The 522,257-nt window shown below is 45.4% G+C and overlaps 46 protein-coding genes and 2 long non-coding RNA genes across 69 annotated transcripts; 22 read left to right on the top strand and 26 right to left on the bottom strand.

Moving 5' to 3' along the window:
• Positions 1–53,538: 53,538 nt before the first annotated feature.
• LOC120903767 (17-beta-hydroxysteroid dehydrogenase 14-like) lies at positions 53,539–54,633 on the top strand. Its single transcript, XM_040313373.1, has 2 exons — positions 53,539–54,141; positions 54,228–54,633. The coding sequence occupies exons 1-2, from the start codon at positions 53,589–53,591 to the stop codon at positions 54,446–54,448; spliced, it is 774 nt and encodes a 257-aa protein (XP_040169307.1). The 5' UTR covers positions 53,539–53,588; the 3' UTR covers positions 54,449–54,633.
• Positions 54,634–84,918: 30,285 nt separating this feature from the next.
• Positions 84,919–86,180, bottom strand: LOC120903877. Its single transcript, XM_040313539.1, has 3 exons — positions 85,851–86,180; positions 85,274–85,594; positions 84,919–85,182 (listed from the first exon to the last, which is right to left on the bottom strand). Exons 1-2 carry the CDS (start codon positions 85,980–85,982, stop codon positions 85,472–85,474), a joined length of 255 nt encoding a protein of 84 aa, XP_040169473.1. The 5' UTR covers positions 85,983–86,180; the 3' UTR covers positions 84,919–85,182; positions 85,274–85,471.
• A 183-nt stretch (positions 86,181–86,363) lies between these two features.
• LOC120903682 (ubiquitin carboxyl-terminal hydrolase calypso) lies at positions 86,364–88,137 on the bottom strand. The gene has a single exon (XM_040313247.1). It carries the CDS (start codon positions 87,978–87,980, stop codon positions 86,481–86,483), a length of 1,500 nt encoding a protein of 499 aa, XP_040169181.1. The 5' UTR covers positions 87,981–88,137; the 3' UTR covers positions 86,364–86,480.
• Positions 88,138–88,590: 453 nt separating this feature from the next.
• LOC120900093 (clustered mitochondria protein homolog) lies at positions 88,591–102,767 on the bottom strand. Its single transcript, XM_040306680.1, has 6 exons — positions 102,274–102,767; positions 93,322–96,890; positions 93,120–93,245; positions 91,793–92,008; positions 91,498–91,706; positions 88,591–91,407 (listed from the first exon to the last, which is right to left on the bottom strand). Exons 1-6 carry the CDS (start codon positions 102,365–102,367, stop codon positions 91,173–91,175), a joined length of 4,449 nt encoding a protein of 1,482 aa, XP_040162614.1. The 5' UTR covers positions 102,368–102,767; the 3' UTR covers positions 88,591–91,172.
• Positions 102,768–103,062: 295 nt separating this feature from the next.
• On the top strand, positions 103,063–104,101 carry LOC120904631 (PRKR-interacting protein 1 homolog). The gene is made up of 2 exons (XM_040314797.1): positions 103,063–103,298; positions 103,371–104,101. The coding sequence occupies exons 1-2, from the start codon at positions 103,182–103,184 to the stop codon at positions 104,046–104,048; spliced, it is 795 nt and encodes a 264-aa protein (XP_040170731.1). The 5' UTR covers positions 103,063–103,181; the 3' UTR covers positions 104,049–104,101.
• On the bottom strand, positions 104,087–157,948 carry LOC120904627 (lissencephaly-1 homolog). Of its 8 annotated transcripts, none has more exons than XM_040314788.1 (8): positions 157,837–157,948; positions 155,915–156,032; positions 126,401–127,381; positions 109,255–109,712; positions 108,858–109,171; positions 108,619–108,774; positions 108,339–108,534; positions 104,087–108,257 (listed from the first exon to the last, which is right to left on the bottom strand). In XM_040314788.1, the coding sequence occupies exons 3-8, from the start codon at positions 126,436–126,438 to the stop codon at positions 108,184–108,186; spliced, it is 1,236 nt and encodes a 411-aa protein (XP_040170722.1). In that variant the 5' UTR covers positions 126,439–127,381; positions 155,915–156,032; positions 157,837–157,948; the 3' UTR covers positions 104,087–108,183. The 8 variants fall into 8 exon arrangements, with proteins under 8 accessions (XP_040170722.1, XP_040170720.1, XP_040170721.1 ...); XM_040314786.1 differs by lacking the exon at positions 157,837–157,948 and adding an exon at positions 156,921–157,178; XM_040314787.1 differs by lacking the exon at positions 157,837–157,948 and adding an exon at positions 156,823–156,924.
• Positions 117,302–122,171, top strand: LOC120904630 (elongation of very long chain fatty acids protein AAEL008004). Its single transcript, XM_040314796.1, has 6 exons — positions 117,302–117,948; positions 120,530–120,720; positions 120,792–120,872; positions 121,012–121,174; positions 121,306–121,442; positions 121,529–122,171. Exons 1-6 carry the CDS (start codon positions 117,807–117,809, stop codon positions 121,811–121,813), a joined length of 999 nt encoding a protein of 332 aa, XP_040170730.1. The 5' UTR covers positions 117,302–117,806; the 3' UTR covers positions 121,814–122,171.
• LOC120904633 lies at positions 157,519–160,318 on the top strand. Its single transcript, XM_040314798.1, has 3 exons — positions 157,519–157,840; positions 159,897–160,055; positions 160,129–160,318. Exons 1-3 carry the CDS (start codon positions 157,721–157,723, stop codon positions 160,297–160,299), a joined length of 450 nt encoding a protein of 149 aa, XP_040170732.1. The 5' UTR covers positions 157,519–157,720; the 3' UTR covers positions 160,300–160,318.
• On the top strand, positions 158,051–159,836 carry LOC120904629 (arginine-glutamic acid dipeptide repeats protein-like). Its single transcript, XM_040314795.1, has 2 exons — positions 158,051–159,323; positions 159,397–159,836. The coding sequence occupies exons 1-2, from the start codon at positions 158,260–158,262 to the stop codon at positions 159,398–159,400; spliced, it is 1,068 nt and encodes a 355-aa protein (XP_040170729.1). The 5' UTR covers positions 158,051–158,259; the 3' UTR covers positions 159,401–159,836.
• On the bottom strand, positions 160,297–161,831 carry LOC120904628. The gene is made up of 3 exons (XM_040314794.1): positions 161,671–161,831; positions 161,021–161,502; positions 160,297–160,931 (listed from the first exon to the last, which is right to left on the bottom strand). The coding sequence occupies exons 1-3, from the start codon at positions 161,744–161,746 to the stop codon at positions 160,413–160,415; spliced, it is 1,077 nt and encodes a 358-aa protein (XP_040170728.1). The 5' UTR covers positions 161,747–161,831; the 3' UTR covers positions 160,297–160,412.
• Positions 161,832–163,774: 1,943 nt separating this feature from the next.
• Positions 163,775–164,830, top strand: LOC120902331 (histone H2A, sperm-like). The gene is made up of 2 exons (XM_040311008.1): positions 163,775–163,909; positions 164,027–164,830. The coding sequence occupies exons 1-2, from the start codon at positions 163,900–163,902 to the stop codon at positions 164,398–164,400; spliced, it is 384 nt and encodes a 127-aa protein (XP_040166942.1). The 5' UTR covers positions 163,775–163,899; the 3' UTR covers positions 164,401–164,830.
• LOC120902329 lies at positions 164,794–166,182 on the bottom strand. The gene is made up of 2 exons (XM_040311006.1): positions 165,740–166,182; positions 164,794–165,668 (listed from the first exon to the last, which is right to left on the bottom strand). Exons 1-2 carry the CDS (start codon positions 166,133–166,135, stop codon positions 165,156–165,158), a joined length of 909 nt encoding a protein of 302 aa, XP_040166940.1. The 5' UTR covers positions 166,136–166,182; the 3' UTR covers positions 164,794–165,155.
• A 34-nt stretch (positions 166,183–166,216) lies between these two features.
• On the top strand, positions 166,217–167,930 carry LOC120902328. Its single transcript, XM_040311005.1, has 2 exons — positions 166,217–167,613; positions 167,676–167,930. The coding sequence occupies exons 1-2, from the start codon at positions 166,280–166,282 to the stop codon at positions 167,701–167,703; spliced, it is 1,362 nt and encodes a 453-aa protein (XP_040166939.1). The 5' UTR covers positions 166,217–166,279; the 3' UTR covers positions 167,704–167,930.
• LOC120902330 (signal peptidase complex subunit 2) lies at positions 167,915–168,894 on the bottom strand. The gene is made up of 2 exons (XM_040311007.1): positions 168,690–168,894; positions 167,915–168,557 (listed from the first exon to the last, which is right to left on the bottom strand). Exons 1-2 carry the CDS (start codon positions 168,741–168,743, stop codon positions 168,021–168,023), a joined length of 591 nt encoding a protein of 196 aa, XP_040166941.1. The 5' UTR covers positions 168,744–168,894; the 3' UTR covers positions 167,915–168,020.
• A 792-nt stretch (positions 168,895–169,686) lies between these two features.
• On the top strand, positions 169,687–218,131 carry LOC120902222 (cAMP-dependent protein kinase catalytic subunit PRKX). Its single transcript, XM_040310788.1, has 8 exons — positions 169,687–170,879; positions 172,060–172,649; positions 172,777–173,207; positions 215,471–215,639; positions 215,721–216,076; positions 216,420–216,601; positions 216,686–216,763; positions 216,836–218,131. Exons 2-8 carry the CDS (start codon positions 172,291–172,293, stop codon positions 216,968–216,970), a joined length of 1,710 nt encoding a protein of 569 aa, XP_040166722.1. The 5' UTR covers positions 169,687–170,879; positions 172,060–172,290; the 3' UTR covers positions 216,971–218,131.
• A 1,129-nt stretch (positions 218,132–219,260) lies between these two features.
• Positions 219,261–222,719, top strand: LOC120900757 (mitochondrial uncoupling protein Bmcp). The gene is made up of 5 exons (XM_040308196.1): positions 219,261–219,860; positions 220,167–220,314; positions 221,109–221,525; positions 221,607–221,667; positions 221,724–222,719. Exons 1-5 carry the CDS (start codon positions 219,794–219,796, stop codon positions 221,964–221,966), a joined length of 936 nt encoding a protein of 311 aa, XP_040164130.1. The 5' UTR covers positions 219,261–219,793; the 3' UTR covers positions 221,967–222,719.
• A 498-nt stretch (positions 222,720–223,217) lies between these two features.
• Positions 223,218–227,878, bottom strand: LOC120900756 (myeloid leukemia factor). Its single transcript, XM_040308195.1, has 4 exons — positions 227,622–227,878; positions 226,869–227,441; positions 225,418–225,765; positions 223,218–224,881 (listed from the first exon to the last, which is right to left on the bottom strand). Exons 1-4 carry the CDS (start codon positions 227,669–227,671, stop codon positions 224,779–224,781), a joined length of 1,074 nt encoding a protein of 357 aa, XP_040164129.1. The 5' UTR covers positions 227,672–227,878; the 3' UTR covers positions 223,218–224,778.
• Positions 225,765–227,442, top strand: LOC120900758. Its single transcript, XR_005739234.1, has 2 exons — positions 225,765–225,935; positions 226,835–227,442. It is a non-coding gene; the product is annotated as an uncharacterized LOC120900758 (long non-coding RNA).
• Positions 227,879–228,103: 225 nt separating the features above from the next.
• On the bottom strand, positions 228,104–230,959 carry LOC120903097. The gene is made up of 2 exons (XM_040312317.1): positions 230,414–230,959; positions 228,104–229,276 (listed from the first exon to the last, which is right to left on the bottom strand). Exons 1-2 carry the CDS (start codon positions 230,520–230,522, stop codon positions 228,273–228,275), a joined length of 1,113 nt encoding a protein of 370 aa, XP_040168251.1. The 5' UTR covers positions 230,523–230,959; the 3' UTR covers positions 228,104–228,272.
• Positions 229,497–230,276, top strand: LOC120903098 (U6 snRNA-associated Sm-like protein LSm8). Its single transcript, XM_040312318.1, has 2 exons — positions 229,497–229,610; positions 229,681–230,276. Exon 2 carries the CDS (start codon positions 229,691–229,693, stop codon positions 229,976–229,978), a length of 288 nt encoding a protein of 95 aa, XP_040168252.1. The 5' UTR covers positions 229,497–229,610; positions 229,681–229,690; the 3' UTR covers positions 229,979–230,276.
• Positions 230,960–231,147: 188 nt separating the features above from the next.
• On the top strand, positions 231,148–233,651 carry LOC120903096 (SET and MYND domain-containing protein 4). The gene is made up of 4 exons (XM_040312316.1): positions 231,148–231,199; positions 231,271–231,323; positions 231,397–232,831; positions 232,920–233,651. The coding sequence occupies exons 3-4, from the start codon at positions 231,426–231,428 to the stop codon at positions 233,278–233,280; spliced, it is 1,767 nt and encodes a 588-aa protein (XP_040168250.1). The 5' UTR covers positions 231,148–231,199; positions 231,271–231,323; positions 231,397–231,425; the 3' UTR covers positions 233,281–233,651.
• A 15,191-nt stretch (positions 233,652–248,842) lies between these two features.
• LOC120902700 (enoyl-[acyl-carrier-protein] reductase, mitochondrial) lies at positions 248,843–250,504 on the bottom strand. The gene is made up of 2 exons (XM_040311674.1): positions 250,140–250,504; positions 248,843–250,075 (listed from the first exon to the last, which is right to left on the bottom strand). The coding sequence occupies exons 1-2, from the start codon at positions 250,372–250,374 to the stop codon at positions 249,216–249,218; spliced, it is 1,095 nt and encodes a 364-aa protein (XP_040167608.1). The 5' UTR covers positions 250,375–250,504; the 3' UTR covers positions 248,843–249,215.
• Positions 250,505–250,777: 273 nt separating this feature from the next.
• Positions 250,778–252,209, bottom strand: LOC120902701 (probable enoyl-CoA hydratase, mitochondrial). The gene is made up of 2 exons (XM_040311675.1): positions 251,959–252,209; positions 250,778–251,797 (listed from the first exon to the last, which is right to left on the bottom strand). The coding sequence occupies exons 1-2, from the start codon at positions 252,068–252,070 to the stop codon at positions 251,010–251,012; spliced, it is 900 nt and encodes a 299-aa protein (XP_040167609.1). The 5' UTR covers positions 252,071–252,209; the 3' UTR covers positions 250,778–251,009.
• Positions 252,210–253,418: 1,209 nt separating this feature from the next.
• On the bottom strand, positions 253,419–255,201 carry LOC120903156 (death-associated protein 1). Its single transcript, XM_040312405.1, has 3 exons — positions 254,663–255,201; positions 254,502–254,590; positions 253,419–254,392 (listed from the first exon to the last, which is right to left on the bottom strand). The coding sequence occupies exons 1-3, from the start codon at positions 254,706–254,708 to the stop codon at positions 254,231–254,233; spliced, it is 297 nt and encodes a 98-aa protein (XP_040168339.1). The 5' UTR covers positions 254,709–255,201; the 3' UTR covers positions 253,419–254,230.
• A 427-nt stretch (positions 255,202–255,628) lies between these two features.
• Positions 255,629–258,101, top strand: LOC120904198 (H/ACA ribonucleoprotein complex non-core subunit NAF1). The gene is made up of 2 exons (XM_040314019.1): positions 255,629–256,611; positions 256,685–258,101. The coding sequence occupies exons 1-2, from the start codon at positions 255,752–255,754 to the stop codon at positions 257,658–257,660; spliced, it is 1,836 nt and encodes a 611-aa protein (XP_040169953.1). The 5' UTR covers positions 255,629–255,751; the 3' UTR covers positions 257,661–258,101.
• LOC120904205 lies at positions 258,089–260,565 on the bottom strand. Of its 2 annotated transcripts, none has more exons than XR_005739715.1 (3): positions 260,193–260,565; positions 259,584–259,731; positions 258,089–258,913 (listed from the first exon to the last, which is right to left on the bottom strand). It is a non-coding gene; the product is annotated as an uncharacterized LOC120904205 (long non-coding RNA). The 2 variants fall into 2 exon arrangements; XR_005739716.1 differs by lacking the exon at positions 260,193–260,565 and adding an exon at positions 259,813–259,884.
• Positions 260,566–260,570: 5 nt separating this feature from the next.
• Positions 260,571–266,168, top strand: LOC120904199 (inositol-3-phosphate synthase). Its single transcript, XM_040314020.1, has 3 exons — positions 260,571–260,714; positions 263,974–264,672; positions 264,753–266,168. The coding sequence occupies exons 1-3, from the start codon at positions 260,598–260,600 to the stop codon at positions 265,608–265,610; spliced, it is 1,674 nt and encodes a 557-aa protein (XP_040169954.1). The 5' UTR covers positions 260,571–260,597; the 3' UTR covers positions 265,611–266,168.
• Positions 266,169–267,421: 1,253 nt separating this feature from the next.
• LOC120904202 (NADH dehydrogenase [ubiquinone] 1 beta subcomplex subunit 4) lies at positions 267,422–268,110 on the top strand. Its single transcript, XM_040314024.1, has 2 exons — positions 267,422–267,628; positions 267,789–268,110. The coding sequence occupies exons 1-2, from the start codon at positions 267,524–267,526 to the stop codon at positions 267,999–268,001; spliced, it is 318 nt and encodes a 105-aa protein (XP_040169958.1). The 5' UTR covers positions 267,422–267,523; the 3' UTR covers positions 268,002–268,110.
• Positions 268,111–270,541: 2,431 nt separating this feature from the next.
• On the bottom strand, positions 270,542–276,047 carry LOC120904201 (procathepsin L-like). The gene is made up of 5 exons (XM_040314023.1): positions 275,746–276,047; positions 275,461–275,560; positions 271,853–272,064; positions 271,618–271,745; positions 270,542–271,542 (listed from the first exon to the last, which is right to left on the bottom strand). The coding sequence occupies exons 2-5, from the start codon at positions 275,551–275,553 to the stop codon at positions 270,944–270,946; spliced, it is 1,032 nt and encodes a 343-aa protein (XP_040169957.1). The 5' UTR covers positions 275,554–275,560; positions 275,746–276,047; the 3' UTR covers positions 270,542–270,943.
• A 2,973-nt stretch (positions 276,048–279,020) lies between these two features.
• Positions 279,021–282,258, bottom strand: LOC120904200 (trifunctional enzyme subunit beta, mitochondrial). Its single transcript, XM_040314022.1, has 5 exons — positions 282,031–282,258; positions 281,103–281,268; positions 280,125–281,022; positions 279,868–280,041; positions 279,021–279,787 (listed from the first exon to the last, which is right to left on the bottom strand). The coding sequence occupies exons 1-5, from the start codon at positions 282,095–282,097 to the stop codon at positions 279,674–279,676; spliced, it is 1,419 nt and encodes a 472-aa protein (XP_040169956.1). The 5' UTR covers positions 282,098–282,258; the 3' UTR covers positions 279,021–279,673.
• Positions 282,259–283,376: 1,118 nt separating this feature from the next.
• On the top strand, positions 283,377–284,094 carry LOC120904204 (cytochrome c oxidase copper chaperone). 2 transcript variants are annotated; one of them, XM_040314026.1, is made up of 2 exons: positions 283,377–283,525; positions 283,604–284,094. In XM_040314026.1, exon 2 carries the CDS (start codon positions 283,651–283,653, stop codon positions 283,873–283,875), a length of 225 nt encoding a protein of 74 aa, XP_040169960.1. In that variant the 5' UTR covers positions 283,377–283,525; positions 283,604–283,650; the 3' UTR covers positions 283,876–284,094. The 2 variants fall into 2 exon arrangements, with proteins under 2 accessions (XP_040169960.1, XP_040169961.1); XM_040314027.1 differs by having other exon boundaries at positions 283,380–283,508.
• A 174-nt stretch (positions 284,095–284,268) lies between these two features.
• On the bottom strand, positions 284,269–284,945 carry LOC120904203 (small integral membrane protein 20-like). The gene is made up of 3 exons (XM_040314025.1): positions 284,694–284,945; positions 284,569–284,625; positions 284,269–284,485 (listed from the first exon to the last, which is right to left on the bottom strand). Exons 1-3 carry the CDS (start codon positions 284,812–284,814, stop codon positions 284,433–284,435), a joined length of 231 nt encoding a protein of 76 aa, XP_040169959.1. The 5' UTR covers positions 284,815–284,945; the 3' UTR covers positions 284,269–284,432.
• A 494-nt stretch (positions 284,946–285,439) lies between these two features.
• Positions 285,440–290,712, bottom strand: LOC120904480 (ADP-ribosylation factor-like protein 6). Of its 2 annotated transcripts, none has more exons than XM_040314487.1 (3): positions 289,603–290,712; positions 285,924–286,070; positions 285,440–285,842 (listed from the first exon to the last, which is right to left on the bottom strand). In XM_040314487.1, exons 1-3 carry the CDS (start codon positions 289,778–289,780, stop codon positions 285,571–285,573), a joined length of 597 nt encoding a protein of 198 aa, XP_040170421.1. In that variant the 5' UTR covers positions 289,781–290,712; the 3' UTR covers positions 285,440–285,570. The 2 variants fall into 2 exon arrangements, with proteins under 2 accessions (XP_040170421.1, XP_040170422.1); XM_040314488.1 differs by having other exon boundaries at positions 285,924–286,052; positions 289,603–290,689.
• On the top strand, positions 286,385–287,608 carry LOC120904479 (peroxiredoxin-6-like). Its single transcript, XM_040314485.1, has 5 exons — positions 286,385–286,555; positions 286,631–286,787; positions 286,863–287,080; positions 287,160–287,235; positions 287,342–287,608. The coding sequence occupies exons 1-5, from the start codon at positions 286,473–286,475 to the stop codon at positions 287,471–287,473; spliced, it is 666 nt and encodes a 221-aa protein (XP_040170419.1). The 5' UTR covers positions 286,385–286,472; the 3' UTR covers positions 287,474–287,608.
• A 536-nt stretch (positions 290,713–291,248) lies between the features above and the next one.
• On the bottom strand, positions 291,249–312,281 carry LOC120904478 (probable E3 ubiquitin-protein ligase HERC2). Of its 2 annotated transcripts, XR_005739769.1 has the most exons (12): positions 310,976–312,281; positions 310,626–310,852; positions 305,068–310,551; positions 304,842–304,993; positions 299,109–303,888; positions 298,848–299,039; positions 298,469–298,781; positions 294,944–297,911; positions 294,670–294,864; positions 294,133–294,601; positions 293,733–294,066; positions 291,249–293,498 (listed from the first exon to the last, which is right to left on the bottom strand). XR_005739769.1 is itself a non-coding variant. In XM_040314484.1 (11 exons), exons 1-11 carry the CDS (start codon positions 311,649–311,651, stop codon positions 293,923–293,925), a joined length of 15,600 nt encoding a protein of 5,199 aa, XP_040170418.1. In that variant the 5' UTR covers positions 311,652–312,281; the 3' UTR covers positions 291,249–293,922. The 2 variants fall into 2 exon arrangements, 1 of the variants encoding a protein (XP_040170418.1); XM_040314484.1 differs by having other exon boundaries at positions 291,249–294,066.
• A 1,931-nt stretch (positions 312,282–314,212) lies between these two features.
• LOC120900888 (proteasome-associated protein ECM29 homolog) lies at positions 314,213–321,557 on the top strand. Its single transcript, XM_040308480.1, has 9 exons — positions 314,213–314,381; positions 314,537–314,667; positions 314,745–314,858; positions 314,926–315,044; positions 315,128–315,775; positions 315,850–317,819; positions 318,556–318,739; positions 318,815–321,144; positions 321,215–321,557. The coding sequence occupies exons 1-9, from the start codon at positions 314,354–314,356 to the stop codon at positions 321,418–321,420; spliced, it is 5,730 nt and encodes a 1,909-aa protein (XP_040164414.1). The 5' UTR covers positions 314,213–314,353; the 3' UTR covers positions 321,421–321,557.
• Positions 321,558–321,574: 17 nt separating this feature from the next.
• On the bottom strand, positions 321,575–323,249 carry LOC120900890 (probable cysteine--tRNA ligase, mitochondrial). The gene has a single exon (XM_040308482.1). The coding sequence runs from the start codon at positions 323,167–323,169 to the stop codon at positions 321,598–321,600; it is 1,572 nt and encodes a 523-aa protein (XP_040164416.1). The 5' UTR covers positions 323,170–323,249; the 3' UTR covers positions 321,575–321,597.
• A 220-nt stretch (positions 323,250–323,469) lies between these two features.
• LOC120900891 (cytochrome c oxidase assembly factor 5) lies at positions 323,470–324,105 on the top strand. Its single transcript, XM_040308483.1, has 3 exons — positions 323,470–323,685; positions 323,761–323,862; positions 323,938–324,105. Exons 1-3 carry the CDS (start codon positions 323,581–323,583, stop codon positions 323,977–323,979), a joined length of 249 nt encoding a protein of 82 aa, XP_040164417.1. The 5' UTR covers positions 323,470–323,580; the 3' UTR covers positions 323,980–324,105.
• Positions 324,008–326,880, bottom strand: LOC120900889 (myosin-11). Its single transcript, XM_040308481.1, has 2 exons — positions 326,703–326,880; positions 324,008–326,421 (listed from the first exon to the last, which is right to left on the bottom strand). Exons 1-2 carry the CDS (start codon positions 326,860–326,862, stop codon positions 324,119–324,121), a joined length of 2,463 nt encoding a protein of 820 aa, XP_040164415.1. The 5' UTR covers positions 326,863–326,880; the 3' UTR covers positions 324,008–324,118.
• Positions 326,881–327,089: 209 nt separating this feature from the next.
• LOC120901826 (ankyrin repeat and ELMO domain-containing protein D) lies at positions 327,090–395,086 on the bottom strand. Of its 8 annotated transcripts, none has more exons than XM_040310122.1 (8): positions 394,947–395,086; positions 392,639–393,412; positions 363,278–363,316; positions 337,358–337,494; positions 335,424–335,676; positions 335,073–335,329; positions 331,926–331,999; positions 327,090–331,129 (listed from the first exon to the last, which is right to left on the bottom strand). In XM_040310122.1, exons 2-8 carry the CDS (start codon positions 393,057–393,059, stop codon positions 330,931–330,933), a joined length of 1,380 nt encoding a protein of 459 aa, XP_040166056.1. In that variant the 5' UTR covers positions 393,060–393,412; positions 394,947–395,086; the 3' UTR covers positions 327,090–330,930. The 8 variants fall into 8 exon arrangements, with proteins under 8 accessions (XP_040166056.1, XP_040166055.1, XP_040166057.1 ...); XM_040310121.1 differs by having other exon boundaries at positions 394,962–395,086; XM_040310123.1 differs by having other exon boundaries at positions 394,968–395,086.
• Positions 395,087–395,803: 717 nt separating this feature from the next.
• Positions 395,804–397,990, bottom strand: LOC120903737 (membrane-bound transcription factor site-2 protease). Its single transcript, XM_040313335.1, has 2 exons — positions 397,729–397,990; positions 395,804–397,661 (listed from the first exon to the last, which is right to left on the bottom strand). The coding sequence occupies exons 1-2, from the start codon at positions 397,801–397,803 to the stop codon at positions 396,198–396,200; spliced, it is 1,539 nt and encodes a 512-aa protein (XP_040169269.1). The 5' UTR covers positions 397,804–397,990; the 3' UTR covers positions 395,804–396,197.
• Positions 397,991–399,200: 1,210 nt separating this feature from the next.
• Positions 399,201–402,108, top strand: LOC120900939 (sentrin-specific protease 1-like). 2 transcript variants are annotated; one of them, XM_040308574.1, is made up of 2 exons: positions 399,201–399,943; positions 400,019–402,108. In XM_040308574.1, the coding sequence occupies exons 1-2, from the start codon at positions 399,853–399,855 to the stop codon at positions 401,977–401,979; spliced, it is 2,052 nt and encodes a 683-aa protein (XP_040164508.1). In that variant the 5' UTR covers positions 399,201–399,852; the 3' UTR covers positions 401,980–402,108. The 2 variants fall into 2 exon arrangements, with proteins under 2 accessions (XP_040164508.1, XP_040164507.1); XM_040308573.1 differs by having other exon boundaries at positions 399,202–399,538; positions 399,663–402,108.
• LOC120900940 (E3 ubiquitin-protein ligase TM129) lies at positions 402,063–403,963 on the bottom strand. Of its 2 annotated transcripts, XM_040308576.1 has the most exons (3): positions 403,461–403,963; positions 402,912–403,041; positions 402,220–402,832 (listed from the first exon to the last, which is right to left on the bottom strand). In XM_040308576.1, the coding sequence occupies exons 1-3, from the start codon at positions 403,928–403,930 to the stop codon at positions 402,236–402,238; spliced, it is 1,197 nt and encodes a 398-aa protein (XP_040164510.1). In that variant the 5' UTR covers positions 403,931–403,963; the 3' UTR covers positions 402,220–402,235. The 2 variants fall into 2 exon arrangements, with proteins under 2 accessions (XP_040164509.1, XP_040164510.1); XM_040308575.1 differs by having other exon boundaries at positions 402,063–403,041.
• A 139-nt stretch (positions 403,964–404,102) lies between these two features.
• On the top strand, positions 404,103–406,015 carry LOC120900941 (transmembrane protein 39A-A). The gene is made up of 3 exons (XM_040308577.1): positions 404,103–404,723; positions 404,787–405,572; positions 405,653–406,015. The coding sequence occupies exons 1-3, from the start codon at positions 404,400–404,402 to the stop codon at positions 405,884–405,886; spliced, it is 1,344 nt and encodes a 447-aa protein (XP_040164511.1). The 5' UTR covers positions 404,103–404,399; the 3' UTR covers positions 405,887–406,015.
• Positions 405,915–406,599, bottom strand: LOC120900942 (LYR motif-containing protein 2). The gene is made up of 2 exons (XM_040308578.1): positions 406,382–406,599; positions 405,915–406,313 (listed from the first exon to the last, which is right to left on the bottom strand). Exons 1-2 carry the CDS (start codon positions 406,418–406,420, stop codon positions 406,047–406,049), a joined length of 306 nt encoding a protein of 101 aa, XP_040164512.1. The 5' UTR covers positions 406,421–406,599; the 3' UTR covers positions 405,915–406,046.
• Positions 406,600–408,154: 1,555 nt separating this feature from the next.
• Positions 408,155–441,892, top strand: LOC120902658 (formin-2). 2 transcript variants are annotated; one of them, XM_040311609.1, is made up of 5 exons: positions 408,155–408,253; positions 409,683–410,267; positions 434,903–435,506; positions 439,478–439,795; positions 439,877–441,892. In XM_040311609.1, exons 2-5 carry the CDS (start codon positions 410,181–410,183, stop codon positions 441,544–441,546), a joined length of 2,679 nt encoding a protein of 892 aa, XP_040167543.1. In that variant the 5' UTR covers positions 408,155–408,253; positions 409,683–410,180; the 3' UTR covers positions 441,547–441,892. The 2 variants fall into 2 exon arrangements, with proteins under 2 accessions (XP_040167543.1, XP_040167542.1); XM_040311608.1 differs by having other exon boundaries at positions 439,478–441,892.
• Positions 441,799–443,313, bottom strand: LOC120902659 (guanine nucleotide-binding protein subunit beta-like protein 1). The gene is made up of 2 exons (XM_040311610.1): positions 442,986–443,313; positions 441,799–442,869 (listed from the first exon to the last, which is right to left on the bottom strand). Exons 1-2 carry the CDS (start codon positions 443,121–443,123, stop codon positions 442,036–442,038), a joined length of 972 nt encoding a protein of 323 aa, XP_040167544.1. The 5' UTR covers positions 443,124–443,313; the 3' UTR covers positions 441,799–442,035.
• Positions 443,314–444,741: 1,428 nt separating this feature from the next.
• On the bottom strand, positions 444,742–446,248 carry LOC120901226 (odorant receptor 43a-like). Its single transcript, XM_040308930.1, has 5 exons — positions 445,440–446,248; positions 445,254–445,353; positions 445,089–445,181; positions 444,865–445,017; positions 444,742–444,801 (listed from the first exon to the last, which is right to left on the bottom strand). The coding sequence occupies exons 1-5, from the start codon at positions 446,246–446,248 to the stop codon at positions 444,742–444,744; spliced, it is 1,215 nt and encodes a 404-aa protein (XP_040164864.1).
• Positions 446,249–522,257: the final 76,009 nt, after the last annotated feature.

The following is a 522,257-nucleotide window of genomic DNA, read 5'->3' as shown; positions in this document are numbered from 1 at the left end:
ACATCCCTAGACACACCCAAACGGGCCTGGGAAGCGGTTGGCGCAAAAACAAAACGCTTCCTGAACTGCATAGAAATTACATCCTTTCGCTGCCTGTCGCCGGCCCTAACCTCCGGGACTGCGGGATAGGGATAATACCAGTCAGCCCAGCATGACGCTCGTTGATTTTTAATCTGTTTGAACAATGTTGTTGTTTTTTCTTGTACTTTCGATGTGCACCACTGAACGGCTGGGTGGTGTTCTGCTGGAGAAAGATGGATGCCCTCCGATGCCCGCATTGTTTTTCAGCAAAGTTGGCCAGTTGTTGTCAGCCGGTTTTTTTTTGTGTTTTTGTTGGCAGCGAAGATTGTTTCCTCTTCCGCTCTTCTACACCTTTACATACAAACACACACACACAGAGCTAAAAAAAGCCAAAGAATGACAGATGTTTTCCCGTTTGGCGCGAAGGTTTAATTAAAATGAAAACGATCGTTTAAACGTGAAAGAGACAAAAGGGGAAAAACCCAGTGAGCGCATCTGAACCGTTCCCAACAAGGACCGGTGGGTTTTTTGGGACGTTGATCTCGTTTTGGTGTTTGTTTTTTGGAGTGACCTTTCACTGTGAAAGATAGCTTTGCTAATTTGCACTTCCCGTGTTTTGGTGTTCTGGGATGCGCGGCGGAGAGTTTTGTTTACATTAAATTCATTATAAAAGCATAGGTTTTTTGCTTTTTTGGGAGACTGAAAGGATCAAACAAGTGTGCCAAAAAGCCTCCCGAAACTGTCAAACAACATTGACAAAGGGAGACGAAAAAATGGACAAAAGATACGCAAGATGCGATAAAGATAAACAATCTAATTGTTGGAACGGGGTTTGTTGTTTGATGTAATTAAGCACGCGCAGAGAAATTAAATCATTTTGTGAAGATTTTTGAAAGATTGCTTCATTGTTTAAATGATGTTATTTTGAGTTGATCTAACTCAATGATCGTATTGTCGTCACAATGAAACACTCTTGTGAATGTGTCAATATATTTTCTCATATTTTTCCACGAAAATACCATTTTTCTTTTCTTTGCTGCTGATTTCTTCGGCTTTGGCAGAATTCAACAAACACTTGCTTGCGACAAATCACCGCGTTCCACCCAGCGCCCGCGGCACGTGACAGTTCTGCTCTGATTATCCATTGAAAATAATTAGCTGCAAACGTCGAATGATGCTTCCGTCGGAGCAATCAACCATCCACCAGCAGCTCACGTAACCGCCGTCCACAGCAAAACATCCGACCACCGGCACCGGCTGCGCGTGCTAAATGCGGTAACGATGGGTTTTCACGGTGTGTTGCAAACGCTTCGATGTCGATGAAGCCTAATTTGCGAGGTTGTCGGTGTCGAGATTGGAGGAGCAACTGTGCTATGACAAACAACACAAACAACAACAACAGCAATCCGTTGCAAGGATATGCAAAACGCGGTGAAAGGTAGCGGAGAGTCATGATTTTCTGCCATTTGACAATTGCAATCAGTTTGCAAGAGAGGCGAGAGTGGCCCAAAACGACTACGGAAAGCTTAAATCATACACATAAACGCACAAACACACACACACACGCAAGTCGTGTCCGCAGTGCGTCGTCATCGTCGCCATCGTGACGCGAAAATACGTGTCGCGCAAGGCGCGGCATGTCGAAGTTCGTCAGACCTTCTGTGCTGTTTTCCGTGCACCGTCGGCCGCGTGAGAGCGTGAAGGAAGGAGAAATGGAGAAGAAACGGGAACCACCACACCCGGGGTAGCGCCGGGAATGTACTGATGAATGACTTTCCGCAGTGGAAAGTCGGTGTGGGGTAAATGTTCGAGGGCCAGCGCCAACAATCACCGTTTAATGATGATGAAGGGCTCACCTATAGACACTCCGCCTGCCTGCTTGGGGTTTTAGCAAATCTGTCGCCAAGTGGGGTGCTGCGAGACGGCTAGGCAGAACCGTCCGTGGACCGAGTTCAAAGGAAACAGGCGGTGGTGGTCGGTTTGGCATTCATTATCACAACAAATCACGGAATTAGATTTTATTTATTAGTCTACGGTACGCGCGCACGCGTTACAGTACAGGCATGAGATACGGGTACGGTTGTCGGCAGGGACATTATATCCTTGGCCAGGCTTCTTTGGTGCGCTATGAAGGTGCCGGCTTTTTCTTTCATTTTCATCCTCATCATGCGTACGCGTTGGCAATCGCACACGAGATGCTGCTGTCTGAAGGCGACCAGGCGATCGTTGGCGTTGGCCGTGAGTAGGTGACAGCTAATGAATGTTGAGTTTATTTCAAGCATCGGTTTAGCTATGCACTCGGCCATGCTCGCCCGGAAGTAGAAGCAAACGCTGTGCTGTGCCAGCGATCGATAAGCGGATGCTGTAAGACGAAGAAGACAAGTTGAAAGAAGGAAAAGCAACGAACGAAGGTACAACGCAAAGCAATCTCTAAAGAACAGCACAGCGAAGCCCACAGTACGGAGCGTTTAGAGCACATTGAGTGTACTCGGTTCGATGCGCTGAAGCGCCCCGGCCACCATGGCAACAGTGACAGTTTGTGTGCCCAAGTGTAGCGCCGCTCTGTTGGTTGTTGCTTTACACGATGGCAGGTCCTTCCAGAAGGCAGTGATTTTACGATAAGACTAGTAGAAAGTACGGCACTCTGGCGGGGCATGTCCGTACTGGAGCACTCACCCAACGGGGGACCTTTGTGTTGTGAAAGGAGAGAGAGAGGGAGAGGGAAGGATGAATAACATCGGCTTGAATATATTTATGTATGCTTTTTTCGGGAGACCCGGTCCCAATGTTCACGATGTTCGGTGTTACCGAAAGGACATTTCGGGTTCAGTGGGTTGGAAGTCAGCAACGAACAACGAACCAAACTAACTCCGGGGAGATATTATGATATGCTTCCTATGGCAGTGGGAGCTGATACCACAGTCGATGGTGCCTTGGGTCAGTGAAATCTCCTCCCGAATTGTCGAGTGTGTCTTAGCAAGGCTGATTAATATTCAATTTCATTTGTTTTGTGCCTTTCTTCCTGCCTCTTTAGGTGCTACAAACTGAATGTCGGAAGCGTCGGATTCTTTAGGCAGAGACCGAGGCTCAAGGGATAAACCGAAACGCCGATTATTTCACCACGGTAAGTACATGCCAAAGTTGCCTTCAATTGCTTTTCCTTCACCTCTGTACCTGTCCTAGTTTGTAGCTTGTAAAACGTAACAAACATTGGTAAAATATAAATATACGTCCCACGAGGGGTTTTTGGTCCTTCGAACCGGATTTCTTGAAAGTCGGCAAAATGTCGTCCTAAAGACAGCAGACGCGTACCACGCGTTACCAATCCAATCAAAAGTCGGTTGCTCGGCTGCAGCGCCGACCCACAAATTTGTTCTACAACTGTAGCCAATGGAAGCGAACGCTAAACTTTATCCATTTGTTAGCGTACCTACCACCGGAGCCTTACAATAACAATCGCACACAAAAAACTTTGAAGTGATGGTCGCCGCATTCTTTTCTTTTTTTCCTGTACTGGTGGCACTTTACCAAACCGTTTATGGATTCTCTCGTTTAGCTAACAAGTTGGGGCTGCGTTTTCTTTTCATTCTGATTCCGAGCGCCTTGCTGAACGCTTGTTTACATACCTTGACGCGTCGGTGGCTGGCGTGGTCTTTTTTTTCGGCTGGCAGATTTATCGCCTCTCTCCCGCTTGCGTACGAAACGAAAACGAACAAGAATACGCTTTCCTCCTCCACAGCTACACAGTGTAAACAGTGGGGGCGAAAAGTTGCTGTGTAGGCACCGAACCATCACCAAAACCCAGCAGCAGCAGCAGCCCGTGCCAATGTCGTGGGGCTTTCTTCGTCGGGCCCCGTTTCCCGTGGCAACGCGTCACTCAAACTTGTCGTGGCTGAAGCAAGCAAGGACGCTTTTCAACATCATTATTTATATTACCGCCCCATGACAGTTGCATCATTTTTCACGTTTCCATTGCTTTGCTACCGAACCGGGCGCCGAACCGTTGTTGACTTGATTTGCTTTTGTGTTTCCGTCACAAGCTCGAGAAGCTGAGCCGCTGCCGGTGTAGGTTTGTTTCTTTACTGCTTCGCTCCTTCATGTCTGACCGCAGCATAGCAAATTACCTCTTGAAAACCCGCCTTGCTTGGAGCTGCTGTGTCGGCGTGCTAAGCGGCGTGAGTGTCTCTTTCTCGCACTCCTCCTCACTCCAAGTGCTCCTGTGTCCATCCGTGCTTCGTTTCAATATTCCACCCGCGTACGAGTGCCGACACCCGGGTGCCTTCACCTGTACAAGCTGCGTTCACCTTTCAACTCACCTTGAAGGAAGATATTCTTCCTCCCGTTTCCTCCCGGGTGCTCCGTTTCGTTAGCGGCTTTGCGGCGGAAGGTGACGTACGCGAATCAGTCATTGTATGCTCCAACAGCCCCCCCAAACTAAATTCCTTTCCATCCTCCCTCCTAGTGGCGCATTAGAGCTAACGATGGCTGGTTTCGGTGCACTATGCTGTGAATTCTGCTGACTCGTGCGTCACATCTCGTGCAAGTGTCAGCAATCAAGCGGGCGATGAAAAGCGGCTTAGACAAACTGTGATTTATTTCTGTCGCCGTCATATTGATCCCTCCTTTTTTTGCTTATGCTCCAGTTCTGTGTGAATTTCTTAAAAAATATTTAACCTTCAGCAAAGGATAGCGGAACAAATGGCCCAGTGGTACCGGGTACGCTGGAAGGATGGATATGGTTGATTTGATTAATTTATCATCAGAATCAATTTCCATCCGGGTAGCGTCCGGGTTGGTGACGGCTAACGATCCGTTGACGCCTCCTTTTTTTCTTGAGTTGGGGTTGGAAGGCGCAAATTCATCCCTCGCCCTGGATGGATGACTAATACCCTTTTTGTCGGCGACGCGGAACAGCCGGCTGATGTGTGAGGTAGTCCTTACCGTTTACCCTAAACGTACGTAACACAAGCATGTGTGTGTGTGTGTGTGTATGTTTGATGCCTCATCTGCCTCCAACGGTAGCTTTTTGTGAAATAGCGAACACAGTTTGAAGGGTGGAAAAACGGCGTTGAAGTTGCTTCTGACGAAGGTCGTCATCGTGCACCGTTTTTCGTCCTTTATTGTGACGTGCCTCCCTCCCTCACACACACACACTCCTGGATCAACAGATTTTCCTGATTTACATCACGTTTTGAGGAACGAGTGTGTCTGCTGAATCCTGGAACACGTGTGTGCCACAGCATGTGTGCATGTGTTTGTGTGTTAAAAGATCCATCTCCAGCGCATTCGTATCGGGTTTAAGGGCTAAAGTTTATCTCACACACACGCGGCATTGTGTGCCTGCTTTATGCTTGTTCGAACCTTCCCCCTTCCCCCCCCACACACACTTCCTGCTGCTGTCCTCTATGCTGTCCACACATGCCGGTTGGGTTTTATTTCCGTTTGTTTAGGGCAGGCTTTAAATTTATTGCCAACCAAAAGTTGAAATTTAATGTGTTTAATGAAGCGCAAACAGCAAAGCCGGTACCGGAACCATGCACCGAGTGCTGTCAGTATGGGGAGCGGAAGGATTGATGTAGTCGTAGTGGTAGTGGTAGTCAGTGGCGAGTTTGATATGATAAAATAGGGATCATAGGCATTAAGGTGTCTGTGGCGTGTGGAGTTGTTCAGTTTAAACCGAGCGGCTGCTGAAAACTTTGCCTCGAATATTATCAGCTTTAAGCACGCGTGCGAATGTGATTTATGATTCATGATGGTGGCGGTGGTGGTTGTGTTTAAGGGACCCCGTTTGGGACTCGAGCCAAAGGACAGGGGTTTCGGGGGGTTTTGTTTAGGTAGGCTGTGTACTTTTGACAAATGGAAAGGAGCAAATCATCTCATTCAAACCATTCCATTACGAAGGTTGATTGGTGTGCACTCCTTCAGCACACTTCAGGACGGGGTTTGTAAAATGATTTGCGCTTTTCTGAAGTGTGCAAATGTGTAAGTCGAAGAAATAAAATGAAATTTCGGCAGTGCATGAATCATATGCTTTGTTAAGTGAATATTGTGAACGATCAATTTGCGTAAAATACTACAAATAAGCTCCTTTATGAAACATTATTAGAATCTTTCTAAGAAGATTCTGATAAAAATATTCTGAAATTAGATTGTTTTATTAATTTTACTAAATGCTGTATAATGTTGTTAACAAATGCAGTTTTAGTTTACCATACGACGCTTGATGTGTTGATGGAGAATTTGAAGATCTTAATATTATGTGGAATAATGCACAAAGTCACACAAAATGTTTAAACAGCGGTTGTCTGCTGCAAAATCTTCTAGGAACTCAATGCTTCACTTTTTGTTAAACCGTATCCCAATGGAATGTAGCTTTAAGACACCTGTCTATAAATTGTGAAAGATCCCCTGTAATTTAAAAGGGCATGTTTATATGCCCTTTCAAGGGATGCTCTCCATCAACATGCTCCTCCATATCCTAGGGTGTGGGCACACGGCATTCGATAAAGGATTCAAATGAATATTTCATCACAATTGATAGCAGACTAACATTTGCGTTTGCTGTTGAGAAAATCCATCCATCGGACCGCTGTACGCTTACACTGAAAATAGCTTACACACTATTCACCAGCCAGTGTTGCACTGTAGTAAAATGAGGAAAATGAAAACAAATCGAACAACACTGATGCTGAAACTTTTCACATCAGACACGTTTATTAGCTCTCTCCGACGAAAGAAAAAAAGGGTTTAAGTAGAGTATAGGTTAATAAATTAGATTTCATTGTAAGCTGACGTGTTCCCGGTACATCACCTCCCTCACCCCATCTGGGTGAGATGGTCAAACGAGATTGGTTTTCGCTGCCCTGTGATGAAAAATCAATTTTCGTTTAGCTTATTTAGCGAGATGGGGGAAAAGAACAATCGAAAGTTAATCATCTAGCTAGTTTTCTTCTGTTTGTTTTTTTTTCAAACTCTCGCTGGGTTGTTTTTCTACGTCAGTTAGCGACGCTTACTCACACCATCGCTAGTGAAGAGTGGAGAGCAACCGATTGGATGGAATGGAACCAGTACATATTGATGCTGCATTTTCTTCACTTTCCAATCATCGCTTTGGTTCGGCGGATAGTGCTAGATCGATGGATTGCAGCGACGTAATTAAGTTGCCTTGCTGCTGCGCCAAGCTGTCGGAAGCAAATGGTTTTTCAATCTGACGTTTCATTTACGCTCAATGAAGAGAAGACATCAGTTTTCAGCAGGCTTCTGTCTTTCTTTGTTGGACCGATGGAATCAAAATGTAATGCAACTGCTCACCAACATCAACATATTAAACCGTCAACAGGCGGTCGTTCAACCACCCTTTGCGCACAGATTGTGTGTGTGTGTGTTGTAGCAAAATAAATATTTGAAAAGTTCATCAGCTTTGCATCAACGCACACCCGCTGCCAGCTGCTGCTGCTGCTGCTACTACAACCGTGCATCAGTAATAACCCTGGCCTGAGTGATAAATGTATCCTCCATATGCCAACCATAAACAGTGTGTATAGGTATAGGTGGTTGAATCGAAAATCCACTTTTATTGGTGTTTAATAATTGATTACCACAGCGATGGCGTCGGTTTCGCAATGGATGGATGTTTGTTCTTTAGTAAAGAATTTTTATTTCAAAATTATATGCCACTAAAACAAGGCAATGTGATGTGTTGAGTGTGTGTGTGTGTGTGTGTATGTGTTTGGTAAGGGGTTCGTCGCCAGCAGAGCACGAAATAGCTTCTGCAAAAGCGCAACCTCCATATCGTCCTTTTTCTCGAGAATCGAACTTGTCGTAAATAATCTTTCAAGATAGACAAAACCGCAAAAACACACACGCTGATCATGCACATGTGCTTGGTGGTAGGTATGTGTGTGTGTGGTGAGCTTTCAAAGTTTACAACATCCCTAATGAAAACATGCTTTTTACACTGTCATAAAGGAAGGAGGTGTAACAACACGGAACGTGTGTTGTGTGCTTTTTCGCTACATTTCTGAAATGGAATATCCCATTATGAGGAACACATATATAGGAACACACACACACAGTGACAGGTCGCAAGATGCTCAAAACTTTACGACAGCGATATGGGTCAGCGAACGTATAAAAATTGCTACACTGTTGCACCTGATACTGTTGGGGAGCGTGTTCAGAAGCATGGCAAAGAAAATAGAAAAAAACAGGTTCAGAAGAAACCTTTCCAAGTCGTTCTCTCTAGTGCTGCCTAAAAGATGCCTCCGCTCTTCGCTTACCTCGTTCGCTTTCAAACACATCTTCCACCATCAATCGATCGAGCGGTTGAGTAGTGCATGTGTTGTGTTGTGTTTGCTTTGCTGCTCCGCAGCCGTTTGAGCCAAATTGACCATCCCGAAAGGTCGTAATATTTCGACATGTGAAGCACATTTTTCCTTCGCCTTCCTCTACAAGGAAAAAAGGCACGGCGCTGATGGATTGGTTTGTTTTTTTTGCAAAATAAAAAGCAAAAAAGAAACAACAACATGCACTATCAAAAACCTTTTTTTCCGTTCTGGGCGACGCTACCACGGAATAGACTTTCTCCTCGTCGAACGGTTGTATCGGCCTATTTTCGGATCAAGAAAATGGCTTTCAAAATCGGATTTGTGTGTGGAGATAGCGTGAAACAAGCTTTCTTCATTTGAAGCGAAAACCCAGAAGAAAAGAAAGTGGTTCCTGGAAGGACCAGCGAATGGGAAGATCAAGCCCAAAAGCGGGAAATGAAGTGCATCATAAATAAATGCTCAAATAAAACATTTGACCTTTGTAAAAACATTGAAAGGAGAACCGTAACCGAACAGAGAGAGCGACCTGTTTCCTTCACCGTCGTGACAATAAATGAGGATGGCGCTTCGAAGGCAAATCGAAACAGCCACCCCGCCCCCTGACCTGCGATTCAGCTAAGCTCTTGTCGATTTTTTTTATGAAAATCGAAAAGAAAACATCAAAAAAGAGATTTGTCAAACGACCGTATGTCCTATTTTTGCCGGCGGCTTTGCTTTTGTTGTTGGGTGTATCAAATCAAAGCCAGTGAAATGTGAGATTCTATTTTGTGGTCCATTCTTGTTTCCCCTTCCCTTTCCATGTCATCCACAATGTTGATGGTGAATATTTGCAATGAAACATTATATTGTCCTCCTCGGTACCAACGGCGGCTGCGGACTAGCCAACGGTCGAAACGTTCCATCGCTTGCTGGCATCCAGGAGATTCCTTTCCTGCACTGCACACACCATCCTCTCCCAAGCAGCGATATTTATGTTTTTTGATGACATTTCAATAACATTCCAAATGAAAATTTATTAACGAGCAAACCGGAAGGCGATTGCGGTCTCCATCTCCTCGTAGCTCGTTTCGATTGCTGCAGCACTGGCGTACATTCGATCTCCCCGAATGTCCAAGAAAAAGGGCTACCATCAAACGCTTTTCTCCAACCCCAACGCGTTTTTTGTCATTTCCATAGCCCTTTCTGTCACTCTACCGTAGCAGCACAACCAAAGGCTGACCCCAAAAGGCGTTGTACTGTCGTTCTTTTCTGTCCATTGTGTCCCTAATGGCATGGAGCGAGAGAGAAGAGGTCACAGGTTTGCAATTCAATATCGATAAATTATGTATATTTTATTATCATTATCATTATTGTGATTATTGTAATGATGGTGATCGAATCTCTCGCTCTGGTCGGAGGTTTTGAGGGTACGAGCACGCACACACACACCCTCGCAGCAGAGCTAGCGAAAAATAGGGAAAGAGAGAGAGAGGGAATGTGAAAGGAAACCATCATCATTCCGTCCATTCCAATTTCGGTGAACATCAACATCCCAGCTCGGCGAGTCCTCATCTTCACAGATAGAGCAACCATTAATGTGCCACACCACTTGCGTCTCCTGTCCTGTCCTGTCCTTCCGGGCCCTATTGCACTCGCCTCGACAAACCGGCACCATTGCCATCGTCATAATCATCAACATAAGCACGCAGAACATCATTCCAATCTGCAATCGTCGTCGTCGTCGTCGTCGTCGTCGGGGTTCGCCCTATGTCCATGTGCGTTGGCTTCCCGCTGCGAGAGTTCTCCGAGAGTGCAAAAGCTAATGTTTGTTTACAAGCGAAAAACTCGTGTTTATGTTGTTACCATCGTGCGTATTAGCATACAGTATCTGGTGAGTGCCATCAACGTAAGTGTGTGTGTGTGTGTGTGTGTGTGTGTGGGATAGAGCAGGCGAGAGCGATCTGTTTTGTGCTGAGACGACAGTTCCGCCTTGCAGTACATTCCCGGGGATAATTCCATTCCGGCATGCCGAGCGGTGTGCAGCTCATTTTCCTGCTGCACTTTTGCGCCACCGGAAAGCGGTGAAACGAAAGCGGTAACACATTCCCTCACACACATTCGCACACACACAAATAGCTTTGCTACATTGCCTTGGGCCACATTTCTGCATTTTGCGATCCATTCTCAAGCGCTTTCTCGCTTCAGACTCAACCTCATCGGGTTGAGGGAGGGATGATTGCATTGCGAGGTGCATCCAGCGAGGCAGTGAGGCGGATTTTATAGAGCTCACAGTGTGTGTGTGTGTGTAGAGCAAGTTCAGGCCGTGCTACGGATGCACGACACTGGCAGGGAGAGGGGTTGCGAGAGTACGGCATTAGGTGTTAAATTTTACACTCCACTTGCTGCAGTGCGGAAATAATTAGTGAAAGATGAATGATAGCGTAAACCCGGAACGACGCTGCAGGCCATAGGAAACACACACATACACACAGACACATCCACACACGCATATATGGGCTGGGAAATGTAGCTAGGTTATTGCCGGATCAGTACTGCCATCTACATAGCACTGGAAACGAATCCCGTTGCATTCGGAATGGTAATGAATCATGCCTGCTGCTTACAGCTGGGTGAGCGATTTTATTATAACCATCGCTTCGGTATTGAAAGGCTAGCGGGGCTGGCTAGTCCATTGAATCGAGGAGGGGTGGGGGGCTTTTTCCAGCACCACAAAGAAACGGGCGATAGGTTTTTCGGACGGCAGGAGGCAATTTGTTTGAGAAATGTCGCTTTATGAAGCTATAAATCGTTGAGCAGATTATTAAATTATCAAGTTTCAGCTGCACGCCTTATAATTGATATTCCTTTGTGGAGGAATGTATTTGTATATTTCTTTCTGGGTCTGCATGGATCACGTGCTCAATGCTAATTCTTACTAGTTTTTATTATTTTAAAGAAATGTCGAACTCTACGATTTTCTACAATTGTTGTTATACAATTGTCTTTATTTTTTAATCTTCGTAAAATAATGTTGCATGTTTTGGAATTGAGTATTACTTTTGTTCTATATTGGTGTAGCATTACTTCGATTAGTATCCATGTATTTTGCCATCTATTACAGTCGTTGCCACCAAATTTTGGCTCTAAGGCATCAATTTTTGACAGTGCGCATGAATGTTTGTCTCTAAGGCATCAATTTTTGACTCTAACGCACCTATTTTTGTCTGTAAGTCATCAATTTTTGACTCTTGTAGGAATAATGACAATTTTACAAGGTATTTCAGCAGATTTTTAACAAATGTTATTCCACAACACATAAAAAATACAAAAACTGTGTAAATTGATTGTGTTTTGAGAAAAAATGATAAAATTTTACAATTTCTAAAGCTTTTGTTTACAGCTGAAAATACGTGCCAATTTTTTTCACTCCATTAAAACTGCCAAAATTGGCAAAACAATTGTTTAATTTTAAATTCTATCAATAAAATTAATCACTATTTAACTAAATTTCAATCATTTCAGAACACACAGTTTCAGAAATTACATAAAATTTTGTAAATAAATCGATTAACTCACAGTCAAAAATTGATGCCTTCGAGGCAAAAATTGATGCGCACTGTCAAAAATTGATGCCTTCGAGACAAAAATCGTGAAACGCTGTCAAAAATTGGTGCCTTCGAGACAAAAATAAGTGAGTTAGAGTCAAAATTTAGCAGCAACGACTGTAAGATGCTAAATGCATTGAAACATGACACAAATGAAATAAATAAATTAACGAATTATTGAGGGGCTTCAAGTTGTTCATATTTATTTTTTTGCACTCGAACGAACTCTCCAACGTACCATCGTACGGATAGTAAACTTGATTTTGTGTGCAACTATTAACCATTAAAAGAAATCCATTTTCAATAAATTGTAGCTGTTCTAGTTATATTATCATCCCCTTAAAATGTTGATTTGTTTTATAACGTAATGCAGTTATCAGAAAACCTGTGACCTTATCACCATAGGTACAACCCTCGCAAAAAAATCTGATGCTTATCTCAACGTTTTGATCGCACAAAAAGTGAACGACCGGGCGCCTCCATCACAACCGGATGAAAAACCAGGCGTCTCCATGCAACGTCCAGCTGTCTGGTGAAAGACCGTGCGTCTCCATTGCGCGTCTGCTTTTTATAAGATGTGTTTAAAAATATCACACCACATTTAAATAACTGCTTTGCACTCGCCTCACCCGTGACTGTTGCAAAAAGCTACTCTTGCAAACGTAGCAGCCATCGCACCCGGCCAAAAGCGGCTACATAATGCATCAATTAAATGCTCGATTTATCTTCCCACCTTTCGGTGTGCTTTTCCTATTGGAATGTTCGCTGCACAGGGGAAAACAGAAAAAAAACGAAAAGTACGACACATAAGTGGCAGTTTTCTACCAGTTCAATAAGAAAACTTGTGCGCCCCGCTTCCCAGAAACATCCTGCATATTGTGCTGGTGAAAAGACACATTGCCATGTGGAAGGAAATGCTGCGTGTTCTTGCTTCTTCCTTTTATATCGGCCTCGCCGTCGGCGCCACTCGTTTCATACCGAAAGGAAGCACTTTATTTCCACGGTAGCATGTGTGGTTTGTGTGTTTCACCAGTGTGTCTCTAACGAGGTAGTTGCAAAAATGTCATTTCTCTCTCAATTTGTCCGTGCCACGGAAGTATCGTTTCCGCGTGTGTGGAAATGTTTTTTCCCCCTTTTCATTGCTTCTTTTGCTTCTTTCCACTTGTTATACTTTCTACTGGCCTCCGCCGAGTACACACCGTGTCGTGATGGAACGATATTGAATGGAACCGCACCGCACACGTACGTTATGTTTTTTTCGTTTCAATAATCTTTTTCCCACCCTTGCTACGTCTGTCCCTCCCCCAACGCGTCTGCCGCATCCTGTCTTTCCTGAGCACCTCGTTATCATGTGCCACATTTACATCCTTTCACGTTTGGCCCGCTGCTGAGCTGGCGAGCGTTCACATTTCCGGTGCTTTTTCCGCTCTCTTTAGATTGGTTGTGCTTACGCCAAAAAAAAAAGCCTGAACCAGCGGCACGTGGGCTTCCCGGCTCGTTCAGCAGACCGGCCCCAGCAAAGTCTTAAGAGTGTGCGGCAACGGACAATAAAATAACATGAAAAAGCGGAACGGTGCAACAACAACAACACCACACAAACAAACAAAAAACAAATGTGAAATCTACATACACGGTACCATTTTCCCAGCGGTTTCATGCTGGCTTGCGGCGCCCAAACGTTGCTTTGACCCACAAACAGAGTCTTCGAAATTGTCTAAAAGCATCGGAAACTCTTCGCACCACCAACTAACCCACTTCTTTCCAATCGTTCGCTCATTTCTCGTGAATGTTAGAGCAGAACGCGTACAAAAAAAAACTCCCATTTTGTTGGAAAATTTAAAGAGCTGCTCCATCGCGGTGGGTTTTGAAAATGTATAAGAAATGGATAGGACAGCCACACCGACCTTCCCTGGCGCTTGCTGAAACGGGGTAGAACCCTATACCAGAGTGCTTCCTTCCAACAACAAACGACCGGAAACCGACCAGGGAAATACCTGCCAAACTGGATATGTGTCGACTGGTGTGCGCTTATGTGTGTGTGTGTGTGTGTGTGTGTGTGTGTGTGTGTGTGTGTGTGTGTGTGTGTGTGTGTGTGTGTGTGTTCAATCCCAACCGGAACATGAAAAATGGGAGAAGCTGCTCGGTTTTTCCCTGCTCGGTCCCGTGGGAGAGCGCGTCGTTGAAAAGCGAAACGGACCCCAAAATGGCGATTCCCGACAAAAAAAAAGTGTGGGGAAAAAAGCAAATTGAAATGTAAATACTTAAATAGTTTACTCTTTTTCTACCGATGGCACTCGTTTCTTCGTTTGTTTTCCTTTATTTCTTTTTTTTCTTCTTTCCGTTCCTCTTCATTGTGCGATAACTTTGAACGTATCCGGCGATGTGTCTATTTGGCACCGGCATTGGACCCGATTGGAAGTTAGCTGCATTGTTTGCACGTGTGTGTGTGCGTGTATGTGTGTGTGTGTGTGTTTTTTATGACATTGTTCAGATTCCACAGCGTTCGTTTCGGTATGTTGCATTCCTCGTATGGCATTCCTTCGCCCGGGATGACGTAACTTGAGTTCTTGGAGGAATAAATCTGTTCTTGGAATGTTTTAAAACTTCCCTGAACCATCTTTGGACAATTTGCTTGCTTTTGAAGCAGTTTACAACTACCTTTGTTTTCCTTAAGCAAGAGTGCTATGGTATAATTTGATCAGCATAAGACTTTAGCGCTCATTGTACTAAGACAGGGTACAAGATTAAAGCACCTTTTTGAAATGCATGACACTTATCACATAAAATTCAACGGTTTTAGACAGCTTAGATTATTCAAATGCTTGTAGCCAATATCATAATTTTGTAACTAAAATAAGAATTTATTGAAAAATATGTAAACACACGCCGATTCGTCGCGGGCGTGATGAAGGATGCTCATGAAGGATTACACTTTTGAACTGAAGGTTAAATATTATTCCAATAAAGCATAAACATTTTTTGGATCGACTTATTTAAGTTTAATAAGAGCACTATTACTCATTTCAAACAGAAAAAGGAGGAAATAAACACTTTTTACAGGGTTTTCCAGAAGTTCTCATAATTGTGGGACACTTCCTTGACTCTTTCTTATTGGAAATGAACTTCATATGATGAAAATTGGATTCTATGGCACCGTTTTTGGACAGGCTCTTTGGATATTCCTACTGGATTTGTTCAACAGTGGTGCTTTAGAGTCCAATTCCCATTACATTAAGTTCATTGCAGCTCGTAGGTTGGAAAACGAAAAGGACTGACTAATAGTTTTGCTGATCTCTCAAATAATGCATCAGTTGCAAAATAGATTCTTTTTTTAAACCCAATAGTTTCCAAAGGGCATTAACCGCGCTAGAAATGAAGCTGTCATCAAACTTCACTTGGCTATTGTTGTGCTTAAAACTATGTGTGTAGTGAATGAAATTTCATGATCATTAACATCAAATGATTGTGATTGTTTAATGGGAGGGAAATGCATATTACGCTATGCACACACACACACCCACCCACATACCCACGCACTCTCATTCCTTCCAGCAATGCATGTAATTATTGTCGGATTATAATTGATACCCAGGTGTAGGTGTTTATGGGAGTAGTACCAAAACAACAACAGCAACAAAAAATGGACAGTAAACGATATCCACCTCTATGAATAATTATTACTCCAATCTATTATTCTAAATGCACTTGAACAAATCGACCAGAGCACGCTTATGAATTACCTTCCCCTGCCCTGCTTCCGGCGGCAGTGTAATTGGAATGCAAAAGCGCGTTTAAACGAAGCGCGAGGAAGCTCGAAAGCAAACGGGTTCCTCCCACCCACCTCCCTTTTCGCAACACACTGATAATACCATAATTTTAGTGATATTGTCTGCTTTTGAATCACATTACTCACGACTCATTATCTTCCATTTGTGTGCATCCCATCGGAAAGGGTGCTTGTCTGAATGTGTGCGTGTGCGTGTGTTTGTGGCTGAAAGGTGTCATTTAAAGCGGTCCGGTGTATGTGTGAATATGTGGTCGTATGTATAAACCCAGCCCAGCTCTCGTGGTGGCTCTAGACGGCGATTAGAGGCCGATAATTTTGCCACCGGTAGTTTGAAGCCGGGGTTTTCAGGTCGTGTTTTAAGTGTCACTATCGAGCGTTTAAGCATATACATACATAACTCACACACACACACGAGCACGTAAAGCTTCTTGAATAAAGCGCAGCCCGACCTACAAAGGCGGACCCATTTGCGAACGTTCTGTGTGCTGATTCTTTCATGTAGTACAGCAAGAGCAAGCATGTCTGGGCCCGAGTGCTTGCTTTTACACCCAAGGAAAGGGTGGAGCAGGTCCGTCCGCTCGAAGAAACTGTCGAAGATATTTGTTGAGATAACTAAACCTAAGCTTAAGCTTGAGCGAGCTGAGCTTGTGAGGTGGATATTGTCTTAGCTGCACCGGATGGGTTGCTTGAAGATGAAGATTGCTTTATCTAGCCGGTGGTGGTGTTCGCATTCCCAACACACAGGTGTATCGCACATCACACAAACTCTAACGCCCCTTCCCACCCCGGTGCATGTTCTTCATGTCGAGGAACTTCCTCTCGTCTGCACTTCTCAAACTGCGGAACTTTGTTGCAATGGGGCAATGTTTCGCAATGGGGCCTGTTCGGAAAACTTCGATAAGCACAAAAGGAGGTTAACCGTTTGGGGCAGAGAGAGAGAGAGAAAGAGAAGGGAAAGGGCGGCTCATGTCTTTCACTGGCCCGATGGTCAAGCCTTCCGTACGATCCAGACCGGCTCACGTGGCAACATATCGTGTGTGCATGGCCAACCGGCTAGCAGCATAGTTTGAATAAATTACGAGTGGAGTGGCTTCTTGTTTAAACCACTCTTTTCGTTCGGCTTGTGTGTGTGTGTGTGCCTGCCATAAACTATGCTAATCGGAAGCAGTTTGAAGCTCCGTCTCAGTTCGCACCAAGGGCTCGTCGCATCCAGGGCTAAAGCCTACGAAGTGGCAGCTCCGTTCGCTCCGTTGCTGCTGCTCGCCGTCGGTACGATTATCAAGCCAGTCACATTCATCTGCAATGCTATCTTGTGATTATCAATTCGTAGCAAGCAAGCGTGTTTCGTTCTTCGCTTTAAATGAGCTGGAAAAGGGAAAAATTAGCTGCTCCCGAGCTTGCCGATACATGTGCGGAGCGCGAGCGTACGAGCGACAGTAGGGAGAGTGGATAAACGGTTCACTTAAAGACTGCTGCGCTTGGAGGATAAGAGTGTGCTAGGGGAGGAGTGGTATGAGGTAGTAGTATCTTAGCCTGTGCCGGGGCTCGTTATCCTACCACACACACTCGAGTGGTGTAGCTGCTGTAGTTAAAGTACGCCTCGAACACACTCCATCGTTGCTAGTGGTCATTCTGAGCCGTTCGCCGAGTTGAAGTTGAAGACAAAACCGGAAGGAATGAACGCACACACACACACACAGGCGCATTGTGTGTTGCGGTTGTATAAACGGTAAAATCGTGGCAAAAGTTTGGAGATGAAATTTGAAAATTTAATTTGAATTCAACGGTGCTCCGCTGTCTCTCTCTCTTGCTCGTTCGCCCACCCTAATCTGTTGGAGAGCACTCTTGCTGTTGTAGTTAATTTTATTCCTTAACATATTCCTGCCACATAAAATAGTGAACGTACAGCCGTGTGTGTATATGTGTCTTTGCTCTTTGCTTATCTCAGCATTTCCGTTTTTGTTTCAGGAAGAGCCCGCCGTCCCGGAACGATAAGTGACCCGCCATATCCTTCGCCAAACTACTGTTCACGGGCTCCGATGGAGCACACACGCGCGGCCCACTCGTAGTTTGGTGTAGATAATCTTGGCGAAGACGTTTTGAAGCAAGAGCAAGCGCAGAAGGTAAGCAAGATTTTCCAAGAACAGTCTATGTGTGTGTGTGTCCTTGGGTGAAAAAGGTGGAAAATCCTTCCATTCTCTTCTTTTCCAGCATGAAAGGTAAAAGTTGCGCACGGGTGCATTATTATCGTTTCGTTCGCTTATTTAAACTTTCATCGATAGCACGGGGAAGGGTAGGGGTGGGAAGAATGGGATGGTTTGAAAGTACTCCTATTTCATGCCCCGCACACACACACACACACACACACACACATACACTATTTGGCCACTTGTGGGTGTGATGTGTACGCGAGCAGCGATGCGCAACAACGAGAAACGCGCTGTCATGTGGGATGTGTTTTGTGAAGAAGCACACGCGCGACATCGTTCCCGGGTTTAGCTCCGAGCATGATAAAATATCAACCTCGTAGGTGTGTGTGTGTGTGTGTGTGTGTCTCTGTGTGTTGATAAGAAAAGGTTCACCGGTGCAGGATAACATTAGAAGACAGTCTAAAAGATACAGCCAGCGCAGCGTTAGAGCAATCACAAAACGGCACACGGTGTCGCCTACGATTCCTAGCATTCCAAGAAGCAGAATAACGTTTCATTCTGTGATCAGATCACATCCGCTGCTATTATCCCCTCCCTAGCACCGAATCTTACCGAGAGAGATGAATTTTATCCGAGAGAGAAAAAAAAAGCCTCCCGGACAATTGGGCACACAACAGTACGACGATGAGGACGATAAATTCACTTCGGCCGGGGGGCCCAACTTTTAAACACTTTTTGAGTTTAAATTAAGTTAAAAGAGCACAACTCGTTTTCGTTTTCCAAGCGAATGAAGGCAAGAAGGGAGGGTTGAATCTTCCCCCTCTCCCTTCCCCCCCACCCCTTTCTAAATGGCGGTTTCTTTCAAATCTTTTCCCGTTTTGCGGTGAAACACGAAACTCAAATGCTGGTTTTGTAGTTTGGTGGTTCTGATTGGGGGATAGGAGGGTAGGAGCAAGTTGAAATTAAAGCAACGCATAACGCAGGACAATGTTGAATGGGGTCTGATAATAGGGAAAGATGTGGCGCGGAAGGAAAGACTTTTAAAACACACACACACACACACACACAGGCACAGTCACATATACACTGCAAATCGAAAACTTCTCCCGGACAGTTGAGTATCGTTTTGGTCGTGTTACGGTCGCTTTTCCCGAGGTCTGTTTCTTTTTCTTTTTTTTTTTGCTTCATGGGAAAGGGAAGTGCTTCCCGTTGGCGATGGGATGAGGTGAGGGTGATGGCATGCAGGCGACCTCCCATATACCGCATAATTGAAGGTTTCGTTCGCTTCTGTCTAGGTTCGTTTGAGTGCTAATTAGTTTTAGTTTGCTCGTTTCCGTGTGTGTATGTGTCGGAAGGGTGGAATTGCTGCTTTTGCTGCTGCTGCTGGCACTGCCGTGGTTGTATGGGTACGGAAATTGTATATATCATACGGTTGTAGTGATATATTTCTGATTCGCTCTTCGGTACGGACTGGTTGAAGCCAGCGGGAAAGAGTGCAGCTGTGCCACTGAAGGAGATATTAAAGGTAGATATCATGAAGAAATATGAATATTTGTTTTTTTTTTTTTGGTGAAGCTTGTCGGTGCAAATCTTTTCATGCATCTAACTTCAAGCATTAAAGTGATTTTTATCTTCTGTAATTTTATTACTTGAACTGTACTGTGCACAAGTTTCGTTGTGTGTATGAAATAAATTATGAGTTTTATAATCAAGCTATAACCATTCTGAGTTAAGTTGAAACAAACGATCTTTATGTGAGCCTGGACTGCATTTCAAAAAGTAAAGCTAAAGGGTCAAAGGTCATAAGAAAAAATAAATAAATTAAACTACATAGGTTCATTAATTTGTTCGAGTGCAAGTGAACGTGAAGTATTATTTTTTAATTCGATATAGAAGAAAATAACAAGCCCAACGAAATGATATTCCAGCCTTTAAGTATTTAATGACATTCAACAATATTTATATCGAAAAATTCAGGAAAGCATTTAAAATAATTTACATAAATTTGAAGTTTAAACAATAGTGTATAATTCCTGCGAGTACAGCACCAACAACAGCATGAATTTATCCAATTATAGGGTTTTCCAGGAGTTCTCATAGCTGTGGAACACTTTATTGACTCTTACTTACGTGTAATGAAGTTAATGGGAATTGGGAATTTGACTCTATAGCACCATTGTTGGATAAATCTAATAGGAATTTGTTAGGAGCCTGTCCAAAAAGAGTGCCATAGAGTCCAATTTCCATCATTTGAATTTCACGTCCCATCAGAAAAAGTCAAGGAAGTGTCCCACAACTATGAGAACCCCTGGAAAACCCTGGAAGGGGCCCTTCACGATTCTGGTCAGCTTTTTCATATGGAGTTTGACAGTTGGAGGCTGAAATCATGTAAACACTCCATACAAATCCACACACAAAACTAGCCTGCGATTTTCAACCTAGATTATTTCCGCCTCAAAGCTAGAATTGGATTCGAGTACCTGCTCGAAACAATTGCAAAACAAGGTCGTATTTTCATTTATCCCAAGGTGCATTAAAGAGATCAGGTGGTGGAATCTGTAATCAAAGTGTATGTAGACCAGGAGGTCTTACATCATGTTTCTATAACCAAATTTAAACATCACTTTTTGACAAAACGGGTGAATATTTTTGCTCGACCAAGCTTTCTGGAGGCTTGACGAATACACAAAACACTCTTAAAATCTTCATTCAGAAACAGAAGCGATAAAAATCAACCTTCTAAATACATACACCTTGGGATAAGCCCACCTGTATATTATACCCACTTTGATAGCTGCTCGAAAACTGCTATACAATGCAGTACAAGCTGACAGGCTGCAATTTCAGCCTTCGAACTTAAAACGGAAAGGCAGTTTTGTGTGTTTAAATACAAATATCGCATTAACTAAATGATAGTTCGATTGACTGTTAGTTGATTTACGGAACTGAACTGTTCAAAAAATGATAGGACACAAATTAAAGTCCCTAAAACACTACCTTAAAGCTTTCGCTCCAGTGTTTACCATCGCACTCCGGTGGAGCAAGCGAAGCGCGAATACCATTTGACTAATGTCATTTTAAGCTCCCGTTTTCCTACAAAACCGGTCCAAGACACACTTCGCCATGGTAGGCATGGGGTAAAAAATGTTCCACCAAATAGGGCCCGTTCCGCTTAACTAGGCCCCCTGCAAGGCCTACAATTTTCAACCCACCGCCGCCATCATCCGGCACTGGGAAAATATTCCAACCCAACTCGGCCCCAACTCGCTAAAGCAAATATTTGTGTGCAATCGCACGATAAAACTAACCACCGCCACGTTGCGCTCTTGACCCTTTTTAACCCCACGGCACCCTACGAGCATGCGAGATTGGTCGCATCAAAATGCAGGTGCTGGGCGCGATGAAACATTATTCAGTGCCCATCCTAGTTTCAAGGGAGGCAGTAGGGGCGGGAGAGATTATTCAAACAACAACACGCGCACAAATGCTGCCGGCGAATGGTGGCCGCATTGATATGTGGGTATAATTATACACTCTTCCCCTGATGAGGCAGAGAGCACAGCTTAAGGAATGGAAGCAACCGAAAGAAACGCGGCCATCCATGCAGCAAAGTGTTACTTTGTGCGCGAAACAGGGAAAGTGCGTGTGCTGGTTATGGTATGATGGCGGAACATAAATAATCCTTTCGCTCCACTCATCAAAACTATACACACACGGCTATAAAAGCAAGTGTTGTTGGGTTGGGTGAACGCAACTCGTACCTCGTACCATTTGCGAGGAGGGATATGGAGGCGTGACAGGATGGCATTTGTTTACGTCTCGGGGGCAAAAGGGGAGGTCTCTACAAATGCAGGTTGATCTATTATAGACTAATTGAGAGCACAACAGGCATTTTTCATCATATATTACAATGTCTAAAAAGTCCTCAATCATCATCATCATCATCGCCATCATCGTGATCGTGACGGTTGTACGTGAGCCGCTGCGTTTGCTTTCCGAGGAGGAACAAAAAAACCCCCAGCGAGGATAAAACGAACGACAAGGTGGAAAATGTGTGCGTATGTGTGTATGTGTGTGTCTTCCTACACAAGTCCTTACGGCAGTGGCGCAAAACCCAATTTGCCTTGCCAATCTTTCACCAACAATCAAAATTAATGAGGCAATTTACATCGGCTGACCTCGGGCACGAGCCGTGTGCTGCCAGGAGGCGGCAAGAACGTCGACGGCGAACGGGATAAAGGATAAGTGGTAGTCGAAATGTTTCTTCTTGATTCTTTTGCCACTGGCCTCTTAAGCCGCAATGAGCCGAAGGACCGTGTACATTGCACGTTAAAGGCGCGCGCGTACGAAAAATGGAATGGAAAGCTTCTGCCGCACGATCTTCTCCATTCTCCCTTTTTGCCTAGCACAAACGCAAGGTAAATTATGTACCGGAAAATGCGGATACCGGCGACGAATGAGAGAGAGCGAAAAAAAGGAAGCAAAACGAACCGTCACACACTTAGACAAATTTTGATAAATCTAATCGAGAAATGAATTTTTCATAAACCCCAACCCGTCGTGACAAGAGACCGGTTGACGAGCTAAATTTCGACATGCGGCTGGCTTGCAGGATCACCCCGCGAACCGCGTGTTTCTATGTCTGTGTGACTGTTTCGAACGCAGAAAAACACCATCCATCCGTTTGATTAGACGTGACACCGTGTAAAAGGGGGCGAAAGAGAAATGGTTCGAAGAATTCGATAAGCAAATCCGACGCTGATGTAAAACGAAGCTTTCACAGTCGGGAACACGGGGGGAGGAGATGGGAGGTGATATTATAAGCACTCGATCTTTAAAAGGCACAATCAATCATCTCATCGAAACGGCTGTTTTTTTTTTCATTTGCTCGCTTCACGCTGGGCGAGAAACTCCCAAAACAGCCCATCCGTTATGCTTTAACCTTTCCGTCGGTTGGTCTTTTCTAAAATGCTTTTTGCTGGGGCGAGCCTTCGCACAAGTCATCGGTCATCGAACGGAGCGCTCTGTGTTGACCTCGACGCTGCGCTGCCCCGGTGTGTGACGAACGACGACTGACGACAGCCTGATCCATCCGGCATCCAGCATAATCGATTGGTTTGCTTTCTGGGCTGCCCTCCTCGGTGTCCCGGCCGGAAATGAGAAACGAGAAAGCACCGTAGCCGCCCCCGTTCCGTTGCATTTATTATGTTTGATGTCACCGGGCCTGCCCTTGTTGGGTTGTGCTGCCCTGGCCGGTCCAATCTCTGATAGTGTGTGTGTGTGTGGTGTTCGTTATGATAAATCTCCCAGCACTGTCCACCGAAAGCACCGAAACGTCGTGCCTCTTTTACAACGCGTTGCTTCCGGGACATTCGGCAGAAAGATAAGCGCACTGAGTTGGTGCTGTGCTGCTGAGTCGACTGAGCACTCCAACCATGGTAGATCCGCGCTCGGCAATACGGGATGTGTCGCCATTCTGTGGCCCAGCCTCGAAAAACAATTCCAATTCGACAAGATCTCAAATCGAATTTTTCCGCCGCCTTTTGCCCGGTTTGAGCCTCTCGCCGTTGTACTTTCCAACTGGGATGGATTTTGTCTTTCTGTCAACCACAAAATAGCCCAGTAGCAGGTCTTGCCAGAACACTAACCCTTACAACATTCTCTCTCTTTCGTTCGTTCGACAGTGTACACTGTTGGATAGCTCTGACTGATTGTCCTTTCAGCGGAGAAAGACTTATTGGAATTTCGTGTCGCTCTCGTCGTCGCTCTGCATCGGTGCGATTGGTGGAGTTTGTCGGTTGGTGCTCGAGTTTGAATAACATTTACCCATTTATTGATGCTTGTGGTGCTTGAGATCGAGCGTGATTCTAGCACACAGACGGCAAACGGGGTTTAGGGCTGGGAATGGATCTCTGGTACGTTTGTTTAAACAATTGGAAACGATATCAGATTTTATTTCCTTTCACCCTTTGCCGTGCCTGGCAGCTTGGCACGAAATTTTGGTGGACCGAACACTGGGCAAACGAAGGCCCCCGTTGAACGATTGAAAACTTTGTCAGTGCCGGCTTCGGCTGCCGTGACATGTGAGGCATTTTCAGAAAAGCTGTGCCGCTTGTAGCTGGCAGTAAGTGGAAGTGAAATTGTTTAGAAAGAGTTTTACGACCCTGCAGCGTGTCGTTTGTGGTCGCACAAACGTACAGCAGTACGTACACACTGAGCTGCCTTAAAAATTTGATCCATTTTTCGGGGTTGCCACCCGGATTGAACCTCTTGCACCTTACGCGGACCCGTCCCACAAACCATTCCACGTGTGTCCATGGTGTTTGTGGTTCAAATAAAGAAGAGAAAATTACTTTCCATCCGTCCATAGCCCAGAAGTTCGTCGTCCTTCACGTTTGCTGACGCTGTGTGCAAAATGAAGCCCCCCCCGTTTTGGGGGTACGTTCGAGGAGGCCACCTCCTCCCGGCTGTCTCGGGTGGCGGTTTGGGTGACGATTCAATTTTGCTTTGACAAATTGAGTTTTTGTTCGCCGTGTATGTGTTTTTTGTACTCCATCTGAATCTGTGTTTGCACTTTTCCGACTCCTCAAAGGGGCTCTTGTTTTTGGCTCATTCAGTTCAGCGTTCTACTTCTACTGCTTCTGCTCCCACAAACACACACACACACCCATATACACATACGTAAAAAAACATGCAAAACAAGTGAGCAGATCGGATTTGAAAATCAAAATGAACGACCCGCTTCCCGGCTCGTACGGAGCTCGTACACGATTGTGAAGCTCCAGGTTTCCACTCCATATCTATTTCCACTCCTAAGCTCAACCAGTCATCGTTTCCCCTGCTGTTTGCTTTGTTTCGCACTGCCATAGCAACTTGAGCTTTTGTATTTATTTTTTTTTTTTTGTTGTTTTTTGGTTCATTTCAACATCAAGTTGGCAACGCTCAAGCACCGTCACTTGACTTTACTGTACATTTTTACCGCCATTTTGGGGGAAAGGTGCACCAAGTGTGTCTCAATCGTACGTGTCTGTGTGTGTGTGTGTGTGTGTGTGTGTGTGTGTGTGTGTGTGTGTTTGTACTTTCTTTGCGCGATGGAAAACATCATCACAACCGCCGACGATGACAGAATAATTTGAATTAAGAAAAACGATTCGCAAACATACATTGCCTACACACAAACAAGGACCACACAGACACCGACACACAAATGAGATAAGAGATGGAGGAAACAGGAGCGAGTGAGGTGAGGTGTGCGGGGCTTACGATTGTTGAAAGTTGATTAAACAATTCGGCAAACCGGTTGGAGAGGAGGCAAAAACGCTGGAACACTCCGCTGTGGGGAGCAGCACGGTAGTACATATGGTTCTGGTGGAGTTAAATTGGTTATTCTATTGTCGTGTCACGTCGGGGAGTGGGAATTGGCTCCCAGGTACCCCGTGCCGCACCACGGAACCGAAAAGCGAGCGAAAATATTAATTTTCCTCCGTCGTTTCTAACCACTGTTTTCTCTGCGTTGTTGCATTCAGTCCTTTTGTGTCGTGAAAGTTGGTTAGTTTTTATTACCCCGTACCAATGGGGAGGAAGGGACAGGTCTTTAAAAGGGTAGTGGTAGGGGAAAAAACATGGCCAAAAGGTTTTCCATTTTAAGTGGAAACTATAATGAACGAATTGAATCTGATTGTACGACATGGATAGGTTAGGACAGGTTGTGATAGGACAGGCTTTGGAATTAATCTGATTTGAAATTATTCTTTTGTCGTTATGGATTGAGTTTGTCTCTTTCGTTTTCCAAATTCTCATTTATTGAATACAATAATATTAAATAAAATACATTCATATTTTAAAGATTTTAAAAGGGGACATGCTCCCTCTTTTGTGAACGATAATTTCCAGTGTTTATTGTCACTGTCAAAAATGCCTCTCTAGCACCGTACCAAACAAAAAGGGAAAAGGGACGGATTGTAATTCCCTCCATTAAACAATTACCTTCCCCTGCCAACTTAAGTTTTCCAGCAGCGCGCGCGTGAGGTTTAAGAGCAAGGCTAATGAAAAGCTTCACCCAAAGAAGCAACAGACGCGCGCGGCACGAGATGACACGGAACCAAAGTTGCTCAAAGTTTTTCGAATGCTTGCAAAAAAAACACCAGCGAGACAACGTTTGACGTTTTGCCCTTTGCCCTGTGGGACGCCCTTCTGGGAAGCTGGAAGGGTGGTAGCCAGGATAAAAAAAGAAGACAAATAGCCCTCCACACAGGAAAAATACAACAGCCAAATGATCCCATAAAAAAATCCTCTCTCCGAGCCTTTAATCCAGCCCGGCATAAAACTTTAATTCACGCGCCGCAAGAGAAGCTTTAGCCACTACGGAAACAAAGTTATTCATCCTGGCGGGGACGGGACCGTGGGGCTGTTAATGACAAGCTTGCTGGAAAAGGGGGACCAAGCTTTGTTTTTTATCCTTCATCAAAAAAAGGCACTGCTGCCGCCGCCTGTCCCTATTTTGTTGCTTTTTAATGCTTTATCCCTTTCACTTTTTCCACGAAAAGAAATCACTTTATTTTGAAAGTCAATGTAGCGGATTGATGAGTCAACAGTGTCGGCCGCGTGCAAGCGGATGAGCTACATTGGACTTTTTAAGTGCAATTTTAGGGCACCGTTTTTTTACGACGATGGGGTTTGCACTTAAAAATATGGGTTGTCTTTTTCTCGTTTTTTTATGAGATTAAAGCGTTTTTGGAGGCAGAGAGCACAATCCTCGCGAGAGAGAGAGACAGAGGACACATTCTGGGAAGGATACGCAATCTAATTGGAATTGACCGGGGACCGGTGGAATGCATAACCCCGGGGAGGCCTAAAAACAGTCTACGGTTATGCAAGCGACTGAGCCTTAGATACAGAGGCCAACCATACCCGTACGTATATGACCCCTTGTATAGACCATTGGCCTGCCAGCAGCCTATTAAACCTGAAGATCCGAGTAGGCGCTTTGCTTTCCATTCATTTTCCCAAGCGGATTAGCTAATCGCTTTGCAGCGTAACAGGCGGTTGACTTCTTGATCCGTAAGATATATCGGGCTGTCGTGGCAAGAAAGGTGCCTGTATACGTGAGCCTTCTTTAGCTAATTTTGTATCTAGAATGGTAATGTGCGTGCGGGAAGGTGTTTTTTGCTTGTTTTTGCCATCGACCGACGAAGTGAATATAAGCGGTAAGACAGAAAAAGCAGCAGAAGGCTCATTTTGATTAATTTCCTTATGTTGTGTCGCGGTTTTCTTGCCTCATCCCATCCCACGACTAGCAAATTCCATGTTCGCGAATATGGTTTTTGCATCTTTTTTATTTGTAGAACGGAGGTCTTTGTTAGCTGCAGACGAGCACAGGTCCAAGGATAATCACCCCCGTGGGGTCATTAGCTGGTCGTGGCGAAATTACCACGCGAGCGCTCGTGTGTGCGTGTATATTCACCTCAAAACAGGTGCGGTGGCGTAGCGTTCTCTGTGGGTTTTTTTTTTGTTGCGTGCCCTCCCAACAAGGGAATAGTTTCCGCTGGGGACACGTAAACCCGTGAGCAAATACCGGTCGCTTTTCCGATGAAATGGACACCGCCGGGTGTTGTGTTGTGTTGTGATACCATCTGGGTCACCTACGGACAGCGAAGAAAAGCTTTTATGTAACGCCTTGTTTGACCCAGACTTCGCCAAAAACCTAATCGGTCTAAGCCAGCTGGACAGGTGGAGAAACACAAAACAAAACCATCCGGCAAATTGTTGTTGCCTCACTGGGAGGCATTGTTTAGTTGTTACTTTTCCGCAACCATTAATTTGAGCGCGAAAATTGAAGCCGCGCAACAAAACAATGCCGGCCGGGGAGAGAAAGTATGTTGATGGATGTGTGTGTGTGTATTTTTGTTATTTATTTTTCGCCCTGCCTTGAGCCGTGTTTTGCATGTATCGGGCGGTGGTCAGGGTGGTTGATTTCGCAATCGGTGGTAATACCTGCCTGCCCGTGGCACCCTGTGGTGATTAGAGAACATTCTAATTATTGCTTTTTTTGCACTAAGCAAGTAGAAATGTTATCATCAGAAAAGCAATGACTGTATCGATAAGGAGGAAAAACAGAATTTTCATCACGGTTACAGTATAACCCCAGGTAATTCGTTTAATCAGAACATCACAACGCTTATCGATAAATTAAAAATATATATATAGGCCATGCCTCTAGGAGCTACTTTTATGCTGAATCCAATGGTAAAACAGTAAAATATTCGATAATAAAATTAATGGCTTAAATCAAATTACTCGTTTAAAATAATGATGATAACCAATCTATGAGCACTTTACGAATTCATTTTCATTAAATGATGAATTATGTGATTTAAATGAACAATTGCCATAAAGCAAACAATGTATTTCCTGCTAAAAGACTGCATTTTACATAAAAATTCTGATTTTAGAGACGCAAAATTAAATACAGAATAGTTCAAATTGATGCCATGGAGAGGGAAAAAATGTGATTCCTTTTAAGTAAAATGAAAAAAAAAACCCCCGAGAGTGAAGTAGGTTACATTTTATTGAATTATGTATTGATTTATTCATTTTACTTCTTTACTGTTTTACTTCTTTTTTTTATTATCCAATATAATCCTTGGCTTAACCCGTTTCAATCAAGCTTTAATTTAATTTGCTTACAGCGACACATGACAATATAACAAGGACGGGAATAAACGCATTGCTTTACTTTATCATTTTATTCTACAATTTCAGACATGGTTTATGAAGATGTATGTATAAGATACATTCAACGTTTGGTTCTAGGTCTTAGCGTGGTCAGTTGTGTTGTGTTTCTAATTTTGCCACAATGCTAATGAATTTGTTATTAGCGAGCTTTGAATTGAAACTTTTCATGAAACTGAATTGAAACTTTTCTGTTGCTGTGTCGTAAAATTACCAGTTCTACTTTATTCAATGTTGAACATGTTTTTAGACACATTGAGCCTCTCCGGCTCTCTTATTGCAATGATTTACAGATAGTGTCTTAATGATTGTGAATGTTAAGCAACACTAAAATCCCACCTTACAGCAAGAAAGTAAACTTGAATAAGCAAATACTGCACAATGATGTTAAGAATCTCTGCCTTGCATGACTAGCATTATGCAATAAGACTCTAGATAGCATCTCTTGAGTAAGAAAACGTCTCAAACGAAAGACACAAAACAGACTTCAATCCAATGGACAGATAAAGTACCAAGAGAAAGACACAAACACACACACACACGCACTATTCGATTGGTTTTGCCTATCTACTTCGACCATTAAGTGTGTAGAAGACACTCTGGGAACACAACGATACTCGTTTGGCAGAAGGCACGTTTTACTGCATTCCTTTCTACTTTATTTTGTCGTACGTTTTTCATCCTCCACCTCGTTCTACATTAGCGCTCCTCCCGAAGGATAGGCCCGAAGACTCGCGATGATCGATAGTGTAAATGATGAAAGTGTACCAGTCCCGGGGAGAAAATGAGGATGTGTCCCCTGCTTTCTTTTCTCTTTCCTCCTCATCTTTACAAAACTGCGTGAGATGAGGAAAGTGACGTGGACCTAGGCGAGATGGTCGTAAAATTTAAGTGCTCGTTTGGCATGGGCAGGCGAGCGACAGTGTGAAAATCCTGGAAAGTCTAACACAACACATAAACCCCGATACACACAAACACATACCCACACACACGCGGTAGCATAAGTAGCTTCACTTGGAGTCATTCGGCTTAGTGAAGCACGTAGCTGGTTTAAAATTTCCACCGATAGCGGCGGCCGTGTTTGAGTGTTCTCCTGTATCTGTTTTGTTTTTACTGCCCGCCTTCTTGCCTTCTCAAGCATTATATTGAGCCAGGGAGAAGACAGGAAGACCTCATTCCAGTCCGACGGCTGTGGCTGGTGCTTTCGTGTGCTCTAAACTCTTCATAGTCCTGGACACTCACACACACGGGAAACACAAGAGAAATAGTGCCCGGTAGCTTCTTCATACTGTTCCTACTCGTCAGAATGAAATAATTTCTCCCAAGAGAACAGAGGGAAATTTCTTCCCTCTATCGGACTCCGGACTCCACGCCACAGCCCACTCCTAGGTCCAAACCGGATGGAGTTTGTGTTTTTTACTGTTGTTTCTATTTTTATTAGCTCTAAAGAAAAAGCCTACGAGAATTGCTGTCCGCCCTGGACACGTTTCTTTAAAAAAGAAAACAAACTTAGCTAAATAGCAACACAACCTCGCTCGGCTCCGGCAGTGCACGGCTTATCCTCTCCACGGGGAGCCATTCCATGATTATTGCTCTATTAAAGGTCGTAAATTTACCTTTTAAAAATATTACACTCTACAACGCACACACTGTGGCGTTTTTGTGTGTCTGTTTGGATGAGCGCCGTGCCTCACTTTGATTTATTAGCGAAAAATGAGCCAGTGAAAGCAACAGCAGCGCGCAGCACGCAGCAGCCTCCCGTGGGAACAGCACGAATGATGCATCATCATTATCATCATCATTCATTGCGTATCTTTGCTGCTGCTGCTGCTTTCTCGGGGGTGTTTGCCACGGTCACACAACAATGATGAGGCGCCTCCCCCGAACAAGGAATTAATTTTTAATGACCGTCCGAATGTGTCCGTGCTTGCGCCGATAAAGAAATTATCCTAATGCTCTGCCTAATACACGTAGCAAGTGGAGAAGGAGGAGCACCGTTTATGCTGCATTCCACTCTCAAGGGGAGGCCACAAACATTGCCACATCCAGTAGGAATAAAGAAAAACTTTAATTGAATCGGTGGGCACGCATAGCGCACACGGTACCAAAGCGCTTAAAGCTCTCAAGCGTTTAGTTCACGTGCAGATAGCAACGTTCCGGAGCTTTTCCTTTAAAGAAGCATCAGCTCCTTGCCAAGGAGAGTTCCTGTGCTGACCAAACGGTCTTTTGTGCTGACTCGTTTCAATTTCCTATCTTTTGAGCATGATTTCACTTATTTATCGGCGGTGCTCTACCCGTAAGGCAAAAACGAAGAAATTCCTTTCAAAAACATCCTCTTTTTTCCCTTTTTTACAGAAGCAATTCAACGGTTTGGTGTGGGACCCGTTAGTGTGAAGGCTCCACAAAAAAAAAATGGCTTCATTCAGCAAACGAAATGATCCTTTTTTCATCTTTTTTCCTTTCACCTCAATATGCTTCGGTGTGAAAATGAACGATCTGTGCTCTTGCCCAAGTTTGGGCAGGTGGACAATCTGTTCCATTATTTTTTTCATTTTTCCCTCCCTTTCACGGTATTTAATAAAGCATGCTGTAGCTGACCGTGGTTGCAGCAAACGGTCAAGGTGTGTGATGGTGTGATGCTGCCCGAATGGATGCAATGGAGCCAAACCTGTAACCCGGTTCCGCTCGCGTACCAAAACGAACTCCAGAAAGCACACCTTTCACACGGACATTGTGTTGCAGCTCTGCCCCTACCCAACGCGACTGGCTTGCAACGCAATGGTGAAAGATTATTTATGCTTCTATGTGCGTTTTGCTTCGCTTTTCTTATTCGCTTTCCACACACACAAACTTTTACCCCGATGGTGCACTGTGCTGTGGAAAATTACTTTCAGTCTTGCACACAGCCGTCGTGCTGCAATTCTTTGGCAAGTTTTGGCACACAACACTAAAAATGGACGGGGAAAACAAACAAGAAACCTACCAGGACCAGTTCGCCTGCTGTCGCCCCATCGCACTCCAAATCCCGTCCGCGCGACACGAGCAGGACGCGATAGTTAGATTGCCGTGGAATGTGAATTATGCTACAATTTTTAAGCTAACTTCACTTAACTTTCTGCCAGCTGGTGGTGGCTGGTGACTGGAGAGAGTAAAGATAAAGGGGGATGAATATACACACATTTGAACGAAACTGTGGCTGCAATTGGGGAAACACTTGGGAGGAGGTGCTGGACTTTTTTGGTGAAGGTTTTGGCCATCCCCTGGAGGATGTTAAGTTTAAATATGGTTCATTTTCGCTATGGTTTTTCCCTCCTACCCCCTTTCGGCAAGCTCTGTGTAAGCGTCGTGGTCGTGGCATGGCAACAAACGCTTGGTGTAGCGGCTTGCGCTGTGTGTGGATGCATTGTAATTTTCTTCTCCCATTCCCTCTTTCTTCGAGCCCCAAAAAAAGGACAGCGAGAAAGACCCAAAGAGAAACGAACGAGTCAGCGATACCATTCGGTAAAGTTAATCGCTTTTCTAGCGGTGGTGGGCTGGGGCTGGGACAGGTTTTATTGTGTGCCTGTGTGTGTGTTTGTGTGCCTTACCCTGCGTGTACGTATGCAACACTTCTGCCCTGGTCTGCTGGTGGGTTTTGCAACACGTTTCTTTGCGGAATTTAGGCAAATTTTGTGCCTGCCTTTCAGTGTGCTGTTTTATTTTCCGCCACCGTTACGTTACACACGATTCGCTGTAGCTCGTGGAGCTACATGGAGCGGAGCGAGTGAGTTTTATAATATCCTTTTTTTGCAGTCGTGTCTGTGTTTTTTGCTCTCCCCCCGGAACGCGATATTTTTCCACAAAACCGTAGACGAAGTTGCGTGTCAAAAGTTTTTGCATTTCATTTGAAAAATTTAACCGCCGTACAAAAGGGCTGTGTGCAAGGGTTGGTGTGTGTGTGTGTGTGAAGCCACAGATGGATGCATTCCATTGCTCCTAGAAGGAGAAAAGTGTGTTTAAGTTTTGCTTTATTTGCAACTACAAGTACCGGTTTCGACTTTCTTTCATTTCTTTTCTTTTTTCTTGTTGCTTTGTTTCATACTCAAAAATGAATGTTAATGACAGAAGCTTGTGGAACAGTGGAAAATACAGTACTCACCCCCGGGAGTTGCAGTGAAGGGGTGCAGCTTTGTAATAAATTCACTCAACTTTTTTTTCTCTTGTTTCTTGTATTATATCGCCACAAGGGGGTAGCAATGTAAGCTGCAGTTTAAGTTGGTTGTGGTGGGATTTTGTTTTTTTTTTTTTAATTAATTTAACGGCACATGAAATGTTCTGTGAGCAAAAACACCGTTTACGGCTGCACATGATTGACGTGCGATTAAGAGTGTTCTTAAGTAATGATTGATATGTGCAGGATTAACATTCATGGCACGGTGCAGCTCGGGAGGAGGTTATTCTTTCACATTATCGATTTTTGGCTGTTAATTCTTTTACATTTAAGGGAGGTTCATGTATGTTTAGTATTAAATTTAATGAATTCACACTAAAACAAAATAATTTAAAATGACAAAGAATTATAAATGCCTATTTTAAGGAATTTTTACGTTATTGTTTTAAATTGCATACATTCAGGCGCTTTTTTTTACAGCAATGTTGCTTGAAATGACTGTGCGTCTCCATTCCAATAAGAAAAGTAATGGACTTTAATGTGCTACAATGTGACAATGTGAAGGTGTGAATGAACCTAAGAAAACATGATTTCTTTTGTTGCTTTTTTTCAAACTTGAGATATTTGTTAGCAAATAATTAAAATAAATAAAAATTCCAACTGCTCAAAAAGTGTATAATGACACAGTAGTAAAAAAAATGATACGATTTTAAATATGTACACCGGAAAGTTCACTTATTCAAATAGTGAAAAAAATGGCAACAAAAATTGCTACCTATTTTTAATCACGCAACAAGCACTTTTTTTGCTCGCTTTGACATTTTTCATAGTTTTATGCTCGCGTGATGAAAAATTAAAAAGCTTTGATCCAATAAAAAAAATGTGCCTAACTCATACCTAAACCTCAATGATAAGACGAACAAAGAAAACTGTCTCACAAACCCCTTTTTAAGGAACAGCACCACCGATTATCAAAAAGGGTTTCAACGACCACCGGAACACAAAATAAAACAAAAAGAAAAGAAAAGAAAAAAACATCATCTACACCTTCGTGTCACCGTACCGTTCGTGCACGGTTCGTGTGTATGATCATTAAAGTTAAATTAATGTGAACGCGTCCTATTGTGCACGTTCTGCAACGACTTCTTCTGGAAACTAAAACAGGTGATTTTTACACGCACACGATACGCCAAAACGGTTGGCGGCAACTCCTCCAGCCCTCCCGCGACTGTCGTTGCATAATGTGCCTTCGGAATCTTGATTTACCGAACAGGAAAGGGGAAAGAAAACGAGCGAAAAACCTAATCAAAGTTAGTGCAAAATATGTCGAAAGGGACTTTCTGCCTTGTTTCGGAGGGACTTTTTTACTTTTATTGCGCTTAGCAGGTCGATGGTCGCTTCCTTCATTGCTTAGAAAGCGCGTGACATCGTCCGGTAATTAGGGACAGCATAATTTATGGTTCCCCCCAAAATGGCCCCATCCTTGTGAAGAAAACACGTGGAAAGAGTAGCAACACGAACGAAGAAAATCCTCTAATCGTTTTTCGAACCCCGTTGCCCTCGCTTCCTTCACCCCAAAAACGCGAAGCAAGGAGTGCCAATGAAGGGAAGGCCGCAAATTATTGGACGCTTTAAATATAGTAGCTTTGCTAGCAAATGGCCGTGACGAAAAAATAAAAGGGAAGGGATTTTGTGTCCTCCACCTTCAAGAGACACGTAAAGTTGTGCAGCATTAACGCTGGAATAAATCGGAAAACGAAAGGAAAACCCAAGCGCCCAAACAAGCGGCCATTCGGTGCTTTGCTCATTTACCACCACAACAAGAGCCTGGCCTGGTCTCCACCAATAGCCCTGAAATGGGTATGCAAATTTTTCACATTATCCCCCCTTTTTTGTTGATCCCCAACCACCTCCCCAGGGTTCCAACATTTTGCGCCCGCACTGTGGAGGCACCGGGAACAAAGTTACAAAGTTTATGGGGTTTCTGGTGTGGGCTAGGAAAAAAAGCAACAAATCTGCTCATAGGTCGGGGTTTTGTACTGACGCAGGTCAGTACTGGTCGTTTTGCGGGACGTTGGTGTAGTGGAAAACGGGCAAACACTTGAGCGAGAGGAACAAATTCATCAAACTGTCACGTGAAGAAGTTAGTATTTTTGTTTTATTTTCTTTTGTTTGGAACAGTGTGTGTGTGTACGTACTGGAAGGACATTTTTGGGCTTTTTTGTGTGGTTTTCCAACACACATTTATTTAATGGGCATGTTTTTAGAGCTCCGTAACCATTTCTGTTAAGCTTTCTTATTAGAATATTTAAGAAATAAGTTCTTATCGTTTGTAAGTGTCCCCCTGAGTCACATTTAGTAAGTGGAAGAAAGTTTATATCGAGCCTAGTTTAAAACGGTGAAAAGTGGAATAGTTACAACAGTGATTTAGTAGTCAGGATGAATGGTGGTACTTCTCAGGGTTTTCTTATTGAGTTCTGTGATGTTACATAAATTTTATCATTTTTTACTGTTAATATGAATTTCATTTTACCTTTTACTTTATCATTTAAAACATTTCTTTAAACATTTAACTTTACTCTTTGGCTCTTATTATTTTGCTTGCATTAGAAAATGCATAACATTAGAAAATGGAGCCCAAATGGAAAATCGAACAAGGGGTATGAATAAAGGTATAATTGTTTTTAAATAATGATGAATGAACAAAACTTAAGATTAAAAGGAAAGATATCTCAGGAACAAAACTCCCTCCTTACAACCAACTGTCCAAACTCTTTCATGTTCAAACCCAAAACTTCTCGCTCAAGCGAAAACGGCACCATACACATACACACGCGCGAGGAGTAAACCACTGTGTTAAACGTGGTGCAAAACTTTCACCACCAGCACTACCACCCCCCACGGAACAGTGTTTAAAGTGCACAGCAGAAAAGAAAATAAATTGTCGAGAAAAAGATTCCACACGCCCTCCAGCGCAGGCCCCTTCTTCTTCTGCCCTTTGTTTTAACACGAAAACAACAACAACAAACAGTACAAAAAATACTAAAAATGCGTCCCCTTTTCTTTCCTTCCTTTTCATCATTTTCCACAGGGAGAAACGATCACTCAACGGAGCCGGAAACGTTCAACCGCGCCCGTACCAGTTTTTTTGGCCTGTCTACCGGAAGTGCGGCTCGGAAACGCACGTAAATAAGGATGGGTAAGAGATATTTCCGTTTTTTCCCTTTGAAGAGCAGCGTTCCGAGAGACCAACCGTGGGTAAGAGAGAGAGATAGAGAGAGTGAGAGAGAGAACGGGTTAGACTGGCAACTGATTTTCGGGGAGTTTATTTCATTTGTGAATCGCTTCTTTTTTTTTGCTATACCCGCGCGCACGCCGCGATTTTCCCACCACCTCCAATGGGACGTGAGTTTTTCGCTTGCGATTTACGTTTTCCAGTGAAAAATATCTTCCCCAAATGTGTTTTTGTTCGCTTTCTTCTTTTTGTTTAGCTACTACGCCGAGTTGCTTCCGGCGTGGAAGGAGAAACGGAAAGCGACGGAGGAAGAAAATCAACTCGTTGCTGAATGTTGTTCCTTCACTTGCTTTACGTTTCCGCATCTTTCGCGCGTGTCTGCGCGTGTGTTTGTGAAGCATCCCAGTTGAACTGAAGTAGGCCATGGAGCGCCTTTATGTGCCATGCCGTAGGCGTTGCTATGCGGTTTATTCCCTGCCTCCCCCACCGCCCTTCCCTGGTTTTCCCCTGTTTTCTCACTTTGAAAACCACTTGTGTATTTAAAATGTGCCCCACAGCCTACTTTATGAGTCCATTGGAAAAATGATGATATGGTAGTGATGCCGCGCGGCCAAAGGTGTGCTAGTGTCTCGCCCCTCCGCATCCATTGTTTTTAGTATTATTTTGCCGTTTTTCCCCGGTCCAAAACAGATCTGTTATAGTTATTTGGAACGGGATTTTATCCCCGCCCCCCCCCCCCTCCTCATTCCCCCGTGGAGGAATAAAAACGGAAAATTCGGTACCACAGCTCGACGCCACAAAGCGAGCGGCGGTACACTTTTTCCTCTTTTCAGGATTTCAGCCTTTTCTTGCGTTTTGTGTTTGCCGCCATCTTTCCCACAACTCTCGACTGATTCTCCGGTCCAGCTGATTTGATTTAGAACGAGCACAGCGCATCGCCCATTCCGGTTTGAAACCCATTCCGTCCCCATTCCGAACGATGCTCCGAAATGTGCTGGATTTTATCTCCCTTTTCCCTTTCTTTTCTTCTTTGCCACTGCCCGCGAACATTGTTTTCGTTGCGATGCGAACGAAAAGACGAACGCCCCGCCAGCTGGGATCTGGGTGTGGATGGTTGTTTGCGTTTAAATTTATCGCTCACTATGCTGGGAAAGCAGATAGCAAAAGCAGCCTTCCTTCAGTGCTTTCGGTGCTTTTTGGTGTGTGTGCTTTTTTCCTTCTTTTTTGCAGGAGAATCTTTCAAGCAGGGCACGTTTCAAGTGGATTTAGCGGTGTGTGTGGGGAGGTGTTTCGGCTGAAGCCTTTTGGCGAATGTAGGGGGGGGGGGGATGCGCCACCAAATGCAGCACCACCTACGAAACTGCTGCTCTCTCTCTGGGGCGATAATAAGCAAAGGATGATGGTGAAAAATATTACCCTCCGTTTGTTTCATTTAATGGTGAGTAATTGATATTAAGATTAAACGGGAGCTATACATTTGGAGTGGTTATACATTTTGTAACACATTTGAAGCTGTTAGAATTAGAGTTTAGAGTTTTAACAACCTAAAATTTATAAAATCACATTAGAAAAAGGGCTCTGAAAAGGACTCCTCGCTAGAATCAGGTGAGATTCTAGATTCATATTTGAAAATCCTCTTATCCAACCATGCAAACAGTTTATAACTTTTCCAATTTGTTTATCGTTATTTTATCTCATTTAGTCTTTCACGCGAAAATAATCTATTTTAGCAAAACACATCCCACGTTGCCCTTTTCTAACGCCTAACGTCTAATCCTACATTTTTTTCCTCCCACATAGCTATTTAATTATCTTTTTTTCCTACTTTTCTATTTCCGACCTGGCACACCCAAACAAACAGTTGAACGGGAAAAAGAGAGTAAAAAACAGCAAACATCTCTCACTGCCAGTGCCAGTACGCTTTTCTCCCGGGCGGGAACATAATTAATCCACTCGCCACAGCAACTGTCAACACCCAACCACATACTTCACTCGGTTAGTATTTCGCTTCCACCCGTACCCCCCCCCCCCCCCAAAACAAAACGAAAAAAAACACAGTTGAAAAATAACACAACGAATAACGCAAACAGGCGCTTTTTATAATCCGTCCGGTAGATAAAAAATTAAACAGTGAAACATTGCCGCCACCGTTTGCTGCAACTGCTCGGCTGCTACCGTGGCGTTGCGCTTTCCATATTTCGCCCCATTATTGCCTCCTTATAAGGATTGAATACAATGCCTTCTTGCGTGCGTGGCACGTACTCTGTTTCTGTTTCCCCCCTTTTTTTGTGTACGTTCCCCCAAACAAGGTTGTTCTTTAATTTTTCCCGCTGTCCCGAACTACCGAAAAGAAGGCATAATGATAATAATAAATAATATAATAGAGGCAAGAAAAGAGCCTGTTCTGCTGCAGCGCCCCGTGGAGGGGTGTGTGTGTGTGTGTGTGTGTGTGGAGCAAATTTAGTGTACTGCAGCAAACAGCACCGCCGCGACTGTGTGCGCAAAATAGTAAAGAAATAAAGACTGGCATTCGCGTTCGCTAAAAAAAGGGAATAAAACAGCACACGCAAGAAGTATTCTCTGTGGAAAGCTAACCTTTGTGAAGGAATACTATGTGGTAGAGAGAAAAAACGCCTTCATTACGGCTCCCCAGTCCCATTCCCGTTTCGCTAGCGTCTACGAACGATCGTCAAAAATGCAGATCCTTTGAGCGGGTGCTGGTGGCGCGACCGAAAAGCTTTTAATGAGATTATGAGCAAGGATATTGGATTACTGTTTACGCGAGCGCGCAACCGGTTTTATCACGCAAGTGACGTTGAAAGTGCCGTCAAAAGCTTCAAAGTGTGTTAGTGTTTGTGTGTATGTGTGAGTTAGTAGATAATAAAGGATCAGTGAAGTACAGCAATAAATATGAGGTAAACCGGAGGACAATACCGCAAAACCAGCGAAAGAAGCGGTTACCAAAATATGCGCAAAAGGTAACTGTGGGCGGAAGTTTTTGGGTAATTAATTCCCCGACAGCATGCAAACCCATTCCAAACCGAGGTATATGGTTCACCCATCACCCCGTTCCCCCCTGGGGAACGTCTTGGTTAGATAAAACTGTTACAAAATGTGTCTAATGCGACTTTTCCAATACATTCCCCCCGCTGTGTGTGGTGCGCACGCACGTCAATAGAAAAATCATTGCGCAGCAAATTTAGTGCGTAAACACTGTAACATAGTATGCGGTGAAGCTAGTCATATTTCTTTGCAGGACCCGCCAGCACACGCCACCCTGCTGCGCCTGCTGCGATGTGGAGCAGAAGAAGTAACTTCGACAGAACAAAAAGAAGCACGAGAGAGAGAGAGAGCAAGCGAGGGGAGCAAAGTTGTGTAATTAGTTTTCCACGGTGGTTTTGGTTTAGTTTTTCTCTTTCCCCCTCCTCCCTACCTTCTCCTGTCCACCAATCAAGTCTGTTAATGGCCTGTGTGATGGTGGTGGTGGAAATTGTCGCTAACGATCGTTTTCCTTTCCTCCCCTCTATTCCCTATCAGCAGCGGAATCATTTCCCTCTGAAAAACGCGTGCGTTCCGGAAGTAGCTGCACCGACCATGGAAGGAGTCGGGGAGCATTTCTTTCTGCTTCCATCGGGTAAGAAGATTGAGTGCAGAGAAGTGTCCTGTTATCTCCTCCGCTACACACTACGCTTATACGGTACGGTACGGACGGACGATAGTCTTCAACGACCGTTCCGTTTGACACGAGGTCGGTGGGACTTTCGTCCGTTTGTAAGGCCAGCTGCATCGAGAGTACTTCCAGCGTGTGTGTGTGTTTGTGTGTTTGGAATTAGTTTGTTTGTGTTTTTTCTTCTGCCTTTTTTTCCGTTCCGTGCGTGAAGTGCGCCAGTGAAGTGAATATGTGAGCCGCTCCCCCGTGCATTAGCAACTTTCGCGTACAGCAAATATCATTAATTGTTTTGTTCGAGTTCGAAGCTGCGGCATGCAAGGGGAATGGTAACAGAAATAAGAACAATAATAGCATCAATAAATATGGTGAGGTTACATTCACAACAAATTCGGGTCATTTATTACTGGAAGACGTAGGGAAATGAAATGAAATACAAGCACCACCAAATCTCGATCGTAATGACACAAACAAAATGGTTAATGAGAATACAACACCTAAATGTGAATGAGACTGTATGTCTGTGACCTTGGGGTAATATTTGATAGTCGTTTAAACTTTAAACTGCAGCTTAATAACGTTTTACTTAAATCTAATCGGAACCTTGGTTTACGTTTTACCTCATTTTTTTTTTTGTGCTGCCTCATTACCTCCTAATGAAACGGGATTTGCAGTTATTTGGTGTTCATTCTTTAAGCAACCGTCACCAAACGTCTCAAGTATGTTTTATTTTAATTAGTTTTCAATATTCACTACTTAGCCTTGATGACAGATGTTTAATTAAAATAAAATTAAATGAAATGTACCATGGACTGTTGGCTAGTTAAATTACAGGGTCTCCCACGATTTATTGGTTGATTCTCATCAATTTTTGGTGGGTTCCCATATTTTTTTGATGCGTTCCCACGATTTTTTTACCGTTTCCCAGAATTTTGTGGTCCAATTGTATTGATATCCAATCGGAAAATACCAATAAATTATGGGAACGAACTAAAAATCTATGGGATACGATCAAAAAATCGTGGGAACACACAAAAAAATCGTAGGAGCTGACCAATAAATCGTGGAAACTGACCAATAAATCGTGGAAAACCCTGTATGATTTCGGCAAAGGAATGATAGATGATAGACTCCTTTAAGATTGTTGCTTATTCTTTTATACTTCTAGCATCTATGTCAGTCGTGCTGCTGATACTAACGACCTTTACTCATATTAATCGTTATTACATCCATCTAGTAGCCGGTATAGTGGTACAGTCGTCACCTCGCACGACTTAATAACAACATGCTCATCAAGGGTTCAAGTCCCGAATGGCCCGTGCACCCATACGTAGGAGCCATACATATTCTGCTATGGTAATCATTAGGGCACAGAAAGCCGAGCCCACTAGGGTACAGGTACAGGGTACAGGCAGGCCTTTGACCTTTTCTAGGCCTTTGACCCCTTCCATATAGCTTTTATTATCATCATCATCATGAGAATAATCGATGACTAGTGGATCATAGTATGCATTTTATAATTATAATTTTAATTTTTTTTTATGGCACTGAAATATTCCGTGTTTTAATATTATCAAATAACAGTCGTATAGCAATTTAATTGTTCTTATATACATATTATTGATATTATTGTAATTAAAAATAAAAATAGCTTGTTTTATTTTAATAAAATTTGTAAAAATATATAATCACTGAATCCATTGAAAAGGAATTACTACTTCATATGTTAAGAAAGAAAAAACAAACTTTATACAACTTTTTCCTACCTCAACAACGCCGTGTTCCCTACACTTCCGCCAAATTCACACGTATATAGTACAATATTATCTCTCGGCACACAAAAATCAACACACACTCACACACACCAGCCCTCCCCGGTAGTCCTCCGGCACGGGTAAAACGGGTTCTGCAACGCACGTTTCACTCGTCTGTTGATTTTCCGACCGGTGAAAATTAAGTCCAGTCTTCCGTCCGTACCCATAAGATCACCGGACAGAGCCGTCCAAACATTTGCACAGCAGACAGCCGGAGCTATGTGCATGTGTGTCTGTCCACGTATTATAATATCTTCTTATTCTCTCCCTCATTGCTTTCACAGAGGATTCAGAGGATTGTTTCCTTTCCAGCAAGTGGACGGAGTTGCAACGGAAACATTTAGTTTTGTTTAAATTATCACATTTTACCCGAGCACCCTCTGTATCAACAATCTCGACGCACACACACACATACAGACAATCTGAAAGGTATGCAAATAGGATGTCCACCACGGGATTGGAATGCCGCATTTAAATGTAACACACTTTCCCAATGCAGCTGACCTCACTTTACTCGATACCTCGGATTGAAATTAAATCATACCCGGGTTGTTGTGGTAGTGGTAGGATGAGAGAAGCCCTGGCTCAGGCCAGCCGTACGCTCAAGCCAAAATAAATCCCTGCAAAGCTCGTGGCCCGCACCTCTGCGTTCCCGTTAAAATGGTGAGCAGGATGTTAAACTCGATTTTCTTTCATCCTCTCTATTATTGTACGGGCGTTTAGGACGAAAAGAGATGAGTAGGCTGCGCTGCGCAGTGACTGTGTTAGTGTAACGACGAACCCCCTTTCCTTGCTGCTCGAGAGAGAGTGAGAGAGAGCACGCGTGTGCTGTGCTGTGGGTAGTAGGCAGGCTTCTACGTGAATGCACTTTGTACATTCAACCCGTGCTTCTCCTTATCTCTTCATCACTTTCCTTCCCCTTCCACCACCACAATCCGAACCGAAACGATATAAATTTTCCATCGTCTTGTGAATTGTTGATTTATAGCAGTTCATATAAAACAATATATATTTTCCCTCCCCCTCTTGCAACGTTGCCACCGGGTGTGCTCCGCCGCTATTTATGAGCGCTGAAAATGCAACCCCGATTTGGAAACCACCACCACCACCATCGTGTGTTGTACCATTTTTCACGTGTGTGTGTCTGTGTATGTGTGTGTACAGTGTGCAAGGTATGCTACAAAATCCACGACCGTACAAACGCAGTAGGCAGTACGGGCACGTGCCCCAACAGCTTTTGTCCAAAATGGTACTCTCTCTCTCTCTGTCTCTTTCTCTCTCTCTCTCTCTCTGCCTCTCTCTCTCTTTAACTTCTTTCCCTTCTGCTCCATTTTACTATCCCTGTGGCTGTACCACGAGCGCGGGGTATTTTCCACGATCAGCAAAAACGTATCCGAACACGCTGCATGATGCAGAAGTTGAAGAGTGAACAATAATAATAATAATAATAAAAATAATAATAATAATAATATCCCTCTATGCACCCGAACATCCACTACATAACAGCATTATGGTCCATGGCAGCTTAAATCGTCACCGTTTTTCCCACTCCAACGATTGCAGCAGCGGCAGCAGCAGCAGGCCAGTTTTTCGTTGTTGTTGGCGCTATTTTGGGCTACCGCCTACCTTGACGGTAGATGCACTTTTGGAAATTGTTCTACGTGCCAACCGTGCCTAGACGTGGCTATGGAGAGCAGGGGCATCATGGTGACTTCAAGAGTGAGATAAAAGTCCAATTTTTCCAACACACATTTTAAAACATCGAATAGCTTTATGAATTTCGTGTTTTTCAGGATGGGCATAAAAAAATGTTAAATACCGTATTTTAGCGTGTATAAAGACTCCCTTATAGGTAAAAATTTACCAAAATCAGATTGATGAGGTCGTTATGTATGGGCAGCAAATTTTCTATTATTGGATCAATTCTAAAAATCGTACTGTAAATCATTAATTACAATCAAATTTTGTAAAATTAAAAACAACAACACTTTTGTTTCAATTATTTTAAAATCATTCTTCAGAGGAGTCGTCCAAGAAGGTCTTTATACGGGGTAAAATGCATAGTATTCACTTTTAAACAATGATATTTTGCAAAGTGGGTGTATATATCAGGTGGGCTTATGGTGTTCTTCCTCATTAATACATCGAGACACAATTCGACAGTTTGTTCCACAACAAAATCTAGTATACCTTGAAGTTTAAACGGTATCTCGCAGTAATGGTATGTGGTTTCACTCAGGCGTAGCACGAAAAAAGAAGCCAAAAAACTTACGTGACGGCCAGTTCTTGGATTAAAACGATGATCTGAACATTACTGGATTCCAACAAAACATTTCCTTCACCAAATCTTATATATAGGCTATTATACTACTCTTCGCAACCTGAAAAAGGATAGAATGAAATATCTTAGGAGGTATCGTCTGAACCGATCTGCTTTCAACTTTCGTTTATTTAAGTACGCTGCCTCTGCGCATCGACTATACAACAGGGCTCGTTTTGAGGCCTATTCGAGCAGACTGCAATCGCGTTTCCGTTCTGATCCAGCATCCTTCTGGCAATTTGTTAGGATTCGAAGAGGGTGCAATACGTTACCTAATGAAATGGTACTTGATTCTCGAACTGCCTCTACGCCTGTTGAGATCTGTGAGCTATTCTCTGCACATTTTTCCCAAATGTTTGAGCCACCGGTTAGTGACCCTAACCTTATTGAGGGTGGGCTACTCTACACGCCAGAGAACTTAATTAATCTCTCCGATATTTCGGTTAGCTCTGAAACAGTTGTACAGGTGTTATTTGGGTTGAAACGTTCTTTTACTCCTGGTCCAGATGGCATTCCTGCCTCTGTTTTAATAAACTGTAAGGACGTGCTTGCTCCACATCTTGCTAAAATTTTCAACCTTTCACTTTCTCTTGGGGTTTTTCCTGCTCTTTGGAAATCCTGTTGGCTTTTTCCGGTACACAAAAAGGGATGCCGTAGCATTGTTTCTAATTATCGTGGGATAACCCAAACTTGCGCCACAGCCAAAACTTTTGAGCTATGTATCCTTCCAACCATACTTCATAGTTGTAGTTCAGCTATTAGCCATAAACAGCATGGGTTTATGCCTGGTAGGTCTACTTCAACTAATCTCATGTCTTTTATTTCCAATATTTTTAGATCTTTTGAGGCCGGTACCCAACTTGATGCAATATACACCGACTTTCATGCTGCTTTTGATAGTTTACCTCACTCTTTATTATTAGCTAAATTGTCTAAACTTGGTTTTGGTGATGGCATTATTAGCTGGCTGTCCTCATATTTAAGTAATCGATCATGCAGGGTTAAAACCGGGTCGTACTTATCTGAGGAGTTTTTTTGTACGTCAGGTGTCCCTCAGGGTTGTGTGCTAAGTCCACTTCTGTTTTCTTTGTTCATCAATGATGTTTGTAATGTTTTACCTCCTGATGGTCATCTCCTTTATGCGGATGATATCAAAATCTTTTTACCTGTGTCTTCTTCTTCTGATTGTCTGAGACTTAAGCATTACCTCAATGCATTTGCTCATTGGTGTTCATCCAATTTACTTCGCCTGTGTCCCGAAAAATGTTCTGTTATTTCTTTCTCTCACTCTCTTTCTCCTATTTTATTTAACTATACTCTCTCTAGCGCTTCCCTCTCTCGTGTTATGTCCATCCGTGACCTTGGTATTATACTTGACTGTCGTCTTAACTTTCAACTGCAGCTTGATGAGGTGCTACTAAAAGCAAATCGAACCCTTGGGTTTATCTTACGTTTTACCTCTATTTTTAGAGATCAAAGCATCCTAAGAATCCTTTATTGTGCTTTGGTAAGGCCTATTCTTGAATATGCTAGTATCATCTGGAATCCTCCCACTATTGATGGCTGTTCGAGAATTGAAAGCATTCAGCGCCTCTTTACCAGGATTGCCTTTCGTCGTTTGTTCGGTGCTGCCTCACTACCTCCCTATGAAACGCGATTGCAGTTATTCAATCTTCACTCCTTAAGCTTCCGCCGCCAAGTGTTTCAGGCTTGTCTTATTGGTGGCTTATTACTTTCTGCTACTGATGCTCCTGATTTACTCTCGTCCATCTCGCTGTATGTTCCCTCTCGTTCTCTTCGTCCACGTGATCCTCTGTCAATTGAAACACGTCATACTCTTTATACTTTCAATGACCCTCTTCTGTCCTGTTTCAGGTTGTTTAACCACTTTTACTATCTCTTTGATTTCGACTCCTCTCTTAACTCTTTCCGTAACCGTATTTTTTCTTCTAATTCCCTTTAATTATTCTCCTTAGTTTTCTATTACTCTCTTTCTTTTTTTTTTTTTGTTAAGTTTATGATAGTCTCTACGCTCTACTCTTGTTTTTTTTCTTTTCTTTATTGCTAGGTCAAGACTAGGTTAGTTAGGCTTAGTTTTTCATGAATTATTTTGTTTATTTGTTAGTATTAAATTAGTTTTAAGTCTATTATATTTAGCCTTGATGGCGGATATTGTATTAAATGAAATGAAATGAAATTAAATGAAATTATTGAATCATTGAACCCGTTCAGCCAGCAAGCAAATAGCAGTGTACCTACCGAACCAAATACACTATCATATTTAAAGTGAGGAACTTATAAGAGTGCCTGTGCATTTCCATTTGATTCATTCAACAGACCTCCGATTGTTCTCAAATATCGTGTAAAATTGTGAAAATTTAGGATAGATTTAGAAAAAAGCATATAGAACAATCATCAAAACATTCACTTTGTTATGGATCTAACTGTCAAACCAGGTTTTCTTCCTATTTTCGTTTTTAGACGTCAAATTGCACTGGATAAGCCCACCTGATGTATCAACTCTCTAAGGTGAATCTGCAAATAACTTAGAGAAGCAATCATGTTGGAGAAACCCCAAGGTGCCTAAATGGACGATAGGTGGGTCCTTAATTTGTCAGCCTTCTCTGACTAAACTGAAGGTCCGTTGAGAATTCACCTTCGAGAGATTTAACTGTATATAATAGGCCTACAAAAATATCGCAGGAAAACAAATCAACCAAGAAGAGAAAAATAAGCAGAGGAAATGACCAACAGGGTATGATCCAATTTGTCACAGCTAAACTCTTATTTTGAAGAAAATTTGTTGTTATATCACATTTAGAAATCATCAAAATAGTTTCGGTAATTTCATTATTTTACAACATTTTATAAAATCCCATTGAACCCGGACAACATGACACTACTGCCCCATACTGCCTTACACAGGTTGACCATCGTACCTGGCTTGTGGACCGACCAACAAACACACACACATTAGCTATGCCCTTTTATTTTGAAAGCTTTTAGAGGATAAAATTTATATCCCCATTTTCGGCCAGTTCTTTGTAGCGGCGGGTTTTCCCCCCCCCTGCTTCCCTTCTTTGTTTGCCGTTGTGTATTGTTCGATTGTTCTCTTTTTGTGCCCACTACATCACTACATGGCCTGCCGCTAAAGCTTTCCCGGCATTAGAAAGATGACCACAAAAGGCGGGGGTAGCCTCACTTAAATTGTTCTAAATCAAACAACAAAAAAGCGCGCGCTGCTGCGTTGTAGTTGCCTCGTTTGTATGGCCCACCAGCCCGACAACGATCGCGTCTAACGCTTTCCCGGGCTGGCAGCATCCTATCAGCATCGGTGGACACCAAACGGTTTTGCATACGCCCTTGCCCTTTTGCGTGTCTCTGTGTGGATGGATTGGTTGGGATTTATAAATAAATCTAAGCGCTCTTCATTCCGCTTTGACCTAAAACAACGCATTGTGCGCCCTCCCAATACCACCGTCTCTGAGCCAGAGTGTGAGACGGAGGGAGAGAGAGAGAGAGAGAGAGATAAGGGGAGGAAGAAAAGCTTTTCGCCCGTACGAAGCACACGCTGGCCGGAAATCGTTGCACGACAATTCTTGAAAACATTTCTCACCCAAAAACCGAAAATCGGATTTGTCTTGAAAGGGAAGGGTGACGACAAGGAGACAGCAGAAGGGGCAGAAAGGTGACGCGAGGGAAAAGCAAATACAGCGTGTCGGTTTCAGTGCATGTGTATGTGTGTGTATGTGTGTGTAAGAGAGAGAGAGAGAGAGAGATTCTTTGTGTGTGAATGTGTCTTTCCCGATAAAAGCAAGCACGGGGGGAAATTCTCTCTCTCTCTCTCCCCCTCTCTCTCCCTCGTCGAGTTGAAGCCCGAGGTGCCAAAACACCGGGACAGTTGGAGGGAGGCACCTTGCAGTAGACGCAGCTGTCAAAATTTTCAACACAACCGTTTGGAGTGGGAAGCGAACGAACGGTGAAGCGGGTATGCGAAAGAGATGCTGGCGAGGTGCGGAACGTCGCTGTACAAATATTATGTATGTTTCTGCATTCGAAAGCAGATCATTTTCCTCCGGTTCTATTTTACGGCAGTCGAGCATTCCAGAGAGGGGGGTAAATTTGTGAAACGAGTCAGGATGATTTCCCACTCCATGGACTGGAAAGCAAGCACGAGATGATGGTGTATGTGAGTGTCTGTGTGTTTGTGTGTGTCGTTGTATTATTTTTTAAGGAAAACAACCTACTTTGATGATTGTGGTCGTGCTGATGATGGAATGAACTTTAACCTTTTCCGATGCACATTAGCTGTCATTGCTTTTGCGCCCTTTGGGATGGATATGGGTATGGCTTGTAGGTTTCAAGCGGAAAACTACAAGATTTTACCCGAAAGTTAACTCGACACGTGATGTGTGCTTCAGTTTGCGCAAAGTGAATGCGCTCTGGGAGTAACGGTAGCGTTGAGGAGAAAATTAGAAACCCACAGCAGTTGGTTTGATGTAAGCAATCAAACACTGGATTACCTTAGCATGGAAAAACAGGTTTATTGACTTAATGTATTTACTTCGTCGATTTTAATTCATCAGCGTGCAGGTGATATCGTTTATGCAATTCATCAAAACATTATCGTCAGGCCAAAAAATGGGTGAAGAGAAACAGGATCTTATGAACATTTAGAAACTTTATCAACATTGTGCATTTTTAAGCCATTAATTACCCTTCTTTTGGATTGTCTGCGTTTGTATTTGTGCTTTTTAACCGGCACTGTGCAGAAGAACAGTTTAAATAAATAAGACTTATGCAAAAAATTATCTTGAAGAGCTGAAAAATGTATTGAAATACGTGTAAAAAAGACATCTGAAGGCAATTTCAAAATTTATAGTAAGGCAAATTGTATTTTATTCAACTTATAGTAAGGAAAAACGGATTCTTATGTTCATAAATGTAAGAAAGGAAAAGCGCTAGTGGTAGTGAGAGAGAGAAATAACGGTAGCGAGATCAGGAGAACGAGAGAGAACTAGGAACGAGTAGCGAGAGAGAGAACGCGCAGGTTTAAAATCGGGAGCGCGGGTTAAGCGCGAGGAGTTGAATTCGGACCGCGAAGCGAATAACATGTTGTGAACTGAAATCTAAATAAAGCGTTATTTGCCTAAACCGAATAAAAAACTCCACATAAACATAAACAATACTATTCGCCCTATAGTTTTGCTGAAAAACTAAACTTCTAATGAGTCTAATGGTCTAATGAGAAAATATGAAACGTCTTTCATTTAGGAAGTATTGTTCTAACGAAATGTGAGCTTTTCGTTTTCTTCATTTCAACGTAATAAAAGCTCTCAGAATAACAAGTAAGTCTATGTATTATTATGTATTATTGCACGTTGATTTTACAGTTTATGCAATTAATGATGTTGTTAGATGAAGGAATCAGCCTTTGACGCACATTAAGCGATTATTCTCGCTTCTCTTCTTATGTACTATCTTTTTTTTTTCTTTTGGCTCAACAACCGTCTCGGCTACGAATCTACCAGCTACACGTTAATTAATCGTAAAGCAGAACTACGCCAGTCTCGGCATCTCAAAAAAATATATATATGCGTAATAATTATACGAAAACGTCACTGTATTTCTTCCCAACCGGAGGCTAACAACAGGAATGCAGAATTTCGATCTGATCAACCAATACCACGAGGAAATTGGGTAAGGATAGGGCTTTGAGGGCTCTTCGAGTGTTCTTAGTGCCCTGTTCAATTTTGCTTAGAATTGATAAAAATGTATTATTTTTTTCAGAAAAATAAATCAAATTGTGGTTTTTGTATTGTTTTTGTGCGGTAAAATTAGAATTGATCAAAAATTTATGACTTATAGACAAAAATAGGTGCGTTAGAGTCAAAAATCGGATGCCTTAGAGCCAAAACTAGGTGGCTGCGACTGCATACTGCAGAGAAATTAAAAAAGAAATTATCAGAAGTTGTTCCACTACACAGCTAAACGCATACAAAGCGCTTCACAACATCTTCACTACCATAAGCATCCCGTTAGCTTCTATATTGAACCGTTGGCCCAGAAATTCTCGACCTCGAGCTACTCCATCTCAGCAAGCTGCCACATAACTGATCCGTCACGATAGAACCCGAACGCAAATATGCTTCCCCCAAGCTGGCAGCATGGAACCGCTTTGCCAACTTACACATAATGCAGTATAAATTTGATAATTGCGTTATCTCGCACCAATTATGGATGCATGCGCATCCATCCAAACCAAAAGGAGGGGGGATGTTTTGTTTGTAGAAGGGTTTGCCTATTTTGGTCGAATTATCCGCCCACAGCGCGCTACCGTGCGAAACCCACCGAGCCAACCAGCCAGCCAGCCAGCCAGCACAGGGGCTTGTCATACCAGCTTGTACCGGGCACGCTGGTGCAACTCGTTCCCACACACCAACCGGGTGCATCGCTGGATAGTTGAAATTTAGAACCGTTTTAGATACGAGGTAAAACGTTCCCTTATGGCTGGCTGCAGCCACCCCAAAAGAGAGGACGCGTTCTAGGAAAAGCGGGTCTCCGTACTACGCAGATTGAGCCGGACCGCTTCACGACAACAATAATATCGCGTTTCAATCCCCTTCGGTGCGATGCTTTTAACGTACCCACGTGGAAAAGCTTCCCTCGGCGGAGCACGGGCACGTTGAAACTCGTTCGCGTTCATGTATGCAAATTACACTTAACCATATTATCATCAATCCCAACCCCACCATCAGCCGCGCTCAAAGCCAGCGCCCTACCGTGCGCTGCTGCACCACCGGAACGTCATCATTATTTCGCCATTTTTCGGGTATGCAAATATGGTAGTTTAATTCGTTGTCAGCAACAGATAAAATTTTAAATTCCATTTCAAACCCCGCCCGGAAGTGGGCCGAGAGTTGGGTGGGTAGTAGCCGGTGAAAACGGAGAACGGTTCGCGCGCACGCTTTGCAGACGATTCATTTGATATTTTATCAATATTAAAAAGATATTAACACTACGGGCCCATTCGGTGGCTGATTCGAAAAATCAACGATGACGGTGGTGGTGGTGGTGGTAGTGCTGCTGCTGCTGTCCGATGTTGGGTGGGATATTCCTTCCAGTTCTCGGGTTTTGGCATCGAAATGACGCGAGTTGACCACAGCTAGAGAAGGGAGCGCGATGTGCGTTTGAATAAACCTCATGGAAGCCCCCCCCCCCCCCCTCTGTAACATATGCATTTGCAGACCCAAAAGTTGTATCTTGATAAGGGGTAGGGGGTGATGGACCAGGCAAGGGAGAAAGTATTAAATAAATATCAACAGCGATTGTTTTTAAAAGTGAATCCATTATAACACATTTTCAATGGGCAATGTATGAGGCAGAATGATGGGAGGAAAATTGGAATGAAGGTAATTTAAAATTAAAACATTGCCAATTGGTTGGCGATTTCATCTTGGTTTTGCAATATTTTTTTTATAGAAAAGTACATTTTAGCATCTACTTAGCTTGATTGCTTTTTTGAGTTATATTCCATGTATTCCAAATACAGCTCATTAATATAGAATAATAACTCATTTTACTCAGCAGATACTCTGCAGATACTGCTCGGCTGAAGATCAAAGCGAAGGAGTTGATGCTGTTAAAAGACCTGACACAGCTTCCATTCCCACTAGTCCACTACAAAGACGAAACCAAGGAAGACAATTGTAGGTTTAAAGAATCACGATTCCGGTGTTAGATAGTAATCTTACTATCATATTTGATTCTTGGACTTAATAGGCACTTACATACGAACTTAAATAATGGTAATGTTACGAAAAAAAGTAACGAACTTTCAAAAATAGGGTAGAACTATAATTGTCTACTAACTTATTCCCTTTGTCGGTTACGTTTCGATTGATGCACGACTCCCAAACATGTTTGTAGAAGCGCTACATGACGGTTCGTTCATGATGTCCCGTTTACAGAACCAGACACGTACTTTGCCCGCTATACCTTTCGTACGATCTGTAACTGCCATTTGCCTGACTGCAGGACTTGTCTTATCTTTGCTTGTAACAATTAATTAATTTAAAATCTATTTAGAAATATCCTCATTTAGTAAAGTTGTATAACACTCTACCAAACTCTTGGAAATACCTGTATATCGGATCATCATAGACTCCTGTAAAACTAAGTACAGGTATTCCCCGATATACGCCATACTCGATATACGTGATATTCTAACCATGACAGTTATTTGAGCAAAGTGTACTGAGCTGACACATCAATTGTCAAATGCAAAATAAATTCCCTTTTGGTCGAATTTAAAATACCATTTACAAAGGTACTAAATGGTACTTTTCAGTTGAAATCACCTCAAATAACTAATGTGGAGGATAAAACCTACGATTTCAAGCAAAAATTACACAAAAATTCGCTATAATTGCACCGAAAACTTCGAAATTCGATATACGTGAATATTCGAGATACGCAATTTCCTCATGTCCGCATTGATAGCGTATATCGGGGAATACCTGTTTACCTGTACTTGTAAAGCTCTAAAAAAATCAAAGCCTGTAAATAATTAAATGCATGCATTTTGTTCTTAATGCAGAGTCTAAAGGCCGGGCTACATTGATCGTACTCGCACGCGTAATTTTGATTTTCACTAGCGCATCTGGCGGCGGCTGACCGAAGCATTTTGCCAAACAATTTGGAGCCGCTCCAGAAAATAAGTTAATTTTCCATGTTTTTTACTTAAATCGGAGGAGAAAAGTTTTGTAAAACGTAGATACACATGTTTTGCACGCATTGCATCCATTTTTGCAATGGAAAACGATGGAAAAACTACTTAATTTTGAGATCCGGCAGGTCCATTCCCTCGATGACCAAAAAAAGCTTCCACCAGCCGCCGCCAGATGCGCTAGTGAAAATCAAAATTACGCTTGCGAGTACGATCAATGTAGCCCGGCCTTAACATAACCACAACTATTAATACAGTGAAATCGCTTTGAGCAGCAGTTTCTCCAAGATGAATTATTTCTTTAATATGAACAATTCGACTGTCGTCGTCATGGATACTCCATAATATCATGTACATTTTGTTAGCCTTCTTTGATTTAACTGTAGGTTCCTTGAGCATCCACCTTAGAGAGACTTCACTGTATTTCTATTCCTCATTCGAAAGTTAATTTCAAAAAACCGTAGATAAGATAACGGGTACTAATTTAGTTTTCAAACAGTAGCAATTGCCCATACAGTTTGATCTTCAAAAAGAACACGATTTAGATGAATTATTATCATCAGTAACAAGTTTTACTCCAGGAATAACACCTATATTGACATTAATATTTATTGTACCGATTGTTTTGATTGAGTTGTCCAATGTTTTCCCAGCAGCAGGCCACTGCACTACTACTCATAGGCTTATCATCTTAACGGCAAACCCCATTGTCTTGTAGATACTATTGCGAAGATCTCACCTCACCTCATCAGTTCCACCAACTGAATCAGGCAACGGTGTGCGTGCATTGCAGGTCGTTTTCGAACACGCCAAACGGGACCTACCCTATGTGCCGATTGCAAACAAACCGGTGAGCCGAATGTTCAACATACCCATTCAATATCACCTGCTATTTTTGTTTCGTTTATCTCACACACTTACAAACACACCTGTACACCTCATCATACAAGAAACAGTGCTATCATCTGTGCAAACCTGATAAGATAGCGACAGTATCACGGCCATTTAAAAAGAAACAGTACAGCGCTCGTTTCACGTACCATCAGTTATCGTACCATCGTCGTCGGGCTAGGAATGGATTTCACCGGCAAGGTTGTGCTCATCACCGGAGCTAGCTCGGGCATTGGAGCTTCCACGGCCAAATATCTCACAAATCTCGGCGCATCCTGTGTGCTTGCTGCCCGGAACGAAGCGAAGCTGGCCGAAGTGTGTAAGGAGTGTGCTGCCCTGGGCAAGGCGACTCCGCTGACCGTCGTGACGGACGTGACGAAGCGGGCGGATCTCGAGCGGCTCCTCAAGCTGACCATCGCCAAGTACGGCCGGCTGGATGTGTTGGTAAACAATGCGGGGAAGGGGGCGGGCGGCAGCATCGAGGAAGCCGACCTGGACCAGTTCGATGACATACTCGACACGAACCTGCGGTCGGTGTTTGCGCTGACCAAGCTGGCCCTGCCCCATCTGCTCGCGGCCAAGGGGAACATCGTGAACGTGTCGAGTGTGGCCGGCACGAACTCGTTCCACAATGCGCTGTCGTACTGCGTTTCCAAGGCGGCACTCGATCAGTTCACGCGCTGCACCGCGCTGGATCTGGCCGCGAAGGGTGTGCGCGTCAACTCCGTCAATCCGGGTGAGTGTGTGGAGGGCAAGAGCATTTCCCCAAAGGGGCAGTGCGTTACGTTATCATCCTGCTTTTTCGCATTTCCACATTTGCAGCGGTCATTGTGACCAACTTCCACAAAGCGATCGGTATGGAGGACGAAGCGTACGCCGCCTATCTGAAGCACTGCGAAACGACGCACCCGTTGGGGCGCGTCGGAACTGGGGAGGAGGTGGCGGCCTCGATCGCATTCCTGGCCTGTGATGCGACGGCCAGCTTCACCACCGGCACCTGTCTGCGGGTGGACGGTGGAAAGCACATCCTGACGCCACGGTGAAATGTCTATCAATCACGCATCACGGATGAGAATGGAACGAGCGGGATTGGTTGAATCACATTCCAGAAACATTCTTCGAATGCTTCGCATTAGATAAGCTTTGTAGCGATGTGACGATGTACCAAACAGGAGGAAAATTATAAATACACGATGTTGCATAATTAACCTACATTGCAGGAATATAATTGTTTTTCATTTATAGTAATGGAAGCTGTTCACAATTCGTTCTGTACTAATTCCACAGGACGATTTTTAACAGTTTTTCTCCAATTAACAACATTTTTGCCTTAAAGTTCTTGTAACTCCAGTGTTTCATATTTCTAACAAACAATATTTGGACAATTTAGAAGAAGGCTTTTCCAAACATCAACACCGTTTTTAGTTACTACTTTTCTTAGCATTCTCCTCTAGAAGCCTTCGTCGTTGTGCTAAAGCTTTAGGCAGCAGCGCCATCTAGCGGATATCTTCATACTTTCTACATTCTAGGTGACAGCTCTAGCACGCTGTTGATAAAACTGTCTCTTTAGTGAATCTTTTGTGATCGTAACTGGATTCCATAATACTCATTTTCGACAGGCAGGTTGGAAATTCCAATTGTATTCAAAACAAATGGTACAACTGATGGAAGATAATTAACAAACGATAACATTTTCCAGCCAGTGAAAAATGTATGTTTTATTATAAACTATAAAGTGACAATAGGGCCAATAATATGAAGTGCTAGAGAAAATGTGTCAAAAATGCTGATTTTCTATTATGATCCGTGTTAGACGATTCGCTTTGTCTCTGATTTGAATATCTAACTGAACGAATGACATTTGCATTACCTGACTCAGTTTTTTGTCTATCAGTTTTCCTGTTAGACGATTCGCTTTGTCTCTGATTTGACATATCTAACTGAACGAAGGACGTTTGCATTACGTTTGCCGTCAGGTTAAAACTACGAAACGATTTTGTATTACCACTTTAAAAACATTGCATTACCTTACTCAACCGGACAACGGGTTTCGTCAAACAGCTTTCCATTAGATTAGATGTATAGAAAGTGTTCTATTTTACGGTGTAACTATTAATATGCAGTACAATTAATTACATTTAGAATGGAATGATTATCATTTATGACAGTTGATAAAATGTGTGGAATTAGTCACAAAATGCACAACAAGTATGGAGAACATATAGAACCATTTCACTTCAGTAAAGATTTGGAAAAACTGGTGTTATGATAGAAAAGGTTCCCTAAATAAAGCAATAAAAGAACAAAAATAGAACACCAAATGACAACATGGTTTAACAGTTTCGTAATGCTTCTTGAGCTTCAAGTTAGCGTTTGTTCAGAAAAACAATAGCATTGACACAGTAATTTGACAATAATTTCTTGGGTAAAAGAAAGAAACAATAAACGAAACGTGAGACGTCTCTAACAACGTTCTATCATAAGTGTAAGGTTCATGGCCTACTCCGTCTGGTGGACTGTGGGAGAGGTGCTTCTTAAGCTAACGTCTTCAAAGAGGCTGACACCTTAAATGGATGTTCAGCTTTTTCTAACCGCGCATTTCCTTTAAACGTCTTGCCACTCGTAAGACAAATCAAATTCCGTCTTTAATGCAATGCTTTCGTAAAAGTTTGAACAAAAAATTACATACTGTGTTGGAAATCATTTGGTGGATGGATTTGTTTGACATTTTTCCGTCTAACACCGAATAATTGTACGGAATATCGGTTAAATACATTAGAAAAAGAAAACTCCCATAAAAGTTGTAAAATGATAGCTTAATTTTATATTCAAATCAGATTCACTTTTGTGTTCAAATTGCAGCTTTAAATATTTAGTTGACTTGATTCATTTAGTAAATTATTGCATACTTTCAGGCGAACCTACGCACTTTTAACCTCGAAAGGTAACGCAACTAAATTAATAACCGTATCCTTCACCAATAATTGCCTGTCAAAAGAAGGACACGCTGCTTCAAGTAGCAAACTCAACTAGAAGGCCAGATCATTGCTAGCAAATATACACCACCCCCCTCCCCCGCGCCCTTCCGACAAACCGATAACGAGTTGATGATGGCGATGTTTGTCGATCACAGACACACACACACACACACACCTACTATGGACAGACACACCTGGTGTCGATGCAAACCAGCAAAGCGAGATTATTGCCGCTCGCAAGATTAAACATGTCGGTGTTCAACGCAGAGAAACGACGCAAGGACGATGACGACGATGACGGTGACGACGACGACGACGACGACGACATCATCCAGCGGAAACACGCCACCGGGAACACTTCATTAATCGCACTTTCGCAGCGAAGCGATTCGCAAAGCGGCAGACCGTTACGGTACACAGCCAAAGATCACTCAGCAAATTGGCACGAATATATTATGCGCTCGTCTGCACTTCTGTGCGCCGTCAGGTTTAAGGCTTCCGACCGTGCAGACACACACACACACACACACACACACACAGACCCAGAGGCCAGCGGAACTTCATTTGTCTTGGAAGAGCAAATTCTTGGACAGCGCCGGTTTATGCATCCTCTCAAGGGTTGCGCGAGCAGAGTGTGTTTGTCTTTGCCGGTGGAGATTTCAATCTCGCCCCGTGTACGGGACGGGCTGGACATTGCAAAACTCCATGGCCATGGCCCGGCCTGCCAGCGTAGAATGTAGAGTGAGATCTTACCACCACCACCACCACCACGGTGGTTGGACGCTAGCCATCGAAAGGTTTATGTCTTGTTCGTCTCATTTATTCCCAAGCAGCAACGGCCGGGCCAGGATTCCACACACTCCGCAACACGGATCGGATCCTTTTTGGTGGGACGCGCCCACCGTGAGCGGGGACATTAATTTTCCGGCACAACGATGCACCGGGTCCGGCGCGTTCTCGGAAAAGGGGACCCCGGAACCGTCATTTCAGTACGGCAGGCTCACCCCGGGGGTTCGCTCACTTTATGGTGAACCCCAAAAACCCAGCCTCCCAGGCCACGGCATGCGAGATGCATCTTAAGCAAACATAAACAGAAGGCACCGAATAAATAACACTTTATCCTTTTAACCGTGTCGTTTCCGGACCGTGTGTGTGTGTATGTGCAAGGCTGCCCGTTTGCTGGACGCAGGTCGCTGGTGCGATGTTTATCTCCGGGGCGTTTTCTGAGGAAAGCAAAACTGCAAACCTGCCGGCCTGGCGCTTGGCGCTTGCTGCTGCAACTACTCGGTTACGCTCGGTCTGCCTCGACTTGCTCGCACAAGCTTTTCGCGATTCATTGCGGCGATAGAAAGACAAACGGTGAAACATGGGCAGCCGGCACCTCGCCGTAGTGCTGTTTCCACTCGATATGCACTCAATTTGATGCCCGTTTTTCGGCAGGTTCTGAGCGAAGGGACCGTAATGGACCGGCGAACCGGCTGTTCTACCGTACGCAGCCGTTCTCGTATCGATGTGTGGAAAACCCCCGGTAACGTGGAACTCGTTTCGGGTACAATCGCGGTGGAATTTATCGTCGCTCATCAATAATCCGCTAGCATTTGCGGGAAGACTTGTGCCTTTTGGTCTCTCGCTCTCTCTATGTGCCTTTATCTCTCTCTCAGTCAGTTTCTATCGTTTCAGCCACCACCACACTATTTTGCTACTATCATAGCGATCCTATCGCGGCTGAGCCGGGCACAAAACGCACCCATGGATTCGAGGTTCGAGCCATTCTCAGCCGCTCCCGGCGATGGCGACGAACCCGGTCACAAACGGGATCCCATTTGTCAGGGACACAACACTGCCGCGGAACAAGCCAGCCAAAATAAAAAAAAACGTGTAGAAAGAATTAGAAAAAGAACGGTAGCATTTGTTGTACCGGAAACATGTCGAATTTGGGGCGAAACACTTGCTCAAGCTGCTGCTGCTGCTGCTGCTGCTGCAGCGAATGTTTGAACATTGCACGAACGATTTGTGAACGAGCTCGCGTGAACGATCGACGGGCAGCTTTGCGATGGGAATATTTAGTGCCCGCTAAACGCTAAAGCTTTGCCCGCCACTTAACAAACCGCGATAAGACTAACACAGCACGGCATTTTCTATGTGAGTGTTCTTTTTTGCGTTTAAAGGAAAGCAACACAAAAAAGATCCTTCAAATGTAGGACAATTTAGTGCAGTTACGCTGCAAGCTGTCATTGCTATTGCTCAGAACTGGCTTTGCTTTACTAACCCCCGCACCACCCCATATCTCACTCCGAGTAATGTCCGGAAGTGCACGTTGCATTATGCACCTCCTGGTACAGCCCATCTCAGCCCATCTCTCTAAATCATGCATTTGTTTTATCAACTGAGCAGTGTGGTCGTTTGGGAAAGAGGAAAGGGAGAAAAAAAGAAACAACACTCCCAAAGGGTTTCTGCCAGCCAGTAAACTGTGCTAAGCGGCTGTTAGCGGGGGGTTAGGAGCGGATGGTACAAATTGATTTACAACCGACATCACGCAAGATTGGCTTCGAAAGGCAACGAAGGGGCGCTGCACGCAGGCAGGAATGCGAGGAGCGGGCATGTTAATTAGCTTGCAAAACCGTATGGAGGATGCAAATGTTGGAAACTCTTCCACTTTCCGGTTGTGTTTCAAATTAGCGATTCAAATGCTTTCGCTATCAATAATTCATACCTAGATGGCGGAAGGAGGGGGCACATAAATCGTACAGCCGGTCGTATTATTATCATGCCCCATCCACCTCCTCCTTCTTCTTCTCTCGGGTTGATTGTAGATTGTTTCGCGATTTCATTTGTTTGTAATTGAGCAGGGGTTGGAGCTGACGGGGAGGAAGGTGGGAGGTGGAATTTTTCCCCTTTCTACACAGAAACGCTCTCTACTGAATTGAACCGTGAAGCATACGCTGTGAGGATAAGCGGGACAAACACAAAAAAAAACCTGACCTACGACTTAATAGGCTTCTATCCGAGTACTATCATATAATAAATTAATTCAATTCCTGTTCAAACAGTAAATTGTGACCCTATAACATATAATCGGTGCGGGTAAGGTATAACGAATTATCCTGTTAACGGGTCAAATGAGGCTTTAGCTGAATAGGTTTGTGAAAACAAAGTATGGAAAAGAGAGCTTAAGAATAGTATTCTACTCATGTTAATTGTTAGTAATGCCATTGAATTTTATAACTATTATTTGAATTTAACATTTCTTGGACCATTATCCATGGAAATCGATTAACCGGCAGCCGTGCGGACCCGAGTTGCCCGAGTAATCAACGTTCTACTGTAGTTAAATTGGCCTAGTTCAAGGACTATGCAACAGATCTTCGGGACTAATACAATGTCAGAAATGTACCTACACAACTATAACAGATTGTCCTAGGTTTTAGGGACAGTGAGCATCGTTTTAATACTTAAGACGAGAATATAAAAATTCTTTTAGAAAGATTGATTTGTTTGAGAAGATCCCATTTACATGGAGGCAGTCCCGCAAACCCGTACAATTTTCAAACATTCCCGTCTTGGATTCAAGCCTCATATGAAAAGTTACCCACATAACAAGGACTGAGTCGTAGGCTTAATGGTACTTATTAAGTCTCGAAAGCCAGTAGTGTATAGGCTGCGATAACTACGTAAATCGTTACGCCAAACAGAAGAAGAATATCCCATGTCGACTTGCTTTCGTTCGAATTTTTCCACTGTATCAAGATTCAAATTAGGTTTCCATTTTTTTCTATTTTCAAAATCTCAGACTCAGGTTTAGCCTGTGTTTTTATTTTAACACGTTAGATATCTTGTTTTGCCTCATTTTAAACCTCAAAGCAATAGTTGGTTTGATTTTGTATAATTTTTTTTAATAGCTTTTAGTATAATTTTTGGGTTAGCGAGTATCGAGTATCAAAGAACTAGATAGTCAGTCTTTACTGCATGGTATCATCCCGGATGGGAACCATCTGATTTTAAAAGAGCCCGCTGGCTGCATATCTGAATTTTAGCCATAGGATCCTTCTTCCTAATACCTATAACTTTAAAGAGACCCGTTCCATGATCCTGACAGTTGATCAAATCAAGATTCTTGCAGCAATAATTAGTTATTTATCCAAGCTTTGCTCTAGTAATGTCAAATTATGTTTTATGATTCTAGCTTAATAGATATCCCCCGGCTATCCAGCCTTAATAAAACTTTACTTGTCAACTATTTTGTATCAGAAAATAAATTACTTTTGGCACCAATCAAACGTAAAACATAACATAATAATAAATGCTGTTCTTCAACTCGTCATTCTTGCACACATTACTTCCACTTTCACAGCCTTTAAAGCTGCAACAAGATGGGTTAATTTCAACAAAAGTGGTATGGTTCTTAAATGCATCATGCACGGCCAACACCCCACCGGAGACAGGTGAAAGGTAATAGCTTTATTTATAACAACGACATTTCACAAAACTGACCATTAAGCGGAACGTGCCCCATTGCCCGGAACAACGCTGACAACGCGGTGAAGGATGTGTCCATGTGACATAAAAAATGGATAAAAATACAAAACAGACTCAGTGTCAGTGGGTGCGCGAGTAAAACGATCCAAACCTCTCCCGCACAATTTCCACCCCATGAAGGGACCTCCGATGATATGTCCTCTGTCAACACCTCACGGGGAGTCAATCACCCTTCGGTCCATGCCCATGCAAAACGCAAAAAAAACTGTTGAGTGCTTTCCAAAACCAACCCAACCTTACAACCAACCAAAAAACAACAACAGCAAGCATCCATGCTACCTTCCATCGAGTTCGGTTCCGTTGCTTCTTGCACGTGCATCATCAGAAACTAGGAGACGACGAACCCGAACTGCCTACATGCACACACGCACACCGGGAGGAAGGTTGGGTTGATTCCTTTCACGAATATCCTTTCTTGTTATACGGTTTCCCACTTATCGGTGGAGCCGATCTGCAGCAAGCGTGCCCCGAAAAATGGGTGCGTGTAGTTATTGCAGCGACCCTCGCGATCCTTTCCGCAACCCCACGAAGATCTCCGGGCACTAGGAGGGGAGGGGAAAGGCCTTTTAATTTTCGGCCCTTGCGTGTGAGTGTGCTACCTTTTTTCGCCGCAGCTTACGTGCTACGGTGCTGCATGATGACGTGCCGTTTTTTCGCTTTAATCGACCCCAAAACCCTTCCCAGACGCAAAACACGCGCCCGTCTACGTTCTCCCAACCCAACCTAACCCAGCCAGCCAGCAAATAGTGTGGCGTGTGATGTGTGTAAGGGGTTTCCATGCTTCTTCTTCTACTTTTTTTGCACACTAACACGTATGTGCGTTTGTCAGGATACAAAACTCGAGAGAACACGATCACGGAACACAAATCCCTCACACAACGAGCACGGTTTCTTGCTTCGTACTTTGTCATTTGCCACGACGCTGCAAGGTGGCAATCCTTTTTCGCGTGCTGCTTTACTGCCCTTACTACTTTTGTCCCTTTTTTCCATTTTCCCCTTTACTTGCTTCCAAGTGCTGGCGAAACCAAGTGGAGTTGTCCCAGTTTTTTGGGGCGTGTTTCGCCAGCGTTTGAGTGTGATTAGTGAGGTTGCGTTTGGAAGAAGCGTCCTCCCGGGTGGTGGAGTGGTAGCAGGATCACGTTAAATTAATTGCATTACCACGCGTGTAAGTGGCTACACGTTCGTGTGTGGATATGTGTGTGTGTGTGTGGCTCGCAGTGTTGGAAGTGGTCTTTTAGTTCCACCGGCTCAGGAATCACGCAGGTCGTGGTCAGTTGCAGTCCGTAACGTGTGGGTTACGGTTGCGTGCACACACAAGGATATAACGAGGACAGGACAGGGCTTAGCTTTGTAGAAGTGTTGAACATTATGTGAGGGACTGTATATTCGTAGATATATTATGGGCAGTGGATTAGAATGCTTGTAAAACTGTCATTTTCATCAAATCAATTTAATTAATTTTGCTGATATCAAATGCCTATACTCAAAACATAGTCCCTAAATCTAAAATGTTCAAAATTAGGTGTGTTAACAATTGGGTATAAATTAAGAAAAATGATGCACTAAAATTTTGTGTATTACCGAGTTTCATAACTTATAGTTACATAAAAATAGTTTACAATATAAAGTATAGTTATCATAAAATAGCAAAATTTAAGCGGAAATAAAACATAACATAACATAATTCAGTAATATAGGGCCCCTTTCTCTTTTAAGTTCGTAGGCTTAAATTTCAGCCAGTTAGTGGTTTGCATTTTATAGCAGTTTTCGAGCAGCTATCAAAGTGTATATAATATACAGGTGGGCTCATTCCAAGGTGTATGTCTTTAGAAGGTTGATTTTTTTAATATCTTCATTCTATTCACTAAAAGCTCTACAAACACGTGAATACTGCTAATTGTAAGCGAAATCAAATCCAATTTGAACGACTTTTAACATCCATTTTTGTTTCGATACAACAGGACGACCTGATCTCTTTCATGCACCTTGGCAAGAATGAAAAACACGAATTTTTTTCGAGCAGGTACTCGAATCTAATTCCAGATTTGAGGCTGGAATAATCTAGGCGTTACGGACTGCAATTGACCACGACCTGTTGTGTGGCTAGTTTTGTGGATGGTTGTGTATAGAGCATTGCCATGTTTTCAGCCTTCAACTGTCAAACTCCATACAAAAAAGCTGACTAGAACCGTGAAGGGCCCCATAATGGTTCACAAAGAAGTCGTGGCTCAAATTATATAATTCAGCTGAATGATTTGTTAACATAGAATACAGTTGCTCAATACATTGATGGTATAGTGATTTTTTTTCCAATCGTTTGCCAACATCTTGTCCAATTTTCAAACTAGACGTAAAATTTTGTTACCATTCGATTGATAATCTACCTGAGGATCGATTAGGGTTTGTTTAGCTGGAAAATTACAATATTCACACCACAATACAATGTTCACCAGAACTACATGTTGGTATACCTATTATAGCTGAAATTAACAAAACTAACACATTTAAAGTCATAATTTATGTTTATTAAGCAGCGAATGCCATTGGCTTACTCTGACTACATGTCGATAAGTATAACAATCTGCTTTGAATAATTACAGTTCTGTAATAGCCATAGGAATAATAGCCAAAAGGAACTAATGGTAAATTTCCTAAGTCGTCGACACGGGCCATAGTAGGATGTACGGAAAAACACATAGATAAAACACATAAAAGATAAAGGTTCATAAATATCCATGATCGACGTTCAGGTAAATAACTAGACGATTAAAAAATCAATATTTCATTCATAGTGACACATTTTCCCGAAATTTTACATTGAATGTCTCTAAAATTGACTTCCAGTTAATAATTTCATTAATTACTTCTTAACTTAAAAAATCATTTTTGAGTAAAGTCATAACAAATTGTTATCATGTCATCCCCTGTACTTGTTTATTTAAACATAAATTCTTATACCGTTCATTTGCTAAAACATTCTTTCAACCCTTTAAGCATATAAAAATACCTAAACCCCGACCGCTCCTGTAATCTTTGAAAGCTTATCACAACATTATGTTTACTTCCTCTGAGGCATATTACTGCATGGTATGGGAGCCTTAACTATTATTTTATCATTCTGACCTGCTGCCTGCTGACTTTTGGCTGTTTATTTTAGTGCACTTGCCCGATTGAATAGGCCGGCGAGTGGTAAAACCACGAGCTTGTCTTTCTCCATTAGTGAATTTTCACCAACATATATACACAAATATAGAAATAAACACAATGCTTCGAAGTTGAAGAAACCCTCCACAGTGAAATACCCAGAATGTACTAAACAAAAAAAGGTAACATGATTTCATTCACGGCATCGCATGGCGCCGTCGGGCTTTCCGCTTCGGCGAAGTTGCGTGACGTCCCATGCTAAGTAGCGTCGGTACGGTTGAAGGGCAGGACGTAGAAGGCGTAGAACGGGGGGACTTTTCGGTGAAAAATCGCTGTGGTGCTGAAAAGTACCGTCCATCGAGTGTTAGCTCCATTTTTCATCTAAAAACCTTTCGCGCACCCCTTTTCCGCCGAAACGCAGTATGCTAATACTTTCGGGACAGTGTGCAGACTGCTTTGCAGGTAGTCCTCCAACCACCCCCCAGGAGCGAAAGTAACCACACTGGCCATGATACTCAACGCCCCGGCTGGTGCTACCTACGTGAGCCAGCAATGGGAGGGCACAAGGAACGGAAGGAACAGGAAGCGTTCAGTACACTGGCTGAAGTTATTTAATTATGATTTAACTTTAAACTGCTCGGGCAGCGCGGCAGCCCTTTGCTGGTCCCGTTTTTCGATCCACTAATTGCAAACCACCACTACCACCGTGGGGTAAAGCACGCACACACACACACACAAAAGCATGGCATGCTGCGGCACACGGTTGGTAAAGTTTGGGCTGTGAATAAAACACCGCCTAAATGTAGGCAACGCGTTTGGCTGCAGCCCGTGCGAGGGCAAATTTGCGTGAAAATAGGCTCCACCGGAGGGAAAGATTCATTGTGTGACCCTTTGAACATTGACCTGGGTAGAAATCGAGAGAGAGAGAGAGAGAGAGAGAGAGAGAAAGAGAGAGAGAGAGAGAGAGAAGAGAAAAGGGCAGTCGAAAAGAAAGCGACAGATTATGCTAGCAACCGTTGGCGATGAGATTACACTCATTTAAAGTTGCACTTTAAATCACATCTTGTGCGCTTGCAAAGGTAGAAGCTAAAGACAACGGATTAGCACAGTGGAGAAAGATATTTCACATTTAATTAGTAATTATATGGATGGGCACCATCTTTAACCGGCAGAGAGTGCTTACTCTCGGTATGAGTCGCGAGTACTTAAAAGGCCACAAAACTTTCTAACCGGGCCATGGAAAGGAGACAACAGAGAACCCCCCTCGCTTTGGGTGCATACCGAAAGCATTAAATTAAATGGCGTTAAAACATCCCGAGGCCCCCGCTATTAAAACACTTTGGTGAAATTAATAAAAACCGATGGCTATCCTATTCTGCTACGAACGACACGAACTTGCTTGCTGTATGAAGTGTGAAGTTCGGGCACACGTCCCTAGAAACACACACACACACGTATCGTTTGGCATGCGTCTGGGACGATAAAGAGGTTGTTTAAAAGCGGTTCAGTTCAGCACCCAACAAAGGGTAAGGAAGGGTGGTCTAAAATATTCGAAAATAATCCTTAATCGATTAAGCATTCGACGCCATCGTAACGCCGGCCAGATATGCGACGCCAACTCCCACAACCCAGACCCCCTTTTTCCCCTTTTTTTCTCGCTAGCTATTGTTCTATTTTTCCAGTCCCTCAGCAGCCCAGCAGCCCAGCTAGAAAGGAGTGTAGTGCAGTGGGAAAATGTTGATTTTAAGTAGGGAAAACAGATCGAACGATAAGCATGGCCAGAGCGACGCATACGGCCGACTTCTACGGGCTGCCCGCCGCACACCCTGTCCCACCGATCGAACCAATAGAAAAGAAGGTGATTGTGTCCAGATGCCTTTGGTTTTTATTAAATGAGCAACCGGAAAGAGCAACCGACCGGGCTTCGACCGGGCCCGCATTTGCCCGCAGACTTCATTCTCATTGTGTGGACCAAACAATGGTCGGCAGTGGAAACCCGAAGGGGAAGCAAGAATGAGGTTTATAAACTCATTTCCATTCTCCCGGAACGTCAGGCGAATCCTTTCCATCGCTGGGAAAGGTTTGCTGTATGGAAGGTGGTTAGGAAGTGCAAAGCGACCGAATATCGGCTGGCCGGCTTCACGGATCGTGTGCACACGGCTTATCTCGAGAGCGAAAGAGAAGCCAGTACACGGCCCGGACGGGTCTTCAATTCCAATTCCGGCGCATCCTTCGGCTGATGCCGAGACATTCGAGCGTCATATTGGAAACAACACCGGTGCCGCTCCAAACCGAACCAAACCTTCCTTTCCCTTCCAGAGCAGCGCCGGAGAGTGCCGTCCGGTCGATTGCGGCATAATTGGATCCATACATTATGGATAATTATTAAAATCAATAAAAGCGATGGTAATTGAAAGCGAAAAACCCCCGGCCGGTTCGAGAGAGAGAGGGCGCCCAGTTCGGTCCTGCTTTTTCGGTACCATGTTTTTCTGTTTTTTGTTGGGTCCCAACTGTGAAGCTGTCCGAGGGGATTGGTGAAGCTGCAATCATTTCCCAGTGAGTGTGTTGAAGAAATGTGTCCACTTGCTTTCGGGACAGGGCAATCGACTGAAGTTTTTCGTTTTTTAATGATCTGTTAAACATACGTTTAATCTATTAAATAATCTGCGCCGGTGCTTTTGTTTTCCAATTGGAACAATTCGTGTACTGATACAACACAGTGCCGAGCCAGTTTAATGTACAATTGGGTAATGTACACATCGTACATCGAACGGGGTGACCAATCGAACAGATGGGCAATTGAATTGATTATCGATTGGAACGGATTGTGGAGGTAGCAAATAAGAAATGCGCGTCGCTTGTACGATACATCTCCATCATTTCAGTCAAGATGCTGCTCACAAAAATATGCTATTTTTGCTCCGTCAATCGTGGACTGAAACCGACAACAGTCAACGAATGTGTAGGATGTAAGGAGGCACAAAAAAGGCTAAAGATCTATAACCGACAGCGCACGTTTCCTCGGTTTTAATGCGTGTAGTCCGATCCGTTTCTTTAAATTATACAACGGACGTATCATGCTTCATGCGGGCTAGCTAACGAGATGATGGCAATTACTGGGCTGGGTAATAATTTTGCGAAAATAAAAGTGTACTGTTACTGTTAATACACCCTAGCCAATCAACAAAAGGTTCCATTTTTGTCTAAATATATCATTACGGCAGGCTACTGATGGAGAATTGTTGTGTAGCGATTATTTTGCGGGAGTTTTAGCTTGTTAAGTTTGCTGTTTTGGTATTTTGTGCTCCGTATTTCGGTCCTAATTTTAGTCAAACAAGTTGAGTCACTTAATATCTCAGCTATTGGGCCATAACAGAGTTCTGTTTGTATGTATTTTGTGTTTCAATTTTCCTTCATCATTCTCTTTTGCTTACTAACTCTTTTTCTTACAATTATTTGGCACCACAATTGAAGTTGGGCAAAGCCTACAACTTTAGTTCAACGTGGCATCGCTGATTGGGGTTTATTCGCTGAAGAGCTACTGAGCTTAAAGCCAAAAGAGCCAAAATGAGCTAGTGAACGAAGGAGAAACTGAGCTAAAGGCGCTAGTGAGCTAAAGAGTTAGAGAATTAGCGAGCTAAAGCATTAGCGAACAAGTAAAGCAAAACGGTTAGGAAGCTGATTAACTAAAAAATCAGTCTTCTTAGCACCCTTAACGTGCTAAGTTCTTAAAGTCTGAGTGAATGAGCTAGTGCACTAATGGATTATAAGAGCTAGTGAGCTACAGAACTAATGGAACTAATGGTGTTAGTGAGTAAATGAGCTAAAGCGCTAGAGAGCTCACGATCTGGAACATTAAAACATTAGATAACCAAAAGACCTAACAGCTTAATAGCTAAAAAGCCCGTAAGCTAAGGCAAAAAGAGAAAAAAAGCTAGTAAACTAATGAAACAAAAGAGCCATATAGCTAGTGAGTTAAAGAGTTCAAGAGCTAACAGGCTAAAGCGCTAGTGTACTGTAAAAGCTAAGAAGATGAATAGCTAAAGAGCAAACCACAAATAGCTAAAGAATCAATGAACTAGTGAGGTAATTAATGAAAGGACAAGTGAGCTAGAGCAAAATCCTAATTAAACTAGAGATTGTGTTTCCTATACCCTCTGCTTTTATATGCTAGTTTATCTTCAGGAACCAGGAAAGAAATGTCCCAGCTCTTTCTCATCCAATCAGCAACGACCGGTGCTCTAGATAGTTCCGAAGATGAGTCCTATTCAACCGGTATTTTTGCACCGGCTTACACAAATGTTTAAATAGCACTCAACTGAACCTTGCTGAGCTTTCGCAAATCTTCCACCATTTTACCGTTCATTACCGTTCACCGCTCCAACGATCTTCGTTGATTACTGTTATCACGCTTGCCACGCTTGAAATACGATACGCAGGAGCAGCACAGATCGCTTTCAACTGTCACAAGCACACGCACCGCATACCGCGCGGCACAGTTCAGTTATTGTTCCATCATCAATGCTGGACAACTTCCCCCGGGGGTACCCGGGGCACATCGGGTGCTCCATTACAGAGCTAAAGTTTGATCGAAATCACCCGCAACATTGTTTGTGAATGTACAAGAAATATCAATATGTCTTTGAACTAACGCGCAGCGCTAACGCCAATCAAGTGCAGGTCGAAACTTTCTCCCCCCGAATGCGTTGCTCTGACAGTTTGGTAAAGTTGGGGCGGGCTATCACCTAACAAAAGATTCAATCTACCACCGACAACGAAACATCCTTAAGCCCTACTTCAAGCGTGACTAAGAAATCCAGAAGCCGCCAGAACAGAAGACACATGAAACAACAAGGAGGCAAGCATTATAAATGTTCCACCATTTAATTTGAAACATTAAACACATCCTTCACATCCTCCTCCGAGAACCGGTTACGTTAACCGGTGGGTTGGAAAAATATGTGCAATAATTAGGGGAGCGAAAGAGAGCGAGGAAAAAAGGGGAAAGCAACAAACTGTACAAACAAACGCTTCATCATAACGGCTACCTGCAACGCAACCGTCGTGTAAGTGCTTTGTGCATACAAATCAATCTAAAAGCTCACACGGCACACGGCGTTGTAAACTTTGCACAGCAACCATGTAGCGCTGCAACCTCAACCACCAGACCCGTACCGCATCACGAGCGCGTCAGCCACCAAAGGTTGGTCCCACAAACCGGCCAACAGTTCTTCTAAAGTGGCCCCCGTTCCCCGTTGCGTTTGTATCACAGTTTGATGCATAATGAATTTCTGCTTCCGGGTCCCGGGCACAACACCACGTGCGTTGTGGTGTCCGACCGACCGACCGACACGCAGACCAACGGCGAGATGTATGCTCTAGAGGGGAGGAAGGCTCCTCGTGTAACCGCCACCGTCGGGTGACAAATGTCTGAAGCGGTTGTGCGACTGCAGTGAAGACAATTTAAGTCTTACTTGCCTCTGGAGCTGGCTGTGTGTGTATATCGTGCGGGTTAGCGTGCCAGCGAACTGGAACGCATCCCACAGGCACAAGGAAGACCTCAAACTGCGGCACTCGTCACACATGGAGTGGCGTCTTCGGTGTACAAACTCCGTCACTTTGCTTCGGTGGCACGGTTCGCTTCGTTTGTAGATGACACGGCCATGTAAGGCCGTGATTTCTAGCCCCTCTAACCGGACTCGGGGCTCGCCAGTAAGAACGTTGTGCAGAGCGCGTGTAAAGCGTGTTGCTAAGCACCACGGGTTTGCAGTGCCCGATACACCTTTGCAAGCGATATCCATCTTTGAGGCACTGCCAAAGGGAGACGGAGAGCGACCCAAAACCCGTGTCCATGTCGCCGGTTTTTGCCATCTAATGAATATTGAACGAAAAGCCCAACGGGCGCCGCTGCAGCACCGTTTGGCGATCCGACACGGGTCGGATGCTCCGGGCCGCGAAATGAGCGATGGTGGCCACGTCAACCCAGCATAGTGCCACGGGTGATACTTCATTACAAGACACCTCGTCAGAGACCCTTTTTTGGGAATATACGCCCACGTGCATTGTGTTCTGGCCCGATTGTGTGTGACTGTCTGTGCTTTTAGCTTCTGCCTATATATGCAACCGGCAGAAATGACGTTGGCACCCGTAGAGCGAGAGAGATACCAGTGCAAACCCATTCTTTATGCACCATTACACCAACTTTACCGCCGTAATGAAAAGGGGGCGTTGGTTTGGCTCAAAAGTGTGTTTCAGTGTGTGTGTGTGTGATCATGTGTGAGTGTACGAACCGCCACCATACGCTGGAGACTTCACGCGTTGGAATTTCAACCTCGAGATCGCTCCCCTTTGGGTTGCGCACCCAGACATCCTCCACTTTTTTCCATCATCATAAAACAGTCAACAATCGGGTGTGCTTCTTCCTTCCTTCCTTCTTTTTTTTTTTTGGTTTGTTTGGCCTGTCTCACTGCTCTTTACACCGGATCCGACAATCTTTTCCACTGATTGCTAGCGGGTTTATTTGGCTTCTCTTCTTCCCTTTTTTTTGCACTGCAACCAACATACCTACAGACACACATCCATGTGTACAAACACGGGTAGCATATGTGCTTCCGGCATGTTAACAGGTCCACCTGCCGTAATTGTGCGCTTTTATCACCCTCAACAGCGCACCAGTAACCGGATCGGGCTTTCCACCAGGGCTTGGGGAGGGAGGGCAGCATACCAGCGCCATGTGCCGGACTGACGGAGATATAATGCAGCAGATTAAATTTCTACCCGCCCCTCCCCGACAGTAGTGTCATGGAAACGATGAGGGCAAACATTCCACAGCACAGTCTTGTCGTTTCGGACGTTGGAAAAAGTGCAACGTCTTCTTTTATTGCTTGCCCACTCTCTCGTGCAACGCCCACCTGCTACTGGTACTGTTTGGAGTTTTATTAAAATGTGCATCAACCCTTTGGTTGACATGTTTTCCATCCGTCTGTCCATCTGTAAAAACGGGGGTTGCCATCTATGTGATGTGAAAGCCATATCCCTACAGCTTCAGTTATCATGTAATTCGGTCACATGGATGATCTAACGAATACCGGGAACAAATTGCTACCGTCCAGTGGGATGTTTCCCCGGCATCGTTTCATTTTATGGTTTTGACGTTATAATTTGCCATATCTTTAACGAGGGCAGATTGGTACGTTCTCGGCACGGGTTCAGGGGAACAATATAAATTATTGCCTTACTTTGAAGTGAACACTCACAACGCAAGATACGGTTGCCGTGTTCTATTCAATTCAATCCAATAGAACTATGTAACACATATTTAAATTTAATATGGATTTTTTCGTACAAAGGCATGTTTAAGATAGTTCTGAAGATAAAAATAGGAGATCTTTGCCTATAGGGTTTTCATCAAACATAATATTTTTACTTTTCTAAGACAAAACTCAAGCAACAACAATAGCAAGCTACAGAACTTCCATAGATTGACTAAGAGTTTTGAAGATTGAAGAAGCTTGCTCTAGTCCTAATTCTGCACTTTGTTTGCTATCACCTTTTTCCTACTACATCAATACAATTCATCGATATCAATCGATCCAGCGCCTAATATATGTTCGATTGCACAACTATAAACTGTCCAAAGGATTGACTTTCTAGCTTATAAAAGAATAAATATAGAAAAGCTACAGACGCGAATGAACTTCAACGTAAATCATGAAACATCTGTTCCATATTCGATTTACGTAGTATCTATTTATGCTCTGTGAGCTACCATGCGCCTCCATTGCGATACCAAGAAACTCGAGTACCCCTTATGATGAGTTTTTCGCACAACGAGCCTATCTAAATGCTCACCATATACCTCTTTTAACGAGTAAAAGCTCGCATAACGTGCAATATCATCTGTGTTTCTGGTGCGTATTTCGATGCCGATGTGAAATCAAGATGGCGATCGGTAAACTTTGATCATTTCTTTCATTGTTAATCCACTCAGACAAATACAAGCTTTGGTACGTTCAATCGTTTAATATAACACTATTCCTACAAGGAAACAGCCACAAGAAAGAGTTCTACATTTGATGCCAATGAATTAATCAATATGTTTCAAACCTTATTCGTGCTGAAAAATATTATCAACAAAAATTTTACATTTATGATCAAACTGGCTTAAAAAAAGTTTTAGCCGAAATGCGGATCTTCTTAGATAAAAATCTGCGGATCTTCTTAAACATAAACCAAAATACATCGTCTCAAAAACGGTGTTTTAAGAAAATATTAAAGATATATGATATTATGATATTGAGAATCATACAATCTGAACGTAATGCTATTGCAAAATGTTAAACGGTACACCCACTGTTACTAAACATCGCTCAGTGAAATAAGCTGCCACTCAACATAAAATCGTTTTCATGTGGGTTGAGTATCTGATCTGCACCTAAAGCAAGCGTGGTCTGAAAGGGAAAACCTACACTCAAACACACCGTGCAAACTGTGCGCACAGGTGCAGTGTTAATAGCACTCAACGACATGGAAACGACAATAGCTTTGTAATATTTTAACAAAGAGATTATTTTTAGTCCTGGATAAAAATAGACACCACAAGGTACCATTATAATCCTTTGTTATATTACGATGATGTTTCTGTATCTACGTGATTGAAAGCTAATATCAGTAGGACATTGCTACAAAGCAGTAGGAGCAGTAGGAAGATTTATATTTAGTTTGATAACTGCACTAATGTTTTGTCCTCCAAAAGAGCACACAAAATATGCGTTTAGTCATCAATGTGGAACATTTTCTCGAAGGATCAACATTAATTGAATAAATGCTGCGAACAATGTATACCCTCCCGTCCGACAATGTCTTATCCCAAATGTCTAACACTTCAATTATTGGTAGCAAAAAGTAAAACTCACAATCGAAAGCAGTACGGAAAAACACACACAAAAGCACACCAAACTGGGGGTAATAAGGGTGCAGAATTAAATTAAAAATTCAAAACACCTCTTTCGCACGATGCTGCTACAGCTACAACAGAGGAATTGAAAAGAACAACATTTCGCAGCAGGCCGTGGCCGTACCATGGCGTAGCGCAATCACTAAAGACGCAAAGGTGTGCTACGCTGACGCTTTGTGGTGTCAATAAATTTAATGAACCGCCGCTCCCTGTGTCCCTGTCACAGAGAAAAGAAAAGGCTATTCCATTTCCGGGTGTTTTCTCCTCCTCGCCTTTATCCCAATGGAAAAAAGTGTCATAAATGTCCACGGAAATGTTCATTCATTCGTGGACGAACGATGATGAAACAAAACAAAACGGACACACACAAACACACACACACAAAGAATCATCAAAAACTTCCGTTCCGATCGTGGTCTGCTCCTCGACGGAGATTCACGTCTTTGCGAGAAAAACTGTGGAGAAAATAAAACACCGCCGCAGCAGCAGCATCAGCAGCAGTATTGGCGGAAAACAAATAAAACGCACCGCACCCACACGCTGTTGGCTGTTGCCGTTTGCGCAGCAAAAAATAAAACGCGAATGCAGTGACCCGCAGCCGAACGGAATGAATCAATTTTTATGACAAACTTTAAAAATGTGCTCGAGAGCAGCATAAAAAAGCAGATAAAATGCGATGGGACGGGAGCAGGGTGAAAGGACCAAAACGCTTCCAAGTTCCAAGAAATAGGTGGAAATGCTGTGTGTCTTCCCCCCTTTCTTTGCCAACCGATCTCGAGTTCCGCACGGTGGGTTGAGCTTTCACGCCCATTTTAATGCGACACAATTCACTGTTGGTCGCTGGCTGGCTGGGACCATCCCTTCTCATCGCCATTCGACTATCCCACGCCGCGCATCGCCAACTCGTGACCGGCGGTGGGGCGAGAAGCAGCATCGTCTTCCGAAAGGTGTGTCCGGAAGCTGGGAAATTCAATGACTTCGGGTCTGGGGTGTCTTTTTTCCGGCGGCGGTTGGACCCTCCAAAAGAAAAGCGCACCCCGCACACCCAATAACAACTTCCTTCGCAATAAATCTCAATAAAAATCCACTAACTTATTCATGTTGCGGTCATGCTGTACTGTTGTGGAGCGTTGTTTCCACCCCCCCCCCCCTTTTTTCCTTTTTGGGGGAACGTTTTATGTTTGGTACTTCGGGCAGAGCTTACCCGCTGTCATGTTGTCGAATTTGCTCAACTGGCTGGTGCGTCCGTTCGGGAGCGATTAAACGTGTGCCGTGTGTTAAGTTGCGACCCATTTGGCGAACGCTACAATCTGACCAATGCTCGATGGGGATTTTTGGATTGGAGCTACTTCTTGGAGTTGATAAGCACTCCTGCGTGACGGTATGTTCCATGTTAAGATGCGATTGATATCGAAACGGGGACAGAATTTTGCATGTTTTGTTCAGAAAATTAATATAATTTCCTAATTGTTTGAGTGTACAACACAATTTACTTCAAATCTAGTATTGTGGGTAGCATGACCAGCAGTGCTTTTGATGTTATGATAGAAAATATTAGGGTAATGTGGGGCAAAATGGCACTATTCATGATTTTGCTCTGTTTCTCATTGAGTAGACCTTTTTACACTGATTTTTTTACGGCAATCGATACTTCTTATCCATGAAAAACAATGAAAAGTAGATGCATTAATAACGAATATAAATGAACAAATTAAAATGTCAAAATTAACACCAAAGGCTGTGAAAATGTATTCCGCAGGGTAGAAAATGGTCTCGCTATGGGGCAAAATGGTCATACATCAAACATTGAAGCCCATCAAAACAAAGGGACAAAATGGACCACAAAAAAGTAGCCATTTGAAGCTTTTACACATTCTTGTTTTTTTCTCTAATTATGGGGCCCTTTCCGTTTGACGCTCGTAGGCTGAAATTTTAGCCTGTCAGCTGTTTTCATTGTATAACAATTTTCGAGCAGCTATCTAAGTGAGTATAATATACAGGTGGGCTTATCCCAAGGTGTATGAATTTAAAAGACTGATTTTTATCGCTTCTGCTTCTTAATGAAGATTTTAAGAGTGTTTTGAGTATTCGTCTAGCCTCCAGAAAGCTCGTTGGAGCAAAAGTTTTCACTCGTTCTGTCAAAAAGTGATATTCAAATTTGTTTATAAAAAGCATGCTATGAGACCACCTGGACTACATACACTTTGATTCCAGATTCCACCACGTGATCTCTTTAATGCACCTTGGGATACATGTAAACATCATCGTGTTTTCGAGCAGGTACTCGAATCTAATTCTAGCTTTGTGGCTAGAATAATCTAGACTGAAAATTGCAGGCTAGTTTTGTGTGTGATTTTGTATGGAGTGTTTACATGATTTCAGCCTCCAACTGACAAACTCTATATAAAAAAGCTGACTAGAATCGTGAAGGCCCCCTGTGTGTTAAATTCTTACGAAAGCTTATTTTCGAGGAGATGAAAATTATATCGTTTTGAGCAACCATTTGATTTGCTAATTTATTCAATTATTTTGAAATCACAGGTTATGAAAAGTTCCTGGTGGGCGTTAAACACTGTATTTGATGTTTTTCAATCATTAGAAGTCATTATAAACGTGTTAATTTGCCTATAATGCAGGTGACCATTTCGCCTCACCTAACCATTTTGCCCCACGCTCCCCTACAACAGTAACGATGAATTTGAAATTGGAGATTGTAATTTGTAAAAAAATGGGTATATTACACCAACTTCAATGTTTTGTTTTGTTCAAATGATTTAACATTAACAGCTGAAATCTTCCACTCGACAGACATTTGACATTATTGAAATGGGACAGGTTAGAAATGGTACCTACCATGATGAGCTGACTGGGCATCGAATAGGTCTACCACTTGTCTGCATTCTAAAAATATAAGAAATAAACAGCAAAAAGCAGCAACATAATTTGCTGGTTCTGTTCATCAAATGCAGGAGCGAAAATACCCTTAAACTTCATTATTTAAGCAACACTCAAACAAGGGTTGTGTTTCGTAATGTTACAAAAATAATTCATCGTTTGTTTTCCTCGCGTTTACTATGACCAGTGTCAGGGTCAGTCTAGGCCTTCTGTGTTTAGCTTATCTGTGTACCCATTGGGGCTCGGTTCGTACAACATTCAGACCTATGACGCATAAGATTTACACACCAGGCGATTCTTTGATTTAGGAGGAGATTTTTTTGATTGCGAAAACTTGAACCCACAATACGAATTTATTTTCGAACCAAAAGTACCTCATAAGTTGGCATTAAAGCAAGGCAGAGGCCAACAATCATACAACCGTAAACCTTCTTCGCTAAGGCGATTGGATGACGGAACGGAACGGAACGATTGCGACAAGGTCAATGTCAATTACTATTTCACAAATTAGCCAGTAAGTATAGCACACTGCGCAGAATGTATGTACGCCACAAAAGTAAAAGCAAAACTAAGACCCTTCGTGTAACAAATAAGCAATAATACCTCACCGAGTAGTTTGTTTCTTCCCAAAAACCACCATCTTGCAGAACCGCAAGCTACAAACAATAACACACCCATCACTCAACTGTCAACCCACCACCAACTGCCAATGCCTACTGTGTCTAATACACCGGGCTACATTTCACTTCCAAATATTATCCCTCCCCATCCCTTCTACCTACCTTTTGCAGTTGATGTTGTTTCCCCCTCCGGGGGGTGCGGTATAATTTATGCGCTTGTTTTGCGCCCATAACCGCGCGCACACATCGTATTGTGCACCATAAACCCCTTTCTCGGTGCTGCTGGCTGGTGGGATAAATAAGTTTTTCCAATGCACATTATACCCCTTACCCCGCGTTGTCGTTATGCAGTCTTGCTTCCTAATAAATTCCCCCTTCGAAAACACCAAAAAAACAAAGAATATGTGTGGACAAAAATACCAATAAAGTGCAGCGACGAAAACGGGCTTGCCCCGTGGAAAACGAGAGGAAACGATTCCGTGTCATCTTTAAATCTTCACCATCGAAAGTGGGGCGCATGGGGAAGGGCTTGGGCACTGCAGCAAAAAGCATTAGCAAACCAGCTGCAACCGACACACCGACCGGCTTACGAACACGAACGCCGCTCTCTAAACAGTGGCGAGCTTCAACCGGAAAACGTTGATTATTGTTAGAAGCAAATTTGGGAAACGAATTTTTGCCCGATTTCCTTCCCGTTTTGCTTCCGGCGGTAGCAACGCCGACCGATAGGCGATAGGCCGAAAATCTCAGCAACCCACGGCAACCTGCTTGGGCAGAGCTTTGCTTGATGTGTGTGTGTGTGTGTGTGTGTGTGTGTGTGTGTGTGTGTGTGTGTGTGTGTATGTTTTTCCATCCCTTTGCAGCTGCTATACGCTTTCTTTTCCGTTTGTCCAAAATAAACCCCATAAAAAAGGGACTAAACGAGAACGAGCGAGGAGTCATTTGGACGGAAAGTGCATCTCAGTTGCCACGGCTAAGACACACACACACTCGGCAGCCAGTGTGTGGCAGAAAGCCGACACTGCTTTCCACTGGCACAAAAGCGACCTACTACTGGCTGCACAGCACAGAACAACTGTAGCAAGAAATCACCATCGGAAAAGCAATAAGGGGGAGCAATGGAGAGAAGAAAAAAACACGCCAGTGCAGAGATTTTGGTTTTGTGTGCAGCAGGGCGGCATTGGACGGGAGAGGAGGCGCAATCAAATGAGCGACAACGGCTATAATGTTTTTCTTTCGAACTTGCCTGCGCCAAAAGCTTAGACGGGGCGCCGGACGGCTAATGTTAAGGAAAGCATCTGCAGCAATAGAAAAAAAGAAGGATGGGGGGAAGAGGCTGGAGACATGATACAAACAGCAGCACGGCCTGCTGCTTACAAAGCTGCTTTAAAGCTGAAAGTGAGACGTGAAGCTGGTCAGCTTCTAATGCGATAGTGATGTGATGCGGATTGCATACATAAATGGGTTTAGGTGCACGCACCCTCCTAAAGGTATGCAATGCAGTTAGCCGGTTTTAGTTAAGCGGTTTTAAGACACTTTTTAAGGTACTTTTTGTGAAACAGGTAAATTATTTTTTAATTATCATAATTATTTCAAATAAAAATAGTGATTTTTTTAAATCAAAACTGAATTGTACATTTTTGAAATTTCAAACCATGAATCAATTTTGAGTTCTCACATAGCATGATTATTGACATTCTTTTTAGAAATACTTATGAATGCAAACTTTATATTTTCGTCTTTCATTCATATTATTTATAATAACACAAATAATCCATTTGTGTAGGATTGCGTGATATGAAGATATGAAATTATAGTAACTCAGCTCCAACATCTGCTCTTTCCGTTTACATACAAATGATTCCTAATTATTAGATAATACATCACTCTTTGACCGCATGATTCGCGTGTCTAACCACGTAGATGGCGCTACTGTTAAGTGTGGAGTTATTATTTCATCGCCTCAAGATGGCGCTACTTTGTTGCTTAACTCAGGTGTAAACCAAATTGCCTTTATTTTGGGCGCATTTCAATCCTAAACACCGCTTTTAATAATTATTAGTCCGCCTATATATTTATTTAACTTCTCCTGGTGTTTATTTTGTAGTCGCACCGCGAAGAAACCATTCACTTCAGAGCCAAACTGCACGTGGAAACGAAAGAGCCTTCATAGCCATAGCCACCATCATCCATAGAGAAGAATATGACAATTCGCTTTGTAGGAATGGTAAATCCCACAACCTGCTGCCTCCATGTTCACGCACAAGCCACGCGTTTTACAAACAGTAAACAGTCGAAGGGCCTACATTCCATCCCATCCCAAACCAAAAATTCCACCTACAAAAGCTGCAAAATAAAAATCAATCGATTTTCGACGCTGCAAGAAATGCACTCGTAACATAAAGGATTGTGCTCATGCACACACACACACGCACACCAGAGGCCAGTGCGGCATGAAAGGTGGCCGCATTATGCCTGGTTTAGATTCCGATTTGCGCCATATTGGTGTGACGTTGTGGGTGTATTTTTTCTCTCTCTCTCTCACTATTTATGCGCTCTGCTGTGGGTAGTTATTCATTAAATGAAATATTGCATTTCAGGTAGCGCAGCATCGCAACGTACAGTGGTGGCAGTGAGTTTGAGACCATTATGCCTACTAAGATCATCCAAGCTAAAAGATTTTGTGTAACGTGTTGCGTGAATTTAGGCGTTTTTTCGTAAGAAGCTCTTTTAGCTGCACAGGTTGCATAATTTTAGGAGTTTTTTAGTTTTTCTTAGCAGAGGAGGTCAATCGTACAATAATAACATTATATTAACACAGAAAATAGCTCACGGGATGTCACGGTTTCAATCTTCAAAGTCTTCACATACGTTCACAAACAAAATACCAAAATCACAAACTTTGTGCTGTTGATCGCATTCACTCCGCCTTAAATTGAACCCTACGCAAAGCACTGTAATATTTTTGTAGTGCCGTGCCTCACTATTTATGATTTATACATATCCATCATCCCGCCTCCCGGCCACACTTCCCCTCTCTTCCTTCCGAGCACGCCCAGACGGCACTACGGCAAAAAACACGTGTGTCACGTGTGATTATCGCTTCATTAAGAATGCTACTTAATTATCAACATTTATCCGAATATCATTAATTAATTAACTATTTATAAACATGACGGGGCGGCCCTTTCGCGCGAGCGTTCCCCGTACCGTATACCGCGGGCAACATTATGCTTCCCTCCTGCCAATTCTGTCCACCGGCAGCCCACATATGGCTGTTGGGGATACAAGCACATATACACACCCCAGCCAAAACGGTCGGAAATAAAGCGTAAAATTCGACACATTCATGTCGCTTTCCCCTGTATTGGGGGGTGCGTTTTGGGCATAATATTCGAAATTAAACAGCCCAAAAAACAACCCTTTCGCTCACTTTAGCGTGTAGTTGGTTGAGGGTTACGATTCTTTCTTTTTTTTGCTAGTTTTTAACCACTTTTTTCCCTACTTGAACGGAACCATGGCGCACGCCATGAATGATGGATATGTTGGGTCGGGGCCGCTCGTGTACCAATTTATCGATGGGGAAAGGGAACACACTTTTCGCCGTCGGAAGCAGTCCAAAAAATCAAGGGGACTGCTGCTACTGCCGCTACGTTGTCAAAATTATCATTATTGGCATTATTATTATTAATAACGTTAACGTCATCCTCTTGCCCTTTACCGACGATGCAACTTGAATGCTTGAAATGAATCATGAATCATGCAAAAAAAGGATGCATTTTTGTGGGGTTTTTTGTTTTCTTCTTGTTTCCTTTTCACTCTTCACTACCGGCAGCAACCCACAACCGGGTGACAATGGAGGGAAATCGGTTTTAACGATACAAAAGCACAGATAAGGTGTATTATAATTATGGCCCAGCCAACGAACGAAGAACCAGGCGCGTGGGGGAAGGGTTCCTCCCCAAAGTCGCGTTTCGGTTTGCCGCTGCACCTCGCACCTCGCAGGACTCGCCCTCCTGCGCAAAGAGGGAAACTGAGGGAAAACGCGAACGTTCAACACGACACACGGCGACAGCACAATTGCAAATAATAACGATTAATAATTTGCACCCGCGCGAGTCGTTCGTGAGCATGTGTATGGGCCGAACCAGTTGTTGCTATAGTTGAAGTGCACACCACGGTGCATTAATGCATTTACGTGCATGAAAGGGGGACAGGACAGGGCGGGGGATCAATACGGCGACAAACGAATGTTAAAACGTGGCTAGGTCACACACACACAGAGACACTTTGCACGAGAGTTTTGGTGTTTTTGAGGTTGTGGGCCACTGTTCTGCACTGTTCTCGGTTGATCGAATTTTATGCACTCTTTGTGCATTTGTATGCATTTGTAACGAGGGGTTAAAAACCGATGGTTAAAAGTCGCTTAAAGTTAAATGTAATTTCACTTTGCCTTTCAATTACAATTGCTAATCGTTTAAATAGTGTTTTAGCTGACAACCGTTTTATCTAATTTATCTTTTATTCCTTTTATTATTTATGGAAAGAAGTGGACACCATATGGTTGATAAATTAAATATAATTTAAAAACTTGCGCATTTTTTCTGTTGATATGTGAAGAAATATTTTCTCTTCCTTCTATAAAACTTTAGATGGAGTAGCTAGTACATCAAAACGATTTATCTTATTTAAATTATCACAAAAACATAGTTCATTAATTATTACATGAAACATTGCCATCCTTTTGCATTATTTTATATTTAATTTGAATATCTAAAGTCATGTCTAACATAATGTTATAAGTATGAAAAAACAATGCAATAGCCCAACAACAATAAATTTTTTGTATTATTCATTTAGTTAATTTTGTAGAGTCAACAGGAAAATCAAGCCAGAATAACATAGCATAGATATTAACGTTGTAACACACTAACAAACGCATTTCAACAATTATACTAATCAGAAACTGTAATTGTACTGACCAAATAAAAAAACAAATAGAATAAAGAAAATTTATAGGAACTGATTTATTACACGAGCTAATAAATAAATAAGGAATATATAGATAAAAAGTCGAAACGATAACTAGAAAAATATCGCAAGTAATTTCTAAGGTGGTCCAGAGTCAAAGACTCTATTGTTTAAAGCGCGTTTTATAAAGAGAGGTCATTTGTGCAATATGATAATTTGCACAAAATGCTTTACTTCTGAAATCTCTTCTTTAAAAAACGTTCCCGTTGGTGTGAATATCCTAGCAGGTGCGTTTAAGTTAATTTTTACTACTTACTTCTTCTTCTTCTTCTTCTTCTTGGCCTGCTCATATACGAGCACGTCTCGTAGACATGGCCAGGTCGCCAATCCGTTTCCAGGAAACTCGGTCCTGGGCTGCTCGGTCCTCCAACCACGGCTGCATTCGATCTCCGACAGGTTCGACTCCACCTGATCCGGGCAACGAGCTCGCTGTGCTCCTCTACGCCTCGTGCCGAACGGGTCGCTGACGAGCACCTTCCTGGTGGGGCATGAGTCCGGCATCCTCATCACGTGCCATCTAGCCATCGTATCCTTCCGAGTTCGAAAATGGCGAGTGCATTGGCGTCCTCCGTTAGCATATTCCAAAACTCGTATCCGTAGAGAACTACCGGACGAATCAGTGTGCGATATGTGGCGCATTTCGTGTGTTGCTGGAGTCTTCTGAATCGCAGGAGTTTGTGGAGCCCGTTGTAGGCACGACTTCCCTGAACAATGCGCCTGCGGATTTCGCTGCTTACGTTGTTGTCCAAAGTAACGATCGTACCAAGATAGCAGAACTCCTCTACAACCTCGAGATCGTCGCCGTCAACTGATACTCTGTTTCCGAGTCGGGTTCTATCTCGGTGATCAATACTATTATATTATATTATTAGAGAATTATAAATATATTATAATATATTATTAGAGAATTATCGACTAAAAATTATATGAGTTCGACTAATAGTTCCTTTTACTAAACAAAATAAACCCATAGCTAGCTAATACAGGTCGATGTAGTGCTGTAAATCATGAGTTAGTAATTGGCATCGATGTAGGGGTGGTCCCCGTGGTACACTCGTCAACTCGTACGACTCAATAACATGCCCGTCTTGGGTTCAAACCTAGAATGGATCGTTTCCGCGAAGCGCAAGGATTGACTATCCGGCTGCGTGGTACTGAATTAAGTCTCGAAAGCCTGTATGTATAGGCCGGCATATCCGCGTAGGACGCTACGCCAAATAGAAGAAGAAGAATCAAATTCAAGATGATTTTTCTCTACTAAAGGTTACAATGCAACATGTGTATTAACACTCGTGTAATTGATGTTGCACCATTTACTGAAATTATTCCCGTTACTCTGTATTGCAAGGCACATTGGTCATGTGGATGTGCACAGTTCAATACATTTTCATTTTAATTTTGTACAGATACACAGGAATGATATATCAAATTGCGTAGAGCAGGGCATCGAGTATATATTATAAAAGCGGTAAATTCGGTTCAATTAATATTCATTATTTATTTATCCCCATGTTTATTACGGCAAGGATTTAAGCTTACGTTCCAAGTACTGTTTAGAAGATGAACAACTCAATATAGATTAAATATGTGTGATTTCAACTCATCGTTTTAGGCCATTACTGGGCTGCTAAGTCTCTGTTTCTGCGCACTTTAATCACTATCGAAATTAAATGTAGTTTTAAAGATAGGTTAGAATAAGTGTATTAGTGGAATTTCGGCCACAAATAATGTGACTACAATTTGAAATTTTGCCGCCCCATAAATTGTAATCTCGTGCAGCAAAAGTGTCCCCGGCGCAAGCTCATCTGGTGACACACTAAATTACTCCATTACGCTTCCAGTAAACGATGCTTCATTCACGTAATTTCAGCTAAACCATCAATTTTCCCAATCTTAGATGCATTACAACACGGCCACCAGCCACCCAAAATGAAAATGACCACAATTTTCCATCCAGCTCCACGCGTTGGCCTGCGGTGTGCCAAATGGCGCTTTGCCCGCGGGATTATTTCTAGCAAATAATTGCGTTTGTGATCAAACAATTACTTACTCCAAAGCACCACCATCATCAGGGGGGCTGCTGTGGGTAAGGCTTTATGCTATATAGTATGGAAAGCCTTTTAAATAAATAAGATCAATCCTATTACTCTCTATCTCGCGCTCACTTTAAACCAGCTGCACCGTTCATTATTATGCTACAAAAACACGTTTTTCCCCACCAACCACCAATGTTGTCCAAGGGTGCTATTGGCTAAACCCGGTGAGCCTTCGCGGAGCGATAAATAACGATAAAAATTAAACGAATGTGGCAAAACTATCTGGCCCGTGCATATTTGCCCCTTGTACGTGAAACGCGCACACGGCTTCAGCAAAAGGCCGGTTCACCGAAAGGGCCAGGTGGCAGGCCGCAGCAGGAACAGGACGAAATTTGAAAGCCAAAAAGTCATTATCGGAAACATCGGGTTCACACGCACACGCCCCTACCCCTTTCCCAAAGTGGCTGTGTCGCGCACGGAACGGGCCTGGCGGGGGTTGGCTTGCGCGTTTCCCTCGAAAAAGGGAAAATTTTAATAAAATGCCTTTATCACACGCATTTTCGTTGCTCGTGCAGGCAGCAAGCAAGAAGTGCATGCCGTGCACTGGGCATGACCTCCCCCTCACCCCCGCGACCGAAACGAGAATGGAATGTTTTTGGGGTGAAACATTTTCATAACGGTCGGATGGATTGAATGCGGCGTGTTTTGACCAGTGGCGGCCTCTGTAGTGATTCCCCTTTAAGGGTGGCGTGGGAGGAGAAAAAAATGGTTCCAGTTTCATGGCATCCTGCTGTTCGCGATTCACACTCGTGTGGCTTTATATACATACCGACGCGTTTGCTTTGTTGATGCACTTCTAACGAGACGGTGACGACAGCAAGCTTATCCCTTCAGGCGGAATCAACACCCCGTTCTGGTTGAAAAGCGGTGTTACGCTTTCATCAAACGGAGCCGCCGGTGTCCTGCTTTTTTGGCAGCTGCTTAAATCTTATTAAAGCTCGTTAGCTTTAACATATAATTGATTATTCCCGCTTCTCGCTATAGCTCCGGACAGCCACGCTCCGGACAAGCCACATGATGAAGGGCTGCCATAATGGTGCCCGTTAAATGAATAGTTAATTTAATTGAATACGATCGTTAATTAACCGCATCGAGTACCGAGCCGTCGGTTTAATAATCACAGCGAAAGCACGCTTCTGACAAGACCGCTTTAACGTCTCTCCTCCTCGACGAAGTTTAAAGGGCGCTATGAGGACTATCTTTAAAGAAAGCATAAAATATCGGATGTCGACACGGACGACACGGACTCTTGCTGTATTACTGTTAGCACCATTCTTGATATAGATAGAATTATTTATTGTAGCACGAAAGTAGCCTGCATGCACGTCGTGTGTTGTGCCGATTGAAGAGCTGCACATCCTGTAGATCAAACGGAAGAACCTTCCCTCATCGCCTCCGCTGCTGATTAATTGCGGTTGTTTAATTTTGTTACTCACTGTTTTCAATTTCGAGTGCCGCTCCAATTCAGAATAGGGTTTTGTTTTGTAACGTACATTGCTTTTTAGAAACTACACCAGAGCCCTGCAAAAGCGTGGAAAAAGAGAAAAGAAGGGTTTTTTTTAAATTAAACTGCCAATTTACATTTTACATTTACTTTTCGAATTGTACTAACGCATAAGTGCTGCTTCCGCTTGCCGTCCGGCTATCGCCTTGTGTTTTTTACTCTCTCTTTTCTCTTTACTGACTAGGGAACGCACGTGCCCCAACACCGCCAAGCCATCGGGACCATCCGGCGAGTGGTGGGTGGGGGAGATTACGCACGACGGAACCACCTACGCTCTGGCCTGGTGCCCTCCCCACCAGCAGCGGTTTAGGCTGGTGCTCCGCCCCGGTTAATGCAATCCATCTCGACGTCATCGATCGGTTTCCTGCGGTAGCGTGCCGGCAGCTGCCATTCCTCAATCGCCTCGCCCGACGACACGGACCGTGCGTGCTAAAAATAAACAAAAGGCGTGTGCGAATCAGTCACGGTTTTTGGCCAAACACGGGCAGTGGCAGCAGCAGCAGCAGCAGCATGATTACACACTGCACAATGGAACACTGTAAACAATTATGTAACCCGAACAAAATGTGCGGAACGCTCGCCCGGACGAAAAGCAACCATTGGTGCTGCAGCATCCGCGGGAACACCATTGGCGATGTTTTGCCATCCGCACAGGGTTAGATGAGCTCTTTCGGCGTGGACTTACCGCTGGAGCGGCTGTGTTGGCGGCTGCACCGCCCGCCGTATGGCTGGCCGCCTCCTGGAACGGGCCACCCTTGCGGAACTTGATCAGCGGCACGCGCTTGGCGGAGGACAGCACCGAGCGCAACATTACCATGGCGCGTTAAAACCGGAACTTCAGCTGAACTGGCAACGGGATGGTGTATGTGTGTGCAACTATCTGCTTCCGACGTTCCGAGGAGCCTTTTTTGTGCCCCGTGTTCCGCAAAGACTTCGCACGATATCAAAACAAATCACCGAGAAAAGAACGATTTCGTGTGTTATTGCTGGCCGAGGTGTATAGAGAGAGAGAGCGAATGGTAAGCTTGACAGCTACTTTGATTGAAGGAAGAGCTGTCAAGTCGCTTCCCGGTGAAAAAGATCCACGGAAGCCTTGCTCTTTTTCAAAATTTCATTTTCGGCGGTTGCGCCAGACGAATTATTCTGTAAATTCATCATCGAAACTTATGTAAAGAAATGATACTAATTCCATTTCGAATTCCATTTCTTTTTCCTATGGGTAACATTGTGGAATTTATTGGATGAAGAGTATCAAAAGTGAATGATGAGTAAAATAAAATCGCCCAAAACGCCCCCCGCGGCAAACGCTTTCCCACTACTTCCGCTTGCGACACTTGGCCCTGCCCCGGCGCCGCTTCGACCCGGGCGCCTTCGGGGACGTGCCGTTCGTGGCCGCCTTCTTGTAGCTGCGCGAGATCGCCCGGCTGGCGCTGTTCTGGATGCCGCCCATGCTCGGTTTCCGCGTCGCGATCAGATCCTGCGAGACCAGCTCGGCCAGCACGCCCTGGTGCGCCAGCATCGACAGGAACGTGCAGATAAACTCGTCGTAGTTGTGCGTGCGCCGGCAGTCGTCCAGCTTGAACCGGTCGCGCTTCTCGTTCTCGTCGCACAGGTGCTGCTCGGTGATGGCGATTTCCGATTCGAGGTTCTTCAGCAGCGACAGCAAATCTTTCGGCGAAAACGTGCCCGCCCCGATGAACGACGAGGGCGGCGAGGGCGGTGAGGAGTGGTCCGGCTCCGGTTTGATGTCCGGCTCGCCGATGATTTCCACCGAATCGGACGAACTGTTCATCGAGACGAACGATTCGAGCTCCTTCGAGACGGCCACCGACGACGACGAGGACGACGGTTGATCCGGTTGCTTTTCCTCCTTAATCGCTAGCAGCTCTGAGTATTCGTCGGACAGCTTTACCGGGGTCGTTTCGTCCGCTTCCTTCTTGACCGTTGCGCTCAGTGTTCGCGAACCGCCTGCCGTTGCGGCGCTCGTTGCTTCCTTCTTTTCCGACTTCAGCAGCTTCTCCAGCGCGGCCGACACGATCGTTTGGTTCGTGCGCAGCATTTTCAGCTTGTGCGTAATGGCAATGCGCCGATCCGGCACGACCGCCATCAGGTTGAAGCGAATGTCCTGCTCGCCCGTCGTTATGCCGAGCCGGTCCGACATGACCCGCCGGAACTTGTCCGTCCACGCTTCCTTCTCCGCCCACGGCCCGTGGTCCATCGGGAACGGTTTCAGCCCGTCCAGCTCGAACAGCCGGCCCTCGATCGGGACGAACGAGACGAAGTGGAACGCCTCCCCGGTGAACCGTCCCGTACTGACGCCCGAATTGCGATCCATCCGGCGGCGGGCCTGCGGCATCGCGTGCGAATTGTGCGCACAGGCCAGCTCGGGCGTGTTCCCGATCGCCCAGCCCTTGTTCTCCGGGCTCATGCCCTTCGTGTGCATCTTTAGCCGGCTGAGCGTCTGGCCGAGATCGATGTCGGAGCAGTTCAGCAGCACCGACAGCAGCGCATGGGTGGCACAGCTGTTCGGAACCACCTGCTGGGCGAAGAAGATGTTGTTCACCGCATCCTCGTCCTTCACGTAGATGTCGGTCGTTTCCACGATCTTCCGGCGGGCCCGCCGCTCCTCGATCCAGCGAAACAGAAAGATAAACCCGTACACCTGGCCCTCGAGGTTCTTTTGCAGGTCGTAGATTTCCTCCACCTGCACGCCCTTCACGCCGAAGTCCTCCAGCAGCAGCGTGAACAGACCGGGATCGCTTTCCAGCTCCAGCCAGCCGTCGTTCAGGCGGTTGATATCGACGGGCATCGCCATCGCGTAACTTTTCCGAGCGCTTTTCACATGAAAACTAATAAAGCCATCGGCGGTTGCGAGTATTTGTTGGTAAAAGGGAGGAAAACACGGAAATAATTTTCACGAACTGGTTGTGTTTTTGTTTATAGTTTTTTTACGAGCGGCGACGCTTTCAACGCAGCTGTCAAAGAGGCGACCAAGGTGTATATAGACAGTTGCGATGCGATAAACAGTGACCAGCACAATTATAGCAACACCGGTAAATAGAATTATTTTCTATAGAAAATACTTATTTTTAATCGTTATCTCAATGAATTTCTCGATATTTAAAAAATAGTAAATGAAACTTGAATATTCCCATTTTTTCAACAAACTAAATAAGACTAATTGCCTTTATGGTTTAACCAAATTTGAAATATTGATATTCATTATATCAAAAGTGATTAAAGTTTTAAAATTAAAAGCTATAACTTCCCACACAAAGTGTATGGGATACATGCCGGTCGTAGAGATAAGGGATAGCAAAAGAAAATATTTTAATTTTTTTTTTTAATGTTCATCATGTGCCATTTATAAAAAAGTAAAATGTAGATAAAGCATTAAAAAAAGATAACAAATAAACACTCATTTCTGGAACTCTACTTTGATAAGTTTATTTCTGTTTCTGTTTGTTCGATCTTCCCTTTCGCCGTTCAATATGCGTTAAACCCTCCTGCGGCTTCCGGTTTAGTAAAAGTAAAAGGAGCACCACTGTCTCGCGCCCGTTTGATATTCTCTAACCGTTCCTGTTTTTTTTGTTCTCCCCTAAACCGTGACTCCTCTTTTGCCGGTAAGTGTGTCCGTATGTGTCCGTTTGTATGGTACGCGCATCGATTCGAGGCATTTTATTCCGGATCTGTGAAACGAAGCAATTGTTCATCAATCCGACTATTACCTAAGCTACACACGAACAGTATTTGTAATGGTCTTTCCTACTTTACTTCGCTTCGTTTGGCAGCGTACGCCGTTCGCAGTGTTAGCCATACACTACGCAACGGTATGTTGTGAGGAGAGATTGTTCCACGACGTAGTTAAGCTTGCTTCACGGGTTGGCGCGTCTATTGTCTTTTTGTCCAATCTTTCTTTTAGTAGGAGACTTGCTTCTTCTTCTTCTTCTTCTTCTTCTTCTTCTTCTTCTTCTTCTTCTTCTTCTTCTTCTTCTTCTTCTTCTTCTTCTTCTTCTTCTTCTTCTTTTTGGCGTAACGACCTACGCGATCATGCAAGCTTACACAGGCTTTCGGGACTTATTGAGTACCACGCAGCCGGCTAAGTCCGTCCTTGTTACGGGGAAACGGTCCTATATGACGGATTGGGCCCTGGACACGGACCTGTTGTTAAGCCGTGCGAGTTGAGGAGTGTACCCTGCTACTGAGCAAGGAGACATGTTCTTCAATTCCAATAGTGAATTCCTTCCCCTTTCGATTCTCGACACACTAAACTCCCGGGCAGCACAACGAAAGCCTAGCTAAAGAGGATAGTGCGTGCTGGGGTACAAGTGCTGCTTAATGCTAGAGTATCCTTCTAATTCCGCCGAAGCATCGTCACAGATCAAGATTATCTTCTACACTCTGCGGTCTCGATGCTTTCTTACAGAGTCGTGAGGTGGTTAAGGGTAAGTGCGCGCCCCCGTTTGATTGATGCATTTATTTCAATGTGATTCGCGTTCAAACTCCTACTGTTAAGGTGATGTGTGTTTTGAGGTGTTTTTTCGTCATCTGCCACTCTTCTACGCTCTAACCGTAACGTAATCCAAAAGCATCAAATAGTGAATAGAATAGTAGTAGTTGTGGTTGTATGGGTTTGTTTGCGCAAAGAAAATCGCTTTCCTTGCCTAGCTTGTGCGTACTACAACGAAGAGAGGGCACCATCATTTTACCCCGAATATTAGGCTAAAAAGCTTTAAAAAAAACGGCACCAAAAAGAATGTAGATATGCACAGGTGTGCCGCGTGCCTTTGTATTAGAAGGCTCAAAATTAATTTTGAACTGACTTTTTGTTTGATTCTTTTGGTCGTATAGTGGACGCTGACTAGAGCGGAACACATCGTTTTACGCTTGCGTGTGCTGTCGCAAGCGACCACGTGGTGCTAGGCTTGCTGCACTCGCTTATTGACTATTTATTTTTCTGATGGCGGGGTTGCGTGCACTCTGTACAATTTTCCCAATTGTTTTTTTTTTTTTCATATTGCACTTACTTTGCTTTAATGCATCTCTCTTCTCACTCTCTCGCGAAAGCGTTAAAAGGAACTCACGGGGTGTTTGGTAGTGTAGTATGTTTGGCTTTGCGCAAAGATTGAACTAATGCATGGATTTTTTTTCCTTGGCAAGTTTAACGCCTTACCCACCCTGTTTCTTCACTATTGAGGGTTCTTCCTTCTCCTGCTCGATGATTTCGGGTAAGGTATACCCTACGATTTGTTTTTTCTTTGTGACGATAATAAGCGTCAATTGCCTCGCTCTCGCGGGCTTGAACATGCTCGCTCTCTCGCTCTCTCTCTCTGACACCACACAAAAGGCATGATTACATAGATATTTAAGCGTAAGGGAAAGAAGAAAAAACAAACTTAAACAAAGACACGGCTGTTGAAACTCAACGCTTTAAACCTACGATCGACCGCAACAGAGCAGAACACATGCCCCCACCTTTCAAGAATAACCACCTTGTGGAAGTGATTTAGTACTCGGGCAACGGTCAAAACTCTCGACGCAACTACTAATATGCTGAGCAAAAAAAAAAACAACTACACTAAATTGATCTACAAACTACAACAGACGAGAGAATGGAGAAATGGATTTGAAGGAGGAGGGCGGGATGGATGGTATGGTTTGCCTAGTGCGGTGCTTTCCCTATTCGAAGGTAGAAGTAGTATTATTACTATTGAAGAAGAAAAAGAAAAGGTACAGCGTACACGCTGTTTAGCACTAAACACCGCGCGGGGCGTATTGTTACCGCGCGGCGCCAAAACAAAGACAGTAAAACGTATCCAAATCGAAAACTATTCTACCACAAATTCTTCTCCATTAGTGAACTGGCTTTCCACTGTGTATGTGTGTGTGTGTGTGTTCTGCACGGCAGCGGGCGTCCTCCACAGCTGTCGAATCATTTTTGGCGACCCAAGGCAAACCGCAGCTGCAGCAGCGGCGACCGTTACCGCATCATCGTGGTGCATCGGCTTCAACTCGACGTCACCTCGGCGGGCTTCTTCTCTACCGCCGCACCGTCCTTCTTCTCGCCATCCTGCTCCTCGAACGGAATGCCGGCGGCCGTCTTTTGCATCGTTTCCATCAGCATCTGATCGACTTCCTCCTGGTTGGCTTGCACCGGACCACCGCCGGGCTGTTGCGACTGGGCGCCCGCCTCCTTCTGGCGCTTTTCGATTTCGTTCTTGAAGTTGGCAATCTCTTTGGAACTGTGGTTGGCAACGAGCGAGCGAGAGAGAGAAAGAGAGTGTGCGTGTTAATTTTGAAGTGCAAATGGAAAAAACGGCCACTGCGCTTACCTAATTTGTACAAAAATGATGCCATTGATTGCATTCAGCATGTCCAGCACCGAGCCCATCGAGGGTGGCTGAATGTGAATCGGGGGCAACCCGGTGCTCAGCAGCTTGCCGTTGGCGTAGTTCATCTTCTTCTGCAGCACGACCGCCTGCTGCGTCAGGTGGCGAAGGCATTCGGAGGATTCCTGCGTCTTTTCATGGTTTTCACCGAGCTGTGGTAGAGGTAAAGGAGCGTACAGTTGGCGTAAATGAGTATCCAACAGTTGTTCGTTTTAGTAGCACAACCACACAAACTTACCTGCTGTTTGTAGATAGCGTACGTTTCCTTTTCGTTGACCAACGCGGATCGGAAGTCGCCCATGCAGCTTTGCGTTCGCGCCACTAGATGGTAGCTAACTGCCACCTTGAGCGACTTTTCGCCGTAGTACCGAATGTTGAGGGCGAGCGCGTGCTCCAGGAAGCGCAGCGACAGTTCGTACTCACCGACTGCGTGCAGGATCAAGCTGATGTTGCTCTGCAAGGGCCAAAAGCGAATCAGTTTTAGTCATTTATTCATTGGTACAGGGTGTTTCACACTTTATCTCAAGATCGCGGGACCGCGGTTGCAAGACTGCGGTATGATCAGTGCTGCAAAATGTCATGAGCATCACGTGATGTTCCCCAACGAAAACAATGAACATAATAAAGGTAGCGCTTAATGCTCATTGCTGATACTCAATGAAAGTGCGTCATGACATGTCGAACGCGACATGCGAATGCTTGAGTGCAACGCGATACTCCGACTGACAAGCTGAACTTAATGCTGTCGCAAGCATATTCATGACTTTTTTTGGCTGTTAACAGTGCTGCCAAATGTCACTGTTTCAGTCATCAACACTCATGACTGAACGAAACGAAGCTCAAATCAGCTTACGTACACAACGGAGATGATCTGAGGTAAGCCTCAAACAGTTGGTGGACCAATCTCATGCTTAATGACATTTTGTTTACCACCCAACTCTTGATCTCTCTCTAGATCACGACATTTTCTGATCATGATGATGATCACCGACAGAAAATGTCGCGACCAAGTGACTGACCAAGAGTTGGTTGCACAAAATGTCACCAAGAAAGTGATGGTCGCAACATATATTTGAATCTGATCTCTGATCATCACAGTAGAGCTCGTAACGCTGACATGATTTTGTTTCAGCCGGAATTTGTCATGATTATGTCATGAAATTTGCAAAACTGATCACAGTAAAAAAAAGTCATGACTAGTGACTAACCAAAGCAATGGCTGCAAAAAGTCACAAAATAAAAACACCAAATGAATAACTAGGCGTTTCCAGAACAGTGATGTACACAAGGGTTATACGTGTAATTAAAAAGTTCAACCGCATGTCCTAAGCGTGGAACAGTGTGTTCGAGAAATGTGCCGCAAATTCATCTTTGCATCCCACGGTCTTGAGATCAAGTACAAACACTGTAATTCAACTGTTCGTTTGTTCGGAACAGTAGACGCACTTTTCCGACCCTACGTCTTGGCTTACACCATAGCGTACCACACAGAGTCGAGAATGTGTGTCGAATAGTGATAGAAAGATAAAAGAGAAATAAATAATGCATCATTTGTGTTTACTTACATCCATCAGCGCAATGTCGGGATGGTTCTCGCCGCACACGATGGTCGCCAGATACCGGGCACGGTACAGCAGCTTAAGTGCGGTGGTGATTTGACTGTTGGCAAAACAGTACAATGCAAGGTGGCCCTTAAAGCGGAGCAGATCCAACAATTAGCACAAATAAGCTCCAAATGACCGCAACCGGTGTCGCTTTTTGACTTACATATTCCGAAATCGTGTACGGATGGTCGACCCCGTTCACGCGCTCGCTCATCAGCACGGCACGCTGCTGGATCGCGAGCGCTTCCTGCGGATCGCCCATAATGTAGCTGAGCCGGGCCAGCATGCGCAGGCACTGGGCATTCTCCGGATGCATCGCGCCGTACACGTTGTTCAGCAGGTTGAGCGCTTCGCTGATCAGCCCGTACCCGTCCTGCAGGTAGCCCTGCTGGATCTTCGTCTGGCCGGTCGTGTAGAAGTTGTACGCGTCGGAGGCGCGCGGATTGATGTGCTTCACCACCGGGAACACGTTCACGATGTCCGCATCGGTGAACGCGGGCCGGTTGCGCTGCTCGAACGCGTACTCCTGCAGCAGAATCTGCACGCCCGTCTTCAGGCAGAACGAACGCAGCAGCGAGATTTTCTGCAGCTTGAACGCACCGATCAGCGGCTCGATCGAGTCGATCACCGCTGCCTTGCTTTCCTTGCCCTCCTTTGCCGGCTGCTCTACCGTCAGCTCAAAGTCCCAGTACGCCTTCAGCTCCTGGCGGATCTGTGCCCACAGCGTCTTGGACGTCAGCGCCGTCCATTCGCAGTTGTCGGACGAGGGCACGGAAAAGGTGGCCTTACGTCCACCACCCGCGGCACCCTTTCCACCTCCTCCTCCTCCTCCCCGCTTGCTCTGTTTGTTTTGCTTTTTGCCCCCGGCCTTCGGTCCAAACTCGTCCGCCAGCTGGCCGTCCCCGTCGGCGCCGGTACCGTTCGCCACCGGCTGGTAGCCACCGGTCGACACCGTCAGGAAGCAGTTCAAAAAGTGGCTGATGGCGGCCGCCATGCTCATCACGTCCGTCTGCTGCAGGTACGCGGTGAACAGATGCTTCGCCGCCCGCACGATCAGCTCGGACACGGCGATCGTGTGCAGGTACTCGAGCTGCTTGATCTTGGCCAGCTGGTCCACCACCTTGCCGAGGTAGCGCACGTTAATGCCGCGGTTGTGCAGCAGCTCGGTCAGCGTGACGCCGTCCATCGGGGCGGACGTGTGGTCGAGACACTCGTGTACGAAGCTCGGTATCTGGTGCTTCACCAGAAACTCGGCCGCATCCTTTACCAGCTGCTTCTGGCGGCGCAGCGAGCCGGCCGCGTTCGGCTCCTCGTCCACGTGCCGTATGCCCGGCGAGTACACGTCCGGATTGAAGCGGATGTTGAACTCGTACTCCTTGAGCGAGCCGACCGCTTCGCACGCTCGCTTCACCACCTCCATGCTTTCGTTCTTCTGGTCGCTTGAGATCAGCGACTCGACCAGCTTCTTCGCGTCCTCGCTGTCTGGCTTCGGTACGGAGCGTGCGGCAGCCGCCGCGGCCGCCGCTTCCTTGGTCGTCGATCCCTCCTCCTTGCCATCATTCGCATCCTTGCCTGCCTCCTTGCCGTCCTTTGCATCCTTTGCTGGCGTCTTATCGCCCTCCGCCGGGGCGGCTGCTTCGATGGCGGCCTGTTTGCCACCCTCCTCCGTTTTCTGGGCGGCAGCCGCCTTTTGCTCCTGCTTCATTTTAACGCACTGCTGCAGCTGCACGGCGGCATGCTTCATGAACATCAGATACCGATTCTCCACGAACGCTTCCAACAGCTCCTGCCGCAGACAGCACAGCTTGTGGCGGTGCTCGATCGGGAAACCCATCGCCCGGCTCTCCTTGCCGACCGCTTCCTCCTCCGCCGGCAGCGCCAGGAAGTTCACATCCGGCGGGAACGTGCGCAGCAGATCGAGAATGTAGTGCCGCCCGTCGTTGCCGATGATGCCCTTGCACTCCACCGACGAGCACAGCTCGATCGCCTCCTCCTTGTCGTTGTACACGCTGTGCGGCAGTATCTTCAGGTGCTTGCCGGCCGCATTCAGCAGCTCCAGGTACTTCGGGTGGGACAGCACGGTTTTGCCGAAATCGATCGACCCGTACACGACCGACTGGTCCTGCTCGCGCTCCAAAATGCCCGGTATGATCGACTGGGCCGTCACGCGATACCCGCGGTAATCGATCACAACCGTGCCGAGCGTGTACAGGCCCTCCACGTCCACCGCGCTGTACACGCGCACGCCGTGCAGATCGTTGCGCGGCGCCACAAACGCGGCCGCATCGCCGCCCAGCTCCTTGTAGTGGTCCCGCACGTCGAACCCGAGCGAGAAGAAGATGTTGTTCCAGATGAACATCTGCGTCTTGGCGTCCTCGCCCGGATTGATCGGCATCACGTTCCCGTCGATGACGGCCATCGCGCCCCGCGTGGCCGCCGTCACGAAATCGCTGTGCACCTTGAAGATGGCCCGCTCGCGCAGCAACCGCTCGGGCAGCGTCGCCCGCGGCAGCTCGCGCGTCGTCTGCAGCTCCTCGTTCCAGTCGCGCGTCTGCCCGGGGATGTGCTCCTCGTAGCCGAGCTTGGACGAGAACGTGTCCTCCGCCCGGATCGCGTCGATCGTGTGCTCGAGCGCGGGCGCCGTCCACGTGTACACCTGGTACGGCGTGGCGACGCGCTCGAACGGATGCCGCTGGGTGCGCTTCTTCTGCATCTGCGCGAAGCAGCGCCGGAAGGTGGCGGAAATCTGCGACAGCAGATCGATCAGCGAGTGCGAGAGGTAGCTCGGGTTGGCCGGCTGCGGGTTGAACGCGTCGTCCGTCGACTGGTTGACGTAGAAGCCGCGCGAGCAGGCGCTAATGTGCAGCCGCTTGTCCTCCATCGTCACCACGTACAGGTACATCAGGTCGCCGTGCAGCTTGCGCGGCCCGGGCGGCGGATTCCACGCCGAGGTCGTCAGCACCTTCAGCGGTTGCGGGGTGCCCTTCTTGCCCGTGCCCGGCTGCAGCGGTAGCAGCGGGCGCTCCCGAGCCCCCGGCATGATAAAGTCGGGCGGCGTACAGTCGACCGATTCCTGGCGCGTCTTTTTCTTCTCCATAATGTCGCCCATCGTGATGGTGTGCAGGAAGGTGAGCGAGCTGCAGTCGACGCCGTTGTACGCGTCGGCCGGATCGAGCGATTTCAGCAGATCGCGCACGTGGCGCACGTGAATGCGCGCCTCGCGCATTGTGTACGGCTCCTCGACCACCCGGATCACGGAACCCTCCTGCAGCCCGTCGATGTTCTTCAGCTCGGCAAAGTTGTCCAGCGTGCGGCCGTCGAGCTGCAGCGAGAAGCACGTCCGGTGGCACGTGTCCTCCCGGTCCATCAGCAGCTGGTGGATCTCCTGCACCAGCTCCATGCTCGACACCTGTATCGAGAGCGGCTCCACGCCCGGCGACAGCACCTGCACCGTAAAGCCGGTCTCCTGCATCAGCCTCATCACGTCGTCCTCCTGCTGCTGCTGCTGCTGCTGCTCGGTCTCTCCGCCACCGGCAACGCCAGCGCTTTTATCGTCCGCGGACTCGTTCGGGCCAGCAGCGGCCGGGTCCGACTCTTCCGAGCTCGCGTGTCCGTTCAGCCCGTTCTGTTCCGCGTGTCCGTTGCCGATCGTTTCCTTTTGCTCACCGGCCGCCGCTGCCACCACCGGGGGAGTTTTTGCTTTTCCATTCTGTTTTTTGTTCTTCGCCATACCTTAAAGAAACGAAAGAAAACAAAATTAACGCCGAGTTTGGATTGGTTAAATGTAATTTTAAATAAATATTATTAAAGTTACAAAAATGACTAGTTTAGAACAGCATCAACATTCTCTCCCAAACTCTCGAATCAAAATTGAAAAACACTCACACGGAGACGGTCAGGATAGAGAAGCAAACATTACGTAAAACCATTGCCCCAACAACTCCCGCGTGTGATGATCGTGTTTCACGCTCTCCGCCGCCCGGCCAGAGCATAAGCCAACCACAGCACCATTCCTGCTGCAGTCGTGAAAATAGCGTACGAACAGAAAATAGATACACTTTCTTCACTGTGTAAATGTGAACATGTAAAAATAGGACCCGGTACGGTACGGTGGCGTTCAAACAACGGACAAACAGCGAACAGCGAAGCATCTGCACCGCAACCGTGTTTTTCTACAACCGCCGTCGACCTTTAATTCATTTGCCCTTCCAAACTTCTTCTCCCACCCCCGGGCTTCCTTTCTCTCTTGAGAACATTTTAATCGTCCAATCGTCGTGTGCGGACCATCAAAACCGTGTACCGCTTCTATGTATACGTGTGAGGCGTTTTTGTTTTTTTCTTGTAGCGCGTTTATCACATCAGTCCGTCCCGCGTGCGTGCGGTGCAGCGGCAGCCATGCTTTACGCCTCGCGAGCATATAGAAGACCTTGAACTTTGGGGGGATCCTTGTTTTGTTTATTTTTTATGGGTTTCGGTTGTCTTCTTACTCGTTAATTGTGCTGGACGTTAAATTAACGCTAGGATGGACGGAAAGAATGATTAATGACATGTTTTAGTTTCGTTTCTTTTATCGATAATATGAAACGAATTTGAGATCATTCTTCTGTCGGCCACAATTCCAATCGAATCTTCAGAGAGATGCGATTCGATACGAACTCAATATTAGTGGTGTGCTCTTTGGAGCGATTTCCGGCTATTACTAGTCCGATTCCGACTGCGGCAAAATCCGACTGCAGCAAAATCCGACTGCGGATCTGAGCAGAGTCGGAGTCGTCTGAAGTCATCCAGAGTTATCCAAAGTCGTCCAGAGTCGTCCAGAGTCGTCCGAAGTCGTCCAGAGCAGTCCAGAGTCGTCCGAAGTCGTCCAGAGTCGTCCAGAGTCGTCCAGAGTCGTGCAGAGTTGTCCGGAGTCGTACGGAGTCGTCCGAAGTCGTTCGGAGTCGTCCGAAGTCGTTCGGAGTCGTCCAGAGTCGTCCAGAGTCGTTCAGAGTCGTCCAGAGTCGTCCAGAATCGTCCAAAGTCGCCTAGAGTCGTCTAGAGTCGTCCAGAGTCGCCCGGAGTCGTCCAGAGTCGTCCAGGGTCATTCAGAGTTGCCCAGAGTCGTCCAGAGTCGTCCAGAGTCGTCCAGAGTCGTCCGGAGTCGTACGGAGTCGTCCGAAGTCGTCCAGATTCGTCAAGAGTCGTTCGGAGTCGTCCAGAGTCGTCCAGAGTCGTCCAGAGTCGTCTAGAGTCGTCCTGAGTCGCCCGGAGTCGTACGGAGTCGTCCGAAGTCGTTCGGAGTCGTCCAGAGTCGTCAAGAGTCGTTCGGAGTCGCCCAGAGTCGTCCAGAGTCGTCCAGAGTTGTCCAGAGTCGTCCATAGTCGTCTAGAGTCGTCCAGCGTCAACCGGAATCGTTCGGAGTTGTTCCGATGGACTCTAGACAACTCTGGACGACTCTAGACGACTCTGGACGACTCTGGACGACTCTGAACGACTCCGGACGATTCCGGGAGATTCCCGACGAACTACTCCGGAAAATGGGTCCACCCAGCATAACTTCAGGAGTCGGTTACGAAATTACCGGTGTGGGCTCGGAGTCCGAATGTTTGCCAACTTTACCCATCGCTACTCTATATTTCAATTTTAAAATGGCGCTTTTTTGAACGACTGTTCCTAATCGCTGCAACATGCATCCGTGGAAGGGAAACTATTTGCTTAAAAATTTAGCTCAAACCCACAGCAACAAGCGCAATAAACCCCTTGAAGCATACAAATGTCGAGATGGTTGAAGTAGAAAAGTATGATAATATTAGGTCGGCAGAAGAGAAACTCGACCAACACAATATGCATCGCACCGTGATACATGCATAAACACAAACACGCGCACACAACGGACGGAGGAGGTGCTAACTGAAGACCGGAACTCGTCAGACAAACAGCGAAGGTATGACGAACAGAAGCTAGGCCATTCCTTTTCTTTTTTTTGTTTGGCTGACCAGCACAGACCAAATTGTGTCTGGCTGCCTCTCTTCTCTCCGGCTCTGCGGGGAATACCTCTGCCACGTGACGACGATGGCGGAATATGTATATGGGATGGGATCGGGGTGTTCGAATTTCAAATCAATCCCATCGGCGGCAGTAGCAATCAGCGCACAGCACACCCAAACCCAACAACGACAGTGTGAGTGAACTGTTTATTTTTGAACATATTCATCCGCCGGGCATGGCGGGCTATTCCTAGTGGAGCGGTGATTGGTTTCTCCTGTCGTGTCGTGTTCCTTTTTTCCCTTCCCATTTCCCGTTCGTTTGCAGACGTTGCAGTGACAAAACGGCGACTCTTTTACCGGCGACGTCGCACAAATGGGCACAAAACGCGCCAGCACAACCGCATGGCGGTGGCGCACCGTCGTTATACCCTAAAATAGACAACAAGAGAGATGGGGAGATGGAGCTTCTCACCGTCAAAGTAGATTTAGAATCTATGCACAGGAGAACGGACGACAGCTTGTCAATGGTTTTGAGTTACAGTTTGAGCTTTGAATGAGAACTTTGTGATAATAACCTGCAATTGCAGCTTATTTTACGTCCACCATTCAAAAGCGCACTTGAAGATTATTAGGAATAAAAGATTTCCATACCATTAACCACCGAATGCAACGATTTTCTAGCATTTATTGAGACTGACTGATGAAAATATCCCATCTTGCCATCATCATCTTCTTCGCTACTTTGCAAACCACACACACACACATGTGGGGAGTGCTTCCGGACGTTTGCTTGACAAACGGAGTGACGAAACAAACAAAAAAGGCAGACTCCTCGGGACGTTTCCCGCGCGTTCAAGAGACGAACGCGTCCAATATCGGTGGGCAGAAGCGGTCCACCAAATGTGCAAATGTGCAACTGAAACACAATCCCCCCGGGTAGTCAAAGTGCATTCGCCCGGCACTGATCTATGCGCATCCGCGGCTTCGCTCTCTCTCTCTCTCTCTCTCCTTCTCTCTCGTCTGGTTCGTCAGCAGCGCGCGCGCGCAATCGAGTGACGACGGACGAGCGAGCGCCTGCTGCGTTTTGTGTGCACTTTTACGCGGATGTCGTGTTGCCAAGTTCAAATAAAGCCGCTCTTCTCGCCACCGCCGCCGCCGCCGTCTTAAGATGCATATTTGTGCTTGCTTGCTTTTGTGTCGGGCGGTTGTTTTACTTTTCTTCTTTCCCATTCCGAGGTTTAGCCCACAGGGAGAGACCCGTGCCTTCCGTGGTTGCTAAATGGGAAACGTCGATTCGCAATCAATCAGACAAAGAGTAAACTATCATCAACGGGGAGCGCTGATAGGGGGCGCCGACCAGTTCATCATGCGCGGTGGGAAGGGGGGAAGGGCCACTTCAAAACTCTTTTCCTGGACGGAGCCTTGTACACACAATCCGGTAGCTGAAACGATAGTGAGCAAGCGTGCCCTGGGTGTGCGGTTGTGTGAAGCTGTCCTAGTTAAGTCTGTTGCCACACACGCAGCCCTCCTGTGCGCCTTGCCGCGCTTCCCTCTTTGCCACCGCGTACAGATTGTTGTCCAATTTCGTTCCTGCACGGAAAGCATCTCTCGACTAGCCCGCGCACTTCACTTACGCACACGCACGTACCCTTCTTCTTCGCTCTTCCATGGGATCATCACCGGGCAAAAGATAAGAAAAGGAGTGCTCGGCGCACACCAGTCAGTGTGTGCCCCGTTGCTGTCCCGAGGTACGCATCGCATCTTCTTTAGGGGGTCTGTCCGTTCGTTCGTCGTGTGGTCTCTCTACTCCGGGAATGACTGGCGCGATCTATTAAGCAAAGCCAGAGCGAAAAAGAGACTAAACAGATAAACCCGGTGACCGTATCTATTCGGTACGGTGCAGCGACGGGAGAGACGCACACACACACACATGAACCATGTCAATCTGGAAGACGGGGGCCGCTTCTGGGCCGCTTCTCTCTCGCGCACACGTGCTTATCGGGCCAAAGAGACCAAAGCGATGCTCATCTGCATGCCTTTCGAAAATAGGTTGGGCGCTTCTTGGCAGGGTCCAACAACCAGCCAGACAAACAGATACGGCAACTAAAGAAAACACTTTATCATTCTTCACTGGAAATACACAACCAAAGGTGGATCTTTCTTATCGGCTGCTACACGAAACGTGCGTTTAACGCTTTGCAAGAGTTGGAATTTTGTTAAAATTTACTTTAAAATGTTTTCACAATAAAAGTTTGCTTGATTGGTCCCAAGCGTTTAAATACATTGAATTTAAATTAATAAATTACCCAACTATAATAAATAAAAAAATATATTTAAAATTGGCTGAATTTAAATAAAATATTTATTAAATAAGTAGGCCGTGCCGTTTCCTAGGTCTGCGTTAAGGCTAATGAAAAGACCCCAAACATAGGCGTTGGAATGGAACTATGTTTTGTAACTTATTTTACCACGGTTCTATTACATCTTAAATTAATTAAAATTTCACGCTTACAAAACAAAAAACTCTTGAATTATGAAAAATACAAACAATCGCTTTTTACACTAAGTTTGATTCTCAGGTGCCCCAAAAAATGCAGTCGACAAATAAACCACAGTATGTGTCCAGCTCGAAGTAATGCACCCATATCATCATGTAATAAAATGTAATAACAAAAAAGCAATTTTTACATGTGTTTTTCGAACAAATTATTCCCGTTCAATCTGGCAGAAACTTTCGAACCAATCGAACGCAACGTTCTAACGACAAACAAAGCAACCGATCTTACGGCCAACCCATCCATGCACGGCGAACCCATCGGCAAGCATCCGTCAAATGGTCGTAATTACGTAACTGATTATATGACTACGGGCGGTGCGAGCGCAGAAGGTTTTTTCGTCGTGCCACCACGCGGTCCGATCGGGGTTTTACCGTCGCCGATACCGGCACATCGATAAGAATCCGCTCCCGCTGCAGGATATGTATATCGACTATCACACAGCGTGCTGTGTCTCCTGCCGGAGGATTACACGCTCGACCGTCAATTGCATCATCTTTGCACAATGTGTGCCCCGAGACGGCGCAGGGAGGGTTAGAAGATTGCAAAACTCGCATGCTCTCCCACGGTTGGCTGAAAAAAATAAAATCTAACCTTTCTTTTTGCCGCCCGCCTCCCCGGAACCAGCGGTGGACAGCGCCTCCGTTGCGGCTCCGGCCGATTGAACACTTTCCGTTTCCAGTGCCATATTTCACAACCCGCTCCTTTAGGCAGACAACACTGGCGGTTTCCTGGTTCTACACACGCACGTTTCGGTCGAAAGTCACACGCTGCTTCCACACGGTGCGACGGCACGATTGGACGAAACTTCTTCCTTCTTCACGGTCTCTGTAATTTCCATGCACTGTACACACACACACACACGCACACACGAACACGAGAGCGCGCGCGGCAAGGCAAGGACACTGCTTCCTGTGCGAGGGAAGGGAGGTAAGTGTGAAAAGCACCCGGAAGTCCTGTCGCCCTATTTGCACCAACCAAGCACCAGTCCGGCTGTTTTCTTCGGCCTGAATTTTCCGTCCGCTCTCCGAAATCGCCAAGGCACACTCACACACCACCAGAATGCACGCGCACACGGCTCGCGACAGCTGTCAGGCGAACTGTCACAACAAACTGCATAGGGGCGGGTGAGGGCCGAAAGAGGCCGTTTGAAAACCGTTTGCACGGTGGGTTTTGACATTTGTGGGTAATGAACTTTTTCTTTTTATTATTACAATTTAATTAAAATAAGGCATGATAAATGTGTGTTGTAACCGAATGTTTTCAAATTGTTTTTATCAAAAAAATATTTGAGGAAATATCTCTCCAAAGGAAAATTCTAAAATATTTATAAAAATTCTTTTTCCTAATTCTGTCCTCTGGAGCGACCACTGTGTCAGCCCAGCTAATGGATAGAAACAACAACAGAAGACAAATATGTAAACATTCCTGCTCGATTGCATTTCGTTTGTCGAATTTGTGAGCATACAGTCGAATTACAGGCTAAAAAACGACACAACACCATGGAAATACGAAACGAAGTGAAGCAGAAGGATAAGGAGGTGGAAAAGAAAAAGTTTGTCGTGCGCAATGCGGCCGACATACAGCGGGCTAAGCTGGAGAAGCTGATGAAGAACCCGGTAAGCAAACTCCAAACACCCCCTGGCGGAGGGCCAACATTTACCGTTTCCCCTTTGATTCGTATCGCACAGGACAAACCCGTCATCATACCGGCGCCGAGCAAAAACCGGGACCATTCCACCGCCATACCGTCGTTCGTGCGCAATGTGATGGGCTCGAGTGCGGGGGCCGGTTCGGGCGAGTTCCACGTGTATCGCCATCTGCGGCGGAAGGAGTACGCCCGCCAGAAGCAAATACAGGAGAAAAGCCACGCCGAACAGCTGGACGATGCGTTTCAGCAGAAGCTGGAGGACAACAGAAAGGCGGCCGAGGAGCGGACGGCGAAGAAGCGGGCCAAGCGGTTGAAGAAAAAGGCGAAGCAAAAGACGCACCACCGGGGCAAGAAGCCGAAGCTCAGCGAAAGCGGAAACGAGGTGGAAGGATCGTCTGACGAGAGTGAGGGGGAAGACGACGGTGACGATGGGCCGGCTCAGAGCGAAGATTCGAAGGACGCGATGGAGACGGACCCTTGTCCTGAGGGGCAAAATGACGCAACCAGCGATGATGCTGCCCGAAAGGAGAGTGTTACAAGTGGGAAGGACGAAACAGCACAACACACAGACGAAACGGCAGAAGAATCAACCGAAAACTCAACACCTCAATCCAAAAACGACGCCGAAGGTGATGAACCAAACGCTGCAGAGAAGGAGCAGCCTCACAGAAAGGAGGACGAAAATACCGAAAAAACGGAAAACTCAGGCAAACAGTAGAAACTGTGTGTGTGCGGTACAAATTAATAAACAATTCATAAGTTAAATAGCAATTGGAATTTTTACTGAGCATTTTCCTTATAAGCATTGAGAACTAATCAAGGGATGAATTCCATTCCGTTGTTCCGAAACTTTCTTAACTAGAAAATAACGTTCCAAGGTAGAAATCAACCGAACGGAATGAACAAAAGGAGGAGGAGGGGGAAAATAATAAAACTTTAAATATATTTGCACTCTCTCGCTTTCTCTCTTCCTCTCTGTCTCTCTTTCTCGCTTTCTCGCTGTCGCTATCTCACTTCTCGCTTTCACTGTCAATGTTTTCCATAATATATATTTTTGTTTCTTCAAAATTATAATCCCGTTTCGTTTGCTTTTTAATAACGCGTAGGTTCTTTTTTTGTTTTGTTTTGTTTTGTTTGTTTAGCCGTTTCTGCTTGCTGTTTTATATCTTTCTTTAAGAATATTATTACAGAACTCTCTATGCGGTCCTTGACATGCACTCCCGGAACGATGCGTGTGTTTGTGTGTGTAACGTTCGCTTTTGCGTGTGTGTGTCTGTTATTACTGATTCCCTTTTCCGCTCTCCTTTATTTTCAAATCACACCTTTCCGTTGAGGTCGTCGTTTAAGATTTAAATTTTATTTACCATGAAGGAAATAAAACCAAATCACGCTCCGGGTTCCACCAGCCAGATGGAACAACGCAGGGAGGCGGGGGCGGCGGTGGGGTGACCTGAAGCCATTCGACGCGTGCCATTCTCACTTGATCTGATGCTTCCGTTTGTTTTATTTTTTTACTCGATGGAACACATTTCATTTCGCTCGTTTCACCTTTTTTCGCGGCTTTGCTGTTCTTTTCGGGGACATTTAGCATTTCGGCACATTTCGAGCATTTGCTGACATTGAGCGCGGCTTAAGAAGAGCCGGGCCATTTCCCCACCCAACGCTTTTCAAGTGACACACTAACGCATCACAAACACATACACACACATACAAATCGCCCCATGTTCGCGTGTCAAGGCGCGCATTCGCTTGCGTATTAGATCGCGTTTAACACTATTCCGCGTATTATTACCGTTGCCTTCTCTCTCGCGCTTAAATCTTTCCCTCACAGCAACGGGTAGAAAAACACCATTATTCGTAGCAATTATAATAGGTAATCATAATAATAGTAGTATTAGCAGTTGTGTGTGTGTAATTATTATGTTTTCGTTTGCAGCTCCTAGCTTGCACTCTCCCTCTCTCTCTCTCTCTTTCTAATCGCTTGCCGCCGGGGGTTCGCGCACCAAGTTTGCGCGGTTCTTTCCTACACACCTCTTGATGTTCTATGTTTTTTCTTCCTTTTTTCTGTGTTTGTTTTCTTCTTCTTCCGCTTGCCATAGCAATTATATAAGAGGGCATTTTAGAAATAGGTTTTAATAATTTAAATAGTATGAAACAAGTCGCACACACTCACACACATTTCCGCAGTTTACACCTTGCTTCCAGCGAGCGGCACCGATGACGCCGTAAAACCGTTGCCGTTTCTCGACGGCGTGAGGGTAGTAGGATGTGATGTCCTATGACCATCTCATCATCACCACCACTCACGCCACTGACACACTCACACACACATCCACATACGATGCCTTCCGTCTTTTCTTGCTCCGGTTTTTGCTGCCAACCAAGTCGACCGATCGATCATCAATTGTCGCACTAGACAGGCACACAACATCTGCAACAGGGTCTGCGTATATAACGTGTTCGTGTTTGTTTACGTGCAGTAACAATATTTACATTATATGAACTGTGAGGGGGGGGGGGGGTTTGTGTGCCGGTTGTAAAGAATAGCAATCGTGAAAGATTGCACCCCCCGCGGCAACCCTTCGAAAGCTCGAAAAGGGTCGCCACCACCACACACGGAGGTTGGTTTATGCAACTCTCGCACACACACACACACACATAAAAACTAACCCGCGACGCGACTGGGAGAGCGTTGATTTGTTCAGCTCATTCTAAAACAAAATTCTTATTAAACTTTACTATTCGCACTATGTACAAACAGCCTTCGACAAAACAAAGCCAATTTTACAAGGATGAAGCAATTAGACGAGTGTACGCGGAGAGGGCGGACGATCGATGCCAAATCCGTCCCTTCCCGGGGATGGGCCCACAAATCTTCTCCGTAAGAGATGACAGAGATATGCAGTTTATTTAGTTTGTTGTTTTGTTCTATTCAATAGTGTCAAGCAAGTTGGTGGAAAACCGCCTCCCAACAAGTAGGGGAATGCAAAAAACTATCAAAATGTGTTCCTTTCAGCAATTTTAAGGTGCAAGTTCCTTTGGACCGTGATAATCATAGATGATGCAACCAATAAGGCAGGCATGGCCAGCAAGTAATCATACAACTCCAAAACTCAAGAGCCAAAGCTCACAAAAGGTGTTAAATGAACACCTTTCTCCCATGCACAACTACATCGTAGCATCGGCAATGCCAAAGCGCTATCATACATGCCAAAGAGTCAGAGATCCACATTGTAACGGCCCGGGGAGCAGTCGGAGAAGAATCGACAGGGAAGAGCACACACGGATGGGGTGGCGCGCGCGCGCGTTGTCGGCGGCTGTTTCGGTTTTGCTGGTGTTTCGTGCGGCTCTCTCGCGCGCACTGGCGGACCATTCGGTTGTTCGGTGAGGTTGTAGACCTGCTTCCGTCTTGACTTAGCGTGCCGGTTTGCTTCTGCTTCTGCCCGAAATCCTACACCATTCTCCCACCCTGCTGCTCCTATAGGCTCCACGCTCTTGCTAATGTTTCAATTTGACGTTCAATATTGTTCCTCCCACCGTGCCCCATTTTTCTTTTTGATAACCGTAAGTATATTGTGTTATTAATAATGCTTGCCTCCCTCCTTCCACATAGATAGTTGCATTGCACTGTGCTGCGCTGTTCAGGCCACCAATTGCCATTATTCCGCTACTGCCTCTCCTCTTTCTGGATTCGCTTTCGCCTCCACTCCGGGTGGTTCGAAACATGTTTTATCCTTTCGCTCTTCAAAGGGGTTTCCCTACCTTCCGCTAGCTAGCAAATTGAGGAGTGAAAATGAGCTCGTGTCTGCCTGCGCTGTACTGCCCTTGCCATCGATTCTGGTTTTTAACGGGCACAAGCGTGTACCACCTACTTCAAGTTTCCTCCTCATTTGATCAGCGCATCGACAAATTGTAAAATGTGTATGTTTCTTTTTGTTGTTGTTGTGTGTATGCTTTGCTCTCTAATAATTATTATATCGTAATGAGTTGCGTTTTCTGTTTCCAATTTGATGTGGCAAAGGGAGTGGTGGTGTAATTGTTGTGTGTATCCACTCTATTAGTGTAGCATTTTGATTTAGCAATAATTGCAAACATGATCTCGTTTTCACAATTCTAACCAGTTTGTCTAAACCCAGAGAAAAAGCTAACGGTTTGCTGGAGAGTTTAACAGCCAGCGGCTCTAAGAAGGAGGAGCACGAAGGAACACGCATGAACCAGCGCTAAAGGTTGGGCTAACGACAGTTTGTGTGTGTATGTTACTAAACATCCGTACCGCCACTGACAATATTCATTGGATCAATATGAGTAAAATAGAACAAAACGTAAACTAATATTGAACTAAAACATCCCTTTCTCCTCTTTCCCTCTCGCTTGTTATCATGTATCATCTATCTTTCACAGTTTTGCTTGCATTGCCTCCGCTCATTGTAAACCCACCTTCTACACCACCCTAAACAGAGGACGGCAACACAAACTGAACACAAACCATGCGCACAGGTGCACACATCGCAATGAAAACGTATCCACGATAAGGATGATGCTGATGATGATGGTGGTGATGACGGTGCCTGCTTGCCGATGCTGGATAACTGTGGTCCGTGGGTCCTCCTGCTTTGCCAATCCACGGATCCTTCCAGGCCCACAATACGGTGTGTGGCTGTGGTTGTTTAATTTGCTTTGCTTTGTCGAAGAGCGAACATAAAACAGAAAGCGCCAATGAGTCTCCCGTTGGACCCACACACACATACACACACACACAAAGTAACAAGCTGCCAGCCAACCTGGGGTAGAGTTGGGGTTAGTTGGTCAGGTGGCGTCGTGTACGGGAGAGGGGGCGGATCGGGGGATTTGACTTAGCGGCACTCCCAAACTTTAACCGTCGTGTCCACGCTGCCGGATATGACGTAAGGATGGGACTTATGCATATCTGCGAAGGAAAAGAGAGGAGGTAGCAATTTAAGTAGAGAAACAACAAAACAACATCCCGAATGGAATCCTCAACACCTACCCAAAGATGTACAGAAATGTGAGTGCGCGTAGAGCGTTTTCATGCAACGCTTGTTGCGTAGATCCCAAATGCGTAGCGTTTTGTCGTCGCTAGCGGAAATCATGTACTTGCCGCCGGGGTGAAACACGATACCACGCACCCAATTGTCGTGGCCGGCCAGCGTAAACAGGCACAAGCCGGAGCTGACGTCCCAAATCTAGAAAAAATAAATAAACACAATCTCATGAGCGAACGTCGGAACAGATGCAACTGAACTGCTATTTGCGAAAGCTACACATACCCTGATCGTTTTGTCTCTCGATCCCGATGCCAGGAATGGGCCTTGGTGTGCACCCTTCTTGTTGTCTGCTCCGGCTGCCTCGTTTATAGCCGCTGCTGCCGATTCCGGGGCCCAGGCAATGCACTCTACCGTATTCTCGTGCTCGCGCAGCTCAGCCTAGAGAGGAAATAGGAAAGGGACCAAAAGGTACAAAAAACTGACTAATTTCATCCCTTGGGCAGGGATTCGTTCCGACATACCTTGCACTCCTTGGAGTTCGTCTGCCATACCCGTACCGAGTGGTCGTTCGAGCAGGAGGCCATCAGCGAGCCGTCCACGTTTACCCGCACCATACGCACCCACTCCCGATGGCCGGTGAACGTCTTGACGCAGTAGCCGCTGGCCACCTCCCACATCTTGATCGTTTTGTCACGGGACGCGGAGAGCAGGAAGTCGCCGGCCGGCACGAACGAAACCGACGACACGTTGTGATCGTGCCCGTGCATTGTCTTGACGCACTCGTACGTCTGCTGGAAATCCCACAGCTTGATCGATAGATCCGAGCTGCAGGAGGCTGTAAGGCAGGGAAGGGAAATTAATCACCACACTCTGCTGTGCGACGACAACGACGACGACGACTTCAGCCGGGACACTTACCGAGCAGCTTGCCTTGCGAATCGAATGCCAAATCCTGTACCGAGTCCGTATGGCCCTTGAGCGTGCGCTCGTATTCGCCCGTCTCAAAGTCCCACACCTTGATCGTGGCGTCCTCCGACGCGGACACCATCATGCTGAAGACGGGATGAAAGACAACGCGCGTGACCGTCGCCCGGTGGCCGGCGAGCGCAAACTTCTCCGGCGGGCGCGGTATCCAGTCGCTCGGCGTGCGCTTCGCTTTGGTCGGGGCGCCCTCGATCACCTCCTTCTCCGCCTCGGACAGCTTCGCCTCCAGCTCCATCACCTTCTTCTGCAGCCGGATGACGGAGGTCCACTTCTTCTCGAGCAGCCCGCCGTACTTGCGCTCGATCTCGTTCGGCATGTCCGCCTCCTTCCGGAACGCTTCCAGCGCGTCTGTGTATCCGTTGCTTCCCAGGTAATCGGCAATCGCTTGGTTACTGTGGGGAAGAAAACAAAGGGGGGAAAAAGGAAGCTGTAGTGTCATCCAACAAAAGGTCTGTCAATGTCATAAAACAATCTAACTGAAACAAAATCCATGTCAGCGTTACGTACTCAATTGTGATAATCAGAGGTGATACTAAAAACGATTGATGTGACATATACATGCTTCGTGACATTTTTTGCGACTATCACATTATCAGCCACTATGTCATGACTTTTTTTACTGTGATCAGTTCTGCAAAATGACACTGACATAGTCATGACAAATTCCGGCTGAAACAAAATCATGTCAGCGTCACGAGCTATACTGTGATGATCAGAGCTGAGACTCAAACAGTTGGTCTGACCATCACATTCTTGGTGACATTTTGTGCAATCAACACTTGGTCGCGACATTTTCTTTTGGTGATCATCGCGATAGTCATGACGCATTTTCATTGAGTATCAGCAATGAGCATCAAGCGCTACCTTTATGTTCATTGTTTTCGTTGGTGAACATTACGTGATGCTCATGACATTTTGCAGCACTGGTGTCCAACGAATACCACCAACGTCCTTCGATTGCGAGCCATTTATGCATCTAACGTTCGTCCTATTTGATTATCTTTCGATTAACATTTGCATAGATCAAATGCACCCGTCTATAGCCTTCAAGAGTAACCTTTACCTCTATGATACTTCTATTAAATGAAGATTCAAACTGGAATCTCTTCCCAGACTACGCCCAACACCACACGAGCCTTAAGCGGAAGAGCTAAATAGCAGCATTGCTCGCCTTGTCTCACCCGTTCTCCTTCACACTAACTGTATATTAAACGATAGATCTGTAGACACGATGTTACCAAAAATATGCCTTTATCTCTAACCACAATTCATCATTTTCTCATTCGTAACAGCCCCAAAATAATAAATGGTGACGCATGTTTTGCCATGATCGCATCATCTTCCATCCAACCGGACTCGCTAGCTCTAACCTGTCTGAACTTCTCCATCAATCCACCCAGCCGGCCCTCTATTCATCGGTGTTCGTATTCATATTCACCCGCCCCGCTCACCATTCATCGTTTCAGCCCGACACGAGCATTTAATCATAGTACAAACATGATACAAGTCATGCTTCGTTACCTTTTGGCAACGATGGTTTTCGATCAACCATATCCCTGGCGGCACCGTCTGACACAAACCAAATTTTAATCACAAACCTCAAACGAGAGGCCGCTTTCGACACCGATCAAGGAAAGGTCGATCACTTCCGCGCGCGCTAGGGGCTCTTCCCAATTTAAGACACTATTCAACGCAGGTCGGACGAGTCTGGGCCATCGCAATAAACAAAAACCCTTGGATCGGTAGCTTAAAACATGAGCTATAAGACAACGCTCGCGCCAGAGGATTTAGTAGTATGCAGCTGATGGATCGATCTCCGTCCCAATATATTTAAAAACAAATTCTCATTTCAAAATTAACACACTCCAAGGACGCATAAGCGCCTCTAGAAAAAAAACCTTAAAGCGTGTCCCTCCCCAGTCTAATTCTGAATAGAAACAAAACATTTTGAGGGCACACTTCTTGTGGTGTCTCTCTGCTCTCTCTGTGACCTTAGTTTTTCTTCGTGCGAACTCACGCGGTGTGCCAGGCAAGCGGTCCCCACACACAAAGACAATGAACTGGTCCAAACAGAAGTCAATCTCCGTGACACTAAAGCGATCCTATTTTAGCAATGTTTACATTACAACAAACCGAAGGTTCTCCTCCGATAGCGAAAAAGTGAACGGAAAATTGAAAATCCAATCTCGAGCAACGGAGTTTTCACGAACCCACCCGAAACGACGGCCACTATTGTGTGTTCCTTTTTGGAAGTTAATTTTGATGATTAACGAGGGCGGAAGGTGTTGTTGTGCTAGAGAAACCACGTTCTACCTGCTACTTAACGACCCTACTATTCACTTATCTTTGCTTCCATCACACGTTTTGATTGATTGTTGGAGGTTTGCAACAGCATGATGGCTCTGGTGTTTTGATCGATACGCTGGATTGCATCAAATTGGGCAGAATTGATCGTCGATCGCAACCACCAAGAACGTGCCGAGAGGAAATCGTGCTGAGGGCGAGACGTAGACTAATCTACCCAGAATCGATTGACCAATCGATATTGCACACACACACACACACCCGGGGAGCTGTGCACATCAATTTCCGCAAACCATAAATCATCGATCGTGTGATTTTTCATCAACTTTTGAAAGAGTTATTTCCGACCGAAAAAGGCGGCGGCGGAGCGATAGAGAAGAGCTGAAGCTCATCGAGGGATACGAGCGCAGCGGAACATAATGGCACATTAGTCACTCACCGAACCGCGCGCTCCGAAGTCCACCCTGAGGCCGGATTGTCTAACGGTGCACCCGCGCGCGCGCTTGAGCGCGATCGCTTTACGGATCAATTCCGACCTCAGGACACATGGCAGGCGGCAGAGCAGTGCCGGCAGTAACACCCTCTGCACTCGGAAGACAGGCACGGTGTGTTATAACGCCTCATTGCACCCGGCGGCAAATTATAAACACCCCGCCTCCGTCCTTCGATCCGGTGAGTTTCCGATCTTCTCCCTCCGGTGCGCAGGGTGTCGGTAGAGCCTGTAGTCTGTAACCTCCGCAGCGCTACGGTCGAGAGGTAGAGCAGTGAGACTCAATAGCAAATGACCGTAGAAAACGGTTTCCAGTATCGTCGCCCTTCGATTGGGGCTCGAAAATCACAAACGAATGCAAAATCGATCATCACCCTCCTCTCTCCCTCCTTACTGGGTAAGAAACCCCTCTAACCTTCCGTTGCCCATTGCACTGTCCTCTGCTGTGGCGGCGAGATCTGTATCTTAACAGAACGGAACGGATTTCAATCTTGTTCGCGATGCACAATTCGGCACGGTGATCCATCCGCTACGTTGCTAGCTAATAGACTGGTCTTGCCCGGCGGTGTACTAGGACAGGTACAGACACCTGCAAACCCCTCTGCTAAGAGCGCTAAGTCGTCATTACAAGCAGCAGTTTTTACTTAAATTGGTAAATCACGCTTCGATTCGTAAAAAAAATCAATCTCCCGCGCCCCGTGCGATGATTGAGGGTAAAATTATGAATTGCACTCACTCACTGTGAGCGAACTCCACACAGCGCCGCAACAACAAACGACCGATTGAGTGCGATACGCCCTTACAACAGCCAACAAGTGCCAGCCCGACCCCGATACAGATTATTTAAAACAGCATCATAATCGGCGCAGGGCGGAGGGCGGGATCCGCCCCGATCATCGTTCCGATGCTGGCGATCGTTAACGCGCAGGTCTTTCGAAAGTCGGATCGCACACGAAAACGCCCACCATTTCACGTGGCGCGGTGGGCGGTGGCGGTGATCGCGCAGTCGCGCGTCCTTTAAGTCATCAAAGAAGGCTGGGCAGAGCATATTGGCAAGGTGGCGGTGGAGTAAGGGCGTGCACCCGTATATATGCAGCACTGCTACGTGTACGGGCGCGAATGGGGGACGGTTTTGCACCGATTGCCTTACATCTCGTGCATGATCGCGACATAATCACACACCGATACCGGTTAAATTTGCCAGAACTATCACAGATCATTGAACCGCCACTGGGCTGGTGCTGCTGCTGCTGCTGGCATCAGGGCGACCTTGGCGGGGTAAGATTCCTCGCGATGTGGTTTTCTCCCTTCCAACGGAGTGGTGTTGGTTGGTGCCCGGCGATTAGTTGACGTAGGGAAAGAGTCAGAGAAAATTCCACCATTCGCTGCGCACTCCTAAGCCACGATGATGGCAGTGACGGCGCACTCGGGCAGGGGTGTCAAACCGAGCAGAGTACGTTTGGGGGCAAATCAAAGAACTAACCAACTGCTTAGTAAGAGCGTTATATGTAAAGATCAAATGCCTATTTAAAACATAAAAATAATTAACACATACATGTTTATCTCAAACAGTATTTTAACAAAAATACATTGATCAAATAAATTAATCAAAAATAAGTAAACCGTTGGATTTAAATTATAAAAATAAAGGAAACAGAATATAAATTTTCTTGTTGTTCAATTTATGTTGTGTTACTGATTTAATTTTTAGGACTTTTTTACATCATTGAAATAGTTTTGCAATATTATTCTTATTAGACTTTTTTTTTTCATATTATCACCTCGTTAAATAAAAAAAAATCAAATAATCATCAAAAATATATTATTTCTAAACCTTTGACATTCCGACAAACTCTACCGTGAGGTGAATGTTTCGCCGCAAAAGTTAACATACCCATCCGAGGCCTACCAGTTGCCGTTTCCACCATATAAAGTGCATGCAGATTGCAACACTTTTTCCGCGGTTGTACCGTACTTGTCTCTGCGCTCGCGCCAAGAGATTAGGGAGCACCACAAAGAACACATAGGCTCCTCTCTCTCTCACGAACCCCCGGTTTGGGCCCGGGAATGCGAAACTAGCCATATACTAAGAACCGGTCACGAAAACTGCGCGCTAGAATTGAGCTACCTAGCACGGCGCATGGAATAGGTTGAAATTCGCACATAGACACACACCAAAAAAAAAACCCCCCAAAGCGGGGTGACAGACAGAGAACTTGAGAGTCCGCGAAAAACAAACAAGTTTTCCGCCGTTGACCGACAAAAGTGCAGCGGCAAACGGTGGGGAGTGTCGTCGGCCAGTTTTACGCCATCTCGATCAGCGAGTAGCGAGTGAATGCACACAAGCACGCAACGACCACCACGGGCACGGCGGCGGCGTAATTGAGAATCGCTCTTGTTCCGATGCAGACCTTCGCCGCACCAATAAGGGCTTCTAACGTTTGTCTCTAGTGGCTCAATTTACGTCCAGAAAGGAGACTAAAACTCGCCCACCAGACTAAGGTGTAGAAGTGTGTAGTAAGGGGGCCCACCACTATACACAGAGGCAAATGATTGGCTCATTAATCATCCTAAATGGTCGTTTCCTTCCTATGTGCGCAAGTGGCAGAAGCGTTTGCGAAATTAAACGATCTCACAAGATAAGGGAAACCACCACAGCCCGCACGATAGTGGATAATTTGCAACAACAACACACATGTCGTTGAACTTTTGCGTTGAAGTTGGTAAAGCAAACGGCACCAAACACAGAGCTTGCCGTGTTGCCAAATAAACAAACTAAATGGTGGAAAAAAGGGCTTAGAGTATTTACTACATCGGCACTCCATTCGGCCGAAGGAAGACTGGGTGAAGCATTTAACAGATGGCCTTTGTGCAAGCATACCCGAAAGCGGCCGGTGAGGAAGTGAAGCAGTACCCACATAGAACTAGAATATCCATTAGAGTGGCAATTCTTCGGCGGCTTCCCTCGCAGGTTGGTTGCTGCAGTCGAGCCCAACGTGTTGCAATCGATCGAAACTGGTCAACTGGTCATGCAACGGGCACGAAGAGGCAGTGCAGGGGTACAAATTCTTCGATGTCATTCGGTGAGGCAATCGTTCTTGAGCAGTCGTTCCCCCACTCCGTCGTTTGGCTTTGCTAGTAGCAAGGGAGAGCGATGGCGCACAACAACAACAATTGCCCAGCTTCATTAGCGCAAAAAAACGTTATCTTAATATTGAGGTTTTGGGGGTTGTTCAAATTAAATTTAAATCGACAGAACAACTAATTAGCGAATATTATATGATGGGAATGAATAAATACTTTAGATACCAGCCAAATCTTTTAATTCCCACGAACATTAAATGAAACATTAAGGTGGAAGCTTTGACGCCATTAGTGAAGGCGGAAAAGTACAGGATGTTTAAATCAATTTCGTAGAATCATTCATCTAATTCGTCTAAAATCTGTAGTTAATTTAAATTAAGAAAATAAATAATGTCATTTAATTTATACGAATAAAAAGCGAATAAGCAGAGAAGCCCAACTTGGGGAATTGATTTGACATGTGTTTAGCACTACTAATCTTCAAAGAGAGTCTTATAAACGCAAATAATAAAAGAAATACACGAAAGACTTAAAGTGACGAACCGACGCATGGGCATCTGACATTTATTTCTACAGTTCCCATCCTACTTTAACTAAACAGAAACACATACAAAGCTTTTCCGTCTCTTCTGTACTCTAATCGCCGTAGCGACATCTTGCATCCTCGCTTTATGTACGGTTGCAAAACAGCAAGAAATCGATCCCATACGCGCCCTGCCTAATGCCTAAAACACATGAGGAAAAACCGCTCGCAATTTCAAGCGTACGATCTTGAAAACCCACAAAGGCAGCAACCACTAACACGGGGCTACTACTAACAGCAACCGCGAAAAGGAACAGGTTAAACCACCGTCCAAAACAAGAACCAACCACACATAGCGGAGGGTCGTCTTCTCTGCTGTGAGCAGCCAACCTCTTCCTCCAAAGTTGCTAGTTCCACATGGTATACATACAGCAGCAGATCGAGATCGTTCTATACGGCTGCACTCTTTCGGTGCAAGTGCAACTGCACTCAGGCCAGCATCCAACCACCAAATCCAGACATCTACTATACCCTCTGGCTTGGCAAAGAAGGCAGCTTCTAATGGGTTTTCACGAGCGTGCGCGCGCGAGCGCTCGGGTTGGCTACCGTTTGCCGTTCGCATGCCGCGCCGCGTGTTCAAGGACACTCATCTAAGCGGGGACAGCGTACGCCCGTGTGGCTCGATCTGCGATACGCGATCGTGCGCAGATATACCGTCGTCGTGGTGTGTCACCGTTACGCCGCGCCCGCTACACCAAACACCCGGTAAGGCGCACGCTGCGCTCACTAGTTCTACCACCATATCCCTTCCCTTTTCGTACCAGTCGGCTTGCATACGTCACACATCAAAGGAAGGAGCTTTTCTTGCGCGGAGCAGAGCGTATGGCAGTGGGGAGACATTTATAACGCTCTACTGTGCCAGTGTGTGGAGAGGGAGGATATGCTTCCTTTTGCTTTATATAAAAAAAAAACATATATTTCTACTTATGCGCTCATGCCATAGGTCGACGGTTGGGGTGAATTGGTCTATTGCACTCTCTCGCTGTCTCTCCCTCTCGTTCTTGCAGTTTCGCTTGGGAGGATAACAACGCTACCACCGCTGCTGCCCGCCACCGATCGACCGTTCATCAGATCAAACGCACCCCACACACCACCCCCAGCGGTCGGCGGCGGAGGAAACTCGGCTGCGTTCGAGGAGAGTGGGAAAACCAACCTACGAACCAAACCAAAAGCTATCGTCCTTGGAAGGTTTTAGAAGGAAAAAAGACGACCGCGACACACCGACACCTTACTCGGCAAGGGAGAGGGAATGTCTTTCTTTCGCTCGTTCGTTCGCGCGCTCGCTCGCTCGCTTGCCGAAATATTTCTGCAGTGATTTTTGCAAAACAGCTCTTAGAACGTACACCAGAGACCTAATCGTTTTAAAAGGCCCAAGGGGTGGGAAACGAATCCGTCATATGCGTCGTGGCTGCCTTTTTTTTTTTTTTTTTGCTCACTGGGGGGAGGGAGTTGTTAATTTTCCAATTCCGATACACCAGCGGAGTGTAACTCCGGGTGGAAAAATGACTTGCCAGCAGTAGTCCTGCAGCAGCATCTCGACAAGCCACGCGGGCAGTTTAGTTCAGTTCGCAGCTCAGCTCTGTTTGAGTTGGATTGGATGATCGTATCGAATTTCTGAGCAGCTTAAGCACGTGTGTGAATGTTGTGCTAAGTTTCTAAACTCCAAAGTTCTCAAGTGTGCATGTATGCGTGTGCCGATAAGTGTGCGAATGAGTGTGAAAACCAATTGAAGAAGGTGCCGCGATTGCATTCGGAAAACTGTGTCAACGTAGAACTGGCTGACGATGATAGCACACCACTGACCCAGATGTGACGCTGTAGTCGACACAGTGAGACGCACCGGAAAGTACACCATTAAGCGGGTTTTCGTGGACTATAACGAGCGCGGTTTGAGGTCACTGTGCTGACATTCTAGGCAAAGAGTTCTACCGAGTGCGCGTGTGAAGAACAAGTGCAGTAGAAGGCACTGTTAAGCTATTTTAATTAGCAGCACAGCGAAGCAGCAGTATTATTATCGCTCACAACATGGACGTAAGGGACAACTTTACCGATTTTACGCTGGCGTCCAACTACATCATGCAGTTGGCGATCGACGAATATCAGGCAGATCGCAATTGGACGCGATTAATCGACCGATACTGGAATCTGGTGGAGGATCTCATTGGAGGTAATTACTGAGAGCACATAAAACTCACACTCAGCTCCCAAATACCATGACACATGTAGATCGATACTCAATTACATTGTAGCAATAAGTATTCAGTATTCAGCATGACATGGCGGGCGGTTCCGTAGCACACTCGTCAACTCGAACAACTCAATAACATGCCCGTCATGGGTTCCAGCCTAGAAAGGACCGTAGCAAGGATTGACTATCCCGGATGTGCGTGGTAATGAATTAAGTCTCGAAAGTCTTTATATGTTGTCCGCGTAGGATGTTACGCCAAATAGAAGAAGAAGAAGAAGACATGAGATGGCATATCCAAAGCCCCAGACGACGTTCTAAGAAATTTAATATACATGGATGGATATCATCACAACTGCAACAAATTATATCACTAGCTTAATTTACATTTATTCAAGTGCACTCTCTTGAATTTGCTATATTGTTTTGTGTTATCAAGGGAGAGACTTGTGAGTTTATCTGAAGCTACAATTTCTGCGACATGAATAATCAATATTCCTGTAATGTTTCAAAAGTATCTTCAAGATATATCTAAACCTTTTTGGCTTAATAATGCTAAATCCAGTATATGTCTAGGTAAAATGTTAGATATAGAACGCCAAGGAAAAGGGGGGTTTCCAAAGATCTAGCATCTATACGGCTGATTTTGGGTCTGTTTTAGCAGATTATGTGATAAACAGAAACATCATTTAACATTCGCAAGCCATAATATATCTTTAATTGATTCAGTACACTAAGATATGGTCATAAAGATTTGAAGCGTTCCACTTTTCTTAACCACCCCCGGATGTGGACTAAAGGCCTCTGCACTGCCAAACCTTCAATCAAACGCCGAAAAGCTAACCTTAACCGCTGAACTCAATCAATGCCACGACGAGGAACACACATTGCGCTTAGGCACTGCTCTGCTTTGTAAGCAATCATGTTACCTCTTTTCCCAGTGCAACGTCCGTAGTTGAACGCGTCGGTGGCAGTTAATGTCTTATATGTTCATTCACTTTTAATGATCGCCTCGGGCAAAAGAGTTTGCGTACGATGTTAGTTCATAGTTTATGCTCATATTGTCCTCCGGCGGTGACGCTCAAAACGATTACAACTATCGCTTGCGAGAGGGTTGCGCTTCATGGTAAAGGCCGCTCCGAGCGACAGCAGCACTTTCTCAAGTTCAAGTGTGCGCGATGATGATGGAGCCATTTAACCAGCTACAGCCTCCAAAATGTGATCCTCTGTCACCGTGAGCTTGACCTAATTAAACAACACAACTTAAGATCACAACCAACCAAGTGAGAGAGGTATGGATCTTTGCGCGGATCATAATACCTAATTACCCTTCTTTGTCAAGCGACAACAACGACATCCGCACTGCTCTGCATGGACCAGTTATGCAATGTACAAGCAGCGACACAGAAGAAGGGCAGCCCGTATTTGTCATCTGTCAGCGAGATTGCAAAAGATGTACATGATCTCCACGCTCTCGCTGATACCATTTGTCTTCAGGTCGATAAACTTGACCATGTGCTCTGGCGCGCTTTGCGAGTTGTTTGGGAGAGAGATCGATGGCCATGGGCCATGAAAGTCATGTGTTTGCTAACTGCTGACGCCAGTCAACAACGAGCGTATCCCGCTGGACCTACATCGTTCAGCATACGATGATGGCCTTGTGTTCCGCTACAATTCTGTCACCAAAATTGTTTATTTGGCGGTTTACACATTTATCGTTGTAGTGAAACTTTCGCAACAGTGCTTTTGTTTGCCGGAGCTGCTTCCAGTGCCAGTGCCTCTCACAGAGTCATGTAAATGAACTCTGCCTAGGAAGGTCACATTTTTTGCCGACATTTGTTGGGCCTTCAAGAACATTTAAGATTAATCGATTGAGCAGGCGCGTTGCGCGTTTACTATCTTTAGCATCGCTTCTAAACCAAAATTGCTGAGTAATTGTTTAGATCGGAAGGGAGCTAATCAATTAATTCATGCCTAATCAAAAGATTTACTATTAATGGGATTATTTTTTGTAGGAAATTATTTCATCCTCATCCTCTAGCTAACAGTGATTTGAATGGATATCCTCTGCGCCTTGTTGAAAGATGATTGAATGAATCAAAAGTCTCGACTGGATAGCGATTCCATTTCGAACCTACCTCTAAACAATTGTTGTTGTCGTCAGCTTTGCTCGCAGTTATAGATTTTATGATTATTGATGAGCTTGGTCAACTGAACCTAGTCTGGACCAGCCTATGACCTTCATTTTTTCATGTTTCGAAGGTATTGGATGGCGACAAACAACACAACACCCCATACTACCTTTGCCAGATTGTTATTGGCGATCGAAAACGCATTCTGCGTCAACCGTTCGTTGAATCATTTGCATTCGCGGTGCAACTATTAAGAGGTTTATAAGGCACATGGAGGACGTCCCTGCGTTCACGGTTCTAATTTTATCGCTTTCAAAAACGCTAAAAAAAGGAGAGCTAGCGGTAGTTTGATTTGCTGATTTTTTTAACAAATGTATATATTAACCGATTATTCAAAACACTCATTTAACGACCCGCCTCTCTCGCGCCAGATCCACGCGCCAAGCAGCTTCCCTTCATGGACAATCCGCTGCCGACGGTCGGGATGGTGCTGACCTACCTCGCCTGGGTGCTGATCATCGGACCGACGTACATGCGCGACCGGAAACCGATGCAGCTTACCAACACCCTCTTCTATTACAACCTCGGCCAGGTCCTGCTGAGCGCTTACATGTTCTACGAGGTAAGTGCCCTTGTCCCTATCCCAATGTAATGGAAATTCAAAGCCATTTTCAACATCTGCTTTCGCCGCAGCACTTGATGGCGGGTTGGGCACGCGGGTACAGCTTAACATGCCAACCGGTCGACTACAGTGACGATCAACTATCGCGACGGGTAAGTTGCTGAATAGAAGAGGGAGAAAAAAACATTTCCACTCAAAAAAAAGGAATACCTAATCAAATCTGCATATTTTACTCTTCTTTTTCACACACACACAAACACCTCACACATCATCATCTCGTCTCACAAACAGATGTTCAACCTCTGCTACATCTACTACCTCTCGAAGCTGTCCGAGTTTGCGGACACGGTATTCTTTGTGCTGCGCAAGAAAAAGTCACAAATTTCCTATCTCCATCTGTACCACCACTCGCTCACCCCGATCGAGGCTTGGATACTGACCAAGTTCCTCGCAGGTATGATAATGTCGCCTCCAATCTGTATCGGGGTCCGTCGGTGCCCGAGCGAAAGATCTGCATCTTTGAATGCATAATGTTTTTGATGTTTTCTCTCTGTTTTTATTTATTTTTTACAACTTATTTAACAGGTGGCAATGCAACACTGCCCAACATTATCAACAACTTTGTCCACACGCTGATGTACCTCTACTACATGCTGTCCGCGATGGGACCGCGCTATCAGAAGTATCTTTTCTGGAAGCAGTTTTTAACCGAATTACAGATTGTAAGTCTCAGCATAGAGCACAACGCCTGTGTTTGAATTGTTCCACTGTTTTGTTTCATTTTCCCATTGCTTTCCATTTGTTTTAGGCCCAGTTTGTTATCTGCATCGGACACGCGATCAACGCGCTGCTTACGGACTGTGCCTTCCCGAAGTTTATCACCTTCCTGCTGCTGTGCAACGCCAGCATATTCTTCGTGCTGTTTATGAATTTCTATCTGGAAAATTACCGCAAACAGGCCACTGCGAAGGCGGCGCAGCAGGAAGCAACAGCTCTGGCAGCCTCCTGCCAGCAAGAACACCAGCAGCAGCAGCAGCAGCAGCAGCAGCAAGTGGTATCAGTGGAGTCGCTGCCGCTCAAGAAGCAACAATGACTTTCCCTATTCTGAAAGACTGAATATGGATATCATGTGATTTTTTGGTTGGTTTGTTTTGTAAATACCATTTTTTGTGATAAGAACTTCCTAGGGATGGCTGAAAGAAAATGTAATATCTATTTTACTTTGTTTTTGCGTACTACTTGTAACACCCACGGCATAACACTACAATTTACGCTGTAGATTAGTTGTAGCGTTTCCTTTACTACTAACATTGAATGATTCGACCAAAAATATATCATGAACACATTTCACATTGCTTAAAGGCAAAAAGAAAGGTTCCAATCGCTCAGTTGTAAATAGATTACAAAAGGAAATAGACTAGAAGCCTCCACAGTGTTGACGCTGTAATTCATATTAGAAGCATCCATTACGCTCAAATCGACATAGAATTAGAAAGTAAATTGGTTAATAAATAAAAGCACAAAAAAAAACCTAAAAATAATCATTTTCAGGGACCACATACCAACACAGAAGGCATCTAAATTCGTAATGCCGTCAAATTTGACAATAAAACATTTCGTTCGTTTTCGCTGCTCGCTCGGATTCAATGGACACATTTATAGCGTGTGAAATAAGCTTAAGATTGATTCAAATGATATACTCTTATACAGTCGAGCGGCTTAAATCGTTTAATTGCCTTTTCCTTATTTGATATGACGCACCACAGTCTTCAACTTCTTGCCACGATCCGTTTCTCACCATCGTTTCTTCCCATGGTGATCACGGCTGAACCCTCTGACGGCGTGGCCACAGTGACGTCATCGCGTCATCATCATACTATTGATGAGAGTTTGCAAAAAGCGAGTGAAAGTGTAGTATATCTCAATCGAAAAGATGAAATGGGAGAAAACTATTAACGAAAGTCACCCTTTTAGGTGAGGATCGTACGCATTGCATAAGAGGATAACAAATCGGGATAAAAAGCCGTATGCCCTTCTGACAAAATTACCTTTTAAATGGTCAAATAAAAAAACATATAAGCAGTACATTGTCGCATCACATACTATTTCAAAAATGTAAGAAGAATACATTACCATGTAAATTATACAGTGAAATTCAAATCCTATAAGGTCACAAAATAGCATTGAATTTCTGAAAGATACGGACCTATACAACCAAATATAATCCTGACAACCCAAATTTACCTGCAAGAGATGAATGTACAGGTATTTCTGGATCTACGCCATACTCTATATACGTGATTTTTGTAATTTTTCAGTTCTTTGCGTTTTGATAGATCAAATGTCAAATGTAAAATAAATTCCCTGTTGGTCGGAATTAAAACCCATTTTAAAAAGTATATAACCGTAATCCTCGGTTGAAATAAGATTAAGTAGTTAATTTAGTGGCTAACACCTACCACTTCAAACAAAATTATACCAAATTAGCTGTAAGCAAAACTTACTACTACTGTCTGGTCACAAGCACCACGTTTTCACAATGAAGCGTTACACGCAGAAGGTTCGTAACGCTTCGTAACGCTCCCATAGTCGCGCTAGCTCACAACTAGATGGCGCTGGCTGCGTTTCATCGATTTTCGTGCGCGAAGGCTCACACTTGTACCAAATCCATCGAGAGGAAGAGACCGAGGCACACGAACAATTAGTGCCATCCGTGTCCAACGCGAGCCAGAGTGGGTCAAAAACGTTTTGAAATCTCATTTTCCTCTGCGTAGTGTATTCATTATTTATTTACACTATATCAGGAATGTCAAAACAATGGACACATTTAATCAAAATTATCACTGTTTCGTCTGTTCAACGCGACACCATGATTAAATCCATTATCTCGCAAAGCACAGCGTGTAAGAGCCTTTTGGCATTGGGCAAACATTTGTCAAGCCAATTATTACTATCACATAACAACTTAAGCAACTTGAAATAAGATATTTCTTTAGCTATCGATGTTTTTTGTACTATTAGCTTACAGTTCCTTATTTGTATCGTACTCGTGTGCTGAACCGACAGCTGGCATTTCAAAATATGCACAAAAAGCGAGATTAGTCACGCTAAAGGAAGTAACCGATACTGGTAGTGGGCTCTCGGTCGTCATCGGCGTAGCGAATAGTAAAACTCCTATCGGTTGACTGCACACACACACACGGACACTCAATTTATAAGCGCACTGCGTCGCAGGAAGGAAACGCGTCGCTGTTGAGGTAAAGATAGTGTAGAAGCCTTGCCCGCAATGACATTTGTGCGACTAATGCTAGAGGCTACATTGTACATTGTACTGATTTTATTGGATAGGTTTAAAGACTAATGAAAAACAAACCAGTTATGGCAAAATATTCATAACAGTTGAATTAAGCCCAAAGAGGGCATAAACAAAGCAGAACATATGCTTGGCAGACCAAATGTGTAAACATTTACCAAAAAAGAGGCTTTCCATATCTCCAATCACATAATCCAAAAACGTTTCTGTATAGAAAATCTTTAAAGTGTATTAGATATTAATTTACACTATCCAAAAGATCTCACATTGTTAAACGAAAGAGTAACACTTTCGACAAGCAATTATCACCACCAGCAGCATCCCGCCATAACTCAAGATCAATCCACCAACTAGCGCAGCGATCAAACACTCTTCCCTCTAAGGTACGATCGGCCGGATGACACTTTTCTCCCGCTGAATGATGCGACGACAACGACGGTGCCAGACAGACACTTCTCACATCGAGCTCGTGTTTTTTGTCCCTCTACACCCAATAGATTTTATTCGCTGGCCAGGAAAATATCCCCATACTACCCCCTCCTCTCACGCCTTTCTCCACACTCCACAGAATTGGATGTTTTATATGGGTTTAATACAGACGGCAACAGCAGCAAAAAAACGCGCGCACCCTCCCAAACTCCCATCACATGCACACGTGGCGCATATATAGACACACCGAAAAATTCCAACATTTCGTAACACGCAATAAGCGCGGAGCCCCTGCCTGTAGAGTAGGAGCTGCCAGCCAGCAGCAGCGCAGCCGTAAAAAAAGACACTGCCATTTGGGCGGGAAGAAGGAAGTGGACGGCGCATTTCTCGTCCATTTCTATTCGGCTCTAACCGAGGGGAGGATTTATAGAAATACCCAACGACAACCACGACAACGACGATGGGTTGCCGCTTCCAAACAAAACCTTCACATCTTCCATAGCGACACAAACGCACGCGCTTCGGATGATCGGAAGAAGAGCGCTCTTCCCATCATCGCCAGTCGATTTCGAACGGTTGCGCATCTCTCTCCAAAGGTGAGATGTGAATGGTTTTAGGAAGACGCACCCCGCACACCGTGCGGCATTAAAATGTTGTCCCGCTGAAGCGCTGCCTGCTTCCGCTGGTGTTGCATCTTTGCCTTCCCAATGCAAATGTGTATTTTTACACCCACGCGTGTAAACATAAATAAATTTCAAAGCGACCGCACACCCCAAATGGAGGAAACAAGAGATTGACAATGCCGCATTGGTGTGAAAAGGCAAACAAAAGCTCGATCGATTGGGCGAGCAACGTGTTCGCACGTGTGTAATAGATTTCAACGAATGCATTCCTGTGTGCTACCAAAAAGCAAAGGCACGTTGTTTCCCCACTTTCAATCGGCTTTGTCGATGCGCATTTTAATCGATATCGGTGCAATAACAATAAAAAACGATCGAGTAATCTTTTTACAGAAATTAAATGTCTCAAGAACAACTGTAGCGAGCTGTTTATGCTGTAGCGTATTGTACAACACCTGAAAAGGATTCACTTAGTTGAAATATTAATCATAAAACATAATCTAAAAGAAACCAATTCCACCTACGAAGCAAATAAATCACGTGAGCGTCTTTAATAATATTAATGCTCCTAACGAAATTGCTCACACTCAAACGGTCAAGCGCGCACCAGCGAAGGCACGACCGGCGCAGCAGTAAAAAGAGCAATTTAATGCCTAAAAGAAGTCTATTAAGTCCATCAGAAAATTAATACTTCCTTCCTGGCGCCTAGACTCGCCCGTCCCTACGTCCACGACGAGCCAATCTTTCACACTTCCCTTCACCGGGTTTGCTTAAAGGTGGCGGGGGCCACACCGCTCCCCTATGATGGGCTGTGCTCCAAAATATAGGTGAAAGTGAAGTATATATACACACACACATACACACCAAAACATATAAATAACTCCCCCATCAATCGGCCACCGTTGTGTGTGAGGGCCATTATTTTCATGACACACTTCCCGATCCGACCAGACCATTAGGACTGCGCGCGCGGCACAGGATGGAGTGTGTGTGTGTGTGTAGAAAAGCAGTTCGATTTCAAGCACGGTTAGCTTAGTGGAGTTAACCAGCCGAACTTCTCTCGTCCATCGCGCGCCCCTGTTGAGCAAGAAAGGCGGGGGAGTTGCATTTTGAGGACAGTGGAGCTATTTTAAGAACGCCGCCTATGTCCAGGCGGAAGGAAAATCACAGCCAACCACTTCATCGAGGTAAGTTAACAGTGTGGGTCGGGGACGTCGGAAGTTCGTTCTTTTCCTACTCAGACAATCAGCCGACTTCTTCCCGTTGGCACTAAAAATAAAGAAAATTAATAAATAAAATAAATGCCAGTAAAACTTACAGCTCCTCGCGCTGCCGTTGTGACAACACCATTTTCATGTTTTGATCTGCTGATAATTGTAGATAAAAAATGTCCTCCTCCGGCTGGTCCGTGGTGCTGCCGCTGCTGCTAGCCGTCGAGTCTTCCCGCTGTCGGCAGTGGCACTCCCTTTGCAATTACTCCTTCCCGCCACCGATCGATCCGGCTGATGGAAACACGACCCGAAGGACACGATCCACACACACACACACACACACTAGGCCACTTTCACAGACCAACTAGCCGATTACGACACACTTGCCAAAGGCGTACACTACCGCCCGGCAGACACACCACACACCGCACTACCCAAAAACCGATACACCGAGGGGGAGAGAGAGAAAAAGACACAGAGAAGCCGCTTTTATTCGTTAAATTCAATTAACTTTTCGCTTTCGATCACTGTTGTTGTGTGGGGGGGGCTGTGTTGCACTTTCACTAGTGGCTTTAACTCGATCAATTTCGCTACGAAATTTCGCTTCCCTCGCGGAGCACACTCCTTCGTTCGTTTTGCACGGTTAGTTTACACCTTATTACCGCTACGGGCGGCTGTTTAATTGAGCCGCCTTCGTAAAATTGCACAAGGGTCGTAAATATTGTAATACTCTTTTTCGTTTTTTTGCCTATTTTCTTCTTCTTTTGCTGTTTTTTTTTTGTTTGTCGTCGATTTGTCGCTTTTTATCGATTTGTCGCAGGAGGTTTGACACGAGATGTGGAGCCGTTCCCGCGTTCCTGGCAACCGATTTGCCTAACGGAAACACACCAGAAAACACACTTTCAAACCCTTTCGGAGTACACCACAGCAAAGACGTTTCGATTGTGACACGTCTCGCCCCTTAAGCAGTCGGCTTAACAGCGCCCGCAAAGAAATGCTACCGGCAAGCTGGCAATAGCTTGATTGTGCTATGGCCGCTACTGTATCGTCGTCGTTTCACTTGCTATGTTGTTCTGCAGTTGAGTCATCTAGAATGGAGAAAAGAGGAATGGAAAACACAGCAACGATTAGTATTATTTTAACTGCATTGATTTACAGCATTCAATCGCTCTTAAATTGTAATTAATTTAATCGGGAAAGGGAAGGAGAAGCCATATCAAACCCGACAAATCGTCTGGACGGGACCGATCACGACGTCGACATCGGATATTCGGGCGTTCGCCCTTGGAACGGCAGTACGAATTGATCGCTTCAAAGCTCAGCAAAAAACATACAAAAAGGACACACACACGCACAGTACAGTAGCTTCTATCAGTAGCGCAGAGAGCAGGGCAAAAAATACATTTAAAAATACGATTGACACACTTCACTCACTTCACAAAAAAAGAATGTTTATCAAAATGACACCCGTACCGAACGGCACAGCGCACATGCAATGGTTGCCAGTGAACTTGCTCGTCCCAATAAATCATCTGATCCATTCAACACCTGCTGCATTTTGTTTTATTTTACACGTGTACACGTGAGGAACGGTTTTACGACGGCGAGGGAGAGCTGGGTATCTCGTGGTCGATGCCAAGCCACACCAGCACCAGAGGCTTATAGGTATTACATTTCAAACCACCGCCAGTCACGTTCCTTTTCTTATGCTATTATCACAGCAGCAAACACACTTTTTTATTTGTCATACGAAACAAAAGCGAACGTCATCTTACCGGAGCGTATCAACCCACCCACCAGCGCATCACCTCCTCACCACGGGCACGCGGTTTTATTTACAACTCTAGATACACATCATCTCCAACTTTGGTAAGCTGTTGGAGAATTTGTTAGCAATTTTAAAACAGCCCCATAAATTTGGATGACCAGCCAAATATTAAACCAATTTATTAAACAAAAATGTAATAAAATAAAATCAACATAAAACCACCGCAAATCAAACACGGGAAACGATTGAGTGAGTTTGATTTTGAGTCACCTCCGCCGTTTCTAATAAGACTTCCTCATTCTTCCTCGTGGACGTTGCAAACAAAGCGAAGCTGGCGGGCCCGCCGCCATCAATGCCGTGAATGGTTAATTTATTCAAACACCTTTTATCGTGCACCACTGCGCCATGACGCGCTCGATGATGTGTGCTGTGTCGTGATTGCGGGGCCGAATTAAACGCACACACCACATGAAGATTCGTGCCGTGTATGAGAGGTTGGTTTTTGGTTCACAGCTCGTTCTTTGTGCGCTGTACAACAGCAGTGCTTTATGCTGGGTGCAAACAATTAAACGGCGTCATGAAACGGAACTTCCTTCCGGAAGCAACCTTCACATTGGCTTCACCACCACGGGTAGAGTTTTAGTTTGCTAAATGCTACACCAATCTTTGCGACGTCTTTTTGCCCGTAGCCCTTGGCCAAGGTACCGTCAAAGTGCCCGGATCCGGTGCATAAATTACCAAATTCGAGAACAAAAGAAAATGTCCCTTTGCTGCCACCCGCAGTAAGGTGCTATCGAATGTCTGGAGATTACACATTACTGGTCTAGACGGTACTCGGATCGATAGCTGGCCCCTGTCGGTGGTCGCGAGCAGAAGAAGCTGATATCCTTTAGATTGATGGTGGCAAACAAAACGACAAAGAAATGGAAGCAAACTTTAATTTTCAATTGTTCGTTTATAGGGTTTTCCGATTAAGTGTCCAATGTCTAAAACATTTCGCACTGCCTGCGAGGCTGTTTTCAACAGCTGTCAAATGTTGTATTTGCATCACAATACAGGGGTTTCCAAGTCACTTTCGAATGTAAACATTGTTATTCACCGCATGCAAAATGTTGTTCCACATCGATCTGACATTTCATTTCCATCATACTAATTTTTAATTTCTACAGCATGATTTTCAACACGTCTCGAGCTGGATTAAGTTGGACAGTTCTTTGTGATGTGTTGAAAATCATGTGTTGAAGCTGAAATTTCATTTTGAATCCAATACATCATTTGACAGCTGTTGAAAAACATCTTGGATGCGGTGAATAATTATGTGCACATTCAAAAGTGACTTGGAAAACCCTGTAATACACTAAAATAAAGCTCTTAAATGAAGGTTTCTCGCAGTCATTTCTTTTCAACAATTTAATTTCTATTTATCGTCATCAGCATCAAATTAGAATTGATGATATTGCGCCATGGTTTGCATAAGGATATTGCGCCATCGACTGCACCTTCTATAGCTGCTGGCTGCTGCGCCAAAACACGTTGTTAACGATGTGCTTCAAACTTCATCCGCATCATCCGCAAGCGGGGAAGAACTGATGACGGGTGAAATGTGGCATCCACCTACACACACACACAAGAACATTCGCACAACAACACATGGAAAACTCATTTCCATCCTCCTCACAACACTCAACATTTGTTCTTTTTTTTCTCGTTCTTTATTTTCGATATATTTTCTGCTTATTTTTTTCTACTTCATGCAACCACGTCAGCGTGTGCCTGATTTTAGACCTGCAGAGGTGTTTGGGAGGCACAGGAACGGGCATCCAGTGTGTGTGTGCGCATGCCCTGTACGGGGACGTTACACACACCTTCCGGCCCGGTCTACAAAAAGGCGGATCAGACTGCAACGCGCCGCCGAGAGAATGCACTGAAAACGCATTAGAACGAGCGGCGACAAAATGTCGATAAAACGACCGTTTTCTACGGCCAGTAGAAACACACACACACACATAGAGCGAGTGTCTCGCTGTTGCCCGTTGGAGGACAAACAGCTTGCTCCATTTTCGTTGCGTCCTCCGCACCGGCACGCTGGTGGCGGCTGGCTCTTGCTGCGCCAGCACTGTCACGTCTATTTTGCGTTCGCTCAGGCAGAATGGCAGCAGCCCCCGCCCCGCTCGATAAAAACTAGCCGCGCTGTGCGGCAATTTTCGACCAACCGCTTCTCAAAATCGAGTCCTCTCCCTCCTTACGTCATCAACATCATCCTCCATACTAGTGAACGGTTTTTTTAAACACATTTCTTTTGGATTTGGTTCACTAGCTTCCAATGATGGTCGTCACACACTCTCTCTTTCTCTCCGATCGCTCTTATAGATGGCTCTGCCTAACAGAGATCTCCTCCATCTCGGTTGGAGTCCTCTTCAAACAAAAATACTGCACCACTACTACTTTCGGTGACTGTGGGTACTCTTAGCTCCCCCTTTGAGTCATCCACCCCACAGCACAGCACCAAACCTCTTCTTTCTATTGGGGGGAAGCAGCAGCACTGAATTGATCGAAGATGGCACAACGCTTTTCGCTTCATTCGCCACGAGCTATGATTTTCTCCCTACAGCGGCATTTTCCGCGGCACGATTTTGGCTGCCCCGAGGGGCGCACACAGCGAGGAGGAAACTTGGCACAATTGGCGCTTGGGCAACACCGGCCGATCCGTCCGATGGTATGGAGGACACGCTGAAAGCGATAGACGTAGCAGCACGTTTGGTTTTAATTGCGATTAATTTCATCACAGCGGAGAAGAATTTTTTGTGATGAAAACATCATTTTTAGGATTTATGATCAAAAAATGCATCTTTTCATAAATGCTGGTGTAATTCGCAAGGAAAAAGGCATGTAGTAATAAATTCTGAAGCTCAATTTCACGTAGCTATTAATAGCAGCTCACATGAAGAGTTAAAATTAACACAAAATATTCAAAATTGGAAAAAATGCAACAGCGTGTTGAAACAACAATGCCTTTTAAATATAGTGACAACTTCCCAAGCCAGCTCCATTCAATAAAGATAACGATGTCTGATTCACTGCCACAACACGACGAAGCAATCACTTAAAAATAAGTTTCTAGCATCATAACAAAGACAATCCGGCACGATATTTCACTTTCACTTCCACCTTCTAGCCTTGCCTTAAAAACGAGAGTAAAACACGAAAAAGCCTTACACAAAAAACTGGAGCTTGCAGCCCACACCTCAACAACTGCTCATAATTCAGCCACAAGTTCGCATGTCTGTGGCACTCCACCACCGCGAGTGGAGAAGGAGCAGCAGGTAAGTAGAGTTCGTGAGTTGGCGCAGTTCTTCCAAAATAAAATTCCGTGAGTTCCTGTGCCGTCTGCGAGACACGGTGAGGGGAGGTTTAATAAACCCACAAGAACCAAAGTAAATATGGATCCGGTGGTCGTGCACCCACACACACACACACACACGTGCACCACTCCCATGTGGTGGCGTTTCCGGTGGTGGCAGACACCGGGACCGCCACAGAATGATCCACGCCGTTCATAATAATGGACCGCACACCACACCGGAATGCGCGCGCGGCAGTTTAATGAAAAGGAACGCTTCTAACCGGGAAAGCAACACACACACACATCACGAAATGGGAATCGGAACAGGAAGCAGCGAGGGTGGCATCGTTTGCTGCACTGTGCACCAAAGGGCCATCGATAATAGTCGGTAGTACCGGTCTTGTTTGGGTATACGTACACTCCTCCCCACTTTGATTCATTCATCTTTTACCCGGCGCAAGCGGCAAGCCGGCCCCAGCCACACAACGCTTTCTTTCTCACGACGCTAAAGCATGGGAAATTAATATTAATTGAGTCACGATTTTGTCTGGCTTGGGTAGTCTCGCGTGATTATTGCCGTTTTGAACCATCGAGAAGCTATGGAACACGTGAAGGGATGCGCTAGAGAAGCCGCCGGCGGCGCAATCTGTCAGATCATTTGTCATTGTAGTTTGGGAGCGTGTGACACCTTTCCGGAGGTACGAGGTATATTTTGATTGAAAAAATAAATATTATATTATCCACTAGAACTTCTACTGGTGTTTGAATAATTTTCAATAAAATTTGAACACATATAATACTCCAATTCTTGTATAAATGTCTTTCCCAAACCGACAGCGTTAACAATGTCTCAGGAGCGGTCAAGCTTTCACCTGAAACCAGCACACATTATACACCGAAAGGTCCCAACAGTTGGCTACTCCTAGCAAATCGGATCCCAAAACAAAGAGTTAATCGTACTCCATTTCTAATCGACAACGGGCAATGGAAAACAACATCCATTTGCCGCGTGAAAATGCTCTCAAATGTGCCGTACAATTCCCCGTACAGTGATTATTGCGCCTTTAAAACAAAACAAAAAAGGGCCGTGCGCTCTCTGGGCATGATCGATGACACGTGAAAATTGCCAATTGTGTGGACAAATGGGCAGCGCGGAATGAAGCGAAAACACCTCACCACAATTCAACAAATAGTAGGACCCAGGGCGTGACGAAAACTTCGATCAAGAATAGTGCAACACACTTACCCCCGTTGCCTCAACACACGTTCATTTATGAGTATTTTCTGTTGCGGCTTTACACACTTCATGTCATTGAGAAACTCCAGCGAAAAGTGCCCTTTATCTGAGGGAGCGCTCCGAGAAAAAGCCCCCGGAGGCCCCGAATCACTGGAGTGAAATTTCCGCTTCCGACAACTATCATGTCGTTTCATTTGCAGACTTCTTTTCTTTAGTAAATGTGTATAACTGCATCCTTTCGTCCGCTGATCGAAAGTCTTGTTAAGCAAGAGAGCAAAACAAAAACTTCGCATCAAGATCGACAGACAAGATATATGCGAACTATTATTAACTTTATTGGAGAATTGCTTGGTCCTTGGCTTTCCCTTCATGTCGTTTTTTTATCTAACCGCGCATTCTTCAACGACATTATCATTTCCCATTCATCTGCCCGCTTCGGTGTTTGTGTTTAACAGAGGGGGGAAAAATAGACATCAACGCAGAGAAGAAGCTGGCGACTAAATCCGAACTAATTTGAGCAAACAAGCGAAGTCCAAGAAATCCTGAATCTCCAGCGACACAGCGAACCATTAATTACGACGGCATGCGGAATTAGCTGCACTGCGGATATCACACGCACCGAAGAGCTATTCGCTCGATAAAAGCATTAATATTGAATGCGCGGTGCGGTGTGCTTGTGTTTGTATCTGTGCGGGACAGACCACCACAAAAACAACCGGCTGTCACCAGGAATGTAAGTCTCCGCGAGATGAAGATGCCGACCAAACCATCAAGCACAACACAACCGACACATCCAAATGGGAGGAAATCGTAACAACAACACCATTACACGATACCAATCCGAAATGCTCTCACAATTCAGACCGGCGCGGCAGATGTCCACACCACAGCGAACGGAACAAGATTTATCGATTTAATCGGCGGGACGACGACACACCGTGCACCGGGAAACCTGTGCCGGTTGGTGTCGGTTGGTTCAAAGTCTAAGTGGGTATCTATTTCTAGGGCGGCGACAACCAACGGCGGCTTTTGCCCCCCTCAGCCTAGAAGCCCTACTAACTTGTCCTCCTTCTCCTCATACTTTGCTCCCACTCTTTCTTTCGTGGTGCATACCGCGAAGACAAGATGTTCTGGGGGTTCAGGACTGCGGCTTCTTGAGTTACTTGGGCTACTGGTTCCGTTTGCGGTTATCCACCGCAATCCGTTGACGGGAACGAGTTTCCTCCACGTCGATGACAGCACGAACAAAGTGGTTCGAACTTTAATTGCACAGTTTGTGGGTTCATAACGACATGTTTCCTGCAAATACATTGCCAAACAAATTAGCAAGAGAGTGGGACATAAATAGCTTGAAGACGGAATTGTAGGTTGTAACAAGGTAATATCAATAAATTGAAATGCCTAAATCCGCGCAGAAGCTACTTGAAAGTAATATCACATCAGACCTAATACTACATATAGGACACTGTTTATAGAATTAATGTACAGTAGTTCCCACAGAAAAATATTCAGGCGATCGATCAATCGATAACTGGAGTCATGATGTTTCAGGATATCCACCCATCGGTCAACAGCATCGTAAAGTTTCTCCCAAGCCATTAAAATGCTTCTTCATTCCCTGATCGATGGCACAACTGCATTCCCAACTTCCCAAACCGTTACCCCCGCAGCCACATTGTAAAGCAAAGGTGTTGAATATTGCAAAGAAACTTTAATTCGGCGACGACGAAGAAGTCGCTTACATAATTTCTCCACCGTAATAGACTCACCAACGAACTATTCCCCCCAATGTTCCCAACAGCATGGAAGCCAAACGTCCCGCTCTCCAGCATAGCCAGCTTGCCAAACGAACTTGACAGACGAGGTTATGACCTTTACCTATCGGATCGAAGAGATGGGCATTGGTGTGAATCGACTTTCATCGCATGTTCATCGCACAAAAACACGATTTCTGGCACGTTAGCGATAGCAGAAAAAAGAAGAAATTATCCAACAATGACCTCATCAATCAACGGGAGTTATTCGCTACCAAGCTCGGTGGGTACTACTTAAGGCACACATCGGGTTTCACAGGCCGGGGTGTTGCTGAGTCTATTTACATGGCTAGCTTCAGCGGGGGGGTTCCATTGGAGCTGCACGAAGACCAACATTTAGCCAACTGGTGTGAGTAAGCCTTCGCAGACGGTCTATGTAGGTACACAGCTCACGATGGGTGGTGACGCCAGCTTTGCTAACAATTTCGTAGGCTGGTGTGTTCTACGACAGGTCGATCATGTTACCGCTCCGCCTGTATACACGCTAACCTACGAGTGTGTGTACTTTTTGCCTATACCGAAAGCAAATCAATATTTGTACCCACTCCTGTCCAGTTATCGGTCCGCATGTCTCGCGAGTATAAGGACGCCTTTGCCGCAGGGTGACTTCAGGCTGACCTAAAACCCGGACCAGCTAGGTGTCAGAGCACAGAGAGAAGGGCGAAGAAGGAGCGAAGTTAGGTTGCCTTATGGACACGCAATTCTGTACATACAACGCTCTTCCAGAAAGTTTTGCAGGGCATAAAGTACATACCGGATCGTTAAATAATCCAATGACTCTTTAAAACTGGAAACAACTCGTATGAAGGGAGCAAAAGTAGTTCCTATATAAAACTGGTTCTATGCTCAAGCTGAATTGTCTCGAACACAACAGAGACAACGAGCCAATATCCTGATCAGGTCTTCAAGCTATTTCTATTCATGGTGGCAAAACTTTGAACCATTTAACAAACAGATCGAAGCTGATCCTCACGGGGTTGCTTACGTCAAGCAGATGTCTCCCTCTGGCAAGCTGATCGTTAGCATAACTGGATTAGGGATAGAGCCGATAGCAGATGCCCTAAACAATGTGACAACAAACCTGCTTTCGGACACACGGGGGGGGTTAATCCGAAAGCTGACTCGAAACAACTTTTTCGATGTCGCTAAATGGCGAATGATTGAAAAATATGCGTCCGCCTATCTATCTATCGACCCTGTCTATTTGTTATGCCGTAGTTAACGAAACCCATTCCCTTCCTGCAATAGTTAGTTTGATTCATCGCCAGATTGCACCTCTTCTGACGGGCCACATGTTTCCGGCCACGTTTGACGCTGGTGAAAGCTGCATATGCATAACACGACAGTCAGTCAAAGAGTGCTTGAACGGTACTACTATCCTTTATTTCTTCCGCAGGACGGTATCCCTTCTGCTAACTCTTCCACCTTCGAAACAGAAAGGGAAAAGGTATCATATTTCTGCACAATTCGCACAATTCTCCCAACGAAGTAGTAACAACGTGGAGCTCCGAAAGGGTTCCTTTCGCCAAAAAGACACCATTGTGATAGTGTGTTTCATCATTCATTTGTCTCCCCATTATGAAAGGACAACTTTATGCTACACAGTGCGTGGCTCATTCAACCTTTCCCCTAAAAAAGCCATAACACATTGCTCACGATTGCCACATTATTATTTGACAGTGATTTTTTTTATATTTGCAAATATCTACCTTTATCTTTGCCCCTTTTCACTCTCGTCTATTGAAGACTGTACACATTTTTCAAGAAAAAAAAAACCTTTCCACACGGTCAACTTTAGAAGATATGAGCCGCAGACGAGGGAGCGACACGATCGTCGTCGTGAGTGATTTTCCCCCGTCTCGCGTGTTTTCGCAAACAATAAGATGTAATCTTTCTCCGCAAAACCCCGGTCCCACCAGATGGCACCCGGCGGGCTCGAGATGCTGCTAAACCGAGCCGTTCCGTGGCGCGCGTATCAACCACCCGGGCAAGGCGAAATGTCATGTTGCGCTGTCTTCATAATGCGTCTCTCATTGTGCACCCTATCGCCTGACCCTCCCCGCCTGATGTGTCTTGACGATCACGAACGATCGTAGATCGAACTGTGCCGCGCGCGTAGAGTGGATTTCAAAAAGGCAGGAAAACTCTTAAGCACCCTCGTTGCTGTGTGTGCAGGCTGTCGGTGAAATTTGTGATAAATTTTCACGATTAGCCGAAGACAAATGATGTCGCTGAATGGGCGCTGAATGGGCACCGGCTGCTCAAGAGTTGTCGTAAGTACCCACGGGTACCCGAACGAATGGGGTCCCCTCTATCCACCTTTCACGCTCAAACGTCCACTCGTCAGATGGAGAGCCGCTGCACCGACTGGAAAGCCTGTTGGGACCTGCTACGAGTCGCGGAAAAATGGCCCGCCGTTTTTCTCCTCGTGTTGTTGTTATCCGTGAAAGTGTCAAACACGAAAGACGTGATGCGCGAGGAGGAAGCGCAGTCGCGAGCTTGGCGTGTGTGTGGGATTACTGTGAGGAGATTGCTGCAGGGCCCGGGACAGATGGTACACCTTAGTTGCAGCAGCAGCAGCAGCAGCAGGTAGGAATTTCATTTCCTCTCCCGCGTAATGCTTACCGATAATGATGTAAATTTATCATAAGAGTATGTTTCCACTGCTGTCGACCCGGCCGGGATGGAGAGAAGGCGGGACGATAATTTCACTTCATGCGTTCACACACTCGAATGAAGTCGTTGATTTGACTCTAACTGGACACTAAATGAACGCCTTTACCACTGGATGAGGGGGTTTTATCTCGACGAGATTTGAAACATCGTTACTCAATAGGGGGTCGTGTTGAGTGTACATAATGTTATAGGACGTATGTGCTGCTGAGATTGCTCTGGAGATAGTTATCGTGTCCAACTGCAAAGTTTTTGTTTAATGCACAGAATTTCTCTTCAACAGCATACATAAAAATTCCAAAATTAACCTCAAAATTCACAAAAAAGCTCTATCGCCTACCCAATCCATGTAATTATTTGCAGTAAATGTTCCATCCCGAAGTACAATTTATCGTAAATACCAGCTTCAAACGACTTTAAAATTCCACAACTCCAAGCAAGACCAAAAGCGGCTCAGAGCAATGTCTCTCTACTCTTCCCAACTACCGACCGATGCCACTCGCAAATGCTTCCATTTCATGGAGCGTAAAATTATCTCACGGGGCAACACACACATACGCAGACACTGCTGCCAAATTTGATTCCATCATTTGGTGAATGGGAAAGGAAATTGGTGCCCGCCAGTACCGCTACGAAAGTGAATGAAGATCAAACCCCACGGGGCATGGCACCGTCGGCAGCAGCAGCAACCGTTTCTAAGTCCGGCATATGGAAACGGGAAGAAGGGAATGGGTGGATGGCGTCGGTAACAAAGTACGAATTTGCCACAATCCACAGCAACCCTCGATCCCGACGACTTGAACCCTTCCAATTAGGCATCATTAATCAAAACTCGGCGATCAGCCGGAGAGCTGGGGCAGGAGCATGATGCTGCGCTGCAGTAGACACATTGCAATTTGGCCATTTGCAAGCGCTTTCAACCATTTCCTGCTCAAAACAATCACCGCTAGACACAGCAGCAATGCAATACGCGCATCATCGTTGCAATGCGCAAAACTACCATTCACGAACTCAAGCGCTTTGCGTACTGTTTCTTCTTGCGCGAAATAAGAAGCGCACCCAGTGGAAACGGGGGAAGAAGTGCGGCCCCCATCATCATGCCTAATGAACTACCGATCCGAGCAGCTCTACCACTGTTTGTTGATCATTTGCATGGAGGAACAAAATAGCAACAAACCCAACCATTCCGTCGGCCCACAAACATACACACAACGGCGGCCTCCGGGGTCCACACGATGGGTGGCAATGATACGTTCATGCTACTAAAAATGATGCGAATGAATCTTGGTGCTGCGGCGTTGGCGACACGCAACAAACCCATTCTCCGGGAGGCTGTAATGCCGCCGCCGGCTGAATAGCTAAAGCAGAGCAATCGGATAACATAATTAATTCATTTCTTGTAAATTGCTCTTTCTGCCCGGGGTTTTGGGGTCTATCCCATCGCCCCTGTCATAGACCCTTCCCTCCTGGAGGGCGCGCTGGTGTGTCTCCATTTTATTGCCGGGTTGAGTGCAGTCGACTTGAGACCAAGTTGATGCTGTTTTGCTTTCTCACACACACACGCGGCAACGTGTGCACCGACGGATGGAGAGATGGGAGAGCTGGTGCGCCATATGCTTACACCGTAGTCGGTCGCTCGGGTTGCCCCTAGTGTGTGAAAGTTAATCATGATTACGCGAACTCTGTGGGAGCAACACACCATTATGGCTACTGCAATATACTCCCATTTCCAATTGCGAATGCATGCGCAATGCAATTAACACGGTTAGAGGATGAATGATGCAGAGAGCGAAGGGGAGCTTGTGCAGGTGAGATGTGGATTGGAAATGGGACTCTGATCATACAGATGAAATGATTCAGATTAATTTCTACCGCTACTTTGTCGGGAAATAGGTAAAACATTCATTCGATTAGCTGCAGCATTCGCTCAGCAGAGCCAATCGATAGCACAGGGCTGTCAAAGCATCAGTATGGGGAGTTATATATAAAAAGACAATCGGAATTTTGAACTCGATAAAACAAAAAAACGAAAGTAACAAAATCCAATAAGAGGCCGAAGCAATGAGTCTATTGCACCGAATAAACATACTAAATAATCATACTAGAACAACTAGATATACTAGAATTCTAGAGCCTTGTCATGGCACAAAAGCACTTACAGGATTTCTCTAGCAAGCTCAACACCATAAGCAAACAATTAAATCTCTTAAAATACATTTCAACAATAACACTAGAAACTCAAACGATCTCTCGTTGATTGCTTTGTGTACGTCTGACAAACATTTGACAATGTTGAATTGGGATTTTATGGATTGGAAATTAAGCTTAGAGTGTTGAGCTGGCTAGAGAAACCCTGTAAGAAGTGAGTAGCTCGAGCAGCTGCCAAACAGCAAACATATCTTCACCAACGTTGAAACAGTTTGAAAATTACAATGTTTTCCAAGTCGGTTAACAGCATTATTCAACGCTCATCTGATGTTTTTCAACAGCACATCCGTCACAAATATATGACAGCTGTTGAAAAACATTTTGCAAGCGTTGAACAATGCATTTAACATTCAAAACGGATTCGAAATACAGTGTACAGAGAACTAACAAAAACAGAAACAAATATAAAAATATTGTGCTACAGCAAATTGCAGTTGTATCTGCCCAGAAAACCTAAACCCGGATAAAGCAGCCACAAACAGTAGATGAAACATGTAGCGATCACATTTCACATGCACTTGATGCATCATTAAAATTGCATTTTAAATATGCATCGCCGCATCGGCACGCATTTGACATGCCTGCCGCCGGGAAGGAATTTCAACAATTCTGAAAACACGCGCGTGCCACCGCCGTTGCTGGTGATTGTTGGGCAGGTTGGTTGGGCGAAAGATGACCTTTCGGGCGTACCCACACACGAGGCGTGCAGGCGCCGCCACAAGCACAATTAAAGCGATTAATATGCACAGCACCTCTGGGTGGCCCCTGCCCGACGTTGATAGCAGCTAAATTGCATAGCAACTCGCACTACATTTCCAATGATAATGACACGGTGAGGGGGGGGGGGGGGGCACACGAATACAGGAACTCCACAAAATTGGAACAACGTGTCATTTATTCTTGCTATTCCGACGGCCCAAAACGCATCAGAAATGCGCGTTTTCTAAACGTCCACATTATTGTAAGCTCCGTTGACGTTCGAGATTGCATCATCGCCAAACCAGGAAAGGTGCGGTGTGGTTTTGCTCATAACACAAGGAAATGGGATGACGTCTGTGTAATGCTCCACGTGCAACAAACCAGCCCGGAGAGCAAGATTAAGTTAACCGATGCCAATAATGATGATGTTAATGAAGATGAAGTCGTTAATTTTGTGCCCTGATTAACGAGCCCGTGGCGGCCAACAGGTTATTTAAAAATAATATCAGCCCTCTATCCAACTCCTGTTGCTGCTGCGCCAACACCATTTTGCACTGGCTGCATTTGCCGAGGAAATTCCAATTTCGATTTTAGCAAACGCGATTAACGCATCGCGGTAAAAGGAAAGCAAACGGCAGAAATGGCGGGATGCTGAACATCGCAAATTACAGCGCTTTTCTCAAGCCATTTGAAACCATTCCTCACTCTCTCCCTCTTTCTGGAGGGTGGTATGAGATGTGGCTTAATCAATCTCCCTCTTTAAGAGGAAATTAGGACCTTCCACAAGGAAAAACGTTTGAGGTGAAAGTGACGCAGCGCTTGAAACATATTTGCACAATTATTAGTGAAGGAAAAGCCCATTCCACTGAATCGTTATTTATTATTTATTTGCGTTGATTGAACAGACCAGATGTTCGCAGAGCTGTCCAACTATTTTGCATAAACATAGCTGCCCGCCCAAACAAGCCACCTTTCGCCTATCGCCTTACTTGAGGAGTAGCTGCGCGACCGTGGGAAAATGCAGTGAACTAATTGCTTCAGAAAATGTCACCACAAACTGCACCCCCAAGGGGTGTACCGCATTCCCAGCATTTTCCTGCCTGAAAAAAGCCGGTCCACGACAGACCCTCTCTCTGGACCCTGGGGAGGTTGGTTGCTTCACATACATTTTCCCACCCCAAAAAAAGCATCGTCAGGGCAAAAAAACAAACGAACCTATTTTGAATGGAACATATAAGGTTCATTTTTTCTCCCCTCTTACCGAGGTGTTCCTTCCTAGAAGAGCATAGTAAAAACAAAAGCACGAGAAATAGTGTCACGACATCGATGGTTCCCCCTCGCGCTGTAAAACCACAACAAAAGCACGATCATGACGCATACCACACACATCATTCAATTGCCCGCTCCTCCGGAGCGATTAACACGCAAATTCCCCTCAACACCTCATTAAGGGGTTACAGGCCCCCAACTCCACCACTACCTAAAACAAATGTCATAAATTAAAAGCTCCAGCATGCATTTATTTGCATTACTCACGCACAAGCTTAAGTTGGGTCTCTGGGGAAGAGTGGGGAGAGTGGGGGAATATAAAGAACGACGCGCCAGTTGCGTAAACATGCAACCGGAATGTGCGTTGTTTGCGCTGCTTAAAACACCGAAACATTGTTGTCATGTACGCTACAACGGGGCACGCAGCACACGTGAGCATTAATCCGGTGGTTCCTAAATCCCTGAAGAGTTGCACCGTTTGGATCCAGTTGGCGGAGTGTGTATAGTGTCCCCTTTTTCATGCTCCATCGATCAACAGCCCTGGTTTGAGAACGTTTCAACCAGTGTTCATGCCATACAAGGTATACGAGCACCTCCTGAGGGCAACTCCGTACATACTACAGGAGGCGAGGTACGAAAACAGGCATCTTTCTCTAATAGAATTATGAATCGAGGCATTCAGGAGACGATGGAACAACTTTGAATTCCCTGCAACGTTGTATTGTTATACCCTCCCTCTGCTGGTGGGCTCTGAGCCGGTTAGAAAAATCCAGTAACCGATCCAGTAACCAACGTCACGCCGGCGGCCCCACCGTTCGGCTTAGTCAGTCAGGCAAGAACTCCACACTTCATGCTCCAGCAATTCCAGCGTGCGGAGAGAGCACACAATTTCATAACCATGCAGCCCAGCCAGTCAGCACTACCAGTTTGTTCCCAGGTACTGCGTATTCGGGGACATGACCGGGCGGGACATAAATACCGAGCAGTTTCATGCGCAATCGTTATAACGCGTACTTGCCAATCAACACACACACATACGTACGCACACATGAGGTGGAAATTTCACCATGCAAAGGGGAGCCCGTGGACGACGACCGAGCACACAACCGGTCTCCACATCATGGCCATCATGTGTATTTTGCATAAATCAGGGAAGCCTTGGAGGCCCTACAGCACACACCAGAAGGTTCAAGTTTGATATAATAACGCTACCACCGTACATGCTACTACTACCTTCTCTATTTTTGCTCTCTCTCTTTCTGTCGCTCTGTTCCGTCGCAAAGGTTACGTCGGGGGAAATCGATTACAAAATACACACACACACGTATGGGGCTTTTATGGAACAGAATGGAGAAAAAAAAGGTGGAAACGCTCGGAGACATTACCACCCGATGGAAGATATTAAAATCTATGCCTAACTGGGGTATAGAAAGAGCACACTACACCGAGCCACTGCGAGAAGCCATACAATAGCTTTATGTATGGACCATCTAGGGCAGGTGTGGAAAGCGTTCTTGGTGCGTGTGCAAACTTCCTCCTCCCATAGAGAGCGACCTGCAATTGAAAACTGAGGAATGTAAATTTCTGACCCGGCATAGACAAATGTATCTCTCAGAAGCCTTAAAATATGTGCTCCAAAACCATGTAACTGGAGGCCAATTGGAGAGACATTACATAAAACAATGGAGTTGAGTGTTTCAGAAACAAATCTATCGTTGGACAGGAATTGGAACAGGCGATAGAAATCAGAACGATTCGTTCTGGCAATATTGGGGATATTAAAATCTTGGGATATTGAATGCCTTTTGAATCAACAAATAATTCTTCAAAACATCAAAATCTATTGAGCTCAAAATACGACACTAATGCATGAAAATAGCTCCATTCTTTCTTTCTCAATCCAAAAGCCTGCAACATAGTATGTTGGAGAGAAAGTATCCACATCCAACTTGTATCCAAAGTCGATATAATCTATGGAGGTTCTCCTTCCCAAACCACCACACGACCGACCGGCGACGAAAGATCATCACGAGCTCACACCGCGTATGAAATCAACTGAATTGAGCTTCCTCTAATTCACAAACCACTTTTCTCGCGGCATGTAAATTGGCGCATAAGGTTCTCCTCTCCACTTCCCAGCTTGCTCGTTAGAAATACGACCCCCTTCTCTTCTGCTGCTTCGTTAACCGGCCACCTTTGCACGACACACAGCCACTTTGGTAATGATCACCTATCAGCAGGGCGACTTGCCGCTTGATCGCGGAAAGGTGATAATTTCTACTATACGACTCACGACTTCGTACCGCGATAGACACCCTCTGGGTCGCAATCGTCGCCGATCGAATGCCGTTTTGTAAGCTTCTGCTACTTTACCAACGCTGTAATAGCGTGCCCATGATCGAGGAGTCACATTTTTACCCCATTTCCTTGCTGTTCAACTCCGAGCAAAATCACAACATTCCTTTCCAGAAAAGCTCCCCCATAAGTGCAGCCTGCAGGCCTTAATCCTAGAGGTAATCTTACAACGATGGCACGGCACACCCAAAAACGGCAAAGAAAAGAAACGCGCACCTAGATCAGACATTCCACGTTCTTGTTACACCTTTCCAACGATTAATATCTCACCGCGACGTTGACGACAACACAATTGGCCGGGGACGGGCTGCTGTTGGTGCATTGCGTGCCCGAACCAACATACCATCCCCATCGAGCGTATCTTGTTGGGTTTGCACGCACAAGACTCAGCGACGTTTTGTTCGTTGAATTCCTTCTAGAAAAAAAGGAGGAGGAATTTGAATCTTCCGAGAGGAAAACCCGCCAGCGATCGCGACGTTCCGAGGGTTGGTTCCGTTCTCGGATTAGCGTACACACACACAGGCATTCTCCTCCCTGGTTGTGTGTTATTTCCTTTTTTTTCTTATCAAGCACAGGGCAGCCGTACCACCAGACAGAATTGGAACGTCGTAACGGGGCACGACCACACCAGGGCGACGTGGCACGGGCATGTTTCTCGCGCTTGCGATTTAATCCCCATCGCCCGTGGCAAACATTGTGCGCGATACGGCTTATCAGGCCTTTGCTACGCTCTGCTTTGCTGCTCTTGGTGTGTGTGTGTGTATGTATGTTACGAGCCAGAGCAAGATCGGAGCAAGATCGGAATGCGTGCCTACAATCGGAGCAATTCTTAGTTCAAGTTCAAACCCAGGGTGTGCGCACGATCAAAGTGCAATCATCTCGACAAAGGCATGAGCCAACCATTAGGGACTGTTCGTTGGAGTGCTGGCATAGCGTACACGAGCATCCCTTCCCGCTTTTGTGTGCTTGAGGTGTGCGGTAATCAGAAGGAACACGTTTACAACTTCATCGAACGCAATGAGGCACTGATCGGGAGGGAAACGTAAACGAATTGGAATGTTTCGTTGGCATGGTATCACGTATGGGAGGAGTGTTTTTTTCCATGAAGGTTGGAAGGGAAACGTTTCAAGCGCTCATCTCAGGCGTCATAGTAAGTTGAATCACCAGGAAAAAAAACATGACTCTGGTGTGCTTTAATAGTTCTCATTCCAGATGTAGATCCGTTCTGATTCTGGAATGAATCATACAATTGTTTTGAAATTGACTCTAAATCCAACAGCATTAAATGAAGCGATAGTGATCGCAGATGTTACACAATGAGATTGAGAATAAGTTACATTATAATGGATTGAAGAGACTAGTGTTCAGACTTGTGTACATAGTGTTAAATCATGTAGCAAACAAGGCATAAATGAGCCATACTCCATAGAAAATATGCCAATAATACGAGTTAGGGTGGTGAATACTCTTATTATTACTGAGCTATTTACCGAATTTCACAATACGCGACCTGGGAAACTCAAACAAAAATACTCGAGAAAGTGTGCCATTTATTTCAGATACAGTGGTGAATCTTCCAATTTGCTTTTTCTTTAGCAAATTATGTGGTTAGTGTCAACTAGACATTCCTGATAGCTTTAAGAAATTATAAGTAATGCTTTTGACGTGACATTAAATCACAACATTTCGAGAAAGTATGCAAACTGTATGACTTTAAATGATTAATCACAACTATTAATGACAACTCTGTTTACTTTAATAAATTTGATATAAGGCTGCGCAAAACATTACAGTGTTGTAATTACATTAACAGCAAAATCGCTCGACAAAGTGTGCCAACTGTGTAAGATAAAGTGAACAATCTTGAAAATCTCTGATTCTTTAAAAGATCCCATTAATTAGATTAAAACTTCAAATCTTAACGCAAAACATTAGCAAGCACTATCTTTGCTATTTCAATTATGATTTGGATGAAAAATTACTAATTGTGTGGTCCAATACATTCAATACTCAAATCTACTAAATCGAGATTATTTTGCAAAGATCGTAAACATCATCATCAAGAACACTAATCCATTAGGGGAAGAGTAAAACGTTCGAGTAAATGTACACTACTGAGAATCGTCATCTTCATCTTCTTTCATTATTCTTTCTACTTTCTCACGCAAAACGATTTTCACCCTATTTAAAACCACACAAACACCACCGCACGACCTATTTTTTCCGGCTATTTCCGACCGAACCTTGATTTCAATTTTTTGGCAAAGTGCATCTGGCTTTTCCACCGCAGAGTCTCAAATTCCCAAAGCTTTCAAACAACCGCACACTCCCTCTCTCCTGCTGCACCACCGCACGTTCACCGTTGATGATCATGATCATGCCTGACCTCAACGGAGCGTCGGACTGACAGACAAACGTGAACGTGAAAACTAAAAATACAACTCAATTTTTTGTTGCTACTGCTGCTCTCTCATCAACCAGCAGGACGACCACCCGACGGACTGCTGTTTAATTTTGTGTTTGCCACCCGCCAACCCCACCCGAAAGGTGCTCAATGGGAAGCGAAGTAATTACACGACGTGACGGTGGTTTGTCGTCTCGCAAATGTTGCCCTACTGAGTGCGCTCCGGGGTTGGCAAAGAAGGTGTTTGCTCCCAGCGGTACATGAGCACGCACAAAGTCTCTCCCGGCTCGTCGTTTTGTATCTGTCTCGCCGTCGACGACGACACCACCACCTCCATCTGGGCAAAGCTTCTTCTTCGCGTGGGTACAATTATTAGTTAGTAAACAACACAAAAGGGCCCACACCAGAGTTTGTGCGTTTTTATTCCACCCAGCCGCTCGGTTGCGAACCTGCCAACCGTCCGTCACACGTCCGACCAGGGGGGGTTGGCGCGCGCGAATGATAAAATAATGACAGTCATCGAGGGTGTGCGGCGTTCCGGACGGCGCAGGAATGCTGGCGGACTAAAACAAACTTACCCCGCGTGCGCGCCCTTACCACGCACACACACACAAACAAAAGCCTTATTATCCCCCCCCCCTCGAACCTCTGCACCAGCAAAAGGGTGAAGGAACTGACGCCTTCTCTGTTGGCGCGTGTTGGAAAGCGTGGTGATGTTTCGCGCGATGTTGTGATGATTGTGATCTTGATTCGCTGTGCCTACCCATATCTACCTGTGCCCAAACCTAACCCAAACCTTTGGCTGTGGGACAAGCGAAATAAATAATACAAAAATGTGCGACTCATTCATCTCGGTCCCTTTCCCGTCTCGCGAGAAGTTTATGTGGCTCATGACCTAAATTGGAGGTCAACAACAGTGCCCCGCCAAGCTCCACAAAGCAGCTTTTGCAGCACAGACGACCACAGGGGGAAAAACAACCGCGCCGCACCAAAAATCGGTCACGATTCCGATTATTATTCTGACGTCTTCCAGAGTATGTCTTCGCCGCCACCCGCCTCATAAGATAAACAGCTACGGAGCGCTGTGCAAGATGCTGCTCCAGGCGATGCTAAAAATGGGACAGAGCGATGGAGAATGCGAGTCCACAGGAACCACAGACTTCATCTTTGACCACATTATCATAGGGTCACCACCACCGATGGGGTGGCAGTACAATTTTCGAGGCCAGAGAAGGCGTTAGTGTATGTGTGCGGGAGGATGCCAAAGAAAAAGGTGCGACCCCTTCCTGCTTGATGATTGCCAGCGTTTTAGGTGAGCAGCGATTGGCGCAAAAGTCCGAAACTGGTGCAAGTAATTAGGTTGACATAAATTTGTTTGAGGCTTTGTGTTACAGTTTCTGGGACGTTTGATGGATTATTCAGGTGGTTATCTTGGTAATTTAAAAGAGATATCATCATGATTTAGGGTGAGAGGGAGAAGTATTCCCGTGCGCCTATTGCTTAGATTTGTGCAACAGGCAAATCCAAACAAATAATTACAAATAAAAATATATATGTATCTTTAATAACATTTCAAAGAGACTAAAATTTTTGGAGTTCAAACCAATTCTTACGAATTAAGACAAAACTTTACGTAATTTGGTACCTTGTTTACATGAAGAAGACCTAAAAAATACTTAATTCAAACTTGTAACAACACCTTTTTATAACAAAACTATCTGCCATTGCCTCTGGTGCTTTCTTGTAGTGATGCCACAGTCCATTCAAGTCTGTTTTCTAATGCAACAAGCATAGCCCAGGAGCTATACCCAAATTGAAATTAGTTTTGTTAAATTCAAACTTTACAATTGGCGTATGTGGTATTCTACAGGGGTTTTCATGAGTTCTCGTAGTTGTGGAACACTTCCTGGACTCTTTCTTATGGGAAGTGAACTTCAAATGCTGGATATAGGACTACATGGCACTCATTTTGAACAGGCTCCTTGAACATTTCTACTGGATTTGTCCTACAAGGGGGCTATAGAGTCCAATTCCCATTACATTAAGTTTATTTCAAGTAAGAAGAAGGCAACAAAGTGTCCCACAGCTATGAAAACTCCTGGATAACCCTGTAATGTAATGTAATTTTCTAAACAAACATGACGAAAAGTAATTTAAAGACGACAACGATGCTAACGACATTAATTTCCCAGAAAACTGAAGAACTAACTAATGACATCCTCTAACCAAACACGACTTTCTGCACAAAAATGGCAACATGTGTACCACAGATCAACACAGGAAAATAAACCATTCCCTGTTGACAGAGCGCTCCAGGAACCTCTGGGAACTACTTCAAAAAGCCTACCCTACCACCAACAATTTTTTGTGGTTTGAGGAGGTAGGTTGTTCGAGCCCGAACACCATTACGCAAGACCATTAAACGGTGGTGGGGTCGGTGGTGGTGTACCAGCCACAATAGGAAGACCTCCGGACCTCCAAAGCGCCAACATTAATGCCTCTTCACTCCCATATGCTTCCATCCTCTTGCTTGTTTTGCTTGTTCTTCGTCTTCTCTCCCTCCTCTCCTATGCATGCTCAACCTAGCCGGTCATTAACCTACGCAAAACGGGCCTCCCCCACCCCAACGGCTCCGTTGTTTTCCACCTGGCTTAATGTTTTGGATTCAAATGAAACAACACCCGCGTACGCCGCTTTTTTCTTGCTTCATCCACTTCTCCACCGGCAAGAACACGAACCCGCCGCGGTACAAATAGAAAACCTCCGTACGGAATCGCTCCACACTACTGTCTGCCGACAAAGTTCTCGGTGTGAGCTAGAGCAAAATCCGAAAAAAGCTTTTAAAATGCCTGAGAAGAAGCACACACTGCCGGCACCACAACGGAACCTGTTTGTGGTGTGCAACGGGGGACGACCGTGATCTTGGAAGGTGGATTTGTTCCGTTTTGCTTGGTGACTTGTTTTCCACTGGCTTCTTTTCAATTCAATTTTCTATTTGACAAGAGCTACTAACTCCGCTTTTGTGACTATTCTCCCGTTACCAAACCAGCAACAGATCCCGAGTTAGAACTGTTAGTAGATTTTCCATTGCAAAAGCCGCAATGTAGTAGCTCGGGAAACGGGAGGGATGAATAGCAAGCAGGCAAGAGCGTCTTTTGTACGGGGTTCGTTAATCGGCCAACCGGAGCAACATAAAAGAGCATAACAGGACCGGCCGAGGCAAGCGAATTTGCAGCACAAGCGTTTAGCGAAACAAATGCCGGCCGGTTCCGGAATATAACGTTGCCAATTATTTGATGCTGGTTGGCTCAGAATTTAGTCCACTTTCAGACATTTTCCATATTTTCAAGTAAACTGTTTTTTGCTTTTTTTACAGAATTTTCAAACATTTTTGTTAAAATATTATCTTTTCTCACAAAATTACGTAAGAGGTTCCCCGGCAAAACATGGAGCATATTGCAGCTCTTTCGCACCGTATTTTCTCACTCGAATGAGCAATTTCTGCTCACCACTCAAAGCTCAAAGCACACACCACTCTCGACTCTATTATTCTGCTCAATTGTGTTGTGGCGGGGGGTGGGCGGGCATCAAAATGAGCAGCCTTTTCGAGCTTCCAATCAACCAAATCGTCCACTTATTGGAAATTAGTAATGCTGGTCGAAGTGAGAGAGATTTCAAGACGCCCTCGCACAGCCCCTCATAATCGTCAGCCACCTTCAACTCCTTCTCCTGACGCTAGGCTCACGGTCCAAAAGTGCACTTCAGAATTCACCATGAGTCATAGGCACGACCTGAGAGCGCAATCGACGCAACCACGCACCAACACAGCCACACACAACACCGTACACCACACCACGTTGCTTCACAGCCACACATGCGCACACCAGCATAGCTGCGGGAGTTGCATGTATGGAGCGCAACCGAACGGGAGCCACCGGCGGCCGCCAAACCCGAGCAGCTGGAATAAAATCAATGATTTGCGTCTTTGCGGCGGACACACACAGCACAAGCTCAAGGCAACAATAAGGGGGAGATGATGATGTGGCAGAAATCACTAGCTACACCGTATGGGAAAAGAGACCACTTTGAGCAGCAACCAACACACGCTTTGAGATACACAAGTTAGCCACAGCAAAAGGGCAGAGATGGGTGCAAATAATCACACGGTAAAGGGGCAGCAGCCGCCTTTTCCGAGGGTTTTTGCTCTTTTTGCTTTTTGAACACAAACACACATTTCATATTTCTTTAAAACACTTCACTGTGGAGCTTTTGTGTTGCAAAAACCCCGTCTCAAAATAACTCTTTCTCATGGACACTTTTACCGCTGTTGAGCGCCTTCTGCTTCTCCTTTGCGATAGCAATCATCAAACACACTGTCACATGTCAAGCTGGGGTGGATTTTCCACACAGCAACAAGAGCGGCGGCGAATCGATTTTTCCTTCCGAATCGCCACCTAGCGCGGCCTTATTGCACTGGAAACGCTGGAAACAATACAGAATCACCACCATGGGGGTGTTGTGTTTCAGTGACACAATCCGCGGGGGGGGCTGCCACACCACGCCGGGTTACGAATTACACAGCACGCGGGAGGGGGTGAAGAAAACGCAAAAACGACCAAAAATTAGCCACCCCCCCCCAACCCTGGAAAAACGGAAAGAAAAACGCAACGTGCCGGAAAACTTTCAACTGTATTGGAACTCCGTCCGTCGGACGTACACTCCAAAACACGGGCACCAGCCAGTGGGGAGGTGAAGGGTGAAACACTACCCAGACACCACAGCGAGGGGGAACACTGCTGGTTGTGCTTTTTGGTTACGCGAGAAGGTCGACCGATTTGGCAAAAAAAAACGGCGAAAACGATCCACACACACGCGCCCGCTCACACAACCGCGTGTAACAGCGTACGCGTAACACAACTAGACTAGACTTTAACGATTGTATTTTGTTTTTAACTTTGTCTTTACTTTGCTTGCTGAAGAAGGTTTTCTCAATGGTTGTCGTCTTCGTGGTCGTTTGTCCAAACTCGAATTTTGAAGCGGCCCGAAATGCTGCTTTCCTCTCTCTCTCGTATCGTCGTTGTCGTTGTTGTACCGCACTCGGCAACGCGTGAAAACGCAATGAAGAGGAATGCAGAGCCTGCAAAGGAAAGCTCGCTTTCTCAAAAAACGGCCCACCTCGACTACGAGGGGAGTACTACACTACGACGCACATGCTCACACGGCGCGCTCTCAGTGTATACCGCTCTCCTCCCCCGGGTTTGGAGGGTTTTTCTCACCTGCCCCAACAAACACCCAGCGTCGGTGTGCAACACAAAACCCCACCGGGAATATGCAGAGCTATGTGGCGGATAAACCTCTCTTTTGCTTCTCTCTCTCTCTCCCTCGCTCTCTGTTGTTTCTCCACGGAGAGAAAGGGAAACCATACAAACGTCAAACTGCTTACTCCCCCCCCTTACTGTATTGCACTTTTAGCTTGCTCCATCCATGTGTGCATATTCTAAATTTTTAATACACACCGAGGAGACAAACATAGAAACACAATCAACTCCTACGCATCGGGGGTGGTGGGATTGCTGCTTAACAATAATCGAATTGTGTGTTTAACTCTTCTTCTTTTTACCTTCACTTGCCATCTTTTCGCACTAAAACACATACGTACAAAGCCGTTTGTACCGCGTGGAAAATGCGAGAAAAGTGCCACGAAAAAGTGAGAATCGGCAAAAGGTCATCTGTGTGTGGGTGTGTGTGTGCTTGCTAGTCGCAAAACAATAATACTCAGTACCGTAGTGCCGGTGTTATTTTATAATGGCTGGGAAAAATGCCTATACACACAAACGCACACACCTGCAGCGCATGAAATCATCAAACATTGATGGCAATCTTCTAACAATGTCGTACTGTTGTAACACACACACACACAAGGTGAAGGGGAGGTTTTTTTGACGTACTTGGCCTTACTCTTTACAAAACATATGCTGCTTTGTTTGGTTTACAATGTTTGATCAAGATATCGTCATGTCATCCGGGTCAGAAATGGCCATGTTCCTGTATTGGACGACCAATAAGTCGTTATTTCTGATGATATAGACGACTACTACACATACACCCAAACATGATGTATACAAACAGACCACTCTAATTATTGTCTATTTCATCTCTAGACAATCTTGTGAACGATCAAAACAATCCAAAAACATTGAGTTGATCATACATTGATCAATTTTTGATTGATTTATCCTAAAAACACGAGTAAAATATAGATATTTCAGGCGATTTTATCGACAGCACCATAGAATGTTAATATTACGAATAAAACTAAGGAAAAGCTAAATGGTTAATGGGCAGTTCTATAGAGAGATTGGTTACACACTATACAACATGCCAGTTCTATATTCAACCTCTAACATTTACAATCAATCGTCCTTCGTCCATAAATACAAAGTCCTTTTAAGATACATGCCAATGCATGCCTAAGGTATTGACAATTTAAAATAAGAATAAAAAGGCTCGTGGAAAACCATGTAATTCCAGTAGTTCGCATAGCTATGTGATACTTCATTAACTCCTAAACTAAATGTAATGGGAATTGGACTCTGTAGCACCCTTGTTGGACAAATCCAATAGGAATTTCCAAGGAGCCTGTCCAAAAAGAGCCATAGAGTTCAAATTCCATCGTATGAAGTTCACTTCCCATCAAAAAGAGTCAAGGAAGTGTCCCACAACCATGAATTCCGATGGAAAATCCTGTAACAATTGCCTCGCTCAGTTTTTTTGTTTAAATTTTGTATCGGATGCTGCTTATCATTCTTAAATTTTAAATGTTTATTCCTATTATCATCTTTAAAATGATACTGCACATTTCCTTTAAAATGTTACAGCACATTTCCTTTAAAAAAAAGTATTATCAACTGTTTACATTCCTCCAGAAACTATTCAACTACTATTCTATTCATTTTGAGTTTGCGCTTTTGTGCACCAAAAACAAATCATCTCGAAGTGGACAGTTTCAATTTTGAATTTAAGTCCAACCGAAATTTATGAACGAATGCTTTGTTTGTTTAACTTCCTCAAATACATATCGTTGCTGATAACGAAGTTTGGGGATTTTTTAAGCTTATTTCATATACGACGATTTTAAAAGGTTAAAATTATAATGACAATAAATAACACCACAAAAGGTAATCCCCACAAAAGTACACCTAATCCATGTACCCAGTCCATGCTACCCGCTAAAAAAATTCATTACTTTTGCCCATCACCATAAACAAAAACCCGCTACTGCTTACTTTGCTAATGAGCAAAACACCTGCTCCATTTAGGACGGGGAGCGCGTACAGTACGCCCCAAAAGGCACCCACCAGCACAGACCGCCGCCACCACAAAATGACTTCATTTAAAGCCCTCCCCGGTCGTCCATTAGCGTCACCGCCCCATAAGCGCCATCGCAGCGCCGCACAGCCAGCTAGCCAGCCAGCCGCGTTTGATGCGCAGTTGATGCGCGTGGGACGAACGCGTCGAAGAACTCGATCAAAGGCGTGCTGCGCGCTGGTGGCGCGTTCCCCACCCCCCCAAACCGCCCGAAAGTGTCCGCGTATGATGTCAGAGCCGCCAGCAGCTTTATCTGTCAGACCCCGCGGGCACACTTCACACAATCCGCCTACAAGGCAAGGTCAACCGCCGTTGGTAGGCTTTGTTTTTGGGGAACAGAAATTTGAGCTTTCAAGGGTGCGGGTGGATTTTTGCACTATCAGCAAACAAGGTCACCCCCCCCGAAAACCGGTCTGTCTCTTCAACGCACACACACACACGCACGAAACACAACCAATTTTGGTTGGAATTTTGATGTCTTTTCCGGTTTGTGTCCGGAACAGTGTTTGTCTGTTGTCCGTCGCGTTATTTTTTGCCTTTTTGCCGTCCTGCATAATTGCGTCATTGCAAAAGAAAACAAAGCGAAAGTGGGGGAGGAGAGGGGATGGATGATGGCTCGAGACTTTTGGAGGGATACGCATGCTCCTTTTCCGCCGGGAATGATTACTCACACAATACGAAACGGGGGGAGCAAACAGTTCAAGAGCGAAACTCAACAAACTCTCTCACCTGTTCAAGAAAAAGATGCTCGAGTTTGTTAACAACTCGGTTGCGTTTTTTTTGTGTGTGTATAAAGTGAATATTTTGTATAAACATCCAAAAATCGCGCGTCATTGTGTCTGCCCCAAGCTCGCAACACACACACCACGAGAGTCCCAAACGAAAGGCAAGAGCAAACGCATGTGTGTACACGTCAAAGTCATATGACAGTCGCCGAGAGTGCATTCTATCCACCCACCCGGGGCAGCAGTTCCTATACGGCCGTATCGATGTGTCATCATCAAACCATCACCCCCCACCCACGAGTACCCTTTACCTTGTACGATATTTTTAAACCACAAGAGAAACTACCGCTCACTGCAGCAAAAGATGCACTTGACGCGTTACACCCTCACCCACCGTCACACACACACACACATTAGCAAAGTATTTGTTTCACTCGGACAAAAACGTGACGACAGCAGGCAACACAACACAGCTGTTAATTGGTTCTGCACACAAGCACACACACACACACACACACACACACTGTCCATTCATGCGTCTCTGGAGTATTCCAGATGATGGAGATAGTCGCACGTTATGGGCACCGGAGCAAGCACACGACAAATGAATCGATTGTAAGTGATTTAAATTATGCAACAAGATGTTCGATAGTTGCGCACACACTCACACACCACGCCAAGCAAAGAGTTGTGATGCGTATGCAAAAAAAAACCCCGATTTGTGACGACATTCGTCCTTCCAAGGACACCTCCTCCTGATGCACGGACACCATGCGAAAACCCCTTTTTTTGTCAATTCCAATCGAGAAAAATCGATTCCTTTTTCCCTGAGGGAGGGTGGATTGGGAGGTGGTGACTCCCTGTCACGGTAGTAGTTTGAGCGGGGGTTAAATTTTGACAGCCAAACTACCCCTTGGCGTTTAGTATTATTGCGTGTTTTGTCAGTATGTTTGCGTGCGAATGTGTGGATGTGTGTGTGCGCAGCAAGTGTAGGCGTAACAATGAGCTGAAGCACAAAAGGAAGGGATACCCCGTCATTGGTTTACTGTGCGTAAAACAGGCAAAAACACACACACACACCTGTTCAACACACACCATTGCACAAGAGCAGCCATATAAACACGGTGCGCTACGGTTTGGGTTCATATCCGTCACCTTTTTTGTGTGCTGTGTGCTGCCCCTAATCAGTTTCGCTTTGAAAAAACAGTAACAGCGAAAATATTTGCACACACACACACACTACCGTAGGAAATTGACGGGTGTAAATTGGATCTTGAAGCCACCGCGTCGGCACCGTTTTGTCGCGTTTTGTCTCTGGTTAGAATATGGTGATAGAAACTTTCCCATATACTCGTTCCATTGATAACGGGCGATGACTGATGCTTTTGCACCATACACACACACACGACTTGTCCGCGATGGCCATTTTTGTCTGTTTTGTCGCTTTTCTCGCATCGAAGTAGCCATTCATTGTGCGTTTTGCCTCGCACAGAGCCACCAGTCCCTTCCCACCGCAAATGCTGCTGCTGCTCTCTGCCATCTTTGTTCGTCTCGATGGCGGGATCCCCTTCAGCCCCTTCAGAGGCTTCATGCTCGCGTTTCGTTCAAATTCCCTCTGTAAAGGTTCACTGTTTTCGATCGATAGATCGATAATAGTTTGTCTCGTCGGGGGCTAGTTTTCGGGTGGAGCGATTTGGTTTCGGACCGAAAAGAGTGAAAAAGGAGTGATTTAAACGGACATTTAAAGAAGCTACTTACACACTGAGTTCATCGAAGGAAGGTTATTGTTTTCCCTTTTTTTTTGAGAAGAACTGTTGGATGGCTACACTGCTGCCTCTGTATGGACTTTTGGCGTTTTTTCCCACGGTGCGATGACCTACAGCAAATAATGAAATTGGGGAAAGGGAGGGAGCGGGTTTAATTGTGATTGTTTCACCTCACAGGACAATGCGGGGTACGATGACTCCTGGCACGGGGAGGAGAGTGATCTTGTGTCCGGTGTCCTTTTTCAACGCAAGTTCCGTTTCGGCAGTGTTGCGTACGTAAAGTGTGTGTGTTTGTGTGTATGTATGTGTGTCTGTATAGTTGACTATGTGTGTGAATGTGTGTGCAGACACGCGCACACACAGTCGCAAGGTTGCTTTCGCACAATTTTCGTCGCACACTGCACACACAAAGAGGAGGATAACGCACACTTTACACACATGCCACACACACACACACTCACTCAAACGCACACGCACACAAAAATGACCCACAACTTGCCGTGACGCTGTAGAGTTTCTTGGGGAGGCAGGAGGATGGTGTGGAAGGAAGGTGGCGCTGGGTTAGGGATATTCTTTTTTTTCTACTTTTCTCGCACACAAATTTCACCTTGACTCACAATTTGTCGCGCACACACACACACGGACACACGGGGGTGGTCTCACACTAATAAGGGAGCAGCGAACGCTCGCCACTAGCAAAAAGAAGACGAACACAGCCCCACACACAAAGCAATTCAGCGAAGAACGATCGATCGATGCTGGGCGTAATAATTATGGTTGCAGAGGGACTCCCTGCGAAACCCGGAGGGATGATTTAGGCAATGCTCTGGCGATGTGTTGCACATAACAACGCCACACACGTACGCACGCACACACACACGCACACGTCTCGTTGTTCACCTGCGAAACTTTTCTGCAAAAAAAGCGAGCAGCAGCTTCTACTGCCTCCACCTTCGCTCTATTGCTGGTACTTGGGTTGAATTTTAAGGGATGATCACCTTTCTTCTGCTAAATACTATTGCAGCTCACAACGCAACAAACACAACACGTACACGTTCGCGCACCGCGATGTGCTCCGTACGGGGGAGTAGGGGGGTGAATGGTTAAACGGGGTGGAAAATTTTTAAGCGAAATCGACGACGACGACGACGACGTCTTTTCGCGACACTTCTTTGCTGTAGCTCGCTCTCTGCGGAAAAACGCCTGCTGGCTGCTGATGATGGCGCTGCTGACGAATACGGGCCATCGATTGCGTGCGCGTGCGTGCGTGTGTGTGTATTTTCTCTAGTTGCCACACACACACACATCGCTTGCAAACGCTTCTCTTTCTGGCGCACGGGTCAGTTCGCCCTGCCAACGTACCGTATTGCGAACGGGTGATTAAAATCGACACGCACACAGCCAAACGGCGATTCGAAAAATTCAACGGAATTATTGCAACTGTCAAAACTGCTTGCTTGAAAACATTTTGTATCGAAACAATTTTCTTTCCCATAAAAGTCGTCAATCGCGGTGGGCAAATTATGTTTTTGTTGAGAAAATTAACAGAAAAAGTAATTTTAGTTATGTTTTTGCTTTTTACAAACACTCTACAAAGTAATTAGATTTATGTAGATTAATGAGATGCTTTAGTCGGTGCAATAATTACAGTAAACATGCAAAGAAAAAAATCCAATAAATGGCATCGCCCACTTTGGAAGTCGGCAAACAATTCATTGCACTTGTACTTCCAGTGTAGTTTTGCGTGTGTTGCTTAGAAGATTTCCCATTTTCTTTTGCTGTGCCAAACGTGACCAAAATGGAGCAGGAAAGGCCGTACTACGCTGTATTCGCTGGACTGTGTGCCTCATTTGCAAGTCTGTTTGGCAAGTTGACCGCCAACAGTGGCCGCCTGCTGGAACATGCTGGACTCACCGCGGTAAGCACTCGGAAGGAACCTTTGCTCGTACTGGCACTATTCTCTCACTGGTTTAAAACACACAAAGACACCCTTTCGCGTGAAAACCACCCCTAAACATAAATCCCTAATTTCCGAGAAAGAGATTTGCAGCTGTCAAATGGCTCTGTTTACGTCGCACCTACTTTGACAGCTATGCTGGCGCCATAGGGAAAAGAAAACACACAATGGCTGGTACGGCGTAGGGGTAGTGGGAAGGGTGCGTGCGGTCAAAAGAACGCTTGTGTTGTGTGTTGCATCCCCCGAAGAAAAATACGCTCTTTCAGGCAGGTTGTTTTTGGAGTGGCCGTTTTTTGTTCGGTTCCAATCACCCGATTGACGGAGCAGCAAGGCGCGCGGGGGACACTGGGCGAGCTGGCAGGGAACACTAGCACAGCAACATGGGACCGACCAAAATCAGCCCGGAGGACCAGTCCTTCAACATCACGTTCGTATGGGAGGTGAAAAAGCATCCCTGCCTGTTCGACTCGAGCAATCCCGACTACAAACAGCAGACGCTGCAGGAGCGGGCCTGGCAGGCGGTCTCGGACGCGGTCGGCGAAGGGGTGGACACATGCAAGAAGCGGTGGCGCAATCTGCGCTGCTGCATGACCCGCTACCAGAAGTCGGTGCGCGACAACCCCGACCAGGCGCGCCGGAAGCCCTACTACCTGTACAGCCACATGCAGTTCGTGCTGCCGTACCTGAAGGCGCGGGAGGAAACGAGCACCTACGAGCAGGACGAGCCGACCTGGACGAAGGGCGAAAGCGAATCGATGAGCAAAAACGAGGAGGAGGACGAGGACGAGGACGAGGAGGAGCCGCATGAGATTGAAACGATCACGGTGCCGGAGGAGGATCACAGCGAGCAGATCAAGGACAGCATACTGCAGTCGATCAAGATAATGCCGATCGGGCAGGAAGCGTCAACCATCACCGACCAGCAGCAGCAGCAGCACCACCAAGAAGTGCTACACACGGACAGCACCAGTGCGGCCAACACGACGACGACGTACGAAATCATTACCGCGCCACCGGTTAAGCAGCCGCGCCTTTCCCAGACCAGCGTCGGGGCGGTAAGCCCGATCGAAACCGCCAGCACACTCCAGTCGGTGGCAAACGATTCGAAGCGAGACCTTGTGGCGCAGCGCCAGTTCTTCACCATCACCAACACCCCGATGCAACCGGCCAGCATCCCGATGCCCTGCTACACCTCCAACCCGATCACGTCCCAAACGCTGCACCATCAGCAGCCGCCGGCGCACCAGACGCTTGCGGCCCAGCCGCAGCTGCAAACGCAGGTCCCGCCCCACTTTACCTTCATTCCGAGCACGTCGACGCTGGCGACCGATGCGGATCACAACTTCTTCCAGAGCCTGGTGCCCGACATACAGACGATGACGATGGAGCAGAAGCGCAAGCTGAAAATTGGCATCCTGCAGCTGATCGACGGCATTCTCAATACGTAAATATCTCACATCGGTTCCACCGCCGCGGGGATTTGTACGTTTTTTATTGTATATTGTGTCTGTTTGCAGTTGATGCAGTTGAAACAGGAATGTGTAGGGAATAGGAAGTTCAAACACAACTCTCGATTAGTTCGAAGACGCAAAGTGCAGGGAGCTGCTAGAAGGCATGAATTGGAGAGGTCAGCTCTAGGCGCAATAGTAGCTGTTAGGGCAATAGTAAATAATGTGAATGAAATAGTATCTACACCTAGGTACAAGCTAATTGAAGATAGATCGAGAAAAAGAATTGTAAAAAAATATTTTAACGTAATAGATAGTAAGATCTACTGTGTGCGCTACTAACCCAATCTCCCGAATCCGCATCCTCCTATCCCATTTCTCGAACCTGTAGCACCCTTTACCGTCGACAAGCGCTGCGACGATATCATAACTTAATCATACTCATAATTTCTGCAAACCATTTCATAGAATAAACTTTCCGAACGATGATGTACACCTTTACAACTGAATCAAACGCTCTGGTCGTCTTGCTAACTTTCACCCGATCCATCTCTTTCCCGCTCTCTTAGCTGCCAGCAGGAGAAACCCTCGTTCAGGCTGTATGCCTCCTGACCATGGTCCTGCTTAACGGTTGCGTGTGGCGATTCTTCGTCAAAGCACTGCACGCTGGATCCGGGTCGACGCTGCGGGCATCGCTGGCCAGTGCCGCCACAAATTATGTCGCTTCGGTGAGAACTTGGCCGCCCAAAAAGAAGGGGGAAAAGAAGGCCACTCGGATTTAATTGCTCCTTCTTTTTGCAGGCCCTCCTCGGTACGGTGCTATTCAACGAGCAGAGCAGCCTGCTCTGGTGGCTTGGCACGGCACTGGTGCTGGCCGGTTTGCTGCTGATCATAGGCGGCTCAGAGGAGAAGGTACACGAGGACCATCCCGGTGGACAATCGAAACAAACGCCGAAAGCAAAGGACGAATAAAGTTGTATGTAACATTTTATTATTGCTTTCGTCACGGTGTCTTTCAAATGGATGAGAAAGGAAATTTTTAATTTCCCAGGTCTTATAACTTAAACTATGCTGTGTGTGTGCGCTTAAAGCGTGGTCCGCACGGCCGTGCGGATTCGCTGCACCGTGTTGGCAATCGGGGTAACGATCACATACAGCGCGACCGTACCGATCGCTATCACCAGCGTTAGCCGCACGTTGGCATCGTTGTCCTCCTGGAACCAGCGCGAATAAACGCCAAGCGAGATCGTGACAGTGGCGAGCAGGTAGGACACCGTGCCCACGATACCGTGCCCGAGCTTGCTGTAGATCGGGCGCATATAGTGGCGCAGCTGAAACGCATACTTCGTTGTAACGCCACCGGCGATCGATACGAGCGTGAGGCACACCGTCACCAGCCCGAAGATTCCGTGCAGCGTCTGGAAGTGGGGCTTACCGAGCCGTACCTTGTTGAGGAAGATGCACACGGACGCGATCGAGATGAGTACGCCGGCCACGGCCTGCAGCAGCCAGTGCAGGAACACCTTCGTGCGATGCTGGCAGCGGTGGGTGAAGTAGTTCGCTCCGGACATTGTCAGCACGGCCTGGGACATGAGGATCAGGTACTGGAAGAGGTTGAAGATCGTTTGTAAAACATGCAAAGATCATGAAACACACATCAACAAACACACGCGCACAGTCACGATCGGCTTACCCCAATGGACATGAACGTTGGGTGCCAGGAGAACAGCACCATCGCATGGTTGAAGCAATGATAGGTGATGAACCCGGCCACACCAAACATAAGCACATTGATCAACACATTGGCAAGCACTAGCTTTCTGCTGAAGGTGGCATTTCGCTCCACTGCCCGGTTGTTCGCGTTCCGATTGCTGGCGTTCCGTTTTGCACGATCCATCATCCCCTCGCCGGTGACGGTCGTTTCGTCGATCGAATCCTTGCGCTCGTCGTTCTCGTCGTCGTCCCGGTAGTCGGCAAACAGTTGCTCGTGTTCTGCGCTGGTTCCTTCCGGCTCTTCCCCGCCCATACTGGTGGCGTGCCGTGCGCCGTTCTGATACGTACCGTAGACTGGATGACGCGTTTGTCTTATCTCACGGGGGCTTGCGACAACTCCTGCCGTCGCCGCTGCTGCTGTTGCTGCGTCGTGGTTGTTTTGTTGCGCACCCAGTAAATCAGCTGTCGTGTTGAAAGGGGTTCGGTAGGGATGGTAAGAATGTATCAGTGGTAAAACAAAATAACGCTCTGTTTACAGTAATTTCTCCACTTCTTACGGGTAGAGCATGGAGTGAAACGAAGATCGCGGAAAGGGAAAAACTCAAGCATGGGTGATGCGGTTTACTCTACCTGTTGATCTGGCATCGGGAAGCAGTCGATCGTACGGCACCGCCGATGGTTGAAATTCTCGGTCATCTTTCCCCATACCGGTGTAGCAGTGTAGCTGGGTATCACACGCAAGCGCCACAACCGTACCCGCGTCTCAGAACAGCGCAAACGAAGGAATGATCGTGCGGCCGTCGCTGCGTGCAATTGGCGCGCCACCTTCATTATCACTCAAGTGGTGTCCAGAGGGGGGGGGGGAGAGAAAGAGCACTAGCAAATAATTTGTTTGCACAATGATTCGGTGCTTATCTTTGTGCGAAGCATTCGGGAGACTGTGCGGTTCAATACGATTCGGAGTCTCGGAAGCAATGGATAGATAATTCCTTTTAATCGGTCAACTTGAATGGACCGAAACTTGTCTGGAGAGCATGATCAAATGATTGTGTTGGATCCTTTCTTGTTACATGAAGTGGCAAGAGATTAATTCGACTAGCTCATAAAAATACCTCAAAATCGTATAATTTAACTTTTCCTTTTTGAATTCAGCCTGTTAAATATGAACTCAGAAACAGAAGAAAGAGAAACGAAACATTTCTTTATTTTTCATCTTATCAGTATGGTGTGAATGTGGCAACCGTTTTTGTAGTCTCTATTTAAACCTTTCACATTTTTTATACAAATTGATTGTACGGACGAGGTCGAATTTGTTTAATTGTTCGGAATGGAGTTCTAATGGGGAGTAGATAAGATTAGCTAAAAAAAAGTACGGAATGCGTACGTAGAGCGTACCGAATCTAAAGCAGCTTCAGATCGCCAATTTTAGTATATTTTTTTGTTCTCTGACACGTGCTTCAATGCCGGAGGTCCTTAGGGTCCCCGTGATGATATTGTTTTAGCATGAATTAGAAATTTAAAAAAAATCAACGAAAAAATATGTCTTCAGTTTTATGTTTAAGTTGACGACAAGCTGGGCCAAAACTAAAAGAAGAAAAAAAAGAATCAGCACAATTTTTAAAGTAGTAAAAAATAGTTTATTTCCATAAGTTCATAAAAATACGATCACGCGTATCAACTAGAGGTGTGAGCTCGAAATCGGACCTACATACGATTCCGGAGCCAATTTCGAAGTCGATTCCAGAGCCAATTCCGGAGCCGATTCTGTGGTTGGCTCCAGAGTCGATTCCGGAGTCGGTTCCGGAATCAATTCCGGGATCGGAATCAGCTCCGGAATGAGAATCGGCCCCAGAATCGGAATCGACCTTGGAATCGCTACTTGCTCCGGTCACGGAATCAGGATTGACTCCAGAAATGAAATTTGCTCCGCAATGAAAATCAGCTCTTGAATTGAAATACGAAGTTTCAGAAGTGAAATCAGTCCGGGAATCTCCATCTAGTCCTCTCCATCTAGTGATGGGCGGGTCGATCCGAACCTACAAAGCCATCCGTAAGCGAGCCGGAGTCGTTCGAGTTGACCCAAAAGATACAAATAGGTTCGGTAGGTGCAAGAAAGCTTAAGCGACTTCGACCCGTTGGTGCAGCGAGTTCGAGTATGGTCGGATCAATATAGGTTCAATACTCCACCAGAACTCACTGCACGAAATGGGTCGATGTCGCTTATGCTTTCTCGCACCTACTCATCATTCGGGTCGACTCGAACTCGTTGCACCTACAGGTCGGAATCGATTCCGACTGACTCGCACCCGACTCCGGGTCGGGTCTTGAAATGAATCGTATGACTCACCATTAGTAGCATCGATGGACTAAAACGCCTATTTTTATAGATATGTCGATACCGACTCCGATTCGAAGCCGATTCTGATTCTGGATTCGATTTAGATTCTAGAACTGATTCTGCAGCCAATTCTTAGCCATTTCCGATTCCGGACATACTATCCGGAATCGATTCCAGAAAAATGCGGAGTCAGATTCGATTTCGACGAAAACCTCATTTTCCCCATCACTAGCCCCAACCCCCACGTGTTCCACGTATTGCAAACGCTCTTGATTCCCTTTTTCCGAGGAACTGTTTTTTACCCGAAAATTGAACACAACTCTGCCCACTGTGCCCATCTCGCTCTGGTGTGGTTGTGTGTGCGTGAAGGAAGCAACCGGTAAAATTGCGCGCATTTTTCCCCCCGTATCAAAGGAGACGCTACATTTCTCCATCGCAATTCATACGTTGCTGCCCGTGAGTGAGGAAGTGTTCAAGTTTGAGAAGGCTTTAGCGCAACAAAAAAAGCAATTTAATCCAATATGAAGAAAAGTGAGTACAGCTGGGACAAGGGATAAATGTGGTGGATATGGAAATTGGAGTTGTTATTCCATTATTGCGTGCTCTCTCTCTCTCTCTCTCTCTCGTTCTTTGTGTTCCGTTCGCCAGTATCGAAATCGTCCCGTGCTGGGCTTACGTTCAGCGTTAGCCGCGTCTCTTCCACGCTGAAGAGGGGCAAGTATGCGAACCGGATCGGCGTCGGTTCGTCCGTGTACATGACGGCCGTGCTCGAGTATCTGGCGGCGGAGGTGCTGGAGCTGGCGGGTAATGCCGCGCGGGACAATCACAAATCTCGCCTGACGCCGCGCCACATCCAGCTGGCGGTGCGGAACGACGAGGAGCTGAGCAAGCTGCTGCAGGGGACGACCATCTCGCAGGGCGGCGTCATGCCGAACATTCATTCGGTGCTGCTGCCCCGCAAAACGGGTGCTAAAGCTGCCGGCAACAGCTCATCGCAGGAGAAGCAAAGCCAGGAGTATTGAGGAGGAGGAGGAAGAACATTTTGTCGAGACGAAGCCAGATGCCGGATCTCGGAGTGTTATTTTATTGATAAGGTTCTCTTTTAAAATGTATGTTACTCAGGAATAAGCATTGTAGTATGGTCAGTGATCAGTGAATTGCGCGCCATTTTGTATGCCATCTTCTCTATCGCTCCACGCATTCCTTAAACTCCAATCGCTATTAAGAATTTACGAATGTACAAACAGTCTCAATTCGATCGATATGAATAAGTGCAACAAATGCCCTCGAATTATTTACAATGCTGCAGGGCGGTTTATGTGTGCCAGCGAAAGCGTTTGAGCTTCATCGATCCGTGCTACGGCATAAATACACATTGATTCGGCATTATGAAGAGTGCAAAGTAAGGAGTCGAGTCAGTTTCTTAATAAATTTTATATACAAAAAAGCTCACGCATTTCTGTGTTCGTTTGCTTCGCGTGATTTTTTCATGATAATTTAATCTATTTTTGATCTCCGCGACCTGAGAACACTAATTTCTTTAACTAGCGAGCCGTTTTATATGGTTAAAAGATAAGATAAAAGATACATCACTCACAGATACAGAAAGTAATAAAAGGGCGCAGGTAACTAATAATAATTTAAAAATACGCCACAAAGACATATTTTGTGTTCGATTAACTCCTCAAGTTCCCTCGACTCGCACTGTGCTTAATATTCTATCTAACGATGCAGTACTCCACATTCTTCTGCTCTCTCTCTCTCTCTCCCTCCAGACTCACGGACTGCCCATATCGACAATTTTACAATTCCTATTCAAATATCCCATCTCGCCCTCGAACAGCACCTCGTTGATGAGCCGCTGGGAAAAGGTGGCCTGCAGCCGGTTGAACGAGCGCAGCTTGTGCGCGATCAGCTTCCCGTACACATCGAACTGATCCTCTGGGTGGTCGGACGGTGGTTGTAGCGTCGCGTCGGCATGATCGATTGGTTCGATCCGCTCCAAATACTCGATCCGTTCGGCAGGGGGGGTTGTGGGTAGTTTACGCTTTTTCGACGGGGACCGATTTACCCTTTTGGAGGACGATGATGCACCCGGTACGGAGGGTTCGGGTCGATCCGGTGCGGGTGATGTGTAGCGGGCAGGCGTATCGGAGCTAAAGGGATCATCGCCTTCCGCGATAATATCATCCTCCCCAGGCTCAATCTCGTCAAGATCGTTCCCAGCATCGTCGTGATAGTGCGGCGTCTCTTCGCCTTGCTCCAGAGCTTCCTCACTGTCGTCGTATTCCTACAAAGGAAAGGGAGAGTTTTTAGCGTGTTTTTCCTTCTCCGCAATTGCAACCGAAATCCCGCTTGTACCTGTTCCTCATCCTTCAACATATCCTGATCGTCGTCGGTAGTGCTGGTCGGTTCCTTCAGCGTCTCGTGCTCGGACAGAAAGTCAAACAGATAGAAGTACCATAGCGTCGGCTTGTACACATCGTCCAGAGTGGTACCGGTGCGGATCGAGTTTTTCAGCTTGGCCATCTCGCGCCGATAGCTCGACCGAAGACCGTACAGCTTCTTCTTCACCTCGTCCCGCGTTGCCATCCGGTCCACCTCCCGGTACTTGGCGACCAGTGCATCGTACGCCTGCTCTCTTTTCGCTCGATCCGAGTACTCCCGTGAGCCTACCTTCCACAGGCAGGGAAAGCTTTTGTACAGTCTTATAAATTCGGTAATAAAGCTACGCGAAAACAGACGCAAATCGGCCATGATCGCGTATGCGAGCACTCCCAAAGGGCTTGGACTTTGTTTACCAACAAAACAGAACAGATTAGCTGTCAAGCGGTCCCGCTCGGGCAGCTGTCAAACTGGGCGATGTAAATTCCGAAACCAGCGCCGGAAAGTGGTAAAAAAATGCTACGACCCGAGGTGGTGGAAAAGCTGGAGTGTCCCTCCGTCGGGCTGGCCACCTCGTGGGCGATTGGACGGCGTAGTGTTCCATGCGAAAGTCTGGCCGAGTGTCAAATCCTGTTCAAGCGGCAGTATTGGCCATTCCCGAAGGCAAAGATCGGCAAGAGCAGCACCAAGGCAGCGAAGCTCCGCGAGCAGGGCAATGCGGCGTACAAGCAGTCACCGGACGATCCGGCCAAAGCGCTGGAGTTGTACAACCAGAGCATCGCCATGGCCGAGGAAGGTTCGGCCGATTTGGGCCTTGGCTATGCGAACCGATCGGCCGTGTACTTCAACCGCAAGCTGTACCGCGAATGTTTGCAGAACATTGAGCTGGCCCGGCGTCATAATTATCCCACAGAAATGAGGTCGAAGCTGGCGGATCGTGAGCAGCGCGTTAGGGAGCAGCTGAAGGAATCGGGCGGTAGCTGCGCGGCGGCGAAACCGAATGCCCCAACGCGCCACTGTTCGATAAAGGCCTGTCTGGAGGTGGGCGAAGACGGAGAAGGCATTCGAACGAACCGTAGCCTGGAGGATGGCGCGAAGGTACTGGTGGAAAAACCGTTCGTACTGGTGCTGGAAGCGGAACTGGCCTACCAGCGGTGCGACTTTTGCGGCGCAACCAACGAACACAACCTGCGACCATGCACGGGCTGCACCGGCGTGATGTACTGTAGCGAGGAATGCCAGGAGCAGTCGTACCAGCGCTACCATCAGTTCGAGTGTGAAATCGTTGACGATCTGCAGCTACTCTTTCGCGGCCCTAAACCGACCCGAATGTTTCACGTAGTGTTGCGTCTGTTCTGGCACGCGGTGCTACTGTTTCTCGAGGATCCGGAAGCTTTTCTGCGGCGCGTGGAGACGCCGGCCGAGCTGGAGCAGTATCGCGATCCGTTTGCGCTGGAACCGACCGACTATGTGCTGCATCTGCTTGCCATCTACAAGGATCGGGAACCAAACCCGGAAGACAGCAAAGATATGACGGGTAGATGCGTAACACAGTTCATGGCGATTCTCATGTACGCCATCGCGGTGAAGGAAAATGTCTCCCTGTGGTCCCGGCTGCAAGCAGTGGAGGGTAGCGAGAAGCTGCCCCATCTGTTGTTCCGATTGGTGCAGAGGGTTGCTGCGATGGATCACAAGATGGAGGGTGTTACCTGCTTCTATCCCTTCACCCGTCGGCTGCGGCGTTCGAGCACATCGAACGCGAAACAGTCGGTGGACGAGCAGCTGCAATCCGTGGTCGTTCTGACGGGGCCAGTTGCCGAGGGACAGGAGCTAACAATCCCTGATGAAGAGTAAGCAATGTTGTACCATTTCAGAAAAAATAAAAAAATATGACAAACTTTTTTATCCACAGAAAATCGGGGCAAAGGCGCAACGAGTAACGCAGCAGGCGTTTTCACTACGCTAAGGATGTTTCGTGGACGGTTCCTTTGAATTGGGTGTGTACGTCGTATAGCAAAAAGAAGAAAAAGAGCATTGAATTGTGTATGCCATATGATTCACTGTGGCCGTCCTTTGAAAAGGTATTAATAGTTAAAGCGAATTGCTTGGAATAACTTCAACGAACAAATGCTACGGAACTGAAATAAACCGTCAGTTTGAACTCGCACCCGTTCCGGAGCTAGTAGTTTATTTTACTTTTTACGCTTTATCGCTTTTTAGCAATATCTGATTATTCTTACTGCATCTCTATCCCTCTCTACTTATCCTTGCGGTCTGCGTTCAGAGAGTTCACAATACGGTTCACCTCGCTGGCGACCAGATCATCCAGCACGAGCCCATTCACGTCGATAAAGTTGGCGACCGACTTAGTGACCGTTGCTTCCCGAATGCCGCGCGAATCCTTCAGCTGCACCGTCAGCTCGTACTTGTCGTCGTACTTCTTCATGTCGGAACTTGCCTGCCATCGTTTCACGGCACCGCTGGCATCCTTCTGGTTGCCCACGACAAAGATGCCCTTCTCCACGTACGTGGTGTAGACGGTCAGCACGCCCATCAGGAAGAAGTAGCACAGCACGCACACGATCAGCACGGGCTTCGAGGCGGGAAACGAATACTGATAGTCGTAACCGAGCGCAACCAGCGCAATTGCAACGGCCATCGCACAGATGAACAGCCGCCCGTCGATGATGGCGAAATGCTCCTTCATGTTGCTGTGCTCCATCAGCGCATTCTTCACCGAATCATCCAGCGCGTGCTTCACCGCTGTTCCGTCCCATTTGTTTATCTGGACCACCTGGTGAATGTTTGGTTTGCGGAAAATAGAAGCATACAGAAGCAGATAAGTTTTCCATTCGTTTCACAAAATCTGTGACGTGTCCCTGTGTTTGGTGCGGGGGACAGCACAGCTGTAATACTCGTGCCTCACCTCTTCCTCCTTAGCAGGGACCGTTTCCGATTGCTTTTTGTTCTTGTTGGACATACTGGAGCCGGGGTGCAAGGATCGGCAGCCTGGGTAGTTGTATTTATCAAAAGTTTACAGGAGATTCGGTCAATCCAGCCGGCAGGGAATATTTCTGTTTTCGATTTTACTGCCAGCAGTGCTGCCAAGAAGTTGATGACGCTTCCGCGTTTGACAGGTACGGAAGCCAATTACCCAAGGAGCAAAATGAATACAGATGCTTTCATGGGGAAATTTACACATGGGGATATTTATTTTTAGCAATGTTGTTATGGGTTATATTATAACAAAATTCTATTTTTTTTAAATAATTAAGTGATTCAATAAAATTGAGTTGGTCTTATGTCCTTTATACATATGTAGTTTAATGATTAGGTGTTGTGGGAAATGAACTAAAGGTAGAAAAAGATAAAAGATAAAGATAGAAATAGAATAAAGGAATAGATAAATGAAAGATAGAAAGTTATGGCGATAAATTTATAAGAATACAGAGCAGAGAAAAAAGAGAAAGGGAAAGATAGGAAAAGAGGAAGTTACAGAGGCGATTCAGAAGAAAGAGATTGGAAAATTTCAATTTAACGAAGGAGAAGTGAGAAAGAGAGAGAGAGAGAGAGAGAGAGAGAGAGAGAGAAAGAGAGGGGGGTAGAAGATAGAGAGATACACAGAGTGTAAGAAAGAGATAGAAAAAAAAGAGAATGCGAAAGTGTTACAAAAAGTAGATAGAAACGGAAAAAGACAGAGATAAAAAGGATGATTCAAATCATTTTTTATTTTTATTGACTAAAAGTTAATAAACAAGAGATTTAATTTTCGCTGGAGTTAAAAATCTGATGCCTGTTTTTTTTAAGTTTCGCATTCCCTCGCACCACTAACCCTGCAAAAGTCTCAGCAGCAAAAGTAGCAGCAGGCGCAGCAAGTGTTTTCCGAATCGGGTTCTCCGCGCGCGCCAAAACAAGCGCGAGCGCTCCGTGCACTTCAGTCGTAGAAGAGAGCTTACTGCGAACGGTCGTAGTGTCTGCGCGCCGCACGAAGTTTCAGTCAACGTCTGTGCAACAACACGCCGGTCGGTGTTTCTGTAACGGCAATCGAGTGTAGTGTGGAAATCAAACGCCATCAAAATTGAATCTTTTTGTAATCGTTTATCGTGTGTGTGGAAGCAATTGTGACGAAAAAACTAACAAGCAGTAGTGTTTAAAACTAATGAAAAGAAGATTGTAGAAAAATCTTTGCCAATTCACGTGTGTTATACAATTACCGAAAAGGCTCGATTGAAAGATTCCATTGATTTTGATCTTAAAAGGCAACAGAGAAAGTAAACAGTGCGTGTGTACGTGTGTGAGTGTGAACAAGTGAGGGAAAAGAAATTGAAAAAAAAACCGTATCGCGAAAATCTCCCACTTTCGGAGAATTATTTGTTAACGGTGTGTTTTGGGGGAAAATCGAACGTGCGGAAGTGCAGTGGTGTTTCCCCGCTCAATCGAAAGCGAGTGTGTCTCCGTGCGTGTGCCTTTCAGTACGCATCTGGCCGGCATTAAAAGGTGTTTGTTTTGCTCGTCTTTCGATTTGCTTTGGCTTACTTTCTACCGGTGGGCCTTCTTGGGGCGCGCGCAAGAGTAATTGCGTTGCTAACGAAAAAGCAAAGAAAAGGCCCACAACCCATCGAGTGCCGCTCGAACCACAATCACATTAGATCGGGCCTTTTTTCCGGCAACTGAGGTTAGCATCAAGGGCGCTCAAAACGCAAAAAATAATAAAATAAAGCACAGCGAAGGCAAGATTTTGGCAAATGACATGTGGAAAGCGAAAAGATAAAGAGAAAATGTGAATATCATTTTGCAGCTTCTCGCTATTAACGAAAATAAAACAAAAAGTATGCCACCGATGTGTACGGTACAATAGGTGTGTAAAGTGTGTGCGTGTATGTGCATGCGTGTGCTCATTGCTTAGTGACGGAAAACGACGGAATTTTTGGTGTGGTTTTTCGGTTATCAAGTGAAATCATCATAGCCATCCACCTGAACTAGGTTGGAAAAGTGACAACAGGACCGCGAACAACGGAAGAAAATTCCCCCAACTTGGTCTGGGACGGTGGGGAATTCCCATTCGTGGTGTTAGGTTTTTTTAATTGTTTTTGTTGCATCGTTCCTTCAAGTACAGGTAAGATAAAGAACGGTGTAAAGGATTTAAAATGTCATGTTATCAGCGCGCCCAGAGTGGAACAGCAAGGGCTATTGCCAAGCAGAGGAAGAATATTTCAAGCATTTCACCGCCTACTCTACCGTTTGATGGTTGCTAACGCCAACCAGTGAAGAAGACGCTATTATTTAATTGACACGTTCATGAGTACTTATCATTTGAAGATCTTCTTGTGACGCGGTATCTCCGTGGCTCTGTAGCGACAATTGTTTTATGTGATTCATAGCCCAATTAAATCACACATTATTGAGAAGATAAAACCAAGCAATAAAAGTGATCACTTTTCCTCTTTTTTAATTGGCGCAAATGTTCGTCGAAAAAAAAAAGAACAGAATTGCATCAGCAAAAGCAAAAAGTCGGCTCTCCCGCGGATTTTGTCCGCGACCGAGAGTCAAGTGGTAATTCAAATTCCTGTTGATGTACTTTGCACTACATAAAGGCAGAGTTTCAAAAAGAAGAAAGAAACAATTCCCCCGCTAATTTATGACCCGACAGCGGTCAATATAAAACGAGAATGTGTTAGTATTATGTGCAAAAGTGGCCCGCTTAATCGATCCCCCGGTAAAAACGCGATCGTCGCTCCAACAATACCGTTGTGAAACCGAAAAAAAAACAGTAAACTAGAGACAGCATGAAACAGGCGCGTTTGTTTTTGCATGAACCATTTCGACCTACACAATGTCGTGGTACTGTTTTTTTTTATCTGAATATTTTAACTGACAGCTATAAATCTGTGCAGCAGCAGACGATCGTGAATTTGTCGGGTCGAGAGTCATCTTTCACCGGTGCATGTTCAATTCAACGCCACAGTCGCAAGATAAGACAAGATAAGACAACACAAAAGTGATTGCCAGGCGCATCCAGAATGCTGGAACAGTCTGTGATGTGGTTTTAAATGACAATGCACTCATTTGGGGTCCAAAAATCATTATTACACAATTTGCATCTCAAACTTATTCGCAAAAAAATACGCAAAACAATGTTCGCAACCGCTACCACGTGCTTTTTATAGAAAGAGCACGACCGACAATTACCGTCTACATTTCGGTGATTTATCGAACCGATTGTTCGTAGGGGTTGATGCGGTTGATGTTGTGTTGACGAGTTTTTTTAATGTACATTTTCTCGCATCTTTTTTCAGCCTTTCATCAACGCCGTGACGCAAGCACGTAGTTACGAAGCGTCCTGCCCTAGCTTAATTTAGCCGTGGTTTTATTGAATTTGTGGAAGAGTTTTCCGCATTTGACGGCAGGGACAATTCCTGGAACTATTCCGGCACCAGCAACTAGCCCAGGTCCAGGAGACACTCCCGAGATTATCGACTCACTCCACTTTACGCCAGCCAGCCCGAGTTTGCTGGGAGCAGACAAAAATGTCCTCCTCGCCCCGACTAACCGGTTACACGCTGCGCCCCTCGGAGACGTCGACCACGGTGTCGGTAACGCTCAACAGCTGCGGGACGGGCATTAAAAAGCTTAGCATTAACGACAGCGTCAAGTCGGCGGGAAGTGCCAATTCCGGCGGCGAATCGACCGATCCGCTAGAGTCAGATTTTAGTGGCGAGGAGGAGGAGGAGGAAGAAGAAGAGGAGGAGGAGGAGCGTGATCTAGAAGAGGACGAGGAGGATAAGGAAGAGGAGGAAGAGGACGAGGAGGAGGACGGCGACGAAGAAGAGGAGGAAGAGGACAGCGTTCGGCAGGACCGTCGGCAAGGCGAAAGTGTACGATTGAGGTAGGTTGGGTGTATTTACTTAAATTTCCGCCCCGAAAAAATGGCGAAACTCTATTATCTGTAAGCGCAGTGAAGAAGTATTGGATTAAGAACGGGTTTGCTTTTCTTTTGCAATCCTTCACGACAGGTTAGCGGCTGGTGGGAAAGGTAAACACGGAACCACCAACCGGCAGCAACAGCAAGCCGACGACGAGGACGACGACGAAGACGACGAGGACGAAGACGACGAGGAGGAGAAAGCCGCCCTCCGTCGCAGTCCACCGAAAGGTACCCGCAAGCAAGTGTCCACCTCGTCCGCGGACGGAGACGAGGACGAACAGCAGGACGCAGGGCTGAGAGTGCAGCCGAAGGCTGCCAATGGTGCCGGAGGGAATGGGCGACAGCAACCCCGAGGTCCTGCTGTTGACGCTGACGATGGTGATGCTGATCGGCGCGGCGGCGATAGCGATGATGATGGTGGCGATCTATCTGATAAGAATAATAATATCGGCGCAGCTGTTCGGCGCAAACAACCGGAGGACTATGCTTTGGATGATTTTCAAATACTGAAAACGATAGGTGAGTGTCTTTTTTTCATAGTTTTCTATACTTCTTCTTATTTGATGTAACCTACGACCTACGAAGGTTATACATACCATAACACTGCTGACAAATATTTAAAAGGCTCTTAAAAACTTAATAACCTAGTAACCATTCACCCGATGGGATTGGGAATTGAACTCGTCCGAGCGACCACGTCGTAGCCAGTGTGTTTACCCAAGAGACCACCGAGCCGCTCGGTTTAATATCCAGCTATTAGGCTACATCAATGTTCAACATTGCATTTTTCTCAAATCGTTTTGCTGTGGTATGTGCCGGTGCAGATGAGTGAATGTCATAGTGAATCATAGTGAACCGATCGCTTTAAAATGCGTTCGATAAATTCATCACTAATCATCGCTTCCTGGAACGTTCGGAGATGGCCTCTTCATACAACAAATGCTGACCTCTTTCCAGCCAGCACCAGGAACAAAAGGGGCACGGTCGTAAAAATAAGACGTGATTTTTCACTTTCCTTTCTACATTCCCCCCTACCTTCTCCACAGAAGCAACCCCCTCACCAAGCACGTAGAGAAACATCATCAATTCCTAAACCATAACTCAGCGCTTATGGACTGCGCGGCACATGTGTGGCCGCTGCCGCATTTTCTCTTAAAAATTCTCCGAAGAACACCGAAGAAGCTGTTATTGTATCAGCTCTCGTGCGAGATGGAAGGAGGAGGTGGTTTCTCTCAGGCATAGCAAAACTAAGGAAAAAAGAGTTTTCATTTCCGTGCGAGCGAGATGGGAGAATCGCTGTCATAATAACAAAATATCGAACCTTGGTGCGTGCGGGAACGGTTGCGGTTGCCAGGTCGGTCAGCTGAGGGACGAAGACAAACACGTCCGTTGATCGAACATGGGATGGTGGCGTTGGAAAGCATTTTTTCGTGCCCCTTCTTCCGGTCGCTGCCGATGGCCTCCCTTTTGCGAATAAAAGTATATATATTTGCAGTATCACCATGCAGTGGGGACACTGTACTTCACGTGGTCCGCTGTAAAGTGGTGGCGGTATGATCGTAAAACATTTTTATTTATTATGACGCTGATCAGTCTGCGGGATTTTCCGAACACCGTGTCTCGGTCGTACAGCTTCAACTCTGCCTTTGCATTCGTGCATTTTGGGAGGACGGTGCCGATGCCAACACTTGGCGGTCACTTGTTACTCTGTTAGCGAGAAAGATCGCTATTCCGCTTCTGTACGAACGGATCCACCATGGTACCAAGGTCTACGATTCCAACGAGGCAAGGACAGGTTGTGTCTGTGGAAAGCTAGGTCAGTGAAACAGTTTACTAAAACAGACGGCCAAAATTAACCTAGCCCAAGGGAATGTACCAGATAGTTACTCATAAACTCGTTCTATATCGATCCGATAGCGGTGTTTCTAAAGAAAAGGTAGCTGGTATCAGGGTAAATGTGTACTCCTAACATAAACATACGACGGTCGTTTGGAGAACTATGGCTTCTGTTTTTCTTAGCAGCGGGAACTAAAACTAGGCACCAAGCCAACGGAAACTCTCTCTCTCCAGAAAGACGTCTTTGTAGAAGGGAAAGAATCTGTGTTTTTGTGCAGGATTGTATCTCTTCCTCTCTCTATTTTTGTTGTGTAGATAATGCAAGACAACCACCCAAAGCAAAGTGCAGAACTACAAAGTAGTTCTTCCGGTAAGCCGCATCAAGAATCGATGCCAAGTTTACTGATGATGGTGCCGCCGCTGCCGCTTGTACCCAGCGGTACCTTTCGTAGTGAGTTTGTGGAGCTGACTTTGAAATGCTTTTAACCGAACTGATGATTCGACCGCACGCGTTGCTTACGTCCATCACCCATCCATCACAGTGGCAAGTGTCATCCGTCGCCGTACGTTTGTTATGAATGAAAAAAGCAATCTGACAAGCGGTTCAGCTACTACAGCACCAGAGTAGTGGCGTATCTCTCATATGTGTGTGTGTGTGAGTGGTTGTCACACATCGTTCAACTTCAACCGGGCAGAGGGCAGTAATTTAAAGTGTGGTAATTTTTAAGCATGATACATACACACTGTACACATCAGTAGGAGTCTTCACTTTCACATGCTCCACTGGTGTTTTGGGACGGCCACCAAAGTGGTGAAGTAGTTCATCACCCCAAGACGCCATGCTTACCTGTCAGAGGAACAGACTGTAAGATAAGGAGACACCTACGAGGTGCAGATTGTACGCGCGTGACTTGTCATGTAATGTGTCGTACTCTGTTTCACTTTCTGCCTACGGTCTTACTCTATCGTGATTCTTTTTTGTTCCTCGTTGACACCACTGATAGCGTCCATCCGACGCGTTGGTCCTTCGAACCGGAACAGATAGTTAGCATCCCCGGCCGTGTATCGGTAGCGCCGTTGACAATGATATCCAATTAATTTGAACGCAAAAGAAAAGCTTTTTCCTGCTTCCCCCACGCACAAAACCTGGACGGTTTGTTTGTAGTCGTTTTCTTAGAAATCAAATCAATGAGCGCAATCTTTTCGCTCGCAGGCCTTTTCCTGGTACCGCGCATTAGAACAAGAAACAGCGCATAGACTGTGTTCACCTGCTGCGTAACACAGTTGCGTGGCGAATGCTTGGGGGATGGAAATTACCGAGAAGTTAGATAATGTGATCGATTACATCAGGTACCGTTAGGGAGACTCGTTTGCCGATTAATTGTTATTGGTTACTACTTTCTGGTTACTGATTGCCATGTGACAATGTTGAACGAAGAAACTCCAAATTAAGAACAACAAAGGGGACACAATTTTGCGTTACTTTATTCACGGCGGTTGCTGAAACCGTTTCCCCATGGCTTGTTGGATCTTTGTTTATGAATGCCTTTTGCTATGATCAAAAATAAAAACCAACGAGTGAGTGTAAAAATAACAACCAACGCTGCTACAATCAAACACACACACACAAATTCATTTTTTTCCCGACCCGAGAGGCGTCGTTCCGCTTTATCTCGAGGACAAACCTATGGAGTATCACAAATCAGATGTCCTTGCCTGCGTGGACTTTGGCCGTGCGCTTGCTGGTGGACCAAATAAACATTCCGAGACAAATCTTCAGACCTTTTCCCCGTTCGGACAGGTCTCTTCTTCCATGTTTTGCACGGTTTGCATTCGGAAAGAAATATGGATTATATGATTCTTATGTTGTTGACAAAGTAGCAGTGTGTGATATTCAGTTTGAAGTATGTGGGTTGGAAATCTCCCCCTTTTTCTGGAGCTGAGAGTGAGCGTGTTTGTGTCTCTGTTGTCATCTGTTACTGCGAGCTTCTTCCTCTCCGTATCGGTCCCCCACCAATCCCGCTCGAGGCAGATTGAAAATAAACTTACCCTGCCATCCATCCTTCCCTGTCCACCTCTGCTTCCCTGGCTCTGAATGCACGTTGTTTTATTGCGCGACATATGGCACGATGGCTGTGTCCCCCCAGCCAAACTGAAAAACACCTGTTGGCTTTTCGTTTGGATTGGATTCTGTTTTGGTTGTCCTCCGGGCCGGCCCATAACCGATGATGAACGGTGAACGGTCGTGCGGCAAAACTTGTGTCCACCGATCATAATCTGCAGGACGAGAGTCCGCCACTTTGGCCATGCTCGTATGGGGAGAGGAACAACGACAGCGGAAGGCAGCAGCATCGGTGGCAACTTTCACTCATCGAACGCAGCTGGAACGCATTAGATGTGTGGTTTTATGTGTTTTAATTCAGCCACAACCATCAAAGTGCACCAAAAATATACTATCTGACAGGGCTTAACGAACTTGCTGAGGGAGGGGGGAGTTGGTTGGGTAGAGATTTTCCACTCCTACGTACATGTCGTGGAGGATGTTGGCTGTGTATGTGCTTCCTTCCTGTCCTCAAGCAACACACGCTACCGAAAGAGGTGAAAGATTGACGATGTCAGCAGAATGATTGACTGACTGTTAGATCATGTCTTCGGTGCTTGCCCGGCTGACGTCGATCGCTGACGCTCGCTGTTAATCAGAATCGATCGATCGTTCATGATCAATCATCATCGACTGAATGCGGGAAGAGTGCACAAGGCTTAACCAAAAAAGGATGGCTTGAACCTGACTTTAGATGAATTTTATTTTGATTGAACATAAATTTGCTCCAATAAATTCTTTAACGTCTTTAAAATATGGTAAAATAATCTAAATGGGTAAACAAAGATTCCAATTTGACGGTAAATCTTTAACAGAAGGATTCCCTTTACTCTGAGATGTCCGTCAAAATTATTTGTTTCGAAACTCAATTAAAATAAGGAACTGATGACGACCCATTGGGAGACATCAAACAAGAACCAATCATACTGGTACAGGAACTGATTATAAAGTCATGCCGATTCAGGAAACGATACTAAACTTGTACTAGTTTAGGAAGTGATCCTGAACCCATATCGGTCCTGGAATCGATCATGAGCTCATACCGATGCTGGGATCGAGCATGAACCCATACCAATCCTGGAATAACTCTCGATTTTATTCCGTTACTACAACTGTACTGTGTGATCCGGGTCTGGAACCGATACAGTTCCAGTTTCGATCTAGTAACTGATTCTGCTGATCGACAAAACATATCGTAGGAATAGCGTAGGAATTAGCGTAGGATATAGCGTAGGAGTTTTAGCTCAATTTTTATAGTGATTTACTTGTTTACTAACATTTTTAATGATACTTTTTGCAACAAAATTCGTCCCACCGTAACTGGCAATCAACAATATTTGTCCTGCTTTAGTCTATGCCCGCTTGTTAGCAAGTGGCGGTGCCAAAGAAGTGTGTGTACAGTCAAACCAATCTCCCGCCCCATTTCCAAACACGGTTTGCTAATCGTCTTCCGATACGATAGTATAAATAAACAATATATGCTCTGACCTCCCCTCCTGGCAAGTTAGCACCGTCTCCTCCAAAGCAATTCCTCCGTGCGTTCATTGCATGGGGAGTGGTGGATGCCACTCATGAAATTCAAGAGCGCGTCCACTCCAGCGGCAAAAATCGCTGAAGCGAATCGTAATCGCAACAACGACCGGTAAACCGTGGAAGCGCGATTATATAACGGGGCGAGAAAATCGTTCGATCGCCGGGATCTGACTGCCGAGGCGAAGTACCCGGCCGGTCGCGTCTGCTACTCGTCTGTGCCATCAACGGTTAGTCATCGATCAGCCGATTCGGTGTTCCTGGAAGTGATGCTCTCTTCCTCTCGATGGTGGAAAGTTTGGAAAATGGATGAGCATCGCACTGCTGACGTAAAGGACGGGACCCAGGTCAGGGAATTCGCGGCATCAGAAAGCCTTGAACCTTGGCAGAGACGCTTCCGATTGAGATTTTCGAAATAGGGAATAACTTCTGAAGAGGTTAAGGACGTTCGTTTTAAAACAAATTGTTGTCCACAACCGCTCACGGCTAATAGATGAAGTTGAATATGACCGGAACAGCGATATCGTTCCCCACGCCCCACCAGTGCCCCACTACTCTATTTTGGAGCAGGGCACTTATGGGAAGGTTTCGAAATTAGCTCGCATCTAAAAGTGGCATCAATATCTAATGGGGAATTCTACTTCGCTGACGGCATTATGTGGCTTTCCATTCGTTTCACGCGGCGCTATTTCTTCACTCCCTGTCTCCGGATTGGTTCGTCCGATGCACTTGGCAAATGTCGTCACCGGAGGATTGTCCTTCCACGCACACTTCTCCTTTGGTCGCTCGTCTGGCGCTCGCACTGGTGCAAATGGAAGAACCCAACGCTCCATCTATTTACGTCCACTTCCGCGACGGATACTGGCCTAGCCTCAACAGAACGTCGGAGAAGAACGTCCTCACCCTGACGACTACCTTCTCCGCTCGCGCCGTTATGCTAATTCAAGCTGTCATTTATTTGCGGTTATTGTTTTTAAGTTGCTTCGTTGCGTTCTTTTTTGTGTGTATTTTGTCGTTCTGGCGGCAAACCGGCACAAGTCCTTCCTGGCACATGACATTGTCGTTTGGCGTTTTGGTTGCCTTTTTTTATTAGATTTAGACGCTGCCGGCGACCAGCTGTTTGATTTATTTCTAATTTCACCCCACCGTTTCACCACTTCACTGTCCATTCCGACGTCACTGCGTCGGGACAGTAGAAGGAACACAACCTGGGTGCACTAGTCGACTTGGGAACCCGTAGGTACGTGGTTTAACGGTTAAAAACGGACACATAGGAAAAAGGGGTCCGGTGTCGGGAAAACCAGACTAGACACCCCTGCGTCGTCCACCGGTCATTGACGTAGCCAAAGCGGAAAGTTGTTCGTGTTTCGATTTTTTTTCGTTCTATGATGTGTAAAAAGGTCTTGTTTAAAATTATTCTAGTATTCCTCAGTTCCTTTTCCCACCACCATCACGGACAGCATTCTCAGTCGGTCGGGAAAATACGGTACGGTTGTGCCCTTTGCCTTGCTCAATTGCACCAGATCGTGCACGACGATGACGTGCGGCACAAATGACGTTTGTGGCACAAGTGCACTTTGGAACTGTTCCCCTTCATTGGGCGGGTCACAAGGGGGTTCCTGTTCGAGTTTCAACCCCAACACTGGACCCGTTTGCTCACACAAATGAAGCTTTATTGCGTCCATTGCAGGTTGAGCGCTATTAGAGTGCATTTAAATTGATGACAGTTGGTGGCAGGCAATATGACCGCGGCACGCAAAACAACAGTTTATTTCCAGTTTTTTTTTCTTAATTATTTTTGTACGTTTGCTCCGGGGTTCGCTTAATGAGCGCAGCTGCAGTGCTGCACATTAGTTGTGTGTGAGTGTCCAATTATTTGGATGGAAATGTTCGGTATTTTAAGCATGGCGGAATCAGCAGGAAAATAAATGGCAATTTTCATTGAGCCACAAGCCACATTCAACAGCTGTTCGGTAGAAATTGGGAAAATAATTCGCCATATTGGATTGGATTGCTGCAAAAGAAACCTGGCTTCAATTCCACTTGTACAGGACACATTTCCAAGAACGAGGAACAAAATTGGTGGGTGTCCTTTCCATTCCCTCTAAGGCTAGTCGCAGTTCGTTAAGGGAGTAAACAGAAATATCTAATTGGAAATGTTGTGTAAACACTGTCGTTGTTCGTTGCAATCAATTTCGAGAGGCAATTTTTGCCAAAATTACAAAACGGGTCCGTTTTTTTCTTCTTCAAATGGCTCAGATTTTGATTGATTCCCTCACTCGCCTCGTAGGAGAGTGAACAGAAGGTGATGGAAAGTCTCTACAGTTGAACTCACGCCTTCGTTAACTTCTAATTGTGTCGAGCAATGACTGTACCTTACCTTTGGGCGCCTCCATGGCTGCTGCTGCATGAATTGGCACAAAAAAAAACACCATAAAGAACTTCCTTTGAGTTGGGTGGTCGAAATTTCGGACACCAAGATGACAGGTAGATTATTGCCTAGGTAAAAGTAACGGGAAGTGCCCACCCTTAATTTCCCTGTCACGAAATGGCTGTGCAAAGGGAAGGACTTAGGTCCGGGTGATCATTAGGTTTGCTGCTGATTATCATGAAATCGCAAGCACTGTTGTTGTAGGGAATGGTTCTAGTAGCGCTGGAGAAAGCCAGTGCAATTAATGAGGGGTAAAGTGGTATTTTTGACGTTCGTCGCTTGCAACCATCATTCATCATTATCTGTGTGGCACCGTCATGTAGATTAATTGTGCGATAAAAATGTTGCTAGAACATTAGATTACATGCTGGCGCTTGACAGCGAACAGTATAATAGTTTTGTCCGGTAGTAGCCGTGCTATTTTCGATTATTTGTTTCTAGTACTCCATTTATGTACTATTTGAATAAAATATCCATGTAGTAACATGCGTGAACCGACATTTTTAACTTCGCTGCAATTTTGCAACTGCACTTAAGCGATTAATATTGCACCGAACACGCCCACAGCTCTTCCAGCCCCCAGTTAGATCAATCAAGCACATGATCGATTTCTGACACTGACCCGCATATTCCCACCGGACACAATGCAAATCGTAGTAAATTTATTTGATTGCTTCCGCGAAACATTCACGCGTTAGCGGCGGCAGTTGATAGTTTTGTCTATACCGCTTTCTGTACCGTATTATACTAGGCAACGCTTTCAATTGATGGTTTTGCGTTTCCCGTTTTGATTTAGGTTTGATTGAAGGTAAACAAATCAATCAACCATTTGCGAAAGGTACGGTAGCGGTACATCGATCTGACAAAGTGTGTCGGATTGGAAATTGATCGTAAACGGCAATCAGTTTCGGCGGTGGCCTAATGATGCAATATGAACTATTTCCTTGCAGTGTGTCATGGTGATGGATTGGAGTTGGAGCGTGTATCACTTAATTTTTGAAGAATTTTTTTCATTGCAATATTGCTGCAAGAAATTCAGACGTTTTGGGTTGATTTTTCAAGAGAAAATACATTTTACACAAACGGTGCATATGATCGGCATTAGTTTTTTAGAGAGCCATCATATTTGAGCGAAAGTTTAGATTACACAAAATACACAAACTTTCTGCTAGCGCAGTGTTCAAATTAGTATCGCTCGTAGTGAACAGTCTGCAAATTTACGGTGTTTTGCCTCAAAATTGAAAACATATACGTTTCGATATTTTTTGGTATTTTTTTAGCGTTCCCCGTGGTACAGTCGTCAACTCGTAAGACTCAATAACATACCTGTCTTCGGTTCAAGCCTTGAATGGACCGTCCCCCCGTAGCAAGGATTGATTATCCGGCTGCGATGTTACGCCAAATAGAAGACAAAGACGTTTTGGTATTGCTGTAACTATCGCTTTTACATAATCTAACGTTTTTTGAGTTGGCTGCACTACGTTGTACTACACTAGTGGCAACTGATGGTGCAATTGTTTTGACAGCAAGCGAAATCTTTGATGCCTAAGCAGACAACGCCGGGATTATCATTGAGCAGTGTGTAAATAATTCCGAGACAGTGTTGAAATTGAATGTTTCAACCCTGAGAGCAGGGACATACTCTATGAAATTGAACTAAAACGAAAAACATGCTTGCATTCTTGCCTTATTTATGATATCCTCACAACGTCTCTATAAAAACAAACCCCCTTGCCTGTAATAGGCTGAAATATCCTGTTGAAATTTCATCGCATAAATCTTAACGAACTAACTTCATGCAAGTGTGCTAACAAACACATAGATCATCCGCCTAATTTGAGACCGTAGCTGGGGTAGCTGGGATGGGCGAGCCGGTACGGAACAAGTTTTTGGACCACGTCCAACATCCGTCCGGCGGTTTGTCCGGCGCGGCTCGACGTGCTTGCGATCCGTGTGCATTCATGCGTATGCAGTTGGAGCATATTCATCATTCTCTCGCCCCGGCAAAACACACGTACACACGTAGTGTTGTCCATCGCGAGGGGTTTCTCCATGGTAGGGGCTCGAGCACAGCGGGTGAAGGCGGTTACTTTTTGCGGACTTCACCAATATTAATAGACATTTTGTCACCGCACGCTAAGGTGAGAACATCAAACTTTTTCGATGGAAAGCGAGTGAGAGAAGCGAGGCCGGTGGGTGATCACGAAATGATCGAGGAGACGGGACGGGATGATCGTACAACGCCACCGTGATGCGTAGTAAATGTCACTGTGCGGAGATAGAGAGAGAGAGAGACTCCCTGTCCACCAACCAGAGATGTATGTCACAAGGATTGGGCAGATGTCACAAGGATGGACTCTAATCCCACGTTTCGCGTTAACCTATTTCCCGAGATTAACTTTATTCGCATGAAATGTTGCACTGATTATTTCACCGGATGTCAGACAGCGACATAAAGATATCAGGGCGAGAATAGGGAGCTCAAAAACAACCACGTACGAACGTTTTATTTGCCACACACACGCACACACACTCCTTTTGGACGGCTGGTTGGGACGGCTGCACGATGGCTCACGTTTGTGGTGGGAATGAATTTTATTTTGTCATCCTCGTGGTGAGTCGGTTAGGAGGTTTTTTCTTCTTGCTATTTTATTTTACTGAGCAGTATTGTTATTCTTTATGGTGCTGCGGCCTTAACATAAAGGTTAACAGCTGTTTTTCTTGAGGTAAACATTTTATCGACAAGCGTTTGGTCGTTAAAATAATCTTTCCTTTTGCTCAACCCATTCGACAGTCGGCGGACATCGTGAGGTTTAAATATACCACGCGTGTCTACAACAACGTTGATTTTGTACACTTTTTTTAAAGATTTTTTGTGAAATCTTGCAACCAAAAATAAGTTTTATTCTATTAAATTAACTACACCCCGTAATTGTTGTCATCAAGTCAGCACTGCAGTGGGGGAGTTGGCAAGTAGTAGAACGATGGTGCATATGGGGTACGTGTTTGTTATTCCAACCGATGAGCAAGGGTGCAAGGTTTTATTTACTTTCACTGACCACCCCGAACCGGTTCTCGGTCCCCCGAAAGGCGCAACAGACCGCAGCCCGCCATGCGGTAAACATTTGCGTCCGTATTCATGACCACCCCCACACCCGGTGCGGTCTAAAACAATAACAGTACCGCGTCTGCACATGCAGTGGCTATCATAATAATAGTAAGAATAATAATAATAATTATCCTACCACCGATCAGTAAACATAAGGTGAGGCTGGCGGGTGGCGGCTCTAGCTTCTGCGTAAGTGATGATACATTTACACCGACTCACTGTAATCGTTACGGTTGACACATACAGCGGAATGATTTTTGTGCACGCGCACACATTCCGCTTTTGGTTAAGCGCCACCAGGCGTCTCCATCAGGATTTTACTTCCTTACTTTTCACGGCCACGCTACACAAGACCAGCCCAGTGGGTGCAAAATTCTTAACATCGTGCAAATATTTTCCCGCGCGAGAAGTGTATTTCGGTTGGGGTTTGATGTGAAAAAATTTAATTCATTTTAATACACCCCCAGACCAAACCAAAACAAATGTTTAAAAAAATAACGGATGAACAATCCCGCACACGGACCTAGGAAACCCGCTGATTGCTGATTGAATTATATGTATGTGTACGGAAGTCGTCTGGTTGTCGGTGGGTTAGCCTGCCAGCTGGCCAGCTGACGGATTTAGAGCCGGACGACATTGTTTTATGGTTTGCGCTGGGTGTTGTGGATGTGTTTTGATTTAAATCGCTTCAAGCACTGATTGCGCGCTGTCGTGTTTGGTCGTTTGGTGGGTGACGGTGTATTATTTACGAATTGCAATGTTAGGCCGAACGACTTAGGCCTGTCGCTTGCTGTCGCAGAGCTCGGATGCCAGTAAAGAATATTTTAATCGGTTTGCAGTTATTGCTAATTTGATGTTTGACGATTGTTTTAGCACGAGCATTTTATGTGTGTCGTACGGGCCGTAAACATTGCGCAAGAAGCGCAACGCCACAATACACTGTTTTAGTGTCCATTTTTTATGGCTTTTCGTTCGTTACAAGAATTGTGCAAATACTTTAAGATAGAGACATTTATTTTATCTATGTTTGACATTACCAAAGCGTAATAAAAAACGAAGTTGAGTGTGCAATAAATCTACCAATTTTTTTTGACACACTCAAAGAGAGTAAATCAAACGAAAACGCGAGAGCTTCTTTAAAAGGCTTAGCTCGATCAGGTTTAGAAAATTGAGTTTCACTTCCAAGAAGTGCACACCTTTTCTACATCAAAGCGTCTCCGAATTCGCGGAAAATGTGCTATTCGCAAGCAAGGAAGTATATTGTTACTTGGCTTTGCTCTTTCTGGCCTTCTTCTCCAAGGTGTACGGAAGGATGGTTGTAATTAAAAGCGGTACGGGACAGGGGCTCGGCAACAGATCAGCTAACCCATTTGCATACCTGCTATCTTCTAATTTATAAACCTCTCATCCTCATCCGTGCTGAGGACCAGCGACGAAACCGTTGCGAGTTTGCGTTCCACCTTGACACGCGCAGCTTGAGGGGTGGTAGTTCAGTTTCGGAGTGTCGTGTTGGCCACAAAGGCCATGATATATTGGAGTCGATAAAGAACAATCCACCCCAGCTAGCGAGAGGGCAGCGTGAGTTCATCTTTTTGCCGTTTGGCGTAGTTTCTTCCTTTTTTTTGGTGCATGGTGCTTTGTTTTGCTGCAAGATGTCTGCGTAGGGTCGTGTCCACGAGCGTACACGCAACCAACCGACCAACCAACCAACCTTCCCTTGAACCGGCAAACACCCGGCTTCCGACCTCATAAACCAACCACCAACACATACCGCGACAATAAACGATTTAACAGCTGAATGTATCCCGGAGGCGGAAAAACTGTTGTTTCCACTTGCAGGAGGGGGCCGTTTTTGTGTGTGCTTCTTTTTCCTTTTCCACCAGAAACCTTAACCAAACAACATTTCTTACACTTTTTTTTGACTGGCAGAGTGTGTGATGCCTTTTGTTCTTATGGCCGTTTGGTCTGCACACGAATGTTTTGATCACGCAAAAAGCTTTACAAATCTAGCCGTTTATTTGTTGATTGTGCGTAGTGCTCGCGTGTGTGTGTGTGTGGTTGTGCGTTTGCAAGTGCTTTGAAGTGATCAAAAATCCATTGGAAGAAGTAGCACGCTCGGTACGGGTCTGGTTTGCCTTTCCTTACCTTGCCATAAGGTCTCTTCTGCTCTGCAATGGTCGGCATGATGGTGGCGGGGTTTGTTATGATTTGCCACGATTGGCAAGCCGCGATACCGACATACTGCAAAGTGAGAATACGTTGAACGAACATTTCGGGTTTTCCGACCTTTTTTTTGTGGTTGTTCTTCCGCTTCTGACATTCAACCGACCGAGAGCTGGGCGAGCATGATCGTTGCCAGGAACGCAGGGCAGGTGGATGTTTTGTTGTGTGTGCAAAAAAAAAAAAGAACAAGGGGGCAACGAACGTTAGGCCAGCGATTTAAGTAGGATTAATAGCTGTCTTCGGAATTGTTCACATTTCAACATGGTCTTGGTGCGCCTGAGACAGCGCTCGCTGTCTCTGTACAGGCTTTGCCACCGGGGCGCAACTGGGGGAGGAGAATTTGTTCATTGTTTTGGTCGAAAGTGACGGAAAGGATGGGAAGGAGTCTAGCGACGGTTGCCGATTGGGCATCGGATGGTTTGGCAAGTGATATCATGGTGCCAAGACGGGCCAAGTTGCTACAAATAGCACGCCCAAAAAGGTGAGAAGTTTATTTAGTGTAAAATTGAAACGTTGCATGGCGGATGCAGCCGTGTTGTTCTTAATTTGTAAAATGATTTCCTTTTTTTTCTTTGCTGAGAATGTAGCATGCTAATCTTGTTACATTACCATATTAGCTCACGGGTACAAATTTGAAACGAATGTCTTTTTTAGTATTTTTTTTTGTAAGAATTGTGTTTGTAGATCAAATGAACAGTGCCAACAACATGTTGAACTGTCTTCAATTCAGCGAAAATGTTAAAAACTGTCGACTGTACACAGATCCAAACCATAACATCGAACACGATTACGCAGAAAAAGCTAATAATTCGCCTGTAAGGATCAACTTTGAATCTTGCTAAGCAAGAGGTTGGTCGTCTTACAGCTCAGCGAAACAAACACCTCAATGTCATTTATGGAATAGAAAACTTTCGCATACAAATTAACATCAGAAACGGTCTGTCCTCAAACAAAACACTCAACGCTCAACCAAAAGCCGATTTGTAAAGTATTTTGCCAACAGCTTGCAACCGATGCGGAAAAGAGAGCCTGGTGGTATTGCTATTGAATGTAATTAACCTTCAAAAGTTTTCTGTTCGAACAAATAATACTCCATCCCTCACTGGTGCAAAAAGCGCTAGATCCGATTTCTCAACTGGACCAAGTTTTCGTGGCATCATCAATCGTTCGCCAAAGTCCCCAACAAAAAAAATCCGATTGGAAAGTTGTTTATTCTGTAGCAGAGCATGATAAAGGTTGCAAAATTAACAGAAACAAACGAGAGAGTGTGTGTGTGAGAGAGAGAGAGACGACTACCATCATTCATCTCCAGAAAGGGGTGCCGCACACAATCATGAGGGAAAATGAGCAGGACGACTTGTTGCGACAGCGGTACACGGTATTGCGACTTGCAAAGCTCACCGTACAGCATCCTCGTCGTCATTATCATCATCAGTATCATTTGGATGTATTGAACGTCCAAGTCCTTTATGAAACAGGACGAACCGGAGCACCGGAGCCACCACACCGGAGGGAGCACAAATGCAAAACTAATTAAAAGTGGGCTCTGTTGGGCGAAATATAACAGCGAAATTTGATTTCAGATTTTCAATATTCGAGCGAACATCGCGGGGTTGTTGTCCTTTGGACGCCAACAATGTCATTGCGAAACGGCGGCGATAGCAGCGATGGGCAAAGTTTTCCCGGGAAGTGGTGAACCACAAATAAAAAAAAGTAGACATTCTTGCAATCGAACCATAGAGAACTACCCAAAAAAATAAATCACTGTCAAGCACGAACAGGACACAGACAAACTCTCGCTCTGTATGGTTGTAATTAGGTATCCTATTGATATAAATAATCGCTTTGCTTTTTGTTTCGGTAGAGATTATGTTTCTCACACACAAAGAACCCACAATGATTCAAAGGCGAGCAGTTCAAATGAGTGACTTTTTTTTCTCTTTGGCCGTTGCTGTTTCCATTTCCTCAATCAAGTCACACCGCCAAGATAATCTGTCCGGCTTTGATGAAGCACGCCGGCATTTGTTGTCATTTTAATCTGTAAAGGTAAAGGTGGAAGTAATCCACAACACACACACCGTACAAGAGGAAGCAAGGCCCAAATCCCGCAAAAGATTAAATGCGATTCCCGTGGGCGTGGGGGACCCGCAGCCGCGAAGATTTATTTTGTTTTCGAAACTTACCATTCCGTCAGCTGCTCGTGTAGCGACCGTGGTTTGGTCTTATCTTTTCGCTTGTGGTACAGATAACATGCTGAATGCAAACGACCGCGTTTCTGAGGTTTTGGGTATTTGCCAACTTTACGGTTGAGGTTTGAGCTAAAGCACCGCGAAGCATTATTATGCGCGCGGAGAGTAATTTAGTTTGCCGAGGTTATAACTTTTCCCTTCCCGGGGTTTACCTTTGACCTTTCGCCGTGATTGAATTCATAATTTGGTCAATTTTGTTGCCCAACATAACTTTGTTGTAACTGGAAGTGGGAAATTGAAGTTAAAAAATCGCTCGTTTGAACAGAGATCTATGGAAAACGATCTCGCCGTACCACAGCTTCGCTCCACGATCGATTGGATGCTTTCATGCGGTCTCATGGTCAACAACTGATTGAAGGTCAGGTCTTTTGAAGATATGTTTATCAAAAAAAAGGGAAACATATTGCACAACACGCACACACACACTAAGTATCCCCCGCTACAAACAAAGTGTTTACACGTTTGATTACCGCACAATAACGTTTTTCAAACGGCAAACTCGTTATTGCTCGTGCGTTATTCATTACCGGGCAAAGGAACCAAGAGCATCGTTCCAATGGCCGAGTGCCGACGGGTTGATACAATTCCACCCCGAGACCGAGATGCAGAATATCTTTGCGCGCGCGTGTGTGTGTGTGTGTATGTTTCTGTGTTTTAATTCCGACCCGATTCATTTCACTCTCGCGGGCAACAGAATCGCTTGGGGTTGGGGAAATTGATAGTGTTTAATATGCGCTCGTTCTCACCCCGTCCGTCCGTATAAACACATCAGGGGGGGGGGGGGGGGGGGTGTACGCACAGGCATACAGAGAAATGTTCTGTGCAGTTCTAATTTTAGCACGTAATCGAACAGAAGTGACCGATTGAAGAGCGGCGAAGGGACAGAAAAGAGTTTGTGGAGTGCTCTCCGACCTCCAATCGGAAATCACATGTCGCAAATGGTGTGCGCACTTTGACGCTGACGCCCAAGCATACGACCCGGGTGTGTTGGGTCGGGACGGGCGACGGGAAGAGATGAAAGAACCACAAAGGAAAATAGAAGCAGCAAACGCAAAAAAAAAGAAACTACTGCTGTTGAAGCAATTTTCGATCGCGGCAAAATATTGATTCCGATTGTTGTTACCTCCGCGGCTCCGGGTTCGGGGCGTTGAGGTTGGCACTTTAGGCACGTAGCGCAATAGGAACCCCTCCCGCTCTCCACGGTGGCATACGAGATCTCAACATCAACTGCTCATCACGGGGGAGGGTTGGAGTGGTCGGTACCGTGCGGTGGAGCAGGCGTGCGAAAATAGCGCAAAACTGACGCACGACGCGATCTGCGCGCAAAACCGGCGTACCGGGTAAACACATGTCATGTGGAAACGCTAACGAGTAGTGCGAACGAACGAGGCCGGTGAGGCTGGAGCGCTGGAGCAGTCGTTTGCCTCCTGTTCCCTTCGGCCTCGGAGAAGCAAGAAATAAGAACGCCTTTGACACATCAACAAAACGGCCAATGTCAAATCGATCGCTCGCTTGCGCGAGTGTCATCGGCCGCCTCCGGAGAGGGTGTGTCCTGCGGGTGTGTGACTCCAGCTGCTGCTCCAAAACTGAGCGTCAAAATTCGCAATCAACCGCTAACCCGAACGTTCGGCTGTGTGGTTGCGTGTGAAGGGAAGTGTGTCCACCTCCTGTGACGCAGCAGTTACAGCTCTGTACCGCGTAATGCGTAATGTCGCAGTTTGTTTTCCTGCTGGTGTGTGTTTAGCTTCGGAAGGATCCGATTTGTACGCTCAATTAGAGCTCATTGTTGGCGCACCGATCCGAACTCATCGATCACTTCATCAACTTGTTTTCGATCGTGCTTCTTGCTCACGTTTGCTCCAGCGATTGACGTCAGTGCTTCCGGTGGGCATTTGGGAATGTGTTTTGATGCGACAGAGTTGCTCTAGGACGCAAAGGGGAAGTAGCTGGTAAGTGTACATTCTCAATTGACGGGTTTGATGGAAGAGAGGGACAAAAAAGAAAGCTGTCGCCGGACAGGGACTCGATAAGATATTGGTTTGCATACAGGTTATCTTATCTAAAGTAACCAACGGATGTAAGATAGCATGCATTTAAAATATTTCATATCCATCATTTACCGGTTCCACTTCCGAATGAGTAATTAAATTTCTATAATTGTGCCGTGTTTGTCCGTGACCTATTTATCGGGCGGAAAAGATAAACGACAAAAAAAGAGCGCGTGGGTGTAACCTTTTAAAACGATAATTTAATCATTTCATGTCCCTTGATAGTGATGGCCATTTCGTTCTGAACCTAGTTATTTCGAACCTAGGAGCAAGTAAAACCATTAAATTTTTTGTACCTACAAATGATCTAAATAAAGATGTTTATCGAAACAGAATATTATACATCTTTGCTTAAAAAGTAATTTTGTAGAATGCACTAGTAAAATCATATGTAAGATAGAAAGAGAAACGATTGCATTCGTAAAGCATGTTCGTGAATATAAAGTATGTTTAATTTGCGAAACTGAGTACAATATTTGTTTAAAAAAACATTCAAAACACAGAATATTGCCTAAATTTTGATCTAGGTTTTGAACGTACCGTCATGATTCAAATTACGGACAGCTTCAAACTCCGGACATTCATCATGTTTTTAATGAATTTCTTCATATCCAGTTCCTAACCATTCTCCATTTTAATTTTGCATGATTGCCATGATGTACTACAATCAATTAAAAAGGTGTCTGATACCTAATTGTACTAGGCATTTTTAGAAGTTTTGCTTCAAACCAACTACAGCGTAATTTAAGTGTAGTGTGCAGATTAAAAACTAAATTCTGAGGCTGTCGGGAAAACAACTCCGTTCCCTAAAAAATAACAAATTTTTCCCATCACTATCCCCAATTCATACAAATTCAATTCCCAATAAAAGGCAAATTTGCTTTATTTGAGCACCTGCCAAAACAACGCCACGATATTTAACGAGTTGTGCACCGAATAAGGGTGTACAAGGGACAGGACATTATTTTCATTTGATATTCGTTTTTATTTATGTACGATGTGGCGCTCGTTAATATTTAAATTAGCTTCGAATCATATTATTGGATCCGGAACGAGGTTTTGGTCCCTACACCAGCTTGAGGACACACCGCGCTCATCAACGATATGGTTGGAAAAATCAGTAAATTAGGTTGGAAATTAGACCACTTGTGTTGTTCGGAACCATTTCGTCTCAGCAGTAAGACGTCACCGAACGACGTAAGATGGAACTAATTAATGGGTAAATATAAATCTAATAGTTATAATGATTTTTCCCACGACGCCAAACTTTCCACCAGCGCCGAGAACTTTCTGTGCCTTATCCCGTCTGTTTTTTCTTTTTCGTCTTTGCAATCGCTGGCGCAACAACGGGTGACGACCCCCCTCCTTCGGCGCTCTACAAGCGGTACAGTGTTAATTGGTTTGGCTCGAGTGGCGGAACGGTTCCGCACTGTCCGGATGAATGCAGGCGCACGGAAAACGCCACTCCACCTCTCCGAGCGGTCGCTCGTGCCGCACACGCCGGAACGGCCACACACCTTGACCATCTAGCAAAGAACGGCAGCGCGCACGAGGTATTATCATGGTTCTAGGGTGAAAATGGGAAGAAAAAACCTCACCTACCCTCTGGGTAAGGCTTTAAATGCAATGGTGCATAAAGTGCAACCCCGTCCGCCGCCGCCGTCCATGTTCATTTCTATTGCACACTTGCTTCTGATTACAAAGTGTCGCTCTTGGCTGGTATCGGCTGGCTTACGGATGATGCGGCGTGATGCGCTTGCAACAGCTGCAACGATGACGACGGCGATGGTGGTGGCGGCACTTAGTCAGTCGGTGGCAGTGACTGACGGCTGGTGTGTGTGTATATGCGTCTGTCCGCTTGTGATGTATGCACCTGTGCCGCTCTGCAAGTGTGCCTGTCTGACGGTGAAAATGACCGAGCGCGCGCGCGTGCTTGTGTGTTTGTAAGTGCGTGGGAGTTTATTTCGGCCAATTTTATTGGGAGGGACGACACCCACGCCCGCACACACAAACACATGGGGTTCGGCGATGACGATGGGGCTAAGTGAAAGATCTAAAATTAGAGCACACACTCTTTCACGGACAGTCGGACGACATCCCCGCTTCCCTCATGTACCTGGCTTTGTACGTGGCATCCCCCTGAGAGGGATAAGATAACAACACGACCAATGAGCAATGTGGCAATGAGCGATGAAAGTTAATGTCATGTTTCGCACTTGGCGCGCCGATGCACTCTTTCTCACTGGCCTGCATGGTCTGCATTTAGCATTTCCTTCATGGCACAGTGCACCCTCCCGCGGTGCCCTTTCCGTTTCGATCGTGCGGTAGAATATTTTGGCGGGCAGCTGACATGTAAGGAGCATACGGCTCACATGTTTCTATGATGCTGATTTATAAACTGATGTACTAGCGAACGTGACATAATTTGCCGCAAAGGTACAGTGCTCTAGAAACAACTGCATTCAGCTGCATTTTCATAAAGTAGATTCTATGTTTTTTATGAATCATCATTTAATCATCAGAATCTTTTAAGAACTCTTGTCATCTTACAGGTTGAAATATTTTAGAATAATTATTTACAAATTGTTGGTATGTATATCCTAAAAGCTGCTTTATAAATCTTTTAAATAGTTCGGAAAATTTACGAATTACTCGTTTCACTGAACTTTGAGGATCGATATAGTTGCAGCACATCCTTGCTGTATTGGCAATTGGGTAGATGTGATCAAAAGCATTACTGAGCACTCAAGGAACGTGACAAAGGGTTTCATAGATGTATCATTCTCCAATTCTACGAACTGCAGTTCCGGAATGTTGTAATCGAAGACATGCAGCTTCAATTACACTTCACCTTAAGATGTGGTGTAGTGCTACAACATCATCGTCTTTCGTTTAAATCAATACGAAGATCAGTTGAATTCAGTGATCTGGAGTTGCTTTTACTTTTCAAACAATTGCGATATTACTTCTATTAAGGGCTATTAGTGAAACAATTGTTCAGTAGGACTGTTGTGTATGTATTATTCGCATGTGTTGTTGTCTGACAGTGGATTGGCCGTTGGATTACTTCTTCCAAATCATGCTTGCAACATGAACACATATCCCTCTTCCCTGTGCCGAGCTCTTCAAGCTCAGCAGGGCAGTGCTTGACGTCTTGGTGCGAAATTACAATCTGCCCACGGCAGGCAGAGGTGAAACTAATTAAATGGATCTGAGTGATGGAACTAATCGAGTCCGGTGAACTTTGCCTGCGTGTTTGTTTACGAGAGCTTCGGAAGCCGGGCGGTTTCGAGTTACCGTTCGGGCGTTGCCATCTCTAAACTCATTACTATAGCTGTCGTCCGAAAAACTATCCCGAGTCTGTACCTTCATCACCTCCGGAACGGCACACGCACACACACACACACACACACACATAACCGCAACATCCGAGTTTTGCAATGTATGACGCAATGATGCCTTCCTGGTGACGCAAACCCACAATCTTTATGCTGATATGCAGGGCAAAAGTTGTTCCTTTGCTCAATTTTCGACTGTGGTAGGGTTGTTTTGCAAGTTCTGTGCTTTCTGGCTGCAATGTTCGCTACCAGAAGTTCTGCAAAGTCACTCTATTAGCATATGCATTTCCGACAACATGGCAGCGTGATGTGTTGATTTAGGAGTGATATGAAAATGTAAATTTAATGTAGAAATAATTACTGCATGATGTTTTTTTTTCTTCTTAAATTAAAATGCACATACGTTTTGCTGTCTGGGAGGAAACAACGGTTTTCCAAAAACTATACCCACTTACCTATGCTGCTTTTCGTTTGCCCTGATCCAAATGTAGCCGGCTGGAAGATCAAAATCAGGCCAATTTTTGTGTGCAAAAGTTCAGGACAAAAAAACGACTTGAAGCTAGATATAATTATCAAGTTATGTAGGCTAATCTGCGAGCGAGGACCCAGCTACATTTACGTCCTGTTATTTGTCTATGGTTGTCTGTTCAAAAATCTGACTTCAACTTTTACAATACTGTTCAAACAAACCAAAACGAAAAGCTCACACTCAGTGCTTCCATTTCACACCAAAATGAAAACAAACATTTTCCACACACCTTCGTTTTCAACGCAACACCACCATGTTGTATGTGCGAAAAAAAACAACGACGCAAAAACAAAATTGCACTAGGCTCGCTTAGTACAGCGCGTTACCGTTTTTGTTTACTTGCAATTTTGACAGCCACGCGAGGCCTAATCTTCGACAGTTGCGTTTCGGGCACACACGCGTGTGCCCTTGTGATCTAGCGAAGCGTACAAAGTGTAAAATCATTTCCCAGTTGGCTGAGCACCTGCAGTGGGAGAGCTTTTACGTTGTAGCTTGCTAGCTTTAACGCTAGCAGAACATTTCCAAGAAATTCTTCCAATTTGTCACATCTTATACACATCTAGTGGTGTTGTGGCATTTTATTTCCATCGTATATTGAACGAACACAGGTGCTGCTTGCTTGGAGTATGAAAACTGACATGGAAAGATATGAAGACATCTTTCTATGGCGCACAATTAACAGCGCCGGATAAACGTGTACGGGGAGATTGGAAGTGCGATAAGAGTCCAACAGCACCACGGTGCAGCATCGTCTATCAAACAACTTTCCAATGCCGCGCAGACCTCGCGCTGTTCCAATTCTCACGTTTCACCAGCGCGCGCGCCACTGTTCTGCCCGTTCTTCGCTGTCGAAAGCTCACAGTTCGGCTCCGGCGTTTGATCACGCCAGCCAGACATTGCAGCATTAGACAGAGGCAGCGCACGTGTGTGCATAGTGTAGTGGCTAAGCAAGGGAAGTATGAACAGAAACCACGGCAAGCTAAACCACCGTCCACGCCCGGCATCTATTGAGAGAAGTTACTAATGAGGGCGATTCTCAGTCACAGGGGTATTATTAATGGGGCTAAATTATGACACATCCCCATAAAGATGGAAAACTGATAAACGAAGGTTTTGTTTTTCGGCCCAAGAGCGGCTTAACGTTGACTTGCAGTAGCTAAGAGTACTTGGTTTTTAAAATATGGTAATTATTTAAACCGATCTAAACCGAGCGAAAGCAAGATTATTTTCCCATTTCCTCTTAGCTGCTGCTAGTCACTAATTGTGCTTTCCAATTAGTAGTACACAAATGCAGCCCGCAGCGGCATCAATGCTGTGCAAACCACTGGGTGCAAATTCTACAGCCAAGATACTAATTAATCGACTGCTGGAAATCATAGCGTATTTGTGCTTTCCGCAGTACTTCAACAAATAGTTCACGCTAGAAACGGAATGCTTAAGCGCATGGAACACAAGCATCGTTTATCGCACAAAACGACAAACTATCCTCCAGCTCTGCCAGCTGGATGGAATGAAATGAGCAAACCAAAGGCAGCAAGAAATAACACTTCGGAATGTTATTGCGACTGCACTAAAACAGAGAGAGAGAGTGCGAGTAGGAAAGCTGAGAGTTTTCGAGGAAAATAGATTTATTCGATACGCGCAGTTTCGTTCGCCGCGAAAAAGCATCATCGCCCCCGGGGGGGATCTAAAGCTAAGGTGAGCGGAATCTGCGCATCTTTGTCGGGGGCGAAGTAACGCGATACTTTCTGCCAGTGACTACAGGTGCTAAAGAAGCCCCCTCCTGCCTCTATGTTCTCTATGTTCATCGGTGAAGCAGTAGGAAAGCGGCAGGGACCGATCTCCCTCACAATACTTTACGTAAAAAGGCACGCTTAACCGGGCTCGTGGCGGATGGACGGATGGGAGTCTAACGAAAGTGGGGAGGGAAATGTAATTTTACTCCGATATCGATTCAATTTGCGCATTCCCTCTATACCTCCGTTTGAATATGGATATTAATGAGGTTCGGTAGGGAAAAAGTTCTCGACTGCAGGACTATAAACGTATGTTCACTCTTTTATCGAAAGCTGTTGAAATGGAAAAGCACACATACACCATACCGTTTTTTGTAACATCAACCACTTACAGGACACGGTTCGATTGGTGTTATCGATTGCAATCAATGAGCCTTTCTGCTAAATGAATTCGTTCTCGTGACGTGAAGCTCCATCCCGAGTACATTCGCCAATATGCTGTGGTGTGCCTTTTTTATTCTTTCTCTTTCCATTCTCTAACATGACGATGAACATGACAATATCTTGCCTTCTCAACACGCTTAATATTCCGTGGATACAGCGCGGTAATGGGCGTTAGGTTAATGCCACTTCCGCCCGGCCAACATCGAACGGTCACCGCTGACAGGTGAACGAATGGGCACCGTTGTCAAATTAAGATTGATTGCCGATGGTTTCGTGATGTTCTGCCGGTCGTTGTTGCGGTTAGCAGATGTGCCTGCGTACAGTCTCTGCATTCTATGCTTTGTGAACCAACAAACTGTACAACGTATTACTACAGAATATTACAAAAGGGGTGTGTCTGGCCAGCATAAACGCTAACTATCGATCAATTTCCTTCCGGTTCGACAGTTGTGGTATGATCGACAAGTCAACAGCACTAGTGAAAATGTTACTAAAAAAGAAGGTGTCTTACCAGCGCAATGGAACTCAATTCATTGTTTAGCAACCTCATCGTTGACTTCAAGATTGGAATCAATAAATGTATCAATTTGTCAATGAAATCATTTCACGAATCTTGAAGTAGTGGAGTACGACAGAGGCGTCTAAACACTTAAACAGATAAACGTAGGCAACCACTTACATATTTCATAAGAACGAGGCAAAATAGCAAGATTAGTCATCATATATGATTGTGATCTACCTGCAATGAACATATGCATTAACTTATTGTAGCGACTTCATCTATTATTAAAAACTTTCAGTTGTTCAAAAATAAAAAATAAAGCATTTTTCCAATAAACCTCCTTCTATAGAAGTGGTAGGATGCTAAAGATGTTGGATTTACTATATCTAATCGGCATTATGCCCTTTAAACTGATCATTCTGGGATAGAGCTATCTGTAGATTAGTAATTGCTAAAATCGATAATTTTTTGAGAAATTCTTACTTTATACTTACTTAGATACTTTAGATCTACTCCAATCTCCAGGCAATGTTCATTGGATCTATAGTTATTTGCTATAAGCATCTTATAAACATAAAATTACAGTTACATCCCCTACCTCATCTGAAAGACAATTTTACGAAAGCTGGAAATTGATTCTTCAATGATTCTTCAAGCCGCTGGTGATTTTTTTGTAGATATCCTAAGTTTTGGCAACTGTGTGTTTTAGTTAGTATGTTTTATTTCATATAGTCCGTAGTCGTTGAATCTGAACATTTTGAAATATATCTATCTTCAGCATGTATTTTAATAAATGCTCAGTTTTAAAAGATCACATGAAGGATCAGCTTCAATAAAACATAAGCAAAGGATGAATAAACAAAAAAAAACATATTTGCGTTTCATAAACTCTGTCGTAAAGCAATTAAGACGTGATGTCCCAGCTCATCAGAACGATAGGCCCTTCTGGGAAAGGACCCGGCAGTCTGTGCTGTTAATTAGTATGCAATCGAAATTAATTTCTCATAAAGCAGTAGTGCGTCATTACATACTGTATTGCTGCACCTGTTGATAGAACGTGTATAGGTTTCCTTCTGAATGCTTCCATAAATCGTGTGCTCTCTTTAAACACATTTCGAACACGCAAACATTCCTGCCCATGGTCCGGCGCTTGTAGATACATAGCTAAACGGTTCGGTTTCCAAAATTCTGCTCCGATTAAAATAGTTCGAACTCGAAACAGTGGCAATCAAAGCAATTTTAGTGTGCGATATCAGGTCAAGGCCCTCGCACTGTCCCACCCGGCCTCGAAGTCTAGGAGGAAGAAAGAGTCCAAGGGCCCTAGGGTCGTGCATTGGGGGCCGTGGACCGAATGGAGTGGAAAAAAGGGCGGTATATTATTTTTAGACAAATTCGTACGCATTCACAAATGCATACAAACGAAACCCACGCGCGGTCGTGCTATGTTGTGGCCACATCATTCCGGCCGCTTGTGTGAACGCAGCATCACCGGACCGGGGTATAGGGTTTCCAATATCACGCCCTGTTTGCCTTGTTTGCTTGCACAACAATCAACAGGAGAAATGTATGCCGTTTTTTTGTTGCTGTTGCTTCTCCTCTGTGAAAAGAATATTTGAATGTGCGTAGGTTCTGCGGTGTTTATCCTTTTCACATTTCATTTTTTCGAAGAAATCCTTGTAGCGGTAAGCGTTTCTTCCCAATTTCAAACACACGCATTGAAGCGGAGGCTCGCTGTGAAGCGAATTTTGTTTGCCTAACCTGTGTTACACCGCTTGGGAACGGAAAATTAGAATGTACAGTGAGTGTACAATGGGAAAAGACCAACTACGAGGAACGAATACATGCACTCCAATGAAAAATATCGTAGAAATTCTTAGCCCAATTTGAAGAACAGTGCGCGGGCTTATTCAATAGGTTTCCCCGAAATTAATTGCTCTACGAACGTTCGCGCATGAACGCGCTTAAGAAAAACAGCAGCAGCAGCAGCAGCGAGCAAAGAATTTACACCAGAGACATTTGCAACCCATACGCATACATCATACAGCATAGCAGCGCTCGCCTAGAGTTCCCAGAATTTCCTGGCGCAAACCTTTGCACAGGCAAGGTCAACCCGAAGAATGGCACCATTTCCTGCGTATATCCTTCCAAGAAAGTTGCTTTTACCAAGCATATCTACTGCTTCGGGCTTTCACCTTCGCCATGGTCACCATGGCGTTAATCTTCTCGTTTGCCCCCCGCCCAAATCACAGCAGTGATGGGTTCGCGGTCGTTATGCTTCGTACGCTTCGTTGGCGCATCGGCTATGCTCCAATTACAGATGTTACCTTAACCGACGCAAAAGGACGATATGCGTTCATCGATCCGCGGCGTTCCGTTCACTGCTCAGTTTCCGCTAAACTTTGCTTTGTGTCCGGTGGGCGTCATTGTATTGAAGGCCACAGTTTGGCCATAAAGATTGATGGCGATGACCGAACGCCGCCTCATTTTGATATGATATCTTATTTGAATTTGGGTGATGGGGAGAAAATGATGGATGAATCCAGTTTTTTTTGCTGTTAGTGCTTTTTTGCTTGGTTTTTTGGGCTATTTCTGCAACACAACGGAGCACCTTCATTCCATTCAGCACTCATAATCACAAAAATCATCGCAAATTGGTTGAGCTTCTGCTTTCGTGCAGAATGTTTGCTAACGGCAGCTCCGTTGACTGTACGTGCCTGGCTGGGAGTTTGGAACGATTTAATTAAATTAAAATTTTAACGAACCATTAACATTAATCTCTGTTCTTTCTTGCGTCTTCTCTCTTTTTGCAGGTAAGTCACGGCAGTACGGGTACGGGTAAGATATGTTTGTGCGCGCTATCTCTGTTGGGATGCTGGGAATTCCTTCTTTTCACACAAGCTGTATGTACCCAACCGTTCGTGCATTTTGTGCGTTAGACGCGTGCAAATCGTTGATTGTATGCAAAAGGAATTAGTTAATATGAGATCATCACGCATTTCAAACTAAGACACGCTCTCCCGCATCAAATGTACGATCTCTAGCTACTGTCGGGATGTTGGAAAGGTTGAACCGATTTCCCGGAATGACCTCACAACGTGACCTACACGCGTGTACAAAAATGTTTGGAAAACGGGAGAGAAAAAAACCTATACAAACACATACACTCACATACTTACATACATGCCCTCAGGTTTTTGGATCGCTTCCCATCTTCCGGTAAAGGTAAATCCGGCAAATCGAAAAAGATCGGATGCGATCGATCAAGCCGCACCGATGAAAACGATAACCTGTGAGCGAAAGGTTCCCATGCCCTGAGCTTGCTGACGCCTACTGACCGCCTGGTAAATGAGAGCAGAAGAAGAGGAGGAAGAAGAAAATACAACAACAAACACAGAGCTTCATTTCATCCGTTTGCTCGGTTGATGCGCTTCCGATGGGGTTAATTAGATATGGAAGATTTTTTTAAGCCTCCCCATTTTCGGTACGAGATGGGAAAACGATCCTACTGAATTCGAGCATTTCTTGCTGTTTTGTATGTTTTCTTTGTGAAGTGTGTTTTTAAAAGAGGGAGGGAATTTAACGGGAGGAGATTTGTGAGATGGATCCGATGATAGAATTGTTCAATGACATGGACATGTTATTGAATTGTAAAGTGGTCGAGATTTTCTACTTAAACCCGACTATGTTGGGAGAAAAAGTAGAAAAAGACACTTTTATGAACAATAATGACGGAGTAAAACCTTTTCTTATACTATAAATGTTAACAAAAATCTCCCCCAACACACGTGGTACCGTGCATTACCGCTGACAGTAACAAGCAGCACACTGCGGCCATTAAATCAGGTGATGAACATTGTTTTCATACCGACACCATCGGCGGTCCAGCCGGGCACACTTTACGCACCTTGTTGTGCCGTATCCGTGCGGCACCAGAATTCGTCACTCGTTTGGAAAGTGTTGACGGGGACGCCCGCTTTTGGTCCGCTTGCGGTTAGTATGGCTATGCGAGACACGCGGTATGCCCAACCAGCCCATCACCCAACCCAACTCACGATACGTCTCTGCGCCAAGCTAGACACATCATTTACGGATAATTATTGATAATTGATAAAAGCTATGTTTGCACCACATGTGAAAGATCGACTGCACGGGAGATGCTAGAGCGTGTTAAAGATTCGCATGACGCTGCAAGAGCGCGTACAGTGTTGAGCCTATTGTGGATCGCCGGGTTTGTGGAGCAGGCTCGTGGCTGAATGCTGCTACCAACTGCAACTGTATACCATAAAAAGTAAGTCACCGCGGAGCATCGGGCCAAATCGGGCTCCCAGGGGAAGCGTCAATGACCGTCACTGCGCAAACAGTTGTGTCGTTTGCTCAAAGTGTACAATATTTAATTTCAGTCACACTTGAAAGCACGATGGTCTTATCTATAAGATCTTATAAATATTGCTATGTTTTGGTGATCTAGTCAAATAGATGCTTAATGACTGGACGGTTATCAAATGTTCGAACTGATATTGGGTTACATTCTTACAAGTAGTAGCAGTGGCTATTTTGACGACATTTTCTGCATATCATAGTTTAAGAAACGCTTTACCGATTAACATAACAGATTGAATCATAATCAAAGTTTTTAAAAATGGAAAAATAGATTGCCAAATGTCTCAGATAAAGTTAAACTTTTCGTTAGTAAGCCATCGTGTAAAAATGATACACCATAGCATTATAGAATTGCAACACATTTGTTAAAATATATCTTAAAATTACGATTATGATTAAAGTTAGCTGAAGATTTCTCCAAGTTGGTATTGAAACTTAAAGTTCCGTTCTAAGCAAAACCAAAATATCAATTCAAGTCTACCACAAATACTTACTTGAATCAACCAAAATCAAGAATCCATTATATGCAAAGTTGATACTTTCATCTAAAGATTTCTACTTTGATGAGGGGTTCTATCTAATCTATTTAAGACTCCCTATCCAGTAGCTCAAAAGGGATATAGAGCATATAGATAAAGGTTGTTTAATGCAATGTTGTTTTTTTTTTAAGTTCCCGAAGTTCCTGGGAGTCATCCCAGAGTGTCTGGATTTCTTGGTTTTTCTGAATTTTCTGGTTAGAGTTGATGAACTCATTCATTTTAAATAATAGATATCTCCAAAAAATGCAAACAAACACTATGGCATTACAAACATTATGGTCTCTGACTCACGAACTAACTATTTGTGATAACTTCATATTTAAATGGGAAACCGATTCGAAAGTCTTTAATCTAACATCTTTATACCTGCATTTAGGGAAATCCAGTTGCTAAACTTTGCATACAGCACACCCTCAGCTTTGTTTGGAAAAGCTTAACACTCAATTGTAGCCCTCTGAATAGTATCAATCTGCGAAAACTTCGATTGTGGCCCAACAATAGCCCACTGCCGAACCGCTTTTACGATAGAAATCGCGAAAGCATAAAGGTAAACAAAAGGAACACACACACACCCTGCTCAAAAAACCGTACCACGCCGAGGCTAAGCAGCTTCCTCTCCGGGCGATTTGACCACATTTCTTCTGTTGGTGCACACGCATTCTCTCTCTCTCTCTCTGTCCGACGCTCAAAAAACTGCTCAACAAAGTCGCTATCGTAATGAGATATGAGCATGCCGAGCACAACCCCTTGCATGTGTCGAGATACTTTCACATCCCGCTCGTGTGTTGGAGTTCACCGACGAAACAGAGAAGGGTCGATGAAGTGATCGGTACAGACACAGTACCGCCTGGTTCACCGGTTTAAGCGACTTACCTCACGCATGTGCCGGTATCTAGATAAGAGTAAGCAAGGGGTAAAGCAGCCAGTTGACGGTGAGTACACAACCGTTTGGACAGTACGCGTACGCCGGCAACTGCAAAACTGCGCGCAAAACCAACCGGCGGGATCTGAACCCGGCGCATAAATCGTGACCGGTGCGTGTATATTTCGTCACTCACCGGTCACTGTGGGGGGGGTTCAGCATACGTAGGGTACAGTTCACACGCACTCTCTTCTCGCTGCCGAACCGGCTTTTCGCTCTCCCGCCAACGTTGAGCCATGTGCCAGGAATGGACGAGCCTCCTCCATTCGTACCGGTTTTCCGATTCCGTTTAACTGCATGATCCGACGTTTTGATGGGCAATGACGACTCTGCCAGAAAAAGAGAATGCGTGAGAGAGGGAAGCAAAAAGGGTGTGGAGAGGTAATCAAAGAAACCGAAAGTGATTGCCTTCCTTCCTTCCTTCCTTCCTTCCTGCCTGTCTGCCCGGTCCCGGTTCGCGAGATCGTTTCACGGTTTATCCGGCACGGTTTGCCTGCGGGCAAGTGAAATTCAATCGACCGTAGGCGATTATGTCGTCAACGGAGGGTGCTTTTTATGTTATTTTTGGTAGGACCCTTTACTGCCCCCTCCCGGGAGGGTGGTTGAATACGTCGTTACTGCCGCTCGTCATCATCACCTTGTGCGGCGAATTTGTGGATCAACCGTTGCGTTTTGGTTTTTTTGTTCTGCATGTACCGGAAAGAGTTTATTAAGTTTGAGAAGTTTCGTTGTAATGTTTATATTGTATTTACTTACAGTTTTCTGCAAAAGTTTCTTGATGTGGGACATCGGCATCGAAAATGATGGATAGGTGCTTTGGTACACTGTCAAGTAGATGCTACTGAATAGATGCTTTGGTACACTATAAAACAACTAAATCACTTAAAAATGCCAAATTTTGTAATAAAGATTTGCAACCAGCGCTGCTAAATGTCACTGTCAATGTAAAAAAATCTGACTGACACAAAATTCACGTCAGCGTCACTTACTCAATTGTGATAATCAGAGGTGATAATCAAAACAATTGGTGTGATCAATGCATGCTTCGTGACATTTTTGCGACCATCGCTTAGACACTCACTATGTCATGACTTTTTTACTGTGCAAAATGTCTGATTGAAAATGAACTGACAAAATGAACGGATTCTGCAAAATGTCACTGACATAGTCAAGATAAATTCTGGCTGAAACAAAATAATGTCAGCCTCACGAGCTCTTCTGTGATAATCAGATGTGACACTCAAAAAGTTGTTGCAACCATCACATGCTTGGTGACATTGTGTGCAACCAACTTTTGGTCAGTTGCTTGGTCGAGACATGTCATGAGCAATATTTTGCAGCATTGTTTACAACCTGTATCAAAGAAAAAAATTACTAAGAAGCGAATAATTAGACAGCAAAACAAATCATCAGAAGCAACTGTTTGAAACGAAAAACATGTTTGTATTGCTAGCTTTTGCTATCAATATGCTGTAAAATGTAAAAAAGTAAGTTAATGTATATCTTTCTGCCTGAACTTCAATGTATAATAAATGATGTTTTTTGTCTATAAATGAGGTTTTTAATGCCAAATTTGAAGAGTAAATCAAAGAAAAGAACCATTTGCTGTTGAATGTAGTAAATATTCAACCCTCTATTATAACTTTAAAATAGGAAATGTGTACATTGCATTTTAAACATAATCTCAATATTTTGTGAACAACCTTGTGGTGCTTCTAAAGTTGCATAGAACATGGGATCTTAGGCACACTTCCTGGACGGCTATTTTGACTGTTCTATCGAAATGCGTTCAAAAACAACTGCGACACAACCTGTGAACCGGTGAGCCAGGGGACGATCACAGACGCACTCGGCGAGGTAAAAAGCATGATGACCCTTTTTAATGGCTAAGTAAACACACCGCACTGCATAGGAAAAGAAGGGAAATCTTCTCTGCCTCCCTGCGAATGGCTCTCGAATAAATCAACCGATGGGTTGGGTTCGGTTCGGTGCTGTGGCTTCCTTTTGCGATCTACCGCCGGCTACGGAAGCAACAGCAGCAGTAGAAACAGCAGCCGCATCAAGCTTTCGTCTGATGAAGCGCTCACCGTGGCTAATTACGATGGCCCCTTGGGCAAACATCATCAAAACAAACTAAAACACACGAGAAAGGTAGAGCTAAAGGCCCCACCTTCCTGTCGGTCACCCGACAGGCTGTCCCATCTGCTGCTGCTGGTCGTATGGGTCGTGTGTGCTTTTTTAAAATAGCAGCCAGCGAGATACAGTGATAGAGGGAAGGAATTTGGAAATGAAGTTCACGTGAGGCTTCAGTGCGTGATGGAATCATTATCAGGTTGCTTTTTTTAAAAACGTGTTTTGATGTTTAAAAAAATGTCATGTTGCTAATTAGCTAGGCTTGGGCTCGTTTTGTTTTCGAATGTTTTTAATTTGTTTTAAAATTAATTTCTATTAAACATACTGGTATGCTTGTTGGTATTTATCAATTTCCCAATACACGCAACCGTTCAGCCCAATTCGCATTGCACCATCGTTTCGCGACAGTGGGAAGCTGAGTTTGGTTCCAAAAATAATTTTCCCACTTTTCCAAATCTCCCCCACACCGTTCCGCAATGTTCCGTTCACCGGTCGAGTGCTTGCCAGCTTATTCCTCTACTGTTCTGCTGTATATTCTCTATCTGAAATTTGTCTTTTTTTTCGGAATATGTCCTCTCTCACTAAGAACACCTTTCCCGTTTATGCCACCCCAGCGCTCTTTCCTGCAACACTGCACCAGGAGTATTCCATTCAATCCGCGTGTCCAAATGAATTCTGCTCCACCGTTTACGTTGTTTTAGTGGGACGGTTGTCTCGTCTGTCTTGGCCTGGCGTTTTTGTGTGGGATTCGGTACAGCTCGATTGCGATGCGGCACTAATCTTCATCACGTCCGCCCAGCCCGAAGTATGAAACGATGTCGTTTGCTGTATTATTTTTAGCGTCTTATTGTGTGTTTGCACAGCGGCGACATGGTCGATTCGGTTGGCTTTGTTAAAATCAATAAATGAAATGATTTTGTCAGAGGATTAGCTCAGCTGAGCTGGTTGAGCGTAAGCATACAGAAGATTTAATAAAATACGTTTAAACTTGAGGTGAGAAGTAGAGCAGAAAGATGATACGAAGCCAAATGGTTGTCTGTAAATGGATTTAAAGTTGAGTTGAGCTGTTATTCTATTTTCACCATAGCATCATCATAATTTTAAAACTGTTCTGATAATTTTTGGATAGTATTTAACAATCATTTGAACATAATCCAGATTTTTGCATTATTTACTTGCCAATATTTGTCAGTATAGGATAAAACGGCGTTTTAAGGTGTTGCTTTGCATTATAAAAAGCATTAAAATGTCACGTTGTTAGTTTATTTGTTGAAATTTTGGTTTAACCAGCCAATAATTAATCAATAAAAATCAAATCCCAAATCTCGTTAAAAAAAACCTTCGATTAATGCTACATTTCATTCCCATTACTTCCGTTGCCACGAACATATTTCCCCATGTTCCCGTCATACCCGTTTTTGCAAAGATTAAAAAGACTAAAATGAGTAAAAAATCTGTCAGCTTTTCACAGCTTATCCTATTTTCGTCCTTTCTACCGGCTCACCATTTTCATCAGTTCACTAAACCTTTCATGAATAATCACAATATCATTCATCTCCTTCTCACCTGAAGCAGACCGCACACCCCGCCTACCGTATCCGATACTGACGATGAGAAGACATTTTCGCGTTGACATGCGGGTAGATACCCATCCATCCCCCATTCGCTTCCTATTAATTTCATACGCTTCAACGTGAAAATGAAAGAACATACAGCGCACGTTGTTCGCTTTTCCTCAACGTACGGAAATGCCACCCCATTCGTTCCCCCAGTCCCTTTCTAGCTCATTATGCTGGTTCGCAGCAGAAATGCATGTCAATCAACCAGCCAGGCCGCAATGGACAGGTCCTTCATGTCCCTGTCGGCACCAAAGCAGCACGCTTCTTCAATCGACGATTGTCGTCGTACGCTGTCGGAGCAGAGACCCTACCAAATCGGTCAAGGGGTTGGGTTCGTATTTACTACGATGATTGTCCCCATCCTTGCTTCCTTCCTGTGCTGTCCGCCTTCCGGTTTCCGGGGGTGGTTTTAGTGGTCGCCAATGTGCTGAATCCTTTTTATTTCTTCAACCACCTTCCTGTGGTTAAGCGGTCGTACCCAAAATGCTAGCACAATGGTATCTTTTCATTCTCAGCTGTTGCCAACTTTCACAGACAGGTGAAGGGACGCCTCTTCTCTCATAAGGACATTGGTTTCAGTTTGACTCGTGCACTGATGTATTTAACTTTTTATTGTGTATCTTCTCACAACTTGCTTGCTTAATGTATAAAACTTGCTTAACAAAAAAAAAGACGGTCATGAAGCATCGCTTTTGTGTGTGTTTGATTGACGGAAAAATGGATCGAAAGTAGGGCATCCCATGTTAGTTGGATGTGAGTGTTGAAATGAAACTCTTTTTATGAGACGCGTGGCGTCCGAAAGGACTGTAAAGAGTTTATTGGCCACAGTTCGAAGCCAGCGAACAAATGGGGGTTCCTTCCTGATGCAAGACGCTGTAGGGCAACAAGTTTAAACGATCTGTGTCTCAAAGCTATTTTAGCATGTTAAATCAATTAAAATGGATTTATTCAAATAGGATGGCAACAAGCAAAGCCTTGAAGGATTTATTAAAATTATAATAAGATTCCAATTAAGACACATATTGATAGTTACGGGTGCTTTTAATTATTTCTGGTGATTTGTTAAATATCTTATAAATTTTAAATAATTTAAATACAATCCTACAAAACAAATGTGAAAGATATACTTTATTTTGCTTATTTCTTTCCAACTTGTTACACTATGCGCAATCTTTCGATATTTTTTACGGATTTAAAGTTTGAGCTCTACAAAAAAATTCTTCAAAAACTGTTCCATAATCGTATTATGCTTCCCCCCAACAGTTCCGTGTTTATTGCTCAGATCGGTCGGACAGGGCTATCGGTTTATGGGATCGCATTGCTTTGACCATTTTCTGTACAATCTACTGCCAAAGTACGTGACTTACTTCACCCGGCAGAGACTTAAGCGAAACGAAAAAAACCCAAAAAAAAAGGTTTGCGCACTTCGCAACCATATTATGCCACTGCAGTTTGTGCGCGCGTGCTTAAAGCCCATCAACCGTATCGCACAATTATTGCCGCCCTGTGCGGGTACTGTGCTTTGGCAAAAATAACCCAAATTAACTGAACGGCTTAATCTGCTCGACGAGACAAAACAGATACTAAAATCGCGCGATATAAATCCGTTTGCTGCTGCATCACCTTCCAAATGCAGCTGGTAAATCGCTCCACCTTGGATTAATTTTTGTTACTTTTTCCCCTTTTTTCTCTCCCTCTTTTGCTACATTATTGCTAGTTTTGTTTCGTGTTTTGTAATCACACCAGTGCCAATAATTGCACTATAGATGGACAGTTTGATTGCAGCCGCTGGTCCGTGCCTTAAAAAGCGGCCGATGGTAGCGCCGATAGCGGCAAATTGCTTATCGATCATATATCCGTTATTCGTTTTTTTTTTGCTGGAGGAACTCCAACAATAAGGCCATTATTTTGGGACGGCTTCTTTGCCTTAAAACCTTACCACACTCTCTACAAAACCGATAAAAAGCATGGTGGCTTTTATCTGCTGCTTTTTCCTATCGAAAACCACTGCAAATGGCAAACCATTGGCAAAACAAAGCAAGTCAAAAAAACTGAGAGGGAAAAACACCATCAACTACCAACGGTTTAATCGCCGACACGTCTCGCCGTCCGAAGTCAAATGCCGTTTCTTAGGGTCTTCTTTCCCTGTTTGGCCATCGGAACGAAAGTCAGCCGAAGAAAGCGAATCGCGCAAAACGGAAGAAGCGTACGCGGGCGCGCGCGCACACCGTCGTCGCTGCGGACGCCAGATGCATCGGCAACAATTGTGCATCCGTTGAAAAATGAGCTTTTACTTTTGCTCTTCCCCCGCTCTTGCCTTTGCAACGCAGCATTGCAAGTCACTGAGAAGCGCATAAAGCTTCCCCCAACACTCCGCTCCATCCAGCTCGGTCCGGTCAAAATCGTGGTCATCGATTGCCTCACGGTCAAGCACGGCGGCGCAGCAAAGCATGGGGCGATCTTCCGGGGCCCACACGCGGTATGCGTCCCTCGGCATGCATGATTCATGAGCCATCTTTGAACTTCACTTTTCGCAAGTTTTGGTCCGTGTGTCAGCCGCCGGCGGGCAGAAGATGCAGCAACGTGTCCCGACCCCGTTGGTTGGTGCTGCTGCATGTCCAAATCGTTAAAGCTTCCAGTACCGGTTTTGCGCTCCAGCAGAAGCGCTGTACTCGCACAGACCGAGGGGTAAGATTATGTTTTCTCTTCGCTAGCTTATCGCCACTAATTGATGGTAAATGGTTTGTAAAGGTACACTAAGCGGGAAGATCTGTTATCGTATAATCGGTGATCGGTTGTTGTTTCGTCCGTCGTACGTACACGTAAACATCCAAACAGCCGATCGGTAATCAAATAATCGTGATCGTTTTGAAGCGTCATAAACTGATCACCGCACGTCGGTGTTGTCGGCTTTGCGTGTTCGGTGGTACGATTACATTAACATCTTATTATGCGGCCGAAACTGTTTACTGTGCCACATGTGGGTTTGATGTGTGGGAAAAAAGTGTCCGAAAACGTTTGACTTTCTGTCTCGTGAGTTACCTGTTAATTAGTGTACGAGTAAGTGACCGTTTTTGTTGTGTGTCTTGCCTCACACACCTGTTTGGTTCCAGAGAGCGGCAATCGAAAGCAATGCTATTTGGGCCCAATTTTGTTGTGCAGATGTTCTGATTAATACATTTTATAAATTCCATTTTTTCTATCAGATATATGAAATATCTCCAAACTTTTCAGTGCGCAGACCGTTAAAATTCATGTGTGATACTAATTTGATTAAATCTTAGTATGAAAGGTGTGGAAAAAAAGGAAAGTATGTCAAGTCAGTCCAATTTACTCAAAGAACTATAAAATTTGGTAAACCGCGTATCAATGAATCTGCGTATAAGAGGGCACCTCATGTCTCAGGGACTAGCTGTGTATATACAAGCTTTGAATAGTTTTTCTTCTTTCTCGCAACGACCTATGCGTTCAGTTATTAATACCACACTACAGGATATTCAATTCTTGTCACGAAAGAACAATGTAAAGTAAAATCCCATCTGCCCGTGTAGAAGCCAGGACATCTTTCCAATAGACGTCACAGTCTCCTTGCAGAAAGCTATAGAATGCTTTAAATGTTTTTTCATGGAACAATTAAGTTTCAAATGTCTAACAGTTTTTGAATACAGAAGTATCTAATTGGTCTGTACATAATTTTTTTATAAAATTTTGTAATAATAATAGCCATACATTTCGTTTGAATTTCGTATTATACAGTCTATAGAATGTTTATGTGACTTATACAAAGCATAATTATGGTACATTGAAGTTACAACTTGAGTACACGAAGCTCGGGTAAACCGTGTGTTAAAGCGTCAAATAATCAGTTTTAAATATGCTAAAAATAACACCATAAATACGTTAAAGTACACCAATCCACCTCAGGGGTTGCTCCTCCCTGTGAACGGCGAATGCAACAGGTGTGTCTTTGCTAACGTCTCGCTCACCCAAAGCGCTAACGTAACATTACGTTTTAATGCGCGTAACTTCACCAAAGCGTCCGTCCCGCTGGGTGCCGTGCCGCTGCCTGACACCTTCCTCCTCACCCCGGTGTTTTAATATTATCATGCTTCTAATTAGATCGCTCTCGTAGCATATTATTATTATTATGTTGATGCGATACGGGCCCGCACGCCACGTGAAGCACGCTCGATAACAGCCATATTATGATTATGCTGAGGGGAAGTCCGACACGAGAGGGCGAAAAAAACCTACCCCCATCCGGTCGGCAAGGCACGAGGCACGAGAAAAGTAAGAGGTTCTTCCGTTCCATCAATCCCTGTGCCCCTGGTGGCGACATCGTTTGGTTGGACGATAGTGCCGAGAGTGCGACAAACGCACCACCAACCCACACAAAACCAGTAGGAGAAAACATGAAAAACCCCTTTCGACGGTTTGTTTTGCTGCCGTCTGATGATCATGGCCCTGGCGGTGGTCACAGGCTCCTCTTCTCGGCACTTCCACTACCACGACACAAACGCCGGGCCCGGCCGTCTTAACGCCGTGTTAGGGGAAATGGAAAACGTTTGTCGAAGTCGAAAAACAGCGCACCAAGAAGCACTTCACAACTATTTATCGACGGTTCCGTTCAATCGTTCGCTGGTCAGCGGTGTTATGTTTTTTTTCTTCTCTGCTGCTCTTCCCGTTTTCTCGCGTGCAAACAACTCTTTCTTTCTATCTACTTTTCTTCTTTGTTATGCCTATTCCGACCCTCTCACTGGCTTGCATTGGCCGGGTGGCCGTTTGTTTGGGGGGAACGAGGTTCATTACTAACGTGATAGCAGCACATTAACCGTCATTTATTTGCACCTTCCCGCCCTTGCGATCAGGCAGGCACCGGGGTGGAACGATCCCGCTGTGATAGATGAGCAATAGATGTCACCAATCTTGTGATCGTGGTGTGGAGATCACGAATTACTTGCAATTCTTGTACCGCAGCCCTTCTTAACGTGATTACCTACGCCGGATCTTTTCCCTGGAATGTACTGCAGAGTGTAATTTTAATCCGGTTGGATACGAGTCTTTCCAGTCGATCAGCAGTGAATCAAATGGTCCATCAGAAGGAAAGTAACCCTTTGCTACAGTGTACTGTGAATGAGAGGTAAACCCATCCCCGACCAGATCACATTTCGCAATACTACACGCGCAGCGTGATCGATTGAAGCCTTCGCTGTAATGGTTTTGCTCGCCCAACGGCTGTCTCTCGGACAATCAAACCAAACCGTGTCCAAAACTCACTCGCAATCGTTCGTTTATGATGATTATGATGATGATGATGATGGGTGATGGAAGCGCTGGCGTTGATTGTACGCCGAAATGGAAGCCATTATCGTGTGGCAACAGTGTTCGTTTTTGGGAAGGTTTGCAAAACGCGACCGAGTTTGTGTGTAAACTGACGATGCCGCAGAGTAGATTTGTGCGTTTTCAAGGGGAAAGGAGAAAGGCGTCCTGATGAGCACGCTGCTGATGACCTTCGCTTTGAAAGAGAAGTTAAATATTCATATTTGCAATCTATGCAGTTTCGTCAAATGACCTAGCACTTAGTGACCTATTTTTTATTGCGCCTATTATAAAACGGTTGGAGTGGTAATTGATGATTATCGTAATGCATAAAGCAGGTAGACCTGAGTTGGTAGAAGAGCTTAGCTTTGCTACAGCCTATTAAAAACGTGTTAAGGAGGGAAAACAGAAGTATTGTGCAGTACACGTTTGGAGAACAAACTAGATTGATTATCATCATCATCAGCTCATCTGATGATCATTAAAGCTTCTATAATGTTGGGTGATTCGAGTGTCAGTTCTGGTCTTTTTCGGGTTTGCCAGTCCATTAATAGATTAATATTCGAGAAGAGCTATTGAACATGAATAACCCATCTTATGCTCTCAATCGTTTACTGTTTGTACTATCGATATCACATAAAATGTTTCAATGTATCTTTTGAAGTTAACATTCACTTAATGCTCGCTAGTTCTGGATTTATCCGGTTCAACTCCCTGTAATGACAACTACAAATGGTCTGAGGTCTGAAGTCCAGATTTGAGATGCAAATTCACCAGAATTATCATTTACAACTCTAGAGCAAGAACTAAAGTCACACTAGGTCGTAGCTCTCTCCAGAACCAGCAGTTCTTTGTAGTGAAACAAGCTTTTAAAGAGACGACGTTTTAGGTCGGCTTTGCGCTGGATGGTGCAATATATTTGACCCTAACCCCAGTTTAGTCTTTTTTAGTGAAAGCAAATAAATCATAAGATCAATTGGAGGATGTGTTGGTTTGAATTTAAAACATTTTAAATTGCTTGGAGTTCATAGCTATAATCACTTCCACAGTCCATCATTGTGTTGAAGCATCCCTTAATGTAGCTCCATTGAGAAATGATGAAGTTGTTTCCATCATTTCCTTCACCGACGTCAAACGGAAGCGATCAGATTAGCGTCAGTTCAGCAGAAATGGTTAGACTCCAAACAGCTGTTAACAGCAAAGGGCACTTACCGAAAATGGTCAACAGCGTGCCTAGCTCGCTGCGAACTATCTCTGATAACCAAAGCATCAAAAGACCAACAGAAAACCAACGGAAGTGAGATGTCTTCCCTTGGAGTCATTAATCATTCGACGGAGACCTGAAAGAAAACAAGATCCTTCAAACAAAGCCAAAATAACGGACCAACAACACCCAAAAGTACAAACAAAAACGCAATGCGACCGCTTCCCATTCTGCCGTGAAAGCGAAAGTTGCCCCCCGGGCGGGTAAGTAAATGGGAAACGGATTAACGTTCTCTCGACGAAGACGGTTTCGGTTCGCCCCGAAGCCATTACGAAAACACCTGTCAGGGCCGAATGTCCACAGCGCAGCGTTTGTAAGCGACGCAATGGGAAGGATCCGCAAAACACATTCCCTTCCCAAATTGTGTAAACTGGTTAAATCTTAAACTGGTTTGAACTTCTCCCGTGTGTCCTCTTCTTTGCGCTTGGTTCGCGTGGTAACGGGTTGTCTGGCTGGCTGCGTGCAGTAAACATCCTCCAATTAACCGTCGCACTGTCTCGTGGTGAAGTTGGCGATGTTGCTGCCGGGAAATCGGGAGTTTGCATCATCATGCTGCGAAATTACTGCGCGAAATTACACTGTCCCGAAACACCTTCGCTGAGGGTGTGTCCATATTGCGTGCAGAGAGAGAAAAAGGGTAAAAATGTCGAACAGAAATAGCCCGCCTGCACGCTGCTTCACTTATCGACGGAATCGGCCCCAAGGCACAACAAAATGGGGTGCTTGGGTGCAATTAACGGGCACGTACGCGAACTTGTGGTGTTAGTGGTGTTTTTCCTCCGACCTTCTAACGCCCATATAGAGCCCCAAACGCGCTATGGTGTAATGTACAGCGCAGTTCCCTTGCTCAAATGACAAACAAGAATTTTCCCGATTTGCTTTGGGAAATTCGGATCAATCTCACATACCCGTTTGCAGAGTCAGCTGACGAGAATGCATTGCGAAGGTCATGTTTACAACCGTCATCATGATCTTTGCCATTCTGCCCTCCTCTCCCCGGTGGGGGGGAATGGCACTGGCAGCTGTGGTAATAAAATCAACATCGGTTCCGTATGCCATCCCACAACAGCAAACGGCGAACCAGACGCTCTGACTATGCTCTGACCGTGCGAGATGAGATTTTGTCGTGGCGTGGGCAGCATGGTGTTTTAATTAGTGGCTAATTAGAAATTTCATACCCCCCCCCCCCTTCCCTCCACCAGCCGCCACTTTCACTGTCGGGCAAATCAGATTTCGTGCCTTTGGCACGGGGGACACCTTTTCAAGGTTCCGGAGCAGATCGAAGATCACCGACCGGCCTAACTGGTCGCTTCAAACATACAAACCATTTGCCTCGATGGTGGTATACATTCATCATCGCAGCTAGTGGTAACGGTAGAAAGCACCTCCGGTGGCGGGCGGTAGTAGCAGCAACACCAATAACCCATTAATCCATCAATCCATCTGTCAATCAGTCGGCCCGGGCTTGGGGTTCGCGTTGGGGTGATTAAGCGGGAAACGCCATGGGGTATGGTGGATGGTGGAGAAGAGGGAAGATTTCGTCTGGCCGTACGTCTGATCGGCAAATGAACTGAGCGAAGGTGTTACCGATCTTTGAACTGTTTTGCATTGATGCGTTTCTGTGATTCGTTCCTATAGAATGGAGAATCCAGAGCAGAGTGTACAATGACCGTTAAATCCTTGGGTAGACGTAAGGAGGATGTAAGGATTGTGTCAACATTGGTGCAGAACAATGAGCAGCCCGGTTGTAGTTAGAATGGCACGTACACCTGATGCGAGGGTCTAAAGATTCCTTCCGATCAGTCTAAAGATTCCAAACATTGGAGTTTTGAATTATTCTAGCAGCTTAAAAACTTAACAACATATGATGTGATATGAGTATAAAACTAAATTCAAGTAAATGTGCTATTTATTTCTTTTTCTATGAGAGCAATGGTTGTCTGAATATTAGCATTTAGTATTGAAATGAATATTTTTGCAAAAGGTTTGAACATTTGAGGGTTTTCAGTAAGACTTGAATATTTTAGTGCTTGTTTTTACATCTTTAGGTATTTGGAGTGCAGGAGGAGACTCTTAGGACTTTTTAGGAGGAGACTTTTAGGAGACTCATTTTAAAAAATCATTTGCAATAGGCATTGCTAGTCATCTTGGAATTTATGCACTATCCATATATTACTAAGAACTATACGCTGTGTGGACAATGCTTTAGCTTGCTACACGCCACACATCGAAACGCTTGTCTTGAAAAGTTTGCCAAACCCTGCCTTTTGAACGGATGTGTTGCCATGGTTACGCCAACTTTGCCTCGAAACTTCGAAACAATGCAGAAAAAGCTCTCTTGAAAGCTCCCGAATAATCGGAACAATAATTTCCTATTTGCATACCTTACTTTCCGTTAATTTAAATCTTATCTCATAACAATTGTCGGGAAGGAAATGAGAAAAGTTCTGCCGGCTTAACCATTAAAAACTCAAAATGGCTCTAACGTGTGGTTTTTGTTTTCGCTTTTTGTTTCTCCCACCAACAATAGGAACGGGCACATTCGGGCGTGTGTGCCTGTGCCGGGATAAAATCACCAACAAGTACTGGGCGATGAAGATACTGGCCATGGCGGACGTGATACGGTTGAAGCAGATCGAGCACGTGAAGAACGAGAAGAACATCCTGCAAGAAATCGATCATCCTTTTATCGTGAATATGTAAGTACTGTTTGGAAGAAGCGCTCCCTTGTGAACCGCCGTTTGCAATAACCTTTCCATTTTTCTACTGTCCCTCTCCAGGCGATGGAACTCCAAAGACGACTGCTGCCTGTACATGCTGTTCGAGTTCGTTAGTGGCGGTGAACTGTTTTCCTATCTCCGAAATGCCGGCCGCTTCGACAGTGCCACCGCCAACTTTTACGCCTGCGAGATTGTGCTGGCCCTCGAGTATCTTCACTCGCTGTCGATCGTGTACCGGGATCTGAAGCCGGAAAATCTGCTCCTCGACCGGGAAGGCCATATGAAGATCACCGACTTTGGGTTTGCGAAGAAGCTGAAGGATCGCACCTGGACACTGTGCGGTACGCCCGAGTACCTTGCGCCGGAAATCATTCAATCCAAGGGCCACAACAAAGCCGTCGACTGGTGGGCATTGGGTAAGTTTCAGGCCTTTCCGGTTTTTCCGTTACACGCTGCTAGACCGTGACCCACGTGATCGTAAAAGAGCGCGAATGCCAAGCGCGAACATAACAATAAACAACTTCCGTTGGGCGGGTTCGGTTCGATGGCGAGTGATGGGGAGGTCAATAAGAAATGGTTTACGTCAAAGGAACTTTTTCTTACTGGTTTGAGGGAGCCGGGCTTGGGCGACTATTAAACGTTTAGCACTGGAGAATTTTTATCGGTCTATCGTTTTATCGCTCTCTCAGGGTCCTTGATCATGTACTGCTCGCTGTGTTGGTTGTATCTAATACCTCTTTATCCTTTCATTGGCCACAGGTGTACTCATATATGAGATGATTGTAGGCTATCCTCCATTCTACGATGACAATCCGTTCGGGATTTATGAAAAAATTCTCAGTGGCAAGATTGAATGGTCGCGGCACGTGGACCCCATCGCGAAGGATCTCGTCAAGAAGCTGCTGGTGCTGGACCGAACCAAGCGTTTGGGCAATATGAAGGTAAGATTGAAGTCGGCAGTTTAACTTAGAATACATTGAAATAGGATGTGTTTAATATCTCATTTTTTATTATTTTTAATTCAGAACGGAGCAGAGGACGTCAAAAGACACCGATGGTTTAAGCATCTGGACTGGAATGTCGTGATACGAAAGCAGCTCAAGGTGAGCTGTTGTTTGGGTAATGTTTTTCTTACAAATCTTCAATAATTACACCTGCCTAATTGAATTCCACAGCCTCCGATCGTTCCGACGTATGTGTTTAGTTCGAAGGAGGACGACACTAGCAACTTCGACGACTATCCCGAGACGGACTGGAAGTCGGTGAGATCGCTGGACAAGATCGAGATGCAGCTGTTTGAAGATTTCTAAACTAGCCAGTGCCGTTCTGCGTGCCAGTGTCGGATCACGACCACCTCTCAGGAAAGGAATTGGGAAGGGGGCTCGCGGCAGGATGTTTTTCTACAATATAGTGAACGATCCTTAACAATGCTCATTTATACTTTGCAAGCCAGGGCAATTTAGGCCCATGCACACCCATGCGGGCACGTTGATAGTCATTGTAAATAGATATTTTTTTATAGTATGGTTAGAATCTTTTGTAATTGATTAGTTCCTTCCCCCCAACCCGCAAACCTGCTACTGTATTACGTAAAATTTAAACGACAAACCCCTATTTTGTATCGTCCCACTGTGCGTTTGTCTGCGAGTGTGTGCGTGTGTTTGAGCAAGTTGTTGTTATAAAGGAAACGAAAGGGGTTTAAACACACTCAGCAACAATTATGCTTTTAGGTCGGATCATAACAGACCGATTAGAGTTGTGCGTGCCGCTCCCTCCCTAATAGTCTGAATGTGTGAAAAATGTACTACGGAAAAGGGAGGAATAGCACATACATTGCGTTTGCCCTGTTTCGTGACGATTCGTGGTGTAATGCCATGTTTGTAAATGCTAAGTTTTAATCCAACATATTGTACTGTGATAGGAACCACACTGTTGTAGTGAAATGAGGAGGGAGTGTAGCGAAAGCGCTATAAAAAAAGTTTAAGGAAAAACCCGGCCCCAAAATTGACCGGTTTGGGTAAATTTAATAAAATTGTTGTTGGAATGTTATGTTACGGGAGTTGCGCAGGAGACCGACCTACAATACAATACTCGGTTGCGATAGGCTGCTAGACATATGGTAATGAGCGTGGGTTTGTGTGTGTGTGCGTGTGTGAGTGTCTATTGCCCCCGAAATAGCCAAATATAGTAAAATCCCCATGAAGTGTTTGTGCTCTGGTGTATAGTGAAGGCAACGGATGCATCCTGCTATTCCCAGTTTTCAACTTCGCTGTATTTTATCGTGCTTTCACTCTCTCTCTCTCTCTCTATTTCTGTATGTCTGTAATTTCAAACTACATTGATAGCTTATAACCATTTTGAAAAACAAAAAAGTTCACATACACTGTACTACACATCTGTAACACGATCGTACGACCTACCAAAACTGATGAAGCGTTGGCTTTCTGGAATAAAGTTATTTAATATGTTAAGTGTCTGTTTTCTTTTGGCCGAAATGCTCGTTTTATTTGTCTGTAGTTTTTATTTATGATTCTTCATCATCTAATCTAGCTCTCATCTGTGTATGAGGTAAGCTTTACAGACCATTGAAAGATTTTTATGAATCACGTTTAGTTTCTTTATTTCTGTTTCTTCGTTTTTTTGATTCAGAAAAATAGGAAAGCTTACCACAAGACCCATTCGTATTAGTAGTGGGAGCTCGGAATCCATTCCGATTCCAGAGCCGATTCCTTTGATGGAATCGATTTTGATTCTAGAGCCTATTCTGGAGCTGATTCGGATGTCGACTTCGAATCCGGAATCAATTCCGGAATCGGTCTCGGAATCAGAATCGGCTTTGGAATCGGAATTGTACTGACGATCGCAAATTGTTAGCGGAATTAGCTCCTGAATGAGAATCAGTTCTTGAATTGAGATAAGAATTAGCAGAAGCGAAATTAATCAGGGAATCTACCGGATCCTTTACAAGTAAATATGGATTCTTTGCGGCTATCAATACGTAGCATTATTACACTCAAACGTCTATTCAATTGGAGATGCCGCAACTGACTCCGATTCCAAAACTGATTCCGATTCCGGAGCAGATTCTGGAACCAATTCCCATTCCGGAAACTGATTCCGAACCTACTATCCGGAATCGATCCCAGAAAACTTCGGATTCTGCCGGATTCTGACGTAAACTTCATTTTTCTAATCACAAATTCCTACGTTTCCCAAAACAAAACTTATGGCCATAAAATTGCTATTTGCGTCCACTATTTTAACGGCTGCTTAGCATTGGATTTAAAGGTTGACAGTTCATGGCACATCAAACCCGTCAAATGACAGGTGTGCATGTGACATTACTCTGGCGTCCATTTTGATTGTACGCTGCTGAAATAAAAAGTTTATTTTTGTACATTTTTTTCAATTTTGAGTTAGTTTTTTTATGTTTAATGTATTCGAAAAAAAATGATTCTACACAGTACCACAACAAAACTCTCAACATAAAATGTAATTCAGTTGCTAAACATAATTTTATGATTTTTCATCTCCACAAACCGCACTTGACAACATGTGCGCCCCTGATCACACCTGGACCTTCGTCACAATTGAGTATCTGTCAAACCGGTTGCGACATCCACCGCCGCTGTTTCTGTGCATAAAATGTCCTTCCACCCGCGAGGATAGTTCGGCCCGCGCGTTTCCACCCCCGGACACGAGAACGACGAAAACATCCCCATTTGTCAGAATGTTCCGTGCACAGTACGTTCGCAAAATTCGTCGGAAAGTTCATCCGCAGCGCCAGAACTAAACGGGGGGGGGGAAAGTGGGTGGTAAACCGCGCCAACTTGCAGCTGTTCCCGAGCCGTCTGGTTCATCACGCGATCCTCTTTCCTCGCTCACACACACACACGCCGGTGTCGGTCACCGGGCACACCGATCTGTTTTTCCACCGTGACGTGCGAACGCCTCTGGTGTGTGTGTGTGCCCTTCAGGAGGCTGTGTTTACCAAAGGTTCTCGCGGGTGCTGATAGTGTGCGGTGCACCGGGAAGGGTTACACAAGTTCAAGGCTGTGCGTAGGCTCCCAGGGAGCGAAGGGAGCGGACGACCCCGACACGATCCGGTACGGCCCGAGGGCAAGGATACGAAGATGAGCGATATACGCGACTGGCGGCCGTTCGTATACGGCGGGATGGCATCGATAATGGCTGAATTCGGTAAGTAGCGTATGGGACAAAGGGGCCAATGGCAGTGGCCAGCGATCGGCGCTGTTTGGTCGATCTTGATAAAAACGGAAAGGGTTGAGAGAGAGAGAGGAAAAAAACAGAAAAAGTAACATGTTTGCATTATATAATCAACCCGTGCGGAGTGTCCGTGCGTCACTGGAATGAATGGTAAACATTCCCGCCCTTCGTCACCCTTAGTAACCTCGCGTTTTACTAGACCACCCCCTTTCCCAGGTGCTGATAGTGTTTTTTCATACATTTTAATTTTCTTCTATTCGGGTTTCTTGTTTTTTGCAGGAACGTTTCCCATCGACACCACCAAAACTCGTTTGCAAATTCAAGGCCAAAAGACTGATCGATCACACAGCGAGCTGCGGTACCGTGGTATGACCGATGCGTTCGTGAAAATTTCCCGCCAAGAAGGTGTGAAGGCCCTTTACTCTGGGTAAGGAGCGGATCTGGGGGGTTTATGTTACATACAGTCTTTTATTCCCGTTCTAGCTGGAGGTTTCAAAATGAGCGTAATAGAACTTGTTGTGTACGTAGACACTGAAATGTTCCTAAAACAAAGTAGCACTAGCACGTGCATGGTGCTACCATAGCAACCCAATGACGTAGTTGTGAAAATGGAAGGGTCAATACTGGGTCCTGCTTGAGACAAATAAATAACTCAATCAACTCACCAACCTGGAGAACGACTCGAGCATCGAATGCCATTCGTTGTTGGCCATTCTGAGATGTTGGCCCTTAGACCACGGATAGTATGAACCGGAAGATCAAAGCAACTGACCAAGCGGTGAAAAAGTACTAGGATGGACATTGCAGTCCCACTGCAGTGTTAGTTGAAGTGTATCAGTTCCGAGCAGTAGACTATCGTACAGGTCGTAACTCAGCAGGTGAACGCTTTCTATACCAATCCGTTGGTGCAACGAGTTCGAGTTCATCCTGAGATATCAGAAGGTACCATGAAAAAGTGGCGGGATCAGAAGGTATCATTAAAAAAGTGGACCGAAGTAGGCTTTGTCCGACTCGTGGGTGCAACAAGTACGAGTCCCGAACGGGTCTCATTTAACCTACTCTAGCCCGACATGATCCGATTTCTCACGCTTTCTATCCGGGACGCTCCGGGTGGATGCGTCTAATTGGCAGACAAACGAAGTTCAATTTAAAAGCTTCTAGTGCGTTGATAAAACAAAAATATCTTAACGACCATTTCCTTTTCCTCGCCCTCTCCACTAGCATATGGCCGGCAGTGCTGCGGCAGGCCACGTACGGTACGATCAAGTTCGGCACGTACTACACGCTCAAGAAGGTGGCCACCGATCGCGGGCTGCTCCACGACAAGGCCGGCAACGAGAGCCTTTGGTGTAATGCGGCCTGCGCCACGTTGGCCGGCGCAATTTCGAGCGCCATCGCCAACCCGACCGACGTGCTGAAGGTGCGCATGCAGGTGCACGGCCGGGGCACTAGCGATGTGGGGCTGGTACAATGCTTCCGCGAAATCTACGTCCACGAGGGCATCCGGGGGCTGTGGCGGGGCGTTGGCCCGACCGCCCAACGGGCAGCAGTCATAGCGGCCGTCGAGCTGCCGGTGTACGATTTCTGCAAGCTGCACCTGATGGAAACGTTCGGCGATCAGGTGGCGAATCATTTCATGTGAGTTGTTTGTTCTGGCGATTCAATGGTTGTGAAATGAATGCATTTTAATGCGCGCTTTCTTCTGCTTCCTCATTGCAGCTCTAGTTTTATCGCGAGCTTAGGAAGTGCGATTGCTTCAACACCAATCGATGTGATACGGGTAAGTTTGTGTTCACGGCTTGAATCATCTCAATTCTAATGACTTTTTTGTTGCAGACTCGTCTCATGAACCAACGGCGTGTGCACCAGCTACAGCCTAGCATTACACCGGCGGCAACCACCACGACGACCACCACCCCCCGTCTGTATTACACCGGCAGCGTCGACTGTGCCGTGCAAACGGTGCGCAACGAAGGCTTCCGAGCGCTGTACAAAGGTTTCATCCCGACCTGGGTGCGGATGGGCCCGTGGAACATCATTTTCTTCATCACGTACGAGCAGCTGAAGCAGTTCTACTGAGCACACGTACAGCAGGGAAAAGCAAACGATTCCCCCAAATGAAGTGTGAAGGCTCGCTAAGAAGAAATGTTGCTTTCGTTTTTCTCTTCTTTTTGCTTTTCACCCCCGCCGGAACCAAAGTATATATAGAAAACTACAATACTGCGTTAAACGATCTTAAAGCTCTTTGTACATTTGCTTCAGCACTCAAAGGACAATGGATCAAGCACGATGCATTTAGGGTAGGGATATGTTTCTGTGTAATGTTATTGTTGGAAGAAAACGAGAAGATGGATTGGACTGTTTTCTTTCCCTTCTCCAGGCGTCTCTCGCGTTGCTTTCATTACCCCGAATGAAACAACACCTGAAACGAATTGAAATTTTAGAGTAAAAAGAACGTGTCAAACACAATAGGGACGTCAGGTGGCACCCAGATTGGAATATCACTACTCTAACCTAGCACATTGTTTGCGCAATCGAATACAAAAGAATCTTCCCAAGAAGAAGGAAACGGAATACAACAGCCGTATGTAAAGAGAGAGAGAGAGAGAGTGAGAGAGGCAGAGAGATATGAGCATTTATCCTAACCGAGATAAAAACAATACGTTGTTATCACTGTGTTGACGCGTAACAGTTCGTTTGCATTTGTTGTAGCAAGATAGGGAAAGAGAGGAAGAGTGACAGTTTTGACCTTTCGGTTTGTGGTGCGAGCCACGGCGTTATGATGGATGATTGTTCTTGAAATAAAAAAAAGAAAGGATTTAACCCATTAAATGGTTGAAATTAGTGGTGGGCAGAAAATGAGTCTGCAGCCAGATTTGGATTGATCCGAATCCGGCAACTCCGCTGAGTTAGTGGGGAATAATGCTCAGCCTTACAGGGTTTTCAGGAATAGCTGTTGGACACTTTTGACTCTTTCTTACGTGAAATGAACTTAATGCAATGGGAATTTGACTCTATAGCATCGTTGCTGGGTAAATCCAATAGGAATTTCCAAGGAGCTTGTGCAAAAACGGGTGAATGGAGTCCAATTTCCATCATATTAGGTTCATTTCCTATAAGAATGAGTCAGTGGAAGTGTCCCACAACGGATTCAATATGAGCCATTTGGATTCGCTCGGTAATCCGGATTCAATCGGTGCCAATTGAATCTGTATTCGTTCGGAGCAGCCAGATTCGAAGCGAATGTTTATTTCGGAGTCGAATACGGATTAAGAATTCAAATTTCAAATTTCCCCAACATGAATAAGCAAACAAACACACACACACATGTTACACATAAGATAATTACATTGTTGGCAAATATTTATTTTCAATTTAATGTTTTCGGTTTGTTTGTTGTTTGTTCAGTATAGGTATTATTTTCTTAAATTATTAAACATCTTTTCTCAAACCGCGTCCGTCCGTCTACCGGGTGGGCAGTACGCGAAGGAAAGGTAAAACCGGCTGGGCTCGTGAAAATAGTATGGTATGGTGTCACAAGTGGTACAAGTGTATGGTGTTGTGGTAATGTATTTTGGGAGGGAAAGTAGTTTCCTCCGAAATTTAAGAACCGACCACCAAAGACCAATTTTCCTTCCTTTCCTACACGCACGCACACACCCAAAACACATTCATTTCCCTTTTTCTTCTACACATTTAAGCACAGTTATATCTTACTCGCTAAATATCTGGCAGGGGGTGGGGTGGGAAAGCGAGACAGCCAAAGCGCCACTGCTGCACATCGGCTTTCCTCCCACCCCTCAAACCCCGTTTCACCCCTGCCCAAGCTGTTCGCTTCTACACTCACATTCGTTGAGCCTCGCAAGAATGAATAAGAGTAGGTAGGTAAATCTTTGATTGACTTAAACGAGATTGAAATTTGGTTTTATTATATATTAGGCAGCCGAACCCGGCCGGGTAGGGGCTAACGAAACACAAAGTAGATAAACTATTCTTCTAGCAGAGCGTAAAAAACGGCAAAGACAAATGTCAACAAAAAAAACAAAAACGCGCGCACGTGTTGAGAGGCCAGAGCCGTTCCGTTGGGCGGCGGCTGCTTTTAACTAAACCTAGTGCTGATAGCTATTCAATTGTTTCGCTACAATTCCCCTTTTCGTACCCGTGTGTGCAGTTATCGTGCTGTTGGCTTGTGTTTGGGTTGCCCTTTGTTTTTTTTTCACTGCTCAGTTGTTGTTTTCTGCAGCGTTCCAATACATTCTCCTCCTGCCATCAGAGCTTCTGTGCGCACAACTTTCGAAACCACCTTCGATTTCGAGCAAATTATTTAAATTCATCCGGAATAAATAAAGCAATTTCAAACAAATCCACCCCCAACACATAAAACGGGCCGTAACTTAAACGCTATTGTAAAGAGAGAGGGGGGGGGGGCTTTTCCTTTGATGTTCAATAATGCCTTTGTGTATATGTTTGTCGTGTACGTGTTTCATCCGCATCGAGTCTCCTCTCTCTAATCGTACAGATGGGGGTAATGTTCAAACTATCTAATAAATATCCGCGGGAAGGATTGTTGTGTTTGTATGCCGTTTGTTGACACTGCTCTCACGCGCCCAACACACGTTTTGATAGTCGCTCCTTCACATACTGTTGCGTTTTCTCTCGAAACAAAAACTAAACAAACAAACACGTCACACGCGGCAGCACTAGGACCGGGCGCAACAATTTGTCAGCCCAAACTATCAATGATGATTATACGCACCGTCGCCGAAAGTTAAACTGTGCTTACTGAAACTGTGTGTGTGTGTGTGTGTGTGCTGCCATTTCAGCCCACACACTACTCCTTCAATCCGCCCCCCATACGAAACCATCCGCTGAATAGTGCACGAGCTCCAGATTACTGATAGTGTGTGTGGGACGAAGAGGGCGCTGATGATGATGACGGGCCCTTCAGTGGTCGAGATTTCCGGCCGGACGCGTTGTACGGATGGGGATGCACGCTGCAAGAGAGAAAAAGCACGGTGAAGGAGGTTAGAAGCGATAGAGAAAACAAATAAAGGATGTTGCAAAATATTAAATTAAATTAATTTTAATGTGATACGAGATAAGCAGCATTTCCCCCCACTACGGTGTTGTTTGGTGGGGCTCCGGGGGCTGCTGCTCTACCGCGAGCTGTTTAGCTGTTTCTATGCAGGTTAGCAGGATACACAGCAGCATATTAGTAGGCGCCACTACACACACACACACACACACAACTAATACTGTCATAGCATTTACACATACAAATACACAACAAATACACTACAATAAGGGAAGTGCATTGATCAGCGCATTATGAGAGAGATGTGTAGGATAAGATGTTAGAGTAAGGGCCAAACCAGAATGATTTACATACAGAAGCGTTGTGTTTTGAATTTTAAAATACCCGATGATAGGGAACGGTCAATTAGAAAGCTAGTTGGTGGTGGTGGTGAGATTTTGCGAGAAAAGGGTGGGTTTAATTGGGTTGGGAGCCCCTGCCTGCTGTGCCCAGTACCTTGTAGTAATGTGATGGTGGTGGTGTTGGTTCGTGCCACTGACTGGCGAACTGGCCATGCTCAGTGGGGACGAGGCCGGCGATCGGATCGCTCGCCGGGCTGTGATTTGGCCACCGTTGTTCACGGCAGCGGACTGTTGTCGATGATGGTTGCGTCCTCCGGCTGCTTTTGTCGGTGCTTGCTGCGATCGGGACGATTGTTGCTGCTGCTGCTGCTGTTGATCGTGGCTGCCGCTGTGCTGGTTGTTGCTGCTGCATGCGCTGCAGATCGCCGTATCGCTCGGGTTGCCGCACGATTCGCACCCATTGTCCGGCACCTCGGTAATCGACAGAATGCGCTGCGACGGACTGCGGAATTGGAGGTGAAGAAATCATCGCGTGGGCACACACATTATAGCGGGCATGGGTTGTTTGTTTTTTCCCCTCTTAAAGTTTAAACTGCATAAACTACCGAAACTACACTACAGAAACGGGGCAGTGGTTTTCACGGCGATAAACAGTCCGTATGTATAAGAAAGGTAAGTTTTAGAGGGCATATCCAATCTCACGAAAATCTTTTTTTGTTGTAAATTTTACAAAAAAAAAATCCATAAATGTTTAAAATCTTCAAGAAATAATTGCTTTACAATCTGCGGGAAATTACGTAGACAGGTGTCATAATACGTCTAACTACCCCTCCCCTACGGTACACGGATCAACACACGTCAGAAAATTCTCGAACGTGATGGCATATCGAGAAGTTTCGAGAAATAATCGATTTTCAAATGTGGCCCGATTTTTTTTATTGTTTACACGTCTCTATTTTCACTTCAACTGCGCTTTCGAGATGATAAGCTTCAAGGTCAGATGCAATACTGTTTCTTTAACAAATCACGCGCAATAATTAATGTCTTTGTAAAATGATGCAATAAAACAAAGAGAACCAAGTGTCCCATTTGCATTCCAAATCGTGTAAATGTCATTGGGGAACATGAGAGTTGAGTTTGAAATTATCTAGCTCTAAAAATCTAATAAACGCAATAGCAGTAAAAAAACTATTCATTCTCTAAACACTTCATACGTCAAACAACAATGATCTACGATAGAGAGGCGTATGAGAGAGCATTATTCGTTATTTTCTGCACTGCAATCAAATGATGAGCTGATAATGAAGGTATTAAATTTTGTACACCGCGCTTCAAACTTGCCAAATGGGCAAATGTATGTGGGGTGAGAGGTTTCGTGGAAAGCAGATATAATACAAGCGTGCACAGATTGATTGCAACGCATTAGAGACAGAGAGAGAGAGAGAGAGAGAGAGAGAGGGCATGCTTTCCTCATACGGATTATTTGGTATGCACTGTACACATTTTTTCATAGCGAGCATATTCTGGGGCGATCTTCTGTAATGCATGTAAATTCGCCCCCCCCCAAACAGGTGCTTCCCGCATTCTCCCACGCCCCATACTTACGCCGGTTGGGTCGATGGTAGTGCCAGCTGCTCCGAACGACGTCCGCCCCCGTGACCGCCCAGCACGGTGCGCGCCTTGGCCTGGAACTCGCGATCGAAGTCTTCCGCCTCCTCGTCGTCCAGGTTGATAAAGTCCTGCCGTTCCTCCTGCACCCCGGTGGAGATGTTCTGCTCCCGCTCGATGATGTGGGCCCGCTCGCCGATGTGATGCCCGATGGCCATTTTTTTCGTGCCGGTGCGGCTATCCTGTACGGTTTTGCGCGTCTCCTTGATGCCGCCCGGGCCGGTGCGCGTGCTCGACGTGGCCTGGTACACCTGCGGACCGTTCGGGCCGGACGTCATCGAGATGACGCTGCTGCTGCAGTACGACGGACCGTCGGCCGGGCCGCCCACACTCAGCAGTCGGTTCATGGTCGGCGGCATGAACGGCATCATCGCGTTGTGGCGCATCCCGAACGCAGGCCCGGCGGCGATGCTTTCCAACCCGCCGCCAACCCCACCCATCATACCGAACGGGTCGGAAAACAGCGAATTCAGCATGTTGCTCATGTGGCGCATCGAACGCATATGATGGCTGTTGTGTGCGCCCAAAGGAAGGGGGAGAAAAGAAAGCTTGTTAATGTTTTGTCGCAAACGCAAACGGCAGCACGAGATTGCATCGGGAGAAAAATGCTGCGAGCCTAAGCTCTCTTTTGCCATTTCATGGCCGAATCGGGGACAGCCAACAAAGGGTTTGTGGGACACGGATGCTTACCCAAAAATAGGATCTTCCTCTATATCGTTCATCATCCCGAAAAGCGACATTTTGTTCCGTTCGGTTGTTTAACACGCGACACTGGTATTGGGCTAGCAAGCTGTTCAATATATTTTCTCAGCAAACGAAGGAATACACGCGCTTTTTCACTTGCTTTTTCGTCGACGTCTCACGAGATGTATTTACTTCAGTGTTTTCAGGGAAGCCATATTGAATTTCGCTACACTAACACAGATGCACGGCTGTTCGCGAAGATTCGTCCAAACATTCACCAACACCACTACGGATAACGGTAGTTGTCAAACTTCGGCTGCTTGAGATCGGTTCCCAAGTAGCAAAAAGCGATGTAACGCTTCAATTGTTTTTCGACTTGATGAAATAAAAAGGAGTTGTAAAAACATGCATTTGTGGAAAATTTACTGTGTGCTGTGAGCATCATTATTTACAACTTTTCAAACAAATTACAGCAGTTTTTGTTCCGTACACTACAACACGTTTTATTTTATTTGCGGATTAAATGTTTTGGTTTAGAATTACGATACGCTACCGCTACGAAAATACATCACATGCAAAGACTAGATTATTCAGCCACAAACAAACCACTAAGATATTGCTAAGATCATCTTAATTGCCTCAAATTTTCAAACAACTTCAAAGATCTAACTTTTGATCAAACATCTTTAGCAGCTCCGCATTTGCGTCAATTGCTCCACTATCGGCCACTATAAAGTCTTCCTTTTCGAGCTTTATTTTCTTCATCAGCTTATCCAGATTGCTTTCCTTCGAGTGGTTGGAAGAGTGGTTGACATCATCCGGCGATGTTTCCTGTCCGGAATTGGGTTCTTTTCCATTAAGCTGGGCCGTCGATGGGCTCCTGTCATGCTCTTTATTGGTACCTTCTGCAATGACTATCTCATTCAGCCCACCGTGTACGGATGTCGTCTGAGGCATTGTTTGTGCGGTAGCAGTCGCATTGTTCGCAGCATCATCCGTTGGGTCGTGCTGTATGTTCAATTGCTGTACGAGCGTATCGATCTCGTGCCCGGCCGTTATCATATCAGAGCTGGAGCTGCTTGCAGTACCCATGGAATCGCTTTGCGCTTTCAGTGCCGCTAGGTTCGCCGTTTTGGAGTAAATGTTCTCGCCGATGTTGTTGATGTAGTAGTTGTAGAAAATGTTGTTCTTCGGTTCGGGCTCAAAATCGCCGGTGGATTTTTGCAATCCCATGCGTATGAGAATGGATATTTTTGTGTTGTAAGGCTTGAGCCATTTGTACACCTTTCGATGGACGATGGTTTGCTCGTCCTCGCACAGCGGTTCCCACAGTTCGAGCAGCGATTTCTTCACATTGTCGATAAGTATCTGCTTGCGCATCTCCGGTATCAAGCGCCCTATTCCGTCGAGATGGCGGAACGTAAGATCGAGCAACATTTGGGCGTTTTTGTTGGTAATAAACATTTGCCATTTGAATATCATGACCATCAGATCCCACAGCTTGTCCATCGAGCTGATGTCGAGCCGCATCAGCGAACAGCATGCAATGTCGGTAAGCAGTACTCGACACTGCTGCACGGTCAGCATGCTTTGTTGGTAGGCCGTGGCGATGTAGTGCAGAAACTTGGGATCGAGTAGCACTTCGGTGATCTCACGTAGTACTGAAAAAAAAGACACATTTCATTTTATTTTAAGAGTCCCAAAAAAATCCTTTTGTCTTTGTAGACAAAACAAAGTTTCTAAACAAAAAACTAAAATTAGTGTTACATGCGTTACATTTCAATTTTTGCTGCACTGTTGCTTGGGAAAGCAAAAAGGTCGCATGGAAAAGTTTCACGCGTGAAATATTTCATCCTGGCTAAATTTCACACTGTTGACAACTGTGCCCTGACAGCTAACCTCTTTTCATTGTCCCGCAAAATCAAACACAAACAGCATTCTTGTTTACAGCAATAACAAATCCAGAATATCCAAGACTTTTGCGGTGCGGTACTGGTAAGTAATTCGCCCCCTGCTCGCTGAAATTGTTGCCCACAAACGGTGTTTCACTGTGTTTCCTTCCCAGATCCTTCACGATGTCCGGTCTGGAGTCGTATGTCAACAATACGGTATCGATAATTACTGCCGATGGACGCAACTTTGTCGGCACGCTCAAGGGATTCGACCAGACCGTCAACGTAATACTGGACGAATCGCACGAGCGCGTCTACTCGATGACGGCCGGCATCGAGCAGGTGGTGCTCGGGTTGCACATTATCCGCGGGGATAACATTGCCATCATCGGGCAGCTGGACGAGAGCGTCGACAGTAAGCTAGACTTTAGCACCATCCGCGGCATGCCGCTGGAACCGGTGGTGCACTAAGGCCGGATCGGGGCAGTGGGTGCGGATCGCTGCTGCTGCGCTCAGTCACTCGCAGCGAATGTGTGTACTCGAACCAAAACCAAACGCTCTTGGATTTGTTAAATTGTGTATAATGGAAAATGTGTAATGGAAGCACATGAATTTAAGACGATAAGGATTGTATGGGGTGAACTCTGGAAAAACTAGTTTTGCAGGAATACAAAACTAGGCAAACAAAATGTGCCCAAGCGGTGGTGACATTTTGTTTCGCTTGATGGTGTGAAATAAAATAAAACAAACAGTTTTAAAACAAATCAAACCAGCTTGTGCCGATGGCGCTTGGAATGATGCAGTAGGTTGCCAACCAAAGCACAGGACAAGCCTTCTCACACCTGCCAATCAAAATGGCAAAGGGTAAATGGGCCCCTCTTTGAGCAATACTGTCCCCATTCTTACCTTGTGCCGATTTGTCTAGCGGTATAGATTGGGCCTTCAGTCGCTGATCGATCACGTACAGCATTTCACATCCGAGATTGAGTATGATCAAAATGTTTGTCACGGTCATTCTGTACGGCTGGAGCAATGTGCGTTGGCAAACAAGAAAAGCGGCGCGGGCTCCTTGCGTCCGGGGGGAAACGACTTTACGACTTCAACTCTGCTCCGCTAACACTCAGAATGTTCGCCAGGTCAGTAAGGCACTGACACGAAAACTTTTTAGCAATACGCATCCATCGACCCGACGGGATTCCTGTTTTGGCAACACTCACAGAGGCGTTCAGCGAGACGGTTGCGGGTGCCGCAACGGTTGTTTGTTGACAACAAGGTGCAACCATGGCAACGGGTGTATATTTGAACACTCGTGTACACTCTGTGGAACCAGATACCGGATGTGACACAGTTCAACAAGCGCCCAAATAATGTGTATCCCTTCTGTTGCTTGTGATAAATGTTTGCATTCGATAACATTCCCTACTGGTGAGGTGCATACACGGGGAGAGCCTTTGCTTATCAATTTGTTTCATATCACAGTTCATTAATTCATTATATTTAATTTATATCTTACTATACTTAATGAAACATTTCAATTTTGGTAAGCTAATTGTAGTTTTTATATGATTTTAAATTAAATTTCCTTGTTATGATCATCGCAACCGGCATTTTGAATTCTGACAGCACCGGATGACGTTTTGCTTTGCTCCTACCCAAAACAACAACACACAGTTCCACGAACGATACGGCACGGTTCGTTCCACTTCTATAAATGGTAAAAACTCATTTCTTGTTTCGCATTGATTGTGCTCATTACATTACAGCTCTCCAAACTTTTCCCACTCACGCACGCGTGTTTCGACACTATTCTGTTCAGGTAAATAAGAAACATCCGCTACATCACCCCGGACTGTTGTGTCACAAAATCGATCTTCCCCGTCTGTTCCCAGACAATCGTTCCCGGTTTCCGGCATCCGGCATGAGTGATTCGCTCGAGGAAAAGTTCGGCGCCTGGGAGCTGTTCGAGCAGCTGTGGGAGAAAGAGGCAGAGCTTGATTATGAATCCATACTCAGGGACGCTCCCTACCACGATCGGCTCAAGCTTTCGCGCGACACTAAAAACAGTGCGAAGGCGCAAAGTTTGCGCACCAAGGGCAATCAACTGCTGAAAGTGAAACGATACGTAGCAGCACTTAAATGCTACAACGAAAGTATCGCCTTCTCCGAGAAAGGTTCGGAGGAAAGGGCCATAGCGTACGCGAACCGGTCGTTCATTTGCTACGAGCTGCATCGGTACGAAGAATGCTTGCGGAACGTACGGCTGGCGCGGGAATCCAACTATCCGGAGCACCTGGCGTCAAAGTTGGCCAAACGGGAGGAGGACGCGAAGAAAGCTTTACAGGATGCGGCCAACAAGGGTAGCGAAAAGTCAACTAATGGAGCAAGCAGCGACACCAGTGATGATAGCAAACTATGTGATAGCGAGCTTAAGCTAAGTTACGACGCGTACGAAACAGTGCCGCAAGTGGCGCAATGTTTGGAGCTGAGCGAAAGCGAACAGTTTGGCCGGTATGTAGCCACCAACCGAAACTTGGAGGCCGGCGATGTCGTAATAATAGAGCAGCCGTTTAGCCGTCTGCTGCGGGACATTTATCGGCACGTGCGGTGTGATTTTTGTCACCGGGAGAGCATTTTTACGCTGCTTCCGTGCGAGAACTGTACCGTGGCCATGTACTGCTCTGGCAGCTGCGCGAGCCAAGCCGCCCGACAGTACCACCGGTACGAGTGCCCAATAATACGCGATATGTGGCGCATTTTCACCAAGCTGCCCGTAATGTCCCTACGCACCGTCACCACCGCGATCAGTGCGTTCGAGTACGATCTGCAGGCGATGTGGGAGCATCTGCAGGTGTTAGAGAAGGCGAAGGTAAACGCGTTCACCATGGACTGGACGAGCGCAAGCGCGAAAGACATTTACGACACGGTGCACGTGCTGGAAACGAACGAACGTACCCGCGATCGCAAGGATCGTATGGTGCGGGTGTTTTACACTACCATCATTTACCGACTGCTAGAGGAACGCTGCCCCGAGCTAGGCGAGCTGTGCGCGATGAACGATAACGTACGGGAGCTGCTGAATGAGCTGATACTGCGCCATCTACAGACGGGGCCGGTTAATATGCATTCGCTGCACTACATGGAGTATCAGCCGGAACAGCGGGTGTACGAGATGGAGAACCACGTTTCCGCTTGCTTTCCGATACTGAGCATGCTGAACCATTCTTGCGCTCCCAACGTGACACGCATCACGCTGCGCGACGGCCGGTGCGCAGTGTTAGTTACGCGTCCCATTGCCAAAGGTGGACAGCTTTACGACAACTATGGGTAAGCCTGGATGGATGAGAAGGTAGCCATCGCCTCGAGGTAGAGATATTTTAATTTGATTCCCTCTTCTGCACTTTTTTTTTTGCAGTATGCATCACTGCCTGATGTCTCGCAAGGAACGAAAGACGGAACTGTTGAAGCAGTACCGGTTCATTTGTGAATGTGAGGCGTGCGTGAACAATTATCCGCTGTATTTCGAGCTTCCTGCTATCGATTCGTCCCGGTACGGTATGATAGATACACAGTCGCTCCACGCCGAGCTGGTACTGCATCAGAATCATAAGGCGGCCGAATTGTTGCCGAAGCTGCGGCGCTACCTGAACGATATAGGAGATCAGTATCCGCGGAGCGAAACCTGCTCGTGTCAGGAACTGTTTTTGCGCGCATTTCAAATCCTTTACATGCCGACGTCGGAAAGTGCTGAGTACTATAAATACTGCAACCCCTAGAGGGGGGAAAATTGAACAAGTGATTCTCATGTACTGCCCGTTTAGGGGAATTTAAGAAAATTTCGCAATCATTTAATGATAGTTTTACGACGGATCTCCAATGAAACGAGAGAATCAAAATTGTTGAACTATATTTCAATTCTAAAATTGTTACACTCATATAGCTAGATTCTTATAGTATTTGAAGAATATTGCGATAGAATAAGCGATAGTATGCCTTATATTAGAACACTAAACGAACCTTTTTTTGTGATGAACTGAACTCTAAAAGAAATTAAATTAAATCTTTAAATAGTTTATAATTTTGTTTACTTGTTAGTCGAAAAGCATTTGTTTAATTTGAAAATAAATGAAACAATCAGAGAAAAGCACCCCGGTTTTTCAAATTGTCAAAAATAAAGAAATCTAAAAAAAAATAGAAAATGTCGATAACGTGAATCTGCTAAAATTAATTTATAGGTAATGACATTTATTTTCATAATTGCCAAACAGTTTCAATCAACAGTTGGAACGGAAAGTTGAAATCACTTTTTTTCTGCAGAGTCTAAAGTGATATGAGATCGATGAGACGGCTATGTTGACTTACGATCGTGCACTCTCCCCTGATCGTCTGAGCCTTTGCGATGAGAGTTGCTGAGACAAAGTACGGAGAAGAAGCTAAACACAAAATGGATCGAATTTTGGCAGCACTAATGCTGTAGCCAAGACCTATTTCATTTATTTCCGAGATTATTATTATATAAAACCTCAATTTCAATAGCTTGCATACATTCATCCCTGGTATCGCTCTCTACTTCCGTCAGAAGATGATTTATAAGTTCCATGAGTGCTTGTCGCAGAAGAGCGGTGAGTCACACTGTGTGGTTCTCGTTTATTGCCCTTTACTTTTGTTATATTCTTTGCGCGTTTCGCTCAACGTTCATTCCCTTTTTCGTTGGCAGCAGTGCAAGAGAATGATCATGCCGACTCTCTCAGGTTGCTGTGCAGGTCGGTTGATTCTCTCTCGCAGCGACAACTGGAATCATAAAAAAAAACATGCGTACTCTTTCTAATGAACACGCATACCTGACTGGTAGGGGCAATAAAAGACTTGATGGAACAAAAGATTTCTATGAAGAGAATGTACTGGGCGTCTCCATCGCAGTGTTGTTTCGTTGGACGCAACTGCACAAAATAGATGGCGGACACTCAATGTACATCTCACGTAACAACTGCCTTTTCGATAGATCCTCATTCAACAACCACTGACTGGACATTGCTTGTACCACTACTGGAGTTGATTTACAGTCCCCCTTAGGCCACGATAGACCAGATCGATGACTGGATCAGGGGAAGCGAGACCTGTCAGAGATCGGGCGTCTACATAGATGAGAGGCTTCAGCCAGGGACCGAGCTTCCTGTCATATTTTTGTTCGTTACTTTTACTAATTACCAATCATAATAAATATTTCACCCATTTGAAATCCAATTAAATTGGACAATGCGTGTCCATTATGCACAAAATGCGAAACGTAAAGTAAAGGTTAAAGCGAAATAAATGGAAACGAACGGGAGCAAAGGAAAATTAAAAGGCAGAGTGACGGAAGTGTAATTAAATCGCACAAAACGATGACTCCATACTTATTCCCTGCTGTTGCATTTGTGCTCTTCCTTACCGTGTGCATTTCTTATCGGTGTAACTACCTACGTGGTCATGGTAGCTTATTCATGTTTTCGAGAATGATTTAGTACCACACAACTCGATAGCTAGTCTATACGAGGTTTGAGGCTCGTGCGCACCAGGTATGGGATTAATAGATGAGAAATCTAGCGCACAATCAACTTACTACAGTCTCAGTCATTCAGTCTCATTCCCTTCGTGTGGCTGTTCCGCTCTTAGAATCATTTCGCGTTGAAGAAAAAGACGCGTTCAATACCTTTTTGATCTGAATGAGGCTTCATAGCTATCTGTCGAATGGTAAAACTAATTTGTTATACATAGAGATATAACATAGATATATGTTATACATAGAGAATGATGCAAGAATACATCGTTTAGCTTGTTTTCTGCATCTTCAAAGAGAGTCATGATATATGGTTAGATTATCTATATAGTTATAATTATGTACAATCAGATAATGAGTACGCTATAACAACTCCACGGAAAGCTGGAAACATCTCACGCCCAACAGTCTGTGGCAGCAGAACATGACCTTGAACGTTGGTCTTCGGGAGCTTGTGTTCGGAGTCTTCGGCATGTTTCAGTCGTTGTCATAAATCATATCACCAGACCGCACAGAGACAAACTGACGCACCGACAGTGAACTTAGCACGGGATGAATCTGTGCATTGCACTTATGACGAGCAAAAGCGAACCATGTCACTCATGGAAATAATTGAAAATCGTATCGGCTATTCGTTTGATGTACCTTCATATCAGTTGATTTACCTTCACGTGAGCCTCGGAATGATTTGGAGTTGGAGAGAGCATTTTTTTGCTTTGAATTGTTATTACCTTTTCTGCGATCGTGTACTGCGTTCACCGAACTTTAAGAGCGCTTGAATACCTTTAATCTCCGCAATGCTTTTCTATTGATCTCTGTACTTCCAGCCACACATACAGTGGTAGGTATTCACTGAAACGGAAGAGAGAAAGGCAAAAGCGAAGCAGTGACGGAGGAGTCATAAAAGTGTCCAGAGCGTCGGGTTCACGCTTATTCCCTGATGCTTCTTTATACCTCTCCCTGGTCATGCGCATAACTTTTTCGCGCTGTGGTGGGTTTCCTTTAGTTCTTTAGCATATCTATGATCTTGTTCGTGTTGTAGGCTCTACATGCATAGCCTATACTCCCAAATCCCAGTTGCAAATTCCGCAATCGTTTAGTCATTCCATTACATTCTAGTCTGATTGTATCTGCAATACAAAATTGAAAGCAATGAGCTTAGCAATATGAGGAACGATAAAAAATGTGATTATGATTTAAAACAAAAAAATATAATAGGACTCATTATCCGTGTTATTGTACCATTCGAGCAAAACCGAGTCCCGATGAGTCTGGATAAACGGCATCCCAATGTATTAGCGTTTTTTGTTCCTTCCCCTCCTTGTTTCATGGGGCACCCGAGCAGTCCTCGTCGAACGATGTGACGATTGCGTCAGAATAGATATACCCATGGGGTATATTGCCAGCGTCGGTGTAGTAGACGAAAATCGTCGCTAATCGGCACCATCAATGAATTTCTCTGGAAGATCTGGTTGGCCCAAACAATAAGAGACATTATCATGGGGCGAGAAAAGAGCAAAAAAGCAGAGCCAAATGTCCAACGGCCCACAAATAATAAAGTCCAACGTTGCATACATTCAAGAGCCACCTGGGAGGTGTCTGATACTTTTATTGTTCTTGCGCCCTTCCTTTTCGCCGTCTCTTCCGAAGCCAAATGGAGCTCGCTGTGTTGAGGACGGTAGCTCAAAGCGCAACGAAACACATCTTTCACACATGATCACTCTGGCCATTTGCTCCATTGCGCTAGCCTGGTCTTTGTCATATCGCGGTGAAGAACGAGTCGTGTTCAATAGCTTTTTAATCTGGATGAGGCTTCACTGCTGAATATCGGAATGCTAATTTAATGTAGAGCATGTTGCATGTTTTATCTGGACTGTTACAATTACCAATGATTGTGTTATCTGCACTCTTACCCATCGTTAAGCCCACTTCCTGGTGATCGTAACTCATTTATCGCAAGATCGTCCTCTTGGTTCAGTGATATTTTGATACTTCTATTCTTTAAATAAATTTCTTTCTTTGCTGAATTGCCGATAAGCTTTCAGTTACTCATTACAGCTTCCAGATATTCCAAGGTAAAGAAAAGATTGGCATACTGGGTACGCTTTAACTACTCGATGGAAAGCTGGAAACCTCTTCCGTCCAACAGCCTGAGGCCATTGCCTTGACCGTTGCTCGTCTGAAGCTTGCGTTTGACGCGTTGTCATAAATCATATCACCAGACCGCACAGAGACACGACAATGCGCCGCCCGTGAACCCACCGCGGGAACGAATCTGCGCAATGCACTTATGACGAACAAAACGAACCGATTGACTCATATTGGACTCATAAAATCCGTTTGTCCGTTTGATTTGCTCCCTTCTGCATGGAGGCGAGTTCACGCGCCCGGTTGCAGATTTTATGGCCTTTTCGTCTTCCTTCGCATCCATTCTCCGCTGTTTTGCTAGTCGGTCCGTTTGTCGGGAGAAGAAAAATTAATAAGAAATTCAGTTTAATTTAATGCCAAACAGTGAGAAACGGTATCCTTACTTTTACAAAGCAAAAGCTGAGCATGTATGTGATGATCTTCATAATTTGATCTAGAATTTCTGCATGTGTGATACCATAGATCTGTGTTCTCCTCGTTCACCATTCAAAGCTTTTGTGTTTTGTTTCTATTTTCTCTTTCTTTTGTTTTCTGCCAATTTTTGAATGAAGCTGCAAAGCAATAAACAGAGACGTAAACATAATTATGACGAAGTCGCTTCAGTTTCCTCGAGCGCTTCACCGTAATCTCTGAAGGTCCGTTGCATGATCACTTGTTTGTCCGACACCTAGACATGATGGAGCCATCGGAAACCGGTTTGGATACGAAGCAGATGAAGTGATCAGCTCTAATCGCTATGTTTAGTCGTATGGTTTAGGGGAATTTATTACACCCACGGGTCAGCTTCAGTTCCAATAGAGCCGAGATCCTACCTTGGCGCTATTAGTGAATGGAGCCGCGGCAGTCATCACTACAGTTATCATATGCGCGGAAAGCAAAACCGGTTACGATGACATTGGCAAAGAATAAGAATAACGAACGGGAAGAGAAACACACGGGAAGAGAAGCAAGAAAGTCGGGAAATAGTGAAGCATCCGTAGAATACCCGTGTTTGGGGTGTATTTCTGCAAGTGAGACCTTTCTTCTTATTTTTCTTATCGATTTGATGTGCTTGTGCATTCGTCGTGAATGTCTCAATGCCGATGTATGGTCGCGAATGACACATGCTCACCCCATAAATAGTGATCTTAGGGATCGTGAAAATTTGCTATGCTACCAGGCTACCAACTTTAGTTTTTTTTATCTTCTATTGCACATTTAATGAATTCAATGTATTTTAAAGAACGTCAAAACGGTGGAAGAATTTGCATTTACTGAGAGTGTATGGACTGCAACCCGAACACGATATAGAAATGCTAAAGTTTTGAAAGAGACCCACCACGGGTCTCTAATCGTCGTGCGCACGGCAAGGGGCAGCACACATGCAGTAGCAGGGTGATCCGTGGTGCCGTCGTTATGTGCAGTTTTATGACCCTTTCGTCACTGACTATCTTTTTCTTTGGTTCGCTTCAATATCGATTACCAACGTAAGTGTGGATGAAATGTGCTGAGATGAGTGTTTGTAGCCCGCGATATATTGGAACACCTTTACCCTCAATGTTCGAATTAGATATTGCGGTCCCCGAAAGGCTGTTCATGTTAATAAGTGGCTCGCCTAACAAATAAGTTTGATCTGATCTGCTAAAATTTATTTGGATTAATCTTTTTATTTTGTTATTCAGTACAGCAGAATGATCCAGCACAATGAGAAGAACAAACATCTTTGTACATATGGGAATAAAGCATATCTGCATTATAACAGTGATAGTGAGCGATAGTCCCACGGAAATGTTACATCAATAATTGCAATAAACTTGAACTAGGCTCTCTGCATACCCCTAATCTGCAGCATCAGTATCACGCACTCGATTGGCCAGTACACACGATCGCCAGTACATCGGCGCCATACACGATCGCAAAAAAGGTGATCTAAAAATCAAGGAAAAATTGCATTGCTCACTTCAACTGCAAATGACTCATCGCGAGACTCTCACCAAAATCAAAGTTCATCGAAAGAGCGAGAGCTGTGAAGACGGCACTTCGAGCTTGCGAGTGGAGTGGCAATGGATTTTTCGCAAGTGCACGACGGGAACAGTGTCTTCCATCCTTTACAAGGAGTCATCCGGCTGCCAAAGGAGTTCATTGTGAGAGGCTGTAACGAGTATCTAAATGAGAGATGCAAAACCCTCTCTCTCTCTCTCTCGCTCTATCTTTTTCTCTGGGTTTACTGGCAACAATTAGTGTTGGGAAACTGAGCGCAGCACCGCTACTCAACCCTGTCGCCACGTGACAAGGGCTTGACGTACGCGTTCGGCTAAGCTCGGCGCTGCTCGGCTAAGTTCGGGAATAAAGGGCCCGGGATCGACCTCTTCATCTTTTATGCGTGTCTCGTGAACGCGTCTATTTTATTAATATTTAATTTGTTAAAATAAATAAGTACTAAGTATTAACATTGCAAACCATAAGAATTAGCTTCAGAGGTCGTTACGCTTTCCAGAGACAGAAATATCTTTTGAGACAGTTTTGAGACAGAGACAGTTTTTTTTGCATTTAAGAAACAGTTGCTTATAAAGATAAACTACTCTCAAACTACGTCGTTGTGTACTTTAATTTCAACAAAAATCCGAATCCAAAAGTCGAAATATGAAAATCCCAATGGATGGTGTATTCCAGACTCCAGACTCGATCGGTACTGGTGGGCCGTCAAACGTTACTTCCGATTGCTAACAGAGAAAAAAAGCGAGAAAGCATAACCGACTCCGACCCGTTGGTGCAGCGAGTTCGGGTCGAGTCGAGTCAAGGTAGGTTCAATACCCGACCCGAACTCGCTGCACCAACGGGTCGGAGTCGCTTATGCTTTCTTGCACCTACTCATCAGTCGGGTCGACCCGAACTCGCTGCACCCTCGGGTCGGAGTTGCTTATGATTTCTCGCACCCACTGATCTTTCGGGTCGACCCGAACTCGTTGCACCCTTGAACGGTGCCTGAACATATTTCTACATCCACGGCATTTCCACCTTCAATTCCACAAAACTCCGTTTACTCTCGTTCGTGACAAAGTCTGCGTCTAAAAGTGAGAGAGAACATCAATGTTTAATGCGAGAGATTTAAGCGGCCGGCACACATCAACGTACCAGGAACTCGCTGAACCCCGCTTTGCATATGAGTTTTTTGCAAGGGAGGCTAAGTGGAATGCGCGAGATCCTCTCTTGGCGAATTGCATCGCTCTCGTGCGGTTGCGGATCCCAACACAAGTACACTGGCCAAGGGCTGCGAAAAGGATTTGTACAAAGGAGGAACGTACAAACTTCATTCATTGTCGAGCCGCGCTGTGGTACGCACGTGTGTCTACCAATTTCCTTCAAATTGAAGTTCCACCGCGCTTTTAGACTCCAAGATAGCCAAACCGTGCTTTCACTTGTTTGTTTGTGGCTGTTTGTGACTGTTATAGCTTATATTATGGAAACCGAAGCTGAAGCAGTGCCTGTGCTAGTCGCATCACGAAGCTGCCGCAACGATCGAAAGCTAGTTGAGTTCATAATTCAACAGCGCATGGTGTTGCTGGACACTCAGTGGCTACTTAGCACTGGCTGGTTCAAGAAGGACAACGACCTTGCGCTGCGGATGTACGAACGAATTCCGACCACTTTCAACAGTCACTCTTTGCTCAAACTAAACCAGGTTATAGCCTACAGTGAGCCTCGCTCAGAACGGCTCAAACATGCGTACCTTCAGCGAGCTGTGCACGCATACGCCAACCGTGAAGACTTCTACTGCATGTACAACTTGTGGCATTTGGAGGAAGTGGACGAGGTCGGTGGCCTGTTGAACCCTCTGTACCAAGAGTTGTACCAGGAATTGAGCCGTGCCGCGCGTGATCGACGGTCAGGAATCATCAATCCTTCGCCGCAACATGACGTTCATTACCAGCACTGCTTCGCGAATGTATTGTGCAAAGAACTACCCGAGTGTGGCCGTTTTCTAACGCCACAGAGAAGATGCAATCGGGGCAGCACCGTTATGTGTGAGCGGCCTTACGTTAGGCTGCTGGTGGCCGACCGGTACTTCCGATGTCACTACTGCCTAGCACACGTGCCACTAGTGCTCATTCCCTGTCCCACCTGCTCGTCCACCCTGTACTGCTCTAACACGTGCCGGAACCGCGCCTATGACGAATACCACGCGTTGGAGTGTGCCATACTAGCTTGTCTTCGTATTCAGTTTACCACTTTGGAGCATCTCGCCGTACGGCTGACGTGTCGTGTCATCAACATGTTTGCCGGCCAACTTGATCAACTCGAACCGTACGTACGCTCGTTGCTAGCGAGTTTCACACCAAGCTCGCACAGCACACTGTACGGAAGAGATGCACCAGAAAGTCCCTGTAAGCAGTACGCTAGGATATATCATCTAGCCACGAATCGTCGACAAATCACCAGAGCGGCGCTTACGGAAAATGGACTCCGCGCGGTCTCGTTGGCGAAGCTGCTTGTTGAACAGAACAAGCTGCCGGCCGGACTGCTGCCCATCATTGCTGAGCTCACTGTGCGACACATGCACATTGCCGCTGCCAATGTGCTGCCGTTGCACCGTTCCAATGCAAATCCGGCAGTTGAATCACAGAACAAAACGTCGACTCGGTACGCGCTGGTGCTGCTGACCACGGGAAGCAGGCTAAACCATGCGTGTAGTTCTAATTTAGCGTACCAGTTGACGCAGAATGGAACGGTAAGCTTCTTAGCGAAGCACCACCTCTGCCCTGGGATGCAGCTTACGATTGATTACAGGTAAGTTGAGGGAAGCGGTGCTCGAATTGGCTCGACTAGTATACCTCGAATAGTTTACCTCATACTGTTTTTTTTTTCTACAGATCGATCGAAGGTGACAACAGGTCCCAATTTAAATGCCAATGTGCGAAATGCGTATGATCAAAGACTGGATTGCGGCTTGTTTCTTTCCTATGTTCCTTATCCTATGTTCCTTTTTATTTTTTATCATCATAATTGCCCGCGGGGCTAGATAGTATCCTGTGCCAAATCGCCAGCAAATCACCAGACGGCGTCGGCGTTCAATTGTATATTTGAGCATGCCTTGGGTCTCATAAAGCGCGTTTGTCATGAACAGATTCTACATGTTTTAACTAAAATAAATAAATCACAAAGATCAAAAACAAAGATGTAATTTATTATTCATATCAATAAAGTTTTCCATCTCTTGTACCATAATTATGCCGTTTTAGAGTATCACAATTTCATTATATCACACGTACTACATAAACTATGGCTGATCTTTGTTTGGTGAAATATTCATTGGTTTCCAGTTAAAATGAATCAATAAGACAAATAAATAGATGAAAAAGGGAGACCTGCTGCACCACTGGATGCTCCATGAACCAATAGTCGATTAGATGACACCAAACGTGATAAAGCGACGAACCTCCGATAAAGTCTAAACCAGTAGAGATACGAGTTTTTTTTTAATTTTTCAAAGCTATTAGTGTGCTATGTTAGTGTTTATTAATTGCTGAGTAAAACATATCACTAAACATAGCGATTTGAGCTGACCACTTCATCTGCTTCGCATCCAAACCGGTTTCCGATGGCTCCAGCATGTCTAGATGTCGGACAAACAAGCGATCATGCAACGAACCGTCAGAGATATCGGTGATGCGCTCGAGGAGGTTTCTCTCGTCGCCACTCGCTTTGTCATAATTATGTTTACGTCTCAGTTTATTGCTTTGCAGCTTCATTCAAAAATTGGCAGAAAACAAAAGAAAGAGAAAATAGAAACAAAACACAAAAGCTTTGAATGGTGAACGAGGAGAACACAGATCAATGGTATCACACATGCAGAAGTTCTAGATCAAATTATGAAGATCATCACATACATGCTCAGCTTTTGCTTTGTAAAAGTAAGGATACCGTTTCTCACTGTTTGGAATTAAATTAAACTGAAGTTCTTATTAATTTTTCTTCTCCCGACAAACGGACCGACAAGCAAAACAGCGGAGAATGGAAAGGAAGATGAAAAGGCGATAAAATCTCCACACGGTCGCCCATGCAGAAGGGAGCAAATCGAACGGACAAACGGATTTTATGAGTCCAATATGAGTCAATCGGTTCGTTTTGTTCGTCATAAGTGCATTGCGCAGATTCGTTCCCGCGGTGGGTTCACGGGCGGCGCATTGTCGTGTCTCTGTGCGGTCTGGTGATATGATTTATGACAACGCGTCAAACGCAAGCTTCAGACGAGCAACGGTCAAGGCAATGGCCTCAGGCTGTTGGACGGAAGAGGTTTCCAGCTTTCCATCGAGTAGTTAAAGCGTACCCAGTATGCCAATCTTTTCTTTACCTTGGAATATCTGGAAGCTGTAATGAGTAACTGAAAGCTTATCGGCAATTCAGCAAAGAAAGCAATTTATTCAAAGAATAGAAGCATCAAATATCACTGCACCAAAAGGACAATCTTGCGATAAATGAGTTACGATCACCAGGAAGTGGGCTTAACGATGGGTAAGAGTGCAGATAACACAACCATTGGTAATTGTAACAGTCCAGATAAAACATGCAGCATGATCTACATCAAATTAGTTCTACCATTGCATTCCGATATTCAGCAGTGAAGCCTCATCCAGATTAAAAAGCTATTGAACACGACTCGTTCTTCACCGCGATATGACAAAGACCAGGCTAGCGCAATGGAGCAAATGGCCAGAGTGATGTGCGAAAGATGTGTTTCGTTTCGCTTTGAGCTACCGTCCTCAACACAGCGAGTTCCATTTGGCTTCGGAACAGACGGCGAAAAGGAAGGGCGCAAGAACAATAAAAGTATCCGGCACCTCCCAGGTGGCTCTTGAATGTATGCAACGTTGGACTTTATTATTTGTGGCACGTTGGACATTTGGCTCTGCTTTTTTGCTCTTTTCTCGCCCCATGATAATGTCTCTTATTGTTTGGGTCAACCAGATCTTCAAGAGAAATTCATTGATGGTGCCGATTAGCGACGATTTTCGTCTACTACACCGACGCTGGCTATCTATTCACATCACATCGTTCGACGAGGACTGCTCGGGTGCCCCATGAAACACGGTAGAGAAAGGAACAAAATCACTTATACAGAACGCCGTTAATCCAGGCTCATCGGGACTCGACATTGGAATAACAGGGATAACGTGTCCTAGTATATATTTTTTTATCATAATCACAATTTTTATCGTTCCTCATATTGCTTAGCAAATCTCTATGCGCATTGCTACTTTAGTAATTTTCTTTTCAATTTTCTATTGCAGATACAATCAGACTAGAATTTAATGGAATGTCCAAACGATTGCGGAATTTGCAACTGGGATTTGGGAGTATAGGCTATGCATGTAGAGCCTGCAACACGAACAAGATCATAGATATGCTAAAGATTTGAAGGAAACCCACCACAGCGCGAAAAAGTTATGCGCATGACCAGGGAGAGGTATAAAGAAGCATCAGGGAATAAGCGTGAACCCGACGCTCTGGACACTTTTATGACTCCTCCGTCACTGCTTCGCTTTTGCCTTTCTCTCTTCCGTTTCAGTGAATACCTACCACTGTATGTGTGGCTGGAAGTACAGAGATCAATAGAAAAGCATTGCGGAGATTAAAGGTATTCAAGCGCTCTTAAAGTTCGGTGAACGCAGTACACGATCGCAGAAAAGGTAATAACAATTCAAAGCAAAAAAATGCTCTCTCCAACTCCAAATCATTCCGAGGCTCACGTGAAGGTAAATCAACTGATATGAAGGTACATCAAACGAATAGCCGATACGATTTTCAATTATTTCCATGAGTGACATGGTTCGCTTTTGCTCGTCATAAGTGCAATGCACAGATTCATCCCGTGCTAAGTTCACTGTCGGTGCGTCAGTTTGTCTCTGTGCGGTCTGGTGATATGATTTATGACAACGACTGAAACATGCCGAAGACTCCGAACACAAGCTCCCGAAGACCAACGTTCAAGGTCATGTTCTGCTGCCACAGACTGTTGGGCGTGAGATGTTTCCAGCTTTCCGTGGAGTTGTTATAGCGTACTCATTATCTGATTGTACATAATTATAACTATATAGATAATCTAACCATATATCATGACTCTCTTTGAAGATGCAGAAAACAAGCTAAACGATGTATTCTTGCATCATTCTCTATGTATAACATATATCTATGTTATATCTCTATGTATAACAAATTAGTTTTACCATTCGACAGATAGCTATGAAGCCTCATTCAGATCAAAAAGGTATTGAACGCGTCTTTTTCTTCAACGCGAAATGATTCTAAGAGCGGAACAGCCACACGAAGGGAATGAGACTGAATGACTGAGACTGTAGTAAGTTGATTGTGCGCTAGATTTCTCATCTATTAATCCCATACCTGGTGCGCACGAGCCTCAAACCTCGTATAGACTAGCTATCGAGTTGTGTGGTACTAAATCATTCTCGAAAACATGAATAAGCTACTGTAGCATATCTGCTATACAGAACATATTGTAATACACACTATCAGCTATAGACACATTGTAACACACTTTGGAAAGCCAAACCACACCATTGTAACACATTCATTATAACACATTCAGTAAATCAGATCATACCATACACACCCGGAAGAGCTCAGGCCACACCGTTCATATAAAAACAATTGTGACACACTTAACAGAACCAACCGAAACGTACAACATAAACAATTGTGACACACTTAACAGAACCAACCGAAACGTACAACATAAGCAGGAACAGTTTATGCATTATAACCCAAAACAGGAACTTAGTGACAAGAACCATCGTTCTTGTCAACAAAAGACAAACGTAACTAGCTGAGTGAAAACAATAACTTTTCAACATACAACCCGGAACCAAATGTGAGAAACCCTTAACTTCTTTTGAGTATAAATAAAACCAACTCCGATCATGGCAGGTCAGATTCGTTCGGACTGTCAGGATAGGACTTTGCCCATCCTACATCTATCGAGTTCTCATTTAAAGAGTTTAGATATGTCCCCCTGCCCAAGGTAAGGCCTCTAAACTCCAACGTTTCCAGTAAGGGAAACCTCCTAAAGGTTTCTATGATCGCCTGGACGATCAAGTGTCGAAAAGTCCGCTCGAACGAAGTTTTAATCTACCTCGGCTCATGTCAGTAAAAACTGACATAACGCGACGGTACTCGAAGTACAGTTGTACGATCATCGCATTACATGGCGACCGTAACATTATCCAAACCCATTACACTACCATGACCACGTAGGTAGTTACACCGATAAGAAATGCACACGGTAAGGAAGAGCACAAATGCAACAGCAGGGAATAAGTATGGAGTCATCGTTTTGTGCGATTTAATTACACTTCCGTCACTCTGCCTTTTAATTTTCCTTTGCTCCCGTTCGTTTCCATTTATTTCGCTTTAACCTTTACTTTACGTTTCGCATTTTGTGCATAATGGACACGCATTGTCCAATTTAATTGGATTTCAAATGGGTGAAATATTTATTATGATTGGTAATTAGTAAAAGTAACGAACAAAAATATGACAGGAAGCTCGGTCCCTGGCTGAAGCCTCTCATCTATGTAGACGCCCGATCTCTGACAGGTCTCGCTTCCCCTGATCCAGTCGTCGATCTGGTCTAACGTGGCCTAAGGGGGACTGTAAATCAACTCCAGTAGTGGTACAAGCAATGTCCAGTAGTGGCCGTTGAATATGGATCTATCGAAAAGGAAGTTATTGTGGCAGTGGGATGTAGATTGAGTGTCCGCCATCTATTTTCTGTAGTTGTTACCAACGAAACAACACTGCGATGGAGACGCCCAGTACATTCTCTTCATTGAAATCTTTTGTTCCATCAAGTTTTTTATTGCCCCTACCAATCAGGTCGCTCATTAGAAAGGGTAAGCATGTTTTTCATGATTCCAGTTGTCGCTGCGAGAGAGAATCAACCGACCTGCACAGCAACCTGAGAGAGTCGGCATGTTCATGCTCTTGCACTGCTGCCAACGAAAAAGGGAATGAACGTTGAGCGAAACGCGCAAAGAATATAACAAAAGTAAAGGGCAATAAACGAGAACCACACAGGGTGACTCACCACTCTTCTGCGACAAGCACTCATGAAACTCATAAACGTTCTTGTGAGGGAGGTAGCGAGCGATATCAAATGTCATTTTGCTCTGAACAACTTCACCTTGTCATTTATAACACCTTGGTTTTTATATAATAATAATCTCGGAAATAAATTAAATAGGTCTTGGCTACAGCATTACTGCTTACAAAATTCAATCCATTTTGTGTTTAGCTTCTTCTCCGTACTTTGTCTCAGCAACTCTCATCGCAGACCCAAGTGCCACAAATCCACTAAACGACCACTAAACGGCTTCTAAACGACTCAAGTTCTCTACCTAAACGGAATATAGAAAGTCTTCGTTTAGCAGACGGCAAACGACTCATGCATTCTAAAAATAGCAAAAAAGCTGGTGGCGCTCTCTCTCTGTTAGTGGGATACCCCAACCAGTGGAGCTTCATCGCTTGGAGGAGAGCCTTCTCATTTCCTCTGTACTGTTGTATGGTTTCGCATTGAAGTTATGCATCGCTAGAACCAGAACGGCGATACGATTGTTTAAATACTAAACTCCAACGGAAACCACCAACACTGAGGCAAGTGAGATTTGAGTAATGGTCGTTGGTGTTGATACCCACGTATCTGACCATACGACCATTCATATAGATTTTTGCTCGGAAAGTTAGAAGGCTATATAGGTCATGATAAGATGAAACTTGTCGAAACACATTGCAAGAAAAGGATAGCAATATAATGATTAGTTTTAATACGCCATCTATTGATCAAACCAATGAAGCTGTGGAGCTTTCATTTTTTTTCTATGGATATTCAATTTTCCAGTCGTTTAAGCTTAATCTGTGGCGCTTGGGGAGGCTCAGACGATCAGGGGAGAGTACACGATCGTAAGTCAACAGAGCCGTCTCATCGCTCTCATATCACTTTAGACTCTGCAGAAAAAAAGTGATTTCAACTTTCCGTTCCAACTGCTGATTGAAACTGTTTGGCCAACTATCGATCATTCATCTAAACAGTATACCAACCATAAAGTATTTATCTTGTAAATTACGTTTGTACTATGATGAAAGCTATGTTATGATGCTTGGATGACATTCAATACAATATTACAAAATTAAAACGGAATTTTGTTGAATGGAGATCGTGCTTGCGAATTGGAGCTAGCGAGAGAAATGCTGTGAAACATGGTGGAGGAGCCTGGTCAAAGCTACAAACCAAGAACCACCGAAAAATGGTACAGTTTTTCGGCAAGAAGTCGTTGACTGCATTACACATCATTGTAAGAAAATAAATTGTGTTAAAATAACTTTTTTATCTTGAGTAACAGTCGCGTCTCAGCTGACGTGATTAATGCAAATTCAAATAAAAAAAGAGTAATCAAATTGCAGTAAAACTTGAGTAAAATGGATCAAGATACAGAGTTTAAAAAAATAGATTGTAATTATTTAATAGAATTTGTAGAAAACATTACTTTTTAAAGGTGTCATTTCTGTGAAAAAGCAACTTCTCTCCAGCTGCATTTTTTATCGCGTTTGTGCCCAATTTCTCATGTCACTTTTAAGAAAAAGCTCGTTTAACATATTTCTATGTATTTTATGGCATTTTATATTTAAATGCTTACTATCTACTATCGTAATCTTTCACATGCACTAAAAATATAAAAACAAGAATATAGACTACAACAGAACGAATGGCATTGCGATTTTAACTACATTTTTTCGAGATATTAAAAAAGTCCTTCTTCACTAACATAACACTGAAAAATAAAATCATTTTACTTTTTAATTTCTACGATTATGTTTTAATCACATGCCAATCACTGATCGAAGCGATCGCAATTCTTGTATCATTATCAACTCTCTCCTGAACTCGCAGTAAAACAATCCACCTAAACCGGATCAGCTACTTGTGCAGTATCGCTTCAACCTTCTTCTCACAAACACACACCCACGCATCCCTTAAAACCGAAAGATATACTTTTTCCCAACGAAACCCTGAATATTGAGCGCATTCGTTACCGCCGCGCTGTACTCCTCGAACGGGATCATCTCGTGTGCCGGCGCTTTCAGCGCGCCCCGATCGATCAGCCCGAACAGCTCGTTGAACATTTCACTCCGCAGCGGGCTGGCGGCGTGCTCCTTCGTCCAGCGCGTCATCCAGAAGCCGACGAAGCGCAGATCCTTAAAAATCAGTGACGCCGTCGGCACGGTCACCGGCTCGCGGGACATGCCGCCGTACGTCACCATCACGCCGGCCTGGTCGAGCTGGCGCGCCAGCTCCAGCGCGCTCTTGCCGCCGACACAGTTCAGCGCTAGCCGGGGCCGGCGAAAGATGCCGTCCTTGAACAGCTTCGTCGTGCGCAGTTCCTCCTCGGTCAGTATTTCGGCCGCTCCGAGCCCCTTCAGGTGGTCTTTTAGTTGCGCAAACTCGGGCCGATCGCGCACTACCCCGACACACTCCACGTTCCAGGCCCGGCACAGCTGAATGATGGCCTGGCCGCAGGCCGAGTTCGCCCCATTCTGTATGACCGTGTCGCCCGGTTTTAGCGCAACAAAGTCCTTCAACATCCGGTAGCCGGTGCACGGATTGACGGTGATGGTGGCCGCCTCCGGCACACCGACGCTTGCCGGCACCTTCATCAGCTGGTTCGCGGCGTAGATGGCATGCGAACGCCAGGTGCCCAGCCCGGTAGCGAACGGTACAACGCGATCGCCCACCTTCAGACTGTTGCCGCTACCATCGCCACCGATAGCGACCACCTCACCGACGCACTCGTTGCCCCCGACGGCAGGAAAGGTCGGCTTTACTGGATACTTTCCTACGGATCCAAAGCAGAACGATTAGTAAGCAACCTAGACGCTACCATCACTACCCAGGCTTACCTTGAATGGTGTTAATGTCGGCCGGATTGATTGGCGCTCCGAGTGTTTTTATCAGCACCTCGCCCTGCTTCGGGTCCGGGACGGATTCCTCCTGCAGCTGCAGCACCTTTGCCGGCTCACCAAACTCACCGTACCGCAGCACCTTCGCCATCACACTCATGTGCCGTACGGACAGTTGGAATAGATGTGCTGACCCGGCCGCGGCCTTCCCTAGCTGTCTCACAAGTTGGGCCATTTTGTCTGTTGATTATTTGCTGCTGCAATTAAACGCAATTGCACAAAGGAGGAACGATTCCGTTGTTGGACGGTGTTGATGTTTTGCTCTCCGCTTGCGAGTGTGTGGTTTGCTGTCAGCTGTCAACTGACAGCCTGCCTGTGACATAACGGCCGCGCATCACAACACGCATTCGGCATGTACGCAACAGCTGTTTGGTGCGTATTGGAAGTGGGACGGAAATGCGTTCAAAGGGTAAATTAGAACCTTTTACATTTTTTTGAGTCTTTGTTATGATACATACAGCTCCGAGGTCTGTTTCGTCAATCATCTCTTTTGCATATATTGCCATTGGATTACATTGTACCTACCAAGGAAACTAAAGGGCACCTTCGGGTAGAAGAGATAAGCAATGGAAACACCGTGTTGTTACTAGGCGAATTTTATTCGGTTCATTGTTATCTCGTAATGTTACACCTTACGAAAACCTGTGTATAAAAATAAGCTATGCCTGCATGAGCGATGAACAGCTTCCTCGCCTCAGGCACAGTAAATGCAACTGGTGTGTTTGTAAATGGCCGAAAATGGAAAAACTGCACAACTCGTCCGGCACTGGGAGAAAGGAATGTATGCATCGACTTCCTCTTCCTCGGTCTCTATTCGTTCGAGAACTTTGGCGCACGCTTCTCCACGAACGCCGTCATACCCTCCAGCCGATCCTTGGTCGAGAAGGTCGCGTGGAAGTGGCGCCGCTCGAACCGCAGCCCCTCGTTGAGCGACATCTCGTACGACGCATTGACCGCCTCCTTGCACAGCCGCACGATCAGCGGCGAGAAGGTGGAAATCTTCTCGCCCAGCTTGACCGCCTCCTCGACCAACTTGTCGGCCGGGAACACCTTGCTCACCAGCCCCGATCGTTCCGCTTCCTCGGCCGTGATCATGTTCCCGGTCAGGCACATCTCCATCGCCTTCGATTTGCCCATCGCGCGGGTCGTACGCTGCGAACCGCCCGCCCCGGGGATCGTTCCGAGCGCAATTTCCGGCTGTCCGAAACGTGCCTTATCGCCCGCGTAGATGATATCGCACATCATAGCCAGCTCGCAGCCACCGCCCAGTGCGTACCCGTTCACCGCCGCAATGACGGGCTTCTGTGCCTTGGCCACCCGCGTCCAGTTGGCCAGAAAGTCGGTGTTGATGCACTTGGCGTACGTGTTCGGCTGCATCTCCTTGATGTCGGCGCCGGCCGCGAACGCCTTCTCGCTGCCCGTGATCACGATCGCACCGATCGAATCGTCCGCCTCGTACCGGTCCAGCGCGTCGCTAATCTCCGCCACCAGCCCATTGCACAGTGCGTTCAGCGCTTTCGGGCGGTTCAGCGTGATCACGGCGACATTCTTCTTCTCGCCCGCCAGCTCCGCCTTGATGAACTCGTACGCTTTCGGGGCTGCCCGCGGGAAGTAGAAGAAAAAAAAACACACACACATAAGATTTGGTTTTAACTGATTTGCCCTTGCATTACATAACTGCGTCACTGCGGTGCCGTTTTGTTGCTGGGACAACTTCCACACCTACATTGGCGGGGGAAGGGAGGGAAGCAGTACTTACCGCTGCTATAGAAACGGAGCAGGTTGGCCTGCTGCTGCTGCTGGTTGGTGGCGACATTGCGCACCAGCTGACCCGCCACACGGGAAGCAAGCAGACGTCCAATGTTTGCCATTTTTGCACCGAAAATGTTGAAAAACTCGACCGGAGAGGAAACGGAGTGAGACGGCAGACGCGACAGCAGTTAGCGACACACGGCACCACCGGCAGCTTACAAATACAGGATGATAATGGCCGGGTCGGTACACGCATGCTAAGCGATGCGAGGGTAGCTAGCTGGCACCAACACAACCGTACGGCCCGTGTGGGATGCCGTTTGGGGCACAATGGTTCAAGGTTGGGTGCGAAAGTGGCAAACACTCGTTGGTTTGCATATTTAATTAAAAAATCGAATCAATTTAAAATAATTTTTATTTCACTTTTATAACAACGATTTAACGTTGAAATATTATTTTAAAAATATTGCAATAATGATTCTGATATTATTGTTTAGAAGATAATTGCGTACGAACCAGGAGGAACCAATAAAAAACCAATTCAAAATTAATAATAATCTTACATAAAATGCATCGCCTACTGCAGATGTAGATCGTTCTCCAAACAGATCGTCTCTCCGTCTGGACTGATCGGCTCTGGGAAGGGATGTATTGAAATATTATTACAAATATAAATGAATTAAAAAAATTTAAATTTCCAGAATAATATCCCATGTACTTTAAAACCGCATAGCACAAAACGAATTTGCGGATGAAGTGCCATTGAGGTGATATTTAATACAGCTGAACCTACCAAACAACAAGAAAACTCCATATTTACAAACTGCAACAATAAATAAATCATCACTATACAAATTCTACTAAATTTTCTGCGCTATTTCCTACGCTAATTCCTACTTCTTGTGACTGGAGCTAGAATTGCATCGATTCCAGATTCGGACCGGTTTCGAATCCGAATCTGGTACAGTTACAGGTACTTTCGTAGAAAAATAATTAAAGTCAGGAGCTATTTCTGGATCATAGGTTTCAGGACCGGTATGGGTTCAGTATCAGTGCCAGGACCTTCATAGGTTTACTTTCAGTTCCACGACTGATATGGATTCATGATCGGCTCCAAGACCAGTATGGGTTCAGTATCGTTTCCTGGACCGGTGTAGGTTCAGTATCAGGTTCAGGACCTACATTCGGTCATGTGCAATTTTTGAACCAGAAAAGGTTGTGTATTAATGATAGGAACAGTATGGGTTTGGTTTTGGTTAGAGGTGGCTTAAAGGGTCGTCATAAATACTTTATTTTAATTGGGCTTAGAGACCAAAAATTTTGGCCATTTCTTTTGAGTAAAGGGATTTTTTTTAATTTAGTTGCGCAGCCCTGTAACCTGGCCAAATTAACTAGTGTTTCTCAAAAAGTGCTAAAATTATCTCTTGGTAGAATTATTATCTCTAAAAGAAATCGAAATAACGTCAATAATTATACACATTTCATAGCTTTATTCATTATAAGCTGGAACTTCGGTGCAGCACCTTAACGCCCGCGCGCCGCGGCGTTTGCCAGTATGAAGACTAAAACCTTCCACGTGTATGCGCAACAACAAGTAAGCGAGAATTAGTACAAGGACAACAAAATTGCTCTAAAATTATGCGCCCTTCAATATATTTTGTTTCCACCTTTTTTAAACATGCTTCACTTATTTGTATCATTTATTTTCTTCCAATCTACCAACTAGCCCGCTAACTGAAAGCACAGCTTTTTTACTTCCCTTTCTTGCTCTCTGATAGTACACAAACAGTATTACAAAATATTAGTAGGATTATTAATTTGAAAAGGAAAACAAACCCAAGACCACTAGAAATGTTACAACGCCTCCAATTCGATGAGGCACACCACCGCGCTCCCGTGTAAGTTCCGTGTAAATTGAAGGTAAGAAAAACAACGTGTGCGCGCTAAGCAACGCTCTAAATTCAGACAATTATCAATCTACCGATGATGGTGAGAAGAAAAAAGGAAGAAGAAACTTGAAAAAACACTCTGCCCTGATACTGATTATCGATAAGGCCATCATCACTCGCCGAACAGGGACTCCGAAAACGTTCCAGCAGGGCAAATCAACCGGCGGAGGCGAGGAGAATTGGACCTGCCAATGTGCATGTGCATCCGGCGGACACCCTTGTCCCCTTGACCACCCCCAACTCTTCGTCGTTTGCTGCTGATGGTTCATTTCCGTCCGTCTTCCACTCCGCACCCCCGCCACTGGTTCAATAGCATGCACCGCGAGTAATTCACTTCCGAGGCTGCTGGATGTGATTGACGGGCTTGCTGTGGACCGGTGCCGGCGGCTTCTGGGCATGGGCCACCTGCGACGCCTCCACGGAATGGTCGGTATGCTTGGTGCTCGTCCCGGACTGGGCGACCTCACCCGTGTTCACGTTGGGCGCTGGGTTCTGCGGAAGGGAGTGAGGGTGAGTTAGAATTAATTGTTTGCACAAAACCAGTTTCCCAACCTACTGACACGGTCCCCTCCCCCCACACGGATGATGCTGCACCACTTACCGAGAGCCCAATGACCTCGACCGGATCCTTGGCAGGCCGCTCGCTGTTCGGAGTCTTATGCTGCACAATGCGCATTCCACCCGCTTTCACTGTAGAAAAAAAAGATGCAACGTGTGCATTAGTTTTACCACCCAGCGAAGGTAGCAAATGTAGCGCCTTACCTGCCGGGGGGTGTCCAGCGACCAGTCCTTTGTCTTCATCGGCCATCGTTTCTGTGCTGCGCGTCTTTTGCGTCAACTACTACTACGCGTTTACCTTGCGGCGAATGCTGCTGCGCTTCTCAAATGCACCCCACAAAACTGAATTCGAATTGCCAACGCACGATCACGGTCGCTTATCTCTTATCTATCGTCGTGGTTCCGAAAATATATGAGCGATCACACAAACACAGAGCCTACAATTTTGCTGCGTATAGATTAGAAGCGAGCGCTAATGGCGTTGATACGATGTGAGAGGGGTGGGGGGTCTTTTTGACAACTAGCACCGTTCCACGAAGGCAAGAAACGGTGCGAAGCGCGGAATAGAAATCAAAATAAATACAGCGCACTGTATGTGTGTGTATACGTGTGTGCGTGTGTGTTTGTGGGAGGGGGAAGAAAAACAGAACCCGAGAACAGAAAATGGAGGCGTAGATGTTTTTTTTTTTTTGCTTTCGATTGGAGTAAATTACAGTATCGTGTTATTAGAAAGGATTAGCACAGAATTCAAGGCGTGTTGTTGCCTTACTCCGACGATACTGTTTTGTTTTGGATTAGCAACAGGCATTTGTTGAGGCAAAAAAAACATATTTCGTTGGAATCCATGTTTTCCAATCAGAATAATTTCAATCCGATTTCAAACGATTCGCATTGGATTGAACAAATCTGTCATTCCCAAATAACAAAGTGGTATCGTTGCTCAGGGAGAATAAACGTACAAATTTTTTTAAGTTCTTTTCAGAGTTATGAACATTAACATGTCTAAAAAATGTTCTAAAATTCATATTAATAAATACAGTTTAACAATTTCTTAAATTTTTGCATTTTATCTTTACTGTAATCGAAATTAAACTTAACGAAAGTATTTGACAGCTTGGTTCAGAATCAACATATTTGTATTTGCTACTTGGGTCTGATGTACTGTCAACGAAGGCAAAAAACTGTAAACAAACGCGTGATCGGCCTGCACGTGTTTTCTGCTTGCCACAAACGGTTAGCGTTGTATCGAATATCGCACCTCGAGAGTTGCACGGCTATTGTTGGGAAAGCAAAATGGAGGAAACAAAACGGACGGACGAGTCTACAAATGGCGAACCAGTGGGGGCAAGCATAGATACGCCACAAGAAGCGAGTAACTCCTGCAGCGACAGCACCACCATTGTTGCACCAGCGGCAGAACACGATGGCGGGAAAACTGAACCGAACGAGGGCACACTGATGGAGGAGAAACCTGTTGAACCAGCGATTGAATCAAATCGAGGAGTGAACGATCCGGCACGGGACAGTGCTGATGAACCAAAAGCAGGTGAACCGAAAGAAGCCACAAGCGAAGGAGTGGTTGCCGTCGAATTGCATTTGGATGAGCCTGTAGAAACGCCTGTCGGAAGTGCGGCAGCAGGCGCAGAACTCCCAGCAGAACCTAAAACGGTTGAAATAAGCGTTGAAAAGGAAGTTAAGGAAACTGTGGATGAGACCAAATCCACCGAAGAGCCTGAGAAAGATTCAGCACCCAGTAAAGAGCCACCTTCCACAATGGAATTTGTCGCTCCGGCACCCGTTGGTCAGGCGATGGATGTAGAGGACCATACGGCAGCACCCGTGCCGGTCGCAGTTGTCTCCATTCAGGAACAGATCGCAGAAGAGCAAAAGCTCGAGACGGAAGCGGTGGAAAAGATCGCCAACAGCTCACTCTCAATGCTGTGCCAGTACTCGGGCAGTTCCGATTCGGAGGCGGAAGATACGGACGCATCCAACGTGGTTGTCGTTGGTTCGAAAGCCAGCTCCTCGTCGTCATCCTCGTCGGACGATAGCGATGTGGAAATAACGAAGGAAACTCCCGCAATGTCTGCCGGGGGCTATCGCATGCAGGATGATCCAATATTGGTCAGTGATGCGGAAACGATGGATACCAAGTAAGTCCACCGAAAGCATGGAAACGATGTAGATGCAATTGAATTAATAAAAACCTTTTCCCCTTTTCCACAGCGCTGCCTCATCGGAGGACGAAGAGGACGAACCGATCAAGGGTCCGATACGTACTGCGGGTGAGATACTGCCACACGAGTTGCCCCCGATCGAGGAGCTGACCATCACCGTCCCGGAGACGGAGTGTAAACCGATCGGGCACATCGAATCGATCGTGGCACAGATCGTGCTGGTACAGTCGGTGCCCGGGGCCGAGCTGCTCAACCTTGACACCGTCCTGTTTCTCGACCGGGGTCAGCGAGCGCTCGGCAAAATATTCGACGTCATTGGCCAGGTAAATCAGCCCATCTATTGCGTACTGTTTAACTCGAACCAGGAAATATTGAGCAAAAACATAACGACCGGCATGGAGGTGTTTTGCGCACCGCGAACGGAGTACACGTCGTTTATCATACTGTCCGAGCTGATGCGCACCAAGGGGTCCGATGCGAGCTGGATGAACGATAACGAAATCCCATCGTACATGGCGGAACATTCGGACGATGAGGCGGAACGGGCGGCGAAACGGAATCGCAAAAAGAATGCAGCCAATCGGCAGCAGGCTGCAGGTGGGGCACAAAATGATGACGATGCCGGTAGCGAGATGGGCGATGAGCAGCAGCAGCAGCAGCAACACTATCGAAATCCTAGACAGCCGCCTCCGTCCACCTCGAGACCACAGTACCAGCGGGGTAACGGGGGAAGACAGTTTAATCCGCGCTACCCGTCCGGTCCGTCCAGCTGGCACCACAATTACAATCCACGGTACGGTCAACCGCAACAGTATCGGCCACGGTTTCCACCGCGTAACCAACAATTCCAGCAGCAGCAGCACTACCAGCACCATCAGCACCATCAGCATCAGCAGTATCAGCAACAGTATCAGCAGCAGCATCAGCAGATACCGCACATGCAACCACCACCCCAAGGCATGGTACTGCCGAATCCGTTTGCTAACCAGGGCCCACCAAGGCAACCGCCACCGGGACCGTACTAATGCACGGCAGGATGTAAGTTACATTTGTTTTAAAATTAGGATTAGAATTTGAATTATTCGCAGAATTTAAGGTTGAAGAATTACTGATGCATTATTTCATGTACAGAAATATTGGTTGAACTTTAGGGGAGAAAAATCGTTTTCAAATTTTACCACATTTTATGTTGTGAGCGGCCAGACCGCCACCTACTATTGGAATTTAATTCATTTTAACTAGCATTAGGTTACATATGAAAACCTTTTTGTATATTAAGTGCAATTAGTTACTATAGCAGCAAAATTTTGGTCAACAAAATCAGGAGACAGTCAGAACAACGGTTCATCAAACAGAACAAATCAGTAGCTCTTAGTCAGAAACCCAGAATGGGCATCATCATCATTAACATGTTTTTTTTTTTCTAGCTAAAATAGTAAATTAAATATCTTAGAAATAGATTGCAATCTCCTAATGTCTCAAGTGCAAAAATGGCTAAGAATAATATTCGAAAATGTAAATCCATCGACCATTTACTGACAATCATAAATTTGAATCCCTTCCGTTATTTGTGTCGAATCTATCGCAAAATGTGCGCCCAAATTTTCTCCCAAAGTTTTTGTTCTCCCCAACCTGAGCCCGGTGTGGGCTCTCAATAATAATAATACCTTAACACGAAACACGGCGGTAGAATTATGACTAATAATTAAGCCTTTCATTCAACGGATCTTCGCCCGGTCGAATGGACCCGGGGTTTGGTCAAGCGAGGAATATACATATATCTGTATCGCAATACCAGTTCTGTGGGAGAAAAAACCTGTTCCGTCAAATTTATTCATATCACCATTATCGGGAATCAGTGCCACTGCCGCCCGTCGCCACACAACCGTACCCCGCGCGGGCACACGTGTTTTGTGTACCACCAGGAACAGGATGGATGGACACCGATGATGATGCGTCGTCGGTTGGGTAAATAAATTGTCATTTAATTTATTCATGAGCCACGGGGGATGTCGGCGACATCAAGCGATGCACCATTTCGGCACGGCAAGGGGTGGGCAGCGCTGGAAATGGGTTGTTGGTGGTCAAGGATCAAGGCCATCTGCATCTGGTACGCGCGGGAAGTTTTAAAACTTAAAACTAACTCGCACGGATGGAACAGGTACATCGAACCGGGCTGCTGTCTAAGCGCTTGGTACCGTTTGGTACAGATATGGCGTAGCTCGAGGCTCTTCCTGGCTGATAATTTCTCACATGACTGTGCCGCTGTAATGGATTGCTATTGTAACGCATATGACGGATTAGTTGGAATCTGCGTGCGTAGTTACCATGTGGAAGTGGGCAGGTCGACCGATGGGAATGGGTTTCTTTTAATTGAAATTGTTAAATCTGGTTCTTTTCAATTTAATTTACCATCTAACAGAGTATCCGAGCTACAAAGAAATAGATAACTATTTCACAACGTTGTAAATTTAACTTTAATCTCACTCTTGATAAGAATGCAGCCTTTTTTTCTTAGATTTTTCTTTGATTCATAAAATAATTATGTATATTGAAATTAATTAACATATTTTATCAGTGATCAATAGATAATATCACATTCAGAATTGCATTTTTTGTGAACTGTTTAAATAGGATGGACTTATTTAAAAAGACAGGACCTAACAATACATACACTAATGTGGAAACATTTCAAAAATAGCGGTTTAGAAGAGTGCTTGAAAGGAGAAAAATAATGATTTGATGATATCACATCTTCTCTTTTTATGTTTATCCGTGTTACAGCAAAATAGCCTTAATTCCATCAGTACAATTAAAATAGATTAAAAAAAATAAGAAAACTCGCCTGATCGTTGGTACAGATTTAAAAAATAACGAATTGTCTATATCAATGATAGTTCCATTTCATACCTTCATTAAATTACTTCACAGAAACGTAAAATTCTTACCAGAACATGATGAGTTTACCATTCTATGGTTCTATGGCCAATTTGATACATTCAATGATAGGGTTGTTCTACCCTGTACTCAAAAGCTTCGTTCGTTTGGGCCGGCTCCTGCGCTGATAAGCGTGTCGCATAGTGTGGCTCACACCAACTGAAAGAAAAAGAAAATTTAAATTATTTATATATTGCAGATAGACACAGTTATCTAATGAAATGTGTGCTGTAAATATACCAAAAGGAATTAATTTCCAATTATCTAATGTTTGCCCGAAAAACAAGTGCAATTATCATATCAGTTTAAAATTTTAAAAATATTCACGTGTAATCTAAAATTCAATTGATTTTGATCGCAAATTGTATGCATGATTGTAATTTAATCTAAATTTATTTCATATTTATTCATTTTTTCTCGCCTTCTACGATTGGTTTGTGACACCGTGCGGCAACGGCTGTATATAATACGAACCGTACCCGAAGCGGCGGAACCACTTGCGTTCGGTTTTCGACACCGGTAGGATCTGAAATCACCGTCGACGCCGCTCTACCTGGGCTCACACACAGACACCAACCTCTAAAAGGCAGGCATTAACAAATCATTACATTTACACCTACCCGCGTTGGAGTGTGTGTTTCGCTGCATGTGCCAAACAAAAAGGACACGGTTTTACGGCCTCCTTGTGTGTTTTTGCTGGTGACGACGATTTTCTTCCTTTTTGCAACGTGATTTTGGGCTGGCAGAAGTAGCAGTAGTGCGAGACTCTCAGGGCAGGTAGCGCGTGCGATAGCTCCTGCATTGCACGGTCGGGTGCCGTTTGCCGATATTTACCACCGTCGCTCCAGCAGTGTTGTTGTCCTGAACATTCCTTGTGTGGCGCACATACGCAGTGAAACATTACTCTCCACCCCCGGCACCGTCCAATAGACAGTGGGATTCTGATACACCGTGTGTTGTTTGTGTGTACTACGTGTGCATATTATTTGCAGGCCGTGCAGAACCGTGACTAGCGTGCATCAAACATGTCCTCAGAGCTGAAGGTACTTTCGCCGAACGTCCACTACACGGACGAACACATCGAGGTGGACTACCAGTACCAAACGACCACCGTGGTGAGCAGCGGCCCAAGCGGATACACGGTAAGCAAACTGTCCTCTTGGTGTACTGTTTCATCCCCTTTTCCCACTAAGTGCTACCGCGTTTCCATGGTAACATCACGCGACGGCTGACTGAGAAGAAATGAAAATTTCAAGTGAAAAGTGCGAAATATTGCATCGGAGAAGCGCCACCGGAGAGGTCACGGTCATCGGATATCGATCCGTTCCGTACCGGCCGCTGTATTACAGTTGTTGTAAACTTTGGCCGACGAATGACAGCGCGGCATGGTGCGAGAAGGAACTAGATTCTTCCGTGATGCTAAAAATAGCACCACGCCACCACACTGGAGTGAAAATCGATTTTCCCGCCCGGTTACTAGCTTTGCCGAATTTGCCGCCCATTTCTTGCGGAAATTGTGATAAAAAGTTCTTAGAGCTTTGGGGTGCATGATTTTTTTTTAAATATTACACGTGCATTCTTCAGATCATGGTATTAATCTTCCATTCCATCGCACAGGTTTCTGGAAGGTTTGAAAATATAACGCGCCTGAAGCTAAATCCACAAAACGGAAAGCATTTTCCTTCCTTCTTCCTCCGCTGTCAAATGGTATTGGTGCTCTAGTGCTAGTAGGCAGGGAAAAAAAGCAACACGGCTTCTGATATGAACCTGCTAAACACCTAAACAAACCTGTGCCTTGAACGTCGCCTGTTAAAGAACCACATTTTGGATCGCAATTCGTGGGGATACACGCGGATTGGATGACGTTTGTAAGCGGTTCAATATTTACTTCCCCCACACTCCCCTTTCCACCACTGAAGGAGAGAGCTCCCTAGAAGCCAAAAAGACGTGCTGGCTGGAATATTGACAAACAGTGGCGTATGGCAAACATCCACCGTCCGAAAAAAGATGTGCCACGAGCGTCCTCTAAAATGCATACAATTGCAACGTGTCATGTATGTAGAACAAGAACTGATCTTTTCTCTAGAGAGGCTTCTACCCTACATACAGCAAGCGATTGCTGCAATCGCGGCTTATCAATCGTGGAATCACACATTTCGGGGATTTTATTATCGCGTGTTTTAATTTAATTTTACACCTGTCGACTGCCCGCGTTTCGGCGACATGCCCGCGAAAGCTTCAATGATCGATTATTGGTCAAGGCATGACATAAGGTTCGGTAAGCTCGCTGTAAAGCCCTCTCGCCATTCCCTCCCTTATTCTGTTAAGCCCTTGTGCTTCAACAAAAAAAGTTACTCCCGAACACGGGGTAGCAGAGATATCGTAAATTGATGACTAAATTCGGTGAGACACTCCGTGCATCATATCACGCCACAGGCGGCGGGGTCGTACGATCTAAAGCCGCCGACCAGGGACGGTCGGTGATAAGGTTGGACGGAATCCCGGCCCGATTCGGTGGTAGCCCCCGGGGTCGGGTTTGATTTAATTGTCTGTTATCTAGCTTGTTTCGTAGTAAAAATCATGCTGAGGTTGCATGTTTCCTATTAGAAATGGGAAAATGGTGAGGCTGTGCTCTATCTATGATAACGTCTTGGTCGTGACGTAGGAAGCGTATCATATGTTTGTTTTGTATGTGGCGTGGGATTTATAATTAGGATTTTTGAAAAGAGAGGTTTCTTCCTATTTCGGCTGTACAGCCGTTGTTTGCCTGTAGAATAGAGCCAAATATTTAAAAAAAAACGCAGCAAATTCTACTAACACGGGTGGAACACGGGAGCATTACTTTTTATCTTGATATTCTTCCTGGTTGAGAATCCCGCAATCCGCTTGGACACTTCAGCAGGACCTACAATAGTGGGGCACTTAGGGCCTCGTGTTGATCTACCTTATACTTTTACAGACAATATAACCAGTTTTATTAAAAAAATTTCAATAGAGACTGCAGTTGAATTAATTTTTGTGAAAAACGATGTTTGCTACGATGATTGATACAGGAAAATAGACCGATCAAAAACTTTACATTTGGCGGCAATGATATTATTTTTGCCGAAATAAATGTTCATGCCATTAATACCCTGTGTTCCAAATTGTATAGAACGCCGCCTAAGCACACGTTGCATCACAGCGAAAAGCACCCGTTCTGATTTTGATAGTGATCCAACGTACCAAATGTTTGTTCATCGAGGCTTAGATCAACAGAAACATTGAACTTTAGTGCATTTGCTTCATCTATCCCCAGCCCCCGAGTCCCCCCCCCTATCAAAGCTTGGAGCGGAAATAAATATTTGGATACAGATAACGCAAGCTCAGCCTTAAATGATGATTCCTCTCAATCAGTCGCGATGGGTTTAAGTCGCCCCCAAATGCTTTTCCGAAGCGATACGTCCGTTTTCCAATGTCCGTCTTTGGAGTGGGCCTGCCTGATAAGGCGATGGCGATGTAAAACACGAATTCAAATGTATCTTCCAGGCAGCGGTCGGGCAATGGCGTCACCGCGCTCCCGCCATCTAATCGGTCGGCAAGCGTTGGAACACGTGTTTGTCCCTGTTGTCAGTTTGAACAATTAACATTCACTTGTTTGCCTGTCACCTGATTGATGGGGCGAACGTACGTTTGATACGCGCGTCCGGCCGCCAATCGCTCCCCTTCTGCTCCCGTTTCAGCTCTAATGAGCAACGCCTTTTACGATGCTGGTGTATAAACAGCACACTACTAGACATCCCCGGAATGGATCGTTGCCGTTGACGACCGATTATGGGGGGAGCGCGAAGAACGCCCGAACCCGGGAGATGCTGATGGAAATGTTAGCAACAGTTACGAAATATGCACCGGGCGCGGAGCACAAATACGTGAGAAATGAGGAAGAGACACAGTGCCGCGTATCTTGACAACCGTGCCTCCCTTTGTTCTCCGGGGTTCGCTTTTTTTTTGGGAGGGAAGATCAATTCAGCGATGCGCGATAAATGCCAATTTTATTTATACGACGGCGTATTGCACAACATATAGCAAAAATTTCTGCCAGTCATTCGGGACACAAGCCGCCGTTCTAAACCCGTTTATCGCTGCAGGAGGGCGAAGAAGTCATCGCATTATGCAAAGCCTACTTCGCCGGCCCAAAACGATTTCCTGAAGATGTGAACGATTTTGGGGATGGGAAGCGCAACGTCGTGGGGCGCGTGATTAGAATATATTATCCGTCCTTTCATTTTTCTTTTGTTTTGCCCAGACGGGAAGCCCTCGCCCACCCAATGGTGGGTACAAGTCCAAGGTCGGTTCGTTAGTAAAATTTCGTCATCTTCGTGTCTGCGCGCTTGCGGGGCGCCATTTCTTGTTCCTTTGCAGGTGAAACCTGAAACTACCGAGTTGAACATCCGCACCGGACGAAATGTCCCGCGCATGGGGCTGATGCTGGTCGGCTGGGGCGGCAACAACGGCTCGACGCTGACGGCTGCGCTCGAGGCGAACAAGCACAGCCTGGAATGGCGCACGCGCCAGGGCGTCCAGCAGGCGAACTGGTACGGCTCGATCACGCAGTCGTCGACGGTGCTGCTCGGATCGGACGCCACCGGCCAGGATGTGTACATCCCGATGAACCAGCTGGTGCCGATGGTCAACCCGAACGATATCGTCGTCGATGGGTGGGACATTAGCTCGCTCAACATCGGGGAGGCGATGAAGCGGGCGCAGGTGCTGGAGGTCGGGCTGCAGGATCAGGTGTACAAGCGGTTGGCGCAGCTGCGCCCAAGGGCCTCGATCTACGATCCCGACTTCATTGCGGCCAACCAGGCGGACCGGGCGGACAACACGATCAAGGGCACGCGGTACGAGCAGTACCAGCAGATCGTGCGGGACATTCGCGAGTTCAAGCAGCAGTCGGGCGTGGACAAGGTGGTCATCCTGTGGACGGCAAATACGGAGCGGTTCGCCGAGGTGAAGGAAGGCGTCAACACGACGATGGCGGATCTGGAGCGCTCGCTCAAGCAGAACCATTCGGAGATTTCGCCCTCGACGATCTTCGCCATGGCTGCTATTGCTGAGAATGTAAGTCGCGGTGTGGGGTTTTCTGCATTCTTGAGCATCAATTCCATGTTGGTTTCTGTTCTGTCTTCACCTCCCTTTAGTGCATCTACATCAACGGATCGCCCCAGAACACGTTCGTGCCCGGTGTGATCGAGATGGCGGAGCACTACGGTGCGTTCATTGCCGGCGATGACTTCAAGTCGGGCCAGACCAAGCTGAAGTCGGTGCTGGTGGACTTCCTGGTGTCGGCCGGCATCAAGCCCGTCTCGATCGTGAGCTACAACCATCTCGGCAACAACGACGGCAAGAATCTCTCGGCCCCGCAGCAGTTCCGCTCGAAGGAGATCTCCAAGAGCAACGTGGTGGACGATATGGTCGCATCCAACCACATCCTGTACGGTGCGGACGAACATCCGGACCACTGCGTGGTGATCAAGTACGTGCCGTACGTTGGCGACAGCAAGCGCGCGATGGACGAGTACACGAGCCAGATCATGCTCGGTGGTCACAACACGCTGGTCATCCACAATACCTGCGAGGACTCGCTGCTCGCCACCCCGCTCATCCTCGATCTGGCCATACTGGGTGAGCTGTGCTCGCGCATTCAGGTTCGCCGCAAGGACGCCGCGGCCAGCGGTGAGTACCTACCCTTCCGGTCGGTACTGTCGCTGCTGAGCTACCTGTGCAAGGCACCGCTAGTGCCGCAGGGTACGCCCGTGGTCAATTCGCTCTTCCGCCAGCGAACGGCAATCGAGAACATTCTGCGTGCGTGCGTCGGTCTGCCGCCGCTCAGCCACATGACGCTGGAGCACCGTTTCGATCTGCCGGTCGGGGAGAGCCAACCGGACGTGCAGCAGCATGTTGCGAAGAAGGCACGCGTCGCCAACGGCACCGCGGAGAAGTGCAATGGCGTGCACAATGGGGACGCTCATCCTTCGGAGGAAGTTGCCAGCCGCTAAGCGGAGTAGAGCGTGCTTAGTGCAACACTTTTTTTTGTCGAGACGCATTACGTATGATGCGTAACTATTAACCCCACCCACCCCCTTTTATCCCCGATCCCGCCAATCGCATGAATGGTTTCATTTTGCATAAAGAGATCCCCATTATTGATAGCTATACCAAGGGTTGTATAGAGTGTTTAATGATTGGTGGCAGCGTATTCTACGAACTCTGTTTTTTTTTCATCCCCAAGAAATATATGCCTCATTGCTTTCTTTGCAGTGTGAGCCAATCCTTTCCTTCTCCACTCCACCCCAAAGTTTCTGATTCAGGAAATGTATTAAAAGTGCAAAACCGCAAAAGAACTGAGCTGAACGTGTGCCACAAGGCAGCCAAATTGTGACAAAACAGACAGGCCGATACCGATACCCATTTGCGCGGGGTATCCAGTGGTACCAACCTATTTCCTTTCCCATTTGGAAGTTTATTCAACCGCTTAGTGGTAAGAATTCGTAAACATATACTATGTAAGCGTTTATGAAGAAAAAGAAAATAAAGCTATATGTTAATAATGTGAACTTCGGTGTCGTTTCTTGCGCGTAAAGTGATTCATTTTGTTTGATTAATCTAACATTTAGTTAACATTTTAGACCAATAGCTGCTGGTGGAAGTTGTTGGGCCTCTAAGATCAAGGGTCAAGATCTAAGATCCTGACAGGTTCTGGATAATTTCGTGGAACGGTAAACTTTGTATATCGATTCCTGGGCCTTTAGAGCTTCTGGATCGGTTCAAGTATCCAGAAACTGCAAGGATATATGTTAAAATTCCAATATCCGTATAGGTTCGATATCAATTCTTGGTTCGATATGGGTTCAGAATTAAACGCAGGAGCGATATAGGTTTGGGATCATTTCAAAGATCCGAAGATGTTTGGGAAAAATAGTGATCCAGGATCTTTATGGGTTTGGATCTGCATGACATATTCGCGATTAGTTAAAACATCGGGATAGGTTCGAGATCGATTCTTGGATTGAACTTGGATCAGATCCTTGAACTATAGGATAAGGATCATTACAAAAATTCGACAATGGTTGGGATCAATTAAGAGCTCCTTGGTAATTCGTTACAGAATAGGGATCGATTTCAATAGGTTCTATATCAAATCTTAAATTAATATGGGCTCAGAATTAGTTTGAGGAGCAGTTTTGGAATCAGTTCCAACATCTACAAGGATTCTGGAACATATTCACCATTGCGATGCTTTTTGGAATAGATTCGCGAACAATTCCAACGAAGTCGAGGGATTCGAGATCAATTCTTGAATCGATATAGGTTCAAAATTAGTTCCAGAGTAGACGAGATCAGTAAACAACGGAGTCTCGGATCAGTTAAGAATTACGTTGTCCGGTCAAAGTAACAAATATGAACAATATGATGATTTAACGAATTTCTAATGCGTTTTATCCATACTAAGTAATTTTCGTGGAAATTAACAATGCATCCCCCTCAAACCCGGGGTTTTTCCACGAATTTCCACCGTGTTGGGGTTATGTCGACTTGTTTCAATAGCAAAGACACGATCCCTAAAATTGTTTCGTTCAGTTATCTGGAGCACAGTTTGCTATGGGTTTATTATTTTTAATGATTTCAAATAGCTTTAATATTTTCAAAATAATATTAAATGAATTCAAGTTTTTGTGAAAATAAAAATGCATTTAAAATAAATGAATTTCGTTTGGCAACTTCCCATTCCTCGTTATATTTAACGAAGAAACCCAGACATGAGCCAACCCGTTATTCTGCGCCCACTTTGACCGCTCGCGTTGACAGTTCTGCATTCGCAAGAAAAACAACAAACCCTCGCAGAGCAGCAAGTTTCGCCCGACGGTGTGGATTGTGGTGCGCGAAATTCGACCGCTCCTGAGAAAACAAGATGAGCCAGCAGGAAAAGGCGGCCCGGCGTGCGGCCCTACGCAACGAGTACTGGCGCACGATGACCAACCCGCACAACCATCTGCGCGGCGAGAGCGGTGGTGTGGTAAGTGAACCTTTCCCCGTTCGCGATGGCGGAGAGTGGCTGATTGTTATGTCATCGACACTGACCACTCCGCGGATGTAGACATTCCACGGGGCAATAACAAACGGTGTCCCGGAAGCAGTTACTAACGTGTGGTTGTACGGTTTTGTCCCATTTCCAGTTCGACACTGGCCTAGCCCGGTTCCAGGCGATGCGCGTTAACCATTACGAGCACTTCAAGCCGACCGGCCGCTCGTTCAAGATTGGACTGTTTACCGTCGTCATCCCGATCATTGTGTACGCGAAAATGATGAAGAACGAGCGCGACCAGCGGGAACAGCAGTACCGCACCGGTCAGGTGGCGTACGCCGACCGTCGCTTCAAGTTCATCTAAGTGAATGCGCTGCTTGTTGTTGGCTTTGTTCTGGCGGGCCGAGACCGTCTATGGTCGTTGTGCGTAGAAGCTGTGAAATAAACGGTGTATAAAGGGAGCTACGAACGAATCCGGATTTGGAGTATGGAAGATTTGTGTTCGCAACCGAAAGTCAAACTGAATTGTTGTTGAACAGGTAATTATCGTTGGTGCCTACAGGTAAGGGTTTATAGTCTCCATCGATTACTGATTTTTTCACAGGAACTTTTGGAAGAGTTTCAGTCGGAAAAGCCTACTATTCGTGTTAGGCAATTGGTCCTACTTAATTTCTCTACCATTTATATATGCAATTATTTCTTCTCTTTGGCGTCCTGTAGAGCTGCAAGAATATTCAGAACCATTCCGGATATCATGCCATCGTTTGTCAACCCGTTATCCCTGTCTTTATACCGAGAAGTGTCCATCTTCACCTTAACATCACCTTAACATGGGCCAATCAATCCTCCTCTGGAAGGACTAATAAGACTTTATCGGTTGAGAGCTTTCATTGCTTTTCAGTACTAATCATGATCTTTTTTTATCTTTGATGTAAACTAAAGGTGAGGTGTCGGGCACCTCATATTTTCACCATCTGATTTTGAGGCTCCCTAGACAGTTCCTTAGACCAGTTATTGGAAAACTTTCGTCACTCGTCGTTGAGGAGCTGTTTAAAATGTTTTACAAAAGTCAGAAATCCATACATAAATGTAAAAAATGGCGCGAAATCTCTACACTGAGTGTCTGAATATTGACCAATATGATGTTAAAATTGAATAATTCTAATCATTATCAGTTTTAGACACATGTTAAGTTACACCACTTCTGAATGGTTTTAGATACCGGCCTGAGCATTGCAATCATAGCATAGGAAAAGGGGCTAGATGTTTGCCATCAAAAGGTTTAAAAATTCGCCCAAGCTGTTCGTTGAGCCTCTTTTTCCGGGCTTCTAATTTTTGCACGATTCTTGTACCGCTGCATCAGGTTGAAGTGCTGCAAGAGCGAATATCCTTGCTTCGACTCGTTACTCGATTCAGAAAAGTACCCGTATGGCTTGAATTGAATCGAAAACCCCTGCAACATTAGATTGCATACACACAGGCGTTTAGTAAAACCGTACAAGGTGTAATGTTGATGTATGCCAATGTCTAACAACTGCATCTTCCTCAATAATTAGATTTTTTATGGGTAAGGAGATTACATTCTTGTAACACTTACAGTGCGTTAGTGTAATATTACTGTGGGAAGATCATATATATAACGCACTAGAGCCGTCGGTCGACTCCCAACAGAATGTTGCGCCATAACGCCCGGTCCTGTGCTGCAGATCTCCAACTCGAGACACCGATCCGCCGCAAGTTTGCCTCGACCTGGTCAAGCCACGGTACTCGCTGCACTCCTCTCGTCCGCGTGCTTGTTAGGTCCCTTTCGATGACCTCCCAGGCTGGATAGCTAACAGGCCTCCTCGCTATACGCCCCAGCCATCTCAGTCTCCCGATTTTCATCATAATTCCAATCGGGAGATCACTTAACAGCTCGTACAGCTCATCATTCCACCGTCTTCTCCAAGTGCCGTCCGCGTCCCGTACTTCGCCGAAGATCGAACGCAGCACCTTGCGTTCAAAAAAACACAAGTGCGCGTAGATCGCCTTCTAGTAAGGTCCATGTCTCATGTCCGTAGAGCACAACGAGCCTTATAAGAGTCCGGTAGAGCGTCAGTTTTGCTCGCCTGGAGACTCGACCAGATCGCAACCACTAACGTAGCCTACAGAAGGTGCGATATCCAGCGAGGATGCGCCTCCGAATTTCCAAGGAAGTATCAGAGTCACATGTGACTATACGAAGCAACCCACCTCCTCCAGTGTCTCATCAGCCATGGTGATACAGGGAAAGGTATCTGGGGTGTTATCCCTAGACCCCTATTCCCTGCATGTACTTTGTCTTCAACCCTGCATCTGGAGTTCAACCCGCTGAGCTGCTGACTTAAGTACAGCTAACGTTCCCGCAGCCGTCCTCATGTTGTTGATCGCAACAATGTCAATGTCGTCCGCGTAGCCCAGGCGTTATCATACCACGATCATATTGGCCACAAGCAACGGCTCTTCCATACCTTTCCATACAAACGGCAAACATCTAGCCCACCAATGTACCAGTTTCTGTGGTGTAGACATCCCTGTCCGCCACATTTCAAACCAAATGCCATCGATACATACAACGCGGAAAGTATCAGAGGAAAAAATCCCCCATATCACAAACCTTTTCAAAGAATATTACTTAACTTCAAGATAACCCTACCACATAAGAAACAAAGCTATTTTTGATTTAAAGAGTCGTCAGACAACCCTATTTGATCATGGATGGTTTCCGGACAATGATGTCGTTCTAGACCCTAGCCGGCCCTAGACGTACGTATATCAGTCGTTTTTTTTTCAAATTCAAGCAAGAGCTGCATCTTTCATGTTTGGCTAAACTAATTCGTATCGTTTCTTTCTTCTATAGCTTACTAAAATAGTTGATTTTTACCGTATTGTCTACGCTTTTCGTTTATTCTTTTCTTTGTAAACTTAAAGCTAAATACTACTTAAAACGACGAACTTCGCCTTTTTTAACCTGACACACACACACCGACACGACACGATCCGTTAATCGTTTTTTAATGATGTTTTAGATGATACTCTTTCACAAGTTTTTACTCAAAAAGAGGTGTTTGTTCTTGTATGGCGCAAGTAATATGGGCAACATTCGCGGAATGCTCCCTTCTCCTGCTCAATGCGTGTGGTATTGGTGTGTGTTACCTTTTTTGTCGGCAAAACCGCATTTTCCTTTCTCTCTCTTCTGTCTCCTCGTAATTAAATTTGTATATATCACACAACATAAAAAATGCCGTATCCTCTCTCTTCCTAATATCCCCCCACTATCGCCGGTTTTTAGACCAACGGATAGCTGGCAGTGGTGGCAATACCGCAGTGATTGTCACGGTTACGCGCCATCTTCACGTAGCCCTGGTCGCCCCAGGTGGTGCCCCACGAGTTCTTCACCAGCCAGTAGTCCTCGCCGTCCTCGGTCGTACCGTACCCGACCGCCAGCACGCCGTGATCGAGCTGCTCCGAGTCGCACTGCGGCTCGTAGTACACGCCCTCCGAGTAGAACTGGAACGATTCGTGCGACGCATCGATCGCGACCGACACCGGGCCGACGGTGGCGAGCGCCTTCATCAGCGCCTTCTCGTTGCCCTGCGGAATGTCGACGAAGCCCTTGTCGGTGGCACCGACCGCCTTGGGGTTGTAGTGGCACTCGTCATCTATCGCCTCGTACGGGTACGACTTCTCCGTATCGATGCCCTTGTTGTCCTTGATGTACTGGAAGGCAAAGTCCATCATGCCACCGTTGCATCCGTTGTTGCCGTACTTTTGCGAACAGTCGACCAGATTCTGCTCGGACAGCGACACCAGCTTGCCCGTCTTGCGGAAGTGCTGTCCCTCGAGCGCACCGGTAGCCGAGAACGACCAGCACGAGCCGCAGTGTCCTGGAGAACAAGAAACGAAAAGAAGAAAGGATAAGAAAATATCTTTTCAGCAGCAAAATCATTAAATGATCGTACCCTGATCCTTGACTGGGGTGACGGCACCCTTCGTACGCCAATCCATCGCCGTCGGCACATCCACGTTGGCCGGTTCAATCCAGGTAACGGCCTCTTCGATCGGCTTCAGCTCACCGCGCAGCAATTGTCTGTAAAAAGAAAACAGGTGTAACAAGGAAGTGTCACGATCAGTTAGCATAAAAGCGGAAGTAATTGAATCATCCCCCCCCACCCCGCCCCGTCCAATGACACTTACCCCTTGCCGCTGACCGAACGGTTGAACCCGTTCAGCGTGTGGACAAACTCCTCGTGCAGCAGATCGGCGTACTTGTTCACGCGCAGGCGGAACTTCTCCTGGCCAAGATCGTAGCGCTGGTTGTGCTTGGCAATTTTGTGCTTGTTCTGCACATAGATCTTCATGCGGATGCGCTCCTCCGTCTCGCTGTCGTACTTCTTGCGGTGTTGCAGCTAGTAAAGGAAAGTGGAAGAGAGAGAGAGAGAGAGAGAGAAATTGTCGCCGATTAAACAAGTGCCAATCAAAAACAAATCCACTTATGCTTTTTGTTTGGAACAATTGCAAAGTGGGGTTAGGTAATGGGAAAGGGAGGCCCGCTGACTCAGCAGCAGCAGCAGCAGCAGCAGCAAAACGAAAGTGTGTGGGGACACTTGAGCGCAATGTTTATATATTTTACTTCTTTGTGTCCAACCTTTCGAAGAACACAGCGACAGGAAAAGAATTAGCGTATGATTCAGCATACTTCACGAGGACGAGGAAGCCTTGCAAAGGGGAATGGGCTGTTTATTTATGCTTCACAGAAAGTATTTTCGAAATTGATGACTGTTTAAGAGTAAACATTGAGAGAATTTTAAATATCCCATTTAATGTTGTATAACAAAGTCAACAATTTATGTCTAAAATGTCGTCTAACCAACTAGACTTTGAAATAAGACACGGCTCTACATGTAACAAGACGCTTTTTTAACCTCCGACACTGAATTTCGCATTCTCGCGTAACATTTAAATGATTGTGGCACGTGTTTTGATAAGAACCTTCTGCTTTCGGTCCATAATCGTTCCGAGCGAAGGTGCAGCACATAGTGGCCGGTGCCCGCCAGGCTAAAGACATGAGTACACGTGCGTTGCCGCGTAAAATGATTGGACGCTAATCTAGTTCAATGGCAATGTTTTACCCCTTTTCCGTCCAGAAGTCCACTTGTTCGTTTGTTCTGCTTTTTGTTGAACCCCATTTCGTCCATTACTCATGTCTTGTGACGGAACAGGCAAGCAAACATAAATTACCGTTCTAGCAAAAGGGGGGAAAAAGGCAACCTCTTGCCACTCTTGCGTTTTTAACCGGCAAATGTGACTCATTTGTACCCGAAAGAGAAGAAAGGTAACAAAGCTAAAACCCACCAGCCAGCCACTGTACTGGTTTTGGTAGCGCTGATCGACAGACAACAGATACGTTTTTTTCTATTTACATTTGCAAAACCGGTGTCAAAACAACCTCCTGAGCGTGTGGTGTTTGTACGTTAAGAATGAGGAGTTTGAATTTGATTCGCAATTTGTACTAATCTCGCGCCATGATCTCTCCGCGGTGCTGCCTCGCGCAATAACATAATCATCATTGGTGCGAACTTCACACAAAGGACACGCAAAGTGAGACAAGTTTAAGTGCGTCATATGAAAATCCGTGGCGTAGAAAACAGCTGCTGCTTCATCGCCTGAGGTTATCGCAACAACACACACACTTTGCGTGCAATCCAAAACGGCGAATATAGGATCCACCACACCCATATGCGAGCGCTTGATAAGCCGAACGAAACGATCGGGTATCAAGCGATTTGTGTGCTTCAACGCCCCATAATGTTGCATCATCATACGCGGAGTGGGTTTGCTGTGTTCGGAAAGGGTGTACAGTACACAGAAAGGCGGCAACTATGTGTGCCATTATGAGCCCCGATAGTTCGCCGCCTCTCCCTTATCTGTATCTGGGGGGAGCCGAGTAGTAGTTTTGTGCTGGACGGACAACAAAGAGAAAACGGTCGCTCAATGGTGGACGCTTCTGAACGAACCGATGACAAAACTGGTTGCTGGAGAATCGAGCCTAAATAGCAAGTCGACAGCACGCATAAATCGTTAATGAAGAGTCATGTCCAGTTTCAGGGTCGCAGGATTGGCCCGTGTTCAATGCCGGCAGCATCGCATGATTATGCTGAAGCGAAGGGTCAATCACATCCGGCGTGTTCCAGCGTGGCAAAGCTTGCCAAAGCCGAGCAGCCCGCATACATCTTCTTGTGTCTGTCTGCAAATTAAGTTTCGTTCATAATGCTCATTTTATAGCCCAGTTTTGTGACGGAGAATGATTTCTATACGGGTATTGTACATGTCACACACAAAGTAGTTTAATCACTTTAGGGGAAAAACTCTCCAAATCTAAGATAGGGCGATTGTTACACAACCTAATGCAACAAGTTGGCAATTACCGCCATGAACTGATCATATCTAGTCGTACATGGAATGATCATGGACTGATCAGATGGGGCGAATGAAAGGCCCTTCTTGCCCTTCGCTGATGTGAAAATCTTCCAACTTGAAGTGAAGCATCCAATGCTCGCACAAGTTCATGTAGCAGGTTTCAGTTGAATAGCTGAGCAAAATAATTCCATGAATGGCAAAGGTCTTGTTCTTTGCATCTACGATTTCTCGCTTCTATTGCACGAAAGTGCAACGGGTTTTCCCCTTTTTCTCTTCTTCTGCGCTTAAAACGTACGTAAAAAAAAGAAAAAAACAACAGAAAGTAAGTTGGGTTGACGAGCAACACAACAAAGCAGCAAAAGGGAACGAAATCTTATCCGCCACCTTTTTAGCAAGCGGACGAAAAACAACATTAAGAGGGTAATGCTAGCGTCTGTGTTGGTGTAGCCTACAGGTGTGTTAGGGAAGGGACCAAAACGAGGGTGAGTCGAGGTTCGCATAACCAAAAAACTGTAAATAACACCAGCTGAGCGATGGTAACATAATAGCAGAAACACGCACACACCGACGGTTGCTATGGCATTGAAAAAGAGCGTATTCCACACACGCACGTCCCCCAGCACAGCCAAACCGATGAACCAAGGGGATGATGTTGGGCGGAACAACCAATACAACATCAAAAAACACCCCTCCTCTCTGTTTCAGCATCCGTCACCTGCTACCCTTTTGTCGTTCTTCTTTGTGTGCTGGGCGATAAGAAAGAAAGGCCAAAACTGTGGCTGCGAGAAGCGACGCAAACTTTTTGGCAATCAGCAGCCGTGACCGTCCGGCGAACGAGTTCATGGGCCATTTTGTGTAAACACACACACACACAGTGAGGGCTTTGTTATGGGGGAAGGGAGATGATGGGAACTCTCTTTCTAATGACCCAGAAAAACATTTCCGCCCCAGCAGCTGGCCGCTGGCTGACTACTGATTGTTGGTTCGAAGCGGGTGATAATGACGAAATTGTGCGGCGCACATATTTCACGGATGCAAAATTATGGATCGCGTAATACACATCGCTTGCTGGTGCCCGACGGACTGTTTGTTGTCGCTGTGGTGTTCACCCTATACTAAATGACCCTTCCCTCTTCTGGTCGGTCGGTGTTGTTTCCCTAACGAAGTACGCCGCGTTCGATGGCGTCATTACGCTTCAGCTATCGATAATTTCCGGATCACGCCATGACGCCCCCACCACTAGACGGTCCGCACACAGTTCCAGCCAAGCGTATCTTGGAAATTAGTTTTCGCTTTTTGAGGGGTGTTTGCATTTTCGCATCCCAAAAACATCGTACGAATTTTGTGAACAAAATTAAATCATTTCTCTCGTGCTGCTCTCTTACCTTGAATGCTGTCCATTCTTCCTTCACGAGCTCAAAGATGGAGATCGCATTGGCGGCCGCGACAAAGCCGAGGATGAGTATTAGAAACTTCATGGCTGATCTGTGGTGAAGGAGAGAAAAAAAAGGTGATGCGCAACAACGCGGGCACACCACACAGTAGGCGAGTTTGATTAGAGAAAGATTCACAGTTTTGTCACAACGCGCACACACACACGGGCCTTATTTTTCGTTGTCGAATTGAAAGATAAAGCGTAGAAAAGAATTGTGTCCGCTGTTGCTACTCACCGATTGCAAATGGCAGAAAGCACAAAATGACGTCGCACAAACCAGACGCTAATATCAAAAAAATTGGTTCCTTTTTCTCTTCTACAATGAATCACTGGCTCTGGGGTGGTTTTCCACTGCAGGAAAAAGCTAATTAACTTTTCTCGATGGTCGTTTTAGTTAAAAACACAACTTGTACACGGCTGTAACAATTAAAAAGACAGCAAACAGGAAACAAACAATTAAAACACACACGCACTGTACACTGCAAACCCTCTGCGACGAGAATTGGCTGCAGATTGAACTTTTTTCTCCCCCGGATGGTCGTATTTAAGCGTCAGCCGTTTCTTTTGTTTACGATTTGTGCTGGACCGGTGTGCTAGTGTGCGTGGTGCGATGATGGCGATGCAGGGCTCGGTGACTAACCGTACGCTTGATTACGTTCTTTTGAAGCTACGATGTGACCATTCGATCGAGTGAAATCCCCTGCATCAAGCGTCGTGTTTACATTATGCTGTCCATTTCTTCTAATTTTGATTTTGTGCCGCGCGGTACGGTGGTAACGGAAAATGACCTTTTTTGTAAACAAAACCGGACTGTTTGTAATTTATTTATTTTGAGAACGCTCTTCAAGTAAATAAAAAAGTGTTGATCTGATAAATTGTGTACAAAAAGTCCGCTTCCCTCGTCACTCGTTTTTGTGGGATGGAAGTTCTGGTGAAGTTATGAGCCATAAAATTCCAATAAAACTAGCAGAGAAAAAACGAACACGTGAATCATACAGCCTCATTTCGCGCGCGGGTGATTATTAAAGGAAATATTTTGCTTCGCTTGTTTAAACAGCTGATTCGGGATGAATGAACCAATAAACAAAGGCCAATCACTGGCAATGATAAGCGGTTTCCGAAAACTGCTCCTTTTCTTTTGCCTGCGTAGAATCGCGATCGGTTGTTTCCTTGTTTCCGTCTTGTTAAAATCCACTGACCGCAACGATCCACCCCAACGATCGCGCACCGTGTTGGGCATTTCAAAATATTATCGAAATAGTATGCTCTGTGGTGCGAATACATTGTAAACACATGTGCGCTGCGCAAACACACTATTACGAAGCGCGCAAAAAAGCGGATCTTTGCCCTTCCGATCGATCGATCGATCGGGGGTGAACCGGTGGAAACTGCTCCAGTTTCTGGGCCAACCGCCAACGCTGCTGTTTACTACGCTGTCACTCAAGGGCCACTTGCGCGCGCGCGCGAGAGTATCCAGGTCCTGAGATCGGGGCTACCGCTGGGAGGTAAAAGTTCACGCCACGGGATTCACGCCATTCGAAGCAGCGGGGTGCAGAAGAACCGCACCGTTTCACAAGAGTGGCATCATTCAGCGAAAGGACAGTCTTATCAGGGCCTGGGGCGGGTCGTTTATTGATGCTGATGAACTCTGGCCGGTGGCTGCCGGCGTCATTTGCGGTGTTGCGCTTTCGTCATCCTCCAGCCAGACTGTTCCACTTTTCTTTGAACGGTAGACAATACGCCATCGGTGTTGGAACCAGCGAACAGTCCTGTTCTGATGATATCCTTGTGTGAAGAAATGATTGCCCTTTTCGGTGCATTTGTTATGCCCTTATCATTATTTTATGTGCATGACGACGAATTCATCAAACTTAATGTATCGCTTAGGTCTCAGTTAGGCAACTTTATGGATAAATAACGGCTGAATTGGTGTACACAGGTTAAAGAATAATTTGAAACAAATTGGAAGTTTTTTTCAGCAAATGATCTTAATTAACCAATGAGCGCAAATTAGGAAAAATGATCGAAGAAGCTTGGAGAACATGGGATTGCAGTTTATTTATAAATATTAATTTTAAAAATGGTTCCAATAACAAACCAATTCAAATGTGCTTATTTTGTTATCAATTTTACATGGATTCGAGATAATTAAGCTGGAAATCCCCAATGTAATGCTTCTTATCTGGAGAATACAAGCGATAGTGTGTTAAAAGTCCAATCACACTGTCATAATTCGTGAAGCTGTAGAAGTGTTTTTTCTACTTCCTTTTGAAAAAGTTTGGATAGTGCTATTGGTCTTTTCTGAAGCTTGTGTGCATATAACATTTTGAAACCTAACGGTTGGTTCGTGTTTGAAGTTGGGAAAATATTTCTGCAACAATTCTTCGACCGATCGTACCCAAGCATAGTCCCTACTGGTGACTGTAACGGTCTTTGTAACCCATCCTTTGAATTCCACATGACTACAAACGAATGAATTGTGTGCGATAAGCAAGTGTCAGTTGGCGGCTGGGCTGCAGCGTCCGTAAGAGGTGGCAAGAAATTATCATCAAACGCCTTGCGACGACTCATCCCAGAGTGATGAATTGGAACGAGCTGCAACAGCAATTTCCGCACTTCCATCGAATAGAGAGGCAGATAGTGAGCAGAATCACTTCCGCAGTCGGTACGCGGTACGGTAGAGGTTGAAAAAGCGCCAATCAATGCGCAACACACACCATTTACGCATACGCAGGCTCCGTACCGCTGTACAAAAACTGGTCGGACTTGAATATTTGCTCATATGAGAGCATTATTAGAGCCGAGTCGCAAAGAAAAGGGTATCTTTTCTCAAACCATTCGTCATTTAAATCCTGCAACTAAACCTGAATCGTTAAATTATAGATCGAAGCTAGGGTTTATCGCATCATTCTTCCCTAAATTAGAGTTTTTATTCAAATTACATGTGCCATAAGTCACTTCAAGGGTAAATGTTTAAACAAGTTAAGAAAAATTAAAGCCCCAACCTCTTACAGGCTTTCCCAAGAGTTCTCATAGCTTTGGGACACTTTATTGACTCTTTCAAACGTGAAATGAACTTAATGTAATGGGAATTGGGCTCTATGGCACCCTTGCTGGACACATCTAATAGGAATTTCCAAGGAGCCTGCCCATAAAGGTTGCCATAGAGTGCAATTTCCAACCAATGAAGTTCACTTCCCATCAGAAAGAGTCAAGGAAGAGTCCCACAACTATGAGAACCCTAGGAAAACCCTGTAAAATTGCCAAGTTTAGTAAGATTATTTAGCAAGAAGTTCATAAAACCTGTGCCTGTTGAAAATAACACAAATTTGGTAGCAGGTGAAGCAAACAAGAGAAGGAAATAATTCGTGATGGTCTGAATGTTACACTTCACTTCAGACTTTGCAATTTGGCTCTGGGATTCTTTCATATTCACTGCAGTTATGTTTTCTCTCTCTGTCATCTCTCATCACACATTGCAACAAAAAAGTGCTTAACCGAGCTGCATAATTATCGTGTATCAAAAATTCGTGTATTTGGACCTTCGCTATACATAGTAAATGATGATTGTTCTATATATTAAAGCTTACAAGAAACACCACTTGCACAATTCAAACATGGAAGAGAAATTAGGCGAATATGATCGTTTACCCCCTAACCATGGTGCAACCGCTTGAACCGGTTTGCACCAGAACTAAATCGTACACTAAACGAAAAGGAAAGCTTTGATGAATTGGTACAATCCTCTTTCTCCAGTCGGGCCAACTGGGGTCGCCCGAGAAGGAGAAAAAGGATTGCGGCACCATCGCGATTCACGTTGTTAACTCATTTTCGAGCATTTCAAGGGAAACATAACTTCTATATCTCTTAGTGCGTAACGAAAGAAAGCATTATGTTCTCCTTCCCTAGCGTTTAATTTCTTAAGATCTAGGATCGTCTTAATGTAGAGAAATAATAAAAAAAGCAGGATACAAAACAAACAAAACAAATAATAATAATATAACGGGGATCAGTGTTATCGCTCCATGGTATGAGCGTCGAAGTAGAATATCTCTCCTGTGTTAACTAATCCACTTTGGGGGGAGTAGGGGGACACTTTGTTGGTGGGAGGGTGGGATCGTGTGTTCGGGGATAAATGTTCTCTGTCGCTATCTACCCTCGGTTTACTCCGCGTTGGCATCGGGGTGTCGTTCGAGCAGCATAGCTACACCCTGTCCACCGGCGGCACAGGCAGCAATCATACCGAGCTGTCCGTTTTCGCGCACCAGACGGTTTGCCTACAAAACATGTAAATATTTAATAAAAAATAAATTTCTTAAAAAATTAATTTTCAACCATTACGCCTAAGCAAACTCACCGTATGCATGCACAAACGAACGCCGGTGGCGGCGAACGGATGTCCGATGGAGAGCGATCCGCCCCAGTTGTTCCACTTGGACATATCAGGCGCACCGAACTTTTCGTTCAGTCCCAGATAGTTCTTGCAGAAGTAGTCGGAATCGAGCGCTTTCAGGTTGGCAATGATTTGTCCCTGTAGTTGAACGAAGAAAACAGAAAATAAGTAAATACAATTGCGCTTCGATTTGTGCGCATTAAACAAAACTCCACACGTACAGCAAATGCTTCATGAATTTCCCACGTATCGATGTCCTTCAGTGTGAGACCCGCTTTCTTCAGCAGCTTCGGGATGCCGTACGCCGGTCCGAGCAGCAGCTGATCGATCGGGTCCTGCGACACGTACAGGAAGTCGCGCAGGTACGCCTTCGGGCGCAAACCGAGCGCCTTGGCCTTCTCCTCCGTCATCACCAGACAGGCGGACGCACCGTCGGTCAGGAAGGACGCATTGGCAGCGGTCACCGTGCCGTACGGTTTCACGAACGCCGGCTTCAGCTTCGCGAGCGACTCCTTCGTCGACACGCGGATCCCGTTGTCCTTCTCGATCGTTTTGTCCACCCCGGACACCTTGAACGGGACCAGATCGGTGAAGTAGCCCTTGTCCTGCGCTTCCTTCGCGAGCGTGTGCGACCGGAGCGCGTAATCGTCCTGCTCCTGGCGCGACGCATTGAAGGCCGCCGCGAGCCGATCCGCCGAGTGGCCCATCGTTTCGCCGGACGAGAATTCGGCCACCGCCGGCAGCTCGGGGGCGAAAAAGTCCGGCCGAATCGTGGACAGCAGCTGGAGCCGCTGGCCCAACGTTTTCGCCTTGTTGGCGCGCAGCATCAGCGACCGCATTTTGCGGCTGTGGCGGATCGGGACGTCCGACATGAACTCGACACCGCCGGCTACGATCGCGTCGTACGTGCCGGTCGCGATCAGCCCCATACCGGTCGTGATGGCCTGGTTCGAGCTGATGCAGGCCATCGTGACGGTGTGGGCCGGCGTTTTGTTGCTAAACCCGGCGCTGAGGGCCGCTTCGCGGGCAATGTTGGACGTTTTCACCTCCTGAATGACCGTGCCGTACACGATGTAGTCGATCACCTCCTTGTCTACCTTCGTTTTGCGCAGCAGGCTCCTGTGGAAGATGGGGAAAAGCAGCAATCGTTTATAATTACAACGTTCTTTTACAATCGAGGGGGAAAGCGATTTTCTTACAGCAGCGAATGACGGGCTAGCTCGTGCGGCATCAGCTTCGAGTAGTCCGAGCCGGACGTCAGGAAGGGCGTACGGACCCCATCGACCAGCACTACATTCTTGCCCGTCTTGTCCGGCAAACGGCGCGGCTCGTACACAGTGTTGCTGGTGCTGATGCTACGAAGGGCTGCAAAAAAAAGAGTCAGAAAACAAACATGTTTAGAGCTGGTGGGACGTGCACGTTTCCCAAGTCAGCACAAAAAGCGCCGGCGGTGTTGCACATTTCTCCCTCCCCTTAGTGGGTGGGTATTGATAAGGTCAGGGGTATAATTTCTAGGTAAACTAAATCTCTGATCACGTTGGTGTGTCTAAGTACAGACACAAAAAAAAGAAGAAGAAAAAAACCGTGATGGACTCGTGCGATTAAGAAAGGAGATAAACATGCCCAAAGGGAAGCAAAATATCGCCGACAGGATTGACCGATGTCCGGGTTGCTGATAAAGAGGAGCGCGCTCGGTCATGTAACAGCCAGCACCAGCCGTTTTTGGGTAGAGCACGGGGTAGGTAGGCGGCGATGATTTCAAAACAAAACCCCCCCGTTGTCTCTCGCTCCGTGTGTGCTCCATCCGATGACGTGCCCGGTGTGTGTGGTGGTGTTGGTTGCTCAACGCCGTGTTGATGCGTTGGACTTTGAACTTTCTACTTTGTGCGAGAGATCAAAAGTACGGGGTGGACTAGCATACATTCCCGTTGAGACAGTCCTGTTATCCAAGCAGGCGGGCGACATCGATCTTTAAACGATGGCTTGTGAAATATGTTAAAACCCCTCTTCTCTGGAGCTATTCGCTCGGTAACATTCCGTTCCAATGGCCGAAAGTCAAAGTCCATTGTTGCGCGATGATGCGGTCAGATTTTGATCATCCGTCCGCGGTCGATGGCTACCACTTACCGGTTTTGGCGAGCGTTCCCGTCAGGGAGGAGGTAGATTTGGCGACGTTCACTAGATTGTAAGCCATGGTAACAGCGGGGAACGGAAAATACAACTTGGTTTCACCTAATTACTGTACACGCAAAAGGAAAGAAAAAAAACCGTAGCGAACGTAGGCACACTCGCACGCAACACACACGCACACACTTTGTTCCTGTTGGAGCGACACCCGAATAATGAAGTCGGTGGGCTAGTGGTAGTTGATGGCTTGTCCGTGCGGGTCAAGGTGGATTAAAAAGATCAGGTGGTGGAATCTAGAGCATTTTGACACTTTGTCACTTGACGTAAGGTCCCCAAGATTCAAACTTTGTCTATATTTTTTAAATTTGTTCATATAATTTATCTAACGCTTTTCTTCGATTAAATATACTTTTAAAATATATTGTGGGCTTTGCGAGTTCTTATTTAATATTTAAACATACATTGAAGAATGGATTTCGTGAATTTATTGTATAATTCCTTATGTTTTCAACCTGTCTGAGGATAAAAATTAAGAAATCCTTTGTTTTTCCTATTTTCACATTCATTCCTCATTATCTACAAAACATATGGACAATTTAAGTGAGATTAGAACATTTACTCACATGTTTTTAACTTCGTGACTAAAATAATCATCAAATCTTTTGATAATATATCTCATATTTTCGATAAAATCGAAAGACATAGAAAAATGCACGCAGAGACAAAGAAATCTGTTCTATTTGCTATTTGCGTGTGACCAACGGTTAACGGTTTTAAAATGACGTAAAGACCCTCAACTATGGCGACCACCCAGTGATCCTTTTCTACCATCTGATATGTTTAACCACCTTGCAACGAACCATCGAGAGAGTGCGCCTGACGTAAGTGATGAGAGCCCTGTTGACAAAATCACGTGTAGACAAATTGGTAACTCACTTGCAGTTATTCTTTTTTTGTTAAAATACAATTGACAGTAATAATAGATAATCAGCCGTACCGTCGAACTCGTTCGTTTCTGGGAACGTTCGCCGAGACGCTCATTTTCACTCATTTCATAGCCCTCTAGATAAAAAAATATGATAATCAAATAGATTTTGTACTGTCCAACCTAGTGGTACAACCCTGTCCACCCATGAGCGACGAATGTTTCTCGTCGAACGAGTTCGCCGGTACGGCTGAATGAAATTTCTTAAGTTTTTCTTGTAGTCTGTGGAACTCATATACGTCCCGGGAGTAACTCATTCATGTTCGTTCAGTGTGGCTCAAATTGCCAATTGGGAAATCTACCAATGAACCAACCTTTCGTTCATTCGCCTTTCGCTACAGCTCTTTTGAATGTCAATTGTGTCAACACACACCGAATACCGATCGGCGCACACAAAGATTACCTTGAAATTTATCAAAAAAAGATCCCCACATTACGTGCATTGTGAAATTGTTGTTGTAATTTATCCATAAATTATCTTCCCTTTAAGGAGGTAAATATATTTGCTATGTAAGTCTAGATTTCAGTGCATTCATTCCCGAAGCATTCTGAACCCGCTCGCTTATGTCACATGCTTTTGTGTTTCAGATCTGCCGTAGCCAAAGCGCCGAGTCGTACGATACCGCCAAATTACAATGGGTCAGTCGGTCAGTTTGATGCCGCACGTAGCCGCCTCGACGGTAGACACAGCCAGCACACCAGCGACCACCAAAGAAAAGCCCAAGTGCAAAGCGTGCTGTGCCTGTCCCGAGACGAAAAGGGCCCGCGATGCGTGCATAATGGAGAACGGGGAGGAAAAGTGCTCCGAGCTGATAGAGAAACATAAACAGTGCATGCGGGACATGGGCTTCAATATTTAATCTTAACGCGTAGCGGTTAAACACTAACATCATACAGCGTTGTTTGATGAGTTTTTCGGGTCTTAATTCTAGTACTTCATATGTATTGTAGCGCGTAATTGCAGTAGACTGCAATGCCGGCAGTAATAAGGCAACCACCGTAGGGTCAGACGAGCAGAGCTAAATAGTCAGACAAGGAATGGCGTGAATTAATAAATGTGAATGTTTAAAAATAAACTACGACCGCTGTTGCCAAATTTTGTTTCCCGTGATGATGTCAAAGGTTCTGGGCCGGTTCAACTGCCTTGATTCTTGAGCTGCTTGATACATAAAGCAAATAAAGAAACCTTTGATTTCTTTCTACCGTACATCACACTTCAAACCCAAAGTGGGCTAATACTCAAAAAGCCAAAATTTACATCTAAAACTTATTATTCTCCTCACAAAAACACAAACTCAAACATTCACCGTGCCTCGTATTAAGCTACTACTTGAAGAGAATCAACGTACCGTTTACGTTATTGGGAGGTGTAGTACGTAAACGAAACGGCAAATCTCCTCTACTGGATGAGCTTTGTTTATCGCTTAATGTCTTCCCGCGGTTTGAAGGGATCACTCCAGACTCGCATGTCTGCGAAAGAGAAAAGGGAAGCAGACGTATTCGAGTTAGAATTTTAACTCCACTCAAAGACAATGTGCCGGTTGAGGTCATACTTCCTGGCTGGATTTCTTCCTGCTTGATACCCGCTCGGTTGACCTGTTGCGCTTTTTCTACGGATAAACAAATCAAACAATTAGTAATTGATATTTCAACCCAATCCCGCTGGGTGTGTGTTTACTGTATTCCTCCGGATGCAGCATCGGATGCACGATGATTGGATAGCAGGCCAGTGCGATGAAGCCCACGATGCCGCCGACGAGCAGGGCATAGTTTCTTCCCTTCAGAACGATCGGTGCCATTGCCGGAATGGTGGATTGTTTTATTGTTTTGTCGGTGGTCAATAAAGGTTCGGATTAGATTTGGGAAAATCACTGAAATACTGCACAAGCCAGCCGGTGTGTCTGTGTGTGTTGTGAGATGTTATGCAAAACCAAAACATTCACCAATCATCTGGCGTTGACAGTTTGCCCACACGACAAAATTGCAGGGCTCGTTGGCAACGTTTTGACATTTGGAAAAATATTCAAATATACGAAAGAAAGTCTACACAAAGCCGTTACTGTAGCGCAATGTAGCACGTGGTTGGATTTTAATCGTATAAAACGATAATTAGCTCGCAAATGATCAACTTATCGCCAGTAGGCGAATTGTGACTAATATGAATTATCCTTAATACCAATATAATAAAATAATGAAATTATTTGAGTCCTGTACTGTCAAGACTACGAAAGGCTACACAAGTTGTAACCGATTTTATAATTTAAATCCTCTATTTGATTTTGATTGATTGCAAACCCGTGATTTGTTATAATTTTCTTTCAAATCTATTTCTTATTTTGAAAGCTTACTGTACATCATTATTCGTCCATCGTTGCACGCCCCACCAAAAGCCACATCCTTTCTAAAACTCCATTATTTCTCCCACACTTTTCAAAACATAGCTAAGCTTAAACTTTATTCAGGATAAAAGAGATCACATAACTCAATCATGATGATGGCGCTGAGTGAGTAATTGCGCCGAAAATGTCATCACCACACGCTACACCCAAATTACTCTACCGATGCTCCTTGCTGTTCGCTACACACTCTCTGATCTGATGCACCATCCACTGGACGCCATCCTGCAGCCCCTCCCCGGTGAGCGCATTGCTCGAGCTAATGTGCCACGGTTTGTCTTTGATCTTTTCCAGCCCCAGCCCGGCCGCAATCTTCACGCTCGACAGCGCATCGGTGCAGTCCATCTTGTTGGCAAAGAAAAGGATGGGCACGCGCCGGTTGGCAATGTCTGGGTGCTGTAGTAGTATTTCCAGTTCGTCCTTCACAACCACTGTTTCGGGGGAAAAAAGGGAATAGATAAGAAAGGAAATTTAAAATGTGTTACCAGAATGTAGTGCTCTTTGCTACTTACCCAACCGCATCCGATCGCTGGAATCGATCACAAACACTATTCCCTGGCAGGATTTGAAGTGATGCTCCCACAGGCTGCGGTACCGCGTGGCGCCGGACATATCGAACGCGGTAAAGAACACTCCCTGATCTGGAATTAAAAGGCAAACTAGTTTTTTTACAATGACCGGCAAAAGAAACGGGAAGAATAGTTTAGTTTGAAATTATGGTTAAACTAGAAGGGGTGGATAAATCAAATAAAATGGACACAATGGGCCCCTTAAGCTCATCTACCAGGTGGTTCAAGTACCGGAAGGTTGAGTGCATCCCACATTAGAACGGTAGCTCAGGAAGTATGCCCTTGACAGTGAGCTGAGCCGTGTGATTCCTGGTCCTAGCGCAACTTGATTACGCGCGTCACAATCAAACAGCTGCGGTACGCAACGTCAACGCAAAGACAATACATAAGTAGCCGCCAGATCAGTCGATACGGAGCGCAAGAGCAATCAGTACAGTGTGGTGTTTCAAGCCGAGAGCACACGAAAGCAGACAACCAAGGCCTTTTACCATCATGCGTATCGGAGCGACCATTCCCAACTTTCAGGCGGATTCCACCAAGGGACCGATCGATTTCTACGAATGGATCGGTGATTCGTGAGTGTTCATCTTCAAGTGTTGTCCTTCAAAAACTCACAAAGTGATACAATTGTTGTTTATTTCTTTGGCTAGTTGGTGCGTTTTATTCTCGCATCCGGCCGATTTCACGCCAGTCTGTACGACGGAGCTCGGACGCATTGCGGTACATCAGGAGCATTTCGAAAAGCGCAATGTGAAGGTCCTGGCGCATTCGGTGGATGATCTCAAGTGTCACGTGGACTGGGTTAATGTGAGTGTTTTTTTTTTTGTCAATTTCAAATGTGATCAAGAATGATCTTTTTAATGCTCCTCGATCAATGCACAGGACATCAAGTCATACTGTCCGGATATTATCGGCAACTTCCCGTACCCGATCATAGCCGACCCGAGCCGCGATTTGGCGGTCCGGTTCGGCATGCTGGACGAGAAGGACAAGGACAACGTGGAGCTGGCGCAAACGGTGCGCGCCCTGTTCATCATCAGCCCCGACAAGCGGGTGCGCCTGACGATGCATTATCCAACGTCTACGGGGCGTAATGTCGAGTAAGTGTAGCTAAGTGCGGTACATGTTGCTTAGCAAAATAATCAACCACGTGTGCTCGGCGTATATCTCTCACTTTAGCGAAATTCTGCGCGTCATCGATTCGCTACAGCTGACAGACCGATTGAAGGTGATTGCAACGCCTGCTAACTGGACGGTAAGTTGAGTGAAGTCCGCCAGCCTACTGCGATAATGAGTTGTGTATTGTTGTCTTTGTTGTTGTTGTTAATCGCATTGTTCTGGTTTCGGTGGTTTCGATTCAGCCCGGCACGAAGGTCATGATACTGCCCAGCGTAAGCGAGGAGGACGCGGACAAACTGTTCCCGAACGGAATCGAACGCGTCTCGATGCCCTCCGGTAATGTGTACGTGCGCACGACGACCGATTACGAGTAATTTTCTAGAACGCCCTGTGCCAACGTCTCATATCTCTCGTGCAATGTGTGTTTTAATGTTTTATGCATTCGAGCGTAACAAAATGAACATTTGTTTTTCTTGTTGCCAAATAAATATCAGCTTCCATTATCAAAACGTTGCCTTTCTTTTGTTTGTTCCAAAATTTTGAGGTGCAGTAAATGCACAACATTTCTTATCGGTAGAGCATGAGACTGACTCATTGCTTGAGCATAACTTTCAACGACCTCCCCCCCAGGGGGCGTCCTATATAGCTGATAAGGTGAGTGAGTGCACTCGAAACATTCGATTGTGTCTCGCAGAGATTTCACAACATTAGTCTAGCTGCTACCACAACACCATATGTGTTGCATATTTCATTCACACTTCGAACAACAAACTTCCGCACGTGAGCCGCGGCGGCCCAGCAGCAGCAACAACACCACCCCACCGCCAAGGTAAGCCGGTATTATTTCAAGAGCTTCTGTGGTTCCGTTTTAATTTCTCAAGTATCAAGCCACACGGAAAACAAAACAAGCAAGATTGATTGAGCCTTCAACGTACGCTTCTCCGTACGCGAGGTGCGATGGGTGAGCTTGTCCCCGTGCCGTTGCTCGCCGTAAAAGTGCAGTGATAAATATTCATGGGCAATGTTTGCCGACCAAGCCTCCTTCCTTGCTGTGGAGGTTTGCTTAACGTTCTAGATAAGGTAATGGTGGATTTAAATTGATAATTTCGAATAGGGGACAGACATGCCAGTAGTTCCGCGTCACGTGCGAAGTTTTGTTTATGCAATCTTTGCTTTATGGCGCATTCCATTCTGATCGTTGTTGAAATATTGATCAGCTTCATGTGTGTTCTTAGCTTGATTTGTATTTCTTGGAGTGTTTTGAGAGATTTGTGCAATAGTATGACGAAATAAATTTTAAATATTTTAGCAAAAAATAAACAAAGAAATAGGACACTTCAAGATCAGTCATAGCTTCAAGATTATACAGTTATCAATGATGTTTCATATTCGAGATTATGATCTCTTACTCTTTTTAGATAATTGAATCAGAGTAGAAGAGTGGCAATAGAGATATGAATCTCTCTATGCCGACTAAAAATTCCCACCTACAGGAATATACCAATTCATTCTCTGAACTACCCAGTGACTCACTGTTTACGAATTTAACTCACTCACTTTCTGGGCCAATTGAAGACTTCATTTTGGGATTCAACTTACTCCTTGGCTGCGTCGAATAATAACTTATGTTTTTGGCATTTTACTCTCCTGTAGCTGGTTAATAAAATCCGATAATAGCGAAGAGATTCCTACAAAATCTACGAACTGACATAAACATCCATGCACATTCACTTGCAGCCTTCAAATCGTTCACTCTTGCTCAGTCTGCACATCCCTAATTGAAAGGGTCATTCTTTTATTGGATTCCTATCAGATTTCACATTCATGTTGGAATTGTGTTGTATTCTGAACTGCGGACAACTTAGTGTGCATGCGATCGTGATGGCTCCCTTATTTACTAGATAATAGATAATAGAATAGATAGAGAATATTTTTTAAAACTGCAGAAGGGCTTTCAAAATAATAAATTCAATTTTTATTTATTTTTTGTCAGTGCTCCAAATGATCGTTGTCCTCGTCTTAGATAGCTCTTGATTCATAGATTTGGATTCACAGATAATCTAGTTGATTAAGAAAATCAATATGATTAGTAAACATTATCGCCTTAAAGGTAAATTTAAAAGGTGTTGCTTGCTTGTATGCTGTCTGAAAACAGAGTTCCGTGTACATTAATTTGTCGACGAATAAGAAACTTGCACAATTCGCTTCATCATCTTCCACTCGGTCCATCATTTAATTGGACGCCATAGTTCAGCAATTTTCCACTTTAACCAAGCCTAATAGTAGGCGAGGTACGGTCACACTTGCGCTTGCTTTGATTACGCTCCGGTGTCATGCTTAAATTAGTCGGGTAAAATCGATACGTCCTTGGTGACTTGGAACTTTCTTTTAGTGCTCATCTTATCGTGCTCCCGCTTAACAGGGGCGCAATTGTTTCGAACATGAATGGCAGGACTGATGATAAGAAATGAACTACAGTTTAGTGTAAGCAATTGGTACTCACTTTCAAAACGCTCCACACTGAATCCCACCGTCGGTACCACGATCGACGTTCGTTCGTTCGGATTTTTGAAATGGTTCACTATCGTCGACTTGCCGCTGTTGTTCAATCCCACCACCAGTATGTTGATCTGCTCCTTTTTCATCTTCAGCATGTTGGCCAGCTTATCGAACAGCCCCATGGTGGCGACGGCACCGATTTGCCACCCAACCACAACGGTAGTGTTCAAGCAACAGCACACACACTTCTGGTCCGCGTTTTAGGATTTCACCAGTATCACATCCAAACTCTTTTGTCCGTGAGAGCAAGAGGACTAAGGACGAGGTACAGGAGATATTGATCACACATAAACTCTCCGCCTCTGCTGCTCCTGCTTCTTGGGGCGGTTGGGAGGTACCGTGGAGTATCCAGACCGCCAAGGATATACCAAGTTACTGGTTGCGGTTTTACGTCAAGCGTGCTCGTGTTCGCCCGTCACGCTCGTCGTCGTGCGCTTTGGTGAAAGGTCAACATTGTGTTTTATGCTGGCTGTGTGCGGCCACTTCTACCGTTTGGTGGGAATTAGGGGTTTGAGGGACTGCGCGGTGGTGGACACACCCTGTTTTATGGCCACTTTCTAGTACTTCAGTGGCACGGTGTTGAAGTTGCCATGAAAATTTCACCACACTTCAGCTTCGCCACCGCTGTCCATGTTGGACGGGCTGTACTTCCGGTGAAGGCACTACTGGGCGAGCACGTTGCATAACACGCTGCACTGATTTGGAGGCTACATTACTCGCACAGAGCACCTTTTTGTTAGTTTCATTACAAATAAAAATCGGTCAAATATAAATCAACACATTCACTATTTGCTAAAAACTTAACCGTCCGGTGTAAACTAAGGTCTTTGTGTGCCAAGGAAAACAAGGAAAAACGCGCTCCTCTCACGTGCGAAGCAACACCGAACTGGCTCGATGTCAGGTGCTTGTGAGGGAAAATGGGGAAAATGCATACGTTCCATCGCAGTAGAATTGTTTTGGCAACCGTTGCTAGGGGGCCGTCTGGAGTCACGCTTTGTAGAGAGAGAGAGAGGGGTGCCCAAAATCAACGCCCGTGTGCACTATGTTGCGCGCGTGTACATCGCAATGACATTGATTTTTGGGGTGGCTGACACTGCATTACAATGCATAAGGGGGTTGAACACGCGGTTGTTTTGTTTTGTGTTTTGTAAGTTTAGGTCAATTTTGGTATTAAAACAAAATAAAGATAAAGTGTTAAACAAACTAATTTAATTTTGAATTTAATTTTTACGTTTTTGAAATTAAACAAAAACATTGAAATTTAAATAATAATGTAGAAAATAATAATCCCAAAAGTATCATTTTATCGATGATCACAAAACTGCATTATGGGGTTAACGTTACACTGTTTTCCGGGTTCAGTTTCCAATGTTAATATCATAATTCAACAGCACAGCTATTACGACATAGCTGTTGAAACACATCTTGCAAACGTTGAACAATGCTGCTAATACTTTGAAACTAGTGTTGTTAACATTAATATAATTATCAAACTTTTTCAGAAATAAAATTATTTTACATGAATTTTAAGATTTGTATTAAAAAACCTACATTCTTTCATTACACACATAGAATTCCAATACTTTGATATTGAATGTTATTCTTACGCGTACGCAAATGGTACAACTATGCTCTAGAAGTGATTGTTTATTTTGAGATTTCATTTCTTAGTTTTCCACAATATGGTATAATCGGGTAGTACACATTACCTCCATCTCTCCAATTACTACCCTTTACTTTTCTTTATATCGGCAGGATAGGATCGGAAGTAAAAACACATAGAGAGAAAGAGTTAGAGGGATAGAGTTTGAGTGTTGTTAAAACACAGACAAACAACACACACACAACACATTAAGCAAATGAAACGTAAAGTAAAACATCAATCACAGTAGTGCTGCTGTGCCCCGGGAAATGGTTGGATTAGTGAGACCTGGGAGAACAGGGGTACCTCCCTGGGGGCTGTGGGAACGGCGCGGGTAGTTTTGCACTAGCATTACATATTATTATATGTCTCTGGTAGAAATAACGTACAAATACAAGGCGTGTGTAAAGCGAGTGCAGTCAATAATAACATCCTCTTGGATCCGTTCGTCTAACACTAATCCGTCCTTTCTTTTGTTTGTTTTTTTTTGGATGGAATTTCACACGTGTGTTGTGCTACAACAACCCCTCCGCTATAGCTAGATCCCCCGAAAAGTGAAACCAGTGCCCATCGAACGCAGTAATGCACCGGCGAAGCAATGCAGTGTAATGGGCCTAACGAATGAAAATAAATAAATAAAAATAAATTACTCTTAGCAGTTAGAGTGGCCTAACTTATACTGATGCAAATTGCACGATAGTGCCGTTTTTAGGTCGCCTTTCTGTTTATAACAGCTAATACACACATGCCCGCTAACTAGTTTTCCACCAGTGGCCCGTTCCTAATGTCCTAAGCGCAGCTAGGGTGTCTAGCGAACTACACTTGGCGGGTGATGTTTAATCCTTTCCCCCCGCATTTATTTAGCCCAACCGCAGAATGGCTACTAATATATGCTACTGCTAACACACTACCTTTTTTGTGAACGCTAATGAATAATTGCCATCGTCTGTAATGTTGTTTAGCTTGTATGCTTTTATAATTCTTCGGGATTTAGTTCCTCCGTTTTTTTTTTTGGTTACATATCGGTCTATCGGCTATCTTTACTTGCAAAGTGCAAAACCTACAATTACCATGGAGCTTGGGGCGTGTACGCGCTAAACGTTTGATAGCAGTTGAGTACTTCTGATGAGCCTTAATCGCAAGTAAAGCTAGCTCTTTGCAATCTGTGTATGCTAATTTCAGTGCAAAAGAAAGCGTTTTCTTTTTCTTTACAGGGTTATCCTGGAGTTCTCATAGCTTTGGGACACTTTTTTGACTCCTGCTTACGTGAAATGAACCTAATGTAATGGTAATTGAACTCGTAGCACTCTTGTTGGACAAATCCAATAGGAATTTCAAATGAGAGGTGCTGTAGAGCCAAATTTCCATCATATGAAGATCATTTCCAATAAGAAAGAGTCAAGGAAGTGTCCCACAACTATGAGAGCTCCTGGAAAACCCTGTATCTTCTTTTGTACGATCTAATTTTCATTATCGAATCATTGAATTCAAAAATGTTGACGCGTGATAAGCACACAAAGCAACTGTTCAATTGCGATTACGGTATCTGTGCTATATTCAAACCCAGGCTTCGCTACCAAAACTGCTGTGAAATCATACCGGAACCATTAACAGTGCCTCACCAAACGTTTGCTCTCTTTGCTTGTCAGTAGTTCGGCACACTGGGCACTAAATTGCGTTGGAAATAATCTTCCACAGTTAGTAATAGTTGCAGTTATTTTTGATTATCTTAGTAGGCGTGACAGACGCACCAACACATACGAAAAGAGAGTCTACAGGCTGCTGCTGCTGCTGCTAAACAATGCGCATGCACCGTGTGTTTTACCTCCTTTCCGACTATTAAATTCTCTATTGCTTCAACAAATCTTAACCATTCCTTCTCGGCCACCAACTTGCACATGGACTAGGGGTGTGGTGGGGGGAGTCTTCCCGCTCACATCGTTTACAAACATAGCCGTGACTTGATAGAGCATCCTTTCGATAACAAACATATAATCTCTATTCGCACCTTCGCTACAAAGTGTGCTACCGTTGTTGTATATCTGTATGGGTGTGTGTGTGTGTGACTACTATTTAAGTGCTAGTTTAATCGGTCTACACCAATGAAATGTTACTCTTTTTTGCTCTGATTGCCCAACACACTGTGGATAGCAGCTACTGGAATGTTAGCGGGAATAAAGGGATTGCGGTTGCTCTGGCTAGTATAAGAGAGAGAGATAGAGAAGAGGGAATCGAAATCAATTTTCCACAAAAGCTAGAACCGCATGTTCAAACGAGAGCACTCTTATTTTGTAGCAGGGGCGCGAACATACGTACGTACTCGTTTACATTCTCTTTGTCTTGTTCTCCCTCCTATGTGAAGAGGGGAGAGGATGCAACGAGAAGCTGATGAAGTAACAGCCAGTTTGCTAATGGAGATCATCATGATTTACCTCCTGCTGCTTCGGGTTTTTGTGTTTGTTTCCTGAATGAACACACGCGTGTGATGCACGGATTGCGTCTCAGTCCAATTTAATCAGTCGAGTAAGCTCCTAGGAGAATGTGTGAGGCACGGTTGTGTCGGCCGACACGTGTTCAGCACGCACTTGGGGGGGGGCTCCTTCTTCTCGCCAGAAGCGGAAGTTAAAACAGTACCGACTCGATGTCGCTGTTGTCCTCGCTGCCGGTCGCTTCGGTCGGATCGCCCATCGCGACCCGCGCGTACTCGTCCGTATCGATGCTTTTGCAGAAGTAAATCGCGTACTTGAGCTTCTCCTGCAAAACAGCCTAAAAAGAGAAAATAAAGCGTTTATTATCCGCTCTAACGCACATTATTTCCCACCGGTGTCGTACCTTGCAGGAGTAACGGGGCATTTTTAGCAGGAAAAAGCAGGTATAGCTTTCGGGCAGGAAGTGGTCCGGCGGGTTGTACTTGTCCAGCACCTGCAGCACAAAGTCGCGGCCACGAAAATCGGCAATGGTGCGGGGCAGGCGCGTCCGGCCCCAGACGAAGCGCAGAAACAGCGACCGCTCCTGGTTGGTGAACTCTTCCATCACCTCCCAGAACCACTGCACGAGCGGGGAGGTCGACTCGACGCCCTTGTACGTGGCGACCGTTTTCAGCAGGCAGAGTGGAATGTCGGGCGAACCGCAGACCATCGCCTGCAGCTCGGCGGCGGAAAAGAGCGACAGTAGCGGCACTGGGATTACCTTGGACATGCCGTCCCGGACGGCTTTGACCTGCTCGTCGAACTCGTGGATGCGATAGTTGAGGGCAAGCTTCACGTACTCGTTGCGATTTTCGGGCGTTATTTTTGTGTATCTAGCGATTGTAAGGAGAGATTAGCTTATTAGAAGCTATATAGACCATGATGACAGCTCTAAACTTACTTAGTAGACAGCGGCACTTCGTGTCCTTTGGCAGACGGCGTTGAGAAGGGCAGCTCGATCGAGGCAAACACTTTCGGGTCGCTTTCCACGTCGCGAATGTACAGCAGTCCGGTAATGTAGTCCCGATCTACCTCGGTTAGATCGGCTGGACGTAACGTTTCTCCGCACAGTTGACGCCACACGGGTTCCGCAAGACTGCAAAACGGTTGAGTAAGCGGCAAAAGTGACGTCATTATTGAGGGTTAAAAAAATAAAAAAATGCTTCTTTACTTACTTCAAACTCAACGGCGATCCCGTACGCACGGCTATCCCCATCAGCACACCCAAAAACCGGAACATGTTCATGTGCAGCACGGAGGTGAGCGTTGGATCTAGCAAAAAGCAGTCCCTGTTGGCGCCTGCCTCACCCCGCCCGTTCGGCGTTTGTATGAGCAACGGCACGCTACCGTTCTGCAGCTCGTCGCACATCTCCGCAATCGATTCGCTGAAACCGCCACCACAATCGTCCACACTTTCGCCCACAAACTTCACCTTCCAAACGCGATGCGGCATGGACAGGGCTTCTTGCGTCAGCAGCGGCAGCTTCTGCACCATCTGGCCGAAAACGCTCTTCATGCCGTCAACGCCGGCCAGCCCGTTGCCGGAGCGCATGCGCGAACGCTTCACCTGGATGCGGTTCAGCTCGATGACGGGCCCGTGCGGTTTGTCGCGCACCATCGTCGTCTGGATCACCTTCCGGAAGCCGGTCTCCTTGATCGAGTACACCAGCACGTCCTTCAGCGAGGCGAGCGAGAGTGGGCCCGCAATCGGCAGCATCGCCAGACACGGGCACAGCAGCTCGGAGAAGTGGTGCAGCAGCACCAGCCGAGCGTGCAGCACTTCCGGCGCAATGTCGCGCACGAGATCGTACTCCAGCGGGGGTGATGGCGGCGGTCGAACTGCTTCACTCAGCTGGTACGTCGACAGGGCCAGCGTGTGTGCGGAACCGCAAATCACCTTCACGATGTGCTTGCCCTGCAGCGACTGCACCAGTCGGGGCCGTTGTATGGCCGAGACCGTCCCATCGCCCAGCTGGCCCTCGTCGTTGTCGCCCCAGGTGAACACTTCGCCCGCGTCGCTGCAGGCGACGCAGTGCAGCGACCCGGTAGCGATCGAGATGATCTTCTTGCCCTGCAACGCGGCCACCTTCTTCGGCCGCCGCACGTGGTCCGTGTTGCCGTGGCCCAGCCGATGGTAGTCGCCCTTGCCCCAGGTGTACACGCTGCCCGAGCGGGTCAGCGCGACCGAAAACTGCGAGCCGCACTCCACCTTGGTCACGCCCAGCCCGGCCAGGCTTTCGATCTTCATCGGCACCTTGCAGCCGTCGGATCCGCCCCGTCCCAGCTTGCCGTAGTCTCCGTCACCCCAGCTCCACACGTTATCGTCGTCCGTGATGCAGAGCGTTTGGGCGTCACCCGACCCGCAAGCGATGTCGATCGCCCGGTACCCGAGCAGCGCTTCTACCAGCTTCGGCTGCAGCTGGTCCTCCGAATCACCGTGCCCCAGCCGTCCGTACCGGCCCTTGCCCCACGTCAGCACGTGGCCCTGTATGGTGATGCACGCGGAGTGCGCACTGCCGCACGCAATGTCCACCACGCCGATCCCGGACAGCGATTCGATCAGCTTCGGCCGATCGTAGCTGTCCCGATTGCCGTGCCCCAGCTTGCCATCTTCACCTTCGCCCCACGAGAACACCTCGCCGTCGGAGGACAGCGCCAGGCAGTGCTTGCCGCCCGAATTGACCGCCACCTTCTTGATCATCACATGCTGGAGCGATTCGACGAGCGTGGGCGTTGTGACGGAATCCGTTCCGCCGACACCCAACCGACCGCCCGCACCGTACCCGGTTGCGTACAGCTTCCCGTCCGGCGTGACGGCGTACAGTGTCTGTTCGCCACCGGCAATCTGTATCGGGCGCAGCAAGCTCAACGCTTCGCATGGGGTTGGATTTTTAATGCGACTTCCGTCCAGCCCACCGAGCTGGCCGCGATGGTTGTGACCCCAGCCGAAGATTGTGCTGGCGCCGCCCCACGAGAAGGCCCAATCCTCTGGCCGCCGGTTGAACCACTGCAGCAGCTGCGAGTCGTACTGCGGTGTGAAGTAGGCGTGATCTTCGTGCAGATACTTCGTCACCTCGCTGCCGGTCGCGTTCACGGGCAACGATTCGCTGCTTCCCGCTGTGATGGTGGTTGTGCCGGTGCTGCTGCTACTGGTGGTGGTGCTGCTACTGCTGATCGTGCTGGTCAGCTCGAACGCTAGCGGGTGGCTCTGGCTAAGCAAGCTCGAATGGCTCGAGGTGTGCTGGATCAGCGAAGAATAACCATCCCCGGCACCGCTTCCTTGGCTGATAGCACCCGCGCTGACCGACGTGTGGGCGGGCGTAGCTGGAGACGCTATTTCCGCAAGCTTCTTGCGTACCTCCAGACAGAACGTGGATGGCAGATGCGTGCGACGGGTGAGTGCCTGGGCGACGCGGACCGCCGCACAGTAGCGCCGGAACCAGGCCCAACGGTGCGGATCTGCCGCGGGCAGTAGCAGCGTGTCCATGTGCATATCGCACGCCAGCGCCACAAGCGTTTTGAAGTACTCCGAGTGCATCAGATGGATGCCACTGCGCACCTGCGGCTCTTCGTACTCGTACTGGCGCAGTATGATAGGAACGAGCGGTGTCAGTATCTCCGTCACGGCAGCATCCATTGGCCGGGAGCCGTCCTTCGCCAGGGCGGCACTGTTGCTGCACAGCAGCTGGTGCATCTTCTTCAACGACCAGATACGCTGCGCCACCGTCAGCGAGCTGAGCTGGGCGCACTGCGACAGGGCCGACGTGAGCCGTACGAGAATGCTCGCGTTCGAGGTGGGCACGGGAAGCGAGTCTAGCAGCGCCATGACGAGCGCAATCGAGGGTTGCGACAGTACGGTGCGATCTGAGCCAAGCTCTTGCAGGTAAGACTCCGGCATGATGCCGTGCACGTAGAACCGCCAGCCCCAACCATTGACGGAGTTGTCGCTGGTAAACTTCCAGCGCATTTGATCGCCCGGGATGCGAATTTCCTGTGCCCACTGTGCGTACTCGCGGCCGGACCGTGTCGCTATCACGTTACCCGATCCATCGATAATTATTAGCGGATCGTTACGGCGCTCCGTCGAGCACTGGCTGTCAAACTCGATGCGCAGCGATTCGGCACCGGGAATTTTCACGTGTCCTGTTGTGTGGATTAGAAGGGCAGTTTAGTATTATGGAGTATGGAGTATTTAGTATTATGGAGGAAGGATCTTTTGAAGATCAGGATGTAGGATCTTCAAGATCCCGATGGATTAATCAATAAACATACTAAATGAGGTATAAATAAAGCTGAAAAATAATTCTTCCAATAAGAATACACATATTCACATTGAAAATTGACATATTCTTTAACTGTAATATGATGTAAAGGATTTACACAATTGCTACATTAGAGTAGTGCTGTGCTCTCACCACGACTCCGAACGACCCCGGACGACTCCGGATAATGCAGAGTGGACCTACCTTCCGGAGTCGATTCCGAATTTATCTGAATCGGATCGGAGTCTAATCCGGATTTTTGCCACCTTTACCCATCACTACATTCGAGTTTGATGAATTTTCAAGGATTATTGGAGATTCGTTAATCTTTGTTAATATGAGATTAAATTATAATGGACTCCCTGCATCTATAAATTTCGAGTCCCGGCTTGGATCCCGTGAAATATTTTAGTTTCTAACGGTATCTCTCTAGCTTACCAACAAGTATGATATCGTCAATGTAGGGATGGCTCGTCTCCTGCACCACCGGCTTCGGCAGCTTGCCCAGCGAGTGGCGCGAGGTGCACAGATCCTCCAGCTCCGTGATGCACGTTTCGATCAGCATGTTCGCGATGGTTGTGTTCGACTTGGCCAGCGCAATTAGAGTGCTGGCGATCGTTTCCGACGTGCTGGCGGCACCGGTTCGCCCAAACACGCTCAACTTGAGCAGCTCGATCAAATGCTTTGCTTCCGGTTCGCCAAGCAACGCAGTGAAGTCGTCCAGATTGCTAGCGTTCGCTTCGTTCATTATCTGCAAAAGAGTTTAAATTTAAAATCATTCCATATCTTTCAAAGAAAAGCTTTCAAATTAACGTACCTCATCGTGATGCGTCATTGTGGCCGCCATAACGGACATAGCACTGGCCGACATCTTCGACTGGCGCTGCGTTGCATTGCAACTAGATATCGATGCGGACAGCGAGAGCGATCCGGTCAAGCTGCGGTACGCCCCGAGCGTGTTATTCATCCCGGAGATGATCGGTATATCGCCGTCAAGAAATTCGTTCGTCTATAAAGAATTAAAAAAAGTAAAATTAATCCATCAGAGCTCACCGACACTTCGTCCCTCCCTGCTTACCGTTACGGCATTCAGCCCCGCGATATCTGCAGGACCTTCCCCTCCACCGTGCGCGATCGTTTCGTTCTGCTGCGCCAGTGTACTCTCCGCGACCGTCGCCTTCGCGCCCGTTTCGTCCCCTTCCGATATGGGCGAAACGGCACGCACCATCGTATCGCCACCACCATGCCCGTACGTGGCCATCTTGTCCGTGGCGCTCACCTGCGAATGGCAGGTAAGGGCCGCTATAATGCACGACCGGGCATGCAGAATGCTCATCGCGTTGATAATGTGCGACAGGGCCGCCTGTCTTGCGCTGGCCGTCTCAAGCGAGAGCACAATCTCCGAAAGCGATGGTCGCTGCTGCTTGCTACCACTCGGTACGGGCAGCGGAGACGAGGTCGTTGCCTCCGTATCGGATGCGTAAATACCCAAGCTGTGGCTGCCGAGCGGATCCTTCGCCACGGCAAACGGAACCGGTTCCTTCTTGTCCTTTTCCGTCTGATTCTGGGGCAGGCTCCAGGCGACCGAGTGTGAGCTGCCGCACGCTACCCGATTCACGAAGATTCCATCCAGCCCGAGCACGAGGCTCGGCTTCTTGTTGACGATCGTGTTGCCTGATCCCTGCTGGCCGTGATCATTGTCGCCCCACGCGTACACCTGCCCGCTGTCCGTTACGGCGAGACAGTGCAGCGCACCGACGGCCACGTGGATGACTTTCTTGCCACGCAGCCCTTGAATTGGGGTCGGTTTGCGCACGTGCTGATCCGTTCCATGGCCCAGCCGATAGTAATCGCCTTTGCCCCACGTCCACACCTCGCCGGCTTTCGTAAGCGCCAGACTGAACTGTGCCCCGCACTCGATCTGCATCACGCCGACCCCGTTCAGCCGGTCGACCTGGTGCGGAATGGAGCAGCCCTCGGAGCCGCCCCTTCCCAGCTTGCCAAAGTCTCCATCGCCCCAGGAAAACACCAAACCATCCTCCGTCAGGCAGAGCGTCTGCGCGTCCCGGCTGCCGCACGCCACCTGCACCACGCGGTGGTCCTGCAGTGCAGTCACTAGCTTCGGCTTCAGCTGCGTACAGTTATCGCCGTGCCCGAGCCGTCCATACTCGCCCAGGCCCCACGTGTACAGCTCGCCCGAGCTGGTGATGGCGGCACTGTGACTCGATCCGCACGCAATATCCCGAATGCGCTTCGTGCGCAGCGTTTCAATCAGCTTCGGCTTTTCCAGCGTCAACCGATTGCCGTGCCCGAGCTTGCCGTCCTCGCCCTCGCCCCACGAAAACACCTTCCCGTCCAGCGTAAGTGCCATCGCGTGTTTGCCTCCCGAGTGGACGGCCACCTTCTTCACCACGTACTGGCTCAGTATCGGCACTTGCTTGGGCGTCGGAACATTGTTGTTGTGCCCCAAGCCCAGCCGCCCATTCGTGCCCTCGCCGCACGCGTACAGCTTCCCGTCCTGCGACACGATGAACAGCGACTTTGATCCGCCCGCAATGTGGATCGGCTTCAGCTGGCTCAGCACGGACGAGTACGTCGGTAGCTTCACCTTCGAGCCCTTCAGTCCACCGAGCTGCTCCTTATCGTTCAGCCCCCACACCAGCACCTTCGACGACACCTCGTCGTTCAGCGAGGCCGGCTCGTCCGCGTAGTTCGACGAGGTCGAGTAGCTCGGCTCGGCGATCGTTTCATTCTCCGACGCCAGGAAGCCCGCACTCTGCAGCATCATGTCGACGTCCGTCTGGCGCCGCTTGCCGACAATCGACAGCCCGTGCACCCGGCACTGGATGCCATTGTTGCGGCACTGCTTGATGCGTATCTCGATCCAGCGGTAGTACTGCTTGCAGTCGGTGAGCAGCGGCATCGTGACGGTGGTCGGATTGATCGACACCCAGCGCAGATCGGTCATGGAGAAGCTGTCGTCGCCGACGCGCATCACCACCAGCGACGGCATGTGCGAGAAATCGTCCGGATCGACGATGATCGACAGCGACTGTACCAGCACCTGGTCGTGCATCTCGAGCCGTATCCAGTGCTTGCCCTGCACCGCGGTGCTAGCGCTCTGCCAGTAGTTGTTGGTGCTGCGGTCCAGCAGATACTTGGCGGACGCCTCGTTGGATGAAACCGACAGCGAGCGGATGCAGCGCGACCAATCGTCGATGATGTCAAACACTCCGCCACCGGCGGCACCGTTGGCGGAGAGCGCACCGGCTCCCGCCGTCCCGTACGTCGTGGGGTTCGATATCAGCTCCAGCTCGCTGATGCTACCCTTCCACAGCGTTTGCTGGGGGAATTCCACTATCGCTTCGCTGCCGGTCAGCGAGCTTACCACGCCCGTGGTGCCGCGCGGTGCTGACAGCGACGGGAACCGGTGGCGCGAAACGTGCGCACGCAGTAGACGAACCTGCGACCCAACCATGATGCCACCACAGCCGGCCGGATCGGACGATATCGTCGGCGGTTCGAGCATCTCCAGATGCACGAAGCACATCCAGTACGGTCGATCGTGCATCTGCCAGTCGACGCGCACGTTCAGATCGTGCAGCCCTTCCGGCTCCACCTTCTCCACCGTGCCGATGTCGCCCTTGCGTATCTCCTCGAACTCCTGGCAGCAGCGCACCAGCATGCCCGGGCAGATGATGCCCCGCACGTACATCGCGTACTGGTCGGCCGATTTGAAGTCTTCGCGCGCTTTGTACAGCGTCCCCGGGCCACCGCCGTGATGCGGGTGCTGCTGCTGATAGTCGTGCTGCGACGAGGCACCGTCCATCGTGTCCGAGCTGACGCTTTCCGTGTCGCTGTGGCCGCGCAGATCGTGATCGTGCTGCTCACCGTCGCCCTGCTTGCCGCCGCTGCCGAGTCCCAGGCTGGCGGTCAGCTCCGGATGCTCCAGTATCCACTGTATGATCTGTTCCGCCGTCGGGTTAGCGTTTTCGTTCTGCTGCATCAAGCTCTTGTACGCCAGCTCAACCGATTTGCGGGTAAAGCCCATCTCCATGATTTGCGCCACCAGGGGCGTCGGCGCTATGAACGCGTTCGATGTGCGCGTCCGACCACTGCGTGTGCTTGTAGCATTGCTTTCGAGCGATCCCATCGCTTGCACCGCTTGACCATCGCCGCCAAGTGAGGCCGACTCGTTATTGTACACCGGCACGCCGTGTATCATGGTGGGCTGGCCGAGTGCCATCGGGCGTTTGTTACATCCACTGGACGCCATCTGGCCCCCGGCACCATCGCCCGACGAGTAGTGAATATGACTGGCCAGCATTTGCGAGATGTTTAGCGCCGCAAGCTCCATCTCCTGGTACGTGTAGCACGCTTTTAGTGGGCTTGGTTGCGTAGCGCGCAGCAGGATGGTTTGGATCAACAGCTCTGCCGTGTAGAACGCTTGCGACTCGTCGGATGTGTTCGATTCCGAGCGTGTTTTCCCCTCATCCGGCTCCGGACTGTCCCCGTCGCGATCGGACGAAACACTGTCCCGCGAGGCACTCTTCGTCAGTCCCGGCGATCGTTGGCGCAGAATGCGTCGCAGTAGGCTCTGGTTGCGGAACAGCACCTTCGTCGCTTTCAGCGTGGCAAAGTTGATCTGCTGACTTTGGAGCAGCGCTGCATTGGCACACCCATCACCACCACCACCGCCTCCGCCCAGCGGAACAAGCTGCCCAATGCCGTAAAACATCACCGACCACGAGTTGAGCAGCATCTCGCTGATGGTCACCTTGGACAGACTGAACGCTCCCACGTCCGCACACTCGGCCACCTTGAAGATGGGAATCTTTTTCGTCTCCGCCGCACCGTGCACGTTCATCACCACCTTGCCCTTCTTGGTCATGCGCGAGATCGTGCCCCGCACGCCGTCGAGCGTAATGTTCAGCCCGATGCGTGGCCGCGAGTCGCAGCCTCCGATCGTGCCGAGCGTACCCATGATCGCACGCTTCTCACCCTCCCCGATGCCGTCCAGATCGTTCTCGAGGAATATGTCCGCCGTCAGGCACAGTTTCTGCTGTATGAACGAGTTGATGCTTTCGTTCCACAGTGGGAGCGTGTGCAGCCGGCGGATCAAAACGACCAGCTCCTCCGCGACCGTGCCACTGTGCGAGGAGCTGTACAGGACGCGCGACTTCGCATCGACCGCACTGGCCAGCAGGGACGAATCGTTCGGACAGGTAAGCGAAATCCGTCCCAGCACATCGAACAGCTGGCTGATGATGCTGTCGACGCGATGCTTTTCCGCCTGCGTCCAGTTCACCAGCGTCGACTGCAGCAGCCGCAGACAGTGCAGCTTCTTGTACACGTCCTTCTTGCTCGCGATCGGCGCGTTCAGTATCTTAAACGCAAGCTCTATCCACAGCGGCGTGGTCAGCTGGCGCGACAGCGCCGGCGTAAACGAAATTGCACGCAAAAACCCAAGCACGGTCCACTGCTCGAGCCCGAAACTGTAACAGCTGGTGCCCGGTGCCGGCGGTCCGTTGGCAGTACCGGTGCGATTGAAATCGCTCGGCTGCAGCATCATGCGGAACAGCGAGGCGACCGTGCGGAGCGCGTTCTGCTCCATCCTTTCCGCGTGCAGCCCGACCGACGCGAACAGCATCTGGAGCGTTTTGATGCACACGTTGCGCAGCAGCTTGGTCGGGTGCGATTCGTGGCTCAGTGCGTGATCGATGAAGTCTTCCCGCTCGCTGTCCTTGTCGGGGGAGAGCGCCTTCAGCGCACTGTCCGCCAGCCGGAGATCGTACTTGCCCTCCTTGCCCATCCGGTACGAGTTGGTGGATCCATTGTCCCACTCTACGCGCACCCAGCTGGAAGAAATGGAGGTAAAGTTAGTTTGGTTTTACAATCGAAATTTATAGCAAAATGCTCGATAAAAAGAACTTACAACTCAGGTTGCACGCAAGTCTTAACATTGCATGCAAAAAGATTTCAATAATCGTCCGGATTGGAGCTAGTGATGGGTAAATACAATTTTTTTCCGGAGTCGGATTGATCCAACTCCGGCACCCCTCGGAGTCGGACTCGGAGTTGCTCCGGACAGTTTAGCGGGGGGGGGGGGTGCGTTCGCAAAAACCCTCGGACTCATCGACTCCGAGTCCGGATCAGTCCGGATCAGTCCGGATCAGTCCGGATTACTCCGGATCACTCCGGATCACTCCGGATCACTCCGGATCACTCCGGATTACTCCGGATCAGTTTTCGTATATTCGATGTACGACTTGCAAGTCAATGAACTCATCAAGAATTGTCTAAACGATAATTCCGGAGTGATCCGGAGTGATCCGGAGTAATCCGGACTGATCCGGACTGATCCGGACTGATCCGGACTGATCCGGACTGATCCGGAGTCGAATTCAGTTATGATCCGGAGCCGGAGTCATATTATGCGCACCGGAGTCGGAGTTGATCCATGACTCCGCTCCGGATTACCCATCACTAATTGGAGCACGGATTATTTAAAACGTGTTTAATAATGTTAAATCATTAAAATTGAAAACCATTTTAATTTTATCGCGCTCTATTTTCCAATCGGGGCAAGATTTTGAGTGATTTTGCATGCAATTTTAAGACCTGCGTGCAACGTGGGTTATACAGGGTTACCACAGTATGCTTGCAAAATTCCCCTAGTCGATTGCAAACTTCCACAGCATGCTTGCAATATTCCCCTACCGATTTGCAACATTTCCCTAAGTGATTGAACTATTCCTTTATGTGATTCGAAATCCTGTAAGTTCTTTTTGCCAAATTCTCATTCACTTACCCATCTTCTCCAATTTCACTGATAATGCGCCCCTCACCGCCGGGGCCGTCCTGCTCGCCCCACTTCCAGTCTGCGCCCCGTGCAATTCTTGTTCCTACCTTCATGAATTTGGAAAGTTCCGGCCCGGAAAGCCCTTCCTTTGAAGATTTCAACTATGAAACGAGAGAGAGTATAAATAAATGAAAATGCTTTTTCTTCTATTTGGTAGCTGTGCTATTGTACTTACATTTGTCACAACATCCTCGTAAATGACCGACGTGTCGGAGGTGTTTTTGCTGCTCGGCATATCAGCGCCCGTTTGTCGCAGCAGCCCCATAATGCTTCCCAGTATGCCCGCATTAATCAGCAGGCTCAGCTCGTTCGCTTCGTACGTGCGCGACAGGATGCCAAAAATGCTCAGCAAAAACCGAGCCCGGGGCAGCTTCTTCAGAAACACGTACGTGCCCAGGTTCGAATTATCCTTCTCACCGTGCGTCCGATGGCGGCCATTAATTTTATCCTGATTCACGTACTTCTGCAGCTCCAGCACCGCCCACTCGACGATCTTGGCGTGTGCGATCAGTATGTCCGCCTTCTGGTACGCCGTGATCATGTTCAAATTGTCCAGCACGTGCTCCGACTCGCGCTGTTGCTGCTGCACATGAGGCACACTTTCCCCATTGCTACCCACCGTCTGGTTTCGCACACAACCGTGCCCTAAATGCAAACCGAGAAATCCGTTAAACAGATTGTACTGCACCGCATCGAACAGCCCGGCGATGCGCAACAGCTCGTGGAACATCTCCAGCCCCTGCTTGCGCAGCTGGTAGCGCTGGATCTGGCAGTACATGGCGCGGCGCAGCGTTTCCACGTCGCACTGGTCGTGCAGGATGAAATCGACCACCTGCTGGCTGATGCCGGTTTTAAACTCCACCGGGTACGACTCGAGCAGACACTTGTCGCTCAGGTTTGCGATCACGTTGTTCAGGAAATCGTCCCCATCCTGCGGGAACGCCGTTTTGGCCGTCTTCCCTCCCGCCGTGCCGTGAAATTCGATCATTTCGTTTGTGGGCGTTTTAATCTGCTCATCGTTGGTGAAGGTGATTTTCTTCTCGTTCCCTTCCACCGTTGCATTGTCGCCGGGTTCCAGTGTGCCCGTCACGTCCACCGCGACACCGCCGCCACCGCCGACCGTGTTGGTGTTGGTACCGTCCCCTGGCTGCGGCCCGTCCGCATCGAGCAGATTTTCATTGGACGAGGCTAACTTGGACAGGGCCGGGCTGTTGCTACGGTGCAGGATGACCGGCGAGGCGGATCGATCAACGGACGCGCGCCGATGCACGTGGCCGGACGTGCTGAGACTCTCCAGGCTGGCCACCTTGATGAGACTTTCGTTGACTAGATTTTCGGTGGAAAGTGCCACACCGGCGACGGACACGAGATGTTGCTGCTGCTGTTTGTTGATGCCACAGCCGCTCAGATTCTCGTACGACTGGATCTTGCCACTGCTGAGCTGGCTCTGGATGGTGGCGTTCACAATGTCCTCCGGCTTGGCGCAGGCCAGCTTCAGCTGCCGCTTGGCCGCCCGCATCTCCGCAATGATGCGCCGCACGAGCGCTTTAAAGCGTGGCGGCCGATGCGGTATGTGTAGCCGCTCCAGCCCGTGCTGCTCGAGGCTCACCGAAGGCCGGATTTCGTACAGCAGAAAGCGGCACTTGTCGATCATCGGTGCGCAAACCTCCTTGTAGCTGCGGTTCAGCTGCTGGCGCATCTTCACGATTGCCCACTTCGTCTGGTGCACCGTGCGTATGATGGTAACGATCGGGGGCGGTGGTTTCGCGCCCGACCCACTCAGCTCCCGATCGATGACGGCGAGCGCGAGCGGCCCCAGCGCCTGGTGCCGTATCAGCACCGCCATTAGCAACCGTTCCAGCTCGATCACCGGATGCTCCGGTGGGAACTCCTGGTGCCAGATGAGATGATGCTCCTTGCAGTACCGCTCGCAAAGGCCAATCCACGACGCGACCAGCGGATCGGTGATCTTGCCCTCGCCCAGGTTTGCCAGCAGTGTGTCCACCCGCTGCGTAATCAGCACCATCGGCCAGCTGCCCATCATTGGCACACCGTCGCCACCGACGATCGGCAGCTGGGCGGACGCGTCCGTCGGCGTGCTGCCGGCCGTTGAGCCACTGCTGCGCGCTTCGCCCTTTTCCTCGTCGAACGGGTTCGATGGTTGCAGCACCTGTAGCCCGCCGCTTAGCACGTGCGAGTTCAGCAGATTGCGACACTGCAGCTCGGCCGGCTGCAGGGGCGACCCGACCTGCAGTATACTGGCCCGCTGTCCGAGCAGATACGCCAGCAGGCATTCCGAATGGAAGTGCGTGAGCGTCACGAGCGGCCGCGGGTTCGCGGTGCTGTCGTACATTTCACTAACCGCGTACCGGCCCACCCGCAGGTAGGAGGTAATGAACTCGAACGCCGTCCGGTGCTGCGGATTGCCGATCTCAAGCGAAATGTCCTTCCCGGCGTGCGCCTGCAGCAGCTCCTGCGTAAGTGCATTGTCCGGCGTGTAGTCCTTCACGTCGTACACGTTGCCGTTGATGATGACCCAGCAGCCGCCGTCGCGCACGTGATTGTCGATGTCGCTGCGCCGGATCAGCACCGGTTCCTCCTGCACCGGCATCGCTTTCGACGCGCCGCGGCTCACAATTCCCGGCCACCCCATATCGTCCGTGTCCTGCAGTTCGCCCTCCTGCGTGAGCCGATTGAACCCGTCCAGCGCGTTCAGCAGCGGTATCAGGTGCCGGTTCCAGTCGAAGTTGGCCAGCAGGAATGGTTTGTCCTGCTGGATGACCACCAGCCCGATCAGCAGCTCGTACAGCAGCGCGTCGGAGATGTCGTTGCGCAGGATCTCGGTCACGCCGTCCTTGCCCTGGAGGATCGTTTCGTACGCCTTGGCGAGCGTGTTCACGCACGGACCGACCAGCTGCTGGATGTAGGTGTAGAGCAGCGCTTCCGCACCGCTCAGGTCGTCCGCTTTGGACGCGTACAGGTGCGAAAGGAGCAGCCGCTGGAATTTGTGCAGCAGATCCAGGCTCGGGGAGGTCGGTTCGGGTGCAGAGAAGCCATCGTCCGGTTTGAGGTACGGTCCGAGCATGAGCTGCCCGAGCCGAGCCTGCGTTAGGCTGGAGTTGTTCCGTAGCAGCTGCTTCAGCAGATGCAGCAGGGAGAGATGCGTTCCACTCCCAGCTCCGTGTGGTTCCTGGGCCTGGAAGGGGTTCTGATGCTGGTGGTGATTGATCGCTTGATTGAGGGCCGTCTGCAGACCTCCCTCGGCCATCAGTGAACCAACGAGCAGATCGGTCATGAACCGATGTCCAGCACTGGTTTGAGCAGCTGAGCCGATGGTCGCACCGCCGTCGTGTCCGGCCGGCAGCAGGGACGTTAAAGTTTGGGCTCGTTCCGATGCAGTCGGCAGTATGATACTCCAGCCAACCTGTAGCGTCCACTGGGCGGCTTCCTGCATCGTTTTCAGCACGACAGGCCCTCCGGCCAGGCTGAGGATGCGCGTTTTCAGACTCGCGAGCAGGCGCGATCCCTCCACCAAGCCCACCTGGCGCGGATGGACGTTGTTCACGATCATGGCGTGCAGCTGCAGGCGCAGCAGGTTCAGCGTAGCCACCGCAATACACTCCGCCTCCTGGCTGGGCGGGTGACGGGACGCATCGGTCGAGGAAGTCACGCTTACCATGCACAACAGCTGATCGAGCAGCCGGAACGTGTGCTCGCTCAGGTCCACCACGAACGGAATTTTCGCCGGAATGCCGTGCGACGAAGAGTGACACCAGAACAGGCTCTGCGCTACTCCAGCCGCCATCCCGGCGACACGAAGCGTCGGTGGTGTCGTTAAAATCGGCGCCGTAATGATGGGATCCCGTGTCACACACTCCGGGCAGATTTGCTGGAAATCGTTTCGTCCCCAGCCGTACAGCTCGCCGGACGCGGTGAGAGCAAGGCAGTGCGCCAGTCCCACCGCGAGGTCGACGATCTTCTTGCCTTCCAGTGCTTGCACCATCTTCGGGACGGGTGAATGCTCCGAGTTGCCGTGCCCGAGCCGACCACCGTGTCCCTTGCCCCACGTGTACACGGTTCCTTCGCGCGTCAGCGCCACACTGAACTGCGAGCCACTGAACACCTTCACGACGCACGACGCCTGCGGCAGATCGACCTGCACCGGAACGGACGTGCCGACGCACGATTCGTTGCCCAGCTTGCCGAAATCACCGTCGCCCCAGGCAAACGCGAGTCCTGCCTCCGTCACGCACAGCGAGTGCGCATCGCCACACCCGAGCGCCACGTGCACGACCCGGTGCGCCTTTAGCGCCGTCACGAGCGTCGGCACGTACTTGTCCTCCGAGTTGCCGTGCCCAAGCCGACCGTACGTACCACGGCCCCACGTGTACAGCTCACCGCTGGCCGTAATCGCCGCACTGTACGAGGAGCCACAGAACACGCCCGTCACCTGCCGGTCGGCCAGTGCCGTTATGCGCGTCGGTAGCTCTTTCGCGCTCGTGTCACCATGTCCGAGCCGACCACCGTCGCCGCTGCCCCACGAGTACACATCCCCGCTGCTTGCCAGCGCGAGCACGTGCCGTCCTTCGCAATGCGCCGCCAGCTGAACGATCGTACACTCCAGCCCCTTCACCTGCGCCGGATAGTTGTCCTCCGTCATGGAGATTGCATGCGACAGATACAGCACCGTGCCACTGTCCGTCAGAATGTACACACAGTTTTCCGCACACACAATCTGGCGCACCTGATCGAGCAGCAGATCAATGGTGGCGGTCGAGTAGCGGGGCATCGCCCCATCGATACTCCCCGGGGCCGTCACCGACGTTACCATCGCGTCGAAATCCGCACACCCCGTCCGTATCGCTTCGGTCGCGGTAAAACCGTACAGCTCCGGCGCACAGGCACTCCAGCCGAGGGTGAATATTTTCGGCGCATTGGCGTACTTGCTCGCACCCTTGGTCGAGCAGTTGCCGGCGGGCAGGTGCGGTTTGGCCAGCCGGTCCAGATGGCTGATGATGATGACGGCGGCCAGCTTGAGATCGACGCAGGTCGTCTCGTTGTCGGGCAGGGCGAGAAAGCGCAGGAACGATTCGGTCGGCCCGAAGTGGAACGAGTCGGAGGTGGCAAACGAGCCGAAGCTTTCGATCTGCTCGTATCGGTGCAGGAGCGGCACTAGCGGGGCGCCCGAGTTCTGCGGCGGACTGCGATTGTCGTCCGACTGGTGGTCCTTTTCGTGGAGGGTGAGGAGCAGCGAGACGCCCTCGAGCGAACCACCGAGCGTGCCCTTCTGGGCGCCCAGCTCGAGCAGCAGATTGAGTGCAATGTGCCGGTCCGCTTTCGGCACGAGGCACCGGCCGCCCATCACATCGCCCAGCACGACCTGGCGCAGGAACTTGATCGACTTTTCCACCACCTCGATCCAGAGCGTCGACATTTGGGACGTGTCGAAGAGGGACGCTTCCGGGAGGGATTGCAGCGCTTCCAGCGCCTCCGACAGCAGCTCGCTGCACAGCTCGACGTCTTCGCCTGAGCGCCAGGCGCGGCGCAGAAAGGCAAAGGAGAAATTGAGCGCCGCCCGCGTACCGACACGTGCCAGCCCGAACGTTGCCTTGTCGGAGTCTTTGGCCGTGCCGGCAGTACGATCCAAGCTGGAGTTTTTCTGTGGTGAGAGAGAGAGAGAGCAACGTTATTAAAGCTTTCCTTTAAAATGGCAGCAGGCTATGGCACACGTACGCTCAGCTTTGCCGCATCGCACTCGCTCGTCGCCAGCTCGGTCGCGTGCTGCTTTTCCTCCGTCTCGCGATGCATGCCCATCTCCTGCAGTGCTATAAAGTAGCGCCGGTACACGAACAGCAGCTGGCGGGTGCGGTTCGCGGACAGGCAGTTGCCGGCCGCCTGCAAGCATATTTCCCTTTGTTCGCCGATCAGCTTCTTGATGCATTCCTTCTTATCCTCCGTGCCTGCAAAAAAGGGAAACAAAGAACCATGTAAACGAGTTGGGGGAATGGATTGGTTGCGCAGTTGCATGTGCAGTGTGTGGCAGTGACCTTTCCGCACCAACACAAAGGCACTGCAACACTCACCAGGCACTGGGCTCCACAGCCACGAGTCGAGCAGGACGGAGCTGGCGGAACTGTCACCGGCGGCGGCAGCAGCGTTGGCGGGTTGATCGGCCGGCGACGACTGTGTGTGGTTCTGTGTCTGCGCTTTACGGCCGTTCGCTCCGTTGCTGCCGGCGGCTGCGCCGGACGACGGATCACCGCCGCCACCGGCACCCTCCTGCACGCCCAGCTCTTCGCAGGTCGGACAGATGCACTTGGACACGGCCGAGCACACGCCCTTGCAGCAGTCGCACAGTATGGCCACGTTGCCGCAGTAGTAGCGACCGTCCGGGCGCAGGTAGACCAGCTCGCCCAGCCCGTTCACGGCCGTCTGCACCCGCTCCGTCGTCACCTCCTCGTCCTGGATGAGGTGGTTCCACAGGTTGGCCAGATCGTCCGCATTACGGAGCGCGCTGCCCACGTCCGCCTTGATCCACTTGAAGCTTAAGTAGGGCAGCGGCCGGAAGTAGAGCTCCCCCTGTCCGCCGCCGGACGGAGGGGTGACCGACGCTGACGTAGCGGTTGTTGGTGCCGCCGCCGCCGCCGTCGTTGTAGTCGTCGTCGCCGTGGGTGGTGCTGCCGTTGCCGCTGGAGCTGCGGTCGACCCTGTCGCCGCCGCCGCCCCCACTGCACCCGATCCGCTGATGGAGTTCATCATGTTCCATAGAAAGATGCTTTGCTGCGTGTACTGTAATGCACCAAGCGCCCCTCAACCACCCACCCACCCACTACTACTCGGGAATGTTGTTAAATGGGGTGGTGAAAAGAGGCGAATCGAAGCGATGCGAAGAAAACCTATGTTTGCAACAACGTTGCGCACGGCTTCACACAACTATGCATTTACACCGCGCACTACTCTCACACACACACACGTTAGCACATACCTCCACCGGGAGTGGGGGGAATTGGAAGGGAAGCGAGCGAGATAGAGGCTGGTAATTATGCACACACCCGTGGAAAACGGAAAACTCGATTTGTGTATTCACGTACGTGTGTATGTATGTGTATGCCCTCGCAATAGATCAATTAAACACTGGCCAAGGCGATGGAACGGTGCACTTGGACGATTGTTGCTTTGATTGCCATCTTCTTCCACGGAGTAACTTGCTAAAATGCGCTGCCCGCAGCAACGGCAAATGGGCAGTAATGTGGACTGGTGGGAGGAAAAACAAGCAATTTTCCACACCCCGCCACAGGACAGAATCGTTTTGGGGGACGTTGGTTGCTTTCTCTCGGGCAAAATTTTCTTCACAACTGGTTGACCGTTTGACAACCGAGCTGACGTTTCGTTGCGAGGTCATTTGTGTTTTGGGCAGGCGCAGGCGCAGCGCCCCGCACAACGTGGCGAGGGGTTTTGACGTTCAAAAATCGCTGCATCTCGCTCATTTGCTTTACCCTTCTTTTGCTTGCCTATAGTGCTCGTTTCAAAGTGAGATTTTGTACTGCTCTCTCCCATTTCACTTCCAAATACTTCGTCTACCTTTGTCTATATGGCTTTCATTATGTTGGTAACAATTTACGAGCATCACATACCGAGGTGTGTATTTTCACTCTCGTTGTGTCATTCCATCTCTTTCACGCACATGGACGCATAAAAGAAAGTAAACAAATTGTGTAACTGTTGTGAATTAAAAGTGCTAAATTTTGTTCATAATTTTTGCATGAAAATCAACAGAAAATGGTAGCACGTGTTATTTTAGCAATAACTGAAAGGTATTATATTACTGTGCAACGCATAGGTTCGCCGTTCAAAGCCATCACCGGATCAGATGATGTGTTGTGTCTTTGGCTTGCTCTCAGGTACTTTATTACATACAAAATTACAGTACACATAATAAGTATAAACTCACAAGCACAATACACATTAAAATACTTGGCCGCGCGCCAGCCGTACCGTGCCCTGCCGGGAGCCCTGCTCGACCGGCTGCTCGCAACACTTGCTTGTCCGAGCGCAAAACACACACTAAGCGGCCCGCGCTTAGTGTGCGTACGACAGTGTGCGTGACACACTGTCGTCCCCTGGACATTGACCAGTGGTAGCACAACTACCACGGCAAGTCCAGGGGTCGGCACGGCTGCCCACAACATGATGCAATAGCAGAATGTGTACCAGCAAGTAAAACAGTGGAGCGAAGATGTAACATATGACCGCGAGGCCACATGAGATGAAATATACAGCGAAATGAACTATGATCTTTTTAGCCTTTGATCTTTTTTGGCCATTTAATTTTGTCCACCAACGCCAGCTTTTTGATGGTCATTTTAAACCCTCGCAACGCCTTTCAAAAACGTTCACCAGCAAGGGAAAACCAAACCGTTTTGGAGCGTTGATGAGCTCGCAAAAACCTGTTTTTGCCTAGCGGGGCTGGAAAATTCCATCTACAAGCCGGAGTTGAGGGATGCGATGCACTCGGTTTGCGGCTGATCGGAACTTATCGTTTGACGATTTTTTTTCCAGTTGGAAGAGAAAAAGGTATTATTTCCAGCTGAACAAGTTAAGAAAATATTTTCACAACGCCAGAAATGCTAAAGGTTGACAATCAACCGAATGGAAGAGCAGGCATTATCCGAGCAACGTTGGGTAAACAAATGCACTTTACGCGAGGGAGAGAAAACAACCCCACGGTATAGCTTGAATTTTTCGATTAAACGTCAGCGCAACAGGAGGGGAAGTTGGTTTGTTTTGGTAATGTTTCGGTCACCTGTTGCTCGCTTATCGCTTAACTGTCATAAATGCCGGTCCATTGCTGATCAGCTGGGACCCGAATGTAAACAATAACATCAGCTGGGTGAAGAAACAAAATGAATGGAACTCGAAGAAAATGCTTGGTTTTACAATGCTTATGAATACTTTTGGGTAAAAATTGCAATTAAATGCACGTTCTGTTCAGTTTGACAAGCAAATAGCAGCAATATGGGGTCAAACAGACAAAATTAAGGGAGATTAACAAGATTGGTGCATTCATGGCCGCTTCCCGAAAAAAGAAAACTTTTTATGCATTGTGGCACATGAAATTCCCTCTCCGTTGGAACAGGAAGGCTTTGTTTACAAACTGATAAGTTATCGTTTATTCCAAGCGTTTTTTGGCGGTTTTTGATCGGCGTTGAAGCCGGTTTTGTCGCTAGAATCAAACCTCCATCGAGCCAACCGAGCAGTATAAACGCAATCAGTGACGTTTCTTTTTATCTTTCTTTTATCCTCCCCTGCAGCGATGACAGCATCTTTCTGATATCGCACTCGGCAGTCTTGTGTGTGTCGCGAGAAAAGCATCATTTTTGTTTACAGCAAGCTTACCGATTAGTGACCAAAAAATCATCTTCAATTATTTAAATAGCCCGAGACGTGACTCACCGTGTAAAATGGCAGGAAATCCGGCTGAAGAGCTAGGTGAGCGTGGTGCCGTAAAGGGTCCCTTTCCGCCTCATTTCTTTGAATCCCCCGGAAAGAAGCCCCACGGGATGACGATGCACTTTACGGGTTAAAAACGAAGTAAACATTTCCTTCCCCTCGCTGGAAATTCCATTTTCCCTTGCATTTTGCAGAACTTCTGGAGCGTGTGCTGTTACGGCTGGGGTTTGCCGATACGGACGAGCAGCTGCAGACGACGGTGACCAAGTTTCTCACCCCGGTGCTGATCAAGATTACGTCGCCGAATGAAAACGTTCGCAAGAAGGTTAGGAAGGAGAGGGTTGGAAGTTGCGCTAGGAACGTTAATTATGGACGGCTTTTGCTCTTTACCTATCGCTTTAGGTAATGGAGATTCTGACGCACATCAACAAGCGACTAAAATCGCGCAATCAAATACAAATCCCACTCGCGCCATTGTTGGCTCAGTATCAGCAGGCCGATTCTTTGTTTTTGATCGTAAGTAACTGTAGGCTTCCGTCGAAAAGACTACCAGGTGATTGAACTTTTTCTATTTTTCGGATAGAACTTCGCCATCATCTACATCACGATGGGCTTTCCAAGACTGACGGTGGAGGAGCAAACAGAATTTGCCCCCGCCCTGCTAAACTGCTTGGAAGGGAAGCCGGAAACACATCAGGACAAGTAAGAGCCATACAAAAGGCAGCAAAAAGACGTTCCAACGGGACTAAAACCTCTGTTTTCACTTTTGTTTCCTCCCCTCGTAGGATCCTGATGCTGGTCCTTCCACTGTTGGGTGAGATCAAGATACCGGAAAACCCGGAAAAGCGCTCGGAACTGCTCGGGCTGTCGAACAAACCGGCCACCAAGCAGCAGCTCCTGTCCATACTGATGGATGTGCTGCTGCTGCCGTACGGTACCCTGCCCGACAGTGACGTGCCCCCCGGCATGAGCGTGTACTCGTTCAAGCGCGTCACAGCAAAGCCCCCGAAGGCGGAGGAGCTGGAGCAGCTGAAGAAGGGCATCGTGCGCTTCCTTTGCGGGGGCATCTTTCCCGACCAGGAAATACTGGCCCATCTCGTGGTAGCGTCGGCCGACACGCGCTTCTCCGTTGCGACGCCCGCCATCGGTGAGCTGAACAAGATCTGCAGCTCGCTCGACTGGGTCGATCCGAAGCTGTCCGCACCGCTGTACAGCCTGTTTTCGGGCAACGGTTCGAAGCTGCCCGACCGCAAGACGAGCGGCGTGAGTGCCCGGGTCCGGCAAAAGCTGCTGCAGCATTTGCTCAAGTGCCGCGGCAAGGGCATCATCATCGCGAACGGCATCCAGGTGATCTTTGAGTCGCTGTTCGGCGACAACACGAACCAGAAGTGTAAGGTGCTGGCACTGCAGTTCGCCTACAATCTTATTAACAAGTATGTGTGTGGGAGGATTTGTTCGATGGAACTTAAATTTAATCGTATTAATTCCTTTTCCTATTGTCTACCAGTGGACAAACTGATTTGATCAACAAACTGTCCAAGGTGCTGCTGACAGGGATCTCCAAACTGATCGGTACCGCGTCGGAGGAAACGAACGAGGTGCAGAACGCGGCGTACAGTGCGATGGCGCAGCTTGCCATCGTCTGTCCCGCGACGGTGAACGAGGACATTCAGCTCGTGGGCGAATACTTCACGCATCTGCAGCAGGCACCGGTCGAGCTGCACTCGTCGATTCGCGAAGCGCTGGTCGCACTGGCCCAAGCGTTCGATTGGCGCAAGCAAAGCAGCGCGACTGCCGGCTCGTCGGAAGCGACCAGCATGGAGACGGAGGACGTCGCCGACAAGCCGGGCACATCGAAGCGCAAGCTAGTGGCGGCAAAGAAACGGTTCGTACCGAATGCAAACCAGCAGCTGCTGCTCGCCCTGCTCGGGGAGAAGGCCGAATCGAAGCTGACGATCGTGCAGAACGTGGCGTCCGTGTTTCTAACCACCTGCTTTCCCGATTACTACGTGCCGTCGCGCTATCTGCTGCTGATTATCTGCGGCGAAAGCTCGCAGCTGCGCGAAGCGATGACCACCTACCTGTACGGGGTGTCGAAAAAGGACCACATCAACTACGGTGCGATCCTCTCGGTGAGTGAGTACGACCGGGTGGAGCAGCAGGAACCGTCCGACACGAAGCACATCGTGCTGCCGTCGTTCGGCGAGATGGTGGAGTACGTGGCGAGCAAATCGGAGCGCAAGGTGGCGACGATTGTCGACCGGATGGGGTACGGGAAGGTGAAGCTGCCGTACGCGTTCGACACGTACGTGGAGATACTGGAGTACCTGCGCATCTGTTTGCTGTTCAATGCGGGCGTCATTCCGCACCCGGGCGACGATGAGTCGCTGTACAAGTTGACCGCTTTTCTGCGCAAGCTCGTCGCTGAGGGGCAGCGCGACACGGTGGTGAAGTATAACGATCTCGTTCGCCGGTTGGTGATCGCCCGGAAGGGTATCAGCGAGCTGACCTGTCTGTACGATTTGGTGAATGGTATTCCGGACGCGCTGGTGGAGGAAAACCGAGATTTGCTGCTGACGCTGGAAAGTTCGCTGAAGGAAACGTCCGAGCCGACGCGTGTACTGATCGCTAGGGTGTACGGTATGCTGCTCGCTTACGTTAGCGATGAGCCGGAGTTCGAGCGACAGGTACGGGAGCTGCAAACGCTTGGCAATAAATCGCTCGAAACGCGGCACGGTTCGATCCTGGCGGCGGCTCATGCTGTACATCGGAAGTTGCTACTTAATAAAACCGCCTCCGAGCGTGCAGTTAAGGAGTGGGACTTGCTGCGGGAGCTGATCGAGCTGCTCGTGTCGTTGTTGCGCGATCAGCAGTCGCTGCTACAGTCGGCGGCCATTCGTAGCTTGTCGTTGATTGGTTCCTGTACCGCACTGCCGCTGCCCGAGGAGCAAGAAGGTATGGATACGGGCGAGACGGAAGCGACCGCCAGCAAGCAGCAAACGGTCACGACGAAAGCCTCGCTGATGGAAACGCTCATCACGCTGCTGCAGAGTGGCCACACGAAGGCGAAAATACGGGAAGATGCTGCCCACTGTCTCGGTTTTCTGGCGGTCGGCGATCGGCCGTACTACGCCCGCAAGGTGCTGCAGCGCTTCCTGGGCCTGCTGAAGATGACCAAAGATCCGGCACTGCACATTGCGATGGGTCAGGCGCTGGCGTACACGCTGCAGGGTCTGCCGAAGGGTAGCCACGGGTTGAATGACGTCAACGAGGAGGTCGGCAATGTGGACGACGAGACGCTTACCTGGTTCCTGATCGAGCTGGTCAAGCAGGTGAATGAAACGCACGCGTATCTGAAGCAGGCGTGCGCCGTTTGGTTGCTGGCGATCGTGAAAAACTGCAGCCGGCGCAAGCCGGTGCGCGAACAGCGCCAGATTTTGCAGCTCGCCCTGACGGATCTGCTTTCCGAGGATAATGGTAAGTGTTGTTTCTTTCATTTGTCATCCGGAGTCGTCCAGAGTCGGAGTCGTCCGGACTTCGATCGACTCCGGCCGACTCCGGACGACTCCGGACGACTCCAGACGACTCCGGACGACTCCGATTTAGAATGACTCCAAGCGACTCCGGACGACTCAGGACAACTACGGACGAGTCCGAATGACTCCGGGGCACTCTGAATGACTCCGGACGACTCCGAATGACTCAGGACGACTCCGGACGACTCCGGACGACTCCGGACGACTCCGCACGACTCCGAACGACGCCAAACGACACCAAACGACAACAAACGACTCCGGACGACTCTTATTTAGAGTGACTCCTAGCGACTCCTGACGACTCCGGACGACTCCGCACGACTCCGACTCCGAATGACTCTGAATGATTCCGAATGACTCCGAACGACTCCGAATGACTCCGAACGACTCCGGACGACTCTTATCTAGAGTGACTCCGAACGACTCCTGACGACTCCGAACGACTCCGAACGACTCCTAACGACTCCGAACGACTCCGAACGACTCTTATTTAGAGTGACTTCGAATGACTCCGAACGACTTCGACTCCCAATGACTCTGGACGACTCCGACTCCGGGTGGATCTAGTGGTTCCTTTTTTCCGGAGTCGGAATCGGACTAACAATAGACGGAGTCGGATCGGAGTCGCGCCCCAAGGGTGCACATCACTACTTTGGACTGGACTTTTTTTTTCGCAGAACTTGTGCAGGATGTGGCATCACGTGCGATGGGCATCATATTTACCCTCTCGGAGAACGAAGACCAGGAGGCGATGTCGAATCTGCTGCTCGATCAGCTAATCGGTGGCCGGCGACAGGTGCAGAAGGTGGTGGAGGACACGAAGCTGTTCGAGGAAGGCGTGCTCGGCAAGACTCCCATGGGGTAGGACACGCAACGTTTACCTTCACGAACAGACAGTGTACTAACGCATCCATGTTGTTTTTTCTTCTCACACAGAGGCAACCTTTCGACGTACAAGGAGCTGTGTGCGCTGGCGTCCGATCTCAACAAACCGGAAATGATATACCAGTTCATGCAGATAGCGAACCACAACGCCACGTGGAACAGCAAGCTCGGTGCGGCGTTCGGTTTGCAGTCGATCTCGAAGATCACCAAGCTGAAGATGGAACCGTACCTGGGGAAGATTGTGCCGCGCCTGTTCCGGTACAAGTACGACCCGACGCCCAAGATACAGAACTCGATGATAAGCATCTGGGACTCGGTGGTGACGGATGCGAAGTCGACGGTCGAGCTGTACTACTGGGACATTCTGGAGGACGTGACGAAGAACCTCACCTCGTACGAGTGGCGCACCCGCATCGCGTGCTGTTTGGCAGTGCGGGATCTGATCAAACGGGCGGCGGGGCTGAAGCTCCGGTCAGATCCGATCGGTAGGAAGAAGGTGGAGGATGCTCCTACGTCCAGCTCGATGGATGTGGATCAGCCGAGTGTTCCCGAGCCGGAGCTGCGCTATCTTTGGAGTCAGCTGTTCCGCGTAATGGACGATCAGCACGAGGGTACGCGACTGGCAGCGGAAGGCACGGCCAATGCACTGAGCAAGGTGTGCGTGGTGGCTGCATCGAGCGATAACAACAAGTCGGCCATGAATGTGGCCAGCTCGATCATTCCGCTGCTGCTCGAGACGGGCGTTACGCATACGGTGCCGGAGATCCGCAAGCTTAGCATTCGTACCCTTTCCGAGCTGATCGATTCGGCCGGTGCACTGATACTGCCGCACTTGACCAGCCTGGTGCCGTGTTTGCTGCAAGCGACCGGTGAGCTCGACTCAACCAAGCTCGCCTACCTGTCGACGATGGTTTCGGGACAGGCGGGCGGCGGTACGCAGGAAACGATCGACACGCTGCGGGCCGAAGCCGTCAAGCAGCACTACACGATGGAAACGCTGACGAAGTGCATCCGGCACATCGACTACGCCACGCTCGAGCGTATGTCGCCGGCCGTGCTGGATCAAGTAAAGTCGAGCGTCAATCTCGGCACCAAGGTGGCCTGCGCTCACTTCATCTGTCTCGTTAGCATACACCTCGGGCAGGAGATGCAACCGCTGACGAGCAAATATCTGGGCGCTTGCTTTACCGGGCTGACCGATCGCAATGCGACCGTGCGCCGGTACTACGCGTCCGCCATCGGCCACCTGATCGGCACGGCAAAGGAGCAGTCGATCGAGCGGCTGTTCGGCAAGCTGGAGGAGCTTTACTTCGAGCAGCAGGCGTCGCGATCGAAGGCGGTCCCGCTCACGATACAGGCGATCAACAAGCGGCACCAGGAGGTGCTGAAGGACTACAGTGCGCACGTGCTGCCGCTGGTGTTTTTCGCAATGCACGAGGAAGTGACGGACGACAGCCGCTCGACGGTGGAGCTGTGGCAGGAGCTGTGGCACGACATCAACACGGGCGATGCGGGGCTGCGCATGAATCTGGACGCGATCGTGACGATACTGGAGACGAACCTGAACAATCCCTCGTGGTTGTTGAAGGCGCAGGCCGGCGCCGCTACGCATACGCTCGCGTCCAAGCTGAGCGCCACGCTGGACGACGCGGTGCGCTGCCGGTTGATCGAGCTGATACTGAACAATGTGAGCGGGCGAACGTTCCAGGGCAAGGAGCGGTTGCTGCAGGGATTGGCGAGCCTGTGCAAGAAGCTCGACCAGCGGGCGACGAACCACGCCGAGCGGATTGTCGATGCGGTGATGAAGGAGTGCCGCAAGGAGGAGCCGGTGTACCGTACACACGCGCTCCGCTCGCTCGGCAACATTCTGAACGAGCTGAAGGTGGACCGGTTCGAGGAGGTGTACAACATGGTGTGGCATTTGCTCGACAAGCCGCAGCAGCAGCAGCAGCATCAGCAGGATGACGGTCCGGGAGAGAGTGTCACGTCGGAGGAGCGCAACAAGCAGATGCTGATCTCGGTGCAGCTGAAGGAGACGGTTTGCGAAACGCTGGGCAAAGCGTGGCCGGAGTATTCGATCGACACGCAGCGCCGCTACCAGCGCATGTTTGTGGAGAAGTGTGTGCAGTGTTTGAAGCTAAACACGCGCCCGGTGCAGCTGTGTCTGCTGCAGGCGCTTGGGCGGTTTTTGGAACGTTTGCATCTGCTGCGGAGTAAGGTGGAGGGTGAGGATGGCAATGAGGACATGGAAGGAGAGAGCGGCAGCTCTGCGATGGGAGCGAATCGTGAGAAGAAGGCAAAGGTCGATTCGGAAGCGACGGATGGGAACGTGCTGGAGACCGTTTGTCGCATCGTGCTGTCCGCGATCGTGGAAGTGGCGGGTAAGAGCTCATGCCCATTGCTCGTATTATTCTTAGTATTAATTGCGTCCACTTCCCCTTTTCCTTTCAGCCATACCGCACACCGGTCTGAAGAAGGAAGCCCTGAACGTGATGCTGATACTCACGAAAAAGCTGAAGGCCAAGGAGGCCGGCACGGTCGAGCTGGAGCTCGGTCTGGTACGGCAAACGTTCGCCCAAATTCTGCAGCAGCTGCAGAAAGATACGGCACCGGAAATTAAATGCCGGCTGAAGGATTTGGAGGACAAACTGAAGTGAGCAGCACTAGACTGGATTGGGCAATAAACGTTCGGTTCGCGCAGCCACGCGAGATTGCACGTGAATGGTAAAAGAAAAGTCAAAAACGAATCTTACAGCAAGGTAATAAATTATGACACATGTTTGGTAATTGTAAATGATCTGTTGAAGTTGGTGTGTTTGCAGAAAATGGCGGTTTTATTTCGCGCTACCCTCTCGGAAGTTCCAGGAGGAAGTTTTCCCGTGATCCTTAACCTCCACATTTGCCTGCTTCAAGCGGTCTCGCAGTAAATCACACACTTTGAAGAGTTGAGGGTTTTTGGTTTCGATCGCTTGCAGGCGAATTTCGCTTCTGGTGGCCACCATCGCTTCGATTAGCTGTTCGAGCGATTGATTGGCGTCGTTTCCCATTTGACGGCTGTGCTGGGGCGACTGTTTGTCGAGAGATTGCACCCCGTAGGAGACAAGCTCCTCCCGGATGTATTCCGTTACGGCAAGGACAGCCCCCACATTGGAGGAGCCAATGAGCGAGACGCCAGAGGTGGACGGTTCGTGGCTGTTTATTATCCTCTGTACATTGGAAGCAAGCTCACCCAGCGCTAACACCGAATTGGCGGTATTGAAATCGTTCTTTAAAAACTCTCTAACGGTCGTCCGTGTGTTTGAAAGCTTTTCCAGCAAGCTTTCCGTGGTGGTCGCATCGTACGTTGCCGGTTTCAGCCCATCGATGAAGGCTTTGGCGTCGCTGAAGAAGCTGGCAAACTTGCGCAGCACGTTGCGCGCCGTCCCCATCGCTTCCGGGCCGTACTCGATCGCGCTGCGATAGTGCGACAGCAGGCAGAGCATGCGGAACTCGTCCGCACCGTACGCACCGAGCAGCTCGCCGATGCTGACCGTGTTCTTGAGCGATTTGGACATTTTGTGCGTCTGGCCCTCGAGATGGAGCTGGCCGGTGTGCAGCCAGTGTGTCACCCAGTCCGGCACGTCGTGATAGCAGCAGCTTTGCGTTTCCTCATTCTCGTGGTGAGGAAAGCGCAAATCGAGCCCACCGGCATGGAAGTCGAGCGCGCGCCCGAACAGATGGCTAGCGAGCGTGGAACACTCAATGTGCCAGCCCGGGCGTCCCTGGGCAAACCCTTGAGCGGTCCAAAATGGTTCGCCCGGTTTCGAAGCTTTCCAGAGCGCAAAGTCCGACTGATGTCTTTTCTGGCCCTTGGACGCGTTGCTTTCCGGTTCGATGATGACCTTCTGTAGCTTGCCGTACCGTTCGTACTTGGCCGTTTCGAAGTAAACCGACCCGTCGGCGGTGCTGTAGGCGAAACCTTTCTCAACGAGCGTTTGCACGAAGCGGATTATCGCGGGAATGTGGTCGGTGACGCGCAGCTTTACATCCGGCGCACGAACGTTCAGCCGCTGCAGGTCGCTCCAAAACTCGTCCTCGTACCGGCTTGCGAGCTGCTGCCAGTCGACCTGCTGCTCCAGTGCACGGGCGATTATTTTGTCGTCAATGTCCGTGATGTTCATCGCGGTGACGAGCGGGAGGTGGAAGTGATGCCGTAGAATGCGCTGCAGAATGTCCAGCCGGACGTAGCAACTGGCGTGACCGATGTGGGCCGAATCGTACACCGTGGGGCCGCAGGTGTAGAAGGAAAGGTACGACTTGCTGGGGTGGATTTGTAGAGCAACCTTTTCCTTGAGTCGTCCATCGTAGAGCCGCAGATCGTGGGTGAGTTTGGCGGTGGAATATTTTCGAAACACCCGGAGAAACATGGTGAAACACTTTTGGGCAGCAATATGTCGATATCGAAACAGCTGTGTTTGTGTGTGTGCAAACAGCTGATTGTGACGTGACGGTGGCGTCCAATAATTACGTATCATGTTATCATACCAATTTGTACATTTCGTAGTTTATAAACTGTTAAAGGGCATAAATAGGCTTTGCTGTCCAAAAAAGAGCTTAATTTGACATTAAAAAAGAAATGATTACTTTTTTTCTCGAATAAAAACAACGGTCGCTTTGAATGTTCGGATTGACGTTTGGCATCACTGCTGTCAACGAGCCGTCAAGCGAGTGTTGGTTATGAAATTGTGTTGCAAAAACAAAACAATCCTTCCGCGGTGCAGTGGGGGTTCTCTTTTTGTGTAAAAATTGTGTAAAATTCACCACAAATCTTTACAAAAATGATGCGCTACGAGGGAAACGAGGAGCTGGCCGATAAGTCGGCCTGTGCCGGTGTACGCGCCGATCTGAAGATGTGCCTCCTGCAGAGTGACTGCTGCAAGAAGGTGAGTGCCGGTGCAGCAGCACCTCTTCCTCTAGGTAAATCCAACAACTAATGCAATGTTTCTCCCCTTTTGCAGGAAAAGAAAACTCCCCGAGAATGTCTGAACCGTACCGATGGTTCCGTACCGAGCGAATGCTTCGTGCTGCGGAACACCTTTTTCGAGTGCAAGCGCTCAATGGTAGGTGCAGATTGGTACTGTTGTTCCCGTACGGTTACTAATTGACCCGTTTTGCTTTCGATATTTCGTTTATAGCTCGACAATCGACAGCGATTTCGCGGCAGGAAAGGTTACTAAAGCCAAGCGGCAGGCAAGCGGCCGTTTTTGTCGCCCGAGAAGAAAGTTATGTTTTTATTTCGTTCAAAACACCTCCCTAAAGCTTCATGAGTTAGTGTATAAAATATAGCATTAAAAAAAGACAAATATGGTGCCCGCTTTACGACCAGCTGTTTTGTGATGCATTCGAACGGGCCCCGGTAGAGATGCGATCCAGCTCGCCGTCCAAACTTTGGCTCTTGTCGTAGGTGAGTTTGCTGCTGGCGACACTGAAGCTGCTGATCGAAAGGTCGCTGTAGCTCACAGCAACCGCCATTGTGGCCGGTTCTAGTTTGCGCTTTTCATTTTGCGTGTTCTGCGTTGCGTAGTCAATGAGGTCGTGTGAATCGTTCAGTGTTGCAGCGGGAACTGGGTGCGTAGGGACGGAGGGGAAAACAACTTCCCCGTCCGACAAACCCAACTCAGTGCTGGAACAGTCATCCAGGCTTCTATTGGACGATGGTTCTACCGTGGGCAGTGGTGGAGCCGGTGCCGGTTGCGCCACTTCAATGCGAGGCGCAAACGGCGCCTGCTTGTCGGACGAGCTTTGCGATTTCGAGTACGTGCGACTTATCTGGTCTAGCTTTTGCAGATTTTCTTCGATGCTTTGCCGCAGCTCACGCGTGTCCTTCGCCAAAACATCCGAAAGCTGCGCGTTGCTGGCCGTTCGGGCGGCAGGAATTGGTCGCACCACCGCTTCCACCTTTTCTGGCTCTTCATCAGCTGTCGATGTTTGCATACCCGCCTCGGATATGGTGCCGATCGCAACATCCACCGTGTGGCTTTCGACCGGACGCGATTGTTTCAGGTATTTGAGCGGATCGAACGCACGGAAAGGATTTGCGAATTCGCGGCCCGTATCCGGCTGATGCATGGGTACCACAATTTCCGGTACAATCGCAACAGGCTCCACCATCATATCCCGCCCAAACTCTTCGTTTAACAGCTCGCGCTGGTTCAGCTCGAGCTTCTCATCGTTGTAGCGCGTCCAGATTTGCACCTTCTCGTCGATAAGCTTCCGCTTGTCTTCGCGCTGCTTGCGCAAATAGCGCTGAAAGGAATGATTGATCTTATCGCTTTCCTTCTCCAGCTGCTCGATCGTTTGCTTCGCGTTCTGTATGATGGCGTTCGTTTCGTCCTCGAAGTTGGCCATCAGCTCGCGCTCGACGTTGTGCAGCACCTGCAGTTTGGTTTCCTTCGTTTTGGCCGCTTTTAGCGATTCGAAGTAGCGGCTTTGCCGTTGCTCCTGCCGCTGCAGATCGTCCCGCAGCGTGGCCAACTTGTCGTCCACGTTCCGCTCCTGGCGGTACAGCTCGTCAAGCTTTTCGTCTATTTTGCGCATAAAATGTTGACTTTCCTCGCTCGTAGCATCAATGGGGTGGTGTGGCTCGGTTTGAATGCTGCGGACGATTGTTGCGGGTAGCGCTGTTTGTTGTGCGATTGTTTCTGTTCGTGTTGCCGTTAACGCTTTTGCTAGCTTTTCCTCGTATTCCAGCTTAATCTTCCGCAACTCTTTTTCATACTTTGCCTCAATTTGATGCTTTTCTTTGTCCAGAAGTTTGGTCACTTGTTTCTGCAGTTTCGCCACATATTTTTTACCATGTTCGGTCGTTTTCAACTCCCGCAGGAACTCGGTGTAAGTCTTTCGCTTTTCTTTTGGCTTGTCACGGCGTGGTTCGCCCTCTTCAATCTCATCGTCGAGCTCGCCCTTTTCCTGCCCATCTTCCGTGCGTTGCTGGCGTACGGTTTCGATGAGCTGTTCGAACATTTTCGTACACGTTTCCAACCGTTCGACTAGCTTGCAAACATTCTCCGAACAAACGCGCAACGAACGGGCGGACTGGTCATCGTCTGGGGTCGGCTGCTCGTTCATGTTTTTCTCCTGCTCCCCGTTCGCGCCATCCTGTACCGTTTGCTGTTGACTCTTTTCCAGCTCCACAATCGCTTTGCCAACGGCTTTTACCCGGTGGAGCAGTTTTTCCACGTTCTTGTGAAGCTTTTCCACCTCCAGCTTCTTCAGCAGCGTCTGGGCGGATGTTTTCCGTTTGTCTAGCCGCTTAAGGTGGCGTAACTTTGCTTCCTGCGTCTTGACGGCCGCCAGGATTGTCTTGAACACGATGTACAGGAGTGAGCGGCTGCCCTGGCCGGAGCCGAACTTGTCGTACTTCTCCACCAGCCCGTCGTAGTGTTCGATGCCGAGCGCTTCGAAGATTTCGCCCAGCTCGGTCCGGCTCAGCCGAAACTTGGCCGACCGGGTAAAGTCGGGCAGCGTGTTCTTGAACGGTACCTCGTTCGTGAAGATGGACAATGAAAAGTGGCAGTTTTGTGTGTAGAGAAATTCGGCCACGAGCGTGTTCAGCACGAGCACGAGCGGGGACAGCACAATGCCCTGCTGGGTCTGCAGCTTGAGGGCGATTTTCTTCCCTACAAAGTAACACAACCGTTAGGAAGGGAAGAGTGTTACAGGGTTTTCCAGCGGTTCTCATAGTTGTGGGACACTTACTTGACTCTTATGGGAAATCGAACTGAAAATTGAAGCTCCTTGGATATTCCTATTGGATTTGCCCAACAAGGGTGCTACAGAGTCCAATTCCCATTACATTAGGTTCATTTCACGCAGGAAAGACTCAATAAAGTGTCCCACAGCTATGAGAACTTCTGGAAAACCCTATAAGAGACGCCCTGTGCAGTGGGTGGATGCTTACCGAGAGCGGTACGGCTCATTTTTTCGATTAAATTTTTCTTCATCTGCAGCTGAATGTTCGTCTCGATGCCTTCCTCTTCGATCCAGTTCCTCAGCTGTGTCCGCAGCTCGGCACTATCGATCTCGTCGATATCGCCGAGCGTTCGAGAGGAATCGGGCATTTTTCTGGTGGCACTTTTTGGTCGAGATGTTTTGCGCAACTGACAGGAAGAAGGGGGTCGATCGGTCGTCCCTAAAGGGACGCGGTACGTTTTTGTTTACAATTCTTCCGCTAGCTACCGTCGCTATGGTGACCATGTGTTGGTGTTTTGAAGGATAAGGGTTATGCGCTGTTGCATTTCTCAACGTATTTTGTTCGTTCAAACGGGGCTCAGAAGCACGAACACAATTTAAATAATTTGTTTATTGGTTTATTTTCTTATTTGTTCTTACATGGCTGCTTTATTTCCATCTGATCAACTGTTCTAGAATCTGTGGGATGCTTGTTCAACATTCCTCGGCTCTGCTGGTTTTTTTTTTGCTTCATCTTGTTGTGATTTTCCCTTTTCCCAGTGTTCATCTTTATGTTGCCACTCTGTTATAGACTTTTGTTTGTAGCTGTGTCAATTTAAAATCACAATAATTCGGTAACTTTTAGGTACGTTTAAACATTGTTTGGGTGGTAAAACATTCAAAGTGGTTAAATTTTGAAAATTTACTGTCGGACAGTTTGCAATTGCGCAAATAAAATGATAGCTACGAAATAGTCTTTTAAACTTTATATAAGAAAATAGCAAAAAAGAAGAAACTAAATGAGTAAAAAATTAGCCATTTAAAAAGAACTAACAATCGAACAAACTCTAAACGTAACGAAACAACGAAGAGTTAGAAGCGGTTCTGTTCTCTGCGCCGTTAGGTGTAATTTGATAAATCTTGAACCATTCGCGCCAATAACCACCACCACCACCACCACCCTGACCTTTCTCAAAACGTGTCCCCCCACCTTGCTCTTTTCTTCCGTACCCCGGGACCGGGTGAACAAACGAACGAACGTGTTAGTGTGCAGCAGCAATCGGTGCGGTGCCAGAGCGACAGCAGCAAACGGCGGCAGCAGGGGCAGGGCAGCCAGCGAATGCTGGGCATTTAGATTTAATTAACTTCATTAAAATGTATCAGTATCACAGCATTGCAAGTTTTTTTCTTCTTCTCGTTAAAGTGTGTTTCTTCTTTTGGGGCTTTTTTTGTCGGGGCCATTTTCCATCTGTTCTTCGGTTTCACCTTTTGCAACTTGCCTCTCTTGCCATCTTTTGCGCTCCGTTGCAAGGTAAAGTTTTGCATGAACGATCTGACATCCTGACTGGCCCATTTTGCTTTTTGCATTGCGCTATATGCGATTACAAGCGATAAGTAGAAAGTTTAATGGGTTAAATCGCATCCTCCTTCGCGGAGGTTTTTATTTTCTAAACTGATTTTGGGTTTATTTGCTTCGTCTTTTTAGACCTTTCGTGACGATTAGCGATTTGAGAAGGTGTTTTCTTCCTCCTTTTTATTGACTCGGTTGTACATTTTCCATTATTTTGTGTGTATTTTTTAGCATGCTTTAAAAAATGCGATAATGAGTGGAGAGAAAGTGAACCATACGTAAGTTATCAGGTTTTTGTATCGATCTAATTCGAAAGTAATCTCCCATATTTTGGTCACAAAAATGTTGAAAAACTATGTTTGCACACAAATAACAAAAAAAAAAACCTTCACAAAACGATCGCAGTTTATACGTGTGTTTTACGATTCTCTTTACAGTTCTGCTCTATTCTTATCTCAGAGGATGGGCTAAAGATGTTTCCAACCGTTTCTAAAGCTCTATCAAAAGAAGGAAAGAGTTAAAGAGAGTTTCGGCATTTATGTATATAAGCGTATTTATATCTTTCTTTCTTTCTCTCTTCTCTTTATCTTTTCGCTTTCGACAATTTGGGACATGTTTTTTTGTTTTCGTGTTGTTTTTGTGTATTTGTTTGCAATAGTTGTTCGTTCTAATTCGCTTTTTACCGCTATCTTTCCATTATACGTTTTTCTTGTTTTACTACTCTAGTAAAATTGGAAATTTGAAATCGGTTATAAAAAATCTTATGCCGGGCTATACATTTTTTTGTAATGTTTTCTAATTCTTGCTTTACGATTTTCGCTACATTTTTCGTTCCTATGTTCGTTCTTGTTCAGCACATTGTTTGCCCCCTTTTTTATCTATAACTAAGCACATTTCTTTACGTTCGCTTATCTAGACAGCTTATCGGATCGCTCAGACGAGCAAAGCGTATGCATTTGTTTGCATGGTAACATTGTTTGTGGCAAGAAGTGGCTTGGTTTCTCCGTACCTACTACCGTCGGAAGCATTATAAATATATTGATCCATGTGTTTGTTTTTATCTTTTTATTTACTTCTTCCAAATTTTTATACTTCTTTTTACGACGCTTTGGTCATTTCACTGTTTGTTTGTTGTTTTTTTTCTCATTAACTTTTTCGTTTCTCTTAGAGAAGCGTTTGCTAGCTGGTTTGCTTTTGCTGAATTACACTCCCACTTGTGGTTTTGGTGTACTTTGCCTTTAAAATATGTTTCTTTTTATAGTTCTTTGACAAATATGTTCTGCAGTTAATCGATTTGCCTTTAAATAACTATGTTAGGTGGCACTAGTGTTGATCGTGCTCATCGTTACGATATCTCGTTAAAGCATATTCAGTAAGTAGAGGGAAAAATATTCCTTAACAAATGTGGGTGCACACGCTTTTGAGGCTCTGTTTTCATCATACGATATTATACGAACTTATGCACAAAAACTAACAACAAATTTGGACCACAGCTCTTTTTAAACTTGTATCAATCTTCCGGCGACCCTCAACCTTCGGGCATCATTGAGCAATTGTCGTACCGTTTGGAGTGTGTTTAAATATGTCGATAAGGCTGCAAGCTGTGAGTTGAAGAGGTGTCGTTGATGAACAGTAAAAAGAAGGTTTATTTAAACATTTTTGAAAATCGTTTATGTCACGTTTTCATGTCTGTAGGCATATGTGTTAGGCTTATATGTATTCAAAAAAAAGAGAATATATTAGATACGAGAGTAGGAATAGAACTAAGTTCCATGTTTTATAGATTCCTATTTTACAGTTTGCAGGTGTGTTTTGCAGCCAATTTGGGTTTTCTTTTCTTCTGTGATGCAACGTTGTATATGGAAAAGGACGCTTATGTAAATACGAACTAATCAGATCAGCATGATTGTATTCCATTGCGGTCGTGTGAAACCATCTCATTCCTGGTGGTTGTTTTTGTGTATTTTTTTTTTTCGTTTGTTCGGTAAAACTACGGCTGCCTGCGGTCTGCGTAAGTTTTGTAAGTATTTTGGCGCATCGATAATTCAACTACCGCTTGCAGTTGAGTGGTTTTGGTGTGGTGAAACTTATCCTTCATATCAAACGAATATTACTAACACGGTCTCCAGGGCCAACGTTGGCAGTATGGTGTATGGCCGCTTCCTCCATCTACGACACCACGACGGCCTGTGACTGTTTTAACTATACTCATATGCTACTGGCACGGCGTAGTGACTTAAGTGTTATGCAGTAGAAGTTTTGCTGTTTGTCTGTTTGTCTGTTGTTCTTAAACGCCTGAGAGTAGGCAACCAGACTGCGTTACCACAGTGGTTTGGTTTTTGGTCTTCTACTGCACCCTATTTGTACAATATATCTATTCCCTTCAAGCGCAATATTATTTGTGGGGCGTGAGTTTTGTTTTTTTTTTTTTATCTATAACTTTCGCGCGTATTCCAAAATCACTAGAGACGTGATGGTTGTTGCTTTTTTCCATTAAATTATTAAGTACTAATCATTCGATAAATTGAATTGTTTGATGTAAAGGACACACAGCTACTGTCGATGCGCTATCTATCGTGTGCTCTGGTGCCGCAACTCATTATTCGAGTTTACTCAGCACTTTCAGGAGAAGATAATATTGAGCCGTGTGCAGGCTCTGTGGCGAGTGAAATTTTACTTACCCTACTGTATTGATGATTACACAATTACACAACCATTTTTGCATTTTTTGTGTTGCTTTTTTGCGCCTATGGTTTTGTGGAATTTGTTGTTTTTTCTTCTTCTGTTGGACAAGCGCAACACGTTCGATTGGCAGGCGTGTGTCAGTAGAAGTTATCAGAGCGCGGAAAAGTAGTTTACCGATTGGATGGAAACGATGGCGGAGGCTTCAGAAGGTTTGAATTGGCCGGTACAGTCCCGTGTAGCCACATAACCGTGCGCGAAGGGCCGGTATGAGCAGGGCAGCCGCCGACAGATCCTTGAGCAGGTCGGCACATTCGCACAGCAGCAGATACATCTTGTCGCCGCGCGACGATACACTTTTGTGAAGCGTTATTCTCCGCAGACCGGCCGTTTTGGGAAGGTACCTTTGAAGGGTGCGAAAAAAGAGAAAAGTAATAAGTAAGTGTACAATTGTAGTAACGATGAAACAGTTATTAGTAGACTTTATCATTTTTGAATAGTTTTGATTTATTTTTTTGACTTTTTTTTTGAACTTGTAAAATAACTAATGAAATGGAAAGAAATAGAAAACGAGTATAAGTGAAAACAAGAACTGATTGAGCCTAAAAATTAATGAAAAAAAATCAATATTTATACCAAATTTCACGCGTAAAAACATAAAACGTAATACAATTGAACAAAGTAATTTTGTAAAGACTTGCAAAATTCGTAAAATAATATACGAATACAAATGAAATGAGAAAAAGGGAAAATTAAAATAAAAACAACAAACAAGCAGATAGAAATAAATAACAACAAATAAGATAAATTAAGTCAAGAACAAATATTACTAACGGTTAACAGATATGACCAAAAAATAAGATAAATCCCTCAAATAACTCGCAGAAAATGTTACAGGGTTTCCCACGATTTATTGGTTGGTTCCTATCAATTTTTGGTGGGTTCTAATATTTTTTTGGTGCGTTCCCACGATTTTTTGACCGTTTCCCAGAATTTTTTGGTCCAATTGCAATCCAATATCCAATCGGAAAATACCAATAAATTATGGGAAAGAACCAAACATCTATGGGATACGATCAAAAAATTGTGGGAAACCCTGTAATATTTTGATCAACTCAGTCATTACATCTTATCGTAAAACAGTTTTGCCAGTGTCAGCCAAACCAGATGACATCGCACCGTTCGCATTCAATTCCCTACCTGTAAATCATCCTGGCACCGGTCCAGTACAGCCAGTTACGCTCGAAGCGTTCTCCATCATCACCTTCGTACACCTGCGCAAAACACATGCATGAGAAGAAAGAAGAGAGCGAAGACGAAGCGATATTATTGAATGGAAATGGACGTTTCAGCTCAAACGCTTCATCGCTCCAAACCATAACCACCACCACACACCATAACCTTTATTTGTGTTAATTGAATTTTTGGAAAACAAAAATACTGCCAGCCATGTGCCGGGGCCGAATGCCGGGGCCGCAGTGTAATGTTGTTGCCGTTTCCCAGTGGCCGTGTCAATGTTTCCCCGACCCCGAAGGGAAAAGTTTGTTGTTTGGATCGTTTATTTAATCTGATCAGCGGGTGGCGGTAAAGCGCACATACACACATTTTTGGTAGCTATGTGTGTGTGTGTGTGTGGAGTGAGTTATTTGCGGTTTCCATTGCTTGTTCACGGGCAAGACGATCGCGCCGGCCCATGGCAACGGGCGCGTGCTCGGGGCTGCCTTTTTGGAGGGAAAATGCTAGGACAGAAGGGAAAGACGCGCAGGATGCAAGATGAGGAGGAAATGTATAAGTTTACCGTGATTTACCGACTTTTGATGACTGGTGAGGGAAAGTTTATGTACACGGTGTGGTAACTAGTAGCACACCTCATACGCCATGCGGTGAAGCGTCCATGTATTGATCGTTCGTTCGGTGCCGGCAGATCTGTTTGCCTGCTGACGGAGTTATTATTATTGTTGTGTCGGGTGCATGTGTGTTTATTACACGCCAACGTTAATGGCTCCTGTTGGCGGTTTGTGTGTGTTTGTGGTTTGAGTTTAACGAGACACTTACAGTGCTCTACGGCGCTATCTCTCTGCCAAGGAGTGATGAGTTGCATGATAATAGGGCCACCCGTTAAAAACGGGGAAGTGGCGTGCCAGAAGTTTGATTTGTGGAGTGTGGCCATGGTTCATAAAACCATTTTAACATCTTATTTTGGTTGCCGCTTGTTCAGTTTTTATCGCGGCAGCATCGTTTTTTTATAACAACTTTCAGCCAGCCATGTTTAATGGAAAAAAGGTAAAAGGTAAGTTCTTTAAAAATATACGTTAGGTTATGAAGAGTCGATAATTTGAGCAGTAGATCTTTTATGTCATAAATTATGATGACTTTCTCTCTAACCCGCCAACAAATCGGGCCTAGATTGAGATCGATTTGATCGTAAAACTTTACGAGCTCTCCACGTTTACGGTCCTAATTTTAAGAACGTTGCACATTTTACCTCCATTTTACCTTTTTCCTCCAAAAAAAAAAGATATATCGAAACTGATGGAGTAATTTAACAGCTGGTTACAGTTTACATGGCAAGCATTTAAATTGCTCTTGCCCGAACAGAAAAATGAACGGGAAGCGTTACCAAACCGAGTCTAGGAGGGAGCTAGCTACTCCGTGCGAACGGGAATCCTTTAATACATTTTGAAGATAACATTAAAATTCTGCTTCCGTTTGGCAAACAGCAGCAACAGCAGCCTCGGGCCATCGTTTCCATTCCGCACGACGCTTTTGCTAAACGCTGAACACACACAGCTGAATGGTGGAAGCGACAAAACATTCATTTATCACACCGCGGTGAAGTGTGAAAGCTTTCTTGGAAGGTGCAGGAGGGGTGAAGCAAGTGGAGTGGAAGTCCGAGTAATGGCGCACGTTGAAGTAACCCATCGAGGGGAATTGATTTTACTTTGGCGAAGTGGGCGAGCGCAAATCGGGATATTAATTTTCGGTTGTACAGCTGGGACAAAGTTTTGGGGCAAAGCTTTTGCTTTGCGGTGTATTCTTGGTGAAATGATAAATTATGGAGCTAAAATTGGAGAGACAAAGTTTTTGCCCCAATGCTAGGAGGTAAAAGAAGTGAAGAAGAAGTTAACTGTCGTCCTCTGTGTTTTAATTTCAGTAATGTGTGTGAATTTGTTTTCGTGCCATACACTCTTAAACAGTTTAGAACAGTTGTGTGTACCTAAGTTTTGATAAAAGTCAATTTAGATTAATCTATTGGGAGGATATATAATTTCGGTTTGATGCCAGATATCGTCACTTGTTTAATACATGTTTGCTTAATCAGGCAAGTCGTTTATTTTGTCGAGCAATGTTTTGGCATTTCTTTTCAATTATTTGTGTTTTTGCTAAAGTGGATAAAACATTGTGCATATAAGCTCCAAAGATGCCTCCTTTTGTAATGCATTGTGTGTTGGAGAACCATTGAAATTATGGAGAAAAATGTGATTTAGATTTAGATCACGCAAAACGTTCTAGGACGCCACAATAATTTGATGATAGACAACTAGTATCGATGACTTGTTGAAGATCTTGCACATCAACACATCAAGAATTCGCAAAGAAACTTGGAGTATCTCATCAAGTATTCTTTCACCGATGAAAAGCAATGGAAGTGATCCAAAAGCTGGGAAATTGGGGAAAAGATACCATGAAACACTGGAATTCCCAGTAATGCTACACCTGATGTATGTCCTAGACATTATTACACCGAACCACTGAATATTCTGGTCGATGGGACACTGACTAAGGCTTCTCAAATTACGATAAAGTAACAAAAGAGATTAAAAGTATATTTTGGACTCAATAACTGACCAACGCCATTCGAATACCTTTGAAGAATGACGAGTTGGTTGCGCCATGGTCACGCATCACACGTCATGTCCTAACATTAATTTCCAACAGCAGGCAAGTGCTAAGAATTTCACCAAGCAACCTAAACGTACTTATGTCAAGAGTTTTAATAAGAATATTTAATAACAACTTTGACAAGGGGAAACATTCCACAGGATAATCAAACGGGCTTTTATCCTTTCGATCCAGTCCCGTAGCGGCAAAATAGGAAGGAAGGAAGAATACATTAGTCCTTCGAGGGTCGTGACCGGAACGTGATGACCGGACGTGATTGGTCTGTAATTCAATTCCAACACACCGTTGCATCCTTTTTGACCTGATCGTGCGGAAGTGGTGGTACGGTTAACCGGCGAGCCTCACCAAACAAGGTAGAGATCCTGCAGAGATGTACAGCCGAGGAGGGAACGGAGGAGCGAGATACGTTTGGAAGTTCGTAAAAAGGGCCGGTTTGCGACATACCTTGTAGACACTAATGATATACCCGGTGGAGGGCGTTTGGCCCTTCTTCACGCTGCCGATCTCGTTCGGGGCGAGCGCTAGCGGTGGCCGGCAGATGGACGCCACCTCACTGTACAGGTCGAGCGTGTGGGCTGCGGTGTAGCGCGTGTTTTTCGGCTCAAACTTGGACAGCGAAGCGCCGCGCACACCCGTGTAGAACATGGCGGGATCGGTTTGGGTGGTGTTTATCACATAGTAAGCGATGAAGGGAAATTCGGCTGCAAGAAAAAAAAAGGAAAAAATAAATAATGTTGAATAGAAAGGGTGCGTGCGGTTTTTGGAAGGAGCTTCGCATTTCTGCCACACACTCACCGGAACTTCGCTCCATGTTGGCGAGCAGCATTCCGCCGACGGCATTGTTGCCCTGCTGGACCTCGTTCAGCAGCTCGGACGCGACGGCACGCTGCTTCATGAGCGGGTGGGCTAGGGGCGACTCCAGCAGTGGATCGATCGGTTCCAGCGGGCTCATTAGGTGGGCTAGGATGCAGATCTTTGGATCGGACACCTCGAGCACGCTGAGCGGCCCGACCTGGGACGGGTCGGCCGTTTCCGGCGTCGGTAGTTGCTGTAGGAAAGGGACAACAGGTAAAACATCGCCTCCTCGAAACGGGGACTAGGCAGTACATTTGGAGGGAATTCGGCGAACAAATTTGTGGGCATTTATGGCAACGACACTCGTGGGCAGGAAATGGAACATTTTAATTAAAATATCTCATGGCACAACTTTCCAGTGAATGTTTGAGTGTGTGTGTGTGTGTGTGTGGGGGGGGGGGGAAGGGGAGGAACTTTAATGGGTTAATAAATGTACACATTTCTTTCTCGGAAAGATTTACATGCTTTTCGAGTGTAGTGCTGCGTGTTGGGATGGTGTGTGGCACGTTGTTATTGGGGCTTGTTGTCTTCTTTTTCCCCAGTTTCTACATAATTGATGTTGGTTTAGGGTTATGGAAGTTAGGCAAGCTCACGCTTGGGCAGATTGGTGGAGTTGAAAACTGTCCCTTTTGGTCGGAGGAATAACACACTGAGTTTGCAACGGTGCCATGGGACTATTATTGTAGACGGTTAGAGTATTGTTCTTTTTAATAGAGGCTTTGCGCATGAAACGATACTTGCCTACATTTTGAAATAAACTAGGTCTTTAACGGAATGCAAATGAAATGCTGACGCTAATTAGCAATTGATATTCCATTTATAATTTGAAAATAGTGTTGAAAAAAGGGAGGAACCTTAACCAACATTGGGCTCTTTTCCGTTTTTAGATCGAAGACTGGAATTTCAGCCTGTCAACTGTTTGGATTGTAGAGCAGTTTTCGAGCAGGTATCAATGTGGGTATAATGTACAGGTGGGCTTATCCCAAGGTGTAAGTATTTAGCAGGTTGATTTTTATCGCTTCTACTCCTGAATGAAGATTTTAAGAGTGTTTTGTGTATTCCTCAAGCTACCAGAAAGCCTGTTTGAGCAAAACAGTTTCACATGCTCAAAACATGCTTTGAGACTACCTTGAGAGAAATGAAAACGCCACCTTGTTTTGCCATTTTTTCGAGCAGGTACTAGAATCTAATTCTAGCTTTGAGGCTAAAATAATCTAAGCTGAAAATCGCAGGTTAGTTTTTTCCAACTGTCAAACTCCATATCAAAAGACTGATTAGAATCGTGAAGGGACCCATTATTAGGATTACCATAAAGTGCCTACAAGACTTACTACATTATCCTTATTCGGGATAATTTGTATGAATAAATGGGAAAGTTACGTTTTGATAGAAGTTCAGTAAGCATTTTTGCATTAAAGAATTATCTTTTCATCAGCTAAAGATATTTTTTGTCTGCTTAGAATTTGTTGAAATTCCTATATGATTCACTTATGCTTTCGTTCATTTTAGAGAGGCAAATAATGTATGTAAAATGAAAGGTCCATCTTTTAGAGACTGAAGCTTAAAGAGAGACTTCAAAACACCTTATAATAAATGTCTAACGCGATTTTAATACGACACCATGGCTTGAGTATCTTCTATGCGATTATTTAAATCCTTTTGAAAAGCTATAAAAACGAAAATGTTTTGATATAATAATTCAAGCCCTTTTGCAACATGAGCCAAATCATTATCTTTTTTTTTTGTTGCTATAAGAAATCCACTAACCACGTGGAGCAAGCAGGCAACAATAGAAGTACCGGTACGAGAATGCAAAAACAAGCAGGACTGGAAAATAGATTATCCCCTCATGAATGGTTCACATGCACACTTACCGGAATTCCTGCCGGCAGGAAGCGGTCCAGGCTGTGGACCGGAATGATGAAGCAGTCCTTATCCAGCGTTGCCAGCGAGATCGGTTCACTGCGGGAGCTGACGAACCCACCGCTGCCCGGCTGCCCGCCGAAGCTTACTGTGCCGCGCGTTGGTCCGCAAATGGTCCGAAAGTTTATTTGCGGAGGAGAGTTTTGTTTTTTGGGGTTTACCACCCAGAACGACACCAGGTGTGAAATGAATTCATTCAGATCGGAGCAGCCACAACCGCCGGGAGGAGGGAAGGAAGAAAAGAAAATGGATCGTTAGAACATGTGAAAACGGCGACGGTAGCACGGCAGAAACTAGCAAACCGGAAAATGTTTCCAATTCAAGTCAGCAACACGGAAATGAAACAAAACACAAAAGATACAATAAGAACAGTAAAAACAATAAACAAACAAACATACACACTCAGTCTATATTCATATTCATAGAGTAGATATTCATAGAGTAATTCATAGAGCGGCACGGTTTGCAAACAAGAAGCAAAAAACAAAAACGAAAACAAAATCAAACAAAAAAACAACAAAGCTCATCTGCACACCCCCTCTGAAAAGCCCATAGCAATAAATCAAGCAAAACCAGGCAGGTGCTGGTTTGGTTAGAGAGCGAGCGAGAGAGGGAGAGAAGAATGTGGAACCGAAAATAAGCATCCGGTTGCCGTTTCGATTATCTCGAATGCACAATAATAATTCACTGGAAACTGGAGAAGGTAAATTCGGCAAGGGGAGCGCAGAAGGATTGTTGTTTCGTGGCCTTCGCCGTGTATGGAAGCTGATACAGCGTAACTCCACTGAAAGCTTCTAGTAGTTCTGCGTTGAGACAGGATTAGCAAAGGCAGAAGCACAGCTGCGGCCGTCTAAGGTTGTCGGGAAGCCAATTTAAGATTAATCGTACACTGATAATATTGCACCGGCGAGTGATGCAGTGTTTGTTTGGATATTATTGCTTTTTTATAGCTTGGAGCGATTTACAATTTAAAGCGAAGCTTAGATCTTTTATTATGAATTTCATGAGAAACAAATGAGTACACAAGTTGCATCAGTTGCATTACAAAGCGTGATATATTATTGAATGTATTAAATGATGTGTATGTAACAAATAATTGAGCTTTAAATTAGGTAAAAATGAACACGCTTTTTAAAAAATGTGTATGTTGTCTAAACGTCCAGAATCATGTGGATGAGATATAAACAACAGTCTATGGATTTAGACCCACTTGAACACTCCCAAAAATCAATTATCATAGTTATATACAGATTCAGTGCATCGTAAAAAAAACAGCCGAACATATTTGGAGTAAATTTCCCATGCACGCAAAAGGTAAAAAGCGTGCACTATTCCATTAGCTTCCCTCGTCCTACAAATCAGATTATTAATTTAGATCAGTAGAGTACAGGAACGATCACGACACCGAATGATACGCTCCACTAGAACTATCAACATCAAAGCGAGCGAATATCGAACGCCGCCCCGTCCCCCAAAGCCCATCGTTCCGATTCTGTCTCCACCGTGTCTACTGGGTGCATGATGGTACGAGGAAGCGAATGCACCTGTGTCGTCCGTACTCCTGCAGTATGGATCGGCCTCGCTGACCTCGAAAAATCATTCCCATTCCGGTCACGGCAGGATGGTGCAGCTGTGTGCAGGGGTAAACGGGGAAGCAGCTAAAGCGAAACAAAAACAAAGCACCAAATAGCCTTACCAAGCGGAAGCAAAGGCTTGATAGTAGTACACTTATACACTTATCTCTCCGCTGGGGGAAGTGGGAGTGATTTTGTTATTTAGAAAAGCAGGGAAAAAATACAACAGAAACAAATGTTTCTCGGTCGCCTCGAACCTAATAAAATAAAAAGTGACGGGCAACAATCTCGGCTTGAGCGTCGGGCGAAGGTATGGCGCGTTGCATTTTTCATTGCAAACGATTCGTTTGTAACATTGCCCCAAACTTTGGATGCAGCCTTTCGCGTTGAACATTAAGTGCAGTGCAGAAAAGAGCCCAAAAGGGGAAGAAGAGCTCCCCCCACCGGGCAAAACAAAATCAAAAGAGGGTCGAACCGCTCCGTGTGCAATGGTAGCACGGCTTCTAAGCGGGTCTCGGCCTCGGTTCGTTCGGGTTCCCCGGTCGAACACGTGCGAAAAGTAGTTTAAGTTTGGTCAACATAACAACGTCGTCATTCGGCGAAGGGCGCGCACACACAGGTGCAGTGATAGCGATAGAGATAAAAGAGACAACACTTTCCGCATCAAAGTGTGGTTGAGCAATCGGTCGAAAAAAACCACCGCCGCGCGCTGAAGCGAGATAGAATGAACGAAAGGACAAAAAAAAAAACCAAAGGCCTAACACACACACTCTTGGGCTCGAAGGTCTAAATTTTTAATGTCGCTGTTGGTGAGTGTGCCCGGCGTGTTGGAGTAGGCACTGTGTGTGTGTGTGTGGCTGTATTGTGCGGCTTTTGGATGGTTGTTTGTGCATTATTTTACACCCTCCCTTTGCCACTTTGCCCTCTGGTGTCGTCCAGCATGCTGCAGCTACACATATATGCTATATATGAAAGCATATGCTTACCGAGCTTTTGTTTAAATTTTGTTCAAACAAAGCGTTCGGGAGAGAGAGAGTGTGTGTGTGTGTGCGTGCCTGAAGCTTCGCTGTTAAATTGCTCTAATATTTGTGCTAAAGAAACGCGCACAAACAAACGTACGGAAGTAGGACATAAACGTTATGTTTGAAAGAGTATTTGTTGTTCGAAAAATTAATTATTTTGCTGCCTTGAAGAGTGTTCGACGTCTTCAACGAGGCGAGCAAAAATCAAACCTGACAAGCTATTTTGGAATAAATACTTGAAAACTGTCGTTCGATATTCTATCTGCAATTGTAACCATTTACTCAAACGTATTTCCATTTGAATTTAAAAGTATGTTTGGCATTATCCTGTGCAATTTTAGTGCAAACCATTATAACTTCCAGTACTTTACGATGTATTGTAATAGAATGTAACTCAAAAAGGCTTTGAGGCTTTCACAAACATGAAAACCTCTGACCGAAAATTAGCGATAAGCTTGGTTTTTATGTTCCTAAACATCTTAAGCAGGTGATTAATCGTAAAGCGTTTCCTATCAAGTATTTCGTTCGTTGCGCTAACCATTCCGCTCTAGCGGAGGTCGTCCTTAAATCGCTTCCTTCTTTTCGTTTGACATGGTTTATCATGGTGTTGTGTCATTGTTATTGACATTGTTTGTATGGCGTGTCTATTTCAAAATAAAAGAACTGCAACATAATTATTTTCAATCCTGAATATTTCCACCCTCCATCCTGAGCCGGAAAGTTCACCCTAGCTACGAGGTGACGGTCCATATGAGGGTTAAACCCATGACGGATATGTTATTATGTCGTACGATTTGCCAACTGTACGACGGGACTTTTGAAATCCACGGATATACATCGTTGGGTCTTTTGAAGAACCTAATTACAAGAGTAAAGAGACTTTAACTGTAATTGGGGGCAAGTTCCCATCGAATGGGTATGTCATTCGTCGGATGACATCGGACGACACATTATTTTAGTTCATTTACACAGACAAACGAAGCGTGGTAGAAGATGCCAAGATGGCGTGAAAATGTTCGTCGTTGAGATCGGCAATGACATTTGGAACATTAAGGCACTAAATGTAGTAGCGCCTGATAAGTAAGAGTGGTAGACGATCTGGCCCGTTTGGGGAAACGTATGTACAGTGTCTATTTCCGGTATGTTCCAAAAATAATAGCAAGCAAACGATGGACTGATGCTATCTTATCACGCATCGTGTCACACGAGCGCCGCATTCATCGACTAATGTACAACATTAATAAACAATGTTCGGCAAGACATTCCGTCCGTCCGTCGCCGCTTACGGATCCTCTCAGGTGTACATCGTCAGCACTAATCAAGCGTATGGTGTGGCCTCGCCGACACACGCACAACCCTTAATAAATGGACCAACTTTCAGCTGGACAAAAGGTGGAAAAGTGTGTTAGCTTTGGATTTGTCACACATGGGGGAAACGCACAGCGCACACAGTAATGCAGAAACAAACAAGCCGGCAAGCAGAGGAGGAACCGTGCGGAAGCAGTGATGGATGATGCCAATGCGGCCAACAAAAGCGGTTGATGATAAAGAGGAAGCTGCTGCTAATCTTTGCGGTGATCTCTTAGTCGCGTGATAACGTTACGAGCACGGAGACGAAAGCGACGGCGGGGGAGCTATTATTTCGCAATGCAGGCGTGTCATTTATCACGTACTTATTTCGTCTAACCAGCCACACTTGAGCGAACTTATGACCGACCATGCACTTCCATCCACACAAGGCTACCGTGTTAGTACGGGGTCCGGTTTGTCACAAGTGCCAGTTTAAAGGGGGGAAAAGAGGAGCCGCAAATGTGTGTGCGTGTGTGCGGGTAAATCGTGTAAAATAATTAATTGCTTTTGAGTTGCCCTTTGGCTTTCCGGGGCCTGGGAGCGGGAGTTAGCATTCAAAATCGGTTCAAACCTTGCCTGGCAGTGGGCACCGCCTCGGGCACCCGTCGGTTAGCGGCAATTGGGCCCCATTTCATCATAGACGCGGAGGGTCTACGGACTACTAGCGGTTGCATTGGTGCATCCATGTCAGAGTACGTGGTGGTGGGTGGCGTTTGTGGGGGTAAGGTAAAGCCCGAAATGGGCGTGCAGCGAAGCTCTGGAAGAACATAATATGGGAGGGAAAATGTCGGTTGGTTCTGGGCGCGTCTCCGGTTGTTTCGGGCATAAAATTTGGGGTTTTTGTACATAATTATTAGATTTTTGGGTAGGTGTGTGTGTGGATTTTGTGTTTTGTGTTTGGTAGTGGGGAAGGCTTCGAAATCTGTTCTGCAAACTGATTCAGACACTGTACAAGGACGAGAGTGTAAAGGTTAACAGTTTAGTTATGCTTAGTGAACAGGATATGGGTTGAGATGAAAATCTAGTTACATTTTGGTGTATTACAGTACTGCTTTATGTACATTTTGGAAGTTTTTGTTTGCTGTGATCGTAACATTTGCTTTTTCTTCATTTTTTATTATTCTTTAACCTAAAAGAGAAATTGTACAATAAGATTATGCGGTAGGATATATCTTGAAATCATACGAAAGGTAAATCCCATATACAAACACTGCCTGTATCCTTACTATTGATTGCCAACCATTTGCCAGTATTGCAAGCACCACGAGCGAGGTAAAACAATGCATGTACGTACGGCTGGGCTATGTAATTTAATGCACCGGTACTATTATCGTTACTGAGCCATTCCTGCGCGTTCCTTCCCATCGGTGTTCCAATTAATCAAAGTGCCTTTTTCCGGCCGGATATCCGATCGGTGGCAGGTTCGTGTGAGTTACGTCGTTATTAAATTAAGAAACTGTTGGGTTTATTCCCGTGTAGTACACGTACGCCGGAATTGATTACCAGTTGAGAAACAACTCAATACAATGTAGAAAGTTTAATAATGCGTCTCTTGGGGGGAAAGTTTTTTTTGTTTTCCTTGCTATGACCTATTCTAGAAATCATACTTAAAATGCTTACTCTCTCTGGAATTTTGCGTTTTAATTTTTTTGTTCGAACAAAATGCACTATACACATGATGCACTAGAATCTACTCAACCCATTCCATTAGTGGCGATGTAATGCGCTCTTCGCTGGCACAACAGCAGCTATTAGGACTTTTTAATTGGATTGCATATTTTTTCTTATTTACGCCACTTCTCGAACAACACTCTGTGGTGGAGGAGGTATGCATTTAATCACTCTATAGCTCCATACCGACCTTGCGTGCCGGATGTATCGCATGTAAGGCTTAACAATTGCGCCATTCAGAAAATGGAGGTGGTGTTTGAAATAAATTTAACCTGTAGCCATGTGTTTAATGAAATTTGATTGTGTCTCCACGTTTTACAAGCAACATTAAAATGCACTGTTCACACTTACTTCCACACGTGGTAAGGTATGGTTATTGCCTCCTGTTGCGAGTTTGCATTTGCATTTCGCATTAAAAGAGAGGCGATGGGAAATATTAAACTGATTGCACCGTAACGACTCCTCGGGTAAAAGTGCTGCATCAACAACGGATGTGGTTGTAAACTGATGTTATCGCTGCTAATGTGTGGCAAATAAATCATAACAACTACAGGTACAGCGGGAAATATGGGGGGAAATGGGGCCGATTTTAGATTAAATTGCCTACCGCGGGTATGCGATGGAGGCGCCTGGTAGTTGACGTTTTGTGGCGGTGAAAAGCAATTTGTAGTTCAAATCGGACCACCCAGTAGGGCTGGCTTAATTTATGCAGCATTATGTTTGATGTTTTAATCTGACTTTTATCCAGCTCATGATCAAAATGAGTCTTTGATTCGGAAATTTCCATTGGAGCAATTTTAATTGAACTCATTTTTCCCTCTCTATAAATAGCAAACGGATTCCAATCACCGAGTCAAAGCAAAGCAAACAACTATATTTCAACATCATACCGGTTTTGCCTGCATTCTAATCTTTAGCATTTTATTTTAATTACTACCTACCCAAACAGCGGTAAAAAATCAATCGCACAAGGGGTACATTGGAAACGGGAAATTGAGCTACATTGCTGTGCCGATGTTTCGCTTTTTGCTTGCGCTTGCTGCTGCTGTCTAATACCACTACCCTGACTACCGAGCTACCACGCTACACAGACAGGCACAGGCAGGCAGGCAGCACATGCGGCAACAAGTGCACGAGTCTGCAATGAAAGCACGTGTCCGGCCATTCCTTGGCGCAATATGCATAGCTGCACGGATTTTGCTGCTTCCATTTCGCATTATTTTGCTGAGTTTACTTTTTTTACTACGTTTTTGCGCTCACTCTTTCACTCTTCGTGCACTAGCCCGCCCATTTTCTTCCGTGCGGAGTGGAAAAGATAGTAAAACGTGCCTTGAAATTGCGGAAGTCATGCCACTAAGTTTTGCATCGTAAAACATCCTGCGTGCAACACACACACACACTCACACCATCTCCAGTTAGGTTGCTTTATTTCATTCGATCGGGGCAGAGGCAGTGCAGTAGCGCTGTCGAGAGAAAGGAAGGAAGAGGGACAAGACAGGAGAGAGAAAGAAAAGAATGGGAAAACAGAACTGGGGGGCAGAGGATTAGATGGCAGTGAACGTGATAGGGATGATTAAGATTGGAAGCGGTACGATTTATAATGAGCAGAGTATTGAATGACCCGGATACGATGATGAGAACGATGCCAGGGGAGGTCCGTGTACGATAAAGTATGCTTCTGCAGCAAAATAGACTTGCAGTGTTAGATGAAACTTAATAAAAAATGGTTTTTTATGTGTGATTTTATAGCTTATTCATAGGAATCAGTGTATAATCTCAACACATGTCAGCAAATGATAGTTTAAAAATCAAGCTTTGTACGTTGTTCGGTTACAAATCCCTTACAACAGAACTGTCGCATGTTCCCATTCTTTTTACCATCGTTCTTTTATGTTGAAGATTTCACAAACGTATAAACTCAATGAAACGATAAAATTTCCAATTAAAATGAAGACATAAAGTGACACAAACTGACTGCTGGTACCGATTGGCTGGAGAAAGAGGGAGAGAGAGAGAGACATTTTGTTTTAAGTCTGCCTCTGTTCGCGCTAATCTTGATGAGCATCAAAACGCGTCGTCCCAAAATTCGACACATTAATCTTTGCTCCTTAGAATCGGCTCTTGCCTTTTCGGTGGCGAGAGTGGGCGATGACTTGCTGCTTTATACCGTTTTGCCATAAAATTTAAGCAACCGAGTGGCGTTTTTCGCATTTGAAATCCGCACACTGCCGTCCGTTCGCGTGACACGATCTTGATTAAATAAGTTGCCGCCTCGGGGGAATTGCGAGCCGAATACGAAACACCGACGCGCCGCTAATGAACCGAAAGAAACACAAATCCGATGCGTCGAGGGGAACGACGAACCCGTGTGCTCTGTCAAGGGAGCCGGCGGTGTAACGTTCGACCGTACGCTACGATTATGGTTGGCCACCAAAGTCGACCAGGCAGATCAATCATACCGCTCCCCGCGATGCGCTCGGTACGTGCAGACCGGTGACACGCAAAATTCCCTAACGTATGGAACAGTGAAGGGGCATGAACATTTCACCCGACTGGTTTCAACGAACGGATTCCTCTGTTGCTCGTCAAAGCTGTAAACGACGAAGGTGTGTGGTGTGGTCAACGTTTTGTTGGTTTATGGAGTTTTGGTGTTTTGGAAGGTTGGAATTACTGTATGAAAGGTTCGGGATCACCTACAATCCTTTGCTCGAGTACACATAAAGTACTCGGAAGCAGAGATTGTGTGTCTGTGCTCTGGTTCACAGGCGGTATGAAGTCATTAATTTCGGCGATATTTTATTACCATTGTCAGTGGTCAACGGTACAAACAGTGTGGAATGAAACACAAACGCAAGGTAAGAAAGCCATTCGGTGACGCTACCGGCCGACTCGGACACGACACGAGTCTGCCGCCAGGAGACAGAAAAACAGACTGAAAAAAAAACGAGAACGGCCGTCATAAATCAATCGTTTACGTTCATAAATATGAAGGTTTGGATGAACGAAAACGAACAAAAAAAAAAACGGGTTGAAGAGTGTTTTTTTTCTCTTCAGTTTACGTGTGGATGTGTGTAGCACGCACTCGAAAAATGTTTGTAAAAAGCGTGCAGGAAACACTATAAAATTTTGACGGCTGTGATCGTAAAAAAATCACTCGAGCAGGACACCACGCGTAGCTTTTTTTTTGTTTTCATTTGAAAATGTACGAACTTTTGCCCGTGCTGTGAGCACACAGTCTCTCCTTTTTTCGTTGCCGGTTAATGCGAGAATGGTTTGGAGGGCGAAATGGATACGCGTGCGTGTGTGTGTGTTTTATATTTTTCCTTTCCTTTTTAGATCAGATAAAATTTATTGTTTGAGTGGTGTACGGTTGGCCCCAGATTTGGGACCTTTTTTGGGACTACTGGAAGCTTATATGCCGTTTGGTAGGCCAATAAAATGTCGCAAATGTTTCATTTCGATATCGAATATTATTTTGTTGATATAGGAAATGCGCGTAGAATGAGGGATATGCAATGGATTTGATTTTAAATTTCCTAATCGCTTTCAATATTTTCTACTTAAGCGAAAAACCCTTTCCTCTTTGTCACAGCAGAGTGCCAAAGCAATCCTTTCAAGTGATTGGGCCAAACTGACGAGGGGATATGGTATACGATGTTGATATTACCATTGCAAGACAGTTTAATCAATTTTCTGCCATGTGTGTACAAGTTTCAATCCTTTTATAAATTTCTGAAACTATGTTTACTGAGAGTATTTAACAAATTCCTTTCTAGCATTGAATGCACCTTGCTCAAGTACAGCCGTGTACTGCTTAGAGCATACAGGCAGACTAATACATTGATCCATAAAAAATCATAAACCATGTTTGTATCATTTACCAGTATCATGCACTAGCCTGCGTGACCGTGAAATAGAAATGTCACTGAAACATTCATAACGCGATCGATCGTGGCACGGGAGAGCCCTTTGTCCAAGGCCCCTTTGTCCCATACCCAATGATAATGGTTGGAGGTCAGATGAAGCGTAGAAACGATAAGGTTTACTCCGGCTACAATACTCCCAATGCTCCCCAAATGGGTTCCCTCGCTACCAATCATGCTGTGCCGTTGTTCCAATAATTAAACCATCGATGAAGTACCTCATTGAAGGTCAGTGTTCCATTGTAGGAGAGTGAGTAGTGGTACGGTTATGCTTTTGCTAGTATTGGTTCCACACAACAGCTCATTTATGAACCAGAATTGTCATCGTCCGGAAAGCGCGACGTAAGCGGAACCGGTCGTGTGGTGCTGGTACGCTGCTTGTCTAACAAATTTAGCCGATAGCCGATCTCACCGAGCAACGACAGCGACGAACGAGAGGTACCGTAGTTGTTTGGCTAATGTTAAAATATTCTATCCCTTCTCAAATCTCCCACCCCAACTCGGTTTGGAACGGTCCCAAAAAATGGAGAAAAAACCCTCCCCAAGAGTGTTACCAACCGACCGAGATATTGGGAGCTGAAACAAATTTGAATGGGCTGGAAAAAAAGAAAAGAAAATGCACACCATGGCCCTTCCCTCAACTCTAGCTGTACCACCAACCCCTCCTCCCGTGTGGTGCGCATCCATCTCAACCCCATACGACGGTGACAAAATTGTGTCAGGCGAGAAAAACACGATCTTTCCGTTACCGGAGACACGGTCCACCAGAGCAGGGCAGAGGCTGTGATGGGTGTGATGACGTACATGTTTACACACTCCATGACACCGTGTACTTGACGACAGGTGGTATATGCCAGGGTTGTCGATGGCGGTTGATACCCGCGCTATATTTGGGCGATGTTTGGAGCATAAAATTGAAGAATGTCAATAATGCGCCCGTGCGTGTGAGAAATAATAGAGACATGTTTTTGAGATCCTTATGTACATTATTATGTTTACTTCGAGATCACGCTTCATTGCGATGTCGTAAGCAAAGTCAAACTCAATTAGTAGGTTGTGTGTTTCATCAAACTGTTATGGTTTTTTTGTTTGCTGCTTCTTCGTAGATAGCACATCTGTCCAGCTTGGAACCGCAACGTCAGTGACAAATTATGACAGTAAGAGTGCCAACTGTGTGCCAACCTGACCCGGCGTGTCCAAAGGTCACGCCGGATGCTCCGGGTAGCCGAAACGGTACGTCAAAGGCAGCATCATCCGTTCGCTTGATTTTCCATCTTTCCCGGCTGGGGGCGAAGTCGGCTGTCTAGGTGTGTGTGTGTGTGCTGTCAGGTCAAGATTTATTGTGACAACTGAAGGGTGACAATCGTTTGTTGTACGCTAGCATAGAGCAACTGCGTGCGTGCAAGAGAGCGGGAGAGTCTGAGTAGAACGCTAGAGTACAATCCCGGTGCGGTTGATTGTGGTTTTGGTCTTGGTTTGGGCCGGGCCGATTAAGGCACGACTGGGGGGGGGGGGCGGAGCAGGGGGCCTAATTTTGGGATGGGCCGGTACCGGTGATTAGGCTTGTGAAACTTTTGACACTCAGACATCCATTTAGATCGCGAGCACCAAACGAGCGGATAAGAAAGGCAAGGTTTCGCAATTTGACGTGAATGGACGCTTCATTGAGGGGACGGTCGGTTGTGGTGTGCGTCCTGAGGTTTGAGAAATGGTGTGCGAATTATGCGTGCCTCAAACCCTTTCCGACAAAGGTTAATCATCTAGCAAAACGGCTGTTCGCACTATCAAAACAGTAATTTGTCAATTAGGGCACGGGGCCGTAGATGAATCAGAATTTAGTTTCAAATGTCATAACAAGGATTGGTTGGCATCAGAAATGGTATTTTGTGGAGGTGTTATTGTTGGTGGGAAGGGGGATTTTGATGAGAAATGAGAAACAGCTTCAACATAGCTATGTCCATCACCGTAGTTGAAACGGTCGAATAATTGCAAGACTAAAAATCAACATTTCTTGTCCTATCCTATAAGTCTGTGAAGCATATAAGGAGAAAATACAGAATTAAATGACAATATTTGCAGTTTAATGGTTCGATTTTGATGAGTATGAGATCACTCAAGACTTATTTTCAACAAGAAAAGAGCTACAGAATCGGTTGAAAGTATCTTAAATCTACTTTATTTAGTTTTTTTAGTGAATGAAAGAGTTTATATATTCCCTTAAATTAATGCTTGAATAGATGCAGATTTTCTCGAATAGCCGCACCGGTTGTTGTCATTTTTTAATGACATATAAAATTTAACAAATTCACAGTCAGAAACCATTTCAGCAACTACACTCTCTTCAAACTAATCAATATTGAACCCAGCTCAATTCGCAGCAAATGGAACCTTATTGTCGCTTACTGTCGCTTTATACCTTCTGGCGCAATGTAATTTTGTCCGAATGGCTGAATTAAAACAGAAGCTCGTTTTCATTCCAATATCTGTATTCTCCAACACCCTTGGATATCTGGCCATAAAGTAGATCGTTTTTGTGCTGGCACGAAAAAAGTACCACCAACTGGAGGCTGAAAGAATGTAGTGCTCGAAAAAGCAGAATGTGGCTAGTTGCATGGGGTTTTTTTTTGCTATTCAAATTCCCTTTTCTAGTATAACATTCCACAGCGAAACATTTAATGTCCACCGGCTCTTTGCCAGCTCACCGGCAAGTGGCAAGACACCGCAGCGAACAAGAAAACTGGTCCGAATTGAAAATAGTGTCGCTGGAGCTAACTGGAAATGAATGGAAACGATAATTCCATTGTCAAACTTTAATGAACCGTTCGCATCGAGTGGTGGTAGTGTCGGAGCAAAGAAGCGCAGAGACGGTTTGGAGACACAAAAAATGCGATGGAAAAACGATAAATGTGAGCAACAATGGTGTAGCGAAAGGAGCGCAATGGTAATGGTAGCTTTACACGGCGACGGTTCGTTGAGCAATCATTTCATCCGTTAGTCGTAAGAATAGTTCCCTGGTGCTGATAAGTACTGCCCGACAAGACAATTGGCGAACAGATTGTGTAGTTTTATCAACGGCATATCGCAAAATGGTCGATCGCCGTTTTCACCGCAGTACGAAACCGCAGTGCAAATGACAGCTGTCATCGATAGTAGACAACCACTGATGAGTAGCGTTGCGGTCGGACGGGTCGGGCGATTCTCCCATCGCCGGACCCTATTCAATCGCTCTGAAGTTACCCGAAACCTGAAACCACTTCATCTGCTTTCGGCAACGGTGAAAGCACAGCGTAAATATTGTTTTCAAAACACAAACGGGAAGATCGTAGGCTGCCTCGGTTTCGGTGCGACCCATACGACCCAGCCCAGTAGGAGGGTGAAGCTGGGTCGAATGGGTACGGTTCCTGTCGCGCGTTTGACAGGTGATACAGGACTGCGCTGAAGTGTGACGGGATATAGCGCGCACGGATGGGTTTGACAGGATCGCCGCGGCCAGCGTATTTGTTTTGCTTGCCGCGGTGCTTCGTTACGCGGTGCTGCCACGGGGTATTCAATCGACATTCGGGATATATTTTTGACGTGACGTTGATGGAGCTTCTCTGGTAGGGCTTTGGATCTGGTGGTTGGAGGGATTATGTAAAAATCCAAAGGTGAAAACGAGGCAAATTAATCATTCTTAACACTGTTTCGTGAAATCAGCACATGCCCATGCCAGTGTGATATTGATTCATTGTACTGAGCTCCCTTTTAGCATGATAGCTTGTCTATCTGAGCTTATTTTATTGTATTTTATAATATACGCAGCCATACTCAGCTCGCTCAGTTCGTCTATTTTAACTGAACTGAACGACATTTCTTTTATTCCGTTATATCTTTCTATATTCTCTGTCATGTTAGCCACATTTTTGAGCGATATCCAGTGCTGAAAATGTCATGAGAGTCACGAGATAATCGCCACCGAAAACAATTAATATCTCCGTTGCAGCTTACAGTTCATTGCTGATACTCAATGAAAGTGCGTCATGACATGCTGAAGGCAACGTGCGAGTGATTGAGTCAAATCCGATGCCCTGACTGACAAGATGAGCTTGCGCAAGCATCATCACGATTTTTTCTGGCTTGGTTGGTCAGTGTTGGTCACCAACACTCATGACTGAAACAAAGTTCAAATCAGCTCACGTACACAACTGAGATGATCCGAGATGAGACTCAAACAGTTGGTGGACCAATATATTATATGTATATTATTATACATTATATGCTTGGTGACATTTTGTTTAGCACCCAACTCCTGGTCACTCACTTAGTCACGACATTTTCTGTCGGTGATAATCACGACATTCTTGGAATATACCTGGCGACCACACGCCAATAAAATGAGCATGCTCTCTCGCTCTGTCTGCTTTGATTGTCTGTCGGGTCAAACAGAGCGAGAAAACGTGCTCATATCTCGCAAGACTAGCGTGATGATCACCGACAGGAAATGTCGCTACCAAGTGTCTGACCAAGAGTTGGTTGCACAAAATGTCACCAAGCATGTGATGGTCGCTCCAGCTGTTTGAGTCTCACCTCAGATCATGACAGTAGAGCTCTTGATGTTGAAATTATTTTGTTTCAGTTTGAATTTGTCATGATTATGTCAGAGATATGTTGCAGAACTGATCACAGTAAAAAAGTCATGACAAAGTGATTGACCAAGCGTTGGTTGCTTAAATGTCAGCAACCATGTATTGGACACACCAACTTTTTCAGCATCACCTCTGATTTTGACAATAGAGTACGTGACGCTGACGTCTCTCTTATTCTAATCAGCTGAGTTCTTTTATTCGTCCGTACGCTCGTTTGTTCTCTGTTTGCTTGAACGAATGAACTAAAATTAAACTAAATTAAAATTGTTCATCATCACCTGCAAAATCTGAACGAACTAATTTTACAGACATCATTAAAATAGATAATACGGTAGCTACTATTTGTGGAGATGATTTAACAAGTGCAATAAGCAGAGCCCAACATTTATCTTACAAAACTTTCATCCAAGATAAACAAAACAACACTTCGCATGACCATATGGCTCCGTCTTCCTCTCGTCATCTAACCTGTTTCGCCTAACTGAGGTTGAGACGAAGCAGCTGACTTCCGAAAATAATCTTCTTAAGGAAATGATTTCTTCTGCCTTGTATGTGGAAGGCTTCTTGAAGATTGCGTAGAAATTATAGCCAGCCAGAAGATGAAGCTAACACCAACACAACGCACACACACACACGCCGGAAGTTTCAAAAGTGTGCACAAAAAGCACACATTGCTCCATAAAACCTTACTCCGCGAATGAAGGAGAAAAAACTCCCAAAACCGCTCGGCACAAAAATCATGCACACCGTCGTACCGTGGTGTGCTGCCGTTTTACAAAATGATGAAAGTTTCGTCCGCAACGCGTTCCACGCGATTGTGAATGATAAACGGGCTATATTTTCGGTGAAGATGCAAAGATGGGCATCGTCGTTTCGGTTTTTTTTTTGCATGAACGTGGGGTAATAATGGTGTCCGGAGTACCAGCGATGCCAGCTATGCCAAGCATCGGGTGTTTGCGTTTAATAATCATTCTTACGAATAAGACAACAAACAAAGTTTTGGTTTTTTCTTTCCTTCGTCGGAAGGAAAGCCTGTTTGCTGCGAAGGCAGCGACATAAACACGGCGAAAGAACTGGTAAAGGTTCAGCGTGCCGAGGACTGGACGGGTTGATGGAGAGGAAAGATGTGCTGGCGGTGTCTACCGCTGGCGTCTAAACGGCTAACGCAAGTTTTTCTTCCCATCGGTATGCCGAATGGTTGTGTTTTTGTTGTTGCTAAAGGGATTTTGTTGTCTTTTTTCCTACCACTGCTACCGTTGTTGCTAACCCGATGTGGTCGTACCAAAGGAAGAGGAACACCTTTCCCGGTTCGGTAAAAGCGACTTTGTGTGGTGGAGCAAAACTTTCGGTAGGATAATCACCGCCCAAAGCACGGAGACAGGAAGAGACGCAAATCACATGCCTGCATGTAACACTTAGTTTCGCACTTGACTTTGTACACTGCCTGCCTTTGGGGTGGCGGCCTGTCACGGGGAGGTGTATGTCACTCTTAAGCGAACGGGAGACTCATTTTGGCAAGCCGAAAAACGTGCAATCTGCTTGTGACAGTTACGGTGGGCAGGGACCAACCGCTGTCACGAATGTCCGCGTACCGCCGCTTATCAGCCAGACATGATGGAGGTCTTGTTGATTTTCTCGCCCGAGGTTATACAAATAAAAAAGAAGGAAGAAACGCGAAAACGGCTCGGGAACAAACCCACACACCGTTGAGAGTTGGGACAAATTTTAACCACCACCAGGAAAACACCCACCCCGGGGTTTTCCATCGCACGCAGCGTGGTTCAAAAACGATGAACGTAAATTTATCCACTCGTCTAACGAGACTGGTGCTGGTGCCATTTTCGAGTACCTGGCTACTTACCGTGCGGAAAGCACGGCGCTGTTGAGCGAACCTGTGGGCCTAAGAAATCCACCAAGAACAACTACGCCGTAGACGTGACAGCAGTATGTGTGTGTGTGAGTGGGTGCGTTTTTTTGCTGCCGTCGCTACGATTTGCAACGATAAAGTGAAGTTGTGCGGCAGCAGTTTTGTCGCGGTTGAGAAGTCTATGCCAAAACACGACGTACAAGTTGTCGTTCACGGTTGCTTGAAGCTACACGTGCAGCTTAGTCGCAGGACGTGGGTGGCTTTTTTTCCTCCCCCCCTATGGGAATTTCGAGTGTGGCTTTGAGTGCGCGTGGGGAAGGTAAAATTATCCACCTTGATCTTCTTAACCATATTGTCGAGGGTGTGGAAAGTCTTTTACCGGGCCGTCGTAGCATGTTTGAGCGAGTCAGGCGAGCGATTTGTGTGAGCGGTAGATTGAATTCCTGATAATTGATTAAAAGCTTTGACGGGAGCTAAATGTGGATTATTGTTTTTTTTTTAACAAAAACACCTGTTAGTTAGTTAAATTATTTCATTATTCAAGAGACATATCATACGTCGAAATACTAAGGATCAAAACAAATGGTAATATTATCACTGAACTACCGTATTCAAACTATATATTTTTGATTTTGGAGCCTCATTGCAATCCTTTAAAAACCGCCGTCAAAACGAGTTATTAAGTAAGTTGATCTATCCATTTATTTTAATCTTAGATTAGATTAAAAACTTACAATTAGATTCTTCTTCTTTGGCTCAACAACCAATGTCGGTCAAGGCCTGCCTGTACCCACTTGTGGGCTTGGCTTTCAGTGACTAATTGATTCCCCCCATAGCAGGATAGTCAGTCCTACGTATGGCGGCGCGGTCTATTTGGGGATTGAACCCATAACGGGCATGTTGTTAAGTCGTACGAGTTGACGACTGTACTACGAGACCAGCTCAATCAGATTAAAGTAGATTAAACAATTATAATTACAATTACAATTTACGTACTTCAGGAATGTTTTGTCAAACGAAACTTTGTATTACTAGACACTTTCTACATGGATTCAGTTCAACAAATAAAAAATTGTTACTGATTGTTGTCTGCATTGACTTGACTTTGAATGGTTTGTATACGTCAATGTTTTCTAATACTATACAATTTATCCAAATCCTAATATTATTGAACTATCAGGAATAACTTTGAAAGCTTATATTTCTCTTCAGTCTTTTGAAATGATAATTTTCTTAGTATAAGATTGTCTGCTTTTTGTACACATTTTTGCTTTATTATTTGTGATGATGCCTTTTCAATGATTTAATGTATAATTTTAAAGTTTTAGTATAATTTATTATTAAATAAACAGTGTATAAAATCCTAGCTCTAACCACATCAATGTCCTGCGAAGAAAAAGGAAAGTATACCGCATAGCAGTCTAATACATTTTTCCGATTCTTCATCGCAACAAGACCAGCTCTATGCTAACGCTGTTAAGCCATTAAAAAGAAGATCATCTCTCCAACAACCTGTTTCGATGGTTTCTCGAGCCAAAGCAAGAAGAAGTGAAAAAAATCCCATTCTGTACGACAAATGGCTCCAATAAAATGACTCATTACCAAGATTTATCTAAAGCCAAAAGGGGGCAGGATATGTTTCGAGTGTGGAAGAAGAAAAAAACACATGCACACTAAAACGATGATGCAGCTGCCCGGCTCGGCTATGAAAGTGATTTTTGCGAGCTCTTTCGATGTTTTGGCTTTTACGTTTTCAACGCGCGGTCGTTTGCCGTGTGCCGTGGTTCATGCCAGGCACAAGGCGTCTTTTGGCGTTAATGACTTGCAAATTGTTTCCGGTGGCCGTTTCATCCCATCTCAGCTGTACGTGTGCACCATTTTATATGATGCCTAGCGACGGCCTCCCGTCGTCCCCGGTTGTCTCGATTAATACCTATTTTCACTGCACCATACCCCCCCCCCCCCACCGTTTTCTCAATCAGAGCTAATCGACGGCGAGGTGTTCGTCGAGCAATTTTTATGAATGATTGAAATTATAAATAGAGCATATAAAATATGGCTGCAGGGCAGAAAATGAGCAAATCGAAACGAAAAAAAAACCTACAACAAATCTACATTTATTAGTGCCGCCCACTAACATGCCACTTTTCTTCGAACGCTCTAACCCACTTTCGTAGTAATGGTGAGCGATAATTCATGGTGCTTAATTTATATATATTTCCCCCCCCTCCGGTACTGCTTTCGATTTTTCGTCCACTGGTTTCAGTGTCTTTTCTTAGTTTTTATATGTGTGTGTGAGGTAAAAAAGGTCGTCACGAGAGGTTTTTTTTATTCTTTGAAGCGTCTGACATGCGAAAAAAACACGAATGGCAGTGTTGGGAACGAAATATAATGCTAATTCGACCACATCTGTTTACATAACCTAGAAACTGAGAGTAGAAATCCATCGGCAAGCGGCAAGGTGAACATTCTCACTCAGACGTACGTTTCGTCCGTTCGTCTGAAGCATTGGGGGGTTTTTTGTACTCTCGCAACTCGCACTTCAATCGCTGCTTTTCGCCTCGCACTCCCCGCTAACCGACACGGAACAGTGTCATGAGCTTGACACAGGCGGAAATGTGATTCTGAGTCTATGTACGCCGGCCGATAATAGACTCAATCACAAACTGTGAAGGATATGGCATACGGGTTGTCTCGCGTAGGCAAGATGGAAACAAGTAACGCATAAACCATACCCGGGGCAAAAACGGGTACCAACCAACCTACACACCCGTCTCCGGTTGAAGTAGCGAATATCGGGGACGTCAATTGACGCTCGGTGCAAGAGCAATACATGTCCCGGAACGACAGCAACAGGGATGTGGTTTGTACAAAAAAAAAGGAATAAAGGGAGCAAACGGGAAATGGTTTACGATTTCCATCGCTCGTGCAGGACGGAACGGAACGGGAACCTGCGTGTACCAGCTGCGAACAGATGTTTCGTATCGATGAGAAATGTGTTGAATTTCATTTCAAACCGACGGCGATCCGGGAACGATCTACCGAGTGTTGATGATTTGCAGGTGTCTGTGTTTTGAGTATTGGGGGGACGAATATATATGAGCACGAATGACAAAAAACTGGACGGTTAAAGAACAGGAGAAGAATTCCGTAGGAACATCGATAAAAGAAGCTTAGTTGGAGTGAGTCATTTATACGATTTTATTGAGCTTATTAAAGCTTTCTTTGTTTCAAAGAGTATTAAACTGTTGTACGAAACAAAACAAATTCAATCAAAACAATCGGACCTCCCTTGGGCTAATTAGAGACGGCAAAAGTGTGAAGAGAAAACACATAAAATGCTACAAAATAAGTGCGGAAAGGAAGTAGAAGATGAAAATGAATCGAAAGGATATAAAGCACTAAAAGAAAAAATAAAAAAAAAGAAAAAGAAAACGTGTGCATACAGCATAAATGGAGCAAAAAGTGTATTGGATGTGACACAAAAAGAAGAAGGAAAAAAAACCCGAAACGGAACGCAAATTTCACACCACAGAGAGGTTTCGTTTCGTGTGAGTGTTGGTGATTCGTGCGTGCTGCTTTTTTTTAAAAATTCTCGTACACACATATATATATTTTGCTTATTGCTTCGATTTTTTCGGTTTGACAAAATGCCAGAGAGAGAGCGCACAAAATTACATTTATTTTTAAAAAAGTCACAGTGAGGAAACACAGACGGGTAGGAACGGAACGGTGGAAGAAAATATGGGATAAAACACGGTATCGTGAAAAGAAGAAAAAAAAAAAACGGACCAACAAGGAAAGAGAAGCAGGAGAAGGGGGGGGGGGGCGGGAGAAATCCAATAGCGTCAATGGTGACAAACGGATTTGGATCCGAAGTTCGATCGTGCTCTATGTGTTTGTGTGTGTGTGCACGCGAGCATAATTTTAGTTCAATTGGATGGAGGGAGAGCAGAAAAACGAAACCTGGTCCACCTCTCCCAGGGCAAGCCGTTGGGATATTTTTCGATCGTTCGAACACGCGTTTGAAGTTGGTAGCAAATATATGAATATTAACAGACAAAGAGAGAGAGTGAGAGGGAGAGCTAGTTGTTGGAGGGGAAGAAAAATCGATTAATAGGGCAATCTGAACCGAATCATTAATTAGCATGTGTTTGACTTCTTAATGAACGGACAGAAGTAACGAGCTTTTTTCTTGTTGAGCAGCTCAAAACTTATTTATAGCTGGACTAGTTTTGCTGCTTAATTTTTCATAACCGACTTTACAAGACGTTGGGAATGCTTGAAAATACTTCTGAAAATACAATCATAATTGTAAATAAAATAGAAATGCTCAAATAGTTGCAAAATACTGCAACCGTTCCATTTGCTATTGGATTTTGGACAGCAGGAAACGGTCAAAGATACTGGGATTTTTGGGAAAATGGAAAAAAAATGGTAGAAATCAGGAAGATGGACATGTTTATGTGTGTTGTTGTATCAACTATTAGCTATGGGAGCAACAAAGAACAACCATCACAATAGCAACCTTCATTGTCCTGCTTGACGTGTGCCGGCGAGAAGAAGATGTGCGTTCGGTAGTGGTACTCGTCCGAGCCGGCCCCACCGTAGCTGTCGCGCGTCTTGCGCTGATGCCGGCCGGTCATCTTACTCTTCGATCCACCGCCCCCAGCGCGACCTCCGCCCTCGCGCATGTTTTTCCGGAACATCAGATTCATGTTGTGCGTGTGTGTTTTTTCCTCCTTTTTTATACACAGGTTGATTAGATGCTTTTGCAGAATTCTGCCCGGTGGATTGTTGCGGTGAATTTTACAGCGAGCAGAAGAGAACTCAAACACTACACTGAGACTCAGATTTTGAATTGTTGGCAAACTATTTTGTTGTTAAATATATTTTTTTACAATTCACACGATCACTAATCACTTCAACGATTCGTTTTGAACAGCACGGGTAAGCTCACAATTATATGCACCACAGCGCACCGATTCAACACGTTTCTTGTACATAAATAAACGACACTTGCGGCCATAAGAAACGCAAATAAACTAGCAGTGAAAAACGTGCCGACACTCGCGTCACTTATCACGCTTCATCAACGGCTGAGAATAGAAGATCAAGAACAAGAACGAACCACCACCCTTTTGTCTACAGCGTAAAGGTCAGGCCCTTTGCATGCAAATGCAACACACGAAAGACGTCAGCAGCAGATGCAACCTGTTGGACGGTGTGTGTGTGTCTGCGTATTGGGCAATCTTCGTCTGCCACGGGAAAGGCCAAAGCGTACGGAGTGGCCCCGGCCGTAAGGTCACAGTATCGCGGAATAATTTAGAAGCGCAACGCACACGCACGCTGCTGTGATCTTTCGCCCAAATCGTCGTCGGCTGCGACTCGTACGCACACAGAAACTCTACTGAGCGCGATCGGCGCCAGATCGGTCGATCGGTCCTCACAAGTGGTTGGTTGTTTTGCTGGCAGTGCGAGAACAGTGCTCCGTGTTTTCTCCCGCGTTTTCTGGTGCTTCTTGCGCATCAGGTGGGTGGGATATTATGAGCGCATGAGTGCGTGGGTGGGATCGAGACACCGAGAGCTCTCTCTCTCTCTCTCTTGTTCTCGTCGTAAATATTGAGGGATCAGTGAAGAAATGGACAAGGAAAGAGGCAGTTGGGTGTTACGATTATGTCTATTTGGTTTTATGAGATGTTTCGTTTGTTAAACCAAAAAGTTGTGCAATTTATAACGTTTAACTTCACCTCACTAAATAAACACTAATTGCAGCTTGTGAAATGGGGCAAATATTGAATATCATAGATAATTTTACTTGTAGATAATACTTGTACACCCACTTTTAATATAATTCAACCATACCAATGTTGAATAACATCATCAGGTCTCACTTTAGATCTCCCTGGTGAGCGCGCGAATTCTCTCACGACAATTTCCCTGTGTCGTTCTAATTTTGTCCGAAAAGTATGTAACTTCTTCCCCAGTGTGTTCGTGACCCTCAGCGGGCAGTAAATAAAAATTTATAAATATGCACAACACACTAATACCAGCGTCTGACATTAGCGTGAACATTTGTGACAAACCGTACCACCGCCCAGACCGCGTGGCTCGCAGTTTCGCTCCGTCCGAATGTTTTGCGTTGCCTTACCGAATGCTGGTGGTGCTTGACAAGTACAACGCGATACCTGCTGCGCGATCACCTTCACTAAGAAACGTTTAGAAGACACTTAACAGACGCAGTATAAGTTGCTGGAGAGTGTATTATAATTTAACTAGGCTCATAGTTTGCATCGAAAGGTGCAGCGGGACTCCGTGGAACCATCTCGCCAAGGGAACTGCAGCAAGGGATAGATCTATGAAATTAGACACCCATCTGCTATAAATAGTCCCGCAAATAGTCCACTGAGAGGAAGTCCACGGAAGGAGGAAGAGGAGGTTTGTTTTGGTCGGATGTTTGTTTGCGATGGAAATTAGATCCGACAACTCGTTTCCACCGCGCGCCCCGGTGTCCGGTGTACGTGCGCGCGGTCTGCTGCGGTAAAACATGATTTCGGTTGCTCCTTGAAGCGCTCGTGTCGTGTTTGCCGGCACGGGTTGTAATCGGAAGCACGGCCGGAAGCTGTTCGCTCGTAGCATATTCCGGTGTAGTGACATCCGTGGGGCGGTTGGCATGGAGGAGTAGAATGGCATCAAGTGGTGGAAACCTCCCGATGATGTTTTGGAGATTAGTCATTTGCTGTCGAGCCGAAGCTCCGGTGGGAAATCTTAGACATGAATGTTGATTGGTTTCGTGAGCTCCCAGTTTCGAGATGAAAAATAAAAAAACCACGAGCGGTGGTGATAATGTTTTCCGGAGCGGATTGGCTGTTGGAAGTTGCTAGAGAAAAGTGTGCGCCATTCGTCGCGAGGGAATTAGATGGCAATTATTTTAGATTAAATTGATGAGTCCGATGACTTCTGTTGGGAATTGAGCGTTGATAACCAATGCAGAGCTGGCTACTGTTTGCGGTAATTAATCTTTTTAGGTTTTTTGTCTTGCATATTTATAGACAAAGATTGAAAAGGAAAAGATATATGGTGTACATATTTCATTCCCAGAATATTCCAAAAATGTATTGAAAGTTCCTTAAAGCTGCTGTTGTTTTTGAATTGTTTAATAGAATTTGGAATATTCTACCGGCTTATTCGAAAATGTTCAGTGGTTTCATATTGTTTTTGCCATCAATTATCATACAGACTACTCTCACATTCGCCAATTCATATTAGAAAACTACCATGTTTAGCATAGGTGTCCTACGGTGTCCTTAGTCTGATGTTTTACAAACTGCAGGTAAACCTGAAGTGTAAATTTAATCATGTGTCCTTGTTCCAAACATCAAACCTCTTGAAACAGTCTTTATAGAAGGTAAATAGACTGTAATGATGTGTAGCAGCTGCTACCATCTGCAACGGTAGTGAGGTAGTGAACACTATAGAACATTTCAAACAGTTCACTGTGGAAGAACAAGAGCCACATGAAGGAGGAGAAACAAAAACCTCCAATCAAAGGGTGTATAATCTTCTACACGAGGCTCTCAGCTGGAGTGTCCTCGAAAAGGAGTGTGTGTGGTACAACGAACCGTTAGCCGCTGGAATCTTGCCAGCTTGTAACGAGCGGACGTACAGCACCGGGCAACAACATTAGTGTCTGCTGTCGCAATCAACAATTTGTTCGGTAATGTAATATCGCTGCTATGTTTTATCTTTCCAGTGCATCTGCATGAGTCCATCGTTCTTGCTCCACAGCATATAAATTGCAGCACGAATGAATATTTAAACTCGTGCAAAGCTAATCGAATCGATTCATGTGATTTTGTGGATGCAGTGTGAGAGCTGTCTGCCATGGTTGCTAAAGGTGTCAGGGATCACAAATTAATCCTTCTGCAACGTCACTGTCGGATCGTTCATTCAAATGAGCACGGTTTAATGTGCTGTATCGTACCGAAACGGCATACTCTCTCTTTAGCTCTAGCCGAGCTCACCACCACCGTTCAGCATGGTATCGTGAAAGCTGCTTCTCATTACAGCCGCACGGGGTTTGGCGTTCCGGTTGCGGCCGAAGTAGCGAACGACGGTGCTCAAGAAAATCCATCTCGCTAGAGTATGCTCGTCAGACACGGGCACGAGAACATCAATGCCCGAGTTGATGCCAATTAGTATTCACCAGCCGCCAACTGCGCCCGATCCAAAGGCGATGTGTCAGTAGGGATGAAATCTGCAAACGCCGGATCCGAACGTCACGAGCCCGTGAAACGTAATCTAAATATTGCAGGCAGAAGGTCAAGACGGCGGTTGGCGGTTTGTTGGAGCGGCGCGGCAACCTCTACCCTAATCAGAGCAGTTTTTCGTTTGGCAACTTTTAAATAAGATCAGTATAGCCAACAGTTGGTGGGGTGATGATTCGGCATTACTGTTCATGGTGGTGGTGTTGGAAATCCCAACTCACGTACAAGTTCCCAGCGGAATGAGAGAAGAAACCGAACCCATGCTCAGTGGCGTTTCACCGTGGGAAGGACTTTTGCTATCCGCAGAACGTACGAACACCGACTGCAGAATAGAAAAAAAGGAATAGAATCGATTCTTGTCCTATGGGGAAATATTGAGAAAGGTAGTGGCATTTTGTTTGCAAAATATTCTTTTTTTTTCACTCCTAGGGTGAAATGAGTGCAAATAGAATCAACAGTGTTTTTGAACGTGTTTGAAATTGAAGCGATTAATTAACCCCGAACGAATTGCTTATGCTCCATTGTACGAATTAAATCAACAGCAGCTTCCCTTGGAAATGTGGCTAGTTGATGATAACTTAAAATTTAAAAAAATACAGCCGGTCTCCGAGTTACACGTTTAATGGGAATCGAAAACGGCCGCAAAATGCCGCGTATCTCGAATTACTGCGTAAGTCAAATCTCGTGATTTCCACCAAAAATAACACTAATTTTCGTATAATTTTGCAAGTAAAGGGTGGTTTTAGTGACTGACTGAATATAACAATTTAAACCTTTAGAAATTTCAACATTCGATCAAAAGAGAAATTATGTGGAATTTTACAATTGATGTGTCAAATTAGTGCAATTTTGCTCAAAGAACCGTCAACCGTTATCAATAATATAAATTTTACTATAATAAAAATTACTTAGGCACAATGTTTGAAAGGGTTTGATCGTCAATTTTACTCGGTGATCAGGTCAGTTAGTCGGTCAATCTCAGAAATAAATTTATATAAATCACATCAAAGTCAGTGAAATGCAAAAAATATCTAATTTGGAAGAAACAACTATGTAATTTTAAACATTTAAACTTTTAAAACTGTTGACAATGCATACTGTCGTTAGGAAACGTTTTGTGGAATTTTCCCAAGCTGGCAGGTCCGCAAAAACTTGAAAACTTAAAGAAAATATGACATTTTCATGACATTTAAACAGTACGCCCAAACGATAGAATTTGCCGAGGGCAAGAAATAGAAAGCAACATATCATATCAAGACCGCCGAGAAGCAGTACTGACGTCATTGTGAACGAAATGTCATCATTTGTGTTTTCTGTTTTTGCAAAATGGCCAACCACGGCCACCACCAGGCACCAGCAGCACGTTTGTATCGTTGCACAGTTTCTTCGTGCACAATTAAGCATACGGAAAAGGCAGTGCAACTTAAAATAAAACAACCCGTGTACTATCGCAACACAACTATTGTTTCTCCCCCCCCCCATCGTATACTACAACCATTTTAAACTACACTATAAAGAAACGGAAGAGAGAAAGCAAAAACAAAAAGATGAATTATTGGTGCAACTTTGTACCTGTTTTCTTGATGTCACTGACGATAATAAAGCGCTTTCCTAATTATTTTTAATTTCGTGGGGAAACGTAGCAGCAGCACCACCACCACCAGCAAGCAAGCGTGGAAGAAGCCGCACGGGCAACAGATGCGTACGCGAGCGATAGTTGCGTCGTGTTTGGTTTGTTTGCAAGCAGGGATAATTAAGCGCACATTGCACAATTCATTTCGTGCAACAAATTCAATGTCACCATGGGTGGACGAGCGGACGCAGGCAGCGTTTTGTTGGCCGGACCATTTCCATTGCACGGCGGAAGTCGTAAACGAGCAGGATGATAGGTTTTAGAACACAAACACACACACACACACACACAGCCGGATATAAATGATCATGAAATGTTATTGCGTGTGCGTAGCGAGTTGTTATTGGAAAGCGTGGCGCCATAAAATGGAAGCGGTGGCGGAAAGCAGACATTTGATTTGATTTCCATCGGCGGAATCGAGCGAGCGCGCGAGCGTTTTTTTTGTTTTTTTTGTTTGTTTGTGTGTACGCATGTAGAGCATCCGGGAAGCAGTCGAAACAGTGCACAAGCACCAACAGCGAGAGAAAAGAGAGAGAGAGAGAGAGAAAAAGAGAAAAAGGGAGAAAAAATACAGATTCATTAATTTATTTAGTTTTATGTATATTGGATCTACACAATCGACATCTACCGAATGGAATGGCAACGGGAACGACAAACCGTCAAATAACTACGAACAACTGTCATTGTCAAAACTAGAGCAATGTGGGGACAATCTATTGGGGGATAGAACAACACTACGATGGATTGGAAGAAAGGGCAAACATCGAATAGACAGTTTAACGAACGTTTAACAGTAAACATGGGCGTTACGATCGAAGTGTGTGCAGTGACCCTTCGCTAGATCGATCTAGTAGACGCTAGCCTAACTAAGGTTTGCTCAATATCATGCAGCATTCTAAATCGAGAAGTTTTGAAGCCCTTGGGGACCGCTTTCAAGGTCTAAACGGGGTTTCGGGCTAGCTTGTATGCTGTATTGTATCCGTTACTTCACTACAAACTAAAACACACACACTATGACACTTCTACGACGTCAGCTGAGTGGCACGCGGGAACGAAACAATAAAAATGTAATGAGCTTCTGTGTCCGACAGTGTCCCCCCGGGGGTTATGAGGGAGATCCAACGAGCCGTAGCTCGAGTACAAAGAACCTTGCCATTGTTGGCCGGGACGAATAGCGGGCAGCACTCCCTTCTCATTGGCATTACCCCCGGGGGAGCGATCTTGAACTTACAAATTGTTTAGCGCCCCGAAAGAACCCTACCCCACCCCTTTCCCAGCTCCCCAAGGATGCAGCCTCTGCTGCGGAACAACACGAGCATCTTGAAGAGAAAATGAGACAGCAGCTAAGAAAGAACGATGCTGACGAGTGAGTGTGCAACGAGTGCCAAGTTTTGTGCAATGAGAAAGTCTGACGGGATAAAACATTTTTGGCATAGTTTTATGGCCGGCATATTATTATTGTTCTACCCCGTCCGGCGAGGGGAGGGAATGGTGGAGGAATGGGGTGGAATTACTGTAGTACTTTCTTCGTCGCTTCGTTCCCTGTCTCATTTATCTTTTCTGCTCGCTTAAATGCTGCAGTGGATGATACACGAAACGATTGTTTTCGCTCTGTAATGAACTGGCACTCTAGACTTGTTGCCATGGCATCGGAAGGAGGAGGGGGGCATTGGGGCTGCGGGGTTTGTTCGTTTGCACAAAACTATTCAACTGGCAGCCAGTCAAAGTGCTCTCTGTTGGTGGGTAGTTAGCATCACTTCATTAAAATTACCGCCGTTATGGCATGATTGACACTTCCCTTTCATGCAGGGTGATAATAATAGTTGTAAAGGTTAGAAAAGACCAACTTAAATTGAAACTGAAATTAAAATGCACTCATTGTATATCCAGTGAAACAAAAAGCAACAAAATAAAAGTGTTTGATTTGTGGTTTGTGTCATGAATGAAAACTACCAGGCGTCTCCATCGGATTATGGAATCAACCATCTATAATTATGCACTGCTATAATATTTTAATTTTAACCTTACGTAATAAATTCATAAACAGTTAATATAACTGATTGACTTTTTTCGTACACTGTTTGGGGTAGCAAATCGAAAAAAATACGATTGAATGTGAGTGAATTACATAAAATAAACTTTTTTTTTTAATTTAAGGCAATACCAAACTACATATTCAACTGTTACATTGTGAAACATACATGAACTGTAACAATGTCAAATATTGTATTTCCTTTGATAAAAATATGTTGTTATGTTTAATATAATTAAGAATAAAGCATTTTGCTGAAAATACGTGCAAAAGAATGGAGGAATCGAAAAATGTGTTGAAAGTTGTGGAATCGATTCCGGATAGTGGGTCCGGAATCAGTTTCTGAAATCGGTTCTGGAATCGACTCCGGAATCAGTTTCTGGAATCGGTTCGGGAATCAACTCTCAAATCAGATTCAGCACCGCAATGAGAATCGGCACCGAAATCGTCTCAGGAATCGGTCAGAATCGGTCGTCTTCGGAATCAAATTGGATTTTGGTATCTCAATGAGAATGAGGAATGAGTGTTTGGTTCCTATGCAGCTACGATTGTATAGTCGCCAAGAAACTTGTAAATTTACTTGTTAAATATCCATTCTCATGAAGATTCCGGTACTGATTTCGTTTCTAAAACTGCTAAGCAACTCTGAATTTCTATTACGAATCTGATTGCGATTTCCGGGCCGCAATTCAGCCGTACGATTGCGATTTAGCCGTACGAATGAACGTGTTTATTTGTATTTCTATATTTTATCCATCGTACTTTTTATCTGAGCTTAAACATATTGTACGGAATTCCAGAAGAAAACATTTAAATTCCTCACTAACCAAGAGTTATATCCTCCAGGGCACCAAAAAAACGAAGCGAAAAATATATCTTCTTTTGGTAGAAAACAAAGCATGACGATGGGCAGCCGCAGTTGGGTAATGTAATTTACAGTCGTCCCACGCGGTGCACGCAGACCCTGGGTGGTTTGTTTCGCTACTGGACAAATTGTCTTTAAAAAAAAATCCAAATAACACTACAAATAGGGTGATAGATGGGGGCAACGAAAATCCGATTATCGTATGGCGCTTCTTTTTTTATTCATACCGCACTTCGCGCGAAGGCAACAAACTTGAGAAACAAATTAAATTTAAGCAAACAGCCTACAAACACTTCATTAGGTTTTGCCGGCCATTGGAGTGGGGGAGGGCAGAAAATGTATTTTTCCTATCTCATCGCAACAATGCGTAAAGAAAAGGGAGAAAATGAATAACCTAAACGTCTTCCATGAAAAGCATCACCATTTTTCACCTCCATCAGTGTACACCTTGGCACCGCAGTGGGTACTTGGGAGGCACGGCACGGTGACAAAATGAAGGTTTTTTTCTTCTCTCTTTTTGGTCTTTTTGGTTGGCTGCTATTGTGTGCCGACACTCCCGACTCCCGGCTCGTTTTAATCTTGGCAAGTATCTCATCTTTTTCCTCGGCAACAACGGGCAGGCATGAGTTTAGATTCACGTTCAAGGTTGTGTGTGGTGGTGCGTGATTTTCGGTTCTTTTTTTTGTTCGCACATCAGCATGGCGAACGCCATTGTCACGCCCCTTCGGGCCAGTTTACCGCCTTCCAGCGCGTGTGCTTGGAAAATCATTAAAACTGATATTTTATAGACGGTCGTAAATTGTGTCCCCCCCTTGGAGAGCAGGGGCTGTCGTGATCAAAAATCTGCTGCTTGATTTTTTGTACGTTGAGGTTAGTTGGAGTTGAGAAAAAATACACACATACACACATTGCTGGTCAGTGGAGAGTAGCGATCACATTTTGGATGATGGTGCCGATAATGTTGAAGCGTTAAGGCACATCAACAATAGGAACCATCCTAAACGTAACATTCACAACACTTTGCACCAAATTTTCTCCATTTTTTATGCGAAATAGAGGGCACATAGTGTGTGAGCGGCAACCAACAACGTGACGGTAGCAAACACGCGAAACACGCGGCACACAAAAGAAAGGAAAGATACAAAAAAAAGTATTTTATTCGATTATGAATCGACAATTCCGTTCGATTGCAAGACATGCATGGAGCAGCAAACGGTGCAAGCGGTTAGCGGCAATCGGAAAGCGCTTTTATTTCACCTTTACAAAAGCTTGTGTCCTACAGCACGTGGGACGGTTGGTCATGATGACAATATTTCCCCCATCCTTATCGATCCAACATCAACCATTCACCTTCAATGCATGCTTGCAGGCGTGTTTTGGGGAAGCGAATGGATGTATTTTTCATCGACAAAAACACTGCCACTGCTGCTAACATTTTGTTACGGCCAATTGAGCAGAAGCTTCATCAACTTCCGCGTTCGAGTGACAAAACAAAATGCATTCCTGCACTTCCCGCAGCCGCCCCGTTTTTGTAACAGGCACACACGGGTTGTGACAGCCGGAAACAGCCACATCAAAGCTGCTCTGTCAAAGCAAACGTGCTTTTATGTGCACGCTGCTCATGGCGTCGAACGAAACGGTCAACGGGCTTCTATCGAGCCATGAGCCATTCCGTTGTTTATTGGGGCAACTGATACTGCCGGGCGAACTTTATCGTCGCTCTTGAGCCGGCATGAAATGGTAAGCTCACTCGGTGTACTGGTGGAGTGCTGTTTTTCACTCTTCTTCGTATGCCTCCGGTTGCTGCGCTGAAGCGTGCGGGAAAATTTCTTCTTCTGGCCAAAGTTTTCACTTGATGCTAACCGACTGCCCATGGACGGAAGTAAAACTAACTTCTTTGACTCCCAGCTTTGCTGTTACTGCCCCATTGTTTGAGTGTGTGTGTGTGTCTGTTAGCAGCATGATTTATGTGTGTGAAAACTTTTCGATCAAAGCGGACGGGACAGAGTTGTAATGCAGTGAAGGAAACGAGTGAAGCAAATGTTACTTTTTGTAAGCCTGGCAACTTAAGCAAAAGACATATGTTGACGATGTTTTTGGAGCAAAAATTTAATCGCACACTAAAACCATACAAGACAACGGAAGAAATTCAAAGAAAAAGATGTTCCATTTCCTTTTTGTAGCTCTACAATGCACATTTCATTTAATGCGAAAACAAAAACAGAGCGTTAATTTGCAATGCTGGCTGGGAGAATCGTTTACGCTTTACGTAAATTGTGCCATTTAAAATCAGCTGACTCTAACGACCGACTAGCAAAAAACGATGCTACGATGCTTTCCCGTGCCCGGTGCATCCTCTATGCAAGTATGCTTCCCTCCGGAAAGTGAACCCGCGCACACCGGGGTACGGGCAGCCGGCTTCCTCTGCACAGGAAAACAAAAAACAAAAACTCCCCGGTCGAGACCGGCGAGCAGAACGAAACACGGAACAAGCGTTCCTTCCTGCCTGCGAGCCTAAAATATCCGCAATGCGTCAGACGCGAGCCGGGTCGGTGAAAATGGCACCGAGACCGGGGCCAACGGACCCCGACGACGACGAGCCCGGGCGAGCGTGCGTATGTAGGTGTGTGTGTGGTGAGAGCAACCCCCACCACACAGACAAGGGCTCCAGTTTTTGGCGGTTAAAATGGCAACGGCATTCCAGCGTCAGGTGCGGTGGATGCGAGTGTGGATCTCCGCGTGAGAAAGGGTGGGCAGCAGCTGGGATGAAACGATGAGCGAGCGTACACTGCCGTGAGCAAGAGAGTCCGAGATGATTTTCACACGGTGCGGCGAACAAATCGTTCTCGCACCCGGGGTTCGCTGTCAGTGTGAAGGAGCGCAAAACAGGCGTAGTGCAGGTGGTTTGTTATGTGAGTGGAAAAACTCTCATGGAAGCTGTCGGGGAGAGTGAGAGAGCGCACGTGAATTGTGTAGGAGGTTGAACGGAGAAAGTACAGGAATAGAGGAGAAGGATACAAAAAAAAAATTACACGGATGATCCCACACAAGACGATCCTCAAACAGTTTGAAACACACGCCGTGTTTGGGTGCCACGCTTCGGATTCGGAAAAGCGTGGGAAAGAAAAAGTCATAAATTTGATTATAAATATGTATGCACCGGGGGTGCTTCTATTTTTTTTGCTGTGCTGCCCATGATGAGGATGAAATGTGTGTAGCGAATGGAAACAAAGGCTGAAACCTCAGAGCACCGGTATGGTTGGTATGTGGAGCAAGCCTTTGGGTCCCATATGGATATGAAACGCTCAGCAGCACGTATTCGTTGTGTGTTGTGGCGGAAGGAAGATGTTTGCTACCGTACATGGTGTTGCGGCACTGGTGGGATGATGCTGGAATCTTTGAAACGATGATTGAAGGATCCGTTTGACAGATGAGTGAGCACAACAATGAGGGAGCGGTATGATTGGGAAAAGGAAAGCGAGACAGACGAACGATTGTAGTACATCCTTGTACCAAACGATGGAAGGTTCTTTGAAGTTTCATACCGGAGACAGCCCTAGTATGGTTGTGATGGAATGAGGATTAATTTCCTCTAAAGACGCTGATGTGCAAGATCCAATTTTCTTCCCTCAAATAATCAAATCAGCTTTACTTTTTACACGTTTTTTTTATTGAAGTCGCTTACTTTTGGGTATGAAAATGTAATGCGCGTCACATCGCCGTATTTTGCGAGCATTATTCTCATCAAATCACTCAAATGTACCTTACCGTACGGCCAGACGAGGTGAAATATAAAGCGAAATGAACCGAAAGGGTTGGGAATGATATAACATCTGCTTTCGATAATCACTAAAAACGATAATCTTCTTCAGTGGAACATTCGCAAATTGGAAGAAATGATAAACTGTTGACTGAAAATTAACGAAATACTTGAAATTGAAATAATTTAATAGATTTAGCTGCGTTATTGTTCACGTTACTTGTTTACATTGCACATTTAATTTAAAAATGATATTTTTTTGGCAAAAACGTTCAAAACTTTTTAAATAAACAGAAAAATCCAGAAATGTTCCCGCAACATGTTCATAGACCGGGTACTTGGGGAATTTGGGATGCCAAATCGCATATGTAGCTTACAGAATGTTCGCCTTAGGGAGACATTCATCTTGAAGAGACATATAATGTATCGAATGCGATGATTCTACAAAAAATTTTGGAATTTGGAACACTAAAATCAAAACTAAATTTTCGTTACATACGCTTTATTTTAATAGCGTAGGTAGAAATTTCTTCTTTTCTTTTTTATTAGAGATTAGAATTAGTTCAGATTCATTAGAATTTTATTAGAATAAGTTCAGATACTTAAAATATCTATAGAATAAGTTCACGTTTAGTTCAGCTCAGTAATTGTGAAGAGACTTAACACACACGTTTATGTAACTAACTGAGTTTTAGCTTTATCTTCTTCTTCTTCTTTGGCACAACCACCGCTGTCGGTCAAGGTCTGCCTGTACCCACTAGTGAAGTGAGCTTGGCTTTCAGTGACTTATTGTTACCATAGCAGGATAGCCAGTCCTACGTATGTATGGGGACGCGGTCTATTCGGGACTTGAACCCCTGACGGGCATGTTGTTACGTCGTACGAGTTGACGACTGTACCATCAGACCGGCCCAATCTAGCTTTATATGTACAGTTTATTAAGCAATACGTATATCGAACGTAATATCGTTAAATTTAAATCAAGCTAACACCTTACTTTCTACCTGTGGAATTGTCCCTTCTTCACCATAGAAATCTATACATCTACACTCCATCGTCAGGCTAGCAATAACGCAACGTGATTGCGTAGAAAATAAAACCACAACGTTTTGCGTTTTGAGCACTTTGCTTCTTGTTATAGCAAAAATCCCGTCCTTTTTTTCTGCTCTCGCCTCTTCAAAACAATGTCACGCAAATGAGGTGCCTAATTTATTCAGCAGAAATAACACTGCGGTTCCATTAGCAGTGACCCCTAACAGAGCCATTCGCGATGGTCATTGGAGGCAGTCGTTTAGCAGTTCCAGTGTAACGTTTATTTCGCCTTTTCGGCGCTCCCATTCCACTTTAATCATAACGCATACCAAAGCTACAACAGTAACCGTGTGCAGTGTGGTGAGGTTTAAAACAGAATCTAATTAGGACATCCATCGAGTCAACGAGTCAACGAGCCATAATGCGACGTTCGTGGGGACGAACAAAAAATAGGAAATGCAGGAAATGAACCGGACGGTGGCGATACTGATTCGCATCGCTCGCAGAATATCGCTTTACCCGTGCTGTAAATGGAATTTTGTTTTCTGAAACATAGCGCAGCAAAAAGAAGCACTCACTGTACACGCTCTAATTTGCAAGACGGGGATCGTGGGACATTAGGCAAATTGGTTTTGTCTCGCCATCGCCAGCTGTCTTTGGCCACTTTCTAATCGTAATAATTCCGTCCCCGTGCACAATCTTGACGAACGGTGATGGCAATGATAATCTAAAGCGAATTCCGCTTGGGTAATGAACCTGAGCAGCTGATAAGCAAATCCTAGAGCCGCGTGAGCGTTTTCGCAGTTAATTATGCATGCAAAGCGCTAAAGAAATGGGTGTTTCCTTTTTTGCCTTCTTTCGATAAGCTCATCTCATCGCTATGGTAGATCCGAGGCGCGCAAAAGCTGTCATCATTATTCATCATCAAAAGTGAGCGTGTATTAAATAATGCGAAAATGAAAGAAAAATCAGTTTTGCCAGTTGTTTTCAGACTAATGGCTGAAGAGCAGGATTTTCAATGTAGCTACCATCATGTTTCAATTTGCCGCAGAGAAAGTGACATTATTCATCGGTTTCAATTTCAGCCCGAGCTGCTAGAGTGCATGATTTATTTAAACCTATGCCAGAAACATCCATTCTAAGCAGCGGCAAAATACTTTATCCAGTGGCGCAAGCGGCAGCAGGATAAATCGCTTCAATGCTAGAACCTGACAAATATCTTCATTAAGTACAATAATTCAACCCGGCTCGTTACGTTTATCATCAAACCACAGTACGCTCAAGGTCGGTTAAAAAAAACACATTTCTCCACCCCAAAACGTTCTTGCTCAAGCGTAAACACACACACACGGATGCCCCACACAAAATCGAAGCTTCGAAACAAATGTATTCCAAGCGCCAGCAGCCCAATCGTTAGAGGGTTTTGAAAATAATAAAGACAAGAAATATGACTTTGCGTTGGCAGGAAGTGCGATGGTTTCGACCGAAATTTCGCGCTCTTTCGCTCCGGAGTGTGGTACAATGTTTGATGATTTTGGCAACTCTGGGCAAATTGTGTACGGTGCAGTGCCCGCGAGTCGTTTCCGGTCACGATTACCGTTGACTTGGGCTGGCCAGGGCAAGGCAATAAGCTTGGCAAAGAAAGCAATTATCGTGATTAATAGTTATAAGAAGGAGCAACACAATAACGATCGTTTGATGAGGCGAAGTACTGTGCTGTGCACCATGTGGCGGGAATTATCGATGAAGAATGTTAATCCGTACAGTTTGCGGTTTGTTTAGTGTCGCAATGTTGCAATTAGGGTTGGATTTTGCGGAGCGGGTCGGTTCCGTGAAGTTATGGGAAAAACGAAGTTTTCGTCGGAATCAATTCCGACTAGCTACAAAGTTGTCTGAAATCGGTTCCGGTAGGTCCGGAATCAGTTTCCAAAATCGATTCCAGCATCGGCTCGGGAATCGGAATCGGCTCTGGAATCTAAATCGGCTCTTGAATTGGAATCGGCTTCGGAATTGGTTCCGGAATGCGCACCGGAACTGGCTCCAGAATCGGTTCCGGAATCGAAATAAGTTCCGGAATGGGAATCAGTTCCGGAATTGAAATTGACTCCGAAATCAGAATCGGCTTCGAATTGGAGTCGGTTTCGACATATCTATATGACAAGGCGGTTGGGTCCAATGATGGTATGATTTTATAACTGGCAAGAATCAATTTTTTTTGTAAACGATCCATTCTTTCGCTTCTTAATCCTCGTATTTCAATTCAAAAACTGATTGTTATTCCGAAAAAAGTTCAATTTCGATTTCTGGAGTCAATCATGATTCCGGTATCGGGGCAAATTGCGATTCCAAGGTCGATTCCGATTCTGGAGCTCATTCCGATCCCGGAATCGGCTTCGAGAACGACTCCGGAACTGGAATCGATTCCAGCATCGGAAACGGCTCCGGAATTTCGAGAACGGAATCGGAAGCGGATAGGTCCGATTTCAAGCTCCCACCACTAAGTTCCGTGAGTGAAGTACGTGTTGTTTCGATGTTCGATTGATCCTTATGATAGCATGTTACTTAATGTGATGTATAAAATATTTTTATTATTGGAAAATTGAGTTACGATCTACATTCGATTTCTATTAATTCCTCCTCAGTTTTTGCGACAACATTGTTTGAGTAGAGATTCATGTCGGTCCAGAAAAATTCGATGGAAGGACCTGGGATATGTTGGACCGCTTCGCGGACTAAGGTTTCACATTGAAATTCCACATAAATTCGCCTGAAATTATCGTATTGAGTTTTGACATCATTGCTTGCCACGGTGAAACCAGTGGACGCGATTTCTGCTACCTAATATGTTTCATGTTTCCCAGGAACTATTTCACTGTTTGGTTGCATCGATCTCCCAGTCAAGCGAACGCAGCAATGTAGTCACACATGTCCCTCAGTCTTTCAACTTCCTTTGGCACTTCAAGTCGCTCAGATTCGTCGGCCATTCGGAACCGAGCTTTCTTTCGATGCTCTGATTGTTGTCTAATAATGCTAAGATATTGTATATGTCGGTACAGGCTCATACGATGTCCACAAACTGCCTCACAGAGTCAGTTTTAGTCGCTATGGAGTACCGTACTTTGATCGCGCACCCTTCTAAATGAAGTTGTTTCACTTTTTAGCCTTCACGGCCTAAATTGATAGAGGTATCAAATTTTGTCTACCGACTCATGGGATACTAAACCCATGGGAAGAGAAACCCATGACAAATCAACAGTTTTGTCCATTTTTTTTAAATACAAACGTTATTGAAGAATGCATATTGCCACTGATACTGACAGTAATAGTAGAATGACCAAGAATCTTCTAATTTTGTCCATTACTGTTATGTTACGATCAATAGAAACATCCAAACAGGCTTTTCGTTTCATTTATCATCGATGATGTCAAACATAATTTTGAGTCAATTTTTGTTGATTGAAAGAATAGCTGCTAATCAAAATCAATCATACTAACAGTATGCCGTCTTTCTCGAAATCTCCTGTTCATTGGTAACGAAGAAAATGGGATGAAAAAAAAATGCGCGCAAAACAAGTACCCGACTGGGAAAAGCCGAACGACTTCCACCGGTGAAAACAAACGGCCAAGCCAACCGAGCGTATCACACATCGCTTCTTATCGAGGACCTCCTGCTGTTGGGCCCTACATTGGTTACCAGCGAAACATAAAAGTGGTTCCGTTGCGTGTGTTACTTTTGCCGAAAGCTTCGAAATGTGTATCCTGTGAAATACTGCCAAGGATCTGCGATGTTGAAACAAAAAAAAGGAAAAAAAACTCAACCGAAAGAACCAATAACCGTTCTCGTTTGTTCGTTCCATTTGGGACCATTTATGATGCTTAGGGCGTCGTGGCCGGCCGTGGGTTCGGGTTTGGAAAATGGTTGAGTGATTTTTCGTACCACCCCTCCCCCTCAGGGAGCTTACACAGCCCGTGGAACCCATCATTACTTATTGCCGGGGCGTTTCTGAAAGCCACCGTCACCGTCGTCAGCAGAATGCAGTGCTTCATCATGATTTTCTGCCAATGGTTTTCGGTGCCGTTGTCGTTGTTGCCTTTGCTTATCTGCGAACACGGGATGGCGAAATAAAAAGCGATGCCAGCGGCAGTTTCCCTTCGGTGGGAGCGTGTTCACAATCTTACGGGTGCCTTCGTTGTGGGTGAGAAATTATGCTTTTATAACCAAGTCGGAGCAGCTCATGGACTGACGGTTGAGAAGCTAAAGTAAGCTTTTGGTGCGCGACAGAAGCAATGGAAATAAAATTAACTAATAATAGGACGGTTTTATTGAAAGCGAAGGTTCGTCGTCTCTGCCTTTGATCTGGTAAGTAGACAGTTTTTGCTGTGGAATTTCATCACAGTTGGAAGAACCGTACGTTTGATTTGACAAAAGAAAGTTCCATTATTTGAGGATTATTCCAACTCAACAATCTCCATTTGTGCTGCAACAATTTATCTGTTTCGATTCGTATCCTGCTCGATTTGTTTCTTTTGCTCGAAATGAGTCGAATCGATAGAATCGAACTTCTTGATCGCTTTGGGACAACCCCAGGAGAGATGCTTAAACTTTCCTCAGGGGCAGCTTATTTTCATTCAAAAGAGGGTTTGGGCATTGATGCTTTTCCCCCCAAGGGGAGTACCATGGTTTGCAGTGTTATCTTTTTCACCCGAAGCACCAATTCGCCTATTTGTCAGGGATAAAATGATTTTCAAAATTATGCAAACTGTGCTTGAAAATGTTTATACTTTTATACGAAACGTTTGAACTGTGTTTAAATTTTGGTTTCAAAAAAGCACGCTTGTGATTGTTCATTTTCCTAGAAACAGGCGGTTCATTGCACACAAACAGTGACAAGCCAAATCAAACAAACAGCCAAAGAAGCTCTGTTCTGTCTCCGAATTCCGCGAAACCGTCCAACCGAACAAGCGAACCACGCTTTGATTTGGGGCCACAGGAAAACACATCAATCACATCGTATGACACAGTCTTAAGCAGCCGGTTTTGTGGTGGTTGCAGAGATTGGAACATACACAAGCATTGAAGCGTTTCATCATTCAAGTGACGGTGAAATCAAAACAAAAACAGTCGAGTCATCTTGTCGAGTTATGGCGTTCGGTTGGATAAATTGTGGTTCAATTATGTCAGCGAGTTTTCAGCAAAAGGGAGGCAGCAAGTGAATGCATCCGAGGCTAAATGAAACATAGTTGTATGCGACTAATTTTGTCTCTCGCCAACAACTAATGCACAAACAGTGACTGGCGCTGCGCCCGCCCCAAAAGTGGCTATTGAAAATGCATCACCAAGGAGAGAGAGAGAGAGACAGCGAGTGGGAGAAATAAGTGAAAAACTTTAAAAGTACATTGATTGCTTTTGCACAAACGCTGCTCGTGGGGAATTGGCTGTTTGCGAGACGGTTTGATGAAATATGTCCCCTAATGGAGTGAGTCTGTGGGTGGCAATACAAATGGATGTACAGAGAGCAGTGTACAAAGCTTCTTCAAGGAATGTTTTCCAGCTGCTGCCAGCCAGAGTGTGTCATACATTGGATTAGATATTGAACGGCAAGTGTTTTCAACTTCGGCATCACCAGCTTGCCAAGAGACAAGTTTAGCCAACGGTACGTGCCAACATCAACGTGGCCCAGCAGTGACCGACCGCTGATAAGAATTTGATGAAATAAAACTCTCCCACACTGCTTGCTTCCCACCAAAGCACACACCTGCGGTCGGTGTACTTAAGAGCGGTTGTATGTATGTGCGTGTGTGTGTGTTGAGGCAGTCTTTTAATCGATTTGCTCGACACGTTCTCCCGGTCGGATGTTGACAAAATTTTCCATTTCCGTTGGTGCTTTCATGCTTTCAGGTGGAGTAGGTTTAGTCGTTTTGAAAACGACTGGTATGCAATAAAACCGAAAATAGAACTGCTGAGCAGGGCTACCTTTTATGCTAGCGCTGCGGTACACTTCAAGCACTTTAGAGTGAACCACACGAAACAAGGGAAGGGTTAAGTTTGTGGTTTTCCAGCTCGTGTATTCATTTTTTTTGCTTTTACTTGTGAGAATAGACCGCTTGGATAGCTCAGCATTTTATGGTGAAACAAAATTGTGTTTTTACATTCTTTTAATCTGTCAAAATGTCGGAAGGAAATGGTAACTCGTAGACTTTGTAATAGTAAATAATATTCTCCTAGTGAAGTGTTTGTTACCAAAGTATAGCATAGAAGTTTGGCGTAGTATGACGAATTTTTCTCGTAATTGAAAGAAATAAGTCAACCGAGTATGCGCGGGATAAGGCTTAATATATAGGAAGCAAATTTCCTGAGAAAAAAATCTGTCTATAAATTCCATAATACATAAAAAATATTTTTAAAACAGTAGGTTGGAATTTAAAAAAATGAACAAAATTTTTCGATGTTTGATTAAGCTGCACTAACGAAACGTTAATTACACTTTCATCAATAGTATCCCACTACAATAATAGTAAGTAGACAACATTTGATACCTCTATCAGTCGAACTCTAACCGCGATGGCCAAACAAGTGAAGCAACTTCGTTCAGGAGCGTGCGCGATCAAAGAACGGCACCCCGTAGCTTCTAAAACGGACTCCGTGAGGCAGTTTGTGGACATTATTAGACAACGATCAGAGCATCGAAAGAAAGCTCGGTTCCAAATGGCCTTGAGCAACTTAAGGTACCAAAGAAAGCTGAAAATGAAGATTGAGGGACAAGTGACTGCATTGCTGTGATCGCTTGGCCGGGAGTGTCGATGCAACCGCCCAAACAGTGAAATAGTACCTGGGCAACAACGCCTTCGCAGCGACAAGCAATGACATCAAAACTCAACGATCATTTCAAGCGAATTTTGGTGGAATTTAATTATAACACCCAAGTCCGCGAACCGGTTGAACATCGCTCAGCTGCATCCCATTGAAGAATATCTAGACCATCATGATGCAAAAGCTCTACTCCAATAATTGTGTCGCGAAAACCGATGAAGAAATAATAAAAATCGAGCTAGGTCCTAAAAACATGCCTGCACGCATGTCTTCGTCCGCTCTGATCCGACAATTCCGGATAACTGACGAAAAGCAGCTCGCAATGTAATAGGTTTATTTTTGCCAGTAAGCTTGAAGAATTACATTTCAAGAGATGCTCATGGGAAGAAATGATCTCTCTTAGTTTTTATTCTAGAACCAGCCGAAACAAAAAATTAATGCAAACGATACACAAAATAATACGTTGAAGGCACTTAAGCATTGTCCAACGAGACAAGCGAGCACAACGTTTGACATTTTTAACCCCATGAAATAATTGCTCGTCATTCGTAAGCCTTCCCGCCGTCTTCCGAACAAAGGAACAATGCAACATTCTTCCCATTACCACACACAATGCACCTTTCAGACATTAAATGCGCCCTCCCTGGCACAAAGAATGCCGCGTCCATTTCGTGCCTTCTCAATCAACGCTACGCCCAACGCGAACAAACGCGACCACCCTCCGGCCCAGTCGGAAGTGGGCGGTGTGGGAAACGATTTCCTCTTTGCGCCGATTTGCATTCCGGCGGTTGGGGGCAGCAAAAAGGCATCCGTGACCACGTGACAGGTAATTTCCGTGCAGCAGTGCCGTGCTTCGTTCATTACTCGCTCGAGTCCCGTGTGCGGGGTGCGCTGCTTTTTTGCCATCCTTTTGCCGCAAACACTCCGAGGTATGGTGACCGATTCTTCTTCTTGCTGCTGGAGGTAAAAAGCAGCGCATTTTCTTGCTCCTTTCATCCGTACCAACACACTCATCATACTGGTAAGCTGGTACAGCGCGCGTTACATACGATTTGCTTATGCCACTGTTGTTCGATGAAGCACGTTTCAGGCTTAATTCATAGGCAAAGAAAAGAGTGGTGCAAGAAAAAGCCACGTGATAACGAGCTTCCAGCTGTCCGGTAAATGGGGGTGGAAACCACCAGCTCGAAGAGCCCTCCAGCTTGCCCACTTCCGCGCGCACGGCGCATTATCTCGGTAAGGGTATAACGAGCGGAAGCCAACCGGGGGAGGTTAACCGACAACACCGTCTTCCGTAATTGATCCTCCAAACCGAACCGAAATTGCTAACGACCGGTGGCTTCACCCACCAAGCCAATGATAATGTGCACTCGATACTTCCGGTGAAGAGGCATCCGGTTGAAGAGCGGTTTTGCCCTTCGGTAGCTATTTACTGTCCTTTACCTTTCGGGCAGAAGTGGTCCGTTCGTAGCGGGCGAAAAGTGTGTTTCTTGCGCTATCGAAACCCTGTGCACACGCTCTGTAAGAAGGGCTCTGCCTGTCCTTAAGGCAGGACGACATAATTGTAACTGCTTTGACCTGACCCCACGTTTTAGTTTCTGTTCGTTTAAGCAAAGTAATGTTTACACCCAGTAAGTAAATGCACACTCGTAACGTAATCACTTGCTTCTCTCTCTTTCGTTCTCTCTCTCTCTCTCTCTCTCTCTCTCTCTCTCTCTGTCCCTCTCACATTTTCCTTAGCAAATAAAAAAAAACCAAAACACAAGGGGACGCCACGTTCTGCAGAAGGAGGCCAATTGGGGCCAACGGCACTCAGCGAAAGTGCAAAAGGCTGGTGGGAAATTGAATTAGCCCCACACCGCTTGGCGGTCGTCTTCGTGACGAGGGTCGCAATGGTTGGGTAATTAATTGGTACACACGCACCCTTACGACCCCGCTCCCCCCGGGCCGGTAGGGTGAGAAGGTAGCGAAATGAAATCCAACGGCAAAGAAACACAGTGCGCGCAGTGTGCGGGCTACATTTACACCGTTTAAGAGAGAATGTAAGACAAGGCACAGCAAAAAACAAAAACTTAGTAATTTGCAGCTTAGTAAGATAGTAGCAGCTTACGGAGTGGTCGGGCACTGTGGTAGTAGAAAGAATGGAGCAAAGCCTATAAGCACAATACTCAATCAGTTGTCGGTGATATGCGGTGCACGCGTGAGAATGGAAACAGAAAGGGTTTGAGGGGCATCATTCATCACTTGCTCACCAACTGGAATTGTATGTGTATGTGTGAATGTGTGTGTGTGTACAATACTATCGGCGATCTACTTGTAAGCTGCAGGCAGGGCTGTAGGACCCCTGGAAGCGTTGTTTTGTGAAAGATAGGAAGTACTATAACATCAACGTTGGCTTTCAGTTTATGACGCAAGTGAGGCGTACTAATTGAAAGATATCTTATCACACGGAAGAAACATGAACGGACGGGAGGAATGGCAACCGCTGATGGGTTATTGCTGCCAAGGGATGTGCCCCAGCGAAGGCGCCCGTCCGGATGATGATGGCCGATGACTGATGGGGACACAGTAGCCTTTCAGTACGAAGTAATTAATCGCACTGAATGGAGTTCCATCATGACTGTGGTTATCTGTCATGGCAGGCAAACAAAACAAGGTTCCTGTCCATTGTTTGAGGAATTGGTTTTTCACTACTCCAAAAGACAATACAATCTTACATACTTTACATAATTAGTTTCTAGTTACGTTAGTTTAATTGAAGCTTCTTCGTCTTGATAAGACATTTTCGAGTTAAATAAAATTAGTTTTTCATGGTTTTATTTACATTATGAGTCCCAAATCAATATTCCAAAAATAATCAAACTTTAAAATATAATTTAGTATAACGGTTTGCACTTTCCATTTCGGTGACGGTGTGATAAATTATATTGCATCCTTTCCTTTTACTAGCGCCCACACAACTTCCCACAGCTAAGCAATTCATTGTGCTGCTGCTGCTGCTGGTCACAAATTCCATTCCTCCTTGACAACATTCCTGGCAGTTACAGTGTGGGTAGGTGTGGTCAAATTCTACCACAACCACTTGAGGCTTTCGAGGCTTCAGGTACGGTGTCTCGGGAAGCATTCCAAGGTGGGACCGACAAAAAAAGGATTGAAATAAACGGTCACTTTTCAGGCCTCTAGAGTGTCTCGTTTCACGTGAATGAAGATTAATGAAGTCTGCTGCAAGGTGCTGCAAGGTGGCAGTTGATTTCTTTGCGCGTGAAGGAACCACAGAAAATGCTCTAGCCAAATCTCGCCCATCATTCTGCCCATCCGCCGACGTAGCTCAAATCGTAGCGCTCGGTACCATCATCCGATGGTGCTAATTAATTAATGATTCTAGCGGTGTGACTTTTATTCGGAAATGAATGCAGAAACAGTGGTGGCTTCGTTTTTGTGTGCCGTTGTTTTGTTTTACCTCTTTGTCAGTGTAATTTATTCGCCTACCTAAGGAGGAGGACGAAGTAGACTGTCAATCGGTTTATCATCATCGTGAGTACGATTCTAGAGGAAAAGGGCATTGGATTAAATATCGCTATATGCATACACCTGGATAACAAACCATTTACGCGTCGATCGGAGGATAGCGCACTGGGTACTATTGCGACAGTCGTATGCATGAATATTTCATTGCATTTACATCGAGTGTCGCAGCAGTGGAGTGTTTTTTTTGCATTTTTGCTCCTCGTTTTATGCATTCGTTTCACCATTTGTTTGCACAGGGTTAACGTGCTGAGGGTTTTTATAGTATTTTTTTTTTTTTTGCAAAAAATATCAACGTATGAGCTAGCTTCTAACAGGAGAACGAGTCAGAATATCAAGAAGCATAAAGCAATATATTTTTTATGAATTCTGATTTATGATGTAAAACAATACATGTGAGATTTATAGATTAAACGAAAAATAAGTGTGAAGTAAAGTGTAAAAACTCCGCAGGATTATAGCATCGTCTATGCAGCGATACATTTCCCGAGAGGGGTGTCCCGTAATCTCGTGTTTGTATCTTGTACAAGCATGATATTTTTTCCACTATCTATGATTTTCATCGCTCACTTCATTCCAATCCCCCCTCTATGACGTACATGCTCCACCAAACATGAGGAAATGTGTAAGGATGTGGCAAAAAATATGGACAAAATAGATACGCCACCAGGCGCCTCCATCCATTGAATCACCGGGCGTCTCCATCAAACTAAAATGGATGACTTAAATTGAATTGTTTTGATTTTATGGAATGAATGCATCTAAAGCGGCATCCGATTGGGCTCAATTAAATAAAATGCTTTATGTTTTCCATAAAGTAAAGAAAATCGAGGACAAAAATTTAAACATAATAAACATAATTTTGACTGTTTTTTTTATTTTAAAACCATAAAAAATCAAAAAAATCAAGTTTTTGTCATTCCATTGTGAGAGACGAACTTATTTAACGAAACAAACCCCTATCATAATTCTCAACCAACGTACTGGAAAACTATTTCTATTCGCAGTCTTGCTCACTGAAACCACTCCACAGTGCACCACTTTGACAGCTCGTTGAGCAAACAATGGGTGCAATAATAAAAGCGACAGAAAAACAAAAAACCTACAAGCCCGCATAAAGAAGACATTGCCTTTTTGCCCGGCCACATACAAGTGGCAATGAACAAGTGTGCTAGGTGACGGAATAATAAAAAGGAAACATAAGCGGCATTGAGTGTACGGTATGTAAGCGGCAGTAAAGATGTCTAGATAATACTCAAACTGCTCTCTACCACCCAAGCACTTTCGTAAGCAAGTGTGCTTCCCTAGCGTGGGAAAACAATATTGGAATGAAGTGAAAAGGTAGAAGAAAAAAAAACAGAAACAATGCCACTACTACTGTGCCAGCGTTGATCATTCTTTTCACCTTTCAAACGGTGCCGCGCTCTTGTGCCTTCGTTCAAGCACGCGCGCCTGGTGCACATTCCACTCCACTGGCACGAGAGACATGGAACAGTGTGTGCTGAGGTACGCTTGCAACATACGTACTACAATCTGGAATCCCCACGAGTGTCGTTGAGCTTGTCGTCGATGGGGTATTGTTTACTCCCCCGATTGAAGAAGTGCACCGTGTAGACGAGGAACCTTTTTTTTTGCAGAATGTGTACGGGAGTGTTTCAACATTGGTGTAACGTTTGCAATGATTATGAGTTGATTTTAAATTTCCAGATAAACTCGACGCACGCCCATCGACAGGAAGTGCGGGTTGGCCGAAATAAGGTTTGATTAAGTAAAGTGCATCGGCGGGAACAGATTTCCATTTTCCGAGCATACCAATAGTAAATGAAATTTCCATTTTCGAGCACTACCATAAAGGCCATTATTCCATTATTCTATCGACACAGGCACGCTGTGGTAATGTAGCCCAGTCGCATGTATAGAGCAGTGCGAGTGCTGTTTGTCTACACGTTCGTATCGAAATTGTGCATTCGGTCGGGTTGTGTGCAAATGAGTTTTTGGGGGCAAAAAAACCCCCAAACCCAATGTCAACAGGCAGCGAATACGGTAAGGTGAACCACGCGCACTGGTGTAATGTGCAAACATATTGTTACGGCAGCAGCAACAGTTTGGAGATGGAGGCACCAGTCATCGATGATGGTTTAATCTAATTTACAATTCGCATCACGAAACGTGTGCTAGTTTTCCCAATTTTAATTACACCGTGGGATATAGTTTTCGCATTATGATTAATGTGTTCGAACGAAGTGACATTCTGCTATTTAATTACAATTGTATGAATAGATTTGAATTAGTTGAAACCACTTTTTTAAATGTTTTTTTATTAATAGTTAAAATGGGAAAAAAATTTATAATTAAAAAAAGGACCAGCTTTTGTAATTCTAATTCTTATTGATTACATAAACTTTTACGCAAGCTCTGCTGGAGCAAGATTCAGTCATACAATTTTATTCGATCATTATATGTCTCGAAAACATTGGAAATATTCAACAATGCTTGGGCATTGGTTTTATTCATCACACGCGGCAAAGTTGGGAAATAATATCAAATATTATTGCTCCATCTATCTAGTAGCGTGTGCGTCAGTATCGGTATAGAGAACGGTCCCCGTCTTTTAGAGCACGGCAATCGTTCCATTGAACTTTACTTCTACCAAAAGTTTCTCCATTCACAGGACCCGCCTCATCAGCATTTCAATGATGCTTCCCCAGCCCGTGGTTCGTGAAGTTTCACGACCCACAACTTTGCACCCTAGGAAGCTTTGTCGTAACAGATTTCGCCCGTTCTGAAGAATCAGACGTCCGGTGGCGTGTAGAAACAAAACATAAAACCCACTACCACCGCAGCCCCCGCCCGAAAAATGGCCACAGCGTTCCACATCACCACCCGCTTTCTGAAGACGTTTGTCAGCATTTCCATAATAAACTGAGCAAACTAACAACCCGCTGAGCAGCGCTTGCTGCACAATTCTGCTGATAAGGTTCTCCCCCACACAAACACACACGTATACCCCGCGTCGACACAAAAGCTATTGAACGTTCGATGATGTTTCTTGCTTACCGTTTGGTTGCTTTTTTCCATTATTGAACACACAAAAAGCAACACTTCGAAGGCGCCGGGTCGGAGCGCCAATTTCGGAGAGCCAGCGCGCGGAACACGATTGCTGCACTCGTGTGGCACTGATTGGAAGCGAACACGCTTAATGCGCTTTTAGCAGTGGTCGAGAGTTTCTGCAGCGAGACAATTTATTATGAGCGCCCTCCAAGAGCGCAGCATAATCAGCATCTCGAAGATAGTGCTCTGTTTTTTGCTGCGGCTACTTTCTTATTGCGAGTTCATATTTCTCTGCTTGAACAAAATAAGAATACAACTACATCACTCAAGCTAGTACGAAGGATAGAAGTCAGGAAAAGATTGCGCTATCGTTTCATTTTCCAACATGAATATCGAACGCACATCTTGAGATACAAAAAGAAAACAAGATACACTGCTGCCTGCCAAATGAATGTGAAATCCATTTTTAGAGATACTCTTGGCCAATTCAAGCATTCAAGCGAAGGCGAGTGGAAATCATTTGATACGAATGTGCCCGGTGATTCTTTCTTTTTTTTTTTGTTGGTAATCAACAAGGCATGAATAGCAATCACGGCGCTCTTCTGACAAGTATAATCGATTTTGTGGCAATCAGGAAACAACAGATTTGGTTGTTATTTTTCGGCTTTCTACGAAAAAAAGGTTCATTATGCAATGGAGCGGATGTTAGGATGGCTTTTTTAGCTTCAAATGTTTCTGTTGAGTTTAATGTATGCATTAATGTATAAACAAGGCAATGTACATATTCACACATGAGCAGGTATTAACACATCTTCAGCAACAACAAAACATATAAAAGGTAACTTGAGCTTGAGCTTTTGTTTAAAGCATCCAGAAAAGCTCCAGAAGATACCAGTATCTATATCTAGATTAGTGAGTCTGTATTTAGATTAGTGATGTGCTCTCTGGAGTGCATCCACGATTCCGATACGACTACGGCTTTTGTTAGTCCGATTCTGGCTACGGCAAAATGAGAATCACTAGTTCCGCCTGGAGTCGGAGCCTTCCGGAATCACCCGGAGTTGTCCAGAGTCGTCCGAAGTCGGAGACATCCGGAGTCGACCGAAGTCGGACTCATCCGGAGTCATCTGAAGTCGTCTGCAGTCGTCCGGAGTCGTCTGGAGTCGTCTAGAGTCGTCCGAAGTCTTTTGGAGTCGTCCAGAGTCTCCGGAGTTGGAGCCATCCGGATTCGCCGGAAGTCGTACTCATCTACAGTCGTCTGGAGTGGGAAACAACTAGATCCACCCGGAGTCGGAGCCGTCCGGAATCATCCGGATTCGACCGAAGTCTAATTCAACCGGGGTCGTCTGGAGTCGTCTGTAGTCGCCTGAAGTCCTCCGAAGTCGTCTGGAGTCATCTGGAGTCGTCTGAAGTCGTCTAGAGTCGTCCGGTGTCATCTGGAGTCGTCCGGTGTCGTCTGGAGTCATCTGATGTCGTCTGGAATCTTCTGAAGTCTTCTGATGTCGTCCGAAGTCTTCCGGAGTCATCCAGAGTCGCCCGAAGTCGGACTCATCCGGAGCCGTCTGGAGTCGTCTGGAGTCATCCGAAATAGTCCAGAGTCTGAGTCGTCCGGTGTCGTCTGGAGTCATCTGATGTCGGCTGGAATCTTCTGAAGTCTTCTGATGTCGTCCGAAGTCTTCCGGAGTCATCCGGAGTCGCCCGAAGTCGGACTCATCCGAAGCCGTCTGGAGTCGTCTGGAGTCATCCGAAGTAGTCCAGAGTCTGAGTCGTCCGGAGTTGTTCGGAAATGCCCGGGGTCGGAGTACTCCATAGTCAGCCGAAGTCGACCGGAGTTGGATTCATTCGGAGTCGTATCGTACTCCATGCAACTTATGACGACTCCGGACGACTCTAGGCGATTCCAGACGACTCTGGATAATCCTGAGCGGACCTACCTTCCGGAGTGGGTTCTGAAATTATCGGAGTCTGATCGGAGTCAGTTCCAGATTTTGCCATCTTTAGTCATCACTACTTTAGACCCAATTTTTCATAGAAAAAAAAATCATTCATTTCAGTGCAACTGGTGGCATTGTTTACTATTTGAACGTAAAAATTAGGTGTATCCATTAAGTTCAAAACATTTTTCATACGCACTAGTGTAAACCAACACCACTGAATGTACACAAACAACGCTATTGTATGTGCTGCTGCTGGGAGGTCATTTGCTTTTCGCTACCTTAAATAGGTTCGTTTTGAACTTTATCAAACTCACCTGTTCAACCGTTCAACAAGGGTGGTTGGGTCTAAGGGCAATGAGGGGCAAAATTTACGATTTCGTGCCAGAGGTAAATTTGACAGTACACTACTGTGCCACGATAATAACCAGCGCAACAAAAACAACAGTAAAAGGATGGAATAACTTCACGACCAGCCCATGGTAAGGCTTCGGAACCCACCGGCTGGACAAAATTTACAAACAGTTCACGCTTGTTGTAATCCCAAACACGTGGTGGGATGTGATGTTGAATGCGCTACCCAACACCTCCTCCACGCCGCGATTTTACAACTCATGCACACACCTACAACCACGCTGGTGGTTGTCTTTTGTTTCAACCGTTGTGTACATTCCATTGCGAGCACAACCCCGCCCGAAAGGATCCGGAACGGTGTTTGCTGAAGCGAGGGATGTAAAAGGGGTTAGTAGCAATTCGTGTACTAACCATATTGTGTGACGGTAACGACTGAACTAAAAAAGTACCTGATTTCATGCAAGCCTAGACCCTTTTTCCGTATCCGTTTGATGGCTGTCGTTGCAAAAATCAGACACAAAGCACGAAGCTTCATATCTGTATTACAAAGAAAGCCGCACAATCGGTAGACGTTGTAAGTTAGTTTTCCATCATGTGGAACTTATTGTTCATAGCATAGCGTTTCAAGTATGATGCAGTGGCGTCATTTGAAATTTATGCGCATTGCATGTTGCAAAATTTTCACTTCCGTTGATTGTAGTAATTATTTTTATCACAATCTTTAGCTTCATTTCTATTGAAGAATAGAAATAACAGAAAATGATTACCATTTTTTTATCAAAGTTTTGAAAAAAGCTAATCTGCTCTGGAAATAAATCTATAATAAAAGCAGGCAGCGAAACCTACAACAATTTTCTTCCTATCAACTGCTAGCCATGCCAGCTCCGGAGCAAAACATGCCGGACGTTGCGCTTTCGTGCGAGAGCTGCGGTAATGGTTTGACCTTCGCACACTTTGCAAAGGAAATTATGCTAACAATTTTGTCTCTATCCCTTCCTATTGCCCAGCCACTTAAGCCCGGGGCCACTGCAATGCGGCCACTGCGTCAATGACCTTAAGCTTTTGCGATTTTAAAACGATAAATACACCCAACTCATCCTCGCTCGTTCGGTAAGCAAAGCAAACGGCGATATTGCTTAAAGTATTTGCAGCGATAAAAGTTTTACTTGCACGATCCTTTTGCAGTGAGCTGAAAATACTTATTTCAACAAACAATTTATATTAAAAGAAAATTGAGTACATTTACATACCCCGTCTGCTTCCAGATTCGCTGATCGATCGGCTATTGAGGGGAAAAGTTTTCCATCAACGCGCTCTCACCTGTTGGTGTGCTGCTGATGGTTTGAAGCATTTTCATTGACTAACCAAGCGAAAAAGAGCAATACTTTGGTTGTTTACCGGTCACGGGGGTTTCTCTCGGCGGGCCGAGAGTTTTCCATTTCTTTTCCTTTACCGACAGTGATTAATCACCGGACGGTACCGAGGTTGCAAAGGGTGAAGGAACGGTTTCAATATGGAAAAGTAAACATCGATCTTTGGTTGCTTTGGCAATGCATTGAGATGATTTGCACCAAAAGCTTAGTTTCTTTTGATTCTATAATTCTGATTTAATTTTATAATTTTGTTAAATCAATTCACTAATTGTTGGTACATCATTTTGAAAGAGATTTCTTGGTATCACAACTTCGATTATGCATCTTAGTACTGAGAACCGCGTAAACTTTAAAATTCTTATATATTCCAAGATATTGCAATGCTCGAATTAGATTACATTAGCAAAAGTTTTTTTCCAAAGTGAGATTTGGTCGTTCATCACATTGAAAACTTTTATCGAGCTTGATTGAAGAGGCGGTAATGTACGTTACGATCTCAGCGAGCAAATGTGTCTATCTCACTGCACGCTCAAAAATTCAAACGAAATAAAGAAACAACCCATAACATTCGGAAAGGCTGCGAGAGCATATCATAACATTTCGAGTGTTATGAAAAGAGGTTTATGAATACCGTACGCCCTCTGCTTTCAGTCAAATGATAGACTCGCACACATGCTTAACGATCGAAACGTGATCCTTGCTCGTAAAGTTGCCATTCCGATGCTTTTGCAAAAGCGCTCCGTTCGCTAACCGCTTTGGCACGGACACGGGTACGTGTGTGAAATATTTTATCAAATCGCCGGAGTTTCAAGGACACGGCATTGCCATACCAGTCACTGTGAGTTTGCTCAGGATCGAGAATAGCATTGCAACTCCAAAAAGCAAAATGGGATACACGCAAAACAGGGCCGCATCTTGTATTCTTGTTTCACCGATTAAAATCGCTTGATCCTGCAGGACACACGCAGGATGGGTTTCTTATCCCTTTCCGTATTTTTTCCCCCCCAATGGCCAAAGCGAATGAAAGGATTTTCAATTCCAGCTTCATGTTTTGCGGGGAAATTGAATCCGATAAAACAGTCACCGATGGAGGGCGGAGTGGTGTTCGAGTTGCTGACCGCCCACCGTACACCGAACCGATATCACATCCGATTAAGGCGAAAAAGAGGAATGATGACAGGATGCAAAAGTGAAAGGATTGCTCTTGGTAGTAGTAGCCCGACGTCGGTGGCTAGTGGCAAGTAGCCTGAATCGATGTGTGTGTATGTGCCTCCGTTCCCAACCGATCGATAGCTTTGTTTGCGAGTTTTCGGTCAGGTTCGACGATTATGGTGCAGAGGAGTAGAGTTCGCAGCGCGACCGCATTGCAGCAGAGGACGCTGGATGCTTCAGGCAATATCGGGTGAAGATAGTCGTTGCCCGCAGGGCGTACCGTAGAGCAAAGTTAAACATTGTTCAAGAGAGAGGAAGAGATGTCTGCACGAAAAGTCGCTTTTAATCGTAAGCACAAATTTATTCAAATCGAAACACATGTATCGAAGGGTGGTAGTTAAATAGCCATCGTCCCATCGGCCATTGGATTGACATTAATGCTCCAGCACAGTTTGTAGTGGAGAGTGGGTAGCAGCACATTTTAATCATATTATTTTGCGATATGTTTGTGTTTCTTCAAAGCGTACGAGAACGAGAGCGCTGAAACATTGTATTAATGTTTCATAGACCATTCGAGTTAATTTAATTGAACTAGTTGCTACTAGAGAGAAGTGTGTCCTAGGACATGAACAATTATGCTCAAGCCGTCCTTTCATAATAAAAAAAGTATCTATTTATACACATTTTCACCAAAAAGACGATGCAATGGTCTGTTATATGAGATTAAATTCAAATATAATATAAGCAAAATAATAAACGTTCACAGTGAAGGTTAACATAACGTCAAACAAAACCGCAAGCGTATAAATATGCGCGCATAACATTTCATTCCCACATTTCATTAGGCGAATCTGCCGTTAGTTAACATTCAAGCGTCTGTGAATTTTCATACGAACGTACACTGAACAAAAACAAAGCAATGGGCACACCCACCTCCACATTTGGCTCATGCAAATTCCGTCTAATCATGATTCGATTTTTATGTGCCAACCGGTGTTACAATCGATTTCACCAAGCGGGTGGCATTCCGCTGGCCGAGTGAACAGAAACTGTTCCTAAGCGCCGCGTAACGTTTTATTTTCGCGACTCAAAATGGCAAAACAACTTTACGCAGCGGAAAAAAGTACGCAAACAGCAGTGGCGAAAAAAATCGACCCGAAACGTTCCCGAAGCACAGGAAGGCATCGCGTAAACGGAAAGTGGCATAAATAGTGGCACAACAAAACGCTGCAAACTATCGGGTTCGGTGTTGTTGGTAAAGTGTTTCCAAGATCAACAAAACAAATAATTAACAGTTTGCTTATATTGGATGGGTTTTTGTTTCCAAATTTTGTTTGAATAGATTTGGGGTAGTTTTTGTTTCCATGCCATCGAATAGCTTGAGAGGAACTATTTCATCAGGAGGAAAATAGTAAAAGCAAAAGTATTAATATACATCAACTTATAATTCATCATCCTTCAACTCCTTAACAGAATTGAGATGGCCCAAAAAATGTTTGACAAAATTTACTATCAGAAATTAAGGTTGGTCAGACGCATCCCCGTTACCATCCCACGGTCACGTTACTGTCTACTTCTGGGCCTAGAATCCTTTGAAACTAGTCACTGTAGGGCTCAAGTTGGCTTCATTTGCTCAAGGTTATTGTTTGAGAACGATTGATGATTCGAGTTTAGTCAGTAGTAATCGACTTTTTACAGTGTCGCGTGTCATTTCCAGGAACCATCAAATTTTACACGTAGCTCGTATCAACTTTCTGTATAGAAGTAACGCGCCACTTAGCGCTATGATTCGTACATTTAAATGTAATATTAAATGTACCTTGTACACCGTTAATATTTAAACTACGGACAGCTTTAAACTCCAAACCATCGGAATGTGTTCATTGAATTTCTTTATATCCAGCAGTCTCTGGCTTTTAAATTTTAAATAATTTCCATGTTGTACTAGAATAAATTAAAAATGTGTCACCACCGGAGGTTCAACATGATGTAAGCTGAATATGATTAAAAATATCATTGCAATGTTATGATTTTTTCTAAATGTTTCGAGTAAAATTATTGGAAATCTTTATTTTTTTTCAAATGTAGAAGGTTTGCTTTAGTAAAGTGAGTTATATAGAGGTTTGACCGACTAATGTTGAATTAGTAAGCAAAAATTAAATTTCCAAAAATACCCTCAGTGTATCTGTTAAACCGTTTAAGGAGGATATAAACGGAATAATAATAAACAATAACAAAAGCACATAATACGGATAATGACTTCAGTTACATGAACTTTAGTAAAATTTAATAAAAATATTGTACAAAAATTGTGCTGTTAATCCAATGTTCAATTTTTCATCACGAACCTTCCAACCCTTTACTCGTTGGCTTGGCAAAAAGTATGATTAACTAAAGTACCAGAGCAGTATCTGCATCATTCTAACCACACGACTGATGTACCACCAAACAAACCTCACATACAACCACACAGGGCAAACACACGCTCACATACACAAAACCATCTGAAGCTTCTTTCCTGGAAGCGATATTACACCTAATCCCGGGAAAGCTTCGGCCCAGTGGATTAGTGCGAACAGGGCAGATGATTAATTTGTCGTTAGTTTTAATGAGTTGCAAAGCACTTGACACATATTGGTGGAATGGTGACAGCTGCCGGTCGCGATAAGAAAATCGCTTCGGACGGGATACTGGGGAGGGGTGGGATTGTGATTAATGAGGCCGGAATGTGTGCAGCTGCGGGTGTGCGGAGGTGAGGTGAAGCGAAAGTAATAAAGCGTAACATTTCCATCTCGATCGACGCTGGATGAGGTGCCGCCGGCAGAACGAAAGTTTAGCGATTGGCAGGGATGAAAATTCTTGTTTTCCATGTGGTGTAGTATTGACTATTAAATCAATACACTACCCACAATACATGTGTTAGACAATGTATTATTGAAAATCTTCTATTACCTTTATATTTATTTCAAAGTAAATTGTGTTTATCAGGGATCAGATATCAGCAAGAATTTGAAAATAATTAGTTTTTAATATTTTACAATATGTTCAATGCATGATATGTACAATACAGATAAGTTTAATGAGATGCTGTAAAAAAAAACTTAAAAATGACAATCATCATTACTGCTACGGTTATGGTGTCTATTGATGTGTACTAATAACTTGTTCAATTAATCTAATTATATTAATATTAAACTAATTAAAATAGTAGTTATTTGCTACTCAGCACAACGTTGCAAACATAAAGAGCATGAATAAATACAAACAACATCCATAAACATGAAAGCCCACTGTACAAACAGCGTAAATGCGAAAGCGACACACAGAGAACAACACACCAAAACAAACAGCCTACGGAAACGACCTGATCTACTAAGCGTACAGTACACTAGGCACCGAGTCGACGCTTACCGCTGGAATTGTGGTTCGCATTGTTGTTGTTGTTATTGTTCCCATTGTTGTGGTTACTGTTGTGGTTGTTGTTAATGTTGTTGTTGTGGTGGTGGTGGCTCTGTTGCTGGCTGGCCGCATGTTTCTGGGCGTCCCCGTGCGCCACCATACCGTGCCCGGCGTTCGGCAGCTTGCCCGCCATGCCGCCGACCACCGGCAGCGAGTTGGCATGGGCCAGATTGATCGGATGGTGGAGCCCGTGGGCGCTGGCATGGTCGGCCGTCGTCTGTATCGCGGACAGCGGTATCGCGAGACAGTTGTTCCCGGGCGCCTGCAGGCAGTCCTGCTCCGACTTCGGCAGTGGCGAGTAGGCGATAATGGACCCCCGGCCCGAGGATGGGCTGATACGGTTGTACCGCCCACCGGTTAGCTTGTCACTCATCTTGTGCTGCCGGTGCGGCGACTGGCGCGGCGAGGAACGGACGGGCACGGGCGGGCACGGTGCGCAACGCGCTCGAACGATCGAAGGATCCGGCTGGTGGTCAGTGTCAGATCCGGCACGTGCCGATCCGTACTGATCATTCTAGGCGTTCCCCGGTCCCGAACGAAACGAGCAACGATCCTTTGGGGACTGCTACTGCATGGTTGCGTCCGAAATGCGTTTCAACAATGATTGAAATTCGGGGCACTCCGTTTACTCTTCACACTTGCTCTAATAAGCACTGCGTGCCGTCGGAGCTCTATCACGATAAATCACTTGAAAATTAACCTTCGCTAGATCCGTTAAACCAAACACTGATAAAGAGAAGAAAACACTTTAATTTCCCCTGTTCAAGTTAGCCCACGGCTCTGCACAGCCTACTACAGAGCAGGCGACGAACACTACTACCGTTTCCGTCGGAACCAATGGCCCGATTTCCACCTTTTCGACAGCACTGGATGAAGATCAAAATCAAAGGAAGAGAAAAATCAAACCATTTTGACACATTTTAAGCACAAAACTTCAAACACTGTAGCCGAAAGGAAGAACACGAGATGCACCCTCTTCAGATCGTATCGTATTTCAGACACACACGCACACATACACACACAGTTCACACGCGACGGCACAAAATGAAGCATTTCGACGCTTGCTTGATGGCGGGATTTCCCACACACGCGCGGCTCCTCTACGAACAGCCTGTTTGTTGTCACTTTCGCATACTTTTTTGCATTCTCTTTGAATCCCTTCCCCCAGTCCCAGTCCCCCCCCCCCCCCTTAAAAAAAAAAACACCCACTGAACGGATGAAGAGTTTTCCCACATTAAAAAAAAATTGGCGATGCTGCCAGTACCAGGGCGGTGCGGATGGGGCAAGGGTTTTTCGAAAGAAATTTCCGTTTTTTACCGCTATAATTAGATGGGGCACCGCTAGAGTAAGTAGCAGCATCAACAATCATCATCATCAGCATCCGTCTTGCCGGTGGTGGTCCGTGGTCTCTCTCTCTGTCTTGCTTTCTATTAGATTGGATCGTTCCCACGGTCGCGCTCGCGGTGTCGGTCGTGCGGGGTATCACGTACAGTTCTATACGTTATCTTGATCAAACACCCCTTTCGTTACCCTTTTCGCCAAAAGAAAAGCAAAAACAAAACGCTCTAAGTTTATCTTAACCTTTTTGATTTGCTTAAGACCATCGCGATCCCGACGCTTCTGCCTTAATACTAATGGGTCTCGAGTTGGGTATAAATTGGTATAAAAAGGCAAAAAAAAATGAATAAATGCAATTAACATTTTGTTTTCGGTTGACGATCTGTGGTGGAGATTTTGCTCGCTTCATTTCGTCTGGTACCGAGAGGTACGATTGCTGTAAAGGTCCAACCGGTTGCACATTTTGAGCGTATATTGCATAATTTTGCGGTTGCAAGTGGTGCAGTTTTAAACACAATTTAGTTGCTTCACGCGAAAATGCATTTACAAAATTCCAATAGATGATGCTTTCCTCGAAACGGCACGGAAACCTTCGCACGTCCTCGCACCACTGTCCGTAAACAACCATGGGCCCTCTCAAGGGTGTGCGTAAGCCGTGTGTGCCCTACGCAACTGACACGGCTCATGAACGTAAAGCAAAAAATCACTATCAAAATTCCACCTTCGCGAGTAAAACGCGTCCGAACACCCTTGCTGACACACACATGCAAAAAACCGGGCCTCCGCGTGCTCACACACGAATGCCGAATAGCGTGTGTGGTGGCGTGGTGGCGCATCCAAAACACGGGGGGAAATGCCCCGGTCAGTACACAAGAAGCGGGTGGGATTTGAAAAACAAAAAAAACCGTAAAGAAAAACACACACAGTCGACACAAACCGATACCAAACTGTCACGCGGCCGTTGCAGCACTACACGCGCTCGCGTTCGTCGCACTTTTACTGCCCGGGACAAGAAGAAAAACGAAAAGGACGAAACGGTCAACTGCTACCGCACTGCTCGGAAGCGTACCAGCGACTACTACGATTGCAAACGGCGGGGGACTAAACCGTACCACGAAGGGAACGAATTTTCCGCATACGAAAAAAGGCGCCCGCCAGTGTTGAGAGTGAGAGAGAGAGCGAGCGCGCGCGCTCGGTGGTGCGTTATGGCGAGAGAGCGAGCGAGTGCGTGCGAGCGAAGAAGTAGCTGCGGTAGTTGTAGGCTTCGCTCTCGCTGGTACACTGTTTTCCGTTCCCGGAGCCCTTTCGATTAAGGGTGAGCAGGGTAAGAAAAGAAGTAGGATTAAAGTGGGGACGCAAAAGAAAAAAAATGAGTTTTAAATCCCCTCCGGAAGCTTATCTAGAACTAGGGATGGGTTTTTAAAGGAATCAACTCCAAGGGAAGGAGGGCCTCGAGTTGGGCTTTGTTGATGTTTCCGTCCTGTTGCGGGAGATGCGAATTATGCTGCTCGCATGGGCAGAGAGAGAGCAACCGAAATTCGGCTGAGAAGGTCAGGAAATGGATCCAAGTGAGCGTAGGGCTAGGTACACCATCTCTCCCTAGGCTTTGGCCGTTTTCTCTGCTTTGTTTGTAGCGTTTCTTCGTTTGCCATTGCTGGACAGCTGACTCGAGAACATGTGCTCAAGAGCACAGTTTTCCCTCACACTGAAGTCCATTGACAACAGAGGGATGTTTGGAAAATGTCCATTTTGGCAGTAAGTATCATCGTCTTTACTAAGTTTTAGTTTTAGATCCGTGATCATGTTTATTCTATCGGTTAATATCAATACACATTATGTATGTTTTGTCTTGTTTTGTTTTTTTTTCTTCTTTTGTCTGCTATAAATGATTGTAATCAGTGTAATAGCTGCTACTAATAGTATGCTTATACCATTTTCATGTGACTAATTGTTTGCCTAACAAATGCGTCGTACCCCGTGTTCTTCCCCTACAGAAGGCTTGATACCTTGCAGTCAAAATGTTTAAAATTGCATTACCGCTGCATACCTACTCGGTGTGCTTTCCTACCCGCTAGCGCACTGCGTAGCGTAAGCGTGAATTTCCTACATAAATGGAATTCGATGTTTTTTTGTTTTTGTTTATGGCGATGATTAATGGCCCTACGCCACTCATTCATACGGACAGCAGCCGGGAGAGCGACAGCCAGAACACCTTCGCCACAAGTATGAACACGAACAGCGTGCCGACCACGTTGACCGCGAGCGAAATCATGTCCCGCTTGCTTTTCTGCGGTATCCGCTGCTGGATCGCACCGTCCGACAGCAGCGCATTGACGATGTGCTGCCCATCGAAGCCGTAGCACGGCATCACGTTGATGAACGCCAGCCCGATCGCAAACACGGTCACGTACTTGAGCAGCAGCTGGATCGAGTCGGCCAGCCGGGGCGCGAACAGGCCCGTCTTGGGGATGAAGCGTGACACGTGCACGGTGCGGGTCGCATCGCCCGGATGGCCGATGTAGATCACGTCCGGCTTCGACTCGCGCCGTATCTGCATGATCGTGGTGTAGTTGCTGATGCTCGGCTTGAAGCAGTGCCCTTCCGCACACTGCCCATTGTGCTGGCAGTAGCCGAAGCTGTTCTCGATCGTTTTGCGTATGTTGAGGCACATGTGCTGCGGTAGCGGCACGTCGTCCTCGTTCGCGTCCACCATGTACTCGAAGCAGCTGGACGCGGTATTGTCGCTGCCGCAGCACTCGATCAGCCCGTCGTTCTTGTGCGACATCGGGACGGACTCGTCGTTCAGGTGCACAAAGTCGGTCGAGACGCAGTAGGCGGGCGGCGAGTGGATCGTGTGCAGCAAACACTCGAACCAGCTGTCCTCGTGCCGGATCTCGCAGCTGTTGATCGAGCGGACGATGTCGCCGTGCTCGAGTCCGCGCGCTCCCGCCATCGGGGAGTTGTTTTTCAGCGCCGTCACGATCACACCGTCGCTGGTGCGGTAGAGCGCCGAGAAGAGGAACGGCGTGGCCATAAACAGCAGGTATGTTAGCAGGCCGAGCAGCAGATTGTGCCAGATGCCGGCACAAAGGACGCGCAGCTTCTTCCACAGGCGCAGCGTGTTCAGCAGGTCCGAGTCGAGCTGCGTGTACGCCATCGGGATGATGAGCAGCACGTGCAGCCCAAAGCCCCGGATCTGGACGTCCTCCAGTACCGCGGCCAGCCCGTGCCCGAGCTCGTGCACCACACTGTTGATGGCTAGGGCGGCCACGTAGTAGCCTAGCTCGTTGATGGGCAGGTTCACACCCGGCACCACCAGATCGATCTCCACCACACGGCGGGCCGCGGATGTGCGCGGATCGCCGCCACCCGCCCCGCCGGTTGTGACTACCTTCGCCGACTGGCCGTGAAGGTTTGTTTGCAGGGAAGACACGACAATCATCACGATGGCAAACGGCATCAGCACCAGACTGAGGTAGACGCCCGCATTGAAGCTGCAGTCGAGTATTTTCGGATACTTTGTGCTCCATTTCACGATGGAGCGGTTCAGGGCCGTGGTGTGCCACTGAAGGCGTAGGAACTTGACCGTCAGTCCGGTCCCTCGCAGGAATGCATCGTACGGGTAGTGCATGCAGCTCTGCAAAGGAGGGACATTGCACATGAAAAAAAGCAAACAGAAACAAGTGCGGAAGCGATTACTGTACCTTAAAAAATCCGTCGAAAAACAACAGCACCACGTACAGCAGCACCACAACGCCTAAAATCACAATCAGCTCCATCGGCTGGCCGTCACTGGATGGGTCACTGGGCAGGAGCGAAGGAAACCAGCACGATAGCCACCGGTTTTAGTACCAACGATACATTTTTGCGCTATAAAACTCTAAAAAACACGCAATTTTCCCACAACCACCGGCAAATTGGGCCGAATGTTTTGGTGTATTTTTTTTCTCTCGCTTTGTTGCTGTTCCGTTGCTGTCAACAGCAGCTGTCAAATTGCAAGCGCAGCGCTCACCAGAGTGACCAGAAATACCGATTTATCTGTATTCCTACTACGGACGCAAGGATAATGTATTTAAAAGGTTGATTTTTATCGCTTTTGCTGGGCGACATTGTGGGGGACATCAGTCACTCTCTGCATACAAATTTCATTACCCCTCACCAGCCCTCTCCGATTTTTATACCGGAGCCCCCGGAAGAGATATGTCAAGTCGAGAAATGTCATTTTGCTCTGAACAACTTCAGCTTGTCATTTATAACACCTTGTACGGACGTGATACGAAGTGTAAACTTTGGCGTAAATTGGATTTCAGCCATACAACTCTATAATCTTTTGACGAGAAGTCTACGCTCTCCCATACAAATCAAGCGTTAATTTTTTGAGTTTGCGCTTCGTGTGACGTCCCTATACTTTTTTGACAGATGGGAAGAAAATAGTGTATTTAGGTATTTTATCTTATTTTTGAAATCCCTCCACATAGGAGAGCATTCGTTTAAAGGTTTTTAATGATTTCCATATGGTAAAAACAAGTGCTAATGCTAATGAAGAATTGGGTCACGGAAACGCAAAACGGTTCGCAATTTTTTTTTTTTGCGGTGGAAAGGGAAAGATTCGCCATAAAGCAATCGTTCCGTGGAGATTTATCTATTCACAGATGAGCACCCTAAAACTACCGATTTTATTTTTCATACAATGAGCAGTAATGAAATGTTTGACGGGACCAGTCTTTGACACTTTGACCAGAGTTACTTCAAACTGATGTCATGCATTAAAAGCTATGAAGTTGCACCATACACATCAGGCTCACCAGCTGCAAGGTTCCAGAGAGTACTAAGTGCTTGTTTAAAAGCTCCATAGTTCCGCAAAGTACTATCTATCTTTTAATCACCCACAAAGTACGATGATTCGAAATATTTTACATGTTGTGAAGGTGTTTTATTGCAAGGATTGAATTCTATCAAAAATGACGTTCAAATTTTGTCATAAAAAACAGTCTTTGAGACCAACTGACACTTCATACACATTGGTAGGAATACAGAAACACCGGTATTCCTGGTCACTCTGTTGCGTACATTGAACCGCGGATCGGATCCGTTCCTGCATCCAGTCGGCACGTACGGTTCCGACCATCGCTACCCGCACTCGAGCATTTTGAGTGCGAGCGAGTGAGAAAGAAACTGGCGCGAATGGCGTCGAGCGCGCGAGCGGGACCCCCTACAGCTCGCCGCACTGGTTCCGAAATGAGCAGACGCTGCCTGAACGCCGGAAAAGTGAGACGGAGACGAGTTCGCTGAATTGACATTACCACACCACCACACAAGCATTTTGACAAGTACCGTTTCCCCATCGTGTGTGCAGCAGCAGCGCCCTACGAGAGTTTCGCCCGAACCATTTTTTCCCGAAATGCATTTGTAAAATCCTGCATTTCCGATCAAAGTAGCATTCCGCAAGCATCGTCCGCCGTGGTGTGATGTAAATTCGGCACCGAAGCTGACCTGGTGCGTCCCTACAGCCAGGTGCGTCGTCGCTGCAGCGTGATATAGCGCGCGCGCCGCGCTTGCCCCCGTTGTTCGGCTTTTTTTTTTATTTCAATTTTATTCTTCCTTCGCTGCCGACGGTGTGCGTTTTCCCTGTTTCCAGCGTGTCGTCCGTCGGTGGCCTCACCAGAACCACGGCAGACAGAATCGGACAACGGCTGTCAGCTCTCTCCCTGTGTGTGCGTGTGTGTATGCTTGTGTATAGTTCGCGTGCGTGTGTGTGTGCATCCTAATGTGATCCTGCGTTTTTTGTTGTTGTGTGTGTTGCACTCGGTTGGTCGGTTTTTTCGCAAATGAAGATGTTTCCCGAGACGCTCATATCGCGCCTGAAGCAGTTGCTGACGGGCGGTGGCGGTAGTGGCGGCAGTACCGACGGCAACGACCGTAAGCGAAAAAGTGTAGCGCTGCTAGACGTCGATGCGAAAAAGCGCCGAATGACGACCCTGTCTTCGATTCCAGCGCCAGTGGAACAGTCAATAGTGGGCAATCACCACCATCACCAACACAACAGTAGTAGCGGCAACAACAGCAGTAGTAGGCCTTTGCTGCAGCAGAACGGTGCGCACGGGGGGCTTTCCAATACGATGGCGAACGCACGGCGGCTCAGCGAAATCACCGACATGCCGCCGGTGAACCACCAGCACGTCCCGTACGTTCCCACGCTCGGCCTGGTGCAGCGGAACACACTTCCGGGTGTCGTCGGTAGCAGCCGGAGCAGCATCATCGGAACCGGTGGCGGCAGCAGCAGCAACACCAACAGGAGCAGCACCGTCCTCAACGATCGGTTCGGTGCATCAGCACTACGTCCGCTCGGGCGAAGAAACAACAATGGGCCTCCGCCGAGCTTGATCCCAATCAAGTACGCTACGGCACGGCCATCAATCGGTAGCCAGGGTAACGGCGGTACCAGCAGACCGTTCGCGGGGGGACTGTTCCGGCAGCAGCAGCAGCACATCCCGGCCGCGGTTCCGCGCCCCTCCGAACCCGGCAACGTGTCTCTGCTAGCGACGGATTTCAGCAACCTGCTCCGCTCCAAGAACAGATTGACGCCGTCGACCGGGTCCGACGGTACGGCGGCAGCACTAGACCGCGATCTAAGCGTGCAGCGCGAAGTACGACGGAAGTACGAAGCGTTGATGCAGAAGTTCATCCCGATCGCGAACAATCCCCCACCGCTGGGTGCGTACGAGCGGTACACGCGCAAACCCATCAACGGAGATGCGGTGCAGCGACCAGAAGCGGCAGAAGCGGAGAAGAAGCACGGTGCCTCGCTGGAACTGACGGACGATGAGGAGGAGCATGTGCAGGATGTGAGCGATGCCAGCGATGACTGTGTAGAGGTGACGAGCAAATCGGCCGGCCGCCTGTTTACCACGATCGATCCGCACCAGCTGAGCGCTGCGCAGGAACGGGAGGAGGAAGAGCAATCGGCGGCGGCCGCCGCCGCCGCCCTCCTGCCCGAGCCGGTCAACTCCGTCCGGGCGCGGTTCGAGACGAAGCACGTGTTCCGGGACGACATCATACAGGACGTGCAGGCGCGGTACGGCAGCCTGTTCAGCCAGCGCAAGTCGCTGATCGAGCAGGAGCGGCACCGGCTCGGCAGCCTGCGCCAGTGCACGCAGCAGCAGGAGACGGAGGCGCGCAACAAGCTGCACCACTACGTCTGCTCGTTCTACAAGTTCGACGTGCTGGACGAGTCGGAGCTGAAGGAGGGTACGCCCGAGCCGGAGGTGGTGCCGCTGCCCGAGCTGACCCGGGAGCAGCTGGACGAGATGCAGCGCAAGCTGCGCACCGGCCACCAGGTGGTGATGGAGAAGTTCAACCTGCGCATCACCGGCAACGATCTCGTCACGCTGCAGGACATGAACTGGCTGAACGATGCGGTGATCAACTTCTACATGGAGCTGCTGCGCGAGCGAGGCGAGCAGAAGCGCGACCAGGGCCTGCCGAAGGTGTACACGATGAACACGTTCTTTCTGCCCCAGCTGCTGAAGATGGGCTACGCCGGCGTGCGGCGCTGGACGCGCAAGGTCGACCTGCTGGCGCACGATATGATCGTGGTGCCAGTGCACGTCGGCGGCATCCACTGGTGCATGGCGACGATCGATCTGCGGCACAAGACGATCCACTACTACGACTCGATGGGCTCGCCCAACAATGCGGTGCTCAATGCGCTCGAGCAGTATCTGTGCGAGGAGTCGCTGGACAAGCGCAAGGCACCGTTCGACAAGACCGGGCTGACGAAGCAGAACATGCGCGACTGTCCGCGGCAGAAGAACGGCAGCGACTGCGGTGTGTTTAGCTGCATGTTTGCGGAGTTTCTGTCGCGTGACCACCCGATCACGTTCGACCAGTCGAACATGCCGTACTTCCGCAAGAAGATGACGATCGAAATCATGCTCGGCAAGCTGCTGACGTAAGTGTGTGCGGAGGACCCGGGGGAGAAAGTAATGGAACAATGGAACAACAAAAAAAACCGCGGCAAACCTAATAAACCAACCAAGCTGATGATATACACTCACACACATGCACCCAGCACGAAAATGGAATTTTCTGAATTATTTTGACATAACTCGCGCAAGTACTCATCCCCTCCCCGTGCATGTAAAACTTCCCCTTTTTGGCGGTCATCCTGGAGGGGAAAACAAAGACTCACGCTGTACAGTGTATACACATTTATTGCTCCGTCTCCGGCAGCACCTCCTCCTCCCCCTCCTGTGCGGGCGGCGTCCGGCGTCCCTCGAGATAGCACACATCGCGCACGCAAAACCGTGCCCGACACATCGGACAGGTCGTCTTCTTGCTGAGCCACGTGTCCCGCTCGGCCCGCTGCTGCTGCGACGCGAACCACGTCGCCAGACAGCTGACGCACCAGAGCGGCCGGCAGCCGCACGGCTGGCAGCGCTCCTGCTCGGGCAGTACCGAGCCGGCCGCGTCCACATCCAGACAGTACTTGGCAATCTTGACGTCCGGCTGGGCCTGCAGACACGCCAAGCAGCAGTCGCCCTCGTCCGGCACGTACGCGCTCGGCACGGTCGGGTTTTGGGCGACCTCCTCCTTGAACGCTTCCACGAACCGCTCGGTCAGGGTGCGGAACTGCACCGAGGGCATCACCAGGATCGGTTGCTGCAGCCGGTCGCGCAGATCCTTGATGTGCACCACGTTGATGCGTATGATGAACGGCTTGATGCGGGACTGCTGCTGGGGCTTCACGCCGATATTGACGAACTCGGCCGACTCGAGCGTGTCGGTGATCACCTCCTTGGTGTCGATCTGCGGTGTGTGAGGCGAAACAGGGAGCGGAAATTAGAGATCGGGGACGGGACAGGAGGAACAGCATCCTACCACTCACCTTGTACGCGTACAGCAGTGCTTCACTCTGGGGGATGATATTGTGCACGTACATGTTCGTTTTAATGATCCAACTTTCCGTCACCACCAGGGTCGAGATAGCGTTGGAACGGATGATAATTTTGGTATCCCTGGTAAAAGAGAGCGAGCAGAACCGTTTGGATTGAATGGATAGAAAGAAGAAATGTGGGGAAAAAACTGCGAGAGTCCTCGGGGGGATACGTGTACGGTGTGCGCTAGCGAGAAGCAGTTGTTTATTTAATAATAAATATATGATACATTCAAACCCGATAAAAGGAACCATTCATCCCTTTTGGCCATGGTCATGTCCCTCCTGTACAGGGGTTTTCAAGGGTTCTCATACTTATGGGGCACTTGCATGACTCTTTCTTACAGGAAATACACGTTATATGAGAATTGGATTCAATCGTATCTCATTTGGACAAATCCCATGAGAATTTCCAAAGAGCCTGTCCAAAAAGGGTTTCAAGGGATTCAAGAAAGTATCCCACAGCTATGAGCACCCCTAAAAAAACCTCTATACACATACCTTCGATACTCGTCGTTAATGTTGGTGGCAACGGATCGCCAATCGGGCAGCGTGGCGCTGGTCAGCAGCTGCAGCTGCTTCGCGATCGGATGATTGCTCCAACCGTCCTGGGCCCAGTAGAAAACGGTCACAGCGGCCACAATCAACAGCGTGCCGGCAGCGCTACAGAACACATCCCAGACCGTTTCCCCCAACGGCGATGGTTGCCGCTGCACCACCATCATCTCGTCCGGGTTGGCCCACATCATCAGCCAGATGAAGAGGACGTAGATGAACGGCATGGCCGAGTGGATCAGCAGCTTCACGCTGGTCGATTTTAGCTGGTACATCACGTAGTCCGTGTCGGCGGACAGGTAGCGCGAGCAGAGATGGTCCACCGTCAGCCCGACCGATTCCATCTCGGCCGTCGGGAAGATGGTGAAGAAAAACAGCATCACAAAGATGATGCCGTAAATGATGTGCGGCACCATTGTGCTGTGGGGGAAGAGAAAAATATGAGGGTGTGGAGGAGGAATGGGATTGCAAAAAAAAAAAAACTAAAGAACACAGCACGGGAACCGTGGCAAAACTGAAAGAAAAGGACCGTTTTTGGGAGAAAAACAAATAACCTAGTTGGCACTTGACGGCGGGCGGGAGCGACGTTTTTGACAGTTGCAGCTGTCACAACAAAGGGGCAGCGTTTTTTTTTCATTTTGTTTCCGGACAGAACAAAACAATACACAGTTGCGTATTCCGGCGGTGGTTCCCGGATCGGATTAATTTCGCGTATTTTTTAGCATTATCGATTGCATCGTTTTAAAAGTCGCCGATGGGGTGTTTTCACTGAAATTGGAGTTCAATCTTTTGCTCAGTAAAAGTAAATCATTCCGGAGCGTTGCTTCCCGATGATACATTAGAGGAGTACTGGTAAAAAACAACCGTAAAAAAGCACTCCACACCATGACTGTAACGATTAGAAGACTGCACCGGGGACATCCTCCGTCGACGGCGGGACATTATGCAGGGTCCCAGGCGCTGGCGGCAAGTGGCGCTGCCGGTGCGCAGCAACGCAGCAACAATCCGGACAGTAACGGCGAGGAGGATGGAAGTGCCATGTACACGCCGTTCCCGAAGCACGTGCCGTACCCGAACACGGAGCAAAGCTCGGAGCTGATGAACGAGCTGTTCATATTCGGCTTCACCATCATCGCCAGTGCGACACAGTTTTTGCACCTGTACCGGTCCGTCTGGTGGTTGCCGAATTCGTACAACCGGCAGGCGGTGGTAAGATTAGTTTTTGTGTTGAATTGAAGAATGCGATTAAAATGGACTTCATGTGTTTTGTAGAACTTTTACCTTATCGACTGGGATTTAGCCATCTTCATCGACATTATGGCGAGCCGGCGGCTCCTGTACTGCTGCATCCTGAGGTGCATCGATGCCAACTGCCCGGAAGCGTACGCGGACGTAAGCAAAAAGGTGGCCAAGTACACGTTCCTTGCGTTTGTGCTCGCGTCCTTCGTTGGCTGCGGCACGCAGATCTACCAGAAGGCGAGCTACATCCATCTGTTCGTGCTGAGCTACCCGCTGGTACTGTACCTGATGATATTCGGCCTCAATCTGGAGCAGTTTCTGCGCACGATCGTCGACACCGAGCCGAACTGCATCAACGGGATGCCGCTGCACAGCTGCTCCTCCAGTGCGGGCGCCATCCGGACCGAGATCGACGCACTGCGGACGGACTTTAACGCACGCTGCAAGCAGATCGTCTTTACCTCGCTGCTGAACGCGTACTACGCCGGCTTCGTGCCGTGCGTGCTGGCCTCGAAGCATCTGTACTACAACAACTTCTGGACCACGCAGCATCTGGCGTGCGTGTTTGTCGGCGGGCTGACCATGTGCGTCACGTACTGCTTCCCGATGCGGTACTGTGACGTGTTTCACCGGGCCGCACTGCATCTCGGCCAGTGGCAGCGGGTTAGCAATCGGTCGAACAGCGTGCCGACGTACACGTGGTCGAAGACGAACATCTACCCGCACGGGACGTACGTGCGGCACATGGGCGAGGTGTACCGGTCGGTGGGCTACTGCACATCGGCCGTACCGGCCAACACTAGCCATTATAGATTTTACGTAAGTGGCGCCACAATGTAACGAAGTTGTGTCAAGCTAATCCGCGAATGGTTTCTTTTTCTTTCTGCCCTCTTTTGCAGGCCATTTTCAGCAACCATATCGTGATCTATCTGACACTGTTCGCTGTGCAGATGCTGCTGATAGTGCTGCAGCTGGCCATATTTGCGCTCACCCCGGAGTGGCAAAACGTGCTCTCGGTGGCGTTTCTGTTGCTGATCAACTTTTTCACCCTGTTCCGGATCGCCCGGGACTACTTTATCGCCCGCCGGATATACGCCAACGAGCCACTGTACCTCGGCATGCGCATGCAGTAGTGCGTGGAAGGCCCTCACACATCTCAGCTCAGTTTCTTCAGTTGCTCTGAGCAGCCGCTAGCCGGGCGGTTGTAATTTATTGAACTAACAACTATGAACAATCAATACACGAACTCTAAGCGTTACGAACGAAATTTGCACAATCTGCCGGTAGCGATTCCTAGCTGCGCTTTGTTGCGTCCGAATGGCTGGCCGTGTCGGTGGGGCCACTTCCACTAAGCTCGAGGCTGGTCTGTAGCTCCTTCAAGCTACGATTGCCATGCTGCAGCAGCATCTTGATCGCCAGCTCGTCCGTTTGATTGCGATTGTTGCGAAAGTCGGCCCGCGCCCAGTCACGCAACTCGCGCCGGCTGCTCGCGTCCGGCACCTGGCGGATAGTGCGGAATATTGTCCGGTAGAGTTTGAGCACCTCCTGCCGCAGCATAAACTGTGGGAAGAAAATAGCAAGCATGGTAAGCAAAATGCTAAATGATCGTAGACCGGGCGCTGCGCTACCTGCTTCAGACTAAGTGCTGCCTTTGGAAGTTTCGACATTTGTTGTAAGGTAAGTAGTACTTAAATTACACTTTTAAAAGTTAAATAGACAGGTGGACTAGAATTATTACACGACTGTAAACATTTGAAAGCTTAGATTGCTGATAGCAATGGAAACAAATGCATTCTCTCGAAGGGACTTGTGTTTGTTGTGTTTTTGTTTTTGAATGTTGTCCAATCGATTGAAGGGACAACCCAAAGAACGAAATTCAATACTGGGCCTTCTTAGTGACGTCTGTTTACTGTCGAATAGTGGTGTTTATGTGTATTTTGGCGGTTGTTCAAGAATAGGCGGTTGTACGTTTTGTTCAAGATAATTCAAGTATTTTAATCACGTTTTATTGGCCGCTTTTTGAGGCGAATGAGACCAATTGGCTCAAAGTCTGTAAAAATAAACAAAAAAAGGGCGCTTGGGAGTGCCTTTTTAGTTATCAAGACTCTTATTTGTATGCTACAAACTCAACGTCGTGATAACTGACAGCCCATTCACGACTTCGCATCACGTCCAATTGGTTATTTTATTTATTTATTTATTTATTTATTTAAGCTTACTTATTACTGAAATGCTACTTACAATCATCTAATCTTGGACTCCTCGCAGAATTAAGTGATTAGTTGGAATGATTTGTTATACAACATTAAACACCCCTTATATTTTCATCTTTAGCATTAATACCCAAGTGCCACAAATCCACTAAACGGCCACTAAACGGGCTCTAAACGATCCAAGCTCTCAGCCTAAAAAGAAACTAAAAAGACTTCGTTTACCAGACGGTAAACGACTGATGCATTCTAAAATTAGCAAAAAAGTTTATGGCACCATCTGTTGGTGGGATAGCCAGCCAGTGAAGCTTTCTTTGGAATGTATGTTCCCTTTATTAGCAAGGGAATTTATTTTCCATTTGACATTCGATGTGTCAATTCAGTACAATTTGCTCAAAGAAATGTCAAATTAGAAATTAGCGTATCGCGAGTATGGCGTATATTGGGGAATCTGCATTTTTTTCTTTTTTTAATAGAGACTTTGAGCCGATTGGCCTCATTCGCCACGTTTATACCTGTATAATGATGAGTTGATAAAGCACTTTTGAAACAAACCTATATCTATTGAACAAACCAGTGAAGCTATCGGATTTTTTTTTCTATGGATATTTGATTTTCCAGTCGTTTAAGCTTAATCCGTGGCGCTTGAGTAATTTCAGGATCCTAATTAGTTGCTCATAAAACAAATTTTGTCCCTTTTGTATGTAAAATATTTTTTTCCAATGCTGTCATTTATTTTTGCTTATTTTATAATATTTACAATCTAAATCTGCAGCATTTTTTTACACAAACTTTAATAAATATGGCTCTTATTTATTGAACATTGGGTATGCATATTATTTTTATGCATAAGATCTTTTAAAAAGCTGACGTAACAAAAATCAATAACTATGTTACTATGTTACTCATATAATATGCTTTGTATATTTGTTGGTTAACAGGTTCAAATTTTATTCTAAGCTAACATAGAAATTTTTTAACATGCTGACATTTTTACACCAAGCAATATAAATAACAAAAAATAAAAAATAAAATAAAAAGCTAAAATAACAGCTCAACAACTTTCGAAGAAAGTGTTTAATTTTTATCCCAGCACACGTGCATGCGCATTGCCCAATGTGCAGGCCGTACGTTCCACCGCATGGACGGTGGCTGCGTACAAACCGGTACCAACTTCCCATTCGTGTTTGGAAGCGCGCGAAGTGCACACGAGAGTCGCAGCGCACGCTGGCGCCGTGTGTTGCGTGACGATTTGCAGTGTGTTTGTATTTTGTGTGCTTGCTGCGAGTGGTAATTTCTTTTCAAATTAAACATATCATGTTTGTTTGTAAAGCACATATGTAAATTTAACTGTTTATTTTTAAATGCGATTATCTAAAAGTTGTGAACTTATGCAGTGATTACACATAGGTGAAGAGGTTTACAATACGTAAAAATAGATAAAAGTCCGTTTTGATGTGCATAGTCATAAAAAAGGTTGAATTTAACCGGATTTAGTAATGAAAATTCAACACAATATCCTGGCACCCTTTCCGTGGATCAGAACTCGACAAAACGCCTACCAACCAGAGTTTACCAACAGCTGAAAATGAAACCTGATATCTGAGCTTTGTGTACACCAACCCGATGGTGAAGGTGTTCTTGATCATGTCGCGGTTGTGGAAACGATTTTTTGTGCTGTGTGATTGTGTTTTTATAGAAAAGAACGCTGGACATTTTTAAGGGTGCCTTCCTTCCTATCAGATCCGTAAGATAAATCCGCATTCTTTGCCCGTACGTGCGGTAGTTGCGAGAAATGTTTTGCAATTTATTAAACAAACACGCTTGTAGCCGTTAGACATAGAGATGAATTCAATGTGAAAATAGGAAATTTTTGATACGCGTAAAGAACGATTAAACCATTTATTTAAACATGGTCCACACATGGTGCAATGATGCAAACGATATAACAGATCATCCCATTCCACTCGATTAAAGTGGCATCCGATGAGTTTCCGCCCATTGCTCAACGTTGCTTTCATGCGCCGTAAACACAGTGCGGCGGTTAGGGATCAATTTCAATCATTAGCATACCAATCTTTCTATCGAACGCACGCAGGCTGGATGGTTCGTGCCAAAAAGGGTGCTTGTTTACGTTTTTCCCATTTTTCATCGCATATCACATCACACGCGGGACTTTCTTCCGCATCTTTCGGGGGGTGGGGGGCGTGGAGTTTGCAGGCGTGTTTGATATAAAAATACCTTCACCGACCGATTTGATCGCGGCGATGTGCTAAAAATATTATCCTAAAAAAGGGAGAAACTGCTCAGGAAGAAATTAAAATGGGGGAAACCGTCTTGGAGCAGAGAGCTGGTAGAGGCGGTCGTACAATGTTGCCATTCCTGTGAATATATTTATTAACATGTAGAAAAAAGTGGCATTAAATTTAGAGTGGATTTATAAATAGACGAAGGAGTAAATATCTCTCGCGAAACGTGAAATATTGCTATGTGAGCTATGCTCGGTGCCAGTGCGAGTGTGTGTGTATGTGAGTTAAAGGGTCACCGAGACTCTGAAGGTGTGTGATATTAAATTTGGCTGATTGGCCAACTGCAGCTGAACACGTTTATAGTGAAAAGAGTTTGTAAATTAAGACAGATTTTTTGTGCGATGAGTCAATTATGACACAAATTTGTAATGAAATAATTTAAATGTATTTTTTCCGTGCTTGTTTCCTAGTCGACTGCAGTAAAAAAGCAGTGAAATTTGCTGAAATTAAGTGAACAAAGTGTGTGTCCGGAAAATCCCCCTGAGGAGAAAGCATTTGAAAATAAACAAAGAACCAAAACCTGGGAAAAATTGGTAACGTTCTTCGCGAGTGGAGTGAAATCATTGCGCAGGGGGCCCCCCGGTCTGATCCCGCGTTGCCGTTTGCCGCGTGTATCGTATGACATGGGAGGAATTTGGTGGCATGTGAGCGGGATCATATTTCGTCGGGTGGTACGGTACGCGCACAAAGAGGAACCACTGCGCCACTATCACCTTCCCTGCTGGTAGGCAGGCAGAAGCGTCTGACACTGGTCAGACAAGAATTTAACATAAAATCGCGTGATAGAAAAAAAACGACTGCTTCCACGTGGTGTGCATTTTGCGCGCAACTGTGTGTGTTTGTGTGTGCTTGTGTAACTGTGTCGTGTGTGTGCGTGTAATGCAACCCTAAGCAACGAGTGGGTTACCATGGCGACGGCATCATCTTCGGCGAGCACGTCACCGCCGCGGATAAAGGTGAAGAAGGAAATCTGTACCGATAACGACACGATCAAGGTGAGTGTGGTGGGAAAATTGGGCCAGAAAATCGATCCTGATTGAAAATAAACACGCAATTTGTTGCGGGGTGGTGTACGGTGGCCTTGCTAGTGCGCCACTGCTGGTCATTTGAGCCCGTTGCATTGTGCAACGGCAGCAGGGCAGTACGTCACCCTGGTATCGTATTTCATCGGCACGCGTGCTTCGGGTGACACGCGGAAGAAGAAAAAAATCGATACCAATCGATCCGGAGGGCCGTTTTTCTTGACGATTTATTTTTAAGCGCAGAAAACTTAACCCGGTGGAACGTGTTGCGTGGTCGGTAGAGAAGGATATTACCGTAATTAATAATGAGAATGTTTTTTTTCTAAACTTGAGTTGAAAACTACAATTGGATAACATTGTTTAAAACAGACCATGAACAATGTTCTTTTGCTTCATTGCTACTTTTATCAATTTTGAATTGAAATCATTCATTTTGTGATGAGCAATAATTCGCCCTGTCCAGCGGAGTCAAACACGTGCGTTGAGAGGAAAAATTTAAAATAATTTAATGTCATTAATAATTTGTTAAAATTCAAACCATCTTCTACTTTGGAACAACAATCGTTGTCGGTCAAGGCCTGTGGTCTGTAACACTAATGGGGATGGCTTTCAATGACTAATTGATTACTCGTGGCAGGATAGTCAGTTATACGTCTGGGGACACGGTCCATTCGGGATTTGAACCCATGACAGGCATGTTGTTACTGTCGTGCGAATTGACGACAGTACCACAAGACCGGTCCGAAATTCTAAACAACAGATACTTTTCAGGCGCTAGAAACACTTTGTGAACTTTTTGGTATACTGTAGAATTGTTAAAAACTGCTAAAGGAATCACGATCCGATTACGATTAAAACGTCAATTATTGGACTTGACAACAAAGAATTGAGCGTTATTTCTTCGGCATTTAGTGATCTTGCTTGCTTGCTTATTTGTCTGGAGACTTTGGGGTCTAGCTAATTCAGCTAATTTAGCCCTTTCTCAGTATCATTCTGAGCATCTTACTCTCGAACGCGGCTCAGAGGGTTTCGTCAGATTGGAACAGTGTCCATGTCTCAGAGGCGTATGTGAGTACCGGTACTATGTAGGTGCTAACTAGTCCCAGCCTGAACTGATTTTTCAGGCTGTAGAAAGATCGATTGACAGTCAGCATCCTTGCGTGCAATTCAGCTGTCATGCTATTCTCATCGCTAACCTTTGACCCAAGATAGGTGAATTCTGGTAGGGTCGCTGATGTTACGAATGTGTATTTGGTCTTTGACTCGTTTATCTGCAATCCGAGGTTCTCTACCACCTGCTCGATCCCTTGGAAGGCTTCTGCTTTATAGCCAATGATGTTTACATCATCAGCGTATGCCAGGATCTGAGTTATTGAAATCTCGACCCTCGAATCGCGGATGGCCCTCTCTAGCGCCAGGTTGAATTACCAATCCCCCTGGCGCAGAGCTTTGGTGGTAGCCAAAGGCCCTGAGAGTTTTCCATTCATCTTCGTTGGTCATAGTCGTTCTAACTAGCCTTATCAGTTTAGTCGGAATTTCAACAATTTTACATCCATACAAACATTCAATCCATTCTGAATGCGGATGTGAGTTTGACAACACTGGAATTAAGCCCATTTAGCGCTGTATGTGCAAAAAGTGGCGCTGAAATAGACCTTTTTCGATTTTGGGTTATGTGACCGAAATTGTAATCACCAGGAGCGTTCCAACTCCTGTTTGGTCCTTTATATCTCTTATATTTTAATTATTCCCACAAAAGAATAGACTTAAAAACGAGTGGGTAAAAAGCCCGTAGTAAAGTTAATTTAAGTAAATTATAGTTTGATACCAAAAAGAGAAAATTAATAGAAGACGTATTCTAGCTGTATTATAATGTCTAAATTGTCCATCAAAAACGAATATTTTGTCACAAAAGTACGAAAAAACATGCTTAGCGTCACGTAATCGATAGCTTAATCCTGTTTTCTCCGTTCTGTTCTTTGTTTATATGAGCTGAGTAGCCATTACTTCCCAATTATCCTGGATCTGTTTTTTTTTTTGGTTTACGTGGATAATGTTTGCTAACATGTCCTGGTAACGGTTCAGCTGAGTTTGTACGCCTTACGTCAGCATAGCGCCTGGTATGGTGAAGTGAACCGTCCGGGTTACCTATTCGGTTACATCGGACAAAACCGCTAGTGTGGAATTGCAATTGGAGCTTGCTGCCGTAGTCCTTGCCCGCCCCAAAAACGGGACGCACAGCACTATCCTTACACAGTGGATGCGAATTCTCGAGCGCCTTGATGTATGAAACCGTACCGTAATCGTACCGGTTAGGGCCAGGGATGCTCGGGTGTCTCTGGTTGGTAATTTGACCGCTACCGCTGGACAGGCATGAGCCTGAGGTGATGCATAGACATGGTGCTGCGTTTGATGGGTTGACGGGTAGAACACCATGAGGAACTATGAGACTTAGAGACAGGGACATTGGAAAAAGGTAAATGAGACAATACGATACTTGAAATAAATAGCATTTACATCATTTATTAAATTTATGTCATGCCAATTGTGTCTTAATTAGACAAATATTGCTTATTTAATAGAATGCTTGCGTCCTTGGGTTATCTTTGTTTGACAATGTTCATTACTGGTCTGGTGTCATATTACGATTTTCCGTTCATTTTCCTGCCTTCGTTCGTCCGTTCGTCCTAATAAGATCAGCTTACCAGTGTCGTGTACAATGGTGTGTGGTAGAACATTGTGCCTTTTTGCAAACCCGACTTGGCAAAGAGTTTCGCATCGCTTGATTTATTGGGAGCAGCATTTAGAGAACGGCATTTAATTCCGACATTTTTCGTGCTGCACCGGCCCCTTAACGCTGTACTGTATGGTGCCCTTTTCCCGTGGGAGAAGCAACAAGTAGTAACGAGAGCACAGCCCATCCTCCACACACCACCCTACCCGCTACTAAAAAAAAAAAAATACAGACACACACATTATCACGAACATCCTACCAGACTTTGATGCAATTTACCGCGGCTTATATTTAGTCCTTCTCGCCGTCGTCGTCGTCGTGGTCGGATCAAATTAACCACAGTGGGGCGGGCGAAAGGTTTGTGCACACAGGGCGGGTTTTATCTTCCCCAGGCACCACGAGACACCACCACGAGGTAATGATACGTGGCAGTGCGCCGTCCCGTAAGATAGACGAACCTACTGGGCCCCGAGCGACGGCGATGTGCCTTGTGAAGTCCTCTACAATTTCAAACGGTCGGGTTTAGCTGCTGCACACCTGCCGTTGTCAGTTTCACGTTTTTTTTGGTGTAGCCGGAGAGAGAGAGAGAGAAGGGGTTCACAGGCCGCGTGTTTGATCGCTATTACCGCACCACGCTGCACGATGCCTTTTTGACGCTTCTTTCGAGGATCATTTTCACTGGTCGAAAGGTGCGAATACACGAGTGTGTTGTGGAGTGTTTGTTGATGGGTTGCTCATTAATAATTTGGCCCAAGCATGCGTCCATGTACATTGTCGTGTGCTGTACCGGGTTAGATTAATTTATTGGATATCAAAGCAATTGGAAAAGGGCACCGGGGAATGATGACATTGTTGCTGAACAACCGCATGGATCATGGCGATCGTTTACGTGTATTTTTAGTCCCTGGGAAAAGGGTCTATTTTTATTTATTTTTTTAAATTACATTCAAGTCGTAAATAATTGTAATTTAAATTCATGTTTAATTTAAATTCATGACATGTAAATAATGTTATATCTTATACTTTTATTCATTTTTGGATGGATTGCCGATCATTATTTTGGAACTTTATATGACATAGTCATTTTTAAACCTTCATCTCCCCAAGATAGTGCCCCCATAATGTGACACTCGAAATGAAATGGCTAAACACACAAAAACCATTTAAAACCGTCACGGCCGATCAGCAGCCGCGATTGAAATGGCTATCCATTTCCATAATTTCCGCACGTGAAATAAAACACGCAAACATAAATCCATCGTGTCACGCTCATTCACTTTCTATCCGTGTGTGTATGTGTGTATGTGTGATGGAAAACGCGGCTCCACGCACGGGGTTTTAGCTTACCGTGTGACATCCCCTCCCTCCCCGTTTGCAGCGCGAGCTTGTAATAAATTTGGACACGGACTCTCGGCCCTCGGCAGGTTTCGATTTCTATTTCAAAGACAGTTTCCCGGCAGTGCTTTGTAGTCCGCTCGTCTCCTGCGTTCTGTGTGCCAACACACGCCCGACACAAGGCGTGGAAATTTAAGACGTTTTCCTCTCGCGTAGTCGCGTGTGTGCAGCGTGCAGATTTGGACACAGAAAAATTCGTTTGGAGGCGCGTGAAGGTGTGCGCGAGTCTTTTTCGATACGCTAAAAAGCAAACTTATTTGGTTCGGTCGATCTGGTGAAATAGTGAGAAGCTGGGAAGTTTGGGCATAGGAGTGGGAGTGGGACAACAAAACTCAACCGTTTGACGTTTCAATGATCATGGCGTTTGTTTGATCTTTCATTGCTATGATTTGTGTGAAAGATCTGCAGTGCCATGCATGACGCAGATGAGAAAGAGTTGGTTTGATAACAAAAATTAGTGAATTTATTTTTATTTAAATTAAAGTTTCATTTTATTGCAGTAAAACATCGAGTAGCTTAGTTTTACAGAGCTTTTGGATTTTGGTTATTTTTCATGTCGCAAGCCCGTCCCTATACTGCAGCTTTACATCTGATCGGTCTTTCGCTCTATTTTTATGACGTTTGTATAAAAAAATGGACAAAAATTTTCGATTTTTCATGGATTATAAATTCTTATTATAAAGTATTCAACAATAGTATCCCATAAGTCACCAAAGAAAATTTGACAACTATATCAATCGATCTCCAACCGTGATGGCCAAAATCGTGGCACCTCGTGGCTTCTAAAACGGACTCAGTGTAGCAGTTTGTAACCTGTTCCGGGATCTACAACGTCTTGGCACTATTAGACAACAATCAGAGCATTGCAGAAAAATCCAATTCCAAATGGTCGACGATTCTTAGCGACTTGAGACTCGAAAGGAAAATGAAGCTGAAATAATTACCTTTCAAAATATGTTCATGCAAAGGAAATGATCTCGCTCAGTTTTGTTCTCTAAGGCTAGCCAAAAAAGTCACTTGTGCAATGATGAATAGCTCTCTCTTTCTCTCTCTCTCTCTATCTCTCTCTCTCTCTCTCTCTCTCTCTTGTTGGTCTACTCACGGTAGAGCACGATGGTGTGACATGGCCCGATCAACAATCATACTTCAGGATGCTCGGTCTCTGCCTGTAGCCTACCATCCATGTACACCTGACACCTGATCTCTGCATTTAACAATATGTGATGATGAATACCCGGTCTCGTAGTACACTCGTCTACTTGTACAACTTACCAACATACCCGTCATGGGTTCAAGCCCCAAATGGACCGTGCCGCCATACGTAGGACTGACTATCCTGCTATGTGTAATCCATAAGTCACTGAATGCCAAGCCCACAAGTGGTACAGGCAGGCCTTGACCAACAACGCTTGTTGAGCCAGCAGAAGAAGAAGGTGATGATGAATAACATTTAATTTAAAATTCAAACATTAGATGGTTCAAAGCATTATAGATGCGGGACTATTGAGCCAGTAGAACACCTTTCTGTATGAGGAAAATCTTAGATTAAAAAAAAGCATTTTGGGTCTTATTGTGGCCCGTGAGTGTAGTTAATTCCGTTGTTAACTTCTTCGCAAATTCATTTGTTAAACGATGGATATCAGAAATCTTTATTTTCTATTTATTAGGCTTATTGCCGAGATGTTAAACCTTACTTTGATTTTTTAGGTATTCCTTGTAGTTGGCGAACTGGAATATGGTTAGCGAATATCTTTGAGCGTCAAGCGGTCAAGAACATTATTATATTCCATTATTAACATTATTAAAACGGCTGTGTAATTTGTCTAATTTTTTTTCATATAACTTAAGAAATTACACTCCAAATTGCTTGGATTTTATGGATTTCTGAGACATTATTTTCTAGCGATTTTTCATCATCTCAATGGAGCTTAGGTTCTTTAAAGCTTCAACGTATTCTTGATCTATCTTTGCCTTTGGTTATGGTCTTTATTATAATTGCATGCAATCATACGTAGAATGACTTACACGTAACCGGCCCACCGCTGGCAGCAGGTAGCTTTATCACCGCGTGCCATGCCAGCACCGCATCGTACGTTACTTTACACTGTGATCACCAAGTCACTGAGGGCTTTTGGTTGCGTAGAGGTTTCTTTTACATCGCAACAAAGCCCGTCTTTTCCCGCATTGCGTTGCGCTGGTTTACTTTTCCCGCTGACAATTGTGTCCTGTTGTTTGACTTGTTTGTTTCTTTTTGGTCTCTCTCTCTAAAGTGTTTATGTGTCTGTGTCTGTGCATTCCCACTGCTCAAACTCATCAGGTATCATTTTTCACCAACCCGCCAACTGGAGTCCCCGGCAAATGAGGTGAACCATCGGTTCGTTAGCGGTTGACAAGCAAAACGGGCTAAGAACGGCTACATGCATGAAACATGGAAAAAGTAACCTACAAAACAATTGTCCCGAGTAATGACGGGTCAACGAATTACCCGGGTCTGGGCCGATGACGATGACGATCGGTCAACCCAAATTCCCCCCCACCCGGCTTCACAATCGGCTGTTCAGCGTCTATAGCGGGTCGTCGAAGGAGTTGCAGGGTTGCAAAAATGCTGCAGCAAATGGTAAAACCGGCTGAAATTGAATACTATCCCTGCTCCGTCCGCATACTGCTGTGAATCAAATTGACAAGCGGCACCAGTGCAAGGGTTAGTGTGATAAAAAATAATGATACAAAACAACAGTACAACCGATTCAATTTTAACGTTTTTTTAGAAGGCAAAAAACACAACTATACACGTAAATGAATGAATAGCGCAATAAATCGATCTTGCAGATTTTATTAATTTTACCATCAATTTTCAACCAAATCAATTGGTTCGATTTGCGCTACAAGAGGAAAAAAATCTGCTTATCACACACTCACCCCTTTGTCGCTAAGGGCGGTGAGGGAACGAACGGTTCCAGAGATTTTCACTGTGATCGTCGGTGTAATGTGATACTGTTTTTGCATTTTTAATTATTTCTGTCGCTGTACGTGCGTATGCGGTTATCCTTCCGTCTTACGAACTCCAATTATTGGGCTGTCCGTTCGGTGACCACCGTTAAAGCCTACTGTACTGGTTAGTGTTGCATCTTTTTGGGAACGATGAACTTATTTTTTCAAGTTGCTACCAACGGGTCAATAAATTACTGTTGTGTGGCTACCACTATCTCAACATCTTTTTACATCTCCATTTCATGCGTTACGACTGCACTGGAATGGGGATTGTTTTCACAGCGTTACTCTTAGGGAGAATGCCAATAAGAAGCATTTTTGTAACTTATGACAAACAAATTTGGCATTGCTTAGCTTTTAGCTGAAGGACCTATTTACAGTTTCTTCTTCAAACCTCAACAAAATTGGTTCCCATGCCCCTTACGTTAACCCTACCAAAATGTGACGTGACTGTGTCGCGCAACGGAACGGGACGGGAGACGTGATCCATGCTGGAAACGATGGCCGGCGCACGGTGAAATGATTTGCTAATTGAAATGCGATCCAGTGCGAATGAAGTCGGCAGTTGATAACTTGATATTCCAGCAGCTACACGGCACTACAGGGACCGGGAGGACAGGTCGCCCATACAGGTCGCCCTGGAACTGGAGCGTGCTTGCAGCGACAGTGCGAAGAAGCCGGTCGTGATTACCTGGTTAATTTTGGACTTTTTCTTTTCTTGTTACAAGTTTCACAAGAGACTCGTTACCACGCAGTGGTGTCGAATAACGGGGCCGTTTTGTGAAGATTAATTTATACACACAGCTGTCGTTTGAGTAATATCGCTAAGTGAAACTCCGATACGGCCATTTCTGTTACACTGTTAAAGTATTAGCGTGTCTTTGTTGTAAAATTTTTGTTTTAATTTAATAGAATTTCCCAGGAGAATACACTAAATTAGTGATCAATAAGTAAGGCAACAATTAGTTTTCCGATCACTTGTACCTTAGCTTACTTCATGTTGTAAATGTCTTATTGCACATGTTCTAATTACCTCAACTTGACAGGATGTTGGACTATTTGTATGTTAATCCCTAATCTGTAGAGCAATCACAAAAAATATAAGTAAGTAGTACACCAGATATCCCGCGGTCACATAGTGCAGTCCTCAACTCTTACGTCTTAATAACATGCCCGTCATGGGTTCAAGCATAAAATGGACCGTCCCCCCGTAGCAAGGAATCACTATCCGGTTGCGTGATCGGCATGTCCGTATAGGACGTTACTCCAAGTAGAAGATGAACCAGACATTAGAAACTTAGCGGTCACTTAGAGACCTTAACCTACTGTAGGAATGAAAGAAACGCTTCGCAAGATACTATATGCAGCCTACAGAATAGTGCAAAGCTTCGAGAAAACCATATATAGACCATGTTTGCTTACTTATCAGTAACCTCCACAGCTCTACATTTAGTTTCGCAGCTGAAGTATCTGGTAGAAATTACCTCACCAAGTAAACTTCGTTCAACCCTTGTGGATGAAACGAAAAGACTACCGGTACAGGACGAGCCGAATTAAATACAGATTTGTAAGGTTATCGTATGATAAAAAGATATTTTTACTGAAGCATTTACCTACAGCAAGGTTTCTTCTATACATTCAACAAGGGTTCCTTGAAAAGGAAATCGTCCTTCTAAGCATCTTTCTTTCGAAGCTTCTTCAAGAGAGTTTCTTCAAACTAATGCAGACAAAATTTGATGGGACATGGTCCTTTTTAGTACCACCATATTCTATTCCTTTTATAATAACAAGTTTCTTAACGTTGGCAAAATGCAACAAACTTAGTTTGTACAAAGTGTTGCTCTCTTTTAAAGTTTCGTGCTGCGTTGCCTAGAACTTTGCGCGCTCTAGGATCAACGTCACATTCTTGCTGCTACACGGATCGGAAAATTGTGATCCTAAACTCATCGCCTACCGTTCCAACCTAGCAACTAGACCGTAGAACCAATATCGGATTCCTGTTAGCCGCATAGTTGCCAAAGATGACGAACGACGAACGCAGGCGATGATGATGATGATGATGCTCCGAAGTATTCGCTCGAATCGGTCGCCCGATGCACATCGCTCGGTATCGCGTTACCGCCAGCAAAACAGTTTGGCCAGGCGGAGAAAAAAGAAACCCGGAGCTCTCTTGGGTTTGGTTTAGATTTTCCATCTATTACCATCGGGTCCTCTTTTGGTTGGTGCTCGAACCCGGCCGAGGGCGGTGCAAATTGAAAACATATTTTCCACACCATCAGACCACTGGCTGCGTTTTCAGACGAGCACGGGTGTGTGTGTGAGCGCACCTCGATACTAATAGTGTTCGGTAAAAGACACGCATGCGGATACATTTCGTGCACACGTCAAAAGTTGAGCGAGAAGCGTGAGCTTTGGAAAATGCATCACGGGAACGGCGCCGCAAGGGTTTGGGTGTGAGCGGGTTGCTGGCTGGGTGTTTGGTTTCGGATGAACGAAGGTATCACATTCCGGTAGTCCGGTGGAGAAGTGGAACTTCCCAGGATTAAATAATGAGCGTGGTTAGGTTAGGGTTGGGTGGAACGCGGCACGCGGGGAGCAGATCTTGGGCCAGCCGGTCGAGGCGGTTCCTCGTTTCGGTAAATGAGACATTTCAAGGTGTAGAGTTACACCTGGTGCTCTAGCTCTTGGAACCCATGATCTCTGTCGCTTCGCTCACTCCCGTGTACGGTGCTCGTGTGCGCTATTGTTCCCGGGCGCGATGAATGTGACTAATGATGCTGGACAGTCATTAGAAGGCTGGTCGAACGTCTGCACGGCCGTGCCGCTGTACAGAGCCCTGCGGAAGGATGGAATGGGATTCGGGTTGCAGCTACGCATCGGATCCTGGTACCGGTGATCTTTCGTAATGGTTATCATCAGTTTGCGTTGCAAAGGAAAGGAATCTCTTGAAGATGCTTTCGGTTTCTTCGTAGCCATATAACAACATCCCATCTAAGTCTTACGCTTGACGGTGCTTCGTTATGTGTTGTAGAAGACATAACCTTTAGAACAGCTAAGAAGCGCCATTCCAGGGTGTTGTGGAGTGTTACTTGAAGGGTTGATCGATCATATACTAGTCTCATAATGTATGTAGAATCTCGAAATGTTTTTAGGTCGTTATTATTCCTTAGTATGTTTGTCGTGTTGATTCCTTGAACGGTGGCAAATACCATTCTATGAAGTTGGTTGAACGCTTTCTCAAATCTGAGAGTTCATTTCAAATCGGGCTTCAAATGAGCTCCCTGTAAAGATTATAATTGCTATGTGAAACTCTGGAGAGAGTCGAGGAATAGTGATGAGACTGATGTAGTCCAAACTTTGGTTAAAATGCTGTACTGGAAGTTCCTCTATATTATTAGATCGTCTAGATCTAGATCGTCTGGAACTAAAATATCCAATCCAATTTTCCAAGTATGTAATATTCATAAATATTCTTAAAATTGGGAGCATGACCTCTGACATTTATCCGCTCAAAGTTACTATGGAAATTCATTACTTGAGTCTCACTGCATGTTGATTAACTACAGTTGTATTGTTCTCCATACATGTTTAGTACTGTTTGGCTGTAACCTGACAGCCGGTTGACTGAAACCAACTCGCAAAACAATAAGGAAGGTACTCGTGCAAAATCGTGCTCGTCTCGCTAGTAGATGCCACATTCGCGCGCGCTAGCGAACGATCCTTCAATCGAGCGTTGCCCCTTGGGCGTAGTAGTAACCTGACGCGACAATCGGCCGAAAAGGGGAAAAGGGGCAAACCGTCATCAACGACGCGAAACACATGGTTTATGTTGGTGTACGGTAATGAATACAGAAGAACTCTAAACCAGAAAAGCGAATGGGGAACGTTTCATATTACACGCGGCCCCCACAGCCAGCCGGCGTGTGCAGAAGCATGGGAAATTTGCATCGTTCGCGCATGCAGCTCGCTAGAGAGCTAGCGTGTGGCGGTTTCTATACATCTCAAATAATTAAACTTTTATGTGTAAAATACAGTTCCAGTAGTTGAATTTGAGAATTTGACAAAATCGCTCTTTTCCGGCCGTACTGATTCGCTCGGAATCAGATCGCGCATCAGTGTCTCACATGTCTAGCAGATCCTCGCACTGTGATAAGGACTTGTGATATTTGTGTGCTTTTCCGACCTTCTTTTGCTCTGACACGGACAGCCTCCGGAATGCGCTTCGGATCCCGTTTTCGAGGAATTGCGCCAAAAACAAACTCATCGCATGGCGAATGCGCTGCTCGGTTACCGCTGCCAAAAAAACGCGAACGCGGGAATCTCTGTGCTTGGTTGCATATCCGGTTACAATGATTTTTATCATCCGATGGAAGGGAAGTTGTTTATGTGTCCGCGCGTGTGTGTGTGTGTGTGTGTGTGTGTGTGTGTGCGCGCACGTGTGTATGTGTGTGTGGGTTTGCGTGTATATATTTTGTTGTTGCTGCTGCTGCCGGTTGCGTTTCTTCCGCTGGCTGTTGTGCGGACGGGGTTTAGATTTTTGGGCCGTCGCTCTTCATCTTCGATGGGTTTCAGTTTCGAAAAGTTCTCGCCTTTCTCGCCAAACCCCGAAGACGAACCCATCTGCACTCGCTACGCCATGTTGGGGTGGTCATGGGGGGTGGTGGGTGGTTGCAGGACGAAGGCTTCAGTATGGTTCCGGTTACGCGCCGCACTGAAACGACCGTTGGCAGTGAGATGGGAAAGCAGGCAACGATATCCCATGCACGGGTCATGCTGCTGCTGCTGCTGATGATGATGACGAGCTGGGAGGTTTTGCAATGGGGTGGGACGATGGAGGGGAAAAGGGGTGCGGCAGGGGTGGGTGGGTTGTTATTGGAGACGAGGGCGAATTCGTACGCTAAAATAACACATAATTTTCAAACGTTAAAACATTATTAAGCAACTCGAAACCGTCGCTCGAGTATCGAATTTGAAACCAACCCGGTCTGGGCGACCCGGCGTTTTGGAGGGGGGATGGGTCGACGGGTCGGGGGAATGGCTTCAACGTCATCAAACTGTGCGTCCATGAGGCAGCAATAATGTGGTGATGGTGGCCGGTTAGTACACTGGACTCCAGTGGGGCCTCTTTTCTTTTGGGGTGTTCTATCCACTATCGGAAGGATCTGGGGGGACAAATCTCGTGTGAGGGTGTGTGTGTGACAAAAAAACTGTTATAATTTGTTATATTAAATTAAAATTGAGTTCTATTTATATAAGATTAATTAGTCTTTTTTCGATATTCATAAATATATTTATTCTAGAGATACGTTTTCAATTTTTTGTAAGTTGTTATAACTATTATAGGGCCCCTTTCCGTTTTCAGATCAAAGACTGAAATTTCAGCCTGTCAAGTGTTTGGATTGTATAGCAGTTTTCGAGCAGTTATCAAAGAGGGTATGGTGTAAAGGTGGGCTTATCCCAAGGTGTATGTATATAGAAGGCTGATATCGCTTCTACTTTTGAATGAAGATTTTAAGATTGTTTTGTGTATTTGTCAAGCAACCAGAAAGCCTGTTTGAACAAAAGTTTTCACACGTCCGGTCAAAAAGTGACGTTCAAATTTGGTTATAAAAACATGCTATGAGACCACCTGGACTACATACACTTTGATTAAGGATTCCATCAGCAGATCTCTGTAATGCACCTTGGAATGAATGTAAACATAACCTTAATTTTGCCTTTTTTTCGAGCAGGTACTGGAATCTAATTCTAGCGTGGAGGCTGAAGTAATCTAGGCTGAAAATCGCAGGCTAGTTTTGTGTGTAATAACTGTTATACTGTTATACTGTTATACTAAAAATAGTAACAAAAAACTATTTTTTTATCATTGAATAAATTAATTTGTTAAGTTTTTATGTCTTTTTCAAATTTGTGTAGTTTTTGATAACAGTTATAATTGTATAACAAAATTAGTATAACAACATTTTAGAAATACTTCTTTACGCTTAAAGTATCTAACTGTATTATAAAATGATTGATACATAGTACATTACAATGAAAGCAATTAAACCATGAAAACAAAAGTAATGATAGGTAGCTATTATTCCAAACTAAGTTTTTGTGGTATTTCTGGTATTGTGGTGTTTCTGATCTTTAGCTTAATTTTTTGAACCAATTTTAGTTGTGTCCAATTGATTCATTAAACATTTCCTCTGCTCGTCAATTATCTTAAAACAAAGATCTTACTCGTAGAATCAAAATTCGAAGACAACACCACCCAGCCGGTACGGCCCGAGACAGCAAACAACCCTGGGAAGGGTGTGTTGAACCTCGTGAACGGTACCAAACCAGACGCACAAGCGCACGCGTGTACGCTCACGACCGGTTGCTCGCTCGCTCGCTGCCACGGGTTTCGTCTTCGTTTTTTGGTAACCTGATATCGCGCCCGTAACCCGATATCTTCCGTCAATGCAAAACATCTTGCCGGTTGCCGGTGTCTTGAGCCGTTGTGTGTCCCGCGTGTCCAAATCAACGCACACACACACACACACACACACACACACACACACTGTGCGTTATTCGTAGCGCACCGTGGGCATGGTGAGAAGTTCCCACACGACCGGGTGGATCGTTCGAAATTGGCAACGGCAACGGCAAAACAGTGTTGCGATTGCGCCAAACGGCCGCAACCATCACCCAATCCCTTTTTAGGGAAAAGGGGGATGAGCTGGATTTGCCCGCCGGACGCAGAGACGTGGAAGACGCTGATGTCCCGTCAGGTCCCGTTCTCCAGGCAGGATGGTGGTTGGGGCAGGATTGTGTACCGCGGGAGGCAGAAGCAAGCAAGCGAGCAAGGGAGGGCGAGGCATCCTGAGGTTGGTGGGTTTGGGAGCTCGGGGTTCGGAGGAAGGAAATATCAGATCGTCCGCACACAGCGACAGGGCGAGACAGCGTTTCGAATGGCATTAATTAGGTCCATATTTTGTGTCTGCAGTGCAATAAATAAGTGTGTCCCGTTCATTATCCGCTCAAGGATACGGGCTGACAGCTCGGGTTGACAAAACCACATGGAAGGTGTGTGTGTGTGTTTGGTCGGAAAGGGGATGTATTGCATTGATAAGCATTCGTTCCCTTTTTTGGTATTTTGAGGCTAACCAAAAATGTACTTTTGATGAGCAATGTTTCTTCTCAGCACATGAAGAAAAAATCCCAATTTTTTTTAAGTTCAAACATAAATTACGTTCAAGATTTCACTCTCTTTGTATTCACTGATTGTGCTAATCTTAATATATTTGATTCTGAACGATCTCATAGTAAAACAAGCTTCAAAGTAATGCTTAGATATAGATTTTGGTGACCTTTCCTCTTGTTTTCAATGAGCGAAATTGGCCAAAAAGGCTCCTCCAAAGTCGCAAGCGTCATGCTACCAACGAACGATCGTTTAATTAAAGCCGATCGCAAACACTTCGCCCTCCGCTCAGTGTTAAAATTAAATTCTCAGCTTACCCTCGCGATACAATGTAGTGGAATTTGGTACGCATCCACGTGCCCATGTATATATACATCATACGATTTATTAAGTGCATCGGTTCATCGTCTCGCCCTACGATCTACGACCAGTAGAAATCGGGAACTTTATTCCGGCAAGCAGCCAGTCGCCAGCAGAGAGACGGTGATCGTTGATCTTTCCCCGTCCTGCGAAGGGCATTGCATTGAATATCAACCGTAATTTTAGAACTTCTCGGCTTGGCATTCGGTCAGCTGCGAGGAAATTGTTACATTGACGCCAAATGCAGTGGCCCGGTGTTGCTTATCATCGTGTTGCAAGTTGTAATTGATTTTATTTCGTTTTTATCTTTGTTGTATCAATTAAGACTTTATTTATTAGAACATTTATTTGTTTCATTTTAGTTGTTCTGATATGCTTTTTTCTTTATTTCTTTCTTATTTTTATTATTATATTGTTTACTACAAGGAGTACCAATCAATTCTTTTGCATAAAAGATAAATTTTTCAAGATTAAAATAGTTTTTTTCCGTGCATCATTGAATCCTTCGCTAAAGGTATAACTCAAACGCAATATCATCCCTGCGTCAGCTTGATCCACCATCGCTTGATCTCTAATTGGACGAAATTGAGCCGCACGATAAGTTTGCCCCGCGCCATGGTGCATTAGTCAAGCTTTACATTGGCCCATTGGCACGGGACAGCGGAAAAGATGTCTTTGGTTGGTTTGTTTCCTTTCCCTTGCCGCCCGCCTTTGTCCATAATCGCACGAAGCAGCAGATGCTGCACCGGTGCTACGTTGACCCCGAGCCAAAAACGCGAACACATGGGCGCTACAAAGTATGTGAAGTGATATGTGCACTCCCATTCCTTCCTGTCAGCGACGACGAGCGAATGAAACCTTTGGCGAACGCGCCTGCTACGCTGTTCAACGATGTTCGATGCACTGCTACAACACCATCGATCCTTCGATTTCGTCCGAGGCAATCCAAAGTCGGGACAACGGTGTACAGCGGGCAAGTGGCGCAATAAATCCCCGCACCAGGCAAAGGGGTACGCAAACGACGCGAGGAACGGGCGCGAGGCATTGATCAAGCACCGGCCAATTGCGAACCATCAACCGAGGCCAATCACTGCCACATTCGCATCCGGGGGACGGGCGGCCCACGTGAACGATGCTCAGGGCCGGCAAGGGCGCAATGTGACACTGTTCGTTTTCTTATTCAATTAATTAACTTTAGCCGTCATCGTGTTACAATACTTGTTTATTTCCCTTGTCCTCCTGCAACGGGAGACGTTTGTCAACTGCACCAATCCACCAGTCTCCGTGCCAGTGCCTCTGCTAGCCCGGGGAGGCATGGATGGGAGTGCCTTATCGATTTTCAACGTTAATCTTCGTCGCATGGAATGGAGAAGGAATCTGAGCCGCTACGCCGGGTATGACATTTGCAGCAGCAGCAGCAGCCGCCCGACTCTCACTGGAGGTGCACAAAGAGCGGGCTGTGTGCGGTAAATGAGTATCACATTTACACTTCTTCAACATCCCTAACCCCTCTCCCTTTGCTCATTGTCGCAGCGAGCAGCTAGTCGTCTTTCGGATCTCCGTTCTCCATCAAGCAGATGCGTTCGATCGCTCCATCGCTACGGAGGCACGAAGGCACCAAGCACCAAGGCGCACTGTTTTGTTGGGTGTAGTACGTGCTCGGAGTTATATTGCCCGCGGGGTGTACCAGCCAAGCTACTGGCACACATCTCCGCTTTCTACCGTGTGTTGCCGTTTAATGAAATGCAGACACTTTTCGTTAGTTTCCACTTACAAGTAACGCATCGTTTAGTGCGCGGCAATGGAGCGATTTGCCGATCCCGGATGATGCTGCCGAGTACGGCAAAGGGGTCATGGGGGTCGAGGGGTACTGTTTTCCTGGTAGTGCTGAAAACTATTGCGTGCGATGCATCGATAATAAAGACGAACGTAGCTTGATGCAGCTTGCGGTGAGGTATGGGTGTTGATGTCTCGAACGAACTGATCCTATCGTTGGCGCCCGTTGCTTCAAATTACACGCAGTTTTAAGCACAAGCAATGCGAACGTTTCCGGACCTCGGGTACCACCCTGGGGGGGACGATCTACGCACTACTGTGCACAGCTAGTGGGTTGAGGAAGTCGTGCAGATTATGTTGCTACACTGGGTGATGCAGTTTAGTGTGTAGTAAATGTTCGATACTAAACGATGAGTGAGAAGCGTCGAAATTCTTCATCACAAAAATATTGTTTGTAGGACTTGGCAGGGCGGTTTCTTGATGAAAATAATTTGCCGAATTTAATGAGCTTGATGAAGATTATAATTGCTGTATTGGAAGCCTATTATTTTTCCTCCTTGTCTTAGGAAACATGCTTACTAATTCTCTTGTTGGATACTCCGAAGGTCATGTCCAGCATAACTCTCTTGCTACTTTACTTTAATGCTTTAATACTTTAATGGCTTATGAACCTGGAAAAGGTTATATCTTGAATAAAGAGATTCACTAGATACATCCAAATCTAACTTATCGTCATCAAACATATCCATAAATCCATATTTAATTACTGGAGTTACGCTTAATCCGCATGTTCAAAAGATCCTGTTAGGAATTGGAAGGGTAGAAGATGTGCAAATTCGTTTAGTAGGCTATGGCTAGTTGATATGTTAGACCACACATGTTGCCAATATACGCTTCAAGTACAAGAAGAAGGAAATGCTACAGAACATTTCTTTATTTATAGAGCTAACTTCAATTAATAATTTCCTATGCTTCATGGCCATTGCACTACAAAACCCTGTATCTTAGACACTTAAAAGATTCTTTCACAAAACTGGATTTTAAATTCGTCATCTATAAGATAGAGCTTGTTGGATGCGTAAGAAACGGCACTTTTCTATATAAACGGGCTTTTCTATATGCATGACAAGACTCATCACTACGATCACGATCAGTCATTTACATGCCAGAGGGCCAAAGGCCAGGGCAACGGTATGATGTGTTCAAGGCTTTAATAGAGTTATTGCAGCACAAGTAAAAATATTATAGTTTGGTTAAAATAAAGCTGCGATCGGAGTGGGGATCGAACATAACACCAACGGCCCCAGTTGTTATAAGCCGGTGCGTCTATCGCATAGACTGCCAGACCCTCTCGATATGTGTACTGATCTACCCTATATAAGCTAACTGGATTGATCTTACCACGTTGTCGAATAGTAGGTCCAATGCGCACAGACAGTGAAGTATTAATTAGATCGATTATATCTATCACGACTGTTTAAATCCAATGTATCGATAAAAAGGATTTACTCGACAGTTGTTTGCCTAATGCTCAACCAACTTTCTCCTTTCGCCTTCTTTTCGGCTCCATCGCTATTGTATAGACAGCACCAAACAACACATAAACGCATTTGCCGCTGAAATCAAGCTGATGTTTCATGTTTCATTTTGTTCATGTTCGTCTCCAGATCACTCTCACGAGCCACACGTCTCCGGCACCAGCAAGCGCCATCGATCGAAGTGTGAAGTGGAAGGCTCTCGAAGAGGTGATGATAGGCATCGGTTACATTATGCTTAGTTTCGTCCAAAAAAAAAAGAGAAGGAAAGTGTGACCCTTTCGCGTGTCGCCTTTCATGTTACGCAAAGTAATCGATCAGACGTGTTCATTTGCCGCCTCCCGGAGGCCGCCTCTCGTGTACTCGATAACCAACCCTCCAAGCGGATCACTGCTTTTTGGGGTCCATATCCAGTGGGCATCATCAGCCGAAAAACACTATTGTAGACAACGGTTTAAACGATCGATTAACGCCATAGGGGGGAGAACGAAATTCGATCCGCTTCGCTACGGAATATGCCCTTCCAGAGGTGACGATAGCGTGTGTGTGTCAGTGTGGAGGCATACAAAAAGGAAGAAACGAAGTAGGACACAGCAGTACCACGGTTGGACACCTTTTTTGCGGTGTGGAAGCTTTTTCTTTCGGTTTCACACCAATTTCATGTGTGTCTCCCCGCCCCGGTTAGGACATGCATCATGTCGGGTCGGTGTGTTTAGGCTGTGGGTTCTAATGGCATAACTGTGTGCGAGAAACACTCGCGCACACGAGCATTAAAAAGTCACAAAAATCGTCACCCACTCGTAGAGCTGCACAACAAGTTGATACGTTCCCGGCGCACAGGAAACTCAATATTCTAATAACCCGTTCCCCTTTTTTAGTCCAAGGACAAAACGTGCGCTCGATTATGTGGAGACACTCTGCATTAGCCCCAGTGTCGCAGCGGAATTCCCAAGGGCCGGTGGCGTACTGGTCTTGTGTCTTGGGACGCCCACGGAACCCGGGGCTAATTAATCCGGGGCGCGATTGTGTGGACACGATTTACTACCGTTCGCTGTGTGTCTGTGTCACTTCGCTCTCTCGCTGTTCGAAGGCCGAAGTTGCGAAAGCAGCCCGCAGCCTGGTATCGGTATCGAATTTCTTCCCCGTCGGCTAGGGTTTGTTTTACCAAAGAATTAATATAATTCCCCTAATGCCCTGGTGTGCGCGCGCGTTGCCAGATTTTGTAGCTGTAGATTGCTTCAGAGGAGCGACAACGCAGAAAAGATGTTTGGCAGGAGATTGAGATCCGTGAAGGAATGAAAAACAACGCAATAATACCCGAAAGTGGAGTGGCTCCGTTTTCGTGGAAGAGATCCGCAAGGCGAAAATAATACAGCAACAATCTGTCCCGAACAAAAAAATCCCCGGCAGCCTACGGGGGAGTTCGCGTTCTCTCCTGATTGGAGATTGTGAATTGGACGCTATTACCCTTTTCGGGGGGGCAGCGCAATGGCAGATCAATCATCACATCCGGCCGCGGCTACTGGACGTTTACAGCAAGGCGTTTGCTGAAGTCAGACACGAACCACTAAAACACGTGATTTGGCCCTTGTGGTCACAGGAGTTCCGTTTTTTTTTTCGCAGCGGTGACAAATTGATCGATTGCTCCGATAGGACCGGCGAGAGGCAGGGGGTCTATGGGAAATCTATCCGCACTCAAGCCTTGCTTTCTAGACAAGCGAAACAAAAACTGTGCCTCTCGCGCGATTTGTTGTCGATTGGAATGAGTCGATATTTAGTTACGCGGATCTCGAGCGGGGGTTTGGGATTTGGTGGCCCCAAGCCAGTGGGCACCACACGGGCACCGGTAATGTGCCCGCGTGAGATCTGTACCCCCGATTCGCTGTGTGAAGTGTGATAAATTATTTAATGGATTTGTTATACGCCTGTGCGCTGCTGTGAAACACGACCGTTGCGTCGAAGGATTCGGTTCTCGCGCGCGCGCGGGCTCCTTCGCACGGCTTGCGCTTTGAATTTCGGCGTTACGCGATCTATCTCGCACGGGGAGCGGGGAAATGTTTCCAATGCGCAAGCACCATGTCGCGACCGTGTTGGGACGTTTTGGATTTGAAATCGATCGCTGTTTTTATGTTTATTTAGAAGGTTTGCGTTGTTGTTCGTTCGTTTACGCTCTCCGATTCGCTCGCACAGGGAGACACGGGGAACGGGTACTACTTTCCAATCACCATCGCTGCCTTCTCTCCCCTTCGCATCGCGAATGGTATCAGCTTTCGTGCAGCCAGCTTCCTGCGGCCCAAAATGTGACCAGCCCTTGGCCCTCTGCCGGGGCCGGGCGACGGGTTTGGTTAGTTAATACTTTTGTTTTTATTAATACTAATTTATTGGTTTACACTCGATTATCGGGCGATCCGAGTTGCCCGTCACCGGTCACGTGGTGGCCTGGGTTCCCAACTGTCCAGTCCAGTCCGGACCGAACGCGTCTTCCAAAAAATGCAAAACAACGTCTCAACGGAACGGGTCGGGTGGGCTGGCAGGCCGGTTGGGCGTACACAATCGGTACTACGATGGGTATCAGCTTTCCTCGTTGCCTGCCAGCAGTAAAAGGGGCCCGCGTGGCCTGCGAAGAATTAATTGCTGAAATTTAGAAGTATTATATGTTCATCGACGGTCAGAAATCGTAGTTTAGATGAAAGTGGAGGAGAGGGCTGACCGTGACGGTGGTTTACGAGCCCCACGCTATAAATGGCGTGCCTTACGTGGTCGAGCAAGCAGCAAAACACGCAGCCGTCGAGAAGCTTCGTATGGATGCGTCCTCCAGCCCGCGATCCATCATCGCGGAACAACGCGGTCTCGGACGCGCTCGGATGTAAATGTGCTGCCAAATGATACCGTAATGCGTCGCCCGATAGCCGCGGAATCGGAATCCAATAGCGGGGGCCACCCGATCGATCGAGGTTTCGGAACGTTCATCATTACGATCGGTTCGCGGGAAATCTCCAGCAGTTAAGCAGACGTTTGTGCGCTTGGCATGAAATGCAATACTGCCGCCCGATTCGCCCCGAGATTGCTCAATGGAGCGGTGTTGACGGGGAAATATATCACGAAGATTTCGTTTCGATTCCGGGTTTCGATATCATCCGTTGCGATCGTTTGTGGGATGTGATGCTGATGGAAACACAAAGAAAGATTTGTTGTTTCTTATTATGTTGCTTACCTAGTTTCTGTGAGAAATGAAAGTGATGTCTTTAAAAAATGCTAAATTTTAGCGATTGATTGTGTTTCATGGGAAATTAGCCGTGATTGAGCCTTTTAGGGTTTGCAGTATTTTTTTTAATGTTTTCTGTGAAATTACTGTTTTATGAACAATATTGATATTTTTATGAATTGAAGTAGAAAGCTGTAACGGAGACTGGGAAGGTTGTTGTTATTTTGTGTTATAGCAGTTTTTAGACATTAAACATTTATCATAAATTTGATTAAACGTGTAACCAGTATCCGAGAGTCAGGAGTTACTCTGTTTTCCGCATGCACTACGAGGATGTACTGCGTTAATAAGACTCTAGGACTTATTTTTAGAATGACGCGTGTTTTAAATGACCCTATGACACAGGGGCCGGTATGGTGGTACAGTCGTCAACTCGTACGACTTAACAACATGCCCGTCATCATACGTAGGACTGACTATCCTGCTATGGTAACAATAAGTCAAAGAAAGCCAAGCTCACTTCACCAGTGGGGGTACAGGCAGCCCTTGACCGACAACGGTTGTTGTGCCAAAGAAGAAGAAGAAGAATGATAATCACAGCAATATATGTCAGCCTAGCTGTCATCTCCATCCTTGAATATGCGTCAATTGTTTGGTCTCCTTAAAGCAGATGTTTGAATAGAAAGAATCAAATCCCTTCAAGGAAAGTTGGCTCGTTATGCTACTCGAAAATTAACATGAAATGGTTCCTCGTGGCTTCTGCCATACCTATCCCCCTGTTTTGCTGCTAGGTCTTGAGACACTTAGCTATAGAAGGAAAAACGTGCTGGTTCTCTTCGCAGCAGGAGTACTAAATTAATCTATTGATGCTCCATGAATCCTTGAACAACTGAAAATATATGTACCCAGAGTAGATTTATTCGCTATCGAGATATCCCAGGCCACATTTAGGGAATGTCTACGTGCAGCTCGTTTAATGAATTAGTAAACGAGTTTATTATTATTATGAAAAGGCTGACTATGTATGTTTTTTCTATGTTTTAATTCACCCGTTTAAAGCAAACGAGTTCGATGGGTTTATATGATCAAATAAACAAAAAAACTTATTGAAATCTTGTATGAAAGGGGTTTAGTTTAATGTTTGATTTTACAAAAGCTTTACGGAGTTTATCACAATTCAATAATTTTCTTTCAAGCGCTCTTTTGCTGTTGTTGCATGGCTATTGAAGTAATCTCTTTTACATGGTTGACAAAAATCTTTTCTAAGAACACTCCTTAACATGATAGCGCCATTTGCGATGAAATTAAATCCTTAAATCAGATCAAATTTTCATACTTTGAATATCTGAATGAAAAATAGTAAATTAAGAACCACAAAAAATGTTAAAAAAGGAGTGATATATTTTAGAGAAAAGGTTCTTCATCCAAATTTTGACATCTTCTCACATAACTTTGAAGAAAACTTTGCACAACTTCAGTAGAATTAGTGCAACCTTCGTGGAGCTCTATTTGAACAGAAAAATAAGCTACACAGAATGTGTATGTACAACTTCACAGTATCCAAAGAAAAATTATTCAATTTCATCAGTGTGTTAGGGGTCCCATTTCTACCTAAGCACCGTTCGCTAGGATGATGACAAATATCCTTCCCAACAGTTTGAAATAAATTAAATGAGAGACTGTTCATTTTAAACTAGAAAAATAATCATAGTAAAATAGTTATTATTCACAATTTACAATTAGTGTGATTAAACCATAGGGCGATCACTACAATACAATGAGGAGAACCTGGGATCGATGAGCCTAGGCAGCAGTAGCAGTTGTATGTAATCTCCAACGGTAACACCATAATAAAAACTGACTCTTTTGTTGTTGGATGCGTATTTTTCTGATCAAACAATAGCTTGCAAAATAAATTCGCTCATGTTTCCGCCGGTAACGCATCCCAAATCGGTAATATTGATGATTACACGCAGCAGCAGCAGCATCGCGAAGCTAGGTCCAAAGAAGTACCGTATCACATTTTCAATACCTTCACAACGATCTCATATTGCATTTGGGGGGGGCGGGTGAGTTTGATAGACTTAAAACAAGGACCATGGCGCTAGGATATCATCCACCCAGCCAGAGGTGCCCATGTGTGTGTGTGTGCATTCATTAAGGCGTGTGGAGCTTCCTTTGTTGTCCTGTTGTCCCGGCCGCTGTTTACAGTCGCTGTTCGCAAAACCAGTAGATAGGTCTTGAGTTTCTAGGTACAGCTCTCTAGGTGTACCCGTCGGTGTTGGTGTACAAACAGCTTTAGTGGGAGCGCTTGTGTTGTTCTTCTTTTTTTTTATGCGCCAGGCTCGTTTTGTGCTCGAGTTTCAGGTTTACAATTTCACACTGAAGCGCTCGCTATCCTTTTCGGCCCACGGGTTGTGCTGTTTGTTCTGCAGAAACCGTTGAAACTGTACGCTAACAAAATGTGTATAAAAATAATAAAAACACACACACACGCACACAATATGAACAAGAGACACGAGACGATACTAGACGATGATGACCCAAACCGTCCTGAATCCTGACGCTCTCCTATCCTGCAACCTCAGTGAGTCTGGTAGGTTCCTGAGGCGGTTGTCAATGGAAATACGATGCGAGACGAGTACAGGGAAAACAGTGTGTGTGTGTGTGTGTGTGTGTGTGTGTGTGTGTGTGTGTGTGTGTGTGCGTGCGAGTGGTGGAAAAGGATTCCAGTTCCGGTGCAAAAACGGGTTTCGCAAAGCCGGTGTGTAACCGGGAAACTGGACACTTTTTCCCTTGGCTTGAAACCCAACGCTCCCAGCCCCATTCTTCCTGTGCTTGTGTGTGTGTGTGTGTGTGTGTGTGTGTGTGTGTGTGTGTGTGTGTGTGTGTGTGTGTGTGTGTGTGTGTGTGTGTGTGTGTGTGTGTGTTCGTGTTTATAGCACGTAATTGTTGGGCATTTTGAGCATTTCTGGCCCCCAAACCAAACTAACTCACAACTGGTCAGGTACTTCGGGTGGGGAATGTGCTGACCGATGAACAACGTGGAACTCACTCACTCGCTCACCAGCGAGTGTGTTTGAATTCCATTTAATCGCACATTTAATATCCACTACAATGCGCGTGTCGGATTTCAATTACAACGCTCAAATGGGTGGAGGGCGTTTCCGCTCACACTGTGTTAGTGCAGGACATCGACTCCTGTACATCGCTCAGTACACACCTGAGCTCGCTCCGGCATCGGGTCTCGTGGAGTGGTGGAATCCCGAGTGGTGTCCCATTACCCGGACACGGGCAACGAACAACACAGCCCACAGGGTTTGAATTTAATAAAATAATGACATCCTCTTACGAACTCTCTCTCTCTCTCCCCGGAAACCCCGGAAACCTTTGCAACGTGACAAAAACTTCTTACCACGTTTGCTGTTATCCTTCTCGTTGCAGGAGCTGGCGGAAACGGCGATGAACGACATCCTCGGTTGGTACGGGTACGACAGTGTCGATCGTCTCGAGCTGGCCGCTAACAATGTGCTACCGTCCACTTCTAACATCACCAACACCACCGCCCCACTGGACGAAGTAGATGGGGAGGAGGAGGAAGACGAGGAGGAAGGTCCAGGTGTTCGGCAGAAACAATCCAGCCCACCCGCTCGACTGTCATCCAGCGCATCGTCCACTGCTGCTGCACTGCTGAAGACAAAATCGAAACAATCGGCTCTCATCGGTAGTGGTCATTATCTGGCACGGGACGAACCCTCCACGTCGTTAGCAGTAGCAGGTGGCAGTGAGCGACGGGTGCAACGCGATGCAACGTCCAGCGGGGGCCGGCCAGGACAGTCCGGTTCGCCACCCGACCCAACACGGAACGGTATCGTCTTACATCATCAAGCGCATCAGCAGCAACAGCAGCAGCAGCAGCAGCTTCATCATCATCATCACCACCATCATAATGCTCCGGCTGGCGGGGAAAGCTCCACCTCGGAGAAGGATAGCTCGCGGGAAAGCTCCAAGAGCCCGATGCTGATGAAAATGCTGACCGACAAGCAAGGTGAGACGGATAGTAGTGTCATAAGTGTGGGTGGGATTTTCGCAACGGGTTAAGATTAAGATGCATCGACGATCACCGTTCGTCCAGGTTGGTGTGGCATGGCATCCGAATGTATCGTTTTGCTCGTCTTGGGTAGGACATTGGATGCTTAATTAGATTTTTTGTCATGAACAGCTGTATGGGCAGTTTTTATAATTGACGTAATTCAAGCCGTATGAGTGACACTATAAATGTAGGGTCGTTTACAGTGTCATTTTTAATAGTGGATTGAGCTTATGACACCACAGTAAAGGTGATTTTTGGGATGTTTTATGAAGGATTAACTCTTGAATACCTGGTAATGGGTTGCTTATTGCTTAAAAAGTTTAAAATGTCGACGAATATTAGCGATGTTGTGTGCATTGGGCTCTTGGGCATAGGCACTGTATACCGATCAAAATAAGCAATCAGATCAGTTATTCCATTTAGCCCGGGTTACAGATCGAGTGAACGTGAAACTTTGTGTTTTTTTTGCTATCATCCATTAAATATTTATCAAAATATGGCTTATCACAAACCAAAAGAAATGAAATTCATTTCAAGAATGTTAAAATGATAAATTAAATGCATTTCCTTTTGATTCTCCGTTGTTCCTTATTGTGCAACAATGCTGGGATTCAAAAGGAAATGAATTTAATTCTCTTTTTTTGTTTTTTACACTTAAGTTGGGGAAATAAATTTATGTTGGTGTACGATAAGCCTTATTTTGAATAATTGTCAAAGCAGTATAGCAAAATAAAGTAACATTTCACGTTCTCTTACACTCAAGTTCTTAATTGACCTTTAGTTAGCATGAAAGTTATCTGCACAAAAATGATTGTAGCATACGATTCCGCTCATCTTCAGCCAGCTTAGACCGTACAGACGGCTTTACATCGACAGTCGGCATTTAGAAATCGAACAAAGTACCAGTTTTCTATATATCTTATTGAGAGCTTCTTTTGTTCTTCGAAGAGAAGATACTTGGAGTGTTACAGTATCCTGTCAAGCGATGAAAGGGTACTAGGATAAGATAGAAATTGCCCATTTTAAAAGGATCGGTTTAGGATCGGTTGTGTCTGAGCGCTTAATAATATCAAATAGATATTCTAATCCTAGACGACCACGACTGGCTAAGATCCTTTATCATCAAGTTTAAGGCGCTACTCTTATAATTCAGAGCCCACAAGGCACAGTTAGTGTCCAAAGACTACATAAAAGAGCTGAAAATATGCTTTTATACAACAAAACATTGTTAACTATTGGGCCGGTTCCGTGGTACAGTCGGCAATTCGTACGATTTACCAACATAGCCGTTGCGGGCTCCAAGCCTAGAATGGACCGTCTCCCGGTATCCTCATGAACTCACTAGCCGGCTGCGTGGTACTGAATAGTCAGGCACTTTCCCCACGTTTCCTAGATACAACGGTTGTTTTTGTATGATTTCATGAGTATCCTGCTCTGTTATGCGTACAATATGTAAATCATCAATAGTAAATCATGAATAGATATTAGGTGGAATAAGACTTTTTTTCTAGTTCTTAGACCCATTAAGTCTACATCTACTAATGTTTCCTAAAACTTAACACACCCTATTACGACGTAATGCAACTGTTATTAATGATCGATGGTGCTTCATCAATTGTAAAATGGTAATTCCTCTAAAACGAACCTTCCTGCCGTCCATTAGTAGCATGAACCTGTAACAATCGACTTACGGATTAATTTTCCCACCGAAATGCACCCATAATGATGGTACTGTGGGCGCAACGACCATCGCACACCTGCGAGGGCTCGAACGAAGCGCAACAGGTCGACCAACCCCGTGTGGTAGCAGGGAGTTTGTTAGTGGGAAAAATCATTCCCCTTGCGGTTAGTGGGAAGCCGCAGTTCCTGAAGCTGTCGATCCAACTCGCCAATGGGGATCATCTGGGCATTATCTGAATATTTGCGGTGCGAAACGAATACGGTAACACACACACACACACACATCCGGGGTCTACTTTCGAGTTCATTAAGTTCGCGAAAAAAAGCCTGCCATTTCGATGGATTTTCCCCGGGAACACAGATACTTTACGTTGAATGACGCCCCCCATCGCTGCAATGATGCAGCGAAGGGAATTGATACTTTTCTAGTGCCAATGGCTCGCGCGCGCTCGCCATCCTCGTAGTTGGTTGAGGGAGTGTAACTCATAATGGAACATTATTGGTGTGGGCAGATGAGACACGGGCAGGTGTACCCAGTAGCCATTTTTTTTGCTATGGCCCACGTCATTCTCCAGGAAGATGGGGCAAGCAAGCAGATATTCAATCCGCCCGAATCGGAGAAGCATCCGTTGGTCGGGTTCGGTTTTGGAATTGATTATTGGAAGGCCTTGGCTTTGGTCATTATTTGAGTTGTTTTTTGTGTGTATGTGTGTGATTACGATGTGTGCAGACCGGTGGTGAACTCTAGTTCGTAATGGCGTACCCCAATGGCTTCGGTGTGGTAAGCCCCAGCGCATAAGCTGGAGCATATAATTCCATGTAATTCATCATGGATGGTCATTAATAAAGAGTACGGGGCAGAGATTTAACTAGCGGCTCGTTTTGAAAGGCGGCAACGAGGCCGCTTTTTGGGTTTGGAGCATATAATTAATATGCACGCCCGAGGGCGAGGTGCGTATGATAATACGCCGAATACCGTCCAGGGTTGATTGGAAACGCATTGCGATAATGGTCACAGTTAACGAGAATTCATTATAGAGTTCAGAAGCTCATTATTACTCAATTGCATCGTATGTAGTTAGGATTTGTATACTGCATGTTTTAAATAATGTTGCAGAGCTCAGTCGGATGTTTCACTTGGAGATAAGTTCACAATAGTTGCAATTAAAATATGATTAACAATACATAGAGATGAGTAAAGTACGTTTATAATAAAGGGAATGTTCGAATATTGTATCAATTGATGAATTGCTGGAGGGTTTGTCATTTAAATTGTTCCGGATTTTGAAATACGCATTATAATTTTTTGGGTACTGGTGCAATCGTTTTATATAGCAAAAGCCCAGGTGCCTCTCAAATCCAAAGGGGCGCATCAAGGGCAACTGTTACAAAAACCCATACCGAACCTGGAATTGAACCTGGATTTCATACCGGTACTGGAAGCTATGCAGGACCTGGAACTGATCCCAATCAACCAATAATGGCCCTGGAATTGATCCGGAACTCATTAAGGGTCCTGAAACTGGATTCATACAGGTGCTGCAATATATCTCATACTTATCCTGGATCCATTCTTGTTATGAAACTGAGCCCGTGCCGATCACGGTTCAGGAACTGATCTTAAACCTAAAATTTAAATAAAAAAAAATATATGCGACGAATAACAATGTTTACATTCGAATCTGACTTGGAAAACCCTGTATTTAGAACTCATAAAGATCCTGAAACTGATCCACAAATCACATCAGTCCTAGAACTGATAATAAATTCAATTGCAATTCAAGAACTGTATCTGGACCTCGGTTCTCGGGGTGGTCCCATGGTACAGTCGTCAACTCGAATGACTCAATAACATGCCCGTCATGAGTTCAAGCCTAGAATGGACCGTTCCCTCGTAACAAGGTCTTGACTTATCCGGCTGCTGCGTGGTAATGAATTAAGTCTGAAAAGCATGTTTAGGCCGGCATGTCCGCGTAGGATGTTACGCCAAATAGAAGAAGATCCTGTACCTCAGTCAAAGAATAAATTGCGAACCTGCTCGGTCCAGGAACACCGACACTACTCCGATCCAATACTTGTCTCCTCACATGCTCTTGTAATGCTCCATTCCCGGCAACAGTTGCTAGGAAAATTGGGTCGTAGATATAGAGCCATCCAAGTAGCCTGAAAGTAACAAAATCCTATCTATCTTTTTCTCTTTTTTTCTCTTTCTCACACTCTCTCTTTTTCGGCCTTTCCAATTACAGAGCAAACTTGCCAGTGGTGCCGTAAGGTGATACCGTCCCATCAGACCGGCATACTCGGCACGACCGAGGGCATGATCTTCTGTACCGAGGCGTGCTTTTCCCAGTCGCGCCGGGCGTCCTTCAAGCGGGCGAAAACGTGCGACTGGTGCCGGCACGTGCGCCACGCCGTCAGCTACGTCGACTTCCAGGACGGTGCCTCTCAGTTGCAGTTCTGCTCGGACAAGTGTCTCAACCAGTACAAGATGCAAATCTTCTGCAACGAAACGCAGGCCCATCTGGAGATGAATCCACACCTGAAGGAGAAGAGCACGTCGGCGGGTAAGGTTACCGGGACTCCGGCTCAGCAGGATCGTTTCAATGTTCTATTATTAATCTTATTTTTGTGTGTGTCAATTTTAGGAACTCTCATCACGCCCGAACTGTGGATGAAGAATTGCAAAAGCTGCTCAATATCCCCGGTGTCCGATCGGTCCGAGTCGGTATCGCCCGTACCCTCGCTGCCGGTACGCTCGTCACCGGAACCTTCGCCAGTGCTGCTGCGATCTCCAACGCCCGCGAAAAAGCCGCTCATATCGGTGGCACCCGCATCGAAGCTGCTGTCCAAATCGCTCCAGCCCAGCACGCTTCCGACCCGCCCGAGTCCAAAGAGCTCCCGCAAGCGCCGTACCGGCCATAGACCACCGGCGGGCATGAATGCTTCGATGTCGTCCGGCAAGCGATCAACAGCGACGCACCAGGCGGAATATGGTGGTAGTGGTGGTGCTAGTAGCAGCATAAACAACAACAACAACGTTACCATCCCGAACAACAATCTACTAACCGGTGGCGGTCCTGGGACGGTCCCGCAAAAGCCACCGTCCAGTGTGCAGGATTTAAGAATTTTGCAAAAGAAGGTGCACGGCTCCGTCGTGAACCTGGCGCCAAACGATGGGCCCCCGCACGGTGCCGGGTACGATGGGCGCGATCTCACCGGTGGTCCGCTTGGTCCACCGCCTCCACCACCCCCGGGTGGTGCGGTGTTAAATATTCCACCCCAGTTCCTACCGCCACCGTTGAATCTGTTGCGTGCGCCCTTCTTCCCGCTCAACCCGGCCCAGCTACGGTTCCCCGCGGGGTTTCCGAACCTACCGAATGCACAGCCTCCGCCGGCACCACCACCACCACCACCGATGGGACCACCGCCGAGCCCACTGGCGGGTGGCCCTCTAGGCGGTCCTGCCGGTAGCCGACCACCCCTCCCGAACCTGCTCGGATTCGGTGGTGCCGCTCCACCTGTCACGATTCTCGTCCCGTATCCCATCATCATACCGCTACCGCTACCCATTCCCGTACCGATTCCTGTGATAGACTTCCTGAAAGCGGCCCTCCCGAAGGGAGAAAGTGAGAAGGCGGACGAGAAACGGGCGGAACAGAAGGACGAACAACGCGCGACGGACACAACGGCGGTGATGCTGGTGGATAGTGACGAGGCGTTGGGTGGTGAGGAGGCGCCGCTGCCGGACCCTCCGCTTGAGGATGATTCCGATGTGCCGCTCGATTTTACCGTGGGCAGCCAGGGAAAGGAGGCGGAGCGAGACGCACCAACAAGCAGTCGAAACGAGCCGTGGAACGACCTGCCGGTGGAAACTTCCAGCCCGGTGCGCGAGCCAGCGCTGCCAACGTATGCACTCTCGACGATTGTGGCGGCTGAAACGGCGGGCGTTCCTGTGCCACCGATGGGTGAAGATGAGGCACACTGCGAGCCCGCTGAGTCTGCCAAGCGATTATTGCCAAAGTTTAAAATCACCCGGCTGGAGGGGGGTGGAAAGATGGTGCTACAGGAGGGTGTTGTGGAGGGCGGCACAAAGGACGAGACGGACATGGAGCGCGAACGCAAGGAGATGGTGGAGCGCAGCAGGCCGTTGCGCAAGCGGAAGCGGCTCGTGGTGCAGCAGCATCTGCACGAGCTGGCGGAAGAGCACGAGCTGGCGGAGCGTACGAACGATGGGGATGGGAACACCGGGGAAGCGCAAGAGTACCGGAGCGGTGGCATTGAGCTGCGGTCGGGTAATAAAAGTGTGAGCAAGTAAGCAAGATTGAATGGGAAAATCAATTGTGTAATGGTGCTGTAAAAGTGGCCGATGGAGCTTCGCTTAGGATATGGCTTGAAGCGTAGCGATCTAGTAGCTCGTTAGAAGGGGTTAGGAATGAAATTCACCCGCTTTCGGGGCAAAGGAGGCGATGCTAAAAAAGAGCGCAAGGAAATGCCAAAAGGGGGCAATAGTTGTAGCAGTTTTCGGCATTAAAAAAACAGTTAAAAAACAGACCGACAGCCGACCGTGTGCGTTCTGCCAATAGTGTTGTATAGAATTTTATTCGTAGTATAAACTAGTTCCATAAGTGGCGCAGCCCTTCACAAAAATATAAATGTATACAAAAAAAGCGATGTAAATTTTGCTTCAATTTCAACGGAAATGAGAAACATCGATGATTATTGCAAGCGAAAAGGTGTGTAAAAGTGTGTTGAGTTAGTGTTCGTGGTTTTCGTTTTTTTGTTCAATTTCCCGGTTTTCCCGGGTTCATTTGTACAAATCCCAGAGCGAGATCTGCCCGTCTTTGCCGGCCGCCGCCATGACGGGCGCGTTCCACATCGTCACCTTCGCCTCCGAGTACGCCACGTCCAGCAGTTCGCCCTTGTGCTCGGTCAGTACGGCCAGTGGCCGCAAGCTCTTCCACGAGAAGATGCGCAACCGGCCATCCCACCCGGCACTGGCGAACACCTTCAGATCCTTCCGGATGCGTACCCGGTGCACGCCGGCATTCTTGATCGCAATGTCGCTCTTCGGCAGCAGCTGGTGCGTGTTGCGATCGATGGAAAAGACGGACAGCTTGTCGGCGGACCCGCCGCACACGCCCCGGTTCGTGACGGGATCGTAATCGATCGTTTGCACGCAGTCCGCGTTCTCTGTGACGTAGTGCGTGGTGGATGAGACCGGGCGGCCGGTCCGGCAGTCCCACAGTACCAGCGCACCGGACTCGTACCCGGCCAGCAGATAGCGCTGGGATTGTAGCTCCACCGGCAGGAAGCACATGACGGTACCGTACGGCAGCGCCTTCTCGTCGTCGGCCGTCGGTGTGAGGCGCATCGTTTCGCTGAACGTTTTGCCGCACAGGACACTGATGGCGGCCCGGTCGCGCGGTACTATCACAGTGCTCGTGCGGGCGTCGTACGCCAGCCGGCAGAACCCGACGTGCTCGGTGGAGATTTCGTGGCGCAACAGGTACTCGGCATCGGCCAGCGCCCACAGCTTCACCGTGCCGTCCTTTTCCTGCGTGATCAGTGCGTCGGAGGTGTGGGCGAGGTTCAGGAGCGGGCTAGAGCCGACGGCGAGCTGGTATGACGTGCGGTTCGTCTGTGTGTGTATGTTGTTTTTGTTGGAAGAAGAAGATAAGCAATGAAACGAACATGTTAGCACCGGATTGATTGCCCTGCTGGAGAAGTAGTAGTGGAAGAGAAACTGCGACTTACATTTAGCTCCCACAGCTGGACGGTTCCTTTGTCCGTGCCGGCGTACAGGTGCTCCGGGGTGTGGAAGCAGAGCGAGTAGTAGGAGCAGGCTTCCGGCGAGCGCAGGCAAAACACCGGATCCGGTGGAAGTAAGGCCATGATGTTTCGGATGTTGGTTGATGTGTAAGGAGAGAGAGACAGAGAGAAAGAGAGTGTTCACTTAAGGGGTACGGGATGCTGTCACCATTCCGAATGCAAAACGTTCGAAATGTGCGACGCTGGTGAAAAGACACGGTGTGGGTAAAACAATAAACAACAAACAAACACGTATCAGCGAAAACAGCTGATTATTGTTGTTGTTGGTAGGTGCGCACGGTGGTGTGCGAACAGGTACACGTTTTGACAGTGTGAAGTACTGGAATAGTAGCATTTAAACGCATTTGTTGTGCGGAGGTTGAAGGGTTCACATCTAGATGGCGCTATACACTTGTGGGGTTTGAATTAGTCGTTGATTTTGGTGCTGAGGTTTTGATTTTGGCATTAGCAAATGAAACGCTTCTGGAAGATATTTGATTGAGCTAGTTGAAATTATTATTTTTCTTATTTCCATTAAAAAATCATTTTTATTTATTTTTTGTCAACTTATAGTGTCCTGCTACGTCGGCACTCGAAAAAACGTCTTGCTACGACCTCATTCGAAATACAAGAGAGCCGATCTCCTTCGCTTTGCCGACGAGCGAAGTACCGCGCGAACTCATCGGCTACGCGAACAACTGGGAAGCATGCGTCCCAGACCCGGTTCTCAGACCATACCGAGTACCTGTGGCTGCTTAAGATTTAAACCATCACGATTCAAACGGTAGTAAACAGCAACAAAAAATATACAAAACTCTAATTACTTTCCCAAATAGCCAAAATTGCTTAAGCAGCCAATTTCGGCATGCTAAAGATCGCTGTCTTGAATTCGCCTTTTGGAGTAGATAAACAGCATCAAAGTTCCAGGTGGGTCTTTCAAACAGCGCTTAAGCAGCTTCCTTATGCCAGGGTACCGGGGATTATTCTTCTTTGTGTTTTATTTTCAAGCAAGCGTCATCGACGAAATAAACAACAGGATTTGTTGTGTTTGTGTACATGTATTAATTTTTAAATCCTTAATATTCATGAATTATACAAAATGTCGCACAATTGTACAATAAAATCATAATCACTTCACTCAATATTCCTCCTTCAATTAACTTAACTAGCTTGAGCAGAAGCAACGAGATGATGGACGGCACCAGGCTTTGACACTTTGACAAGGGCCACCTCCAATGTCATGCATTAAAAAGCTATAAAGTTCAACCAATTTCGGTACGCTTTCTTAACAAGCCTTCAAGTTCCATCGTGAACCATACACATCAGGCTTATCAGCTGCAAGGTTCCTGAGAGTACGGCGTGCTTGTTAAAAAGCTCCATAGTTCCGCAAAATACCGCTTCATCTCTTAATCACCCACAAAGTACGACATCGGAACGACTTTTCGTTAAAGAGCCCTCAAATCAGCTGGAGAGTTCGAGCTGACTATTTGGGTTGTATCTTACCTTTTCTTAAAAATGTCTCTATCCAGTAACTCAGTGGTGTATTTAGCATAAAACACAAACTGATGTAAGGTGCAAGTAGAAAGCGAAGCGTGTCATGTTTTATTTCATTTAATGTAATAGCTATTTAATTGCTTAATCTACAATATCACTGTGCAGTGCTTAGTATCGTGTTATAATATTCGAACAATGTTAAATCCTTTTACTCTTCCTCATTAACGCTGATCATCATCATGGCTATGGAGTAGGTCTTTCTGAAAATCTGCAAACGAACAACAGTACATAACGTTTCCTTGTTACTTTTTGAGTAGTCATTCGAATGTACCTCAAAAAAGGCACGCATATTAACAGTCCCAAAGCCATACGAAAGTCGCCCCGGATTTTGGGAAGCCATCAGTAGCAGGCGCATCGCTTTCTGGTCGCGTACTTCCATATTGTACCAAGGCACGTTGTAGATCGCCACCGTAAGCTCATCGCTCTGATGAAACACAATGCAAACGATCATTTATAGGACACTGAGATACACAAAACCGCATACACGACCCTTACCTTGATGTTGAACGTTTCTCCCAATGCACAGCTAAAGAACAGCTGGACTGTTAGCATGATGAACAGAAAATACCCGGGATACCAATCGGGAACCTGGTCCGAAGCAAAATGGGAACATCGGTTCGTTAGCTTGGCTCAAGCGCGTCAGCAACAACCGATGCTTACCGATACAATCACCACCACATTGCTGACCAGCTGAAAGAAGATGCACCCGAACACGATGAAGAAGTGCAGTTCGAACAGGCTGCACATGCTTTTCGAGTAGCTGCGGTGAAGAAAGAAGAGGACGTGTTATTAAGCCCTTTGGCCCTTTGGTCCGATCCGATCCAAAGCTCGTCCAAAACCGCTTACTCCAAATGCTCGACATGATGCTGAATGATTGTCTGTATGCGGGTTCGTATCTCCTTCGTGCTGCTCCCATCACCGTTAGCCGCACTCAGTTCGCTCAGCCGTCTGAGCTGCAACCGCAGCATGTCCACCTGCAGGCACGCGTTCTGCTGAAACATAAAGAATGCACTCTCGCTCGAGATGATGCCGATCACCATGAGCGTAGTTTCGAGCATTTGAAACCCATAGTTGAGCGTGTACCCCTGCAGCGTATCCATGCCAACCGTAGGGATAAAGAACCCGAACGGCAGCACATACTCGACCGCAATGGACCAGAGCAGCGAGCCGACAAAGAGTAAGCCCGGCGCCGAGCTGGAACATACCGCAAACAGTGACGACAGCAGGGTCGTGTTGTTTAGTGTTCGCACCAGCAGCTCGTCCTGTTCCCGATCGCCGTGGAAGTGGTCGAAAAAGTCGATCATGTACTGGTGCATCTGCAGGATGAGCGTTTTGTTCTTGATGAACACGTACATCTTGATGCAGGCGATGCCCACGTACAGCAGCGTCTCGAAGCTGTACATAAAGTCGACCAGATTGCCGTAGGTGGTGGTCAGGCTGTAGAGATTGATCCAGAAAAAGGTGAACGTGTTCAGCAGGACCATCCGCAGCAGGAGATTGGTGGAGGAGTAGCCGGGTGTAAAGATGTCGATACCGAGCATACCACCGACACGGTTAATGCTCTGCACGATGAACGTATGCTGGATGCGTGGATCTGGCGAGCGACGCTCGAGATAACGTCTCACTAGCGCACGGAGCTGTTCGAGATAGTACATAGTGTTACACGTTTCGAGGCGTTACTACGAATGATGCTCGCTTGTGGAGATAGAGAGAGACATAGTTTGCTTGTTTGAGGACGATTAAAAGAGTAGTTCAATTATTCATGCCATTCGACAAGTCAAGGGCAGAGGGATAGCTGGACAGCAGGGTTTTTTTTGCGGGGCGAAAACCCCTGCTTTAACGACCATCGATGGGAACGAAACGCAATCGTTTAAATGTGGTTTAATTGATGGTAATTTTTATTTTTTATTGTGCTCTACAAATTGAGTTATTACGTTCGATAGGGAGAATAGAAAGTGTGCAACGGGTATTGTTTTACATATTCGTTGTGATATTCAGCTCAATTGCATTACAAAAAAAATGTTGCAAAATACTTACCGCCATTTGCTCAAAAACGCTAACCAGTGAACCGAAACCCGCCAGATGCATCGTATTTGTTCATACTGACTGAGGCATTTATTTCACATACATTATATGTTTTAAGTATATATATATAATATATTTTACGATGTATATAATCTTTTGTTTTTGTTCTTTTTTGTTGTCTGTTTCAGTTTTGTTTTGGTTTCCTTTCTTCATATCCAGTATAATAAGAGCTTTTGTTTGCGTGTGAGTGTGTGTTTTGTTTCTGTTCGTTTCTTACTCTTTTGCTTGTTTTCTTGTTTTTGTTTTTGTTTATCTTCTTCTTTTGTTACTTTTTTCTCATTCACTCATTCACTGCATTTTAACATGTGTGTTGTCTCTCTTTTTTTGTTTCTCCCTTTTCATGTTTGAGTGATTTGTTTGTTTTTTTTTCTTTGCTCTTTTTCGACATTACTACCTTCTTTTCGCTTTGTTACTTCTGATTTGGGAAGTATTTTACATTTCTTTGTTTAGTTTGTCTTCTTCCCTTTGTTTTGTTTTTTTCTTTATCATTTTCTTCTCTTTTTTATTCTCATAGGCTTTTTGTTAAGGGGTACAGCCTGCTTTGTTTGTTGTTGAGTAATATTTATTTATGTTTCATGACACTGCTTTTTTTCTTATTGTGTATTCTTTAAAGGTTTGTATTCGGTACATATGCTGGTTTGTATTACGTGCATATGATCATGTTCTTTTAACGCTGCGTAATATTGTATCCAGTTGTTTTGTGTTCTATTGTGTAGGGTTTCATTTGCTTGTTTCGTTTCGGTTTTCTTTGTTTCTTGCAATAGTGCATCGTTTGTGTAGGTTTTGTATTGTATTGTATTGTTGTTGTTTCAACTTCCATGGCTTTTGTTGGGGGTTGTTTTTTAATGTAATTGTTAGTCAAAGAAAAAACACAAGTAAACAAATTGAAAACTCAGCAATGGTAGTTTGTATAAAGTGTTGATTAAAAAAAAAACACAATAAAACAATAGAAAAGTTTCTCTGCGCAGTTCCACTCACAGGTGGCCCTTTGAAGTGGCTTGACCGTTTGCTTGCATTGAAATGTCTTTAAATGTATTATGCTACCATTGTCTGTTATTTCTTCTTCGACCGTATTGTTTTAATAGGTATTTTGCAGCTCTTGCAACGTTACTGAACGCTGGTTGAGCTGGTTTGGAAGATACACGAGATCGGCTTAGTGCCTTCGACTCGGCGATCTGTTGCTCTTCTGTTGCTTCATCAGTTGATGGCGTTAATGACCCCCATCACTGGTTCGCCATAGTTTTTGTCACTCGGTGCTCATTGGTAAACGGGTGTTGGTAAAGTGAAGGGACAAAGAAGGGAGGTTAGTGTAGTGCTGGGGTTGCTGGGTGGTATATTCGTGGCTAAACTCTCTATTGTTCATGGGACTGATGCTTTTTGCTCACATTCTTATTGGCCGGTGTCGATTGTCATGTTACCGTATATACTTTTTTTTTCTATGTATTTGGGCATGTGTTTCCATTGGAAAGCAAGTTTCACTCTTGCTTTACATTAATGAAAACGTGTTCTTTCTGTCAGTTTTTTTTCTTTCATTCTTTCGGTCTTACACCTTATAAGTATGGTTTTGTGCATTATTTTTGTTGTTGTGGGGAGTAGTAGTAGTAGTAGTAGTAGTAGCTCGATAGGTTTGATGCATTGCTGCAGGCAAAGTTACGACTTTGGGCTTTTCGAAAACAGCGAATGTTAGATAAAAGTCAAAAACAAATCCATTTTTGTGGAACGCTTTGTTGCGGGGGGTTTGTTACTCCTTTACTGGACCTTTGTGATGAAGTGTTTCTGTTGCCGCCAGCTTGCTTGAGCCCAGCGATCAGATTGAGTGATAGGTTGGTGAGTTTTGAGTAAACACTATTCCCTCGCCTATCGTTTGCATTCGTTTTTATCTCGTTTAACAGATTTCAGAGATGGAATATAAAATCTGCCAGTTTAATCCGGTATGCCAGCGTTTGCCTGTTTGTCCGGAATGGATAACGCCTCGATCATGGCATTCTCTCACTCTCTCTTTCTCTCTCTACCTTGCGATCGTAGTAACGATATCCGATATCCGGTTCGACGGGGGCTGTGTGCAGCGCACTAGTGACTAAATGATTATTTACAACAAGTCTTTTTTTCATCGTTATATCACGTTCACCTACCCCGTTTGCTTCTAACTGGCCCTGACTGGTCAGCGTTTGAGTTTGTTCATGTTTAGGGCTCGGGGAAAATGAATTGTCCACACGGGAAACGGGGGCAACGATTTTAGGCTTTCGGTCATTACACGTTCATTTCCTACGTACTTCTAGTGTGTTTTGCTATCGCAACTTTACTTTCTCGCCTCTCCTCACCATCAGCTCACACGCAAACACTTCCACATTGCATTTGCAATTGCAATGGAAGTTGCTCTGCTGCGAAGCGTTTTTCTCTTTGGTTTTCTGCTGTGTTTCACATTCTAGTGCTGATTTTGGTATTTTAAATACTCTTTCCCCCATCGGTAGCCTCCGTTAGTGGTACCCTAACACCGTCGTGCCAATCAGCGCCACTGTGCCTTGTGTAGCGTTGAATATAACAGGAATAAAAAAGGGGTATTCTAAACTTGGCAAATGTACATACTCACGTCGATAAAACTATTAGCGCTGCTGTTGCGGGTGCTCAACCACTCGGTACCACACGCTTTTCCTAGCCTTTCCCGCTGCACAAACGCCAGCAATAGCTAATACTTATAGTTTAATGGGTTTCCTTTTGTTGGGTTTTGTATTTCTTTTTTTTTTTTTAGTTTTGGTAAAGTGCAATATCAGTTGTTGGTTGGTTGTTTGTTTGTTTGTTTGTTTGTTTTGCTTCTTATTCTTACGAGCTAAATATTATAAGTGCATTTGTTAATGGTGCTTTCTGGTGGTGCATCACAACACTTAAGAAAAAGTGCATTATAGTAAGCTTTTCGTTTTTGGTTTGTTTGTTTGTTTGTTTGTTTTTGTTGTTGTTAATAATGAGTTTACATTAGCGTTATTAGTTGTTGTTAGTTGCTTGTTCGCTGATGAACGATCTTGTTTTTGTTTGCCGCCTGCTGTTAGTTCATCTGTTGTTCATTCTACGTGATCGTTTCTCAACTCGATTTTTACTTCCTTTTTTAAATCTTCATTTCATATTTTGTTGTTACTGTACGAGTAATTTCGCAGTTGAGCTTTACTTCTTTATTTTACTTCTTTTTTGATTATCCTTTCTTAGTTTTTTTTGTGTGTTTGCGTTGTCAGTTTCGATTGATATCAGTTGATTAGCATTTTTAAATACTTTTTTGAATAAACAAACAAGCTATACAAGCAAATTAAATGAGTTCAATTTTCGTTAAAACATACAAACACGCGCTTATGTTCAATGTGTTGCACTAATCATAATAATTGCGAGCTTTTTAAAATTAAAAAATGTTTAAAAAACATCACAAAAAAATATAAAAAATGCTGGAAAATCGTGAAAAATTGAATTTATTTGTGTGAAGTGATTGTAGATACTAATTCATCAGTAGCTTGATGTAATAATAGGAAGAAAAAAGCATGCAACACTTATAACAATCAGCCACTACTAACTTACAAACTCAATCGGAGCGATTGTCAAAAATGACATAAAACGGTAGTCTGCTTGGATATTTTTAGAACATTTTGTCATATTGTACGCATTACTGAACATGACGCTCATGAATTGAGTTAAAGTAACCGTTGTATCTAGGCAACTGCAGGTATTGTTCATCTTCGTTTGAGTTTGGGAAAGTGACTGAATAAATAAGAAATTAAATGTAAATGCCGCATTCCATGTGAAAGTCGTTAAAGTTTGGCTTGAAAATGACCGAGCAATCTTGTTTAAATGCTTGATATGCGCGAGCTTAGTGCACTTAGAAGCTTAATTACTGCAAAGCGTACGGGAAGGTTGATGCTGAGTACATAGCAGTTACTATGGCGGTTGCAAGTAGGAAATGCTTATCGTCGCCTAAATGTACGCAAAACACATAGCAATTGCTGTTTAATAAAAAGAATAATTGTTTCTTTAAAGCAAACTCGTTTCATGTTTCGGTATGATTTGTGTCTAAGATGATTTCAAGTAAAGAAGAATAAAAAATGTCCTGTTGTTAGAGTGCTTAATGTGTCTGAGTAAACGTCGTAGATAATGTGTCAAACTGCATCGATTGAGCATGTGGCAGACACACAGCTTCACATTTATCATAACCGGTACAAACCGTTTTGAAAATCACTCCATCCCTCACAACCACCCGGGTGATAAATATTACATACGAGCTCGTTTCGTACCACAGCATCATAGCGCATAATTTACCAGCACGCTCCATAAAACATGCTTCTTCTCCATTGCTAAACTGTTAGCTGTGCGATACTGGGCGCTTATGTGTGGGCCCATCCCAGGTTGGAAAGCAACGACACTGTATTGTCGTTGAATTTTAAACAGCCACATCTTGTAAGCTTGAGCTTGCTTGCTGCCCAAGCCCAGCTCCTTTTGTTCCAGCTGGGACAAAACGCCTTCACTTGGAAAGCATGTCGTGCGGCCAGGCCAGGGTTCAATCGGTTGGAAAAAGGCTCCACCCGTGTTGGGATCGTACGATCGTTTCGTAGTGGGCTCAACAACTCCGGCATTGCTGCCCGCTCGAATGAAGACGTCATCATTGAGTAGGTGACGTCATTGCAATATCAACTCCCATCCTCACACGGTGTATCGGGCGTGTGTGTGGGATCTTCTTTTTTGCTCCATATACAAGTACAGACCCCTTATAGACTTGACACCCATGTCGGGATGTTGGCAGCGATAAATAAACGCCTTCGCGTGGTGAGCAAAGTTTCAGCATTGATGACGTTAGCCGTCCTCTCTGCCCTCCCTCCTTAGCGTCCCTAAATATGTCCTATGGTGGGCCAAGCCCAGCCGAAGGACGAAACTATTAGTGTGCGCGAGCGCCCGGTGGTTTCCGGGCCGCACCCTCTCGCACCGAGTGGGTGGGTGGGCGGGTGTAATTCGATTCGGCCGGCCCCGGAGGCTCCATGGCGTCAGCGACCATCGCCAGCGCAGGTTGTCGTTGTTACGTGATGGTTTATGGTTGTTGTTGTTGTTGCTGCTGTTGCTGTCATTTCTCGGTGCGGCACGTACCTTCGCGTACGTGGGCAGAAGTTTCGCCTCAACGCACAGCGTGGCATTTAGAAGTTTGATTATTTTTCCATAACTCCACTTTGGGTGGGAATTAGTGCGATGGATGATGCGAGAATGCGAGCAAACGAAGGTGTTCCGAGACACAAGCATGCTTGCACAAAGCCACTTGTCATGGTGGATAACTTGAGTAGTTGGTAATGTTGCGAAAAAATGGTAAATAGGTCGGCTGGTACTGAATTTGGGGGACACCCTTGAAATTGAAGTATTTGAATGGATTTTTTATTTTACTTAATGCGGCATTTATACAGAAGAAGTTGAGCTTTCTGATCAAACTCCTCAAAATGTTCCAATGTCTTTTTTAAATAAAATTAACAGCTGACAGTAATTTAATAAGCCTGAAGTTCCACAAGCATGAAAACCGCTCAAATGCTGTTAGAATCATAAAATTCTCGAGAATCTTTCAACTCTAAACCTCGGAGGAAGTTCCGATACTTATCAGCCTAAGAAGCAATCACTGTGTAAACCAGCGTGTGTCCACCGTGGTGGCGCTCGTGCTCTACACCGGAAATGGATCAATTTTTAATGGACTTTGGCGTCCCCAATCTTTTAAACCGTAGCAGCGGACAGTCTCCATTGTCTGTTTTGATCCTAGCCCGGAATGGTCTGTCGTATAAAACTGGGATAATAGGCACTGCTTTGGTTGCGATCGTCCAGCGATGGAAAGCGCTGTTTCACGACAATCATAACCATCCCATCATGGAGAGGGAAGCGTGCTCTGCGAGGGGACAGAGGGGGCATAATGCAACAAAATATGAAGGATCTCTTCGCATCCTCGCACTCGAAGTGACCTTGCCCTCTTGCAGGCATTTATATAAAAAATGTAAGACCCAAAGGTTTTACGATCAAGCCCGTCGTTTGGGCTCTTGCGCGATGTGCGAGACGGTTTGGGGCGAAGACAAACGGGCTTCATTTTCATCGCGCTGTTGACCTTCCGGTAGGGTTTTTTTTTGTCTTTTGTGTGTAAAATCTTTCCCGAAAAAGGTTAACCCTCCATAAGGAAGGATGGAATCGAGGGTTTCGTGTGATTTAATCCCTGAGATGCTAGCGTTTTTTCCCTGCTCAGACGCAGCGAGATTCGTACCAGAGCCTTCCATACGCCAGCCTCCCATCCTAATTAGGTGCAACAAATTGAATTTTATGAATGGTCTGTGTGTGTGTGAGTGCACCATTTTCGAGGGTATTTTTTCTCTCTTCCGTTTCAGGGGGCATTTTGGCCCCCGGTTCCGGAATATGCCATCGAGTGGAAGAGAAGGAATGCATTATTACTATTTTCTTGTTACTTTTTGGGGCTCCATCAAGTTTTTACTTTTGTTTATCTACGTGCTCTAAGTGCCTTTGAAAGGAGGGCTTTTTACTACGGCATGAAAAAAATAACAGAGGTACATCATTGCCCGTTTTGGTGGCTACTCTTTGCTACGCATTTAATGCTTGTAGCTGTTGTTTTCCTGGTAAGGGATAGCTAATTGATGATGAAAACGTTCAACAAGTAAAACTAATTTTATGTGGAAGAAGCGTTGAGTTTGTGTTCTGTTGTGTGATCGTCGGCGTTGCACTTAAATGCATTGACCTTTGCAGCAGTCTCGTCGTCGTCGTCGTCTCGTCTTCTCGATATCTCAATATTCCCATTACTTATCATTCGTTTCGCATTAAACTTTCCAAAAACGGAAACTTCTCTCTATTGCTTTCTTTTCGCCGATCTGCCCCCATTGTCTGGCGTCGTTATCTCGGCGGTGTCAAACATGCATTACGCTCGACAACTCGACTAGTAGTTGTTCCCCAAAAAACCTTCCCCGGCAGGGGGGTCGTGGTTTAATCTAATTTTGCCGTAAAATGGTTTAATATTTTCAAACCGCTCAAGGGTGAATTGCGAATTGCACTGCGAAGGCGTTCGCGGACTGTAAATATAAAAAAAAAAGATCGGGTCGAAAACGAACGCACGAATGCTGCTTTGGAAACAAAATCAATGCTGGAGGGCAGCAAAAAAAGAACCGCCACTAAAAAAATGTGCCAATAAAAGTTCACAGCCCATGAACAACGGTTGGAGATATGGATGCGCGCCGTTTTGGAAGTGATTTGGAAGTTGAAAGCCCCATTGAATACAGGCAGCACAAAAACAAAAATGAAGCCTCGGTCCGCAAAGAAGCTCTTCTCACCGTTTGGGAATGTTGGAATGAGCTTTTCGGTGCGCAAATAATGTGTTCGATTTTACGATGAGCCGGGCATTGGAGCCGTTGGATTGGATAGCCGGTCTTGGCCTGTGCTTTGTTGGGTTGCAACCGTTGGTCAGAAAAGGGTGGGGGGGGGGGGTAGGTGTAGAGCCTCAAACGGTTACGCAACGTGTGTAATAATTTTACGGAGATTTTTCTTCCATTTAATGCGCAAATCGGTTCAGCTCCGATCCGATGCTACAACAGGTGACAATAGGTTTATCGAGGCTTTTGGGAAGTAATTGAGGTTCGAGGTTTCCCGTACGAATCGTTTATAAGCACAATGATAAGGGAGGGACCGATGTCGTAAATAGGGTAAATCTTTTTAAGAAATAGTACCGGAACCCTCTCGGGAGTGATTGTAACGGTGATCGGAAGTACTAATGGCATCGTGTTTATGGTGTTGTAGTGTTAAACAATCTGCTGTTTGTTTGCGATGAGATTTGGCAATGGCTATCGATGAAATTTTATAAAAATATGTCCTTTAAAAAGATAAAAAAAAATATTTTTTTGTTAATAATTATCATAAAAAGTCAATTATGGTTTCTTTGAAAATTGAAAAATTTCATTTCATCGATGAAAAATGGTCTACGCGAAGTTCATTACTAACAAGTAATGTTTAAAATCAATTTTGAACAAATTGCTCTGGTTCATAATAACCTTGAGCATGAAAAAAATGAACAACTGTTTTAATTCAAGTAAATTTTTGAATGTTCGAAACTTTTAAAGATTTTATTAAAAAGGATTAAAGTGGTAGTGAAATTTGTTGATCATATTTGGCATCGAAAAAAGTACACAAATGATGAGTTTTTCTGTGTTCCATTGGAAAGAGTATATAATTTCTCAGCCAGTAATTTCACTTTAAACTTAGTTCAAGATATGATAAAATGTTATCATTGAAGCCTTGTCTAGCCTTATCTACCATGTGGTTGAGAAACCTTATTTGAAGAAATTATTCCAGCATGGTAGTGAATATACTCTTCTCTGGGTCAATTTTCCAATCTTAACAGTGTTGTTCAACACTAGCGAGATGTGTGTCAACAGCTGTCTTCCCGTCCATCTTAGTCAAATTCCACGTCCTTCTAATAATGATCGATGCGAAAATTGGTAAACCATATAGAGGTTGTAGAAGTAGAGAGCTATTATGAAGCCCCTTTAGATTAACTGGTACCAATGATCCACTACTCAAAATGATAGCAGCACATAAGAGGTTAGGGTTATCAGCAGATTTTAATCTATCCATTAGTCGGTTAGTATATTTGTCTATGTCTCTATGTCTCTGCTTTGATTAAAATTAAAAATTTGATTTTAATAAATAAATAAGTAATAATAATAATAATAAAGTAAATATACTTCTAACATCTAAGCTGTTGAAAAACACCTCGCAATAATTAAACAATTGTGTGAACATTGGACCGTGTCCTGGAAAACAGTATAAATGTAGAAAAAAACCCCACAATATTAACAACAATTAACAAATAAAATAATTAATGAAATGAAACAAAAACCGTTCAACAGAATTGTTAACCCATGTTGTACGGCGTTATTTTATCTTATAGGATTAAAAACAGACAAGTGTCTTGAGTTAGTATGGTAAGCTTTAGTCAAAATTCCTTCAAAGTACGGATCATTTAGCAACAGTTGGGTTGAATCAGTTCATTTAATTTTACTCACTTAAACTCAATAAGCAAAACACACTTTCAACTTCTAATGCGAAACATATGCACCAGCTTGGAGTATGAAAAAATAGCATTTCAACACACACACATCGCGGCAACGAAGGTTTGGCAAGAATGCAGGATTGATGTAATCGAGTTAGAAAATGTTGTGTTTGAAAAGTAAAGCACAAAAAAAAAACTTTACCATCACCGGGTACTCTTCAAAGCACAGAAAAGTAAAGAACATCCAATTGGAAGGACACCCAATTGAAACAGTCGCTTTGCCGAAGCATATCAAGCAAGCAGTCGATACTGGTCGGTCGTACCATCCCGTCTGGTGCTGGTCCGCGCAAGCGAAACACCAGGGGAAAGCGCCAGGTTTGATGTCGTTTATCGGACTCGGCATCGTATAAATCAATTTTGCGTTTCGTTCATTTCATTATTTTCACTTCCAAAGCTCCGGTCCAGTGGCGAAGGTGGAGATGGCTTCCCAGACTCCCTCTCAGGGGCCGGGGAGGTAGTGGTTGGGGGCAAAGGGGTTTGTTCGGATTTTAACGGTCATGATTTTTCGCTTCACGCTGCGTGTCACCGCCACTACCGGACTGGTGCTGCGGGTTGCTCCGGCAGGGTTAGCAGGGAAGTGTCAAGTAAGATAAAGCAAATGTCACAATATCTCTGCACAAACGGAACCGGCGGCTAGACAGGGCCGGCTCTTTTATTGGTAAGCTAAATCAATTAGCTTGAAATATTTTGTCCATTCCTGCACGCAGCAATTCCTGCGGGGAAAGTGTAATAAAAAGCAATTGAGCAGAGATCAATACCGTGCGACGAAAATTCGACGGTTTCAGATAAAAAAGAACCATCAAAAGAGGAAAGACGAATCCATCGGGGAGTCGTATAAGTGTGTATTATTGAATAAATCCCATCAAAAGAAGATGGTTTAAAAATAGTTTTCTCATCTGCTTCATGTATGCTGTTATGCCGAAGCGCACATTCACTTGAGCTTTTATTTTGTTCCATCCTCTATTTTCTTCACAAAATGGCATCATAAAACTGCAAACCGAACAAAACAACACCAGTTTGGGTTGCTTCTAGGAAAGGGTGAAAGGGTCTCCCTTTTTTCCCGATACGCTCTTCTGGTCAAGCAACAGGTGAAAGTTAAAAAAAAAAACCCCGAGTTCCACCGAGATATCGCTGACGAGTCTTAGGAATCATGAAGGATGTGCACTTTCTGCTTCTCGGTTTGTGTGACTCTGTGGTTCGGGGTCATAAATCACAGTCACACAGTCTACTCCGTAATACAAAGAAAGCAGGGAGTAAGGTGGAAAGCTCTGATGGCAGAGGAAACAGATTGGCTGAAAAGTCTTCCCGGGGCAAAATCGTGAAAATATTATTTTGTTTTCTTCCTTTGTGAGCGTGTTTGTGTGTGCAAACAACGCTGCGACGTCAGCATTTTTGAACAGGTTTTATTCCCTTTTTGCCTGGGCGGGTGGTGTGGTATTTGTGTGGCTTTAAAAATGAATTAAACGAATGACATTTTGCCATGGGGCGAAAAGTATTGGTTTGTTTGTTTGCGAGTGTGCAAGCTTTTGCACACGTTGCTCGTGTTGCTTTGGAGAGCGTGCAAACAGATGCTTGCCATAATTGTCGAAGTTTCACATATTTGAATGTATTTTTGGGCAAACACATTCGTAGTAACTATTAGGTCAAAAAGGTGACAACTGCAGCTTTTGTCAAGTTTGGAAAAAAACAGCTTGTCAATAGCAAAAAGAGCTTTGTCTCGTGGCGGTACGAAAATGTTGACACGCCTGCCAGCTAGATGAACTAGAACAATCAAATACAGGGGATGTTCAGGAGGTCTTATAACTCTGGAAGACTTTCATGAGCTCCTCTTATGGGAAAGGAACATTTTACGACGCGAAGTCGACTCTACTGCACCCGTTTTGGACAAAGCATGCAGGAAATTCCGATATGACAGTCCAAAAGGGGTGCTATAGAGTTCATTTCTTATCACATAAAGTTCATGTCCCGAAGGTAGAGGTCAGGCAAGTGTCCCAAAATTATGAGAATCCCCGAGCAGCCCAGCAATGATACAATTAAAACAAATTTGCTTTCCTTTTTTGCCAATGTCTGTCAACATTTTGTCAATTTCAGTTTTTTCCTAATGTCTCAGCTCACGTCTCACGACCTGCTTTTCTATCGTTTTGATCATTGATTGTAGCGGTTTGCCTGTTGACTGAACTAAAGATAACAGGTTGCTGTTACTCTACCTGTACTGTATTTCACGTACACAATTATAAATAATTTATGGTACCCACAAACGAACGAGCAATTTCCTTACGTCATCAGCCCCGATCGTAAGCCCGCTAGTTAAGCCCCACCCCAGTGGGTTGGGTTGGAGCAAAACAAGAAAACAAAACAACAACCCCCGTTACTTAACAAGCGAAATTAAATGTCATTCTAAACGCTGCGCCGCGTAATTTGAAGGCTGGGCTGGCTGGACTGCGGCGTGCGCTTTGTGGCTCGTGCGCATTGTCCGACTCGAACCCGGTTTCCCGGATGCGGGGTGGGTGGTTGGTTGACTCGTGTTTTAATTACATTTTGATTAATTTCAATTTCCCTCCATCTTCCCTTCAGGTCCCGCTCATGCTCGTTCGTTGTACACACCTGTTAGTAGGCGAAGTTGCCAGCACGCTCGTTTGGGCCCATGTTTGGTGGGGTGTTTTTTCGAACTGCTTTCACCCCGTTGCATAGGACGGTACGGGCCTTCATAGGCCGTGCGTAGGTAACAAAGCCTCTGCTAAGCTCGTGTGAGAATCAATTGCAAACACGCAAACATCGTGGCTCGAAACGGAAAGTTTTCCCTACCGCTCGCACGAAACACAGACGGACAAAACAATTACTCGCTGCTATGGAGCTATGGCGGCATGGTTGGTGCACCTGTGTGGGTGTTGGCTTTTGCTGCGAGGGAGGGAGAGATGAGCTAGAATCTTTCGGCCTTGCAGCACCGAACATGTCACTAAGGAATATCTTCAAGGGCGTTTTATCAAATCATCATTCACCTGAACCGGTACGGCACAACGGCTGCCCTTGAGGTTTGTGGGAGAACGAGCTGAAGTGATCTCAATGTTTGCGCTCTCGAGGGACTGTTGCTCTTTTGTGCTGATGCCAATAGTCAACAGACAGGTTGAATGTTTGTTTTGTCCCGCTCTCAGTCACAGTCACGGGGGCTTCAAATAAAAGGCCATTGAAGCGAGAAACAAATCTTGCCGCATCATGGAATGAAATAGACAATGGTGCAAGAGCCAATAGATGACAGAGCGTTTCTGTCGTTGTTCGTAAGACGTATGAGAAGAGGTAAAATATTATTATTTTTTATTTTATTTCAAATTCTTTTGGAAAACAGTTTTAATCCGGCTTATTACCGCACGGCACCTTGAAGGATTAACTTATCCAAACTTCACTCTACCATGTCCTCCCTTTTTGCACCTGCATCCAATTAGCTAGAGTAAATGAATTAATCACATGCTGTGTTTTACGAGCGTGGTAGACAGTAAATGGTAGAATAATTGCAACCGACCGACATAATGAACGCTCCTCAGTATAAAGATAGCTCAAAGCGTTGCTTTATCCATTGGCAGAAGTAGGTTGCCTGGTGTACTTTTTGTTTTGCCGTATCATCATTTTAATTGCCGCTCTTGTTGCCGGCTCTTCTTCGGCACGAAGTTCGTTTGTCATTGCATTTAAAAGTGAGGGCTTTCAAAGAGAAATTGAGTAGAGAGCGGCGACGAAACTACAATTTGTGAGGTTACCATTGTACAGGCTCAAGCTGTCGATGGTTGTTGTCATGGTTTGGAGTTAATAGGACGAATTATTTTAATCGTTTGGATATTTTAAATTGTGTTATAAATAAATTAAAAAATAAATAAAAAACTACATGTTTTGTTACTGTAAAGTCGATGGTTTAGAGAAAATTATGATTTGATTTGAGGGTGATCTTTTAAATACAACATTTAAGCTAACTAACGCAGCAAAACAGCCACAAAACATCTGCACAACTAAATGCTACACAAAAGCTTTTACTTTGTCCGCTGTAATGCGTCGGTTGGATACATGTCTATTCATTAAATAGACACACACACACATACAGAGACACACCCGCATACAAACGACGTCATTTTACGTCTTGCAATGTCTCGCTGTTTTATCGTTGGCCATGAAATCAACGGAAATGAAGACATGCGCCTCGTTAATGGCGCCATATACCGAGCGCGTTGATTTATTGATCAGCAAGACAGCTGGCAATGTTTCGCACTTTTGATTGGACGATAAAGCAAAAAAAAAAAACACATACAGATTCCTCCCAGATGCTTACAGTGCGGCAGTAAATGCAATTTGAAACACATTTTACTATTTCTGTATATTCTACCCGGTCGTGTACGGACCTGCAGGTACCAACTCGTTAATTTTAACATCCGACGGGCAAGTAACGGTGTTTGCCATGTCAGTGTTGAGCTCCAGTTGCAATTCCAGAGGTGATGTTTAAGATTCCAGTTTGCCACGTCAACGGTAGCATTGTCGCAAAGGGAATCGCATCAAGAAGCCATTTCACAATGAGAAGCACACACACACAATGTGTAGCAAACCGTTGGCTGCTGTTAAACAAAGAAACAAACAAAAGTGTCCGTTGAGCCAGGTTGACCGACCTCTAGTGAAACAAATGGTTTGTGGAAAGTTTTCATTTTCATTTTTCATTTTCAAATTTTCGCTTGTTCAAAAAGTTCTGCAGCCCATGAAGTCCATGAAGGTACGGTAAAGTTTTGGTTTTATTCTTCATTAGGTAATCTGTTTTGAGATTTTAGTGCTTTGTTTTTACCGCCATTTGTTGCGTAAAAATGAGTTTGATAGGGTTTAAATGGTTGTTGTGCATAAAGTTTCTACGTATCGGTTACAAAGCTTGAAACAAAGTGCTTAAAATTAAGACATTTTTCGCTATTAAAGTGGCCTTTCGCTTCATTAATCCTCATTAAGGAATTGTGCTGAATGCTTGTTAAAAAAAATCGACAAAATTGGATACAAGCGAATGCTACCGTATGTAACATCTTTGACAGCGCTTAAAAATAAAGCTAAAGGCAATCATTAATTAATAAACAAACAGCAGCGTAAGCTTTCGTTTCCCATTAACGTAACGTAAAACCCCCTTCGAACGATGACGATTGTTCTAAAAACCCTCGTTTGAAGTTGGTTTGAAAACGGGGTGACACATTACACGCTAAGCTTCGCCGCCCTTTGCACTGAAATCCGGGCGGGAGTAAGCTTACCTTAGTCTCATTCTTCAATTAGACGCCAAGCCGGGGCAAATAACACATCATCCGGTTGTATTTCAACGTATTTCAACGAGGGTTGGTGTTTTTTTTTGTTAGCAGGTGTTTCCAGGAAACATTGCAGAAAGCATCCAGGTACGAGTAGGGTTTATGCATAAGCCACCGTGTGTGTGTGTATGTATTTCAAGCAGAACGAGGGGGAAAGAACATCCCATGTGCTGTAGTTCATTATTCATGCAAACTCTTTCTTCAGTTCGTTTTCGCTTCCACACCGTACCGGAAGCCCAGGTAAGACGAAGTCCGATTGTCAAATGCAGTCCGGAACGCTAGCAAGCAATCAGTGCATTTCATCGTGCTACCGTAAGCTAATCCTAGCCACTGTTCACTTTCTTTCCTGATGCGAGTGTGTGTGTGTGTGTGTGTGTGTGTGTGTGTGTGTGAGTCTGCACTTTTTCCGCTTCAGCATGCTCATTGATGTAGCAAGTCGGAGTAGGATACGTTCAATCTGTGTGTGTGTGCGTGTGTGTGTGCCAAAGGTGTAGTCAAGCGACTAAACAACAGTTTGCACACCCGAACACGGTCCCTGTATGGGACGGGGATGCATGTGCACCTGGCTGCATGATCCAACGTACGCAGCCAGCTACGCAGAGCACGAATGACTGGGCGTCTCCATCAGATTTAAGCTGTGGCGTAGAGACTGTAATGCTTTTTCAAAAGGTTACTGGAGCTATGAGGCTAACAATTTGACTAGAATCTTGTTTTATATGAGATTTTTCAATCTTATATTTTATCAAATTAGATGATGATTGTTTTAATTAGGAGAGACGGCTTTGAAGTTTTAGTGATCTTGAAAGTGGCTTATATCCGAACCCACCCGGAATAAGGCTTATAAAACGGAGCAAGGAAATGAACGCCGGCCAGCTCAAAGATACAAAGCAAGGCAATGGAAATATCAATGTTAGATATAGGTCTGTTCCATAAGTGATACGGCCATTTAGGCCGTTCTTACAAGTTCTTACGATAAAAAAGTAAGAACATCATTTGAGCTTCCAAATGATGCTGAAAATGAAGACTGAGGAGCAAGTGGCTGCATTACTGCGTTCGCTCGGCCGGGCGATCGATGCAACCGGCCAAAGAGTGAAATAGAACCTGGGCAACATGAACAAACATATTGGGTAGCAGAAATCACGCCCACTGGCTTCGCAGGGGGAAGCAATTTTTCTCCACACAAATTTGGACAAGCAGCGTTAAAATTAGCATCTCATTTCATCACGCCCCAAACCGCACCACGGTGTCTGGCCTGGTGTCTGGCCAGGTACACAGCAAAGAACGCAAGTGTATTTTAACAACCCGACGTGACGTGGAACGCCTTGCCTACCGGTGCGTTGCGTGGGCAAAAATGTCACCTGTTTCGCAGTTTGTGTGTCGTTTCCTTCTTTTTTTTTGGACTACCTTCAGCAAGCCCATTAGCCCACACAACACGCTTCACGCTTGACGCGAAGGAAAAAAGCGGAGCCTAGCTTCGTTGAAATTGCACAAGAGATCATCTGCTGTCTCGCTTCTCCATCACTCACCTCATATCTGCACGGCCGGAGCGCTGTGGAGCGGGCTAAAAATAGCATCCCAGCATCCCCTTTCCCGAAACAACTTCACACGCTTCGATGCTTCTGGCATCCAAAACAAAGCCACACCTATCCCGTTGCCGTTTGATGTTTGCGATGCGATGCGTGGAAAGGACGGAAGAAGCGCACCAAAAAGAAGGACGAGACGAACCGCCAAAAAGCAGGCATCCGCTTGAGCAGGGAGGCCAATGTAATCAACACGAAGCGGTTAAATGGAGCGCTATTCCTGGGAGTTGCAGGTGACGGTAGTTGGATGGCTGGCATCGCTGAAACTGTGTGCAGAGAGCGTATCATCTGTTTGAGGAATACATATTTCTTGTGTGTTTTTTCCTCTTCTTCTGGTTTGCTTTGCGGCTCGAGTGGCATCAATCTTTGTCGTGTTCTGTGTCAGTGCGAGGTAAGCAAAATGAAGCCAGGGTGAGGTTAGCCAGCTCGAGTGACCGACCATTTCCAGTGTCCTCGGTGTCTCGGGGCAAAACCTTGCAGTAACTGTTTGGGTATGTGTGTGAGTACGAAGTGAAAGGAATGTCACACACACACACATACAAAAGGCATACCGGCATAGTTCTCTTTCTGCACTTCAGCTGTAGATGCATTGAAATTTGATGAATGAAAGCTAAAAATAGCTCACGTGCTTCACCTGCCCGGGGTTGATCCAATTTTGTGGCTACGCTTCAGCTCTCCTTCACCATCCTGCGCCAAGAGCGCAAGGGAAGCTGGAAGAGAAGGATGTGAGACCGGGGCCTCTGCTTTTGTGGGCCATTTCGATGGTAACAAATCTTGTCATTCAAGCCGCACTCCTTGTCCTGTTCATATTGCTTGCAGGCTACCAATATCAGCATCTCACCTTTTGCACTACTCACCCACGTCCGGCAAGGTGCTAAAACCGTTGCCCAGAACCAACAATGTGTGTCTGGGTGTGTGTGTTTTAATGGCGTTTTAGATGGTAGCGCGAACAATAACGATAATGAGATTATTTGGATGGGAAATTAAATCCTCAACCGCGCTCCTTCGCACCCCATCTCTCTCTTTCTTTGTCTCTTTCGCACTCCCTTCAACTATCACACAAAGAACGCTCTCCATGCGATAGCAGATCGAAAGGTTATCCTTCCCACTTGGTTGATGTACACAGAGCACCAGCGCGCGCGACATCTGATACCGGCGGCCGGAGGTGGTGGTGAAAATTGAGAGCTTTGTGGAATTAGCCATGCCGGAGCCATTTCGTTGGCCCTGGCTTACCGGTGCCCAGGTGTGAGCAGGGCAGGGTGCCGGGTTTAAACCTGTGGAAGGAGATTATAGCTTCCTTGCACAAGGTTGAAGGTCACCGTTTTGGACTGCCGAATGACGCGCGACAACAACGAGGCCCATCTCTGTGTTGGCTCCCACACCACCGAACACACCTTGATTGATAGTGGGCCGAAGAAGTGTGAAGGAGAAGAAAAAAATAAATAAATGGATTTACATTTTAATTGGCTGTGACATTGTGCAAGCTTACTGATTGATTGAGCAGCAGGAACATTACCCGCTCAGTGGAATGGGATGATGGCCCGAGGCAGAGTTGTGAAAGCTCATCAATCTGCCCGTGCCAAACCGATGCTAAAATTCATCGTTTTTGATGCCGTTTTTGATTGCGCACGGTGCGGTTCATTATAAATGCATTATCTAAATCGGGAATGGGGGATTCCCGGAATTAGGTCGATCATTGTGCGATTTGATCACATTGTGCTTTGGTTTACATTGCGCGAGCTTTTGCTTAATTTGGCTACATAGGCACACACAAACTAAGCTTTTGTTAGTTGATTAAAAGTTGGATTATGCTGCGGTTGTGCATGTTTAGTGCATGGAATGATTTTGATAATTAATTTATCGGTCAGTTGTAATCGATTGTATTTGGTGGATCAATATTACTCACTATTACTCAGTATTACTCGATATATGCTACTACTGTAGACTGGAGGTAACAGCGTATCTTGAATAGTAGTGTAAGTCGAATTTAGAGATTTCCAGTCAAATCATAGCTAGTTTTTGTATAATGTAACTTGAAAAGGTAGCCACTAAATTAGTAAATTGATCTAATTTCAAGCAAAAATAGGATTTTTTACCTTTAAAATGATTTTTAAAATACGACCAATAGGGATAGGGGATAAAAATGTATTACAAAAGTGTCATAAAGGAATTTTGGGTGGGACTCATAATTGAAATAGAACAGCACAGTCTGAAGATGAGTACAGCTCTTTGTTGTTTGAGGGTAGAATCATTACAGTAGTTGCCACTAAATGTTGGCTCTAGCCCACCCATTTTTGCTTTTAATGCACCAATTGTTGCCAGCGTGTCACAATGTTTGTCTCCTAGGCATCAAATTTTGACTGTAAGTCTATCGCTTTATTTATAAAATTTAACAAAATATCAGAAAGTGTGTATTTCAAATAATCCAATTAAGGTTAGGTAATAAAACAATTATTTAATAGAATGTTTAATAATATAATTGTAATGCCAGTTTCGGAAGTGGTACTGGAGTGGAAAAATCTGCATGTATTCTCAGGAGTAAACAAGTTGTTGTTAATTAATTAAATTTCAAAACTTTTTCACACAAAATAATCAAATTATATGGTTTTTGTAGTGCTTATGTGATGTAAAATTGCAAATTGTCATAAATCTGCCCAAATGTTTTAGTAAAATTAATATGATTCCTAAAAGAGTATGAAAGTGTTGAATTACATACAACAATAATTGAATCGACTTTAAAACAGATGAAAATTTTGAATGTTTTGTTTGCACAAAAAGGGTTTATTTTTATCAAATTGGTCGATAGTCCCATGGTAATAAATATAATGGAAAAACATTGATATTTTTTCTTACAAATAATAATTAATACAACCTCAAAGACCCTGAGTATATTCATCGTTCTAAATATATCGTCAGTTTTATAGGAGATTGAAATGAATGTATGCAACGTATATAATATAAACTTCTAGAATAACAAAATTCATTAAAATAATGAAAATATGAGAACTGTTGACTGATTCCTCTTTTTCCCTTCTATGGTAAAACACAACCGGTGTCGGCCAAGGCCTGCCTGTACCATTAGTGCGCTTGGGTTTCAGTGATTTATTGCTTTACCCATAGCAGGATAGTCAGCCCCTACGTATGAGGGTATGGTGCATTAGGGGCTTGAACCCAAGACGGTCATGTTGTGAAGTAATATGAGTTGACGTCTGTACAACGAGACCAGCCCTAACTGATTCTGCTCCTTGAAATTTAGAGAGAAAAATTTCAACGATTTATTGGCTGCCATCATGCAACTGCTGTAAATTCGTAAGCAAAATTTGAATAATGGCGTTGCGTGAGATGTGTTTTACATCCATTTAGGTATATAGACTATATTTGAGTTTGTGATATTAAATAAATGAAAAAAAAAATACAAAAAAAAACACAAAGTTTTGAAGCGTTGTTGGCTGCATGGAAAGAGTACAAGTATGCTCTTTGCAAAAAAGTAAAATATTGCACTATTTGCAGCAAATAAAACTGCTAATTTAAATATAAACATCAAAACCGTTCACTAGCATTCAAAATAAGCGCTGCAAAAAAGAAAAGCAGCGTTCTAAAATGCAGCGCTAAATTGCCACGCGCTAAAGTGTACATCTTCGGCACGGCTGCAAAGCATTAAAACGCCACACAAATGGCAATATAGACAACAACAAAATAAGCTCACAAACGTTGCTTGCGGCATCCAATAGTTCTCCCCAAACACCTCTCCACTCCTTTGTGCACGACGTGAAATAAATAGCGAAACCAGTTGGTGAAAAGTTGTCAGAAACGTCCGCCTGTCTAGAACGCTGCAGCAAAACGCAGCACGAGCGGCTTAGTGAGCAGCAACGAAACCAACCGGCGTGTGCCGGGGGGTTTTTGTAGAATGCTAGCAGCGTGAAGTTTTGCTGCAAAACCTTTCGACCAGTGGACCAATCAAGTCCACCTTCTCCTGTCGGAGGTGTCGGTAAGGGGAGGATGGTTGTGGCCGATACACAACTAAAATGAAGCAGAACGGGGAGCACTTTCCGATCACGATCGGTAGCTCATAATGTGTACGTCGGTTGAGAACGTTGAGGGCGTTGGTGGTGGTGTGAAACCGGGTAAGAGGGTAAAAGTATTGCAATACCACAACCACCCTTACACCCAGCCCGCTGGCAAAAGCATTCCGATGAATAAAATGGATCGACTAGCAAAAGGGAACCAGTGAGACACAACTCTTAGCTCCCACTAGCTGTGTCTCACCCGCTCCATGTTGTTTCATCTCAAATCGAGCGAAATCGAGGGGTGATTGGGGCGACAGGGGTTGCACGAATGCAAAAGTTGTGGCCTCCCGCTATGTCTCGCCACTGCCGAAGCGGCGCTTGCCCGTTGGAAGGAACCGTGTGCATAAGCAGATCATGAATCATTTATGAATGATAAGTTTATGAAAGTTTTCCAACGGGCAGCCGCTGCTGAGTGCGGTGACATTAACGAAGGTGTGTGTGTGTGTGAAATTGAGAGAGAGGGAAGCTTCGTGTCGATGGAATGGGCCAATGGATGGTGCACATGTGCTCCTCTAGTGCGCATCTAGTGCGGCGTATCACTTCGAAGTGATGATATGCTTGATTGGCTGGTGGATTGACAGTGTCAGTGAGGGTAAGGAAACAATTATATAAAAGAAAGTTCGATGTTTTGTGCAGCAATTCAAGGTTAAGTTTAGAACATACAAAAAAGCGTAAATTTTAAATCAGTTAGAAAATTAAGAAGGCTTTAGGTTTAATCTTTACACACGCTGATTACCATTTACGAACCTTATTTGTTGTATTAAATGCAATAATTATTAGTTTAATTTTAATATATCTGTTTCTAAGCTGAATACACCCTTGGCATATAAGTGTACTGATATAAGATCGACTCAAATGTTGTTAGGTACTTATAACATTAATTGATTTAATGGTCAAACAGTCTTAAAACTAAGCAATAAACAATAGCAATCTTAGCACCTATGGCCAATCGTACAATCCAAACGTTTGAGATTTGTTTTAGGCAAATCAGGGTTAGTCTTTGCGGTTGATTGTGCTGCAGGTGAAAATTTAGGATGTTTCTAATTTTGTTCAAAACAGCTATGTTAATCTTAAAGTCATTTATATCAGACACAACATTTGGATCAACCCAACAGCATCATATCTTTGAAAGTGCTGGTTTACCTTGCAGATTTATGTGTATTTGCAATGCCAATTTGGAAGAAAATACATTAATCGCTTATAATTGTTACGCTTGGTCCAAATTTATGTAGTAAGAACCGAATAGCTTCATGCTGTTTCGTGTTTGTTCAACATACGCTCAAGTCATTCCACGTAACGTGCTGTTGCTTTACGAGCATACGAGCAAAAACCCACCCGGCACACCCAAACCATACCCAGCATACTAGTGGCTCCAGATAAGTTTTCAATGTTTCGCTGACACTTTCGTCGCACGGTCGAGGCATGGTCAAGCTTGCGTCCAGTCCAGTCAACGTTAGTTACACGACTTCCGTCGATGGTTTTGTTAAATTTACTTTGCTCTGTGTGTGTATGTGTGTGTTGTGTTTGTGTCTATCGTTTCTTACCCAAAACCGGGCGCACGGTTGGCCGGATGCCTCGAGCAAGAGAAAGTGTCACCGGCTGTGTTGTGTACGGGCGCTTCACCCAAGATGTTACGGGCGCACAGCAACCGTTTAGGTTCCTTCGTTGTTGCTGTGCGAAAGGGATGAAGCGCTCCCAGTGGTAAGTTTCGAAAACATTATCACATCAATACTGGGCACAGGAGGGTGTGTGTTGAGTGGTGATATTCACTCGAGAAATGATTGTAGTTGTTTGTCTAGCTGAGTGCGTGAGCTTGATGTAAGAGCTTCACTTCACTGGCTGGTTTGTTAAATGGCTTTTGCAAATGATACAAGTATTGAGAAGATTTAATTAAAGCAACAATGACGATTCAACCATCAAACAGGAAGAGAAAGCAACAAACACGTCCTATACGAGAGTATCCTGCCAAGCTGCGGCCTGATTTGGCTCTAACCGAGCTGCGGGATGGCTCGTACAAATTAAGCACGATAACCGTAGCCCCTTTCCCCTTGTGGCACAGTTCCTTGCACACATACACACATTATCCGGCACTACACAACTGTATGTTGAAACAAATGGATTTGAAACAATTTAATTATCATGCAATACACTCTCTAGCCTGTCCATCGTCACTGGTCAACGGTGATAGTCTACTACATCTACAGCAGAGTACAAATACAATGTTTACGCTTTGTCTACGACACATTACAATACAGTACAATTGGGTTTTTTGTTGTTGTTGTCATACTCTCTCTCCCTCGATCCTTAAACCTACTGCTTCTACAAATATCTTCCACTCTTCCGCTTCCTAAGTTCATCCAAAAACTAGCTGCAGCTACAGTGATGCATTTATGTTTTTTTTTTGCCAAAGCCAATATCAAAATATACGCCGCACAAATGCGCAAGCGAAGCTTGGGTTGCAGTCCCGCGCGTTGGTCTTGCGGGATTGCGGCGTTCGCCCGCCCCCCCCTCGTTTGGCGGGTACCTGCCCGCCGGGTGCGTGTGTGCTTTCAAAGTTTGCCGAGGTGTCTCATTGTTCTTACCATCCAGTGAACAGTTTGTACCAGTAATCCGTTTTGCCCAAAGTTCCTGTCTGCCTGGCGGCAGTTGTGTTCCATCCGTTATGCTGCTGAACAAACTGTCACGCTTACCCATCCATCAAACGCAGCTTGCCTACGCAGCTATTCTTCAGCATGCACACAACCGCACACACGCACGTTGTGTTTTCGTTTGCTTTTCCAATTTCAAACTTTGCCGTCTAATGCTCTAATAGTACAATTGACATGATGCGTTAAATATTCATTTTGCTAATAAGTTATGCTGAACTTCCTTGCAACTCCTCAGCGAGAGTGAGAGAGAGCTCACGTTTAAATGTGTTTGAGTAAAGTGATTGACGTACAACATCTTGTTTTTCTAATGTTTTTGGTTTGCTTTTTTTTGCAAATGCATTTTATACTTTTTATTCTTTTTTTATTCCTTTTTTTTCTTCTTTTTGTTGATGAATACTACAATACAGTTGACTACCAAATTATGAGATCATGTTTGTTCCAATACAACGCAACACAGTTTATGCGGCCGAAGGCGGATGTTGGTGGCTGTGCCGTTGTGAAAGGAAGGTATGCAATTATTGTACTCGTGGCAGTGTTCGATATTTGCTTGCTTCTTCCTGTTTGGTTGGTTTTACGCCGGTGTGCCTGTGTGGATTGGAAGTTGGCTGCTGTGGGTTGATTTTTGTTTTGTCTTGTTCAGATCGGCATGACTATGAAATGAGGATTCTATCTTCATGTTTTCGGTAGTAAATGGTACTCAGGTGGCTACTTCATAATTTATGTGTAATTTTTTGATAATTTTTGTGATTTTAAGGGTCTCTTAAATGATTGAAAGATTATTTATAAGAATGATGCAAAACAGAAAATGGAGAATATTTGTTAAAAAAATGCATTGAGCCATGTTTTAAATGTGATATTTTGAAGTAAATCGAAGTTAAAGTGTAGATAACGCCTCTCAACCGACGTGAAACGATACGAAAACTGTTAAGTAGATATCAGTTTTATAGGGCGGTCTCGTGGTACAGTCGTTAACTCGTATGACTCAATAACATTCCTGTAATGGGTTCAAGCCTAGAATGGACCGTTCCTCCCTAGCAACTATGAACTGACTATCCGGCTACGTAGTATTGAATTAAGGCTCGAAAGTCTGCTACGCCAAGATACGAAGATATATGTTTCGCACAGATAGGTGAACGCACTTTTGAAGGCGTCCCAGAATTCACCTATCTCGGGTCAAAGGTCAACAACGACAATAGCATGGTAGCTGAGTTGTGCACAAGGATGCTGGCTGCCAACCGGTCATTCTACAGCCTGAAAAATCAGTTCCCCTCAAAGAACCTGTTTCGACGGACGAAGCTGGGACTATATAGTACCTATATAGTACCAGTACTCACATACGGCTCTGAGACATTGACATTGTCCAAATCTGACGAAACCCTCTTAGCCGCGTTCGAGAGGAAGATGCTCAGAAGGATACTTGGCCTCGTATGTATGGAAGGACAATTAAGGAGCCGTTATAATGACTAGCTATACGAGATGTACAGCAACCTCACTATCGTGCAGCGTATCAAGCTCGCCAGGCTCCGGTGGGCTGGCCATGTTGTACGTATGCTAACCGACTATCCAGCCTTTAAGTCTTTTTAGGCCGTCCACAAGGACCGAAGAGCCTAAATTGAGGTGGCGTGGAGGCGTCCGCCATTAAGGCCGAGATAACGTATTGACTCGAGACCGTGAGCGGTTTCGGTCACTCCTGAGGCAGGCCAAGACTGCAAAGCGGTTGCAGCGCCGATTAAGAAAGTTACTAATTGTTTGCAACTGAAATGCACAATTAATGTTTTACTGCCTTGGTTTATCAAAGCACCTACTGTTTAACTAGCTCCAATAATTTAAACAAATTAAGATATGTCATTTGATAACTATGAATAGTATTTGAACCGGCTTAGCAAAAATCAAACAGACTTACAGTGGTGGCCGTCAAATTTTGTAATTGAATTCTAAATCCATTGTTTACATCTGAAAATACAAGCCAACTTTTTGCAGTCCATTAAAACCTCCAAAATTGATATAACAATTATTATAATTCAAATTCTATCTATGGAATTTTTAACTACTCAATTTATATTCAACCATTTTGGGACTCACAGTTTCAGGTAATAGGTAAAATTTAGTTCACAAAACAATTGATTTGTAGTCAAAAGCTGAGGCCTTAGATTCCAAAATTGATGCTTACTACCAAAAATGAATGCCGTGGAGCCAAAACTCGTGACACGGGGTCAAAAATTGGCACCTTAGAAACAAACATAGGCGAGCTAATGCAAACATGTATTGGCAACGACTGTAAAATTACACCAAAACAATACTGAAGGTTTGCTTATGGAACGGAAAACTTAAATGTTCAGTAAAAAAAGGGAAGTAAAACGATGCTCAACTCCTTTGCGTGTAATGTATGTGCAATTTAGTTGAACTGTTCACGGAGCAGATCCACTCTAATAACCGTAGCACCATAACTTACAGCACAAAATCGGTTTACATGTTTGACATGCATCTAGAAAGGAACCATAAAAATGACCCTTAAATGAATGATTTACTAAAGTTCATAACAATTACAAGCAAAAGTGCTTAAACGGTAAAACGCATTTGCTTCATCGGCGCTCTAGAGAGCAGGGAATATTTAAAGCACGATTTAACGCAACGCCCGGTTGGTGCGACCCAGACCCGTTTCATTTGCCCGGTTGGGTTTGTGTTTTTACGAGGCGCATGATTTAGGGCAAAGTTTGTTGGAAGTAATGGGATTAAATCTGGATAGTTAATCTGATGCCGCATGCTCTGCGGCACGAACCCTTTAGCTTGCCCATTAATGCAAACTGATGTGCGGTTTACCTGCCCAGGACCGCGCGGTCGCAGGGTTTTGGCGATCGGCGGAGGTTGAAAAGTACCCACGTGCTTCGATTTTCCCGGGGAGCGTGAAAGCATGTAAAATTATCGCTTAGTAGAGAGAGAGAGAGAGAGAAGAGAGAAAGAGAGGGAGAGAGGAGTCCTGTTAAACTAAGGGTGCATGAAAATGGTAAACTTGCGCGATTGACGACCGAACCGTGAAGCCATTCGAACCGGAACTGGCACGGTGCAAGGGGCAATTAAGGGAAACCAGTTTGCAAAAGTTTTAATTAGTGTAAGTTGTGTGCATCGGCAAAAGATTGGCTTCCTGGCTTTTAATTTGCACCGGCATGGAGACGGAGCGAATTGACTTGTAATTAAACAATTCCGTGAAGAAGCCATTAATGTTAAATAATTTTTCCTGATAGTATTAGGACTCTTGGAACGATTTGTTAGGGATGTACTGTTCGATGTGCTTTTCTATTGCATTAATTATTGTTTTTGAAACGTTACGGTTTTAAATTTTGAATTAACCACAATCCGCTCAAAAATTCAACCCACTGAAATCAAACTTCTTCCCTCATACTGTATCAATTATGCTCAAAAAGAGGTTTGCACTACCAACCATCGCACAACCAGCAAAGTTTGATTAGTTTTGCTTGGTGCGCTTTTGGCGCCGGTTTTTGTAATGAAATGAGGAAGTTTCATCGTTAACTTGGAGCAGAAATAGGGAGAGCAGCGAAGAGTAAGAATCTTCTTCAAACTTGGCCGCGGTGACATTGTGCCAACGCTAGGCTACGCATTGCCCGTTCGGCCCCTTGTCCAGCTTAACAACGGCGGCTAAATCTGATTAGTGTGTTTAGCCGTGTCCTCGAGCGATCCGCGTGTACCCGGCGTGTGTACAGGCTGGAAAGGTCCAGGTCCAGAAATGGCGTGTAATGTACGCCCAAGCCCAAGCCAAGGCGGAGCGTAACGGGGCAACGAGGCTTGCTTTGCCAAAAGGATGATAAACCAACTCTGATCTTATCAGCCCAGCCCAGTGAAGGTGAATCCTTGCCGTGGGCGATACTTGGCGGAATTGTTTTAAGGAGGTGGGTGCGCTTAATTTAAATTAAATAGAAAGAAAGTGCGCCAACGCGAGCTCGTGTATATAGGCGAGGAAATGGTCGTATATTATTGGTGTTGATGATAGGCATTAGGTGAGAATGCTTTATCTCGGCAGTAACAATTAGTGGGCAGTAAACGTGATTTGTGATTGTGAACCTGATAGGCCGAACGATTCGCAATGATGCTCAATTTCAAAATAACTTTAATATTTGGGTATATTTGCTTTCTTTGAAATAGGATTGGGCCTTATGGAGACCGTTCCACTCAATTAAAAAAGGATCTTAAAGAAGGAGAGTTAAATTTAATGAAACTCAATGAATTGAAACATAAACGAAATAAAACAGATCCTTTCATAGTTCTTCATTAACCTTAATTTGTAACAGAAATTGTGAATTAAACTCCTTATTTTACAATACCAAAGCAATTGGTAATGCTTGGCTGTCCAGCATGAAACGAGTTGCTAACGATAGCCACTGCCAAATAAAAACCAATCACCCCAAGGGAAAAAAGAGCGATAAGGTTTGCGCATTGGACAGGAAATACAATTTATTCTCATCTTGCCAACGATCGCAACAAAATCATGGGATAATCCCCATTTTCCCAGCTAACCATTTTTACCTACTTGATTACACCATGGCAACCGCAATCTGTTTTGTGCCCTGCCTGCCTGCCTGCCTGCCGCCCGTGTTGTGAAACAACAGGTCAAACAAAACAATCCCCAGCTTGCCAGCGAGCCAGCCAGCCCTCTCCATTGGTTGGCCGTGCAAAGAGCAAAGGTGAAAGGATAAAGCTTCCGGACCCAATCAAAATTGGGTTTATTTCGCTCGTATGTGTGTGTGTGTGTGTGACCGTCTGGATATGGTAACGAATCCATATAGAGGGAAGCGAGTGAAAAAAGGATTGAATTTTTTTGGTAAGCACTTCTTGCACACCGAGACGGACAAAAAATGAAACACACTTCTCACCGCTGGAGTTTGTTGAACTTTCTTTTGAGAAAAAAAAACCCAACGTTGATGAAGGGTATTTGATGAAAAATTGTCCTTTGCTGTCAAACGAAAGTCAGCCGGCGATAACAATCAAAACCTACCGCCTTTTTTTCTTCTTCTTCGTGTTGCATTAACGCACACGGTTTCTTACTTCACTTTCCTGATTGAATGTGAGTTGGGTGGAAGGATGTTAAAAAATGGGCTTCCACAAGGATTTGCGTTGAGTGGAAATTTGGTTCGAAACGTTGGAGAAGCTGCGACACGCTCACCTGGTGCCCTCGGAGTGTGGTTAGCCAGCGTTAGCCAGCGTTATAAATCGCACCACGAAAGCGTAGTTAACAAACACTGACTTTTGGACTTGCGCTCGTACACGACCTGAAACGAAATGAAAGAAGATAATGGGTATAAGTAAATGGGCAAACAATCGAATCGGGGTTTATATGTGTATACAAAGCACCTCAATAATATTTAAGCACACTTGCGCGAAGTGCAACTACAGAATGAGGAGATACAAGTGAGCGTTGCTATCGATACGCGCGCCGCCCGTCGCCTACTCGAAGGCGTAATCGAATCGGAGACGCACACGTGCCAGAAACAAATGTTACTTAGAGGCTAAATAAAATATTGACTGTGCTCGAGCTGGCAGTTGCGACGTGTTCGCTGCCTGTGGCACGTACTGCACAGCGTCCCACGGAAGCGGACGATCCGCTGCTCGAGCAGTGTGGAAGAGTTAAGAGGGATAAAGCTCTTACATCCGTGGGTGCGTTTCAATTGAACGTGAAACGATTGGTAATTGTGGTGCAGTGTGTTCCAGCTAACTACAGTGTGTGTGTGTGTGTGTGTCTTTGTGTGAAGAACGGAGGCGTTGGTGCGAACTATTCGGCTCGAATGGAAGCTCGTCCTGCCGTGGCTACGGTACCGGTTTCATCATAATCGTTTTCATTAAACGATTTCGAGCATTCGGTACGAGCGGCTGACGAACAGAAAAGGCATAACTATTACAGCATACCAGCTCGTGCTGTGACATTCCCATGCCATGGGTACGGTCCAACAGGGGGGGAGGGGGGGGGATAGCTTCGTCTATTAATGTCACCGAGCATGATGGCACAGCACGTGCGTGTCCCGAGTCTGGTGCTTGGTGTATCTTGCCGAGTGCGATATGCCGGAGCCAGATCAATCTGGTATGTATGTTTCGGAGGATTGGAGGGGGTTAAGAAAGCTGTCTGATTCCAGGATGCACACATATACACACTTACATTTCACAGCTTCCCCTTCCCTCAGCTCGTAGCCTATTGCTGCGATTGCCAGCAAGGATTGGCCAAAGGATGCTGGGTGCGTTCATGGAACATAATGCTATTCACTGCCATGTGTGTGACGATTGGACAGCGTAAGCAGCTGCTCTCGGATACGAGTCTTTGCATGTAGAGTTCATCATAATTCATGCACACTGGGAGAGTATACAATTTAAATGTGGCTAAACAATATTTGCCAAGTTCTTCAAATACGCAACCTTCAAATGTAGTTTTAGGTAATTGTAGCCACTCGTCTTTTGCAAGTATTGGTACAAAGTGTAATAAAGCACCTTACACATGTAACAAAACAAATGAAACAGTGGCAGGTCATTATATATTCACCTTTAATCCTGTAATTATCCCTTGAGCTGACGTTATACCAGACTGGGATCAAGAGCGACAAATTATCAATGCATGACCACTACGATGGTATTAACCACTCTGTAAGCATTAAGTTATTTAGGCATACTGCCCGATAACTTTGATTTAAATAAATAAATAAATAAATAAATAATAAGTAGAGCCAATAGGACTTTCGGATTGGTGCGTAAAATGACGAGTGAATTCAATGATTCTATGTGTATTAAAATGATATTTGTCGGTCACGTTCGTTCTACATTGAAGTTCGCGTCTGTAGTGTGGTGTCCTTATGCAGATCGCTGAATAAAACGAATTGAAAAGGTTAAACAAACAAAGGTAGACATGCTATACGACTTCTATGTAGGCCAAACAGTTCTGAGATTCCCTGTAGATTGAGGTGCTTACTACTAAGTTTAGAAAGCTTAGAAAATCATCGGTAATAGTCTCAATGAGTCTCGAACGCGGCGGACAAGAATGTATTAACAAATATAAATAATAAAGAAAATACCTCGCATAAATTCTGTTCAAAGCTATGAACAAGACTGGGAAATACATTTTCTAACCACTTATATTCCATACTTGCAGGCGCTTAGCTAAGTCACTTAAGTGTAGTTGTTTCCTACACAGTTTGTTCGCGAGAAGTATGGTAATCAACTTTGGCGGATTTGTATTTACACAGTCTTTCTAGGATGACAGTTTTTGGAACAAGTTGCACTGATTTGACATGAACTGTTTTATTTCTTTACAATTCAAAAAATTTGTTAATTGTATAAAGAAATCATATTGGATGGTTAAAACAATCCTCCAAATTGAAACATTTTTGTTTTTCTTATGCTTAACAGGCAGATATGCCGGTCTTTGTATACGCTTTCGAAACTTAATTCAGTAAAACGCAGCCATAGTCAGTCCCTGCTACGAGGGGACGGTCCATTCTAGGCTTGAACTCTTTAAGGGCATGTTATTGAGTCGTACGAGATAAATTAAAACAGTATTAGTCATGTATTGGATGAATTTTTGTCTCAAAATGTTATAAAGAAATTCGTCCGCGGGATTTTTGAACGTTTCCCCAACGCATTAAGCACGTAGCATAGACGTAGCGTAGCGTAGACTTTTTATATTAATTGTATGGAATATAGCATCTTTATGTTTTATGAGTCGAATTTCATGTAACGAATGAGCTTCTGGATTAGATTAATTTTGTCAAACGAAACTACTGAATGTGGTATAGTCAGCAGGCTGTATTCATTTGATTCTGGTTGTTGAAAAAATGTGTTTTTTTATACACGATAAGAGCCTGTACCATCTAATGATTACAAGGATTTGACTTAAAAGGTCATTAAACTCTATGCTTAACAGTACTTTTAACCAAATGTTCATCTATTTTTACTCTGCAGTGCAAAGCCAAAGGTCTGTGGAATTCTTTGAACTTCATCCTCTTCCCTCTACCCTTACACCCCGTTCCCTTCCATGTACCGAAGCTAGCTGATTTCAAAATTTTCCACTTCAACATTTATATGGATGAGATGAAATGATTGTCGACCATTGAACCGACAGGTAGCAGAGAGGTTCCGCAGGACCGTCGTACATCGAAATCAAAGCACCGTATCAAGCGCGCTCAATCATAATGATGTTAGGCGCTAGCGCCCTCCATAAACCTACCTACACTATAGGCCACCACGTACCGTGCTAAGCACCATCGGTGGGGGGGAATGCGAGCCTTATCCCGTGCTTCACGCTCCGCTCGCGACGCCCTTTTCCCGCGAGTTAATCAGGAAAGTTTTGCGCTGGCACTGAAAAGCACTGCCGCAGTGAAATTTGGCTGACGTCAATCAAGTGCTGTGTAATTGAGCCGCTGGTTCACTCCCCGCTCTCCGAAAGACACCGCTCGGATGTGGGGTACACCATCCGACCACCTGACACGCCTGGCAATGAGCTAAGAGACTATGGTGGTGCTGGGGAAGGGGCGCCGTGTTTTGCATTTACAAAAGTGCCCAGTACGACGGCAGCACTATCCTGTCACGAAAGGTGCGTAAAATTCCACCATCCAGGAGCAGGGCAGGGGAGGGTTTCCCGGGGACCGTAATATAGTGGGATCTTCCCCCAGCTCCCTTGCTCCGCGGAATTTGCGCTTAATTTTTGCAAACGGCACCCGTTCCGTTTTTTCTCCCCCATCGAACCTGCCCGATGTCTCGCAGCATTTGCAAGTTAAAACCGCGAATTAGTGTGACTGTGGTTTCTTAATTAAATACACCATGCACGATTCACGCGCAACCCTTCGCCGCTCGCTCCCCGGTTGCCATTAGTCTCGCGGGACATGTATCGCGGTACCAGGGCACAGCAAAAACGGGGAGGAATCTGTAAGTTTGTTAAACCTGATGCTTTTCTGCTGTGCTGTGGCGAGAGGTCGGCAACAACAACAACAACAACAACAACATTGAAACAAGGTGATTTGTCCCTGCCCCCGTAATCCCAACGGCGCAATCGGAGGAGTACGCTGAGATGGGGTTTAAAACACAACCATTAGCGGCAGAACACCGCAGAACACCGGTGCGTATTTACCAGCTTGCGCGTACCAGTTGATTCATGTATTTATGCGTGGTGATTAATTATTTGGTCGTAATTTACATGCTGTAACCGCAGCCCGTGATAGGTCGTGACTGGAAATGTGATGATTCGCCGCCAGTCGAGGTGTAATGGCTTTCTGGCATCGTTTGGCTGGTCGGGAAATGTTGGAAGGGGAGGCGAGGTTTTTGAACGCGAAACGAACCCAACGGACGGAGGCTTATTATTACAATCAAGCGGTGATTGTGATATCGTTACCGCGAGCTTTGAAGCGTGGCTAGCGGCGTGTGCAGCTGGTACAAGGTGGGTAGTGCAAAGCGTAGCAAATCAGGATCACATCGATGAGGCCGTGTTGGATGAAGCAGGGAAACGAACAAATCAGATGTGTTTCACATTAACTAATGCATTGTAATCTGTGCGTGAGTAGGTTTGTGGTTTGTTGTGTGATGTGTATTGAATTACTTTTTGAATTGTGGAGCATACTTTTTATGACTGTAAAACGTAAACAATGATAAGTTAGATTGTTTTCGTAAATTAGTTGAGCATTGTTTTAAGCATCCAGGTGAAAAAGTAATTTAATTATAATAATTTTTCCTGTATTGATTGGTGTAGCATTTAAACTATTAAACATTTGTTCAAACGTTCAATCGCCAAAAATAGGGTTTGATACAATTCAAGCAACCATAATGTCAAGACCACAATTTCGTGTAAATATTGAGGACTGCATATAACAGGATATCCAGAGTTCCTCAAGACAGCATTTTAGGGCCTCCATTATTTCATCTATTTATCAATGATATTGTTCACATAGTACCTGACTGCCCTGACTGGTTCTACTATACACGGATGAGCTCAAGATGTAGTTCTGATGACTGTTTCCGATTACAAGGCATTCTTTCTGATTTTAATCTTTGATTCTCCTTAAACTGATTTTGATACTACAAACCATATGCCAACTTTTCGTAAAGTTTCATAGTATCTAGGTCCTCTACCTGTGCTGAAAATCATCATGCCATACAACTGACAAAATTGATAAGGGATTGTATGGATTAGAAATGAGACTAGCGAGGCATTGAGTGCATCTTGTAAGGCTTACCAAAAAGAATGGCAAGCCTTTCCATTTACTACTGCCCCTTAAGATTCTTGTTAAACTGGACCGTCCCTTCGTGGAAGGGATTGATTAGTCGCTTAGTGAATGTGTCTCGTAAGCCTTATCAGACCAATATAACTGCGTGAGTATGGTATGGCATTTGAAGGAAGATTTCTATAGTATGCTAGTTATAATTTGATGTTAGTGGAATCATTTTGGCAAGTTCTGAGATTTGATTTTAATTCCATCCTTATCACATTTGACCCTTTTTAATTGAACCTTTAGTTGGAAACAACAGTTGAGTTCGCTTTAGATCTTCAAGGTATATCGCCAACTGCGTCTACTGGCATGTAGGTATTGTGGCATTGAACATTGAGAACAAATTCCGCTTAATAATTAGTTACAAATTCGGAGATCTTACTATGGTGGTAGGTTGGTATGAGAACCTCTTGAAATGTGCATTTAAGTTCTTATTTGGTAGGTTTAAATATTTCTGATTGAAGAATATTTCGAGTTGATTGATTCAATATAATGCCTTCCAATAGCGATTGAATATTATACTGAATAGTTGAAATAGCTGTAGACTATATTCTAGAACAAATCATTATCCATCGATTTTTTCATTACAAAAAACGACAATAAAAACCACTCTCATTTCGATTCCGAGCTGTTGCCAAAATTGAGAAGCATTTTAGGCGTAGGTTGCAAACGATACCACCTTTTTTGCAAGGAGCATTTAGCCCACCTAGGCCTAGTATATTCATGACTTGTTGATCGAAAACGGTCGCCCACGGTTAAGAATGGTGCTAGGAGGCTAGCCCAAGCAGAGGCAGAAGATTGGACCAATTCTAGGAACCAAGGATATTCCATTATAAAGTAATGGGATAGTTAAGCACGAAGCGAAATGCCATCCCAAATGCCAGCCCACAGCAAGTGACACCTTTACTTAGTGCATGCGTTTGAAACGTGATAGGATCATCGAGGCAAGATAAACCGGATAAACCCCCACGCGCTGGCTGCTGATACATCATGCAAGCGGTGACAGATTCGTTTACTTTCGCTGCAGGAATCGATTAATTTGTGCTGGGTTAGATTTTTTCTCTCTCTACCTTCTTTTGCCATTCACCGCAAATGAACGTATCGAACTCGTCCCTCTGGTCGATGTGATAGATGTCATCTTCAGTGTATTAATTCAACGTTGCCGTAGTCATTACAGTGCCATCACACACAAACTCACACATAAAGCTGCGACAGGTGGAAAGGGGAAAGTAAACGTGGTAGAGCTTGTCGGACATTAACCCGATGTAGCCAACACGACATTAAATAAAAACAAAAAAGGTACATGGTGAACTTGGCGTACCGTTATGCTGCTGTTCCATCGGGGGGTCGTTTTCTTCAATTATGACATTTAATTGAAAGAAGAAAAAAAAAACACGCACACGGACTGGCCACTCTACCCAGTCACTCAAAAGCAAATCGGCTACTGGGAGAGCGATTTGGTGACAACACTCACCGCGCTGGTACGCTGCCGGTGGCCGGTAATATAAAATTATAATTCCAAAATTAGTTCTCCCTAAGTGGACACGATTCGGGGCAGGGGCCGGGCAACCTAAAATGGACCGAAATGGCAGCAGCAGCTAATGATGGTAAACCATTAAGGTCATACAGCACGGACAAAGTTCTTTTCAGGCCAATGTCGATGGTGGTGTAGTTTTGTGTGTGTTTGTGTGTGTTTTTTTTTGTTGAAGCGCGATTGAACAAACATTCCTTACGCGACGAGCGCTGCGCTGATGTGCGTCCGTTCATGCAACGGTCGAAGGACCCGCGTTGCCGTACCACGTAAGGTATTAATTAAATTCCTTCATTTTACAAACCGGTTATTGCTGGTTTGGTACCGGTTTTCGGCAGGCGGAAGGTGGAATGATTAACTATTTTTGGCACTGGCAGCGGAACTCGATCGGCGTCCTATCGCCAGGCTCGTGGGCTCGTGCGGCCTGTGTGTGGCTATTTGTGGGCACACTTGTGGACGGACTGTATTTTGGGGCCGGTGAACGAGATATTAATTTCGCGCAACCACAATCCCATGTCGAAAGGAGCGTGTTGGTGTGTGTGTGTGTGCTTTGTGTGATCCTTTCCTCATTACTAACCTGCGCCAGACAGGCACAGGGGCCGCAGCCGGTAAAGGAACGATGTGAACGACATGTTCACAACGTTTTAATGACGCTCGTTAAGGGCCTGGGCGCGCGTTTTTCGTAGGTGGAGATTGGGGTGGTTTGTTGTTGTTGTTTTTCTTCCACAACGAACGAGCTACCCGTTGAGAGGAGCATAATCAAGTGCGGGCCGAGTCTTATCAATGACGGGCACGGTTCCACGTGTGCCGATTCGGTGTCGATTTATTGATGTTGACCATAAAAATCGAGCGCTTGTTTAATGATTTTCCCATTTTCGGACGGAGGGCACGCACACGAAACGACACCGCTTAAGTGTCTGGTTGACGGTGGCGGAGTGGTTTTGTCGAGTGGACATTATCGGTGAAGGTGGTTGTGTGTGTGTGTGTGTGTGTTTGGAGTTTTTGTTTATCATTTACAATGCAGTCTTGTTGGTATTAATGTATAACGAAGGTTGAAATGAATAACGAAATGATCCGTTTTGGAGTGTAGTGGCAGATTGTAGCGCATTTTTATGCCCTTTTTGCATGTGGAGGGAGGCAATGGCAAATGTTTGCGCGATGCACTTAACCTACTAACTAGCGAGACTGGTGGGAAACCTTTTAAATACGGAAGATTAACAGAAAGTCATACAAGATGCATTAATACAGACGTTTCCTGGGGACGTAGAGAACACGTCCCTATTGTTTTATCAGTATGAACTAATGGCTTTAAGGCAGTCAAATAAATATGGGGCAGATGAAAACAAATATGTGAATGTTTTTTGTAAATTTAGGTAAGGAAAAATAATGTTTGAAGTAGCTCAGAGCGTGTTTATAACAGACAACACCAGTAATCTCAATGATAAAGCTGAAGTAAAGGTTTAAATCCGTACGCAGTATACAGTAAGCTGATGAAATAGGATTAAAGAATAGCAATAAAAAGAAACTAAAAACAGGTTCTGTTTCGCGAAAAATTAAAAAAAAAAAATAGTGTAAAAACAGTTATATTTCCTGATAGAAGTTTTTAGAAAGCTATTTCAACTATCTGATCGTTCAATTGTACAAACAGATAATTGGAATTGCTAATTAAAATGCGATACAACGTGTTTTAATTAATTGGATGCTTACATTTTATGTACAATGAAAACGATTCCCACAATAATATAACACTGTAATCATAACCTTTATTGATGTAATCAATTCATGACAAAGTGGAAACTTTAACTACAACTACGCTTATTAATTAATTTTACTGAATAAACCATGTGTCTAGAAGTGGTAACACAATAACTGGAACACCCACCAACCATCCAAACTGGTTGTTGAACAGCACCTGTCCGGAAATGCACATCATTATCTGCACCCAACAAAGGCGTGTCGGACAAATGGCTGACACCTGGAACATAACTGCAAAAGGGTATCAGTGATTCAGTGCGCTTTACTCACTTTCCCGTTGCAATGCGCGTGGTACCGCGTGGGCGGATGCGGATGAAACTGTAACAATCCATTCCGCGGGGGGCTAATTAAAATTCATTGACATTCAGTGGCCAATTTGTCGAATTCCGCCCGCATTCGTGCGAAAAATAGATAGTGAAAAGTGCTCTCCGTCATGCGGCGAACACACAAACACGCACACGTAACAGGCAGATTATTTGTATGATACAATTTTATGCATCGCCGCATCAAATGCTTTACACGGAAAAGCACACAGACAAGAGGCAAGCGAGCTTTCCACCGTTTTTGTTTGTGAGAAAATGTGTGCAATAAGATGTGTGTGAGTGTGTGTGTGTGTGTGTGTGTGTTACACCATATGTTTTATGATTCCCAGAAACGATAGAAGCGTTATCGTCTTGGTATGGGCGGAATCGTTCGGCGCGTGAGAAGAAAGCGCTCCGCACACGGCACTCTTCACGGGATGGTCGGAATTCGAGTGTTCGATTGATGCTGCTGTTTTTCCAGCTCGACGACTTTCGATGAATACACATGAAGGGAGGGGGGGGGGAGAGCAAAATGGTGTAGAGGATGAGATTGAAGAAAGGAGTTTGAGCAGACGAGCAGGGTCCACGAATAAAATCGAAACCCTTTCGGCAAAGCATACGATTGCGAGAATTTAAAACGCTTTACGGAACGCAGCACGGTCGCACAGCTGAAGAAAGGGCCTGAAAAAGGTGCGCCGAGCCACGTGTTCGTGGCCCCGTGGTGGGAGAGGGCTGGGGCAGAACCATAGCATCAACTGATTTTTGTTTGATTTAGCAATTTTCCCCGTATTCTCCAGTTGAATTGTGCGCTTGGGGGATGCTTTTTTTGTTGGTTTTGTTTCACCATTGGTATTTTCGTGCCATGCGGGGGCTTTCCCAGCTTCGCCCAGTAGGCCCTCCAAAGCAAAACGAGCAATGTAACAACCCCTTCCCAAAGGTGGGCGTCTTTTTTTGGTCAATGTTGGCGCTGAAACGCCTCCAAGACGCTGGAAGGAATCGATGGGCAAAAAAGCAGTTGCCGCCGGGGCGCATGACAATTTGATTGAGTCAAAGCAGCAGATGGACTTGCGGAGATGGGGTCACCGATCTATACCAACTGTCCGGTGTTCGGTGTTAAGAAATTAGAAATCCGTCCGTAGCAAATGTGTACAATGTGGCCCAAAGCCCTCAAACCCGACAGCCCGTTTGGTACAGCTTTTCCTTTGCACCCTGTACCGCACACAGGTAGGAGCAAGTGTTAGGTTTAGATAGGTCCTTCTACCCCGGTCCCCGGTGGAACAAGGGGCTCTGTTTGTTTAGGACATGCGTCCCCGGTCGCTTGTTTGTCTCAGCTCATTGAATCAGCTCAAATAAATAAATAAATCATTAGGTGCTGCTGATTGATGTTGCTGAATAAATAGCGAAGAGGATGTGCACGGTGGACTGGCGACTGCTGGCTAAAATCAGGTAGTTTGGGTGTTGTTTTTTCGGAGGAAACAAAAACAACTTGTTTGATGCTATGAAACATCTAGCAGCTAGTGCGCTGGCACTGTGAAGTGGTTGATGCTAGATGAACAGGTGAAAGCATTAATTAATTAGTTGAGTTAATGTTTCAATTCTTTTGCAGACTCGCTTGAAAGCTCTTGATTAATGGAAGGTCATTTATTGAAAGAGTTTATTCTATTTAAAAGCTAATGAGATTGTTTGGGCCCAAGGGCAACTCCAAGTCGTGCATGTTTCTATTTCAATTTGCAACTTGTTAGCTGCAGGTACTTGATTTGTTTATTATGTAAACCAAGCATTTTGCCAACCTTTGGATGTTTATTAATAAGTCTTTCCACTAATTTTTCATTAATTTTTTACCATGCTACGATACGATGCGGTTCAGTTAATATCCACGCGCTTAAGCAGTTATTGGTTCAAACTCTAAGCCATGCGTTGAACCTTTGAAACCATTAATTTTTTACCATGCTACGATACGATGCGGTTCAGTTAATATCCACGCGCTTAAGCAGTTATTGGTTCAAACTCTAAGCCATGCGTTGAACCTTTGAAACCGTTGGCTAGAATAATATTTCAAATAATTTAAAAACTTAGGTCAATTAGGTCATGTTTAGGTTCAATTGATTGCTTAAAGCGATATAAACAGAGTTCATTTGTGTAATAGGACTATTTGCCCAAAATTCTGTACTTCTGCAGTTTGTTCCTAAAATCGTTATTTTGTAAGTATCCTGCGAAGTGTGTTGAAGTTAATTTTTGAAATTAAAGAGTAGTGAGTAGGGATCAGTTTTTGCAACAACGAAAAATGCACTAGATCATCATTGTTCTATGATCCAGCGTTGCCAGTCCAAACAATAAACATCTTATCCGGTTGGAAAGACAATGAAAACGGTTAAACCAAGGCAGGCCAAAGTTCATAATGTTACTATCTTTTATTTGTATAGCCATTAATCCTATTAACTCTGTTCTGCTGAAAAACTGAACAAATAATTTGAACCTGCTTCGACTTGACCTCCCATTTCTGGTCATGCATTTTTCGGTGGGGCTTAAGTTCGCGAAAGAATTGGGTGCTTTAAAAAAATCAACACAAAAGCCAACCATAATATGCCGTAACGTATCGTATAACGTATAACGTATAACGTATTATGTTCTTTCAAATTGCAAGCGCATGTTTAACAAAAGTTAACACCAAAAAGATCCATTTCTCCTCTCCGGTATGCTCATATGGTAAGTAATGTGTTCCAGAATGTATCCTTCTTATCATAAGTTTCACCGAAAGACTTCTGCCAAAATGAGAGAAAGCAAGTGAAAGAACGAAAGAGAACAAACTGCTAAAACCACCCCCTAATCTACACACGTACGCTCCATAAACGTCCGCTGCAATTACAACTTTTGAAACTCATAAAACGCGAAACCACCACCGGTTTCTCCTAGGAAACATCCTCCATCTTCGGTGCGGTTTTGCTGACGCAATTTACCGCAAACCATCGACACCAGCGAACGCAGTATCACGCGCAGCTTATCACGCAACCGTTGAACGCCAAAAAAAGAAAGAAAGAGAGAGAGAGAGCGAGCGAGAGAGAGAGAGAGAGAGAGAGAGAGAGAGAGAGAGAGAAACAGAGAGAGAGAGCTTCGACGCTCAGGACCGACCGGTTTTGCGTGCGGCTGGTGTTTCCGTTTTATTTCAGTTTGATCGGTTCGGGTCAATAAAACCGCTCCGCGCACCATTTTTACCACCACGTTTTGTTGACTTTGTTGAGACGAGTGGGTGGTGGAAGCAAGACTAATGTGGGAAGGTGAGGGACCATTAATTTGGAAAACAATCACCTTTCCTTTCCGTCCGGTTTGAACGATGCTTATCGGTCTCATTGCACGACAGATAATGGATGATACGTTGCTGCATAGACCCATTTGGGTTTGTTTTGTGGGGGTCTGTGTGTGTTTGTTTGTCAGGAGAACGCAAATTGTCAACTGTTTGACTGCGAACGCACACAAGAGCCCCTTCCTCCAAAAGTGAATAAACAATCAACCAAAAAAAAACAAAAACCCTCCAATATTCATCACACAGCGAAAGGTCACGACACCTCTCGCCCCGCTCTACGGAGGTGTTCGTGTTCGTGCGGTTTCCATTGCACCTGTTGCTGCCACGTAAGAAGGGATGAAAAATCGTTATTGCTTTGCCTTTGAAATGTTAATATCCGCCCAGACAGGTCGGTGGGAGGGAACAAACCCATTGGCCCGCTGCAAATCGAAGCGCAATTGTAAGCTTCAGCAGGGGCACCCTCCCTGCGCCTATTAACTCGGGAAAAGGCGCATGGAATGGTGTGATTCGTGCTTGAAAGTCGTAAAAAGGGCAAAAACAACACACAAACTTTGCCTGCCGACCCGGTCCAGACGATCCGGCTGACTGTGACTTGCGCTGGCAGAGTAGCTTTTGAATGTCTTACATTTCGTTGCTGTTGCTGCTGCTGCTGCGACGACCTCCAACACACCATGCAACGGGCTACAGATCACGCTGCGCCTTAGGGCCGACGTTTGCCTGATAATTTATTGCAGAAGAGCACACTCGATCGGAAATCACTTATAATTATAAGCGAATCAATCTCGTCTCCACGATCGCCCATAGTGGGGCTTTTTTTCGCGCTCCTCTCACTTCTTCATTCTCCGTGCGCGATGAGTGATTCGACGTTTAGCCAACAGGGGGCCGGTCATTCCTTCGCCCACCGTTTCCGGTTCGGTTCCGTAGCAAATGGCTGACGAGCTGGACACACGGTGCGATAAATCATTTCACGCTTCATCCATTTATCCATCCGTCTGCCACCGTCCAATGGCTCTGGGTTCTGGGTGTGGAGTAAGGGGTCGTTTCCTTCAGCAACACATACAAAATAGAACCCTTCATACAACATCTACGGGTAGTTTTTGCTGCTGCTGTTGTTGTTGTTGTTGCACACATCGAATCGGATCGAATCGGGTGTGATTGTAATAAATGCGAATGAGAAATGGTATTTTCAACGTTGTCACTGGTTCGATTGTGTGGCAGGTGGCTAAAAATAGCCAGGCCACAGACAGCGCAAACGTGAGAGGGTAGAGATCGAGGAAACCGGCCTGTCAAACCCAAAACGCCAACGCTGAACCGAACGAACCGAAACTCGTCGTCAAAAGTGAAGCTGTGTGTTTGTGTGTGTGTGTTTGGACGAAAATGTTTGGACACTTCCAGTTTTGTTTCGTTTTGTTCGCGTATTGGAAATATTTCATACCGCGCGTGGTAAGCTTTTAAGCAACTCCCCACGGATCATCATCGCCTTTGTGAGTGTTTTGATGCATTATCGGAAAGACTTTACGATACTTCATTTTTCTTTTGTTTTATACCTCTCTCTCTCTCTCTCTCTCTCTTAGTCTCTCTTTCTCCACGAACTCAGAACTTTCGAAGGTCATTGCTCAAGTGCAAATAGAATTATCAACTCGCGCCCGTCCGTCTGCGTTTCCGTGTCTTTTCTTCGTGTTTCTCAGCAGCCCGGCACACCCGGAAGGCACGGAGTAGTAATTGCTGCAGAGCTTGTGAACTTGCTAAAAACAGCGAGCCGCTGCTGAAAGTGGTGGGACACAATCTCATGGGGCAAGGTTCGAGGAAGAAAAAAAAAAAAGGTGATTCAATTACATCTATCCATTTACTGTTTATCGCCAACCATCTGTCCGGTACGGCCCGGGATAAATTGTCCTTCCTAAAACAAAGCTGTGTGCTGTTTTTGCTTGTTTTATTTTTTGCTGCTGAGCTATAGAGTGTATTAACTTTTTTGTCACCTCATTTTTACTGCGTTGAGCTCAGACATGATAGGTTTAGAGTCTGATTCGAAGCAAAGCGAATTATGAGGATTCAGAGATAGGCGGATGTAAAATGTGGCCTTTTTTTAGCATGAAATTCGTACAATGATTTGACAAATGAATCCAAAATCAGAAAATAAACTGCCTTTGCCATTGATCAAATTCAAAGATTGGCAAAGAGATTCATTGGAAAATCAATGACAAAATAACTGCATAGATAATCACGATACTACGCTCATTAAATTAATTTGCAATATGACAGATATTTTGATTACAGAAATTGACTAAGGCGAATAAACGAGTTCCACTGATATTAATTATTCCTACAAACCTAATTCTAGGACAAAGCTTTATTGAATTTGAACCTCGACTGAAATTAAGCAACAAAGAACAAGTGTAATGAGAAAGATGAGTAAAGTAATGATAGGATGAAATAAGGTTAGAAGAGAATGATAAGAGTAAAAACAGGTTTACACAAACTAACTATAAGAACGAACTAGCATGAATAAAAGAAGAAAGTAATTAGAAAGAAAAAAACTGCTAAAAAACTGAAAAATGTTGGAAGCAACTGTTATGCAGTGGAAGGGAATAATCAAATTTGTTATTCTCATTTGATCATCTTACAAAAGTTTGAGTTCAAGCCAGCTAAAGTAAATATGTTAGCATACAAATAGTATTGAACTACGTATCAGACGTACAGACAGCCTTGCTAATTATTAGCGTGTTGAAAGAAGAAATTCAAATATTCCAAACAATCATTTTGAAGTGATCGAAAACGCAAATCAAGCCCTCAACACATTGCCAACACATGTCTATCAAACACTCGCAATCATAAAGCAAATCAGCACAATGTACAGAGTGGGAAGACCGTTCAACATTCGTCTATGAACAATGAGGATTGAAAATAGCAATAATCAAAGACTGTGAAGCTTCATCTAAACTAGACAGGAATGTATGCATGAAGCTACAGCTTGCATATACCAATGCCACGCACCCATTTCGTTCCATTCACCACTGAACTGTTTAAAATGGCTATCAATACCATTGCAGTTTGATTGAAATGGAAGTACATGATTTCGCCGGGCAAGGCCTGTCTGACCAGGGCCACGTATCGATGTGTGGCTCACATACTGCCCCCTGCCCTCTGCCATGACAGCTCTTTATCGTAGGTGATGGGTGATTGGGTTTCAGTTTAAAAAAACCTGCAGCCAAAATGCTAGAAGATTCGATTGTTTGTTCCACCCGTTGGAACTCATCTAAACGAATGCCAGTGGAAAGGATAACGCTGATAGCCCTGCAACACTGCACTGCCTGTCATCGGAGTGTTTCAAGCCTGTGTGCTAAATGTGTTAACGTGGCACTGTTCGCACTGAGGTCGTAAGCATATCCAAACCAACCGCACTCTTGCACAAGCATACACACATTTCCGGTTGTTAAAAAGCAATGCGCCCTGAAACAGCCCTCAACAGCTGCCAATCAAAACGAGGCGCAGTTTTTGTTGCTCGTGCATGTCTTTGTCTTGAATTCGCAGCGGAATGAATTGGGAGGAACAAAAAGAAGAAAAAAAACAGAACACCAAACGACCGCAAACAGCTACACTTCAGATTGATTTGCAATCCATTCTGATAACGGCGACCGACTATTTTGAGTGGGTAGGTGGTTGGGCTGTTCGTTTGTGTGTTTTGTTTACTTGCTTTTAGTGAATGGACGCGTGCATGTCCCGGCCGTCTTTGATGGCATCTTTGACGTGTGCGTACGATGCTCCTCGGTCGCTTTTCGGTTCGGTGGCATTAACCTTCTCTGGGTGAGTATGAACGCGAGCATATCGCTGCACTGCGAACTTTTCACATAAATTTTAAATTAGACATTCATATTTTTGCACTGTCTATCATCGTTTGCTGGGCTTTGCTCAGGCTCGAGCGCTATTTAGTGGATTGTTATTGCGAGTGGAGCAGTGGGAAGCAGTTTTTATGAAATGGTTGTTCAGAGTAAACAGGTTCAGGTTTGGTAAATTGTAAATTGTAAATTGTTTATGTTAGGCAATTATTTATCAATTAACAATTTAATATTCTTCGTCAAATAATTTCAATTTTACATTCAATTTGACTTTTGTGATGCAACTGAAATGGTCATTTTTATGTGTTATAACATGAAAGTAATTGTCTCGTATGTAGCAAACTTTGCTACTGCAGTGGCTGAGTGGCTATAGTACATGTTAGTCAATTCTGTACACCTGTAGTTTGTAGATACTGAAGGTTTCAACGGCCTACTCCGTCTCGTGGACTGTATTAGAAAGGGGTGCAGTACTCGCGAGCAAAAGCCTTGAAAAAGGCTGGCAAATTTCCGCCTATCTAACAACGAATTTTACCAAAGAGGTCTTGCCACTCTTAGTGAGAATCGATATTCTCAAGAAGAGCAATGCTCACACATAACTTGGAAGAAGAACTAGTAAATTATTTTGGAATTCTAACTCGGTTTATTGATAATTTCTGGGGTGTTCTTATCAGGAGCCTACGTGCTCCGTTAGCGATAGATACGTTTTCTTGTTCAATTCTTGTTGCGTTGGCACTATTCCATCTGGATTCTGTTTGAACTGATTTAAATGGGATTTCTGTGTAATGGGAAAATACATGTAATGCGTGTTGCCTATGCATGGGCGTTATTACTTCATTGCCTAACTTGCGGGTGTGTTCTGCCTATCTCAAAATCCAACAGATACAGTCAACTCTTTATTATTTGAGAACCGTTGGGACTGTCGATGAAGAGGAGTTTTCAAATTATAGAGAAAGTGAAAAAACAGTTCATACAGGCTAGAAAGAGATAAAACATTTAGTATGTAGCCTTAACTGCTACTGTTGGAAGGGTCTCATATTAGAGAGAGTTTACTGTATTTTCATCTTCACGGACTTCTCTATTGATTGTCAGAACATACATCGTCATAAAACCTCATAGGTGTTGTTCTGTGTATGCAAGTAAGCAACAAAACACTGTAGGAATCCTAAAAGCTGTTCAAGTGATAGAAACAATAAGTTTGAAATGTGAAAGACAAATGTAATTCGAATTCAATATTTCTCGTTCGGAAACATTTTAAAAACATAATACACTAATGAAAATAATTGTTGAACAGTTTTATGGAGACACCCCTGGCGTGTTAGCTTCAAACATAACAACAAATACCATATTGTAAATTTCTTAGGATTCACTAACACATACTGCATACTATTAAGGTATCTCATACTTAGAAATTGTTATGATTATGAGATTTACAAGGTCTTGAATTTTAATTTCAACATGCAACTCATTCAAAAACAGTCATACCACACCCAAAACATGCCAAACAAGTGTAATCTGTTCCAAGTATAAAGTACGCTCAAACCTTCAAACCATTGCTCTGGACCATCATCGTTCGTTGAATAAATAAATATAAAAATCAATAAGTATATGAAGCAACCGATAAGCCATCGATAGCCCTTCATTCGGGGTCGAAGCAAGCCCTGTTCATTTCTGATACTAGAAAACCAAAACTGAAAACAGGGTTTGGAAGGTTTAAATATTGTTAGGTTTGAATGAAGGCTAAGCGAAATATTCTATCGACGCGCAAGATTTGGAAAGAGAGGGAACATTCGCCATATTTTTAAAATATTCATCAAGCAAGAACTTTCATCAAACCCATCAAAATGATGCTTAATTTAATCTTTTCATCCATTCAAAAGGCAGAATGCGTGATTGTGTAGCTCATTTAGGGCAAATTAAAATTTGTGATTTGGCTAAAAATATAGAAGTATAGTAAATTTTTCCAGCAAATCTACAATATGATTCTATCCTAACTTACAATCGAACTAAATATAACTAACCTAAAATCTTACTAGATTCTGTTTAATTCACGTATTTCCTGGCGGGTGCTGTTGTTGCATTTAGCTCTATATTTGAAATAGTTTTTACTATAAAGCTTGTTAATAATTCGGTGTTCGGTGTGTAGGAATGTAGAGTTGAAGTTCTAAACCAAGGTGGAACGTTAACAATCATTTTAAGCAATTTATTTTGGAGTACTTGAAGGCTTTTAAAATGTGTTTAAATTTCGTAAGAAAAATATACAAAAATTGTCAAGTGTAATTGTACTTTCCAGAAATTAACACAAAGTTAAACTCGTGTCCTCTCAAAGAGCAACGCTTCAGGACAGCGAGCACATTGGCACATAATAATGTTTTATGATGATTCAAATACATCCCTCCTTTAACCATTATGCCTCATTTAATGGGCATGGTAATAAAGCATACATACCGCGCTGCGAGTGTTTCGTGTACAACGGTGGCAACGCCAAAGAACATGGAGAACATATCGGAAACTACTTCCGCACACACACATACACACACCTTGCTTCCCCCTGCACACGGCGCTGGTGAGGCAAGGATTTGGTCGGAGGTTAAAATTACCACCTGAACATTTATATGGCGCTCTACGGCATTTCTCACCCCGACGCGGGAAAGTGTGGCCGAGTTCATTTGTGTGCATGTATGTGTGTGTGGTGCTTTTGTGGCCCTGCCCGTACCGACCGACCGAAAATGGGTGTGCAACAGCTTGAACGGCATTTCCGTTACCGTTTTCCGGCTGCCAACACCATAGTGGAGCATTTCCTGAACCTGCTGACTGTGGGCCACCAACCCCCGAGAAACCCGGAAATGGAGGGTACACGGGCACCGTCCCTTTCATGGTCAGGTCCGGGTCGTGGTGTGTAGATGGAACCGGGCAAGGTGTGAAATTTCCTCGAAAATTTACCCCCAATCCCCCCCCCATTGCCCAGCCCGCGCAAACTATCTCGCCCACAATCATGTCAATGTTAGTTTTATGTTTTGAGGCGACCCATTAAAATTTAATCGCATTAATTTCGAAGAAACCGTTTGCGAGTGAAAGTGTTTGCGTGGAGCTTGCACGAAATTGTAACGAAGCCCCTTCGTAGCGGGTAGCGCCTGGTTTTTACGATTGTGGTATTTTTAGTCTTCCCTAACCTAATCCATCCATGATCGATCGGTTTTGTGTCGCGTTTAGCGTTTGCGTACGGCGACAAAGGCCGTTCGGTGGGGCGTACCCGTTGGCCAGATTTCGGAATGACTGGGAGAGCGAGAGGGGCGTGTGCCCCTGAGTTCTATTTTAAGACCGTAGGCACAGGAACGCCGCTTTTTATTGTCCGTGTTAAGAAGCGTCTTAAAAACTGGGTCAATTGGCAGTTCCCGCTTTCTCGCAAAAGGGTAGAGGGAGACAATTTCTTCACGAGCAGTGAAGAGCAGTTAGCGGCACAAGAGAGTGGTGCTGCAACAATTTGGTTTCTGTTTTGCTTTAATGTGCTCAATCTTGTGCTGACGGTGACGATATCGTATGCTTTTATGACGTCATGCTTCGATTGCACCTGAGTCATGTGTCACGTTTGCGAAGGAATGAATCAGCGATTTCTTTTTGGGATGCTGACGTGCATTGGATGCCTAAGCGGTTGAGGGGGAACAACATTTTGATTAAATTGTTGGATGGGGCATTGGACGCAGATTGGCGAGATAAAGGTGATGCATTGTGACAGTTCCTGCATGGTCATGTTGGTTTTTGGCAAACTATAATTGGAAATTGGGCACTAAAAAACATTCATTCTGTTCGAAGACAATGTAATGGAATGCTATATCAATTAAACTTCGTGCTTCATGCACTTCAACTTTGCTCAGGTGAAACTATGGCTACGCTCCACAGACACAGTAACATCAGTCAGGCGACCGTTGTATGTGTGGCAAGACAAACCGAACGAACGAAGCAGAACGTCCAGAAGACTTCCAAGAACGGTTTCAACCTTTGTCACCTTCAGAAAAATAAAGAAGCAGCAGCAAAAAGCTCTGAAACAAGAAGCATAATAAAAAGGGAAGGGCGGTGATCTGTACCTGGTCGTGGGGTTCCACTTGTCGCGCCACTTGCGATGTCAAACAAAGTTGTGACAAACAAGCGTCTTGCGCTGTGAGCACAGATGAGCTTGAGCAAAGCGTACCGGGAAAGTGGCAGCAGCGACGACATCACGTAGCACTGACGTCCTTGTGGCAAACTGGCAAAGGATAATGAAACCCGTCGCTCATTGTCTAGTGCATGTGCGGCTGTGTGTGAATGTGTGTGTGTGGGTGAGCTCTCGTCGACCGGTTAATGTTGATTTGGTTCGGTTTATTTGTGGATGGTTTGGGGCATTATGAAATTATTGCTCCATTTCCCCTGGCAAGCACACCATCATGCGAGTCTGTGTGGAGGATGTGAAGTCATCACACCTTTGCGATTACACATTTTCACTCAACAAACACGGAGCCGGATAGGAAAAGTGAAGCGAAATGGGGGAAAGTCTCAAAGCGAACCAGAAAGAAGCATCCACGTAGCTTGAAAAAGTTACCATTTTCTTTCTCTCTCTCTCTCTCACTCTTACACACATAAACACATTTCCAGAAACTGTTTGCTTCTTTCAGAACTGGTTTCGGAAGCTGCCAAACTTGTCAACAAGTTAGAGCAAAGTTAATAACGCTTCCAAAACCGAAATATTGTTGACGGTGTCTGGGTACGAGTCTAGGATATGTTTTTCCTTCCTTCCTTCATCCAGCTCAATCCGCACCATGTATCTTGCCTGTATAGTTTGTCCTGTCCGTGTTTTCTTGTAGTTATGCAGTACGCAAAGGCTAACGAAAGGGTCAGAAGGGAGAGAGAGAGCGAGAGCGAATACAGAAAAGAAAGGATAAAAGTTGACCTTTCGGTTGAGTGTTTCTGGCCCCGGCAGCACCATCACAGCGCAGAATGTCAATTGCTCAAGGATGTTTTCCCATTTAAAAAGTTCGCTGCTTGAGCAGGCAAGAGCTAGGCGCGGCGGTGAGGCTAGAAACCTAATCGGCGGACGCACGGTACGCTACGCACCGAACTTTCGAAACACCAGCACACCGCAATAATTTGAGCATTGACCGGAAGGATATCATTTGGGGACGGTAGCATGCTACCAACCGGGTTCGATTGTGGCGCGATAATCGTTGAATGTATGAGCTTATGTGATGAGTATGATTGCTTCTATTTGTAATTACGCGATTCTTGTATTGGATAGTCTATAGTCACTCCAAACGGACGTATAAGTGTTGGAAGTTAAGATAGTTAATTTTAATTTTAGCATTCAATGAGTGAATTATTTGTGTTAACATAAAATGTAGTTGCATTTGAGTTGTTTTTTAATAAAAAAAAAAAACAGTTTAATTTGGTCAATTTTTAGACCCCGCGATTTGATTGAAATCGCCTTTTCCGTAGGTTTCATCAGCCATCAACCATGCGGCTTGGTTAGCTCCTGATCGTACAGCTTCTTAGCCCGGTTTCTGGCCATTGTTTGTTGTTTCAAGTTTCGTTTTGCATGTTTACTGTCTCGAAAACACTTAAAACCTTCTCGCAGCCGGATTCGCTGTACAGTTGAGCGGCTTTCATTAAGATTTCTGGCCAAATCGTAGTCCAAAGTGTTTGGGTTAGTTTGGATTTTCCGAACGACTTTCAATCGCAGTTTACGCTTGACAGTTCCACTCCGTTGCTTAGTTTGCACCTAAGGGCAGTCAGCTGTTTCTCTTTGTACTTTTAAATCACTCACGAAACAGTTGAATTGGGCAAACTCAACCGTTTTGCAGCTCTCGCGATGACACCAATGGGTTGAGAAGAACGTTGTGCACAATCTGTTTTCGCTTTTCATCTCGCATGTTGAACATCTTGGAGCAGGAATAACTAAATTGCATGACAATTTGACAAAGTGTAGTGTTTTCTGTTATCAACAAAACGCTGTAAAAAGTTTACATTTTTGCCCATAGGGTGTATTGCAAACAAAGTTCCCCAATCTTAAATGAACCAATTTTTACAATAAATTTTGTATTATTCGTGTATGGAAAAGTTAATATGGAATCCAAGGGCCATCCAATTTTAAAAACGAATTAAAATTGTAAGATTCGAGATTACAATAATTATACACTGATTTTTGTAAAACTAATTTGTAGCCATTACTTTGCACAACCTAGGCGAGGTCATTGTTTTTAACATTACTTAATCTACCAGGTACTGGGCGTCTCCATCTTGGGGAGTAAATCCACAATGTCCACCACAATTTGTTTGTATAAATCCACCATTTACTGCATCATGTGACATAAAATGTATGTATTATAAACGCACTATCAAAACAGCATTTAATGTTATCAAACCTTGAGGCATTAAAAACGAGGAGCAAAATTCCATGATTAGAGAAGAAAGAAGAACATTTCAATGCGTTTAATAAAAGAAATACTGGGATAAAAACTTTTTATTCCATCTTTTGCTGCAAGACGTTCAATGTGGAGCAAAGTCAAAGCTCAAAATTCGAGCAAAACGTTTCGCATTTCCCTTCAGAGGAGAGTTTGCATAAGTTTCTTTTCGACCATTTCTTTCTTTACTCCATCTTCTGTGGCGTCACTTGTGGTTTGTGCTGCTCCTTGCCAGGGGTTGAAGAACCTCTTGAACAGGCACTCCCTCTACCGGTTCCGCCATGTAAGAAGCAAACAACAGAATGGAGAAAATTATTGTACATCGAAAGTTGAACCGTGAACCGAACGGCGTTGCGCGGGAATAAAACGGGAGCGGGCCTGGGGTAGATCCCCGGGGTTTCCGGGCATGGCTGGCAGGCAGGCCGGATGTGACGAAGGTTGTCAGCCGAGCGGGTAAAATCTATCAGCGCATCACCGCGACCAAGGCAAAGAAAACTGTTGACCTTTTCATTGTGTGAAACGATGCAAACGGGAGTTTGTCAGTGGCAGCTTAACATGTTACCCCGCGACCCCTAACATCCTGTGCAACCGAGGAGAAGAATGCTGCGAGGATAAGTGGGCATAAAATGAAAGGATATTGTTATCGGTTCGAACACGCAAATCTTGTTAGCTGGGGCGAGATCCAGGCGGGATGATGTTTATGGTCGATTTGGTGGAGTGTCTTTATGGCGGTGGGCCCCGATCGACCCCAAAATAATCCTTTCCTCCCCGAACATACCGTACACTACACCGTTGCCCGGAAGAGGATAAAGGTTTCGATCCTAACTCAAGCCACTTATGACGGGTGGAAATTTTGGAAAGGTTTTTTTCTTCTCTTTCTCCCTCTCTCTGTTATTTCTGCTTGCCACTCACGCACACACCCACACTCTCACGTACACACACATTCACTTCCGGCAATGGTGTACTGCGAACGGAAAAGCGGGCGCGCGTTTTCCTTCATCAAATTCGGATATAATGATTTTGGATATCGTTTCGGTTACGGTAAAGCAACAAAAAAAAAAGAAAATGAAGGAAATATCAGTAAAGGTGAAGAGCACAAATTTTTATACCATTTGCTTTCGGTAGATTTACGATCGGCAAATCGGAGAATGGTACTTGTGCAACGAAGGTGACTCTATCTAATACCAGCTGCAAGAGAGCCTTTAAGCGCGAAAAGCGCGACACGGAAGGACACACGCTGTTTGCGGGTGAGTGGCGGCATGTTGTGCTGTGTTGTCAAGCAAGTCAGCGATGTAAGCCTTAGAAAAGCGGCAAGCAAGAAGGAAAGCCTTCGGAAGAGATTTATTTTCATTTGGCTAGCGGGAAAAAGTTTTTCGATCCCGCAAATTGCCTCGCGATAGCAATTATGAAACTTTCACCATTTGGAAAGCTTCCCTTCGCCGGCTCTTACTCTTACTGTCTCACTCACACACGCTCTCTATCTCTCTCTCTCTGTTTCTCTAGGTCTTGCATACTCTTTCTCTTCTGAAGGTTAAGCAAATGAGCCCAAAAATATCTATTTACGGGTAGAAAGAGCAAACATAGCAAAAGGGCAAACATAACAAAATAGCTTCACTGGCACTGGTATCACGCGGATGACGTTTTTTCCGACCACGACAACTGCACACCTACACCAAGTTCCCCTTTTCATCTAGCGAATCGACTAGCGCGGCCGCGCTCCTGGAGGCCTGCAGGGTATCCCCGTTCAGCAATCAGCAGCCTTTGGTTGGTGCGGAATCAAAGAAAATGATTGATGTTCAATTTCGCGGAACGGGCGCGCTATGAGGGAGAAGGGGCAGTTGCTCGGGAAAGAACTGAGGAGCGAGCAGGTCGTTCGTGGTGGTGGTGGATGTTGAGTATTTGAAGATTGTTTTATGTGTATCTTTGTCAGACGGCTGGTACCGCTTTCATCCATCTTCCGGTTTGTGGGTACGGTTTTTGATTGCGCCCGCAGCTGGAAGGAAGTGCAGCGTACGTCAAGTCTTTTGGAGTGTGGAGTGGAGGGGAGAGGCAAAAAGCTCTCTGCCTGTGGGGCGTGTAGAGTGTATAGATAAAGCACACAGAGGAGCAAAAAAAAAGCGAACGCAGTCGAGACGCGGCTCACAACAAACGGTTTTAGGGTGCGAGCGTGTTCGTGGATAGATGTATCTTAAATTGAATTTATTCCATCTGGTGCTGTTGTGTGCGTGTGGGATAGAGGGTTTTTTGTTGCTGTTTAGAAGAGGCTAGAGCGCGGGAAAGGGCACCTGAGGGCTATTCGATTGTTTCAATATTTAAACAACTTTTGATGCTTTTGCTGCGGAAGGTTTCTTTTGAAGTAAGCGCGAGTATTGTATTTGTGCCCAGAAGTGGTTTTCGATTGATTTTAGCAAAGGTTCAGTTTCGTAGAAAGTCGATTGTTATTAACTGAAGTGGCTCTATTTAATTGCTAGATACAGATGAATACCTTATCTTTTCGTAATTAATTGAATAACTTAAAAAAAAGATTTATTAAAAAACAAAATCTTATCACTTTTTAATTGCTTACGATGCCGTTTTTGTATAAATGATGCATTATTCAACGATACAGATATTTTCTAATCCTTCGTCTCCTGATCGATGAGATAAATTTACAATTGTTGATATTTTATTACTATTCAGCACTGTTTTTGGAAACTTGAATGTGAGGATATTATTATTAAACTCTTTTTAATTAAACTTTTACGATAAATTTGATTCCCATTTAAAAAAAGGCTCCCGAGAATAAGTTTCAACCAACGAAGTGTCATTGTGATGTAATTTCAATTTCTCTGTAATGATCCATTGCTTACAAAGACCGTCGTCAGCAATTGGTCGTTAGGAGCTTCCAAGATTTTGGTCTACTTATTGAGAAAACATCCAAATTAAATCCATTGAATTCGATCAGTTTTGGGAAGCTTGATTGTGTCTGATTAGCTGGGGCTGATATTAGTTGGAAAGGTAAATTGTGAACTTTCAAGTGTAATACAAAGATTCACATGTACTATTTCAAATGCATCACTTGGATTCAGAATTGTTGTGCTCTAATTCAAACGAATTTTAATTTCACGGTCTCATGCTTCCCCAGTGATAATAAACGCGTTGAAAGCAACCTTCAAACACCGCACATTGTCACCAAATTTGGGCGGAGAAGTATAATGTTTCTTTCAACTCACACCTTCCCATCGCCTGGAGGGCAACAAGTGACGCAAGCCTTGAAGTCTGCCCCGGTGTTGGCTTTTGCAAATGGCCCCACAAAACGATACAGTAAACTTTTTCGCTTTAATCATTGATAAGTGGCAGCGAGGCTTGGCAGCTTAGTACGCTTCGTTACGCTTGTTGTTTGCTACAGCGCACCGGTGCGAGCATGTGAAAAATCATCGCATTAAACGGCACATCCAAAGCAAACGGCTGACTTGAGAAGCGGAGAGAAAACAGTGGCGTGGTGCTTTCCTCCATTTTCCTCTGCCGAGCATTGTGCTTTGATGGAATTGCATGCAAAAGAAGCGCAAGTTTATTGATAAGGTGCGAAAAGGCGATAAATTCTTGCGGGGATAAATCATGTAAATGTCATTGTAGGTACTATTTGTTTTTTAAACTAGTTAAAATGGCCCGGTTACAGGGCTACGCAACGTTTATTGGGCGGTATATAAGAACTTTACATCATTCAATCATTTCGTTTTTGGATCCTTTGTAAACAAATTTTGTTCTTTGCTTATATTATTTTCTTCTATTTAATATACTACAAATTAAATTATGGGTGGTGTACCTGTTGGAATAAATATTTTTTTTATCCAAATTCACACTGTTTGCGATAAATTTGCTTTACCTTTTGGATCATATGTTCCAGGTAATATCAAGTCCCGTGGTATCTTGGCATACGCCTTATTGAAACCCGGGAATATCATATGTCGTACGGAAATACGGAGCAGAAATTTTGCGAACTCTTTCGGCTCTTCAGCATCTTGAACCGTCTGGGCTGTCTGCATATGCATGTTTTCCCGCACACGCAATACCCTAAATTTTCCCAACAGCATGTTGAGTCGGATGCACTGCTGCAGGACCTGGTCATTAATATCACGCGGGATGATTGGCAGTATCCTTCGGAAATCACCAAATAGTAGAAGCACCTTATTACCAAACGTTTGGCGATTACCCATAACATCCTGCAGGATGCGATCCAAGGCGCGAGCTTCTAGAGCATAGCGGCTGTTCATGGATGTCTCGTTCCATACGATCCGTGATGCCTGTTTCATCAATTCAGCCTGTGCTAACTGTACACGGATGTTATAGGAACTGTTCCAGCGTCCAGCAAGTTCGCGTGTACGCAACAATAGTTTCGAGCAGAAACGGGTTCACTGTGCCACCAGGACCATCAAGGAAAAATATTTGTCCAGTATGTGTCTCCTCTCGGATTGATTGTTTTGTCAACCCGTAGCTGTCCACTGCTGCGGTAATTACATCTTACACCGTTTGTAGTTCGTTGATCAATCGGTTCACGTTTACTACAATAATATGTTGTCCAGCACATCGAAAGCATAAGAGTGCTTCACGTTCACCAGGGAAAATATTTCTGCAGCGGATATGGCGCATTGTAGCAGGTCTGGCTGTATCTGCTCAAAGTTGGCTAAATGCGGCATACTCGGAAACATCGTCAGCGCCTTCCGCGGCGTCTTTTCGCACAGGTACTGATTAATAAATCGTAGCGCTTTGAGGTTCTCGACAGCTTGCTGCAGTCAATTCTATTTGGAGTCTTCGGCGGTGTACTGATCCTGATTTGTCGGTGACCAAAGTGGTTCACGTCCACGTCCTACAATAACCAAGGATTCTGGGACATTCCCTTCGACAATTTTTTTCGCGTCTTGTATTTGCGGCCTTACACAACTTCATATACGTATGTTTGTTTATGGTTTGTTGTTTTTCGTCCAACGCCTACATCGATGAATCGCTATGTTGGTGCAAAGTGTGCAAGAAAACCAATACGGTATAAAAATCATCCAAGCTATCTGCACCTAGCATCAACTCACTAACCAACATCGTCTCACTATAGAGTGAAAAAGTAACGCTCTATAGTGAGCGATTGAAAATGAGAACCTTTTTGTAAAATTTGTTATTTTTTAAATAAAAGATCACAAGCGGGTAATGGGGGAAACAGGCATGTCCAATTGTGTGCGCAAAGAATGACAGACAGTTGAAGAATCAATACAAAAGCTGTGTACGAGTTAACAATTAAAATAATAATCAAGATCGTGCATGATAGGCATTTTCAGTATTAAAAATAATGAGCTATCAAATTCAGTGCCAAATTAAAACATACAATAGTATAACTAGCTATGTAAACGATTCTTGTTGGGGTGCTAAATCGTAATAAATTTTTGTAATATGTTTTTTCTTCCTAGAAAGTCTATGACAATGTTCTTTATCTGGATGAAATTAAGCTCAAACACGATGATTACCATGCGTCGCAACGTTACTGATGTGATAAACGTAAACACCAGGTTTTAAGTTGAGCCAGAGCTCTTACGGCTCGTTCATGGCGATGCAATTATTATTTGGGGAGCTATGCCATTTAAACATGCTGCTGCTGGTGTGAATCTAAATGCATGAAATGTCTGAAAATTTAACATAAATACTTGAAATTATCTAGATGATACAGTTTGACACACAAATAGGCCTATAAATAGGGCTTTAAAGTATGAAAATGTCGGTACAAATTGGATTACTTAGGCTACAGTTTTTAGAGGATTATGATTTCTATTAAAATTTCAGGATTTTATTTAATTTTAAGGTATAAATAATAATCAGGATCGTAAAAGAAGTAAAGAAAAGCTCTTATTTCAACTTAAAGATACACAAAACCAACGTTTTGTACTCAATCCTTTCTTCCCCCAAACTAAGCACTACCAACACGGCACACCTTCCTTTGCCCTATTACAATTTATGTTTGCTCTAGGGCCTTCTGATTGAGAAGCGTAAATATTTTAATAGCAAGCAGATGTCTCAAAGCCAAAAAAAAACACAAAAAATCAGCATTCCGTTCGCTTACGCAAACAACGCGCCCGGGTTCGAACCGAAATGACAGCGAGTGCTGTTTGCGTTTCGGTAAATTGCAAATCCCAACACAAGTGGCGGAAGCACGTGAAGCGCGTGCGACAGTGGAAAACAAAAGAAAGAAAGAAGAAGAAAACAAAAACCCAGGGGCTACAATCAAACAAATCAGCGTTAGCGAACCGTGCATTTCAGTCAGTGGCAGTCAGGCAACATGCGCGCCAAAGCGTGAAACAGCGAACAAACTTGGCGTGTCCCGGCACCCGCAGAGGGAGGGAAGAAACAATGTTCATAAAATCAAATGACATACATATTAACGTTGCTCCCCAAAGGGGGAGGGATGTGAGAAACGAGGAACTAAAAAAGAAAACGAGCAAAAGGCATATGGAATGGAACGCTTCCTCCACGCTACGAAGGGCGGCAAACGGCTAGAGCTTGGAGGATGTTTGCCGATAGCACTTCCATCAACGGATGTACTGCTCGCTTCTGCTTATCACTTAAATCAAGAAAACAGTTTAGTTATTCCTGTAGCAATGAAAGCAAGCAAATAATGAAAAGCAAATAAAGGTTAAATTTGTTAATAGCTCGCTAAAGTTCAGAACGAGTTTAAGTGCTTCTTAACGAATGGTCTGTGTAATGGTTGACATGTTCAATGCCTTCACATGTGCGTGACATTACACCAAAGCAAACCCTTTTGGAGAGGTCAAGGGATCTTTTATGAGACCAAAATTAAAATTAAACAAAATCAGTTGACCGTAAAACCACTAGAAATAATGGGTAAAATTTAAAAAAAAAGTATCATTCAGCTAAGGATTACTTGCGGCACTCCGCGTACAGAACCGATTCTCGATCATTCGCGACCACCAAACCATAGCGAAGACCGGCTTTACCCACTGGCTCAGTTGGGTCGGTTCTGGTCGGGTGAGTAGTGATGAATGAAATCATTCTCCAATTCCCTTCCCCAACCCTCCCGCACCCTTCCGTGTATCGGTAAGCTTCCCGGTGCCCTGCCCGGTGGCCCTCCAAATAAAGGGTCCGCCACCCTATTGGTTAAAAGCTCCCGAAAAGCGGCATGTAGGCGTACGTCAAACCTGTTTACAGAGCGCACCCAGTCTGCCAGGATCTCACGTGCCTTCTCGCTCTCATAAAACAAAAAAAAAAACACACACACGCACACACACACACATACAGACAAAGACACTTGTTCACTAGGGGGATGATATGGCGCTTCGTAAGGGCCTGCTTGTTTGCAGCAGCGTTCGTTCATGGGTGGATGGGTTTTTCGTTCATAAATTTTGGTTGTGGGCCAATCGGCCCCCTCCCCACGGGGACGGGGCTGGTGGTCGACCACATTTCCCCCAGGTTGGATGATGAATAAAAAATGTAAACGCTGAAAATGCGAAGGCGGGAAGTTGTTTCTGTAACTGCTCGGTTCGATTACGGCCCCGAAAAAAAGGAACGCGAGGCAGGGCAGTGCTTTGGAATGTATGGTGTTCAATTTTTGTCTTCAAACTAACGCTCATACGTGTTATCGTGCATGCTGGTAGTACTGATGCGGGGGAAAAGGTGGAAAAAGGTTCATCGAAAAAAGGAAAAAAAAAAACAAAACTTTACCATGCATAACTTTACCACCCTAAGCTTGTTTTGTTTCGAGCACACCTCCTACCAGCAGTTTTATTCGTTGACCCTAACAAAAAGGGGGGCGGGAAAAGGGCCGTCTTGCTGTGCACCATCCCATTCTCAAACGAAGAAGTTACCTTTTGTTTTTTTTCTCTCTCCGCGTTGGATTACTTTTCTTTTCTTTGTTTGGTTGCCCCCGGCACGCTCAAACATAACATACCTGACCCCGTAAGGTTCTGGTGCTTCTCGAGCGCGGTCTCAAGTGTAGCCTCACGTGGCATCCCCCTGCACGGGAGCGGGGCGGGGGAAAGACAGCGGTCGACAGCGTGCGAAAGGGAAAAACTGCCGTTCGGTGTGAGAAGGAATGAACATCGTAGGGGGGAGGGGGCAGGATAACTTGCAAGACAATCCATAATGGCCATAAATTTATGTCAGGCAGCAGAGCCACCCCAGCGCGGTGTGTTTCGTGTCGTGGAAAGTTTCGTTTGCGCGCGATGACGTCAATATGACGTCATGTAAATTATTTTATTTACTCGCCAGGTTCCTCCTCTCCCTCACAAGTGTGCGAAGCGAGAGAGAGAGAGAAAGTGAGTTAGTTATAAAGAGAGAGAGAAAGGTATATTGAGGATGTGAAAGAGAGGTTAGTGGAGAGATCGAGAGCGACTCGGCGAGAGCATATCCGGGGGATTGGGCTCTCAACGCCAAACGTCGGCAAAGCGGACGCTTTCGGTTTTGGTGAATGAGCTTTCCCACTTGTGTTTCCCACAAAAGAACACTCGGTTTGACCTGTGCAGATCGGTGCTATGTACGTCTTTTTCTTCCCCACACACACGCACTCCATCACCCGAAAGCTCCCCGAAACGGACGTTTCCCGCTTCTACCAGGCATTCGGGACAAGGATGAGCTGACTCTCGTGCGTCCTTGGACCTTTTGGGGCTGGAGGGCTGCTTCGGAAGGCTGCCGGGTCCGGGACGGGACCTGTGCAGACGGCGCGATACCATCCTCATCCTCAGCTACGGAAGAAAATTGCCCTGCAGATGAAGACGTTTTGTGTTATTCATTGAGATTTTCATATCCTCATTTCCGGTGCGCCTGTGGGTGAGCGCCAGACACGAAAAAATGGACGGTCGCGCTTCTCGATTTTCACCTTCACTATCTCTCTCTTCCCGCATTGCATGTGTTTAACTGTGTGTGTGCGTATGTTCCTGCCTTCAAGAAGAGGATTTAGATTGTCGTTCTGGCCTTTGTTTCCCGTTGTCTCGGCATCGTATCGTGCACAATTTAGCGTCAGCCTCATCCCGGTAAGACCCGGCGTAGCAAAGCCAGTGCGGTTGGCAGAACAAACAGTCTCGTGCGCTACCATAAACCGGTGTGTGCACGAAAATCCGATCATCTTGGCACCGGCATTTATTGTACTGCCATCCGGAGCCACACCGGAGCGGTAATTTCGATGATGACGGTCTGGCTTTCTGGTTTTGGCCGGTGGGTTCGTAGCGTTTTGACCGCAAAACCGTTCAAAGGGAGTTTTCTAAGGGGCTTAGAAGAACGCCGGACTGTCACGGTGACAATGTCAGTGCGGTCGTTTGTTACGGTATTATTTTTAGATGAGAGGACTGGCAAACGCTGCAGCGGCAAGATGGCTGGTAGTGTGGTAGTCGAAGAATGTATGAATTCAGTAAAGATGTGTTAATCAGAATGCTATAGAAGCTGGACCCATGTGAGTGAAGAAGAATGAGGCAAAATAAAACAAGCGTAAAATGTATTCCAACGTTCCCTTGCCAAATTCCGTAGGTTGTAGATTAACAGCAAAATGATTATGTTACTTTATACGTTACCACACATAACCTTTATGTCGTGTTGACATTACATATTCTGTTAGTAATGAGATAGACTTATGCATCAGTGCATCTATGAAATTAAATAAGAGTGGCCATGCGATGACCTTTAAATGGGGTTGAATGAGAGCTTCGACAATTAGCATCGAAATAAATGTCACCGTGTGGCCTGAAGCTCTTAAAAAGTTAATTGAAATAAACATCATCAATTGAATTCAAGTACAATATGTGGTTTAAACATTCGCGGTAGCGGACCGTTCAAGCTGGTATTATTTATTGCATTTTAACGCACGCTTCGGCACAGTAAATGAATGAACAACATAAACTTAGTCAGTCAAAACTATGCTCTATTTGGCATAACGACCTATACGACCGGTCTATACAGGCTTTCTAGGCGTATTTAGTAGTTAGACGAATTTTACAGTCGGATACGTCAGTCCCCGATCAGTTGTTGCTACGGGTGACTCATAGCCGCTACTCGTATGAGGTATGAACCCACGACGGTTATGTTGTTAAGTTGTAAGGGTTGAGGACTGTACCACTAGACCGTCCACTAACATTTTAAATATTTAAGTTAGAAAGCTAAAATGTCAGCCTTTCAGTAAAAAGTAAAAAAAAAAAACTGACTAGTGCCATGAAATCCTCCATTGTGAGCATTTCATTTAAGAGCCAATAAATTTTTTTGGATTGTAGCTTGAAATTCGTCCAATTAGGTTCGTGCTCACAGGCTCTTAGAAGGGAAATGGTTAAAGAGTTTCTTTGACTTTAATTTTGGCTAGCATATCAGGAGCGTTTGTCTTATGTATAAGTATTTTGGGAATAATCCATCTTTTGTGCGTTCACCCGTTTGTGTGCGACATATATGTAGAGGCAATAAAACGCCGATAGGGGCACTGAACGATGGACAAGAAGATGAATGAACGGAAGAACATGGTGTGAAACATTCAAACACTGGTAAAAGCACATCATTCTGCAGAACTTAATACAGGCATTGAACAAACAAAGCTTATAATTAATGTTAGTATGACAATTTAATTGGTTGATTACGAATGCATCACTTAATCATAGTTAACTTTGTATATGATGCCCACACAGAGGCAGTTTAGTTAGAGATGTAAGGTTATGTAAAGTGATACATCCTTAACCGTGTGGTATGCACTGGATACTAGAACACATAGATCGATAGACAGACATACATATGCTTTGGTAGTCAAAATAATAGAACAGTCGGTAAAAAGATCACCAAGCAGCAAAACTTGTATGAAAAACACCATAAGGCTGTATATCTCAGCTTTTCAGGTCTTGCATATAAAAAAGTCACTTTGATATCTTCACGATCGTCTTCAGAGGATTGTGTGGAGTTTATAATTTAAATAATTTAACACAAAACAACTGAGTTTTAAATGGAATAACCATATTTTAATGCCAAAGGCTGCATTTGCTCTACATGTCCCTATCAAATGATCTAGGTTTAGAATACTGCTGCATTCTCATTGATGTGGGCAGGCGACATACAAGGTTAAAGAATTGTTTAGGAATTATCAAAATTTGCCCATATCTGGAGTAATGCACAAAAATAAACAAAATCGGAGGCAGAGAGATCGCCACTAATGGTACGAGTCATGAACTGCTTGTCGTAGTGTAATATTATTCCCATGTTCTGTTATTTCCACATATTCAAACATTTATGGTGAAGCATGAATGACATAAATAGATTTGATTTTACGACAAAAAAGTAGATTTGATTCTACGTCCAAGCGTATGTAGGATATGACAAAACGAGTTTGGCTTCACTGGTATTGATCTTCTGTTCGCCGTTGTAATCTGCCAATGCTTTCATGCTATAGAATGACACACCATTTTGCAATAAGCGATTAAAAATAGGCAAATGTGTGAACGCTCCTCCCCACCTTTTGCCCGTCGACCTTTAAACAAACAATCACCCTCCTACCCTGTTATCCTAGCCCTGGAGTAGCTGTACAGAAGCAATCACTCTGAATTATTAAATTCCGCTTCCCGGCAAGTGTTGTTGCTGCTTCTCATCACAGCCAACAACCACCCCCTCCCCCCCCACCCTGCCCCATCTCGTGAACAAATAATTTAACAAAAGGAACTTTAATCAATTTATCGCCTCGCCTCGGAAGTGTGAACTGCACTGCAAGGCATGGTATGTTAATAATTGATTTCCTCGCGGGGCGGATTAGCAAAATGACTTCTCGGGGCTCGGAGTTTCTGCACCATCACCACCACCAGCTCCTGCTGGTTAGTCGAAGAACTAGAAAGTTTGACACTGAGAAGTCTGAGAAGACGGCTCGGAAAAATTCTTAACTCAACAGCACACGAACAAAGAAACAGCCCCATTCCCCATTTCCCTCCCGGCCGGTCTAACCTCTTGAGCAGGGGAACCGAAACAATCGAGAAGCTTAAAAAACGACACAACACGACACACAACATCCGGTTTGCACGTCATTCCGATGGTTGGTGTGTGACGGAAATATATACAGCCACTTGTATGCAGCAGACATGATGGTGGCCCTCGTAGCCTCGGTAGGACTCCGAAGGGACCGCGTGTGCGTTGTTCAAAATAGACCGAAATGAGCTGACGATTGCAGTGGAGAGGGAGAGAGAGAGAAAGAGCAAGTGGAGCATTCCGTGCGTTTGTTCGACTACCGTTTTGTACCAGAACCATCGTCACATTAACATTCTGTTCGCGTGCCCCATTTTGGGGAACTTTTTGTTCGAGGGTAGGCAAAAACGAAACACGCTTGCACGAGAGTTGCTGCTGGATTAGCTGTTTGGGCGATTAGTTGCTAAAGTCATCAAATTTTGGAACCGTCTGAAGTTGGTTAAAAGAACCATGGAGTTACCCTTTTTATGATGAGGAAAATGGGGCCCAAAATCTAGCACAGACTGAAAGCCAGTTTTGCACTGCTACTAGCGTTGGTTTGATGGTTTTTTGTTCCTTCCTCTTGAACTCCTAAGTTACACTGCAACCGAAGCGAGAGGCTTTCACCGTGACAGCTTACTTACCGCCCAGGGGGGTTTTAGTTTTGTGTTGTTTCAGAGTCGACAAAAATATCGACACTGGTTCGTTTGGCCACCGAACGAACTTCCCCCAAAACGACGCCGAACGTGACGATCCGTTGTCGTGCTGGTGGTGACCTTTTGTGCTGCTGCACGAGTATTCTCCACGGGTGTCAAAAGGGGTGGCGTTGGTGGTGGCGTATTGCGCTACCTTATCCTGCGCCTCAAGACAAGCGCCGACATTCAAGATGACGTCCAGTTCTTTTTCTGTCGCTCCGAATCGCAAGGGTCGTAAATATTCTGTCAAATGTAACTTCACTTCATGCTAAGGTTATCCTTTTCGCTCAAAAATACGGCAGTTGGAGGGAAGAAAAGAGAGAAAAGCCCATTTCAGTCTGGCAGGCCTGGTACACGCGTGCACACAAGTTTTAATGTTTTCGCGTCCTAGGTGTTTTAACGTGTAGGTGCCGCTCGCAGTCGTACAAGGGACGAACAGTATGGATTGCGGGTATGACTTTCACATTTTCACAGGCCACAGCTTGTATTGCTCGGCGTACGTTTCATGCTCCCAGGGCAGAAAGAGTGGTGGCAGAAGGTTGTGGTGGTTGGTGGTTGGTGGTTCGGGAAATTAGCTTGTTTATGTTAGTGCGCGTTCGCGTTCGAAAATGAGCCGCCGGGGACATATTAAACAGTGGCGATGATGATGTAGCACATTTTCCAGCATACCTTTGGAGGGGCGCCCTTTTGCCGTATGCCCTTTTAGTAGTAAAACAGCACAACACAGTTTCGACCACACGGCGGCACCAGATCCACAGGTGGGTTGTAAAGCACAGCAGGTAAATAACCGGGAATGCCGCGCTCCTCACCAGACCAAACTTTCGGGCACACTTAAGGGAACAAAAGCATTAGCGGCAGCGCACAAAACACTAATGAGAATTTCGTACCACCCAGTGCTAGAGCTACGGAAGAGTGGGGACGTTTTCTTTCAGAGCCCCGGTTTTGCAAACTCCCAGGTTGTGCATTTTATTCCCATCGCAGAGGCCGTGCATTGATCAATTGGATCGCTGTCGGAGCTTCTTTGCTAAGTGGTTGTAATAGATTTACGACGAGTGTGATGGGATGAGAGTGCATGGCTGAAAGAGGCCCCACAGTTGGATGTTTATTGCGCTACCGGTATTGCAGGTCAGCACGTGTCTGTTGGCGTTGGTTTGCAAGGGACTTTAACCGGCCTACGGTTTTGTTGGGGTTGTTGAGGTATGGCACATTAAAAGCTGTATTTGGCATGATCAACCAAGGTTGCTTTAACAAATAACCACGAATTAAATTGTAGAAAATGAAAGATAAAAGAACTTCACAAGTGTAAGCTTTTAAAAGCTGCATTATTTGGAATTACACAAACGCTCTTTCACTTAACTGTGCTGCTATGGACGCATTCCAATGAGCACGAACAAGCTAGTTCAGTTGAATGAATATGTCTTTACTAGTTTTAAGCTGTGAGGAATATTTCATAAACTCTGAACGATATGAATTAACCACTGTGTAAGGAATTCTTGATGAACTTCTTCATCTTTGGCACAACAACCATTGTCAGTCAACGCCTGCTTGTATGGACTTATTGTAACTTATTGGTTACCCTAGCAAGATAGTCTAGGATAGACCCTGATATTGGTGATGAATAAGAAGATGTGGAAGGACACTTATACTTATAAAAATTGTAATGAAATTAATGCATAAAAAAAACAACGAAAGATAGCGTATCCATTGGTTCAACAACTACGTAGATTTAGTATGTATCCTTATGTTAGAGCGAGTAGTGGCATCGAACCTCAGTCAGAAGATCCTTCTGGTCATACACACACATTAAAGACGACCGACATTAGTGGATTCACTAATGTTCAATATCACAGAGCCTAATGTATTTGGAAATACTTATCGACAAGTCAATGAAATCAATGAGTTAATGTCGTTGTGAGGTCTCAAACAGTGTGTAAAAACCTTTAAGGAGAAGCTGAATGTAAACTTGTAAAAGGCGCGTGTAGATAAAGATCGTGACGGCAACTACAGCTACACAAGCCATAATACAATCCATAACAGAACTTACTTACTTACTAACTTATCTGGCGCTATACCCGCTTTGCGGTCTTGGCCTGCTTCAGGAGTGTCCGAAACCGCTCACGGTCTCGCGCCTTCGTCTGCCAATCCGTTATCCCGGCCTTAATGGCGGACAGCTCCATGCCATCTTGCCACCTCAGTTAGGGCCTACCACGTCTCCTCTGTCCTTGAGGGCGGCCTAAAAAGGCGGCCGATTCCATGCGCACAACATGGCTAGCCCACCGGAGCATGGCGAGCTTGATACGCTGCACGATAGCTTAGGTCGCCGTACATCTCGTATAGCTCGTCGTTATAGCTGCTCCTCCATTGTCTTTACACACATACGGTTTCATTAGATTTGGACAGTGTCCATGTCTCAGAGGCGTATGTGAGTACCGGAACTATATAGGTACTATATAGTCCCAACTTCGTCCGTCGCGACAGGTTCATTGAGGTAGACTGATTTTTCAGGCTGTAGAATGACCGGTAGAATGGCCGGTCTTGTAGTACAGTTGTCAACTCGTACGACTTAACAACATGCCCGTCATGGGTTCGATCCCCAAATAGACCGTGCCGCCATACGTAGGATTGACTATCCTGCTATGGGGGGAAATCAATTAGTCACTGAAAGCCAAAGCCCCACTAGTGGTTACAGGCAGGCCTTGACTGACAACGGTTGTTGAGCCAAAGAAGAAGAAGAAGAAGAATGACCGGTTGGCAACCAGCATCCTTGCGCGCAACTCAGCTTCCATGCTATTGTCGTTGCTAACCTTTGACCCAAGATAGGTGAATTATGGGACGACTTCAAAAGTACGTTCACAGAACAACTTCATATATTTCACGGTATAGAGTTGGTTCTACATGTACAACCGTTACTACATACGTTTAATCAAATCTTGCATGTTACTCAACTTCTTGATGTCTCCGGGTAATGCGTTGAACCATTGAAGCCGCCTGAGATCCAATGTTCGTTCCCCAGACAGGTTCAAGGTGTGTCCCAGAGCACTGAAATTGGCTCCTGGGTAGCTATCAGACCACAATTCAGATTTAATCTCAGATTTAGAATACGTTCTCAATGAGAACCTCTACCGAATTCTACCGGAATTGGTTTCAAATCCATGATAGTGATAAGATTACCCAACAACCATTAAGATGGCGTTTGGAAATATAGGTCCTCTTTGCTTGCTCCCCAAAACTGTATGAACGCCACGTTATCGAGAAGTTTTCTACCAAATTGGAAGTAATTAATGTTTGCTCGTTTCGTAAGAGTCAAGTATAATAACTTGTAATTGTAGACCGTGATGACCCGAACCTATAATTACTTCCTCATTTTTTACTCCCCAGTCCAATGTTTTGACTTGTCCATCTACACAAATCCAACACTATTTAATTAGTGGGGCACAAAATGAACTCTTTCCTAACAGGACTGATTGACTCTCCAGTTCACAAACAAAAAAACGGGAGCTGCCGAAACACGTAAAGTTGAGCTAAAAAAATTGCGCACCCGGTTTGAAGGACCTTCGACGCAACAGCCGTGCTTTGATGTTCGCTCGATAGCTGCAAGCTTTGCGCGAAACTTTGGGCAGCGGGCAGCGTCACACCGACGCAACAGAGGAATCGGACTTCAAAAGTGAATGCACCCTTTTAGGAAGCCTTTCACCGTGTAGTTCTTTGTTCTCGCACAAAGCGTTTGGTTAGTTTGTGTGGCTTTCAGTGTGTGCTCCAGCAAAGAGTTGGTGTTGTTGTTGTTGTTGTTTACTTTTATTGTTTCGTTTGGACTTTCAGTGAGTCGGGGGCTTACACCGTTCGTGTGCGATAACTTCACTTGCAGCCAGTGGACGAGAATCTATCCCAGGATCTCGTGGTCGCCGTGTTTAGCATCGTTTCGGGCACGGTAAGTGCGTGCGTTCGGTGTAATTGCGATTATCTGCAGACTGGATAGAGCTATCGCGTGCCCGAAGTTCATTTTGGTCGGGCCGTGCGTTACCCCAAAAGACTCCGCTAAATGGCAGCCATCGGTAAAAACATGCACTACCGCCACGGAACGCCACCGGATTCGAGTTCCCATTCGGCCACCGCTGACGTCAGCAGCAAGGCGTAACTGTTCGTGCACATTGGTGGGGCTCGTACGCGCGAGATACACGGTGACGCCTGTGTTGGCCCTCCTTCTGTTCCGCGAGCTTTTATTTTCCTATTTCGACAGGCGGGAGGTGAATTTCCCTACCTGCCAGAGGGCCGTTGTTGGAAAATCTACATCGAGCATCAAAATTGATAACACTTATTAGCGGCAGGGCCAGAATGCAAAATAAAAATAATCATTTCGATAGTTATTTCGGTAAATATAGCTCGCGTGTGTAAATATAGCGAGCGGGCGCATGCAACGCTTTCGAAGCGCTTGGTCGTCAGGCGTCAGCGTCGTCAGGCAACGTGTTTTCCCATTGCAGTGGTTCCGTTTCCAGTGTGGCAGGAGTTCAGGAGTGAAATAAAATACTTTTATCAAGTCAACAGTCGTGAGGGGAGCGCCGTGGCGAACCGTTTCTCAAAATCCCGACCCGTCCCAGCGAGCTGCTCAAGTATGCAGGGTGGCAAATAGTGTAACGGGCGGAACGATGGGAAGCTCATGTGCAATGCTAGAAATAGGCTCTAAACTCCCTCCCCACACAGGCCCGGTTTCGATGTGTTCCTCGCCGTTTGCCCTGCCTTTGAAAGAAATAGATGGTACTGCCTTAACCCGGCCCATCAGTCAACCAAAGTCAAGCGGCACCGAACGGTTGGGTCATTTTTACGAAAACGCGAAGCTAGCACAGTCGGAAAGCTAGCCCAGCGGGTACAGCACAGCCTGTGTGGGAATCGCACCGGGAGCAGCAACACAAGACACGACACGGGAAATGCTTAGTTAAAGATTAATCGAAATGGTTGGACGGTTTTGTGCTTTTTGCTGCGCTCGCGTGAATGGCGCAGCAAGGTGTACGGCGCCCGGGCAACCATGTTGTTTGACGAGAAAGTGTGTGTGTGTCTGTGTGTGATTGAAGTTGTGTGAAATCTCGTACGTGCCTTCCCGAGCGCACCGTTCCAACCAAAACACACTTCATCGCGATCCCACACGTTCACATTGCTGAGCGTTTCAGCTTTACCCGCGTTACCCCCATGGCGGTGGCGGCGAAGGAGAACTAACTTTCTTGAGTGTACATATTGGTTGAGAAGTTTCAGCCCCACTAAGGTTCAGGGTGGAATTGGTACAGGGTTGGTGAGTCAAATCGTGTCGGAAACTGGCGTAGAAAGGCATTTGACGGAAGAGTTATTTTCTACATTGTATAATAATGACAATTTTTAAAGCATATTCTTTATCGTTTTTCCATTAAAGTAATGTGATGCTTTTTCGGCAGAAAAATTGAATAAATAAAAAAAATTAATGAAAGCTAATTTACAATTCGATATGAAGTAAAGCATGCAATTAGTAATATTTAATTCTGCGTAGTAAAATATTATCCTTAAAACAATAATAGCTACAAAAAATCAATAAAATCCAAAATAAAGCATCGTAATCAAAGCTGTTTAGGGGCCGTCCATAAATTACGTAACGCTGAAATTGGGATTTTTCGACCCCCCCCCCCCTATCGTAACAAAACGTAACGTTGGAGGAGACCCCCCTTCCAAAATTACGTAACGCATGATCGAACACCCCCCCCCCTTAATTTGGTTTTGCATCAACAAATACAATACCAACATTAATATACAGGTCGATGCGTTTAGCGTAGAATGACATGTAACTGTTTGAATTTTGTTGACGGTGAAATTGAAAACTACAGTCTTTACCTGAGACACACGGCTCTTAAACCTGTATTACACGGTGGATTTTTTCATGGCAATTTTCTGTCAAACCTCTGTTTTGGTATTTTATAAATGTCAAGTTCGTATTCCCTATCAAAAGATATAAAGAAATAAAAGTGCAAAACTTACCCAGGTGGGCGATCATTTGTCAGTGACCAGTGATAGGATTGTATTCCCCCCCTCTCCCCTATGTAACAAACCGTAACGCTACAGGGAACCCCCTCCCCCCCCTTTGAGCGTTACGTAATTTATGGACGCCCCCTTAGATCAATGAGAATCGTTATTAATCTCCTAAACAATATTCCAAAATTGTTCCTAAATGTAACACATAAAAAGTTTCGATTCGTTATGTTTTAAATTAAACATAAATTAAATTAAAAGCAAAACATATGTGAGCCGCCAATCATATAAAAACTCCATAGCTACAGCTTTTTGGCACCGTGCAAACCCTGCATCTTACAGCAGGTAAAACCCAAACACCACTGAAAGGTGTGCAACCGAAAGGGTAAGTTTGGTGCTATTTTTAGACTCCCTGAAATGGGCTGTTTCGCTCCAACGCCCTCTTCTCATCAGTACGTCTCCCGGTCGTCGTTCGTGTACCGCTCGTTTAGCGCGTCTGGTTGCGGAAGTCCTTTGCTCTTGGTACGGTGCCGTATTCACCACCACGCACGCAAACGCGGACCAACGCGGGGGAGAAAGGTCGAGAACACACTTCAACATCAAGCAACGCTTGCCAAAGACGCCCCCCATGTACTGGCTGGCTGGCATGTTTTGCAGCGCAAAATGATTCGCCAGCGCAACGGTGGAGAACGGTGGAGAACGATCTCTGGTGATAGGACGCTGCAGCGTGTACATGGGGTGTGTTGCGGGTTTTTCGGGCTTCGGAGGTCCGACCGTTTTGAGAACCGTTCGTGAGGTTTGAAAATGACGACAGCGTGGAGCGTTTGGGAAAACTAATTGAATCAATTAAACCTGTTGACGTCATTTATGGGTTGACAGCGGTTTTTGGGGTGTGGGGTTTACAACGATGGTAGGAATAAAAATGTTGGATTTCATTAGAGGGGGGGGGAGGTAGTTCTGTGATTGCAAGGATCATTTCTGATGCCATCAAAGGGCCAGAAAATAATGTTATATCTTTAATCGTTAGACATACACGAGAGTAACAAAGGTACCATTGTTTATTGGAGTATTTTTTGTTGTTGTTTTTGATGTCCTTGATTCCGCTGCCAAACATCGTCACATTCCAGGAAACCATAAAAACAATAATGGTGAAAGTCTTTATGCGTTTGTCAGCTCAACATCCACTTTCGGCTGTGTGGCACGCAAGCCAATTTCTTCGGAAAAGGCATTTGAAGATGAACGCAGTCCCTGAGGAAGGTGCGTTCGTGGAATTTTGGGTAGCGGTCAGAGCTCGCAGAGTGTTTGCATTACCAGAGTTTCTATAAATATTTTCACCATCAACAGTGTAACAGTATGAAGACAAACACTAAATTGGAGTTTGAACGCAAAAAAAACCCTGCATTGAAGGGCTTTAGGTATGGTCAATTTGAAGAATATTTCAATTATCTTAATCTTCAATCAGCAAAGGTCAAGAAGAGCAAATATTGTCGTTCTGTTTGCTTCAAATTTGCTGAGTTTTTATATAATTTTCAATTCTCGTAAAATTGTAAACGATATAATTAATAACATAAACATTAATGAAAGTTTAAAATACTAAATATTGCACTTACCCGTCATAATTCCCCGCCGTGAAGAGCACCATCAGCAATTCTCTACCGATCGAATCACACACATACAACCACACGCACGCACATCCAGCGTTGCACGCCGCTCCTGTTTCTTCCTCCAGTGTGTTTTCTGCGGTGCATATTGTGCCACTACAGTTCCCTTCCAATCTACCCCTGGTGGGACTTTTCCACGTCGACGGTGTTTGGCTAAGATTACAGCATTGTTTCACAACAACACAACAACCCATCGAAGCATCGGAGTTAAATGAAGCTGCCGTTACATGCTGCTTTTGTATGAAAGTGTGAAGCGTATGCTCTCCATCCCATTACACTTCAGCGTAAAGCCACGAGCCTCGATGCTCCTGTTTAAATTTTCGACACATTCGTTTGCTTCTCATTCGATTTTGTTTTCTCATTCGTTCGTATCTACACAATCATTGTCTCGGTCGGTGGTGATAATGTGTTGGTGGTGGTGGTGGTGGTGGATGTAATGCGAAATACAGTGAGTACAGTACAAACATATGCATTGTGCTGGTGCTTTTAATACAGTGGTGTTGGGCATGCTGGGTGCGTGGTACGTGGTATAGAAACGAGCGGAAAAAGGTAGAAAGAGAACAAAAAACCCCCAGAGAAGTGCATTTGAGTGGACAGTTCGGTAAGGCGGCACAAAAACACATCCCATTTCGCCGGCAAACGTGCGAGGCATGAGATGACTCCAGTGCGTCTACTGTACGCGTTGCTACTATTGATGTTTGGTGGGTGAGAGGGACGAGTAGTGGTTGGTGGTGATGGTGGTGGAAGCGGCAGCACAAGAGGAACATTTTGCCTCCCCCGGAAAGTTATGCTTATGGGCTCGGAGAAAAACAAAATCATAATTTACAAAGTAAAGCTCGACTTTCCCTTTCCATTTGCCTGTTTTGAGGCGACCGCCGTTTTTTTTGCCCGTTCCTTCGTCCAGCGTTTTAGTGGTTCCGAAAAAGAAGAGAAAAAACGTTTTTTTTTCGAAAAAAAACAACAACAACAAAACAAAAACAGGAAAAAACAATAACAACGAAATCAAACCATCGAAAGTAATGTTTGTTTGTTTGTTTGTTTTTTTTTTCTTCGTATTTTTATTTTAATATATTTATTATATCTAAATTAGTTTATATGTTTTCTTTTCCAGTTGCCATTGCCTTGTTACTAGTACTCTCTTTCTCTTTTTTTTTCTTTCTCTCTTTCTCTCTTTTTATCTCTCTCTCTCTTTTCTGTTTTTCTACCCGACTGCCTGGGTTGCCCTTTTCACACCATTGCAACAATTGTCCTCTCATCTTTTGCTATCCTCTTGTTATCTCGTATCTCGCATTTACATTGTTTTTGTTTTTTGCTGCTTGTTTGCGAACCGTTTTAGGGGGTGTGTTTGTGTGCTTCATTTTGTTGACAAGCCTCCAATGTGTATGCAATTGTGTGTGTGTTTTGTTCTTGTTAGCTTAGGCCTTTTGTTTGTTAGTTTTTTTTTGTTTTGCTTCACCCTTTGGTTCGCGACCGTTGCACACAAACACATCCAGTTTTTACATGCGCTTTTAGTGTTTTAGTAACGTTCGCGTTTTGTTTTCCTCTACTTTCACCGCATTCACATTGTTGCATCAGTTTTTGTTCGTTTTGTTTTGCGCTTGTTTGACACTTAAAAGGGCTACTTAAGTATCGATGATTGTAGGTTGCCTTTGGCTTGTGTTTTTTTTTATTTCTGTGTTTTTTTTGTTGCAGTTTACTTTCTCCTTTTTTCGCTTTTATTTTGTGTGTTTTTGTGTGTGTTTTTTCTGTGTCCGCATTGAAGTGGTTGGTTTTTCCCCTTTACACCGTGTTTTAATCACTTTTGCGCTGATATAAGTAGCATTGCCGTACTGTCAATATATAACAAATATTTCCATTCAAAAACGAAACAGGAGAGAGTGTTTCCCAACCTTCTCCTGCAGTGTTTTTTTACTCCTCCTTATGAGACACAGTTAAACGTACATAGTTCCCGTTCTCGTTTTGTGTTTCAATGCATGCTATTTTCCCGTGTTTTGTTTTTAAACGTTAATCATTTACTTTTAATGCTTACCCAGTCTTCTGGTGATTCGTTTCCTCTTCTCCCCCCCTCCTATGTGTGTTCATTGTTTGGGAGCCCATCGTGCAAAGCGACAAAATGAGAGATGTGTTTGGATGTTTTCCATCTCTCATGCCGTTACTTTGCGACCACAGTTGGCTGCAAAGGCGCCCATCAATAAAGAACTCTAACGTCCCATCGTCGTTCGAGTTTAAGGTCGCCTGTTAAGCTGTGTCTCAGGGAACAGTCTCCAAAAAAAAAAAATCAACAAACGCGCTTCATTAACGCACGCAACGAGATCAAACGTTATTGCTATGATTGCTGAGTGCTGAGGGTGCAGGCGCGACGCATGAATTGATGGGGGTTGCATTTTTTAACCCTCCCCACCTAATACTCTCGGATGCTTGCAAGGTTGAAGCGTGCATCAGGCCCGGGGCAGCGTGATTGCATGTGCGCAGCGTAGACGACGAACCTGCCCGCCGTCTCCTGTGTTGCCAGCATGCACTCGACCCCTCCTGTTTTTTGCTAAATACTTAATAGTGATGAGCTTTAAAAAACACCCACGGTAGATAATGGGTTATTGTTTATACTCTGGCTAGCTACATTGTTTTTTCATCGCTTTCGGTTGCTCTCTCTCTCTCTCTCTCTCTCTCTCTGCTTTTTCCCTCCCCCACATGAGTGTTGTGTGTTCGCGAATTAGCGGGGTAGGTGTGTTGCGCGTTCAACTGCGGGTCTACTAAGTCAGTCTTTTCATTATAATTTTTACTTGTTTTATTTGCTTAATCATTCTTTCATGATTTTTCACTTCGAGGGAGACCAGAGGAACCAGCTAGACAAACAAAAAAGAATATGGTAATCATTTTGTTTTGTATAGCACTAATCCACAGTACAATCGCTAATGCGCTTGCGCAGAAGCTGGTTCCGTTTTCATCTCCTTCCACAGAAGCACACTCAGGTTATCTGACCAAACTAAAACAACAAACACAAAAACAATCCACACGGGTCAGTATGGGCTCCCAAGCAATGAAATCACGTTGTTTGTTTGCTTCTGTCTCCCCTATGCACCTAGCTAGATGCGCTAGAGTTTTCCAAAAGCCGGCGAGACGTGTGACTGATATACACACTCGAGAATGATGTTTCATCATGCTGCCGGACTTTATTTTTTGTTCGTTTTGGTGGTTGTTGCTCCAATGGCGTCCAAAAGGGCTAACGCAACAATCAAGGCAGGCCACGATCGCTAGAGCAGTTTTATCAATTGATACGGTTCTTTAGAAGAACTTAAACAAAAAAAAACAATAACGCAATGAAACATAACAAAACAAAAAAAACTGGGGAACAATTTAGTGAGCCACATTGAAGAAAAAGGACGCAGTTTCTCCTACCTTCGCAGTAACTCCTTCTATGCCTCATGCAACCAACAGTAACAACATCGATAACAGCAACATACAATGTGATTTTTTGTTTTGCAACGAGAAAGAGACAGACAGACACAAGATATAAGTGTGAAACGAGAAGGCAAAACCAATAGACAGTTACAGTAAAACAAGAGAACATTCAGGTGCAGGTGGAATGAGGGTGAGTGGAATGTGATTTGTTGTAATGCTTTTCTCCCCGCTTCTCTTGCTGCTGCTGTAATGCCGTAAATGCAAATAACAGAAGATGATATGGGACAGCGAATGCGGTGTGAGTGAGTGAATGGCGAATGGGACCGTAGGCGTATGTGTTTTGGTTTTGTTCAGGCATTGACTTAAGACACATCAGTGGAATGAATTCGCAGCGTTCAACATTTGCTCGTGCGTTTGCATGTTTTAACGAGGTTTAACGATTAAATTAAAACGCTTCTCAATCGCAACTTAATTCATAGGTAGATTAAAATAGTTAACCCAAATACTGTCTTAAGCTAGCAAACTGTTTTGTCGCTACTGTTGCCGCGCTGCGCAACGTTTCATCACCCGTGTGTAGCGCTACACTTGGAAACGTTTGACGTATTATCACCACTGGCGCTGGTGATGGTGGTGATGGGTTGAGTTGTTGCTGGTTTTGTCGCTCCCGTCGCAATCACTGACACTTTGGCTGCGCGCGGCTGATGCACTCCCTCCGGACGCAGCCTTTTTGTTCACTTGTTCACACTGTACGGACGCGCACGGCACACCTGGATTCGACGCGTTGATGTGCTGCCGTTCAATACTTGAGCCGTTTGTTCTGCGTTCTGCGACCACTGGCTCGTGCTCGTTGTGCCTGTTTGCTGCTGCAGTGCCGATGGGCTCGCGCTCCTGTCGCCGTTACACCAAAGCCCTATGCATCCTATTCGTCTAGCTTTTGTAGTGTGACTTTGTAACTTCTGCAGTATTAGTGTAAGGGGGGAGAGACAGAGAGAGCAGATGATACTGGACAGTGGCGGGTGCATTGTCCCTTTGGTTTGCTGCATCGTTTTTTCTCAAGGGCATCTATTTCGCTTTTGCCTGCTTTAGTCCTTCGCACCGCAACTGTGTCTGTGAACCACAGTGTGCCATGGTTCTCTATCGTCAATATTTACTGTTTAATAATTTGTTCTTGTTTGGTTTGAATGTGTGTGTGTGTGTGTTGGTGTATGTGTGTCTAGATAATATTGTGCAAATAGACATTTATAAGTAATGCTTTGGTGAGCGTGATTTTTGTAAAGTTCGTTTGGTTTTCTGTTTTACTTAATTTCTTCGTTTTTCTCTCTCTCCACTTGTTCGCTTTCTTTCTTTTTTTTGTTGCTCTCGTAACCTAGGAGTGGATGACATGTGTACACAGTGGTTGATGGTTTTTAAGAAATATATGTTTTTAGTTTCGTTTTTTTTTGTTAATTCTTCTCTTCTCTATCGTCCTGTGTGCGTTTGAATGTGCCACAAACAAGCGGGTAAAAACGTTTTGAAACACTGTTCACCTCTCTCCCCGGGAGAGCTAGCTGTCGGGGCTTGCTGGCATTCGTTTTACAGGCGCTTTATGAAAGCTGTATCATATCCGCATGATTCTATATGCTTTGCTCAATGTACATGCAGTGAGGGAGGGATCGGGTGGGGCTAGTAGGCTTGTAGCTAACCCAAAATCAACTTATTAGAGGGGGCCTTACGGTTCGCTCGCTTTTGGATAAAACAATGATAATTGCGGCGTATGCGTTGAACACATAGAATTGACGTTCGCACTATGTGTGTTTACAACCCATAG

This window comes from Anopheles arabiensis, chromosome 3 (assembly GCF_016920715.1).
Source record: "Anopheles arabiensis isolate DONGOLA chromosome 3, AaraD3, whole genome shotgun sequence".
Taxonomy (NCBI): domain Eukaryota; kingdom Metazoa; phylum Arthropoda; class Insecta; order Diptera; family Culicidae; genus Anopheles; species Anopheles arabiensis.
Note: the sequence above shows the minus strand (reverse complement) of the source record. Positions and strands in the feature narration are given on the sequence as shown.

Bases quoted from the DNA above. Each gene is read 5' to 3' on its own strand.
- LOC120903682 (XM_040313247.1), bottom strand. From the start codon at position 87,980: ATGGCGATGCCCGTCGATATCAACCGCCTGAACGACGGCTGGCTGGAG.
- LOC120903737 (XM_040313335.1), bottom strand. From the start codon at position 397,803: ATGGAGCTGATTGTGATTTTAGGCGTTGTGGTGCTGCTGTACGTGGTG. The intron at 397,662-397,728 runs GTACAGTAATCG...CCTCCTTTGCAG, and splicing joins TTTTCGACGGATTTTTTAAG to AGCTGCATGCACTACCCGTA.
- LOC120904479 (XM_040314485.1), top strand. From the start codon at position 286,473: ATGCGTATCGGAGCGACCATTCCCAACTTTCAGGCGGATTCCACCAAG. The intron at 287,081-287,159 runs GTAAGTGTAGCT...CTCTCACTTTAG, and splicing joins TCTACGGGGCGTAATGTCGA to CGAAATTCTGCGCGTCATCG. The intron at 287,236-287,341 runs GTAAGTTGAGTG...GTTTCGATTCAG, and splicing joins CAACGCCTGCTAACTGGACG to CCCGGCACGAAGGTCATGAT.
- LOC120900941 (XM_040308577.1), top strand. From the start codon at position 404,400: ATGACTGTAACGATTAGAAGACTGCACCGGGGACATCCTCCGTCGACG. The intron at 404,724-404,786 runs GTAAGATTAGTT...TGTGTTTTGTAG, and splicing joins CGTACAACCGGCAGGCGGTG to AACTTTTACCTTATCGACTG. The intron at 405,573-405,652 runs GTAAGTGGCGCC...CCTCTTTTGCAG, and splicing joins CTAGCCATTATAGATTTTAC to GCCATTTTCAGCAACCATAT.
- LOC120900942 (XM_040308578.1), bottom strand. From the start codon at position 406,420: ATGTCGAAACTTCCAAAGGCAGCACTTAGTCTGAAGCAG. The intron at 406,314-406,381 runs GTAGCGCAGCGC...TTCTTCCCACAG, and splicing joins CAGCACTTAGTCTGAAGCAG to TTTATGCTGCGGCAGGAGGT.
- LOC120900890 (XM_040308482.1), bottom strand. From the start codon at position 323,169: ATGTTTCTCCGGGTGTTTCGAAAATATTCCACCGCCAAACTCACCCAC.
- LOC120904201 (XM_040314023.1), bottom strand. From the start codon at position 275,553: ATGAAGTTTCTAATACTCATCCTCGGCTTTGTCGCGGCCGCCAATGCG. The intron at 272,065-275,460 runs GTAAGAGAGCAG...TTCCTTTACTAG, and splicing joins AAGAATGGACAGCATTCAAG to CTGCAACACCGCAAGAAGTA. The intron at 271,543-271,617 runs GTACGATCATTT...CTTGTTCTCCAG, and splicing joins CACCCCAGTCAAGGATCAGG to GACACTGCGGCTCGTGCTGG.
- LOC120904627 (XM_040314788.1), bottom strand. From the start codon at position 126,438: ATGAAAATGGTGTTGTCACAACGGCAGCGCGAGGAGCT. The intron at 109,172-109,254 runs GTAAGTGTCCCG...CCTGCCTTACAG, and splicing joins TTCGCAAGGCAAGCTGCTCG to CCTCCTGCAGCTCGGATCTA. The intron at 108,535-108,618 runs GTATGTGTAGCT...TATTTTTTCTAG, and splicing joins CGAGAGACAAAACGATCAGG to ATTTGGGACGTCAGCTCCGG.
- LOC120901226 (XM_040308930.1), bottom strand. From the start codon at position 446,248: ATGTACTATCTCGAACAGCTCCGTGCGCTAGTGAGACGTTATCTCGAG. The intron at 445,182-445,253 runs GTAAGCATCGGT...GCTTCGGACCAG, and splicing joins ATGTGGTGGTGATTGTATCG to GTTCCCGATTGGTATCCCGG. The intron at 444,802-444,864 runs GTACATTCGAAT...GTTCGTTTGCAG, and splicing joins ATATGCGTGCCTTTTTTGAG to ATTTTCAGAAAGACCTACTC.
- LOC120904204 (XM_040314026.1), top strand. From the start codon at position 283,651: ATGGGTCAGTCGGTCAGTTTGATGCCGCACGTAGCCGCCTCGACGGTA.
- LOC120900093 (XM_040306680.1), bottom strand. From the start codon at position 102,367: ATGGCACTGGAAACGGAAAGTGTTCAATCGGCCGGAGCCGCAACGGAG. The intron at 96,891-102,273 runs GTTAGATTTTAT...CGTTTCTTTAAG, and splicing joins GGCGGGCGGCAAAAAGAAAG to GTATGGCGAAGAACAAAAAA. The intron at 93,246-93,321 runs GTAAGTCAAAAA...CTCCGCTTTAAG, and splicing joins CGTACACGATTTCGGAATAT to GGCCACCTTGCATTGTACTG.
- LOC120900939 (XM_040308573.1), top strand. From the start codon at position 399,853: ATGAAGATGTTTCCCGAGACGCTCATATCGCGCCTGAAGCAGTTGCTG.
- LOC120904202 (XM_040314024.1), top strand. From the start codon at position 267,524: ATGAGCCAGCAGGAAAAGGCGGCCCGGCGTGCGGCCCTACGCAACGAG. The intron at 267,629-267,788 runs GTAAGTGAACCT...TCCCATTTCCAG, and splicing joins GCGGCGAGAGCGGTGGTGTG to TTCGACACTGGCCTAGCCCG.
- LOC120904203 (XM_040314025.1), bottom strand. From the start codon at position 284,814: ATGGCACCGATCGTTCTGAAGGGAAGAAACTATGCCCTGCTCGTCGGC. The intron at 284,626-284,693 runs GTAAACACACAC...GTTTATCCGTAG, and splicing joins GCTGCATCCGGAGGAATACA to AAAAAGCGCAACAGGTCAAC. The intron at 284,486-284,568 runs GTATGACCTCAA...TCTCTTTCGCAG, and splicing joins GGAAGAAATCCAGCCAGGAA to ACATGCGAGTCTGGAGTGAT.
- LOC120903156 (XM_040312405.1), bottom strand. From the start codon at position 254,708: ATGGCCGATGAAGACAAAGGACTGGTCGCTGGACACCCCCCGGCAG. The intron at 254,591-254,662 runs GTAAGGCGCTAC...TTTTTTCTACAG, and splicing joins CGCTGGACACCCCCCGGCAG to TGAAAGCGGGTGGAATGCGC. The intron at 254,393-254,501 runs GTAAGTGGTGCA...TCCCTTCCGCAG, and splicing joins TCGAGGTCATTGGGCTCTCG to AACCCAGCGCCCAACGTGAA.
- LOC120904631 (XM_040314797.1), top strand. From the start codon at position 103,182: ATGGAAATACGAAACGAAGTGAAGCAGAAGGATAAGGAGGTGGAAAAG. The intron at 103,299-103,370 runs GTAAGCAAACTC...CGTATCGCACAG, and splicing joins AGAAGCTGATGAAGAACCCG to GACAAACCCGTCATCATACC.
- LOC120902659 (XM_040311610.1), bottom strand. From the start codon at position 443,123: ATGGCCTTACTTCCACCGGATCCGGTGTTTTGCCTGCGCTCGCCGGAA. The intron at 442,870-442,985 runs GTAAGTCGCAGT...ATACACACACAG, and splicing joins TCCAGCTGTGGGAGCTAAAT to ACGAACCGCACGTCATACCA.
- LOC120904628 (XM_040314794.1), bottom strand. From the start codon at position 161,746: ATGGGGAAAGATGACCGAGAATTTCAACCATCGGCGGTGCCGTACGAT. The intron at 161,503-161,670 runs GTAGAGTAAACC...TCAACACGACAG, and splicing joins TCCCGATGCCAGATCAACAG to CTGATTTACTGGGTGCGCAA. The intron at 160,932-161,020 runs GTAAGCCGATCG...AACCTCTTCCAG, and splicing joins CAACGTTCATGTCCATTGGG to TACCTGATCCTCATGTCCCA.
- LOC120903098 (XM_040312318.1), top strand. From the start codon at position 229,691: ATGTCCGGTCTGGAGTCGTATGTCAACAATACGGTATCGATAATTACT.
- LOC120900757 (XM_040308196.1), top strand. From the start codon at position 219,794: ATGAGCGATATACGCGACTGGCGGCCGTTCGTATACGGCGGGATGGCA. The intron at 220,315-221,108 runs GTAAGGAGCGGA...CCTCTCCACTAG, and splicing joins GTGAAGGCCCTTTACTCTGG to CATATGGCCGGCAGTGCTGC. The intron at 221,668-221,723 runs GTAAGTTTGTGT...TTTTTGTTGCAG, and splicing joins CACCAATCGATGTGATACGG to ACTCGTCTCATGAACCAACG.
- LOC120900940 (XM_040308575.1), bottom strand. From the start codon at position 403,930: ATGGTGCCGCACATCATTTACGGCATCATCTTTGTGATGCTGTTTTTC. The intron at 403,042-403,460 runs GTATGTGTATAG...CTCTTTTACCAG, and splicing joins ATTAACGACGAGTATCGAAG to GGATACCAAAATTATCATCC.
- LOC120900891 (XM_040308483.1), top strand. From the start codon at position 323,581: ATGATGCGCTACGAGGGAAACGAGGAGCTGGCCGATAAGTCGGCCTGT. The intron at 323,686-323,760 runs GTGAGTGCCGGT...CCCCTTTTGCAG, and splicing joins AGAGTGACTGCTGCAAGAAG to GAAAAGAAAACTCCCCGAGA. The intron at 323,863-323,937 runs GTAGGTGCAGAT...TTTCGTTTATAG, and splicing joins TCGAGTGCAAGCGCTCAATG to CTCGACAATCGACAGCGATT.
- LOC120904633 (XM_040314798.1), top strand. From the start codon at position 157,721: ATGGAGCAGGAAAGGCCGTACTACGCTGTATTCGCTGGACTGTGTGCC. The intron at 157,841-159,896 runs GTAAGCACTCGG...CCGCTCTCTTAG, and splicing joins AACATGCTGGACTCACCGCG to CTGCCAGCAGGAGAAACCCT. The intron at 160,056-160,128 runs GTGAGAACTTGG...TTCTTTTTGCAG, and splicing joins CCACAAATTATGTCGCTTCG to GCCCTCCTCGGTACGGTGCT.
- LOC120903767 (XM_040313373.1), top strand. From the start codon at position 53,589: ATGGATTTCACCGGCAAGGTTGTGCTCATCACCGGAGCTAGCTCGGGC. The intron at 54,142-54,227 runs GTGAGTGTGTGG...CCACATTTGCAG, and splicing joins CGTCAACTCCGTCAATCCGG to CGGTCATTGTGACCAACTTC.
- LOC120904200 (XM_040314022.1), bottom strand. From the start codon at position 282,097: ATGGCTTACAATCTAGTGAACGTCGCCAAATCTACCTCCTCCCTGACG. The intron at 281,269-282,030 runs GTAAGTGGTAGC...TTTTTTTTGCAG, and splicing joins GGGAACGCTCGCCAAAACCG to CCCTTCGTAGCATCAGCACC. The intron at 281,023-281,102 runs GTAAGAAAATCG...CATCTTCCACAG, and splicing joins CTAGCCCGTCATTCGCTGCT to GAGCCTGCTGCGCAAAACGA.
- LOC120904199 (XM_040314020.1), top strand. From the start codon at position 260,598: ATGTCCTCAGAGCTGAAGGTACTTTCGCCGAACGTCCACTACACGGAC. The intron at 260,715-263,973 runs GTAAGCAAACTG...GTTCCTTTGCAG, and splicing joins GCGGCCCAAGCGGATACACG to GTGAAACCTGAAACTACCGA. The intron at 264,673-264,752 runs GTAAGTCGCGGT...ACCTCCCTTTAG, and splicing joins TGGCTGCTATTGCTGAGAAT to TGCATCTACATCAACGGATC.
- LOC120904629 (XM_040314795.1), top strand. From the start codon at position 158,260: ATGGGACCGACCAAAATCAGCCCGGAGGACCAGTCCTTCAACATCACG.
- LOC120900889 (XM_040308481.1), bottom strand. From the start codon at position 326,862: ATGCCCGATTCCTCTCGAACGCTCGGCGATATCGACGAGATCGATAGT. The intron at 326,422-326,702 runs GTAAGCATCCAC...GTTACTTTGTAG, and splicing joins AATGAGCCGTACCGCTCTCG to GGAAGAAAATCGCCCTCAAG.
- LOC120900756 (XM_040308195.1), bottom strand. From the start codon at position 227,671: ATGTCGCTTTTCGGGATGATGAACGATATAGAGGAAGATCCTATTTTT. The intron at 227,442-227,621 runs GTAAGCATCCGT...CGCACACAACAG, and splicing joins GAGGAAGATCCTATTTTTGG to CCATCATATGCGTTCGATGC. The intron at 224,882-225,417 runs GTACTGGGCACA...TCTCTCTTGCAG, and splicing joins CACCATCACATTACTACAAG to CGTGCATCCCCATCCGTACA.
- LOC120900888 (XM_040308480.1), top strand. From the start codon at position 314,354: ATGGCAGGAAATCCGGCTGAAGAGCTAG. The intron at 315,045-315,127 runs GTAAGAGCCATA...CTCCCCTCGTAG, and splicing joins CCGGAAACACATCAGGACAA to GATCCTGATGCTGGTCCTTC. The intron at 321,145-321,214 runs GTAAGAGCTCAT...TTTTCCTTTCAG, and splicing joins CGCGATCGTGGAAGTGGCGG to CCATACCGCACACCGGTCTG.
- LOC120901826 (XM_040310122.1), bottom strand. From the start codon at position 393,059: ATGAGTGACAAGCTAACCGGTGGGCGGTACAACCGTATCAGCCCATCC. The intron at 337,495-363,277 runs GTACAAAGTTGC...CGCGCGGCACAG, and splicing joins CAGTGACATCAAGAAAACAG to TAAGCTTCGGCGGGCAGCCG. The intron at 332,000-335,072 runs GTATGTCGCAAA...TGTTTTGCGCAG, and splicing joins ATATCATTAGTGTCTACAAG to GTGTACGAAGGTGATGATGG.
- LOC120902701 (XM_040311675.1), bottom strand. From the start codon at position 252,070: ATGGCAAACATTGGACGTCTGCTTGCTTCCCGTGTGGCGGGTCAGCTG. The intron at 251,798-251,958 runs GTAAGTACTGCT...TCCCGCGGGCAG, and splicing joins GCTCCGTTTCTATAGCAGCG to CCCCGAAAGCGTACGAGTTC.
- LOC120902330 (XM_040311007.1), bottom strand. From the start codon at position 168,743: ATGTCCAACAAGAACAAAAAGCAATCGGAAACGGTCCCTGCTAAGGAG. The intron at 168,558-168,689 runs GTGAGGCACGAG...AACATTCACCAG, and splicing joins TCCCTGCTAAGGAGGAAGAG to GTGGTCCAGATAAACAAATG.
- LOC120904630 (XM_040314796.1), top strand. From the start codon at position 117,807: ATGGACGTAAGGGACAACTTTACCGATTTTACGCTGGCGTCCAACTAC. The intron at 117,949-120,529 runs GTAATTACTGAG...CTCTCGCGCCAG, and splicing joins GGTGGAGGATCTCATTGGAG to ATCCACGCGCCAAGCAGCTT. The intron at 121,443-121,528 runs GTAAGTCTCAGC...CATTTGTTTTAG, and splicing joins TTTTAACCGAATTACAGATT to GCCCAGTTTGTTATCTGCAT.
- LOC120902329 (XM_040311006.1), bottom strand. From the start codon at position 166,135: ATGGCCGATTTGCGTCTGTTTTCGCGTAGCTTTATTACCGAATTTATA. The intron at 165,669-165,739 runs GTACAAGCGGGA...TTTCCTTTGTAG, and splicing joins TGTTGAAGGATGAGGAACAG to GAATACGACGACAGTGAGGA.
- LOC120903096 (XM_040312316.1), top strand. From the start codon at position 231,426: ATGAGTGATTCGCTCGAGGAAAAGTTCGGCGCCTGGGAGCTGTTCGAG. The intron at 232,832-232,919 runs GTAAGCCTGGAT...TTTTTTTTGCAG, and splicing joins CAGCTTTACGACAACTATGG to TATGCATCACTGCCTGATGT.
- LOC120902222 (XM_040310788.1), top strand. From the start codon at position 172,291: ATGTCCTCCTCGCCCCGACTAACCGGTTACACGCTGCGCCCCTCGGAG. The intron at 172,650-172,776 runs GTAGGTTGGGTG...CCTTCACGACAG, and splicing joins GGCGAAAGTGTACGATTGAG to GTTAGCGGCTGGTGGGAAAG. The intron at 216,602-216,685 runs GTAAGATTGAAG...TTTTTAATTCAG, and splicing joins AGCGTTTGGGCAATATGAAG to AACGGAGCAGAGGACGTCAA.
- LOC120904480 (XM_040314487.1), bottom strand. From the start codon at position 289,780: ATGGGGCTGTTCGATAAGCTGGCCAACATGCTGAAGATGAAAAAGGAG. The intron at 286,071-289,602 runs GTGAGTACCAAT...TAAAAAAACTAG, and splicing joins CAGTGTGGAGCGTTTTGAAA to TTTGCCTTTTAATTCCAGAT. The intron at 285,843-285,923 runs GTAAGTAGCAAA...CCCCCGAAACAG, and splicing joins CAGCGATCGGATGCGGTTGG to TGGTTGTGAAGGACGAACTG.
- LOC120902700 (XM_040311674.1), bottom strand. From the start codon at position 250,374: ATGGCCCAACTTGTGAGACAGCTAGGGAAGGCCGCGGCCGGGTCAGCA. The intron at 250,076-250,139 runs GTAAGCCTGGGT...TTGGATCCGTAG, and splicing joins CGACATTAACACCATTCAAG to GAAAGTATCCAGTAAAGCCG.
- LOC120904478 (XM_040314484.1), bottom strand. From the start codon at position 311,651: ATGATGAACTCCATCAGCGGATCGGGTGCAGTGGGGGCGGCGGCGGCG. The intron at 297,912-298,468 runs GTAAGCTAGAGA...TCCACACAACAG, and splicing joins TGACGATATCATACTTGTTG to GACACGTGAAAATTCCCGGT. The intron at 294,602-294,669 runs GTAAGTTTAGAG...TACAATCGCTAG, and splicing joins GAAGTGCCGCTGTCTACTAA to ATACACAAAAATAACGCCCG.
- LOC120903877 (XM_040313539.1), bottom strand. From the start codon at position 85,982: ATGGTAATGTTGCGCTCGGTGCTGTCCTCCGCCAAGCGCGTGCCGCTG. The intron at 85,595-85,850 runs GTAAGTCCACGC...GTTTATTTTTAG, and splicing joins CCAACACAGCCGCTCCAGCG to CACGCACGGTCCGTGTCGTC.
- LOC120903097 (XM_040312317.1), bottom strand. From the start codon at position 230,522: ATGACCGTGACAAACATTTTGATCATACTCAATCTCGGATGTGAAATG. The intron at 229,277-230,413 runs GTAAGAATGGGG...CTTTTTTTTCAG, and splicing joins GCTAGACAAATCGGCACAAG to TACTACGTGAGATCACCGAA.
- LOC120904198 (XM_040314019.1), top strand. From the start codon at position 255,752: ATGGAGGAAACAAAACGGACGGACGAGTCTACAAATGGCGAACCAGTG. The intron at 256,612-256,684 runs GTAAGTCCACCG...CCTTTTCCACAG, and splicing joins GCGGAAACGATGGATACCAA to CGCTGCCTCATCGGAGGACG.
- LOC120902328 (XM_040311005.1), top strand. From the start codon at position 166,280: ATGCTACGACCCGAGGTGGTGGAAAAGCTGGAGTGTCCCTCCGTCGGG. The intron at 167,614-167,675 runs GTAAGCAATGTT...TTTTATCCACAG, and splicing joins CTAACAATCCCTGATGAAGA to AAAATCGGGGCAAAGGCGCA.
- LOC120902658 (XM_040311608.1), top strand. From the start codon at position 410,181: ATGGCGACGGCATCATCTTCGGCGAGCACGTCACCGCCGCGGATAAAG. The intron at 410,268-434,902 runs GTGAGTGTGGTG...TTCTCGTTGCAG, and splicing joins CCGATAACGACACGATCAAG to GAGCTGGCGGAAACGGCGAT. The intron at 435,507-439,477 runs GTGAGACGGATA...TTCCAATTACAG, and splicing joins AATGCTGACCGACAAGCAAG to AGCAAACTTGCCAGTGGTGC.